This window comes from Eubalaena glacialis, chromosome 8, assembly GCF_028564815.1.
Source record: "Eubalaena glacialis isolate mEubGla1 chromosome 8, mEubGla1.1.hap2.+ XY, whole genome shotgun sequence".
In the NCBI taxonomy this organism is placed as follows: domain Eukaryota; kingdom Metazoa; phylum Chordata; class Mammalia; order Artiodactyla; family Balaenidae; genus Eubalaena; species Eubalaena glacialis.
Window position 1 is genome coordinate 28,155,813 of NC_083723.1, and position 576,716 is coordinate 28,732,528.

Consider the following 576,716-nt stretch of genomic DNA (forward strand, 5'->3'; position numbering starts at 1 on the left):
AAGAACCTCCACTTCGGTACACCATAAATATCCCAGGAAAGAGAAAAATCGATAAGGAAGTTGTGGTACTTATGCACAATGGAATATCACTCAGCCATGAAATCAGTGTCATAAGGCTAGTAGCAGCATGATGAGTTGATTTAGGGACGATGACTCTAAGTGAAGTAAGTCACACAGAAAAGGACACTTATCCTAAGATATCACTTTTAGAGGGAATGTCAAAATCGCTACACCTGAACTGAATTCCCAAACAGAACAGAGTCACACATTTAGAAAACACAGTATGGCTGCTTCACGGGAAAGGTGAGGTGGGGTGATGCATAAAAAAAGGGTTCGAAATTTGCTCAGATACCGTTCCACAAGCCAAATATGTAATAGACAAGACCTACTCCCTGCTCAGTGAACTGGACTCAACACCCCCTATTCACCGCCCAAGAATATATCTGACTAGGAAGAGTCTTAAAACCTATGTATTGATATCTCTCTGGAAGTGAATCAAGAGGGTGTAAAGCGGCATAAACACAGCTGGGAAAAGCAGCTAAACCCCATTATAAAAATAGATTACTTAAAAAAAAACCCATAAAACAAAGACAGTGAAAGAGAGAGACATTCTTACAAAATCCGTTCAGGGGCTCTGATGCAACCTGGATTGACCATATCTAGACCCACAGCTGGATGAGACATAAGGCTGGACACTCTTGGGGCTGAGAGGATTGGTGAGGTTGGGTGAGCAAACGCAGACCCTTTAAAGTAATACTGCGTGGTACCCATGCCATGGGTCCCAAATCTTCAGGTTCAAGGGCATCTTCCTACATCGAAAACATGCCTGGGAAACCCAGAAGATGGTACACCGTGTGATCGGGAAAGGTTTCTAAAACGCACCTCATTTCTCCTTTCCTTATGCTCGGGTTCGCCATTCCAGCCGCTTCACTAACAATCTCCCTACTTGGAGAATCAGCACCGTTGACCTCCTGTTTCGTAGAGGTGGCAATTTGTCCTGAGGATGAACGGGAAGAGGGGGAACCAATGAGAGACTAGCTCTAGGTGTTGGGACAGGCAAAGGTCACTCTATTTTCCCATCAGGAAGAAGAATGAACCACAGGCTCAGCCTGCCCCCCGGAACCAGAATAGGGCCTGAGGCAATCCTGCGCTTTTGCGGCCAGCTCCCAAAAAAGCGAGTTGACAAATGGAGCTCAGGGGCACTGCAATTCACAAACCTGCAGAGTTATAAATGATGACTCTCGTCCACAAATATATTGAGGGAAGGCAACGAAGAGGATTTGAAAGCAAGGCAGAATTGCAGGAAACAGATTTCAGGAGGTAGATTCGACTCGCCTTGAAAGCACATGAAAAGCGGCAAAGCGTCGACAATGATGCCCTTGGCCAAAAAGGGCGTATGCGTTTTTTCCTGAATATATTCAGGAAAAAACGCATACGCCCTTTTTGGCCAACCAAGCAAGCCGGAAAGGCAAATCGGTGCTATAAAGAAGTCTCGCTTGCCAGCGGTCAAAATGGCCATGCTGAAAAAAGTGTAAAAACCAGAAATGCAGGACAGACCATGGAGACATGGGAGTCTTGCTACGCTGATGGGCGGGATGGAAATTGCCAACAGCCACTCTGGAGAAGTGTACGCTGCGTCCTGAAACATCTAATAGACACAGCTGAGAGAGCATAGGGCACTTCCACTCATGGGCGTAGAAATCGGGAAACGTAAAAATCAACACGACACAGGCACCCCAAAGTTTAGGGCTGCTCTGTTTCCAAGAACTTCCACTTCGGTACACCTGAAATATCCCAGGAAAGAGAAAAATGGATAAAGAAGTTGTGGTACTTATGCACAATGGAATATCACTCAGCCATGAAATCAGTGTCATAAGGCTAGTAGCAGCATGATGAGTGGATTTAGGGACGATGACTCTAAGTGAAGTAAGTCACACAGAAAAGGACACTTATCCTAAGATATCACTTATAGAGGGAATGTCAACATCGCTACACCTGAACTGAATTCCAAAACAGAACAGAGTCACACATTTAGAAAACACACTATGGCTGCTTAACGGGAAAGGTGAGGTGGGGCGATGCATAAAACAAGGGTTTGAAATTAGCTCAGATACCGTTCCACAAGCCAAATATGTAATAGACAAGACCTACTCCCTGCTCAGTGAACTGGACTCAACACCCCCTATTCACCGCCCAAGAATATATCTGACTAGGAAGAGTCTTAAAACCTATGTATTGATATCTCTCTGGAAGTGAATCAAGAGGGTGTAAAGCGGCATAAACACAGCAGGAAAAAGCACCTAAACCCCATTATAAAAATAGATTACTTAAAAAAAAAACCCATAAAACAAAGACAGTGAAAGAGAGAGACATTCTTACAAAATCCGTTCAGGGGCTCTGATGCAACCTGGATTGACCATATCTAGACCCACAGCTGGATGAGACATAAGGTTGGACACTCTTGGGGCTGAGAGGATTGGTGAGGTTGGGTGAGCAAACGCAGACCCTTTAAAGTAATACTGCGTGGTACCCATGCCATGGGTCCCAAATCTCCAGGTTCAAGGGCATCTTCCTACATCGAAAACATGCCTGGGAAACCCAGAAGATGGTACACCGTGTGATCGGGAAAGGTTTTAAAACGCACCTCATTTCTCCTCTCCTTGTGCTCGGGTTCGCCATTCCAGCCGCTTCACTAACAATCTCCCTACTTGGAGAATCAGCACCGTTGACCTCCTGTTTCGTACAGGTCGCAATTTGTCCTGAGGATGAACGGGAAGAGGGGGAACCAATGAGAGACTAGCTCTAGGTGTTGGGACAGGCAAAGGTCACTCTATTTTCCCATCAGGAAGAAGAATGAACCACAGACTCAGCCTGTCCCCCGGAACCAGAATAGGGCCTGAAGCAATCCTGCGCTTTTGCGGCCAGCTCCCAAAAAAGCGAGTTGACAAATGGAGCTCAGGGGCACTGCAATTCACAAACCTGCAGAGTTATAAATGATGACTCTCGTCCACAAATATTTTGAGGGAAGGCAACGAAGAGGATTCGAAAGCAAGGCAGAATTGCAGGAAACAGATTTCCGGAGGTAGATTCGACTCGCCTTGAAAGCACATGAAAAGCGGCAAAGCGTTGACAATGATGCCCTTGGCCAAAAAGGGCGTATGCGTTTTTTCCTGAATATATTCAGGAAAAAACGCATACGCCCTTTTTGGCCAACCAAGCAAGCCGGAAAGGCAAATCGGCGCTACAAAGAAGTCTCGCTTGCCAGCGGTCAAAAGGGCCATGCTGAAAAAAGTGTAAAAACCAGAAATGCAGGACAGGCCATGGAGACATGGGAGCCTTGCTACGCTGATGGGCGGGATGGAAATTGCCAACAGCCACTCTGGAGAAGTGTACGCTGCGTCCTGAAACATGGAATAGACACAGCTGAGAGAGCATAGGGCACTTCTACTCATGGGCGTAGAAATCGGGAAACCTAAAAATCAACACGACACAGGCACCCCAAAGTTTAGGGCTGCTCTGTTTCCAAGAACCTCCACTTCGGTACACCATAAATATCCCAGGAAAGAGAAAAATCGATAAGGAAGTTGTGGTACTTATGCACAATGGAATATCACTCAGCCATGAAATCAGTGTCATAAGGCTAGTAGCAGCATGATGAGTTGATTTAGGGACGATGACTCTAAGTGAAGTAAGTCACACAGAAAACGACACTTATCCTAAGATATCACTTTTAGAGGGAATGTCAAAATCGCTACACCTGAACTGAATTCCCAAACAGAACAGAGTCACACATTTAGAAAACACAGTATGGCTGCTTCACGGGAAAGGTGAGGTGGGGTGATGCATAAAAAAAGGGTTCGAAATTTGCTCAGATACCGTTCCACAAGCCAAATATGTAATAGACAAGACCTACTCCCTGCTCAGTGAACTGGACTCAACACCCCCTATTCACCGCCCAAGAATATATCTGACTAGGAAGAGTCTTAAAACCTATGTATTGATATCTCTCTGGAAGTGAATCAAGAGGGTGTAAAGCGGCATAAACACAGCTGGGAAAAGCAGCTAAACCCCATTATAAAAATAGATTACTTAAAAAAAAACCCATAAAACAAAGACAGTGAAAGAGAGAGACATTCTTACAAAATCCGTTAAGGGGCTCTGATGCAACCTGGATTGACCATATCTAGACCCACAGCTGGATGAGACATAAGGCTGGACACTCTTGGGGCTGAGAGGATTGGTGAGGTTGGGTGAGCAAACGCAGACCCTTTAAAGTAATACTGCGTGGTACCCATGCCATGGGTCCCAAATCTTCAGGTTCAAGGGCATCTTCCTACATCGAAAACATGCCTGGGAAACCCAGAAGATGGTACACCGTGTGATCGGGAAAGGTTTCTAAAACGCACCTCATTTCTCCTTTCCTTGTGCTCGGGTTCGCCATTCCAGCCGCTTCACTAACAATCTCCCTACTTGGAGAATCAGCACCGTTGACCTCCTGTTTCGTACAGGTGGCAATTTGTCCTGAGGATGAACGGGAAGAGGGGGAACCAATGAGAGACTAGCTCTAGGTGTTGGGACAGGCACAGGTCACTCTATTTTCCCATCAGGAAGAAGAATGAACCACAGGCTCAGCCTGCCCCCCGGAACCAGAATAGGGCCTGAGGCAATCCTGCGCTTTTGCGGCCAGCTCCCAAAAAAGCGAGTTGACAAATGGAGCTCAGGGGCACTGCAATTCACAAACCTGCAGAGTTATAAATGATGACTCTCGTCCACAAATATATTGAGGGAAGGCAACGAAGAGGATTTGAAAGCAAGGCAGAATTGCAGGAAACAGATTTCAGGAGGTAGATTCGACTCGCCTTGAAAGCACATGAAAAGCGGCAAAGCGTCGACAATGATGCCCTTGGCCAAAAAGGGCGTATGCGTTTTTTCCTGAATATATTCAGGAAAAAACGCATACGCCCTTTTTGGCCAACCAAGCAAGCCGGAAAGGCAAATCGGTGCTATAAAGAAGTCTCGCTTGCCAGCGGTCAAAATGGCCATGCTCAAAAAAGTGTAAAAACCAGAAATGCAGGACAGGCCATGGAGACATGGGAGTCTTGCTACGCTGATGGGCGGGATGGAAATTGCCAACAGCCACTCTGGAGAAGTGTACGCTGCGTCCTGAAACATCTAATAGACACAGCTGAGAGAGCATAGGGCACTTCCACTCATGGGCGTAGAAATCGGGAAACCTAAAAATCAACACGACACAGGCACCCCAAAGTTTAGGGCTGCTCTGTTTCCAAGAACTTCCACTTCGGTACACCTGAAATATCCCAGGAAAGAGAAAAATGGATAAAGAAGTTGTGGTACTTATGCACAATGGAATATCACTCAGCCATGAAATCAGTGTCATAAGGCTAGTAGCAGCATGATGAGTGGATTTAGGGACGATGACTCTAAGTGAAGTAAGTCACACAGAAAAGGACACTTATCCTAAGATATCACTTATAGAGGGAATGTCAACATCGCTACACCTGAACTGAATTCCAAAACAGAACAGAGTCACACATTTAGAAAACACACTATGGCTGCTTAACGGGAAAGGTGAGGTGGGGCGATGCATAAAACAAGGGTTTGAAATTAGCTCAGATACCGTTCCACAAGCCAAATATGTAATAGACAAGACCTACTCCCTGCTCAGTGAACTGGACTCAACACCCCCTATTCACCGCCCAAGAATATATCTGACTAGGAAGAGTCTTAAAACCTATGTATTGATATCTCTCTGGAAGTGAATCAAGAGGGTGTAAAGCGGCATAAACACAGTAGGGAAAAGCAGCTAAACCCCATTATAAAAATAGATTACTTAAAAAAAAAACCCATAAAACAAAGACAGTGAAAGAGAGAGAAATTCTTACAAAATCCGTTCAGGGGCTCTGATGCAACCTGGATTGACCATATCTAGACCCACAGCTGGATGAGAAATAAGGCTGGACACTCTTGGGGCTGAGAGGATTGGTGAGGTTGGGTGAGCAAAGGCAGACCCTTTAAAGTAATACTGCGTGGTACCCAAGCCATGGGTCCCAAATCTCCAGGTTCAAGGGCATCTTCCTACATCGAAAACATGCCTGGGAAACCCAGAAGATGGTACACCGTGTGATCGGGAAAGGTTTCTAAAACGCCCCTCATTTCTCCTCTACTTGTGCTCGGGTTCGCCATTCCAGCCGCTTCACTAACAATCTCCCTACTTGGAGAATCAGCACCGTTGACCTCCTGTTTCGTACAGGTCGCAATTTGTCCTGAGGATGAACGGGAAGAGGGGGAACCAATGAGAGACTAGCTCTAGGTGTTGGGACAGGCACAGGTCACTCTATTTTCCCATCAGGAAGAAGAATGAACCACAGGCTCAGCCTGCCCCCTGGAACCAGAATAGGGCCTGAAGCAATCCTGCGCTTTTGCGGCCAGCTCCCAAAAAAGCGTGTTGACAAATGGAGCTCAGGGGCACTGCAATTCACAAACCTGCAGAGTTATAAATGATGACTCTCGTCCACAAATATATTGAGGGAAGGCAACGAAGAGGATTCGAAAGCAAGGAAGAATTGCAGGAAACAGATTTCAGGAGGTAGATTCGACTCGCCTTGAAAGCACATGAAAAGCGGCAAAGCGTTGACAATGATGCCCTTGGCCAAAAAGGGCGTATGCGTTTTTTCCTGAATATATTCAGAAAAAAACGCATACGCCCTTTTTGGCCAACCAAGCAAGCAGGAAAGGCAAATCGGCGCTACAAAGAAGTCTCGCTTGCCAGCGGTCAAAAGGGCCATGCTGAAAAAAGTGTAAAAACCAGAAATGCAGGACAGGCCATGGAGACATGGGAGCCTTGCTACGCTGATGGGCGGGATGGAAATTGCCAACAGCCACTCTGGAGAAGTGTACGCTGCGTCCTGAAACGTGTAATAGACAAAGCTGAGAGAGCATAGGGCACTTCCACTCATGGGCGTAGAAATCGGGAAACCTAAAAATCAACAAGACACAGGCACCCCAAAGTTTAGGGCTGCTCTGTTTCCAAGAACCTCCACTTCGGTACACCTGAAATATCCCAGGAAAGAGAAAAATGGATAAAGAAGTTGTGGTACTTATGCACAATGGAATATCACTCAGCCATGAAATCGGTGTCATAAGGCTAGTGGCAGCATGATGAGTGGATTTAGGGACGATGACTGTAAGTGAAGTAAGTCACACAGAAAAGGACACTTATCCTAAGATATCACTTATAGAGGGAATGTCAAAATCGTTACACCTGAACTGAATTCCAAAACAGAACAGAGTCACACATTTAGAAAACACACTATGGCTGCTTAACGGGAAAGGTGAGGTGGGGCGATGCATAAAACAAGGGTTTGAAATTAGCTCAGATACCGTTCCACAAGCCAAATATGTAATAGACAAGACCTACTCCCTGCTCAGTGAACTGGACTCAACACCCCCTATTCACCGCCCAAGAATATATCTGACTAGGAAGAGACTTAAAACCTATGTATTGATATCTCTCTGTAAGTGAATCAAGAGGGTGTAAAGCGGCATAAACACAGCAGGGAAAAGCACCTAAACCCCATTATAAAAATAGATTACTTAAAAAAAACCCCATAAAACAAAGACAGTGAAAGAGAGAGACATTCTTACAAAATCCGTTCAGGGGCTCTGATGCAACCTGGATTGACCATATCTAGACCCACAGCTGGATGAGACATAAGGCTGGACACTCTTGGGGCTGAGAGGATTGGTGAGGTTGGGTGAGCAAACGCAGACCCTTTAAAGTAATACTGCGTGGTACCCATGCCATGGGTCCCAAATCTCCAGGTTCAAGGGCATCTTCCTACATCGAAAACATGCCTGGGAAACCCAGAAGATGGTACACCGTGTGATCGGGAAAGGTTTTAAAACGCACCTCATTTCTCCTCTCCTTGTGCTCGCGTTCGCCATTCCAGCCGCTTCACTAACAATCTCCCTACTTGGAGAATCAGCACCGTTGACCTCCTGTTTCGTACAGGTCGCAATTTGTCCTGAGGATGAACGGGAAGAGGGGGAACCAATGAGAGACTAGCTCTAGGTGTTGGGACAGGCAAAGGTCACTCTATTTTCCCATCAGGAAGAAGAATGAACCACAGGCTCAGCCTGTCCCCCGGAACCAGAATAGGGCCTGAAGCAATCCTGCGCTTTTGCGGCCAGCTCCCAAAAAAGCGAGTTGACAAATGGAACTCAGGGGCACTGCAATTCACAAACCTGCAGAGTTATAAATGATGACTCTCGTCCACATATATTTTGAGGGAAGGCAACGAAGAGGATTCGAAAGCAAGGCAGAATTGCAGGAAACAGATTTCCGGAGGTAGATTCGACTCGCCTTGAAAGCACATGAAAAGCGGCAAAGCGTTGACAATGATGCCCTTGGCCAAAAAGGGCGTATGCGTTTTTTCCTGAATATATTCAGGAAAAAACGCATACGCCCTTTTTGGCCAACCAAGCAAGCCGGAAAGGCAAATCGGCGCTACAAAGAAGTCTCGCTTGCCAGCGGTCAAAAGGGCCATGCTGAAAAAAGTGTAAAAACCAGAAATGCAGGACAGGCCATGGAGACACGGGAGCCTTGCTACGCTGATGGGCGGGATGGAAATTGCCAACAGCCACTCTGGAGAAGTGTACGCTGCGTCCTGAAACGTGTAATAGACAAAGCTGAGAGAGCATAGGGCACTTCCACTCATGGGCGTAGAAATCGGGAAACGTAAAAATCAACAAGACACAGGCACCCCAAAGTTTAGGGCTGCTCTGTTTCCAAGAACTTCCACTTCGATACACCTGAAATATCCCAGGAAAGAGAAAAATGGATAAAGAAGTTGTGGTACTTATGCACAATGGAATATCACTCAGCCATGAAATCAGTGTCATAAGGCTAGTAGCAGCATGATGAGTGGATTTAGGGACGATGACTCTAAGTGAAGTAAGTCACACAGAAAAGGACACTTATCCTAAGATATCACTTTTAGAGGGAATGTCAACATCGCTACACCTGAACTGAATTCCAAAACAGAACAGAGTCACACATTTAGAAAACACACTATGGCTGCTTAACGGGAAAGGTGAGGTGGGGCGATGCATAAAACAAGGGTTTGAAATTAGCTCAGATACCGTTCCACAAGCCAAATATGTAATAGACAAGACCTACTCCCTGCTCAGTGAACTGGACTCAACACCCCCTATTCACCGCCCAAGAATATATCTGACTAGGAAGAGTCTTAAAACCTATGTATTGATATCTCTCTGGAAGTGAATCAAGAGGGTGTAAAGCGGCATAAACACAGTAGGGAAAAGCAGCTAAACCCCATTATAAAAATAGATTACTTAAAAAAAAACCCATAAAACAAAGACAGTGAAAGAGAGAGACATTCTTACAAAATCCGTTCAGGGGCTCTGATGCAACCTGGATTGACCATATCTAGACCCACAGCTGGATGAGACATAAGGCTGGACACTCTTGGGGCTGAGAGGATTGGTGAGGTTGGGTGAGCAAAAGCAGACCCTTTAAAGTAATACTGCGTGGTACCCAAGCCATGGGTCCCAAATCTCGAGGTTCAAGGGCATCTTCCTACATCGAAAACATGCCTGGGAAACCCAGAAGATGGTACACCGTGTGATCGGGAAAGGTTTCTAAAACGCCCCTCATTTCTCCTCTCCTTGTGCTCGGGTTCGCCATTCCAGCCGCTTCACTAACAATCTCCCTACTTGGAGAATCAGCACCGTTGACCTCCTGTTTCGTACAGGTCGCAATTTGTCCTGAGGATGAACGGGAAGAGGGGGAACCAATGAGAGACTAGCTCTAGGTGTTGGGACAGGCACAGGTCACTCTATTTTCCCATCAGGAAGAAGAATGAACCACAGGCTCAGCCTGCCCCCTGGAACCAGAATAGGGCCTGAAGCAATCCTGCGCTTTTGCGGCCAGCTCCCAAAAAAGCGTGTTGACAAATGGAGCTCAGGGGCACTGCAATTCACAAACCTGCAGAGTTATAAATGATGACTCTCGTCCACAAATATTTTGAGGGAAGGCAACGAAGAGGATTCGAAAGCAAGGAAGAATTGCAGGAAACAGATTTCAGGAGGTAGATTCGACTCGCCTTGAAAGCACATGAAAAGCGGCAAAGCGTTGACAATGATGCCCTTGGCCAAAAAGGGCGTATGCGTTTTTTCCTGAATATATTCAGAAAAAAACGCATACGCCCTTTTTGGCCAACCAAGCAAGCAGGAAAGGCAAATCGGCGCTACAAAGAAGTCTCGCTTGCCAGCGGTCAAAAGGGCCATGCTGAAAAAAGTGTAAAAACCAGAAATGCAGGACAGGCCATGGAGACATGGGAGCCTTGCTACGCTGATGGGCGGGATGGAAATTGCCAACAGCCACTCTGGAGAAGTGTACGCTGCGTCCTGAAACGTGTAATAGACAAAGCTGAGAGAGCATAGGGCACTTCCACTCATGGGCGTAGAAATCGGGAAACCTAAAAATCAACACGACACAGGCACCCCAACGTTTAGGGCTGCTCTGTTTCCAAGAACCTCCACTTCGGTACACCATAAATATCCCAGGAAAGAGAAAAATCGATAAGGAAGTTGTGGTACTTATGCACAATGGAATATCACTCAGCCATGAAATCAGTGTCATAAGGCTAGTAGCAGCATGATGAGTTGATTTAGGGACGATGACTCTAAGTGAAGTAAGTCACACAGAAAAGGACACTTATCCTAAGATATCACTTTTAGAGGGAATGTCAAAATCGCTACACCTGAACTGAATTCCAAAACAGAACAGAGTCACACATTTAGAAAACACACTATGGCTGCTTAACGGGAAAGGTGAGGTGGGGCGATGCATAAAACAAGGGTTTGAAATTAGCTCAGATACCGTTCCACAAGCCAAATATGTAATAGACAAGACCTACTCCCTGCTCAGTGAACTGGACTCAACAACCCCTATTCACCGCCCAAGAATATATCTGACTAGGAAGAGTCTTAAAACCTATGTATTGATATCTCTCTGGAAGTGAATCAAGAGGGTGTAAAGCGGCATAAACACAGTAGGGAAAAGCAGCTAAACCCCATTATAAAAATAGATTACTTAAAAAAAAAACCCATAAAACAAAGACAGTGAAAGAGAGAGACATTCTTACAAAATCCGTTCAGGGGCTCTGATGCAACCTGGATTGACCATATCTAGACCCACAGCTGGATGAGACATAAGGCTGGACACTCTTGGGGCTGAGAGGATTGGTGAGGTTGGGTGAGCAAACGCAGACCCTTTAAAGTAATACTGCGTGGTACCCAAGCCAAGGGTCCCAAATCTCCAGGTTCAAGGGCATCTTCCTACATCGAAAACATGCCTGGGAAACCCAGAAGATGGTACACCGTGTGATCGGGAAAGGTTTCTAAAACGCCCCTCATTTCTCCTCTCCTTGTGCTCGGGTTCGCCATTCCAGCCGCTTCACTAACAATCTCCCTACTTGGAGAATCAGCACCGTTGACCTCCTGTTTCGTACAGGTCGCAATTTGTCCTGAGGATGAACGGGAAGAGGGGGAACCAATGAGAGACTAGCTCTAGGTGTTGGGACAGGCACAGGTCACTCTATTTTCCCATCAGGAAGAAGAATGAACCACAGGCTCAGCCTGCCCCCTGGAACCAGAATAGGGCCTGAAGCAATCCTGCGCTTTTGCGGCCAGCTCCCAAAAAAGCGAGTTGACAAATGGAGCTCAGGGGCACTGCAATTCACAAACCTGCAGAGTTATAAATGATGACTCTCGTCCACAAATATATTGAGGGAAGACAACGGAGAGGATTCGAAAGCAAGGCAGAATTGCAGGAAACAGATTTCAGGAGGTAGATTCGACTCGCCTTGAAAGCACATGAAAAGTGGCAAAGCGTCGACAATGATGCCCTTGGCCAAAAAGGGCGTATGCGTTTTTTCCTGAATATATTCAGGAAAAAACGCATACGCCCTTTTTGGCCAACCAAGCAAGCCGGAAATGCAAATCGGTGCTATAAAGAAGTCTCGCTTGCCAGCGGTCAAAATGGCCATGCTGAAAAAAGTGTAAAAACCAGAAATGCAGGACAGGCCATGGAGACATGGGAGCCTTGCTACGCTGATGGGCGGGATGGAAATTGCCAACAGCCACTCTGGAGAAGTGTACGCTGCGTCCTGAAACATGTAATAGACACAGCTGAGAGAGCATAGGGCACTTCCACTCATGGGCGTAGAAATCGGGTAATCTAAAAATCAACACGACACAGGCACCCCAAAGTTTAGGGCTGCTCTGTTTCCAAGAACTTCCACTTCGGTACACCTGAAATATCCCAGGAAAGAGAAAAATGGATAAAGAAGTTGTGGTACTTATGCACAATGGAATATCACTCAGCCATGAAATCAGTGTCATAAGGCTAGTAGCAGCATGATGAGTGGATTTAGGGACGATGACTCTAAGTGAAGTAAGTCACACAGAAAAGGACACTTATCCTAAGATATCACTTTTAGAGGGAATGTCAACATCGCTACACCTGAACTGAATTCCAAAACAGAACAGAGTCACACATTTAGAAAACACACTATGGCTGCTTAACGGGAAAGGTGAGGTGGGGCGATGCATAAAACAAGGGTTTGAAATTAGCTCAGATACCGTTCCACAAGCCAAATATGTAATAGACAAGACCTACTCCCTGCTCAGTGAACTGGACTCAACACCCCCTATTCACCGCCCAAGAATATATCTGACTAGGAAGAGTCTTAAAACCTATGTATTGATATCTCTCTGGAAGTGAAACAAGAGGGTGTAAAGCGGCATAAACACAGTAGGGAAAAGCAGCTAAACCCCATTATAAAAATAGATTACTTAAAAAAAAACCCATAAAACAAAGACAGTGAAAAAGAGAGAAATTCTTACAAAATCCGTTCAGGGGCTCTGATGCAACCTGGATTGACCATATCTAGACCCACAGCTGGATGAGACATAAGGCTGGACACTCTTGGGGCTGAGAGGATTGGTGAGGTTGGGTGAGCAAACGCAGACCCTTTAAAGTAATACTGCGTGGTACCCAAGCCATGGGTCCCAAATCTCCAGGTTCAAGGGCATCTTCCTACATCGAAAACATGCCTGGGAAACCCAGAAGATGGTACACCGTGTGATCGGGAAAGGTTTCTAAAACGCACCTCATTTCTCCTCTCCTTGTGCTCGGGTTCGCCATTCCAGCCGCTTCACTAACAATCTCCCTACTTGGAGAATCAGCACCGTTGACCTCCTGTTTCGTACAGGTCGCAATTTGTCCTGAGGATGAACGGGAAGAGGGGGAACCAATGAGAGAGTAGCTCTAGGTGTTGGGACAGGCAAAGGTCACTCTATTTTCCCATCAGGAAGAAGAATGAACCACAGGCTCAGCCTGCCCCCCGGAATCAGAATAGGGCCTGAGGCAATCCTGCGCTTTTGCGGCCAGCTCCCAAAAAAGCGAGTTGACAAATGGAGCTCAGGGGCACTGCAATTCACAAACCTGCAGAGTTATAAATGATGACTCTCGTCCACAAATATATTGAGGGAAGGCAACGGAGAGGATTTGAAAGCAAGGCAGAATTGCAGGAAACAGATTTCAGGAGGTAGATTCGACTCGCCTTGAAAGCACATGAAAAGCGGCAAAGCGTCGACAATGATGCCCTTGGCCAAAAAGGGCGTATGCGTTTTTTCCTGAATATATTCAGGAAAAAACGCATACGCCCTTTTTGGCCAACCAAGCAAGCCGGAAATGCAAATCGGTGCTATAAAGAAGTCTCGCTTGCCAGCGGTCAAAATGGCCATGCTGAAAAAAGTGTAAAAACCAGAAATGCAGGACAGGCCATGGAGACATGGGAGCCTTGCTACGCTGATGGGCGGGATGGAAATTGCCAACAGCCACTCTGGAGAAGTGTACGCTGCGTCCTGAAACATGTAATAGACACAGCTGAGAGAGCATAGGGCACTTCCACTCATGGGCGTAGAAATCGGGAAACCTAAAAATCAACACGACACAGGCACCCCAAAGTTTAGGGCTGCTCTGTTTCCAAGAACTTCCACTTCGGTACACCTGAAATATCCCAGGAAAGAGAAAAATGGATAAAGAAGTTGTGGTACTTATGCACAATGGAATATCACTCAGCCATGAAATCAGTGTCATAAGGCTAGTAGCAGCATGATGAGTGGATTTAGGGACGATGACTCTAAGTGAAGTAAGTCACACAGAAAAGGACACTTATCCTAAGATATCACTTTTAGAGGGAATGTCAACATCGCTACACCTGAACTGAATTCCAAAACAGAACAGAGTCACACATTTAGAAAACACACTATGGCTGCTTAACGGGAAAGGTGAGGTGGGGCGATGCATAAAACAAGGGTTTGAAATTAGCTCAGATACCGTTCCACAAGCCAAATATGTAATAGACAAGACCTACTCCCTGCTCAGTGAACTGGACTCAACACCCCCTATTCACCGCCCAAGAATATATCTGACTAGGAAGAGTCTTAAAACCTATGTATTGATATCTCTCTGGAAGTGAATCAAGAGGGTGTAAAGCGGCATAAACACAGCAGGGAAAAGCACCTAAACCCCATTATAAAAATAGATTACTTAAAAAAAAAACCCATAAAACAAAGACAGTGAAAGAGAGAGAAATTCTTACAAAATCCGTTCAGGGGCTCTGATGCAACCTGGATTGACCATATCTAGACCCACAGCTGGATGAGACATAAGGCTGGACACTCTTGGGGCTGAGAGGATTGGTGAGGTTGGGTGAGCAAACGCAGACCCTTTAAAGTAATACTGCGTGGTACCCAAGCCATGGGTCCCAAATCTCCAGGTTCAAGGGCATCTTCCTACATCGAAAACATGCCTGGGAAACCCCGAAGATGGTACACCGTGTGATCGGGAAAGGTTTCTAAAACGCACCTCATTTCTCCTCTCCTTGTGCTCGGGTTCGCCATTCCAGCCGCTTCACTAACAATCTCCCTACTTGGAGAATCAGCACCGTTGACCTCCTGTTTCGTACAGGTCGCAATTTGTCCTGAGGATGAACGGGAAGAGGGGGAACCAATGAGAGACTAGCTCTAGGTGTTGGGACAGGCACAGGTCACTCTATTTTCCCATCAGGAAGAAGAATGAACCACAGGCTCAGCCTGCCCCCCGGAACCAGAATAGGGCCTGAGGCAATCCTGCGCTTTTGCGGCCAGCTCCCAAAAAAGCGAGTTGACAAATGGAGCTCAGGGGCACTGCAATTCACAAACCTGCAGAGTTATAAATGATGACTCTCGTCCACAAATATATTGAGGGAAGGCAACGAAGAGGATTTGAAAGCAAGGCAGAATTGCAGGAAACAGATTTCAGGAGGTAGATTCGACTCGCCTTGAAAGCACATGAAAAGCGGCAAAGCGTCGACAATGATGCCCTTGGCCAAAAAGGGCGTATGCGTTTTTTCCTGAATATATTCAGGAAAAAACGCATACGCCCTTTTTGGCCAACCAAGCAAGCAGGAAAGGCAAATCGGCGCTACAAAGAAGTCTCGCTTGCCAGCGGTCAAAAGGGCCATGCTGAAAAAAGTGTAAAAACCAGAAATGCAGGACAGGCCATGGAGACATGGGAGCCTTGCTACGCTGATGGGCGGGATGGAAATTGCCAACAGCCACTCTGGAGAAGTGTACGCTGCGTCCTGAAACGTGTAATAGACAAAGCTGAGAGAGCATAGGGCACTTCCACTCATGGGCGTAGAAATCGGGAAACCTAAAAATCAACAAGACACAGGCACCCCAAAGTTTAGGGCTGCTCTGTTTCCAAGAACCTCCACTTCGGTACACCTGAAATATCCCAGGAAAGAGAAAAATGGATAAAGAAGTTGTGGTACTTATGCACAATGGAATATCACTCAGCCATGAAATCGGTGTCATAAGGCTAGTGGCAGCATGATGAGTGGATTTAGGGACGATGACTGTAAGTGAAGTAAGTCACACAGAAAAGGACACTTATCCTAAGATATCACTTATAGAGGGAATGTCAAAATCGTTACACCTGAACTGAATTCCAAAACAGAACAGAGTCACACATTTAGAAAACACACTATGGCTGCTTAACGGGAAAGGTGAGGTGGGGCGATGCATAAAACAAGGGTTTGAAATTAGCTCAGATACCGTTCCACAAGCCAAATATGTAATAGACAAGACCTACTCCCTGCTCAGTGAACTGGACTCAACACCCCCTATTCACCGCCCAAGAATATATCTGACTAGGAAGAGACTTAAAACCTATGTATTGATATCTCTCTGTAAGTGAATCAAGAGGGTGTAAAGCGGCATAAACACAGCAGGGAAAAGCACCTAAACCCCATTATAAAAATAGATTACTTAAAAAAAAACCCATAAAACAAAGACAGTGAAAGAGAGAGACATTCTTACAAAATCCGTTCAGGGGCTCTGATGCAACCTGGATTGACCATATCTAGACCCACAGCTGGATGAGACATAAGGCTGGACACTCTTGGGGCTGAGAGGATTGGTGAGGTTGGGTGAGCAAACGCAGACCCTTTAAAGTAATACTGCGTGGTACCCATGCCATGGGTCCCAAATCTCCAGGTTCAAGGGCATCTTCCTACATCGAAAACATGCCTGGGAAACCCAGAAGATGGTACACCGTGTGATCGGGAAAGGTTTTAAAACGCACCTCATTTCTCCTCTCCTTGTGCTCGGGTTCGCCATTCCAGCCGCTTCACTAACAATCTCCCTACTTGGAGAATCAGCACCGTTGACCTCCTGTTTCGTACAGGTCGCAATTTGTCCTGAGGATGAACGGGAAGAGGGGGAACCAATGAGAGAGTAGCTCTAGGTGTTGGGACAGGCAAAGGTCACTCTATTTTCCCATCAGGAAGAAGAATGAACCACAGGCTCAGCCTGCCCCCCGGAATCAGAATAGGGCCTGAGGCAATCCTGCGCTTTTGCGGCCAGCTCCCAAAAAAGCGAGTTGACAAATGGAGCTCAGGGGCACTGCAATTCACAAACCTGCAGAGTTATAAATGATGACTCTCGTCCACAAATATATTGAGGGAAGGCAACGGAGAGGATTTGAAAGCAAGGCAGAATTGCAGGAAACAGATTTCAGGAGGTAGATTCGACTCGCCTTGAAAGCACATGAAAAGCGGCAAAGCGTCGACAATGATGCCCTTGGCCAAAAAGGGCGTATGCGTTTTTTCCTGAATATATTCAGGAAAAAACACATACGCCCTTTTTGGCCAACCAAGCAAGCAGGAAAGGCAAATCGGCGCTACAAAGAAGTCTCGCTTGCCAGCGGTCAAAAGGGCCATGCTGAAAAAAGTGTAAAAACCAGAAATGCAGGACAGGCCATGGAGACATGGGAGCCTTGCTACGCTGATGGGCGGGATGGAAATTGCCAACAGCCACTCTGGAGAAGTGTACGCTGCGTCCTGAAACGTGTAATAGACAAAGCTGAGAGAGCATAGGGCACTTCCACTCATGGGCGTAGAAATCGGGAAACCTAAAAATCAACAAGACACAGGCACCCCAAAGTTTAGGGCTGCTCTGTTTCCAAGAACCTCCACTTCGGTACACCTGAAATATCCCAGGAAAGAGAAAAATGGATAAAGAAGTTGTGGTACTTATGCACAATGGAATATCACTCAGCCATGAAATCGGTGTCATAAGGCTAGTGGCAGCATGATGAGTGGATTTAGGGACGATGACTGTAAGTGAAGTAAGTCACACAGAAAAGGACACTTATCCTAAGATATCACTTATAGAGGGAATGTCAAAATCGTTACACCTGAACTGAATTCCAAAACAGAACAGAGTCACACATTTAGAAAACACACTATGGCTGCTTAACGGGAAAGGTGAGGTGGGGCGATGCATAAAACAAGGGTTTGAAATTAGCTCAGATACCGTTCCACAAGCCAAATATGTAATAGACAAGACCTACTCCCTGCTCAGTGAACTGGACTCAACACCCCCTATTCACCGCCCAAGAATATATCTGACTAGGAAGAGACTTAAAACCTATGTATTGATATCTCTCTGTAAGTGAATCAAGAGGGTGTAAAGCGGCATAAACACAGCAGGGAAAAGCACCTAAACCCCATTATAAAAATAGATTACTTAAAAAAAAACCCATAAAACAAAGACAGTGAAAGAGAGAGACATTCTTACAAAATCCGTTCAGGGGCTCTGATGCAACCTGGATTGACCATATCTAGACCCACAGCTGGATGAGACATAAGGCTGGACACTCTTGGGGCTGAGAGGATTGGTGAGGTTGGGTGAGCAAACGCAGACCCTTTAAAGTAATACTGCGTGGTACCCATGCCATGGGTCCCAAATCTCCAGGTTCAAGGGCATCTTCCTACATCGAAAACATGCCTGGGAAACCCAGAAGATGGTACACCGTGTGATCGGGAAAGGTTTTAAAACGCACCTCATTTCTCCTCTCCTTGTGCTCGGGTTCGCCATTCCAGCCGCTTCACTAACAATCTCCCTACTTGGAGAATCAGCACCGTTGACCTCCTGTTTCGTACAGGTCGCAATTTGTCCTGAGGATGAACGGGAAGAGGGGGAACCAATGAGAGACTAGCTCTAGGTGTTGGGACAGGCAAAGGTCACTCTATTTTCCCATCAGGAAGAAGAATGAACCACAGGCTCAGCCTGTCCCCCGGAACCAGAATAGGGCCTGAAGCAATCCTGCGCTTTTGCGGCCAGCTCCCAAAAAAGCGAGTTGACAAATGGAACTCAGGGGCACTGCAATTCACAAACCTGCAGAGTTATAAATGATGACTCTCGTCCACAAATATTTTGAGGGAAGGCAACGAAGAGGATTCGAAAGCAAGGCAGAATTGCAGGAAACAGATTTCCGGAGGTAGATTCGACTCGCCTTGAAAGCACATGAAAAGCGGCAAAGCGTTGACAATGATGCCCTTGGCCAAAAAGGGCGTATGCGTTTTTTCCTGAATATATTCAGGAAAAAACGCATACGCCCTTTTTGGCCAACCAAGCAAGCCGGAAAGGCAAATCGGCGCTACAAAGAAGTCTCGCTTGCCAGCGGTCAAAAGGGCCATGCTGAAAAAAGTGTAAAAACCAGAAATGCAGGACAGGCCATGGAGACATGGGAGCCTTGCTACGCTGATGGGCGGGATGGAAATTGCCAACAGCCACTCTGGAGAAGTGTACGCTGCGTCCTGAAACATGGAATAGACACAGCTGAGAGAGCATAGGGCACTTCTACTCATGGGCGTAGAAATCGGGAAACCTAAAAATCAACAAGACACAGGCACCCCAAAGTTTAGGGCTGCTCTGTTTCCAAGAACCTCCACTTCGGTACACCATAAATATCCCAGGAAAGAGAAAAATCGATAAGGAAGTTGTGGTACTTATGCACAATGGAATATCACTCAGCCATGAAATCAGTGTCATAAGGCTAGTAGCAGCATGATGAGTTGATTTAGGGACGATGACTCTAAGTGAAGTAAGTCACACAGAAAAGGACACTTATCCTAAGATATCACTTTTAGAGGGAATGTCAAAATCGCTACACCTGAACTGAATTCCCAAACAGAACAGAGTCACACATTTAGAAAACACAGTATGGCTGCTTCACGGGAAAGGTGAGGTGGGGTGATGCATAAAAAAAGGGTTCGAAATTTGCTCAGATACCGTTCCACAAGCCAAATATGTAATAGACAAGACCTACTCCCTGCTCAGTGAACTGGACTCAACACCCCCTATTCACCGCCAAAGAATATATCTGACTAGGAAGAGTCTTAAAACCTATGTATTGATATCTCTCTGGAAGTGAATCAAGAGGGTGTAAAGCGGCATAAACACAGCCGGGAAAAGCAGCTAAACCCCATTATAAAAATAGATTACTTAAAAAAAAAACCCATAAAACAAAGACAGTGAAAGAGAGAGACATTCTTACAAAATCCGTTAAGGGGCTCTGATGCAACCTGGATTGACCATATCTAGACCCACAGCTGGATGAGACATAAGGCTGGACACTCTTGGGGCTGAGAGGATTGGTGAGGTTGGGTGAGCAAACGCAGACCCTTTAAAGTAATACTGCGTGGTACCCATGCCATGGGTCCCAAATCTTCAGGTTCAAGGGCATCTTCCTACATCGAAAACATGCCTGGGAAACCCAGAAGATGGTACACCGTGTGATCGGGAAAGGTTTCTAAAACGCACCTCATTTCTCCTCTCCTTGTGCTCGGGTTCGCCATTCCAGCCGCTTCACTAACAATCTCCCTACTTGGAGAATCAGCACCGTTGACCTCCTGTTTCGTACAGGTCGCAAATTGTCCTGAGGATGAACGGGAAGAGGGGGAACCAATGAGAGACTAGCTCTAGGTGTTGGGACAGGCACAGGTCACTCTATTTTCCCATCAGGAAGAAGAATGAACCACAGGCTCAGCCTGCCCCCCGGAACCAGAATAGGGCCTGAGGCAATCCTGCGCTTTTGCGGCCAGCTCCCAAAAAAGCGAGTTGCCAAATGGAGCTCAGGGGCACTGCAATTCACAAACCTGCAGAGTTATAAATGATGACTCTCGTCCACAAATATATTGAGGGAAGGCAACGAAGAGGATTCGAAAGCAAGGAAGAATTGCAGGAAACAGATTTCAGGAGGTAGATTCGACTCGCCTTGAAAGCACATGAAAAGCGGCAAAGCGTTGACAATGATGCCCTTGGCCAAAAAGGGCGTATGCGTTTTTTCCTGAATATATTCAGAAAAAAACGCATACGCCCTTTTTGGCCAACCAAGCAAGCAGGAAAGGCAAATCGGCGCTACAAAGAAGTCTCGCTTGCCAGCGGTCAAAAGGGCCATGCTGAAAAAAGTGTAAAAACCAGAAATGCAGGACAGGCCATGGAGACATGGGAGCCTTGCTACGCTGATGGGCGGGATGGAAATTGCCAACAGCCACTCTGGAGAAGTGTACGCTGCGTCCTGAAACGTGTAATAGACAAAGCTGAGAGAGCATAGGGCACTTCCACTCATGGGCGTAGAAATCGGGAAACCTAAAAATCAACACGACACAGGCACCCCAACGTTTAGGGCTGCTCTGTTTCCAAAAACCTCCACTTCGGTACACCATAAATATCCCAGGAAAGAGAAAAATCGATAAGGAAGTTGTGGTACTTATGCACAATGGAATATCACTCAGCCATGAAATCAGTGTCATAAGGCTAGTAGCAGCATGATGAGTTGATTTAGGGACGATGACTCTAAGTGAAGTAAGTCACACAGAAAAGGACACTTATCCTAAGATATCACTTTTAGAGGGAATGTCAACATCGCTACACCTGAACTGAATTCCAAAACAGAACAGAGTCACACATTTAGAAAACACACTATGGCTGCTTAACGGGAAAGGTGAGGTGGGGCGATGCATAAAACAAGGGTTTGAAATTAGCTCAGATACCGTTCCACAAGCCAAATATGTAATAGACAAGACCTACTCCCTGCTCAGTGAACTGGACTCAACACCCCCTATTCACCGCCCAAGAATATATCTGACTAGGAAGAGTCTTAAAACCTATGTATTGATATCTCTCTGGAAGTGAATCAAGAGGGTGTAAAGCGGCATAAACACAGTAGGGAAAAGCAGCTAAACCCCATTATAAAAATAGATTACTTAAAAAAAAAACCCATAAAACAAAGACAGTGAAAGAGAGAGACATTCTTACAAAATCCGTTCAGGGGCTCTGATGCAACCTGGATTGACCATATCTAGACCCACAGCTGGATGAAACATAAGGCTGGACACTCTTGGGGCTGAGAGGATTGGTGAGGTTGGGTGAGCAAACGCAGACCCTTTAAAGTAATACTGCGTGGTACCCAAGCCAAGGGTCCCAAATCTCCAGGTTCAAGGGCATCTTCCTACATCGAAAACATGCCTGGGAAACCCAGAAGATGGTACACCGTGTGATCGGGAAAGGTTTCTAAAACGCCCCTCATTTCTCCTCTCCTTGTGCTCGGGTTCGCCATTCCAGCCGCTTCACTAACAATCTCCCTACTTGGAGAATCAGCACCGTTGACCTCCTGTTTCGTACAGGTCGCAATTTGTCCTGAGGATGAACGGGAAGAGGGGGAACCAATGAGAGACTAGCTCTAGGTGTTGGGACAGGCACAGGTCACTCTATTTTCCCATCAGGAAGAAGAATGAACCACAGGCTCAGCCTGCCCCCTGGAACCAGAATAGGGCCTGAAGCAATCCTGCGCTTTTGCGGCCAGCTCCCAAAAAAGCGAGTTGACAAATGGAGCTCAGGGGCACTGCAATTCACAAACCTGCAGAGTTATAAATGATGACTCTCGTCCACAAATATATTGAGGGAAGACAACGGAGAGGATTCGAAAGCAAGGCAGAATTGCAGGAAACAGATTTCAGGAGGTAGATTCGACTCGCCTTGAAAGCACATGAAAAGTGGCAAAGCGTCGACAATGATGCCCTTGGCCAAAAAGGGCGTATGCGTTTTTTCCTGAATATATTCAGGAAAAAACGCATACGCCCTTTTTGGCCAACCAAGCAAGCCGGAAATGCAAATCGGTGCTATAAAGAAGTCTCGCTTGCCAGCGGTCAAAATGGCCATGCTGAAAAAAGTGTAAAAACCAGAAATGCAGGACAGGCCATGGAGACATGGGAGCCTTGCTACGCTGATGGGCGGGATGGAAATTGCCAACAGCCACTCTGGAGAAGTGTACGCTGCGTCCTGAAACATGTAATAGACACAGCTGAGAGAGCATAGGGCACTTCCACTCATGGGCGTAGAAATCGGGAAATCTAAAAATCAACACGACACAGGCACCCCAAAGTATAGGGCTGCTCTGTTTCCAAGAACTTCCACTTCGGTACACCTGAAATATCCCAGGAAAGAGAAAAATGGATAAAGAAGTTGTGGTACTTATGCACAATGGAATATCACTCAGCCATGAAATCAGTGTCATAAGGCTAGTAGCAGCATGATGAGTGGATTTAGGGACGATGACTCTAAGTGAAGTAAGTCACACAGAAAAGGACACTTATCCTAAGATATCACTTTTAGAGGGAATGTCAACATCGCTACACCTGAACTGAATTCCAAAACAGAACAGAGTCACACATTTAGAAAACACACTATGGCTGCTTAACGGGAAAGGTGAGGTGGGGCGATGCATAAAACAAGGGTTTGAAATTAGCTCACATACCGTTCCACAAGCCAAATATGTAATAGACAAGACCTACTCCCTGCTCAGTGAACTGGACTCAACACCCCCTATTCACCGCCCAAGAATATATCTGACTAGGAAGAGTCTTAAAACCTATGTATTGATATCTCTCTGGAAGTGAAACAAGAGGGTGTAAAGCGGCATAAACACAGTAGGGAAAAGCAGCTAAACCCCATTATAAAAATAGATTACTTAAAAAAAAACCCATAAAACAAAGACAGTGAAAAAGAGAGAAATTCTTACAAAATCCGTTCAGGGGCTCTGATGCAACCTGGATTGACCATATCTAGACCCACAGCTGGATGAGACATAAGGCTGGACACTCTTGGGGCTGAGAGGATTGGTGAGGTTGGGTGAGCAAACGCAGACCCTTTAAAGTAATACTGCGTGGTACCCAAGCCATGGGTCCCAAATCTCCAGGTTCAAGGGCATCTTCCTACATCGAAAACATGCCTGGGAAACCCAGAAGATGGTACACCGTGTGATCGGGAAAGGTTTCTAAAACGCACCTCATTTCTCCTCTCCTTGTGCTCGGGTTCGCCATTCCAGCCGCTTCACTAACAATCTCCCTACTTGGAGAATCAGCACCGTTGACCTCCTGTTTCGTACAGGTCGCAATTTGTCCTGAGGATGAACGGGAAGAGGGGGAACCAATGAGAGAGTAGCTCTAGGTGTTGGGACAGGCAAAGGTCACTCTATTTTCCCATCAGGAAGAAGAATGAACCACAGGCTCAGCCTGCCCCCCGGAATCAGAATAGGGCCTGAGGCAATCCTGCGCTTTTGCGGCCAGCTCCCAAAAAAGCGAGTTGACAAATGGAGCTCAGGGGCACTGCAATTCACAAACCTGCAGAGTTATAAATGATGACTCTCGTCCACAAATATATTGAGGGAAGGCAACGGAGAGGATTTGAAAGCAAGGCAGAATTGCAGGAAACAGATTTCAGGAGGTAGATTCGACTCGCCTTGAAAGCACATGAAAAGCGGCAAAGCGTCGACAATGATGCCCTTGGCCAAAAAGGGCGTATGCGTTTTTTCCTGAATATATTCAGGAAAAAACGCATACGCCCTTTTTGGCCAACCAAGCAAGCCGGAAATGCAAATCGGTGCTATAAAGAAGTCTCGCTTGCCAGCGGTCAAAATGGCCATGCTGAAAAAAGTGTAAAAAGCAGAAATGCAGGACAGGCCATGGAGACATGGGAGCCTTGCTACGCTGATGGGCGGGATGGAAATTGCCAACAGCCACTCTGGAGAAGTGTACGCTGCGTCCTGAAACATGTAATAGACACAGCTGAGAGAGCATAGGGCACTTCCACTCATGGGCGTAGAAATCGGGAAACCTAAAAATCAACACGACACAGGCACCCCAAAGTTTAGGGCTGCTCTGTTTCCAAGAACTTCCACTTCGGTACACCTGAAATATCCCAGGAAAGAGAAAAATGGATAAAGAAGTTGTGGTACTTATGCACAATGGAATATCACTCAGCCATGAAATCAGTGTCATAAGGCTAGTAGCAGCATGATGAGTGGATTTAGGGACGATGACTCTAAGTGAAGTAAGTCACACAGAAAAGGACACTTATCCTAAGATATCACTTTTAGAGGGAATGTCAACATCGCTACACCTGAACTGAATTCCAAAACAGAACAGAGTCACACATTTAGAAAACACACTATGGCTGCTTAACGGGAAAGGTGAGGTGGGGCGATGCATAAAACAAGGGTTTGAAATTAGCTCAGATACCGTTCCACAAGCCAAATATGTAATAGACAAGACCTACTCCCTGCTCAGTGAACTGGACTCAACACCCCCTATTCACCGCCCAAGAATATATCTGACTAGGAAGAGTCTTAAAACCTATGTATTGATATCTCTCTGGAAGTGAATCAAGAGGGTGTAAAGCGGCATAAACACAGTAGGGAAAAGCAGCTAAACCCCATTATAAAAATAGATTACTTAAAAAAAAAACCCATAAAACAAAGACAGTGAAAGAGAGAGAAATTCTTACAAAATCCGTTCAGGGGCTCTGATGCAACCTGGATTGACCATATCTAGACCCACAGCTGGATGAGACATAAGGCTGGACACTCTTGGGGCTGAGAGGATTGGTGAGGTTGGGTGAGCAAACGCAGACCTTTTAAAGTAATACTGCGTGGTACCCAAGCCAAGGGTCCCAAATCTCCAGGTTCAAGGGCATCTTCCTACATCGAAAACATGCCTGGGAAACCCAGAAGATGGTACACCGTGTGATCGGGAAAGGTTTCTAAAACGCCCCTCATTTCTCCTCTCCTTGTGCTCGGGTTCGCCATTCCAGCCGCTTCACTAACAATCTCCCTACTTGGAGAATCAGCACCGTTGACCTCCTGTTTCGTACAGGTCGCAATTTCTCCTGAGGATGAACGGGAAGAGGGGGAACCAATGAGAGAGTAGCTCTAGGTGTTGGGACAGGCAAAGGTCACTCTATTTTCCCATCAGGAAGAAGAATGAACCACAGGCTCAGCCTGCCCCCCGGAATCAGAATAGGGCCTGAGGCAATCCTGCGCTTTTGCGGCCAGCTCCCAAAAAAGCGAGTTGACAAATGGAGCTCAGGGGCACTGCAATTCACAAACCTGCAGAGTTATAAATGATGACTCTCGTCCACAAATATATTGAGGGAAGGCAACGGAGAGGATTTGAAAGCAAGGCAGAATTGCAGGAAACAGATTTCAGGAGGTAGATTCGACTCGCCTTAAAAGCACGTGAAAAGCGGCAAAGCGTCGACAATGATGCCCTTGGCCAAAAAGGGCGTATGCGTTTTTTCCTGAATATATTCAGGAAAAAACGCATACGCCCTTTTTGGCCAACCAAGCAAGCCGGAAATGCAAATCGGTGCTATAAAGAAGTCTCGCTTGCCAGCGGTCAAAATGGCCATGCTGAAAAAAGTGTAAAAACCAGAAATGCAGGACAGGCCATGGAGACATGGGAGCCTTGCTACGCTGATGGGCGGGATGGAAATTGCCAACAGCCACTCTGGAGAAGTGTACGCTGCGTCCTGAAACATGGAATAGACACAGCTGAGAGAGCATAGGGCACTTCCACTCATGGGCGTAGAAATCGGGAAACCTAAAAATCAACACGACACAGGCACCCCAAAGTTTAGGGCTGCTCTGTTTCCAAGAACCTCCACTTCGGTACACCTGAAATATCCCAGGAAAGAGAAAAATGGATAAAGAAGTTGTGGTACTTATGCACAATGGAATATCACTCAGCCATGAAATCAGTGTCATAAGGCTAGTAGCAGCATGATGAGTGGATTTAGGGACGATGACTCTAAGTGAAGTAAGTCACACAGAAAAGGACACTTATCCTAAGATATCACTTATAGAGGGAATGTCAACATCGCTACACCTGAACTGACTTCCAAAACAGAACAGAGTCACACATTTAGAAAACACACTATGGCTGCTTAACGGGAAAGGTGAGGTGGGGCGATGCATAAAACAAGGGTTTGAAATTAGCTCAGATACCGTTCCACAAGCCAAATATGTAATAGACAAGACCTACTCCTTGCTCAGTGAACTGGACTCAACACCCCCTATTCACCGCCCAAGAATATATCTGACTAGGAAGAGTCTTAAAACCTATGTATTGATATGTCTCTGGAAGTGAATCAAGAGGGTGTAAAGCGGCATAAACACAGCAGGGAAAAGCAGCTAAACCTCATTATAAAAATAGATTACTTAAAAAAAAAACCCATAAAACAAAGACAGTGAAAGAGAGAGAAATTCTTACAAAATCCGTTCAGGGGCTCTGATGCAACCTGGATTGACCATATCTAGACCCACAGCTGGATGAGACATAAGGCTGGACACTCTTGGGGCTGAGAGGATTGGTGAGGTTGGGTGAGCAAACGCAGACCCTTTAAAGTAATACTGCGTGGTACCCAAGCCATGGGTCCCAAATCTCCAGGTTCAAGGGCATCTTCCTACATCGAAAACATGCCTGGGAAACCCAGAAGATGGTACACCGTGTGATCGGGAAAGGTTTCTAAAACGCACCTCATTTCTCCTCTCCTTGTGCTCGGGTTCGCCATTCCAGCCGCTTCACTAACAATCTCCCTACTTGGAGAATCAGCACCGTTGACCTCCTGTTTCGTACAGGTCGCAATTTGTCCTCAGGATGAACGGGAAGAGGGGGAACCAATGAGAGACTAGCTCTAGGTGTTGGGACAGGCACAGGTCACTCTATTTTCCCATCAGGAAGAAGAATGAACCACAGCCTCAGCCTGCCCCCTGGAACCAGAATAGGGCCTGAAGCAATCCTGCGCTTTTGCGGCCAGCTCCCAAAAAAGCGAGTTGACAAATGGAGCTCAGGGGCACTGCAATTCACAAACCTGCAGAGTTATAAATGATGACTCTCGTCCACAAATATATTGAGGGAAGGCAACGGAGAGGATTTGAAAGCAAGGCAGAATTGCAGGAAACAGATTTCAGGAGGTAGATTCGACTCGCCTTGAAAGCACATGAAAAGCGGCAAAGCGTCGACAATGATGCCCTTGGCCAAAAAGGGCGTATGCGTTTTTTCCTGAATATATTCAGGAAAAAACGCATACGCCCTTTTTGGCCAACCAAGCAAGCCGGAAATGCAAATCGGTGCTATAAAGAAGTCTCGCTTGCCAGCGGTCAAAATGGCCATGCTGAAAAAAGTGTAAAAAGCAGAAATGCAGGACAGGCCATGGAGACATGGGAGCCTTGCTACGCTGATGGGCGGGATGGAAATTGCCAACAGCCACTCTGGAGAAGTGTACGCTGCGTCCTGAAACATGTAATAGACACAGCTGAGAGAGCATAGGGCACTTCCACTCATGGGCGTAGAAATCGGAAACCTAAAAATCAACACGACACAGGCACCCCAAAGTTTAGGGCTGCTCTGTTTCCAAGAACTTCCACTTCGGTACACCTGAAATATCCCAGGAAAGAGAAAAATGGATAAAGAAGTTGTGGTACTTATGCACAATGGAATATCACTCAGCCATGAAATCAGTGTCATAAGGCTAGTAGCAGCATGATGAGTGGATTTAGGGACGATGACTCTAAGTGAAGTAAGTCACACAGAAAAGGACACTTATCCTAAGATATCACTTTTAGAGGGAATGTCAACATCGCTACACCTGAACTGAATTCCAAAACAGAACAGAGTCACACATTTAGAAAACACACTATGGCTGCTTAACGGGAAAGGTGAGGTGGGGCGATGCATAAAACAAGGGTTTGAAATTAGCTCAGATACCGTTCCACAAGCCAAATATGTAATAGACAAGACCTACTCCCTGCTCAGTGAACTGGACTCAACACCCCCTATTCACCGCCCAAGAATATATCTGACTAGGAAGAGTCTTAAAACCTATGTATTGATATCTCTCTGGAAGTGAATCAAGAGGGTGTAAAGCGGCATAAACACAGTAGGGAAAAGCAGCTAAACCCCATTATAAAAATAGATTACTTAAAAAAAAAACCCATAAAACAAAGACAGTGAAAGAGAGAGAAATTCTTACAAAATCCGTTCAGGGGCTCTGATGCAACCTGGATTGACCATATCTAGACCCACAGCTGGATGAGACATAAGGCTGGACACTCTTGGGGCTGAGAGGATTGGTGAGGTTGGGTGAGCAAACGCAGACCTTTTAAAGTAATACTGCGTGGTACCCAAGCCAAGGGTCCCAAATCTCCAGGTTCAAGGGCATCTTCCTACATCGAAAACATGCCTGGGAAACCCAGAAGATGGTACACCGTGTGATCGGGAAAGGTTTCTAAAACGCCCCTCATTTCTCCTCTCCTTGTGCTCGGGTTCGCCATTCCAGCCGCTTCACTAACAATCTCCCTACTTGGAGAATCAGCACCGTTGACCTCCTGTTTCGTACAGGTCGCAATTTCTCCTGAGGATGAACGGGAAGAGGGGGAACCAATGAGAGAGTAGCTCTAGGTGTTGGGACAGGCAAAGGTCACTCTATTTTCCCATCAGGAAGAAGAATGAACCACAGGCTCAGCCTGCCCCCCGGAATCAGAATAGGGCCTGAGGCAATCCTGCGCTTTTGCGGCCAGCTCCCAAAAAAGCGAGTTGACAAATGGAGCTCAGGGGCACTGCAATTCACAAACCTGCAGAGTTATAAATGATGACTCTCGTCCACAAATATATTGAGGGAAGGCAACGGAGAGGATTTGAAAGCAAGGCAGAATTGCAGGAAACAGATTTCAGGAGGTAGATTCGACTCGCCTTAAAAGCACGTGAAAAGCGGCAAAGCGTCGACAATGATGCCCTTGGCCAAAAAGGGCGTATGCGTTTTTTCCTGAATATATTCAGGAAAAAACGCATACGCCCTTTTTGGCCAACCAAGCAAGCCGGAAATGCAAATCGGTGCTATAAAGAAGTCTCGCTTGCCAGCGGTCAAAATGGCCATGCTGAAAAAAGTGTAAAAACCAGAAATGCAGGACAGGCCATGGAGACATGGGAGCCTTGCTACGCTGATGGGCGGGATGGAAATTGCCAACAGCCACTCTGGAGAAGTGTACGCTGCGTCCTGAAACATGGAATAGACACAGCTGAGAGAGCATAGGGCACTTCCACTCATGGGCGTAGAAATCGGGAAACCTAAAAATCAACACGACACAGGCACCCCAAAGTTTAGGGCTGCTCTGTTTCCAAGAACCTCCACTTCGGTACACCTGAAATATCCCAGGAAAGAGAAAAATGGATAAAGAAGTTGTGGTACTTATGCACAATGGAATATCACTCAGCCATGAAATCAGTGTCATAAGGCTAGTAGCAGCATGATGAGTGGATTTAGGGACGATGACTCTAAGTGAAGTAAGTCACACAGAAAAGGACACTTATCCTAAGATATCACTTATAGAGGGAATGTCAACATCGCTACACCTGAACTGACTTCCAAAACAGAACAGAGTCACACATTTAGAAAACACACTATGGCTGCTTAACGGGAAAGGTGAGGTGGGGCGATGCATAAAACAAGGGTTTGAAATTAGCTCAGATACCGTTCCACAAGCCAAATATGTAATAGACAAGACCTACTCCTTGCTCAGTGAACTGGACTCAACACCCCCTATTCACCGCCGAAGAATATATCTGACTAGGAAGAGTCTTAAAACCTATGTATTGATATGTCTCTGGAAGTGAATCAAGAGGGTGTAAAGCGGCATAAACACAGCAGGGAAAAGCAGCTAAACCTCATTATAAAAATAGATTACTTAAAAAAAAAACCCATAAAACAAAGACAGTGAAAGAGAGAGAAATTCTTACAAAATCCGTTCAGGGGCTCTGATGCAACCTGGATTGACCATATCTAGACCCACAGCTGGATGAGACATAAGGCTGGACACTCTTGGGGCTGAGAGGATTGGTGAGGTTGGGTGAGCAAAAGCAGACCCTTTAAAGTAATACTGCGTGGTACCCAAGCCATGGGTCCCAAATCTCCAGGTTCAAGGGCATCTTCCTACATCGAAAACATGCCTGGGAAACCCAGAAGATGGTACACCGTGTGATCGGGAAAGGTTTCTAAAACGCACCTCATTTCTCCTCTCCTTGTGCTCGGGTTCGCCATTCCAGCCGCTTCACTAACAATCTCCCTACTTGGAGAATCAGCACCGTTGACCTCCTGTTTCGTACAGGTCGCAATTTGTCCTCAGGATGAACGGGAAGAGGGGGAACCAATGAGAGACTAGCTCTAGGTGTTGGGACAGGCACAGGTCACTCTATTTTCCCATCAGGAAGAAGAATGAACCACAGCCTCAGCCTGCCCCCTGGAACCAGAATAGGGCCTGAAGCAATCCTGCGCTTTTGCGGCCAGCTCCCAAAAAAGCGAGTTGACAAATGGAGCTCAGGGGCACTGCAATTCACAAACCTGCAGAGTTATAAATGATGACTCTCGTCCACAAATATATTGAGGGAAGGCAACGGAGAGGATTTGAAAGCAAGGCAGAATTGCAGGAAACAGATTTCAGGAGGTAGATTCGACTCGCCTTGAAAGCACATGAAAAGCGGCAAAGCGTCGACAATGATGCCCTTGGCCAAAAAGGGCGTATGCGTTTTTTCCTGAATATATTCAGGAAAAAACGCATACGCCCTTTTTGGCCAACCAAGCAAGCCGGAAATGCAAATCGGTGCTATAAAGAAGTCTCGCTTGCCAGCGGTCAAAATGGCCATGCTGAAAAAAGTGTAAAAAGCAGAAATGCAGGACAGGCCATGGAGACATGGGAGCCTTGCTACGCTGATGGGCGGGATGGAAATTGCCAACAGCCACTCTGGAGAAGTGTACGCTGCGTCCTGAAACATGTAATAGACACAGCTGAGAGAGCATAGGGCACTTCCACTCATGGGCGTAGAAATCGGAAACCTAAAAATCAACACGACACAGGCACCCCAAAGTTTAGGGCTGCTCTGTTTCCAAGAACTTCCACTTCGGTACACCTGAAATATCCCAGGAAAGAGAAAAATGGATAAAGAAGTTGTGGTACTTATGCACAATGGAATATCACTCAGCCATGAAATCAGTGTCATAAGGCTAGTAGCAGCATGATGAGTGGATTTAGGGACGATGACTCTAAGTGAAGTAAGTCACACAGAAAAGGACACTTATCCTAAGATATCACTTTTAGAGGGAATGTCAACATCGCTACACCTGAACTGAATTCCAAAACAGAACAGAGTCACACATTTAGAAAACACACTATGGCTGCTTAACGGGAAAGGTGAGGTGGGGCGATGCATAAAACAAGGGTTTGAAATTAGCTCAGATACCGTTCCACAAGCCAAATATGTAATAGACAAGACCTACTCCCTGCTCAGTGAACTGGACTCAACACCCCCTATTCACCGCCCAAGAATATATCTGACTAGGAAGAGTCTTAAAACCTATGTATTGATATCTCTCTGGAAGTGAATCAAGAGGGTGTAAAGCGGCATAAACACAGTAGGGAAAAGCAGCTAAACCCCATTATAAAAATAGATTACTTAAAAAAAAAACCCATAAAACAAAGACAGTGAAAGAGAGAGAAATTCTTACAAAATCCGTTCAGGGGCTCTGATGCAACCTGGATTGACCATATCTAGACCCACAGCTGGATGAGACATAAGGCTGGACACTCTTGGGGCTGAGAGGATTGGTGAGGTTGGGTGAGCAAACGCAGACCTTTTAAAGTAATACTGCGTGGTACCCAAGCCAAGGGTCCCAAATCTCCAGGTTCAAGGGCATCTTCCTACATCGAAAACATGCCTGGGAAACCCAGAAGATGGTACACCGTGTGATCGGGAAAGGTTTCTAAAACGCCCCTCATTTCTCCTCTCCTTGTGCTCGGGTTCGCCATTCCAGCCGCTTCACTAACAATCTCCCTACTTGGAGAATCAGCACCGTTGACCTCCTGTTTCGTACAGGTCGCAATTTCTCCTGAGGATGAACGGGAAGAGGGGGAACCAATGAGAGAGTAGCTCTAGGTGTTGGGACAGGCAAAGGTCACTCTATTTTCCCATCAGGAAGAAGAATGAACCACAGGCTCAGCCTGCCCCCCGGAATCAGAATAGGGCCTGAGGCAATCCTGCGCTTTTGCGGCCAGCTCCCAAAAAAGCGAGTTGACAAATGGAGCTCAGGGGCACTGCAATTCACAAACCTGCAGAGTTATAAATGATGACTCTCGTCCACAAATATATTGAGGGAAGGCAACGGAGAGGATTTGAAAGCAAGGCAGAATTGCAGGAAACAGATTTCAGGAGGTAGATTCGACTCGCCTTAAAAGCACGTGAAAAGCGGCAAAGCGTCGACAATGATGCCCTTGGCCAAAAAGGGCGTATGCGTTTTTTCCTGAATATATTCAGGAAAAAACGCATACGCCCTTTTTGGCCAACCAAGCAAGCCGGAAATGCAAATCGGTGCTATAAAGAAGTCTCGCTTGCCAGCGGTCAAAATGGCCATGCTGAAAAAAGTGTAAAAACCAGAAATGCAGGACAGGCCATGGAGACATGGGAGCCTTGCTACGCTGATGGGCGGGATGGAAATTGCCAACAGCCACTCTGGAGAAGTGTACGCTGCGTCCTGAAACATGGAATAGACACAGCTGAGAGAGCATAGGGCACTTCCACTCATGGGCGTAGAAATCGGGAAACCTAAAAATCAACACGACACAGGCACCCCAAAGTTTAGGGCTGCTCTGTTTCCAAGAACCTCCACTTCGGTACACCTGAAATATCCCAGGAAAGAGAAAAATGGATAAAGAAGTTGTGGTACTTATGCACAATGGAATATCACTCAGCCATGAAATCAGTGTCATAAGGCTAGTAGCAGCATGATGAGTGGATTTAGGGACGATGACTCTAAGTGAAGTAAGTCACACAGAAAAGGACACTTATCCTAAGATATCACTTATAGAGGGAATGTCAACATCGCTACACCTGAACTGACTTCCAAAACAGAACAGAGTCACACATTTAGAAAACACACTATGGCTGCTTAACGGGAAAGGTGAGGTGGGGCGATGCATAAAACAAGGGTTTGAAATTAGCTCAGATACCGTTCCACAAGCCAAATATGTAATAGACAAGACCTACTCCCTGCTCAGTGAACTGGACTCAACACCCCCTATTCACCGCCCAAGAATATATCTGACTAGGAAGAGTCTTAAAACCTATGTATTGATATGTCTCTGGAAGTGAATCAAGAGGGTGTAAAGCGGCATAAACACAGCAGGGAAAAGCAGCTAAACCCCATTATAAAAATAGATTACTTAAAAAAAAAACCCATAAAACAAAGACAGTGAAAGAGAGAGAAATTCTTACAAAATCCGTTCAGGGGCTCTGATGCAACCTGGATTGACCATATCTAGACCCACAGCTGGATGAGACATAAGGCTGGACACTCTTGGGGCTGAGAGGATTGGTGAGGTTGGGTGAGCAAACGCAGACCCTTTAAAGTAATACTGCGTGGTACCCAAGCCATGGGTCCCAAATCTCCAGGTTCAAGGGCATCTTCCTACATCGAAAACATGCCTGGGAAACCCAGAAGATGGTACACCGTGTGATCGGGAAAGGTTTCTAAAACGCACCTCATTTCTCCTCTCCTTGTGCTCGGGTTCGCCATTCCAGCCGCTTCACTAACAATCTCCCTACTTGGAGAATCAGCACCGTTGACCTCCTGTTTCGTACAGGTCGCAATTTGTCCTGAGGATGAACGGGAAGAGGGGGAACCAATGAGAGACTAGCTCTAGGTGTTGGGACAGGCACAGGTCACTCTATTTTCCCATCAGGAAGAAGAATGAACCACAGGCTCAGCCTGCCCCCTGGAACCAGAATAGGGCCTGAAGCAATCCTGCGCTTTTGCGGCCAGCTCCCAAAAAAGCGAGTTGACAGAAGGAGCTCAGGGGCACTGCAATTCACAAACCTGCAGAGTTATAAATGATGACTCTCGTCCACAAATATATTGAGGGAAGGCAACGAAGAGGATTCGAGAGCAAGGCAGAAGTGCAGGAAACAGATTTCAGGAGGTAGATTCGACTCGCCTTGAAAGCACATGAAAAGCGGCAAAGCGTTGACAATGATGCCCTTGTCCAGAAAGGGCGTATGCGTTTTTTCCTGAATATATTCAGGAAAAAACGCATACGCCCTTTTTGGCCAACCAAGCAAGCCGGAAATGCAAATCGGTGCTATAAAGAAGTCTCGCTTGCCAGCGGTCAAAATGGCCATGCTGAAAAAAGTGTAAAAACCAGAAATGCAGGACAGGCCATGGAGACATGGGAGCCTTGCTACGCTGATGGGCGGGATGGAAATTGCCAACAGCCACTCTGGAGAAGTGTACGCTGCGTCCTGAAACATGGAATAGACACAGCTGAGAGAGCATAGGGCACTTCCACTCATGGGCGTAGAAATCGGGAAACCTAAAAATCAACACGACACAGGCACCCCAAAGTTTAGGGCTGCTCTGTTTCCAAGAACTTCCACTTCGGTACACCTGAAATATCCCAGGAAAGAGAAAAATGGATAAAGAAGTTGTGGTACTTATGCACAATGGAATATCACTCAGCCATGAAATCAGTGTCATAAGGCTAGTAGCAGCATGATGAGTGGATTTAGGGACGATGACTCTAAGTGAAGTAACTCACACAGAAAAGGACACTTATCCTAAGATATCACTTTTAGAGGGAATGTCAACATCGCTACACCTGAACTGAATTCCAAAACAGAACAGAGTCACACATTTAGAAAACACACTATGGCTGCTTAACGGGAAAGGTGAGGTGGGGCGATGCATAAAACAAGGGTTTGAAATTAGCTCAGATACCGTTCCACAAGCCAAATATGTAATAGACAAGACCTACTCCCTGCTCAGTGAACTGGACTCAACACCCCCTATTCACCGCCCAAGAATATATCTGACTAGGAAGAGTCTTAAAACCTATGTATTGATATCTCTCTGGAAGTGAATCAAGAGGGTGTAAAGCGGCATAAACACAGTAGGGAAAAGCAGCTAAACCCCATTATAAAAATAGATTACTTAAAAAAAAAACCCATAAAACAAAGACAGTGAAAGAGAGAGAAATTCTTACAAAATCCGTTCAGGGGCTCTGATGCAACCTGGATTGACCATATCTAGACCCACAGCTGGATGAGACATAAGGCTGGACACTCTTGGGGCTGAGAGGATTGGTGAGGTTGGGTGAGCAAAAGCAGACCCTTTAAAGTAATACTGCGTGGTACCCAAGCCATGGGTCCCAAATCTCCAGGTTCAAGGGCATCTTCCTACATCGAAAACATGCCTGGGAAACCCAGAAGATGGTACACCGTGTGATCGGGAAAGGTTTCTAAAACGCCCCTCATTTCTCCTCTCCTTGTGCTCGGGTTCGCCATTCCAGCCGCTTCACTAACAATCTCCCTACTTGGAGAATCAGCACCGTTGACCTCCTGTTTCGTACAGGTCGCAATTTGTCCTCAGGATGAACGGGAAGAGGGGGAACCAATGAGAGACTAGCTCTAGGTGTTGGGACAGGCACAGGTCACTCTATTTTCCCATCAGGAAGAAGAATGAACCACAGCCTCAGCCTGCCCCCTGGAACCAGAATAGGGCCTGAAGCAATCCTGCGCTTTTGCGGCCAGCTCCCAAAAAAGCGTGTTGACAAATGGAGCTCAGGGGCACTGCAATTCACAAACCTGCAGAGTTATAAATGATGACTCTCGTCCACAAATATTTTGAGGGAAGGCAACGAAGAGGATTCGAAAGCAAGGCAGAATTGCAGGAAACAGATTTCAGGAGGTAGATTCGACTCGCCTTGAAAGCACATGAAAAGCGGCAAAGCGTTGACAATGATGCCCTTGGCCAAAAAGGGCGTATGCGTTTTTTCCTGAATATATTCAGAAAAAAACGCATACGCCCTTTTTGGCCAACCAAGCAAGCAGGAAAGGCAAATCGGCGCTACAAAGAAGTCTCGCTTGCCAGCGGTCAAAAGGGCCATGCTGAAAAAAGTGTAAAAACCAGAAATGCAGGACAGGCCATGGAGACATGGGAGCCTTGCTACGCTGATGGGCGGGATGGAAATTGCCAACAGCCACTCTGGAGAAGTGTACGCTGCGTCCTGAAACGTGTAATAGACAAAGCTGAGAGAGCATAGGGCACTTCCACTCATGGGCGTAGAAATCGGGAAACCTAAAAATCAACACGACACAGGCACCCCAAAGTTTAGGGCTGCTCTGTTTCCAAGAACCTCCACTTCGGTACACCATAAATATCCCAGGAAAGAGAAAAATCGATAAGGAAGTTGTGGTACTTATGCACAATGGAATATCACTCAGCCATGAAATCAGTGTCATAAGGCTAGTAGCAGCATGATGAGTTGATTTAGGGACGATGACTCTAAGTGAAGTAAGTCACACAGAAAAGGACACTTATCCTAAGATATCACTTTTAGAGGGAATGTCAAAATCGCTACACCTGAACTGAATTCCAAAACAGAACAGAGTCACACATTTAGAAAACACACTATGGCTGCTTAACGGGAAAGGTGAGGTGGGGCGATGCATAAAACAAGGGTTTGAAATTAGCTCAGATACCGTTCCACAAGCCAAATATGTAATAGACAAGACCTACTCCCTGCTCAGTGAACTGGACTCAACACCCCCTATTCACCGCCCAAGAATATATCTGACTAGGAAGAGTCTTAAAACCTATGTATTGATATCTCTCTGGAAGTGAATCAAGAGGGTGTAAAGCGGCATAAACACAGTAGGGAAAAGCAGCTAAACCCCATTATAAAAATAGATTACTTAAAAAAAAACCCATAAAACAAAGACAGTGAAAGAGAGAGAAATTCTTACAAAATCCGTTCAGGGGCTCTGATGCAACCTGGATTGACCATATCTAGACCCACAGCTGGATGAGACATAAGGCTGGACACTCTTGGGGCTGAGAGGATTGGTGAGGTTGGGTGAGCAAACGCAGACCCTTTAAAGTAATACTGCGTGGTACCCAAGCCATGGGTCCCAAATCTCCAGGTTCAAGGGCATCTTCCTACATCGAAAACATGCCTGGGAAACCCAGAAGATGGTACACCGTGTGATCGGGAAAGGTTTCTAAAACGCCCCTCATTTCTCCTCTCCTTGTGCTCGGGTTCGCCATTCCAGCCGCTTCACTAACAATCTCCCTACTTGGAGAATCAGCACCGTTGACCTCCTGTTTCGTACAGGTCGCAATTTGTCCTGAGGATGAACGGGAAGAGGGGGAACCAATGAGAGACTAGCTCTAGGTGTTGGGACAGGCACAGGTCACTCTATTTTCCCATCAGGAAGAAGAATGAACCACAGGCTCAGCCTGCCCCCTGGAACCAGAATAGGGCCTGAAGCAATCCTGCGCTTTTGCGGCCAGCTCCCAAAAAAGCGTGTTGACAAATGGAGCTCAGGGGCACTGCAATTCACAAACCTGCAGAGTTATAAATGATGACTCTCGTCCACAAATATTTTGAGGGAAGGCAACGAAGAGGATTCGAAAGCAAGGCAGAATTGCAGGAAACAGATTTCAGGAGGTAGATTCGACTCGCCTTGAAAGCACATGAAAAGCGGCAAAGCGTTGACAATGATGCCCTTGGCCAAAAAGGGCGTATGCGTTTTTTCCTGAATATATTCAGAAAAAAACGCATACGCCCTTTTTGGCCAACCAAGCAAGCAGGAAAAGCAAATCGGCGCTACAAAGAAGTCTCGCTTGCCAGCGGTCAAAAGGGCCATGCTGAAAAAAGTGTAAAAACCAGAAATGCAGGACAGGCCATGGAGACATGGGAGCCTTGCTACGCTGATGGGCGGGATGGAAATTGCCAACAGCCACTCTGGAGAAGTGTACGCTGCGTCCTGAAACGTGTAATAGACAAAGCTGAGAGAGCATAGGGCACTTCCACTCATGGGCGTAGAAATCGGGAAACCTAAAAATCAACAAGACACAGGCACCCCAAAGTTTAGGGCTGCTCTGTTTCCAAGAACCTCCACTTCGGTACACCATATATATCCCAGGAAAGAGAAAAATCGATAAGGAAGTTGTGGTACTTATGCACAATGGAATATCACTCAGCCATGAAATCAGTGTCATAAGGCTAGTAGCGGCATGATGAGTTGATTTAGGGACGATGACTCTAAGTGAAGTAAGTCACACAGAAAAGGACACTTATCCTAAGATATCACTTTTAGAGGGAATGTCAAAATCGCTACACCTGAACTGAATTCCAAAACAGAACAGAGTCACACATTTAGAAAACACGGTATGGCTGCTTCACGGGAAAGGTGAGGTGGGGTGATGCATAAAAAAAGGGTTCGAAATTTGCTCAGATACCGTTCCACAAGCCAAATATGTAATAGACAAGACCTACTCCCTGCTCAGTGAACTGGACTCAACACCCCCTATTCACCGCCCAAGAATATATCTGACTAGGAAGAGTCTTAAAACCTATGTATTGATATCTCTCTGGAAGTGAAACAAGAGGGTGTAAAGCGGCATAAACACAGTAGGGAAAAGCAGCTAAACCCCATTATAAAAATAGATTACTTAAAAAAAAAAACCCATAAAACAAAGACAGTGAAAAAGAGAGAAATTCTTACAAAATCCGTTCAGGGGCTCTGATGCAACCTGGATTAACCATATCTAGACCCACAGCTGGATGAGACATAAGGCTGGACACTCTTGGGGCTGAGAGGATTGGTGAGGTTGGGTGAGCAAACGCAGACCCTTTAAAGTAATACTGCGTGGTACCCAAGCCATGGGTCCCAAATCTCCAGGTTCAAGGGCATCTTCCTACATCGAAAACATGCCTGGGAAACCCAGAAGATGGTACACCGTGTGATCGGGAAAGGTTTCTAAAACGCCCCTCATTTCTCCTCTCCTTGTGCTCGGGTTCGCCATTCCAGCCGCTTCACTAACAATCTCCCTACTTGGAGAATCAGCACCGTTGACCTCCTGTTTCGTACAGGTCGCAATTTGTCCTGAGGATGAACGGGAAGAGGGGGAACCAATGAGAGAGTAGCTCTAGGTGTTGGGACAGGCAAAGGTCACTCTATTTTCCCATCAGGAAGAAGAATGAACCACAGGCTCAGCCTGCCCCCCGGAATCAGAATAGGGCCTGAGGCAATCCTGCGCTTTTGCGGCCAGCTCCCAAAAAAGCGAGTTGACAAATGGAGCTCAGGGGCACTGCAATTCACAAACCTGCAGAGTTATAAATGATGACTCTCGTCCACAAATATATTGAGGGAAGGCAACGGAGAGGATTTGAAAGCAAGGCAGAATTGCAGGAAACAGATTTCAGGAGGTAGATTCGACTCGCCTTGAAAGCACATGAAAAGCGGCAAAGCGTCGACAATGATGCCCTTGGCCAAAAAGGGCGTATGCGTTTTTCCCTGAATATATTCAGGAAAAAACGCATACGCCCTTTTTGGCCAACCAAGCAAGCCGGAAATGCAAATCGGTGCTATAAAGAAGTCTCGCTTGCCAGCGGTCAAAATGGCCATGCTGAAAAAAGTGTAAAAAGCAGAAATGCAGGACAGGCCATGGAGACATGGGAGCCTTGCTACGCTGATGGGCGGGATGGAAATTGCCAACAGCCACTCTGGAGAAGTGTACGCTGCGTCCTGAAACATGTAATAGACACAGCTGAGAGAGCATAGGGCACTTCCACTCATGGGCGTAGAAATCGGGAAACCTAAAAATCAACACGACACAGGCACCCCAAAGTTTAGGGCTGCTCTGTTTCCAAGAACTTCCACTTCGGTACACTTGAAATATCCCAGGAAAGAGAAAAATGGATAAAGAAGTTGTGGTACTTATGCACAATGGAATATCACTCAGCCATGAAATCAGTGTCATAAGGCTAGTAGCAGCATGATGAGTGGATTTAGGGACGATGACTCTAAGTGAAGTAAGTCACACAGAAAAGGACACTTATCCTAAGATATCACTTTTAGAGGGAATGTCAACATCGCTACACCTGAACTGAATTCCAAAACAGAACAGAGTCACACATTTAGAAAACACACTATGGCTGCTTAACGGGAAAGGTGAGGTGGGGCGATGCATAAAACAAGGGTTTGAAATTAGCTCAGATACCGTTCCACAAGCCAAATATGTAATAGACAAGACCTACTCCCTGCTCAGTGAACTGGACTCAACACCCCCTATTCACCGCCCAAGAATATATCTGACTAGGAAGAGTCTTAAAACCTACGTATTGGTATCTCTCTGGAAGTGAATCAAGAGGGTGTAAAGCGGCATAAACACAGTAGGGAAAAGCAGCTAAACCCCATTATAAAAATAGATTACTTAAAAAAAAAACCCATAAAACAAAGACAGTGAAAGAGAGAGAAATTCTTACAAAATCCGTTCAGGGGCTCTGATGCAACCTGGATTGACCATATCTAGACCCACAGCTGGATGAGACATAAGGCTGGACACTCTTGGGGCTGAGAGGATTGGTGAGGTTGGGTGAGCAAACGCAGACCCTTTAAAGTAATACTGCGTGGTACCCAAGCCATGGGTCCCAAATCTCCAGGTTCAAGGGCATCTTCCTACATCGAAAACATGCCTGGGAAACCCAGAAGATGGTACACCGTGTGATCGGGAAAGGTTTCTAAAACGCACCTCATTTCTCCTCTCCTTGTGCTCGGGTTCGCCATTCCAGCCGCTTCACTAACAATCTCCCTACTTGGAGAATCAGCACCGTTGACCTCCTGTTTCGTACAGGTCGCAATTTCTCCTGAGGATGAACGGGAAGAGGGGGAACCAATGAGAGAGTAGCTCTAGGTGTTGGGACAGGCAAAGGTCACTCTATTTTCCCATCAGGAAGAAGAATGAACCACAGGCTCAGCCTGCCCCCCGGAATCAGAATAGGGCCTGAGGCAATCCTGCGCTTTTGCGGCCAGCTCCCAAAAAAGCGAGTTGACAAATGGAGCTCAGGGGCACTGCAATTCACAAACCTGCAGAGTTATAAATGATGACTCTCGTCCACAAATATATTGAGGGAAGGCAACGGAGAGGATTTGAAAGTAAGGCAGAATTGCAGGAAACAGATTTCAGGAGGTAGATTCGACTCGCCTTGAAAGCACGTGAAAAGCGGCAAAGCGTCGACAATGATGCCCTTGGCCAAAAAGGGCGTATGCGTTTTTTCCTGAATATATTCAGGAAAAAACGCATACGCCCTTTTTGGCCAACCAAGCAAGCCGGAAATGCAAATCGGTGCTATAAAGAAGTCTCGCTTGCCAGCGGTCAAAATGGCCATGCTGAAAAAAGTGTAAAAACCAGAAATGCAGGACAGGCCATGGAGACATGGGAGCCTTGCTACGCTGATGGGCGGGATGGAAATTGCCAACAGTCACTCTGGAGAAGTGTACGCTGCGTCCTGAAACATGGAATAGACACAGCTGAGAGAGCATAGGGCACTTCCACTCATGGGCGTAGAAATCGGGAAACCTAAAAATCAACACGACACAGGCACCCCAAAGTTTAGGGCTGCTCTGTTTCCAAGAACCTCCACTTCGGTACACCTGAAATATCCCAGGAAAGAGAAAAATGGATAAAGAAGTTGTGGTACTTATGCACAATGGAATATCACTCAGCCATGAAATCAGTGTCATATGGCTAGTAGCAGCATGATGAGTGGATTTAGGGACGATGACTCTAAGTGAAGTAAGTCACACAGAAAAGGACACTTATCCTAAGATATCACTTATAGAGGGAATGTCAACATCGCTACACCTGAACTGACTTCCAAAACAGAACAGAGTCACACATTTAGAAAACACACTATGGCTGCTTAACGGGAAAGGTGAGGTGGGGCGATGCATAAAACAAGGGTTTGAAATTAGCTCAGATACCGTTCCACAAGCCAAATATGTAATAGACAAGACCTACTCCTTGCTCAGTGAACTGGACTCAACACCCCCTATTCACCGCCCAAGAATATATCTGACTAGGAAGAGTCTTAAAACCTATGTATTGATATGTCTCTGGAAGTGAATCAAGAGGGTGTAAAGCGGCATAAACACAGCAGGGAAAAGCAGCTAAACCCCATTATAAAAATAGATTACTTAAAAAAAAAACCCATAAAACAAAGACAGTGAAAGAGAGAGAAATTCTTACAAAATCCGTTCAGGGGCTCTGATGCAACCTGGATTGACCATATCTAGACCCACAGCTGGATGAGACATAAGGCTGGACACTCTTGGGGCTGAGAGGATTGGTGAGGTTGGGTGAGCAAACGCAGACCCTTTAAAGTAATACTGCGTGGTACCCAAGCCATGGGTCCCAAATCTCCAGGTTCAAGGGCATCTTCCTACATCGAAAACATGCCTGGGAAACCCAGAAGATGGTACACCGTGTGATCGGGAAAGGTTTCTAAAACGCACCTCATTTCTCCTCTCCTTGTGCTCGGGTTCGCCATTCCAGCCGCTTCACTAACAATCTCCCTACTTGGAGAATCAGCACCGTTGACCTCCTGTTTCGTACAGGTCGCAATTTGTCCTGAGGATGAACGGGAAGAGGGGGAACCAATGAGAGACTAGCTCTAGGTGTTGGGACAGGCACAGGTCACTCTATTTTCCCATCAGGAAGAAGAATGAACCACAGGCTCAGCCTGCCCCCTGGAACCAGAATAGGGCCTGAAGCAATCCTGCGCTTTTGCGGCCAGCTCCCAAAAAAGCGAGTTGACAGAAGGAGCTCAGGGGCACTGCAATTCACAAACCTGCAGAGTTATAAATGATGACTCTCGTCCACAAATATATTGAGGGAAGGCAACGAAGAGGATTCGAGAGCAAGGCAGAAGTGCAGGAAACAGATTTCAGGAGGTAGATTCGACTCGCCTTGAAAGCACATGAAAAGCGGCAAAGCGTTGACAATGATGCCCTTGTCCAGAAAGGGCGTATGCGTTTTTTCCTGAATATATTCAGGAAAAAACGCATACGCCCTTTTTGGCCAACCAAGCAAGCCGGAAATGCAAATCGGTGCTATAAAGAAGTCTCGCTTGCCAGCGGTCAAAATGGCCATGCTGAAAAAAGTGTAAAAACCAGAAATGCAGGACAGGCCATGGAGACATGGGAGCCTTGCTACGCTGATGGGCGGGATGGAAATTGCCAACAGCCACTCTGGAGAAGTGTACGCTGCGTCCTGAAACATGGAATAGACACAGCTGAGAGAGCATAGGGCACTTCCACTCATGGGCGTAGAAATCGGGAAACCTAAAAATCAACACGACACAGGCACCCCAAAGTTTAGGGCTGCTCTGTTTCCAAGAACTTCCACTTCGGTACACCTGAAATATCCCAGGAAAGAGAAAAATGGATAAAGAAGTTGTGGTACTTATGCACAATGGAATATCACTCAGCCATGAAATCAGTGTCATAAGGCTAGTAGCAGCATGATGAGTGGATTTAGGGACGATGACTCTAAGTGAAGTAAGTCACACAGAAAAGGACACTTATCCTAAGATATCACTTATAGAGGGAATGTCAACATCGCTACACCTGAACTGAATTCCAAAACAGAACAGAGTCACACATTTAGAAAACACGCTATGGCTGCTTAACGGGAAAGGTGAGGTGGGGCGATGCATAAAACAAGGGTTTGAAATTAGCTCAGATACCGTTCCACAAGCCAAATATGTAATAGACAAGACCTACTCCCTGCTCAGTGAACTGGACTCAACACCCCCTATTCACCGCCCAAGAATATATCTGACTAGGAAGAGTCTTAAAACCTATGTATTGATATCTCTCTGGAAGTGAATCAAGAGGGTGTAAAGCGGCATAAACACAGTAGGGAAAAGCAGCTAAACCCCATTATAAAAATAGATTACTTAAAAAAAAACCCATAAAACAAAGACAGTGAAAGAGAGAGAAATTCTTACAAAATCCGTTCAGGGGCTCTGATGCAACCTGGATTGACCATATCTAGACCCACAGCTGGATGAGACATAAGGCTGGACACTCTTGGGGCTGAGAGGATTGGTGAGGTTGGGTGAGCAAACGCAGACCCTTTAAAGTAATACTGCGTGGTACCCAAGCCATGGGTCCCAAATCTCCAGGTTCAAGGGCATCTTCCTACATCGAAAACATGCCTGGGAAACCCAGAATATGGTACACCGTGTGATCGGGAAAGGTTTCTAAAACGCCCCTCATTTCTCCTCTCCTTGTGCTCGGGTTCGCCATTCCAGCCGCTTCACTAACAATCTCCCTACTTGGAGAATCAGCACCGTTGACCTCCTGTTTCGTACAGGTCGCAATTTGTCCTGAGGATGAACGGGAAGAGGGGGAACCAATGAGAGACTAGCTCTAGGTGTTGGGACAGGCACAGGTCACACTATTTTCCCATCAGGAAGAAGAATGAACCACAGGCTCAGCCTGCCCCCTGGAACCAGAATAGGGCCTGAAGCAATCCTGCGCTTTTGCGGCCAGCTCCCAAAAAAGCGTGTTGACAAATGGAGCTCAGGGGCACTGCAATTCACAAACCTGCAGAGTTATAAATGATGACTCTCGTCCACAAATATTTTGAGGGAAGGCAACGAAGAGGATTCGAAAGCAAGGCAGAATTGCAGGAAACAGATTTCAGGAGGTAGATTCGACTCGCCTTGAAAGCACATGAAAAGCGGCAAAGCGTTGACAATGATGCCCTTGGCCAAAAAGGGCGTATGCGTTTTTTCCTGAATATATTCAGAAAAAAACGCATACGCCCTTTTTGGCCAACCAAGCAAGCAGGAAAGGCAAATCGGCGCTACAAAGAAGTCTCGCTTGCCAGCGGTCAAAAGGGCCATGCTGAAAAAAGTGTAAAAACCAGAAATGCAGGACAGGCCATGGAGACATGGGAGCCTTGCTACGCTGATGGGCGGGATGGAAATTGCCAACAGCCACTCTGGAGAAGTGTACGCTGCGTCCTGAAACGTGTAATAGACAAAGCTGAGAGAGCATAGGGCACTTCCACTCATGGGCGTAGAAATCGGGAAACCTAAAAATCAACACGACACAGGCACCCCAAAGTTTAGGGCTGCTCTGTTTCCAAGAACCTCCACTTCGGTACACCATAAATATCCCAGGAAAGAGAAAAATCGATAAGGAAGTTGTGGTACTTATGCACAATGGAATATCACTCAGCCATGAAATCAGTGTCATAAGGCTAGTAGCAGCATGATGAGTTGATTTAGGGACGATGACTCTAAGTGAAGTAAGTCACACAGAAAAGGACACTTATCCTAAGATATCACTTTTAGAGGGAATGTCAAAATCGCTACACCTGAACTGAATTCCAAAACAGAACAGAGTCACACATTTAGAAAACACACTATGGCTGCTTAACGGGAAAGGTGAGGTGGGGCGATGCATAGAACAAGGGTTTGAAATTAGCTCAGATACCGTTCCACAAGCCAAATATGTAATAGACAAGACCTACTCCCTGCTCAGTGAACTGGACTCAACACCCCCTATTCACCGCCCAAGAATATATCTGACTAGGAAGAGTCTTAAAACCTATGTATTGATATCTCTCTGGAAGTGAATCAAGAGGGTGTAAAGCGGCATAAACACAGTAGGGAAAAGCAGCTAAACCCCATTATAAAAATAGATTACTTAAAAAAAACCCCATAAAACAAAGACAGTGAAAGAGAGAGAAATTCTTACAAAATCCGTTCAGGGGCTCTGATGCAACCTGGATTGACCATATCTAGACCCACAGCTGGATGAGACATAAGGCTGGACACTCTTGGGGCTGAGAGGATTGGTGAGGTTGGGTGAGCAAACGCAGACCCTTTAAAGTAATACTGCGTGGTACCCAAGCCATGGGTCCCAAATCTCCAGGTTCAAGGGCATCTTCCTACATCGAAAACATGCCTGGGAAACCCAGAAGATGGTACACCGTGTGATCGGGAAAGGTTTCTGAAACGCCCCTCATTTCTCCTCTCCTTGTGCTCGGGTTCGCCATTCCAGCCACTTCACTAACAATCTCCCTACTTGGAGAATCAGCACCGTTGACCTCCTGTTTCGTACAGGTCGCAATTTGTCCTGAGGATGAACGGGAAGAGGGGGAACCAATGAGAGAGTAGCTCTAGGTGTTGGGACAGGCACAGGTCACTCTATTTTCCCATCAGGAAGAAGAATGAACCACAGGCTCAGCCTGCCCCCTGGAACCAGAATAGGGCCTGAAGCAATCCTGCGCTTTTGCGGCCAGCTCCCAAAAAAGCGTGTTGACAAATGGAGCTCAGGGGCACTGCAATTCACAAACCTGCAGAGTTATAAATGATGACTCTCGTCCACAAATATTTTGAGGGAAGGCAACGAAGAGGATTCGAAAGCAAGGCAGAATTGCAGGAAACAGATTTCAGGAGGTAGATTCGACTCGCCTTGAAAGCACATGAAAAGCGGCAAAGCGTTGACAATGATGCCCTTGGCCAAAAAGGGCGTATGCGTTTTTTCCTGAATATATTCAGAAAAAAACGCATACGCCCTTTTTGGCCAACCAAGCAAGCAGGAAAGGCAAATCGGCGCTACAAAGAAGTCTCGCTTGCCAGCGGTCAAAAGGGCCATGCTGAAAAAAGTGTAAAAACCAGAAATGCAGGACAGGCCATGGAGACATGGGAGCCTTGCTACGCTGATGGGCGGGATGGAAATTGCCAACAGCCACTCTGGAGAAGTGTACGCTGCGTCCTGAAACGTGTAATAGACAAAGCTGAGAGAGCATAGGGCACTTCCACTCATGGGCGTAGAAATCGGGAAACCTAAAAATCAACACGACACAGGCACCCCAAAGTTTAGGGCTGCTCTGTTTCCAAGAACCTCCACTTCGGTACACCATAAATATCCCAGGAAAGAGAAAAATCGATAAGGAAGTTGTGGTACTTATGCACAATGGAATATCACTCAGCCATGAAATCAGTGTCATAAGGCTAGTAGCAGCATGATGAGTTGATTTAGGGACGATGACTCTAAGTGAAGTAAGTCACACAGAAAAGGACACTTATCCTAAGATATCACTTTTAGAGGGAATGTCAAAATCGCTACACCTGAACTGAATTCCAAAACAGAACAGAGTCACACATTTAGAAAACACACTATGGCTGCTTAACGGGAAAGGTGAGGTGGGGCGATGCATAGAACAAGGGTTTGAAATTAGCTCAGATACCGTTCCACAAGCCAAATATGTAATAGACAAGACCTACTCCCTGCTCAGTGAACTGGACTCAACACCCCCTATTCACCGCCCAAGAATATATCTGACTAGGAAGAGTCTTAAAACCTATGTATTGATATCTCTCTGGAAGTGAATCAAGAGGGTGTAAAGCGGCATAAACACAGTAGGGAAAAGCAGCTAAACCCCATTATAAAAATAGATTACTTAAAAAAAACCCCATAAAACAAAGACAGTGAAAGAGAGAGAAATTCTTACAAAATCCGTTCAGGGGCTCTGATGCAACCTGGATTGACCATATCTAGACCCACAGCTGGATGAGACATAAGGCTGGACACTCTTGGGGCTGAGAGGATTGGTGAGGTTGGGTGAGCAAACGCAGACCCTTTAAAGTAATACTGCGTGGTACCCAAGCCATGGGTCCCAAATCTCCAGGTTCAAGGGCATCTTCCTACATCGAAAACATGCCTGGGAAACCCAGAAGATGGTACACCGTGTGATCGGGAAAGGTTTCTGAAACGCCCCTCATTTCTCCTCTCCTTGTGCTCGGGTTCGCCATTCCAGCCACTTCACTAACAATCTCCCTACTTGGAGAATCAGCACCGTTGACCTCCTGTTTCGTACAGGTCGCAATTTGTCCTGAGGATGAACGGGAAGAGGGGGAACCAATGAGAGAGTAGCTCTAGGTGTTGGGACAGGCAAAGGTCACTCTATTTTCCCATCAGGAAGAAGAATGAACCACAGGCTCAGCCTGCCCCCCGGAATCAGAATAGGGCCTGAGGCAATCCTGCGCTTTTGCGGCCAGCTCCCAAAAAAGCGAGTTGACAAATGGAGCTCAGGGGCACTGCAATTCACAAACCTGCAGAGTTATAAATGATGACTCTCGTCCACAAATATATTGAGGGAAGGCAACGGAGAGGATTTGAAAGCAAGGCAGAATTACAGGAAACAGATTTCAGGAGGTAGATTCGACTCGCCTTGAAAGCACATGAAAAGCGGCAAAGCGTCGACAATGATGCCCTTGGCCAAAAAGGGCGTATGCGTTTTTTCCTGAATATATTCAGGAAAAAACGCATACGCCCTTTTTGGCCAACCAAGCAAGCCGGAAATGCAAATCGGTGCTATAAAGAAGTCTCGCTTGCCAGCGGTCAAAATGGCCATGCTGAAAAAAGTGTAAAAACCAGAAATGCAGGACAGGCCATGGAGACATGGGAGCCTTGCTACGCTGATGGGCGGGATGGAAATTGCCAACAGCCACTCTGGAGAAGTGTACGCTGCGTCCTGAAACATGTAATAGACACAGCTGAGAGAGCATAGGGCACTTCCACTCATGGGCGTAGAAATCGGGAAACCTAAAAATCAACACGACACAGGCACCCCAAAGTTTAGGGCTGCTCTGTTTCCAAGAACTTCCACTTCGGTACACCTGAAATATCCCAGGAAAGAGAAAAATGGATAAAGAAGTTGTGGTACTTATGCACAATGGAATATCACTCAGCCATGAAATCAGTGTCATAAGGCTAGTAGCAGCATGATGAGTGGATTTAGGGACGATGACTCTAAGTGAAGTAAGTCACACAGAAAAGGACACTTATCCTAAGATATCACTTATAGAGGGAATGTCAACATCGCTACACCTGAACTGAATTCCAAAACAGAACAGAGTCACACATTTAGAAAACACACTATGGCTGCTTAACGGGAAAGGTGAGGTGGGGCGATGCATAAAACAAGGGTTTGAAATTAGCTCAGATACCGTTCCACAAGCCAAATATGTAATAGACAAGACCTACTCCCTGCTCAGTGAACTGGACTCAACACCCCCTATTCACCGCCCAAGAATATATCTGACTAGGAAGAGTCTTAAAACCTATGTATTGATATCTCTCTGGAAGTGAATCAAGAGGGTGTAAAGCGGCATAAACACAGTAGGGAAAAGCAGCTAAACCCCATTATAAAAATAGATTACTTAAAAAAAAAACCCATAAAACAAAGACAGTGAAAGAGAGAGAAATTCTTACAAAATCCGTTCAGGGGCTCTGATGCAACCTGGATTGACCATATCTAGACCCACAGCTGGATGAGACATAAGGCTGGACACTCTTGGGGCTGAGAGGATTGGTGAGGTTGGGTGAGCAAAAGCAGACCCTTTAAAGTAATACTGCGTGGTACCCAAGCCATGGGTCCCAAATCTCCAGGTTCAAGGGTATCTTCCTACATCGAAAACATGCCTGGGAAACCCAGAAGATGGTACACCGTGTGATCGGGAAAGGTTTCTAAAACGCCCCTCATTTCTCCTCTCCTTGTGCTCGGGTTCGCCATTCCAGCCGCTTCACTAACAATCTCCCTACTTGGAGAATCAGCACCGTTGACCTCCTGTTTCGTACAGGTCGCAATTTGTCCTGAGGATGAACGGGAAGAGGGGGAACCAATGAGAGAGTAGCTCTAGGTGTTGGGACAGGCACAGGTCACTCTATTTTCCCATCAGGAAGAAGAATGAACCACAGGCTCAGCCTGCCCCCTGGAACCAGAATAGGGCCTGAAGCAATCCTGCGCTTTTGCGGCCAGCTCCCAAAAAAGCGTGTTGACAAATGGAGCTCAGGGGCACTGCAATTCACAAACCTGCAGAGTTATAAATGATGACTCTCGTCCACAAATATTTTGAGGGAAGGCAACGAAGAGGATTCGAAAGCAAGGCAGAATTGCAGGAAACAGATTTCAGGAGGTAGATTCGACTCGCCTTGAAAGCACATGAAAAGCGGCAAAGCGTTGACAATGATGCCCTTGGCCAAAAAGGGCGTATGCGTTTTTTCCTGAATATATTCAGAAAAAAACGCATACGCCCTTTTTGGCCAACCAAGCAAGCAGGAAAGGCAAATCGGCGCTACAAAGAAGTCTCGCTTGCCAGCGGTCAAAAGGGCCATGCTGAAAAAAGTGTAAAAACCAGAAATGCAGGACAGGCCATGGAGACATGGGAGCCTTGCTACGCTGATGGGCGGGATGGAAATTGCCAACAGCCACTCTGGAGAAGTGTACGCTGCGTCCTGAAACGTGTAATAGACAAAGCTGAGAGAGCATAGGGCACTTCCACTCATGGGCGTAGAAATCGGGAAACCTAAAAATCAACACGACACAGGCACCCCAAAGTTTAGGGCTGCTCTGTTTCCAAGAACCTCCACTTCGGTACACCATAAATATCCCAGGAAAGAGAAAAATCGATAAGGAAGTTGTGGTACTTATGCACAATGGAATATCACTCAGCCATGAAATCAGTGTCATAAGGCTAGTAGCAGCATGATGAGTTGATTTAGGGACGATGACTCTAAGTGAAGTAAGTCACACAGAAAAGGACACTTATCCTAAGATATCACTTTTAGAGGGAATGTCAAAATCGCTACACCTGAACTGAATTCCAAAACAGAACAGAGTCACACATTTAGAAAACACACTATGGCTGCTTAACGGGAAAGGTGAGGTGGGGCGATGCATAAAACAAGGGTTTGAAATTAGCTCAGATACCGTTCCACAAGCCAAATATGTAATAGACAAGACCTACTCCCTGCTCAGTGAACTGGACTCAACACCCCCTATTCACCGCCCAAGAATATATCTGACTAGGAAGAGTCTTAAAACCTATGTATTGATATCTCTCTGGAAGTGAATCAAGAGGGTGTAAAGCGGCATAAACACAGTAGGGAAAAGCAGCTAAACCCCATTATAAAATAGATTACTTAAAAAAAAACCCATAAAACAAAGACAGTGAAAGAGAGAGAAATTCTTACAAAATCCGTTCAGGGGCTCTGATGCAACCTGGATTGACCATATCTAGACCCACAGCTGGATGAGACATAAGGCTGGACACTCTTGGGGCTGAGAGGATTGGTGAGGTTGGGTGAGCAAACGCAGACCCTTTAATGTAATACTGCGTGGTACCCAAGCCAAGGGTCCCAAATCTCCAGGTTCAAGGGCATCTTCCTACATCGAAAACATGCCTGGGAAACCCAGAAGATGGTACACCGTGTGATCGGGAAAGGTTTCTAAAACGCCCCTCATTTCTCCTCTCCTTGTGCTCGGGTTCGCCATTCCAGCCGCTTCACTAACAATCTCCCTACTTGGAGAATCAGCACAGTTGACCTCCTGTTTCGTACAGGTCGCAATTTGTCCTCAGGATGAACGGGAAGAGGGGGAACCAATGAGAGACTAGCTCTAGGTGTTGGGACAGGCACAGGTCACTCTATTTTCCCATCAGGAAGAAGAATGAACCACAGGCTCAGCCTGCCCCCTGGAACCAGAATAGGGCCTGAAGCAATCCTGCGCTTTTGCGGCCAGCTCCCAAAAAAGCGTGTTGACAAATGGAGCTCAGGGGCACTGCAATTCACAAACCTGCAGAGTTATAAATGATGACTCTCGTCCACAAATATTTTGAGGGAAGGCAACGAAGAGGATTCGAAAGCAAGGCAGAATTGCAGGAAACAGATTTCAGGAGGTAGATTCGACTCGCCTTGAAAGCACATGAAAAGCGGCAAAGCGTTGACAATGATGCCCTTGGCCAAAAAGTGCGTATGCGTTTTTTCCTGAATATATTCAGAAAAAAACGCATACGCCCTTTTTGGCCAACCAAGCAAGCAGGAAAGGCAAATCGGCGCTACAAAGAAATCTCGCTTGCCAGCGGTCAAAAGGGCCATGCTGAAAAAAGTGTAAAAACCAGAAATGCAGGACAGGCCATGGAGACATGGGAGCCTTGCTACGCTGATGGGCGGGATGGAAATTGCCAACAGCCACTCTGGAGAAGTGTACGCTGCGTCCTGAAACATGGAATAGACACAGCTGAGAGAGCATAGGGCACTTCCACTCATGGGCGTAGAAATCGGGAAACCTAAAAATCAACACGACACAGGCACCCCAAAGTTTAGGGCTGCTCTGTTTCCAAGAACTTCCACTTCGGTACACCTGAAATATCCCAGGAAAGAGAAAAATGGATAAAGAAGTTGTGGTACTTATGCACAATGGAATATCACTCAGCCATGAAATCAGTGTCATAAGGCTAGTAGCAGCATGATGAGTGGATTTAGGGACGATGACTCTAAGTGAAGTAAGTCACACAGAAAAGGACACTTATCCTAAGATATCACTTATAGAGGGAATGTCAACATCGCTACACCTGAACTGAATTCCAAAACAGAACAGAGTCACACATTTAGAAAACACACTATGGCTGCTTAACGGGAAAGGTGAGGTGGGGCGATGCATAAAACAAGGGTTTGAAATTAGCTCAGATACCGTTCCACAAGCCAAATATGTAATAGACAAGACCTACTCCCTGCTCAGTGAACTGGACTCAACACCCCCTATTCACCGCCCAAGAATATATCTGACTAGGAAGAGTCTTAAAACCTATGTATTGATATCTCTCTGGAAGTGAATCAAGAGGGTGTAAAGCGGCATAAACACAGTAGGGAAAAGCAGCTAAACCCCATTATAAAAATAGATTACTTAAAAAAAAAACCCATAAAACAAAGACAGTGAAAGAGAGAGAAATTCTTACAAAATCCGTTCAGGGGCTCTGATGCAACCTGGATTGACCATATCTAGACCCACAGCTGGATGAGACATAAGGCTGGACACTCTTGGGGCTGAGAGGATTGGTGAGGTTGGGTGAGCAAAAGCAGACCCTTTAAAGTAATACTGCGTGGTACCCAAGCCATGGGTCCCAAATCTCCAGGTTCAAGGGCATCTTCCTACATCGAAAACATGCCTGGGAAACCCAGAAGATGGTACACCGTGTGATCGGGAAAGGTTTCTAAAACGCCCCTCATTTCTCCTCTCCTTGTGCTCGGGTTCGCCATTCCAGCCGCTTCACTAACAATCTCCCTACTTGGAGAATCAGCACCGTTGACCTCCTGTTTCGTACAGGTCGCAATTTGTCCTGAGGATGAACGGGAAGAGGGGGAACCAATGAGAGAGTAGCTCTAGGTGTTGGGACAGGCACAGGTCACTCTATTTTCCCATCAGGAAGAAGAATGAACCACAGGCTCAGCCTGCCCCCTGGAACCAGAATAGGGCCTGAAGCAATCCTGCGCTTTTGCGGCCAGCTCCCAAAAAAGCGTGTTGACAAATGGAGCTCAGGGGCACTGCAATTCACAAACCTGCAGAGTTATAAATGATGACTCTCGTCCACAAATATTTTGAGGGAAGGCAACGAAGAGGATTCGAAAGCAAGGCAGAATTGCAGGAAACAGATTTCAGGAGGTCGATTCGACTCGCCTTGAAAGCACATGAAAAGCGGCAAAGCGTTGACAATGATGCCCTTGGCCAAAAAGGGCGTATGCGTTTTTTCCTGAATATATTCAGAAAAAAACGCATACGCCCTTTTTGGCCAACCAAGCAAGCAGGAAAGGCAAATCGGCGCTACAAAGAAGTCTCGCTTGCCAGCGGTCAAAAGGGCCATGCTGAAAAAAGTGTAAAAACCAGAAATGCAGGACAGGCCATGGAGACATGGGAGCCTTGCTACGCTGATGGGCGGGATGGAAATTGCCAACAGCCACTCTGGAGAAGTGTACGCTGCGTCCTGAAACGTGTAATAGACAAAGCTGAGAGAGCATAGGGCACTTCCACTCATGGGCGTAGAAATCGGGAAACCTAAAAATCAACACGACACAGGCACCCCAAAGTTTAGGGCTGCTCTGTTTCCAAGAACCTCCACTTCGGTACACCATAAATATCCCAGGAAAGAGAAAAATCGATAAGGAAGTTGTGGTACTTATGCACAATGGAATATCACTCAGCCATGAAATCAGTGTCATAAGGCTAGTAGCAGCATGATGAGTTGATTTAGGGACGATGACTCTAAGTGAAGTAAGTCACACAGAAAAGGACACTTATCCTAAGATATCACTTTTAGAGGGAATGTCAAAATCGCTACACCTGAACTGAATTCCAAAACAGAACAGAGTCACACATTTAGAAAACACACTATGGCTGCTTAACGGGAAAGGTGAGGTGGGGCGATGCATAAAACAAGGGTTTGAAATTAGCTCAGATACCGTTCCACAAGCCAAATATGTAATAGACAAGACCTACTCCCTGCTCAGTGAACTGGACTCAACACCCCCTATTCACCGCCCAAGAATATATCTGACTAGGAAGAGTCTTAAAACCTATGTATTGATATCTCTCTGGAAGTGAATCAAGAGGGTGTAAAGCGGCATAAACACAGTAGGGAAAAGCAGCTAAACCCCATTATAAAATAGATTACTTAAAAAAAAACCCATAAAACAAAGACAGTGAAAGAGAGAGAAATTCTTACAAAATCCGTTCAGGGGCTCTGATGCAACCTGGATTGACCATATCTAGACCCACAGCTGGATGAGACATAAGGCTGGACACTCTTGGGGCTGAGAGGATTGGTGAGGTTGGGTGAGCAAACGCAGACCCTTTAATGTAATACTGCGTGGTACCCAAGCCAAGGGTCCCAAATCTCCAGGTTCAAGGGCATCTTCCTACATCGAAAACATGCCTGGGAAACCCAGAAGATGGTACACCGTGTGATCGGGAAAGGTTTCTAAAACGCCCCTCATTTCTCCTCTCCTTGTGCTCGGGTTCGCCATTCCAGCCGCTTCACTAACAATCTCCCTACTTGGAGAATCAGCACAGTTGACCTCCTGTTTCGTACAGGTCGCAATTTGTCCTCAGGATGAACGGGAAGAGGGGGAACCAATGAGAGACTAGCTCTAGGTGTTGGGACAGGCACAGGTCACTCTATTTTCCCATCAGGAAGAAGAATGAACCACAGGCTCAGCCTGCCCCCTGGAACCAGAATAGGGCCTGAAGCAATCCTGCGCTTTTGCGGCCAGCTCCCAAAAAAGCGTGTTGACAAATGGAGCTCAGGGGCACTGCAATTCACAAACCTGCAGAGTTATAAATGATGACTCTCGTCCACAAATATTTTGAGGGAAGGCAACGAAGAGGATTCGAAAGCAAGGCAGAATTGCAGGAAACAGATTTCAGGAGGTAGATTCGACTCGCCTTGAAAGCACATGAAAAGCGGCAAAGCGTTGACAATGATGCCCTTGGCCAAAAAGTGCGTATGCGTTTTTTCCTGAATATATTCAGAAAAAAACGCATACGCCCTTTTTGGCCAACCAAGCAAGCAGGAAAGGCAAATCGGCGCTACAAAGAAATCTCGCTTGCCAGCGGTCAAAAGGGCCATGCTGAAAAAAGTGTAAAAACCAGAAATGCAGGACAGGCCATGGAGACATGGGAGCCTTGCTACGCTGATGGGCGGGATGGAAATTGCCAACAGCCACTCTGGAGAAGTGTACGCTGCGTCCTGAAACGTGTAATAGACAAAGCTGAGAGAGCATAGGGCACTTCCACTCATGGGCGTAGAAATCGGGAAACCTAAAAATCAACAAGACACAGGCACCCCAAAGTTTAGGGCTGCTCTGTTTCCAAGAACCTCCACTTCGGTACACCATATATATCCCAGGAAAGAGAAAAATCGATAAGGAAGTTGTGGTACTTATGCACAATGGAATATCACTCAGCCATGAAATCAGTGTCATAAGGCTAGTAGCGGCATGATGAGTTGATTTAGGGACGATGACTCTAAGTGAAGTAAGTCACACAGAAAAGGACACTTATCCTAAGATATCACTTTTAGAGGGAATGTCAAAATCGCTACACCTGAACTGAATTCCCAAACAGAACAGAGTCACACATTTAGAAAACACAGTATTGCTGCTTCACGGGAAAGGTGAGGTGGGGTGATGCATAAAAAAAGGGTTCGAAATTTGCTCAGATACAGTTCCACAAGCCAAATATGTAATAGACAAGACCTACTCCCTGCTCAGTGAACTGGACTCAACACCCCCTATTCACCGCCCAAGAATATATCTGACTAGGAAGAGTCTTAAAACCTATGTATTGATATCTCTCTGGAAGTGAATCAAGAGGGTGTAAAGCGGCATAAACACAGTAGGGAAAAGCAGCTAAACCCCATTATAAAAATAGATTACTTAAAAAAAAAACCCATAAAACAAAGACAGTGAAAGAGAGAGACATTCTTACAAAATCCGTTCAGGGGCTCTGATGCAACCTGGATTGACCATATCTAGACCCACAGCTGGATGAGACATAAGGCTGGACACTCTTGGGGCTGAGAGGATTGGTGAGGTTGGGTGAGCAAACGCAGACCCTTTAAAGTAATACTGCGTGGTACCCATGCCATGGGTCCCAAATCTCCAGGTTCAAGGGCATCTTCCTACATCGAAAACATGCCTGGGAAACCCAGAAGATGGTACACCGTGTGATCGGGAAAGGTTTCTAAAACGCACCTCATTTCTCCTCTCCTTGTGCTCGGGTTCGCCATTCCAGCCGCTTCACTAACAATCTCCCGACTTGGAGAATCAGCACCGTTGACCTCCTGTTTCGTACAGGTCGCAATTTGTCCTGAGGATGAACGGGAAGAGGGGGAACCAATGAGAGACTAGCTCTAGGTGTTGGGACAGGCACAGGTCACTCTATTTTCCCATCAGGAAGAAGAATGAACCACAGGCTCAGCCTGCCGCCCGGAACCAGAATAGGGCCTGAAGCAATCCTGCGCTTTTGCGGCCAGCTCCCAAAAAAGCGAGTTGACAAATGGAGCTCAGGGGCACTGCAATTCACAAACCTGCAGAGTTAGAAATGATGACTCTCGTCCACAAATATATTGAGGGAAGGCAACGAAGAGGATTTGAAAGCAAGGCAGAATTGCAGGAAACAGATTTCAGGAGGTAGATTCGACTCGCCTTGAAAGCACATGAAAAGCGGCAAAGCGTTGACAATGATGCCCTTGGCCAAAAAGGGCGTATGCGTTTTTTCCTGAATATATTCAGGAAAAAACGCATACGCCCTTTTTGGCCAACCAAGCAAGCCGGAAAGGCAAATCGGCGCTACAAAGAAGTCTCGCTTGCCAGCGGTCAAAAGGGCCATGCTGAAAAAAGTGTAAAAACCAGAAATGCAGGACAGGCCATGGAGACACGGGAGCCTTGCTACGCTGATGGGTGGGATGGAAATTGCCAACAGCCACTCTGGAGGAGGGTACGCTGCGTCCTGAAACATGGAATAGACACAGCTGAGAGAGCATAGGGCACTTCCACTCATGGGCGTAGAAATCGGGAAACCTAAAAATCAACACGACACAGGCACCCCAAAGTTTAGGGCTGCTCTGTTTCCAAGAACTTCCACTTCGGTACACCTGAAATATCCCAGGAAAGAGAAAAATGGATAAAGAAGTTGTGGTACTTATGCACAATGGAATATCACTCAGCCATGAAATCAGTGTCATAAGGCTAGTAGCAGCATGATGAGTGGATTTAGGGACGATGACTCTAAGTGAAGTAAGTCACACAGAAAAGGACACTTATCCTAAGATATCACTTATAGAGGGAATGTCAACATCGCTACACCTGAACTGAATTCCAAAACAGAACAGAGTCACACATGTAGAAAACACACTATGGCTGCTTAACGGGAAAGGTGAGGTGGGGCGATGCATAAAACAAGGGTTTGAAATTAGCTCACATACCGTTCCACACGCCAAATATGTAATAGACAAGACCTACTCCCTACTCAGTGAACTGGACTCAACACCCCCTATTCACCGCCCAAGAATATATCTGACTAGGAAGAGTCTTAAAACCTACGTATTGATATCTCTCTGGAAGTGAATCAAGAGGGTGTAAAGCGGCATAAACACAGCAGGGAAAAGCAGCTAAACCCCATTATAAAAATAGATTACTTAAAAAAAACCCCATAAAACAAAGACAGTGAAAGAGAGAGACATTCTTACAAAATCCGTTCACGGGCTCTGATGCAACCTGGATGGACCATATCTAGAACCACAGCTGGATGAGACATAAGGCTGGACACTCTTGGGGCTGAGAGGATTGGTGAGGTTGGGTGAGCAAACGCAGACCCTTTAAAGTAATACTGCCTGGTACCCATGCCACGGGTCCCAAATCTCGAGGTTCAAGGGCATCTTCCTACATCGAAAACATGCCTGGGAAACCCAGAAGATGGTACACCGTGTGATCGGGAAAGGTTTCTAAAACGCACCTCATTTCTCCTCTCCTTGTGCTCGGGTTCGCCATTCCAGCCGCTTCACTAACAATCTCCCTACTTGGAGAATCAGCACCGTTGACCTCCTGTTTCGTACAGGTCGCAATTTGTCCTGAGGATGAACGGGAAGAGGGGGAACCAATGAGAGACTAGCTCTAGGTGTTGGGACAGGCACAGGTCACTCTATTTTCCCATCAGGAAGAAGAATGAACCACAGGCTCAGCCTGCCCCCCGGAACCAGAATAGGGCCTGAAGCAATCCTGCGCTTTTGCGGCCAGCTCCCACAAAAGCGAGTTGACAAATGGAGCTCAGGGGCACTGCAATTCACAAACCTGCAGAGTTCTAAATGATGACTCTCGTCCACAAATATATTGAGGGAAGGCAACGAAGAGGATTTGAAAGCAAGGCAGAATTGCAGGAAACAGATTTCAGGAGGTAGATTCGACTCGCCTTGAAAGCACATGAAAAGCGGCAAAGCGTTGACAATGATGCCCTTGGCCAAAAAGGGCGTATGCGTGTTTTCCTGAATATATTCAGGAAAACACGCATACGCCCTTTTTGGCCAACAAAGCAAGCCGGAAAGGCAAATCGGCGCTACAAAGAAGTCTCGCTTGCCAGCGGTCAAAAGGGCCATGCTGAAAAAAGTGTAAAAACCAGAAATGCAGGACAGGCCATGGAGACACGGGAGCCTTGCTACGCTGATGGGCGGGATGGAAATTGGCAACAGCCACTCTGGAGAAGTGTACGCTGCGTCCTGAAACATGGAATAGACACAGCTGAGAGAGCATAGGGCACTTCCACTCATGGGCGTAGAAATCGGGAAACCTAAAAATCAACACGACACAGGCACCCCAAAGTTTAGGGCTGCTCTGTTTCCAAGAACCTCCACTTCGGTACACCTTAAATATCCCAGGAAAGAGCAAAATGGATAAAGAAGTTGTGGTACTTATGCACAATGGAATATCACTCAGCCATGAAGTCAGTGTCATAAGGCTAGTAGCAGCATGATGAGTGGATTTAGGGACGATGACTCTAAGTGAAGTAAGACACACAGCAAAGGACACTTATCCTAAGATATCACTTATAGAAGGAATGTCAACATCGCTACACCTGAACTGAATTCCAAAACAGAACAGAGTCACACATGTAGAAAACACACTATGGCTGCTTAACGGGAAAGGTGAGGTGGGGCGATGCATAAAACAAGGGTTTGAAATTAGCTCACATACCGTTCCACAAGCCAAATATGTAATAGACAAGACCTACTCCCTACTCAGTGAACTGGACTCAACACCCCCTATTCACCGCCCAAGAATATATCTGACTAGTAAGAGTCTTCAGACCTACGTATTGGTATCTCTCTGGAAGTGAATCAAGAGGGTGTAAAGCGGCATAAACACAGCAGGGAAAAGCAGCTAAACCCCATTATAAAAATAGATTACTTAAAAAAGAAAACCCCATAAAACAAAGACAGTGAAAGAGAGAGACATTCTTACAAAATCCGTTCAGGGGCTCTGATGCAACCTGGATTGACCATATCTAGACCCATAGCTGGATGAGACATAAGGCTGGACACTCTTGGGGCTGAGAGGATTGGTGAGGTTGGGTGAGCAAACGCAGACCCTTTAAAGTAATACTGCGTGGCACCCATGCCATGGGTCCCAAATCTCCAGGTTCAAGGGCATCTTCCTACATCAAAAACATGCCTGGGAAACCCAGAATATGGTACACCGTGTGATCGGGAAAGGTTTCTAAAACGCACCTCATTTCTCCTCTCCTTGTGCTCGGGTTCGCCATTCCAGCCGCTTCACTAACAATCTCCCTACTTGGAGAATCAGCACCGTTGACCTCCTGTTTCGTACAGGTCGCAATTTGTCCTGAGGATGAACGGGAAGAGGGGGAACCAATGAGAGACTAGCTCTAGGTGTTGGGACAGGCACAGGTCACTCTATTTTCCCATCAGGAAAAAGAATGAACCACAGGCTCAGCCTGCCCCCCGGAACCAGAATAGGGCCTGAAGCAATCCTGCGCTTTTGCGGCCAGCTCCCAAAAAAGCGAGTTGACAAATGGAGCTCAGGGGCACTGCAATTCACAAACCTGCAGAGTTCGAAATGATGACTCTCGTCCACAAATATATTGAGGGAAGGCAACGAAGAGGATTTGAAAGCAAGGCAGAATTGCAGGAAACAGATTTCAGGAGGTAGATTCGACTCGCCTTGAAAGCACATGAAAAGCGGCAAAGCGTTGACAATGATGCCCTTGGCCAAAAAGGGCGTATGCGTTTTTTCCTGAATATATTCAGGAAAAAACGCATACGCCCTTTTTGGCCAACCAAGCAAGCCGGAAAGGCAAATCGGCGCTACAAAGAAGTCTCGCTTGCCAGCGGTCAAAAGGGCCATGCTGAAAAAAGTGTAAAAACCAGAAATGCAGGACAGGCCATGGAGACACGGGAGCCTTGCTACGCTGATGGGCGGGATGGAAATTGCCAACAGCCACTCTGGAGAAGTGTACGCTGCGTCCTGAAACATGGAATAGACACAGCTGAGAGAGCATAGGGCACTTCCACTCATGGGCGTAGAAATCGGGAAACCTAAAAATCAACACGACACAGGCACCCCAAAGTTTAGGGCTGCTCTGTTTCCAAGAACCTCCACTTCGGTACACCTTAAATATCCCAGGAAAGAGAAAAATGGATAAAGAAGTTGTGTTACTTATGCACAATGGAATATCACTCAGCCATGAAATCAGTGTCATAAGGCTAGTAGCAGCATGATGAGTGGATTTAGGGACGATGACTCTAAGTGAAGTAAGTCACACAGAAAAGGACACTTATCCTAAGATATCACTGATAGAGGGAATGTCAACATCGCTACACCTGAACTGAATTCCAAAACAGAACAGAGTCACACATGAAGAAAACACACTATGGCTGCTTAACGGGAAAGGTGAGGTGGGGCGAAGCCTAAAACAAGGGTTTGAAATTAGCTCACATACCGTTCCACACGCCAAATATGTAATAGACAAGACCTACTCCCTACTCAGTGAACTGGACTCAACACCCCCTATTCACCGCCCAAGAATATATCTGACTAGGAAGAGTCTTTAAACCTACGTATTTATATCTCTCTGGAAGTGAATCAAGAGGGTGTAAAGCGGCATAAACACAGCAGGGAAAAGCAGCTAAACCCCATTTGAAGAGTAGATTACTTAAAAAAAAAAACCCCATAAAACAAAGACAGTGAAAGAGAGAGAAATTCTTCCAAAATCCGTTCAGGGGCTCTGATGCAACCTGGATTGACCATATCTAGACCCACAGCTGGATGAGACATAAGGCTGGACACTCTTGGGGCTGAGAGGATTGGTGAGGTTGGGTGAGCAAACGCAGACCCTTTAAAGTAATACTGCGTGGCACCCATGCCATGGGTCCCAAATCTCCAGGTTCAAGGGCATCTTCCTACATCAAAAACATGCCTGGGAAACCCAGAAGATGGTACACCGTGTGATCGGGAAAGGTTTCTAAAACGCACCTCATTTCTCCTCTCCTTGTGCTCGGGTTCGCCATTCCAGCCGCTTCACTAACAATCTCCCTACTTGGAGAATCAGCACCGTTGACCTCCTGTTTCGTACAGGTCGCAATTTGTCCTGAGGATGAACGGGAAGAGGGGGAACCAATGAGAGACTAGCTCTAGGTGTTGGGACAGGCACAGGTCACTCTATTTTCCCATCAGGAAGAAGAATGAACCACAGGCTCAGCCTGCCCCCCGGAACCAGAATAGGGCCTGAAGCAATCCTGCGCTTTTGCGGCCAGCTCCCAAAAAAGCGAGTTGACAAATGGAGCTCAGGGGCACTGCAACTCACAAACCTGCAGAGTTAGAAATGATGACTCTCGTTCACAAATATATTGAGGGAAGGCAACGAAGAGGATTTGAAAGCAAGGCAGAATTGCAGGAAACAGATTTCAGGAGGTAGATTCGACTCGCCTTGAAAGCACATGCAAAGCGGCAAAGCGTTGACAATGATGCCCTTGGCCAAAAAGGGCGTATGCGTTTTTTCCTGAATATATTCAGGAAAAAACGCATACGCCCTTTTTGGCCAACCAAGCAAGCCGGAAAGGCAAATCGGCGCTACAAAGAAGTCTCGCTTGCCAGCGGTCAAAAGGGCCATGCTGAAAAAAGTGTAAAAACCAGAAATGCAGGACAGGCCATGGAGACACCGGAGCCTTGCTACGCTGATGGGCGGGATGGAAATTGCCAACAGCCACTCTGGAGAAGTGTACGCTGCGTCCTGAAACATGGAATAGACACAGCTGAGAGAGCATAGGGCACTTCCACTCATGGGCGTAGAAATCGGGAAACCTAAAAATCAACACGACACAGGCACCCCAAAGTTTAGGGCTGCTCTGTTTCCAAGAACCTCCACTTCGGTACACCTTAAATATCCCAGGAAAGAGCAAAATGGATAAAGAAGTTGTCGTACTTATGCACAATGGAATATCACTCAGCCATGAAATCAGTGTCATAAGGCTAGTAGCAGCATGATGAGTGGATTTAGGGACGATGACTCTAAGTGAAGTAAGTCACACAGAAAAGGACACTTATCCTAAGATATCACTTATAGAGGGAATGTCAACATCGCTACACCTGAACTGAATTCCAAAACAGAACAGAGTCACACATGTAGAAAACACACTATGGCTGCTTAATGGGAAAGGTGAGGTGGGGCGATGCATAAAACAAGGGTTTGAAATTAGCTCACATACCGTTCCAAACGCCAAATATGTAATAGACAAGACCTACTCCCTACTCAGTGAACTGGACTCAACACCCCCTATTCACCGCCCAAGAATATATCTGACTAGGAAGAGTCTTAAAACCTACGTATTGATATCTCTCTGGAAGTGAATCAAGAGGGTGTAAAGCGGCATAAACACAGCAGGGAAAAGCAGCTAAACCCCATTATAAAAATAGATTACTTAAAAAAAAACCCCATAAAACAAAGACAGTGAAAGAGAGAGACATTCTTACAAAATCCGTTCACGGGCTCTGATGCAACCTGGATTGACCATATCTAGAACCACAGCTGGATGAGACATAAGGCTGGACACTCTTGGGGCTGAGAGGATTGGTGAGGTTGGGTGAGCAAACGCAGACCCTTTAAAGTAATACTGCCTGGTACCCATGCCATGGGTCCCAAATCTCGAGGTTCAAGGGATTCTTCCTACATCGAAAACATGCCTGGGAAACCCAGAAGATGGTACACCGTGTGGTCTGGAAATGTTTCTAAAACGCACCTCATTTCTCCTCTCCTTGTGCTCGGGTTCGCCATTCCAGCCGTTTCACTAACAATCTCCCTACTTGGAGAATCAGCACCGTTGACCTCCTGTTTCGTACAGGTCGCAATTTGTCCTGAGGATGAACGGGAAGAGGGGGAACCAATGAGAGACTAGCTCTAGGTGTTGGGACAGGCACAGGTCACTCTATTTTCCCATCAGGAAGAAGAATGAACCACAGGCTCAGCCTGCCCCCCGGAACCAGAATAGGGCCTGAAGCAATCCTGCGCTTTTGCGGCCAGCTCCCAAAAAAGCGAGTTGACAAATGGAGCTCAGGGGCACTGCAATTCACAAACCTGCAGAGTTCGAAATGATGACTCTCGTCCACAAATATATTGAGGGAAGGCAACGAAGAGGATTTGAAAGCAAGGCAGAATTGCAGGAAACAGATTTCAGGAGGTAGATTCGACTCGCCTTGAAAGCACATGAAAAGCGGCAAAGCGTTGACAATGATGCCCTTGGCCAAAAAGGGCGTATGCGTGTTTTCCTGAATATATTCAGGAAAACACGCATACGCCCTTTTTGGCCAACCAAGCAAGCCGGAAAGGCAAATCGGCGCTACAAAGAAGTCTCGCTTGCCAGCGGTCAAAAGGGCCATGCTGAAAAAAGTGTAAAAACCAGAAATGCAGGACAGGCCATGGAGACACGGGAGCCTTGCTACGCTGATGGGCGGGATGGAAATTGCCAACAGCCACTCTGGAGAAGTGTACGCTGCGTCCTGAAACATGGAATAGACACAGCTGAGAGAGCATAGGGCACTTCCACTCATGGGCGTAGAAATCGGGAAACCTAAAAATCAACACGACACAGGCACCCCAAAGTTTAGGGCTGCTCTGTTTCCAAGAACCTCCACTTCGGTACACCTTAAATATCCCAGGAAAGAGCAAAATGGATAAAGAAGTTGTCGTACTTATGCAAAATGGAATATCACTCAGCCATGAAATCAGTGTCATAAGGCTAGTAGCAGCATGATGAGTGGATTTAGGGACGATGACTCTAAGTGAAGTAAGTCACACAGAAAAGGACACTTATCCTAAGATATCACTTATAGAGGGAATGTCAACATCGCTACACCTGAACTGAATTCCAAAACAGAACAGAGTCACACATGTAGAAAACACACTATGGCTGCTTAACGGGAAAGGTGAAGTGGGGCGATGCATAAAACAAGGGTTTGAAATTAGCTCACATACCGTTCCACAAGCCAAATATGTAATAGACAAGACCTACTCCCTACTCAGTGAACTGGACTCAACACCCCCTATTCACCGCCCAAGAATATATCTGACTAGTAAGAGTCTTCAAACCTACGTATTGGTATCTCTCTGGAAGTGAATCAAGAGGGTGTAAAGCGGCATAAACACAGCAGGGAAAAGCAGCTAAACCCCATTATAAAAATAGATTACTTAAAAAAAAAACCCCATAAAACAAAGACAGTGAAAGAGAGAGACATTCTTACAAAATCCGTTCAGGGGCTCTGATGCAACCTGGATTGACCATATCTAGACCCACAGCTGGATGAGACATAAGGCTGGACACTCTTGGGGCTGAGAGGATTGGTGAGGTTGGGTGAGCAAACGCAGACCCTTTAAAGTAATACTGCGTGGCACCCATGCCATGGGTCCCAAATCTCCAGGTTCAAGGGCATCTTCCTACATCGAAAACATGCCTGGGAAACCCAGAAGATGGTACACCGTGTGATCGGGAAAGGTTTCTAAAACGCACCTCATTTCTCCTCTCCTTGTGCTCGGGTTCGCCATTCCAGCCGCTTCACTAACAATCTCCCTACTTGGAGAATCAGCACCGTTGACCTCCTGTTTCGTACAGGTCGCAATTTGTCCTGAGGATGAACGGGAAGAGGGGGAACCAATGAGAGACTAGCTCTAGGTGTTGGGACAGGCACAGGTCACTCTATTTTCCCATCAGGAAGAAGAATGAACCACAGGCTCAGCCTGCCCCCCGGAACCAGAATAGGGCCTGAAGCAATCCTGCGCTTTTGCGGCCAGCTCCCAAAAAAGCGAGTTGACAAATGGAGCTCAGGGGCACTGCAATTCACAAACCTGCAGAGTTCTAAATGATGACTCTCGTCCACAAATATATTGAGGGAAGGAAACGAAGAGGATTTGAAAGCAAGGCAGAATTGCAGGAAACAGATTTCAGGAGGTAGATTCGACTCACCTTGAAAGCTCATGAAAAGCGGCAAAGCGTTGACAATGATGCCCTTGGCCAAAAAGGGCGTATGCGTTTTTTCCTGAATATATTCAGGAAAAAACGCATACGCCCTTTTTGGCCAACCAAGCAAGCCGGAAAGGCAAATCGGCGCTACAAAGAAGTCTCGCTTGCCAGCGGTCAAAAGGGCCATGCTGAAAAAAGTGTAAAAACCAGAAATGCAGGACAGGCCATGGAGACACGGGAGCCTTGCTACGCTGATGGGCGGGATGGAAATTGCCAACAGCCACTCTGGAGAAGTGTACGCTGCGTCCTGAAACATGGAATAGACACAGCTGAGAGAGCATAGGGCACTTCCACTCATGGGCGTAGAAATCGGGAAACCTAAAAATCAACACGACACAGGCACCCCAAAGTTTAGGGCTGCTCTGTTTCCAAGAACCTCCACTTCGGTACACCTTAAATATCCCAGGAAAGAGCAAAATGGATAAAGAAGTTGTGGTACTTATGCACAATGGAATATCACTCAGCCATGAAATCAGTGTCATAAGGCTAGTAGCAGCATGATGAGTGGATTTAGGGACGATGACTCTAAGTGAAGTAAGTCACACAGAAAAGGACACTTATCCTAAGATATCCCTTATAGAGGGAATGTCAACATCGCTACACCTGAACTGAATTCCAAAACAGAACAGAGTCACACATGTAGAAAACACACTATGGCTGCTTAACGGGAAAGGTGAGGTGGGGCGATGCATAAAACAAGGGTTTGAAATTAGCTCACATACCGTTCCACACGCCAAATATGTAATAGACAAGACCTACTCCCTACTCAGTGAACTGGACTCAACACCCCCTATTCACCGCCCAAGAATATATCTGACTAGGAAGAGTCTTAAAACCTACGTATTGATATCTCTCTGGAAGTGAATCAAGAGGGTGTAAAGCGGCATAAACACAGCAGGGAAAAGCAGCTAAACCCCATTATAAAAATAGATTACTTAAAAAAAAAACCCATAAAACAAAGACAGTGAAAGAGAGAGACATTCTTACAAAATCCGTTCAGGGGCTCTGATGCAACCTGGATTGACCATATCTAGACCCACAGCTGGATGAGACATAAGGCTGGACACTCTTGGGGCTGAGAGGATTGGTGAGGTTGGGTGAGCAAACGCAGACCCTTTAAAATAATACTGCGTGGCACCCATGCCATGGGTCCAAAATCTCCAGGTTCAAGGGCATCTTCCTACATCGAAAACATGCCTGGGAAACCCAGAAGATGGTACACCGTGTGATCGGGAAAGGTTTCTAAAACGCACCTCATTTCTCCTCTCCTTGTGCTCGGGTTCGCCATTCCAGCCGCTTCACTAACAATCTCCCTACTTGGAGAATCAGCACCGTTGACCTCCTGTTTCGTACAGGTCGCAATTTGTCCTGAGGATGAACGGGAAGAGGGGGAACCAATGAGAGACTAGCTCTAGGTGTTGGGACAGGCACAGGTCACTCTATTTTCCCATCAGGAAGAAGAATGAACCACAGGCTCAGCCTGCCCCCCGGAACCAGAATAGGGCCTGAAGCAATCCTGCGCTTTTGCGGCCAGCTCCCAAAAAAGCGAGTTGACAAATGGAGCTCAGGGGCACTGCAATTCACAAACCTGCAGAGTTCGAAATGATGACTCTCGTCCACAAATATATTGAGGGAAGGCAACGAAGAGGATTTGAAAGCAAGGCAGAATTGCAGGAAACAGATTTCAGGAGGTCGATTCGACTCGCCTTGAAAGCACATGAAAAGCGGTAAAGCGTTGACAATGATGCCCTTGGCGAAAAAGGGCGTATGCGTGTTTTCCTGAATATATTCAGGAAAAAACGCATACGCCCTTTTTGGCCAACCAAGCAAGCCGGAAAGGCAAATCGGCGCTACAAAGAAGTCTCGCTTGCCAGCGGTCAAAAGGGCCATGCTGAAAAAAGTGTAAAAACCAGAAATGCAGGACAGGCCATGGAGACACGGGAGCCTTGCTACGCTGATGGGCGGGATGGAAATTGGCAACAGCCACTCTGGAGAAGTGTACGCTGCGTCCTGAAACATGGAATAGACACAGCTGAGAGAGCATAGGGCACTTCCACTCATGGGCGTAGAAATCGGGAAACCTAAAAATCAACACGACACAGGCACCCCAAAGTTTAGGGCTGCTCTGTTTCCAAGAACCTCCACTTCGGTACACCTTAAATATCCCAGGAAAGAGCAAAATGGATAAAGAAGTTGTGGTACTTATGCACAATGGAATATCACTCAGCCATGAAATCAGTGTCATAAGGCTAGTAGCAGCATGATGAGTGGATTTAGGGACGATGACTCTAAGTGAAGTAAGTCACACAGAAAAGGACACTTATCCTAAGATATCACTTATAGAGGGAATGTCAACATCGCTACACCTGAACTGAATTCCAAAACAGAACAGAGTCACACATGTAGAAAACACACTATGGCTGCTTAACGGGAAAGGTGAGGTGGGGCGATGCATAAAACAAGGGTTTGAAATTAGCTCACATACCGTTCCACACGCCAAATATGTAATAGACAAGACCTACTCCCTACTCAGTGAACTGGACTCAACATCCCCTATTCACCGCCCAAGAATATATCTGACTAGGAAGAGTCTTAAAACCTACGTATTGATATCTCTCTGGAAGTGAATCAAGAGGGTGTAAAGCGGCATAAACACAGCAGGGAAAAGCAGCTAAACCCCATTATAAAAATAGATTACTTAAAAAAAAAACCCATAAAACAAAGACAGTGAAAGAGAGAGACATTCTTACAAAATCCGTTCAGGGGCTCTGATGCAACCTGGATTGACCATATCTAGACCCACAGCTGGATGAGACATAAGGCTGGACACTCTTGGGGCTGAGAGGATTGGTGAGGTTGGGTGAGCAAACGCAGACCCTTTAAAGTAATACTGCGTGGCACCCATGCCATGGGTCCCAAATCTCCAGGTTCAAGGGCATCTTCCTACATCGAAAACATGCCTGGGAAACCCAGAAGATGGTACACCGTGTGATCGGGAAAGGTTTCTAAAACGCACCTCATTTCTCCTCTCCTTGTGCTCGGGTTCGCCATTCCAGCCGCTTCACTAACAATCTCCCTACTTGGAGAATCAGCACCGTTGACCTCCTGTTTCGTACAGGTCGCAATTTGTCCTGAGGATGAACGGGAAGAGGGGGAACCAATGAGAGACTAGCTCTAGGTGTTGGGACAGGCACAGGTCACTCTATTTTCCCATCAGGAAGAAGAATGAACCACAGGCTCAGCCTGCCCCCCGGAACCAGAATAGGGCCTGAAGCAATCCTGCGCTTTTGCGGCCAGCTCCCAAAAAAGCGAGTTGACAAATGGAGCTCAGGGGCACTGCAATTCACAAACCTGCAGAGTTCGAAATGATGACTCTCGTCCACAAATATATTGAGGGAAGGCAACGAAGAGGATTTGAAAGCAAGGCAGAATTGCAGGAAACAGATTTCAGGAGGTAGATTCGACTCGCCTTGAAAGCACATGAAAAGCGGCAAAGCGTTGACAATGATGCCCTTGGCCAAAAAGGGCGTATGCGTGTTTTCCTGAATATATTCAGGAAAACACGCATACGCCCTTTTTGGCCAACCAAGCAAGCCGGAAAGGCAAATCGGCGCTACAAAGAAGTCTCGCTTGCCAGCGGTCAAAAGGGCCATGCTGAAAAAAGTGTAAAAACCAGAAATGCAGGACAGGCCATGGAGACACGGGAGCCTTGCTACGCTGATGGGCGGGATGGAAATTGCCAACAGCCACTCTGGAGAAGTGTACGCTGCGTCCTGAAACATGGAATAGACACAGCTGAGAGAGCATAGGGCACTTCCACTCATGGGCGTAGAAATCGGGAAACCTAAAAATCAACACGACACAGGCACCCCAAAGTTTAGGGCTGCTCTGTTTCCAAGAACCTCCACTTCGGTACACCTTAAATATCCCAGGAAAGAGCAAAATGGATAAAGAAGTTGTCGTACTTATGCAAAATGGAATGTCACTCAGCCATGAAATCAGTGTCATAAGGCTAGTAGCAGCATGATGAGTGGATTTAGGGACGATGACTCTAAGTGAAGTAAGTCACACAGAAAAGGACACTTATCCTAAGATATCACTTATAGAGGGAATGTCAACATCGCTACACCTGAACTGAATTCCAAAACAGAACAGAGTCACACATGTAGAAAACACACTATGGCTGCTTAACGGGAAAGGTGAAGTGGGGCGATGCATAAAACAAGGGTTTGAAATTAGCTCACATACCGTTCCACAAGCCAAATATGTAATAGACAAGACCTACTCCCTACTCAGTGAACTGGACTCAACACCCCCTATTCACCGCCCAAGAATATATCTGACTAGGAAGAGTCTTCAAACCTACGTATTGGTATCTCTCTGGAAGTGAATCAAGAGGGTGTAAAGCGGCATAAACACAGCAGGGAAAAGCAGCTAAACCCCATTATAAAAATAGATTACTTAAAAAAAAAACCCCATAAAACAAAGACAGTGAAAGAGAGAGACATTCTTACAAAATCCGTTCAGGGGCTCTGATGCAACCTGGATTGACCATATCTAGACCCACAGCTGGATGAGACATAAGGCTGGACACTCTTGGGGCTGAGAGGATTGGTGAGGTTGGGTGAGCAAACGCAGACCCTTTAAAGTAATACTGCGTGGCACCCATGCCATGGGTCCCAAATCTCCAGGTTCAAGGGCATCTTCCTACATCGAAAACATGCCTGGGAAACCCAGAAGATGGTACACCGTGTGATCGGGAAAGGTTTCTAAAACGCACCTCATTTCTCCTCTCCTTGTGCTCGGGTTCGCCATTCCAGCCGCTTCACTAACAATCTCCCTACTTGGAGAATCAGCACCGTTGACCTCCTGTTTCGTACAGGTCGCAATTTGTCCTGAGGATGAACGGGAAGAGGGGGAACCAATGAGAGACTAGCTCTAGGTGTTGGGACAGGCACAGGTCACTCTATTTTCCCATCAGGAAGAAGAATGAACCACAGGCTCAGCCTGCCCCCCGGAACCAGAATAGGGCCTGAAGCAATCCTGCGCTTTTGCGGCCAGCTCCCAAAAAAGCGAGTTGACAAATGGAGCTCAGGGGCACTGCAATTCACAAACCTGCAGAGTTCTAAATGATGACTCTCGTCCACAAATATATTGAGGGAAGGAAACGAAGAGGATTTGAAAGCAAGGCAGAATTGCAGGAAACAGATTTCAGGAGGTAGATTCGACTCACCTTGAAAGCTCATGAAAAGCGGCAAAGCGTTGACAATGATGCCCTTGGCCAAAAAGGGCGTATGCGTTTTTTCCTGAATATATTCAGGAAAAAACGCATACGCCCTTTTTGGCCAACCAAGCAAGCCGGAAAGGCAAATCGGCGCTACAAAGAAGTCTCGCTTGCCAGCGGTCAAAAGGGCCATGCTGAAAAAAGTGTAAAAACCAGAAATGCAGGACAGGCCATGGAGACACGGGAGCCTTGCTACGCTGATGGGCGGGATGGAAATTGCCAACAGCCACTCTGGAGAAGTGTACGCTGCGTCCTGAAACATGGAATAGACACAGCTGAGAGAGCATAGGGCACTTCCACTCATGGGCGTAGAAATCGGGAAACCTAAAAATCAACACGACACAGGCACCCCAAAGTTTAGGGCTGCTCTGTTTCCAAGAACCTCCACTTCGGTACACCTTAAATATCCCAGGAAAGAGCAAAATGGATAAAGAAGTTGTGGTACTTATGCACAATGGAATATCACTCAGCCATGAAATCAGTGTCATAAGGCTAGTAGCAGCATGATGAGTGGATTTAGGGACGATGACTCTAAGTGAAGTAAGTCACACAGAAAAGGACACTTATCCTAAGATATCCCTTATAGAGGGAATGTCAACATCGCTACACCTGAACTGAATTCCAAAACAGAACAGAGTCACACATGTAGAAAACACACTATGGCTGCTTAACGGGAAAGGTGAGGTGGGGCGATGCATAAAACAAGGGTTTGAAATTAGCTCACATACCGTTCCACACGCCAAATATGTAATAGACAAGACCTACTCCCTACTCAGTGAACTGGACTCAACACCCCCTATTCACCGCCCAAGAATATATCTGACTAGGAAGAGTCTTAAAACCTACGTATTGATATCTCTCTGGAAGTGAATCAAGAGGGTGTAAAGCGGCATAAACACAGCAGGGAAAAGCAGCTAAACCCCATTATAAAAATAGATTACTTAAAAAAAAACCCATAAAACAAAGACAGTGAAAGAGAGAGACATTCTTACAAAATCCGTTCAGGGGCTCTGATGCAACCTGGATTGACCATATCTAGACCCACAGCTGGATGAGACATAAGGCTGGACACTCTTGGGGCTGAGAGGATTGGTGAGGTTGGGTGAGCAAACGCAGACCCTTTAAAATAATACTGCGTGGCACCCATGCCATGGGTCCCAAATCTCCAGGTTCAAGGGCATCTTCCTACATCGAAAACATGCCTGGGAAACCCAGAAGATGGTACACCGTGTGATCGGGAAAGGTTTCTAAAACGCACCTCATTTCTCCTCTCCTTGTGCTCGGGTTCGCCATTCCAGCCGCTTCACTAACAATCTCCCTACTTGGAGAATCAGCACCGTTGACCTCCTGTTTCGTACAGGTCGCAATTTGTCCTGAGGATGAACGGGAAGAGGGGGAACCAATGAGAGACTAGCTCTAGGTGTTGGGACAGGCACAGGTCACTCTATTTTCCCATCAGGAAGAAGAATGAACCACAGGCTCAGCCTGCCCCCCGGAACCAGAATAGGGCCTGAAGCAATCCTGCGCTTTTGCGGCCAGCTCCCAAAAAAGCGAGTTGACAAATGGAGCTCAGGGGCACTGCAATTCACAAACCTGCAGAGTTCGAAATGATGACTCTCGTCCACAAATATATTGAGGGAAGGAAACGAAGAGGATTTGAAAGCAAGGCAGAATTGCAGGAAACAGATTTCAGGAGGTCGATTCGACTCGCCTTGAAAGCACATGAAAAGCGGTAAAGCGTTGACAATGATGCCCTTGGCCAAAAAGGGCGTATGCGTTTTTTCCTGAATATATTCAGGAAAAAACGCATACGCCCTTTTTGGCCAACCAAGCAAGCCGGAAAGGCAAATCGGCGCTACAAAGAAGTCTCGCTTGCCAGCGGTCAAAAGGGCCATGCTGAAAAAAGTGTAAAAACCAGAAATGCAGGACAGGCCATGGAGACACGGGAGCCTTGCTACGCTGATGGGCGGGATGGAAATTGGCAACAGCCACTCTGGAGAAGTGTACGCTGCGTCCTGAAACATGGAATAGACACAGCTGAGAGAGCATAGGGCACTTCCACTCATGGGCGTAGAAATCGGGAAACCTAAAAATCAACACGACACAGGCACCCCAAAGTTTAGGGCTGCTCTGTTTCCAAGAACCTCCACTTCGGTACACCTTAAATATCCCAGGAAAGAGCAAAATGGATAAAGAAGTTGTGGTACTTATGCACAATGGAATATCACTCAGCCATGAAATCAGTGTCATAAGGCTAGTAGCAGCATGATGAGTGGATTTAGGGACGATGACTCTAAGTGAAGTAAGTCACACAGAAAAGGACACTTATCCTAAGATATCACTTATAGAGGGAATGTCAACATCGCTACACCTGAACTGAATTCCAAAACAGAACAGAGTCACACATGTAGAAAACACACTATGGCTGCTTAACGGGAAAGGTGAGGTGGGGCGATGCATAAAACAAGGGTTTGAAATTAGCTCACATACCGTTCCACACGCCAAATATGTAATAGACAAGACCTACTCCCTACTCAGTGAACTGAACTCAACATCCCCTATTCACCGCCCAAGAATATATCTGACTAGGAAGAGTCTTAAAACCTACGTATTGATATCTCTCTGGAAGTGAATCAAGAGGGTGTAAAGCGGCATAAACACAGCAGGGAAAAGCAGCTAAACCCCATTATAAAAATAGATTACTTAAAAAAAAAACCCATAAAACAAAGACAGTGAAAGAGAGAGACATTCTTACAAAATCCGTTCAGGGGCTCTGATGCAACCTGGATTGACCATATCTAGAACCACAGCTGGATGAGACATAAGGCTGGACACTCTTGGGGCTGAGAGGATTGGTGAGGTTGGGTGAGCAAACGCAGACCCTTTAAAGTAATACTGCCTGGTACCCATGCCATGGGTCCCAAATCTCGATGTTCAAGGGCAACTTCCTACATCGAAAACATGCCTGGGAAACCCAGAAGATGGTACACCGTGTGGTCTGGAAAGGTTTCTAAAACGCACCTCATTTCTCCTCTCCTTGTGCTCGGGTTCACCATTCCTGCCGTTTCACTAACAACCTCCCTACTTGGAGAATCAGCACCGTTGACCTCCTGTTTCTTACAGGTCGCAATTTGTCCTGAGGATGAACGGGAAGAGGGGGAACCAATGAGAGACTAGCTCTAGGTGTTGGGACAGGCACAGGTCACTCTATTTTCCCATCAGGAAGAAGAATGAACCACAGGCTCAGCCTGCCCCCCGGAACCAGAATAGGGCCTGAAGCAATCCTGCGCTTTTGCGGCCAGCTCCCAAAAAAGCGAGTTGACAAATGGAGCTCAGGGGCACTGCAATTCACAAACCTGCAGAGTTCGAAATGATGACTCTCGTCCACAAATATATTGAGGGAAGGCAACGAAGAGGATTTGAAAGCAAGGCAGAATTGCAGGAAACAGATTTCAGGAGGTAGATTCGACTCGCCTTGAAAGCACATGAAAAGCGGCAAAGCGTTGACAATGATGCCCTTGGCCAAAAAGGGCGTATGCGTTTTTTCCTGAATATATTCAGGAAAAAACGCATACGCCCTTTTTGGCCAACCAAGCAAGCCGGAAAGGCAAATCGGCGCTACAAAGAAGTCTCGCTTGCCAGCGGTCAAAAGGGCCGTGCTGAAAAAAGTGTAAAAACCAGAAATGTAGGACAGTCCATGGAGACACGGGAGCCTTGCTACGCTGATGGGCGGGATGGAAATTGCCAACAGCCACTCTGGAGAAGTGTACGCTGCGTCCTGAAACATGGAATAGACATAGCTGAGAGAGCATAGGGCACTTCCACTCATGGGCGTAGAAATCGGGAAACATAAAAATCAACACGACACAGGCACCCCAAAGTTTAGGGCTGCTCTGTTTCCAAGAACCTCCACTTCGGTACACCTTAAATATGCCAGGAAAGAAAAAAATGGATAAAGAAGTTGTGGTACTTATGCACAATGGAATATCACTCAGCCATGAAATCAGTGTCATAAGGCTAGTAGCAGCATGATGAGTGGATTTAGGGACGATGACTCTAAGTGAAGTAAGTCACACAGAAAAGGACACTTATCCTAAGATATCACTTATAGAGGGAATGTCAACATCGCTACACCTGAACTGAATTCCAAAACAGAACAGAGTCACACATGTAGAAAACACACTATGGCTGCTTAACGGGAAAGGTGAGGTGGGGCGATGCATAAAACAAGGGTTTGAAATTAGCTCAGATACCGTTCCACACGCCAAATATGTAATAGACAAGACCTACTCCCTGCTCAGTGAACTGGACTCAACACCCCTTATTCACCGCCCAAGAATATATCTGACTAGTAAGAGTCTTTAAACCTACGTATTGATATCTCTCTGGAAGTGAATCAAGAGGGTGTAAAGCGGCATAAACACAGCAGGGAAAAGCAGCTAAACCCCATTATAAAAATAGATTACTTAAAAAAAAAACCCCATAAAACAAAGACAGTGAAAGAGACAGACATTCTTACAAAATCCGTTCAGGGGCTCTGATGCAACCTGGATTGACCATATCTAGACCCAGAGCTTTATGAGACATAAGGCTGGACACTCTTGGGGCTGAGAGGATTGGTGAGGTTGGATGAGCAAACGCAGACCCTTTAAAATAATACTGCGTGGCACCCATGCCATGGGTCCCAAATCTCCAGGTTCAAGGGCATCTTCCTACATCGAAAACATGCCTGGGAAACCCAGAAGATGGTACACCGTGTGATCGGGAAAGGTTTCTAAAACGCACCTCATTTCTCCTCTCCTTGTGCTCGGGTTCGCCATTCCAGCCGTTTCACTAACAATCTCCCTACTTGGAGAATCAGCACCGTTGACCTCCTGTTTCGTACAGGTCGCAATTTGTCCTGAGGATGAACGGGAAGAGGGGGAACGAATGAGAGACTAGCTCTAGGTGTTGGGACAGGCACAGGTCACTCTATTTTCCCATCAGGAAGAAGAATGAACCACAGGCTCAGCCTGCCCCCCGGAACCAGAATAGGGCCTGAAGCAATCCTGCGCTTTTGCGGCCAGCTCCCAAAAAAGCGAGTTGACAAATGGAGCTCAGGGGCACTGCAATTCACAAACCTGCAGAGTTCGAAATGATGAGTCTCGTCCACAAATATATTGAGGGAAGGCAACGAAGAGGATTTGAAAGCAAGGCAGAATTGCAGGAAACAGATTTCAGGAGGTAGATTCGACTCGCCTTGAAAGCACATGAAAAGCGGCAAAGCGTTGACAATGATGCCCTTGGCCAAAAAGGGCGTATGCGTTTTTTCCTGAATATATTCAGGAAAAAACGCATACGCCCTTTTTGGCCAACCAAGCAAGCCGGAAAGGCAAATCGGCGCTACAAAGAAGTCTCGCTTGCCAGCGGTCAAAAGGGCCATGCTGAAAAAAGTGTAAAAACCAGAAATGCAGGACAGGCCATGGAGACACGGGAGCCTTGCTACGCTGATGGGCGGGATGGAAATTGGCAACAGCCACTCTGGAGAAGTGTACGCTGCGTCCTGAAACATGGAATAGACACAGCTGAGAGAGCATAGGGCACTTCCACTCATGGGCGTAGAAATCGGGAAACCTAAAAATCAACACGACACAGGCACCCCAAAGTTTAGGGCTGCTCTGTTTCCAAGAACCTCCACTTCGGTACACCTTAAATATCCCAGGAAAGAGCAAAATGGATAAAGAAGTTGTGGTACTTATGCACAATGGAATATCACTCAGCCATGAAATCAGTGTCATAAGGCTAGTAGCAGCATGATGAGTGGATTTAGGGACGATGAGTCTAAGTGAAGTAAGTCACACAGAAAAGGACACTTATCCTAAGATATCACTTATAGAGGGAATGTCAACATCGCTACACCTGAACTGAATTCCAAAACAGAACAGAGTCACACATGTAGAAAACACACTATGGCTGCTTAACGGGAAAGGTGAGGTGGGGCGATGCATAAAACAAGGGTTTGAAATTAGCTCACATACCGTTCCACAAGCCAAATATGTAATAGACAAGACCTACTCCCTACTCAGTGAACTGGACTCAACACCCCCTATTCACCGCCCAAGAATATATCTGACTAGGAAGAGTCTTAAAACCTACGTATTGATATCTCTCTGGAAGTGAATCAAGAGGGTGTAAAGCGGCATAAACACAGCAGGGAAAAGCAGCTAAACCCCATTATAAAAATAGATTACTTAAAAAAAAACCCCATAAAACAAAGACAGTGAAAGAGAGAGACATTCTTACAAAATCCGTTCAGGGGCTCTGATGCAACCTGGATTGACCATATCTAGAACCACAGCTGGATGAGACATAAGGCTGGGCACTCTTGGGGCTGAGAGGATTGGTGAGGTTGGGTGAGCAAACGCAGACCCTTTAAAGTAATACTGCGTGGTACCCATGCCATGGGTCCCAAATCTCCAGGTTCAAGGGCATCTTCCTACATTGAAAACATGCCTGGGAAACCCAGAAGATGGTACACCGTGTGGTCTGGAAATGTTTCTAAAACGCACCTCATTTCTCCTCTCCTTGTGCTCGGGTTCACCATTCCTGCCGTTTCACTAACAACCTCCCTACTTGGAGAATCAGCACCGTTGACCTCCTGTTTCGTACAGGTCGCAATTTGTCCTGAGGATGAACGGGAAGAGGGGAAACCAATGAGAGACTAGCTCTAGGTGTTGGGACAGGCACAGGTCACTCTATTTTCCCATCAGGAAGAAGAATGAACCACAGGCTCAGCCTGCCCCCCGGAACCAGAATAGGGCCTGAAGCAATCCTGCGCTTTTGCGGCCAGCTCCCAAAAAAGCGAGTTGACAAATGGAGCTCAGGGGCACTGCAATTCACAAACCTGCAGAGTTCGAAATGATGACTCTCGTCCACAAATATATTGAGGGAAGGCAACGAAGAGGATTTGAAAGCAAGGCAGAATTGCAGGAAACAGATTTCAGGAGGTAGATTCGACTCGCCTTGAAAGCACATGAAAAGCGGCAAAGCGTTGACAATGATGTCCTTGGCCAAAAAGGGCGTATGCGTTTTTTCCTGAATATATTCAGGAAAAAACGCATACGCCCTTTTTGGCCAACCAAGCAAGCCGGAAAGGCAAATCGGCGCTACAAAGAAGTCTCGCTTGCCAGCGGTCAAAAGGGCCGTGCTGAAAAAAGTGTAAAAACCAGAAATGCAGGACAGTCCATGGAGACACGGGAGCCTTGCTACGCTGATGGGCGGGATGGAAATTGCCAACAGCCACTCTGGAGAAGTGTACGCTGCGTCCTGAAACATGGAATAGACATAGCTGAGAGAGCATAGGGCACTTCCACTCATGGGCGTAGAAATCGGGAAACCTAAAAATCAACACGACAGGCACCCCAAAGTTTAGGGCTGCTCTGTTTCCAAGAACCTCCACTTCGGTACACCTTAAATATGCCAGGAAAGAAAAAAATGGATAAAGAAGTTGTGGTACTTATGCACAATGGAATATCACTCAGCCATGAAATCAGTGTCATAAGGCTAGTAGCAGCATGATGAGTGGATTTAGGGACGATGACTCTAAGTGAAGTAAGTCACACAGAAAAGGACACTTATCCTAAGATATCACTTATAGAGGGAATGTCAACTTCGCTACACCTGAACTGAATTCCAAAACAGAACAGAGTCACACATGTAGAAAACACACTATGGCTGCTTAACGGGAAAGGTGAGGTGGGGCGATGCATAAAACAAGGGTTTGAAATTAGCTCACATACCGTTCCACACGCCAAATATGTAATAGACAAGACCTACTCCCTACTCAGTGAACTGGACTCAACACCCCCTATTCACCGCCCAAGAATATATCTGACTAGGAAGAGTCTTAAAACCTACGTATTGATATCTCTCTGGAAGTGAATCAAGAGGGTGTAAAGCGGCATAAACACAGCAGGGAAAAGCAGCTAAACCCCATTATAAAAATAGATTACTTAAAAAAAAAACCCCATAAAACAAAGACAGTGAAAGAGAGAGACATTCTTACAAAATCCGTTCAGGGGCTCTGATGCAACCTGGATTGACCATATCTAGACCCAGAGCTTTATTAGACATAAGGCTGGACACTCTTGGGGCTGAGAGGATTGGTGAGGTTGGGTGAGCAAACGCAGACCCTTTAAAATAATACTGCGTGGCACCCATGCCATGGGTCCCAAATCTCCAGGTTCAAGGGCATCTTCCTACATCGAAAACATGCCTGGGAAACCCATAAGATGGTACACCGTGTGATCGGGAAAGGTTTCTAAAACGCACCTCATTTCTCCTCTCCTTGTGCTCGGGTTCGCCATTCCAGCCGTTTCACTAACAATCTCCCTACTTGGAGAATCAGCACCGTTGACCTCCTGTTTCGTACAGGTGGCAATTTGTCCTGAGGATGAACGGGAAGAGGGGGAACCAATGAGAGACTAGCTCTAGGTGTTGGGACAGGCACAGGTCACTCTATTTTCCCATCAGGAAGAAGAATGAACCACAGGCTCAGCCTGCCCCCCGGAACCAGAATAGGGCCTGAAGCAATCCTGTGCTTTTGCGGCCAGCTCCCAAAAAAGCGAGTTGACAAATGGAGCTCAGGGGCACTGCAATTCACAAACCTGCAGAGTTCGAAATGATGACTCTCGTCCACAAATATATTGAGGGAAGGAAACGAAGAGGATTTGAAAGCAAGGCAGAATTGCAGGAAACAGATTTCAGGAGGTAGATTCGACTCGCCTTGAAAGCACATGAAAAGCGGTAAAGCGTTGACAATGATGCCCTTGGCCAAAAAGGGCGTATGCGTTTTTTCCTGAATATATTCAGGAAAAAACGCATACGCCCTTTTTGGCCAACCAAGCAAGCCGGAAAGGCAAATCGGCGCTACAAAGAAGTCTCGCTTGCCAGCGGTCAAAAGGGCCATGCTGAAAAAAGTGTAAAAACCAGAAATGCAGGACAGGCCATGGAGACACGGGAGCCTTGCTACGCTGATGGGCGGGATGGAAATTGCCAACAGCCACTCTGGAGAAGTGTACGCTGCGTCCTGAAACATGGAATAGACACAGCTGAGAGAGCATAGGGCACTTCCACTCATGGGCGTAGAAATCGGGAAACCTAAAAATCAACACGACACAGGCACCCCAAAGTTTAGGGCTGCTCTGTTTCCAAGAACCTCCACTTCGGTACACCTTAAATATCCCAGGAAAGAGCAAAATGGATAAAGAAGTTGTGGTACTTATGCACAATGGAATATCACTCAGCCATGAAATCAGTGTCATAAGGCTAGTAGCAGCATGATGAGTGGATTTAGGGACGATGACTCTAAGTGAAGTAAGTCACACAGAAAAGGACACTTATCCTAAGATATCACTTATAGAGGGAATGTCAACATCGCTACACCTGAACTGAATTCCAAAACAGAACAGAGTCACACATGTAGAAAACACACTATGGCTGCTTAACGGGAAAGGTGAGGTGGGGCGATGCATAAAACAAGGGTTTGAAATTAGCTCACATACCGTTCCACACGCCAAATATGTAATAGACAAGACCTACTCCCTACTCAGTGAACTGAACTCAACATCCCCTATTCACCGCCCAAGAATATATCTGACTAGGAAGAGTCTTAAAACCTACGTATTGATATCTCTCTGGAAGTGAATCAAGAGGGTGTAAAGCGGCATAAACACAGCAGGGAAAAGCAGCTAAACCCCATTATAAAAATAGATTACTTAAAAAAAAAACCCATAAAACAAAGACAGTGAAAGAGAGAGACATTCTTACAAAATCCGTTCAGGGGCTCTGATGCAACCTGGATTGACCATATCTAGAACCACAGCTGGATGAGACATAAGGCTGGACACTCTTGGGGCTGAGAGGATTGGTGAGGTTGGGTGAGCAAACGCAGACCCTTTAAAGTAATACTGCCTGGTACCCATGCCATGGGTCCCAAATCTCGATGTTCAAGGGCAACTTCCTACATCGAAAACATGCCTGGGAAACCCAGAAGATGGTACACCGTGTGGTCTGGAAAGGTTTCTAAAACGCACCTCATTTCTCCTCTCCTTGTGCTCGGGTTCACCATTCCTGCCGTTTCACTAACAACCTCCCTACTTGGAGAATCAGCACCGTTGACCTCCTGTTTCTTACAGGTCGCAATTTGTCCTGAGGATGAACGGGAAGAGGGGGAACCAATGAGAGACTAGCTCTAGGTGTTGGGACAGGCACAGGTCACTCTATTTTCCCATCAGGAAGAAGAATGAACCACAGGCTCAGCCTGCCCCCCGGAACCAGAATAGGGCCTGAAGCAATCCTGCGCTTTTGCGGCCAGCTCCCAAAAAAGCGAGTTGACAAATGGAGCTCAGGGGCACTGCAATTCACAAACCTGCAGAGTTCGAAATGATGACTCTCGTCCACAAATATATTGAGGGAAGGCAACGAAGAGGATTTGAAAGCAAGGCAGAATTGCAGGAAACAGATTTCAGGAGGTAGATTCGACTCGCCTTGAAAGCACATGAAAAGCGGCAAAGCGTTGACAATGATGCCCTTGGCCAAAAAGGGCGTATGCGTTTTTTCCTGAATATATTCAGGAAAAAACGCATACGCCCTTTTTGGCCAACCAAGCAAGCCGGAAAGGCAAATCGGCGCTACAAAGAAGTCTCGCTTGCCAGCGGTCAAAAGGGCCGTGCTGAAAAAAGTGTAAAAACCAGAAATGTAGGACAGTCCATGGAGACACGGGAGCCTTGCTACGCTGATGGGCGGGATGGAAATTGCCAACAGCCACTCTGGAGAAGTGTACGCTGCGTCCTGAAACATGGAATAGACATAGCTGAGAGAGCATAGGGCACTTCCACTCATGGGCGTAGAAATCGGGAAACCTAAAAATCAACACGACACAGGCACCCCAAAGTTTAGGGCTGCTCTGTTTCCAAGAACCTCCACTTCGGTACACCTTAAATATGCCAGGAAAGAAAAAAATGGATAAAGAAGTTGTGGTACTTATGCACAATGGAATATCACTCAGCCATGAAATCAGTGTCATAAGGCTAGTAGCAGCATGATGAGTGGATTTAGGGACGATGACTCTAAGTGAAGTAAGTCACACAGAAAAGGACACTTATCCTAAGATATCACTTATAGAGGGAATGTCAACATCGCTACACCTGAACTGAATTCCAAAACAGAACAGAGTCACACATGTAGAAAACACACTATGGCTGCTTAACGGGAAAGGTGAGGTGGGGCGATGCATAAAACAAGGGTTTGAAATTAGCTCAGATACCGTTCCACACGCCAAATATGTAATAGACAAGACCTACTCCCTGCTCAGTGAACTGGACTCAACACCCCTTATTCACCGCCCAAGAATATATCTGACTAGTAAGAGTCTTTAAACCTACGTATTGATATCTCTCTGGAAGTGAATCAAGAGGGTGTAAAGCGGCATAAACACAGCAGGGAAAAGCAGCTAAACCCCATTATAAAAATAGATTACTTAAAAAAAAAACCCCATAAAACAAAGACAGTGAAAGAGACAGACATTCTTACAAAATCCGTTCAGGGGCTCTGATGCAACCTGGATTGACCATATCTAGACCCAGAGCTTTATGAGACATAAGGCTGGACACTCTTGGGGCTGAGAGGATTGGTGAGGTTGGATGAGCAAACGCAGACCCTTTAAAATAATACTGCGTGGCACCCATGCCATGGGTCCCAAATCTCCAGGTTCAAGGGCATCTTCCTACATCGAAAACATGCCTGGGAAACCCAGAAGATGGTACACCGTGTGATCGGGAAAGGTTTCTAAAACGCACCTCATTTCTCCTCTCCTTGTGCTCGGGTTCGCCATTCCAGCCGTTTCACTAACAATCTCCCTACTTGGAGAATCAGCACCGTTGACCTCCTGTTTCGTACAGGTCGCAATTTGTCCTGAGGATGAACGGGAAGAGGGGGAACGAATGAGAGACTAGCTCTAGGTGTTGGGACAGGCACAGGTCACTCTATTTTCCCATCAGGAAGAAGAATGAACCACAGGCTCAGCCTGCCCCCCGGAACCAGAATAGGGCCTGAAGCAATCCTGCGCTTTTGCGGCCAGCTCCCAAAAAAGCGAGTTGACAAATGGAGCTCAGGGGCACTGCAATTCACAAACCTGCAGAGTTCGAAATGATGAGTCTCGTCCACAAATATATTGAGGGAAGGCAACGAAGAGGATTTGAAAGCAAGGCAGAATTGCAGGAAACAGATTTCAGGAGGTAGATTCGACTCGCCTTGAAAGCACATGAAAAGCGGCAAAGCGTTGACAATGATGCCCTTGGCCAAAAAGGGCGTATGCGTTTTTTCCTGAATATATTCAGGAAAAAACGCATACGCCCTTTTTGGCCAACCAAGCAAGCCGGAAAGGCAAATCGGCGCTACAAAGAAGTCTCGCTTGCCAGCGGTCAAAAGGGCCATGCTGAAAAAAGTGTAAAAACCAGAAATGCAGGACAGGCCATGGAGACACGGGAGCCTTGCTACGCTGATGGGCGGGATGGAAATTGGCAACAGCCACTCTGGAGAAGTGTACGCTGCGTCCTGAAACATGGAATAGACACAGCTGAGAGAGCATAGGGCACTTCCACTCATGGGCGTAGAAATCGGGAAACCTAAAAATCAACACGACACAGGCACCCCAAAGTTTAGGGCTGCTCTGTTTCCAAGAACCTCCACTTCGGTACACCTTAAATATCCCAGGAAAGAGCAAAATGGATAAAGAAGTTGTGGTACTTATGCACAATGGAATATCACTCAGCCATGAAATCAGTGTCATAAGGCTAGTAGCAGCATGATGAGTGGATTTAGGGACGATGAGTCTAAGTGAAGTAAGTCACACAGAAAAGGACACTTATCCTAAGATATCACTTATAGAGGGAATGTCAACATCGCTACACCTGAACTGAATTCCAAAACAGAACAGAGTCACACATGTAGAAAACACACTATGGCTGCTTAACGGGAAAGGTGAGGTGGGGCGATGCATAAAACAAGGGTTTGAAATTAGCTCACATACCGTTCCACAAGCCAAATATGTAATAGACAAGACCTACTCCCTACTCAGTGAACTGGACTCAACACCCCCTATTCACCGCCCAAGAATATATCTGACTAGGAAGAGTCTTAAAACCTACGTATTGATATCTCTCTGGAAGTGAATCAAGAGGGTGTAAAGCGGCATAAACACAGCAGGGAAAAGCAGCTAAACCCCATTATAAAAATAGATTACTTAAAAAAAAACCCCATAAAACAAAGACAGTGAAAGAGAGAGACATTCTTACAAAATCCGTTCAGGGGCTCTGATGCAACCTGGATTGACCATATCTAGAACCACAGCTGGATGAGACATAAGGCTGGGCACTCTTGGGGCTGAGAGGATTGGTGAGGTTGGGTGAGCAAACGCAGACCCTTTAAAGTAATACTGCGTGGTACCCATGCCATGGGTCCCAAATCTCCAGGTTCAAGGGCATCTTCCTACATTGAAAACATGCCTGGGAAACCCAGAAGATGGTACACCGTGTGGTCTGGAAATGTTTCTAAAACGCACCTCATTTCTCCTCTCCTTGTGCTCGGGTTCACCATTCCTGCCGTTTCACTAACAACCTCCCTACTTGGAGAATCAGCACCGTTGACCTCCTGTTTCGTACAGGTCGCAATTTGTCCTGAGGATGAACGGGAAGAGGGGAAACCAATGAGAGACTAGCTCTAGGTGTTGGGACAGGCACAGGTCACTCTATTTTCCCATCAGGAAGAAGAATGAACCACAGGCTCAGCCTGCCCCCCGGAACCAGAATAGGGCCTGAAGCAATCCTGCGCTTTTGCGGCCAGCTCCCAAAAAAGCGAGTTGACAAATGGAGCTCAGGGGCACTGCAATTCACAAACCTGCAGAGTTCGAAATGATGACTCTCGTCCACAAATATATTGAGGGAAGGCAACGAAGAGGATTTGAAAGCAAGGCAGAATTGCAGGAAACAGATTTCAGGAGGTAGATTCGACTCGCCTTGAAAGCACATGAAAAGCGGCAAAGCGTTGACAATGATGTCCTTGGCCAAAAAGGGCGTATGCGTTTTTTCCTGAATATATTCAGGAAAAAACGCATACGCCCTTTTTGGCCAACCAAGCAAGCCGAAAGGCAAATCGGCGCTACAAAGAAGTCTCGCTTGCCAGCGGTCAAAAGGGCCGTGCTGAAAAAAGTGTAAAAACCAGAAATGCAGGACAGTCCATGGAGACACGGGAGCCTTGCTACGCTGATGGGCGGGATGGAAATTGCCAACAGCCACTCTGGAGAAGTGTACGCTGCGTCCTGAAACATGGAATAGACATAGCTGAGAGAGCATAGGGCACTTCCACTCATGGGCGTAGAAATCGGGAAACCTAAAAATCAACACGACAGGCACCCCAAAGTTTAGGGCTGCTCTGTTTCCAAGAACCTCCACTTCGGTACACCTTAAATATGCCAGGAAAGAAAAAAATGGATAAAGAAGTTGTGGTACTTATGCACAATGGAATATCACTCAGCCATGAAATCAGTGTCATAAGGCTAGTAGCAGCATGATGAGTGGATTTAGGGACGATGACTCTAAGTGAAGTAAGTCACACAGAAAAGGACACTTATCCTAAGATATCACTTATAGAGGGAATGTCAACTTCGCTACACCTGAACTGAATTCCAAAACAGAACAGAGTCACACATGTAGAAAACACACTATGGCTGCTTAACGGGAAAGGTGAGGTGGGGCGATGCATAAAACAAGGGTTTGAAATTAGCTCACATACCGTTCCACACGCCAAATATGTAATAGACAAGACCTACTCCCTACTCAGTGAACTGGACTCAACACCCCCTATTCACCGCCCAAGAATATATCTGACTAGGAAGAGTCTTAAAACCTACGTATTGATATCTCTCTGGAAGTGAATCAAGAGGGTGTAAAGCGGCATAAACACAGCAGGGAAAAGCAGCTAAACCCCATTATAAAAATAGATTACTTAAAAAAAAAACCCCATAAAACAAAGACAGTGAAAGAGAGAGACATTCTTACAAAATCCGTTCAGGGGCTCTGATGCAACCTGGATTGACCATATCTAGACCCAGAGCTTTATTAGACATAAGGCTGGACACTCTTGGGGCTGAGAGGATTGGTGAGGTTGGGTGAGCAAACGCAGACCCTTTAAAATAATACTGCGTGGCACCCATGCCATGGGTCCCAAATCTCCAGGTTCAAGGGCATCTTCCTACATCGAAAACATGCCTGGGAAACCCATAAGATGGTACACCGTGTGATCGGGAAAGGTTTCTAAAACGCACCTCATTTCTCCTCTCCTTGTGCTCGGGTTCGCCATTCCAGCCGTTTCACTAACAATCTCCCTACTTGGAGAATCAGCACCGTTGACCTCCTGTTTCGTACAGGTGGCAATTTGTCCTGAGGATGAACGGGAAGAGGGGGAACCAATGAGAGACTAGCTCTAGGTGTTGGGACAGGCACAGGTCACTCTATTTTCCCATCAGGAAGAAGAATGAACCACAGGCTCAGCCTGCCCCCCGGAACCAGAATAGGGCCTGAAGCAATCCTGTGCTTTTGCGGCCAGCTCCCAAAAAAGCGAGTTGACAAATGGAGCTCAGGGGCACTGCAATTCACAAACCTGCAGAGTTCGAAATGATGACTCTCGTCCACAAATATATTGAGGGAAGGCAACGAAGAGGATTTGAAAGCAAGGCAGAATTGCAGGAAACAGATTTCAGGAGGTAGATTCGACTCGCCTTGAAAGCACATGAAAAGCGGCAAAGCGTTGACAATGATGCCCTTGGCCAAAAAGGGCGTATGCGTTTTTTCCTGAATATATTCAGGAAAAAACGCATACGCCCTTTTTGGCCAACCAAGCAAGCCGGAAAGGCAAATCGGCGCTACAAAGAAGTCTCGCTTGCCAGCGGTCAAAAGGGCCATGCTGAAAAAAGTGTAAAAACCAGAAATGCAGGACAGGCCATGGAGACACGGGAGCCTTGCTACGCTGATGGGCGGGATGGAAATTGCCAACAGCCACTCTGGAGAAGTGTACGCTGCGTCCTGAAACATGGAATAGACACAGCTGAGAGAGCATAGGGCACTTCCACTCATGGGCGTAGAAATCGGGAAACCTAAAAATCAACACGACACAGGCACCCCAAAGTTTAGGGCTGCTCTGTTTCCAAGAACCTCCACTTCGGTACACCTTAAATATCCCAGGAAAGAGCAAAATGGATAAAGAAGTTGTGGTACTTATGCACAATGGAATATCACTCAGCCATGAAATCAGTGTCATAAGGCTAGTAGCAGCATGATGAGTGGATTTAGGGACGATGAGTCTAAGTGAAGTAAGTCACACAGAAAAGGACACTTATCCTAAGATATCACTTATAGAGGGAATGTCAACATCGCTACACCTGAACTGAATTCCAAAACAGAACAGAGTCACACATGTAGAAAACACACTATGGCTGCTTAACGGGAAAGGTGAGGTGGGGCGATGCATAAAACAAGGGTTTGAAATTAGCTCACATACCGTTCCACAAGCCAAATATGTAATAGACAAGACCTACTCCCTACTCAGTGAACTGGACTCAACACCCCCTATTCACCGCCCAAGAATATATCTGACTAGGAAGAGTCTTAAAACCTACGTATTGATATCTCTCTGGAAGTGAATCAAGAGGGTGTAAAGCGGCATAAACACAGCAGGGAAAAGCAGCTAAACCCCATTATAAAAATAGATTACTTAAAAAAAAACCCCATAAAACAAAGACAGTGAAAGAGAGAGACATTCTTACAAAATCCGTTCAGGGGCTCTGATGCAACCTGGATTGACCATATCTAGAACCACAGCTGGATGAGACATAAGGCTGGACACTCTTGGGGCTGAGAGGATTGGTGAGGTTGGGTGAGCAAACGCAGACCCTTTAAAGTAATACTGCCTGGTACCCATGCCATGGGTCCCAAATCTCGAGGTTCAAGGGCATCTTCCTACATCGAAAACATGCCTGGGAAACCCAGAAGATGGTACACCGTGTGATCGGGAAAGGTTTCTAAAACGCACCTCATTTCTCCTCTCCTTGTGCTCGTGTTCGCCATTCCAGCCGCTTCACTAACAATCTCCCTACTTGGAGAATCAGCACCGTTGACCTCCTGTTTCGTACAGGTCGCAATTTGTCCTGAGGATGAACGGGAAGAGGGGGAACCAATGAGAGACTAGCTCTAGGTGTTGGGACAGGCACAGGTCACTCTATTTTCCCATCAGGAAGAAGAATGAACCACAGGCTCAGCCTGCCCCCCGGAACCAGAATAGGGCCTGAAGCAATCCTGCGCTTTTGCGGCCAGCTCCCAAAAAAGCGAGTTGACAAATGGAGCTCAGGGGCACTGCAATTCACAAACCTGCAGAGTTCGAAATGATGAGTCTCGTCCACAAATATATTGAGGGAAGGCAACGAAGAGGATTTGAAAGCAAGGCAGAATTGCAGGAAACAGATTTCAGGAGGTAGATTCGACTCGCCTTGAAAGCACATGAAAAGCGGCAAAGCGTTGACAATGATGCCCTTGGCCAAAAAGGGCGTATGCGTTTTTTCCTGAATATATTCAGGAAAAAACGCATACGCCCTTTTTGGCCAACCAAGCAAGCCGGAAAGGCAAATCGGCGCTACAAAGAAGTCTCGCTTGCCAGCGGTCAAAAGGGCCATGCTGAAAAAAGTGTAAAAACCAGAAATGCAGGACAGGCCATGGAGACACGGGAGCCTTGCTACGCTGATGGGCGGGATGGAAATTGCCAACAGCCACTCTGGAGAAGTGTACGCTGCGTCCTGAAACATGGAATAGACACAGCTGAGAGAGCATAGGGCACTTCCACTCATGGGCGTAGAAATCGGGAAACCTAAAAATCAACACGACACAGGCACCCCAAAGTTTAGGGCTGCTCTGTTTCCAAGAACCTCCACTTCGGTACACCTTAAATATCCCAGGAAAGAGCAAAATGGATAAAGAAGTTGTGGTACTTATGCACAATGGAATATCACTCAGCCATGAAATCAGTGTCATAAGGCTAGTAGCAGCATGATGAGTGGATTTAGGGACGATGAGTCTAAGTGAAGTAAGTCACACAGAAAACGACACTTATCCTAAGATATCACTTATAGAGGGAATGTCAACATCGCTACACCTGAACTGAATTCCAAAACAGAACAGAGTCACACATGTAGAAAACACACTATGGCTGCTTAACGGGAAAGGTGAGGTGGGGCGATGCATAAAACAAGGGTTTGAAATTAGCTCACATACCGTTCCACACGCCAAATATGTAATAGACAAGACCTACTCCCTACTCAGTGAACTGGACTCAACACCCCCTATTCACCGCCCAAGAATATATCTGACTAGGAAGAGTCTTAAAACCTACGTATTGATATCTCTCTGGAAGTGAATCAAGAGGGTGTAAAGCGGCATAAACACAGCAGGGAAAAGCAGCTAAACCCCATTATAAAAATAGATTACTTAAAAAAAAACCCCATAAAACAAAGACAGTGAAAGAGAGAGACATTCTTACAAAATCCGTTCAGGGGCTCTGATGCAACCTGGATTGACCATATCTAGAACCACAGCTGGATGAGACATAAGGCTGGGCACTCTTGGGGCTGAGAGGATTGGTGAGGTTGGGTGAGCAAACGCAGACCCTTTAAAGTAATACTGCGTGGTACCCATGCCATGGGTCCCAAATCTCCAGGTTCAAGGGCATCTTCCTACATTGAAAACATGCCTGGGAAACCCAGAAGATGGTACACCGTGTGGTCTGGAAATGTTTCTAAAACGCACCTCATTTCTCCTCTCCTTGTGCTCGGGTTCACCATTCCTGCCGTTTCACTAACAACCTCCCTACTTGGAGAATCAGCACCGTTGACCTCCTGTTTCGTACAGGTCGCAATTTGTCCTGAGGATGAACGGGAAGAGGGGGAACCAATGAGAGACTAGCTCTAGGTGTTGGGACAGGCACAGGTCACTCTATTTTCCCATCAGGAAGAAGAATGAACCACAGGCTCAGCCTGCCCCCCGGAACCAGAATAGGGCCTGAAGCAATCCTGCGCTTTTGCGGCCAGCTCCCAAAAAAGCGAGTTGACAAATGGAGCTCAGGGGCACTGCAATTCACAAACCTGCAGAGTTCGAAATGATGACTCTCGTCCACAAATATATTGAGGGAAGGCAACGAAGAGGATTTGAAAGCAAGGCAGAATTGCAGGAAACAGATTTCAGGAGGTAGATTCGACTCGCCTTGAAAGCACATGAAAAGCGGCAAAGCGTTGACAATGATGTCCTTGGCCAAAAAGGGCGTATGCGTTTTTTCCTGAATATATTCAGGAAAAAACGCATACGCCCTTTTTGGCCAACCAAGCAAGCCGGAAAGGCAAATCGGCGCTACAAAGAAGTCTCGCTTGCCAGCGGTCAAAAGGGCCGTGCTGAAAAAAGTGTAAAAACCAGAAATGCAGGACAGTCCATGGAGACACGGGAGCCTTGCTACGCTGATGGGCGGGATGGAAATTGCCAACAGCCACTCTGGAGAAGTGTACGCTGCGTCCTGAAACATGGAATAGACATAGCTGAGAGAGCATAGGGCACTTCCACTCATGGGCGTAGAAATCGGGAAACCTAAAAATCAACACGACAGGCACCCCAAAGTTTAGGGCTGCTCTGTTTCCAAGAACCTCCACTTCGGTACACCTTAAATATGCCAGGAAAGAAAAAAATGGATAAAGAAGTTGTGGTACTTATGCACAATGGAATATCACTCAGCCATGAAATCAGTGTCATAAGGCTAGTAGCAGCATGATGAGTGGATTTAGGGACGATGACTCTAAGTGAAGTAAGTCACACAGAAAAGGACACTTATCCTAAGATATCACTTATAGAGGGAATGTCAACTTCGCTACACCTGAACTGAATTCCAAAACAGAACAGAGTCACACATGTAGAAAACACACTATGGCTGCTTAACGGGAAAGGTGAGGTGGGGCGATGCATAAAACAAGGGTTTGAAATTAGCTCACATACCGTTCCACACGCCAAATATGTAATAGACAAGACCTACTCCCTACTCAGTGAACTGGACTCAACACCCCCTATTCACCGCCCAAGAATATATCTGACTAGGAAGAGTCTTAAAACCTACGTATTGATATCTCTCTGGAAGTGAATCAAGAGGGTGTAAAGCGGCATAAACACAGCAGGGAAAAGCAGCTAAACCCCATTATAAAAATAGATTACTTAAAAAAAAAACCCCATAAAACAAAGACAGTGAAAGAGAGAGACATTCTTACAAAATCCGTTCAGGGGCTCTGATGCAACCTGGATTGACCATATCTAGACCCAGAGCTTTATTAGACATAAGGCTGGACACTCTTGGGGCTGAGAGGATTGGTGAGGTTGGGTGAGCAAACGCAGACCCTTTAAAATAATACTGCGTGGCACCCATGCCATGGGTCCCAAATCTCCAGGTTCAAGGGCATCTTCCTACATCGAAAACATGCCTGGGAAACCCATAAGATGGTACACCGTGTGATCGGGAAAGGTTTCTAAAACGCACCTCATTTCTCCTCTCCTTGTGCTCGGGTTCGCCATTCCAGCCGTTTCACTAACAATCTCCCTACTTGGAGAATCAGCACCGTTGACCTCCTGTTTCGTACAGGTGGCAATTTGTCCTGAGGATGAACGGGAAGAGGGGGAACCAATGAGAGACTAGCTCTAGGTGTTGGGACAGGCACAGGTCACTCTATTTTCCCATCAGGAAGAAGAATGAACCACAGGCTCAGCCTGCCCCCCGGAACCAGAATAGGGCCTGAAGCAATCCTGTGCTTTTGCGGCCAGCTCCCAAAAAAGCGAGTTGACAAATGGAGCTCAGGGGCACTGCAATTCACAAACCTGCAGAGTTCGAAATGATGACTCTCGTCCACAAATATATTGAGGGAAGGCAACGAAGAGGATTTGAAAGCAAGGCAGAATTGCAGGAAACAGATTTCAGGAGGTAGATTCGACTCGCCTTGAAAGCACATGAAAAGCGGCAAAGCGTTGACAATGATGCCCTTGGCCAAAAAGGGCGTATGCGTTTTTTCCTGAATATATTCAGGAAAAAACGCATACGCCCTTTTTGGCCAACCAAGCAAGCCGGAAAGGCAAATCGGCGCTACAAAGAAGTCTCGCTTGCCAGCGGTCAAAAGGGCCATGCTGAAAAAAGTGTAAAAACCAGAAATGCAGGACAGGCCATGGAGACACGGGAGCCTTGCTACGCTGATGGGCGGGATGGAAATTGCCAACAGCCACTCTGGAGAAGTGTACGCTGCGTCCTGAAACATGGAATAGACACAGCTGAGAGAGCATAGGGCACTTCCACTCATGGGCGTAGAAATCGGGAAACCTAAAAATCAACACGACACAGGCACCCCAAAGTTTAGGGCTGCTCTGTTTCCAAGAACCTCCACTTCGGTACACCTTAAATATCCCAGGAAAGAGCAAAATGGATAAAGAAGTTGTGGTACTTATGCACAATGGAATATCACTCAGCCATGAAATCAGTGTCATAAGGCTAGTAGCAGCATGATGAGTGGATTTAGGGACGATGAGTCTAAGTGAAGTAAGTCACACAGAAAAGGACACTTATCCTAAGATATCACTTATAGAGGGAATGTCAACATCGCTACACCTGAACTGAATTCCAAAACAGAACAGAGTCACACATGTAGAAAACACACTATGGCTGCTTAACGGGAAAGGTGAGGTGGGGCGATGCATAAAACAAGGGTTTGAAATTAGCTCACATACCGTTCCACAAGCCAAATATGTAATAGACAAGACCTACTCCCTACTCAGTGAACTGGACTCAACACCCCCTATTCACCGCCCAAGAATATATCTGACTAGGAAGAGTCTTAAAACCTACGTATTGATATCTCTCTGGAAGTGAATCAAGAGGGTGTAAAGCGGCATAAACACAGCAGGGAAAAGCAGCTAAACCCCATTATAAAAATAGATTACTTAAAAAAAAACCCCATAAAACAAAGACAGTGAAAGAGAGAGACATTCTTACAAAATCCGTTCAGGGGCTCTGATGCAACCTGGATTGACCATATCTAGAACCACAGCTGGATGAGACATAAGGCTGGACACTCTTGGGGCTGAGAGGATTGGTGAGGTTGGGTGAGCAAACGCAGACCCTTTAAAGTAATACTGCCTGGTACCCATGCCATGGGTCCCAAATCTCGAGGTTCAAGGGCATCTTCCTACATCGAAAACATGCCTGGGAAACCCAGAAGATGGTACACCGTGTGATCGGGAAAGGTTTCTAAAACGCACCTCATTTCTCCTCTCCTTGTGCTCGTGTTCGCCATTCCAGCCGCTTCACTAACAATCTCCCTACTTGGAGAATCAGCACCGTTGACCTCCTGTTTCGTACAGGTCGCAATTTGTCCTGAGGATGAACGGGAAGAGGGGGAACCAATGAGAGACTAGCTCTAGGTGTTGGGACAGGCACAGGTCACTCTATTTTCCCATCAGGAAGAAGAATGAACCACAGGCTCAGCCTGCCCCCCGGAACCAGAATAGGGCCTGAAGCAATCCTGCGCTTTTGCGGCCAGCTCCCAAAAAAGCGAGTTGACAAATGGAGCTCAGGGGCACTGCAATTCACAAACCTGCAGAGTTCGAAATGATGAGTCTCGTCCACAAATATATTGAGGGAAGGCAACGAAGAGGATTTGAAAGCAAGGCAGAATTGCAGGAAACAGATTTCAGGAGGTAGATTCGACTCGCCTTGAAAGCACATGAAAAGCGGCAAAGCGTTGACAATGATGCCCTTGGCCAAAAAGGGCGTATGCGGTTTTTCCTGAATATATTCAGGAAAAAACGCATACGCCCTTTTTGGCCAACCAAGCAAGCCGGAAAGGCAAATCGGCGCTACAAAGAAGTCTCGCTTGCCAGCGGTCAAAAGGGCCATGCTGAAAAAAGTGTAAAAACCAGAAATGCAGGACAGGCCATGGAGACACGGGAGCCTTGCTACGCTGATGGGCGGGATGGAAATTGCCAACAGCCACTCTGGAGAAGTGTACGCTGCGTCCTGAAACATGGAATAGACACAGCTGAGAGAGCATAGGGCACTTCCACTCATGGGCGTAGAAATCGGGAAACCTAAAAATCAACACGACACAGGCACCCCAAAGTTTAGGGCTGCTCTGTTTCCAAGAACCTCCACTTCGGTACACCTTAAATATCCCAGGAAAGAGCAAAATGGATAAAGAAGTTGTGGTACTTATGCACAATGGAATATCACTCAGCCATGAAATCAGTGTCATAAGGCTAGTAGCAGCATGATGAGTGGATTTAGGGACGATGACTCTAAGTGAAGTAAGTCACACAGAAAAGGACACTTATCCTAAGATATCACTTATAGAGGGAATGTCAACATCGCTACACCTGAACTGAATTCCAAAACAGAACAGAGTCACACATGTAGAAAACACACTATGGCTGCTTAACGGGAAAGGTGAGGTGGGGCGATGCATAAAACAAGGGTTTGAAATTAGCTCACATACCGTTCCACAAGCCAAATATGTAATAGACAAGACCTACTCCCTACTCAGTGAACTGGACTCAACACCCCCTATTCACCGCCCAAGAATATATCTGACTAGGAAGAGTCTTCAAAGCTACGTATTGGTATCTCTCTGGAAGTGAATCAAGAGGGTGTAAAGCGGCATAAACACAGCAGGGAAAAGCAGCTAAACCCCATTATAAAAATAGATTACTTAAAAAAAAAACCCCATAAAACAAAGACAGTGAAAGAGACAGTCATTCTTACAAAATCCGTTCAGGGGCTCTGATGCAACCTGGATTGACCATATCTAGACCCACAGCTGGATGAGACATAAGGCTGGACACTCTTGGGGCTGAGAGGATTGGTGAGGTTGGGTGAGCAAACGCAGACCCTTTAAAGTAATACTGCGTGGCACCCATGCCATGGGTCCCAAATCTCCAGGTTCAAGGGCATCTTCCTACATCGAAAACATGCCTGGGAAACCCAGAAGATGGTACACCGTGTGATCGGGAAAGGTTTCTAAAACGCACCTCATTTCTCCTCTCCTTGTGCTCGGGTTCGCCATTCCAGCCGCTTCACTAACAATCTCCCTACTTGGAGAATCAGCACCGTTGACCTCCTGTTTCGTACAGGTCGCAATTTGTCCTGAGGATGAACGGGAAGAGGGGGAACCAATGAGAGACTAGCTCTAGGTGTTGGGACAGGCACAGGTCACTCTATTTTCCCATCAGGAAGAAGAATGAACCACAGGCTCAGCCTGCCCCCCGGAACCAGAATAGGGCCTGAAGCAATCCTGCGCTTTTGCGGCCAGCTCCCAAAAAAGCGAGTTGACAAATGGAGCTCAGGGGCACTGCAATTCACAAACCTGCAGAGTTCGAAATGATGAGTCTCGTCCACAAATATATTGAGGGAAGGCAACGAAGAGGATTTGAAAGCAAGGCAGAATTGCAGGAAACAGATTTCAGGAGGTAAATTCGACTCGCCTTGAAAGCACATGAAAAGCGGCAAAGCGTTGACAATGATGCCCTTGGCCAAAAAGGGCGTATGCGTTTTTTCCTGAATATATTCAGGAAAAAACGCATACGCCCTTTTTGGCCAACCAAGCAAGCCGGAAAGGCAAATCGGCGCTACAAAGAAGTCTCGCTTGCCAGCGGTCAAAAGGGCCATGCTGAAAAAAGTGTAAAAACCAGAAATGCAGGACAGGCCATGGAGACACGGGAGCCTTGCTACGCTGATGGGCGGGATGGAAATTGGCAACAGCCACTCTGGAGAAGTGTACGCTGCGTCCTGAAACATGGAATAGACACAGCTGAGAGAGCATAGGGCACTTCCACTCATGGGCGTAGAAATCGGGAAACCTAAAAATCAACACGACACAGGCACCCCAAAGTTTAGGGCTGCTCTGTTTCCAAGAACCTCCACTTCGGTACACCTTAAATATCCCAGGAAAGAGCAAAATGGATAAAGAAGTTGTGGTACTTATGCACAATGGAATATCACTCAGCCATGAAATCAGTGTCATAAGGCTAGTAGCAGCATGATGAGTGGATTTAGGGACGATGAGTCTAAGTGAAGTAAGTCACACAGAAAACGACACTTATCCTAAGATATCACTTATAGAGGGAATGTCAACATCGCTACACCTGAACTGAATTCCAAAACAGAACAGAGTCACACATGTAGAAAACACACTATGGCTGCTTAACGGGAAAGGTGAGGTGGGGCGATGCATAAAACAAGGGTTTGAAATTAGCTCACATACCGTTCCACACGCCAAATATGTAATAGACAAGACCTACTCCCTACTCAGTGAACTGGACTCAACACCCCCTATTCACCGCCCAAGAATATATCTGACTAGGAAGAGTCTTAAAACCTACGTATTGATATCTCTCTGGAAGTGAATCAAGAGGGTGTAAAGCGGCATAAACACAGCAGGGAAAAGCAGCTAAACCCCATTATAAAAATAGATTACTTAAAAAAAAACCCCATAAAACAAAGACAGTGAAAGAGAGAGACATTCTTACAAAATCCGTTCAGGGGCTCTGATGCAACCTGGATTGACCATATCTAGAACCACAGCTGGATGAGACATAAGGCTGGGCACTCTTGGGGCTGAGAGGATTGGTGAGGTTGGGTGAGCAAACGCAGACCCTTTAAAGTAATACTGCCTGGTACCCATGCCATGGGTCCCAAATCTCCAGGTTCAAGGGCATCTTCCTACATTGAAAACATGCCTGGGAAACCCAGAAGATGGTACACCGTGTGGTCTGGAAATGTTTCTAAAACGCACCTCATTTCTCCTCTCCTTGTGCTCGGGTTCACCATTCCTGCCGTTTCACTAACAACCTCCCTACTTGGAGAATCAGCACCGTTGACCTCCTGTTTCGTACAGGTCGCAATTTGTCCTGAGGATGAACGGGAAGAGGGGAAACCAATGAGAGACTAGCTCTAGGTGTTGGGACAGGCACAGGTCACTCTATTTTCCCATCAGGAAGAAGAATGAACCACAGGCTCAGCCTGCCCCCCGGAACCAGAATAGGGCCTGAAGCAATCCTGCGCTTTTGCGGCCAGCTCCCAAAAAAGCGAGTTGACAAATGGAGCTCAGGGGCACTGCAATTCACAAACCTGCAGAGTTCGAAATGATGACTCTCGTCCACAAATATATTGAGGGAAGGCAACGAAGAGGATTTGAAAGCAAGGCAGAATTGCAGGAAACAGATTTCAGGAGGTAGATTCGACTCGCCTTGAAAGCACATGAAAAGCGGCAAAGCGTTGACAATGATGTCCTTGGCCAAAAAGGGCGTATGCGTTTTTTCCTGAATATATTCAGGAAAAAACGCATACGCCCTTTTTGGCCAACCAAGCAAGCCGGAAAGGCAAATCGGCGCTACAAAGAAGTCTCGCTTGCCAGCGGTCAAAAGGGCCGTGCTGAAAAAAGTGTAAAAACCAGAAATGCAGGACAGTCCATGGAGACACGGGAGCCTTGCTACGCTGATGGGCGGGATGGAAATTGCCAACAGCCACTCTGGAGAAGTGTACGCTGCGTCCTGAAACATGGAATAGACATAGCTGAGAGAGCATAGGGCACTTCCACTCATGGGCGTAGAAATCGGGAAACCTAAAAATCAACACGACACAGGCACCCCAAAGTTTAGGGCTGCTCTGTTTCCAAGAACCTCCACTTCGGTACACCTTAAATATGCCAGGAAAGAAAAAAATGGATAAAGAAGTTGTGGTACTTATGCACAATGGAATATCACTCAGCCATGAAATCAGTGTCATAAGGCTAGTAGCAGCATGATGAGTGGATTTAGGGACGATGACTCTAAGTGAAGTAAGTCACACAGAAAAGGACACTTATCCTAAGATATCACTTATAGAGGGAATGTCAACTTCGCTACACCTGAACTGAATTCCAAAACAGAACAGAGTCACACATGTAGAAAACACACTATGGCTGCTTAACGGGAAAGGTAAGGTGGGGCGATGCATAAAACAAGGGTTTGAAATTAGCTCACATACCGTTCCACACGCCAAATATGTAATAGACAAGACCTACTCCCTACTCAGTGAACTGGACTCAACACCCCCTATTCACCGCCCAAGAATATATCTGACTAGGAAGAGTCTTAAAACCTACGTATTGATATCTCTCTGGAAGTGAATCAAGAGGGTGTAAAGCGGCATAAACACAGCAGGGAAAAGCAGCTAAACCCCATTATAAAAATAGATTACTTAAAAAAAAAACCCCATAAAACAAAGACAGTGAAAGAGAGAGACATTCTTACAAAATCCGTTCAGGGGCTCTGATGCAACCTGGATTGACCATATCTAGACCCAGAGCTTTATTAGACATAAGGCTGGACACTCTTGGGGCTGAGAGGATTGGTGAGGTTGGGTGAGCAAACGCAGACCCTTTAAAATAATACTGCGTGGCACCCATGCCATGGGTCCCAAATCTCCAGGTTCAAGGGCATCTTCCTACATCGAAAACATGCCTGGGAAACCCATAAGATGGTACACCGTGTGATCGGGAAAGGTTTCTAAAACGCACCTCATTTCTCCTCTCCTTGTGCTCGGGTTCGCCATTCCAGCCGTTTCACTAACAATCTCCCTACTTGGAGAATCAGCACCGTTGACCTCCTGTTTCGTACAGGTGGCAATTTGTCCTGAGGATGAACGGGAAGAGGGGGAACCAATGAGAGACTAGCTCTAGGTGTTGGGACAGGCACAGGTCACTCTATTTTCCCATCAGGAAGAAGAATGAACCACAGGCTCAGCCTGCCCCCCGGAACCAGAATAGGGCCTGAAGCAATCCTGTGCTTTTGCGGCCAGCTCCCAAAAAAGCGAGTTGACAAATGGAGCTCAGGGGCACTGCAATTCACAAACCTGCAGAGTTCGAAATGATGACTCTCGTCCACAAATATATTGAGGGAAGGCAACGAAGAGGATTTGAAAGCAAGGCAGAATTGCAGGAAACAGATTTCAGGAGGTAGATTCGACTCGCCTTGAAAGCACATGAAAAGCGGCAAAGCGTTGACAATGATGCCCTTGGCCAAAAAGGGCGTATGCGTTTTTTCCTGAATATATTCAGGAAAAAACGCATACGCCCTTTTTGGCCAACCAAGCAAGCCGGAAAGGCAAATCGGCGCTACAAAGAAGTCTCGCTTGCCAGCGGTCAAAAGGGCCATGCTGAAAAAAGTGTAAAAACCAGAAATGCAGGACAGGCCATGGAGACACGGGAGCCTTGCTACGCTGATGGGCGGGATGGAAATTGCCAACAGCCACTCTGGAGAAGTGTACGCTGCGTCCTGAAACATGGAATAGACACAGCTGAGAGAGCATAGGGCACTTCCACTCATGGGCGTAGAAATCGGGAAACCTAAAAATCAACACGACACAGGCACCCCAAAGTTTAGGGCTGCTCTGTTTCCAAGAACCTCCACTTCGGTACACCTTAAATATCCCAGGAAAGAGCAAAATGGATAAAGAAGTTGTGGTACTTATGCACAATGGAATATCACTCAGCCATGAAATCAGTGTCATAAGGCTAGTAGCAGCATGATGAGTGGATTTAGGGACGATGAGTCTAAGTGAAGTAAGTCACACAGAAAAGGACACTTATCCTAAGATATCACTTATAGAGGGAATGTCAACATCGCTACACCTGAACTGAATTCCAAAACAGAACAGAGTCACACATGTAGAAAACACACTATGGCTGCTTAACGGGAAAGGTGAGGTGGGGCGATGCATAAAACAAGGGTTTGAAATTAGCTCACATACCGTTCCACAAGCCAAATATGTAATAGACAAGACCTACTCCCTACTCAGTGAACTGGACTCAACACCCCCTATTCACCGCCCAAGAATATATCTGACTAGGAAGAGTCTTAAAACCTACGTATTGATATCTCTCTGGAAGTGAATCAAGAGGGTGTAAAGCGGCATAAACACAGCAGGGAAAAGCAGCTAAACCCCATTATAAAAATAGATTACTTAAAAAAAAACCCCATAAAACAAAGACAGTGAAAGAGAGAGACATTCTTACAAAATCCGTTCAGGGGCTCTGATGCAACCTGGATTGACCATATCTAGAACCACAGCTGGATGAGACATAAGGCTGGGCACTCTTGGGGCTGAGAGGATTGGTGAGGTTGGGTGAGCAAACGCAGACCCTTTAAAGTAATACTGCCTGGTACCCATGCCATGGGTCCCAAATCTCCAGGTTCAAGGGCATCTTCCTACATTGAAAACATGCCTGGGAAACCCAGAAGATGGTACACCGTGTGGTCTGGAAATGTTTCTAAAACGCACCTCATTTCTCCTCTCCTTGTGCTCGGGTTCACCATTCCTGCCGTTTCACTAACAACCTCCCTACTTGGAGAATCAGCACCGTTGACCTCCTGTTTCGTACAGGTCGCAATTTGTCCTGAGGATGAACGGGAAGAGGGGAAACCAATGAGAGACTAGCTCTAGGTGTTGGGACAGGCACAGGTCACTCTATTTTCCCATCAGGAAGAAGAATGAACCACAGGCTCAGCCTGCCCCCCGGAACCAGAATAGGGCCTGAAGCAATCCTGCGCTTTTGCGGCCAGCTCCCAAAAAAGCGAGTTGACAAATGGAGCTCAGGGGCACTGCAATTCACAAACCTGCAGAGTTCGAAATGATGACTCTCGTCCACAAATATATTGAGGGAAGGCAACGAAGAGGATTTGAAAGCAAGGCAGAATTGCAGGAAACAGATTTCAGGAGGTAGATTCGACTCGCCTTGAAAGCACATGAAAAGCGGCAAAGCGTTGACAATGATGTCCTTGGCCAAAAAGGGCGTATGCGTTTTTTCCTGAATATATTCAGGAAAAAACGCATACGCCCTTTTTGGCCAACCAAGCAAGCCGGAAAGGCAAATCGGCGCTACAAAGAAGTCTCGCTTGCCAGCGGTCAAAAGGGCCGTGCTGAAAAAAGTGTAAAAACCAGAAATGCAGGACAGTCCATGGAGACACGGGAGCCTTGCTACGCTGATGGGCGGGATGGAAATTGCCAACAGCCACTCTGGAGAAGTGTACGCTGCGTCCTGAAACATGGAATAGACATAGCTGAGAGAGCATAGGGCACTTCCACTCATGGGCGTAGAAATCGGGAAACCTAAAAATCAACACGACACAGGCACCCCAAAGTTTAGGGCTGCTCTGTTTCCAAGAACCTCCACTTCGGTACACCTTAAATATGCCAGGAAAGAAAAAAATGGATAAAGAAGTTGTGGTACTTATGCACAATGGAATATCACTCAGCCATGAAATCAGTGTCATAAGGCTAGTAGCAGCATGATGAGTGGATTTAGGGACGATGACTCTAAGTGAAGTAAGTCACACAGAAAAGGACACTTATCCTAAGATATCACTTATAGAGGGAATGTCAACTTCGCTACACCTGAACTGAATTCCAAAACAGAACAGAGTCACACATGTAGAAAACACACTATGGCTGCTTAACGGGAAAGGTAAGGTGGGGCGATGCATAAAACAAGGGTTTGAAATTAGCTCACATACCGTTCCACACGCCAAATATGTAATAGACAAGACCTACTCCCTACTCAGTGAACTGGACTCAACACCCCCTATTCACCGCCCAAGAATATATCTGACTAGGAAGAGTCTTAAAACCTACGTATTGATATCTCTCTGGAAGTGAATCAAGAGGGTGTAAAGCGGCATAAACACAGCAGGGAAAAGCAGCTAAACCCCATTATAAAAATAGATTACTTAAAAAAAAAACCCCATAAAACAAAGACAGTGAAAGAGAGAGACATTCTTACAAAATCCGTTCAGGGGCTCTGATGCAACCTGGATTGACCATATCTAGACCCAGAGCTTTATTAGACATAAGGCTGGACACTCTTGGGGCTGAGAGGATTGGTGAGGTTGGGTGAGCAAACGCAGACCCTTTAAAATAATACTGCGTGGCACCCATGCCATGGGTCCCAAATCTCCAGGTTCAAGGGCATCTTCCTACATCGAAAACATGCCTGGGAAACCCAGAAGATGGTACACCGTGTGATCGGGAAAGGTTTCTAAAACGCACCTCATTTCTCCTCTCCTTGTGCTCGGGTTCGCCATTCCAGCCGTTTCACTAACAATCTCCCTACTTGGAGAATCAGCACCGTTGACCTCCTGTTTCGTACAGGTGGCAATTTGTCCTGAGGATGAATGGGAAGAGGGGGAACCAATGAGAGACTAGCTCTAGGTGTTGGGACAGGCACAGGTCACTCTATTTTCCCATCAGGAAGAAGAATGAACCACAGGCTCAGCCTGCCCCCCGGAACCAGAATAGGGCCTGAAGCAATCCTGTGCTTTTGCGGCCAGCTCCCAAAAAAGCGAGTTGACAAATGGAGCTCAGGGGCACTGCAATTCACAAACCTGCAGAGTTCGAAATGATGACTCTCGTCCACAAATATATTGAGGGAAGGCAACGAAGAGGATTTGAAAGCAAGGCAGAATTGCAGGAAACAGATTTCAGGAGGTAGATTCGACTCGCCTTGAAAGCACATGAAAAGCGGCAAAGCGTTGACAATGATGCCCTTGGCCAAAAAGGGCGTATGCGTTTTTTCCTGAATATATTCAGGAAAAAACGCATACGCCCTTTTTGGCCAACCAAGCAAGCCGGAAAGGCAAATCGGCGCTACAAAGAAGTCTCGCTTGCCAGCGGTCAAAAGGGCCATGCTGAAAAAAGTGTAAAAACCAGAAATGCAGGACAGGCCATGGAGACACGGGAGCCTTGCTACGCTGATGGGCGGGATGGAAATTGCCAACAGCCACTCTGGAGAAGTGTACGCTGCGTCCTGAAACATGGAATAGATACAGCTGAGAGAGCATAGGGCACTTCCACTCATGGGCGTAGAAATCGGGAAACCTAAAAATCAACACGACACAGGCACCCCAAAGTTTAGGGCTGCTCTGTTTCCAAGAACCTCCACTTCGGTACACCTTAAATATCCCAGGAAAGAGCAAAATGGATAAAGAAGTTGTGGTACTTATGCACAATGGAATATCACTCAGCCATGAAATCAGTGTCATAAGGCTAGTAGCAGCATGATGAGTGGATTTAGGGACGATGAGTCTAAGTGAAGTAAGTCACACAGAAAAGGACACTTATCCTAAGATATCACTTATAGAGGGAATGTCAACATCGCTACACCTGAACTGAATTCCAAAACAGAACAGAGTCACACATGTAGAAAACACACTATGGCTGCTTAACGGGAAAGGTGAGGTGGGGCGATGCATAAAACAAGGGTTTGAAATTAGCTCACATACCGTTCCACAAGCCAAATATGTAATAGACAAGACCTACTCCCTACTCAGTGAACTGGACTCAACACCCCCTATTCACCGCCCAAGAATATATCTGACTAGGAAGAGTCTTAAAACCTACGTATTGATATCTCTCTGGAAGTGAATCAAGAGGGTGTAAAGCGGCATAAACACAGCAGGGAAAAGCAGCTAAACCCCATTATAAAAATAGATTACTTAAAAAAAAACCCCATAAAACAAAGACAGTGAAAGAGAGAGACATTCTTACAAAATCCGTTCAGGGGCTCTGATGCAACCTGGATTGACCATATCTAGAACCACAGCTGGATGAGACATAAGGCTGGACACTCTTGGGGCTGAGAGGATTGGTGAGGTTGGGTGAGCAAACGCAGACCCTTTAAAGTAATACTGCCTGGTACCCATGCCATGGGTCCCAAATCTCGAGGTTCAAGGGCATCTTCCTACATCGAAAACATGCCTGGGAAACCCAGAAGATGGTACACCGTGTGATCGGGAAAGGTTTCTAAAACGCACCTCATTTCTCCTCTCCTTGTGCTCGTGTTCGCCATTCCAGCCGCTTCACTAACAATCTCCCTACTTGGAGAATCAGCACCGTTGACCTCCTGTTTCGTACAGGTCGCAATTTGTCCTGAGGATGAACGGGAAGAGGGGGAACCAATGAGAGACTAGCTCTAGGTGTTGGGACAGGCACAGGTCACTCTATTTTCCCATCAGGAAGAAGAATGAACCACAGGCTCAGCCTGCCCCCCGGAACCAGAATAGGGCCTGAAGCAATCCTGCGCTTTTGCGGCCAGCTCCCAAAAAAGCGAGTTGACAAATGGAGCTCAGGGGCACTGCAATTCACAAACCTGCAGAGTTCGAAATGATGAGTCTCGTCCACAAATATATTGAGGGAAGGCAACGAAGAGGATTTGAAAGCAAGGCAGAATTGCAGGAAACAGATTTCAGGAGGTAGATTCGACTCGCCTTGAAAGCACATGAAAAGCGGCAAAGCGTTGACAATGATGCCCTTGGCCAAAAAGGGCGTATGCGTTTTTTCCTGAATATATTCAGGAAAAAACGCATACGCCCTTTTTGGCCAACCAAGCAAGCCGGAAAGGCAAATCGGCGCTACAAAGAAGTCTCGCTTGCCAGCGGTCAAAAGGGCCATGCTGAAAAAAGTGTAAAAACCAGAAATGCAGGACAGGCCATGGAGACACGGGAGCCTTGCTACGCTGATGGGCGGGATGGAAATTGCCAACAGCCACTCTGGAGAAGTGTACGCTGCGTCCTGAAACATGGAATAGACACAGCTGAGAGAGCATAGGGCACTTCCACTCATGGGCGTAGAAATCGGGAAACCTAAAAATCAACACGACACAGGCACCCCAAAGTTTAGGGCTGCTCTGTTTCCAAGAACCTCCACTTCGGTACACCTTAAATATCCCAGGAAAGAGCAAAATGGATAAAGAAGTTGTGGTACTTATGCACAATGGAATATCACTCAGCCATGAAATCAGTGTCATAAGGCTAGTAGCAGCATGATGAGTGGATTTAGGGACGATGACTCTAAGTGAAGTAAGTCACACAGAAAAGGACACTTATCCTAAGATATCACTTATAGAGGGAATGTCAACATCGCTACACCTGAACTGAATTCCAAAACAGAACAGAGTCACACATGTAGAAAACACACTATGGCTGCTTAACGGGAAAGGTGAGGTGGGGCGATGCATAAAACAAGGGTTTGAAATTAGCTCACATACCGTTCCACAAGCCAAATATGTAATAGACAAGACCTACTCCCTACTCAGTGAACTGGACTCAACACCCCCTATTCACCGCCCAAGAATATATCTGACTAGGAAGAGTCTTCAAAGCTACGTATTGGTATCTCTCTGGAAGTGAATCAAGAGGGTGTAAAGCGGCATAAACACAGCAGGGAAAAGCAGCTAAACCCCATTATAAAAATAGATTACTTAAAAAAAAAACCCCATAAAACAAAGACAGTGAAAGAGAGAGTCATTCTTACAAAATCCGTTCAGGGGCTCTGATGCAACCTGGATTGACCATATCTAGACCCACAGCTGGATGAGACATAAGGCTGGACACTCTTGGGGCTGAGAGGATTGGTGAGGTTGGGTGAGCAAACGCAGACCCTTTAAAGTAATACTGCGTGGCACCCATGCCATGGGTCCCAAATCTCCAGGTTCAAGGGCATCTTCCTACATCGAAAACATGCCTGGGAAACCCAGAAGATGGTACACCGTGTGATCGGGAAAGGTTTCTAAAACGCACCTCATTTCTCCTCTCCTTGTGCTCGGGTTCGCCATTCCAGCCGCTTCACTAACAATCTCCCTACTTGGAGAATCAGCACCGTTGACCTCCTGTTTCGTACAGGTCGCAATTTGTCCTGAGGATGAACGGGAAGAGGGGGAACCAATGAGAGACTAGCTCTAGGTGTTGGGACAGGCACAGGTCACTCTATTTTCCCATCAGGAAGAAGAATGAACCACAGGCTCAGCCTGCCCCCCGGAACCAGAATAGGGCCTGAAGCAATCCTGCGCTTTTGCGGCCAGCTCCCAAAAAAGCGAGTTGACAAATGGAGCTCAGGGGCACTGCAATTCACAAACCTGCAGAGTTCGAAATGATGAGTCTCGTCCACAAATATATTGAGGGAAGGCAACGAAGAGGATTTGAAAGCAAGGCAGAATTGCAGGAAACAGATTTCAGGAGGTAAATTCGACTCGCCTTGAAAGCACATGAAAAGCGGCAAAGCGTTGACAATGATGCCCTTGGCCAAAAAGGGCGTATGCGTTTTTTCCTGAATATATTCAGGAAAAAACGCATACGCCCTTTTTGGCCAACCAAGCAAGCCGGAAAGGCAAATCGGCGCTACAAAGAAGTCTCGCTTGCCAGCGGTCAAAAGGGCCATGCTGAAAAAAGTGTAAAAACCAGAAATGCAGGACAGGCCATGGAGACACGGGAGCCTTGCTACGCTGATGGGCGGGATGGAAATTGGCAACAGCCACTCTGGAGAAGTGTACGCTGCGTCCTGAAACATGGAATAGACACAGCTGAGAGAGCATAGGGCACTTCCACTCATGGGCGTAGAAATCGGGAAACCTAAAAATCAACACGACACAGGCACCCCAAAGTTTAGGGCTGCTCTGTTTCCAAGAACCTCCACTTCGGTACACCTTAAATATCCCAGGAAAGAGCAAAATGGATAAAGAAGTTGTGGTACTTATGCACAATGGAATATCACTCAGCCATGAAATCAGTGTCATAAGGCTAGTAGCAGCATGATGAGTGGATTTAGGGACGATGACTCTAAGTGAAGTAAGTCACACAGAAAACGACACTTATCCTAAGATATCACTTATAGAGGGAATGTCAACATCGCTACACCTGAACTGAATTCCAAAACAGAACAGAGTCACACATGTAGAAAACACACTATGGCTGCTTAACGGGAAAGGTGAGGTGGGGCGATGCATAAAACAAGGGTTTGAAATTAGCTCACATACCGTTCCACACGCCAAATATGTAATAGACAAGACCTACTCCCTACTCAGTGAACTGGACTCAACACCCCCTATTCACCGCCCAAGAATATATCTGACTAGGAAGAGTCTTAAAACCTACGTATTGATATCTCTCTGGAAGTGAATCAAGAGGGTGTAAAGCGGCATAAACACAGCAGGGAAAAGCAGCTAAACCCCATTATAAAAATAGATTACTTAAAAAAAAACCCCATAAAACAAAGACAGTGAAAGAGAGAGACATTCTTACAAAATCCGTTCAGGGGCTCTGATGCAACCTGGATTGACCATATCTAGAACCACAGCTGGATGAGACATAAGGCTGGGCACTCTTGGGGCTGAGAGGATTGGTGAGGTTGGGTGAGCAAACGCAGACCCTTTAAAGTAATACTGCCTGGTACCCATGCCATGGGTCCCAAATCTCCAGGTTCAAGGGCATCTTCCTACATTGAAAACATGCCTGGGAAACCCAGAAGATGGTACACCGTGTGGTCTGGAAATGTTTCTAAAACGCACCTCATTTCTCCTCTCCTTGTGCTCGGGTTCACCATTCCTGCCGTTTCACTAACAACCTCCCTACTTGGAGAATCAGCACCGTTGACCTCCTGTTTCGTACAGGTCGCAATTTGTCCTGAGGATGAACGGGAAGAGGGGAAACCAATGAGAGACTAGCTCTAGGTGTTGGGACAGGCACAGGTCACTCTATTTTCCCATCAGGAAGAAGAATGAACCACAGGCTCAGCCTGCCCCCCGGAACCAGAATAGGGCCTGAAGCAATCCTGTGCTTTTGCGGCCAGCTCCCAAAAAAGCGAGTTGACAAATGGAGCTCAGGGGCACTGCAATTCACAAACCTGCAGAGTTCGAAATGATGACTCTCGTCCACAAATATATTGAGGGAAGGCAACGAAGAGGATTTGAAAGCAAGGCAGAATTGCAGGAAACAGATTTCAGGAGGTAGATTCGACTCGCCTTGAAAGCACATGAAAAGCGGCAAAGCGTTGACAATGATGTCCTTGGCCAAAAAGGGCGTATGCGTTTTTTCCTGAATATATTCAGGAAAAAACGCATACGCCCTTTTTGGCCAACCAAGCAAGCCGGAAAGGCAAATCGGCGCTACAAAGAAGTCTCGCTTGCCAGCGGTCAAAAGGGCCGTGCTGAAAAAAGTGTAAAAACCAGAAATGCAGGACAGTCCATGGAGACACGGGAGCCTTGCTACGCTGATGGGCGGGATGGAAATTGCCAACAGCCACTCTGGAGAAGTGTACGCTGCGTCCTGAAACATGGAATAGACATAGCTGAGAGAGCATAGGGCACTTCCACTCATGGGCGTAGAAATCGGGAAACCTAAAAATCAACACGACACAGGCACCCCAAAGTTTAGGGCTGCTCTGTTTCCAAGAACCTCCACTTCGGTACACCTTAAATATGCCAGGAAAGAAAAAAATGGATAAAGAAGTTGTGGTACTTATGCACAATGGAATATCACTCAGCCATGAAATCAGTGTCATAAGGCTAGTAGCAGCATGATGAGTGGATTTAGGGACGATGACTCTAAGTGAAGTAAGTCACACAGAAAAGGACACTTATCCTAAGATATCACTTATAGAGGGAATGTCAACTTCGCTACACCTGAACTGAATTCCAAAACAGAACAGAGTCACACATGTAGAAAACACACTATGGCTGCTTAACGGGAAAGGTAAGGTGGGGCGATGCATAAAACAAGGGTTTGAAATTAGCTCACATACCGTTCCACACGCCAAATATGTAATAGACAAGACCTACTCCCTACTCAGTGAACTGGACTCAACACCCCCTATTCACCGCCCAAGAATATATCTGACTAGGAAGAGTCTTAAAACCTACGTATTGATATCTCTCTAGAAGTGAATCAAGAGGGTGTAAAGCGGCATAAACACAGCAGGGAAAAGCAGCTAAACCCCATTATAAAAATAGATTACTTAAAAAAAAAACCCCATAAAACAAAGACAGTGAAAGAGAGAGACATTCTTACAAAATCCGTTCAGGGGCTCTGATGCAACCTGGATTGACCATATCTAGAACCACAGCTTTATTAGACATAAGGCTGGACACTCTTGGGGCTGAGAGGATTGGTGAGGTTGGGTGAGCAAACGCAGACCCTTTAAAATAATACTGCGTGGCACCCATGCCATGGGTCCCAAATCTCCAGGTTCAAGGGCATCTTCCTACATCGAAAACATGCCTGGGAATCCCATAAGATGGTACACCGTGTGATCGGGAAAGGTTTCTAAAACGCACCTCATTTCTCCTCTCCTTGTGCTCGGGTTCGCCATTCCAGCCGTTTCACTAACAATCTCCCTACTTGGAGAATCAGCACCGTTGACCTCCTGTTTCGTACAGGTCGCCATTTGTCCTGAGGATGAACGGGAAGAGGGGGAACCAATGAGAGACTAGCTCTAGGTGTTGGGACAGGCACAGGTCACTCTATTTTCCCATCAGGAAGAAGAATGAACCACAGGCTCAGCCTGCCCCCCGGAACCAGAATAGGGCCTGAAGCAATCCTGTGCTTTTGCGGCCAGCTCCCAAAAAAGCGAGTTGACAAATGGAGCTCAGGGGCACTGCAATTCACAAACCTGCAGAGTTCGAAATGATGACTCTCGTCCACAAATATATTGAGGGAAGGCAACGAAGAGGATTTGAAAGCAAGGCAGAATTGCAGGAAACAGATTTCAGGAGGTAGATTCGACTCGCCTTGAAAGCACATGAAAAGCGGCAAAGCGTTGACAATGATGCCCTTGGCCAAAAAGGGCGTATGCGTTTTTTCCTGAATATATTCAGGAAAAAACGCATACGCCCTTTTTCGCCAACCAAGCAAGCCGGAAAGGCAAATCGGCGCTACAAAGAAGTCTCGCTTGCCAGCGGTCAAAAGGGCCATGCTGAAAAAAGTGTAAAAACCAGAAATGCAGGACAGGCCATGGAGACACGGGAGCCTTGCTACGCTAATGGGCGGGATGGAAATTGCCAACAGCCACTCTGGAGAAGTGTACGCTGCGTCCTGAAACATGGAATAGACACAGCTGAGAGAGCATAGGGCACTTCCACTCATGGGCGTAGAAATCGGGAAACCTAAAAATCAACACGACACAGGCACCCCAAAGTTTAGGGCTGCTCTGTTTCCAAGAACCTCCACTTCGGTACACCTTAAATATCCCAGGAAAGAGCAAAATGGATAAAGAAGTTGTGGTACTTATGCACAATGGAATATCACTCAGCCATGAAATCAGTGTCATAAGGCTAGTAGCAGCATGATGAGTGGATTTAGGGACGATGAGTCTAAGTGAAGTAAGTCACACAGAAAAGGACACTTATCCTAAGATATCACTTATAGAGGGAATGTCAACATCGCTACACCTGAACTGAATTCCAAAACAGAACAGAGTCACACATGTAGAAAACACACTATGGCTGCTTAACGGGAAAGGTGAGGTGGGGCGATGCATAAAACAAGGGTTTGAAATTAGCTCACATACCGTTCCACAAGCCAAATATGTAATAGACAAGACCTACTCCCTACTCAGTGAACTGGACTCAACACCCCCTATTCACCGCCCAAGAATATATCTGACTAGGAAGAGTCTTAAAACCTACGTATTGATATCTCTCTGGAAGTGAATCAAGAGGGTGTAAAGCGGCATAAACACAGCAGGGAAAAGCAGCTAAACCCCATTATAAAAATAGATTACTTAAAAAAAAACCCCATAAAACAAAGACAGTGAAAGAGAGAGACATTCTTACAAAATCCGTTCAGGGGCTCTGATGCAACCTGGATTGACCATATCTAGAACCACAGCTGGATGAGACATAAGGCTGGACACTCTTGGGGCTGAGAGGATTGGTGAGGTTGGGTGAGCAAACGCAGACCCTTTAAAGTAATACTGCCTGGTACCCATGCCATGGGTCCCAAATCTCGAGGTTCAAGGGCATCTTCCTACATCGAAAACATGCCTGGGAAACCCAGAAGATGGTACACCGTGTGATCGGGAAAGGTTTCTAAAACGCACCTCATTTCTCCTCTCCTTGTGCTCGTGTTCGCCATTCCAGCCGCTTCACTAACAATCTCCCTACTTGGAGAATCAGCACCGTTGACCTCCTGTTTCGTACAGGTCGCAATTTGTCCTGAGGATGAACGGGAAGAGGGGGAACCAATGAGAGACTAGCTCTAGGTGTTGGGACAGGCACAGGTCACTCTATTTTTCCATCAGGAAGAAGAATGAACCACAGGCTCAGCCTGCCCCCCGGAACCAGAATAGGGCCTGAAGCAATCCTGCGCTTTTGCGGCCAGCTCCCAAAAAAGCGAGTTGACAAATGGAGCTCAGGGGCACTGCAATTCACAAACCTGCAGAGTTCGAAATGATGAGTCTCGTCCACAAATATATTGAGGGAAGGCAACGAAGAGGATTTGAAAGCAAGGCAGAATTGCAGGAAACAGATTTCAGGAGGTAGATTCGACTCGCCTTGAAAGCACATGAAAAGCGGCAAAGCGTTGACAATGATGCCCTTGGCCAAAAAGGGCGTATGCGTTTTTTCCTGAATATATTCAGGAAAAAACGCATACGCCCTTTTTGGCCAACCAAGCAAGCCGGAAAGGCAAATCGGCGCTACAAAGAAGTCTCGCTTGCCAGCGGTCAAAAGGGCCATGCTGAAAAAAGTGTAAAAACCAGAAATGCAGGACAGGCCATGGAGACACGGGAGCCTTGCTACGCTGATGGGCGGGATGGAAATTGCCAACAGCCACTCTGGAGAAGTGTACGCTGCGTCCTGAAACATGGAATAGACACAGCTGAGAGAGCATAGGGCACTTCCACTCATGGGCGTAGAAATCGGGAAACCTAAAAATCAACACGACACAGGCACCCCAAAGTTTAGGGCTGCTCTGTTTCCAAGAACCTCCACTTCGGTACACCTTAAATATCCCAGGAAAGAGCAAAATGGATAAAGAAGTTGTGGTACTTATGCACAATGGAATATCACTCAGCCATGAAATCAGTGTCATAAGGCTAGTAGCAGCATGATGAGTGGATTTAGGGACGATGACTCTAAGTGAAGTAAGTCACACAGAAAAGGACACTTATCCTAAGATATCACTTATAGAGGGAATGTCAACATCGCTACACCTGAACTGAATTCCAAAACAGAACAGAGTCACACATGTAGAAAACACACTATGGCTGCTTAACGGGAAAGGTGAGGTGGGGCGATGCATAAAACAAGGGTTTGAAATTAGCTCACATACCGTTCCACAAGCCAAATATGTAATAGACAAGACCTACTCCCTACTCAGTGAACTGGACTCAACACCCCCTATTCACCGCCCAAGAATATATCTGACTAGGAAGAGTCTTCAAACCTACGTATTGGTATCTCTCTGGAAGTGAATCAAGAGGGTGTAAAGCGGCATAAACACAGCAGGGAAAAGCAGCTAAACCCCATTATAAAAATAGATTACTTAAAAAAAAAACCCCATAAAACAAAGACAGTGAAAGAGAGAGTCATTCTTACAAAATCCGTTCAGGGGCTCTGATGCAACCTGGATTGACCATATCTAGACCCACAGCTGGATGAGACATAAGGCTGGACACTCTTGGGGCTGAGAGGATTGGTGAGGTTGGGTGAGCAAACGCAGACCCTTTAAAGTAATACTGCGTGGCACCCATGCCATGGGTCCCAAATCTCCAGGTTCAAGGGCATCTTCCTACATCGAAAACATGCCTGGGAAACCCAGAAGATGGTACACCGTGTGATCGGGAAAGGTTTCTAAAACGCACCTCATTTCTCCTCTCCTTGTGCTCGGGTTCGCCATTCCAGCCGCTTCACTAACAATCTCCCTACTTGGAGAATCAGCACCGTTGACCTCCTGTTTCGTACAGGTCGCCATTTGTCCTGAGGATGAACGGGAAGAGGGGGAACCAATGAGAGACTAGCTCTAGGTGTTGGGACAGGCACAGGTCACTCTATTTTCCCATCAGGAAGAAGAATGAACCACAGGCTCAGCCTGCCCCCCGGAACCAGAATAGGGCCTGAAGCAATCCTGCGCTTTTGCGGCCAGCTCCCAAAAAAGCGAGTTGACAAATGGAGCTCAGGGGCACTGCAATTCACAAACCTGCAGAGTTCGAAATGATGACTCTCGTCCACAAATATATTGAGGGAAGGCAACGAAGAGGATTTGAAAGCAAGGCAGAATTGCAGGAAACAGATTTCAGGAGGTAGATTCGACTCGCCTTGAAAGCACATGAAAAGCGGCAAAGCGTTGACAATGATGCCTTTGGCCAAAAAGGGCGTATGCGTTTTTTCCTGAATATATTCAGGAAAAAACGCATACGCCCTTTTTGGCCAACCAAGCAAGCCGGAAAGGCAAATCGGCGCTACAAAGAAGTCTCGCTTGCCAGCGGTCAAAAGGGCCATGCTGAAAAAAGTGTAAAAACCAGAAATGCAGGACAGGCCATGGAGACACGGGAGCCTTGCTACGCTGATGGGCGGGATGGAAATTGCCAACAGCCACTCTGGAGAAGTGTACGCTGCGTCCTGAAACATGGAATAGACACAGCTGAGAGAGCATAGGGCACTTCCACTCATGGGCGTAGAAATCGGGAAACCTAAAAATCAACACGACACAGGCACCCCAAAGTTTAGGGCTGCTCTGTTTCCAAGAACCTCCACTTCGGTACACCTTAAATATCCCAGGAAAGAGCAAAATGGATAAAGAATTTGTGGTACTTATGCACAATGGAATATCACTCAGCCATGAAATCAGTGTCATAAGGCTAGTAGCAGCATGATGAGTGGATTTAGGGACGATGACTCTAAGTGAAGTAAGTCACACAGAAAACGACACTTATCCTAAGATATCACTTATAGAGGGAATGTCAACATCGCTACACCTGAACTGAATTCCAAAACAGAACAGAGTCACACATGTAGAAAACACACTATGGCTGCTTAACGGGAAAGGTGAGGTGGGGCGATGCATAAAACAAGGGTTTGAAATTAGCTCACATACCGTTCCACAAGCCAAATATGTAATAGACAAGACCTACTCCCTACTCAGTGAACTGGACTCAACACCCCCTATTCACCGCCCAAGAATATATCTGACTAGGAAGAGTCTTAAAACCTACGTATTGATATCTCTCTGGAAGTGAATCAAGAGGGTGTAAAGCGGCATAAACACAGCAGGGAAAAGCAGCTAAACCCCATTATAAAAATAGATTACTTAAAAAAAAAACCCATAAAACAAAGACAGTGAAAGAGAGAGACATTCTTACAAAATCCGTTCAGGGGCTCTGATGCAACCTGGATTGACCATATCTAGACCCACAGCTGGATGAGACATAAGGCTGGACACTCTTGGGGCTGAGAGGATTGGTGAGGTTGGGTGAGCAAACGCAGACCCTTTAAAGTAATACTGCCTGGTACCCATGCCATGGGTCCCAAATCTCGAGGTTCAAGGGCATCTTCCTACATCGAAAACATGCCTGGGAAACCCAGAAGATGGTACACCGTGTGATCGGGAAAGGTTTCTAAAACGCACCTCATTTCTCCTCTCCTTGTGCTCGGGTTCGCCATTCCAGCCGCTTCACTAACAATCTCCCTACTTGGAGAATCAGCACCGTTGACCTCCTGTTTCGTACAGGTCGCAATTTGTCCTGAGGATGAACGGGAAGAGGGGGAACCAATGAGAGACTAGCTCTAGGTGTTGGGACAGGCACAGGTCACTCTATTTTCCCATCAGGAAGAAGAATGAACCACAGGCTCAGCCTGCCCCCCGGAACCAGAATAGGGCCTGAAGCAATCCTGCGCTTTTGCGGCCAGCTCCCAAAAAAGCGAGTTGACAAATGGAGCTCAGGGGCACTGCAATTCACAAACCTGCAGAGTTCGAAATGATGAGTCTCGTCCACAAATATATTGAGGGAAGGCAACGAAGAGGATTTGAAAGCAAGGCAGAATTGCAGGAAACAGATTTCAGGAGGTAGATTCGACTCGCCTTGAAAGCACATGAAAAGCGGCAAAGCGTTGACAATGATGCCCTTGGCCAAAAAGGGCGTATGCGTTTTTTCCTGAATATATTCAGGAAAAAACGCATACGCCCTTTTTGGCCAACCAAGCAAGCCGGAAAGGCAAATCGGCGCTACAAAGAAGTCTCGCTTGCCAGCGGTCAAAAGGGCCATGCTGAAAAAAGTGTAAAAACCAGAAATGCAGGACAGGCCATGGAGACACGGGAGCCTTGCTACGCTGATGGGCGGGATGGAAATTGGCAACAGCCACTCTGGAGAAGTGTACGCTGCGTCCTGAAACATGGAATAGACACAGCTGAGAGAGCATAGGGCACTTCCACTCATGGGCGTAGAAATCGGGAAACCTAAAAATCAACACGACACAGGCACCCCAAAGTTTAGGGCTGCTCTGTTTCCAAGAACCTCCACTTCGGTACACCTTAAATATCCCAGGAAAGAGCAAAATGGATAAAGAAGTTGTGGTACTTATGCACAATGGAATATCACTCAGCCATGAAATCAGTGTCATAAGGCTAGTAGCAGCATGATGAGTGGATTTAGGGACGATGACTCTAAGTGAAGTAAGTCACACAGAAAAGGACACTTATCCTAAGATATCACTTATAGAGGGAATGTCAACATCGCTACACCTGAACTGAATTCCAAAACAGAACAGAGTCACACATGTAGAAAACACACTATGGCTGCTTAACGGGAAAGGTGAGGTGGGGCGATGCATAAAACAAGGGTTTGAAATTAGCTCACATACCGTTCCACAAGCCAAATATGTAATAGCCAAGACCTACTCCCTACTCAGTGAACTGGACTCAACACCCCCTATTCACCGCCCAAGAATATATCTGACTAGTAAGAGTCTTCAAAGCTACGTATTGGTATCTCTCTGGAAGTGAATCAAGAGGGTGTAAAGCGGCATAAACACAGCAGGGAAAAGCAGCTAAACCGCATTATAAAAATAGATTACTTAAAAAAAAAACCCCATAAAACAAAGACAGTGAAAGAGAGAGACATTCTTACAAAATCCGTTCAGGGGCTCTGATGCAACCTGGATTGACCATATCTAGACCCACAGCTGGATGAGACATAAGGCTGGACACTCTTGGGGCTGAGAGGATTGGTGAGGTTGGGTGAGCAAACGCAGACCCTTTAAAGTAATACTGCGTGGCACCCATGCCATGGGTCCCAAATCTCCAGGTTCAAGGGCATCTTCCTACATCGAAAACATGCCTGGGAAACCCAGAAGATGGTACACCGTGTGATCGGGAAAGGTTTCTAAAACGCACCTCATTTCTCCTCTCCTTGTGCTCGGGTTCGCCATTCCAGCCGCTTCACTAACAATCTCCCTACTTGGAGAATCAGCACCGTTGACCTCCTGTTTCGTACAGGTCGCAATTTGTCCTGAGGATGAACGGGAAGAGGGGGAACCAATGAGAGACTAGCTCTAGGTGTTGGGACAGGCACAGGTCACTCTATTTTCCCATCAGGAAGAAGAATGAACCACAGGCTCAGCCTGCCCCCCGGAACCAGAATAGGGCCTGAAGCAATCCTGCGCTTTTGCGGCCAGCTCCCAAAAAAGCGAGTTGACAAATGGAGCTCAGGGGCACTGCAATTCACAAACCTGCAGAGTTCGAAATGATGAGTCTCGTCCACAAATATATTGAGGGAAGGCAACGAAGAGGATTTGAAAGCAAGGCAGAATTGCAGGAAACAGATTTCAGGAGGTAGATTCGACTCGCCTTGAAAGCACATGAAAAGCGGCAAAGCGTTAACAATGATGCCCTTGGCCAAAAAGGGCGTATGCGTTTTTTCCTGAATATATTCAGGAAAAAACGCATACGCCCTTTTTGGCCAACCAAGCAAGCCGGAAAGGCAAATCGGCGCTACAAAGAAGTCTCGCTTGCCAGCGGTCAAAAGGGCCATGCTGAAAAAAGTGTAAAAACCAGAAATGCAGGACAGGCCATGGAGACACGGGAGCCTTGCTACGCTGATGGGCGGGATGGAAATTGGCAACAGCCACTCTGCAGAAGTGTACGCTGCGTCATGAAACATGGAATAGACACAGCTGAGAGAGCATAGGGCACTTCCACTCATGGGCGTAGAAATCGGGAAACCTAAAAATCAACACGACACAGGCACCCCAAAGTTTAGGGCTGCTCTGTTTCCAAGAACCTCCACTTCGGTACACCTTAAATATCCCAGGAAAGAGCAAAATGGATAAAGAAGTTGTGGTACTTATGCACAATGGAATATCACTCAGCCATGAAATCAGTGTCATAAGGCTAGTAGCAGCATGATGAGTGGATTTAGGGACGATGACTCTAAGTGAAGTAAGTCACACAGAAAAGGACACTTATCCTAAGATATCACTTATAGAGGGAATGTCAACATCGCTACACCTGAACTGAATTCCAAAACAGAACAGAGTCACACATGTAGAAAACACACTATGGCTGCTTAACGGGAAAGGTGAGGTGGGGCGATGCATAAAACAAGGGTTTGAAATTAGCTCAGATCCCGTTCCACAAGCCAAATATGTAATAGACAACACCTACTCCCTACTCAGTGAACTGGACTCAACACCCCCTATTCACCGCCCAAGAATATATCTGACTAGTAAGAGTCTTTAAACCTACGTATTGATATCTCTCTGGAAGTGAATCAAGAGGGTGTAAAGCGGCATAAACACAGCAGGGAAAAGCAGCTAAACCCCATTATAAAAATAGATTACTTTAAAAAAAAACCCCATAAAACAAAGACAGTGAAAGAGAGAGACATTCTTACAAAATCCGTTCAGGGGCTCTGATGCAACCTGGATTGACCATATCTAGACCCACAGCTGGATGAGACATAAGGCTGGACACTCTTGGGGCTGAGAGGATTGGTGAGGTTGGGTGAGCAAACGCAGACCCTTTAAAGTAATACTGCGTGGCACCCATGCCATGGGCCCCAAATCTCCAGGTTCAAGGGCATCTTCCTACATCGAAAACATGCCTGGGAAACCCAGAAGATGGTACACCGTGTGATCGGGAAAGGTTTCTAAAACGCACCTCATTTCTCCTCTCCTTGTGCTCGGGTTCGCCATTCCAGCCGCTTCACTAACAATCTCCCTACTTGGAGAATCAGCACCGTTGACCTCCTGTTTCGTACAGGTCGCCATTTGTCCTGAGGATGAACGGGAAGAGGGGGAACCAATGAGAGACTAGCTCTAGGTGTTGGGACAGGCACAGGTCACTCTATTTTCCCATCAGGAAGAAGAATGAACCACAGGCTCAGCCTGCCCCCCGTAACCAGAATAGGGCCAGAAGCAATCCTGCGCTTTTGCGGCCTGCTCCCAAAAAAGCGAGTTGACAAATGGAGCTCAGGGGCACTGCAATTCACAAACCTGCAGAGTTAGAAATGATGACTCTCGTCCACAAATATATTGAGGGAAGGCAACGAAGAGGATTTGAAAGCAAGGCAGAATTGCAGGAAACAGATTTCAGGAGGTAGATTCGACTCGCCTTGAAAGCACATGAAAAGCGGCAAAGCGTTGACAATGATGCCCTTGGCCAAAAAGGGCGTATGCGTTTTTTCCGGAATATATTCAGGAAAAAACGCATACGCCCTTTTGGGCCAACCAAGCAAGCCGGAAAGGTAAATCGCCGCTACAAAGAAGTCTCGCTTGCCAGCGGTCAAAAGGGCCATGCTGAAAAAAGTGTAAAAACCAGAAATGCAGGACAGGCCATGGAGACACGGGAGCCTTGCTACGCTGATGGGCGGGATGGAAATTGCCAACAGCCACTCTGGAGAAGTGTACGCTGCGTCCTGAAACATGGAATAGACACAGCTGAGAGAGCATAGGGCACTTCCACTCATGGGCGTAGAAATCGGGAAACCTAAAAATCAACACGACACAGGCACCCCAAAGTTTAGGGCTGCTCTGTTTCCAAGAACCTCCACTTCGGTACACCTTAAATATCCCAGGAAAGAGCAAAATGGATAAAGAAGTTGTGGTACTTATGCACAATGGAATATCACTCAGCCATGAAGTCAGTGTCATAAGGCTAGTAGCAGCATGATGAGTGGATTTAGGGACGATGACTCTAAGTGAAGTAAGTCACACAGAAAAGGACACTTATCCTAAGATATCACTTATAGAGGGAATGTCGACATCGCTACACCTGAACTGAATTCCAAAACAGAACAGAGTCACACATGTAGAAAACACGCTATGGCTGCTTAACGGGAAAGGTGAGGCGGGGCGATGCATAAAACAAGGGTTTGAAATTAGCTCAGATCCCGTTCCACAAGCCAAATATGTAATAGACAAGACCTACTCCCTACTCAGTGAACTGGACTCAACACCCCCTATTCACCGCCCAAGAATATATCTGACTAGTAAGAGTCTTTAAACCTACGTATTGATATCTCTCTGGAAGTGAATCAAGAGGGTGTTAAGCGGCATAAACACAGCAGGGAAAAGCAGCTAAACCCCATTATAAAAATAGATTACTTTAAAAAAAAACCCCATAAAACAAAGACAGTGAAAGAGAGAGACATTCTTACAAAATCCGTTCAGGGGCTCTGATGCAACCTGGATTGACCATATCTAGACCCACAGCTGGATGAGACATAAGGCTGGACACTCTTGGGGCTGAGAGGATTGGTGAGGTTGGGTGAGCAAACGCAGACCCTTTAAAGTAATACTGCGTGGCACCCATGCCATGGGTCCCAAATCTCCAGGTTCAAGGGCATCTTCCTACATCGAAAACATGCCTGGGAAACCCAGAAGATGGTACACCGTGTGATCGGGAAAGGTTTCTAAAACGCACCTCATTTCTCCTCTCCTTGTGCTCGTGTTCGCCATTCCAGCCGCTTCACTAACAATCTCCCTACTTGGAGAATCAGCACCGTTGACCTCCTGTTTCGTACAGGTCGCAATTTGTCCTGAGGATGAACGGGAAGAGGGGGAACCAATGAGAGACTAGCTCTAGGTGTTGGGACAGGCACAGGTCACTCTATTTTCCCATCAGGAAGAAGAATGAACCACAGGCTCAGCCTGCCCCCCGGAACCAGAATAGGGCCTGAAGCAATCCTGCGCTTTTGCGGCCTGCTCCCAAAAAAGCGAGTTGACAAATGGAGCTCAGGGGCACTGCAATTCACAAACCTGCAGAGTTAGAAATGATGACTCTCGTCCACAAATATATTGAGGGAAGGCAACGAAGAGGATTTGAAAGCAAGGCAGAATTGCAGGAAACAGACTTCAGGAGGTAGATTCGACTCGCCTTGAAAGCACATGAAAAGCGGCAAAGCGTTGACAATGATGCCCTTGGCCAAAAAGGGCGTATGCGTTTTTTCCTGAATATATTCAGGAAAAAACGCATACGCCCTTTTGGGCCAACCAAGCAAGCCGGAAAGGTAAATCGCCGCTACAAAGAAGTCTCGCTTGCCAGCGGTCAAAAGGGCCATGCTGAAAAAAGTGTAAAAACCAGAAATGCAGGACAGGCCATGGAGACACGGGAGCCTTGCTACGCTGATGGGCGGGATGGAAATTGCCAACAGCCACTCTGGAGAAGTGTACGCTGCGTCCTGAAACATGGAATAGACACAGCTGAGAGAGCATAGGGCACTTCCACTCATGGGCGTAGAAATCGGGAAATCTAAAAATCAACACGACACAGGCACCCCAAAGTTTAGGGCTGCTCTGTTTCCAAGAACCTCCACTTCGGCACACCTTAACTATCCCAGGAAAGAAAAAAATGGATAAAGAAGTTGTGGTACTTATGCACAATGGAATATCACTCAGCCATGAAATCAGTGTCATAAGGCTAGTAGCAGCATGATGAGTGGATTTAGGGACGATGACTCTAAGTGAAGTAAGTCACACAGAAAAGGACACTTATCCTAAGATATCACTTATAGAGGGAATGTCAACATCGCTACACCTGAACTGAATTCCAAAACAGAACAGAGTCACACATGTAGAAAACACACTATGGCTGCTTAACGGGAAAGGTGAGGCGGGGTGATGCATAAAACAAGGGTTTGAAATTAGCTCACATACCGTTCCACAAGCCAAATATGTAATAGACAAGACCTACTCCCTGCTCAGTGAACTGGACTCAACACCCCCTATTCACCGCCCAAGAATATATCTGACTAGGAAGAGTCTTAAAACCTATGTATTGATATCTCTCTGGAAGTGAATCAAGAGGGTGTAAAGCGGCATAAACACAGCAGGGAAAAGCAGCTAAACCCCATTATAAAAATAGATTACATAAAAAAAAACCCCATAAAACAAAGAGAGTGAAAGAGAGAGAAATTCTTACAAAATCCGTTCAGGGGCTCTGATGCAACCTGGATTGACCATATCTAGACCCACAGCTGGATGAGACATAAGGCTGGAACTCTTGGGGCTGAGAGGATTGGTGAGGTTGGGTGAGCAAACGCAGACCCTTTAAAGTAATACTGCGTGGCACCCATGCCATGGGTCCCAAATCTCCAGGTTCAAGGGCATCTTCCTACATCGAAAACATGCCTGGGAAACCCAGAAGATGGTACACCGTGTGATCGGGAAAGGTTTCTAAAACGCACCTCATTTCTCCTCTCCTTGTGCTCGGGTTCGCCATTCCAGCCGCTTCACTAACAATCTCCCTACTTGGAGAATCAGCACCGTTGACCTCCTGTTTCGTACAGGTCGCCATTTGTCCTGAGGATGAACGGGAAGAGGGGGAACCAATGAGAGACTAGCTCTAGGTGTTGGGACAGGCACAGGTCACTCTATTTTCCCATCAGGAAGAAGAATGAACCACAGGCTCAGCCTGCCCCCCGGAACCAGAATAGGGCCTGAAGCAATCCTGCGCTTTTGCGGCCAGCTCCCAAAAAAGCGAGTTGACAAATGGAGCTCAGGGGCACTGCAATTCACAAACCTGCAGAGTTCGAAATGATGACTCTCGTCCACAAATATATTGAGGGAAGGCAACGAAGAGGATTTGAAAGCAAGGCAGAATTGCAGGAAACAGATTTCAGGAGGTAGATTCGACTCGCCTTGAAAGCACATGAAAAGCGGCAAAGCGTTGACAATGATGCCTTTGGCCAAAAAGGGCGTATGCGTTTTTTCCTGAATATATTCAGGAAAAAACGCATACGCCCTTTTTGGCCAACCAAGCAAGCCGGAAAGGCAAATCGGCGCTACAAAGAAGTCTCGCTTGCCAGCGGTCAAAAGGGCCATGCTGAAAAAAGTGTAAAAACCAGAAATGCAGGACAGGCCATGGAGACACGGGAGCCTTGCTACGCTGATGGGCGGGATGGAAATTGCCAACAGCCACTCTGGAGAAGTGTACGCTGCGTCCTGAAACATGGAATAGACACAGCTGAGAGAGCATAGGGCACTTCCACTCATGGGCGTAGAAATCGGGAAACCTAAAAATCAACACGACACAGGCACCCCGAAGTTTAGGGCTGCTCTGTTTCCAAGAACCTCCACTTCGGTACACCTTAAATATCCCAGGAAAGAGCAAAATGGATAAAGAAGTTGTGGTACTTATGCACAATGGAATATCACTCAGCCATGAAATCAGTGTCATAAGGCTAGTAGCAGCATGATGAGTGGATTTAGGGACGATGACTCTAAGTGAAGTAAGTCACACAGAAAAGGACACTTATCCTAAGATATCACTGATAGAGGGAATGTCAACATCGCTACACCTGAACTGAATTCCAAAACAGAACAGAGTCACACATGTAGAAAACACACTATGGCTGCTTAACGGGAAAGGTGAGGTGGGGCGATGCATAAAACAAGGGTTTGAAATTAGCTCACATACCGTTCCACAAGCCAAATATGTAATAGACAAGACCTACTCCCTACTCAGTGAACTGGACTCAACACCCCCTATTCACCGCCCAAGAATATATCTGACTAGGAAGAGTCTTCAAACCTACGTATTGGTATCTCTCTGGAAGTGAATCAAGAGAGTGTAAAGCGGCATAAACACAGCAGGGAAAAGCAGCTAAACCCCATTATAAAAATAGATTACTTAAAAAAAAAACCCCATAAAACAAAGACAGTGAAAGAGAGAGACATTCTTACAAAATCCGTTCAGGGGCTCTGATGCAACCTGGATTGACCATATCTAGACCCACAGCTGGATGAGACATAAGGCTGGACACTCTTGGGGCTGAGAGGATTGGTGAGGTTGGGTGAGCAAACGCAGACCCTTTAAAGTAATACTGCGTGGCACCCATGCCATGGGTCCCAAATCTCCAGGTTCAAGGGCATCTTCCTACATCGAAAACATGCCTGGGAAACCCAGAAGATGGTACACCGTGTGATCGGGAAAGGTTTCTAAAACGCACCTCATTTCTCCTCTCCTTGTGATCGGGTTCGCCATTCCAGCCGCTTCACTAACAATCTCCCTACTTGGAGAATCAGCACCGTTGACCTCCTGTTTCGTACAGGTCGCAATTTGTCCTGAGGATGAACGGGAAGAGGGGGAACCAATGAGAGACTAGCTCTAGGTGTTGGGACAGGCACAGGTCACTCTATTTTCCCATCAGGAAGAAGAATGAACCACAGGCTCAGCCTGCCCCCCGGAACCAGAATAGGGCCTGAAGCAATCCTGCGCTTTTGCGGCCTGCTCCCAAAAAAGCGAGTTGACAAATGGAGCTCAGGGGCACTGCAATTCACAAACCTGCAGAGTTAGAAATGATGACTCTCGTCCACAAATATATTGAGGGAAGGCAACGAAGAGGATTTGAAAGCAAGGCAGAATTGCAGGAAACAGACTTCAGGAGGTAGATTCGACTCGCCTTGAAAGCACATGAAAAGCGGCAAAGCGTTGACAATGATGCCCTTGGCCAAAAAGGGCGTATGCGTTTTTTCCTGAATATATTCAGGAAAAAACGCATACGCCCTTTTGGGCCAACCAAGCAAGCCGGAAAGGTAAATCGCCGCTACAAAGAAGTCTCGCTTGCCAGCGGTCAAAAGGGCCATGCTGAAAAAAGTGTAAAAACCAGAAATGCAGGACAGGCCATGGAGACACGGGAGCCTTGCTACGCTGATGGGCGGGATGGAAATTGCCAACAGCCACTCTGGAGAAGTGTACGCTGCGTCCTGAAACATGGAATAGACACAGCTGAGAGAGCATAGGGCACTTCCACTCATGGGCGTAGAAATCGGGAAATCTAAAAATCAACACGACACAGGCACCCCAAAGTTTAGGGCTGCTCTGTTTCCAAGAACCTCCACTTCGGCACACCTTAACTATCCCAGGAAAGAAAAAAATGGATAAAGAAGTTGTGGTACTTATGCACAATGGAATATCACTCAGCCATGAAATCAGTGTCATAAGGCTAGTAGCAGCATGATGAGTGGATTTAGGGACGATGACTCTAAGTGAAGTAAGTCACACAGAAAAGGACACTTATCCTAAGATATCACTTATAGAGGGAATGTCAACATCGCTACACCTGAACTGAATTCCAAAACAGAACAGAGTCACACATGTAGAAAACACACTATGGCTGCTTAACGGGAAAGGTGAGGCGGGGTGATGCATAAAACAAGGGTTTGAAATTAGCTCACATACCGTTCCACAAGCCAAATATGTAATAGACAAGACCTACTCCCTGCTCAGTGAACTGGACTCAACACCCCCTATTCACCGCCCAAGAATATATCTGACTAGGAAGAGTCTTAAAACCTATGTATTGATATCTCTCTGGAAGTGAATCAAGAGGGTGTAAAGCGGCATAAACACAGCAGGGAAAAGCAGCTAAACCCCATTATAAAAATAGATTACATAAAAAAAAACCCCATAAAACAAAGAGAGTGAAAGAGAGAGAAATTCTTACAAAATCCGTTCAGGGGCTCTGATGCAACCTGGATTGACCATATCTAGACCCACAGCTGGATGAGACATAAGGCTGGAACTCTTGGGGCTGAGAGGATTGGTGAGGTTGGGTGAGCAAACGCAGACCCTTTAAAGTAATACTGCGTGGCACCCATGCCATGGGTCCCAAATCTCCAGGTTCAAGGGCATCTTCCTACATCGAAAACATGCCTGGGAAACCCAGAAGATGGTACACCGTGTGATCGGGAAAGGTTTCTAAAACGCACCTCATTTCTCCTCTCCTTGTGCTCGGGTTCGCCATTCCAGCCGCTTCACTAACAATCTCCCTACTTGGAGAATCAGCACCGTTGACCTCCTGTTTCGTACAGGTCGCCATTTGTCCTGAGGATGAACGGGAAGAGGGGGAACCAATGAGAGACTAGCTCTAGGTGTTGGGACAGGCACAGGTCACTCTATTTTCCCATCAGGAAGAAGAATGAACCACAGGCTCAGCCTGCCCCCCGGAACCAGAATAGGGCCTGAAGCAATCCTGCGCTTTTGCGGCCAGCTCCCAAAAAAGCGAGTTGACAAATGGAGCTCAGGGGCACTGCAATTCACAAACCTGCAGAGTTCGAAATGATGAGTCTCGTCCACAAATATATTGAGGGAAGGCAACGAAGAGGATTTGAAAGCAAGGCAGAATTGCAGGAAACAGATTTCAGGAGGTAGATTCGACTCGCCTTGAAAGCACATGAAAAGCGGCAAAGCGTTGACAATGATGCCCTTGGCCAAAAAGGGCGTATGCGTTTTTTCCTGAATATATTCAGGAAAAAACGCATACGCCCTTTTTGGCCAACCAAGCAAGCCGGAAAGGCAAATCGGCGCTACAAAGAAGTCTCGCTTGCCAGCGGTCAAAAGGGCCATGCTGAAAAAAGTGTAAAAACCAGAAATGCAGGACAGGCCATGGAGACACGGGAGCCTTGCTACGCTGATGGGCGGGATGGAAATTGCCAACAGCCACTCTGGAGAAGTGTACGCTGCGTCCTGAAACATGGAATAGACACAGCTGAGAGAGCATAGGGCACTTCCACTCATGGGCGTAGAAATCGGGAAACCTAAAAATCAACACGACACAGGCACCCCAAAGTTTAGGGCTGCTCTGTTTCCAAGAACCTCCACTTCGGTACACCTTAAATATCCCAGGAAAGAGCAAAATGGATAAAGAAGTTGTGGTACTTATGCACAATGGAATATCACTCAGCCATGAAATCAGTGTCATAAGGCTAGTAGCAGCATGATGAGTGGATTTAGGGACGATGACTCTAAGTGAAGTAAGTCACACAGAAAAGGACACTTATCCTAAGATATCACTTATAGAGGGAATGTCAACATCGCTACACCTGAACTGAATTCCAAAACAGAACAGAGTCACACATGTAGAAAACACGCTATGGCTGCTTAACGGGAAAGGTGAGGTGGGACGATGCATAAAACAAGGGTTTGAAATTAGCTCACATACCGTTCCACAAGCCAAATATGTAATAGACAAGACCTACTCCCTACTAAGTGAACTGGACTCAACACCCCCTATTCACCGCCCAAGAATATATCTGACTAGGAAGAGTCTTTAAACCTACGTATTGATATCTCTCTGGAAGTGAATCAAGAGGGTGTAAAGCGGCATAAACACAGCAGGGAAAAGCAGCTAAACCCCATTATAAAAATAGATTACTTTAAAAAAAAACCCCATAAAACAAAGACAGTGAAAGAGAGAGACATTCTTACAAAATCCGTTCAGGGGCTCTGATGCAACCTGGATTGACCATATCTAGACCCACAGCTGGATGAGACATAAGGCTGGACACTCTTGGGGCTGAGAGGATTGGTGAGGTTGGGTGAGCAAACGCAGACCCTTTAAAGTAATACTGCGTGGCACCCATGCCATGGGTCCCAAATCTCCAGGTTCAAGGGCATCTTCCTACATCGAAAACATGCCTGGGAAACCCAGAAGATGGTACACCGTGTGATCGGGAAAGGTTTCTAAAACGCACCTCATTTCTCCTCTCCTTGTGCTCGGGTTCGCCATTCCAGCCGCTTCACTAACAATCTCCCTACTTGGAGAATCAGCACCGTTGACCTCCTGTTTCGTACAGGTCGCCATTTGTCCTGAGGATGAACGGGAAGAGGGGGAACCAATGAGAGACTAGCTCTAGGTGTTGGGACAGGCACAGGTCACTCTATTTTCCCATCAGGAAGAAGAATGAACCACAGGCTCAGCCTGCCCCCCGGAACCAGAATAGGGCCTGAAGCAATCCTGCGCTTTTGCGGCCAGCTCCCAAAAAAGCGAGTTGACAAATGGAGCTCAGGGGCACTGCAATTCACAAACCTGCAGAGTTCGAAATGATGACTCTCGTCCACAAATATATTGAGGGAAGGCAACGAAGAGGATTTGAAAGCAAGGCAGAATTGCAGGAAACAGATTTCAGGAGGTAGATTCGACTCGCCTTGAAAGCACATGAAAAGCGGCAAAGCGTTGACAATGATGCCTTTGGCCAAAAAGGGCGTATGCGTTTTTTCCTGAATATATTCAGGAAAAAACGCATACGCCCTTTTTGGCCAACCAAGCAAGCCGGAAAGGCAAATCGGCGCTACAAAGAAGTCTCGCTTGCCAGCGGTCAAAAGGGCCATGCTGAAAAAAGTGTAAAAACCAGAAATGCAGGACAGGCCATGGAGACACGGGAGCCTTGCTACGCTGATGGGCGGGATGGAAATTGCCAACAGCCACTCTGGAGAAGTGTACGCTGCGTCCTGAAACATGGAATAGACACAGCTGAGAGAGCATAGGGCACTTCCACTCATGGGCGTAGAAATCGGGAAACCTAAAAATCAACACGACACAGGCACCCCAAAGTTTAGGGCTGCTCTGTTTCCAAGAACCTCCACTTCGGTACACCTTAAATATCCCAGGAAAGAGCAAAATGGATAAAGAAGTTGTGGTACTTATGCACAATGGAATATCACTCAGCCATGAAATCAGTGTCATAAGGCTAGTAGCAGCATGATGAGTGGATTTAGGGACGATGACTCTAAGTGAAGTAAGTCACACAGAAAAGGACACTTATCCTAAGATATCACTGATAGAGGGAATGTCAACATCGCTACACCTGAACTGAATTCCAAAACAGAACAGAGTCACACATGTAGAAAACACACTATGGCTGCTTAACGGGAAAGGTGAGGTGGGGCGATGCATAAAACAAGGGTTTGAAATTAGCTCACATACCGTTCCACAAGCCAAATATGTAATAGACAAGACCTACTCCCTACTCAGTGAACTGGACTCAACACCCCCTATTCACCGCCCAAGAATATATCTGACTAGGAAGAGTCTTCAAACCTACGTATTGGTATCTCTCTGGAAGTGAATCAAGAGAGTGTAAAGCGGCATAAACACAGCAGGGAAAAGCAGCTAAACCCCATTATAAAAATAGATTACTTAAAAAAAAAACCCCATAAAACAAAGACAGTGAAAGAGAGAGACATTCTTACAAAATCCGTTCAGGGGCTCTGATGCAACCTGGATTGACCATATCTAGACCCACAGCTGGATGAGACATAAGGCTGGACACTCTTGGGGCTGAGAGGATTGGTGAGGTTGGGTGAGCAAACGCAGACCCTTTAAAGTAATACTGCGTGGCACCCATGCCATGGGTCCCAAATCTCCAGGTTCAAGGGCATCTTCCTACATCGAAAACATGCCTGGGAAACCCAGAAGATGGTACACCGTGTGATCGGGAAAGGTTTCTAAAACGCACCTCATTTCTCCTCTCCTTGTGCTCGGGTTCGCCATTCCAGCCGCTTCACTAACAATCTCCCTACTTGGAGAATCAGCACCGTTGACCTCCTGTTTCGTACAGGTCGCCATTTGTCCTGAGGATGAACGGGAAGAGGGGGAACCAATGAGAGACTAGCTCTAGGTGTTGGGACAGGCACAGGTCACTCTATTTTCCCATCAGGAAGAAGAATGAACCACAGGCTCAGCCTGCCCCCCGGAACCAGAATAGGGCCTGAAGCAATCCTGCGCTTTTGCGGCCAGCTCCCAAAAAAGCGAGTTGACAAATGGAGCTCAGGGGCACTGCAATTCACAAACCTGCAGAGTTCGAAATGATGACTCTCGTCCACAAATATATTGAGGGAAGGCAACGAAGAGGATTTGAAAGCAAGGCAGAATTGCAGGAAACAGATTTCAGGAGGTAGATTCGACTCGCCTTGAAAGCACATGAAAAGCGGCAAAGCGTTGACAATGATGCCCTTGGCCAAAAAGGGCGTATGCGTTTTTTCCTGAATATATTCAGGAAAAAACGCATACGCCCTTTTTGGCCAACCAAGCAAGCCGGAAAGGCAAATCGGCGCTACAAAGAAGTCTCGCTTGCCAGCGGTCAAAAGGGCCATGCTGAAAAAAGTGTAAAAACCAGAAATGCAGGACAGGCCATGGAGACACGGGAGCCTTGCTACGCTGATGGGCGGGATGGAAATTGGCAACAGCCACTCTGGAGAAGTGTACGCTGCGTCCTGAAACATGGAATAGACACAGCTGAGAGAGCATAGGGCACTTCCACTCATGGGCGTAGAAATCGGGAAACCTAAAAATCAACACGACACAGGCACCCCAAAGTTTAGGGCTGCTCTGTTTCCAAGAACCTCCACTTCGGTACACCTTAAATATCCCAGGAAAGAGCAAAATGGATAAAGAAGTTGTGGTACTTATGCACAATGGAATATCACTCAGCCATGAAATCAGTGTCATAAGGCTAGTAGCAGCATGATGAGTGGATTTAGGGACGATGACTCTAAGTGAAGTAAGTCACACAGAAAAGGACACTTATCCTAAGATATCACTTATAGAGGGAATGTCAACATCGCTACACCTGAACTGAATTCCAAAACAGAACAGAGTCACACATGTAGAAAACACGCTATGGCTGCTTAACGGGAAAGGTGAGGTGGGACGATGCATAAAACAAGGGTTTGAAATTAGCTCACATACCGTTCCACAAGCCAAATATGTAATAGACAAGACCTACTCCCTACTAAGTGAACTGGACTCAACACCCCCTATTCACCGCCCAAGAATATATCTGACTAGGAAGAGTCTTTAAACCTACGTATTGATATCTCTCTGGAAGTGAATCAAGAGGGTGTAAAGCGGCATAAACACAGCAGGGAAAAGCAGCTAAACCCCATTATAAAAATAGATTACTTTAAAAAAAACCCCATAAAACAAAGACAGTGAAAGAGAGAGACATTCTTACAAAATCCGTTCAGGGGCTCTGATGCAACCTGGATTGACCATATCTAGACCCACAGCTGGATGAGACATAAGGCTGGAGACTCTTGGGGCTGAGAGGATTGGTGAGGTTGGGTGAGCAAACGCAGACCCTTTAAAGTAATACTGCCTGGTACCCATGCCATGGGTCCCAAATCTCCAGGTTCAAGGGCATCTTCCTATATCGAAAACATGCCGGGGAAACCCAGAAGATGGTACACCGTGTGATCGGGAAAGGTTTCTGAAACGCACCTCATTTCTCCTCTCCTTGTGCTCCGGTTCGCCATTCCAGCCGCTTCACTAACAATCTCCCTACTTGGAGAATCAGCACCGTTGACCTCCTGTTTCGTACAGGTCGCAATTTGTCCTGAGGATGAACGGGAAGAGGGGGAACCAATGAGAGACTAGCTCTAGGTGTTGGGACAGGCACAGGTCACTCTATTTTCCCATCAGGAAGAAGAATGAACCACAGGCTCAGCCTGCCCCCCGGAACCAGAATAGGGCCTGAAGCAATCCTGCGCTTTTGCGGCCAGCTCCCAAAAAAGCGAGTTGACAAATGGAGCTCAGGGGCACTGCAATTCACAAACCTGCAGAGTTCTAAATGATGACTCTCGTCCACAAATATATTGAGGGAAGGCAACGAAGAGGATTTGAAAGCAAGGCAGAATTGCAGGAAACAGATTTCAGGAGGTAGATTCGACTCGCCTTGAAAGCACATGAAAAGCGGCAAAGCGTTGACAATGATGCCCTTGGCCAAAAAGGGCGTATGCGTTTTTTCCGGAATATATTCAGGAAAAAACCCATACGCCCTTTTTGGCCAACCAAGCAAGCCGGAAAGGCAAATCGGCGCTACAAAGAAGTCTCGCTTGCCAGCGGTCAAAAGGGCCATGCTGAAAAAAGTGTAAAAACCAGAAATGCAGGACAGGCCATGGAGACACGGGAGCCTTGCTACGCTGATGGGCGGGACGGAAATTGCCAACAGCCACTCTGGAGAAGTGTACGCTGCGTCCTGAAACATGTAATAGACACAGCTGAGAGAGCATAGGGCACTTCCACTCATGGGCGTAGAAATCGGGAAACCTAAAAATCAACACGACACAGGCACCCCAAAGTTTAGGGCTGCTCTGTTTCCAAAAACCTCCACTTCGGTACACCTTAAATATCCCAGGAAAGAGAAAAATGGATAAAGAAGTTGTGGTACTTATGCACAATGGAATATCACTCAGCCATGAAATCAGTGTCATAAGGCTAGTAGCAGCATGATGAGTGGATTTAGGGACGATGACTCTAAGTGAAGTAAGTCACACAGAAAAGGACACTTATCCTAAGATATCACTTATAGAGGGAATGTCAACATCGCTACACCTGAACTGAATTCCAAAACAGAACAGAGTCACACGTGTAGAAAACACACTATGGCTGCTTAACGGGAAAGGTGAGGCGGGGTGATGCATAAAACAAGGGTTTGAAATTAGCTCACATACCGTTCCACAAGCCAAATATGTAATAGACAAGACCTACTCCCTGCTCAGTGAACTGGACTCAACACCCCCTATTCACCGCCCAAGAATATATCTGACTAGGAAGAGTCTTAAAACCTATGTATTGATATCTCTCTGGAAGTGAATCAAGAGGGTGTAAAGCGGCATAAACACAGCAGGGAAATGCAGCTAAACCCCATTATAAAAATAGATTACATAAAAAAAAACCCCATAAAACAAAGAGAGTGAAAGAGAGAGAAATTCTTACAAAATCCGTTCAGGGGCTCTGATGCAACCTGGATTGACCATATCTAGACCCACAGCTGGATGAGACATAAGGCTGGAACTCTTGGGGCTGAGAGGATTGGTGAGGTTGGGTGAGCAAACGCAGACCCTTTAAAGTAATACTGCGTGGTACCCATGCCATGGGTCCCAAATCTCGAGGTTCAAGGGCATCTTCCTACATCGAAAACATGCCTGGGAAACCCAGAAGATGGTACACCGTGTGATCGGGAAAGGTTTCTAAAACGCACCTCATTTCTCCTCTCCTTGTGCTCGGGTTCGCCATTCCAGCCGCTTCACTAACAATCTCCCTACTTGGAGAATCAGCACCGTTGACCTCCTGTTTCGTACAGGTCACAATTTGTCTTGAGGATGAACGGGAAGAGGGGGAACCAATGAGAGACTAGCTCTAGGTGTTGGGACAGGCACAGGTCACTCTATTTTCCCATCCGGAAGAAGAATGAACCACAGGCTCAGCCTGCCCCCCGGAACCAGAATAGGGCCTGAAGCAATCCTGCGTTTTTGCGGCCAGCTCCCAAAAAAGCGAGTTGACAAATGGAGCTCAGGGGCACTGCAATTCACAAACCTGCAGAGTTAGAAATGATGACTCTCGTCCACAAATATATTGAGGGAAGGCAACGAAGAGGATTTGCAAGCAAGGCAGAATTGCAGGAAACAGATTTCAGGAGGTAGATTCGACTCGCCTTGAAAGCACATGAAAAGCGGCAAAGCGTTGACAATGATGCCCTTGGCCAAAAAGGGCGTATGCGTTTTTTCCTGAATATATTCAGGAAAAAACGCATACGCCCTTTTTGGCCAACCAAGCAAGCCGGAAAGGCAAATCGGCGCTACATAGAAGTCTCGCTTGCCAGAGGTCAAAAGGGCCATGCTGAAAACAGTGTAAAAACCAGAAATGCAGGACAGGCCATGGAGACACGGGAGCCTTGCTACGCTGATCGGCGGGATGGAAATTGCCAACAGCCACTCTGGAGAAGTGTACGCTGCGTCCTGAAACATGGAATAGACACAGCTGAGAGAGCATAGGGCACTTCCACTCATGCGCGTAGAAATCGGGAAACCTAAAAATCAACACGACACAGGCACCCCAAAGTTTAGGGCTGCTCTGTTTCCAAGAACCTCCACTTCGGTACACCTTAAATATCCCAGGAAAGAGAAAAATGGATAAAGAAGTTGTGGTACTTATGCACAACGGAATATCACTCAGCCATGAAATCAGTGTCATAAGGCTAGTAGCAGCATGATGAGTGGATTTAGGGACGATGACTCTAAGTGAAGTAAGTCACACAGAAAAGGACACTTATCCTAAGATATCACTTATAGAGGGAATGTCAACATCGCTACACCTGAACTGAATTCCAAAACAGAACAGAGTCACACATGTAGAAAACACACTATGGCTGCTTAACGGGAAAGGTGAGGTGGGGCGATGCATGAAACAAGGGTTTGAAATTAGCTCACATACCGTTCCACAAGCCAAATATGTAATAGACAAGACCTACTCCCTGCTCAGTGAACTGGACTCAACACCCCGTATTCACCGCCCAAGAATATATCTGACTAGTAAGAGTCTTTAAACCTACGTATTGATATCTCTCTGGAAGTGAATCAAGAGGGTGTAAAGCGGCATAAACACAGCAGGGAAAAGCAGCTAAACCCCATTATAAAAATAGATTACTTTAAAAAAAAACCCCATAAAACAAAGACAGTGAAAGAGAGAGACATTCTTACAAAATCCGTTCAGGGGCTCTGATGCAACCTGGATTGACCATATCTAGACCCACAGCTGGATGAGACATAAGGCTGGACACTCTTGGGGCTGAGAGGATTGGTGAGGTTGGGTGAGCAAACACAGACCCTTTAAAGTAATACTGCGTGGCACCCATGCCATGGGTCCCAAATCTCCAGGTTCAAGGGCATCTTCCTACATCGAAAACATGCCTGGGAAACCCAGAAGATGGTACACCGTGTGATCGGGAAAGGTTTCTAAAACGCACCTCATTTCTCCTCTCCTTGTGCTCGGGTTCGCCATTCCAGCCGCTTCACTAACAATCTCCCTACTTGGAGAATCAGCACCGTTGACCTCCTGTTTCGTACAGGTCGCAATTTGTCCTGAGGATGAACGGGAAGAGGGGGAACCAATGAGAGACTAGCTCTAGGTGTTGGGACAGGCACAGGTCACTCTATTTTCCCATCAGGAAGAAGAATGAACCACAGGCTCAGCCTGCCCCCCGGAACCAGAATAGGGCCTGAAGCAATCCTGCGCTTTTGCGGCCAGCTCCCAAAAAAGCGAGTTGACAAATGGAGCTCAGGGGCACTGCAATTCACAAACCTGCAGAGTTCGAAATGATGACTCTCGTCCACAAATATATTGAGGGAAGGCAACGAAGAGGATTTGAAAGCAAGGCAGAATTGCAGGAAACAGATTTCAGGAGGTAGATTCGACTCGCCTTGAAAGCACATGAAAAGCGGCAAAGCGTTGACAATGATGCCTTTGGCCAAAAAGGGCGTATGCGTTTTTTCCTGAATATATTCAGGAAAAAACGCATACGCCCTTTTTGGCCAACCAAGCAAGCCGGAAAGGCAAATCGGCGCTACAAAGAAGTCTCGCTTGCCAGCGGTCAAAAGGGCCATGCTGAAAAAAGTGTAAAAACCAGAAATGCAGGACAGGCCATGGAGACACGGGAGCCTTGCTACGCTGATGGGCGGGATGGAAATTGCCAACAGCCACTCTGGAGAAGTGTACGCTGCGTCCTGAAACATGGAATAGACACAGCTGAGAGAGCATAGGGCACTTCCACTCATGGGCGTAGAAATCGGGAAACCTAAAAATCAACACGACACAGGCACCCCGAAGTTTAGGGCTGCTCTGTTTCCAAGAACCTCCACTTCGGTACACCTTAAATATCCCAGGAAAGAGCAAAATGGATAAAGAAGTTGTGGTACTTATGCACAATGGAATATCACTCAGCCATGAAATCAGTGTCATAAGGCTAGTAGCAGCATGATGAGTGGATTTAGGGACGATGACTCTAAGTGAAGTAAGTCACACAGAAAAGGACACTTATCCTAAGATATCACTGATAGAGGGAATGTCAACATCGCTACACCTGAACTGAATTCCAAAACAGAACAGAGTCACACATGTAGAAAACACACTATGGCTGCTTAACGGGAAAGGTGAGGTGGGGCGATGCATAAAACAAGGGTTTGAAATTAGCTCACATACCGTTCCACAAGCCAAATATGTAATAGACAAGACCTACTCCCTACTCAGTGAACTGGACTCAACACCCCCTATTCACCGCCCAAGAATATATCTGACTAGGAAGAGTCTTCAAACCTACGTATTGGTATCTCTCTGGAAGTGAATCAAGAGAGTGTAAAGCGGCATAAACACAGCAGGGAAAAGCAGCTAAACCCCATTATAAAAATAGATTACTTAAAAAAAAAACCCCATAAAACAAAGACAGTGAAAGAGAGAGACATTCTTACAAAATCCGTTCAGGGGCTCTGATGCAACCTGGATTGACCATATCTAGACCCACAGCTGGATGAGACATAAGGCTGGACACTCTTGGGGCTGAGAGGATTGGTGAGGTTGGGTGAGCAAACGCAGACCCTTTAAAGTAATACTGCGTGGCACCCATGCCATGGGTCCCAAATCTCCAGGTTCAAGGGCATCTTCCTACATCGAAAACATGCCTGGGAAACCCAGAAGATGGTACACCGTGTGATCGGGAAAGGTTTCTAAAACGCACCTCATTTCTCCTCTCCTTGTGCTCGGGTTCGCCATTCCAGCCGCTTCACTAACAATCTCCCTACTTGGAGAATCAGCACCGTTGACCTCCTGTTTCGTACAGGTCGCAATTTGTCCTGAGGATGAACGGGAAGAGGGGGAACCAATGAGAGACTAGCTCTAGGTGTTGGGACAGGCACAGGTCACTCTATTTTCCCATCAGGAAGAAGAATGAACCACAGGCTCAGCCTGCCCCCCGGAACCAGAATAGGGCCTGAAGCAATCCTGCGCTTTTGCGGCCAGCTCCCAAAAAAGCGAGTTGACAAATGGAGCTCAGGGGCACTGCAATTCACAAACCTGCAGAGTTCGAAATGATGACTCTCGTCCACAAATATATTGAGGGAAGGCAACGAAGAGGATTTGAAAGCAAGGCAGAATTACAGGAAACAGATTTCAGGAGGTAGATTCGACTCGCCTTGAAAGCACATGAAAAGCGGCAAAGCGTTGACAATGATGCCCTTGGCCAAAAAGGGCGTATGCGTTTTTTCCTGAATATATTCAGGAAAAAACGCATACGCCCTTTTTGGCCAACCAAGCAAGCCGGAAAGGCAAATCGGCGCTACAAAGAAGTCTCGCTTGCCAGCGGTCAAAAGGGCCATGCTGAAAAAAGTGTAAAAACCAGAAATGCAGGACAGGCCATGGAGACACGGGAGCCTTGCTACGCTGATGGGCGGGATGGAAATTGGCAACAGCCACTCTGGAGAAGTGTACGCTGCGTCCTGAAACATGGAATAGACACAGCTGAGAGAGCATAGGGCACTTCCACTCATGGGCGTAGAAATCGGGAAACCTAAAAATCAACACGACACAGGCACCCCGAAGTTTAGGGCTGCTCTGTTTCCAAGAACCTCCACTTCGGTACACCTTAAATATCCCAGGAAAGAGCAAAATGGATAAAGAAGTTGTGGTACTTATGCACAATGGAATATCACTCAGCCATGAAATCAGTGTCATAAGGCTAGTAGCAGCATGATGAGTGGATTTAGGGACGATGACTCTAAGTGAAGTAAGTCACACAGAAAAGGACACTTATCCTAAGATATCACTGATAGAGGGAATGTCAACATCGCTACACCTGAACTGAATTCCAAAACAGAACAGAGTCACACATGTAGAAAACACACTATGGCTGCTTAACGGGAAAGGTGAGGTGGGGCGATGCATAAAACAAGGGTTTGAAATTAGCTCACATACCGTTCCACAAGCCAAATATGTAATAGACAAGACCTACTCCCTACTAAGTGAACTGGACTCAACACCCCCTATTCACCGCCCAAGAATATATCTGACTAGGAAGAGTCTTTAAACCTACGTATTGATATCTCTCTGGAAGTGAATCAAGAGGGTGTAAAGCGGCATAGACACAGCAGGGAAAAGCAGCTAAACCCCATTATAAAAATAGATTACTTAAAAAAAAAACCCCATAAAACAAAGACAGTGAAAGAGAGAGACATTCTTACAAAATCCGTTCAGGGGCTCTGATGCAACCTGGATTGACCATATCTAGACCCACAGCTGGATGAGACATAAGGCTGGACACTCTTGGGGCTGAGAGGATTGGTGAGGTTGGGTGAGCAAACGCAGACCCTTTAAAGTAATACTGCGTGGCACCCATGCCATGGGTCCCAAATCTCCAGGTTCAAGGGCATCTTCCTACATCGAAAACATGCCTGGGAAACCCAGAAGATGGTACACCGTGTGATCGGGAAAGGTTTCTAAAACGCACCTCATTTCTCCTCTCCTTGTGCTCGGGTTCGCCATTCCAGCCGCTTCACTAACAATCTCCCTACTTGGAGAATCAGCACCGTTGACCTCCTGTTTCGTACAGGTCGCCATTTGTCCTGAGGATGAATGGGAAGAGGGGGAACCAATGAGAGACTAGCTCTAGGTGTTGGGACAGGCACAGGTCACTCTATTTTCCCATCAGGAAGAAGAATGAACCACAGGCTCAGCCTGCCCCCCGGAACCAGAATAGGGCCTGAAGCAATCCTGCGCTTTTGCGGCCAGCTCCCAAAAAAGCGAGTTGACAAATGGAGCTCAGGGGCACTGCAATTCACAAACCTGCAGAGTTAGAAATGATGACTCTCGTCCACAAATATATTGAGGGAAGGCAACGAAGAGGATGTGAAAGCAAGGCAGAATTGCAGGAAACAGATTTCAGGAGGTAGATTCGACTCGCCTTGAAAGCACATGAAAAGCGGCAAAGCGTTGACAATGATGCCTTTGGCCAAAAAGGGCGTATGCGTTTTTTCCTGAATATATTCAGGAAAAAACGCATACGCCCTTTTTGGCCAACCAAGCAAGCCGGAAAGGCAAATCGGCGCTACAAAGAAGTCTCGCTTGCCAGCGGTCAAAAGGGCCATGCTGAAAAAAGTGTAAAAACCAGAAATGCAGGACAGGCCATGGAGACACGGGAGCCTTGCTACGCTGATGGGCGGGATGGAAATTGCCAACAGCCACTCTGGAGAAGTGTACGCTGCGTCCTGAAACATGGAATAGACACAGCTGAGAGAGCATAGGGCACTTCCACTCATGGGCGTAGAAATCGGGAAACCTAAAAATCAACACGACACAGGCACCCCGAAGTTTAGGGCTGCTCTGTTTCCAAGAACCTCCACTTCAGTACACCTTAAATATCCCAGGAAAGAGCAAAATGGATAAAGAAGTTGTGGTACTTATGCACAATGGAATATCACTCAGCCATGAAATCAGTGTCATAAGGCTAGTAGCAGCATGATGAGTGGATTTAGGGACGATGACTCTAAGTGAAGTAAGTCACACAGAAAAGGACACTTATCCTAAGATATCACTTATAGAGGGAATGTCAACATCGCTACACCTGAACTGAATTCCAAAACAGAACAGAGTCACACATGTAGAAAACACACTATGGCTGCTTAACGGGAAAGGTGAGGTGGGGCGATGCATAAAACAAGGGTTTGAAATTAGCTCACATACCGTTCCACAAGCCAAATATGTAATAGACAAGACCTACTCCCTACTAAGTGAACTGGACTCAACACCCCCTATTCACCGCCCAAGAATATATCTGACTAGGAAGAGTCTTTAAACCTACGTATTGATATCTCTCTGGAAGTGAATCAAGAGGGTGTAAAGCGGCATAAACACAGCAGGGAAAAGCAGCTAAACCCCATTATAAAAATAGATTACTTTAAAAAAAAACCCCATAAAACAAAGACAGTGAAAGAGAGAGACATTCTTACAAAATCCGTTCAGGGGCTCTGATGCAACCTGGATTGACCATATCTAGACCCACAGCTGGATGAGACATAAGGCTGGACACTCTTGGGGCTGAGAGGATTGGTGAGGTTGGGTGAGCAAACGCAGACCCTTTGAAGTAATACTGCCTGGTACCCATGCCATGGGTCCCAAATCTCGAGGTTCAAGGGCATCTTCCTACATCGAAAACATGCCTGGGAAACCCAGAAGATGGTACACCGTGTGGTCTGGAAATGTTTCTAAAACGCACCTCATTTCTCCTCTCCTTGTGCTCGGGTTCGCCATTCCAGCCGCTTCACTAACAATCTCCCTACTTGGAGAATCAGCACCGTTGACCTCCTGTTTCGTACAGGTCGCAATTTGTCCTGAGGATGAATGGGAACAGGGGGAACCAATGAGAGACTAGCTCTAGGTGTTGGGACAGGCACAGGTCACTCTATTTTCCCATCAGGAAGAAGAATGAACCACAGGCTCAGCCTGCCCCCCGGAACCAGAATAGGGCCTGAAGCAATCCTGCGCTTTTGCGGCCAGCTCCCAAAAAAGCGAGTTGACAAATGGAGCTCAGGGGCACTGCAATTCACAAACCTGCAGAGTTCGAAATGATGACTCTCGTCCACAAATATATTGAGGGAAGGCAACGAAGAGGATTTGAAAGCAAGGCAGAATTGCAGGAAACAGATTTCAGGAGGTAGATTCGACTCGCCTTGAAAGCACATGAAAAGCGGCAAAGCGTTGACAATGATGCCCTTGGCCAAAAAGGGCGTATGCGTTTTTTCCTGAATATATTCAGGAAAAAACGCATACGCCCTTTTTGGCCAACCAAGCAAGCCGGAAAGGCAAATCGGCGCTACAAAGAAGTCTCGCTTGCCAGCGGTCAAAAGGGCCATGCTGAAAAAAGTGTAAAAACCAGAAATGCAGGACAGGCCATGGAGACACGGGAGCCTTGCTACGCTGATGGGCGGGATGGAAATTGCCAACAGCCACTCTGGAGAAGTGTACGCTGCGTCCTGAAACATGGAATAGACACAGCTGAGAGAGCATAGGGCACTTCCACTCATGGGCGTAGAAATCGGGAAACCTAAAAATCAACACGACACAGGCACCCCGAAGTTTAGGGCTGCTCTGCTTCCAAGAACCTCCACTTCGGTACACCTTAAATATCCCAGGAAAGAGCAAAATGGATAAAGAAGTTGTGGTACTTATGCACAATGGAATATCACTCAGCCATGAAATCAGTGTCATAAGGCTAGTAGCAGCATGATGAGTGGATTTAGGGACGATGACTCTAAGTGAAGTAAGTCACACAGAAAAGGACACTTATCCTAAGATATCACTTATACAGGGAATGTCAACATCGCTACACCTGAACTGAATTCCAAAACAGAACAAAGTCACACATGTAGAAAACACACTATGGCTGCTTAACGGGAAAGGTGAGGTGGGGCGATGCATAAAACAAGGGTTTGAAATTAGCTCACATACCGTTCCACAAGCCAAATATGTAATAGACAAGACCTACTCCCTACTCAGTGAACTGGACTCAACACCCCCTATTCACCGCCCAAGAATATATCTGACTAGTAAGAGTCTTCAAACCTACGTATTGGTATCTCTCTGGAAGTGAATCAAGAGGGTGTAAAGCGGCATAAACACAGCAGGGAAAAGCAGCTAAACCCCATTATAAAAATAGATTACTTAAAAAAAAAAACCCATAAAACAAAGACAGTGAAAGAGAGAGACATTCTTACAAAATCCGTTCAGGGGCTCTGATGCAACCTGGATTGACCATATCTAGACCCACAGCTGGATGAGACATAAGGCTGGACACTCTTGGGGCTGAGAGGATTGGTGAGGTTGGGTGAGCAAACGCAGACCCTTTAAAGTAATACTGCGTGGCACCCATGCCATGGGTCCCAAATCTCCAGGTTCAAGGGCATCTTCCTACATCGAAAACATGCCTGGGAAACCCAGAAGATGGTACACCGTGTGATCGGGAAAGGTTTCTAAAACGCACCTCATTTCTCCTCTCCTTGTGCTCGGGTTCGCCATTCCAGCCGCTTCACTAACAATCTCCCTACTTGGAGAATCAGCACCGTTGACCTCCTGTTTCGTACAGGTCGCAATTTGTCCTGAGGATGAATGGGAAGAGGGGGAGCCAATGAGAGACTAGCTCTAGGTGTTGGGACAGGCACAGATCACTCTATTTTCCCATCAGGAAGAAGAATGAACCACAGGCTCAGCCTGCCCCCCGGAACCAGAATAGGGCCTGAAGCAATCCTGCGCTTTTGCGGCCAGCTCCCAAAAAAGCGAGTTGACAAATGGAGCTCAGGGGCACTGCAATTCACAAACCTGCAGAGTTCGAAATGATGACTCTCGTCCACAAATATATTGAGGGAAGGCAACGAAGAGGATTTGAAAGCAAGGCAGAATTGCAGGAAACAGATTTCAGGAGGTAGATTCGACTCGCCTTGAAAGCACATGAAAAGCGGCAAAGCGTTGACAATGATGCCCTTGGCCAAAAAGGGCGTATGCGTTTTTTCCTGAATATATTCAGGAAAAAACGCATACGCCCTTTTTGGCCAACCAAGCAAGCCGGAAAGGCAAATCGGCGCTACAAAGAAGTCTCGCTTGCCAGCGGTCAAAAGGGCCGTGCTGAAAAAAGTGTAAAAACCAGAAATGCAGGACAGTCCATGGAGACACGGGAGCCTTGCTACGCTGATGGGCGGGATGGAAATTGCCAACAGCCACTCTGGAGAAGTGTACGCTGCGTCCTGAAACATGGAATAGACATAGCTGAGAGAGCATAGGGCACTTCCACTCATGGGCGTAGAAATCGGGAAACCTAAAAATCAACACGACACAGGCACCCCAAAGTTTAGGGCTGCTCTGTTTCCAAAAACCTCCACTTCGGTACACCTTAAATATCCCAGGAAAGAGCAAAATGGATAAAGAAGTTGTGGTACTTATGCACAATGGAATATCACTCAGCCATGAAGTCAGTGTCATAAGGCTAGTAGCAGCATGATGAGTGGATTTAGGGACGATGACTCTAAGTGAAGTAAGTCACACAGAAAAGGACACTTATCCTAAGATATCACTTATAGAGGGAATGTCAACATCGCTACACCTGAACTGAATTCCAAAACAGAACAGAGTCACACATGTAGAAAACACACTATGGCTGCTTAACGGGAAAGGTGAGGTGGGGCGATGCATAAAACAAGGGTTTGAAATTAGCTCACATACCGTTCCACAAGCCAAATATGTAATAGACAAGACCTACTCCCTACTCAGTGAACTGGACTCAACACCCCCTATTCACCGCCCAAGAATATATCTGACTAGGAAGAGTCTTAAAACCTACGTATTGATATCTCTCTGGAAGTGAATCAAGAGGGTGTAAAGCGGCATAAACACAGCAGGGAAAAGCAGCTAAACCCCATTATAAAAATAGATTACTTAAAAAAAAACCCCATAAAACAAAGACAGTGAAAGAGAGAGACATTCTTACAAAATCCGTTCAGGGGCTCTGATGCAACCTGGATTGACCATATCTAGAACCACAGCTGGATGAGACATAAGGCTGGACACTCTTGGGGCTGAGAGGATTGGTGAGGTTGGGTGAGCAAACGCAGACCCTTTAAAGTAATAGTGCCTGGTACCCATGCCATGGGTCCCAAATCTCCAGGTTCAAGGGCATCTTCCTACATCGAAAACATGCCTGGGAAACCCAGAAGATGGTACACCGTGTGATCGGGAAAGGTTTCTAAAACGCACCTCATTTCTCCTCTCCTTGTGCTCGGGTTCGCCATTCCAGCCGCTTCACTAACAATCTCCCTACTTGGAGAATCAGCACCGTTGACCTCCTGTTTCGTACAGGTCGCAGTTTGTCCTGAGGATGAACGGGAAGAGGGGGAACCAATGAGAGACTAGCTCTAGGTGTTGGGACAGGCACAGATCACTCTATTTTCCCATCAGGAAGAAGAATGAACCACAGGCTCAGCCTGCCCCCCGGAACCAGAATAGGGCCTGAAGCAATCCTGCGCTTTTGCGGCCAGCTCCCAAAAAAGCGAGTTGACAAATGGAGCTCAGGGGCACTGCAATTCACAAACCTGCAGAGTTCGAAATGATGACTCTCGTCCACAAATATATTGAGGGAAGGCAACGAAGAGGATTTGAAAGCAAGGCAGAATTGCAGGAAACAGATTTCAGGAGGTAGATTCGACTCGCCTTGAAAGCACATGAAAAGCGGCAAAGCGTTGACAATGATGCCCTTGGCCAAAAAGGGCGTATGCGTTTTTTCCTGAATATATTCAGGAAAAAACGCATACGCCCTTTTTGGCCAACCAAGCAAGCCGGAAAGGCAAATCGGCGCTACAAAGAAGTCTCGCTTGCCAGCGGTCAAAAGGGCCGTGCTGAAAAAAGTGTAAAAACCAGAAATGCAGGACAGTCCATGGAGACACGGGAGCCTTGCTACGCTGATGGGCGGGATGGAAATTGCCAACAGCCACTCTGGAGAAGTGTACGCTGCGTCCTGAAACATGGAATAGACATAGCTGAGAGAGCATAGGGCACTTCCACTCATGGGCGTGGAAATCGGGAAACCTAAAAATCAACACGACACAGGCACCCCAAAGTTTAGGGCTGCTCTGTTTCCAAGAACCTCCACTTCGGTACACCTTAAATATGCCAGGAAAGAAAAAAATGGATAAAGAAGTTGTGGTACTTATGCACAATGGAATATCACTCAGCCATGAAATCAGTGTCGTAAGGCTAGTAGCAGCATGATGAGTGGATTTAGGGACGATGACTCTAAGTGAAGTAAGTCACACAGAAAAGGACACTTATCCTAAGATATCACTTATAGAGGGAATGTCAACATCGCTACACCTGAACTGAATTCCAAAACAGAACAGAGTCACACATATAGAAAACACACTATGGCTGCTTAACGGGAAAGGTGAGGTGGGGCGATGCATAAAACAAGGGTTTGAAATTAGCTCAGATACCGTTCCACACGCCAAATATGTAATAGACAAGACCTACTCCCTACTAAGTGAACTGGACTCAACACCCCCTATTCACCGCCCAAGAATATATCTGACTAGGAAGAGTCTTTAAACCTACGTATTGATATCTCTCTGGAAGTGAATCAAGAGGGTGTAAAGCGGCATAAACACAGCAGGGAAAAGCAGCTAAACCCCATTATAAAAATAGATTACTTTAAAAAAAAACCCCATAAAACAAAGACAGTGAAAGAGAGAGACATTCTTACAAAATCCGTTCAGGGGCTCTGATGCAACCTGGATTGACCATATCTAGACCCACAGCTGGATGAGACATAAGGCTGGACACTCTTGGGGCTGAGAGGATTGGTGAGGTTGGGTGAGCAAACGCAGACCCTTTAAAGTAATACTGCGTGGTACCCATGCCATGGGTCCCAAATCTCCAGGTTCAAGGGCATCTTCCTACATCGAAAACATGCCTGGGAAACCCAGAAGATGGTACACCGTGTGATCGGGAAAGGTTTCTAAAACGCACCTCATTTCTCCTCTCCTTGTGCTCGGGTTCGCCATTCCAGCCGCTTCACTAACAATCTCCCTACTTGGAGAATCAGCACCGTTGACCTCCTGTTTCGTACAGGTCGCAATTTGTCCTGAGGATGAACGGGAAGAGGGGGAACCAATGAGAGACTAGCTCTAGGTGTTGGGACAGGCACAGGTCACTCTATTTTCCCATCAGGAAGAAGAATGAACCACAGGCTCAGCCTGCCCCCCGGAACCAGAATAGGGCCTGAAGCAATCCTGCGCTTTTGTGGCCAGCTCCCAAAAAAGCGAGTTGACAAATGGAGCTCAGGGGCACTGCAATTCACAAACCTGCAGAGTTCGAAATGATGACTCTCGTCCACAAATATATTGAGGGAAGGCAACGAAGAGGATTTGAAAGCAAGGCAGAATTGCAGGAAACAGATTTCAGGAGGTAGATTCGACTCGCCTTGAAAGCACATGAAAAGCGGCAAAGCGTTGACAATGATGCCCTTGGCCAAAAAGGGCGTATGCGTTTTTTCCTGAATATATTCAGGAAAAAACGCATACGCCCTTTTTGGCCAACCAAGCAAGCCGGAAAGGCAAATCGGCGCTACAAAGAAGTCTCGCTTGCCAGCGGTCAAAAGGGCCGTGCTGAAAAAAGTGTAAAAACCAGAAATGCAGGACAGTCCATGGAGACACGGGAGCCTTGCTACGCTGATGGGCGGGATGGAAATTGCCAACAGCCACTCTGGAGAAGTGTACGCTGCGTCCTGAAACATGGAATAGACATAGCTGAGAGAGCATAGGGCACTTCCACTCATGGGCGTAGAAATCGGGAAACCTAAAAATCAACACGACACAGGCACCCCAAAGTTTAGGGCTGCTCTGTTTCCAAAAACCTCCACTTCGGTACACCTTAAATATCCCAGGAAAGAGCAAAATGGATAAAGAAGTTGTGGTACTTATGCACAATGGAATATCACTCAGCCATGAAGTCAGTGTCATAAGGCTAGTAGCAGCATGATGAGTGGATTTAGGGACGATGACTCTAAGTGAAGTAAGTCACACAGAAAAGGACACTTATCCTAAGATATCACTTATAGAGGGAATGTCAACATCGCTACACCTGAACTGAATTCCAAAACAGAACAGAGTCACACATGTAGAAAACACACTATGGCTGCTTAACGGGAAAGGTGAGGTGGGGCGATGCATAAAACAAGGGTTTGAAATTAGCTCACATACCGTTCCACAAGCCAAATATGTAATAGACAAGACCTACTCCCTACTCAGTGAACTGGACTCAACACCCCCTATTCACCGCCCAAGAATATATCTGACTAGGAAGAGTCTTAAAACCTACGTATTGATATCTCTCTGGAAGTGAATCAAGAGGGTGTAAAGCGGCATAAACACAGCAGGGAAAAGCAGCTAAACCCCATTATAAAAATAGATTACTTAAAAAAAAAACCCATAAAACAAAGACAGTGAAAGAGAGAGACATTCTTACAAAATCCGTTCAGGGGCTCTGATGCAACCTGGATTGACCATATCTAGAACCACAGCTGGATGAGACATAAGGCTGGACACTCTTGGGGCTGAGAGGATTGGTGAGGTTGGGTGAGCAAACGCAGACCCTTTAAAGTAATAGTGCCTGGTACCCATGCAATGGGTCCCAAATCTCCAGGTTCAAGGGCATCTTCCTACATCGAAAACATGCCTGGGAAACCCAGAAGATGCTACACCGTGTGATCGGGAAAGGTTTCTAAAACGCACCTCATTTCTCCTCTCCTTGTGCTCGGGTTCGCCATTCCAGCCGCTTCACTAACAATCTCCCTACTTGGAGAATCAGCACCGTTGACCTCCTGTTTCGTACAGGTCGCAGTTTGTCCTGAGGATGAACGGGAAGAGGGGGAACCAATGAGAGACTAGCTCTAGGTGTTGGGACAGGCACAGATCACTCTATTTTCCCATCAGGAAGAAGAATGAACCACAGGCTCAGCCTGCCCCCCGGAACCAGAATAGGGCCTGAAGCAATCCTGCGCTTTTGCGGCCAGCTCCCAAAAAAGCGAGTTGACAAATGGAGCTCAGGGGCACTGCAATTCACAAACCTGCAGAGTTCGAAATGATGACTCTCGTCCACAAATATATTGAGGGAAGGCAACGAAGAGGATTTGAAAGCAAGGCAGAATTGCAGGAAACAGATTTCAGGAGGTAGATTCGACTCGCCTTGAAAGCACATGAAAAGCGGCAAAGCGTTGACAATGATGCCCTTGGCCAAAAAGGGCGTATGCGTTTTTTCCTGAATATATTCAGGAAAAAACGCATACGCCCTTTTTGGCCAACCAAGCAAGCCGGAAAGGCAAATCGGCGCTACAAAGAAGTCTCGCTTGCCAGCGGTCAAAAGGGCCGTGCTGAAAAAAGTGTAAAAACCAGAAATGCAGGACAGTCCATGGAGACACGGGAGCCTTGCTACGCTGATGGGCGGGATGGAAATTGCCAACAGCCACTCTGGAGAAGTGTACGCTGCGTCCTGAAACATGGAATAGACATAGCTGAGAGAGCATAGGGCACTTCCACTCATGGGCGTAGAAATCGGGAAACCTAAAAATCAACACGACACAGGCACCCCAAAGTTTAGGGCTGCTCTGTTTCCAAGAACCTCCACTTCGGTACACCTTAAATATGCCAGGAAAGAAAAAAATGGATAAAGAAGTTGTGGTACTTATGCACAATGGAATATCACTCAGCCATGAAATCAGTGTCGTAAGGCTAGTAGCAGCATGATGAGTGGATTTAGGGACGATGACTCTAAGTGAAGTAAGTCACACAGAAAAGGACACTTATCCTAAGATATCACTTATAGAGGGAATGTCAACATCGCTACACCTGAACTGAATTCCAAAACAGAACAGAGTCACACATATAGAAAACACACTATGGCTGCTTAACGGGAAAGGTGAGGTGGGGCGATGCATAAAACAAGGGTTTGAAATTAGCTCAGATACCGTTCCACACGCCAAATATGTAATAGACAAGACCTACTCCCTACTAAGTGAACTGGACTCAACACCCCCTATTCACCGCCCAAGAATATATCTGACTAGGAAGAGTCTTTAAACCTACGTATTGATATCTCTCTGGAAGTGAATCAAGAGGGTGTAAAGCGGCATAAACACAGCAGGGAAAAGCAGCTAAACCCCATTATAAAAATAGATTACTTTAAAAAAAAACCCCATAAAACAAAGACAGTGAAAGAGAGAGACATTCTTACAAAATCCGTTCAGGGGCTCTGATGCAACCTGGATTGACCATATCTAGACCCACAGCTGGATGAGACATAAGGCTGGACACTCTTGGGGCTGAGAGGATTGGTGAGGTTGGGTGAGCAAACGCAGACCCTTTAAAGTAATACTGCGTGGTACCCATGCCATGGGTCCCAAATCTCCAGGTTCAAGGGCATCTTCCTACATCGAAAACATGCCTGGGAAACCCAGAAGATGGTACACCGTGTGATCGGGAAAGGTTTCTAAAACGCACCTCATTTCTCCTCTCCTTGTGCTCGGGTTCGCCATTCCAGCCGCTTCACTAACAATCTCCCTACTTGGAGAATCAGCACCGTTGACCTCCTGTTTCGTACAGGTCGCAATTTGTCCTGAGGATGAACGGGAAGAGGGGGAACCAATGAGAGACTAGCTCTAGGTGTTGGGACAGGCACAGGTCACTCTATTTTCCCATCAGGAAGAAGAATGAACCACAGGCTCAGCCTGCCCCCCGGAACCAGAATAGGGCCTGAAGCAATCCTGCGCTTTTGCGGCCAGCTCCCAAAAAAGCGAGTTGACAAATGGAGCTCAGGGGCACTGCAATTCACAAACCTGCAGAGTTCGAAATGATGACTCTCGTCCACAAATATATTGAGGGAAGGCAACGAAGAGGATTTGAAAGCAAGGCAGAATTGCAGGAAACAGATTTCAGGAGGTAGATTCGACTCGCCTTGAAAGCACATGAAAAGCGGCAAAGCGTTGACAATGATGCCCTTGACCAAAAAGGGCGTATGCGTTTTTTCCTGAATATATTCAGGAAAAAACGCATACGCCCTTTTTGGCCAACCAAGCAAGCCGGAAAGGCAAATCGGCGCTACAAAGAAGTCTCGCTTGCCAGCGGTCAAAAGGGCCATGCTGAAAAAAGTGTAAAAACCAGAAATGCAGGACAGGCCATGGAGACACGGGAGCCTTGCTACGCTGATGGGCGGGATGGAAATTGGCAACAGCCACTCTGGAGAAGTGTACGCTGCGTCCTGAAACATGGAATAGACACAGCTGAGAGAGCATAGGGCACTTCCACTCATGGGCGTAGAAATCGGGAAACCTAAAAATCAACACGACACAGGCACCCCAAAGTTTAGGGCTGCTCTGTTTCCAAGAACCTCCACTTCGGTACACCTTAAATATCCCAGGAAAGAGCAAAATGGATAAAGAAGTTGTCGTACTTATGCACAATGGAATATCACTCAGCCATGAAATCAGTGTCATAAGGCTAGTAGCAGCATGATGAGTGGATTTAGGGACGATGACTCTAAGTGAAGTAAGTCACACAGAAAAGGACACTTATCCTAAGATATCACTTATAGAGGGAATGTCAACATCGGTACACCTGAACTGAATTCCAAAACAGAACAGAGTCACACATGTAGAAAACACAATATGGCTGCTTAACGGGAAAGGTGAGGTGGGGCGATGCATAAAACAAGGGTTTGAAATTAGCTCACATACCGTTCCACAAGCCAAATATGTAATAGACAAGACCTACTCCCTACTCAGTGAACTGGACTCAACACCCCCTATTCACCGCCCAAGAATATATCTGACTAGGAAGAGTCTTAAAACCTACGTATTGGTATCTCTCTGGAAGTGAATCAAGAGGGTGTAAAGCGGCATAAACACAGCAGGGAAAAGCAGCTAAACCCCATTATAAAAATAGATTACTTAAAAAAAAACCCCATAAAACAAAGACAGTGAAAGAGAGAGACATTCTTACAAAATCCGTTCAGGGGCTCTGATGCAACCTGGATTGACCATATCTAGAACCACAGCTGGATGAAACATAAGGCTGGACACTCTTGGGGCTGAGAGGATTGGTGAGGTTGGGTGAGCAAACGCAGACCCTTTAAAGTAATACTGCCTGGTACCCATGCCATGGGTCCCAAATCTCCAGGTTCAAGGGCATCTTCCTACATCGAAAACATGCCTGGGAAACCCAGAAGATGGTACACCGTGTGATCGGGAAAGGTTTCTAAAACGCACCTCATTTCTCCTCTCCTTGTGCTCGGGTTCGCCATTCCAGCCGCTTCACTAACAATCTCCCTACTTGGAGAATCAGCACCGTTGACCTCCTGTTTCGTACAGGTCGCAATTTGTCCTGAGGATGAACGGGAAGAGGGGGAACCAATGAGAGACTAGCTCTAGGTGTTGGGACAGGCACAGGTCACTCTATTTTCCCATCAGGAAGAAGAATGAACCACAGGCTCAGCCTGCCCCCCGGAACCAGAATAGGGCCTGAAGCAATCCTGCGCTTTTGCGGCCAGCTCCCAAAAAAGCGAGTTGACAAATGGAGCTCAGGGGCACTGCAATTCACAAACCTGCAGAGTTCGAAATGATGACTCTCGTCCACAAATATATTGAGGGAAGGCAACGAAGAGGATTTGAAAGCAAGGCAGAATTGCAGGAAACAGATTTCAGGAGGTAGATTCGACTCGCCTTGAAAGCACATGAAAAGCGGCAAAGCGTTGACAATGAGGCCCTTGGCCAAAAAGGGCGTATGCGTTTTTTCCGGAATATATTCAGGAAAAAACGCATACGCCCTTTTTGGCCAACCAAGCAAGCCGGAAAGGCAAATCGGCGCTACAAAGAAGTCTCGCTTGCCAGCGGTCAAAACGGCCGTGCTGAAAAAAGTGTAAAAACCAGAAATGCAGGACAGTCCATGGAGACACGGGAGCCTTGCTACGCTGATGGGCGGGATGGAAATTGGCAATAGCCACTCTGGAGAAGTGTACGCTGCGTCCTGAAACATGGAATAGACACAGCTGAGAGAGCATAGGGCACTTCCACTCATGGGCGTAGAAATCGGGAAACCTAAAAATCAACACGACACAGGCACCCCAAAGTTTAGGGCTGCTCTGTTTCCAAGAACCTCCACTTCGGTACACCTTAAATATCCCAGGAAAGAGCAAAATGGATAAAGAAGTTGTGGTACTTATGCACAATGGAATATCACTCAGCCATGAAGTCAGTGTCATAAGGCTAGTAGCAGCATGATGAGTGGATTTAGGGACGATGACTCTAAGTGAAGTAAGTCACACAGAAAAGGACACTTATCCTAAGATATCACTTATAGAGGGAATGTCAACATCGCTACACCTGAACTGAATTCCAAAACAGAACAGAGTCACACATGTACAAAACACACTATGGCTGCTTAACGGGAAAGGTGAGGTGGGGCGATGCATAAAACAAGGGTTTGAAATTAGCTCACATACCGTTCCACAAGCCAAATATGTAATAGACAAGACCTACTCCCTACTCAGTGAACTGGACTCAACACCCCCTATTCACCGCCCAAGAATATATCTGACTAGGAAGAGTCTTAAAACCTACGTATTGATATCTCTCTGGAAGTGAATCAAGAGGGTGTAAAGCGGCATAAACACAGCAGGGAGAAGCAGCTAAACCCCATTTGAAAAATAGATTACTTAAAAAAAAAACCCATAAAACAAAGACAGTGAAAGAGAGAGACATTCTTACAAAATCCGTTCAGGGGCTCTGATGCAACCTGGATTGACCATATCTAGAACCACAGCTGGATGAGACATAAGGCTGGACACTCTTGGGGCTGAGAGGATTGGTGAGGTTGGGTGAGCAAACGCAGACCCTTTAAAGTAATACTGACTGGTACCCATGCCATGGGTCCCAAATCTCGAGGTTCAAGGGCATCTTCCTACATCGAAAACATGCCTGGGAAACCCAGAAGATGGTACACCGTGTGATCTGGAATGGTTTCTAAAACGCACCTCATTTCTCCTCTCCTTGTGCTCGGGTTCGCCATTCCAGCCGCTTCACTAACAATCTCCCTACTTGGAGAATCAGCACCGTTGACCTCCTGTTTCGTACAGGTCGCAATTTGTCCTGAGGATGAACGGGAAGAGGGGGAACCAATGAGAGACTAGCTCTAGGTGTTGGGACAGGCACAGGTCACTCTATTTTCCCATCAGGAAGAAGAATGAACCACAGGCTCAGCCTGCCCCCCAGAACCAGAATAGGGCCTGAAGCAATCCTGTGCTTTTGCGGCCAGCTCCTAAAAAAGCGAGTTGAAAAATGGAGCTCAGGGGCACTGCAATTCACAAACCTGCAGAGTTAGAAATGATGACTCTCGTCCACAAATATATTGAGGGAAGGCAACGAAGAGGATTTGAAAGCAAGGCAGAATTGCAGGAAACAGATTTCAGGAGGTAGATTCGACTCGCCTTGAAAGCACATGAAAAGCGGCAAAGCGTTGACAATGATGCCCTTGGCCAAAAAGGGCGTATGCGTTTTTTCCTGAATATATTCAGGAAAAAACGCATACGCCCTTTTTGGCCAACCAAGCAAGCCGGAAAGGCAAATCGGCGCTACAAAGAAGTCTCGCTTGCCAGCGGTCAAAAGGGCCATGCTGAAAAAAGTGTAAAAACCAGAAATGCAGGACAGGCCATGGAGACACGGGAGCCTTGCTACGCTGATGGGCGGGATGGAAATTGCCAACAGCCACTCTGGAGAAGTGTACGCTGCGTCCTGAAACATGGAATAGACACAGCTGAGAGAGCATAGGGCACTTCCACTCATGGGCGTAGAAATCGGGAAACCTAAAAATCAACACGACACAGGCACCCCGAAGTTTAGGGCTGCTCTGTTTCCAAGAACCTCCACTTCGGTACACCTTAAATATCCCAGGAAAGAGCAAAATGGATAAAGAAGTTGTGGTACTTATGCACAATGGAATATCACTCAGCCATGAAATCAGTGTCATAAGGCTAGTAGCAGCATGATGAGTGGATTTAGGGATGATGACTCTAAGTGAAGTAAGTCACACAGAAAAGGACACTTATCCTAAGATATCACTTATAGAGGGAATGTCAACATCGCTACACCTGAACTGAATTCCAAAACAGAACAGAGTCACACATGTAGAAAACAAACTATGGCTGCTTAACGGGAAAGGTGAGGTGGGGCGATGCATAAAACAAGGGTTTGAAATTAGCTCACATACCGTTCCACAAGCCAAATATGTAATAGACAAGACCTACTCCCTACTCAGTGAACTGGACTCAACACCCCCTATTCACCGCCCAAGAATATATCTGACTAGTAAGAGTCTTCAAACCTACGTATTGGTATCTCTCTGGAAGTGAATCAAGAGGGTGTAAAGCGGCATAAACACAGCAGGGAAAAGCAGCTAAACCCCATTATAAAAATAGATTACTTAAAAAAAAACCCCATAAAACAAAGACAGTGAAAGAGAGAGACATTCTTACAAAATCCGTTCAGGGGCTCTGATGCAACCTGGATTGACCATATCTAGACCCACAGCTGGATGAGACATAAGGCTGGACACTCTTGGGGCTGAGAGGATTGGTGAGGTTGGGTGAGCAAACGCAGACCCTTTAAAGTAATACTGCGTGGCACCCATGCCATGGGTCCCAAATCTCCAGGTTCAAGGGCATCTTCCTACATCGAAAACATGCCTGGGAAACCCAGAAGATGGTACACCGTGTGATCGGGAAAGGTTTCTAAAACGCACCTCATTTCTCCTCTCCTTGTGCTCGGGTTCGCCATTCCAGCCGCTTCACTAACAATCTCCCTACTTGGAGAATCAGCACCGTTGACCTCCTGTTTCGTACAGGTCGCAATTTGTCCTGAGGATGAACGGGAAGAGGGGGAACCAATGAGAGACTAGCTCTAGGTGTTGGGACAGGCACAGGTCACTCTATTTTCCCATCAGGAAGAAGAATGAACCACAGGCTCAGCCTGCCCCCTGGAACCAGAATAGGGCCTGAAGCAATCCTGCGCTTTTGCGGCCAGCTCCCAAAAAAGCGTGTTGACAAATGGAGCTCAGGGGCACTGCAATTCACAAACCTGCAGAGTTATAAATGATGACTCTCGTCCACAAATATTTTGAGGGAAGGCAACGAAGAGGATTCGAAAGCAAGGCAGAATTGCAGGAAACAGATTTCAGGAGGTAGATTCGACTCGCCTTGAAAGCACATGAAAAGCGGCAAAGCGTTGACAATGATGCCCTTGGCCAAAAAGGGCGTATGCGTTTTTTCCGGAATATATTCAGGAAAAAACGCATACGCCCTTTTTGGCCAACCAAGCAAGCCGGAAAGGCAAATCGGCGCTACAAAGAAGTCTCGCTTGCCAGCGGTCAAAAGGGCCGTGCTGAAAAAAGTGTAAAAACCAGAAATGCAGGACAGGCCATGGAGACACGGGAGCCTTGCTACGCTGATGGGCGGGATGGAAATTGGCAATAGCCACTCTGGAGAAGTGTACGCTGCGTCCTGAAACATGGAATAGACACAGCTGAGAGAGCATAGGGCACTTCCACTCATGGGCGTAGAAATCGGGAAACCTAAAAATCAACACGACACAGGCACCCCAAAGTTTAGGGCTGCTCTGTTTCCAAGAACCTCCACTTCGGTACACCTTAAATATCCCAGGAAAGAGCAAAATGGATAAAGAAGTTGTGGTACTTATGCACAATGGAATATCACTCAGCCATGAAGTCAGTGTCATAAGGCTAGTAGCAGCATGATGAGTGGATTTAGGGACGATGACTCTAAGTGAAGTAAGTCACACAGAAAAGGACACTTATCCTAAGATATCACTTATAGAGGGAATGTCAACATCGCTACACCTGAACTGAATTCCAAAACAGAACAGAGTCACACATGTACAAAACACACTATGGCTGCTTAACGGGAAAGGTGAGGTGGGGCGATGCATAAAACAAGGGTTTGAAATTAGCTCACATACCGTTCCACAAGCCAAATATGTAATAGACAAGACCTACTCCCTACTCAGTGAACTGGACTCAACACCCCCTATTCACCGCCCAAGAATATATCTGACTAGGAAGAGTCTTAAAACCTACGTATTGATATCTCTCTGGAAGTGAATCAAGAGGGTGTAAAGCGGCATAAACACAGCAGGGAAAAGCAGCTAAACCCCATTATAAAAATAGATTACTTAAAAAAAAACCCCATAAAACAAAGACAGTGAAAGAGAGAGACATTCTTACAAAATCCGTTCAGGGGCTCTGATGCAACCTGGATTGACCATATCTAGACCCACAGCTGGATGAGACATAAGGCTGGACACTCTTGGGGCTGAGAGGATTGGTGAGGTTGGGTGAGCAAACGCAGACCCTTTAAAGTAATACTGCCTGGTACCCATGCCATGGGTCCCAAATCTCGAGGTTCAAGGGCATCTTCCTACATCGAAAACATGCCTGGGAAACCCAGAAGATGGTACACCGTGTGATCTGGAATGGTTTCTAAAACGCACCTCATTTCTCCTCTCCTTGTGCTCGGGTTCGCCATTCCAGCCGCTTCACTAACAATCTCCCTACTTGGAGAATCAGCACCGTTGACCTCCTGTTTCGTACAGGTCGCAATTTGTCCTGAGGATGAACGGGAAGAGGGGGAACCAATGAGAGACTAGCTCTAGGTGTTGGGACAGGCACAGGTCACTCTATTTTCCCATCAGGAAGAAGAATGAACCACAGGCTCAGCCTGCCCCCCAGAACCAGAATAGGGCCTGAAGCAATCCTGCGCTTTTGCGGCCAGCTCCCAAAAAAGCGAGTTGACAAATGGAGCTCAGGGGCACTGCAATTCACAAACCTGCAGAGTTCGAAATGATGACTCTCGTCCACAAATATATTGAGGGAAGGCAACGAAGAGGATTTGAAAGCAAGGCAGAATTGCAGGAAACAGATTTCAGGAGGTAGATTCGACTCGCCTTGAAAGCACATGAAAAGCGGCAAAGCGTTGACAATGATGCCCTTGGCCAAAAAGGGCGTATGCGTTTTTTCCTGAATATATTCAGGAAAAAACGCATACGCCCTTTTTGGCCAACCAAGCAAGCCGGAAAGGCAAATCGGCGCTACAAAGAAGTCTCGCTTGCCAGCGGTCAAAAGGGCCGTGCTGAAAAAAGTGTAAAAACCAGAAATGCAGGACAGTCCATGGAGACACGGGAGCCTTGCTACGCTGATGGGCGGGATGGAAATTGCCAACAGCCACTCTGGAGAAGTGTACGCTGCGTCCTGAAACATGGAATAGACATAGCTGAGAGAGCATAGGGCACTTCCACTCATGGGCGTAGAAATCGGGAAACCTAAAAATCAACACGACACAGGCACCCCAAAGTTTAGGGCTGCTCTGTTTCCAAGAACCTCCACTTCGGTACACCTTAAATATGCCAGGAAAGAAAAAAATGGATAAAGAAGTTGTGGTACTTATGCACAATGGAATATCACTCAGCCATGAAATCAGTGTCGTAAGGCTAGTAGCAGCATGATGAGTGGATTTAGGGACGATGACTCTAAGTGAAGTAAGTCACACAGAAAAGGACACTTATCCTAAGATATCACTTATAGAGGGAATGTCAACATCGCTACACCTGAACTGAATTCCAAAACAGAACAGAGTCACACATATAGAAAACACACTATGGCTGCTTAACGGGAAAGGTGAGGTGGGGCGATGCATAAAACAAGGGTTTGAAATTAGCTCAGATACCGTTCCACACGCCAAATATGTAATAGACAAGACCTACTCCCTACTAAGTGAACTGGACTCAACACCCCCTATTCACCGCCCAAGAATATATCTGACTAGGAAGAGTCTTTAAACCTACGTATTGATATCTCTCTGGAAGTGAATCAAGAGGGTGTAAAGCGGCATAAACACAGCAGGGAAAAGCAGCTAAACCCCATTATAAAAATAGATTACTTTAAAAAAAAACCCCATAAAACAAAGACAGTGAAAGAGAGAGACATTCTTACAAAATCCGTTCAGGGGCTCTGATGCAACCTGGATTGACCATATCTAGACCCACAGCTGGATGAGACATAAGGCTGGACACTCTTGGGGCTGAGAGGATTGGTGAGGTTGGGTGAGCAAACGCAGACCCTTTAAAGTAATACTGCGTGGTACCCATGCCATGGGTCCCAAATCTCCAGGTTCAAGGGCATCTTCCTACATCGAAAACATGCCTGGGAAACCCAGAAGATGGTACACCGTGTGATCGGGAAAGGTTTCTAAAACGCACCTCATTTCTCCTCTCCTTGTGCTCGGGTTCGCCATTCCAGCCGCTTCACTAACAATCTCCCTACTTGGAGAATCAGCACCGTTGACCTCCTGTTTCGTACAGGTCGCAATTTGTCCTGAGGATGAACGGGAAGAGGGGGAACCAATGAGAGACTAGCTCTAGGTGTTGGGACAGGCACAGGTCACTCTATTTTCCCATCAGGAAGAAGAATGAACCACAGGCTCAGCCTGCCCCCCGGAACCAGAATAGGGCCTGAAGCAATCCTGCGCTTTTGCGGCCAGCTCCCAAAAAAGCGAGTTGACAAATGGAGCTCAGGGGCACTGCAATTCACAAACCTGCAGAGTTCGAAATGATGACTCTCGTCCACAAATATATTGAGGGAAGGCAACGAAGAGGATTTGAAAGCAAGGCAGAATTGCAGGAAACAGATTTCAGGAGGTAGATTCGACTCGCCTTGAAAGCACATGAAAAGCGGCAAAGCGTTGACAATGAGGCCCTTGGCCAAAAAGGGCGTATGCGTTTTTTCCGGAATATATTCAGGAAAAAACGCATACGCCCTATTTGGCCAACCAAGCAAGCCGGAAAGGCAAATCGGCGCTACAAAGAAGTCTCGCTTGCCAGCGGTCAAAACGGCCGTGCTGAAAAAAGTGTAAAAACCAGAAATGCAGGACAGTCCATGGAGACACGGGAGCCTTGCTACGCTGATGGGCGGGATGGAAATTGGCAATAGCCACTCTGGAGAAGTGTACGCTGCGTCCTGAAACATGGAATAGACACAGCTGAGAGAGCATAGGGCACTTCCACTCATGGGCGTAGAAATCGGGAAACCTAAAAATCAACACGACACAGGCACCCCAAAGTTTAGGGCTGCTCTGTTTCCAAGAACCTCCACTTCGGTACACCTTAAATATCCCAGGAAAGAGCAAAATGGATAAAGAAGTTGTGGTACTTATGCACAATGGAATATCACTCAGCCATGAAGTCAGTGTCATAAGGCTAGTAGCAGCATGATGAGTGGATTTAGGGACGATGACTCTAAGTGAAGTAAGTCACACAGAAAAGGACACTTATCCTAAGATATCACTTATAGAGGGAATGTCAACATCGCTACACCTGAACTGAATTCCAAAACAGAACAGAGTCACACATGTACAAAACACACTATGGCTGCTTAACGGGAAAGGTGAGGTGGGGCGATGCATAAAACAAGGGTTTGAAATTAGCTCACATACCGTTCCACACGCCAAATATGTAATAGACAAGACCTACTCCCTACTCAGTGAACTGGACTCAACACCCCCTATTCACCGCCCAAGAATATATCTGACTAGGAAGAGTCTTAAAACCTACGTATTGATATCTCTCTGGAAGTGAATCAAGAGGGTGTAAAGCGGCATAAACACAGCAGGGAAAAGCAGCTAAACCCCATTTGAAAAATAGATTACTTAAAAAAAAAACCCATAAAACAAAGACAGTGAAAGAGAGAGACATTCTTACAAAATCCGTTCAGGGGCTCTGATGCAACCTGGATTGACCATATCTAGAACCACAGCTGGATGAGACATAAGGCTGGACACTCTTGGGGCTGAGAGGATTGGTGAGGTTGGGTGAGCAAACGCAGACCCTTTAAAGTAATACTGACTGGTACCCATGCCATGGGTCCCAAATCTCGAGGTTCAAGGGCATCTTCCTACATCGAAAACATGCCTGGGAAACCCAGAAGATGGTACACCGTGTGATCTGGAATGGTTTCTAAAACGCACCTCATTTCTCCTCTCCTTGTGCTCGGGTTCGCCATTCCAGCCGCTTCACTAACAATCTCCCTACTTGGAGAATCAGCACCGTTGACCTCCTGTTTCGTACAGGTCGCAATTTGTCCTGAGGATGAACGGGAAGAGGGGGAACCAATGAGAGACTAGCTCTAGGTGTTGGGACAGGCACAGGTCACTCTATTTTCCCATCAGGAAGAAGAATGAACCACAGGCTCAGCCTGCCCCCCAGAACCAGAATAGGGCCTGAAGCAATCCTGTGCTTTTGCGGCCAGCTCCTAAAAAAGCGAGTTGAAAAATGGAGCTCAGGGGCACTGCAATTCACAAACCTGCAGAGTTAGAAATGATGACTCTCGTCCACAAATATATTGAGGGAAGGCAACGAAGAGGATTTGAAAGCAAGGCAGAATTGCAGGAAACAGATTTCAGGAGGTAGATTCGACTCGCCTTGAAAGCACATGAAAAGCGGCAAAGCGTTGACAATGATGCCCTTGGCCAAAAAGGGCGTATGCGTTTTTTCCTGAATATATTCAGGAAAAAACGCATACGCCCTTTTTGGCCAACCAAGCAAGCCGGAAAGGCAAATCGGCGCTACAAAGAAGTCTCGCTTGCCAGCGGTCAAAAGGGCCATGCTGAAAAAAGTGTAAAAACCAGAAATGCAGGACAGGCCATGGAGACACGGGAGCCTTGCTACGCTGATGGGCGGGATGGAAATTGCCAACAGCCACTCTGGAGAAGTGTACGCTGCGTCCTGAAACATGGAATAGACACAGCTCAGAGAGCATAGGGCACTTCCACTCATGGGCGTAGAAATCGGGAAACCTAAAAATCAACACGACACAGGCACCCCGAAGTTTAGGGCTGCTCTGTTTCCAAGAACCTCCACTTCGGTACACCTTAAATATCCCAGGAAAGAGCAAAATGGATAAAGAAGTTGTGGTACTTATGCACAATGGAATATCACTCAGCCATGAAATCAGTGTCATAAGGCTAGTAGCAGCATGATGAGTGGATTTAGGGACGATGACTCTAAGTGAAGTAAGTCACACAGAAAAGGACACTTATCCTAAGATATCACTTATAGAGGGAATGTCAACATCGCTACACCTGAACTGAATTCCAAAACAGAACAGAGTCACACATGTAGAAAACACACTATGGCTGCTTAACGGGAAAGGTGAGGTGGGGCGATGCATAAAACAAGGGTTTGAAATTAGCTCACATACCGTTCCACAAGCCAAATATGTAATAGACAAGACCTACTCCCTACTCAGTGAACTGGACTCAACACCCCCTATTCACCGCCCAAGAATATATCTGACTAGTAAGAGTCTTCAAACCTACGTATTGGTATCTCTCTGGAAGTGAATCAAGAGGGTGTAAAGCGGCATAAACACAGCAGGGAAAAGCAGCTAAACCCCATTATAAAAATAGATTACTTAAAAAAAAACCCCATAAAACAAAGACAGTGAAAGAGAGAGACATTCTTACAAAATCCGTTCAGGGGCTCTGATGCAACCTGGATTGACCATATCTAGACCCACAGCTGGATGAGACATAAGGCTGGACACTCTTGGGGCTGAGAGGATTGGTGAGGTTGGGTGAGCAAACGCAGACCCTTTAAAGTAATACTGCGTGGCACCCATGCCATGGGTCCCAAATCTCCAGGTTCAAGGGCATCTTCCTACATCGAAAACATGCCTGGGAAACCCAGAAGATGGTACACCGTGTGATCGGGAAAGGTTTCTAAAACGCACCTCATTTCTCCTCTCCTTGTGCTCGGGTTCGCCATTCCAGCCGCTTCACTAACAATCTCCCTACTTGGAGAATCAGCACCGTTGACCTCCTGTTTCGTACAGGTCGCAATTTGTCCTGAGGATGAACGGGAAGAGGGGGAACCAATGAGAGACTAGCTCTAGGTGTTGGGACAGGCACAGGTCACTCTATTTTCCCATCAGGAAGAAGAATGAACCACAGGCTCAGCCTGCCCCCTGGAACCAGAATAGGGCCTGAAGCAATCCTGCGCTTTTGCGGCCAGCTCCCAAAAAAGCGTGTTGACAAATGGAGCTCAGGGGCACTGCAATTCACAAACCTGCAGAGTTATAAATGATGACTCTCGTCCACAAATATTTTGAGGGAAGGCAACGAAGAGGATTCGAAAGCAAGGCAGAATTGCAGGAAACAGATTTCAGGAGGTAGATTCGACTCGCCTTGAAAGCACATGAAAAGCGGCAAAGCGTTGACAATGATGCCCTTGGCCAAAAAGGGCGTATGCGTTTTTTCCGGAATATATTCAGGAAAAAACGCATACGCCCTTTTTGGCCAACCAAGCAAGCCGGAAAGGCAAATCGGCGCTACAAAGAAGTCTCGCTTGCCAGCGGTCAAAAGGGCCGTGCTGAAAAAAGTGTAAAAACCAGAAATGCAGGACAGGCCATGGAGACACGGGAGCCTTGCTACGCTGATGGGCGGGATGGAAATTGGCAATAGCCACTCTGGAGAAGTGTACGCTGCGTCCTGAAACATGGAATAGACACAGCTGAGAGAGCATAGGGCACTTCCACTCATGGGCGTAGAAATCGGGAAACCTAAAAATCAACACGACACAGGCACCCCAAAGTTTAGGGCTGCTCTGTTTCCAAGAACCTCCACTTCGGTACACCTTAAATATCCCAGGAAAGAGCAAAATGGATAAAGAAGTTGTGGTACTTATGCACAATGGAATATCACTCAGCCATGAAGTCAGTGTCATAAGGCTAGTAGCAGCATGATGAGTGGATTTAGGGACGATGACTCTAAGTGAAGTAAGTCACACAGAAAAGGACACTTATCCTAAGATATCACTTATAGAGGGAATGTCAACATCGCTACACCTGAACTGAATTCCAAAACAGAACAGAGTCACACATGTACAAAACACACTATGGCTGCTTAACGGGAAAAGTGAGGTGGGGCGATGCATAAAACAAGGGTTTGAAATTAGCTCACATACCGTTCCACAAGCCAAATATGTAATAGACAAGACCTACTCCCTACTCAGTGAACTGGACTCAACACCCCCTATTCACCGCCCAAGAATATATCTGACTAGGAAGAGTCTTAAAACCTACGTATTGATATCTCTCTGGAAGTGAATCAAGAGGGTGTAAAGCGGCATAAACACAGCAGGGAAAAGCAGCTAAACCCCATTATAAAAATAGATTACTTAAAAAAAAACCCCATAAAACAAAGACAGTGAAAGAGAGAGACATTCTTACAAAATCCGTTCAGGGGCTCTGATGCAACCTGGATTGACCATATCTAGAACCACAGCTGGATGAGACATAAGGCTGGACACTCTTGGGGCTGAGAGGATTGGTGAGGTTGGGTGAGCAAACGCAGACCCTTTAAAGTAATACTGCCTGGTACCCATGCCATGGGTCCCAAATCTCGAGGTTCAAGGGCATCTTCCTACATCGAAAACATGCCTGGGAAACCCAGAAGATGGTACACCGTGTGATCTGGAATGGTTTCTAAAACGCACCTCATTTCTCCTCTCCTTGTGCTCGGGTTCGCCATTCCAGCCGCTTCACTAACAATCTCCCTACTTGGAGAATCAGCACCGTTGACCTCCTGTTTCGTACAGGTCGCAATTTGTCCTGAGGATGAACGGGAAGAGGGGGAACCAATGAGAGACTAGCTCTAGGTGTTGGGACAGGCACAGGTCACTCTATTTTCCCATCAGGAAGAAGAATGAACCACAGGCTCAGCCTGCCCCCCAGAACCAGAATAGGGCCTGAAGCAATCCTGTGCTTTTGCGGCCAGCTCCTAAAAAAGCGAGTTGAAAAATGGAGCTCAGGGGCACTGCAATTCACAAACCTGCAGAGTTAGAAATGATGACTCTCGTCCACAAATATATTGAGGGAAGGCAACGAAGAGGATTTGAAAGCAAGGCAGAATTGCAGGAAACAGATTTCAGGAGGTAGATTCGACTCGCCTTGAAAGCACATGAAAAGCGGCAAAGCGTTGACAATGATGCCCTTGGCCAAAAAGGGCGTATGCGTTTTTTCCTGAATATATTCAGGAAAAAACGCATACGCCCTTTTTGGCCAACCAAGCAAGCCGGAAAGGCAAATCGGCGCTACAAAGAAGTCTCGCTTGCCAGCGGTCAAAAGGGCCATGCTGAAAAAAGTGTAAAAACCAGAAATGCAGGACAGGCCATGGAGACACGGGAGCCTTGCTACGCTGATGGGCGGGATGGAAATTGCCAACAGCCACTCTGGAGAAGTGTACGCTGCGTCCTGAAACATGGAATAGACACAGCTGAGAGAGCATAGGGCACTTCCACTCATGGGCGTAGAAATCGGGAAACCTAAAAATCAACACGACACAGGCACCCCGAAGTTTAGGGCTGCTCTGTTTCCAAGAACCTCCACTTCGGTACACCTTAAATATCCCAGGAAAGAGCAAAATGGATAAAGAAGTTGTGGTACTTATGCACAATGGAATATCACTCAGCCATGAAATCAGTGTCATAAGGCTAGTAGCAGCATGATGAGTGGATTTAGGGACGATGACTCTAAGTGAAGTAAGTCACACAGAAAAGGACACTTATCCTAAGATATCACTTATAGAGGGAATGTCAACATCGCTACACCTGAACTGAATTCCAAAACAGAACAGAGTCACACATGTAGAAAACACACTATGGTTGCTTAACGGGAAAGGTGAGGTGGGGCGATGCATAAAACAAGGGTTTGAAATTAGCTCACATACCGTTCCACAAGCCAAATATGTAATAGACAAGACCTACTCCCTACTCAGTGAACTGGACTCAACACCCCCTATTCACCGCCCAAGAATATATCTGACTAGTAAGAGTCTTCAAACCTACGTATTGGTATCTCTCTGGAAGTGAATCAAGAGGGTGTAAAGCGGCATAAACACAGCAGGGAAAAGCAGCTAAACCCCATTATAAAAATAGATTACTTAAAAAAAAAACCCCATAAAACAAAGACAGTGAAAGAGAGAGACATTCTTACAAAATCCGTTCAGGGGCTCTGATGCAACCTGGATTGACCATATCTAGACCCACAGCTGGATGAGACATAAGGCTGGACACTCTTGGGGCTGAGAGGATTGGTGAGGTTGGGTGAGCAAATGCAGACCCTTTAAAGTAATACTGCGTGGCACCCATGCCATGGGTCCCAAATCTCCAGGTTCAAGGGCATCTTCCTACATCGAAAACATGCCTGGGAAACCCAGAAGATGGTACACCGTGTGATCGGGAAAGGTTTCTAAAACGCACCTCATTTCTCCTCTCCTTGTGCTCGGGTTCGCCATTCCAGCCGCTTCACTAACAATCTCCCTACTTGGAGAATCAGCACCGTTGACCTCCTGTTTCGTACAGGTCGCAATTTGTCCTGAGGATGAACGGGAAGAGGGGGAACCAATGAGAGACTAGCTCTAGGTGTTGGGACAGGCACAGGTCACTCTATTTTCCCATCAGGAAGAAGAATGAACCACAGGCTCAGCCTGCCCCCTGGAACCAGAATAGGGCCTGAAGCAATCCTGCGCTTTTGCGGCCAGCTCCCAAAAAAGCGTGTTGACAAATGGAGCTCAGGGGCACTGCAATTCACAAACCTGCAGAGTTATAAATGATGACTCTCGTCCACAAATATTTTGAGGGAAGGCAACGAAGAGGATTCGAAAGCAAGGCAGAATTGCAGGAAACAGATTTCAGGAGGTAGATTCGACTCGCCTTGAAAGCACATGAAAAGCGGCAAAGCGTTGACAATGATGCCCTTGGCCAAAAAGGGCGTATGCGTTTTTTCCGGAATATATTCAGGAAAAAACGCATACGCCCTTTTTGGCCAACAAAGCAAGCCGGAAAGGCAAATCGGCGCTACAAAGAAGTCTCGCTTGCCAGCGGTCAAAAGGGCCATGCTGAAAAAAGTGTAAAAACCAGAAATGCAGGACAGGCCATGGAGACACGGGAGCCTTGCTACGCTGATGGGCGGGATGGAAATTGCCAACAGCCACTCTGGAGAAGTGTACGCTGCGTCCTGAAACATGGAATAGACACAGCTGAGAGAGCATAGGGCACTTCCACTCATGGGCGTAGAAATCGGGAAACCTAAAAATCAACACGACACAGGCACCCCGAAGTTTAGGGCTGCTCTGTTTCCAAGAACCTCCACTTCGGTACACCTGAAATATCCCAGGAAAGAGAAAAATGGATAAAGAAGTTGTTGTACTTATGCACAATGGAATATCACTCAGCCATGAAGTCAGTGTCATAAGGCTAGTAGCAGCATGATGAGTGGATTTAGGGACGATGACTCTAAGTGAAGTAAGTCACACAGAAAAGGACACTTATCCTAAGATATCACTTATAGAGGGAATGTCAACATCGCTACACCTGAACTGAATTCCAAAACAGAACAGAGTCACACATGTAGAAAACACACTATGGCTGCTTAACGGGAAAGGTGAGGTGGGGCGATGCATAAAACAAGGGTTTGAAATTAGCTCAGATCCCGTTCCACAAGCCAAATATGTAATAGACAAGACCTACTCCCTACTCAGTGAACTGGACTCAACACCCCCTATTCACCGCCCAAGAATATATCTGACTAGGAAGAGTCTTTAAACCTACGTATTGATATCTCTCTGGAAGTGAATCAAGAGGGTGTAAAGCGGCATAAACACAGCAGGGAAAAGCAGCTAAACCCCATTATAAAAATAGATTACTTTAAAAAAAAAACCCCATAAAACAAAGACAGTGAAAGAGAGAGACATTCTTACAAAATCCGTTCAGGGGCTCTGATGCAACCTGGATTGACCATATCTAGACCCACAGCTGGATGAGACATAAGGCTGGACACTCTTGGGGCTGAGAGGATTGGTGAGGTTGGGTGAGCAAACGCAGACCCTTTAAAGTAATACTGCGTGGCACCCATGCCATGGGTCCCAAATCTCCAGGTTCAAGGGCATCTTCCTACATCGAAAACATGCCTGGGAATCCCAGAAGATGGTACACCGTGTGATCGGGAAAGGTTTCTAAAACGCACCTCATTTCTCCTCTCCTTGTGCTCGGGTTCGCCATTCCAGCCGCTTCACTAACAATCTCCCTACTTGGAGAATCAGCACCGTTGACCTCCTGTTTCGTACAGGTCGCAATTTGTCCTGAGGATGAACGGGAAGAGGGGGAACCAATGAGAGACTAGCTCTAGGTGTTGGGACAGGCACAGGTCACTCTATTTTCCCATCAGGAAGAAGAATGAACCACAGGCTCAGCCTGCCCCCCGGAACCAGAATAGGGCCTGAAGGAATCCTGCGCTTTTGCGGCCAGCTCCCAAAAAAGCGAGTTGACAAATGGAGCTCAGGGCCACTGCAATTCACAAACCTGCAGAGTTCGAAATGATGACTCTCGTCCACAAATATATTGAGGGAAGGCAACGAAGAGGATTTGAAAGCAAGGCAGAATTGCAGGAAACAGATTTCAGGAGGTAGATTCGACTCGCCTTGAAAGCACATGAAAAGCGGCAAAGCGTTGACAATGATGCCCTTGGCCAAAAAGGGCGTATGCGTTTTTTCCTGAATATATTCAGGAAAAAACGCATACGCCCTTTTTGGCCAACCAAGCAAGCCGGAAAGGCAAATCGGCGCTACAAAGATCTCGCTTGCCAGCGGTCAAAAGGGCCATGCTGAAAAAAGTGTAAAAACCAGAAATGCAGGACAGGCCATGGAGACACGGGAGCCTTGCTACGCTGATGGGCGGGATGGAAATTGGCAACAGCCACTCTGGAGAAGTGTACGCTGCGTCCTGAAACATGGAATAGACACAGCTGAGAGAGCATAGGGCACTTCCACTCATGGGCGTAGAAATCGGGAAACCTAAAAATCAACACGACACAGGCACCCCAAAGTTTAGGGCTGCTCTGTTTCCAAGAACCTCCACTTCGGTACACCTTAAATATCCCAGGAAAGAGCAAAATGGATAAAGAAGTTGTGGTACTTATGCACAATGGAATATCACTCAGCCATGAAGTCAGTGTCATAAGGCTAGTAGCAGCATGATGAGTGGATTTAGGGACGATGACTCTAAGTGAAGTAAGTCACACAGAAAAGGACACTTATCCTAAAATATCACTTATAGAGGGAATGTCAACATCGCTACACCTGAACTGAATTCCAAAACAGAACAGAGTCACACATGTAGAAAACACACTATGGCTGCTTAACGGGAAAGGTGAGGTGGGGCGATGCATAAAACAAGGGTTTGAAATTAGCTCAGATCCCGTTCCACAAGCCAAATATGTAATAGACAAGACCTACTCCCTACTCAGTGAACTGGACTCAACACCCCCTATTCACCGCCCAAGAATATATCTGACTAGTAAGAGTCTTTAAACCTACGTATTGATATCTCTCTGGAAGTGAATCAAGAGGGTGTAAAGCGGCATAAACACAGCAGGGAAAAGCAGCTAAACCCCATTATAAAAATAGATTACTTTAAAAAAAAACCCCATAAAACAAAGACAGTGAAAGAGAGAGACATTCTTACAAAATCCGTTCAGGGGCTCTGATGCAACCTGGATTGACCATATCTAGACCCACAGCTGGATGAGACATAAGGCTGGACACTCTTGGGGCTGAGAGGATTGGTGAGGTTGGGTGAGCAAACGCAGACCCTTTAAAGTAATACTGCGTGGCACCCATGCCATGGGCCCCAAATCTCCAGGTTCAAGGGCATCTTCCTACATCGAAAACATGCCTGGGAAACCCAGAAGATGGTACACCGTGTGATCGGGAAAGGTTTCTAAAACGCACCTCATTTCTCCTCTCCTTGTGCTCGGGTTCGCCATTCCAGCCGCTTCACTAACAATCTCCCTACTTGGAGAATCAGCACCGTTGACCTCCTGTTTCGTACAGGTGGCAATTTGTCCTGAGGATGAACGGGAAGAGGGGGAACCAATGAGAGACTAGCTCTAGGTGTTGGGACAGGCACAGGTCACTCTATTTTCCCATCAGGAAGAAGAATGAACCACAGGCTCAGCCTGCCCCCCGGAACCAGAATAGGGCCAGAAGCAATCCTGCGCTTTTGCGGCCTGCTCCCAAAAAAGCGAGTTGACAAATGGAGCTCAGGGGCACTGCAATTCACAAACCTGCAGAGTTAGAAATGATGACTCTCGTCCACAAATATATTGAGGGAAGGCAACGAAGAGGATTTGAAAGCAAGGCAGAATTGCAGGAAACAGATTTCAGGAGGTAGATTCGACTCGCCTTGAAAGCACATGAAAAGCGGCAAAGCGTTGACAATGATGCCCTTGGCCAAAAAGGGCGTATGCGTTTTTTCCTGAATATATTCAGGAAAAAACGCATACGCCCTTTTTGGCCAACCAAGCAAGCCGGAAAGGCAAATCGGCGCTACAAAGAAGTCTCGCTTGCCAGCGGTCAAAAGGGCCATGCTGAAAAAAGTGTAAAAACCAGAAATGCAGGACAGGCCATGGAGACACGGGAGCCTTGCTACGCTGATGGGCGGGATGGAAATTGCCAACAGCCACTCTGGAGAAGTGTACGCTGCGTCCTGAAACATGGAATAGACACAGCTGAGAGAGCATAGGGCACTTCCACTCATGGGCGTAGAAATCGGGAAACCTAAAAATCAACACGACACAGGCACCCCAAAGTTTAGGGCTGCTCTGTTTCCAAGAACCTCCACTTCGGTACACCTGAAATATCCCAGGAAAGAGAAAAATGGATAAAGAAGTTGTGGTACTTATGCACAATGGAATATCACTCAGCCATGAAGTCAGTGTCATAAGGCTAGTAGCAGCATGATGAGTGGATTTAGGGACGATGACTCTAAGTGAAGTAAGTCACACAGAAAAGGACACTTATCCTAAGATATCACTTATAGAGGGAATGTCAACATCGGTACACCTGAACTGAATTCCAAAACAGAACAGAGTCACACATGTAGAAAACACACTATGGCTGCTTAACGGGAAAGGTGAGGTGGGGCGATGCATAAAACAAGGGTTTGAAATTAGCTCAGATCCCGTTCCACAAGCCAAATATGTAATAGACAAGACCTACTCCCTACTCAGTGAACTGGACTCAACACCCCCTATTCACCGCCCAAGAATATATCTGACTAGTAAGAGTCTTTAAACCTACGTATTGATATCTCTCTGGAAGTGAATCAAGAGGGTGTAAAGTGGCATAAACACAGCAGGGAAAAGCAGCTAAACCCCATTATAAAAATAGATTACTTTAAAAAAAAAACCCCATAAAACAAAGACAGTGAAAGAGAGAGACATTCTTACAAAATCCGTTCAGGGGCTCTGATGCAACCTGGATTGACCATATCTAGACCCACAGCTGGATGAGACATAAGGCTGGACACTCTTGGGGCTGAGAGGATTGGTGAGGTTGGGTGAGCAAACGCAGACCCTTTAAAGTAATACTGCGTGGTACCCATGCCATGGGTCCCAAATCTCCAGGTTCAAGGGCATCTTCCTACATCGAAAACATGCCGGGGAAACCCAGAAGATGGTACACCGTGTGATCGGGAAAGGTTTCTAAAACGCACCTCATTTCTCCTCTCCTTGTGCTCGGGTTCGCCATTCCAGCCGCTTCACTAACAATCTCCCTACTTGGAGAATCAGCACCGTTGACCTCCTGTTTCGTACAGGTCGCAATTTGTCCTGAGGATGAACGGGAAGAGGGGGAACCAATGAGAGACTAGCTCTAGGTGTTGGGACAGGCACAGGTCACTCTATTTTCCCATCAGGAAGAAGAATGAACCACAGGCTCAGCCTGCCCCCCGGAACCAGAATAGGGCCTGAAGCAATCCTGCGCTTTTGCAGCCTGCTCCCAAAAAAGCGAGTTGACAAATGGAGCTCAGGGGCACTGCAATTCACAAACCTGCAGAGTTAGAAATGATGACTCTCGTCCACAAATATATTGAGGGAAGGCAACGAAGAGGATTTGAAAGCAAGGCAGAATTGCAGGAAACAGATTTCAGGAGGTAGATTCGACTCGCCTTGAAAGCACATGAAAAGCGGCAAAGCGTTGACAATGATGCCCTTGGCCAAAAAGGGCGTATGCGTTTTTTCCGGAATATATTCAGGAAAAAACGCATACGCCCTTTTGGGCCAACCAAGCAAGCCGGAAAGGTAAATCGCCGCTACAAAGAAGTCTCGCTTGCCAGCGGTCAAAAGGGCCATGCTGAAAAAAGTGTAAAAACCAGAAATGCAGGACAGGCCATGGAGACACGGGAGCCTTGCTACGCTGATGGGCGGGATGGAAATTGCCAACAGCCACTCTGGAGAAGTGTACGCTGCGTCCTGAAACATGGAATAGACACAGCTGAGAGAGCATAGGGCACTTCCACTCATGGGCGTAGAAATCGGGAAATCTAAAAATCAACACGACACAGGCACCCCAAAGTTTAGGGCTGCTCTGTTTCCAAGAACCTCCACTTCGGCACACCTTAACTATCCCAGGAAAGAAAAAAATGGATAAAGAAGTTGTGGTACTTATGCACAATGGAATATCACTCAGCCATGAAGTCAGTGTCATAAGGCTAGTAGCAGCATGATGAGTGGATTTAGGGACGATGACTCTAAGTGAAGTAAGTCACACAGAAAAGGACACTTATCCTAAGATATCACTTATAGAGGGAATGTCAACATCGCTACACCTGAACTGAATTCCAAAACAGAACAGAGTCACACATGTAGAAAACACGCTATGGCTGCTTAACGGGAAAGGTGAGGCGGGGCGATGCATAAAACAAGGGTTTGAAATTAGCTCAGATCCCGTGCCACAAGCCAAATATGTAATAGACAAGACATACTCCCTACTCAGTGAACTGGACTCAACATCCCCTATTCACCGCCCAAGAATATATCTGACTAGTAAGAGTCTTTAAACCTACGTATTGATATCTCTCTGGAAGTGAATCAAGAGGGTGTAAAGCGGCATAAACACAGCAGGGAAAAGCAGCTAAACCCCATTATAAAAATAGATTACTTTAAAAAAAACCCCATAAAACAAAGACAGTGAAAGAGAGAGACATTCTTACAAAATCCGTTCAGGGGCTCTGATGCAACCTGGATTGACCATATCTAGACCCACAGCTGGATGAGACATAAGGCTGGACACTCTTGGGGCTGAGAGGATTGGTGAGGTTGGGTGAGCAAACGCAGACCCTTTAAAGTAATACTGCGTGGTACCCATGCCATGGGTCCCAAATCTCCAGGTTCAAGGGCATCTTCCTATATCGAAAACATGCCGGGGAAACCCAGAAGATGGTACACCGTGTGATCGGGAAAGGTTTCTGAAACGCACCTCATTTCTCCTCTCCTTGTGCTCCGGTTCGCCATTCCAGCCGCTTCACTAACAATCTCCCTACTTGGAGAATCAGCACCGTTGACCTCCTGTTTCGTACAGGTCGCAATTTGTCCTGAGGATGAACGGGAAGAGGGGGAACCAATGAGAGACTAGCTCTAGGTGTTGGGACAGGCACAGGTCACTCTATTTTCCCATCAGGAAGAAGAATGAACCACAGGCTCAGCCTGCCCCCCGGAACCAGAATAGGGCCTGAAGCAATCCTGCGCTTTTGCGGCCAGCTCCCAAAAAAGCGAGTTGACAAATGGAGCTCAGGGGCACTGCAATTCACAAACCTGCAGAGTTAGAAATGATGACTCTCGTCCACAAATATATTGAGGGAAGGCAACGAAGAGGATTTGAAAGCAAGGCAGAATTGCAGGAAACAGATTTCAGGAGGTAGATTCGACTCGCCTTGAAAGCACATGAAAAGCGGCAAAGCGTTGACAATGATGCCCTTGGCCAAAAAGGGCGTATGCGTTTTTTCCGGAATATATTCAGGAAAAAACCCATACGCCCTTTTTGGCCAACCAAGCAAGCCGGAAAGGCAAATCGGCGCTACAAAGAAGTCTCGCTTGCCAGCGGTCAAAAGGGCCATGCTGAAAAAAGTGTAAAAACCAGAAATGCAGGACAGGCCATGGAGACACGGGAGCCTTGCTACGCTGATGGGCGGGATGGAAATTGCCAACAGCCACTCTGGAGAAGTGTACGCTGCGTCCTGAAACATGTAATAGACACAGCTGAGAGAGCATAGGGCACTTCCACTCATGGGCGTAGAAATCGGGAAACCTAAAAATCAACACGACACAGGCACCCCAAAGTTTAGGGCTGCTCTGTTTCCAAAAACCTCCACTTCGGTACACCTTAAATATCCCAGGAAAGAGAAAAATGGATAAAGAAGTTGTGGTACTTATGCACAATGGAATATCACTCAGCCATGAAATCAGTGTCATAAGGCTAGTAGCAGCATGATGAGTGGATTTAGGGACGATGACTCTAAGTGAAGTAAGTCACACAGAAAAGGACACTTATCCTAAGATATCACTTATAGAGGGAATGTCAACATCGCTACACCTGAACTGAATTCCAAAACAGAACAGAGTCACACATGTAGAAAACACACTATGGCTGCTTAACGGGAAAGGTGAGGCGGGGTGATGCATAAAACAAGGGTTTGAAATTAGCTCACATACCGTTCCACAAGCCAAATATGTAATAGACAAGACCTACTCCCTGCTCAGTGAACTGGACTCAACACCCCCTATTCACCGCCCAAGAATATATCTGACTAGGAAGAGTCTTAAAACCTATGTATTGATATCTCTCTGGAAGTGAATCAAGAGGGTGTAAAGCGGCATAAACACAGCAGGGAAAAGCAGCTAAACCCCATTATAAAAATAGATTACATAAAAAAAAAACCCCATAAAACAAAGAGAGTGAAAGAGAGAGAAATTCTTACAAAATCCGTTCAGGGGCTCTGATGCAACCTGGATTGACCATATCTAGACCCACAGCTGGATGAGACATAAGGCTGGAACTCTTGGGGCTGAGAGGATTGGTGAGGTTGGGTGAGCAAACGCAGACCCTTTAAAGTAATACTGCGTGGTACCCATGCCATGGGTCCCAAATCTCCAGGTTCAAGGGCATCTTCCTACATCGAAAACATGCCTGGGAAACCCATAAGATGGTACACCGTGTGATCGGGAAAGGTTTCTAAAACGCACCTCATTTCTCCTCTCCTTGTGCTCGGGTTCGCCATTCCAGCCGCTTCACTAACAATCTCCCTACTTGGAGAATCAGCACCGTTGACCTCCTGTTTCGTACAGGTCACAATTTGTCTTGAGGATGAACGGGAAGAGGGGGAACCAATGAGAGACTAGCTCTAGGTGTTGGGACAGGCACAGGTCACTCTATTTTCCCATCAGGAAGAAGAATGAACCACAGGCTCAGCCTGCCCCCCGGAACCAGAATAGGGCCTGAAGCAATCCTGCGTTTTTGCGGCCAGCTCCCAAAAAAGCGAGTTGACAAATGGAGCTCAGGGGCACTGCAATTCACAAACCTGCAGAGTTAGAAATGATGACTCTCGTCCACAAATATATTGAGGGAAGGCAACGAAGAGGATTTGCAAGCAAGGCAGAATTGCAGGAAACAGATTTCAGGAGGTAGATTCGACTCGCCTTGAAAGCACATGAAAAGCGGCAAAGCGTTGACAATGATGCCCTTGGCCAAAAAGGGCGTATGCGTTTTTTCCTGAATATATTCAGGAAAAAACGCATACGCCCTTTTTGGCCAACCAAGCAAGCCGGAAAGGCAAATCGGCGCTACATAGAAGTCTCGCTTGCCAGAGGTCAAAAGGGCCATGCTGAAAACAGTGTAAAAACCAGAAATGCAGGACAGGCCATGGAGACACGGGAGCCTTGCTACGCTGATCGGCGGGATGGAAATTGCCAACAGCCACTCTGGAGAAGTGTACGCTGCGTCCTGAAACATGGAATAGACACAGCTGAGAGAGCATAGGGCACTTCCACTCATGCGCGTAGAAATCGGGAAACCTAAAAATCAACACGACACAGGCACCCCAAAATTTAGGGCTGCTCTGTTTCCAAGAACCTCCACTTCGGTACACCTTAAATATCCCAGGAAAGAGAAAAATGGATAAAGAAGTTGTGGTACTTATGCACAACGGAATATCACTCAGCCATGAAATCAGTGTCATAAGGCTAGTAGCAGCATGATGAGTGGATTTAGGGACGATGACTCTAAGTGAAGTAAGTCACACAGAAAAGGACACTTATCCTAAGATATCACTTATAGAGGGAATGTCAACATCGCTACACCTGAACTGAATTCAAAAACAGAACAGAGTCACACATGTAGAAAACACACTATGGCTGCTTAACGGGAAAGGTGAGGTGGGGCGATGCATGAAACAAGGGTTTGAAATTAGCTCACATACCGTTCCACAAGCCAAATATGTAATAGACAAGACCTACTCCCTGCTCAGTGAACTGGACTCAACACCCCGTATTCACCGCCCAAGAATATATCTGACTAGTAAGAGTCTTTAAACCTACGTATTGATATCTCTCTGGAAGTGAATCAAGAGGGTGTAAAGCGGCATAAACACAGCAGGGAAAAGCAGCTAAACCCCATTATAAAAATAGATTACTTAAAAAAATACCGCATAAAACAAAGACAGTGAAAGAGAGAGAAATTCATACAAAATCCGTTCAGGGGCTCTGATGCAACCTGGATTGACCATATCTAGACCCACAGCTGGAGGAGACATAAGGCTGGACACTCTTGGGGCTGAGAGGATTGGTGAGGTTGGGTGAGCAAACGCACACCCTTTAAAGTAATACTGCGTGGTACCCATGCCATGGGTCCCAAATCTCCAGGTTCAAGGGCATCTTCCTACATCGAAAACATGCCTGGGAAACCCAGAAGATGGTACACCGTGTGATCGGGAAAGGTTTCTAAAACGCACCTCATTTCTCCTCTCCTTGTGCTCGGGTTCGCCATTCCAGCCGCTTCACTAACAATCTCCCTACTTGGAGAATCAGCACCGTTGATCTCCTGTTTCGTACAGGTCACAATTTGTCCTGAGGATGAACGGGAAGAGGGAGAACCAATGAGAGACTAGCTCTAGGTGTTGGGACAGGCACAGGTCACTCTATTTTCCCATCAGGAAGAAGAATGAACCACAGGCTCAGCCTGCCCCCCGGAACCAGAATACGGCCTGAAGCAATCCTGCGCTTTTGCGGCCAGCTCCCAAAAAAGCGAGTTGACAAATGGAGCTCAGGGGCACTGCAATTCACAAACCTGTAGAGTTAGAAATGATGACTCTCGTCCACAAATATATTGAGGGAAGGCAACGAAGAGGATTTGAAAGCAAGGCAGAATTGCAGGAAACAGATTTCAGGAGGTAGATTCGACTCGCCTTGAAAGCACATGAAAAGCGGCAAAGCGTTGACAATGATGCCCTTGGCCCGAAAGGGCGTATGCGTTTTTTCCTGAATATATTCAGGAAAAAACGCATACGCCCATTTTGGCCAACCAAGCAAACCGGAAAGGCAAATCGGCGCTACAAAGAAGTCTCGCTTGCCAGCGGTCAAAAGGGCCATGCTGAAAAAAGTGTAAAAACCAGAAATGCAGGACAGGCCATGGAGACACGGGAGCCTTGCTACGCTGATGGGCGGGATGGAAATTGCCAACAGCCACTCTGGAGAAGTGTACGCTGCGTCCTGAAACATGGAATAGACACAGCTGAGAGAGCATAGGGCACTTCCACTCATGGGCGTAGAAATCGGGAAACCTAAAAATCAGCACGACACAGGCACCCCAAAGTTTAGTGCTGCTCTGTTTCCAAGAACCTCCACTTCGGTACACCTTAAATATCCCCGGAAAGAGAAAAATGGATAAAGAAGTTGTGGTACTTATGCACAATGGAATATCACTCAGCCATGAAATCAGTGTCATAAGGCTAGTAGCAGCATGATGAGTGGATTTAGGGACGATGACTCTAAGTGAAGTAAGTCACACAGAAATGGACACTTATCTTAAGATATCACTTATAGAGGGAATGTCAACATCGCTACACCTGAACTGAATTCCAAAACAGAACAGAGTCACACATTTAGAAAACACACTATGGCTGCTTAACGGGAAAGGTGAGTCGGGGTGATGCATAAAACAAGGGTTTGAAATTAGCTCAGATGCCGTTCCACAAGCCAAATATGTAATAGACAAGACCTACTCCCTGCTCAGTGAACTGGACTCAACACCCCCTATTCATCGCCCAAGAATATATCTGACTAGGAAGAGTCTTAAAACCTATGTATTGATGTATTGATATGTATTGATATGTACTGATATCTCTCTGGAAGTGAATCAAGAGGGTGTAAAGCGGCATAAACACAGCAGGGAAAAGCAGCTAAACCCCATTATAAAAATAGATTACTTAAAAAAAGACCCCATAAAACAAAGACAGTGTAAGAGAGAGAAATTCTTACAAAATCCGTTCAGGGGCTCTGATGCAACCTGGATTGACCATATCTAGACCCACAGCTGGATGAGACATAAGGCTGGACACTCTTGGGGCTGAGAGGATTGGTGAGGTTGGGTGAGCAAACGCAGACCCTTTAAAGTAATACTGCGTGGTACCCATGCCATGGGTCCCAAATCTCCAGGTTCAAGGGCATCTTCCTACATCGAAAACATGCCTGGGAAACCCAGAAGATGGTACACCGTGTGATCGGGAAAGGTTTCTAAAACGCACCTCATTTCTCCTCTCCTTGTGCTCGGGTTCGCCATTCCAGCCGCTTCACTAACAATCTCCCTACTTGGAGAATCAACACCGTTGACCTCCTGTTTCGTACAGGTCGCAATTTGTCCTGAGGATGAACGGGAATGAGAGACTAGCTCTAGGTGTTGGGACAGGCACAGGTCACTCTATTTTCCCATCAGGAAGAAGAATGAACCACAGGCTCAGCCTGCCCCCCGGAACCAGAATAGGGCCTGAAGGAATCCTGCGCTTTTGCGGCCAGCTCCCAAAAAAGCGAGTTGACAAATGGAGCTCAGGGGCACTGCAATTCACAAACCTGCAGAGTTCGAAATGATGACTCTCGTCCACAAATATATTGAGGGAAGGCAACGAAGAGGATTTGAAAGCAAGGCAGAATTGCAGGAAACAGATTTCAGGAGGTAGATTCGACTCGCCTTGAAAGCACATGAAAAGCGGCAAAGCGTTGACAATGATGCCCTTGGCCAAAAAGGGCGTATGCGTTTTTTCCTGAATATATTCAGGAAAAAACGCATACGCCCTTTTTGGCCAACCAAGCAAGCCGGAAAGGCAAATCGGCGCTACAAAGATCTCGCTTGCCAGCGGTCAAAAGGGCCATGCTGAAAAAAGTGTAAAAACCAGAAATGCAGGACAGGCCATGGAGACACGGGAGCCTTGCTACGCTGATGGGCGGGATGGAAATTGGCAACAGCCACTCTGGAGAAGTGTACGCTGCGTCCTGAAACATGGAATAGACACAGCTGAGAGAGCATAGGGCACTTCCACTCATGGGCGTAGAAATCGGGAAACCTAAAAATCAACACGACACAGGCACCCCAAAGTTTAGGGCTGCTCTGTTTCCAAGAACCTCCACTTCGGTACACCTTAAATATCCCAGGAAAGAGCAAAATGGATAAAGAAGTTGTGGTACTTATGCACAATGGAATATCACTCAGCCATGAAGTCAGTGTCATAAGGCTAGTAGCAGCATGATGAGTGGATTTAGGGACGATGACTCTAAGTGAAGTAAGTCACACAGAAAAGGACACTTATCCTAAAATATCACTTATAGAGGGAATGTCAACATCGCTACACCTGAACTGAATTCCAAAACAGAACAGAGTCACACATGTAGAAAACACACTATGGCTGCTTAACGGGAAAGGTGAGGTGGGGCGATGCATAAAACAAGGGTTTGAAATTAGCTCAGATCCCGTTCCACAAGCCAAATATGTAATAGACAAGACCTACTCCCTACTCAGTGAACTGGACTCAACACCCCCTATTCACCGCCCAAGAATATATCTGACTAGTAAGAGTCTTTAAACCTACGTATTGATATCTCTCTGGAAGTGAATCAAGAGGGTGTAAAGCGGCATAAACACAGCAGGGAAAAGCAGCTAAACCCCATTATAAAAATAGATTACTTTAAAAAAAAACCCCATAAAACAAAGACAGTGAAAGAGAGAGACATTCTTACAAAATCCGTTCAGGGGCTCTGATGCAACCTGGATTGACCATATCTAGACCCACAGCTGGATGAGACATAAGGCTGGACACTCTTGGGGCTGAGAGGATTGGTGAGGTTGGGTGAGCAAACGCAGACCCTTTAAAGTAATACTGCGTGGCACCCATGCCATGGGCCCCAAATCTCCAGGTTCAAGGGCATCTTCCTACATCGAAAACATGCCTGGGAAACCCAGAAGATGGTACACCGTGTGATCGGGAAAGGTTTCTAAAACGCACCTCATTTCTCCTCTCCTTGTGCTCGGGTTCGCCATTCCAGCCGCTTCACTAACAATCTCCCTACTTGGAGAATCAGCACCGTTGACCTCCTGTTTCGTACAGGTCGCAATTTGTCCTGAGGATGAACGGGAAGAGGGGGAACCAATGAGAGACTAGCTCTAGGTGTTGGGACAGGCACAGGTCACTCTATTTTCCCATCAGGAAGAAGAATGAACCACAGGCTCAGCCTGCCCCCCGGAACCAGAATAGGGCCAGAAGCAATCCTGCGCTTTTGCGGCCTGCTCCCAAAAAAGCGAGTTGACAAATGGAGCTCAGGGGCACTGCAATTCACAAACCTGCAGAGTTAGAAATGATGACTCTCGTCCACAAATATATTGAGGGAAGGCAACGAAGAGGATTTGAAAGCAAGGCAGAATTGCAGGAAACAGATTTCAGGAGGTAGATTCGACTCGCCTTGAAAGCACATGAAAAGCGGCAAAGCGTTGACAATGATGCCCTTGGCCAAAAAGGGCGTATGCGTTTTTTCCTGAATATATTCAGGAAAAAACGCATACGCCCTTTTTGGCCAACCAAGCAAGCCGGAAAGGCAAATCGGCGCTACAAAGAAGTCTCGCTTGCCAGCGGTCAAAAGGGCCATGCTGAAAAAAGTGTAAAAACCAGAAATGCAGGACAGGCCATGGAGACACGGGAGCCTTGCTACGCTGATGGGCGGGATGGAAATTGCCAACAGCCACTCTGGAGAAGTGTACGCTGCGTCCTGAAACATGGAATAGACACAGCTGAGAGAGCATAGGGCACTTCCACTCATGGGCGTAGAAATCGGGAAACCTAAAAATCAACACGACACAGGCACCCCAAAGTTTAGGGCTGCTCTGTTTCCAAGAACCTCCACTTCGGTACACCTGAAATATCCCAGGAAAGAGAAAAATGGATAAAGAAGTTGTGGTACTTATGCACAATGGAATATCACTCAGCCATGAAGTCAGTGTCATAAGGCTAGTAGCAGCATGATGAGTGGATTTAGGGACGATGACTCTAAGTGAAGTAAGTCACACAGAAAAGGACACTTATCCTAAGATATCACTTATAGAGGGAATGTCAACATCGGTACACCTGAACTGAATTCCAAAACAGAACAGAGTCACACATGTAGAAAACACACTATGGCTGCTTAACGGGAAAGGTGAGGTGGGGCGATGCATAAAACAAGGGTTTGAAATTAGCTCAGATCCCGTTCCACAAGCCAAATATGTAATAGACAAGACCTACTCCCTACTCAGTGAACTGGACTCAACACCCCGTATTCACCGCCCAAGAATATATCTGACTAGTAAGAGTCTTTAAACCTACGTATTGATATCTCTCTGGAAGTGAATCAAGAGGGTGTAAAGTGGCATAAACACAGCAGGGAAAAGCAGCTAAACCCCATTATAAAAATAGATTACTTTAAAAAAAAAACCCCATAAAACAAAGACAGTGAAAGAGAGAGACATTCTTACAAAATCCGTTCAGGGGCTCTGATGCAACCTGGATTGACCATATCTAGACCCACAGCTGGATGAGACATAAGGCTGGACACTCTTGGGGCTGAGAGGATTGGTGAGGTTGGGTGAGCAAACGCAGACCCTTTAAAGTAATACTGCGTGGTACCCATGCCATGGGTCCCAAATCTCCAGGTTCAAGGGCATCTTCCTACATCGAAAACATGCCGGGGAAACCCAGAAGATGGTACACCGTGTGATCGGGAAAGGTTTCTAAAACGCACCTCATTTCTCCTCTCCTTGTGCTCGGGTTCGCCATTCCAGCCGCTTCACTAACAATCTCCCTACTTGGAGAATCAGCACCGTTGACCTCCTGTTTCGTACAGGTCGCAATTTGTCCTGAGGATGAACGGGAAGAGGGGGAACCAATGAGAGACTAGCTCTAGGTGTTGGGACAGGCACAGGTCACTCTATTTTCCCATCAGGAAGAAGAATGAACCACAGGCTCAGCCTGCCCCCCGGAACCAGAATAGGGCCTGAAGCAATCCTGCGCTTTTGCAGCCTGCTCCCAAAAAAGCGAGTTGACAAATGGAGCTCAGGGGCACTGCAATTCACAAACCTGCAGAGTTAGAAATGATGACTCTCGTCCACAAATATATTGAGGGAAGGCAACGAAGAGGATTTGAAAGCAAGGCAGAATTGCAGGAAACAGATTTCAGGAGGTAGATTCGACTCGCCTTGAAAGCACATGAAAAGCGGCAAAGCGTTGACAATGATGCCCTTGGCCAAAAAGGGCGTATGCGTTTTTTCCGGAATATATTCAGGAAAAAACGCATACGCCCTTTTGGGCCAACCAAGCAAGCCGGAAAGGTAAATCGCCGCTACAAAGAAGTCTCGCTTGCCAGCGGTCAAAAGGGCCATGCTGAAAAAAGTGTAAAAACCAGAAATGCAGGACAGGCCATGGAGACACGGGAGCCTTGCTACGCTGATGGGCGGGATGGAAATTGCCAACAGCCACTCTGGAGAAGTGTACGCTGCGTCCTGAAACATGGAATAGACACAGCTGAGAGAGCATAGGGCACTTCCACTCATGGGCGTAGAAATCGGGAAACCTAAAAATCAACACGACACAGGCACCCCAAAGTTTAGGGCTGCTCTGTTTCCAAGAACCTCCACTTCGGTACACCTTAAATATCCCAGGAAAGAGCAAAATGGATAAAGAAGTTGTGGTACTTATGCACAATGGAATATCACTCAGCCATGAAGTCAGTGTCATAAGGCTAGTAGCAGCATGATGAGTGGATTTAGGGACGATGACTCTAAGTGAAGTAAGTCACACAGAAAAGGACACTTATCCTAAGATATCACTTATAGAGGGAATGTCGACATCGCTACACCTGAACTGAATTCCAAAACAGAACAGAGTCACACATGTAGAAAACACGCTATGGCTGCTTAACGGGAAAGGTGAGGCGGGGCGATGCATAAAACAAGGGTTTGAAATTAGCTCAGATCCCGTTCCACAAGCCAAATATGTAATAGACAAGACCTACTCCCTACTCAGTGAACTGGACTCAACACCCCCTATTCACCGCCCAAGAATATATCTGACTAGTAAGAGTCTTTAAACCTACGTATTGATATCTCTCTGGAAGTGAATCAAGAGGGTGTAAAGCGGCATAAACACAGCAGGGAAAAGCAGCTAAACCCCATTATAAAAATAGATTACTTTAAAAAAAAACCCCATAAAACAAAGACAGTGAAAGAGAGAGACATTCTTACAAAATCCGTTCAGGGGCTCTGATGCAACCTGGATTGACCATATCTAGACCCACAGCTGGATGAGACATAAGGCTGGACACTCTTGGGGCTGAGAGGATTGGTGAGGTTGGGTGAGCAAACGCAGACCCTTTAAAGTAATACTGCGTGGCACCCATGCCATGGGTCCCAAATCTCCAGGTTCAAGGGCATCTTCCTACATCGAAAACATGCCTGGGAAACCCAGAAGATGGTACACCGTGTGATCGGGAAAGGTTTCTAAAACGCACCTCATTTCTCCTCTCCTTGTGCTCGGGTTCGCCATTCCAGCCGCTTCACTAACAATCTCCCTACTTGGAGAATCAGCACCGTTGACCTCCTGTTTCGTACAGGTCGCAATTTGTCCTGAGGATGAACGGGAAGAGGGGGAACCAATGAGAGACTAGCTCTAGGTGTTGGGACAGGCACAGGTCACTCTATTTTCCCATCAGGAAGAAGAATGAACCACAAGCTCAGCCTGCCCCCCGGAACCAGAATAGGGCCTGAAGCAATCCTGCGCTTTTGCGGCCTGCTCCCAAAAAAGCGAGTTGACAAATGGAGCTCAGGGGCACTGCAATTCACAAACCTGCAGAGTTAGAAATGATGACTCTCGTCCACAAATATATTGAGGGAAGGCAACGAAGAGGATTTGAAAGCAAGGCAGAATTGCAGGAAACAGACTTCAGGAGGTAGATTCGACTCGCCTTGAAAGCACATGAAAAGCGGCAAAGCGTTGACAATGATGCCCTTGGCCAAAAAGGGCGTATGCGTTTTTTCCGGAATATATTCAGGAAAAAACGCATACGCCCTTTTGGGCCAACCAAGCAAGCCGGAAAGGTAAATCGCCGCTACAAAGAAGTCTCGCTTGCCAGCGGTCAAAAGGGCCATGCTGAAAAAAGTGTAAAAACCAGAAATGCAGGACAGGCCATGGAGACACGGGAGCCTTGCTACGCTGATGGGCGGGATGGAAATTGCCAACAGCCACTCTGGAGAAGTGTACGCTGCGTCCTGAAACATGGAATAGACACAGCTGAGAGAGCATAGGGCACTTCCACTCATGGGCGTAGAAATCGGGAAATCTAAAAATCAACACGACACAGGCACCCCAAAGTTTAGGGCTGCTCTGTTTCCAAGAACCTCCACTTCGGCACACCTTAACTATCCCAGGAAAGAAAAAAATGGATAAAGAAGTTGTGGTACTTATGCACAATGGAATATCACTCAGCCATGAAGTCAGTGTCATAAGGCTAGTAGCAGCATGATGAGTGGATTTAGGGACGATGACTCTAAGTGAAGTAAGTCACACAGAAAAGGACACTTATCCTAAGATATCACTTATAGAGGGAATGTCAACATCGCTACACCTGAACTGAATTCCAAAACAGAACAGAGTCACACATGTAGAAAACACGCTATGGCTGCTTAACGGGAAAGGTGAGGCGGGGCGATGCATAAAACAAGGGTTTGAAATTAGCTCAGATCCCGTGCCACAAGCCAAATATGTAATAGACAAGACATACTCCCTACTCAGTGAACTGGACTCAACATCCCCTATTCACCGCCCAAGAATATATCTGACTAGGAAGAGTCTTTAAACCTACGTATTGATATCTCTCTGGAAGTGAATCAAGAGGGTGTAAAGCGGCATAAACACAGCAGGGAAAAGCAGCTAAACCCCATTATAAAAATAGATTACTTTAAAAAAAACCCCATAAAACAAAGACAGTGAAAGAGAGAGACATTCTTACAAAATCCGTTCAGGGGCTCTGATGCAACCTGGATTGACCATATCTAGACCCACAGCTGGATGAGACATGAGGCTGGACACTCTTGGGGCTGAGAGGATTGGTGAGGTTGGGTGAGCAAACGCAGACCCTTTAAAGTAATACTGCCTGGTACCCATGCCATGGGTCCCAAATCTCCAGGTTCAAGGGCATCTTCCTATATCGAAAACATGCCGGGGAAACCCAGAAGATGGTACACCGTGTGATCGGGAAAGGTTTCTGAAACGCACCTCATTTCTCCTCTCCTTGTGCTCCGGTTCGCCATTCCAGCCGCTTCACTAACAATCTCCCTACTTGGAGAATCAGCACCGTTGACCTCCTGTTTCGTACAGGTCGCAATTTGTCCTGAGGATGAACGGGAAGAGGGGGAACCAATGAGAGACTAGCTCTAGGTGTTGGGACAGGCACAGGTCACTCTATTTTCCCATCAGGAAGAAGAATGAACCACAGGCTCAGCCTGCCCCCCGGAACCAGAATAGGGCCTGAAGCAATCCTGCGCTTTTGCGGCCAGCTCCCAAAAAAGCGAGTTGACAAATGGAGCTCAGGGGCACTGCAATTCACAAACCTGCAGAGTTCTAAATGATGACTCTCGTCCACAAATATATTGAGGGAAGGCAACGAAGAGGATTTGAAAGCAAGGCAGAATTGCAGGAAACAGATTTCAGGAGGTAGATTCGACTCGCCTTGAAAGCACATGAAAAGCGGCAAAGCGTTGACAATGATGCCCTTGGCCAAAAAGGGCGTATGCGTTTTTTCCGGAATATATTCAGGAAAAAACCCATACGCCCTTTTTGGCCAACCAAGCAAGCCGGAAAGGCAAATCGGCGCTACAAAGAAGTCTCGCTTGCCAGCGGTCAAAAGGGCCATGCTGAAAAAAGTGTAAAAACCAGAAATGCAGGACAGGCCATGGAGACACGGGAGCCTTGCTACGCTGATGGGCGGGATGGAAATTGCCAACAGCCACTCTGGAGAAGTGTACGCTGCGTCCTGAAACATGTAATAGACACAGCTGAGAGAGCATAGGGCACTTCCACTCATGGGCGTAGAAATCGGGAAACCTAAAAATCAACACGACACAGGCACCCCAAAGTTTAGGGCTGCTCTGTTTCCAAAAACCTCCACTTCGGTACACCTTAAATATCCCAGGAAAGAGAAAAATGGATAAAGAAGTTGTGGTACTTATGCACAATGGAATATCACTCAGCCATGAAATCAGTGTCATAAGGCTAGTAGCAGCATGATGAGTGGATTTAGGGACGATGACTCTAAGTGAAGTAAGTCACACAGAAAAGGACACTTATCCTAAGATATCACTTATAGAGGGAATGTCAACATCGCTACACCTGAACTGAATTCCAAAACAGAACAGAGTCACACATGTAGAAAACACACTATGGCTGCTTAACGGGAAAGGTGAGGCGGGGTGATGCCTAAAACAAGGGTTTGAAATTAGCTCACATACCGTTCCACAAGCCAAATATGTAATAGACAAGACCTACTCCCTGCTCAGTGAACTGGACTCAACACCCCCTATTCACCGCCCAAGAATATATCTGACTAGGAAGAGTCTTAAAACCTATGTATTGATATCTCTCTGGAAGTGAATCAAGAGGGTGTAAAGCGGCATAAACACAGCAGGGAAAAGCAGCTAAACCCCATTATAAAAATAGATTACATAAAAAAAAACCCCATAAAACAAAGAGAGTGAAAGAGAGAGAAATTCTTACAAAATCCGTTCAGGGGCTCTGATGCAACCTGGATTGACCATATCTAGACCCACAGCTGGATGAGACATAAGGCTGGAACTCTTGGGGCTGAGAGGATTGGTGAGGTTGGGTGAGCAAACGCAGACCCTTTAAAGTAATACTGCGTGGTACCCATGCCATGGGTCCCAAATCTCCAGGTTCAAGGGCATCTTCCTACATCGAAAACATGCCTGGGAAACCCATAAGATGGTACACCGTGTGATCGGGAAAGGTTTCTAAAACGCACCTCATTTCTCCTCTCCTTGTGCTCCGGTTCGCCATTCCAGCCGCTTCACTAACAATCTCCCTACTTGGAGAATCAGCACCGTTGACCTCCTGTTTCGTACAGGTCGCAATTTGTCCTGAGGATGAACGGGAAGAGGGGGAACCAATGAGAGACTAGCTCTAGGTGTTGGGACAGGCACAGGTCACTCTATTTTCCCATCAGGAAGAAGAATGAACCACAGGCTCAGCCTGCCCCCCGGAACCAGAATAGGGCCTGAAGCAATCCTGCGCTTTTGCGGCCAGCTCCCAAAAAAGCGAGTTGACAAATGGAGCTCAGGGGCACTGCAATTCACAAACCTGCAGAGTTCTAAATGATGACTCTCGTCCACAAATATATTGAGGGAAGGCAACGAAGAGGATTTGAAAGCAAGGCAGAATTGCAGGAAACAGATTTCAGGAGGTAGATTCGACTCGCCTTGAAAGCACATGAAAAGCGGCAAAGCGTTGACAATGATGCCCTTGGCCAAAAAGGGCGTATGCGTTTTTTCCGGAATATATTCAGGAAAAAACCCATACGCCCTTTTTGGCCAACCAAGCAAGCCGGAAAGGCAAATCGGCGCTACAAAGAAGTCTCGCTTGCCAGCGGTCAAAAGGGCCATGCTGAAAAAAGTGTAAAAACCAGAAATGCAGGACAGGCCATGGAGACACGGGAGCCTTGCTACGCTGATGGGCGGGATGGAAATTGCCAACAGCCACTCTGGAGAAGTGTACGCTGCGTCCTGAAACATGTAATAGACACAGCTGAGAGAGCATAGGGCACTTCCACTCATGGGCGTAGAAATCGGGAAACCTAAAAATCAACACGACACAGGCACCCCAAAGTTTAGGGCTGCTCTGTTTCCAAAAACCTCCACTTCGGTACACCTTAAATATCCCAGGAAAGAGAAAAATGGATAAAGAAGTTGTGGTACTTATGCACAATGGAATATCACTCAGCCATGAAATCAGTGTCATAAGGCTAGTAGCAGCATGATGAGTGGATTTAGGGACGATGACTCTAAGTGAAGTAAGTCACACAGAAAAGGACACTTATCCTAAGATATCACTTATAGAGGGAATGTCAACATCGCTACACCTGAACTGAATTCCAAAACAGAACAGAGTCACACATGTAGAAAACACACTATGGCTGCTTAACGGGAAAGGTGAGGCGGGGTGATGCCTAAAACAAGGGTTTGAAATTAGCTCACATACCGTTCCACAAGCCAAATATGTAATAGACAAGACCTACTCCCTGCTCAGTGAACTGGACTCAACACCCCCTATTCACCGCCCAAGAATATATCTGACTAGGAAGAGTCTTAAAACCTATGTATTGATATCTCTCTGGAAGTGAATCAAGAGGGTGTAAAGCGGCATAAACACAGCAGGGAAAAGCAGCTAAACCCCATTATAAAAATAGATTACATAAAAAAAAACCCCATAAAACAAAGAGAGTGAAAGAGAGAGAAATTCTTACAAAATCCGTTCAGGGGCTCTGATGCAACCTGGATTGACCATATCTAGACCCACAGCTGGATGAGACATAAGGCTGGAACTCTTGGGGCTGAGAGGATTGGTGAGGTTGGGTGAGCAAACGCAGACCCTTTAAAGTAATACTGCGTGGTACCCATGCCATGGGTCCCAAATCTCCAGGTTCAAGGGCATCTTCCTACATCGAAAACATGCCTGGGAAACCCATAAGATGGTACACCGTGTGATCGGGAAAGGTTTCTAAAACGCACCTCATTTCTCCTCTCCTTGTGCTCGGGTTCGCCATTCCAGCCGCTTCACTAACAATCTCCCTACTTGGAGAATCAGCACCGTTGACCTCCTGTTTCGTACAGGTCACAATTTGTCTTGAGGATGAACGGGAAGAGGGGGAACCAATGAGAGACTAGCTCTAGGTGTTGGGACAGGCACAGGTCACTCTATTTTCCCATCAGGAAGAAGAATGAACCACAGGCTCAGCCTGCCCCCCGGAACCAGAATAGGGCCTGAAGCAATCCTGCGTTTTTGCGGCCAGCTCCCAAAAAAGCGAGTTGACAAATGGAGCTCAGGGGCACTGCAATTCACAAACCTGCAGAGTTAGAAATGATGACTCTCGTCCACAAATATATTGAGGGAAGGCAACGAAGAGGATTTGCAAGCAAGGCAGAATTGCAGGAAACAGATTTCAGGAGGTAGATTCGACTCGCCTTGAAAGCACATGAAAAGCGGCAAAGCGTTGACAATGATGCCCTTGGCCAAAAAGGGCGTATGCGTTTTTTCCTGAATATATTCAGGAAAAAACGCATACGCCCTTTTTGGCCAACCAAGCAAGCCGGAAAGGCAAATCGGCGCTACATAGAAGTCTCGCTTGCCAGAGGTCAAAAGGGCCATGCTGAAAACAGTGTAAAGACCAGAAATGCAGGACAGGCCATGGAGACACGGGAGCCTTGCTACGCTGATCGGCGGGATGGAAATTGCCAACAGCCACTCTGGAGAAGTGTACGCTGCGTCCTGAAACATGGAATAGACACAGCTGAGAGAGCATAGGGCACTTCCACTCATGCGCGTAGAAATCGGGAAACCTAAAAATCAACACGACACAGGCACCCCAAAATTTAGGGCTGCTCTGTTTCCAAGAACCTCCACTTCGGTACACCTTAAATATCCCAGGAAAGAGAAAAATGGATAAAGAAGTTGTGGTACTTATGCACAACGGAATATCACTCAGCCATGAAATCAGTGTCATAAGGCTAGTAGCAGCATGATGAGTGGATTTAGGGACGATGACTCTAAGTGAAGTAAGTCACACAGAAAAGGACACTTATCCTAAGATATCACTTATAGAGGGAATGTCAACATCGCTACACCTGAACTGAATTCAAAAACAGAACAGAGTCACACATGTAGAAAACACACTATGGCTGCTTAACGGGAAAGGTGAGGTGGGGCGATGCATGAAACAAGGGTTTGAAATTAGCTCACATACCGTTCCACAAGCCAAATATGTAATAGACAAGACCTACTCCCTGCTCAGTGAACTGGACTCAACACCCCGTATTCACCGCCCAAGAATATATCTGACTAGTAAGAGTCTTTAAACCTACGTATTGATATCTCTCTGGAAGTGAATCAAGAGGGTGTAAAGCGGCATAAACACAGCAGGGAAAAGCAGCTAAACCCCATTATAAAAATAGATTACTTAAAAAAATACCGCATAAAACAAAGACAGTGAAAGAGAGAGAAATTCATACAAAATCCGTTCAGGGGCTCTGATGCAACCTGGATTGACCATATCTAGACCCACAGCTGGAGGAGACATAAGGCTGGACACTCTTGGGGCTGAGAGGATTGGTGAGGTTGGGTGAGCAAACGCACACCCTTTAAAGTAATACTGCGTGGTACCCATGCCATGGGTCCCAAATCTCCAGGTTCAAGGGCATCTTCCTACATCGAAAACATGCCTGGGAAACCCAGAAGATGGTACACCGTGTGATCGGGAAAGGTTTCTAAAACGCACCTCATTTCTCCTCTCCTTGTGCTCGGGTTCGCCATTCCAGCCGCTTCACTAACAATCTCCCTACTTGGAGAATCAGCACCGTTGATCTCCTGTTTCGTACAGGTCACAATTTGTCCTGAGGATGAACGGGAAGAGGGAGAACCAATGAGAGACTAGCTCTAGGTGTTGGGACAGGCACAGGTCACTCTATTTTCCCATCAGGAAGAAGAATGAACCACAGGCTCAGCCTGCCCCCCGGAACCAGAATACGGCCTGAAGCAATCCTGCGCTTTTGCGGCCAGCTCCCAAAAAAGCGAGTTGACAAATGGAGCTCAGGGGCACTGCAATTCACAAACCTGTAGAGTTAGAAATGATGACTCTCGTCCACAAATATATTGAGGGAAGGCAACGAAGAGGATTTGAAAGCAAGGCAGAATTGCAGGAAACAGATTTCAGGAGGTAGATTCGACTCGCCTTGAAAGCACATGAAAAGCGGCAAAGCGTTGACAATGATGCCCTTGGCCCGAAAGGGCGTATGCATTTTTTCCTGAATATATTCAGGAAAAAACGCATACGCCCATTTTGGCCAACCAAGCAAACCGGAAAGGCAAATCGGCGCTACAAAGAAGTCTCGCTTGCCAGCGGTCAAAAGGGCCATGCTGAAAAAAGTGTAAAAACCAGAAATGCAGGACAGGCCATGGAGACACGGGAGCCTTGCTACGCTGATGGGCGGGATGGAAATTGCCAACAGCCACTCTGGAGAAGTGTACGCTGCGTCCTGAAACATGGAATAGACACAGCTGAGAGAGCATAGGGCACTTCCACTCATGGGCGTAGAAATCGGGAAACCTAAAAATCAGCACGACACAGGCACCCCAAAGTTTAGTGCTGCTCTGTTTCCAAGAACCTCCACTTCGGTACACCTTAAATATCCCCGGAAAGAGAAAAATGGATAAAGAAGTTGTGGTACTTATGCACAATGGAATATCACTCAGCCATGAAATCAGTGTCATAAGGCTAGTAGCAGCATGATGAGTGGATTTAGGGACGATGACTCTAAGTGAAGTAAGTCACACAGAAATGGACACTTATCTTAAGATATCACTTATAGAGGGAATGTCAACATCGCTACACCTGAACTGAATTCCAAAACAGAACAGAGTCACACATTTAGAAAACACACTATGGCTGCTTAACGGGAAAGGTGAGTCGGGGTGATGCATAAAACAAGGGTTTGAAATTAGCTCAGATGCCGTTCCACAAGCCAAATATGTAATAGACAAGACCTACTCCCTGCTCAGTGAACTGGACTCAACACCCCCTATTCATCGCCCAAGAATATATCTGACTAGGAAGAGTCTTAAAACCTATGTATTGATGTATTGATATGTATTGATATGTACTGATATCTCTCTGGAAGTGAATCAAGAGGGTGTAAAGCGGCATAAACACAGCAGGGAAAAGCAGCTAAACCCCATTATAAAAATAGATTACTTAAAAAAAGACCCCATAAAACAAAGACAGTGTAAGAGAGAGAAATTCTTACAAAATCCGTTCAGGGGCTCTGATGCAACCTGGATTGACCATATCTAGACCCACAGCTGGATGAGACATAAGGCTGGACACTCTTGGGGCTGAGAGGATTGGTGAGGTTGGGTGAGCAAACGCAGACCCTTTAAAGTAATACTGCGTGGTACCCATGCCATGGGTCCCAAATCTCCAGGTTCAAGGGCATCTTCCTACATCGAAAACATGCCTGGGAAACCCAGAAGATGGTACACCGTGTGATCGGGAAAGGTTTCTAAAACGCACCTCATTTCTCCTCTCCTTGTGCTCGGGTTCGCCATTCCAGCCGCTTCACTAACAATCTCCCTACTTGGAGAATCAACACCGTTGACCTCCTGTTTCGTACAGGTCGCAATTTGTCCTGAGGATGAACGGGAATGAGAGACTAGCTCTAGGTGTTGGGACAGGCACAGGTCACTCTATTTTCCCATCAGGAAGAAGAATGAACCACAGGTTCAGCCTGCCGCCCGGAACCAGAATAGGGCCTGAGGCAATCCTGCGCTTTTGCGGCCAGCTCCCAAAAAAGCGAGTTGACAAATGGAGCTCAGGGGCACTGCAATTCACAAACCTGCAGAGTTCGAAATGATGACTCTCGTCCACAAATATATTGAAGGAAGGCAACGAAGAGGATTTGAAAGCAAGGCAGAATTGCAGGAAACAGATTTCAGGAGGTAGATTCGACTCGCCTTGAAAGCACATGAAAAGCGGCAAAGCGTTGACAATGATGCCCTTGGCCAAAAAGGGCGTATGCGTTTTTTCCTGAATACATTCAGGAAAAAACGCATACGCCCTTTTTGGCCAACCAAGCAAGCCGGAAAGGCAAATCGGCGCTACAAAGAAGTCTCGCTTGCCAGCGGTCAAAAGGGCCATGCTGAAAACAGTGTAAAAACCAGAAATGCAGGACAGGCCATGGAGACACGGGAGCCGTGCTATGCTGATCGGCGGGATGGAAATTGGCAACAGCCACTCTGGAGAAGTGTACGCTGCGTCCTGAAACATGGAATAGACACAGCTGAGAGAGCATAGGGCACTTCCACTCATGGGCGTAGAAATCGGGAAACCTAAAAATCAACACGACACAGGCACCCCAAACTTTAGGGCTGCTCTGTTTCCAAGAACCTCCACTTCGGTACACCTGAAATATCCCAGGAAAGAGAAAAATGGATAAAGAAGTTGTGGTACTTATGCACAATGGAATATCACTCAGCCATGAAATCAGTGTCATAAGGCTAGTAGCAGCATGATGAGTGGATTTAGGGACGATGAGTCTAAGTGAAGTAAGTCACACAGAAAAGGACACTTATCCTAAGATATCACTTATAGAGGGAATGTCAACATCGCTACACCTGAACTGAATTCCAAAACAGAACAGAGTCACACATGTAGAAAACACACTATGGCTGCTTAACGGGAAAGGTGAGGTGGGGCGATGCATAAAACAAGGGTTTGAAATTAGCTCAGATCCCGTTCCACAAGCCAAATATGTAATAGACAAGACCTACTCCCTACTCAGTGAACTGGACTCAACACCCCCTATTCACCGCCCAAGAATATATCTGACTAGTAAGAGTCTTTAAACCTACGTATTGATATCTCTCTGGAAGTGAATCAAGAGGGTGTAAAGTGGCATAAACACAGCAGGGAAAAGCAGCTAAACCCCATTATAAAAATAGATTACTTTAAAAAAAAAACCCCATAAAACAAAGACAGTGAAAGAGAGAGACATTCTTACAAAATCCGTTCAGGGGCTCTGATGCAACCTGGATTGACCATATCTAGACCCACAGCTGGATGAGACATAAGGCTGGACACTCTTGGGGCTGAGAGGATTGGTGAGGTTGGGTGAGCAAACGCAGACCCTTTAAAGTAATACTGCGTGGTACCCATGCCATGGGTCCCAAATCTCCAGGTTCAAGGGCATCTTCCTACATCGAAAACATGCCGGGGAAACCCAGAAGATGGTACACCGTGTGATCGGGAAAGGTTTCTAAAACGCACCTCATTTCTCCTCTCCTTGTGCTCGGGTTCGCCATTCCAGCCGCTTCACTAACAATCTCCCTACTTGGAGAATCAGCACCGTTGACCTCCTGTTTCGTACAGGTCGCAATTTGTCCTGAGGATGAACGGGAAGAGGGGCAACCAATGAGAGACTAGCTCTAGGTGTTGGGACAGGCACAGGTCACTCTATTTTCCCATCAGGAAGAAGAATGAACCACAGGCTCAGCCTGCCCCCCGGAACCAGAATAGGGCCTGAAGCAATCCTGCGCTTTTGCAGCCTGCTCCCAAAAAAGCGAGTTGACAAATGGAGCTCAGGGGCACTGCAATTCACAAACCTGCAGAGTTAGAAATGATGACTCTCGTCCACAAATATATTTAGGGAAGGCAACGAAGAGGATTTGAAAGCAAGGCAGAATTGCAGGAAACAGATTTCAGGAGGTAGATTCGACTCGCCTTGAAAGCACATGAAAAGCGGCAAAGCGTTGACAATGATGCCCTTGGCCAAAAAGGGCGTATGCGTTTTTTCCGGAATATATTCAGGAAAAAACGCATACGCCCTTTTGGGCCAACCAAGCAAGCCGGAAAGGTAAATCGCCGCTACAAAGAAGTCTCGCTTGCCAGCGGTCAAAAGGGCCATGCTGAAAAAAGTGTAAAAACCAGAAATGCAGGACAGGCCATGGAGACACGGGAGCCTTGCTACGCTGATGGGCGGGATGGAAATTGCCAACAGCCACTCTGGAGAAGTGTACGCTGCGTCCTGAAACATGGAATAGACACAGCTGAGAGAGCATAGGGCACTTCCACTCATGGGCGTAGAAATCGGGAAACCTAAAAATCAACACGACACAGGCACCCCAAAGTTTAGGGCTGCTCTGTTTCCAAGAACCTCCACTTCGGTACACCTTAAATATCCCAGGAAAGAGCAAAATGGATAAAGAAGTTGTGGTACTTATGCACAATGGAATATCACTCAGCCATGAAGTCAGTGTCATAAGGCTAGTAGCAGCATGATGAGTGGATTTAGGGACGATGACTCTAAGTGAAGTAAGTCACACAGAAAAGGACACTTATCCTAAGATATCACTTATAGAGGGAATGTCGACATCGCTACACCTGAACTGAATTCCAAAACAGAACAGAGTCACACATGTAGAAAACACGCTATGGCTGCTTAACGGGAAAGGTGAGGCGGGGCGATGCATAAAACAAGGGTTTGAAATTAGCTCAGATCCCGTTCCACAAGCCAAATATGTAATAGACAAGACCTACTCCCTACTCAGTGAACTGGACTCAACACCCCCTATTCACCGCCCAAGAATATATCTGACTAGTAAGAGTCTTTAAACCTACGTATTGATATCTCTCTGGAAGTGAATCAAGAGGGTGTAAAGCGGCATAAACACAGCAGGGAAAAGCAGCTAAACCCCATTATAAAAATAGATTACTTTAAAAAAAAACCCCATAAAACAAAGACAGTGAAAGAGAGAGACATTCTTACAAAATCCGTTCAGGGGCTCTGATGCAACCTGGATTGACCATATCTAGACCCACAGCTGGATGAGACATAAGGCTGGACACTCTTGGGGCTGAGAGGATTGGTGAGGTTGGGTGAGCAAACGCAGACCCTTTAAAGTAATACTGCGTGGCACCCATGCCATGGGTCCCAAATCTCCAGGTTCAAGGGCATCTTCCTACATCGAAAACATGCCTGGGAAACCCAGAAGATGGTACACCGTGTGATCGGGAAAGGTTTCTAAAACGCACCTCATTTCTCCTCTCCTTGTGCTCGGGTTCGCCATTCCAGCCGCTTCACTAACAATCTCCCTACTTGGAGAATCAGCACCGTTGACCTCCTGTTTCGTACAGGTCGCAATTTGTCCTGAGGATGAACGGGAAGAGGGGGAACCAATGAGAGACTAGCTCTAGGTGTTGGGACAGGCACAGGTCACTCTATTTTCCCATCAGGAAGAAGAATGAACCACAGGCTCAGCCTGCCCCCCGGAACCAGAATAGGGCCTGAAGCAATCCTGCGCTTTTGCGGCCTGCTCCCAAAAAAGCGAGTTGACAAATGGAGCTCAGGGGCACTGCAATTCACAAACCTGCAGAGTTAGAAATGATGACTCTCGTCCACAAATATATTGAGGGAAGGCAACGAAGAGGATTTGAAAGCAAGGCAGAATTGCAGGAAACAGACTTCAGGAGGTAGATTCGACTCGCCTTGAAAGCACATGAAAAGCGGCAAAGCGTTGACAATGATGCCCTTGGCCAAAAAGGGCGTATGCGTTTTTTCCGGAATATATTCAGGAAAAAACGCATACGCCCTTTTGGGCCAACCAAGCAAGCCGGAAAGGTAAATCGCCGCTACAAAGAAGTCTCGCTTGCCAGCGGTCAAAAGGGCCATGCTGAAAAAAGTGTAAAAACCAGAAATGCAGGACAGGCCATGGAGACACGGGAGCCTTGCTACGCTGATGGGCGGGATGGAAATTGCCAACAGCCACTCTGGAGAAGTGTACGCTGCGTCCTGAAACATGGAATAGACACAGCTGAGAGAGCATAGGGCACTTCCACTCATGGGCGTAGAAATCGGGAAATCTAAAAATCAACACGACACAGGCACCCCAAATTTAGGGCTGCTCTGTTTCCAAGAACCTCCACTTCGGCACACCTTAACTATCCCAGGAAAGAAAAAAATGGATAAAGAAGTTGTGGTACTTATGCACAATGGAATATCACTCAGCCATGAAGTCAGTGTCATAAGGCTAGTAGCAGCATGATGAGTGGATTTAGGGACGATGACTCTAAGTGAAGTAAGTCACACAGAAAAGGACACTTATCCTAAGATATCACTTATAGAGGGAATGTCAACATCGCTACACCTGAACTGAATTCCAAAACAGAACAGAGTCACACATGTAGAAAACACGCTATGGCTGCTTAACGGGAAAGGTGAGGCGGGGCGATGCATAAAACAAGGGTTTGAAATTAGCTCAGATCCCGTGCCACAAGCCAAATATGTAATAGACAAGACATACTCCCTACTCAGTGAACTGGACTCAACATCCCCTATTCACCGCCCAAGAATATATCTGACTAGTAAGAGTCTTTAAACCTACGTATTGATATCTCTCTGGAAGTGAATCAAGAGGGTGTAAAGCGGCATAAACACAGCAGGGAAAAGCAGCTAAACCCCATTATAAAAATAGATTACTTTAAAAAAAACCCCATAAAACAAAGACAGTGAAAGAGAGAGACATTCTTACAAAATCCGTTCAGGGGCTCTGATGCAACCTGGATTGACCATATCTAGACCCACAGCTGGATGAGACATAAGGCTGGACACTCTTGGGGCTGAGAGGATTGGTGAGGTTGGGTGAGCAAACGCAGACCCTTTAAAGTAATACTGCCTGGTACCCATGCCATGGGTCCCAAATCTCCAGGTTCAAGGGCATCTTCCTATATCGAAAACATGCCGGGGAAACCCAGAAGATGGTACACCGTGTGATCGGGAAAGGTTTCTGAAACGCACCTCATTTCTCCTCTCCTTGTGCTCCGGTTCGCCATTCCAGCCGCTTCACTAACAATCTCCCTACTTGGAGAATCAGCACCGTCGACCTCCTGTTTCGTACAGGTCGCAATTTGTCCTGAGGATGAACGGGAAGAGGGGGAACCAATGAGAGACTAGCTCTAGGTGTTGGGACAGGCACAGGTCACTCTATTTTCCCATCAGGAAGAAGAATGAACCACAGGCTCAGCCTGCCCCCCGGAACCAGAATAGGGCCTGAAGCAATCCTGCGCTTTTGCGGCCAGCTCCCAAAAAAGCGAGTTGACAAATGGAGCTCAGGGGCACTGCAATTCACAAACCTGCAGAGTTCTAAATGATGACTCTCGTCCACAAATATATTGAGGGAAGGCAACGAAGAGGATTTGAAAGCAAGGCAGAATTGCAGGAAACAGATTTCAGGAGGTAGATTCGACTCGCCTTGAAAGCACATGAAAAGCGGCAAAGCGTTGACAATGATGCCCTTGGCCAAAAAGGGCGTATGCGTTTTTTCCGGAATATATTCAGGAAAAAACCCATACGCCCTTTTTGGCCAACCAAGCAAGCCGGAAAGGCAAATCGGCGCTACAAAGAAGTCTCGCTTGCCAGCGGTCAAAAGGGCCATGCTGAAAAAAGTGTAAAAACCAGAAATGCAGGACAGGCCATGGAGACACGGGAGCCTTGCTACGCTGATGGGCGGGATGGAAATTGCCAACAGCCACTCTGGAGAAGTGTACGCTGCGTCCTGAAACATGTAATAGACACAGCTGAGAGAGCATAGGGCACTTCCACTCATGGGCGTAGAAATCGGGAAACCTAAAAATCAACACGACACAGGCACCCCAAAGTTTAGGGCTGCTCTGTTTCCAAAAACCTCCACTTCGGTACACCTTAAATATCCCAGGAAAGAGAAAAATGGATAAAGAAGTTGTGGTACTTATGCACAATGGAATATCACTCAGCCATGAAATCAGTGTCATAAGGCTAGTAGCAGCATGATGAGTGGATTTAGGGACGATGACTCTAAGTGAAGTAAGTCACACAGAAAAGGACACTTATCCTAAGATATCACTTATAGAGGGAATGTCAACATCGCTACACCTGAACTGAATTCCAAAACAGAACAGAGTCACACATGTAGAAAACACACTATGGCTGCTTAACGGGAAAGGTGAGGCGGGGTGATGCATAAAACAAGGGTTTGAAATTAGCTCACATACCGTTCCACAAGCCAAATATGTAATAGACAAGACCTACTCCCTGCTCAGTGAACTGGACTCAACACCCCCTATTCACCGCCCAAGAATATATCTGACTAGGAAGAGTCTTAAAACCTATGTATTGATATCTCTCTGGAAGTGAATCAAGAGGGTGTAAAGCGGCATAAACACAGCAGGGAAAAGCAGCTAAACCCCATTATAAAAATAGATTACATAAAAAAAAACCCCATAAAACAAAGAGAGTGAAAGAGAGAGAAATTCTTACAAAATCCGTTCAGGGGCTCTGATGCAACCTGGATTGACCATATCTAGACCCACAGCTGGATGAGACATAAGGCTGGAACTCTTGGGGCTGAGAGGATTGGTGAGGTTGGGTGAGCAAACGCAGACCCTTTAAAGTAATACTGCGTGGTACCCATGCCATGGGTCCCAAATCTCCAGGTTCAAGGGCATCTTCCTACATCGAAAACATGCCTGGGAAACCCATAAGATGGTACACCGTGTGATCGGGAAAGGTTTCTAAAACGCACCTCATTTCTCCTCTCCTTGTGCTCGGGTTCGCCATTCCAGCCGCTTCACTAACAATCTCCCTACTTGGAGAATCAGCACCGTTGACCTCCTGTTTCGTACAGGTCACAATTTGTCTTGAGGATGAACGGGAAGAGGGGGAACCAATGAGAGACTAGCTCTAGGTGTTGGGACAGGCACAGGTCACTCTATTTTCCCATCAGGAAGAAGAATGAACCACAGGCTCAGCCTGCCCCCCGGAACCAGAATAGGGCCTGAAGCAATCCTGCGTTTTTGCGGCCAGCTCCCAAAAAAGCGAGTTGACAAATGGAGCTCAGGGGCACTGCAATTCACAAACCTGCAGAGTTAGAAATGATGACTCTCGTCCACAAATATATTGAGGGAAGGCAACGAAGAGGATTTGCAAGCAAGGCAGAATTGCAGGAAACAGATTTCAGGAGGTAGATTCGACTCGCCTTGAAAGCACATGAAAAGCGGCAAAGCGTTGACAATGATGCCCTTGGCCAAAAAGGGCGTATGCGTTTTTTCCTGAATATATTCAGGAAAAAACGCATACGCCCATTTTTGGCCAACCAAGCAAGCCGGAAAGGCAAATCGGCGCTACATAGAAGTCTCGCTTGCCAGAGGTCAAAAGGGCCATGCTGAAAACAGTGTAAAAACCAGAAATGCAGGACAGGCCATGGAGACACGGGAGCCTTGCTACGCTGATCGGCGGGATGGAAATTGCCAACAGCCACTCTGGAGAAGTGTACGCTGCGTCCTGAAACATGGAATAGACACAGCTGAGAGAGCATAGGGCACTTCCACTCATGCGCGTAGAAATCGGGAAACCTAAAAATCAACACGACACAGGCACCCCAAAATTTAGGGCTGCTCTGTTTCCAAGAACCTCCACTTCGGTACACCTTAAATATCCCAGGAAAGAGAAAAATGGATAAAGAAGTTGTGGTACTTATGCACAACGGAATATCACTCAGCCATGAAATCAGTGTCATAAGGCTAGTAGCAGCATGATGAGTGGATTTAGGGACGATGACTCTAAGTGAAGTAAGTCACACAGAAAAGGACACTTATCCTAAGATATCACTTATAGAGGGAATGTCAACATCGCTACACCTGAACTGAATTCAAAAACAGAACAGAGTCACACATGTAGAAAACACACTATGGCTGCTTAACGGGAAAGGTGAGGTGGGGCGATGCATGAAACAAGGGTTTGAAATTAGCTCACATACCGTTCCACAAGCCAAATATGTAATAGACAAGACCTACTCCCTGCTCAGTGAACTGGACTCAACACCCCGTATTCACCGCCCAAGAATATATCTGACTAGTAAGAGTCTTTAAACCTACGTATTGATATCTCTCTGGAAGTGAATCAAGAGGGTGTAAAGCGGCATAAACACAGCAGGGAAAAGCAGCTAAACCCCATTATAAAAATAGATTACTTAAAAAAATACCGCATAAAACAAAGACAGTGAAAGAGAGAGAAATTCATACAAAATCCGTTCAGGGGCTCTGATGCAACCTGGATTGACCATATCTAGACCCACAGCTGGAGGAGACATAAGGCTGGACACTCTTGGGGCTGAGAGGATTGGTGAGGTTGGGTGAGCAAACGCACACCCTTTAAAGTAATACTGCGTGGTACCCATGCCATGGGTCCCAAATCTCCAGGTTCAAGGGCATCTTCCTACATCGAAAACATGCCTGGGAAACCCAGAAGATGGTACACCGTGTGATCGGGAAAGGTTTCTAAAACGCACCTCATTTCTCCTCTCCTTGTGCTCGGGTTCGCCATTCCAGCCGCTTCACTAACAATCTCCCTACTTGGAGAATCAGCACCGTTGATCTCCTGTTTCGTACAGGTCACAATTTGTCCTGAGGATGAACGGGAAGAGGGAGAACCAATGAGAGACTAGCTCTAGGTGTTGGGACAGGCACAGGTCACTCTATTTTCCCATCAGGAAGAAGAATGAACCACAGGCTCAGCCTGCCCCCCGGAACCAGAATACGGCCTGAAGCAATCCTGCGCTTTTGCGGCCAGCTCCCAAAAAAGCGAGTTGACAAATGGAGCTCAGGGGCACTGCAATTCACAAACCTGTAGAGTTAGAAATGATGACTCTCGTCCACAAATATATTGAGGGAAGGCAACGAAGAGGATTTGAAAGCAAGGCAGAATTGCAGGAAACAGATTTCAGGAGGTAGATTCGACTCGCCTTGAAAGCACATGAAAAGCGGCAAAGCGTTGACAATGATGCCCTTGGCCAGAAAGGGCGTATGCGTTTTTTCCTGAATATATTCAGGAAAAAACGCATACGCCCATTTTGGCCAACCAAGCAAACCGGAAAGGCAAATCGGCGCTACAAAGAAGTCTCGCTTGCCAGCGGTCAAAAGGGCCATGCTGAAAAAAGTGTAAAAACCAGAAATGCAGGACAGGCCATGGAGACACGGGAGCCTTGCTACGCTGATGGGCGGGATGGAAATTGCCAACAGCCACTCTGGAGAAGTGTACGCTGCGTCCTGAAACATGGAATAGACACAGCTGAGAGAGCATAGGGCACTTCCACTCATGGGCGTAGAAATCGGGAAACCTAAAAATCAGCACGACACAGGCACCCCAAAGTTTAGTGCTGCTCTGTTTCCAAGAACCTCCACTTCGGTACACCTTAAATATCCCCGGAAAGAGAAAAATGGATAAAGAAGTTGTGGTACTTATGCACAATGGAATATCACTCAGCCATGAAATCAGTGTCATAAGGCTAGTAGCAGCATGATGAGTGGATTTAGGGACGATGACTCTAAGTGAAGTAAGTCACACAGAAATGGACACTTATCTTAAGATATCACTTATAGAGGGAATGTCAACATCGCTACACCTGAACTGAATTCCAAAACAGAACAGAGTCACACATTTAGAAAACACACTATGGCTGCTTAACGGGAAAGGTGAGTCGGGGTGATGCATAAAACAAGGGTTTGAAATTAGCTCAGATGCCGTTCCACAAGCCAAATATGTAATAGACAAGACCTACTCCCTGCTCAGTGAACTGGACTCAACACCCCCTATTCATCGCCCAAGAATATATCTGACTAGGAAGAGTCTTAAAACCTATGTATTGATGTATTGATATGTATTGATATGTACTGATATCTCTCTGGAAGTGAATCAAGAGGGTGTAAAGCGGCATAAACACAGCAGGGAAAAGCAGCTAAACCCCATTATAAAAATAGATTACTTAAAAAAAGACCCCATAAAACAAAGACAGTGTAAGAGAGAGAAATTCTTACAAAATCCGTTCAGGGGCTCTGATGCAACCTGGATTGACCATATCTAGACCCACAGCTGGATGAGACATAAGGCTGGACACTCTTGGGGCTGAGAGGATTGGTGAGGTTGGGTGAGCAAACGCAGACCCTTTAAAGTAATACTGCGTGGTACCCATGCCATGGGTCCCAAATCTCCAGGTTCAAGGGCATCTTCCTACATCGAAAACATGCCTGGGAAACCCAGAAGATGGTACACCGTGTGATCGGGAAAGGTTTCTAAAACGCACCTCATTTCTCCTCTCCTTGTGCTCGGGTTCGCCATTCCAGCCGCTTCACTAACAATCTCCCTACTTGGAGAATCAACACCGTTGACCTCCTGTTTCGTACAGGTCGCAATTTGTCCTGAGGATGAACGGGAATGAGAGACTAGCTCTAGGTGTTGGGACAGGCACAGGTCACTCTATTTTCCCATCAGGAAGAAGAATGAACCACAGGCTCAGCCTGCCCCCCGGAACCAGAATAGGGCCTGAGGCAATCCTGCGCTTTTGCGGCCAGCTCCCAAAAAAGCGAGTTGACAAATGGAGCTCAGGGGCACTGCAATTCACAAACCTGCAGAGTTCGAAATGATGACTCTCGTCCACAAATATATTGAAGGAAGGCAACGAAGAGGATTTGAAAGCAAGGCAGAATTGCAGGAAACAGATTTCAGGAGGTAGATTCGACTCGCCTTGAAAGCACATGAAAAGCGGCAAAGCGTTGACAATGATGCCCTTGGCCAAAAAGGGCGTATGCGTTTTTTCCTGAATACATTCAGGAAAAAACGCATACGCCCTTTTTGGCCAACCAAGCAAGCCCGAAAGGCAAATCGGCGCTACAAAGAAGTCTCGCTTGCCAGCGGTCAAAAGGGCCATGCTGAAAACAGTGTAAAAACCAGAAATGCAGGACAGGCCATGGAGACACGGGAGCCGTGCTATGCTGATCGGCGGGATGGAAATTGGCAACAGCCACTCTGGAGAAGTGTACGCTGCGTCCTGAAACATGGAATAGACACAGCTGAGAGAGCATAGGGCACTTCCACTCATGGGCCTAGAAATCGGGAAACCTAAAAATCAACACGACACAGGCACCCCAAACTTTAGGGCTGCTCTGTTTCCAAGAACCTCCACTTCGGTACACCTGAAATATCCCAGGAAAGAGAAAAATGGATAAAGAAGTTGTGGTACTTATGCACAATGGAATATCACTCAGCCATGAAATCAGTGTCATAAGGCTAGTAGCAGCATGATGAGTGGATTTAGGGACGATGAGTCTAAGTGAAGTAAGTCACACAGAAAAGGACACTTATCCTAAGATATCACTTATAGAGGGAATGTCAACATCGCTACACCTGAACTGAATTCCAAAACAGAACAGAGTCACACATTTAGAAAGCACACTATGGCTGCTTAACGGGAAAGGTGAGGCGGGGTGATGCCTAAAACAAGGGTTTGAAATTAGCTCACATACCGTTCCACAAGCCAAATATGTAATAGACAAGACCTACTCCCTGCTCAGTGAACTGGACTCAACACCCCCTATTCACCGCCCAAGAATATATCTGACTAGTAAGAGTCTTTAAACCTATGTATTGATATCTCTCTGGAAGTGAATCAAGAGGGTGTAAAGCGGCATAAACACAGCAGGGAAAAGCAGCTAAACCCAATTATAAAAATAGATTACTTAATAAAATACCGCATAAAACAAAGACAGTGAAAGAGAGAGAAATTCTTACAAAATCCGTTCAGGGGCTCTGATGCAACCTGGATTGACCATATCTAGACCCACAGCTGGATGAGACATAAGGCTGGACACTCTTGGGGCTGAGAGGATTGGTGAGGTTGGGTGAGCAAACGCAGACCCTTTAAAGTAATACTGCGTGGTACCCATGCCATGGGTCCGAAATCTCCAGGTTCAAGGGCATCTTCCTACATCGAAAACATGCCTGGGAAACCCATAAGATTGTACACCGTGTGATTGGAAAGGTTTCTAAAACGCACCTAATTTCTCCTCTCCTTGTGCTCGGGTTCGCCATTCCAGCCGCTTCACTAACAATCTCCCTACTTGGAGAATCAGCACCGTTGACCTCCTGTTTCGTACAGGTCACAATTTGTCCTGAGGATGAACGGGAAGAGGGGGAACCAATGAGAGACTAGCTCTAGGTGTTGGGACAGGCACAGGTCACTCTATTTTCCCATCAGGAAGAAGAATGAACCACAGGCTCAGCCTGCCCCCCGGAACCAGAGTAGGGCCTGAAGCAATCCTGCGCTTTTGCGGCCAGCTCCCAAAAAGCGAGTTGACAAATGGAGCTCAGGGGCACTGCAATTCACAAACCTGCAGAGTTAGAAATGATGACTCTCGTCCACAAATATATTGAGGGAAGGCAACGAAGAGGATTTGAAAGCAAGGCAGAATTGCAGGAAACAGATTTCAGGAGGTAGATTCGACTCGCCTTGAAAGCACATGAAAAGCGGCAAAGCGTTGACAATGATGCCCTTGGCCAGAAAGGGCGTATGCGTTTTTTCCTGAATATATTCAGGAAAAAACGCATACGCCCATTTTGGCCAACCAAGCAAGCCGGAAAGGCAAATCGGCGCTACAAAGAAGTCTCGCTTGCCAGCGGTCAAAAGGGCCATGCTGAAAACAGTGTAAAAACCAGAAATGCAGGACAGGCCATGGAGACACGGGAGCCTTGCTATGCTGATCGGCGGGATGGAAATTGGCAACAGCCACTCTGGAGAAGTGTACGCTGCGTCCTGAAACATGGAATAGACACAGCTGAGAGAGCATAGGGCACTTCCACTCATGGGCGTAGAAATCGGGAAACCTAAAAATCAACACGACACAGGCACCCCAAAGTTTAGGGCTGCTCTGTTTCCAAGAACCTCCACTTCGGTACACCTGAAATATCCCAGGAAAGAGAAAAATGGATAAAGAAGTTGTGGTACTTATGCACAATGGAATATCACTCAGCCATGAAATCAGTGTCATAAGGCTAGTAGCAGCATGATGAGTGGATTTAGGGACGATGAGTCTAAGTGAAGTAAGTCACACAGAAAAGGACACTTATCCTAAGATATCACTTATAGAGGGAATGTCAACATCGCTACACCTGAACTGAATTCCAAAACAGAACAGAGTCACACATTTAGAAAACACACTATGGCTGCTTAACGGGAAAGGTGAGGCGGGGTGATGCCTAAAACAAGGGTTTGAAATTAGCTCACATACCGTTCCACAAGCCAAATATGTAATAGACAAGACCTACTCCCTGCTCAGTGAACTGGACTCAACACCCCCTATTCACCGCCCAAGAAAATATCTGACTAGTAAGAGTCTTTAAACCTATGTATTGATATCTCTCTGGAAGTGAATCAAGAGGGTGTAAAGCGGCATAAACACAGCAGGGAAAAGCAGCTAAACCCAATTATAAAAATAGATTACTTAATAAAATACCGCATAAAACAAAGACAGTGAAAGAGAGAGAAATTCTTACAAAATCCGTTCAGGGGCTCTGATGCAACCTGGATTGACCATATCTAGACCCACAGCTGGATGAGACATAAGGCTGGACACTCTTGGGGCTGAGAGGATTGGTGAGGTTGGGTGAGCAAACGCAGACCCTTTAAAGTAATACTGCGTGGTACCCATGCCATGGGTCCGAAATCTCCAGGTTCAAGGGCATCTTCCTACATCGAAAACATGCCTGGGAAACCCATAAGATGGTACACCGTGTGATTGGAAAGGTTTCTAAAACGCACCTCATTTCTCCTCTCCTTGTGCTCGGGTTCGCCATTCCAGCCGCTTCACTAACAATCTCCCTACTTGGAGAATCAGCACCGTTGACCTCCTGTTTCGTACAGGTCACAATTTGTCCTGAGGATGAACGGGAAGAGGGGGAACCAATGAGAGACTAGCTCTAGGTGTTGGGACAGGCACAGGTCACTCTATTTTCCCATCAGGAAGAAGAATGAACCACAGGCTCAGCCTGCCCCCCGGAACCAGAGTAGGGCCTGAAGCAATCCTGCGCTTTTGCGGCCAGCTCCCAAAAAGCGAGTTGACAAATGGAGCTCAGGGGCACTGCAATTCACAAACCTGCAGAGTTAGAAATGATGACTCTCGTCCACAAATATATTGAGGGAAGGCAACGAAGAGGATTTGAAAGCAAGGCAGAATTGCAGGAAACAGATTTCAGGAAGTAGATTCGACTCGCCTTGAAAGCACATGAAAAGCGGCAAAGCGTTGACAATGATGCCCTTGGCCAGAAAGGGCGTATGCGTTTTTTCCTGAATATATTCAGGAAAAAACGCATACGCCCATTTTGGCCAACCAAGCAAACCGGAAAGGCAAATCGGCGCTACAAAGAAGTCTCGCTTGCCAGCGGTCAAAAGGGCCATGCTGAAAACAGTGTAAAAACCAGAAATGCAGGACAGGCCATGGAGACACGGGAGCCTTGCTATGCTGATCGGCGGGATGGAAATTGGCAACAGCCACTCTGGAGAAGTGTACGCTGCGTCCTGAAACATGGAATAGACACAGCTGAGAGAGCATAGGGCACTTCCACTCATGGGCGTAGAAATCGGGAAACCTAAAAATCAACACGACACAGGCACCCCAAAGTTTAGGGCTGCTCTGTTTCCAAGAACCTCCACTTCGGTACACCTGAAATATCCCAGGAAAGACAAAAATGGATAAAGAAGTTGTGGTACTTATGCACAATGGAATATCACTCAGCCATGAAATCAGTGTCATAAGGCTAGTAGCAGCATGATGAGTGGATTTAGGGACGATGAGTCTAAGTGAAGTAAGTCACACAGAAAAGGACACTTATCCTAAGATATCACTTATAGAGGGAATGTCAACATCGCTACACCTGAACTGAATTCCAAAACAGAACAGAGTCACACATTTAGAAAACACACTATGGCTGCTTAACGGGAAAGGTGAGGCGGGGTGATGCCTAAAACAAGGGTTTGAAATTAGCTCACATACCGTTCCACAAGCCAAATATGTAATAGACAAGACCTACTCCCTGCTCAGTGAACTGGACTCAACACCCCCTATTCACCGCCCAAGAATATATCTGACTAGGAAGAGTCTTAAAACCTATGTATTGATGTACAGATATGTATTGATATGTACTGATATCTCTCTGGAAGTGAATCAAGAGGGTGTAAAGCGGCATAAACACAGCAGGGAAAAGCAGCTAAACCCCATTATAAAAATAGATTACTTTAAAAGAAACCCATAAAAAAAAGACAGTGAAAGAGAGAGAAATTCTTACAAAATCCGTTCAGGGGCTCTGATGCAACCTGGATTGACATATCTACACCCACAGCTGGATGAGACATAAGGCTGGACACTCTTGGGGCTGAGAGGATCGGTGAGGATGGGTGAGCAAACGCAGACCCTTTAAAGTAGTACTGCGTGGTACCCATGCCATGGGTCCCAAATCTCCAAGTTCAAGGGCATCTTCCTACATCGAAAACATGCATGGGACACCCAGAAGATGGTACACCGTGTGATCGAGAAAGGTTTCTAAAACACACCTCATTTCTCCTCTCCTTGTACTCGGGTTCGCCATTCCAGCCGCTTCACTAACAATCTCCCTACTTGGAGAATCAGCACCGTTGACCTCCTGTTTCGTACAGGTCGCAATTTGTCCTGAGGATGAACGGGAAGCGGGAGAACCAATGAGAGACTAGCTCTAGCTGTTGGGACAGGCACAGGTCACTCTATTTTCCCATCAGGAAGAAGAATGAACCACAGGCTCAGCCTGCCCCCCGGAACCAGAATAGGGCCTGAGGCAATCCTGCGCTTTTGCGGCCAGCTCCCAAAAAAGCGAGTTGACAAATGGAGCTCAGGGGCACTGCAATTCACAAACCTGCAGAGTTCGAAATGATGACTCTCGTCCACAAATATATTGAAGGAAGGCAACGAAGAGGATTTGAAAGCAAGGCAGAATTGCAGGAAACAGATTTCAGGAGGTAGATTCGACGCGCCTTGAAAGCACATGAAAAGCGGCAAAGCGTTGACAATGATGCCCTTGGCCAAAAAGGGCGTATGCGTTTTTTCCTGAATACATTCAGGAAAAAACGCATACGCCCTTTTTGGCCAACCAAGCAAGCCGGAAAGGCAAATCGGCGCTACAAAGAAGTCTCGCTTGCCAGAGGTCAAAAGGGCCATGCTGAAAACAGTGTAAAAACCAGAAATGCAGGACAGGCCATGGAGACACGGGAGCCTTGCTATGCTGATCGGCGGGATGGAAATTGGCAACAGCCACTCTGGAGAAGTGTACGCTGCGTCCTGAAACATGGAATAGACACAGCTGAGAGAGCATAGGGCACTTCCACTCATGGGCGTAGAAATCGGGAAACCTAAAAATCAACACGACACAGGCACCCCAAAGTTTAGGGCTGCTCTGTTTCCAAGAACCTCCACTTCGGTACACCTGAAATATCCCCGGAAAGAGAAAAATGGATAAAGAAGTTGTGGTACTTATGCACAATGGAATATCACTCAGCCATGAAATCAGTGTCATAAGGCTAGTAGCAGCATGATGAGTGGATTTAGGGACGATGAGTCTAAGTGAAGTAAGTCACACAGAAAAGGACACTTATCCTAAGATATCACTTATAGAGGGAATGTCAACATCGCTACACCTGAACTGAATTCCAAAACAGAACAGAGTCACACATTTAGAAAACACACTATGGCTGCTTAACGGGAAAGGTGAGGCGGGGTGATGCCTAAAACAAGGGTTTGAAATTAGCTCACATACCGTTCCACAAGCCAAATATGTAATAGACAAGACCTACTCCCTGCTCAGTGAACTGGACTCAACACCCCCTATTCACCGCCCAAGAAAATATCTGACTAGTAAGAGTCTTTAAACCTATGTATTGATATCTCTCTGGAAGTGAATCAAGAGGGTGTAAAGCGGCATAAACACAGCAGGGAAAAGCAGCTAAACCCAATTATAAAAATAGATTACTTAATAAAATACCGCATAAAACAAAGACAGTGAAAGAGAGAGAAATTCTTACAAAATCCGTTCAGGGGCTCTGATGCAACCTGGATTGACCATATCTAGACCCACAGCTGGATGAGACATAAGGCTGGACACTCTTGGTGCTGAGAGGATTGGTGAGGTTGGGTGAGCAAACGCAGACCCTTTAAAGTAATACTGCGTGGTACCCATGCCATGGGTCCCAAATCTCCAGGTTCAAGGGCATCTTCCTACATCGAAAACATGCCTGGGAAACCCATAAGATGGTACACCGTGTGATCGGGAAAGGTTTCTAAAACGCACCTCATTTCTCCTCTCCTTGTGCTCGGGTTCGCCATTCCAGCCGCTTCACTAACAATCTCCCTACTTGGAGAATCAGCACCGTTGACCTCCTGTTTCGTACAGGTCACAATTTGTCCTGAGGATGAACGGGAAGAGGGGGAACCAATGAGAGACTAGCTCTAGGTGTTGGGACAGGCACAGGTCACTCTATTTTCCCATTAGGAAGAAGAATGAACCACAGGCTCAGCCTGCCCCCCGGAACCAGAATAGGGCCTGAAGCAATCCTGCGCTTTTGCGGCCAGCTCCCAAAAAAGCGAGTTGACAAATGGAGCTCAGGGGCACTGCAATTCACAAACCTGCAGAGTTCTAAATGATGACTCTCGTCCACAAATATATTGAGGGAAGGCAACGAAGAGGATTTGAAAGCAAGGCAGAATTGCAGGAAACAGATTTCAGGAGGTAGATTCGTCTCGCCTTGAAAGCACATGAAAAGCGGCAAAGCGTTGACAATGATGCCCTTGGCCAAAAAGGGCGTATGCGTTTTTTCCTGAATACATTCAGGAAAAAACGCATACGCCCTTTTTGGCCAACCAAGCAAGCCGGAAAGGCAAATCCGCGCTACAAAGAAGTCTCGCTTGCCAGCGGTCAAAAGGGCCATGCTGAAAAAAGTGTAAAAACCAGAAATGCAGGACAGGCCATGGAGACACGGGAGCCTTGCTACGCTGATGGGCGGGATGGAAATTGCCAACAGCCACTCTGGAGAAGTGTACGCTGCGTCCTGAAACATGGAATAGACACAGCTGAGAGAGCATAGGGCACTTCCACTCATGGGCGTAGAAATCGGGAAACCTAAAAAATCAACACGACACAGGCACCCCAAAGTTTAGTGCTGCTCTGTTTCCAAGAACCTCCACTTCGGTACACCTGAAATATCCCCGGAAAGAGAAAAATGGATAAAGAAGTTGTGGTACTTATGCACAATGGAATATCACTCAGCCATGAAATCAGTGTCATAAGGCTAGTAGCAGCATGATGAGTGGATTTAGGGACGATGACTCTAAGTGAAGTAAGTCACACAGAAATGGACACTTATCTTAAGATATCACTTATAGAGGGAATGTCAACATCGATACACCTGAACTGAATTCCAAAACAGAACAGAGTCACACATTTAGAAAACACACTATGGCTGCTTAATGGGAAAGGTGAGGCGGGGTGATGCATAAAACAAGGGTTTGAAATTAGCTCAGATGCCGTTCCACAAGCCAAATATGTAATAGACAAGACCTACTCCCTGCTCAGTGAACTGGACTCAACACCCCCTATTCACCGCCCAAGAATATATCTGACTAGGAAGAGTCTTAAAACCTATGTATTGATGTACTGATATGTATTGATATGTACTGATATCTCTCTGGAAGTGAATCAAGAGGGTGTAAAGCGGCATAAACACAGCAGGGAAAAGCAGCTAAACCCCATTATAAAAATAGATTACTTTAAAAGAAACCCATAAAAAAAAGACAGTGAAAGAGAGAGAAATTCTTACAAAATCCGTTCAGGGGCTCTGATGCAACCTGGATTGACCATATCTAGACCCACAGCTGGATGAGACATAAGGCTGGACACTCTTGGGGCTGAGAGGATCGGTGAGGATGGGTGAGCAAACGCAGACCCTTTAAAGTAGTACTGCGTGGTACCCATGCCATGGGTCCCAAATCTCCAAGTTCAAGGGCATCTTCCTACATCGAAAACATGCATGGGACACCCAGAAGATGGTACACCGTGTGATCGAGAAAGGTTTCTAAAACACACCTCATTTCTCCTCTCCTTGTACTCGGGTTCGCCATTCCAGCCGCTTCACTAACAATCTCCCTACTTGGAGAATCAGCACCGTTGACCTCCTGTTTCGTACAGGTCGCAATTTGTCCTGAGGATGAACGGGAAGCGGGAGAACCAATGAGAGACTAGCTCTAGCTGTTGGGACAGGCACAGGTCACTCTATTTTCCCATCAGGAAGAAGAATGAACCACAGGCTCAGCCTGCCCCCCGGAACCAGAATAGGGCCTGAGGCAATCCTGCGCTTTTGCGGCCAGCTCCCAAAAAAGCGAGTTGACAAATGGAGCTCAGGGGCACTGCAATTCACAAACCTGCAGAGTTCGAAATGATGACTCTCGTCCACAAATATATTGAAGGAAGGCAACGAAGAGGATTTGAAAGCAAGGCAGAATTGCAGGAAACAGATTTCAGGAGGTAGATTCGACTCGCCTTGAAAGCACATGAAAAGCGGCAAAGCGTTGACAATGATGCCCTTCGCCAAAAAGGGCGTATGCGTTTTTTCCTGAATACATTCAGGAAAAAACGCATACGCCCTTTTTGGCCAACCAAGCAAGCCCGAAAGGCAAATCGGCGCTACAAAGAAGTCTCGCTTGCCAGCGGTCAAAAGGGCCATGCTGAAAACAGTGTAAAAACCAGAAATGCAGGACAGGCCATGGAGACACGGGAGCCGTGCTATGCTGATCGGCGGGATGGAAATTGGCAACAGCCACTCTGGAGAAGTGTACGCTGCGTCCTGAAACATGGAATAGACACAGCTGAGAGAGCATAGGGCACTTCCACTCATGGGCCTAGAAATCGGGAAACCTAAAAATCAACACGACACAGGCACCCCAAACTTTAGGGCTGCTCTGTTTCCAAGAACCTCCACTTCGGTACACCTGAAATATCCCAGGAAAGAGAAAAATGGATAAAGAAGTTGTGGTACTTATGCACAATGGAATATCACTCAGCCATGAAATCAGTGTCATAAGGCTAGTAGCAGCATGATGAGTGGATTTAGGGACGATGAGTCTAAGTGAAGTAAGTCACACAGAAAAGGACACTTATCCTAAGATATCACTTATAGAGGGAATGTCAACATCGCTACACCTGAACTGAATTCCAAAACAGAACAGAGTCACACATTTAGAAAACACACTATGGCTGCTTAACGGGAAAGGTGAGGCGGGGTGATGCCTAAAACAAGGGTTTGAAATTAGCTCACATACCGTTCCACAAGCCAAATATGTAATAGACAAGACCTACTCCCTGCTCAGTGAACTGGACTCAACACCCCCTATTCACCGCCCAAGAATATATCTGACTAGTAAGAGTCTTTAAACCTATGTATTGATATCTCTCTGGAAGTGAATCAAGAGGGTGTAAAGCGGCATAAACACAGCAGGGAAAAGCAGCTAAACCCAATTATAAAAATAGATTACTTAATAAAATACCGCATAAAACAAAGACAGTGAAAGAGAGAGAAATTCTTACAAAATCCGTTCAGGGGCTCTGATGCAACCTGGATTGACCATATCTAGACCCACAGCTGGATGAGACATAAGGCTGGACACTCTTGGGGCTGAGAGGATTGGTGAGGTTGGGTGAGCAAACGCAGACCCTTTAAAGTAATACTGCGTGGTACCCATGCCATGGGTCCGAAATCTCCAGGTTCAAGGGCATCTTCCTACATCGAAAACATGCCTGGGAAACCCATAAGATTGTACACCGTGTGATTGGAAAGGTTTCTAAAACGCACCTAATTTCTCCTCTCCTTGTGCTCGGGTTCGCCATTCCAGCCGCTTCACTAACAATCTCCCTACTTGGAGAATCAGCACCGTTGACCTCCTGTTTCGTACAGGTCACAATTTGTCCTGAGGATGAACGGGAAGAGGGGGAACCAATGAGAGACTAGCTCTAGGTGTTGGGACAGGCACAGGTCACTCTATTTTCCCATCAGGAAGAAGAATGAACCACAGGCTCAGCCTGCCCCCCGGAACCAGAATAGGGCCTGAGGCAATCCTGCGCTTTTGCGGCCAGCTCCCAAAAAAGCGAGTTGACAAATGGAGCTCAGGGGCACTGCAATTCACAAACCTGCAGAGTTCGAAATGATGACTCTCGTCCACAAATATATTGAAGGAAGGCAACGAAGAGGATTTGAAAGCAAGGCAGAATTGCAGGAAACAGATTTCAGGAGGTAGATTCGACTCGCCTTGAAAGCACATGAAAAGCGGCAAAGCGTTGACAATGATGCCCTTGGCCAAAAAGGGCGTATGCGTTTTTTCCTGAATACATTCAGGAAAAAACGCATACGCCCTTTTTGGCCAACCAAGCAAGCCCGAAAGGCAAATCGGCGCTACAAAGAAGTCTCGCTTGCCAGCGGTCAAAAGGGCCATGCTGAAAACAGTGTAAAAACCAGAAATGCAGGACAGGCCATGGAGACACGGGAGCCGTGCTATGCTGATCGGCGGGATGGAAATTGGCAACAGCCACTCTGGAGAAGTGTACGCTGCGTCCTGAAACATGGAATAGACACAGCTGAGAGAGCATAGGGCACTTCCACTCATGGGCGTAGAAATCGGGAAACCTAAAAATCAACACGACACAGGCACCCCAAACTTTAGGGCTGCTCTGTTTCCAAGAACCTCCACTTCGGTACACCTGAAATATCCCAGGAAAGAGAAAAATGGATAAAGAAGTTGTGGTACTTATGCACAATGGAATATCACTCAGCCATGAAATCAGTGTCATAAGGCTAGTAGCAGCATGATGAGTGGATTTAGGGACGATGAGTCTAAGTGAAGTAAGTCACACAGAAAAGGACACTTATCCTAAGATATCACTTATAGAGGGAATGTCAACATCGCTACACCTGAACTGAATTCCAAAACAGAACAGAGTCACACATTTAGAAAACACACTATGGCTGCTTAACGGGAAAGGTGAGGCGGGGTGATGCCTAAAACAAGGGTTTGAAATTAGCTCACATACCGTTCCACAAGCCAAATATGTAATAGACAAGACCTACTCCCTGCTCAGTGAACTGGACTCAACACCCCCTATTCACCGCCCAAGAATATATCTGACTAGTAAGAGTCTTTAAACCTATGTATTGATATCTCTCTGGAAGTGAATCAAGAGGGTGTAAAGCGGCATAAACACAGCAGGGAAAAGCAGCTAAACCCAATTATAAAAATAGATTACTTAATAAAATACCGCATAAAACAAAGACAGTGAAAGAGAGAGAAATTCTTACAAAATCCGTTCAGGGGCTCTGATGCAACCTGGATTGACCATATCTAGACCCACAGCTGGATGAGACATAAGGCTGGACACTCTTGGGGCTGAGAGGATTGGTGAGGTTGGGTGAGCAAACGCAGACCCTTTAAAGTAATACTGCGTGGTACCCATGCCATGGGTCCGAAATCTCCAGGTTCAAGGGCATCTTCCTACATCGAAAACATGCCTGGGAAACCCATAAGATTGTACACCGTGTGATTGGAAAGGTTTCTAAAACGCACCTAATTTCTCCTCTCCTTGTGCTCGGGTTCGCCATTCCAGCCGCTTCACTAACAATCTCCCTACTTGGAGAATCAGCACCGTTGACCTCCTGTTTCGTACAGGTCACAATTTGTCCTGAGGATGAACGGGAAGAGGGGGAACCAATGAGAGACTAGCTCTAGGTGTTGGGACAGGCACAGGTCACTCTATTTTCCCATCAGGAAGAAGAATGAACCACAGGCTCAGCCTGCCCCCCGGAACCAGAGTAGGGCCTGAAGCAATCCTGCGCTTTTGCGGCCAGCTCCCAAAAAGCGAGTTGACAAATGGAGCTCAGGGGCACTGCAATTCACAAACCTGCAGAGTTAGAAATGATGACTCTCGTCCACAAATATATTGAGGGAAGGCAACGAAGAGGATTTGAAAGCAAGGCAGAATTGCAGGAAACAGATTTCAGGAGGTAGATTCGACTCGCCTTGAAAGCACATGAAAAGCGGCAAAGCGTTGACAATGATGCCCTTGGCCAGAAAGGGCGTATGCGTTTTTTCCTGAATATATTCAGGAAAAAACGCATACGCCCATTTTGGCCAACCAAGCAAGCCGGAAAGGCAAATCGGCGCTACAAAGAAGTCTCGCTTGCCAGCGGTCAAAAGGGCCATGCTGAAAACAGTGTAAAAACCAGAAATGCAGGACAGGCCATGGAGACACGGGAGCCTTGCTATGCTGATCGGCGGGATGGAAATTGGCAACAGCCACTCTGGAGAAGTGTACGCTGCGTCCTGAAACATGGAATAGACACAGCTGAGAGAGCATAGGGCACTTCCACTCATGGGCGTAGAAATCGGGAAACCTAAAAATCAACACGACACAGGCACCCCAAAGTTTAGGGCTGCTCTGTTTCCAAGAACCTCCACTTCGGTACACCTGAAATATCCCAGGAAAGAGAAAAATGGATAAAGAAGTTGTGGTACTTATGCACAATGGAATATCACTCAGCCATGAAATCAGTGTCATAAGGCTAGTAGCAGCATGATGAGTGGATTTAGGGACGATGAGTCTAAGTGAAGTAAGTCACACAGAAAAGGACACTTATCCTAAGATATCACTTATAGAGGGAATGTCAACATCGCTACACCTGAACTGAATTCCAAAACAGAACAGAGTCACACATTTAGAAAACACACTATGGCTGCTTAACGGGAAAGGTGAGGCGGGGTGATGCCTAAAACAAGGGTTTGAAATTAGCTCACATACCGTTCCACAAGCCAAATATGTAATAGACAAGACCTACTCCCTGCTCAGTGAACTGGACTCAACACCCCCTATTCACCGCCCAAGAAAATATCTGACTAGTAAGAGTCTTTAAACCTATGTATTGATATCTCTCTGGAAGTGAATCAAGAGGGTGTAAAGCGGCATAAACACAGCAGGGAAAAGCAGCTAAACCCAATTATAAAAATAGATTACTTAATAAAATACCGCATAAAACAAAGACAGTGAAAGAGAGAGAAATTCTTACAAAATCCGTTCAGGGGCTCTGATGCAACCTGGATTGACCATATCTAGACCCACAGCTGGATGAGACATAAGGCTGGACACTCTTGGGGCTGAGAGGATTGGTGAGGTTGGGTGAGCAAACGCAGACCCTTTAAAGTAATACTGCGTGGTACCCATGCCATGGGTCCGAAATCTCCAGGTTCAAGGGCATCTTCCTACATCGAAAACATGCCTGGGAAACCCATAAGATGGTACACCGTGTGATTGGAAAGGTTTCTAAAACGCACCTCATTTCTCCTCTCCTTGTGCTCGGGTTCGCCATTCCAGCCGCTTCACTAACAATCTCCCTACTTGGAGAATCAGCACCGTTGACCTCCTGTTTCGTACAGGTCACAATTTGTCCTGAGGATGAACGGGAAGAGGGGGAACCAATGAGAGACTAGCTCTAGGTGTTGGGACAGGCACAGGTCACTCTATTTTCCCATCAGGAAGAAGAATGAACCACAGGCTCAGCCTGCCCCCCGGAACCAGAGTAGGGCCTGAAGCAATCCTGCGCTTTTGCGGCCAGCTCCCAAAAAGCGAGTTGACAAATGGAGCTCAGGGGCACTGCAATTCACAAACCTGCAGAGTTAGAAATGATGACTCTCGTCCACAAATATATTGAGGGAAGGCAACGAAGAGGATTTGAAAGCAAGGCAGAATTGCAGGAAACAGATTTCAGGAAGTAGATTCGACTCGCCTTGAAAGCACATGAAAAGCGGCAAAGCGTTGACAATGATGCCCTTGGCCAGAAAGGGCGTATGCGTTTTTTCCTGAATATATTCAGGAAAAAACGCATACGCCCATTTTGGCCAACCAAGCAAACCGGAAAGGCAAATCGGCGCTACAAAGAAGTCTCGCTTGCCAGCGGTCAAAAGGGCCATGCTGAAAACAGTGTAAAAACCAGAAATGCAGGACAGGCCATGGAGACACGGGAGCCTTGCTATGCTGATCGGCGGGATGGAAATTGGCAACAGCCACTCTGGAGAAGTGTACGCTGCGTCCTGAAACATGGAATAGACACAGCTGAGAGAGCATAGGGCACTTCCACTCATGGGCGTAGAAATCGGGAAACCTAAAAATCAACACGACACAGGCACCCCAAAGTTTAGGGCTGCTCTGTTTCCAAGAACCTCCACTTCGGTACACCTGAAATATCCCAGGAAAGACAAAAATGGATAAAGAAGTTGTGGTACTTATGCACAATGGAATATCACTCAGCCATGAAATCAGTGTCATAAGGCTAGTAGCAGCATGATGAGTGGATTTAGGGACGATGAGTCTAAGTGAAGTAAGTCACACAGAAAAGGACACTTATCCTAAGATATCACTTATAGAGGGAATGTCAACATCGCTACACCTGAACTGAATTCCAAAACAGAACAGAGTCACACATTTAGAAAACACACTATGGCTGCTTAACGGGAAAGGTGAGGCGGGGTGATGCCTAAAACAAGGGTTTGAAATTAGCTCACATACCGTTCCACAAGCCAAATATGTAATAGACAAGACCTACTCCCTGCTCAGTGAACTGGACTCAACACCCCCTATTCACCGCCCAAGAATATATCTGACTAGGAAGAGTCTTAAAACCTATGTATTGATGTACAGATATGTATTGATATGTACTGATATCTCTCTGGAAGTGAATCAAGAGGGTGTAAAGCGGCATAAACACAGCAGGGAAAAGCAGCTAAACCCCATTATAAAAATAGATTACTTTAAAAGAAACCCATAAAAAAAAGACAGTGAAAGAGAGAGAAATTCTTACAAAATCCGTTCAGGGGCTCTGATGCAACCTGGATTGACCATATCTACACCCACAGCTGGATGAGACATAAGGCTGGACACTCTTGGGGCTGAGAGGATCGGTGAGGATGGGTGAGCAAACGCAGACCCTTTAAAGTAGTACTGCGTGGTACCCATGCCATGGGTCCCAAATCTCCAAGTTCAAGGGCATCTTCCTACATCGAAAACATGCATGGGACACCCAGAAGATGGTACACCGTGTGATCGAGAAAGGTTTCTAAAACACACCTCATTTCTCCTCTCCTTGTACTCGGGTTCGCCATTCCAGCCGCTTCACTAACAATCTCCCTACTTGGAGAATCAGCACCGTTGACCTCCTGTTTCGTACAGGTCGCAATTTGTCCTGAGGATGAACGGGAAGCGGGAGAACCAATGAGAGACTAGCTCTAGGTGTTGGGACAGGCACAGGTCACTCTATTTTCCCATCAGGAAGAAGAATGAACCACAGGCTCAGCCTGCCCCCCGGAACCAGAATAGGGCCTGAGGCAATCCTGCGCTTTTGCGGCCAGCTCCCAAAAAAGCGAGTTGACAAATGGAGCTCAGGGGCACTGCAATTCACAAACCTGCAGAGTTCGAAATGATGACTCTCGTCCACAAATATATTGAAGGAAGGCAACGAAGAGGATTTGAAAGCAAGGCAGAATTGCAGGAAACAGATTTCAGGAGGTAGATTCGACGCGCCTTGAAAGCACATGAAAAGCGGCAAAGCGTTGACAATGATGCCCTTGGCCAAAAAGGGCGTATGCGTTTTTTCCTGAATACATTCAGGAAAAAACGCATACGCCCTTTTTGGCCAACCAAGCAAGCCGGAAAGGCAAATCGGCGCTACAAAGAAGTCTCGCTTGCCAGAGGTCAAAAGGGCCATGCTGAAAACAGTGTAAAAACCAGAAATGCAGGACAGGCCATGGAGACACGGGAGCCTTGCTATGCTGATCGGCGGGATGGAAATTGGCAACAGCCACTCTGGAGAAGTGTACGCTGCGTCCTGAAACATGGAATAGACACAGCTGAGAGAGCATAGGGCACTTCCACTCATGGGCGTAGAAATCGGGAAACCTAAAAATCAACACGACACAGGCACCCCAAAGTTTAGGGCTGCTCTGTTTCCAAGAACCTCCACTTCGGTACACCTGAAATATCCCCGGAAAGAGAAAAATGGATAAAGAAGTTGTGGTACTTATGCACAATGGAATATCACTCAGCCATGAAATCAGTGTCATAAGGCTAGTAGCAGCATGATGAGTGGATTTAGGGACGATGAGTCTAAGTGAAGTAAGTCACACAGAAAAGGACACTTATCCTAAGATATCACTTATAGAGGGAATGTCAACATCGCTACACCTGAACTGAATTCCAAAACAGAACAGAGTCACACATTTAGAAAACACACTATGGCTGCTTAACGGGAAAGGTGAGGCGGGGTGATGCCTAAAACAAGGGTTTGAAATTAGCTCACATACCGTTCCACAAGCCAAATATGTAATAGACAAGACCTACTCCCTGCTCAGTGAACTGGACTCAACACCCCCTATTCACCGCCCAAGAATATATCTGACTAGTAAGAGTCTTTAAACCTATGTATTGATATCTCTCTGGAAGTGAATCAAGAGGGTGTAAAGCGGCATAAACACAGCAGGGAAAAGCAGCTAAACCCAATTATAAAAATAGATTACTTAATAAAATACCGCATAAAACAAAGACAGTGAAAGAGAGAGAAATTCTTACAAAATCCGTTCAGGGGCTCTGATGCAACCTGGATTGACCATATCTAGACCCACAGCTGGATGAGACATAAGGCTGGACACTCTTGGGGCTGAGAGGATTGGTGAGGTTGGGTGAGCAAACGCAGACCCTTTAAAGTAATACTGCGTGGTACCCATGCCATGGGTCCCAAATCTCCAGGTTCAAGGGCATCTTCCTACATCGAAAACATGCCTGGGAAACCCAGAAGATGGTACACCGTGTGATCGGGAAAGGTTTCTAAAACGCACCTCATTTCTCCTCTCCTTGTGCTCGGGTTCGCCATTCCAGCCGCTTCACTAACAATCTCCCTACTTGGAGAATCAGCACCGTTGACCTCCTGTTTCGTACAGGTCACAATTTGTCCTGAGGATGAACGGGAAGAGGGGGAACCAATGAGAGACTAGCTCTAGGTGTTGGGACAGGCACAGGTCACTCTATTTTCCCATTAGGAAGAAGAATGAACCACAGGCTCAGCCTGCCCCCCGGAACCAGAATAGGGCCTGAAGCAATCCTGCGCTTTTGCGGCCAGCTCCCAAAAAAGCGAGTTGACAAATGGAGCTCAGGGGCACTGCAATTCACAAACCTGCAGAGTTCTAAATGATGACTCTCGTCCACAAATATATTGAGGGAAGGCAACGAAGAGGATTTGAAAGCAAGGCAGAATTGCAGGAAACAGATTTCAGGAGGTAGATTCGTCTCGCCTTGAAAGCACATGAAAAGCGGCAAAGCGTTGACAATGATGCCCTTGGCCAAAAAGGGCGTATGCGTTTTTTCCTGAATACATTCAGGAAAAAACGCATACGCCCTTTTTGGCCAACCAAGCAAGCCGGAAAGGCAAATCCGCGCTACAAAGAAGTCTCGCTTGCCAGCGGTCAAAAGGGCCATGCTGAAAAAAGTGTAAAAACCAGAAATGCAGGACAGGCCATGGAGACACGGGAGCCTTGCTACGCTGATGGGCGGGATGGAAATTGCCAACAGCCACTCTGGAGAAGTGTACGCTGCGTCCTGAAACATGGAATAGACACAGCTGAGAGAGCATAGGGCACTTCCACTCATGGGCGTAGAAATCGGGAAACCTAAAAAATCAACACGACACAGGCACCCCAAAGTTTAGTGCTGCTCTGTTTCCAAGAACCTCCACTTCGGTACACCTGAAATATCCCCGGAAAGAGAAAAATGGATAAAGAAGTTGTGGTACTTATGCACAATGGAATATCACTCAGCCATGAAATCAGTGTCATAAGGCTAGTAGCAGCATGATGAGTGGATTTAGGGACGATGACTCTAAGTGAAGTAAGTCACACAGAAATGGACACTTATCTTAAGATATCACTTATAGAGGGAATGTCAACATCGATACACCTGAACTGAATTCCAAAACAGAACAGAGTCACACATTTAGAAAACACACTATGGCTGCTTAATGGGAAAGGTGAGGCGGGGTGATGCATAAAACAAGGGTTTGAAATTAGCTCAGATGCCGTTCCACAAGCCAAATATGTAATAGCCAAGACCTACTCCCTGCTCAGTGAACTGGACTCAACACCCCCTATTCACCGCCCAAGAATATATCTGACTAGGAAGAGTCTTAAAACCTATGTATTGATGTACTGATATGTATTGATATGTACTGATATCTCTCTGGAAGTGAATCAAGAGGGTGTAAAGCGGCATAAACACAGCAGGGAAAAGCAGCTAAACCCCATTATAAAAATAGATTACTTTAAAAGAAACCCATAAAAAAAAGACAGTGAAAGAGAGAGAAATTCTTACAAAATCCGTTCAGGGGCTCTGATGCAACCTGGATTGACCATATCTACACCCACAGCTGGATGAGACATAAGGCTGGACACTCTTGGGGCTGAGAGGATCGGTGAGGATGGGTGAGCAAACGCAGACCCTTTAAAGTAGTACTGCGTGGTACCCATGCCATGGGTCCCAAATCTCCAAGTTCAAGGGCATCTTCCTACATCGAAAACATGCATGGGACACCCAGAAGATGGTACACTGTGTGATCGAGAAAGGTTTCTAAAACACACCTCATTTCTCCTCTCCTTGTACTCGGGTTCGCCATTCCAGCCGCTTCACTAACAATCTCCCTACTTGGAGAATCAGCACCGTTGACCTCCTGTTTCGTACAGGTCGCAATTTGTCCTGAGGATGAACGGGAAGCGGGAGAACCAATGAGAGACTAGCTCTAGCTGTTGGGACAGGCACAGGTCACTCTATTTTCCCATTAGGAAGAAGAATGAACCACAGGCTCAGCCTGCCCCCCGGAACCAGAATAGGGCCTGAAGCAATCCTGCGCTTTTGCGGCCAGCTCCCAAAAAAGCGAGTTGACAAATGGAGCTCAGGGGCACTGCAATTCACAAACCTGCAGAGTTAGAAATGATGACTCTCGTCCACAAATATATTGAGGGAAGGCAACGAAGAGGATTTGAAAGCAAGGCAGAATTGCAGGAAACAGATTTCAGGAGGTAGATTCGTCTCGCGTTGAAAGCACATGAAAAGCGGCAAAGCGTTGACAATGATGCCCTTGGCCAGAAAGGGCGTATGCGTTTTTTCCTGAATATATTCAGGAAAAAACGCATACGTCCATTTTGGCCAACCAAGCAAGCCGGAAAGGCAAATCGGCGCTACAAAGAAGTCTCGCTTGCCAGCGGTCAAAAGGGCCATGCTGAAAAAAGTGTAAAAACCAGAAATGCAGGACAGGCCATGGAGACACGGGAGCCTTGCTACGCTGATGGGCGGGATGGAAATTGCCAACAGCCACTCTGGAGAAGTGTACGCTGCGTCCTGTAACATGGAATAGACACAGCTGAGAGAGCATAGGGCACTTCCACTCATGGGCGTAGAAATCGGGAAACCTAAAAAATCAACACGACACAGGCACCCCAAAGTTTAGTGCTGCTCTGTTTCCAAGAACCTCCACTTCGGTACACCTGAAATATCCCCGGAAAGAGAAAAATGGATAAAGAAGTTGTGGTACTTATGCACAATGGAATATCACTCAGCCATGAAATCAGTGTCATAAGGCTAGTAGCAGCATGATGAGTGGATTTAGGGACGATGAGTCTAAGTGAAGTAAGTCACACAGAAAAGGACACTTATCCTAAGATATCACTTATAGAGGGAATGTCAACATCGCTACACCTGAACTGAATTCCAAAACAGAACAGAGTCACACATTTAGAAAACACACTATGGCTGCTTAACGGGAAAGGTGAGGCGGGGTGATGCCTAAAACAAGGGTTTGAAATTAGCTCACATACCGTTCCACAAGCCAAATATGTAATAGACAAGACCTACTCCCTGCTCAGTGAACTGGACTCAACACCCCCTATTCACCGCCCAAGAATATATCTGACTAGTAAGAGTCTTTAAACCTATGTATTGATATCTCTCTGGAAGTGAATCAAGAGGGTGTAAAGCGGCATAAACACAGCAGGGAAAAGCAGCTAAACCCAATTATAAAAATAGATTACTTAATAAAATACCGCATAAAACAAAGACAGTGAAAGAGAGAGAAATTCTTACAAAATCCGTTCAGGGGCTCTGATGCAACCTGGATTGACCATATCTAGACCCACAGCTGGATGAGACATAAGGCTGGACACTCTTGGGGCTGAGAGGATTGGTGAGGTTGGGTGAGCAAACGCAGACCCTTTAAAGTAATACTGCGTGGTACCCATGCCATGGGTCCCAAATCTCCAGGTTCAAGGGCATCTTCCTACATCGAAAACATGCCTGGGAAACCCAGAAGATGGTACACCGTGTGATCGGGAAAGGTTTCTAAAACGCACCTCATTTCTCCTCTCCTTGTGCTCGGGTTCGCCATTCCAGCCGCTTCACTAACAATCTCCCTACTTGGAGAATCAGCACCGTTGACCTCCTGTTTCGTACAGGTCACAATTTGTCCTGAGGATGAACGGGAAGAGGGGGAACCAATGAGAGACTAGCTCTAGGTGTTGGGACAGGCACAGGTCACTCTATTTTCCCATTAGGAAGAAGAATGAACCACAGGCTCAGCCTGCCCCCCGGAACCAGAATAGGGCCTGAAGCAATCCTGCGCTTTTGCGGCCAGCTCCCAAAAAAGCGAGTTGACAAATGGAGCTCAGGGGCACTGCAATTCACAAACCTGCAGAGTTAGAAATGATGACTCTCGTCCACAAATATATTGAGGGAAGGCAACGAAGAGGATGTGAAAGCAAGGCAGAATTGCAGGAAACAGATTTCAGGAGATAGATTCGTCTCGCGTTGAAAGCACATGAAAAGCGGCAAAGCGTTGACAATGATGCCCTTGGCCAGAAAGGGCGTATGCGTTTTTTCCTGAATATATTCAGGAAAAAACGCATACGTCCATTTTGGCCAACCAAGCAAACCGGAAAGGCAAATCGGCGCTACAAAGAAGTCTCGCTTGCCAGCGGTCAAAAGGGCCATGCTGAAAAAAGTGTAAAAACCAGAAATGCAGGACAGGCCATGGAGACACGGGAGCCTTGCTACGCTGATGGGCGGGATGGAAATTGCCAACAGCCACTCTGGAGAAGTGTACGCTGCGTCCTGAAACATGGAATAGACACAGCTGAGAGAGCATAGGGCACTTCCACTCATGGGCGTAGAAATCGGGAAACCTAAAAAATCAACACGACACAGGCACCCCAAAGTTTAGTGCTGCTCTGTTTCCAAGAACCTCCACTTCGGTACACCTGAAATATCCCCGGAAAGAGAAAAATGGATAAAGAAGTTGTGGTACTTATGCACAATGGAATATCACTCAGCCATGAAGTCAGTGTCATAAGGCTAGTAGCAGCATGATGAGTGGATTTAGGGACGATGACTCTAAGTGAAGTAAGTCACACAGAAAAGGACACTTATCCTAAGATATCACTTATAGAGGGAATGTCGACATCGCTACACCTGAACTGAATTCCAAAACAGAACAGAGTCACACATGTAGAAAACACGCTATGGCTGCTTAACGGGAAAGGTGAGGCGGGGCGATGCATAAAACAAGGGTTTGAAATTAGCTCAGATCCCGTTCCACAAGCCAAATATGTAATAGACAAGACCTACTCCCTACTCAGTGAACTGGACTCAACACCCCCTATTCACCGCCCAAGAATATATCTGACTAGTAAGAGTCTTTAAACCTACGTATTGATATCTCTCTGGAAGTGAATCAAGAGGGTGTAAAGCGGCATAAACACAGCAGGGAAAAGCAGCTAAACCCCATTATAAAAATAGATTACTTTAAAAAAAAACCCCATAAAACAAAGACAGTGAAAGAGAGAGACATTCTTACAAAATCCGTTCAGGGGCTCTGATGCAACCTGGATTGACCATATCTAGACCCACAGCTGGATGAGACATAAGGCTGGACACTCTTGGGGCTGAGAGGATTGGTGAGGTTGGGTGAGCAAACGCAGACCCTTTAAAGTAATACTGCGTGGCACCCATGCCATGGGTCCCAAATCTCCAGGTTCAAGGGCATCTTCCTACATCGAAAACATGCCTGGGAAACCCAGAAGATGGTACACCGTGTGATCGGGAAAGGTTTCTAAAACGCACCTCATTTCTCCTCTCCTTGTGCTCGGGTTCGCCATTCCAGCCGCTTCACTAACAATCTCCCTACTTGGAGAATCAGCACCGTTGACCTCCTGTTTCGTACAGGTCGCAATTTGTCCTGAGGATGAACGGGAAGAGGGGGAACCAATGAGAGACTAGCTCTAGGTGTTGGGACAGGCACAGGTCACTCTATTTTCCCATCAGGAAGAAGAATGAACCACAGGCTCAGCCTGCCCCCCGGAACCAGAATAGGGCCTGAAGCAATCCTGCGCTTTTGCGGCCTGCTCCCAAAAAAGCGAGTTGACAAATGGAGCTCAGGGGCACTGCAATTCACAAACCTGCAGAGTTAGAAATGATGACTCTCGTCCACAAATATATTGAGGGAAGGCAACGAAGAGGATTTGAAAGCAAGGCAGAATTGCAGGAAACAGACTTCAGGAGGTAGATTCGACTCGCCTTGAAAGCACATGAAAAGCGGCAAAGCGTTGACAATGATGCCCTTGGCCAAAAAGGGCGTATGCGTTTTTTCCGGAATATATTCAGGAAAAAACGCATACGCCCTTTTGGGCCAACCAAGCAAGCCGGAAAGGTAAATCGCCGCTACAAAGAAGTCTCGCTTGCCAGCGGTCAAAAGGGCCATGCTGAAAAAAGTGTAAAAACCAGAAATGCAGGACAGGCCATGGAGACACGGGAGCCTTGCTACGCTGATGGGCGGGATGGAAATTGCCAACAGCCACTCTGGAGAAGTGTACGCTGCGTCCTGAAACATGGAATAGACACAGCTGAGAGAGCATAGGGCACTTCCACTCATGGGCGTAGAAATCGGGAAATCTAAAAATCAACACGACACAGGCACCCCAAAGTTTAGGGCTGCTCTGTTTCCAAGAACCTCCACTTCGGCACACCTTAACTATCCCAGGAAAGAAAAAAATGGATAAAGAAGTTGTGGTACTTATGCACAATGGAATATCACTCAGCCATGAAGTCAGTGTCATAAGGCTAGTAGCAGCATGATGAGTGGATTTAGGGACGATGACTCTAAGTGAAGTAAGTCACACAGAAAAGGACACTTATCCTAAGATATCACTTATAGAGGGAATGTCAACATCGCTACACCTGAACTGAATTCCAAAACAGAACAGAGTCACACATGTAGAAAACACGCTATGGCTGCTTAACGGGAAAGGTGAGGCGGGGCGATGCATAAAACAAGGGTTTGAAATTAGCTCAGATCCCGTGCCACAAGCCAAATATGTAATAGACAAGACATACTCCCTACTCAGTGAACTGGACTCAACATCCCCTATTCACCGCCCAAGAATATATCTGACTAGTAAGAGTCTTTAAACCTACGTATTGATATCTCTCTGGAAGTGAATCAAGAGGGTGTAAAGCGGCATAAACACAGCAGGGAAAAGCAGCTAAACCCCATTATAAAAATAGATTACTTTAAAAAAAACCCCATAAAACAAAGACAGTGAAAGAGAGAGACATTCTTACAAAATCCGTTCAGGGGCTCTGATGCAACCTGGATTGACCATATCTAGACCCACAGCTGGATGAGACATAAGGCTGGACACTCTTGGGGCTGAGAGGATTGGTGAGGTTGGGTGAGCAAACGCAGACCCTTTAAAGTAATACTGCCTGGTACCCATGCCATGGGTCCCAAATCTCCAGGTTCAAGGGCATCTTCCTATATCGAAAACATGCCGGGGAAACCCAGAAGATGGTACACCGTGTGATCGGGAAAGGTTTCTGAAACGCACCTCATTTCTCCTCTCCTTGTGCTCCGGTTCGCCATTCCAGCCGCTTCACTAACAATCTCCCTACTTGGAGAATCAGCACCGTCGACCTCCTGTTTCGTACAGGTCGCAATTTGTCCTGAGGATGAACGGGAAGAGGGGGAACCAATGAGAGACTAGCTCTAGGTGTTGGGACAGGCACAGGTCACTCTATTTTCCCATCAGGAAGAAGAATGAACCACAGGCTCAGCCTGCCCCCCGGAACCAGAATAGGGCCTGAAGCAATCCTGCGCTTTTGCGGCCAGCTCCCAAAAAAGCGAGTTGACAAATGGAGCTCAGGGGCACTGCAATTCACAAACCTGCAGAGTTCTAAATGATGACTCTCGTCCACAAATATATTGAGGGAAGGCAACGAAGAGGATTTGAAAGCAAGGCAGAATTGCAGGAAACAGATTTCAGGAGGTAGATTCGACTCGCCTTGAAAGCACATGAAAAGCGGCAAAGCGTTGACAATGATGCCCTTGGCCAAAAAGGGCGTATGCGTTTTTTCCGGAATATATTCAGGAAAAAACGCATACGCCCTTTTTGGCCAACCAAGCAAGCCGGAAAGGCAAATCGGCGCTACAAAGAAGTCTCGCTTGCCAGCGGTCAAAAGGGCCATGCTGAAAAAAGTGTAAAAACCAGAAATGCAGGACAGGCCATGGAGACACGGGAGCCTTGCTACGCTGATGGGCGGGATGGAAATTGCCAACAGCCACTCTGGAGAAGTGTACGCTGCGTCCTGAAACATGTAATAGACACAGCTGAGAGAGCATAGGGCACTTCCACTCATGGGCGTAGAAATCGGGAAACCTAAAAATCAACACGACACAGGCACCCCAAAGTTTAGGGCTGCTCTGTTTCCAAAAACCTCCACTTCGGTACACCTTAAATATCCCAGGAAAGAGAAAAATGGATAAAGAAGTTGTGGTACTTATGCACAATGGAATATCACTCAGCCATGAAATCAGTGTCATAAGGCTAGTAGCAGCATGATGAGTGGATTTAGGGACGATGACTCTAAGTGAAGTAAGTCACACAGAAAAGGACACTTATCCTAAGATATCACTTATAGAGGGAATGTCAACATCGCTACACCTGAACTGAATTCCAAAACAGAACAGAGTCACACATGTAGAAAACACACTATGGCTGCTTAACGGGAAAGGTGAGGCGGGGTGATGCATAAAACAAGGGTTTGAAATTAGCTCACATACCGTTCCACAAGCCAAATATGTAATAGACAAGACCTACTCCCTGCTCAGTGAACTGGACTCAACACCCCCTATTCACCGCCCAAGAATATATCTGACTAGGAAGAGTCTTAAAACCTATGTATTGATATCTCTCTGGAAGTGAATCAAGAGGGTGTAAAGCGGCATAAACACAGCAGGGAAAAGCAGCTAAACCCCATTATAAAAATAGATTACATAAAAAAAAACCCCATAAAACAAAGAGAGTGAAAGAGAGAGAAATTCTTACAAAATCCGTTCAGGGGCTCTGATGCAACCTGGATTGACCATATCTAGACCCACAGCTGGATGAGACATAAGGCTGGAACTCTTGGGGCTGAGAGGATTGGTGAGGTTGGGTGAGCAAACGCAGACCCTTTAAAGTAATACTGCGTGGTACCCATGCCATGGGTCCCAAATCTCCAGGTTCAAGGGCATCTTCCTACATCGAAAACATGCCTGGGAAACCCATAAGATGGTACACCGTGTGATCGGGAAAGGTTTCTAAAACGCACCTCATTTCTCCTCTCCTTGTGCTCGGGTTCGCCATTCCAGCCGCTTCACTAACAATCTCCCTACTTGGAGAATCAGCACCGTTGACCTCCTGTTTCGTACAGGTCACAATTTGTCTTGAGGATGAACGGGAAGAGGGGGAACCAATGAGAGACTAGCTCTAGGTGTTGGGACAGGCACAGGTCACTCTATTTTCCCATCAGGAAGAAGAATGAACCACAGGCTCAGCCTGCCCCCCGGAACCAGAATAGGGCCTGAAGCAATCCTGCGTTTTTGCGGCCAGCTCCCAAAAAAGCGAGTTGACAAATGGAGCTCAGGGGCACTGCAATTCACAAACCTGCAGAGTTAGAAATGATGACTCTCGTCCACAAATATATTGAGGGAAGGCAACGAAGAGGATTTGCAAGCAAGGCAGAATTGCAGGAAACAGATTTCAGGAGGTAGATTCGACTCGCCTTGAAAGCACATGAAAAGCGGCAAAGCGTTGACAATGATGCCCTTGGCCAAAAAGGGCGTATGCGTTTTTTCCTGAATATATTCAGGAAAAAACGCATACGCCCTTTTTGGCCAACCAAGCAAGCCGGAAAGGCAAATCGGCGCTACATAGAAGTCTCGCTTGCCAGAGGTCAAAAGGGCCATGCTGAAAACAGTGTAAAAACCAGAAATGCAGGACAGACCATGGAGACACGGGAGCCTTGCTACGCTGATCGGCGGGATGGAAATTGCCAACAGCCACTCTGGAGAAGTGTACGCTGCGTCCTGAAACATGGAATAGACACAGCTGAGAGAGCATAGGGCACTTCCACTCATGCGCGTAGAAATCGGGAAACCTAAAAATCAACACGACACAGGCACCCCAAAATTTAGGGCTGCTCTGTTTCCAAGAACCTCCACTTCGGTACACCTTAAATATCCCAGGAAAGAGAAAAATGGATAAAGAAGTTGTGGTACTTATGCACAACGGAATATCACTCAGCCATGAAATCAGTGTCATAAGGCTAGTAGCAGCATGATGAGTGGATTTAGGGACGATGACTCTAAGTGAAGTAAGTCACACAGAAAAGGACACTTATCCTAAGATATCACTTATAGAGGGAATGTCAACATCGCTACACCTGAACTGAATTCAAAAACAGAACAGAGTCACACATGTAGAAAACACACTATGGCTGCTTAACGGGAAAGGTGAGGTGGGGCGATGCATGAAACAAGGGTTTGAAATTAGCTCACATACCGTTCCACAAGCCAAATATGTAATAGACAAGACCTACTCCCTGCTCAGTGAACTGGACTCAACACCCCGTATTCACCGCCAAAGAATATATCTGACTAGTAAGAGTCTTTAAACCTACGTATTGATATCTCTCTGGAAGTGAATCAAGAGGGTGTAAAGCGGCATAAACACAGCAGGGAAAAGCAGCTAAACCCCATTATAAAAATAGATTACTTAAAAAAATACCGCATAAAACAAAGACAGTGAAAGAGAGAGAAATTCATACAAAATCCGTTCAGGGGCTCTGATGCAACCTGGATTGACCATATCTAGACCCACAGCTGGAGGAGACATAAGGCTGGACACTCTTGGGGCTGAGAGGATTGGTGAGGTTGGGTGAGCAAACGCACACCCTTTAAAGTAATACTGCGTGGTACCCATGCCATGGGTCCCAAATCTCCAGGTTCAAGGGCATCTTCCTACATCGAAAACATGCCTGGGAAACCCAGAAGATGGTACACCGTGTGATCGGGAAAGGTTTCTAAAACGCACCTCATTTCTCCTCTCCTTGTGCTCGGGTTCGCCATTCCAGCCGCTTCACTAACAATCTCCCTACTTGGAGAATCAGCACCGTTGATCTCCTGTTTCGTACAGGTCACAATTTGTCCTGAGGATGAACGGGAAGAGGGAGAACCAATGAGAGACTAGCTCTAGGTGTTGGGACAGGCACAGGTCACTCTATTTTCCCATCAGGAAGAAGAATGAACCACAGGCTCAGCCTGCCCCCCGGAACCAGAATACGGCCTGAAGCAATCCTGCGCTTTTGCGGCCAGCTCCCAAAAAAGCGAGTTGACAAATGGAGCTCAGGGGCACTGCAATTCACAAACCTGTAGAGTTAGAAATGATGACTCTCGTCCACAAATATATTGAGGGAAGGCAACGAAGAGGATTTGAAAGCAAGGCAGAATTGCAGGAAACAGATTTCAGGAGGTAGATTCGACTCGCCTTGAAAGCACATGAAAAGCGGCAAAGCGTTGACAATGATGCCCTTGGCCAGAAAGGGCGTATGCGTTTTTTCCTGAATATATTCAGGAAAAAACGCATACGCCCATTTTGGCCAACCAAGCAAACCGGAAAGGCAAATCGGCGCTACAAAGAAGTCTCGCTTGCCAGCGGTCAAAAGGGCCATGCTGAAAAAAGTGTAAAAACCAGAAATGCAGGACAGGCCATGGAGACACGGGAGCCTTGCTACGCTGATGGGCGGGATGGAAATTGCCAACAGCCACTCTGGAGAAGTGTACGCTGCGTCCTGAAACATGGAATAGACACAGCTGAGAGAGCATAGGGCACTTCCACTCATGGGCGTAGAAATCGGGAAACCTAAAAATCAGCACGACACAGGCACCCCAAAGTTTAGTGCTGCTCTGTTTCCAAGAACCTCCACTTCGGTACACCTTAAATATCCCCGGAAAGAGAAAAATGGATAAAGAAGTTGTGGTACTTATGCACAATGGAATATCACTCAGCCATGAAATCAGTGTCATAAGGCTAGTAGCAGCATGATGAGTGGATTTAGGGACGATGACTCTAAGTGAAGTAAGTCACACAGAAATGGACACTTATCTTAAGATATCACTTATAGAGGGAATGTCAACATCGCTACACCTGAACTGAATTCCAAAACAGAACAGAGTCACACATTTAGAAAACACACTATGGCTGCTTAACGGGAAAGGTGAGTCGGGGTGATGCATAAAACAAGGGTTTGAAATTAGCTCAGATGCCGTTCCACAAGCCAAATATGTAATAGACAAGACCTACTCCCTGCTCAGTGAACTGGACTCAACACCCCCTATTCATCGCCCAAGAATATATCTGACTAGGAAGAGTCTTAAAACCTATGTATTGATGTATTGATATGTATTGATATGTACTGATATCTCTCTGGAAGTGAATCAAGAGGGTGTAAAGCGGCATAAACACAGCAGGGAAAAGCAGCTAAACCCCATTATAAAAATAGATTACTTAAAAAAAGACCCCATAAAACAAAGACAGTGTAAGAGAGAGAAATTCTTACAAAATCCGTTCAGGGGCTCTGATGCAACCTGGATTGACCATATCTAGACCCACAGCTGGATGAGACATAAGGCTGGACACTCTTGGGGCTGAGAGGATTGGTGAGGTTGGGTGAGCAAACGCAGACCCTTTAAAGTAATACTGCGTGGTACCCATGCCATGGGTCCCAAATCTCCAGGTTCAAGGGCATCTTCCTACATCGAAAACATGCCTGGGAAACCCAGAAGATGGTACACCGTGTGATCGGGAAAGGTTTCTAAAACGCACCTCATTTCTCCTCTCCTTGTGCTCGGGTTCGCCATTCCAGCCGCTTCACTAACAATCTCCCTACTTGGAGAATCAACACCGTTGACCTCCTGTTTCGTACAGGTCGCAATTTGTCCTGAGGATGAACGGGAATGAGAGACTAGCTCTAGGTGTTGGGACAGGCACAGGTCACTCTATTTTCCCATCAGGAAGAAGAATGAACCACAGGCTCAGCCTGCCCCCCGGAACCAGAATAGGGCCTGAGGCAATCCTGCGCTTTTGCGGCCAGCTCCCAAAAAAGCGAGTTGACAAATGGAGCTCAGGGGCACTGCAATTCACAAACCTGCAGAGTTCGAAATGATGACTCTCGTCCACAAATATATTGAAGGAAGGCAACGAAGAGGATTTGAAAGCAAGGCAGAATTGCAGGAAACAGATTTCAGGAGGTAGATTCGACTCGCCTTGAAAGCACATGAAAAGCGGCAAAGCGTTGACAATGATGCCCTTGGCCAAAAAGGGCGTATGCGTTTTTTCCTGAATACATTCAGGAAAAAACGCATACGCCCTTTTTGGCCAACCAAGCAAGCCCGAAAGGCAAATCGGCGCTACAAAGAAGTCTCGCTTGCCAGCGGTCAAAAGGGCCATGCTGAAAACAGTGTAAAAACCAGAAATGCAGGACAGGCCATGGAGACACGGGAGCCGTGCTATGCTGATCGGCGGGATGGAAATTGGCAACAGCCACTCTGGAGAAGTGTACGCTGCGTCCTGAAACATGGAATAGACACAGCTGAGAGAGCATAGGGCACTTCCACTCATGGGCGTAGAAATCGGGAAACCTAAAAATCAACACGACACAGGCACCCCAAACTTTAGGGCTGCTCTGTTTCCAAGAACCTCCACTTCGGTACACCTGAAATATCCCAGGAAAGAGAAAAATGGATAAAGAAGTTGTGGTACTTATGCACAATGGAATATCACTCAGCCATGAAATCAGTGTCATAAGGCTAGTAGCAGCATGATGAGTGGATTTAGGGACGATGAGTCTAAGTGAAGTAAGTCACACAGAAAAGGACACTTATCCTAAGATATCACTTATAGAGGGAATGTCAACATCGCTACACCTGAACTGAATTCCAAAACAGAACAGAGTCACACATTTAGAAAACACACTATGGCTGCTTAACGGGAAAGGTGAGGCGGGGTGATGCCTAAAACAAGGGTTTGAAATTAGCTCACATACCGTTCCACAAGCCAAATATGTAATAGACAAGACCTACTCCCTGCTCAGTGAACTGGACTCAACACCCCCTATTCACCGCCCAAGAATATATCTGACTAGTAAGAGTCTTTAAACCTATGTATTGATATCTCTCTGGAAGTGAATCAAGAGGGTGTAAAGCGGCATAAACACAGCAGGGAAAAGCAGCTAAACCCAATTATAAAAATAGATTACTTAAAAAAATACCGCATAAAACAAAGACAGTGAAAGAGAGAGAAATTCTTACAAAATCCGTTCAGGGGCTCTGATGCAACCTGGATTGACCATATCTAGACCCACAGCTGGATGAGACATAAGGCTGGACACTCTTGGGGCTGAGAGGATTGGTGAGGTTGGGTGAGCAAACGCAGACCCTTTAAAGTAATACTGCGTGGTACCCATGCCATGGGTCCCAAATCTCCAGGTTCAAGGGCATCTTCCTACATCGAAAACATGCCTGGGAAACCCATAAGATTGTACACCGTGTGATTGGAAAGGTTTCTAAAACGCACCTAATTTCTCCTCTCCTTGTGCTCGGGTTCGCCATTCCAGCCGCTTCACTAACAATCTCCCTACTTGGAGAATCAGCACCGTTGACCTCCTGTTTCGTACAGGTCACAATTTGTCCTGAGGATGAACGGGAAGAGGGGGAACCAATGAGAGACTAGCTCTAGGTGTTGGGACAGGCACAGGTCACTCTATTTTCCCATCAGGAAGAAGAATGAACCACAGGCTCAGCCTGCCCCCCGGAACCAGAGTAGGGCCTGAAGCAATCCTGCGCTTTTGCGGCCAGCTCCCAAAAAGCGAGTTGACAAATGGAGCTCAGGGGCACTGCAATTCACAAACCTGCAGAGTTCTAAATGATGACTCTCGTCCACAAATATATTGAGGGAAGGCAACGAAGAGGATTTGAAAGCAAGGCAGAATTGCAGGAAACAGATTTCAGGAGGTAGATTCGACTCGCCTTGAAAGCACATGAAAAGCGGCAAAGCGTTGACAATGATGCCCTTGGCCAGAAAGGGCGTATGCGTTTTTTCCTGAATATATTCAGGAAAAAACGCATACGCCCATTTTGGCCAACCAAGCAAGCCGGAAAGGCAAATCGGCGCTACAAAGAAGTCTCGCTTGCCAGCGGTCAAAAGGGCCATGCTGAAAACAGTGTAAAAACCAGAAATGCAGGACAGGCCATGGAGACACGGGAGCCTTGCTATGCTGATCGGCGGGATGGAAATTGGCAACAGCCACTCTGGAGAAGTGTACGCTGCGTCCTGAAACATGGAATAGACACAGCTGAGAGAGCATAGGGCACTTCCACTCATGGGCGTAGAAATCGGGAAACCTAAAAATCAACACGACACAGGCACCCCAAAGTTTAGGGCTGCTCTGTTTCCAAGAACCTCCACTTCGGTACACCTGAAATATCCCAGGAAAGAGAAAAATGGATAAAGAAGTTGTGGTACTTATGCACAATGGAATATCACTCAGCCATGAAATCAGTGTCATAAGGCTAGTAGCAGCATGATGAGTGGATTTAGGGACGATGAGTCTAAGTGAAGTAAGTCACACAGAAAAGGACACTTATCCTAAGATATCACTTATAGAGGGAATGTCAACATCGCTACACCTGAACTGAATTCCAAAACAGAACAGAGTCACACATTTAGAAAACACACTATGGCTGCTTAACGGGAAAGGTGAGGCGGGGTGATGCCTAAAACAAGGGTTTGAAATTAGCTCACATACCGTTCCACAAGCCAAATATGTAATAGACAAGACCTACTCCCTGCTCAGTGAACTGGACTCAACACCCCCTATTCACCGCCCAAGAAAATATCTGACTAGTAAGAGTCTTTAAACCTATGTATTGATATCTCTCTGGAAGTGAATCAAGAGGGTGTAAAGCGGCATAAACACAGCAGGGAAAAGCAGCTAAACCCAATTATAAAAATAGATTACTTAATAAAATACCGCATAAAACAAAGACAGTGAAAGAGAGAGAAATTCTTACAAAATCCGTTCAGGGGCTCTGATGCAACCTGGATTGACCATATCTAGACCCACAGCTGGATGAGACATAAGGCTGGACACTCTTGGGGCTGAGAGGATTGGTGAGGTTGGGTGAGCAAACGCAGACCCTTTAAAGTAATACTGCGTGGTACCCATGCCATGGGTCCGAAATCTCCAGGTTCAAGGGCATCTTCCTACATCGAAAACATGCCTGGGAAACCCATAAGATGGTACACCGTGTGATTGGAAAGGTTTCTAAAACGCACCTCATTTCTCCTCTCCTTGTGCTCGGGTTCGCCATTCCAGCCGCTTCACTAACAATCTCCCTACTTGGAGAATCAGCACCGTTGACCTCCTGTTTCGTACAGGTCACAATTTGTCCTGAGGATGAACGGGAAGAGGGGGAACCAATGAGAGACTAGCTCTAGGTGTTGGGACAGGCACAGGTCACTCTATTTTCCCATCAGGAAGAAGAATGAACCACAGGCTCAGCCTGCCCCCCGGAACCAGAGTAGGGCCTGAAGCAATCCTGCGCTTTTGCGGCCAGCTCCCAAAAAGCGAGTTGACAAATGGAGCTCAGGGGCACTGCAATTCACAAACCTGCAGAGTTAGAAATGATGACTCTCGTCCACAAATATATTGAGGGAAGGCAACGAAGAGGATTTGAAAGCAAGGCAGAATTGCAGGAAACAGATTTCAGGAAGTAGATTCGACTCGCCTTGAAAGCACATGAAAAGCGGCAAAGCGTTGACAAAGATGCCCTTGGCCAGAAAGGGCGTATGCGTTTTTTCCTGAATATATTCAGGAAAAAACGCATACGCCCATTTTGGCCAACCAAGCAAACCGGAAAGGCAAATCGGCGCTACAAAGAAGTCTCGCTTGCCAGCGGTCAAAAGGGCCATGCTGAAAACAGTGTAAAAACCAGAAATGCAGGACAGGCCATGGAGACACGGGAGCCTTGCTATGCTGATCGGCGGGATGGAAATTGGCAACAGCCACTCTGGAGAAGTGTACGCTGCGTCCTGAAACATGGAATAGACACAGCTGAGAGAGCATAGGGCACTTCCACTCATGGGCGTAGAAATCGGGAAACCTAAAAATCAACACGACACAGGCACCCCAAAGTTTAGGGCTGCTCTGTTTCCAAGAACCTCCACTTCGGTACACCTGAAATATCCCCGGAAAGAGAAAAATGGATAAAGAAGTTGTGGTACTTATGCACAATGGAATATCACTCAGCCATGAAATCAGTGTCATAAGGCTAGTAGCAGCATGATGAGTGGATTTAGGGACGATGAGTCTAAGTGAAGTAAGTCACACAGAAAAGGACACTTATCCTAAGATATCACTTATAGAGGGAATGTCAACATCGCTACACCTGAACTGAATTCCAAAACAGAACAGAGTCACACATTTAGAAAACACACTATGGCTGCTTAACGGGAAAGGTGAGGCGGGGTGATGCCTAAAACAAGGGTTTGAAATTAGCTCACATACCGTTCCACAAGCCAAATATGTAATAGACAAGACCTACTCCCTGCTCAGTGAACTGGACTCAACACCCCCTATTCACCGCCCAAGAATATATCTGACTAGTAAGAGTCTTTAAACCTATGTATTGATATCTCTCTGGAAGTGAATCAAGAGGGTGTAAAGCGGCATAAACACAGCAGGGAAAAGCAGCTAAACCCAATTATAAAAATAGATTACTTAATAAAATACCGCATAAAACAAAGACAGTGAAAGAGAGAGAAATTCTTACAAAATCCGTTCAGGGGCTCTGATGCAACCTGGATTGACCATATCTAGACCCACAGCTGGATGAGACATAAGGCTGGACACTCTTGGTGCTGAGAGGATTGGTGAGGTTGGGTGAGCAAACGCAGACCCTTTAAAGTAATACTGCGTGGTACCCATGCCATGGGTCCCAAATCTCCAGGTTCAAGGGCATCTTCCTACATCGAAAACATGCCTGGGAAACCCATAAGATGGTACACCGTGTGATCGGGAAAGGTTTCTAAAACGCACCTCATTTCTCCTCTCCTTGTGCTCGGGTTCGCCATTCCAGCCGCTTCACTAACAATCTCCCTACTTGGAGAATCAGCACCGTTGACCTCCTGTTTCGTACAGGTCACAATTTGTCCTGAGGATGAACGGGAAGAGGGGGAACCAATGAGAGACTAGCTCTAGGTGTTGGGACAGGCACAGGTCACTCTATTTTCCCATTAGGAAGAAGAATGAACCACAGGCTCAGCCTGCCCCCCGGAACCAGAATAGGGCCTGAAGCAATCCTGCGCTTTTGCGGCCAGCTCCCAAAAAAGCGAGTTGACAAATGGAGCTCAGGGGCACTGCAATTCACAAACCTGCAGAGTTCTAAATGATGACTCTCGTCCACAAATATATTGAGGGAAGGCAACGAAGAGGATTTGAAAGCAAGGCAGAATTGCAGGAAACAGATTTCAGGAGGTAGATTCGTCTCGCCTTGAAAGCACATGAAAAGCGGCAAAGCGTTGACAATGATGCCCTTGGCCAAAAAGGGCGTATGCGTTTTTTCCTGAATACATTCAGGAAAAAACGCATACGCCCTTTTTGGCCAACCAAGCAAGCCGGAAAGGCAAATCGGCGCTACAAAGAAGTCTCGCTTGCCAGCGGTCAAAAGGGCCATGCTGAAAAAAGTGTAAAAACCAGAAATGCAGGACAGGCCATGGAGACACGGGAGCCTTGCTACGCTGATGGGCGGGATGGAAATTGCCAACAGCCACTCTGGAGAAGTGTACGCTGCGTCCTGAAACATGGAATAGACACAGCTGAGAGAGCATAGGGCACTTCCACTCATGGGCGTAGAAATCGGGAAACCTAAAAAATCAACACGACACAGGCACCCCAAAGTTTAGTGCTGCTCTGTTTCCAAGAACCTCCACTTCGGTACACCTGAAATATCCCAGGAAAGAGAAAAATGGATAAAGAAGTTGTGGTACTTATGCACAATGGAATATCACTCAGCCATGAAATCAGTGTCATAAGGCTAGTAGCAGCATGATGAGTGGATTTAGGGACGATGACTCTAAGTGAAGTAAGTCACACAGAAAAGGACACTTATCCTAAGATATCACTTATAGAGGGAATGTCAACATCGCTACACCTGAACTGAATTCCAAAACAGAACAGAGTCACACATGTAGAAAACACGCTATGGCTGCTTAACGGGAAAGGTGAGGCGGGGCGATGCATAAAACAAGGGTTTGAAATTAGCTCAGATCCCGTGCCACAAGCCAAATATGTAATAGACAAGACATACTCCCTACTCAGTGAACTGGACTCAACATCCCCTATTCACCGCCCAAGAATATATCTGACTAGTAAGAGTCTTTAAACCTACGTATTGATATCTCTCTGGAAGTGAATCAAGAGGGTGTAAAGCGGCATAAACACAGCAGGGAAAAGCAGCTAAACCCCATTATAAAAATAGATTACTTTAAAAAAAACCCCATAAAACAAAGACAGTGAAAGAGAGAGACATTCTTACAAAATCCGTTCAGGGGCTCTGATGCAACCTGGATTGACCATATCTAGACCCACAGCTGGATGAGACATAAGGCTGGACACTCTTGGGGCTGAGAGGATTGGTGAGGTTGGGTGAGCAAACGCAGACCCTTTAAAGTAATACTGCCTGGTACCCATGCCATGGGTCCCAAATCTCCAGGTTCAAGGGCATCTTCCTATATCGAAAACATGCCGGGGAAACCCAGAAGATGGTACACCGTGTGATCGGGAAAGGTTTCTGAAACGCACCTCATTTCTCCTCTCCTTGTGCTCCGGTTCGCCATTCCAGCCGCTTCACTAACAATCTCCCTACTTGGAGAATCAGCACCGTCGACCTCCTGTTTCGTACAGGTCGCAATTTGTCCTGAGGATGAACGGGAAGAGGGGGAACCAATGAGAGACTAGCTCTAGGTGTTGGGACAGGCACAGGTCACTCTATTTTCCCATCAGGAAGAAGAATGAACCACAGGCTCAGCCTGCCCCCCGGAACCAGAATAGGGCCTGAAGCAATCCTGCGCTTTTGCGGCCAGCTCCCAAAAAAGCGAGTTGACAAATGGAGCTCAGGGGCACTGCAATTCACAAACCTGCAGAGTTCTAAATGATGACTCTCGTCCACAAATATATTGAGGGAAGGCAACGAAGAGGATTTGAAAGCAAGGCAGAATTGCAGGAAACAGATTTCAGGAGGTAGATTCGACTCGCCTTGAAAGCACATGAAAAGCGGCAAAGCGTTGACAATGATGCCCTTGGCCAAAAAGGGCGTATGCGTTTTTTCCGGAATATATTCAGGAAAAAACGCATACGCCCTTTTTGGCCAACCAAGCAAGCCGGAAAGGCAAATCGGCGCTACAAAGAAGTCTCGCTTGCCAGCGGTCAAAAGGGCCATGCTGAAAAAAGTGTAAAAACCAGAAATGCAGGACAGGCCATGGAGACACGGGAGCCTTGCTACGCTGATGGGCGGGATGGAAATTGCCAACAGCCACTCTGGAGAAGTGTACGCTGCGTCCTGAAACATGTAATAGACACAGCTGAGAGAGCATAGGGCACTTCCACTCATGGGCGTAGAAATCGGGAAACCTAAAAATCAACACGACACAGGCACCCCAAAGTTTAGGGCTGCTCTGTTTCCAAAAACCTCCACTTCGGTACACCTTAAATATCCCAGGAAAGAGAAAAATGGATAAAGAAGTTGTGGTACTTATGCACAATGGAATATCACTCAGCCATGAAATCAGTGTCATAAGGCTAGTAGCAGCATGATGAGTGGATTTAGGGACGATGACTCTAAGTGAAGTAAGTCACACAGAAAAGGACACTTATCCTAAGATATCACTTATAGAGGGAATGTCAACATCGCTACACCTGAACTGAATTCCAAAACAGAACAGAGTCACACATGTAGAAAACACACTATGGCTGCTTAACGGGAAAGGTGAGGCGGGGTGATGCATAAAACAAGGGTTTGAAATTAGCTCACATACCGTTCCACAAGCCAAATATGTAATAGACAAGACCTACTCCCTGCTCAGTGAACTGGACTCAACACCCCCTATTCACCGCCCAAGAATATATCTGACTAGGAAGAGTCTTAAAACCTATGTATTGATATCTCTCTGGAAGTGAATCAAGAGGGTGTAAAGCGGCATAAACACAGCAGGGAAAAGCAGCTAAACCCCATTATAAAAATAGATTACATAAAAAAAAACCCCATAAAACAAAGAGAGTGAAAGAGAGAGAAATTCTTACAAAATCCGTTCAGGGGCTCTGATGCAACCTGGATTGACCATATCTAGACCCACAGCTGGATGAGACATAAGGCTGGAACTCTTGGGGCTGAGAGGATTGGTGAGGTTGGGTGAGCAAACGCAGACCCTTTAAAGTAATACTGCGTGGTACCCATGCCATGGGTCCCAAATCTCCAGGTTCAAGGGCATCTTCCTACATCGAAAACATGCCTGGGAAACCCATAAGATGGTACACCGTGTGATCGGGAAAGGTTTCTAAAACGCACCTCATTTCTCCTCTCCTTGTGCTCGGGTTCGCCATTCCAGCCGCTTCACTAACAATCTCCCTACTTGGAGAATCAGCACCGTTGACCTCCTGTTTCGTACAGGTCACAATTTGTCTTGAGGATGAACGGGAAGAGGGGGAACCAATGAGAGACTAGCTCTAGGTGTTGGGACAGGCACAGGTCACTCTATTTTCCCATCAGGAAGAAGAATGAACCACAGGCTCAGCCTGCCCCCCGGAACCAGAATAGGGCCTGAAGCAATCCTGCGTTTTTGCGGCCAGCTCCCAAAAAAGCGAGTTGACAAATGGAGCTCAGGGGCACTGCAATTCACAAACCTGCAGAGTTAGAAATGATGACTCTCGTCCACAAATATATTGAGGGAAGGCAACGAAGAGGATTTGCAAGCAAGGCAGAATTGCAGGAAACAGATTTCAGGAGGTAGATTCGACTCGCCTTGAAAGCACATGAAAAGCGGCAAAGCGTTGACAATGATGCCCTTGGCCAAAAAGGGCGTATGCGTTTTTTCCTGAATATATTCAGGAAAAAACGCATACGCCCTTTTTGGCCAACCAAGCAAGCCGGAAAGGCAAATCGGCGCTACATAGAAGTCTCGCTTGCCAGAGGTCAAAAGGGCCATGCTGAAAACAGTGTAAAAACCAGAAATGCAGGACAGACCATGGAGACACGGGAGCCTTGCTACGCTGATCGGCGGGATGGAAATTGCCAACAGCCACTCTGGAGAAGTGTACGCTGCGTCCTGAAACATGGAATAGACACAGCTGAGAGAGCATAGGGCACTTCCACTCATGCGCGTAGAAATCGGGAAACCTAAAAATCAACACGACACAGGCACCCCAAAATTTAGGGCTGCTCTGTTTCCAAGAACCTCCACTTCGGTACACCTTAAATATCCCAGGAAAGAGAAAAATGGATAAAGAAGTTGTGGTACTTATGCACAACGGAATATCACTCAGCCATGAAATCAGTGTCATAAGGCTAGTAGCAGCATGATGAGTGGATTTAGGGACGATGACTCTAAGTGAAGTAAGTCACACAGAAAAGGACACTTATCCTAAGATATCACTTATAGAGGGAATGTCAACATCGCTACACCTGAACTGAATTCAAAAACAGAACAGAGTCACACATGTAGAAAACACACTATGGCTGCTTAACGGGAAAGGTGAGGTGGGGCGATGCATGAAACAAGGGTTTGAAATTAGCTCACATACCGTTCCACAAGCCAAATATGTAATAGACAAGACCTACTCCCTGCTCAGTGAACTGGACTCAACACCCCGTATTCACCGCCAAAGAATATATCTGACTAGTAAGAGTCTTTAAACCTACGTATTGATATCTCTCTGGAAGTGAATCAAGAGGGTGTAAAGCGGCATAAACACAGCAGGGAAAAGCAGCTAAACCCCATTATAAAAATAGATTACTTAAAAAAATACCGCATAAAACAAAGACAGTGAAAGAGAGAGAAATTCATACAAAATCCGTTCAGGGGCTCTGATGCAACCTGGATTGACCATATCTAGACCCACAGCTGGAGGAGACATAAGGCTGGACACTCTTGGGGCTGAGAGGATTGGTGAGGTTGGGTGAGCAAACGCACACCCTTTAAAGTAATACTGCGTGGTACCCATGCCATGGGTCCCAAATCTCCAGGTTCAAGGGCATCTTCCTACATCGAAAACATGCCTGGGAAACCCAGAAGATGGTACACCGTGTGATCGGGAAAGGTTTCTAAAACGCACCTCATTTCTCCTCTCCTTGTGCTCGGGTTCGCCATTCCAGCCGCTTCACTAACAATCTCCCTACTTGGAGAATCAGCACCGTTGATCTCCTGTTTCGTACAGGTCACAATTTGTCCTGAGGATGAACGGGAAGAGGGAGAACCAATGAGAGACTAGCTCTAGGTGTTGGGACAGGCACAGGTCACTCTATTTTCCCATCAGGAAGAAGAATGAACCACAGGCTCAGCCTGCCCCCCGGAACCAGAATACGGCCTGAAGCAATCCTGCGCTTTTGCGGCCAGCTCCCAAAAAAGCGAGTTGACAAATGGAGCTCAGGGGCACTGCAATTCACAAACCTGTAGAGTTAGAAATGATGACTCTCGTCCACAAATATATTGAGGGAAGGCAACGAAGAGGATTTGAAAGCAAGGCAGAATTGCAGGAAACAGATTTCAGGAGGTAGATTCGACTCGCCTTGAAAGCACATGAAAAGCGGCAAAGCGTTGACAATGATGCCCTTGGCCAGAAAGGGCGTATGCGTTTTTTCCTGAATATATTCAGGAAAAAACGCATACGCCCATTTTGGCCAACCAAGCAAACCGGAAAGGCAAATCGGCGCTACAAAGAAGTCTCGCTTGCCAGCGGTCAAAAGGGCCATGCTGAAAAAAGTGTAAAAACCAGAAATGCAGGACAGGCCATGGAGACACGGGAGCCTTGCTACGCTGATGGGCGGGATGGAAATTGCCAACAGCCACTCTGGAGAAGTGTACGCTGCGTCCTGAAACATGGAATAGACACAGCTGAGAGAGCATAGGGCACTTCCACTCATGGGCGTAGAAATCGGGAAACCTAAAAATCAGCACGACACAGGCACCCCAAAGTTTAGTGCTGCTCTGTTTCCAAGAACCTCCACTTCGGTACACCTTAAATATCCCCGGAAAGAGAAAAATGGATAAAGAAGTTGTGGTACTTATGCACAATGGAATATCACTCAGCCATGAAATCAGTGTCATAAGGCTAGTAGCAGCATGATGAGTGGATTTAGGGACGATGACTCTAAGTGAAGTAAGTCACACAGAAATGGACACTTATCTTAAGATATCACTTATAGAGGGAATGTCAACATCGCTACACCTGAACTGAATTCCAAAACAGAACAGAGTCACACATTTAGAAAACACACTATGGCTGCTTAACGGGAAAGGTGAGTCGGGGTGATGCATAAAACAAGGGTTTGAAATTAGCTCAGATGCCGTTCCACAAGCCAAATATGTAATAGACAAGACCTACTCCCTGCTCAGTGAACTGGACTCAACACCCCCTATTCATCGCCCAAGAATATATCTGACTAGGAAGAGTCTTAAAACCTATGTATTGATGTATTGATATGTATTGATATGTACTGATATCTCTCTGGAAGTGAATCAAGAGGGTGTAAAGCGGCATAAACACAGCAGGGAAAAGCAGCTAAACCCCATTATAAAAATAGATTACTTAAAAAAAGACCCCATAAAACAAAGACAGTGTAAGAGAGAGAAATTCTTACAAAATCCGTTCAGGGGCTCTGATGCAACCTGGATTGACCATATCTAGACCCACAGCTGGATGAGACATAAGGCTGGACACTCTTGGGGCTGAGAGGATTGGTGAGGTTGGGTGAGCAAACGCAGACCCTTTAAAGTAATACTGCGTGGTACCCATGCCATGGGTCCCAAATCTCCAGGTTCAAGGGCATCTTCCTACATCGAAAACATGCCTGGGAAACCCAGAAGATGGTACACCGTGTGATCGGGAAAGGTTTCTAAAACGCACCTCATTTCTCCTCTCCTTGTGCTCGGGTTCGCCATTCCAGCCGCTTCACTAACAATCTCCCTACTTGGAGAATCAACACCGTTGACCTCCTGTTTCGTACAGGTCGCAATTTGTCCTGAGGATGAACGGGAATGAGAGACTAGCTCTAGGTGTTGGGACAGGCACAGGTCACTCTATTTTCCCATCAGGAAGAAGAATGAACCACAGGCTCAGCCTGCCCCCCGGAACCAGAATAGGGCCTGAGGCAATCCTGCGCTTTTGCGGCCAGCTCCCAAAAAAGCGAGTTGACAAATGGAGCTCAGGGGCACTGCAATTCACAAACCTGCAGAGTTCGAAATGATGACTCTCGTCCACAAATATATTGAAGGAAGGCAACGAAGAGGATTTGAAAGCAAGGCAGAATTGCAGGAAACAGATTTCAGGAGGTAGATTCGACTCGCCTTGAAAGCACATGAAAAGCGGCAAAGCGTTGACAATGATGCCCTTGGCCAAAAAGGGCGTATGCGTTTTTTCCTGAATACATTCAGGAAAAAACGCATACGCCCTTTTTGGCCAACCAAGCAAGCCCGAAAGGCAAATCGGCGCTACAAAGAAGTCTCGCTTGCCAGCGGTCAAAAGGGCCATGCTGAAAACAGTGTAAAAACCAGAAATGCAGGACAGGCCATGGAGACACGGGAGCCGTGCTATGCTGATCGGCGGGATGGAAATTGGCAACAGCCACTCTGGAGAAGTGTACGCTGCGTCCTGAAACATGGAATAGACACAGCTGAGAGAGCATAGGGCACTTCCACTCATGGGCGTAGAAATCGGGAAACCTAAAAATCAACACGACACAGGCACCCCAAACTTTAGGGCTGCTCTGTTTCCAAGAACCTCCACTTCGGTACACCTGAAATATCCCAGGAAAGAGAAAAATGGATAAAGAAGTTGTGGTACTTATGCACAATGGAATATCACTCAGCCATGAAATCAGTGTCATAAGGCTAGTAGCAGCATGATGAGTGGATTTAGGGACGATGAGTCTAAGTGAAGTAAGTCACACAGAAAAGGACACTTATCCTAAGATATCACTTATAGAGGGAATGTCAACATCGCTACACCTGAACTGAATTCCAAAACAGAACAGAGTCACACATTTAGAAAACACACTATGGCTGCTTAACGGGAAAGGTGAGGCGGGGTGATGCCTAAAACAAGGGTTTGAAATTAGCTCACATACCGTTCCACAAGCCAAATATGTAATAGACAAGACCTACTCCCTGCTCAGTGAACTGGACTCAACACCCCCTATTCACCGCCCAAGAATATATCTGACTAGTAAGAGTCTTTAAACCTATGTATTGATATCTCTCTGGAAGTGAATCAAGAGGGTGTAAAGCGGCATAAACACAGCAGGGAAAAGCAGCTAAACCCAATTATAAAAATAGATTACTTAAAAAAATACCGCATAAAACAAAGACAGTGAAAGAGAGAGAAATTCTTACAAAATCCGTTCAGGGGCTCTGATGCAACCTGGATTGACCATATCTAGACCCACAGCTGGATGAGACATAAGGCTGGACACTCTTGGGGCTGAGAGGATTGGTGAGGTTGGGTGAGCAAACGCAGACCCTTTAAAGTAATACTGCGTGGTACCCATGCCATGGGTCCCAAATCTCCAGGTTCAAGGGCATCTTCCTACATCGAAAACATGCCTGGGAAACCCATAAGATTGTACACCGTGTGATTGGAAAGGTTTCTAAAACGCACCTTATTTCTCCTCTCCTTGTGCTCGGGTTCGCCATTCCAGCCGCTTCACTAACAATCTCCCTACTTGGAGAATCAGCACCGTTGACCTCCTGTTTCGTACAGGTCACAATTTGTCCTGAGGATGAACGGGAAGAGGGGGAACCAATGAGAGACTAGCTCTAGGTGTTGGGACAGGCACAGGTCACTCTATTTTCCCATCAGGAAGAAGAATGAACCACAGGCTCAGCCTGCCCCCCGGAACCAGAGTAGGGCCTGAAGCAATCCTGCGCTTTTGCGGCCAGCTCCCAAAAAGCGAGTTGACAAATGGAGCTCAGGGGCACTGCAATTCACAAACCTGCAGAGTTCTAAATGATGACTCTCGTCCACAAATATATTGAGGGAAGGCAACGAAGAGGATTTGAAAGCAAGGCAGAATTGCAGGAAACAGATTTCAGGAGGTAGATTCGACTCGCCTTGAAAGCACATGAAAAGCGGCAAAGCGTTGACAATGATGCCCTTGGCCAGAAAGGGCGTATGCGTTTTTTCCTGAATATATTCAGGAAAAAACGCATACGCCCATTTTGGCCAACCAAGCAAGCCGGAAAGGCAAATCGGCGCTACAAAGAAGTCTCGCTTGCCAGCGGTCAAAAGGGCCATGCTGAAAACAGTGTAAAAACCAGAAATGCAGGACAGGCCATGGAGACACGGGAGCCTTGCTATGCTGATCGGCGGGATGGAAATTGGCAACAGCCACTCTGGAGAAGTGTACGCTGCGTCCTGAAACATGGAATAGACACAGCTGAGAGAGCATAGGGCACTTCCACTCATGGGCGTAGAAATCGGGAAACCTAAAAATCAACACGACACAGGCACCCCAAAGTTTAGGGCTGCTCTGTTTCCAAGAACCTCCACTTCGGTACACCTGAAATATCCCAGGAAAGAGAAAAATGGATAAAGAAGTTGTGGTACTTATGCACAATGGAATATCACTCAGCCATGAAATCAGTGTCATAAGGCTAGTAGCAGCATGATGAGTGGATTTAGGGACGATGAGTCTAAGTGAAGTAAGTCACACAGAAAAGGACACTTATCCTAAGATATCACTTATAGAGGGAATGTCAACATCGCTACACCTGAACTGAATTCCAAAACAGAACAGAGTCACACATTTAGAAAACACACTATGGCTGCTTAACGGGAAAGGTGAGGCGGGGTGATGCCTAAAACAAGGGTTTGAAATTAGCTCACATACCGTTCCACAAGCCAAATATGTAATAGACAAGACCTACTCCCTGCTCAGTGAACTGGACTCAACACCCCCTATTCACCGCCCAAGAAAATATCTGACTAGTAAGAGTCTTTAAACCTATGTATTGATATCTCTCTGGAAGTGAATCAAGAGGGTGTAAAGCGGCATAAACACAGCAGGGAAAAGCAGCTAAACCCAATTATAAAAATAGATTACTTAATAAAATACCGCATAAAACAAAGACAGTGAAAGAGAGAGAAATTCTTACAAAATCCGTTCAGGGGCTCTGATGCAACCTGGATTGACCATATCTAGACCCACAGCTGGATGAGACATAAGGCTGGACACTCTTGGGGCTGAGAGGATTGGTGAGGTTGGGTGAGCAAACGCAGACCCTTTAAAGTAATACTGCGTGGTACCCATGCCATGGGTCCGAAATCTCCAGGTTCAAGGGCATCTTCCTACATCGAAAACATGCCTGGGAAACCCATAAGATGGTACACCGTGTGATTGGAAAGGTTTCTAAAACGCACCTCATTTCTCCTCTCCTTGTGCTCGGGTTCGCCATTCCAGCCGCTTCACTAACAATCTCCCTACTTGGAGAATCAGCACCGTTGACCTCCTGTTTCGTACAGGTCACAATTTGTCCTGAGGATGAACGGGAAGAGGGGGAACCAATGAGAGACTAGCTCTAGGTGTTGGGACAGGCACAGGTCACTCTATTTTCCCATCAGGAAGAAGAATGAACCACAGGCTCAGCCTGCCCCCCGGAACCAGAGTAGGGCCTGAAGCAATCCTGCGCTTTTGCGGCCAGCTCCCAAAAAGCGAGTTGACAAATGGAGCTCAGGGGCACTGCAATTCACAAACCTGCAGAGTTAGAAATGATGACTCTCGTCCACAAATATATTGAGGGAAGGCAACGAAGAGGATTTGAAAGCAAGGCAGAATTGCAGGAAACAGATTTCAGGAAGTAGATTCGACTCGCCTTGAAAGCACATGAAAAGCGGCAAAGCGTTGACAATGATGCCCTTGGCCAGAAAGGGCGTATGCGTTTTTTCCTGAATATATTCAGGAAAAAACGCATACGCCCATTTTGGCCAACCAAGCAAACCGGAAAGGCAAATCGGCGCTACAAAGAAGTCTCGCTTGCCAGCGGTCAAAAGGGCCATGCTGAAAACAGTGTAAAAACCAGAAATGCAGGACAGGCCATGGAGACACGGGAGCCTTGCTATGCTGATCGGCGGGATGGAAATTGGCAACAGCCACTCTGGAGAAGTGTACGCTGCGTCCTGAAACATGGAATAGACACAGCTGAGAGAGCATAGGGCACTTCCACTCATGGGCGTAGAAATCGGGAAACCTAAAAATCAACACGACACAGGCACCCCAAAGTTTAGGGCTGCTCTGTTTCCAAGAACCTCCACTTCGGTACACCTGAAATATCCCAGGAAAGACAAAAATGGATAAAGAAGTTGTGGTACTTATGCACAATGGAATATCACTCAGCCATGAAATCAGTGTCATAAGGCTAGTAGCAGCATGATGAGTGGATTTAGGGACGATGAGTCTAAGTGAAGTAAGTCACACAGAAAAGGACACTTATCCTAAGATATCACTTATAGAGGGAATGTCAACATCGCTACACCTGAACTGAATTCCAAAACAGAACAGAGTCACACATTTAGAAAACACACTATGGCTGCTTAACGGGAAAGGTGAGGCGGGGTGATGCCTAAAACAAGGGTTTGAAATTAGCTCACATACCGTTCCACAAGCCAAATATGTAATAGACAAGACCTACTCCCTGCTCAGTGAACTGGACTCAACACCCCCTATTCACCGCCCAAGAATATATCTGACTAGGAAGAGTCTTAAAACCTATGTATTGATGTACAGATATGTATTGATATGTACTGATATCTCTCTGGAAGTGAATCAAGAGGGTGTAAAGCGGCATAAACACAGCAGGGAAAAGCAGCTAAACCCCATTATAAAAATAGATTACTTTAAAAGAAACCCATAAAAAAAAGACAGTGAAAGAGAGAGAAATTCTTACAAAATCCGTTCAGGGGCTCTGATGCAACCTGGATTGACCATATCTACACCCACAGCTGGATGAGACATAAGGCTGGACACTCTTGGGGCTGAGAGGATCGGTGAGGATGGGTGAGCAAACGCAGACCCTTTAAAGTAGTACTGCGTGGTACCCATGCCATGGGTCCCAAATCTCCAAGTTCAAGGGCATCTTCCTACATCGAAAACATGCATGGGACACCCAGAAGATGGTACACCGTGTGATCGAGAAAGGTTTCTAAAACACACCTCATTTCTCCTCTCCTTGTACTCGGGTTCGCCATTCCAGCCGCTTCACTAACAATCTCCCTACTTGGAGAATCAGCACCGTTGACCTCCTGTTTCGTACAGGTCGCAATTTGTCCTGAGGATGAACGGGAAGCGGGAGAACCAATGAGAGACTAGCTCTAGCTGTTGGGACAGGCACAGGTCACTCTATTTTCCCATCAGGAAGAAGAATGAACCACAGGCTCAGCCTGCCCCCCGGAACCAGAATAGGGCCTGAGGCAATCCTGCGCTTTTGCGGCCAGCTCCCAAAAAAGCGAGTTGACAAATGGAGCTCAGGGGCACTGCAATTCACAAACCTGCAGAGTTCGAAATGATGACTCTCGTCCACAAATATATTGAAGGAAGGCAACGAAGAGGATTTGAAAGCAAGGCAGAATTGCAGGAAACAGATTTCAGGAGGTAGATTCGACGCGCCTTGAAAGCACATGAAAAGCGGCAAAGCGTTGACAATGATGCGCTTGGCCAAAAAGGGCGTATGCGTTTTTTCCTGAATACATTCAGGAAAAAACGCATACGCCCTTTTTGGCCAACCAAGCAAGCCGGAAAGGCAAATCGGCGCTACAAAGAAGTCTCGCTTGCCAGAGGTCAAAAGGGCCATGCTGAAAACAGTGTAAAAACCAGAAATGCAGGACAGGCCATGGAGACACGGGAGCCTTGCTATGCTGATCGGCGGGATGGAAATTGGCAACAGCCACTCTGGAGAAGTGTACGCTGCGTCCTGAAACATGGAATAGACACAGCTGAGAGAGCATAGGGCACTTCCACTCATGGGCGTAGAAATCGGGAAACCTAAAAATCAACACGACACAGGCACCCCAAAGTTTAGGGCTGCTCTGTTTCCAAGAACCTCCACTTCGGTACACCTGAAATATCCCCGGAAAGAGAAAAATGGATAAAGAAGTTGTGGTACTTATGCACAATGGAATATCACTCAGCCATGAAATCAGTGTCATAAGGCTAGTAGCAGCATGATGAGTGGATTTAGGGACGATGAGTCTAAGTGAAGTAAGTCACACAGAAAAGGACACTTATCCTAAGATATCACTTATAGAGGGAATGTCAACATCGCTACACCTGAACTGAATTCCAAAACAGAACAGAGTCACACATTTAGAAAACACACTATGGCTGCTTAACGGGAAAGGTGAGGCGGGGTGATGCCTAAAACAAGGGTTTGAAATTAGCTCACATACCGTTCCACAAGCCAAATATGTAATAGACAAGACCTACTCCCTGCTCAGTGAACTGGACTCAACACCCCCTATTCACCGCCCAAGAATATATCTGACTAGTAAGAGTCTTTAAACCTATGTATTGATATCTCTCTGGAAGTGAATCAAGAGGGTGTAAAGCGGCATAAACACAGCAGGGAAAAGCAGCTAAACCCAATTATAAAAATAGATTACTTAATAAAATACCGCATAAAACAAAGACAGTGAAAGAGAGAGAAATTCTTACAAAATCCGTTCAGGGGCTCTGATGCAACCTGGATTGACCATATCTAGACCCACAGCTGGATGAGACATAAGGCTGGACACTCTTGGTGCTGAGAGGATTGGTGAGGTTGGGTGAGCAAACGCAGACCCTTTAAAGTAATACTGCGTGGTACCCATGCCATGGGTCCCAAATCTCCAGGTTCAAGGGCATCTTCCTACATCGAAAACATGCCTGGGAAACCCATAAGATGGTACACCGTGTGATCGGGAAAGGTTTCTAAAACGCACCTCATTTCTCCTCTCCTTGTGCTCGGGTTCGCCATTCCAGCCGCTTCACTAACAATCTCCCTACTTGGAGAATCAGCACCGTTGACCTCCTGTTTCGTACAGGTCACAATTTGTCCTGAGGATGAACGGGAAGAGGGGGAACCAATGAGAGACTAGCTCTAGGTGTTGGGACAGGCACAGGTCACTCTATTTTCCCATTAGGAAGAAGAATGAACCACAGGCTCAGCCTGCCCCCCGGAACCAGAATAGGGCCTGAAGCAATCCTGCGCTTTTGCGGCCAGCTCCCAAAAAAGCGAGTTGACAAATGGAGCTCAGGGGCACTGCAATTCACAAACCTGCAGAGTTCTAAATGATGACTCTCGTCCACAAATATATTGAGGGAAGGCAACGAAGAGGATTTGAAAGCAAGGCAGAATTGCAGGAAACAGATTTCAGGAGGTAGATTCGTCTCGCCTTGAAAGCACATGAAAAGCGGCAAAGCGTTGACAATGATGCCCTTGGCCAAAAAGGGCGTATGCGTTTTTTCCTGAATACATTCAGGAAAAAACGCATACGCCCTTTTTGGCCAACCAAGCAAGCCGGAAAGGCAAATCGGCGCTACAAAGAAGTCTCGCTTGCCAGCGGTCAAAAGGGCCATGCTGAAAAAAGTGTAAAAACCAGAAATGCAGGACAGGCCATGGAGACACGGGAGCCTTGCTACGCTGATGGGCGGGATGGAAATTGCCAACAGCCACTCTGGAGAAGTGTACGCTGCGTCCTGAAACATGGAATAGACACAGCTGAGAGAGCATAGGGCACTTCCACTCATGGGCGTAGAAATCGGGAAACCTAAAAAATCAACACGACACAGGCACCCCAAAGTTTAGTGCTGCTCTGTTTCCAAGAACCTCCACTTCGGTACACCTGAAATATCCCCGGAAAGAGAAAAATGGATAAAGAAGTTGTGGTACTTATGCACAATGGAATATCACTCAGCCATGAAATCAGTGTCATAAGGCTAGTAGCAGCATGATGAGTGGATTTAGGGACGATGACTCTAAGTGAAGTAAGTCACACAGAAATGGACACTTATCTTAAGATATCACTTATAGAGGGAATGTCAACATCGATACACCTGAACTGAATTCCAAAACAGAACAGAGTCACACATTTAGAAAACACACTATGGCTGCTTAATGGGAAAGGTGAGGCGGGGTGATGCATAAAACAAGGGTTTGAAATTAGCTCAGATGCCGTTCCACAAGCCAAATATGTAATAGACAAGACCTACTCCCTGCTCAGTGAACTGGACTCAACACCCCCTATTCACCGCCCAAGAATATATCTGACTAGGAAGAGTCTTAAAACCTATGTATTGATGTACTGATATGTATTGATATGTACTGATATCTCTCTGGAAGTGAATCAAGAGGGTGTAAAGCGGCATAAACACAGCAGGGAAAAGCAGCTAAACCCCATTATAAAAATAGATTACTTTAAAAGAAACCCATAAAAAAAAGACAGTGAAAGAGAGAGAAATTCTTACAAAATCCGTTCAGGGGCTCTGATGCAACCTGGATTGACCATATCTACACCCACAGCTGGATGAGACATAAGGCTGGACACTCTTGGGGCTGAGAGGATCGGTGAGGATGGGTGAGCAAACGCAGACCCTTTAAAGTAGTACTGCGTGGTACCCATGCCATGGGTCCCAAATCTCCAAGTTCAAGGGCATCTTCCTACATCGAAAACATGCATGGGACACCCAGAAGATGGTACACCGTGTGATCGAGAAAGGTTTCTAAAACACACCTCATTTCTCCTCTCCTTGTGCTCGGGTTCGCCATTCCAGCCGCTTCACTAACAATCTCCCTACTTGGAGAATCAGCACCGTTGACCTCCTGTTTCGTACAGGTCGCAATTTGTCCTGAGGATGAACGGGAAGCGGGAGAACCAATGAGAGACTAGCTCTAGCTGTTGGGACAGGCACAGGTCACTCTATTTTCCCATCAGGAAGAAGAATGAACCACAGGCTCAGCCTGCCCCCCGGAACCAGAATAGGGCCTGAGGCAATCCTGCGCTTTTGCGGCCAGCTCCCAAAAAAGCGAGTTGACAAATGGAGCTCAGGGGCACTGCAATTCACAAACCTGCAGAGTTCGAAATGATGACTCTCATCCACAAATATATTGAAGGAAGGCAACGAAGAGGATTTGAAAGCAAGGCAGAATTGCAGGAAACAGATTTCAGGAGGTAGATTCGACGCGCCTTGAAAGCACATGAAAAGCAGCAAAGCGTTGACAATGATGCCCTTGGCCAAAAAGGGCGTATGCGTTTTTTCCTGAATACATTCAGGAAAAAACGCATACGCCCTTTTTGGCCAACCAAGCAAGCCGGAAAGGCAAATCGGCGCTACAAAGAAGTCTCGCTTGCCAGAGGTCAAAAGGGCCATGCTGAAAACAGTGTAAAAACCAGAAATGCAGGACAGGCCATGGAGACACGGGAGCCTTGCTATGCTGATCGGCGGGATGGAAATTGGCAACAGCCACTCTGGAGAAGTGTACGCTGCGTCCTGAAACATGGAATAGACACAGCTGAGAGAGCATAGGGCACTTCCACTCATGGGCGTAGAAATCGGGAAACCTAAAAATCAACACGACACAGGCACCCCAAAGTTTAGGGCTGCTCTGTTTCCAAGAACCTCCACTTCGGTACACCTGAAATATCCCCGGAAAGAGAAAAATGGATAAAGAAGTTGTGGTACTTATGCACAATGGAATATCACTCAGCCATGAAATCAGTGTCATAAGGCTAGTAGCAGCATGATGAGTGGATTTAGGGACGATGAGTCTAAGTGAAGTAAGTCACACAGAAAAGGACACTTATCCTAAGATATCACTTATAGAGGGAATGTCAACATCGCTACACCTGAACTGAATTCCAAAACAGAACAGAGTCACACATTTAGAAAACACACTATGGCTGCTTAACGGGAAAGGTGAGGCGGGGTGATGCCTAAAACAAGGGTTTGAAATTAGCTCACATACCGTTCCACAAGCCAAATATGTAATAGACAAGACCTACTCCCTGCTCAGTGAACTGGACTCAACACCCCCTATTCACCGCCCAAGAATATATCTGACTAGTAAGAGTCTTTAAACCTATGTATTGATATCTCTCTGGAAGTGAATCAAGAGGGTGTAAAGCGGCATAAACACAGCAGGGAAAAGCAGCTAAACCCAATTATAAAAATAGATTACTTAAAAAAATACCGCATAAAACAAAGACAGTGAAAGAGAGAGAAATTCTTACAAAATCCGTTCAGGGGCTCTGATGCAACCTGGATTGACCATATCTAGACCCACAGCTGGATGAGACATAAGGCTGGACACTCTTGGGGCTGAGAGGATTGGTGAGGTTGGGTGAGCAAACGCAGACCCTTTAAAGTAATACTGCGTGGTACCCATGCCATGGGTCCCAAATCTCCAGGTTCAAGGGCATCTTCCTACATCGAAAACATGCCTGGGAAACCCAGAAGATGGTACACCGTGTGATCGGGAAAGGTTTCTAAAACGCACCTCATTTCTCCTCTCCTTGTGCTCGGGTTCGCCATTCCAGCCGCTTCACTAACAATCTCCCTACTTGGAGAATCAGCACCGTTGACCTCCTGTTTCGTACAGGTCACAATTTGTCCTGAGGATGAACGGGAAGAGGGGGAACCAATGAGAGACTAGCTCTAGGTGTTGGGACAGGCACAGGTCACTCTATTTTCCCATTAGGAAGAAGAATGAACCACAGGCTCAGCCTGCCCCCCGGAACCAGAATAGGGCCTGAAGCAATCCTGCGCTTTTGCGGCCAGCTCCCAAAAAAGCGAGTTGACAAATGGAGTTCAGGGGCACTGCAATTCACAAACCTGCAGAGTTAGAAATGATGACTCTCGTCCACAAATATATTGAGGGAAGGCAACGAAGAGGATTTGAAAGCAAGGCAGAATTGCAGGAAACAGATTTCAGGAGGTAGATTCGTCTCGCGTTGAAAGCACATGAAAAGCGGCAAAGCGTTGACAATGATGCCCTTGGCCAGAAAGGGCGTATGCGTTTTTTCCTGAATATATTCAGGAAAAAACGCATACGTCCATTTTGGCCAACCAAGCAAGCCGGAAAGGCAAATCGGCGCTACAAAGAAGTCTCGCTTGCCAGCGGTCAAAAGGGCCATGCTGAAAAAAGTGTAAAAACCAGAAATGCAGGACAGGCCATGGAGACACGGGAGCCTTGCTACGCTGATGGGCGGGATGGAAATTGCCAACAGCCACTCTGGAGAAGTGTACGCTGCGTCCTGTAACATGGAATAGACACAGCTGAGAGAGCATAGGGCACTTCCACTCATGGGCGTAGAAATCGGGAAACCTAAAAAATCAACACGACACAGGCACCCCAAAGTTTAGTGCTGCTCTGTTTCCAAGAACCTCCACTTCGGTACACCTGAAATATCCCCGGAAAGAGAAAAATGGATAAAGAAGTTGTGGTACTTATGCACAATGGAATATCACTCAGCCATGAAATCAGTGTCATAAGGCTAGTAGCAGCATGATGAGTGGATTTAGGGACGATGAGTCTAAGTGAAGTAAGTCACACAGAAAAGGACACTTATCCTAAGATATCACTTATAGAGGGAATGTCAACATCGCTACACCTGAACTGAATTCCAAAACAGAACAGAGTCACACATTTAGAAAACACACTATGGCTGCTTAACGGGAAAGGTGAGGCGGGGTGATGCCTAAAACAAGGGTTTGAAATTAGCTCACATACCGTTCCACAAGCCAAATATGTAATAGACAAGACCTACTCCCTGCTCAGTGAACTGGACTCAACACCCCCTATTCACCGCCCAAGAATATATCTGACTAGTAAGAGTCTTTAAACCTATGTATTGATATCTCTCTGGAAGTGAATCAAGAGGGTGTAAAGCGGCATAAACACAGCAGGGAAAAGCAGCTAAACCCAATTATAAAAATAGATTACTTAATAAAATACCGCATAAAACAAAGACAGTGAAAGAGAGAGAAATTCTTACAAAATCCGTTCAGGGGCTCTGATGCAACCTGGATTGACCATATCTAGACCCACAGCTGGATGAGACATAAGGCTGGACACTCTTGGGGCTGAGAGGATTGGTGAGGTTGGGTGAGCAAACGCAGACCCTTTAAAGTAATACTGCGTGGCACCCATGCCATGGGTCCCAAATCTCCAGGTTCAAGGGCATCTTCCTACATCGAAAACATGCCTGGGAAACCCATAAGATGGTACACCGTGTGATCGGGAAAGGTTTCTAAAACGCACCTCATTTCTCCTCTCCTTGTGCTCGGGTTCGCCATTCCAGCCGCTTCACTAACAATCTCCCTACTTGGAGAATCAGCACCGTTGACCTCCTGTTTCGTACAGGTCACAATTTGTCCTGAGGATGAACGGGAAGAGGGGGAACCAATGAGAGACTAGCTCTAGGTGTTGGGACAGGCACAGGTCACTCTATTTTCCCATTAGGAAGAAGAATGAACCACAGGCTCAGCCTGCCCCCCGGAACCAGAATAGGGCCTGAAGCAATCCTGCGCTTTTGCGGCCAGCTCCCAAAAAAGCGAGTTGACAAATGGAGCTCAGGGGCACTGCAATTCACAAACCTGCAGAGTTAGAAATGATGACTCTCGTCCACAAATATATTGAGGGAAGGCAACGAAGAGGATTTGAAAGCAAGGCAGAATTGCAGGAAACAGATTTCAGGAGATAGATTCGTCTCGCGTTGAAAGCACATGAAAAGCGGCAAAGCGTTGACAATGATGCCCTTGGCCAGAAAGGGCGTATGCGTTTTTTCCTGAATATATTCAGGAAAAAACGCATACGTCCATTTTGGCCAACCAAGCAAACCGGAAAGGCAAATCGGCGCTACAAAGAAGTCTCGCTTGCCAGCGGTCAAAAGGGCCATGCTGAAAAAAGTGTAAAAACCAGAAATGCAGGACAGGCCATGGAGACACGGGAGCCTTGCTACGCTGATGGGCGGGATGGAAATTGCCAACAGCCACTCTGGAGAAGTGTACGCTGCGTCCTGAAACATGGAATAGACACAGCTGAGAGAGCATAGGGCACTTCCACTCATGGGCGTAGAAATCGGGAAACCTAAAAAATCAACACGACACAGGCACCCCAAAGTTTAGTGCTGCTCTGTTTCCAAGAACCTCCACTTCGGTACACCTGAAATATCCCCGGAAAGAGAAAAATGGATAAAGAAGTTGTGGTACTTATGCACAATGGAATATCACTCAGCCATGAAATCAGTGTCATAAGGCTAGTAGCAGCATGATGAGTGGATTTAGGGACGATGACTCTAAGTGAAGTAAGTCACACAGAAATGGACACTTATCTTAAGATATCACTTATAGAGGGAATGTCAACATCGATACACCTGAACTGAATTCCAAAACAGAACAGAGTCACACATTTAGAAAACACACTATGGCTGCTTAACGGGAAAGGTGAGGCGGGGTGATGCATAAAACAAGGGTTTGAAATTAGCTCAGATGCCGTTCCACAAGCCAAATATGTAATAGACAAGACCTACTCCCTGCTCAGTGAACTGGACTCAACACCCCCTATTCACCGCCCAAGAATATATCTGACTAGGAAGAGTCTTAAAACCTATGTATTGATGTATTGATATGTATTGATATGTACTGATATCTCTCTGGAAGTGAATCAAGAGGGTGTAAAGCGGCATAAACACAGCAGGGAAAAGCAGCTAAACCCAATTATAAAAATAGATTACTTAAAAAAATACCGCATAAAACAAAGACAGTGAAAGAGAGAGAAATTCTTACAAAATCCGTTCAGGGGCTCTGATGCAACCTGGATTGACCATATCTAGACCCACAGCTGGATGAGACATAAGGCTGGACACTCTTGGGGCTGAGAGGATTGGTGAGGTTGGGTGAGCAAACGCAGACCCTTTAAAGTAATACTGCGTGGTACCCATGCCATGGGTCCGAAATCTCCAGGTTCAAGGGCATCTTCCTACATCGAAAACATGCCTGGGAAACCCAGAAGATGGTACACCGTGTGATCGGGAAAGGTTTCTAAAACGCACCTCATTTCTCCTCTCCTTGTGCTCGGGTTCGCCATTCCAGCCGCTTCACTAACAATCTCCCTACTTGGAGAATCAGCACCGTTGACCTCCTGTTTCGTACAGGTCGCAATTTGTCCTGAGGATGAACGGGAAGAGGGGGAACCAATGAGAGACTAGCTCTAGGTGTTGGGACAGGCACAGGTCACTCTATTTTCCCATCAGGAAGAAGAATGAACCACAGGCTCAGCCTGCCCCCCGGAACCAGAATAGGGCCTGAAGCAATCCTGCGCTTTTGCGGCCAGCTCCCAAAAAAGCGAGTTGACAAATGGAGCTCAGGGGCACTGCAATTCACAAACCTGCAGAGTTCTAAATGATGACTCTCGTCCACAAATATATTGAGGGAAGGCAACGAAGAGGATTTGAAAGCAAGGCAGAATTGCAGGAAACAGATTTCAGGAGGTAGATTCGTCTCGCGTTGAAAGCACATGAAAAGCGGCAAAGCGTTGACAATGATGCCCTTGGCCAAAAAGGGCGTATGCGTTTTTTCCTGAATACATTCAGGAAAAAACGCATACGCCCTTTTTGGCCAACCAAGCAAGCCGGAAAGGCAAATCGGCGCTACAAAGAAGTCTCGCTTGCCAGCGGTCAAAAGGGCCATGCTGAAAAAAGTGTAAAAACCAGAAATGCAGGACAGGCCATGGAGACACGGGAGCCTTGCTACGCTGATGGGCGGGATGGAAATTGCCAACAGCCACTCTGGAGAAGTGTACGCTGCGTCCTGAAACATGGAATAGACACAGCTGAGAGAGCATAGGGCACTTCCACTCATGGGCGTAGAAATCGGGAAACCTAAAATATCAACACGACACAGGCACCCCAAAGTTTAGTGCTGCTCTGTTTCCAAGAACCTCCACTTCGGTACACCTGAAATATCCCCGGAAAGAGAAAAATGGATAAAGAAGTTGTGGTACTTATGCACAATGGAATATCACTCAGCCATGAAATCAGTGTCATAAGGCTAGTAGCAGCATGATGAGTGGATTTAGGGACGATGACTCTAAGTGAAGTAAGTCACACAGAAATGGACACTTATCTTAAGATATCACTTATAGAGGGAATGTCAACATCGATACACCTGAACTGAATTCCAAAACAGAACAGAGTCACACATTTAGAAAACACACTATGGCTGCTTAACGGGAAAGGTGAGGCGGGGTGATGCATAAAACAAGGGTTTGAAATTAGCTCAGATGCCGTTCCACAAGCCAAATATGTAATAGACAAGACCTACTCCCTACTCAGTGAACTGGACTCAACACCCCCTATTCACCGCCCAAGAATATATCTGACTAGTAAGAGTCTTTAAACCTACGTATTGATATCTCTCTGGAAGTGAATCAAGAGGGTGTAAAGCGGCATAAACACAGCAGGGAAAAGCAGCTAAACCCCATTATAAAAATAGATTACTTTAAAAAAAAACCCCATAAAACAAAGACAGTGAAAGAGAGAGACATTCTTACAAAATCCGTTCAGGGGCTCTGATGCAACCTGGATTGACCATATCTAGACCCACAGCTGGATGAGACATAAGGCTGGACACTCTTGGGGCTGAGAGGATTGGTGAGGTTGGGTGAGCAAACGCAGACCCTTTAAAGTAATACTGCGTGGCACCCATGCCATGGGTCCCAAATCTCCAGGTTCAAGGGCATCTTCCTACATCGAAAACATGCCTGGGAAACCCAGAAGATGGTACACCGTGTGATCGGGAAAGGTTTCTAAAACGCACCTCATTTCTCCTCTCCTTGTGCTCGGGTTCGCCATTCCAGCCGCTTCACTAACAATCTCCCTACTTGGAGAATCAGCACCGTTGACCTCCTGTTTCGTACAGGTCGCAATTTGTCCTGAGGATGAACGGGAAGAGGGGGAACCAATGAGAGACTAGCTCTAGGTGTTGGGACAGGCACAGGTCACTCTATTTTCCCATCAGGAAGAAGAATGAACCACAGGCTCAGCCTGCCCCCCGGAACCAGAATAGGGCCTGAAGCAATCCTGCGCTTTTGCGGCCTGCTCCCAAAAAAGCGAGTTGACAAATGGAGCTCAGGGGCACTGCAATTCACAAACCTGCAGAGTTAGAAATGATGACTCTCGTCCACAAATATATTGAGGGAAGGCAACGAAGAGGATTTGAAAGCAAGGCAGAATTGCAGGAAACAGACTTCAGGAGGTAGATTCGACTCGCCTTGAAAGCACATGAAAAGCGGCAAAGCGTTGACAATGATGCCCTTGGCCAAAAAGGGCGTATGCGTTTTTTCCGGAATATATTCAGGAAAAAACGCATACGCCCTTTTGGGCCAACCAAGCAAGCCGGAAAGGTAAATCGCCGCTACAAAGAAGTCTCGCTTGCCAGCGGTCAAAAGGGCCATGCTGAAAAAAGTGTAAAAACCAGAAATGCAGGACAGGCCATGGAGACACGGGAGCCTTGCTACGCTGATGGGCGGGATGGAAATTGCCAACAGCCACTCTGGAGAAGTGTACGCTGCGTCCTGAAACATGGAATAGACACAGCTGAGAGAGCATAGGGCACTTCCACTCATGGGCGTAGAAATCGGGAAATCTAAAAATCAACACGACACAGGCACCCCAAAGTTTAGGGCTGCTCTGTTTCCAAGAACCTCCACTTCGGCACACCTTAACTATCCCAGGAAAGAAAAAAATGGATAAAGAAGTTGTGGTACTTATGCACAATGGAATATCACTCAGCCATGAAGTCAGTGTCATAAGGCTAGTAGCAGCATGATGAGTGGATTTAGGGACGATGACTCTAAGTGAAGTAAGTCACACAGAAAAGGACACTTATCCTAAGATATCACTTATAGAGGGAATGTCAACATCGCTACACCTGAACTGAATTCCAAAACAGAACAGAGTCACACATGTAGAAAACACGCTATGGCTGCTTAACGGGAAAGGTGAGGCGGGGCGATGCATAAAACAAGGGTTTGAAATTAGCTCAGATCCCGTGCCACAAGCCAAATATGTAATAGACAAGACATACTCCCTACTCAGTGAACTGGACTCAACATCCCCTATTCACCGCCCAAGAATATATCTGACTAGTAAGAGTCTTTAAACCTACGTATTGATATCTCTCTGGAAGTGAATCAAGAGGGTGTAAAGCGGCATAAACACAGCAGGGAAAAGCAGCTAAACCCCATTATAAAAATAGATTACTTTAAAAAAAACCCCATAAAACAAAGACAGTGAAAGAGAGAGACATTCTTACAAAATCCGTTCAGGGGCTCTGATGCAACCTGGATTGACCATATCTAGACCCACAGCTGGATGAGACATAAGGCTGGACACTCTTGGGGCTGAGAGGATTGGTGAGGTTGGGTGAGCAAACGCAGACCCTTTAAAGTAATACTGCCTGGTACCCATGCCATGGGTCCCAAATCTCCAGGTTCAAGGGCATCTTCCTATATCGAAAACATGCCGGGGAAACCCAGAAGATGGTACACCGTGTGATCGGGAAAGGTTTCTGAAACGCACCTCATTTCTCCTCTCCTTGTGCTCCGGTTCGCCATTCCAGCCGCTTCACTAACAATCTCCCTACTTGGAGAATCAGCACCGTCGACCTCCTGTTTCGTACAGGTCGCAATTTGTCCTGAGGATGAACGGGAAGAGGGGGAACCAATGAGAGACTAGCTCTAGGTGTTGGGACAGGCACAGGTCACTCTATTTTCCCATCAGGAAGAAGAATGAACCACAGGCTCAGCCTGCCCCCCGGAACCAGAATAGGGCCTGAAGCAATCCTGCGCTTTTGCGGCCAGCTCCCAAAAAAGCGAGTTGACAAATGGAGCTCAGGGGCACTGCAATTCACAAACCTGCAGAGTTCTAAATGATGACTCTCGTCCACAAATATATTGAGGGAAGGCAACGAAGAGGATTTGAAAGCAAGGCAGAATTGCAGGAAACAGATTTCAGGAGGTAGATTCGACTCGCCTTGAAAGCACATGAAAAGCGGCAAAGCGTTGACAATGATGCCCTTGGCCAAAAAGGGCGTATGCGTTTTTTCCGGAATATATTCAGGAAAAAACCCATACGCCCTTTTTGGCCAACCAAGCAAGCCGGAAAGGCAAATCGGCGCTACAAAGAAGTCTCGCTTGCCAGCGGTCAAAAGGGCCATGCTGAAAAAAGTGTAAAAACCAGAAATGCAGGACAGGCCATGGAGACACGGGAGCCTTGCTACGCTGATGGGCGGGATGGAAATTGCCAACAGCCACTCTGGAGAAGTGTACGCTGCGTCCTGAAACATGTAATAGACACAGCTGAGAGAGCATAGGGCACTTCCACTCATGGGCGTAGAAATCGGGAAACCTAAAAATCAACACGACACAGGCACCCCAAAGTTTAGGGCTGCTCTGTTTCCAAAAACCTCCACTTCGGTACACCTTAAATATCCCAGGAAAGAGAAAAATGGATAAAGAAGTTGTGGTACTTATGCACAATGGAATATCACTCAGCCATGAAATCAGTGTCATAAGGCTAGTAGCAGCATGATGAGTGGATTTAGGGACGATGACTCTAAGTGAAGTAAGTCACACAGAAAAGGACACTTATCCTAAGATATCACTTATAGAGGGAATGTCAACATCGCTACACCTGAACTGAATTCCAAAACAGAACAGAGTCACACATGTAGAAAACACACTATGGCTGCTTAACGGGAAAGGTGAGGCGGGGTGATGCATAAAACAAGGGTTTGAAATTAGCTCACATACCGTTCCACAAGCCAAATATGTAATAGACAAGACCTACTCCCTGCTCAGTGAACTGGACTCAACACCCCCTATTCACCGCCCAAGAATATATCTGACTAGGAAGAGTCTTAAAACCTATGTATTGATATCTCTCTGGAAGTGAATCAAGAGGGTGTAAAGCGGCATAAACACAGCAGGGAAAAGCAGCTAAACCCCATTATAAAAATAGATTACATAAAAAAAAACCCCATAAAACAAAGAGAGTGAAAGAGAGAGAAATTCTTACAAAATCCGTTCAGGGGCTCTGATGCAACCTGGATTGACCATATCTAGACCCACAGCTGGATGAGACATAAGGCTGGAACTCTTGGGGCTGAGAGGATTGGTGAGGTTGGGTGAGCAAACGCAGACCCTTTAAAGTAATACTGCGTGGTACCCATGCCATGGGTCCCAAATCTCCAGGTTCAAGGGCATCTTCCTACATCGAAAACATGCCTGGGAAACCCATAAGATGGTACACCGTGTGATCGGGAAAGGTTTCTAAAACGCACCTCATTTCTCCTCTCCTTGTGCTCGGGTTCGCCATTCCAGCCGCTTCACTAACAATCTCCCTACTTGGAGAATCAGCACCGTTGACCTCCTGTTTCGTACAGGTCACAATTTGTCTTGAGGATGAACGGGAAGAGGGGGAACCAATGAGAGACTAGCTCTAGGTGTTGGGACAGGCACAGGTCACTCTATTTTCCCATCAGGAAGAAGAATGAACCACAGGCTCAGCCTGCCCCCCGGAACCAGAATAGGGCCTGAAGCAATCCTGCGTTTTTGCGGCCAGCTCCCAAAAAAGCGAGTTGACAAATGGAGCTCAGGGGCACTGCAATTCACAAACCTGCAGAGTTAGAAATGATGACTCTCGCCCACAAATATATTGAGGGAAGGCAACGAAGAGGATTTGCAAGCAAGGCAGAATTGCAGGAAACAGATTTCAGGAGGTAGATTCGACTCGCCTTGAAAGCACATGAAAAGCGGCAAAGCGTTGACAATGATGCCCTTGGCCAAAAAGGGCGTATGCGTTTTTTCCTGAATATATTCAGGAAAAAACGCATACGCCCTTTTTGGCCAACCAAGCAAGCCGGAAAGGCAAATCGGCGCTACATAGAAGTCTCGCTTGCCAGAGGTCAAAAGGGCCATGCTGAAAACAGTGTAAAAACCAGAAATGCAGGACAGGCCATGGAGACACGGGAGCCTTGCTACGCTGATCGGCGGGATGGAAATTGCCAACAGCCACTCTGGAGAAGTGTACGCTGCGTCCTGAAACATGGAATAGACACAGCTGAGAGAGCATAGGGCACTTCCACTCATGCGCGTAGAAATCGGGAAACCTAAAAATCAACACGACACAGGCACCCCAAAATTTAGGGCTGCTCTGTTTCCAAGAACCTCCACTTCGGTACACCTTAAATATCCCAGGAAAGAGAAAAATGGATAAAGAAGTTGTGGTACTTATGCACAACGGAATATCACTCAGCCATGAAATCAGTGTCATAAGGCTAGTAGCAGCATGATGAGTGGATTTAGGGACGATGACTCTAAGTGAAGTAAGTCACACAGAAAAGGACACTTATCCTAAGATATCACTTATAGAGGGAATGTCAACATCGCTACACCTGAACTGAATTCAAAAACAGAACAGAGTCACACATGTAGAAAACACACTATGGCTGCTTAACGGGAAAGGTGAGGTGGGGCGATGCATGAAACAAGGGTTTGAAATTAGCTCACATACCGTTCCACAAGCCAAATATGTAATAGACAAGACCTACTCCCTGCTCAGTGAACTGGACTCAACACCCCGTATTCACCGCCCAAGAATATATCTGACTAGTAAGAGTCTTTAAACCTACGTATTGATATCTCTCTGGAAGTGAATCAAGAGGGTGTAAAGCGGCATAAACACAGCAGGGAAAAGCAGCTAAACCCCATTATAAAAATAGATTACTTAAAAAAATACCGCATAAAACAAAGACAGTGAAAGAGAGAGAAATTCATACAAAATCCGTTCAGGGGCTCTGATGCAACCTGGATTGACCATATCTAGACCCACAGCTGGAGGAGACATAAGGCTGGACACTCTTGGGGCTGAGAGGATTGGTGAGGTTGGGTGAGCAAACGCACACCCTTTAAAGTAATACTGCGTGGTACCCATGCCATGGGTCCCAAATCTCCAGGTTCAAGGGCATCTTCCTACATCGAAAACATGCCTGGGAAACCCAGAAGATGGTACACCGTGTGATCGGGAAAGGTTTCTAAAACGCACCTCATTTCTCCTCTCCTTGTGCTCGGGTTCGCCATTCCAGCCGCTTCACTAACAATCTCCCTACTTGGAGAATCAGCACCGTTGATCTCCTGTTTCGTACAGGTCACAATTTGTCCTGAGGATGAACGGGAAGAGGGAGAACCAATGAGAGACTAGCTCTAGGTGTTGGGACAGGCACAGGTCACTCTATTTTCCCATCAGGAAGAAGAATGAACCACAGGCTCAGCCTGCCCCCCGGAACCAGAATACGGCCTGAAGCAATCCTGCGCTTTTGCGGCCAGCTCCCAAAAAAGCGAGTTGACAAATGGAGCTCAGGGGCACTGCAATTCACAAACCTGTAGAGTTAGAAATGATGACTCTCGTCCACAAATATATTGAGGGAAGGCAACGAAGAGGATTTGAAAGCAAGGCAGAATTGCAGGAAACAGATTTCAGGAGGTAGATTCGACTCGCCTTGAAAGCACATGAAAAGCGGCAAAGCGTTGACAATGATGCCCTTGGCCAGAAAGGGCGTATGCGTTTTTTCCTGAATATATTCAGGAAAAAACGCATACGCCCATTTTGGCCAACCAAGCAAACCGGAAAGGCAAATCGGCGCTACAAAGAAGTCTCGCTTGCCAGCGGTCAAAAGGGCCATGCTGAAAAAAGTGTAAAAACCAGAAATGCAGGACAGGCCATGGAGACACGGGAGCCTTGCTACGCTGATGGGCGGGATGGAAATTGCCAACAGCCACTCTGGAGAAGTGTACGCTGCGTCCTGAAACATGGAATAGACACAGCTGAGAGAGCATAGGGCACTTCCACTCATGGGCGTAGAAATCGGGAAACCTAAAAATCAGCACGACACAGGCACCCCAAAGTTTAGTGCTGCTCTGTTTCCAAGAACCTCCACTTCGGTACACCTTAAATATCCCCGGAAAGAGAAAAATGGATAAAGAAGTTGTGGTACTTATGCACAATGGAATATCACTCAGCCATGAAATCAGTGTCATAAGGCTAGTAGCAGCATGATGAGTGGATTTAGGGACGATGACTCTAAGTGAAGTAAGTCACACAGAAATGGACACTTATCTTAAGATATCACTTATAGAGGGAATGTCAACATCGCTACACCTGAACTGAATTCCAAAACAGAACAGAGTCACACATTTAGAAAACACACTATGGCTGCTTAACGGGAAAGGTGAGTCGGGGTGATGCATAAAACAAGGGTTTGAAATTAGCTCAGATGCCGTTCCACAAGCCAAATATGTAATAGACAAGACCTACTCCCTGCTCAGTGAACTGGACTCAACACCCCCTATTCATCGCCCAAGAATATATCTGACTAGGAAGAGTCTTAAAACCTATGTATTGATGTATTGATATGTATTGATATGTACTGATATCTCTCTGGAAGTGAATCAAGAGGGTGTAAAGCGGCATAAACACAGCAGGGAAAAGCAGCTAAACCCCATTATAAAAATAGATTACTTAAAAAAAGACCCCATAAAACAAAGACAGTGTAAGAGAGAGAAATTCTTACAAAATCCGTTCAGGGGCTCTGATGCAACCTGGATTGACCATATCTAGACCCACAGCTGGATGAGACATAAGGCTGGACACTCTTGGGGCTGAGAGGATTGGTGAGGTTGGGTGAGCAAACGCAGACCCTTTAAAGTAATACTGCGTGGTACCCATGCCATGGGTCCCAAATCTCCAGGTTCAAGGGCATCTTCCTACATCGAAAACATGCCTGGGAAACCCAGAAGATGGTACACCGTGTGATCGGGAAAGGTTTCTAAAACGCACCTCATTTCTCCTCTCCTTGTGCTCGGGTTCGCCATTCCAGCCGCTTCACTAACAATCTCCCTACTTGGAGAATCAACACCGTTGACCTCCTGTTTCGTACAGGTCGCAATTTGTCCTGAGGATGAACGGGAATGAGAGACTAGCTCTAGGTGTTGGGACAGGCACAGGTCACTCTATTTTCCCATCAGGAAGAAGAATGAACCACAGGCTCAGCCTGCCCCCCGGAACCAGAATAGGGCCTGAGGCAATCCTGCGCTTTTGCGGCCAGCTCCCAAAAAAGCGAGTTGACAAATGGAGCTCAGGGGCACTGCAATTCACAAACCTGCAGAGTTCGAAATGATGACTCTCGTCCACAAATATATTGAAGGAAGGCAACGAAGAGGATTTGAAAGCAAGGCAGAATTGCAGGAAACAGATTTCAGGAGGTAGATTCGACTCGCCTTGAAAGCACATGAAAAGCGGCAAAGCGTTGACAATGATGCCCTTGGCCAAAAAGGGCGTATGCGTTTTTTCCTGAATACATTCAGGAAAAAACGCATACGCCCTTTTTGGCCAACCAAGCAAGCCCGAAAGGCAAATCGGCGCTACAAAGAAGTCTCGCTTGCCAGCGGTCAAAAGGGCCATGCTGAAAACAGTGTAAAAACCAGAAATGCAGGACAGGCCATGGAGACACGGGAGCCGTGCTATGCTGATCGGCGGGATGGAAATTGGCAACAGCCACTCTGGAGAAGTGTACGCTGCGTCCTGAAACATGGAATAGACACAGCTGAGAGAGCATAGGGCACTTCCACTCATGGGCGTAGAAATCGGGAAACCTAAAAATCAACACGACACAGGCACCCCAAACTTTAGGGCTGCTCTGTTTCCAAGAACCTCCACTTCGGTACACCTGAAATATCCCAGGAAAGAGAAAAATGGATAAAGAAGTTGTGGTACTTATGCACAATGGAATATCACTCAGCCATGAAATCAGTGTCATAAGGCTAGTAGCAGCATGATGAGTGGATTTAGGGACGATGAGTCTAAGTGAAGTAAGTCACACAGAAAAGGACACTTATCCTAAGATATCACTTATAGAGGGAATGTCAACATCGCTACACCTGAACTGAATTCCAAAACAGAACAGAGTCACACATTTAGAAAACACACTATGGCTGCTTAACGGGAAAGGTGAGGCGGGGTGATGCCTAAAACAAGGGTTTGAAATTAGCTCACATACCGTTCCACAAGCCAAATATGTAATAGACAAGACCTACTCCCTGCTCAGTGAACTGGACTCAACACCCCCTATTCACCGCCCAAGAATATATCTGACTAGTAAGAGTCTTTAAACCTATGTATTGATATCTCTCTGGAAGTGAATCAAGAGGGTGTAAAGCGGCATAAACACAGCAGGGAAAAGCAGCTAAACCCAATTATAAAAATAGATTACTTAATAAAATACCGCATAAAACAAAGACAGTGAAAGAGAGAGAAATTCTTACAAAATCCGTTCAGGGGCTCTGATGCAACCTGGATTGACCATATCTAGACCCACAGCTGGATGAGACATAAGGCTGGACACTCTTGGGGCTGAGAGGATTGGTGAGGTTGGGTGAGCAAACGCAGACCCTTTAAAGTAATACTGCGTGGTACCCATGCCATGGGTCCGAAATCTCCAGGTTCAAGGGCATCTTCCTACATCGAAAACATGCCTGGGAAACCCATAAGATTGTACACCGTGTGATTGGAAAGGTTTCTAAAACGCACCTAATTTCTCCTCTCCTTGTGCTCGGGTTCGCCATTCCAGCCGCTTCACTAACAATCTCCCTACTTGGAGAATCAGCACCGTTGACCTCCTGTTTCGTACAGGTCACAATTTGTCCTGAGGATGAACGGGAAGAGGGGGAACCAATGAGAGACTAGCTCTAGGTGTTGGGACAGGCACAGGTCACTCTATTTTCCCATCAGGAAGAAGAATGAACCACAGGCTCAGCCTGCCCCCCGGAACCAGAGTAGGGCCTGAAGCAATCCTGCGCTTTTGCGGCCAGCTCCCAAAAAGCGAGTTGACAAATGGAGCTCAGGGGCACTGCAATTCACAAACCTGCAGAGTTCTAAATGATGACTCTCGTCCACAAATATATTGAGGGAAGGCAACGAAGAGGATTTGAAAGCAAGGCAGAATTGCAGGAAACAGATTTCAGGAGGTAGATTCGACTCGCCTTGAAAGCACATGAAAAGCGGCAAAGCGTTGACAATGATGCCCTTGGCCAGAAAGGGCGTATGCGTTTTTTCCTGAATATATTCAGGAAAAAACGCATACGCCCATTTTGGCCAACCAAGCAAGCCGGAAAGGCAAATCGGCGCTACAAAGAAGTCTCGCTTGCCAGCGGTCAAAAGGGCCATGCTGAAAACAGTGTAAAAACCAGAAATGCAGGACAGGCCATGGAGACACGGGAGCCTTGCTATGCTGATCGGCGGGATGGAAATTGGCAACAGCCACTCTGGAGAAGTGTACGCTGCGTCCTGAAACATGGAATAGACACAGCTGAGAGAGCATAGGGCACTTCCACTCATGGGCGTAGAAATCGGGAAACCTAAAAATCAACACGACACAGGCACCCCAAAGTTTAGGGCTGCTCTGTTTCCAAGAACCTCCACTTCGGTACACCTGAAATATCCCAGGAAAGAGAAAAATGGATAAAGAAGTTGTGGTACTTATGCACAATGGAATATCACTCAGCCATGAAATCAGTGTCATAAGGCTAGTAGCAGCATGATGAGTGGATTTAGGGACGATGAGTCTAAGTGAAGTAAGTCACACAGAAAAGGACACTTATCCTAAGATATCACTTATAGAGGGAATGTCAACATCGCTACACCTGAACTGAATTCCAAAACAGAACAGAGTCACACATTTAGAAAACACACTATGGCTGCTTAACGGGAAAGGTGAGGCGGGGTGATGCCTAAAACAAGGGTTTGAAATTAGCTCACATACCGTTCCACAAGCCAAATATGTAATAGACAAGACCTACTCCCTGCTCAGTGAACTGGACTCAACACCCCCTATTCACCGCCCAAGAAAATATCTGACTAGTAAGAGTCTTTAAACCTATGTATTGATATCTCTCTGGAAGTGAATCAAGAGGGTGTAAAGCGGCATAAACACAGCAGGGAAAAGCAGCTAAACCCAATTATAAAAATAGATTACTTAATAAAATACCGCATAAAACAAAGACAGTGAAAGAGAGAGAAATTCTTACAAAATCCGTTCAGGGGCTCTGATGCAACCTGGATTGACCATATCTAGACCCACAGCTGGATGAGACATAAGGCTGGACACTCTTGGGGCTGAGAGGATTGGTGAGGTTGGGTGAGCAAACGCAGACCCTTTAAAGTAATACTGCGTGGTACCCATGCCATGGGTCCGAAATCTCCAGGTTCAAGGGCATCTTCCTACATCGAAAACATGCCTGGGAAACCCATAAGATGGTACACCGTGTGATTGGAAAGGTTTCTAAAACGCACCTCATTTCTCCTCTCCTTGTGCTCGGGTTCGCCATTCCAGCCGCTTCACTAACAATCTCCCTACTTGGAGAATCAGCACCGTTGACCTCCTGTTTCGTACAGGTCACAATTTGTCCTGAGGATGAACGGGAAGAGGGGGAACCAATGAGAGACTAGCTCTAGGTGTTGGGACAGGCACAGGTCACTCTATTTTCCCATCAGGAAGAAGAATGAACCACAGGCTCAGCCTGCCCCCCGGAACCAGAGTAGGGCCTGAAGCAATCCTGCGCTTTTGCGGCCAGCTCCCAAAAAGCGAGTTGACAAATGGAGCTCAGGGGCACTGCAATTCACAAACCTGCAGAGTTAGAAATGATGACTCTCGTCCACAAATATATTGAGGGAAGGCAACGAAGAGGATTTGAAAGCAAGGCAGAATTGCAGGAAACAGATTTCAGGAAGTAGATTCGACTCGCCTTGAAAGCACATGAAAAGCGGCAAAGCGTTGACAATGATGCCCTTGGCCAGAAAGGGCGTATGCGTTTTTTCCTGAATATATTCAGGAAAAAACGCATACGCCCATTTTGGCCAACCAAGCAAACCGGAAAGGCAAATCGGCGCTACAAAGAAGTCTCGCTTGCCAGCGGTCAAAAGGGCCATGCTGAAAACAGTGTAAAAACCAGAAATGCAGGACAGGCCATGGAGACACGGGAGCCTTGCTATGCTGATCGGCGGGATGGAAATTGGCAACAGCCACTCTGGAGAAGTGTACGCTGCGTCCTGAAACATGGAATAGACACAGCTGAGAGAGCATAGGGCACTTCCACTCATGGGCGTAGAAATCGGGAAACCTAAAAATCAACACGACACAGGCACCCCAAAGTTTAGGGCTGCTCTGTTTCCAAGAACCTCCACTTCGGTACACCTGAAATATCCCCGGAAAGAGAAAAATGGATAAAGAAGTTGTGGTACTTATGCACAATGGAATATCACTCAGCCATGAAATCAGTGTCATAAGGCTAGTAGCAGCATGATGAGTGGATTTAGGGACGATGAGTCTAAGTGAAGTAAGTCACACAGAAAAGGACACTTATCCTAAGATATCACTTATAGAGGGAATGTCAACATCGCTACACCTGAACTGAATTCCAAAACAGAACAGAGTCACACATTTAGAAAACACACTATGGCTGCTTAACGGGAAAGGTGAGGCGGGGTGATGCCTAAAACAAGGGTTTGAAATTAGCTCACATACCGTTCCACAAGCCAAATATGTAATAGACAAGACCTACTCCCTGCTCAGTGAACTGGACTCAACACCCCCTATTCACCGCCCAAGAATATATCTGACTAGGAAGAGTCTTAAAACCTATGTATTGATGTACAGATATGTATTGATATGTACTGATATCTCTCTGGAAGTGAATCAAGAGGGTGTAAAGCGGCATAAACACAGCAGGGAAAAGCAGCTAAACCCCATTATAAAAATAGATTACTTTAAAAGAAACCCATAAAAAAAAGACAGTGAAAGAGAGAGAAATTCTTACAAAATCCGTTCAGGGGCTCTGATGCAACCTGGATTGACCATATCTACACCCACAGCTGGATGAGACATAAGGCTGGACACTCTTGGGGCTGAGAGGATCGGTGAGGATGGGTGAGCAAACGCAGACCCTTTAAAGTAGTACTGCGTGGTACCCATGCCATGGGTCCCAAATCTCCAAGTTCAAGGGCATCTTCCTACATCGAAAACATGCATGGGACACCCAGAAGATGGTACACCGTGTGATCGAGAAAGGTTTCTAAAACACACCTCATTTCTCCTCTCCTTGTACTCGGGTTCGCCATTCCAGCCGCTTCACTAACAATCTCCCTACTTGGAGAATCAGCACCGTTGACCTCCTGTTTCGTACAGGTCGCAATTTGTCCTGAGGATGAACGGGAAGCGGGAGAACCAATGAGAGACTAGCTCTAGCTGTTGGGACAGGCACAGGTCACTCTATTTTCCCATCAGGAAGAAGAATGAACCACAGGCTCAGCCTGCCCCCCGGAACCAGAATAGGGCCTGAGGCAATCCTGCGCTTTTGCGGCCAGCTCCCAAAAAAGCGAGTTGACAAATGGAGCTCAGGGGCACTGCAATTCACAAACCTGCAGAGTTCGAAATGATGACTCTCGTCCACAAATATATTGAAGGAAGGCAACGAAGAGGATTTGAAAGCAAGGCAGAATTGCAGGAAACAGATTTCAGGAGGTAGATTCGACGCGCCTTGAAAGCACATGAAAAGCGGCAAAGCGTTGACAATGATGCCCTTGGCCAAAAAGGGCGTATGCGTTTTTTCCTGAATACATTCAGGAAAAAACGCATACGCCCTTTTTGGCCAACCAAGCAAGCCGGAAAGGCAAATCGGCGCTACAAAGAAGTCTCGCTTGCCAGAGGTCAAAAGGGCCATGCTGAAAACAGTGTAAAAACCAGAAATGCAGGACAGGCCATGGAGACACGGGAGCCTTGCTATGCTGATCGGCGGGATGGAAATTGGCAACAGCCACTCTGGAGAAGTGTACGCTGCGTCCTGAAACATGGAATAGACACAGCTGAGAGAGCATAGGGCACTTCCACTCATGGGCGTAGAAATCGGGAAACCTAAAAATCAACACGACACAGGCACCCCAAAGTTTAGGGCTGCTCTGTTTCCAAGAACCTCCACTTCGGTACACCTGAAATATCCCCGGAAAGAGAAAAATGGATAAAGAAGTTGTGGTACTTATGCACAATGGAATATCACTCAGCCATGAAATCAGTGTCATAAGGCTAGTAGCAGCATGATGAGTGGATTTAGGGACGATGAGTCTAAGTGAAGTAAGTCACACAGAAAAGGACACTTATCCTAAGATATCACTTATAGAGGGAATGTCAACATCGCTACACCTGAACTGAATTCCAAAACAGAACAGAGTCACACATTTAGAAAACACACTATGGCTGCTTAACGGGAAAGGTGAGGCGGGGTGTTGCCTAAAACAAGGGTTTGAAATTAGCTCACATACCGTTCCACAAGCCAAATATGTAATAGACAAGACCTACTCCCTGCTCAGTGAACTGGACTCAACACCCCCTATTCACCGCCCAAGAATATATCTGACTAGTAAGAGTCTTTAAACCTATGTATTGATATCTCTCTGGAAGTGAATCAAGAGGGTGTAAAGCGGCATAAACACAGCAGGGAAAAGCAGCTAAACCCAATTATAAAAATAGATTACTTAATAAAATACCGCATAAAACAAAGACAGTGAAAGAGAGAGAAATTCTTACAAAATCCGTTCAGGGGCTCTGATGCAACCTGGATTGACCATATCTAGACCCACAGCTGGATGAGACATAAGGCTGGACACTCTTGGTGCTGAGAGGATTGGTGAGGTTGGGTGAGCAAACGCAGACCCTTTAAAGTAATACTGCGTGGTACCCATGCCATGGGTCCCAAATCTCCAGGTTCAAGGGCATCTTCCTACATCGAAAACATGCCTGGGAAACCCATAAGATGGTACACCGTGTGATCGGGAAAGGTTTCTAAAACGCACCTCATTTCTCCTCTCCTTGTGCTCGGGTTCGCCATTCCAGCCGCTTCACTAACAATCTCCCTACTTGGAGAATCAGCACCGTTGACCTCCTGTTTCGTACAGGTCACAATTTGTCCTGAGGATGAACGGGAAGAGGGGGAACCAATGAGAGACTAGCTCTAGGTGTTGGGACAGGCACAGGTCACTCTATTTTCCCATTAGGAAGAAGAATGAACCACAGGCTCAGCCTGCCCCCCGGAACCAGAATAGGGCCTGAAGCAATCCTGCGCTTTTGCGGCCAGCTCCCAAAAAAGCGAGTTGACAAATGGAGCTCAGGGGCACTGCAATTCACAAACCTGCAGAGTTCTAAATGATGACTCTCGTCCACAAATATATTGAGGGAAGGCAACGAAGAGGATTTGAAAGCAAGGCAGAATTGCAGGAAACAGATTTCAGGAGGTAGATTCGTCTCGCCTTGAAAGCACATGAAAAGCGGCAAAGCGTTGACAATGATGCCCTTGGCCAAAAAGGGCGTATGCGTTTTTCCCTGAATACATTCAGGAAAAAACGCATACGCCCTTTTTGGCCAACCAAGCAAGCCGGAAAGGCAAATCGGCGCTACAAAGAAGTCTCGCTTGCCAGCGGTCAAAAGGGCCATGCTGAAAAAAGTGTAAAAACCAGAAATGCAGGACAGGCCATGGAGACACGGGAGCCTTGCTACGCTGATGGGCGGGATGGAAATTGCCAACAGCCACTCTGGAGAAGTGTACGCTGCGTCCTGAAACATGGAATAGACACAGCTGAGAGAGCATAGGGCACTTCCACTCATGGGCGTAGAAATCGGGAAACCTAAAAAATCAACACGACACAGGCACCCCAAAGTTTAGTGCTGCTCTGTTTCCAAGAACCTCCACTTCGGTACACCTGAAATATCCCCGGAAAGAGAAAAATGGATAAAGAAGTTGTGGTACTTATGCACAATGGAATATCACTCAGCCATGAAATCAGTGTCATAAGGCTAGTAGCAGCATGATGAGTGGATTTAGGGACGATGACTCTAAGTGAAGTAAGTCACACAGAAATGGACACTTATCTTAAGATATCACTTATAGAGGGAATGTCAACATCGATACACCTGAACTGAATTCCAAAACAGAACAGAGTCACACATTTAGAAAACACACTATGGCTGCTTAATGGGAAAGGTGAGGCGGGGTGATGCATAAAACAAGGGTTTGAAATTAGCTCAGATGCCGTTCCACAAGCCAAATATGTAATAGACAAGACCTACTCCCTGCTCAGTGAACTGGACTCAACACCCCCTATTCACCGCCCAAGAATATATCTGACTAGGAAGAGTCTTAAAACCTATGTATTGATGTACTGATATGTATTGATATGTACTGATATCTCTCTGGAAGTGAATCAAGAGGGTGTAAAGCGGCATAAACACAGCAGGGAAAAGCAGCTAAACCCCATTATAAAAATAGATTACTTTAAAAGAAACCCATAAAAAAAAGACAGTGAAAGAGAGAGAAATTCTTACAAAATCCGTTCAGGGGCTCTGATGCAACCTGGATTGACCATATCTACACCCACAGCTGGATGAGACATAAGGCTGGACACTCTTGGGGCTGAGAGGATCGGTGAGGATGGGTGAGCAAACGCAGACCCTTTAAAGTAGTACTGCGTGGTACCCATGCCATGGGTCCCAAATCTCCAAGTTCAAGGGCATCTTCCTACATCGAAAACATGCATGGGACACCCAGAAGATGGTACACCGTGTGATCGAGAAAGGTTTCTAAAACACACCTCATTTCTCCTCTCCTTGTACTCGGGTTCGCCATTCCAGCCGCTTCACTAACAATCTCCCTACTTGGAGAATCAGCACCGTTGACCTCCTGTTTCGTACAGGTCGCAATTTGTCCTGAGGATGAACGGGAAGCGGGAGAACCAATGAGAGACTAGCTCTAGCTGTTGGGACAGGCACAGGTCACTCTATTTTCCCATCAGGAAGAAGAATGAACCACAGGCTCAGCCTGCCCCCCGGAACCAGAATAGGGCCTGAGGCAATCCTGCGCTTTTGCGGCCAGCTCCCAAAAAAGCGAGTTGACAAATGGAGCTCAGGGGCACTGCAATTCACAAACCTGCAGAGTTCGAAATGATGACTCTCATCCACAAATATATTGAAGGAAGGCAACGAAGAGGATTTGAAAGCAAGGCAGAATTGCAGGAAACAGATTTCAGGAGGTAGATTCGACGCGCCTTGAAAGCACATGAAAAGCAGCAAAGCGTTGACAATGATGCCCTTGGCCAAAAAGGGCGTATGCGTTTTTTCCTGAATACATTCAGGAAAAAACGCATACGCCCTTTTTGGCCAACCAAGCAAGGCGGAAAGGCAAATCGGCGCTACAAAGAAGTCTCGCTTGCCAGAGGTCAAAAGGGCCATGCTGAAAACAGTGTAAAAACCAGAAATGCAGGACAGGCCATGGAGACACGGGAGCCTTGCTATGCTGATCGGCGGGATGGAAATTGGCAACAGCCACTCTGGAGAAGTGTACGCTGCGTCCTGAAACATGGAATAGACACAGCTGAGAGAGCATAGGGCACTTCCACTCATGGGCGTAGAAATCGGGAAACCTAAAAATCAACACGACACAGGCACCCCAAAGTTTAGGGCTGCTCTGTTTCCAAGAACCTCCACTTCGGTACACCTGAAATATCCCCGGAAAGAGAAAAATGGATAAAGAAGTTGTGGTACTTATGCACAATGGAATATCACTCAGCCATGAAATCAGTGTCATAAGGCTAGTAGCAGCATGATGAGTGGATTTAGGGACGATGAGTCTAAGTGAAGTAAGTCACACAGAAAAGGACACTTATCCTAAGATATCACTTATAGAGGGAATGTCAACATCGCTACACCTGAACTGAATTCCAAAACAGAACAGAGTCACACATTTAGAAAACACACTATGGCTGCTTAACGGGAAAGGTGAGGCGGGGTGATGCCTAAAACAAGGGTTTGAAATTAGCTCACATACCGTTCCACAAGCCAAATATGTAATAGACAAGACCTACTCCCTGCTCAGTGAACTGGACTCAACACCCCCTATTCACCGCCCAAGAATATATCTGACTAGTAAGAGTCTTTAAACCTATGTATTGATATCTCTCTGGAAGTGAATCAAGAGGGTGTAAAGCGGCATAAACACAGCAGGGAAAAGCAGCTAAACCCAATTATAAAAATAGATTACTTAAAAAAATACCGCATAAAACAAAGACAGTGAAAGAGAGAGAAATTCTTACAAAATCCGTTCAGGGGCTCTGATGCAACCTGGATTGACCATATCTAGACCCACAGCTGGATGAGACATAAGGCTGGACACTCTTGGGGCTGAGAGGATTGGTGAGGTTGGGTGAGCAAACGCAGACCCTTTAAAGTAATACTGCGTGGTACCCATGCCATGGGTCCCAAATCTCCAGGTTCAAGGGCATCTTCCTACATCGAAAAGATGCCTGGGAAACCCAGAAGATGGTACACCGTGTGATCGGGAAAGGTTTCTAAAACGCACCTCATTTCTCCTCTCCTTGTGCTCGGGTTCGCCATTCCAGCCGCTTCACTAACAATCTCCCTACTTGGAGAATCAGCACCGTTGACCTCCTGTTTCGTACAGGTCACAATTTGTCCTGAGGATGAACGGGAAGAGGGGGAACCAATGAGAGACTAGCTCTAGGTGTTGGGACAGGCACAGGTCACTCTATTTTCCCATTAGGAAGAAGAATGAACCACAGGCTCAGCCTGCCCCCCGGAACCAGAATAGGGCCTGAAGCAATCCTGCGCTTTTGCGGCCAGCTCCCAAAAAAGCGAGTTGACAAATGGAGCTCAGGGGCACTGCAATTCACAAACCTGCAGAGTTAGAAATGATGACTCTCGTCCACAAATATATTGAGGGAAGGCAACGAAGAGGATTTGAAAGCAAGGCAGAATTGCAGGAAACAGATTTCAGGAGGTAGATTCGTCTCGCGTTGAAAGCACATGAAAAGCGGCAAAGCGTTGACAATGATGCCCTTGGCCAGAAAGGGCGTATGCGTTTTTTCCTGAATATATTCAGGAAAAAACGCATACGTCCATTTTGGCCAACCAAGCAAGCCGGAAAGGCAAATCGGCGCTACAAAGAAGTCTCGCTTGCCAGCGGTCAAAAGGGCCATGCTGAAAAAAGTGTAAAAACCAGAAATGCAGGACAGGCCATGGAGACACGGGAGCCTTGCTACGCTGATGGGCGGGATGGAAATTGCCAACAGCCACTCTGGAGAAGTGTACGCTGCGTCCTGTAACATGGAATAGACACAGCTGAGAGAGCATAGGGCACTTCCACTCATGGGCGTAGAAATCGGGAAACCTAAAAAATCAACACGACACAGGCACCCCAAAGTTTAGTGCTGCTCTGTTTCCAAGAACCTCCACTTCGGTACACCTGAAATATCCCCGGAAAGAGAAAAATGGATAAAGAAGTTGTGGTACTTATGCACAATGGAATATCACTCAGCCATGAAATCAGTGTCATAAGGCTAGTAGCAGCATGATGAGTGGATTTAGGGACGATGAGTCTAAGTGAAGTAAGTCACACAGAAAAGGACACTTATCCTAAGATATCACTTATAGAGGGAATGTCAACATCGCTACACCTGAACTGAATTCCAAAACAGAACAGAGTCACACATTTAGAAAACACACTATGGCTGCTTAACGGGAAAGGTGAGGCGGGGTGATGCCTAAAACAAGGGTTTGAAATTAGCTCACATACCGTTCCACAAGCCAAATATGTAATAGACAAGACCTACTCCCTGCTCAGTGAACTGGACTCAACACCCCCTATTCACCGCCCAAGAATATATCTGACTAGTAAGAGTCTTTAAACCTATGTATTGATATCTCTCTGGAAGTGAATCAAGAGGGTGTAAAGCGGCATAAACACAGCAGGGAAAAGCAGCTAAACCCAATTATAAAAATAGATTACTTAATAAAATACCGCATAAAACAAAGACAGTGAAAGAGAGAGAAATTCTTACAAAATCCGTTCAGGGGCTCTGATGCAACCTGGATTGACCATATCTAGACCCACAGCTGGATGAGACATAAGGCTGGACACTCTTGGGGCTGAGAGGATTGGTGAGGTTGGGTGAGCAAACGCAGACCCTTTAAAGTAATACTGCGTGGTACCCATGCCATGGGTCCCAAATCTCCAGGTTCAAGGGCATCTTCCTACATCGAAAACATGCCTGGGAAACCCATAAGATGGTACACCGTGTGATCGGGAAAGGTTTCTAAAACGCACCTCATTTCTCCTCTCCTTGTGCTCGGGTTCGCCATTCCAGCCGCTTCACTAACAATCTCCCTACTTGGAGAATCAGCACCGTTGACCTCCTGTTTCGTACAGGTCAGAATTTGTCCTGAGGATGAACGGGAAGAGGGGGAACCAATGAGAGACTAGCTCTAGGTGTTGGGACAGGCACAGGTCACTCTATTTTCCCATTAGGAAGAAGAATGAACCACAGGCTCAGCCTGCCCCCCGGAACCAGAATAGGGCCTGAAGCAATCCTGCGCTTTTGCGGCCAGCTCCCAAAAAAGCGAGTTGACAAATGGAGCTCAGGGGCACTGCAATTCACAAACCTGCAGAGTTAGAAATGATGACTCTCGTCCACAAATATATTGAGGGAAGGCAACGAAGAGGATTTGAAAGCAAGGCAGAATTGCAGGAAACAGATTTCAGGAGATAGATTCGTCTCGCGTTGAAAGCACATGAAAAGCGGCAAAGCGTTGACAATGATGCCCTTGGCCAGAAAGGGCGTATGCGTTTTTTCCTGAATATATTCAGGAAAAAACGCATACGTCCATTTTGGCCAACCAAGCAAACCGGAAAGGCAAATCGGCGCTACAAAGAAGTCTCGCTTGCCAGCGGTCAAAAGGGCCATGCTGAAAAAAGTGTAAAAACCAGAAATGCAGGACAGGCCATGGAGACACGGGAGCCTTGCTACGCTGATGGGCGGGATGGAAATTGCCAACAGCCACTCTGGAGAAGTGTACGCTGCGTCCTGAAACATGGAATAGACACAGCTGAGAGAGCATAGGGCACTTCCACTCATGGGCGTAGAAATCGGGAAACCTAAAAAATCAACACGACACAGGCACCCCAAAGTTTAGTGCTGCTCTGTTTCCAAGAACCTCCACTTCGGTACACCTGAAATATCCCCGGAAAGAGAAAAATGGATAAAGAAGTTGTGGTACTTATGCACAATGGAATATCACTCAGCCATGAAATCAGTGTCATAAGGCTAGTAGCAGCATGATGAGTGGATTTAGGGACGATGACTCTAAGTGAAGTAAGTCACACAGAAATGGACACTTATCTTAAGATATCACTTATAGAGGGAATGTCAACATCGATACACCTGAACTGAATTCCAAAACAGAACAGAGTCACACATTTAGAAAACACACTATGGCTGCTTAACGGGAAAGGTGAGGCGGGGTGATGCATAAAACAAGGGTTTGAAATTAGCTCAGATGCCGTTCCACAAGCCAAATATGTAATAGACAAGACCTACTCCCTGCTCAGTGAACTGGACTCAACACCCCCTATTCACCGCCCAAGAATATATCTGACTAGGAAGAGTCTTAAAACCTATGTATTGATGTATTGATATGTATTGATATGTACTGATATCTCTCTGGAAGTGAATCAAGAGGGTGTAAAGCGGCATAAACACAGCAGGGAAAAGCAGCTAAACCCAATTATAAAAATAGATTACTTAAAAAAATACCGCAAAAAACAAAGACAGTGAAAGAGAGAGAAATTCTTACAAAATCCGTTCAGGGGCTCTGATGCAACCTGGATTGACCATATCTAGACCCACAGCTGGATGAGACATAAGGCTGGACACTCTTGGGGCTGAGAGGATTGGTGAGGTTGGGTGAGCAAACGCAGACCCTTTAAAGTAATACTGCGTGGTACCCATGCCATGGGTCCGAAATCTCCAGGTTCAAGGGCATCTTCCTACATCGAAAACATGCCTGGGAAACCCAGAAGATGGTACACCGTGTGATCGGGAAAGGTTTCTAAAACGCACCTCATTTCTCCTCTCCTTGTGCTCGGGTTCGCCATTCCAGCCGCTTCACTAACAATCTCCCTACTTGGAGAATCAGCACCGTTGACCTCCTGTTTCGTACAGGTCGCAATTTGTCCTGAGGATGAACGGGAAGAGGGGGAACCAATGAGAGACTAGCTCTAGGTGTTGGGACAGGCACAGGTCACTCTATTTTCCCATCAGGAAGAAGAATGAACCACAGGCTCAGCCTGCCCCCCGGAACCAGAATAGGGCCTGAAGCAATCCTGCGCTTTTGCGGCCAGCTCCCAAAAAAGCGAGTTGACAAATGGAGCTCAGGGGCACTGCAATTCACAAACCTGCAGAGTTCTAAATGATGACTCTCGTCCACAAATATATTGAGGGAAGGCAACGAAGAGGATTTGAAAGCAAGGCAGAATTGCAGGAAACAGATTTCAGGAGGTAGATTCGTCTCGCGTTGAAAGCACATGAAAAGCGGCAAAGCGTTGACAATGATGCCCTTGGCCAAAAAGGGCGTATGCGTTTTTTCCTGAATACATTCAGGAAAAAACGCATACGCCCTTTTTGGCCAACCAAGCAAGCCGGAAAGGCAAATCGGCGCTACAAAGAAGTCTCGCTTGCCAGCGGTCAAAAGGGCCATGCTGAAAAAAGTGTAAAAACCAGAAATGCAGGACAGGCCATGGAGACACGGGAGCCTTGCTACGCTGATGGGCGGGATGGAAATTGCCAACAGCCACTCTGGAGAAGTGTACGCTGCGTCCTGAAACATGGAATAGACACAGCTGAGAGAGCATAGGGCACTTCCACTCATGGGCGTAGAAATCGGGAAACCTAAAAAATCAACACGACACAGGCACCCCAAAGTTTAGTGCTGCTCTGTTTCCAAGAACCTCCACTTCGGTACACCTGAAATATCCCCGGAAAGAGAAAAATGGATAAAGAAGTTGTGGTACTTATGCACAATGGAATATCACTCAGCCATGAAATCAGTGTCATAAGGCTAGTAGCAGCATGATGAGTGGATTTAGGGACGATGACTCTAAGTGAAGTAAGTCACACAGAAATGGACACTTATCTTAAGATATCACTTATAGAGGGAATGTCAACATCGATACACCTGAACTGAATTCCAAAACAGAACAGAGTCACACATTTAGAAAACACACTATGGCTGCTTAACGGGAAAGGTGAGGCGGGGTGATGCATAAAACAAGGGTTTGAAATTAGCTCAGATGCCGTTCCACAAGCCAAATATGTAATAGACAAGACCTACTCCCTGCTCAGTGAACTGGACTCAACACCCCCTATTCACCGCCCAAGAATATATCTGACTAGGAAGAGTCTTAAAACCTATGTATTGATGTACTGATATGTATTGATATGTACTGATATCTCTCTGGAAGTGAATCAAGAGGGTGTAAAGCGGCATAAACACATCAGGGAAAAGCAGCTAAACCCCATTATAAAAATAGATTACTTTAAAAGAAACCCATAAAAAAAAGACAGTGAAAGAGAGAGAAATTCTTACAAAATCCGTTCAGGGGCTCTGATGCAACCTGGATTGACCATATCTACACCCACAGCTGGATGAGACATAAGGCTGGACACTCTTGGGGCTGAGAGGATCGGTGAGGATGGGTGAGCAAACGCAGACCCTTTAAAGTAGTACTGCGTGGTACCCATGCCATGGGTCCCAAATCTCCAAGTTCAAGGGCATCTTCCTACATCGAAAACATGCATGGGACACCCAGAAGATGGTACACCGTGTGATCGAGAAAGGTTTCTAAAACACACCTCATTTCTCCTCTCCTTGTACTCGGGTTCGCCATTCCAGCCGCTTCACTAACAATCTCCCTACTTGGAGAATCAGCACCGTTGACCTCCTGTTTCGTACAGGTCGCAATTTGTCCTGAGGATGAACGGGAAGCGGGAGAACCAATGAGAGACTAGCTCTAGCTGTTGGGACAGGCACAGGTCACTCTATTTTCCCATCAGGAAGAAGAATGAACCACAGGCTCAGCCTGCCCCCCGGAACCAGAATAGGGCCTGAGGCAATCCTGCGCTTTTGCGGCCAGCTCCCAAAAAAGCGAGTTGACAAATGGAGCTCAGGGGCACTGCAATTCACAAACCTGCAGAGTTCGAAATGATGACTCTCATCCACAAATATATTGAAGGAAGGCAACGAAGAGGATTTGAAAGCAAGGCAGAATTGCAGGAAACAGATTTCAGGAGGTAGATTCGACGCGCCTTGAAAGCACATGAAAAGCAGCAAAGCGTTGACAATGATGCCCTTGGCCAAAAAGGGCGTATGCGTTTTTTCCTGAATACATTCAGGAAAAAACGCATACGCCCTTTTTGGCCAACCAAGCAAGCCGGAAAGGCAAATCGGCGCTACAAAGAAGTCTCGCTTGCCAGAGGTCAAAAGGGCCATGCTGAAAACAGTGTAAAAACCAGAAATGCAGGACAGGCCATGGAGACACGGGAGCCTTGCTATGCTGATCGGCGGGATGGAAATTGGCAACAGCCACTCTGGAGAAGTGTACGCTGCGTCCTGAAACATGGAATAGACACAGCTGAGAGAGCATAGGGCACTTCCACTCATGGGCGTAGAAATCGGGAAACCTAAAAATCAACACGACACAGGCACCCCAAAGTTTAGGGCTGCTCTGTTTCCAAGAACCTCCACTTCGGTACACCTGAAATATCCCCGGAAAGAGAAAAATGGATAAAGAAGTTGTGGTACTTATGCACAATGGAATATCACTCAGCCATGAAATCAGTGTCATAAGGCTAGTAGCAGCATGATGAGTGGATTTAGGGACGATGAGTCTAAGTGAAGTAAGTCACACAGAAAAGGACACTTATCCTAAGATATCACTTATAGAGGGAATGTCAACATCGCTACACCTGAACTGAATTCCAAAACAGAACAGAGTCACACATTTAGAAAACACACTATGGCTGCTTAACGGGAAAGGTGAGGCGGGGTGATGCCTAAAACAAGGGTTTGAAATTAGCTCACATACCGTTCCACAAGCCAAATATGTAATAGACAAGACCTACTCCCTGCTCAGTGAACTGGACTCAACACCCCCTATTCACCGCCCAAGAATATATCTGACTAGTAAGAGTCTTTAAACCTATGTATTGATATCTCTCTGGAAGTGAATCAAGAGGGTGTAAAGCGGCATAAACACAGCAGGGAAAAGCAGCTAAACCCAATTATAAAAATAGATTACTTAAAAAAATACCGCATAAAACAAAGACAGTGAAAGAGAGAGAAATTCTTACAAAATCCGTTCAGGGGCTCTGATGCAACCTGGATTGACCATATCTAGACCCACAGCTGGATGAGACATAAGGCTGGACACTCTTGGGGCTGAGAGGATTGGTGAGGTTGGGTGAGCAAACGCAGACCCTTTAAAGTAATACTGCGTGGTACCCATGCCATGGGTCCCAAATCTCCAGGTTCAAGGGCATCTTCCTACATCGAAAACATGCCTGGGAAACCCATAAGATGGTACACCGTGTGATCGGGAAAGGTTTCTAAAACGCACCTCATTTCTCCTCTCCTTGTGCTCGGGTTCGCCATTCCAGCCGCTTCACTAACAATCTCCCTACTTGGAGAATCAGCACCGTTGACCTCCTGTTTCGTACAGGTCACAATTTGTCCTGAGGATGAACGGGAAGAGGGGGAACCAATGAGAGACTAGCTCTAGGTGTTGGGACAGGCACAGGTCACTCTATTTTCCCATCAGGAAGAAGAATGAACCACAGGCTCAGCCTGCCCCCCGGAACCAGAATAGGGCCTGAGGCAATCCTGCGCTTTTGCGGCCAGCTCCCGAAAAAGCGAGTTGACAAATGGAGCTCAGGGGCACTGCAATTCACAAACCTGCAGAGTTCGAAATGATGACTCTCGTCCACAAATATATTGAGGGAAGGCAACGAAGAGGATTTGAAAGCAAGGCAGAATTGCAGGAAACAGATTTCAGGAGGTAGATTCGACTCGCCTTGAAAGCACATGAAAAGCGGCAAAGCGTTGACAATGATGCCCTTGGCCAGAAAGAGCGTATGCGTTTTTTCCTGAATATATTCAGGAAAAAACGCATACGCCCATTTTGGCCAACCAAGCAAACCGGAAAGGCAAATAGGCGCTACAAAGAAGTCTCGCTTGCCAGCGGTCAAAAGGGCCATGCTGAAAACAGTGTAAAAACCAGAAATGCAGGACAGGCCATGGAGACACGGGAGCCTTGCTACGCTGATGGGCGGGATGGAAATTGCCAACAGCCACTCTGGAGAAGTGTACGCTGCGTCCTGAAACATGGAATAGACACAGCTGAGAGAGCATAGGGCACTTCCACTCATGGGCGTAGAAATCGGGAAACCTAAAAATCAACACGACACAGGCACCCCAAAGTTTAGGGCTGCTCTGTTTCCAAGAACCTCCACTTCGGTACACCTGAAATATCCCCGGAAAGAGAAAAATGGATGAAGAAGTTGTGGTACTTATGCACAATGGAATATCACTCAGCCATGAAATCAGTGTCATAAGGCTAGTAGCAGCATGATGAGTGGATTTAGGGACGATGAGTCTAAGTGAAGTAAGTCACACAGAAAAGGACACTTATCCTAAGATATCACTTATAGAGGGAATGTCAACATCGCTACACCTGAACTGAATTCCAAAACAGAACAGAGTCACACATTTAGAAAACACACTATGGCTGCTTAACGGGAAAGGTGAGGCGGGGTGATGCCTAAAACAAGGGTTTGAAATTAGCTCACATACCGTTCCACAAGCCAAATATGTAATAGACAAGACCTATTCCTGCTCAGTGAACTGGACTCAACACCCCCTATTCACCGCCCAAGAATATATCTGACTAGTAAGAGTCTTTAAACCTATGTATTGATATCTCTCTGGAAGTGAATCAAGAGGGTGTAAAGCGGCATAAACACAGCAGGGAAAAGCAGCTAAACCCAATTATAAAAATAGATTACTTAATAAAATACCGCATAAAACAAAGACAGTGAAAGAGAGAGAAATTCTTACAAAATCCGTTCAGGGGCTCTGATGCAACCTGGATTGACCATATCTAGACCCACAGCTGGATGAGACATAAGGCTGGACACTCTTGGGGCTGAGAGGATTGGTGAGGTTGGGTGAGCAAACGCAGACCCTTTAAAGTAATACTGCGTGGTACCCATGCCATGGGTCCCAAATCTCCAGGTTCAAGGGCATCTTCCTACATCGAAAACATGCCTGGGAAACCCATAAGATGGTACACCGTGTGATCGGGAAAGGTTTCTAAAACGCACCTCATTTCTCCTCTCCTTGTGCTCGGGTTCGCCATTCCAGCCGCTTCACTAACAATCTCCCTACTTGGAGAATCAGCACCGTTGACCTCCTGTTTCGTACAGGTCACAATTTGTCCTGAGGATGAACGGGAAGAGGGGGAACCAATGAGAGACTAGCTCTAGGTGTTGGGACAGGCACAGGTCACTCTATTTTCCCATTAGGAAGAAGAATGAACCACAGGCTCAGCCTGCCCCCCGGAACCAGAATAGGGCCTGAAGCAATCCTGCGCTTTTGCGGCCAGCTCCCAAAAAAGCGAGTTGACAAATGGAGCTCAGGGGCACTGCAATTCACAAACCTGCCGAGTTCGAAATGATGACTCTCGTCCACAAATATATTGAGGGAAGGCAACGAAGAGGATTTGAAAGCAAGGCAGAATTGCAGGAAACAGATTTCAGGAGGTAGATTCGACTGGCCTTGAAAGCACATGAAAAGCGGCAAAGCGTTGACAATGATGCCCTTGGCCAGAAAGGGCGTATGCGTTTTTTCCTGAATATATTCAGGAAAAAACGCATACGCCCATTTTGGCCAACCAAGCAAACCGGAAAGGCAAATCGGCGCTACAAAGAAGTCTCGCTTGCCAGCGGTCAAAAGGGCCATGCTGAAAAAAGTGTAAAAACCAGAAATGCAGGACAGGCCATGGAGACACGGGAGCCTTGCTACGCTGATGGGCGGGATGGAAATTGCCAACAGCCACTCTGGAGAAGTGTACGCTGCGTCCTGAAACATGGAATAGACACAGCTGAGAGAGCATAGGGCACTTCCACTCATGGGCGTAGAAATCGGGAAACCTAAAAAATCAACACGACACAGGCACCCCAAAGTTTAGTGCTGCTCTGTTTCCAAGAACCTCCACTTCGGTACACCTGAAATATCCCCGGAAAGAGAAAAATGGATAAAGAAGTTGTGGTACTTATGCACAATGGAATATCACTCAGCAATGAAATCAGTGTCATAAGGCTAGTAGCAGCATGATGAGTGGATTTAGGGACGATGACTCTAAGTGAAGTAAGTCACACAGAAAAGGACACTTATCCTAAGATATCACTTATAGAGGGAATGTCAACATCGCTACACCTGAACTGAATTCCAAAACAGAACAGAGTCACACATTTAGAAAACACACTATGGCTGCTTAACGGGAAAGGTGAGGCGGGGTGATGCCTAAAACAAGGGTTTGAAATTAGCTCACATACCGTTCCACAAGCCAAATATGTAATAGACAAGACCTACTCCCTGCTCAGTGAACTGGACTCAACACCCCCTATTCACCGCCCAAGAATATATCTGACTAGTAAGAGTCTTTAAACCTATGTATTCATATCTCTCTGGAAGTGAATCAAGAGGGTGTAAAGCGGCATAAACACAGCAGGGAAAAGCAGCTAAACCCAATTATAAAAATAGATTACTTAAAAAAATACCGCATAAAACAAAGACAGTGAAAGAGAGAGAAATTCTTACAAAATCCGTTCAGGGGCTCTGATGTAACCTGGATTGACCATATCTAGACCCACAGCTGGATGAGACATAAGGCTGGACACTCTTGGGGCTGAGAGGATTGGTGAGGTTGGGTGAGCAAACGCAGACCCTTTAAAGTAATACTGCGTGGTACCCATGCCATGGGTCCCAAATCTCCAGGTTCAAGGGCATCTTCCTACATCGAAAACATGCCTGGGAAACCCAGAAGATGGTACACCGTGTGATCGGGAAAGGTTTCTAAAACGCACCTCATTTCTCCTCTCCTTGTGCTCGGGTTCGCCATTCCAGCCGCTTCACTAACAATCTCCCTACTTGGAGAATCAGCACCGTTGACCTCCTGTTTCGTACAGGTCACAATTTGTCCTGAGGATGAACGGGAAGAGGGGGAACCAATGAGAGACTAGCTCTAGGTGTTGGGACAGGCACAGGTCACTCTATTTTCCCATCAGGAAGAAGAATGAACCACAGGCTCAGCCTGCCCCCCGGAACCAGAATAGGGCCTGAAGCAATCCTGCGCTTTTGCGGCCAGCTCCCAAAAAAGCGAGTTGACAAATGGAGCTCAGGGGCACTGCAATTCACAAACCTGCAGAGTTAGAAATGATGACTCTCGTCCACAAATATATTGAGGGAAGGCAACGAAGAGGATTTGAAAGCAAGGCAGAATTGCAGGAAACAGATTTCAGGAGGTAGATTCGTCTCGCGTTGAAAGCACATGAAAAGCGGCAAAGCGTTGACAATGATGCCCTTGGCCAGAAAGGGCGTATGCGTTTTTTCCTGAATATATTCAGGAAAAAACGCATACGTCCATTTTGGCCAACCAAGCAAACCGGAAAGGCAAATCGGCGCTACAAAGAAGTCTCGCTTGCCAGCGGTCAAAAGGGCCATGCTGAAAAAAGTGTACAAACCAGAAATGCAGGACAGGCCATGGAGACACGGGAGCCTTGCTACGCTGATGGGCGGGATGGAAATTGCCAACAGCCACTCTGGAGAAGTGTACGCTGCGTCCTGAAACATGGAATAGACACAGCTGAGAGAGCATAGGGCACTTCCACTCATGGGCGTAGAAATCGGGAAACCTAAAAAATCAACACGACACAGGCACCCCAAAGTTTAGTGCTGCTCTGTTTCCAAGAACCTCCACTTCGGTACACCTGAAATATCCCCGGAAAGAGAAAAATGGATAAAGAAGTTGTGGTACTTATGCACAATGGAATATCACTCAGCCATGAAATCAGTGTCATAAGGCTAGTAGCAGCATGATGAGTGGATTTAGGGACGATGACTCTAAGTGAAGTAAGTCACACAGAAAAGGACACTTATCCTAAGATATCACTTATAGAGGGAATGTCAACATCGCTACACCTGAACTGAATTCCAAAACAGAACAGAGTCACACATTTAGAAAACACACTATGGCTGCTTAACGGGAAAGGTGAGGCGGGGTGATGCCTAAAACAAGGGTTTGAAATTAGCTCACATACCGTTCCACAAGCCAAATATGTAATAGACAAGACCTACTCCCTGCTCAGTGAACTGGACTCAACACCCCCTATTCACCGCCCAAGAATATATCTGACTAGTAAGAGTCTTTAAACCTATGTATTCATATCTCTCTGGAAGTGAATCAAGAGGGTGTAAAGCGGCATAAACACAGCAGGGAAAAGCAGCTAAACCCAATTATAAAAATAGATTACTTAAAAAAATACCGCATAAAACAAAGACAGTGAAAGAGAGAGAAATTCTTACAAAATCCGTTCAGGGGCTCTGATGTAACCTGGATTGACCATATCTAGACCCACAGCTGGATGAGACATAAGGCTGGACACTCTTGGGGCTGAGAGGATTGGTGAGGTTGGGTGAGCAAACGCAGACCCTTTAAAGTAATACTGCGTGGTACCCATGCCATGGGTCCCAAATCTCCAGGTTCAAGGGCATCTTCCTACATCGAAAACATGCCTGGGAAACCCAGAAGATGGTACACCGTGTGATCGGGAAAGGTTTCTAAAACGCACCTCATTTCTCCTCTCCTTGTGCTCGGGTTCGCCATTCCAGCCGCTTCACTAACAATCTCCCTACTTGGAGAATCAGCACCGTTGACCTCCTGTTTCGTACAGGTCACAATTTGTCCTGAGGATGAACGGGAAGAGGGGGAACCAATGAGAGACTAGCTCTAGGTGTTGGGACAGGCACAGGTCACTCTATTTTCCCATCAGGAAGAAGAATGAACCACAGGCTCAGCCTGCCCCCCGGAACCAGAATAGGGCCTGAAGCAATCCTGCGCTTTTGCGGCCAGCTCCCAAAAAAGCGAGTTGACAAATGGAGCTCAGGGGCACTGCAATTCACAAACCTGCAGAGTTAGAAATGATGACTCTCGTCCACAAATATATTGAGGGAAGGCAACGAAGAGGATTTGAAAGCAAGGCAGAATTGCAGGAAACAGATTTCAGGAGGTAGATTCGTCTCGCGTTGAAAGCACATGAAAAGCGGCAAAGCGTTGACAATGATGCCCTTGGCCAGAAAGGGCGTATGCGTTTTTTCCTGAATATATTCAGGAAAAAACGCATACGTCCATTTTGGCCAACCAAGCAAACCGGAAAGGCAAATCGGCGCTACAAAGAAGTCTCGCTTGCCAGCGGTCAAAAGGGCCATGCTGAAAAAAGTGTAAAAACCAGAAATGCAGGACAGGCCATGGAGACACGGGAGCCTTGCTACGCTGATGGGCGGGATGGAAATTGCCAACAGCCACTCTGGAGAAGTGTACGCTGCGTCCTGAAACATGGAATAGACACAGCTGAGAGAGCATAGGGCACTTCCACTCATGGGCGTAGAAATCGGGAAACCTAAAAAATCAACACGACACAGGCACCCCAAAGTTTAGTGCTGCTCTGTTTCCAAGAACCTCCACTTCGGTACACCTGAAATATCCCCGGAAAGAGAAAAATGGATAAAGAAGTTGTGGTACTTATGCACAATGGAATATCACTCAGCCATGAAATCAGTGTCATAAGGCTAGTAGCAGCATGATGAGTGGATTTAGGGACGATGACTCTAAGTGAAGTAAGTCACACAGAAAAGGACACTTATCCTAAGATATCACTTATAGAGGGAATGTCAACATCGCTACACCTGAACTGAATTCCAAAACAGAACAGAGTCACACATTTAGAAAACACACTATGGCTGCTTAACGGGAAAGGTGAGGCGGGGTGATGCCTAAAACAAGGGTTTGAAATTAGCTCACATACCGTTCCACAAGCCAAATATGTAATAGACAAGACCTACTCCCTGCTCAGTGAACTGGACTCAACACCCCCTATTCACCGCCCAAGAATATATCTGACTAGTAAGAGTCTTTAAACCTATGTATTCATATCTCTCTGGAAGTGAATCAAGAGGGTGTAAAGCGGCATAAACACAGCAGGGAAAAGCAGCTAAACCCAATTATAAAAATAGATTACTTAAAAAAATACCGCATAAAACAAAGACAGTGAAAGAGAGAGAAATTCTTACAAAATCCGTTCAGGGGCTCTGATGCAACCTGGATTGACCATATCTAGACCCACAGCTGGATGAGACATAAGGCTGGACACTCTTGGGGCTGAGAGGATTGGTGAGGTTGGGTGAGCAAACGCAGACCCTTTAAAGTAATACTGCGTGGTACCCATGCCATGGGTCCCAAATCTCCAGGTTCAAGGGCATCTTCCTACATCGAAAACATGCCTGGGAAACCCATAAGATGGTACACCGTGTGATCGGGAAAGGTTTCTAAAACGCACCTCATTTCTCCTCTCCTTGTGCTCGGGTTCGCCATTCCAGCCGCTTCACTAACAATCTCCCTACTTGGAGAATCAGCACCGTTGACCTCCTGTTTCGTACAGGTCACAATTTGTCCTGAGGATGAACGGGAAGAGGGGGAACCAATGAGAGACTAGCTCTAGGTGTTGGGACAGGCACAGGTCACTCTATTTTCCCATTAGGAAGAAGAATGAACCACAGGCTCAGCCTGCCCCCCGGAACCAGAATAGGGCCTGAAGCAATCCTGCGCTTTTGCGGCCAGCTCCCAAAAAAGCGAGTTGACAAATGGAGCTCAGGGGCACTGCAATTCACAAACCTGCAGAGTTAGAAATGATGACTCTCGTCCACAAATATATTGAGGGAAGGCAACGAAGAGGATTTGAAAGCAAGGCAGAATTGCAGGAAACAGATTTCAGGAGGTAGATTCGTCTCGCGTTGAAAGCACATGAAAAGCGGCAAAGCGTTGACAATGATGCCCTTGGCCAGAAAGGGCGTATGCGTTTTTTCCTGAATATATTCAGGAAAAAACGCATACGTCCATTTTGGCCAACCAAGCAAACCGGAAAGGCAAATCGGCGCTACAAAGAAGTCTCGCTTGCCAGCGGTCAAAAGGGCCATGCTGAAAAAAGTGTAAAAACCAGAAATGCAGGACAGGCCATGGAGACACGGGAGCCTTGCTACGCTGATGGGCGGGATGGAAATTGCCAACAGCCACTCTGGAGAAGTGTACGCTGCGTCCTGAAACATGGAATAGACACAGCTGAGAGAGCATAGGGCACTTCCACTCATGGGCGTAGAAATCGGGAAACCTAAAAAATCAACACGACACAGGCACCCCAAAGTTTAGTGCTGCTCTGTTTCCAAGAACCTCCACTTCGGTACACCTGAAATATCCCCGGAAAGAGAAAAATGGATAAAGAAGTTGTGGTACTTATGCACAATGGAATATCACTCAGCCATGAAATCAGTGTCATAAGGCTAGTAGCAGCATGATGAGTGGATTTAGGGACGATGACTCTAAGTGAAGTAAGTCACACAGAAATGGACACTTATCTTAAGATATCACTTATAGAGGGAATGTCAACATCGATACACCTGAACTGAATTCCAAAACAGAACAGAGTCACACATTTAGAAAACACACTATGGCTGCTTAACGGGAAAGGTGAGGCGGGGTGATGCATAAAACAAGGGTTTGAAATTAGCTCAGATGCCGTTCCACAAGCCAAATATGTAATAGACAAGACCTACTCCCTGCTCAGTGAACTGGACTCAACACCCCCTATTCACCGCCCAAGAATATATCTGACTAGTAAGAGTCTTAAAACCTATGTATTGATGTATTGATATGTATTGATATGTACTGATATCTCTCTGGAAGTGAATCAAGAGGGTGTAAAGCGGCATAAACACAGCAGGGAAAAGCAGCTAAACCCCATTATAAAAATAGATTACTTAAAAAAAAAACCCATAAAACAAAGACACTGTAAGAGAGAGAAATTCTTACAAAATCCGTTCAGGGGCTCTGATGCAACCTGGATTGACCATATCTAGACCCACAGCTGGATGAGACATAAGGCTGGACACTCTTGGGGCTGAGAGGATTGGTGAGGTTGGGTGAGCAAACGCAGACCCTTTAAAGTAATACTGCGTGGTACCCATGCCATGGGTCCCAAATCTCCAGGTTCAAGGGCATCTTCCTACATCGAAAACATGCCTGGGAAACCCATAAGATGGTACACCGTGTGATCGGGAAAGGTTTCTAAAACGCACCTCATTTCTCCTCTCCTTGTGCTCGGGTTCGCCATTCCAGCCGCTTCACTAACAATCTCCCTACTTGGAGAATCAGCACCGTTTACCTCCTGTTTCGTACAGGTCGCAATTTGTCCTGAGGATGAACGGGAAGAGGGGGAACCAATGAGAGACTAGCTCTAGGTGTTGGGACAGGCACAGGTCACTCTATTTTCCCATCAGGAAGAAGAATGAACCACAGGCTCAGCCTGCCCCCCGGAAACAGAATAGGGCCTGAGGCAATCCTGCGCTTTTGCGGCCAGCTCCCGAAAAAGCGAGTTGACAAATGGAGCTCAGGGGCACTGCAATTCACAAACCTGAAGAGTTAGAAATGATGACTCTCGTCCACAAATATATTGAGGGAAGGCAACGAAGAGGATTTGAAAGCAAGGCATAATTGCAGGAAACAGATTTCAGGAGGTAGATTCGACTCGCCTTGAAAGCACATGAAAAGCGGCAAAGCGTTGACAATGATGCCCTTGGCCAGAAAGGGCGTATGCGTTTTTTCCTGAATATATTCAGGAAAAAGCGCATACGCCCATTTTGGCCAACCAAGCAAACCGGAAAGGCAAATCGGCGCTACAAAGAAGTCTCGCTTGCCAGCGGTCAAAAGGGCCATGCTGAAAACAGTGTAAAAACCAGAAATGCAGGACAGGCCATGGAGACACGGGAGCCTTGCTACGCTGATGGGCGGGATGGAAATTGCCAACAGCCACTCTGGAGAAGTGTACGCTGCGTCCTGAAACATGGAATAGACACAGCTGAGAGAGCATAGGGCACTTCCACTCATGGGCGTAGAAATCGGGAAACCTAAAAATCAGCACGACACAGGCACCCCAAAGTTTAGTGCTGCTCTGTTTCCAAGAACCTCCACTTCGGTACACCTTAAGTATCCCCGGAAAGAGAAAAATGGATAAAGAAGTTGTGGTACTTATGCACAATGGAATATCACTCAGCCATGAAATCAGTGTCATAAGGCTAGTAGCAGCATGATGAGTGGATTTAGGGACGATGACTCTAAGTGAAGTAAGTCACACAGAAAAGGACACTTATCCTAAGATATCACTTATAGAGGGAATGTCAACATCGATACACCTGAACTGAATTCCAAAACAGAACAGAGTCACACATTTAGAAAACACACTATGGCTGCTTAACGGGAAAGGTGAGGCGGGGTGATGCATAAAACAAGGGTTTGAAATTAGCTCACATACCGTTCCACAAGCCAAATATGTAATAGACAAGACCTACTCCCTGCTCAGTGAACTGGACTCAACACCCCCTATTCACCGCCCAAGAATATATCTGACTAGTAAGAGTCTTTAAACCTATGTATTGATATCTCTCTGGAAGTGAATCAAGAGGGTGTAAAGCGGCATAAACACAGCAGGGAAAAGCAGCTAAACCCAATTATAAAAATAGATTACTTAAAAAAATACCGCATAAAACAAAGACAGTGAAAGAGAGAGAAATTCTTACAAAATCCGTTCAGGGGCTCTGATGCAACCTGGATTGACCATATCTAGACCCACAGCTGGATGAGACATAAGGCTGGACACTCTTGGGGCTGAGAGGATTGGTGAGGTTGGGTGAGCAAACGCAGACCCTTTAAAGTAATACTGCGTGGTACCCATGCCATGGGTCCCAAATCTCCAGGTTCAAGGGCATCTTCCTACATCGAAAACATGCCTGGGAAACCCAGAAGATGGTACACCGTGTGATCGGGAAAGGTTTCTAAAACGCACCTCATTTCTCCTCTCCTTGTGCTCGGGTTCGCCATTCCAGCCGCTTCACTAACAATCTCCCTACTTGGAGAATCAGCACCGTTGACCTCCTGTTTCGTACAGGTTGCAATTTGTCCTGAGGATGAACGGGAAGAGGGGGAACCAATGAGAGACTAGCTCTAGGTGTTGGGACAGGCACAGGTCACTCTATTTCCCCATCAGGAAGAAGAATGAACCACAGGCTCAGCCTGCCCCCCGGAACCAGAATAGGGCCTGAAGCAATCCTGCGCTTTTGCGGCCAGCTCCCAAAAAAGCGAGTTGACAAATGGAGCTCAGGGGCACTGCAATTCACAAACCTGCAGAGTTCGAAATGATGACTCTCGTCCACAAATATATTGAGGGAAGGCAACGAAGAGGATTTGAAAGCAAGGCAGAATTGCAGGAAACAGATTTCAGGAGGTAGATTCGACTCGCCTTGAAAGCACATGAAAAGCGGCAAAGCGTTGACAATGATGCCTTTGGCCAGAAAGGGCGTATGCGTTTTTTCCTGAATATATTCAGGAAAAAACGCATACGCCCATTTTGGCCAACCAAGCAAACCGGAAAGGCAAATCGGCGCTACAAAGAAGTCTCGCTTGCCAGCGGTCAAAAGGGCCATGCTGAAAAAAGTGTAAAAACCAGAAATGCAGGACAGGCCATGGAGACACGGGAGCCTTGCTACGCTGATGGGCGGGATGGAAATTGCCAACAGCCACTCTGGAGAAGTGTACGCTGCGTCCTGAAACATGGAATAGACACAGCTGAGAGAGCATAGGGCACTTCCACTCATGGGCGTAGAAATCGGGAAACCTAAAAATCAGCACGACACAGGCACCCCAAAGTTTAGTGCTGCTCTGTTTCCAAGAACCTCCACTTCGGTACACCTTAAGTATCCCCGGAAAGAGAAAAATGGATAAAGAAGTTGTGGTACTTATGCACAATGGAATATCACTCAGCCATGAAATCAGTGTCATAAGGCTAGTAGCAGCATGATGAGTGGATTTAGGGACGATGACTCTAAGTGAAGTAAGTCACACAGAAAAGGACACTTATCCTAAGATATCACTTATAGAGGGAATGTCAACATCGATACACCTGAACTGAATTCCAAAACAGAACAGAGTCACACATTTAGAAAACACACTATGGCTGCTTAACGGGAAAGGTGAGGCGGGGTGATGCATAAAACAAGGGTGTGAAATTAGCTCAGATGCCGTTCCACAAGCCAAATATGTAATAGACAAGACCTACTCCCTGCTCAGTGAACTGGACTCAACACCCCCTATTCACCGCCCAAGAATATATCTGACTAGGAAGAGTCTTAAAACCTATGTATTGATGTATTGATATGTATTGATATGTACTGATATCTCTCTGGAAGTGAATCAAGAGGGTGTAAAGCGGCATAAACACAGCAGGGAAAAGCAGCTAAACCGCATTATAAAAATAGATTACTTAAAAACAAAAACCCATAAAACAAAGACAGTGTAAGAGAGAGAAATTCTTACAAAATCCGTTCAGGGGCTCTGATGCAACCTGGATTGACCATATCTAGACCCACAGCTGCATGAGACATAAGGCTGGACACTCTTGGGGCTGAGAGGATTGGTGAGGTTGGGTGAGCAAACGCAGACCCTTTAAAGTAATACTGCGTGGTACCCATGCCATGGGTCCCAAATCTCCAGGTTCAAGGGCATCTTCCTACATCGAAAAGATGCCTGGGAAACCCAGAAGATGGTACACCGTGTGATCGGGAAAGGTTTCTAAAACGCACCTCATTTCTCCTCTCCTTGTGCTCGGGTTCGCCATTCCAGCCGCTTCACTAACAATCTCCCTACTTGGAGAATCAGCACCGTTGACCTCCTGTTTCGTACAGGTCGCAATTTGTCCTGAGGATGAACGGGAAGAGGGGGAACCAATGAGAGACTAGCTCTAGGTGTTGGGACAAGCACAGATCACTCTATTTTCCCATCAGGAAGAAGAATGAACCACAGGCTCAGCCTGCCCCCCGGAACCAGAATAGGGCCTGAAGCAATCCTGCGCTTTTGCGGCCAGCTCCCAAAAAAGCGAGTTGACAAATGGAGCTCAGGGGCACTGCAATTCACAAACCTGCAGAGTTAGAAATGATGACTCTCGTCCACAAATATATTTAGGGAAGGCAACGAAGAGGATTTGAAAGCAAGGCAGAATTGCAGGAAACAGATTTCAGGAGGTAGATTCGACTCGCCTTGAAAGCACATGAAAAGCGTCAAAGCGTTGACAATGATGCCCTTGGCCAAAAAGGGCGTATGCGTTTTTTCCTGAATATATTCAGGAAAAAACGCATACGCCCTTTTTGGCCAACCAAGCAAGCCGGAAAGGCAAATCGGCGCTACAAAGAAGTCTCGCTTGCCAGAGGTCAAAAGGGCCATGCTGAAAACAGTGTAAAAACCAGAAATGCAGGACAGGCCATGGAGACACGGGAGCCTTGCTATGCTGATCGGCGGGATGGAAATTGCCAACAGCCACTCTGGAGAAGTGTACGCTGCGTCCTGAAACATGGAATAGACACAGCTGAGAGAGCATAGGGCACTTCCACTCATGGGCCTAGAAATCGGGAAACCTAAAAATCAACACGACACAAGCACCCCAAAGGTTAGGGCTGCTCTGTTTCCAAGAACCTCCACTTCGGTACACCTGAAATATCCCAGGAAAGAGAAAAATGGATAAAGAAGTTGTGGTACTTATGCACAATGGAATATCACTCAGCCATGAAATCAGTGTCATAAGGCTAGTAGCAGCATGATGAGTGGATTTAGGGACGATGAGTCTAAGTGAAGTAAGTCACACAGAAAAGGACACTTATCCTAAGATATCACTTATAGAGGGAATGTCAACATCGCTACACCTGAACTGAATTCCAAAACAGAACAGAGTCACACATTTAGAAAACACACTATGGCTGCTTAACGGGAAAGGTGAGGCGGGGTGATGCATAAAACAAGGGTTTGAAATTAGCTCACATACCGTTCCACAAGCCAAATATGTAATAGACAAGACCTACTCCCTGCTCAGTGAACTGGACTCAACACCCCCTATTCACCGCCCAAGAATATATCTGACTAGTAAGAGTCTTTAAACCTATGTATTGATATCTCTCTGGAAGTGAATCAAGAGGGTGTAAAGCGGCATAAACACAGCAGGGAAAAGCAGCTAAACCCAATTATAAAAATAGATTACTTAAAAAAATACCGCATAAAACAAAGACAGTGAAAGAGAGAGAAATTCTTACAAAATCCGTTCAGGGGCTCTGATGCAACCTGGATTGACCATATCTAGACCCACAGCTGGATGAGACATAAGGCTGGACACTCTTGGGGCTGAGAGGATTGGTGAGGTTGGGTGAGCAAACGCAGACCCTTTAAAGTAATACTGCGTGGTACCCATGCCATGGGTCCCAAATCTCCAGGTTCAAGGGCATCTTCCTACATCGAAAAGATGCCTGGGAAACGCAGAAGATGGTACACCGTGTGATCGGGAAAGGTTTCTAAAACGCACCTCATTTCTCCTCTCCTTGTGCTCGGGTTCGCCATTCCAGCCGCTTCACTAACAATCTCCCTACTTGGAGAATCAGCACCGTTGACCTCCTGTTTCGTACAGGTCGCAATTTGTCCTGAGGATGAACGGGAAGAGGGGGAACCAATGAGAGACTAGCTCTAGGTGTTGGGACAGGCACAGGTCACTCTATTTCCCCATCAGGAAGAAGAATGAACCACAGGCTCAGCCTGCCCCCCGGAACCAGAATAGGGCCTGAAGCAATCCTGCGCTTTTGCGGCCAGCTCCCAAAAAAGCGAGTTGACAAATGGAGCTCAGGGGCACTGCAATTCACAAACCTGCAGAGTTCGAAATGATGACTCTCGTCCACAAATATATTGAGGGAAGGCAACGAAGAGGATTTGAAAGCAAGGCAGAATTGCAGGAAACAGATTTCAGGAGGTAGATTCGACTCGCCTTGAAAGCACATGAAAAGCGGCAAAGCGTTGACAATGATGCCCTTGGCCAGAAAGGGCGTATGCGTTTTTTCCTGAATATATTCAGGAAAAAACGCATACGCCCATTTTGGCCAACCAAGCAAACCGGAAAGGCAAATCGGCGCTACAAAGAAGTCTCGCTTGCCAGAGGTCAAAAGGGCCATGCTGAAAACAGTGTAAAAACCAGAAATGCAGGACAGGCCATGGAGACACGGGAGCCTTGCTATGCTGATCGGCGGGATGGAAATTGCCAACAGCCACTCTGGAGAAGTGTACGCTGCGTCCTGAAACATGGAATAGACACAGCTGAGAGAGCATAGGGCACTTCCACTCATGGGCCTAGAAATCGGGAAACATAAAAATCAACACGACACAGGCACCCCAAAGTTTAGGGCTGCTCTGTTTCCAAGAACCTCCACTTCGGTACACCTGAAATATCCCAGGAAAGAGAAAAATGGATAAAGAAGTTGTGGTACTTATGCACAATGGAATATCACTCAGCCATGAAATCAGTGTCATAAGGCTAGTAGCAGCATGATGAGTGGATTTAGGGACGATGAGTCTAAGTGAAGTAAGTCACACAGAAAAGGACACTTATCCTAAGATATCACTTATAGAGGGAATGTCAACATCGCTACACCTGAACTGAATTCCAAAACAGAACAGAGTCACACATTTAGAAAACACACTATGGCTGCTTAACGGGAAAGGTGAGGCGGGGTGATGCCTAAAACAAGGGTTTGAAATTAGCTCACATACCGTTCCACAAGCCAAATATGTAATAGACAAGACCTACTCCCTGCTCAGTGAACTGGACTCAACACCCCCTATTCACCGCCCAAGAATATATCTGACTAGTAAGAGTCTTTAAACCTATGTATTGATATCTCTCTGGAAGTGAATCAAGAGGGTGTAAAGCGGCATAAACACAGCAGGGAAAAGCAGCTAAACCCAATTATAAAAATAGATTACTTAAAAAAATACCGCATAAAACAAAGACAGTGAAAGAGAGAGAAATTCTTACAAAATCCGATCAGGGGCTCTGATGCAACCTGGATTGACCATATCTAGACCCACAGCTGGATGAGACATAAGGCTGGACACTCTTGGGGCTGAGAGGATTGGTGAGGTTGGGTGAGCAAACGCAGACCCTTTAAAGTAATACTGCGTGGTACCCATGCCATGGGTCCGAAATCTCCAGGTTCAAGGGCATCTTCCTACATCGAAAACATGCCTGGGAAACCCAGAAGATGGTACACCGTGTGATCGGGAAAGGTTTCTAAAACGCACCTCATTTCTCCTCGCCTTGTGCTCGGGTTCGCCATTCCAGCCGCTTCACTAACAATCTCCCTACTTGGAGAATCAGCACCGTTGACCTCCTGTTTCGTACAGGTCGCAATTTGTCCTGAGGATGAACGGGAAGAGGGGGAACCAATGAGAGACTAGCTCTAGGTGTTGGGACAGGCACAGGTCACTCTATTTCCCCATCAGGAAGAAGAATGAACCACAGGCTCAGCCTGCCCCCCGGAACCAGAATAGGGCCTGAAGCAATCCTGCGCTTTTGCGGCCAGTTCCCAAAAAAGCGAGTTGACAAATGGAGCTCAGGGGCACTGCAATTCACAAACCTGCAGAGTTCGAAATGATGACTCTCGTCCACAAATATATTGAGGGAAGGCAACGAAGAGGATTTGAAAGCAAGGCAGAATTGCAGGAAACAGATTTCAGGAGGTAGATTCGACTCGCCTTGAAAGCACATGAAAAGCGGCAAAGCGTTGACAATGATGCCCTTGGCCAGAAAGGGCGTATGCGTTTTTTCCTGAATATATTCAGGAAAAAACGCATACGCCCATTTTGGCCAACCAAGCAAACCGGAAAGGCAAATCGGCGCTACAAAGAAGTCTCGCTTGCCAGCGGTCAAAAGGGCCATGCTGAAAAAAGTGTAAAAACCAGAAATGCAGGACAGGCCATGGAGACACGGGAGCCTTGCTACGCTGATGGGCGGGATGGAAATTGCCAACAGCCACTCTGGAGAAGTGTACGCTGCGTCCTGAAACATGGAATAGACACAGCTGAGAGAGCATAGGGCACTTCCACTCATGGGCGTAGAAATCGGGAAACCTAAAAAATCAACACGACACAGGCACCCCAAAGTTTAGTGCTGCTCTGTTTCCAAGAACCTCCACTTCGGTACACCTTAAATATCCCCGGAAAGAGAAAAATGGATAAAGAAGTTGTGGTACTTATGCACAATGGAATATCACTCAGCCATGAAATCAGTGTCATAAGGCTAGTAGCAGCATGATGAGTGGATTTAGGGACGATGACTCTAAGTGAAGTAAGTCACACAGAAATGGACACTTATCTTAAGATATCACTTATAGAGGGAATGTCAACATCGATACACCTGAACTGAATTCCAAAACAGAACAGAGTCACACATTTAGAAAACACACTATGGCTGCTTAACGGGAAAGGTGAGGCGGGGTGATGCATAAAACAAGGGTTTGAAATTAGCTCAGATGCCGTTCCACAAGCCAAATATGTAATAGACAAGACCTACTCCCTGCTCAGTGAACTGGACTCAACACCCCCTATTCACCGCCCAAGAATATATCTGACTAGGAAGAGTCTTAAAACCTATGTATTGATGTATTGATATGTATTGATATGTACTGATATCTCTCTGGAAGTGAATCAAGAGGGTGTAAAGCGGCATAAACACAGCAGGGAAAAGCAGCTAAACCCCATTATAAAAATAGATTACTTAAAAAAAAAACCCATAAAACAAAGACACTGTAAGAGAGAGAAATTCTTACAAAATCCGTTCAGGGGCTCTGATGCAACCTGGATTGACCATATCTAGACCCACAGCTGGATGAGACATAAGGCTGGACACTCTTGGGGCTGAGAGGATTGGTGAGGTTGGGTGAGCAAACGCAGACCCTTTAAAGTAATACTGCGTGGTACCCATGCCATGGGTCCCAAATCTCCAGGTTCAAGGGCATCTTCCTACATCGAAAACATGCCTGGGAAACCCAGAAGATGGCACACCGTGTGATCGGGAAAGGTTTCTAAAACGCACCTCATTTCTCCTCTCCTTGTGCTCGGGTTCGCCATTCCAGCCGCTTCACTAACAATCTCCCTACTTGGAGAATCAGCACCGTTGACCTCCTGTTTCGTACAGGTCGCAATTTGTCCTGAGGATGAACGGGAAGAGGGGGAACCAATGAGAGACTAGCTCTAGGTGTTGGGACAGGCACAGGTCACTCTATTTTCCCATCAGGAAGAAGAATGAACCACAGGCTCAGCCTGCCCCCCGGAACCAGAATAGGGCCTGAGGCAATCCTGCGCTTTTGCGGCCAGCTCCCGAAAAAGCGAGTTGACAAATGGAGCTCAGGGGCACTGCAATTCACAAACCTGAAGAGTTAGAAATGATGACTCTCGTCCACAAATATATTGAGGGAAGGCAACGAAGAGGATTTGAAAGCAAGGCATAATTGCAGGAAACAGATTTCAGGAGGTAGATTCGACTCGCCTTGAAAGCACATGAAAAGCGGCAAAGCGTTGACAATGATGCCCTTGGCCAGAAAGGGCGTATGCGTTTTTTCCTGAATATATTCAGGAAAAAGCGCATACGCCCATTTTGGCCAACCAAGCAAACCGGAAAGGCAAATCGGCGCTACAAAGAAGTCTCGCTTGCCAGCGGTCAAAAGGGCCATGCTGAAAACAGTGTAAAAACCAGAAATGCAGGACAGGCCATGGAGACACGGGAGCCTTGCTACGCTGATGGGCGGGATGGAAATTGCCAACAGCCACTCTGGAGAAGTGTACGCTGCGTCCTGAAACATGGAATAGACACAGCTGAGAGAGCATAGGGCACTTCCACTCATGGGCGTAGAAATCGGGAAACCTAAAAATCAGCACGACACAGGCACCCCAAAGTTTAGTGCTGCTCTGTTTCCAAGAACCTCCACTTCGGTACACCTTAAGTATCCCCGGAAAGAGAAAAATGGATAAAGAAGTTGTGGTACTTATGCACAATGGAATATCACTCAGCCATGAAATCAGTGTCATAAGGCTAGTAGCAGCATGATGAGTGGATTTAGGGATGATGACTCTAAGTGAAGTAAGTCACACAGAAAAGGACACTTATCCTAAGATATCACTTATAGAGGGAATGTCAACATCGATACACCTGAACTGAATTCCAAAACAGAACAGAGTCACACATTTAGAAAACACACTATGGCTGCTTAACGGGAAAGGTGAGGCGGGGTGATGCATAAAACAAGGGTTTGAAATTAGCTCACATACCGTTCCACAAGCCAAATATGTAATAGACAAGACCTACTCCCTGCTCAGTGAACTGGACTCAACACCCCCTATTCACCGCCCAAGAATATATCTGACTAGTAAGAGTCTTTAAACCTATGTATTGATATCTCTCTGGAAGTGAATCAAGAGGGTGTAAAGCGGCATAAACACAGCAGGGAAAAGCAGCTAAACCCAATTATAAAAATAGATTACTTAAAAAAATACCGCATAAAACAAAGACAGTGAAAGAGAGAGAAATTCTTACAAAATCCGTTCAGGGGCTCTGATGCAACCTGGATTGACCATATCTACACCCACAGCTGGATGAGACATAAGGCTGGACACTCTTGGGGCTGAGAGGATTGGTGAGGTTGGGTGAGCAAACGCAGACCCTTTAAAGTAATACTGCGTGGTACCCATGCCATGGGTCCCAAATCTCCAGGTTCAAGGGCATCTTCCTACATCGAAAACATGCCTGGGAAACCCAGAAGATGGTACACCGTGTGATCGGGAAAGGTTTCTAAAACGCACCTCATTTCTCCTCTCCTTGTGCTCGGGTTCGCCATTCCAGCCGCTTCACTAACAATCTCCCTACTTGGAGAATCAGCACCGTTGACCTCCTGTTTCGTACAGGTTGCAATTTGTCCTGAGGATGAACGGGAAGAGGGGGAACCAATGAGAGACTAGCTCTAGGTGTTGGGACAGGCACAGGTCACTCTATTTTCCCATCAGGAAGAAGAATGAACCACAGGCTCAGCCTGCCCCCCGGAACCAGAATAGGGCCTGAAGCAATCCTGCGCTTTTGCGGCCAGCTCCCAAAAAAGCGAGTTGACAAATGGAGCTCAGGGGCACTGCAATTCACAAACCTGCAGAGTTCGAAATGATGACTCTCGTCCACAAATATATTGAGGGAAGGCAACGAAGAGGATTTGAAAGCAAGGCAGAATTGCAGGAAACAGATTTCAGGAGGTAGATTCGACTCGCCTTGAAAGCACATGAAAAGCGGCAAAGCGTTGACAATGATGCCCTTGGCCAGAAAGGGCGTATGCGTTTTTTCCTGAATATATTCAGGAAAAAACGCATACGCCCATTTTGGCCAACCAAGCAAACCGGAAAGGCAAATCGGCGCTACAAAGAAGTCTCGCTTGCCAGCGGTCAAAAGGGCCATGCTGAAAAAAGTGTAAAAACCAGAAATGCAGGACAGGCCATGGAGACACGGGAGCCTTGCTACGCTGATGGGCGGGATGGAAATTGCCAACAGCCACTCTGGAGAAGTGTACGCTGCGTCCTGAAACATGGAATAGACACAGCTGAGAGAGCATAGGGCACTTCCACTCATGGGCGTAGAAATCGGGAAACCTAAAAATCAGCACGACACAGGCACCCCAAAGTTTAGTGCTGCTCTGTTTCCAAGAACCTCCACTTCGGTACACCTTAAGTATCCCCGGAAAGAGAAAAATGGATAAAGAAGTTGTGGTACTTATGCACAATGGAATATCACTCAGCCATGAAATCAGTGTCATAAGGCTAGTAGCAGCATGATGAGTGGATTTAGGGACGATGACTCTAAGTGAAGTAAGTCACACAGAAAAGGACACTTATCCTAAGATATCACTTATAGAGGGAATGTCAACATCGATACACCTGAACTGAATTCCAAAACAGAACAGAGTCACACATTTAGAAAACACACTATGGCTGCTTAACGGGAAAGGTGAGGCGGGGTGATGCATAAAACAAGGGTGTGAAATTAGCTCAGATGCCGTTCCACAAGCCAAATATGTAATAGACAAGACCTACTCCCTGCTCAGTGAACTGGACTCAACACCCCCTATTCACCGCCCAAGAATATATCTGACTAGGAAGAGTCTTAAAACCTATGTATTGATGTATTGATATGTATTGATATGTACTGATATCTCTCTGGAAGTGAATCAAGAGGGTGTAAAGCGGCATAAACACAGCAGGGAAAAGCAGCTAAACCCCATTATAAAAATAGATTACTTAAAAACAAAAACCCATAAAACAAAGACAGTGTAAGAGAGAGAAATTCTTACAAAATCCGTTCAGGGGCTCTGATGCAACCTGGATTGACCATATCTAGACCCACAGCTGGATGAGACATAAGGCTGGACACTCTTGGGGCTGAGAGGATTGGTGAGGTTGGGTGAGCAAACGCAGACCCTTTAAAGTAATACTGCGTGGTACCCATGCCATGGGTCCCAAATCTCCAGGTTCAAGGGCATCTTCCTACATCGAAAAGATGCCTGGGAAACCCAGAAGATGGTACACCGTGTGATCGGGAAAGGTTTCTAAAACGCACCTCATTTCTCCTCTCCTTGTGCTCGGGTTCGCCATTCCAGCCGCTTCACTAACAATCTCCCTACTTGGAGAATCAGCACCGTTGACCTCCTGTTTCGTACAGGTCGCAATTTGTCCTGAGGATGAACGGGAAGAGGGGGAACCAATGAGAGACTAGCTCTAGGTGTTGGGACAAGCACAGATCACTCTATTTTCCCATCAGGAAGAAGAATGAACCACAGGCTCAGCCTGCCCCCCGGAACCAGAATAGGGCCTGAAGCAATCCTGCGCTTTTGCGGCCAGCTCCCAAAAAAGCGAGTTGACAAATGGAGCTCAGGGGCACTGCAATTCACAAACCTGCAGAGTTAGAAATGATGACTCTCATCCACAAATATATTTAGGGAAGGCAACGAAGAGGATTTGAAAGCAAGGCAGAATTGCAGGAAACAGATTTCAGGAGGTAGATTCGACTCGCCTTGAAAGCACATGAAAAGCGGCAAAGCGTTGACAATGATGCCCTTGGCCAAAAAGGGCGTATGCGTTTTTTCCTGAATATATTCAGGAAAAAACGCATACGCCCTTTTTGGCCAACCAAGCAAGCCGGAAAGGCAAATCGGCGCTACAAAGAAGTCTCGCTTGCCAGAGGTCAAAAGGGCCATGCTGAAAACAGTGTAAAAACCAGAAATGCAGGACAGGCCATGGAGACACGGGAGCCTTGCTATGCTGATCGGCGGGATGGAAATTGCCAACAGCCACTCTGGAGAAGTGTACGCTGCGTCCTGAAACATGGAATAGACACAGCTGAGAGAGCATAGGGCACTTCCACTCATGGGCCTAGAAATCGGGAAACCTAAAAATCAACACGACACAGGCACCCCAAAGGTTAGGGCTGCTCTGTTTCCAAGAACCTCCACTTCGGTACACCTTAAATATCCCAGGAAAGAGAAAAATGGATAAAGAAGTTGTGGTACTTATGCACAATGGAATATCACTCAGCCATGAAATCAGTGTCATAAGGCTAGTAGCAGCATGATGAGTGGATTTAGGGACGATGAGTCTAAGTGAAGTAAGTCACACAGAAAAGGACACTTATCCTAAGATATCACTTATAGAGGGAATGTCAACATCGCTACACCTGAACTGTATTCCAAAACAGAACAGAGTCACACATTTAGAAAACACACTATGGCTGCTTATCGGGAAAGGTGAGGCGGGGTGATGCATAAAACAAGGGTTTGAAATTAGCTCAGATACCGTTCCACAAGCCAAATATGTAATAGACAAGACCTACTCCCTGCTCAGTGAACTGGACTCAACACCCCCTATTCACCGCCCAAGAATATATCTGACTAGTAAGAGTCTTTAAACCTATGTATTGATATCTCTCTGGAAGTGAATCAAGAGGGTGTAAAGCGGCATAAACACAGCAGGGAAAAGCAGCTAAACCCAATTATAAAAATAGATTACTTAAAAAAATACCGCATAAAACAAAGACAGTGAAAGAGAGAGAAATTCTTACAAAATCCGTTCAGGGGCTCTGATGCAACCTGGATTGACCATATCTAGACCCACAGCTGGATGAGACATAAGGCTGGACACTCTTGGGGCTGAGAGGATTGGTGAGGTTGGGTGAGCAAACGCAGACCCTTTAAAGTAATACTGCGTGGTACCCATGCCATGGGTCCCAAATCTCCAGGTTCAAGGGCATCTTCCTACATTGAAAACATGCCTGGGAAACCCATAAGATGGTACACCGTGTGATCGGGAAAGGTTTCTAAAACGCACCTCATTTCTCCTCTCCTTGTGCTCGGGTTCGCCATTCCAGCCGCTTCACTAACAATCTCCCTACTTGGAGAATCAGCACCGTTGACCTCCTGTTTCGTACAGGTCGCAATTTGTCCTGAGGATGAACGGGAAGAGGGGGAACCAATGAGAGACTAGCTCTAGGTGTTGGGACAGGCACAGGTCACTCTATTTCCCCATCAGGAAGAAGAATGAACCACAGGCTCAGCCTGCCCCCCGGAACCAGAATAGGGCCTGAAGCAATCCTGCGCTTTTGCGGCCAGCTCCCAAAAAAGCGAGTTGACAAATGGAGCTCAGGGGCACTGCAATTCACAAACCTGCAGAGTTCGAAATGATGAGTCTCGTCCACAAATATATTGAGGGAAGGCAACGAAGAGGATTTGAAAGCAAGGCAGAATTGCAGGAAACAGATTTCAGGAGGTAGATTCGACTCGCCTTGAAAGCACATGAAAAGCGGCAAAGCGTTGACAATGATGCCCTTGGCCAAAAAGGGCGTATGCGTTTTTTCCTGAATATATTCAGGAAAAAACGCATACGCCCATTTTGGCCAACCAAGCAAGCCGGAAAGGCAAATCGGCGCTACAAAGAAGTCTCGCTTGCCAGAGGTCAAAAGGGCCATGCTGAAAACAGTGTAAAAACCAGAAATGCAAGACAGGCCATGGAGACACGGGAGCCTTGCTATGCTGATCGGCGGGATGGAAATTGCCAACAGCCACTCTGGAGAAGTGTACGCTGCGTCCTGAAACATGGAATAGACACAGCTGAGAGAGCATAGGGCACTTCCACTCATGGGCCTAGAAATCGGGAAACCTAAAAATCAACACGACACAGGCACCCCAAAGGTTAGGGCTGCTCTGTTTCCAAGAACCTCCACTTCGGTACACCTGAAATATCCCAGGAAAGAGAAAAATGGATAAAGAAGTTGTGGTACTTATGCACAATGGAATATCACTCAGCCATGAAATCAGTGTCATAAGGCTAGTAGCAGCATGATGAGTGGATTTAGGGACGATGAGTCTAAGTGAAGTAAGTCACACAGAAAAGGACACTTATCCTAAGATATCACTTATAGAGGGAATGTCAACATCGCTACACCTGAACTGAATTCCAAAACAGAACAGAGTCACACATTTAGAAAACACACTATGGCTGCTTAACGGGAAAGGTGAGGCGGGGTGATGCATAAAACAAGGGTTTGAAATTAGCTCACATACCGTTCCACAAGCCAAATATGTAATAGACAAGACCTACTCCCTGCTCAGTGAACTGGACTCAACACCCCCTATTCACCGCCCAAGAATATATCTGACTAGTAAGAGTCTTTAAACCTATGTATTGATATCTCTCTGGAAGTGAATCAAGAGGGTGTAAAGCGGCATAAACACAGCAGGGAAAAGCAGCTAAACCCAATTATAAAAATAGATTACTTAAAAAAATACCGCATAAAACAAAGACAGTGAAAGAGAGAGAAATTCTTACAAAATCCGATCAGGGGCTCTGATGCAACCTGGATTGACCATATCTAGACCCACAGCTGGATGAGACATAAGGCTGGACACTCTTGGGGCTGAGAGGATTGGTGAGGTTGGGTGAGCAAACGCAGACCCTTTAAAGTAATACTGCGTGGTACCCATGCCATGGGTCCGAAATCTCCAGGTTCAAGGGCATCTTCCTACATCGAAAACATGCCTGGGAAACCCAGAAGATGGTACACCGTGTGATCGGGAAAGGTTTCTAAAACGCACCTCATTTCTCCTCGCCTTGTGCTCGGGTTCGCCATTCCAGCCGCTTCACTAACAATCTCCCTACTTGGAGAATCAGCACCGTTGAACTCCTGTTTCGTACAGGTCGCAATTTGTCCTGAGGATGAACGGGAAGAGGGGGAACCAATGAGAGACTAGCTCTAGGTGTTGGGACAGGCACAGGTCACTCTATTTCCCCATCAGGAAGAAGAATGAACCACAGGCTCAGCCTGCCCCCCGGAACCAGAATAGGGCCTGAAGCAATCCTGCGCTTTTGCGGCCAGCTCCCAAAAAAGCGAGTTGACAAATGGAGCTCAGGGGCACTGCAATTCACAAACCTGCAGAGTTAGAAATGATGACTCTCGTCCACAAATATATTGAGGAAAGGCAACGAAGAGGATTTGAAAGCAAGGCAGAATTGCAGGAAACAGATTTCAGGAGGTAGATTCGACTCGCCGTGAAAGCACATGAAAAGCGGCAAAGCGTTGACAATGATGCCCTTGGCCAGAAAGGGCGTATGCGTTTTTTCCTGAATATATTCAGGAAAAAACGCATACGCCCATTTTGGCCAACCAAGCAAACCGGAAAGGCAAATCGGCGCTACAAAGAAGTCTCGCTTGCCAGCGGTCATAAGGGCCATGCTGAAAAAAGTGTAAAAACCAGAAATGCAGGACAGGCCATGGAGACACGGGAGCCTTGCTACGCTGATGGGCGGGATGGAAATTGCCAACAGCCACTCTGGAGAAGTGTACGCTGCGTCCTGAAACATGGAATAGACACAGCTGAGAGAGCATAGGGCACTTCCACTCATGGGCGTAGAAATGGGGAAACCTAAAAATCAGCACGACACAGGCACCCCAAAGTTTAGTGCTGCTCTGTTTCCAAGAACCTCCACTTCGGTACACCTTAAGTATCCCCGGAAAGAGAAAAATGGATAAAGAAGTTGTGGTACTTATGCACAATGGAATATCACTCAGCCATGAAATCAGTGTCATAAGGCTAGTAGCAGCATGATGAGTGGATTTAGGGACGATGACTCTAAGTGAAGTAAGTCACACAGAAAAGGACACTTATCCTAAGATATCACTTATAGAGGGAATGTCAACATCGATACACCTGAACTGAATTCCAAAACAGAACAGAGTCACACATTTAGAAAACACACTATGGCTGCTTAACGGGAAAGGTGAGGCGGGGTGATGCATAAAACAAGGGTGTGAAATTAGCTCAGATGCCGTTCCACAAGCCAAATATGTAATAGACAAGACCTACTCCCTGCTCAGTGAACTGGACTCAACACCCCCTATTCACCGCCCAAGAATATATCTGACTAGGAAGAGTCTTAAAACCTATGTATTGATGTATTGATATGTATTGATATGTACTGATATCTCTCTGGAAGTGAATCAAGAGGGTGTAAAGCGGCATAAACACAGCAGGGAAAAGCAGCTAAACCCCATTATAAAAATAGATTACTTAAAAACAAAAACCCATAAAACAAAGACAGTGTAAGAGAGAGAAATTCTTACAAAATCCGTTCAGGGGCTCTGATGCAACCTGGATTGACCATATCTAGACCCACAGCTGGATGAGACATAAGGCTGGACACTCTTGGGGCTGAGAGGATTAGTGAGGTTGGGTGAGCAAACGCAGACCCTTTAAAGTAATACTGCGTGGTACCCATGCCATGGGTCCCAAATCTCCAGGTTCAAGGGCATCTTCCTACATCGAAAACATGCCTGGGAAACCCAGAAGATGGTACACCGTGTGATCGGGAAAGGTTTCTAAAACGCACCTCATTTCTCCTCTCCTTGTGCTCGGGTTCGCCATTCCAGCCGCTTCACTAACAATCTCCCTACTTGGAGAATCAGCACCGTTGACCTCCTGTTTCGTACAGGTCACAATTTGTCCTGAGGATGAACGGGAAGAGGGGGAACCAATGAGAGACTAGCTCTAGGTGTTGGGACAAGCACAGATCACTCTATTTTCCCATCAGGAAGAAGAATGAACCACAGGCTCAGCCTGCCCCCCGGAACCAGAATAGGGCCTGAAGCAATCCTGCGCTTTTGCGGCCAGCTCCCAAAAAAGCGAGTTGACAAATGGAGCTCAGGGGCACTGCAATTCACAAACCTGCAGAGTTCTAAATGATGACTCTCGTCCACAAATATATTGAGGGAAGGCAACGAAGAGGATTTGAAAGCAAGGCAGAATTGCAGGAAACAGATTTCAGGAGGTAGATTCGACTCGCCTTGAAAGCACATGAAAAGCGGCAAAGCGTTGACAATGATGCCCTTGGCCAAAAAGGGCGTATGCGTTTTTTCCTGAATACATTCAGGAAAAAACGCATACGCCCTTTTTGGCCAACCAAGCAAGCCGGAAAGGCAAATCGGCGCTACAAAGAAGTCTCGCTTGCCAGAGGTCAAAAGGGCCATGCTGAAAACAGTGTAAAAACCAGAAATGCAGGACAGGCCATGGAGACACGGGAGCCTTGCTATGCTGATCGGCGGGATGGAAATTGCCAACAGCCACTCTGGAGAAGTGTACGCTGCGTCCTGAAACATGGAATAGACACAGCTGAGAGAGCATAGGGCACTTCCACTCATGGGCGTAGAAATCGGGAAACCTAAAAATCAACACGACACAGGCACCCCAAAGTTTAGGGCTGCTCTGTTTCCAAGAACCTCCACTTCGGTACACCTGAAATATCCCAGGAAAGAGAAAAATGGATAAAGAAGTTGTGGTACTTATGAACAATGGAATATCACTCAGCCATGAAATCAATGTCATAAGGCTAGTAGCAGCATGATGAGTGGATTTAGGGACGATGAGTCTAAGTGAAGTAAGTCACACAGAAAAGGACACTTATCCTAAGATATCACTTATAGAGGGAATGTCAACATCGCTACACCTGAACTGAATTCCAAAACAGAACAGAGTCACACATTTAGAAAACACACTATGGCTGCTTAACGGGAAAGGTAAGGCGGGGTGATGCATAAAACAAGGGTTTGAAATTAGCTCACATACCGTTCCACAAGCCAAATATGTAATAGACAAGACCTACTCCCTGCTCAGTGAACTGGACTCAACACCCCCTATTCACCGCCCAAGAATATATCTGACTAGTAAGAGTCTTTAAACCTACGTATTGATATCTCTCTGGAAGTGAATCAAGAGGGTGTAAAGCGGCATAAACACAGCAGGGAAAAGCAGCTAAACCCAATTATAAAAATAGATTACTTAAAAAAATACCGCATAAAACAAAGACAGTGAAAGAGAGAGAAATTCTTACAAAATCCGTTCAGGGGCTCTGATGCAACCTGGATTGACCATATCTAGACCCACAGCTGGATGAGACATAAGGCTGGACACTCTTGGGGCTGAGAGGATTGGTGAGGTTGGGTGAGCAAACGCAGACCCTTTAAAGTAATACTGCGTGGTACCCATGCCATGGGTCCGAAATCTCCAGGTTCAAGGGCATCTTCCTACATCGAAAACATGCCTGGGAAACCCATAAGATGGTACACCGTGTGATCGGGAAAGGTTTCTAAAACGCACCTCATTTCTCCTCTCCTTGTGCTCGGGTTCGCCATTCCAGCCCCTTCACTAACAATCTCCCTACTTGGAGAATCAGCACCGTTGACCTCCTGTTTCGTACAGGTCACAATTTGTCCTGAGGATGAACGGGAAGAGGGGGAACCAATGAGAGACTAGCTCTAGGTGTTGGGACAGGCACAGGTCACTCTATTTTCCCATTAGGAAGAAGAATGAACCACAGGCTCAGCCTGCCCTCCAGAACCAGAATAGGGCCTGAAGCAATCCTGCGCTTTTGCGGCCAGCTCCCAAAAAAGCGAGTTGACAAATGGAGCTCAGGGGCACTGCAATTCACAAACCTGCAGAGTTAGAAATGATGACTCTCGTCCACAAATATATTGAGGAAAGGCAACGAAGAGGATTTGAAAGCAAGGCAGAATTGCAGGAAACAGATTTCAGGAGGTAGATTCGACTCGCCGTGAAAGCACATGAAAAGCGGCAAAGCGTTGACAATGATGCCCTTGGCCAGAAAGGGCGTATGCGTTTTTTCCTGAATATATTCAGGAAAAAACGCATACGCCCATTTTGGCCAACCAAGCAAGCCGGAAAGGCAAATCGGCGCTACAAAGAAGTCTCGCTTGCCAGCGGTCAAAAGGGCCATGCTGAAAAAAGTGTAAAAACCAGAAATGCAGGACAGGCCATGGAGACACGGGAGCCTTGCTACGCTGATGGGCGGGATGGAAATTGGCAACAGCCACTCTGGAGAAGTGTACGCTGCATCCTGAAACATGGAATAGACACAGCTGAGAGAGCATAGGGCACTTCCACTCATGGGCGTAGAAATCGGGAAACCTAAAAAATCAACACGACACAGGCACCCCAAAGTTTAGTGCTGCTCTGTTTCCAAGAACCTCCACTTCGGTACACCTTAAATATCCCCGGAAAGAGAAAAATGGATAAAGAAGTTGTGGTACTTATGCACAATGGAATATCACTCAGCCATGAAATCAGTGTCATAAGGCTAGTAGCAGCATGATGAGTGGATTTAGGGACGATGACTCTAAGTGAAGTAAGTCACACAGAAATGGACACTTATCTTAAGATATCACTTATAGAGGGAATGTCAACATCGATACACCTGAACTGAATTCCAAAACAGAACAGAGTCACACATTTAGAAAACACACTATGGCTGCTTAACGGGAAAGGTGAGGCGGGGTGATGCATAAAACAAGGGTTTGAAATTAGCTCAGATGCCGTTCCACAAGCCAAATATGTAATAGACAAGACCTACTCCCTGCTCAGTGAACTGGACTCAACACCCCCTATTCACCGCCCAAGAATATATCTGACTAGGAAGAGTCTTAAAACCTATGTATTGATGTATTGATATGTATTGATATGTACTGATATCTCTCTGGAAGTGAATCAAGAGGGTGTAAAGCGGCATAAACACAGCAGGGAAAAGCAGCTAAACCCCATTATAAAAATAGATTACTTAAAAACAAAAACCCATAAAACAAAGACTGTGTAAGAGAGAGAAATTCTTACAAAACCGTTCAGGGGCTCTGATGCAACCTGGATTGACCATATCTAGACCCACAGCTGGATGAGACATAAGGCTGGACACTCTTGGGGCTGAGAGGATTGGTGAGGTTGGGTGAGCAAACGCAGACCCTTTAAAGTAATACTGCGTGGTACCCATGCCATGGGTCCCAAATCTCCAGGTTCAAGGGCATCTTCCTACATCGAAAACATGCCTGGGAAACCCAGAAGATGGTACACCGTGTGATCGGGAAAGGTTTCTAAAACGCACCTCATTTCTCCTCTCCTTGTGCTCGGGTTCGCCATTCCAGCCGCTTCACTAACAATCTCCCTACTTGGAGAATCAGCACCGTTGACCTCCTGTTTCGTACAGGTCACAATTTGTCCTGAGGATGAACGGGAAGAGGGGGAACCAATGAGAGACTAGCTCTAGGTGTTGGGACAAGCACAGATCACTCTATTTTCCCATCAGGAAGAAGAATGAACCACAGGCTCAGCCTGCCCCCCGGAACCAGAATAGGGCCTGAAGCAATCCTGCGCTTTTGCGGCCAGCTCCCAAAAAAGCGAGTTGACAAATGGAGCTCAGGGGCACTGCAATTCACAAACCTGCAGAGTTCTAAATGATGACTCTCGTCCACAAATATATTGAGGAAGGCAACGAAGAGGATTTGAAAGCAAGGCAGAATTGCAGGAAACAGATTTCAGGAGGTAGATTCGACTCGCCTTGAAAGCACATGAAAAGCGGCAAAGCGTTGACAATGATGCCCTTGGCCAAAAAGGGCGTATGCGTTTTTTCCTGAATACATTCAGGAAAAAACGCATACGCCCTTTTTGGCCAACCAAGCAAGCCGGAAAGGCAAATCGGCGCTACAAAGAAGTCTCGCTTGCCAGAGGTCAAAAGGGCCATGCTGAAAACAGTGTAAAAACCAGAAATGCAGGACAGGCCATGGAGACACGGGAGCCTTGCTATGCTGATCGGCGGGATGGAAATTGCCAACAGCCACTCTGGAGAAGTGTACGCTGCGTCCTGAAACATGGAATAGACACAGCTGAGAGAGCATAGGGCACTTCCACTCATGGGCGTAGAAATCGGGAAACCTAAAAATCAACACGACACAGGCACCCCAAAGTTTAGGGCTGCTCTGTTTCCAAGAACCTCCACTTCGGTACACCTGAAATATCCCGGGAAAGAGAAAAATGGATAAAGAAGTTGTGGTACTTATGAACAATGGAATATCACTCAGCCATGAAATCAATGTCATAAGGCTAGTAGCAGCATGATGAGTGGATTTAGGGACGATGAGTCTAAGTGAAGTAAGTCACACAGAAAAGGACACTTATCCTAAGATATCACTTATAGAGGGAATGTCAACATCGCTACACCTGAACTGAATTCCAAAACAGAACAGAGTCACACATTTAGAAAACACCCTATGGCTGCTTAACGGGAAAGGTAAGGCGGGGTGATGCATAAAACAAGGGTTTGAAATTAGCTCACATACCGTTCCACAAGCCAAATATGTAATAGACAAGACCTACTCCCTGCTCAGTGAACTGGACTCAACACCCCCTATTCACCGCCCAAGAATATATCTGACTAGTAAGAGTCTTTAAACCTACGTATTGATATCTCTCTGGAAGTGAATCAAGAGGGTGTAAAGCGGCATAAACACAGCAGGGAAAAGCAGCTAAACCCCATTATAAAAATAGATTACTTAAAAACAAAAACCCATAAAACAAAGACAGTGTAACAGAGAGAAATTCTTACAAAATCCGTTCAGGGGCTCTGATGCAACCTGGATTGACCATATCTAGACCCACAGCTGGATGAGACATAAGGCTGGACACTCTTGGGGCTGAGAGGATTGGTGAGGTTGGGTGAGCAAACGCAGACCCTTTAAAGTAATACTGCGTGGTACCCATGCCATGGGTCCGAAATCTCCAGGTTCAAGGGCATCTTCCTACATCGAAAACATGCCTGGGAAACCCATAAGATGGTACACCGTGTGATCGGGAAAGGTTTCTAAAACGCACCTCATTTCTCCTCTCCTTGTGCTCGGGTTCGCCATTCCAGCCGCTTCACTAACAATCTCCCTACTTGGAGAATCAGCACCGTTGACCTCCTGTTTCGTACAGGTCACAATTTGTTCTGAGGATGAACGGGAAGAGGAGGAACCAATGAGAGACTAGCTCTAGGTGTTGGGACAGGCACAGGTCACTCTATTTTCCCATTAGGAAGAAGAATGAACCACAGGCTCAGCCTGCCCCCCGGAACCAGAATAGGGCCTGAAGCAATCCTGCGCTTTTGCGGCCAGCTCCCAAAAAAGCGAGTTGACAAATGGAGCTCAGGGGCACTGCAATTCACAAACCTGCAGAGTTAGAAATGATGACTCTCGTCCACAAATATATTGAGGGAAGGCAACGAAGAGGATTTGAAAGCAAGGCAGAATTGCAGGAAACAGATTTCAGGAGGTAGATTCGTCTCGCCTTGAAAGCACATGAAAAGCGGCAAAGCGTTGACAATGATGCCCTTGGCCAGAAAGGGCGTATGCGTTTTTTCCTGAATATATTCAGGAAAAAACGCATACGTCCATTTTGGCCAACCAAGCAAACCGGAAAGGCAAATCGGCGCTACAAAGAAGTCTCGCTTGCCAGCGGTCAAAAGGGCCATGCTGAAAAAAGTGTAAAAACCAGAAATGCAGGACAGGCCATGGAGACACGGGAGCCTTGCTACGCTGATGGGCGGGATGGAAATTGGCAACAGCCACTCTGGAGAAGTGTACGCTGCGTCCTGAAACATGGAATAGACACAGCTGAGAGAGCATAGGGCACTTCCACTCATGGGCGTAGAAATCGGGAAACCTAAAAAATCAACACGACACAGGCACCCCAAAGTTTAGTGCTGCTCTGTTTCCAAGAACCTCCACTTCGGTACACCTTAAGTATCCCCGGAAAGAGAAAAATGGATAAAGAAGTTGTGGTACTTATGCACAATGGAATATCACTCAGCCATGAAATCAGTGTCATAAGGCTAGTAGCAGCATGATGAGTGGATTTAGGGACGATGACTCTAAGTGAAGTAAGTCACACAGAAATGGACACTTATCTTAAGATATCACTTATAGAGGGAATGTCAACATCGATACACCTGAACTGAATTCCAAAACAGAACAGAGTCACACATTTAGAAAACACACTATGGCTGCTTAACGGGAAAGGTGAGACGGGGTGATGCTTAAAACAAGGGTTTGAAATTAGCTCAGATGCCGTTCCACAAGCCAAATATGTAATAGACAAGACCTACTCCCTGCTCAGTGAACTGGACTCAACACCCCCTATTCACCGCCCAAGAATATATCTGACTAGGAAGAGTCTTAAAACCTATGTATTGATGTATTGATATGTATTGATATGTACTGATATCTCTCTGGAAGTGAATCAAGAGGGTGTAAAGCGGCATAAACACAGCAGGGAAAAGCAGCTAAACCCCATTATAAAAATACATTACTTAAAAACAAAAACCCATAAAACAAAGACAGTGTAAGAGAGAGAAATTCTTACAAAATCCGTTCAGGGGCTCTGATGCAACCTGGATTGACCATATCTAGACCCACAGCTGGATGAGACATAAGGCTGGACACTCTTGGGGCTGAGAGGATTGGTGAGGTTGGGTGAGCAAACGCAGACCCTTTAAAGTAATACTGCGTGGTACCCATGCCATGGGTCCCAAATCTCCAGGTTCAAGGGCATCTTCCTACATCGAAAAGATGCCTGGGAAACCCAGAAGATGGTACACCGTGTGATCGGGAAAGGTTTCTAAAACGCACCTCATTTCTCCTCTCCTTGTGCTCGGGTTCGCCATTCCAGCCGCTTCACTAACAATCTCCCTACTTGGAGAATCAGCACCGTTGACCTCCTGTTTCGTACAGGTCGCAATTTGTCCTGAGGATGAACGGGAAGAGGGGGAACCAATGAGAGACTAGCTCTAGGTGTTGGGACAGGCACAGGTCACTCTATTTTCCCATCAGGAAGAAGAATGAACCACAGGCTCAGCCTGCCCCCCGGAACCAGAATAGGGCCTGAAGCAATCCTGCGCTTTTGCGGCCAGCTCCCAAAAAAGCGAGTTGACAAATGGAGCTCAGGGGCACTGCAATTCACAAACCTGCAGAGTTCGAAATGATGACTCTCGTCCACAAATATATTGAGGGAAGGCAACGAAGAGGATTTGAAAGCAAGGCAGAATTGCAGGAAACAGATTTCAGGAGGTAGATTCGACTCGCCTTGAAAGCACATGAAAAGCGGCAAAGCGTTGACAATGATGCCCTTGGCCAAAAAGGGCGTATGCGTTTTTTCCTGAATACATTCAGGAAAAAACGCATACGCCCTTTTTGGCCAACCAAGCAAGCCGGAAAGGCAAATCGGCGCTACAAAGAAGTCTCGCTTGCCAGAGGTCAAAAGGGCCATGCTGAAAACAGTGTAAAAACCAGAAATGCAGCACAGGCCATGGAGACACGGGAGCCTTGCTACGCTGATGGGCGGGATGGAAATTGGCAACAGCCACTCTGGAGAAGTGTACGCTGCGTCCTGAAACATGGAATAGACACAGCTGAGAGAGCATAGGGCACTTCCACTCATGGGCGTAGAAATCGGGAAACCTAAAAATCAACACGACACAGGCACCCCAAAGTTTAGGGCTGCTCTGTTTCCAAGAACCTCCCCTTCGGTACACCTTAAATATCCCAGGAAAGAGAAAAATGGATAAAGAAGTTGTGGTACTTATGCACAATGGAATATCACTCAGCCATGAAATCAGTGTCATAAGGCTAGTAGCAGCATGATGAGTGGATTTAGGGACGATGAGTCTAAGTGAAGTAAGTCACACAGAAAAGGACACTTATCCTAAGATATCACTTATAGAGTGAATGTCAACATCGCTACACCTGAACTGAATTCCAAAACAGAACAGAGTCACACATTTAGAAAACACACTATGGCTGCTTAACGGGAAAGGTGAGGCGGGGTGATGCATAAAACAAGGGTTTGAAATTAGCTCACATACCGTTCCACAAGCCAAATATGTAATAGACAAGACCTACTCCCTGCTCAGTGAACTGGACTCAACACCCCCTATTCACCGCCCAAGAATATATCTGACTAGTAAGAGTCTTTAAACCTATGTATTGATATCTCTCTGGAAGTGAATCAAGAGGGTGTAAAGCGGCATAAACACAGCAGGGAAAAGCAGCTAAACCCAATTATAAAAATAGATTACTTAAAAAAATACCGCATAAAACAAAGACAGTGAAAGAGAGAGAAATTCTTACAAAATCCGTTCAGGGGCTCTGATGCAACCTGGATTGACCATATCTAGACCCACAGCTGGATGAGACATAAGGCTGGACACTCTTGGGGCTGAGAGGATTGGTGAGGTTGGGTGAGCAAACGCAGACCCTTTAAAGTAATACTGCGTGGTACCCATGCCATGGGTCCGAAATCTCCAGGTTCAAGGGCATCTTCCTACATCGAAAACATGCCTGGGAAACCCAGAAGATGGTACACCGTGTGATCGGGAAAGGTTTCTAAAACGCACCTCATTTCTCCTCTCCTTGTGCTCGGGTTCGCCATTCCAGCCGCTTCACTAACAATCTCCCTACTTGGAGAATCAGCACCGTTGACCTCCTGTTTCGTACAGGTCGCAATTTGTCCTGAGGATGAACGGGAAGAGGGGGAACCAATGAGAGACTAGCTCTAGGTGTTGGGACAGGCACAGGTCACTCTATTTTCCCATCAGGAAGAAGAATGAACCACAGGCTCAGCCTGCCCCCCGGAACCAGAATAGGGCCTGAAGCAATCCTGCGCTTTTGCGGCCAGCTCCCAAAAAAGCGAGTTGACAAATGGAGCTCAGGGGCACTGCAATTCACAAACCTGCAGAGTTCGAAATGATGACTCTCGTCCACAAATATATTGAGGGAAGGCAACGAAGAGGATTTGAAAGCAAGGCAGAATTACAGGAAACAGATTTCAGGAGGTAGATTCGACTCGCCTTGAAAGCACATGAAAAGCGGCAAAGCGTTGACAATGATGCCCTTGGCCAGAAAGGGCGTATGCGTTTTTTCCTGAATATATTCAGGAAAAAACGCATACGCCCATTTTGGCCAACCAAGCAAACCGGAAAGGCAAATCGGCGCTACAAAGAAGTCTCGCTTGCCAGCGGTCAAAAGGGCCATGCTGAAAAAAGTGTAAAAACCAGAAATGCAGGACAGGCCATGAAGACACGGGAGCCTTGCTACGCTGATGGGCGGGATGGAAATTGGCAACAGCCACTCTGGAGAAGTGTACGCTGCGTCCTGAAACATGGAATAGACACAGCTGAGAGAGCATAGGGCACTTCCACTCATGGGCGTAGAAATCGGGAAACCTAAAAATCAGCACGACACAGGCACCCCAAAGTTTAGTGCTGCTCTGTTTTCAAGAACCTCCACTTCGGTACACCTTAAGTATCCCCGGAAAGAGAAAAACGGATAAAGAAGTTGTGGTACTTATGCACAATGGAATATCACTCAGCCATGAAATCAGTGTCATAAGGCTAGTAGCAGCATGATGAGTGGATTTAGGGACGATGACTCTAAGTGAAGTAAGTCACACAGAAAAGGACACTTATCCTAAGATATCACTTATAGAGGGAATGTCAACATCGATACACCTGAACTGAATTCCAAAACAGAACAGAGTCACACATTTAGAAAACACACTATGGCTGCTTAACGGGAAAGGTGAGGCGGGGTGATGCATAAAACAAGGGTGTGAAATTAGCTCAGATGCCGTTCCACAAGCCAAATATGTAATAGACAAGACCTACTCCCTGCTCAGTGAACTGGACTCAACACCCCCTATTCACCGCCCAAGAATATATCTGACTAGGAAGAGTCTTAAAACCTATGTATTGATGTATTGATATGTATTGATATGTACTGATATCTCTCTGGAAGTGAATCAAGAGGGTGTAAAGCGGCATAAACACAGCAGGGAAAAGCAGCTAAACCCCATTATAAAAATAGATTACTTAAAAACAAAAACCCATAAAACAAAGACAGTGTAAGAGAGAGAAATTCTTACAAAATCCGTTCAGGGGCTCTGATGCAACCTGGATTGACCATATCTAGACCCACAGCTGGATGAGACATAAGGCTGGACACTCTTGGGGCTGAGAGGATTGGTGAGGTTGGGTGAGCAAACGCAGACCCTTTAAAGTAATACTGCGTGGTACCCATGCCATGGGTCCGAAATCTCCAGGTTCAAGGGCATCTTCCTACATCGAAAACATGCCTGGGAAACCCATAAGATGGTACACCGTGTGATCGGGAAAGGTTTCTAAAACGCACCTCATTTCTCCTCTCCTTGTGCTCGGGTTCGCCATTCCAGCCGCTTCACTAACAATCTCCCTACTTGGAGAATCAGCACCGTTGACCTCCTGTTTCGTACAGGTCACAATTTGTCCTGAGGATGAACGGGAAGAGGGGGAACCAATGAGAGACTAGCTCTAGGTGTTGGGACAGGCACAGGTCACTCTATTTTCCCATTAGGAAGAAGAATGAACCACAGGCTCAGCCTGCCCCCCGGAACCAGAATAGGGCCTGAAGCAATCCTGCGCTTTTGCGGCCAGCTCCCAAAAAAGCGAGTTGACAAATGGAGCTCAGGGGCACTGCAATTCACAAACCTGCAGAGTTAGAAATGATGACTCTCGTCCACAAATATATTGAGGGAAGGCAACGAAGAGGATTTGAAAGCAAGGCAGAATTGCAGGAAACAGATTTCAGGAGGTAGATTCGTCTCGCCTTGAAAGCACATGAAAAGCGGCAAAGCGTTGACAATGATGCCCTTGGCCAGAAAGGGCGTATGCGTTTTTTCCTGAATATATTCAGGAAAAAACGCATACGTCCATTTTGGCCAACCAAGCAAACCGGAAAGGCAAATCGGCGCTACAAAGAAGTCTCGCTTGCCAGCGGTCAAAAGGGCCATGCTGAAAAAAGTGTAAAAACCAGAAATGCAGGACAGGCCATGGAGACACGGGAGCCTTGCTACGCTGATGGGCGGGATGGAAATTGCCAACAGCCACTCTGGAGAAGTGTACGCTGCGTCCTGAAACATGGAATAGACACAGCTGAGAGAGCATAGGGCACTTCCACTCATGGGCGTAGAAATCGGGAAAACTAAAAAATCAACACGACACAGGCACCCCAAAGTTTAGTGCTGCTCTGTTTCCAAGAACCTCCACTTCGGTACACCTTAAGTATCCCCGGAAAGAGAAAAATGGATAAAGAAGTTGTAGTACTTATGCACAATGGAATATCACTCAGCCATGAAATCAGTGTCATAAGGCTAGTAGCAGCATGATGAGTGGATTTAGGGACGATGACTCTAAGTGAAGTAAGTCACACAGAAAAGGACACTTATCCTAAGATATCACTTATAGAGGGAATGTCAACATCGATACACCTGAACTGAATTCCAAAACAGAACAGAGTCACACATTTAGAAAACACACTATGGCTGCTTAACGGGAAAGGTGAGGCGGGGTGATGCATAAAACAAGGGTGTGAAATTAGCTCAGATGCCGTTCCACAAGCCAAATATGTAATAGACAAGACCTACTCCCTGCTCAGTGAACTGGACTCAACACCCCCTATTCACCGCCCAAGAATATATCTGACTAGGAAGAGTCTTAAAACCTATGTATTGATGTATTGATATGTATTGATATGTACTGATATCTCTCTGGAAGTGAATCAAGAGGGTGTAAAGCGGCATAAACACAGCAGGGAAAAGCAGCTAAACCCAATTATAAAAATAGATTACTTAAAAACAAAAACCCATAAAACAAAGACAGTGTAAGAGAGAGAAATTCTTACAAAATCCGTTCAGGGGCTCTGATGCAACCTGGATTGACCATATCTAGACCCACAGCTGGATGAGACATAAGGCTGGACACTCTTGGGGCTGAGAGGATTGGTGAGGTTGGGTGAGCAAACGCAGACCCTTTAAAGTAATACTGCGTGGTACCCATGCCATGGGTCCCAAATCTCCAGGTTCAAGGGCATCTTCCTACATCGAAAAGATGCCTGGGAAACCCAGAAGATGGTACACCGTGTGATCGGGAAAGGTTTCTAAAACGCACCTCATTTCTCCTCTCCTTGTGCTCGGGTTCACCATTCCAGCCGCTTCACTAACAATCTCCCTACTTGGAGAATCAGCACCGTTGACCTCCTGTTTCGTACAGGTCGCAATTTGTCCTGAGGATGAACGGGAAGAGGGGGAACCAATGAGAGACTAGCTCTAGGTGTTGGGACAGGCACAGGTCACTCTATTTCCCCATCAGGAAGAAGAATGAACCACAGGCTCAGCCTGCCCCCCGTAACCAGAATAGGGCCTGAAGCAATCCTGCGCTTTTGCGGCCAGCTCCCAAAAAAGCGAGTTGACAAATGGAGCTCAGGGGCACTGCAATTCACAAACCTGCAGAGTTCGAAATGATGACTCTCGTCCACAAATATATTGAGGGAAGGCAACGAAGAGGATTTGAAAGCAAGGCAGAATTGCAGGAAACAGATTTCAGGAGGTAAATTCGACTCGCCTTGAAAGCACATGAAAAGCGGCAAAGCGTTGACAATGATGCCCTTGGCCAAAAAGGGCGTATGCGTTTTTTCCTGAATATATTCAGGAAAAAACGCATACGCCCTTTTTGGCCAACCAAGCAAGCCGGAAAGGCAAATCGGCGCTACAAAGAAGTCTCGCTTGCCAGAGGTTAAAAGGGCCATGCTGAAAACAGTGTAAAAACCAGAAATGCAGCACAGGCCATGGAGACACGGGAGCCTTGCTACGCTGATGGGCGGGATGGAAATTGCCAACAGCCACTCTGGAGAAGTGTACGCTGCGTCCTGAAACATGGAATAGACACAGCTGAGAGAGCATAGGGCACTTCCACTCATGGGCGTAGAAATCGGGAAACCTAAAAATCAACACGACACAGGCACCCCAAAGTTTAGGGCTGCTCTGTTTCCAAGAACCTCCCCTTCGGTACACCTTAAATATCCCAGGAAAGAGAAAAATGGATAAAGAAGTTGTGGTACTTATGCACAATGGAATATCACTCAGCCATGAAATCAGTGTCATAAGGCTAGTAGCAGCATGATGAGTGGATTTAGGGACGATGAGTCTAAGTGAAGTAAGTCACACAGAAAAGGACACTTATCCTAAGATATCACTTATAGAGGGAATGTCAACATCGCTACACCTGAACTGAATTCCAAAACAGAACAGAGTCACACATTTAGAAAACACACTATGGCTGCTTAACGGGAAAGGTGAGGCGGGGTGATGCCTAAAACAAGGGTTTGAAATTAGCTCACATACCGTTCCACAAGCCAAATATGTAATAGACAAGACCTACTCCCTGCTCAGTGAACTGGACTCAACACCCCCTATTCACCGCCCAAGAATATATCTGACTAGTAAGAGTGTTTAAACCTATGTATTGATATCTCTCTGGAAGTGAATCAAGAGGGTGTAAAGCGGCATAAACACAGCAGGGAAAAGCAGCTAAACCCAATTATAAAAATAGATTACTTAAAAAAATACCGCATAAAACAAAGACAGTGAAAGAGAGAGAAATTCTTACAAAATCCGTTCAGGGGCTCTGATGCAACCTGGATTGACCATATCTAGACCCACAGCTGGATGAGACATAAGGCTGGACACTCTTGGGGCTGAGAGGATTGGTGAGGTTGGGTGAGCAAACGCAGACCCTTTAAAGTAATACTGCGTGGTACCCATGCCATGGGTCCCAAATCTCCAGGTTCAAGGGCATCTTCCTACATCGAAAACATGCCTGGGAAACCCAGAAGATGGTACACCGTGTGATCGGGAAAGGTTTCTAAAACGCACCTCATTTCTCCTCTCCTTGTGCTCGGGTTCGCCATTCCAGCCGCTTCACTAACAATCTCCCTACTTGGAGAATCAGCACCGTTGACCTCCTGTTTCGTACAGGTCGCAATTTGTCCTGAGGATGAACGGGAAGAGGGGGAACCAATGAGAGACTAGCTCTAGGTGTTGGGACAGGCACAGGTCACTCTATTTTCCCATCAGGAAGAAGAATGAACCACAGGCTCAGCCTGCCCCCCGGAACCAGAATAGGGCCTGAAGCAATCCTGCGCTTTTGCGGCCAGCTCCCAAAAAAGCGAGTTGACAAATGGAGCTCAGGGGCACTGCAATTCACAAACCTGCAGAGTTCGAAATGATGACTCTCGTCCACAAATATATTGAGGGAAGGCAACGAAGAGGATTTGAAAGCAAGGCAGAATTGCAGGAAACAGATTTCAGGAGGTAGATTCGACTCGCCTTGAAAGCACATGAAAAGCGGCAAAGCGTTGACAATGATGCCCTTGGCCAGAAAGGGCGTATGCGTTTTTTCCTGAATATATTCAGGAAAAAACGCATACGCCCATTTTGGCCAACCAAGCAAACCGGAAAGGCAAATCGGCGCTACAAAGAAGTCTCGCTTGCCAGCGGTCAAAAGGGCCATGCTGAAAAAAGTGTAAAAACCAGAAATGCAGGACAGGCCATGGAGACACGGGAGCCTTGCTACGCTGATGGGCGGGATGGAAATTGGCAACAGCCACTCTGGAGAAGTGTACGCTGCGTCCTGAAACATGGAATAGACACAGCTGAGAGAGCATAGGGCACTTCCACTCATGGGCATAGAAATCGGGAAACCTAAAAATCAGCACGACACAGGCACCCCAAAGTTTAGGGCTGCTCTGTTTCCAAGAACCTCCACTTCGGTACACCTTAAATATCCCCGGAAAGAGAAAAATGGATAAAGAAGTTGTGGTACTTATGCACAATGGAATATCACTCAGCCATGAAATCAGTGTCATAAGGCTAGTAGCAGCATGATGAGTGGATTTAGGGACGATGACTCTAAGTGAAGTAAGTCACACAGAAAAGGACACTTATCCTAAGATATCACTTATAGAGGGAATGTCAACATCGCTACACCTGAACTGAATTCCAAAACAGAACAGAGTCACACATTTAGAAAACACACTATGGCTGCTTAACGGGAAAGGTGAGGCGGGGTGATGCATAAAACAAGGGTGTGAAATTAGCTCAGATGCCGTTCCACAAGCCAAATATGTAATAGACAAGACCTACTCCCTGCTCAGTGAACTGGACTCAACACCCCCTATTCACCGCCCAAGAATATATCTGACTAGGAAGAGTCTTAAAACCTATGTATTGATGTATTGATATGTATTGATATGTACTGATATCTCTCTGGAAGTGAATCAAGAGGGTGTAAAGCGGCATAAACACAGCAGGGAAAAGCAGCTAAACCCCATTATAAAAATAGATTACTTAAAAACAAAAACCCATAAAACAAAGACAGTGTAAGAGAGAGAAATTCTTACAAAATCCGTTCAGGGGCTCTGATGCAACCTGGATTGACCATATCTAGACCCACAGCTGGATGAGACATAAGGCTGGACACTCTTGGGGCTGAGAGGATTGGTGAGGTTGGGTGAGCAAACGCAGACCCTTTAAAGTAATACTGCGTGGTACCCATGCCATGGGTCCCAAATCTCCAGGTTCAAGGGCATCTTCCTACATCGAAAAGATGCCTGGGAAACCCAGAAGATGGTACACCGTGTGATCGGGAAAGGTTTCTAAAACGCACCTCATTTCTCCTCTCCTTGTGCTCGGGTTCACCATTCCAGTCGCTTCACTAACAATCTCCCTACTTGGAGAATCAGCACCGTTGACCTCCTGTTTCGTACAGGTCGCAATTTGTCCTGAGGATGAACGGGAAGAGGGGGAACCAATGAGAGACTAGCTCTAGGTGTTGGGACAGGCACAGGTCACTCTATTTCCCCATCAGGAAGAAGAATGAACCACAGGCTCAGCCTGCCCCCCGGAACCAGAATAGGGCCTGAAGCAATCCTGCGCTTTTGCGGCCAGCTCCCAAAAAAGCGAGTTGACAAATGGAGCTCAGGGGCACTGCAATTCACAAACCTGCAGAGTTCGAAATGATGACTCTCGTACACAAATATATTGAGGGAAGGCAACGAAGAGGATTTGAAAGCAAGGCAGAATTGCAGGAAACAGATTTCAGGAGGTAGATTCGACTCGCCTTGAAAGCACATGAAAAGCGGCAAAGCGTTGACAATGATGCCCTTGGCCAAAAAGGGCGTATGCGTTTTTTCCTGAATACATTCAGGAAAAAACGCATACGCCCTTTTTGGCCAACCAAGCAAGCCGGAAAGGCAAATCGGCGCTACAAAGAAGTCTCGCTTGCCAGAGGTCAAAAGGGCCATGCTGAAAACAGTGTAAAAACCAGAAATGCAGCACAGGCCATGGAGACACGGGAGCCTTGCTACGCTGATGGGCGGGATGGAAATTGCCAACAGCCACTCTGGAGAAGTGTACGCTGCGTCCTGAAACATGGAATAGACACAGCTGAGAGAGCATAGGGCACTTCCACTCATGGGCGTAGAAATCGGGAAACCTAAAAAATCAACACGACACAGGCACCCCAAAGTTTAGGGCTGCTCTGTTTCCAAGAACCTCCCCTTCGGTACACCTTAAATATCCCAGGAAAGAGAAAAATGGATAAAGAAGTTGTGGTACTTATGCACAATGGAATATCACTCAGCCATGAAATCAGTGTCATAAGGCTAGTAGCAGCATGATGAATGGATTTAGGGACGATGAGTCTAAGTGAAGTAAGTCACACAGAAAAGGACACTTATCCTAAGATATCACTTATAGAGGGAATGTCAACATCGCTACACCTGAACTGAATTCCAAAACAGAACAGAGTCACACATTTAGAAAACACACTATGGCTGCTTAACGGGAAAGGTGAGGCGGGGTGATGCCTAAAACAAGGGTTTGAAATTAGCTCACATACCGTTCCACAAGCCAAATATGTAATAGACAAGACCTACTCCCTGCTCAGTGAACTGGACTCAACACCCCCTATTCACCGCCCAAGAATATATCTGACTAGTAAGAGTCTTTAAACCTATGTATTGATATCTCTCTGGAAGTGAATCAAGAGGGTGTAAAGCGGCATAAACACAGCAGGGAAAAGCAGCTAAACCCAATTATAAAAATACATTACTTAAAAAAATACCGCATAAAACAAAGACAGTGAAAGAGAGAGAAATTCTTACAAAATCCGTTCAGGGGCTCTGATGCAACCTGGATTGACCATATCTAGACCCACAGCTGGATGAGACATAAGGCTGGACACTCTTGGGGCTGAGAGGATTGGTGAGGTTGGGTGAGCAAACGCAGACCCTTTAAAGTAATACTGCGTGGTACCCATGCCATGGGTCCCAAATCTCCAGGTTCAAGGGCATCTTCCTACATCGAAAAGATGCCTGGGAAACCCAGAAGATGGTACACCGTGTGATCGGGAAAGGTTTCTAAAACGCACCTCATTTCTCCTCTCCTTGTGCTCGGGTTCGCCATTCCAGCCGCTTCACTAACAATCTCCCTACTTGGAGAATCAGCACCGTTGACCTCCTGTTTCGTACAGGTCGCAATTTGTCCTGAGGATGAACGGGAAGAGGGGGAACCAATGAGAGACTAGCTCTAGGTGTTGGGACAGGCACAGGTCACTCTATTTTCCCATCAGGAAGAAGAATGAGCCACAGGCTCAGCCTGCCCCCCGGAACCAGAATAGGGCCTGAAGCAATCCTGCGCTTTTGCGGCCAGCTCCCAAAATGCGAGTTGACAAATGGAGCTCAGGGGCACTGCAATTCACAAACCTGCAGAGTTAGAAATGATGACTCTCGTCCACAAATATATTGAGGGAAGGCAACGAAGAGGATTTGAAAGCAAGGCAGAATTGCAGGAAACAGATTTCAGGAGGTAGATTCGACTCGCCTTGAAAGCACATGAAAAGCGGCAAAGCGTTGACAATGATGCCCTTGGCCAGAAAGGGCGTATGCGTTTTTTCCTGAATATATTCAGGAAAAAACGCATACGCCCATTTAGGCCAACCAAGCAAACCGGAAAGGCAAATCGGCGCTACAAAGAAGTCTCGCTTGCCAGCGGTCAAAAGGGCCATGCTGAAAAAAGTGTAAAAACCAGAAATGCAGGACAGGCCATGGAGACACGGGAGCCTTGCTACGCTGATGGGCGGGATGGAAATTGGAAACAGCCACTCTGGAGAAGTGTACGCTGTGTCCTGAAACATGGAATAGACACAGCTGAGAGAGCATAGGGCACTTCCACTCATGGGCATAGAAATCGGGAAACCTAAAAATCAGCACGACACAGGCACCCCAAAGTTTAGTGCTGCTCTGTTTCCAAGAACCTCCACTTCGGTACACCTTAAATATCCCCGGAAAGAGAAAAATGGATAAAGAAGTTGTGGTACTTATGCACAATGGAATATCACTCAGCCATGAAATCAGTGTCATAAGGCTAGTAGCAGCATGATGAGTGGATTTAGGGACGATGACTCTAAGTGAAGTAAGTCACACAGAAATGGCCACTTATCTTAAGATATCACTTATAGAGGGAATGTCAACATCGATACACCTGAACTGAATTCCAAAACAGAACAGAGTCACACATTTAGAAAACACACTATGGCTGCTTAACGGGAAAGGTGAGGCGGGGTGATGCATAAAACAAGGGTTTGAAATTAGCTCAGATGCCGTTCCACAAGCCAAATATGTAATAGACAAGACCTACTCCCTGCTCAGTGAACTGGACTCAACACCCCCTATTCACCGCCCAAGAATATATCTGACTAGGAAGAGTCTTAAAACCTATGTATTGATGTATTGATATGTATTGATATGTACTGATATCTCTCTGGAAGTGAATCAAGAGGGTGTAAAGCGGCATAAACACAGCAGGGAAAAGCAGCTAAACCCCATTATAAAAATAGATTACTTAAAAAAAAAACCCATAAAACAAAGACAGTGTAAGAGAGAGAAATTCTTACAAAATCCGTTCAGGGGCTCTGATGCAACCTGGATTGACCATATCTAGACCCACAGCTGGATGAGACATAAGGCTGGACACTCTTGGGGCTGAGAGGATTGGTGAGGTTGGGTGAGCAAACGCAGACCCTTTAAAGTAATACTGCGTGGTACCCATGCCATGGGTCCCAAATCTCCAGGTTCAAGGGCATCTTCCTACATCGAAAAGATGCCTGGGAAACCCAGAAGATGGTACACCGTGTGATCGGGAAAGGTTTCTAAAACGCACCTCATTTCTCCTCTCCTTGTGCTCGGGTTCACCATTCCAGCCGCTTCACTAACAATCTCCCTACTTGGAGAATCAGCACCGTTGACCTCCTGTTTCGTACAGGTCGCAATTTGTCCTGAGGATGAACGGGAAGAGGGGGAACCAATGAGAGACTAGCTCTAGGTGTTGGGACAGGCACAGGTCACTCTATTTCCCCATCAGGAAGAAGAATGAACCACAGGCTCAGCCTGCCCCCCGGAACCAGAATAGGGCCTGAAGCAATCCTGCGCTTTTGCGGCCAGCTCCCAAAAAAGCGAGTTGACAAATGGAGCTCAGGGGCACTGCAATTCACAAACCTGCAGAGTTCGAAATGATGACTCTCGTACACAAATATATTGAGGGAAGGCAACGAAGAGGATTTGAAAGCAAGGCAGAATTGCAGGAAACAGATTTCAGGAGGTAGATTCGACTCGCCTTGAAAGCACATGAAAAGCGGCAAAGCGTTGACAATGATGCCCTTGGCCAAAAAGGGCGTATGCGTTTTTTCCTGAATACATTCAGGAAAAAACGCATACGCCCTTTTTGGCCAACCAAGCAAGCCGGAAAGGCAAATCGGCGCTACAAAGAAGTCTCGCTTGCCAGAGGTCAAAAGGGCCATGCTGAAAACAGTGTAAAAACCAGAAATGCAGCACAGGCCATGGAGACACGGGAGCCTTGCTACGCTGATGGGCGGGATGGAAATTGCCAACAGCCACTCTGGAGAAGTGTACGCTGCGTCCTGAAACATGGAATAGACACAGCTGAGAGAGCATAGGGCACTTCCACTCATGGGCGTAGAAATCGGGAAACCTAAAAAATCAACACGACACAGGCACCCCAAAGTTTAGGGCTGCTCTGTTTCCAAGAACCTCCCCTTCGGTACACCTTAAATATCCCAGGAAAGAGAAAAATGGATAAAGAAGTTGTGGTACTTATGCACAATGGAATATCACTCAGCCATGAAATCAGTGTCATAAGGCTAGTAGCAGCATGATGAATGGATTTAGGGACGATGAGTCTAAGTGAAGTAAGTCACACAGAAAAGGACACTTATCCTAAGATATCACTTATAGAGGGAATGTCAACATCGCTACACCTGAACTGAATTCCAAAACAGAACAGAGTCACACATTTAGAAAACACACTATGGCTGCTTAACGGGAAAGGTGAGGCGGGGTGATGCCTAAAACAAGGGTTTGAAATTAGCTCACATACCGTTCCACAAGCCAAATATGTAATAGACAAGACCTACTCCCTGCTCAGTGAACTGGACTCAACACCCCCTATTCACCGCCCAAGAATATATCTGACTAGTAAGAGTCTTTAAACCTATGTATTGATATCTCTCTGGAAGTGAATCAAGAGGGTGTAAAGCGGCATAAACACAGCAGGGAAAAGCAGCTAAACCCAATTATAAAAATACATTACTTAAAAAAATACCGCATAAAACAAAGACAGTGAAAGAGAGAGAAATTCTTACAAAATCCGTTCAGGGGCTCTGATGCAACCTGGATTGACCATATCTAGACCCACAGCTGGATGAGACATAAGGCTGGACACTCTTGGGGCTGAGAGGATTGGTGAGGTTGGGTGAGCAAACGCAGACCCTTTAAAGTAATACTGCGTGGTACCCATGCCATGGGTCCCAAATCTCCAGGTTCAAGGGCATCTTCCTACATCGAAAAGATGCCTGGGAAACCCAGAAGATGGTACACCGTGTGATCGGGAAAGGTTTCTAAAACGCACCTCATTTCTCCTCTCCTTGTGCTCGGGTTCGCCATTCCAGCCGCTTCACTAACAATCTCCCTACTTGGAGAATCAGCACCGTTGACCTCCTGTTTCGTACAGGTCGCAATTTGTCCTGAGGATGAACGGGAAGAGGGGGAACCAATGAGAGACTAGCTCTAGGTGTTGGGACAGGCACAGGTCACTCTATTTTCCCATCAGGAAGAAGAATGAGCCACAGGCTCAGCCTGCCCCCCGGAACCAGAATAGGGCCTGAAGCAATCCTGCGCTTTTGCGGCCAGCTCCCAAAATGCGAGTTGACAAATGGAGCTCAGGGGCACTGCAATTCACAAACCTGCAGAGTTAGAAATGATGACTCTCGTCCACAAATATATTGAGGGAAGGCAACGAAGAGGATTTGAAAGCAAGGCAGAATTGCAGGAAACAGATTTCAGGAGGTAGATTCGACTCGCCTTGAAAGCACATGAAAAGCGGCAAAGCGTTGACAATGATTCCCTTGGCCAGAAAGGGCGTATGCGTTTTTTCCTGAATATATTCAGGAAAAAACGCATACGCCCATTTAGGCCAACCAAGCAAACCGGAAAGGCAAATCGGCGCTACAAAGAAGTCTCGCTTGCCAGCGGTCAAAAGGGCCATGCTGAAAAAAGTGTAAAAACCAGAAATGCAGGACAGGCCATGGAGACACGGGAGCCTTGCTACGCTGATGGGCGGGATGGAAATTGGAAACAGCCACTCTGGAGAAGTGTACGCTGTGTCCTGAAACATGGAATAGACACAGCTGAGAGAGCATAGGGCACTTCCACTCATGGGCATAGAAATCGGGAAACCTAAAAATCAGCACGACACAGGCACCCCAAAGTTTAGTGCTGCTCTGTTTCCAAGAACCTCCACTTCGGTACACCTTAAATATCCCCGGAAAGAGAAAAATGGATAAAGAAGTTGTGGTACTTATGCACAATGGAATATCACTCAGCCATGAAATCAGTGTCATAAGGCTAGTAGCAGCATGATGAGTGGATTTAGGGACGATGACTCTAAGTGAAGTAAGTCACACAGAAATGGCCACTTATCTTAAGATATCACTTATAGAGGGAATGTCAACATCGATACACCTGAACTGAATTCCAAAACAGAACAGAGTCACACATTTAGAAAACACACTATGGCTGCTTAACGGGAAAGGTGAGGCGGGGTGATGCATAAAACAAGGGTTTGAAATTAGCTCAGATGTCGTTCCACAAGCCAAATATGTAATAGACAAGACCTACTCCCTGCTCAGTGAACTGGACTCAACACCCCCTATTCACCGCCCAAGAATATATCTGACTAGGAAGAGTCTTAAAACCTATGTATTGATGTATTGATATGTATTGATATGTACTGATATCTCTCTGGAAGTGAATCAAGAGGGTGTAAAGCGGCATAAACACAGCAGGGAAAAGCAGCTAAACCCCATTATAAAAATAGATTACTTAAAAAAAAAACCCATAAAACAAAGACAGTGTAAGAGAGAGAAATTCTTACAAAATCCGTTCAGGGGCTCTGATGCAACCTGGATTGACCATATCTAGACCCACAGCTGGATGAGACATAAGGCTGGACACTCTTGGGGCTGAGAGGATTGGTGAGGTTGGGTGAGCAAACGCAGACCCTTTAAAGTAATACTGCGTGGTACCCATGCCATGGGTCCCAAATCTCCAGGTTCAAGGGCATCTTCCTACATCGAAAAGATGCCTGGGAAACCCAGAAGATGGTACACCGTGTGATCGGGAAAGGTTTCTAAAACGCACCTCATTTCTCCTCTCCTTGTGCTCGGGTTCACCATTCCAGCCGCTTCACTAACAATCTCCCTACTTGGAGAATCAGCACCGTTGACCTCCTGTTTCGTACAGGTCGCAATTTGTCCTGAGGATGAACGGGAAGAGGGGGAACCAATGAGAGACTAGCTCTAGGTGTTGGGACAGGCACAGGTCACTCTATTTCCCCATCAGGAAGAAGAATGAACCACAGGCTCAGCCTGCCCCCCGGAACCAGAATAGGGCCTGAAGCAATCCTGCGCTTTTGCGGCCAGCTCCCAAAAAAGCGAGTTGACAAATGGAGCTCAGGGGCACTGCAATTCACAAACCTGCAGAGTTCGAAATGATGACTCTCGTACACAAATATATTGAGGGAAGGCAACGAAGAGGATTTGAAAGCAAGGCAGAATTGCAGGAAACAGATTTCAGGAGGTAGATTCGACTCGCCTTGAAAGCACATGAAAAGCGGCAAAGCGTTGACAATGATGCCCTTGGCCAAAAAGGGCGTATGCGTTTTTTCCTGAATACATTCAGGAAAAAACGCATACGCCCTTTTTGGCCAACCAAGCAAGCCGGAAAGGCAAATCGGCGCTACAAAGAAGTCTCGCTTGCCAGAGGTCAAAAGGGCCATGCTGAAAACAGTGTAAAAACCAGAAATGCAGCACAGGCCATGGAGACACGGGAGCCTTGCTACGCTGATGGGCGGGATGGAAATTGCCAACAGCCACTCTGGAGAAGTGTACGCTGCGTCCTGAAACATGGAATAGACACAGCTGAGAGAGCATAGGGCACTTCCACTCATGGGCGTAGAAATCGGGAAACCTAAAAAATCAACACGACACAGGCACCCCAAAGTTTAGGGCTGCTCTGTTTCCAAGAACCTCCCCTTCGGTACACCTTAAATATCCCAGGAAAGAGAAAAATGGATAAAGAAGTTGTGGTACTTATGCACAATGGAATATCACTCAGCCATGAAATCAGTGTCATAAGGCTAGTAGCAGCATGATGAATGGATTTAGGGACGATGAGTCTAAGTGAAGTAAGTCACACAGAAAAGGACACTTATCCTAAGATATCACTTATAGAGGGAATGTCAACATCGCTACACCTGAACTGAATTCCAAAACAGAACAGAGTCACACATTTAGAAAACACACTATGGCTGCTTAACGGGAAAGGTGAGGCGGGGTGATGCCTAAAACAAGGGTTTGAAATTAGCTCACATACCGTTCCACAAGCCAAATATGTAATAGACAAGACCTACTCCCTGCTCAGTGAACTGGACTCAACACCCCCTATTCACCGCCCAAGAATATATCTGACTAGTAAGAGTCTTTAAACCTATGTATTGATATCTCTCTGGAAGTGAATCAAGAGGGTGTAAAGCGGCATAAACACAGCAGGGAAAAGCAGCTAAACCCAATTATAAAAATACATTACTTAAAAAAATACCGCATAAAACAAAGACAGTGAAAGAGAGAGAAATTCTTACAAAATCCGTTCAGGGGCTCTGATGCAACCTGGATTGACCATATCTAGACCCACAGCTGGATGAGACATAAGGCTGGACACTCTTGGGGCTGAGAGGATTGGTGAGGTTGGGTGAGCAAACGCAGACCCTTTAAAGTAATACTGCGTGGTACCCATGCCATGGGTCCCAAATCTCCAGGTTCAAGGGCATCTTCCTACATCGAAAAGATGCCTGGGAAACCCAGAAGATGGTACACCGTGTGATCGGGAAAGGTTTCTAAAACGCACCTCATTTCTCCTCTCCTTGTGCTCGGGTTCGCCATTCCAGCCGCTTCACTAACAATCTCCCTACTTGGAGAATCAGCACCGTTGACCTCCTGTTTCGTACAGGTCGCAATTTGTCCTGAGGATGAACGGGAAGAGGGGGAACCAATGAGAGACTAGCTCTAGGTGTTGGGACAGGCACAGGTCACTGTATTTTCCCATCAGGAAGAAGAATGAACCACAGGCTCAGCCTGCCCCCCGGAACCAGAATAGGGCCTGAAGCAATCCTGCGCTTTTGCGGCCAGCTCCCAAAAAAGCGAGTTGACAAATGGAGCTCAGGGGCACTGCAATTCACAAACCTGCAGAGTTAGAAATGATGACTCTCGTCCACAAATATATTGAGGGAAGGCAACGAAGAGGATTTGAAAGCAAGGCAGAATTGCAGGAAACAGATTTCAGGAGGTAGATTCGACTCGCCTTGAAAGCACATGAAAAGCGGCAAAGCGTTGACAATGATGCCCTTGGCCAAAAAGGGCGTATGCGTTTTTTCCTGAATATATTCAGGAAAAAACGCATACGCCCTTTTTGGCCAACCAAGCAAGCCGGAAAGGCAAATCGGCGCTACAAAGAAGTCTCGCTTGCCAGAGGTCAAAAGGGCCATGCTGAAAACAGTGTAAAAACCAGAAATGCAGCACAGGCCATGGAGACACGGGAGCCTTGCTACGCTGATGGGCGGGATGGAAATTGCCAACAGCCACTCTGGAGAAGTGTACGCTGCGTCCTGAAACATGGAATAGACACAGCTGAGAGAGCATAGGGCACTTCCACTCATGGGCGTAGAAATCGGGAAACCTAAAAAATCAACACGACACAGGCACCCCAAAGTTTAGGGCTGCTCTGTTTCCAAGAACCTCCCCTTCGGTACACCTTAAATATCCCAGGAAAGAGAAAAATGGATAAAGAAGTTGTGGTACTTATGCACAATGGAATATCACTCAGCCATGAAATCAGTGTCATAAGGCTAGTAGCAGCATGATGAATGGATTTAGGGACGATGAGTCTAAGTGAAGTAAGTCACACAGAAAAGGACACTTATCCTAAGATATCACTTATAGAGGGAATGTCAACATCGCTACACCTGAACTGAATTCCAAAACAGAACAGAGTCACACATTTAGAAAACACACTATGGCTGCTTAACGGGAAAGGTGAGGCGGGGTGATGCCTAAAACAAGGGTTTGAAATTAGCTCACATACCGTTCCACAAGCCAAATATGTAATAGACAAGACCTACTCCCTGCTCAGTGAACTGGACTCAACACCCCCTATTCACCGCCCAAGAATATATCTGACTAGGAAGAGTCTTAAAACCTATGTATTGATGTATTGATATGTATTGATATGTACTGATATCTCTCTGGAAGTGAATCAAGAGGGTGTAAAGCAGCATAAACACAGCAGGGAAAAGCAGCTAAACCCCATTATAAAAATAGATTACTTAAAAAAAAAACCCATAAAACAAAGACAGTGTAAGAGAGAGAAATTCTTACAAAATCCGTTCAGGGGCTCTGATGCAACCTGGATTGACCATATCTAGACCCACAGCTGGATGAGACATAAGGCTGGACACTCTTGGGGCTGAGAGGATTGGTGTGGTTGGGTGAGCAAACGCAGACCCTTTAAAGTAATACTGCGTGGTACCCATGCCATGGGTCCCAAATCTCCAGGTTCAAGGGCATCTTCCTACATCGAAAACATGCCTGGGAAACCCAGAAGATGGTACACCGTGTGATCGGGAAAGGTTTCTAAAACGCACCTCATTTCTCCTCTCCTTGTGCTCGGGTTCGCCATTCCAGCCGCTTCACTAACAATCTCCCTACTTGGAGAATCAGCACCGTTGTCCTCCTGTTTCGTACAGGTCGCAATTTGTCCTGAGGATGAACGGGAAGAGGGGGAACCAATGAGAGACTAGCTCTAGGTGTTGGGACAGGCACAGGTCACTCTATTTTCCCATCAGGAAGAAGAATGAACCACAGGCTCAGCCTGCCCCCCGGAACCAGAATAGGGCCTGAGGCAATCCTGCGCTTTTGCGGCCAGCTCCCAAAAAAGCGAGTTGACAAATGGAGCTCAGGGGCACTGCAATTCACAAACCTGCAGAGTTCGAAATGATGACTCTCGTCCACAAATATATTGAGGGAAGGCAACGAAGAGGATTTGAAAGCAAGGCATAATTGCAGGAAACAGATTTCAGGAGGTAGATTCGACTCGCCTTGAAAGCACATGAAAAGCGGCAAAGCGTTGACAATGATGCCCTTGGCCAAAAAGGGCGTATGCGTTTTTTCCTGAATATATTCAGGAAAAAACGCATACGCCCTTTTTGGACAACCAAGCAAGCCGGAAAGGCAAATCGGCGCTACAAAGAAGTCTCGCTTGCCAGAGGTCAAAAGGGCCATGCAGAAAACAGTGTAAAAACCAGAAATGCAGGACAGGCCATGGAGACACGGGAGCCTTGCTACGCTGATCGGCGGGATGGAAATTGCCAACAGCCACTCTGGAGAAGTGTACGCTGCGTCCTGAAACATGGAATAGACACAGCTGAGAGAGCATAGGGCACTTCCACTCATGGGCGTAGAAATCGGGAAACCTAAAAATCAAGAAGACACAGGCACGCCAAACTTTAGGGCTGCTCTGTTTCCAAGAACCTCCCCTTCGGTACACCTGAAATATCCCAGGAAAGAGAAAAATGGATAAAGAAGTTGTGGTACTTATGCACAATGGAATATCACTCAGCCATGAAATCAGTGCCATAAGGCTAGTAGCAGCATGATGAGTGGATTTAGGGATGATGACTCTAAGTGAAGTAAGTCACACAGAAAAGGACACTTATCCCAAGATATCACTTATAGAGGGAATGTCAACATCGCTACACCTGAACTGAATTCCAAAACAGAACAGAGTCACACATTTAGAAAACACACTATGGCTGCTTAACGGGAAAGGTGAGGCGGGGTGATGCATAAAACAAGGGTTTGAAATTAGCTCACATACCGTTCCAGAAGCCAAATATGCAATAGACAAGACCTACTCCCTGCTCAGTGAACTGGACTCAACACCACCTATTCACCGCCCAAGAATATATCTGACTAGGAAGAGTCTTAAAACCTATGTATTGATGTATTGATATGTATTGATATGTACTGATATCTCTCTGGAAGTGAATCAAGAGGGTGTAAAGCGGCATAAACACAGCAGGGAAAAGCAGCTAAACCCAATTATAAAAATAGATTACTTAAAAAAATACCGCATAAAACAAAGACAGTGAAAGAGAGAGAAATTCTTACAAAATCCGTTCAGGGGCTCTGATGCAACCTGGATTGACCATATCTAGACCCACAGCTGGATGAGACATAAGGCTGGACACTCTTGGGGCTGAGAGGATTGGTGAGGTTGGGTGAGCAAACGCAGACCCTTTAAAGTAATACTGCGTGGTACCCATGCCATGGGTCCGAAATCTCCAGGTTCAAGGGCATCTTCCTACATCGAAAACATGCCTGGGAAACCCAGAAGATGGTACACCGTGTGATCGGGAAAGGTTTCTAAAATGCACCTCATTTCTCCTCTCCTTGTGCTCGGGTTCGCCATTCCAGCCGCTTCACTAACAATCTCCCTACTTGGAGAATCAGCACCGTTGACCTCCTGTTTCGTACAGGTCACAATTTGTCCTGAGGATGAACGGGAAGAGGGGGAACCAATGAGAGACTAGCTCTAGGTGTTGGGACAGGCACAGGTCACTCTATTTTCCCATCAGGAAGAAGAATGATCCACAGGCTCAGCCTGCCCCCCGGAACCAGAATAGGGCCTGAAGCAATCCTGCGCTTTTGCGGCCAGCTCCCAAAAAAGCGAGTTGACAAATGGAGCTCAGGGGCACTGCAATTCACAAACCTGCAGAGTTCGAAATGATGACTCTCGTCCACAAATATATTGAGGGAAGGCAACGAAGAGGATTTGAAAGCAAGGCAGAATTGCAGGAAACAGATTTCAGGAGGTAGATTCGACTCGCCTTGAAAGCACATGAAAAGCGGCAAAGCGTTGACAATGATGCCCTTGGCCAGAAAGGGCGTATGCGTTTTTTCCTGAATATATTCAGGAAAAAACGCATACGCCCATTTTGGCCAACCAAGCAAACCGGAAAGGCAAATCGGCGCTACAAAGAAGTCTCGCTTGCCAGCGGTCAAAAGGGCCATGCTGAAAAAAGTGTACAAACCAGAAATGCAGGACAGGCCATGGAGACACGGGAGCCTTGCTACGCTGATGGGCGGGATGGAAATTGCCAACAGCCACTCTGGAGAAGTGTACGCTGCGTCCTGAAACATGGAATAGACACAGCTGAGAGAGCATAGGGCACTTCCACTCATGGGCGTAGAAATCGGGAAACCTAAAAAATCAACACGACACAGGCACCCCAAAGTTTAGTGCTGCTCTGTTTCCAAGAACCTCCACTTCGGTACACCTGAAATATCCCCGGAAAGAGAAAAATGTATAAAGAAGTTGTGGTACTTATGCACAATGGAATATCACTCAGCCATGAAATCAGTGTCATAAGGCTAGTAGCAGCATGATGAGTGGATTTAGGGACGATGACTCTAAGTGAAGTAAGTCACACAGAAAAGGACACTTATCCTAAGATATCACTTATAGAGGGAATGTCAACATCGCTACACCTGAACTGAATTCCAAAACAGAACAGAGTCACACATTTAGAAAACACACTATGGCTGCTTAACGGGAAAGGTGAGGCGGGGTGATGCCTAAAACAAGGGTTTGAAATTAGCTCACATACCGTTCCACAAGCCAAATATGTAATAGACAAGACCTACTCCCTGCTCAGTGAACTGGACTCAACACCCCCTATTCACCGCCCAAGAATATATCTGACTAGTAAGAGTCTTTAAACCTATGTATTCATATCTCTCTGGAAGTGAATCAAGAGGGTGTAAAGCGGCATAAACACAGCAGGGAAAAGCAGCTAAACCCCATTATAAAAATAGATTACTTTAAAAGAATCCCATAAAAAAAAGACAGTGAAAGAGAGAGAAATTCTTACAAAATCCGTTCAGGGGCTCTGATGCAACCTGGATTGACCATATCTACACCCACAGCTGGATGAGACATAAGGCTGGACACTCTTGGGGCTGAGAGGATCGGTGAGGTTGGGTGAGCAAACGCAGACCCTTTAACGTAGTACTGCGTGGTACCCATGCCATGGGTCCCAAATCTCCAAGTTCAAGGGCATCTTCCTACATCAAAAACATGCATGGGACACCCAGAAGATGGTACACCGTGTGATCGGGAAAGGTTTCTAAAACGCACCTCATTTCTCCTCTCCTTGTGCTCGGGTTCGCCATTCCAGCCGCTTCACTAACAATCTCCCTACTTGGAGAATCAGCACCGTTGACCTCCTGTTTCGTACAGGTCACAATTTGTCCTGAGGATGAACGGGAAGAGGGGGAACCAATGAGAGACTAGCTCTAGGTGTTGGGACAGGCACAGGTCACTCTACTTTCCCATTAGGAAGAAGAATGAACCACAGGCTCAGCCTGCCCCCCAGAACCAGAATAGGGCCTAAAGCAATCCTGCGCTTTGGCGGCCAGCTCCCAAAAAAGCGAGTTGACAAATGGAGCTCAGGGGCACTGCAATTCACAAACCTGCAGAGTTAGAAATGATGACTCTCGTCCACAAATATATTGAGGGAAGGCAACGAAGAGGATTTGAAAGCAAGGCAGAATTGCAGGAAACAGATTTCAGGAGGTAGATTCGACTCGCGTTGAAAGCACATGAAAAGCGGCAAAGCGTTGACAATGATGCCCTTGGCCAGAAAGGGCGTATGCGTTTTTTCCTGAATATATTCAGGAAAAAACGCATACGCCCATTTTGGCCAACCAAGCAAACCGGAAAGGCAAATCGGCGCTACAAAGAAGTCTCGCTTGCCAGCGGTCAAAAGGGCCATGCTGAAAAAAGTGTAAAAACCAGAAATGCAGGACAGGCCATGGAGACACGGGAGCCTTGCTACGCTGATGGGGGGGATGGAAATTGCCAACAGCCACTCTGGAGAAGTGTACGCTGCGTCCTGAAACATGGAATAGACACAGCTGAGAGAGCATAGGGCACTTCCACTCATGGGCGTAGAAATCGGGAAACCTAAAAAATCAACACGACACAGGCACCCCAAAGTTTAGTGCTGCTCTGTTTCCAAGAACCTCCACTTCGGTACACCTTAAATATCCCCGGAAAGAGAAAAATGGATAAAGAAGTTGTGGTACTTATGCACAATGGAATATCACTCAGCCATGAAATCAGTGTCATAAGGCTAGTAGCAGCATGATGAGTGGATTTAGGGACGATGACTCTAAGTGAAGTAAGTCACACAGAAATGGACACTTATCTTAAGATATCACTTATAGAGGGAATGTCAACATCGATACACCTGAACTGAATTCCAAAACAGAACAGAGTCACACATTTAGAAAACACACTATGGCTGCTTAACGGGAAAGGTGAGGCGGGGTGATGCATAAAACAAGGGTTTGAAATTAGCTCAGATGCCGTTCCACAAGCCAAATATGTAATAGACAAGACCTACTCCCTGCTCAGTGAACTGGACTCAACACCCCCTATTCACCGCCCAAGAATATATCTGACTAGGAAGAGTCTTAAAACCTATGTATTGATGTATTGATATGTATTGATATGTACTGATATCTCTCTGGAAGTGAATCAAGAGGGTGTAAAGCGGCATAAACACAGCAGGGAAAAGCAGCTAAACCCCATTATAAAAATAGATTACTTAAAAAAAAACCCATAAAACAAAGACAGTGTAAGAGAGAGAAATTCTTACAAAATCCGTTCAGGGGCTCTGATGCAACCTGGATTGACCATATCTAGACCCACAGCTGGATGAGACATAAGGCTGGACACTCTTGGGGCTGAGAGGATTGGTGTGGTTGGGTGAGCAAACGCAGACCCTTTAAAGTAATACTGCGTGGTACCCATGCCATGGGTCCCAAATCTCCAGGTTCAAGGGCATCTTCCTACATCGAAAACATGCCTGGGAAACCCAGAAGATGGTACACCGTGTGATCGGGAAAGGTTTCTAAAACGCACCTCATTTCTCCTCTCCTTGTGCTCGGGTTCGCCATTCCAGCCGCTTCACTAACAATCTCCCTACTTGGAGAATCAGCACCGTTGACCTCCTGTTTCGTACAGGTCGCAATTTGTCCTGAGGATGAACGGGAAGAGGGGGAACCAATGAGAGACTAGCTCTAGGTGTTGGGACAGGCACAGGTCACTCTATTTTCCCATCAGGAAGAAGAATGAACCACAGGCTCAGCCTGCCCCCCGGAACCAGAATAGGGCCTGAGGCAATCCTGCGCTTTTGCGGCCAGCTCCCAAAAAAGCGAGTTGACAAATGGAGCTCAGGGGCACTGCAATTCACAAACCTACAGAGTTAGAAATGATGACTCTCGTCCACAAATATATTGAGGGAAGGCAACGAAGAGGATTTGAAAGCAAGGCATAATTGCAGGAAACAGATTTCAGGAGGTAGATTCGACTCGCCTTGAAAGCACATGAAAAGCGGCAAAGCGTTGACAATGATGCCCTTGGCCAAAAAGGGCGTATGCGTTTTTTCCTGAATATATTCAGGAAAAAACGCATACGCCCTTTTTGGACAACCAAGCAAGCCGGAAAGGCAAATCGGCGCTACAAAGAAGTCTCGCTTGCCAGAGGTCAAAAGGGCCATGCTGAAAACAGTGTAAAAACCAGAAATGCAGGACAGGCCATGGAGACACGGGAGCCTTGCTACGCTGATCGGCGGGATGGAAATTGCCAACAGCCACTCTGGAGAAGTGTACGCTGCGTCCTGAAACATGGAATAGACACAGCTGAGAGAGCATAGGGCACTTCCACTCATGGGCGTAGAAATCGGGAAACCTAAAAATCAACAAGACACAGGCACGCCAAACTTTAGGGCTGCTCTGTTTCCAAGAACCTCCACTTCGGTACACCTGAAATATCCCAGGAAAGAGAAAAATGGATAAAGAAGTTGTGGTACTTATGCACAATGGAATATCACTCAGCCATGAAATCAGTGCCATAAGGCTAGTAGCAGCATGATGAGTGGATTTAGGGATGATGACTCTAAGTGAAGTAAGTCACACAGAAAAGGACACTTATCCCAAGATATCACTTATAGAGGGAATGTCAACATCGCTACACCTGAACTGAATTCCAAAACAGAACAGAGTCACACATTTAGAAAACACACTATGGCTGCTTAACGGGAAAGGTGAGGCGGGGTGATGCATAAAACAAGGGTTTGAAATTAGCTCACATACCGTTCCAGAAGCCAAATATGTAATAGACAAGACCTACTCCCTGCTCAGTGAACTGGACTCAACACCCCCTATTCACCGCCCAAGAATATATCTGACTAGGAAGAGTCTTAAAACCTATGTATTGATGTATTGATATGTATTGATATGTACTGATATCTCTCTGGAAGTGAATCAAGAGGGTGTAAAGCGGCATAAACACAGCAGGGAAAAGCAGCTAAACCCCATTATAAAAATAGATTACTTAAAAAAAAAACCCATAAAACAAAGACAGTGTAAGAGAGAGAAATTCTTACAAAATCCGTTCAGGGGCTCTGATGCAACCTGGATTGACCATATCTAGACCCACAGCTGGATGAGACATAAGGCTGGACACTCTTGGGGCTGAGAGGATTGGTGTGGTTGGGTGAGCAAACGCAGACCCTTTAAAGTAATACTGCGTGGTACCCATGCCATGGGTCCCAAATCTCCAGGTTCAAGGGCATCTTCCTACATCGAAAACATGCCTGGGAAACCCAGAAGATGGTACACCGTGTGATCGGGAAAGGTTTCTAAAACGCACCTCATTTCTCCTCTCCTTGTGCTCGGGTTCGCCATTCCAGCCGCTTCACTAACAATCTCCCTACTTGGAGAATCAGCACCGTTGACCTCCTGTTTCGTACAGGTCGCAATTTGTCCTGAGGATGAACGGGAAGAGGGGGAACCAATGAGAGACTAGCTCTAGGTGTTGGGACAGGCACAGGTCACTCTATTTTCCCATCAGGAAGAAGAATGAACCACAGGCTCAGCCTTCCCCCCGGAACCAGAATAGGGCCTGAAGCAATCCTGTGCTTTTGCGGCCAGCTCCCAAAAAAGCGAGTTGACAAATGGAGCTCAGGGGCACTGCAATTCACAAACCTGCAGAGTTCGAAATGATGACTCTCGTCCACAAATATATTGAGGGAAGGCAACGAAGAGGATTTGAAAGCAAGGCAGAATTGCAGGAAACAGATTTCAGGAGGTAGATTCGACTCGCCTTGAAAGCACATGAAAAGCGGCAAAGCGTTGACAATGATGCCCTTGGCCAAAAAGGGCGTATGCGTTTTTTCCTGAATATATTCAGGAAAAAACGCATACGCCCTTTTTGGCCAACCAAGCAAGCCGGAAAGGCAAATCGGCGCTACAAAGAAGTCTCGCTTGCCAGAGGTCAAAAGGGCCATGCTGAAAACAGTGTAAAAACCAGAAATGCAGGACACGCCATGGAGACACGGGAGCCTTGCTACGCTGATCGGTGGGATGGAAATTGGCAACAGCCACTCTGGAGAAGTGTACGCTGCGTCCTGAAACATGGAATAGACACAGCTGAGAGAGCATAGGGCACTTCCACTCATGGGCGTAGAAATTGGGAAACCTAAAAATCAACACGACACAGGCAACCCAAAGTTTAGTGCTGCTCTGTTTCCAAGAACCTCCACTTCGGTACACCTTAAATATCCCAGGAAAGAGAAAAATGGATAAAGAAGTTGTGGTACTTATGCACAATGGAATACCACTCAGCCATGAAATCAGTGTCATAAGGCTAGTAGCAGCATGATGAGTGGATTTAGGGACGATGACTCTAAGTGAAGTAAGTCACACAGAAAAGGACACTTATCCTAAGATATCACTTATAGAGGGAATGTCAACATCGATACACCTGAACTGAATTCCAAAACAGAACAGAGTCACACATTTAGAAAACACACTATGGCTGCTTAATGGGAAAGGTGAGGCGGGGGGATGCATAAAACAAGGGTTTGAAATTAGCTCACATACCGTTCCAGAAGCCAAATATGTAATAGACAAGACCTACTCCCTGCTCAGTGAACTGGACTCAACACCCCCTATTCACCGCCCAAGAATATATCTGACTAGGAAGAGTCTTAAAACCTATGTATTGATGTATTGATATGTATTGATATGTACTGATATCTCTCTGGAAGTGAATCAAGAGGGTGTAAAGCGGCATAAACACAGCAGGGAAAAGCAGCTAAACCCAATTATAAAAATAGATTACTTAAAAAAATACCGCATAAAACAAAGACAGTGAAAGAGAGAGAAATTCTTACAAAATCCGATCAGGGGCTCTGATGCAACCTGGATTGACCATATCTAGACCCACAGCTGGATGAGACATAAGGCTGGACACTCTTGGGGCTGAGAGGATTGGTGAGGTTGGGTGAGCAAACGCAGACCCTTTAAAGTAATACTGCGTGGTACCCATGCCATGGGTCCGAAATCTCCAGGTTCAAGGGCATCTTCCTACATCGAAAACATGCCTGGGAAACCCAGAAGATGGTACACCGTGTGATCGGGAAAGGTTTCTAAAACGCACCTCATTTCTCCTCGCCTTGTGCTCGGGTTCGCCATTCCAGCCGCTTCACTAACAATCTCCCTACTTGGAGAATCAGCACCGTTGACCTCCTGTTTCGTACAGGTCGCAATTTGTCCTGAGGATGAACGGGAAGAGGGGGAACCAATGAGAGACTAGCTCTAGGTGTTGGGACAGGCACAGGTCACTCTATTTCCCCATCAGGAAGAAGAATGAACCACAGGCTCAGCCTGCCCCCCGGAACCAGAATAGGGCCTGAAGCAATCCTGCGCTTTTGCGGCCAGTTCCCAAAAAAGCGAGTTGACAAATGGAGCTCAGGGGCACTGCAATTCACAAACCTGCAGAGTTCGAAATGATGACTCTCGTCCACAAATATATTGAGGGAAGGCAACGAAGAGGATTTGAAAGCAAGGCAGAATTGCAGGAAACAGATTTCAGGAGGTAGATTCGACTCGCCTTGAAAGCACATGAAAAGCGGCAAAGCGTTGACAATGATGCCCTTGGCCAGAAAGGGCGTATGCGTTTTTTCCTGAATATATTCAGGAAAAAACGCATACGCCCATTTTGGCCAACCAAGCAAACCGGAAAGGCAAATCGGCGCTACAAAGAAGTCTCGCTTGCCAGCGGTCAAAAGGGCCATGCTGAAAAAAGTGTAAAAACCAGAAATGCAGGACAGGCCATGGAGACACGGGAGCCTTGCTACGCTGATGGGCGGGATGGAAATTGGCAACAGCCACTCTGGAGAAGTGTACGCTGCGTCCTGAAACATGGAATAGACACAGCTGAGAGAGCATAGGGCACTTCCACTCATGGGCGTAGAAATCGGGAAACCTAAAAATCAGCACGACACAGGCACCCCAAAGTTTAGTGCTGCTCTGTTTCCAAGAACCTCCACTTCGGTACACCTTAAATATCCCCGGAAAGAGAAAAATGGATAAAGAAGTTGTGGTACTTATGCACAATGGAATATCACTCAGCCATGAAATCAGTGTCATAAGGCTAGTAGCAGCATGATGAGTGGATTTAGGGACGATGACTCTAAGTGAAGTAAGTCACACAGAAATGGACACTTATCTTAAGATATCACTTATAGTGGGAATGTCAACATCGATACACCTGAACTGAATTCCAAAACAGAACAGAGTCACACATTTAGAAAACACACTATGGCTGCTTAACGGGAAAGGTGAGGCGGGGTGATGCATAAAACAAGGGTTTGAAATTAGCTCAGATGCCGTTCCACAAGCCAAATATGTAATAGACAAGACCTACTCCCTGCTCAGTGAACTGGACTCAACACCCCCTATTCACCGCCCAAGAATATATCTGACTAGGAAGAGTCTTAAAACCTATGTATTGATGTATTGATATGTATTGATATGTACTGATATCTCTCTGGAAGTGAATCAAGAGGGTGTAAAGCGGCATAAACACAGCAGGGAAAAGCAGCTAAACCCCATTATAAAAATAGATTACTTAAAAACAAAAACCCATAAAACAAAGACAGTGTAAGAGAGAGAAATTCTTACAAAATCCGTTCAGGGGCTCTGATGCAACCTGGATTGACCATATCTAGACCCACAGCTGGATGAGACATAAGGCTGGACACTCTTGGGGCTGAGAGGATTGGTGAGGTTGGGTGAGCAAACGCAGACCCTTTAAAGTAATACTGCGTGGTACCCATGCCATGGGTCCCAAATCTCCAGGTTCAAGGGCATCTTCCTACATCGAAAACATGCCTGGGAAACCCAGAAGATGGTACACCGTGTGATCGGGAAAGGTTTCTAAAACGCACCTCATTTCTCCTCTCCTTGTGCTCGGGTTCGCCATTCCAGCCGCTTCACTAACAATCTCCCTACTTGGAGAATCAGCACCGTTGACCTCCTGTTTCGTACAGGTCACAATTTGTCCTGAGGATGAACGGGAAGAGGGGGAACCAATGAGAGACTAGCTCTAGGTGTTGGGACAAGCACAGATCACTCTATTTTCCCATCAGGAAGAAGAATGAACCACAGGCTCAGCCTGCCCCCCGGAACCAGAATAGGGCCTGAAGCAATCCTGCGCTTTTGCGGCCAGCTCCCAAAAAAGCGAGTTGACAAATGGAGCTCAGGGGCACTGCAATTCACAAACCTGCAGAGTTCGAAATGATGACTCTCGTCCACAAATATATTGAGGGAAGGCAACGAAGAGGATTTGAAAGCAAGGCAGAATTGCAGGAAACAGATTTCAGGAGGTAGATTCGACTCGCCTTGAAAGCACATGAAAAGCGGCAAAGCGTTGACAATGATGCCCTTGGCCAAAAAGGGCGTATGCGTTTTTTCCTGAATACATTCAGGAAAAAACGCATACGCCCTTTTTGGCCAACCAAGCAAGCCGGAAAGGCAAATCGGCGCTACAAAGAAGTCTCGCTTGCCAGAGGTCAAAAGGGCCATGCTGAAAACAGTGTAAAAACCAGAAATGCAGGACAGGCCATGGAGACACGGGAGCCTTGCTATGCTGATCGGCGGGATGGAAATTGCCAACAGCCACTCTGGAGAAGTGTACGCTGCGTCCTGAAACATGGAATAGACACAGCTGAGAGAGCATAGGGCACTTCCACTCATGGGCGTAGAAATCGGGAAACCTAAAAATCAACACGACACAGGCACCCCAAAGTTTAGGGCTGCTCTGTTTCCAAGAACCTCCACTTCGGTACACCTGAAATATCCCAGGAAAGAGAAAAATGGATAAAGAAGTTGTGGTACTTATGAACAATGGAATATCACTCAGCCATGAAATCAATGTCATAAGGCTAGTAGCAGCATGATGAGTGGATTTAGGGACGATGAGTCTAAGTGAAGTAAGTCACACAGAAAAGGACACTTATCCTAAGATATCACTTATAGAGGGAATGTCAACATCGCTACACCTGAACTGAATTCCAAAACAGAACAGAGTCACACATTTAGAAAACACACTATGGCTGCTTAACGGGAAAGGTAAGGCGGGGTGATGCATAAAACAAGGGTTTGAAATTAGCTCACATACCGTTCCACAAGCCAAATATGTAATAGACAAGACCTACTCCCTGCTCAGTGAACTGGACTCAACACCCCCTATTCACCGCCCAAGAATATATCTGACTAGTAAGAGTCTTTAAACCTACGTATTGATATCTCTCTGGAAGTGAATCAAGAGGGTGTAAAGCGGCATAAACACAGCAGGGAAAAGCAGCTAAACCCAATTATAAAAATAGATTACTTAAAAAAATACCGCATAAAACAAAGACAGTGAAAGAGAGAGAAATTCTTACAAAATCCGTTCAGGGGCTCTGATGCAACCTGGATTGACCATATCTAGACCCACAGCTGGATGAGACATAAGGCTGGACACTCTTGGGGCTGAGAGGATTGGTGAGGTTGGGTGAGCAAACGCAGACCCTTTAAAGTAATACTGCGTGGTACCCATGCCATGGGTCCGAAATCTCCAGGTTCAAGGGCATCTTCCTACATCGAAAACATGCCTGGGAAACCCAGAAGATGGTACACCGTGTGATCGGGAAAGGTTTCTAAAACGCACCTCATTTCTCCTCTCCTTGTGCTCGGGTTCGCCATTCCAGCCCCTTCACTAACAATCTCCCTACTTGGAGAATCAGCACCGTTGACCTCCTGTTTCGTACAGGTCACAATTTGCCCTGAGGATGAACGGGAAGAGGGGGAACCAATGAGAGACTAGCTCTAGGTGTTGGGACAGGCACAGGTCACTCTATTTTCCCATCAGGAAGAAGAATGAACCACAGGCTCAGCCTGCCCCCCGGAACCAGAATAGGGCCTGAAGCAATCCTGCGCTTTTGCGGCCAGCTCCCAAAAAAGCGAGTTGACAAATGGAGCTCAGGGGCACTGCAATTCACAAACCTGCAGAGTTAGAAATGATGACTCTCGTCCACAAATATATTGAGGGAAGGCAACGAAGAGGATTTGAAAGCAAGGCAGAATTGCAGGAAACAGATTTCAGGAGGTAGATTCGACTCGCCTTGAAAGCACATGAAAAGCGGCAAAGCGTTGACAATGATGCCCTTGGCCAAAAAGGGCGTATGCGTTTTTTCCTGAATACATTCAGGAAAAAACGCATACGCCCTTTTTGGCCAACCAAGCAAGCCGGAAAGGCAAATCGGCGCTACAAAGAAGTCTCGCTTGCCAGAGGTCAGAAGAGCCATGCTGAAAACAGTGTAAAAACCAGAAATGCAGCACAGGCCATGGAGACACGGGAGCCTTGCTACGCTGATGGGCGGGATGGAAATTGGCAACAGCCACTCTGGAGAAGTGTACGCTGCGTCCTGAAACATGGAATAGACACAGCTGAGAGAGCATAGGGCACTTCCACTCATGGGCGTAGAAATCGGGAAACCTAAAAATCAACACGACACAGGCACCCCAAAGTTTAGGGCTGCTCTGTTTCCAAGAACCTCCCCTTCGGTACACCTTAAATATCCCAGGAAAGAGAAAAATGGATAAAGAAGTTGTGGTACTTATGCACAATGGAATATCACTCAGCCATGAAATCAGTGTCATAAGGCTAGTAGCAGCATGATGAGTGGATTTAGGGACGATGACTCTAAGTGAAGTAAGTCACACAGAAAAGGACACTTATCCTAAGATATCACTTATAGAGGGAATGTCAACATCGCTACACCTGAACTGAATTCCAAAACAGAACAGAGTCACACATTTACAAAACACACTATGGCTGCTTAACGGGAAAGGTGAGGCGGGGCGATGCATAAAACAAGGGTTTGAAATTAGCTCACATACCGTTCCACAAGCCAAATATGTAATAGACAAGACCTACTCCCTGCTCAGTGAACTGGACTCAACACCCCCTATTCACCGCCCAAGAATATATCTGACTAGGAAGAGTCTTAAAACCTATGTATTGATATCTCTCTGGAAGTGAATCAAGAGGGTGTAAAGCGGCATAAACACAGCAGGGAAAAGCAGCTAAACCCCATTATAAAAATAGATTACTTAAAAAAAAAAAACCCATAAAACAAAGACAGTGAAAGAGAGAGACATTCTTACAAAATCCGTTCAGGGGCTTTGATGCAACCTGGATTGACCATATCTAGACCCACAGCTGGATGAGACATAAGGCTGGACACTCTTGGGGCTGAGAGGATTGGTGAGGTTGGGTGAGCAAATGCAGACCCTTTAAAGTAATACTGCGTGGTACCCATGCCATGGGTCCCAAATCTCCAGGTTCAAGGGCATCTTCCTACATCGAAAACATGCCTGGGAAACCCAGAAGATGGTACACCGTGTGATCGGGAAAGGTTTCTAAAACGCACCTCATTTCTCCTCTCCTTGTGCTCGGGTTCGCCATTCCAGCCGCTTCACTAACAATCTCCCTACTTGGAGAATCAGCACCGTTGACCTCCTGTTTCGTACAGGTCGCAATTTGTCCTGAGGATGAACGGGAAGAGGGGGAACCAATGAGAGACTAGCTCTAGGTGTTGGGACAGGCACAGGTCACTCTATTTTCCCATCAGGAAGAAGAATGAACCACAGGCTCAGCCTGCCCCCCGGAACCAGAATAGGGCCTGAAGCAATCCTGCGCTTTTGCGGCCAGCTCCCAAAAAAGCGAGTTGACAAATGGAGCTCAGGGGCACTGCAATTCACAAACCTGCAGAGTTAGAAATGATGAGTCTCGTCCACAAATATATTGAGGGAAGGCAACGAAGAGGATTTGAAAGCAAGGCAGAATTGCAGGAAACAGATTTCAGGAGGTCGATTCGACTCGCCTTGAAAGCACATGAAAAGCGGCAAAGCGTTGACAATGATGCCCTTGGCCAAAAAGGGCGTATGCGTTTTTTCCTGAATATATTCAGGAAAAAACGCATACGCCCTTTTTGGCCAAGCAAGCAAGCCGGAAAGGCAAATCGGCGCTACAAAGAAGTCTCGCTTGCCAGCGGTCAAAAGGGCCATGCTGAAAAAAGTGTAAAAACCAGAAATGCAGGACAGGCCATGGAGACACGGGAGCCTTGCTACGCTGATGGGCGGGATGGAAATTGCCAACAGCCACTCTGGAGGAGTGTACGCTGCGTCCTGAAACATGGAATAGACACAGCTGAGAGAGCATAGGGCACTTCCACTCATGGGCGTAGAAATCGGGAAACCTAAAAATCAACACGACACAGGCACCCCAAAGTTTAGGGCTGCTCTGTTTCCAAGAACCTCCACTTCGGTACACCTTAAATATCCCAGGAAACAGAAAAATGGATAAAGAAGTTGTGGTACTTATGCACAATGGAATATCACTCAGCCATGAAATCAGTGTCATAAGGCTAGTAGCAGCATGATGAGTGGATTTAGGGACGATGACTCTAAGTGAAGTAAGTCACACAGAAAAGGACACTTATCCTAAGATATCACTTATAGAGGGAATGTCAACATCGCTACACCTGAACTGAATTCCAAAACAGAACAGAGTCACACATTTACAAAACACACTATGGCTGCTTAACGGGAAAGGTGAGGCGGGGCGATGCATAAAACAAGGATTTGAAATTAGCTCACATACCGTTCCACAAGCCAAATATGTAATAGACAAGACCTACTCCCTGCTCAGTGAACTGGACTCAACACCCCCTATTCACCGCCCAAGAATATATCTGACTAGTAAGAGTCTTTAAACCTATGTATTGATATCTCTCTGGAAGTGAATCAAGAGGGTGTAAAGCGGCATAAACACAGCAGGGAAAAGCAGCTAAACCCCATTATAAAAATTGATTACTTAAAAAAAAAACCCCAGAAAACAAAGACAGTGAAAGAGAGAGACATTCTTACAAAATCCGTTCAGGGGCTCTGATGCAACCTGGATTGACCATATCTAGACCCACAGCTGGATGAGACATAAGGCTGGACACTCTTGGGGCTGAGAGGATTGGTGAGGTTGGGTGAGCAAACGCAGACCCTTTAAAGTAATACTGCGTGGTACCCATGCCATGGGTCCCAAATCTCCAGGTTCAAGGGCATCTTCCTACATCGAAAACATGCCTGGGAAACCCAGAAGATGGTACACCGTGTGATCGGGAAAGGTTTCTAAAACGCACCTCATTTCTCCTCTCCTTGTGCTCGGGTTCGCCATTCCAGCCGCTTCACTAACAATCTCCCTACTTGGAGAATCAGCACCGTTGACCTCCTGTTTCGTACAGGTCGCAATTTGTCCTGAGGATGAACGGGAAGAGGGGGAACCAATGAGAGACTAGCTCTAGGTGTTGGGACAGGCACAGGTCACTCTATTTTCCCATCAGGAAGAAGAATGAACCACAGGCTCAGCCTGACCCCGGAACCAGAATAGGGCCTGAAGCAATCCTGCGCTTTTGCGGCCAGCTCCCAAAAAAGCGAGTGGACAAATGGAGCTCAGGGGCACTGCAATTCACAGACCTGCAGAGTTATAAATGATGACTCTCGTCCACGAATATATTGAGGGAAGGCAACGAAGAGGATTTGAAAGCAAGGCAGAATTGCAGGAAACAGATTTCAGGAGGTAGATTCGACTCGCCTTGAAAGCACATGAAAAGCGGCAAAGTGTTGACAATGATGCCCTTGGCCAAAAAGGGCGTATGCGTTTTTTCCTGAATATATTCAGGAAAAAACGCATACGCCCTTTTTGGCCAACCAAGCAAGCCGGAAAGGCAAATCGGCGCTACAAAGAAGTCTCGCTTGCCAGCGGTCAAAAGGGCCATGCTGAAAAAAGTGTAAAAACCAGAAATGCGGGACAGGCCATGGAGACACGGGAGCCTTGCTACGCTGATGGGCGGGATGGAAATTGCCAACAGCCACTCTGGAGAAGTGTACGCTGCGTCCTGAAACATGGAATAGACACAGCTGAGAGAGCATAGGGCACTTCCACTCATGGGCGTAGAAATCGGGAAACCTAAAAATCAACACGACACAGGCACCCCAAAGTTTAGGGCTGCTCTGTTTCCAAGAACCTCCACTTCAGTACACCTTAAATATCCCAGGAAAGAGAAAAATGGATAAAGAAGTTGTGGTACTTATGCACAATGGAATATCACTCAGCCATGAAATCAGTGTCATAAGGCTAGTAGCAGCATGATGAGTGGATTTAGGGACGATGACTCTAAGTGAAGTAAGTCACACAGAAAAGGACGCTTATCCTAAGATATCATTGATAGAGGGAATGTCAACATCGCTACACCTGAACTGAATTCCAAAACAGAACAGAGTCACACATTTAGAAAACACACTATGGCTGCTTAACGGGAAAGGTGAGGCGGGGCGATGCATAAAACAAGGGTTTGAAATTAGCTCACATACCGTTCCACAAGCCAAATATGTAATAGACAAGACCTACTCCCTGCTCAGTGAACTGGACTCAACACCCCCTATTCACCGCCCAAGAATATATCTGACTAGGAAGAGTCTTAAAACCTATGTATTGATATCTCTCTGGAAGTGAATCAAGAGGGTGTAAAGCGGCATAAACACAGCAGGGAAAAGCAGCTAAACCCCATTATAAAAATACATTACTTAAAAAAAAAAACCCCAGAAAACAAAGACAGTGAAAGAGAGAGACATTCTTACAAAATCCGTTCAGGGGCTCTGATGCAACCTGGATTGAACATATCTAGACCCACAGCTGGATGAGACATAAGGCTGGACACTCTTGGGGCTGAGAGGATTGGTGAGGTTGGGTGAGCAAACGCAGACCCTTTAAAGTAATACTGCGTGGTACCCATGCCATGGGTCCCAAATCTCCAGGTTCAAGGGCATCTTCCTACATCGAAAACATGCCTGGGAAACCCAGAAGATGGTACACCGTGTGATCGGGAAAGGCTTCTAAAACGCACCTCATTTCTCCTCTCCTTGTGCTCGGGTTCGCCATTCCAGCCGCTTCACTAACAATCTCCCTACTTGGAGAATCAGCACCGTTGACCTCCTGTTTCGTACAGGTCGCAATTTGTCCTGAGGATGAACGGGAAGAGGGGGAACCAATGAGAGACTAGCTCTAGGTGTTGGGACAGGCACAGGTCACTCTATTTTCCCATCAGGAAGAAGAATGAACCACAGGCTCAGCCTTCCCCCCGGAACCAGAATAGGGCCTGAAGCAATCCTGCGCTTTTGCGGCCAGCTCCCAAAAAAGCGAGTTGACAAATGGAGCTCAGGGGCACTGCAATTCACAAACCTGCAGAGTTAGAAATGATGAGTCTCGTCCACAAATATATTGAGGGAAGGCAACGAAGAGGATTTGAAAGCAAGGCAGAATTGCAGGAAACAGATTTCAGGAGGTAGATTCGACTCGCCTTGAAAGCACATGAAAAGCGGCAAAGCGTTGACAATGATGCCCTTGGCCAAAAAGGGCGTATGCGTTTTTTCCTGAATATATTCAGGAAAAAACGCATACGCCCTTTTTGGCCAACCAAGCAAGCCGGAAAGGCAAATCGGCGCTACAAAGAAGTCTCGCTTGCCAGCGGTCAAAAGGGCCATGCTGAAAAAAGTGTAAAAACCAGAAAAGCATGACAGGCCATGGAGACACGGGAGCCTTGCTACGCTGATGGGCGGGATGGAAATTGCCAACAGCCTCTCTGGAGAAGTGTACGCTGCGTCCTGAAACATGAAATAGGCACAGCTGAGAGAGCACAGGGCACTTCCACTCATGGGCGTAGAAATCGGGAAACCTAAAAATCAACACGACACAGGCACCCCAAAGTTTAGGGCTGCTCTGTTTCCAAGAACCTCCACTTCGGTACACCTTAAATATCCCAGGAAAGAGAAAAATGGATAAAGAAGTTGTGGTACTTATGCACAATGGAATATCACTCAGCCATGAAATCAGTGTCATAAGGCTAGTAGCAGCATGATGAGTGGATTTAGGGACGATGACTCTAAGTGAAGTAAGTCACACAGAAAAGGACACTTATCATAAGATATCACTTATAGAGGGAATGTCAACATCGCTGCACCTGAACTGAATTCCAAAACAGAACAGAGTCACACATTTAGAAAACACACTATGGCTGCTTAACGGGAAAGGTGAGGCGGGGCGATGCATAAAACAAGGGTTTAAAATTAGCTCGGTTACCGTTCCACAAGCCAAATATGTAATAGACAAGACCTACTCCCTGCTCAGTGAACTGGACTCAACACCCCCTATTCACCGCCCAAGAATATATCTGACTAAGAAGAGTTTTAAAACCTATGTATTGATGTATTGATATGTATTGATATGTACTGATATCTCTCTGGAAGTGAATCAACAGGGTGTAAAGCGGCATAAACACAGCAGGAAAAAGGAGCTAAACCCCATTATAAAAATAGATTACTTAAAAAAAAAACCCCATAAAACAAAGACACTGAAAGAGAGAGAAATTCTTACAAAATCCGTTCAGGGGCTCTGATGCAACCTGGATTGACCATATCTAGACCCACAGCTGCATGAGACATAAGGCTGGACACTCTTGGGGCTGAGAGGATTGGTGAGGTTGGGTGAGCAAACGCAGACCCTTTAAAGTAATACTGCGTGGTACCCATGCCATGGGTCCCAAATCTCCAGGTTCAAGGGCATCTTCCTACATCGAAAACATGCCTGGGAAACCCAGAAGATGGTACACCGTGTGATCGGGAAAGGTTTCTAAAACGCACCTCATTTCTCCTCTCCTTGTGCTCGGGTTCGCCATTCCAGCCGCTTCACTAACAATCTCCCTACTTGGAGAATCAGCACCGTTGACCTCCTGTTTCGTACAGGTCGCAATTTGTCCTGAGGACGAACGGGAAGAGGGGGAACCAATGAAACACTAGCTCTAGCTGTTGGGACAGGCACAGGTCACTCTATTTTCCCATCAGGAAGAAGAATAAACCACAGGCTCAGCCTGCCCCCAAGACCCAGAATAGGGCCTGAAGCAATCCTGCGCTTTTGCGGCCAGCTCCCAAAAAAGCGAGTTGACAAATGGAGCTCAGGGGCACTGCAATTCACAAACCTGCAGAGTTAGAAATGATGACTCTCGTCCACAAATATATTGAGGGAAGGCAACGAAGAGGATTTGAAAGCAAGGCAAAATTGCAAGAAACAGATTTCAGGAGGTCGATTCGACTCGCCTTGAAAGCACATGAAAACCGGCAAAGCGTTGACAATGATGCCCTTGGCCAAGAAGGCAGTATGCGTTTTTTCCTGAATATTTTCAGGAAAAAACGCATACGCCCTTTTTGGCCAACCAAGCAATCTGGAAAGGATAATCAGCGCTACAAAGAAGTCTTGCTTACCATCGGTCAAAAGGGCCATGCTGAAAAAAGTGTACAAACCAGAAATGCAGGACAGGCCATGGAGACACGGGAGCCTTGCTACGCTGATGGGCGGGAGAGAAATTGCCAACAGCCACTCCGGAGAAGTGTACGCTGTGTCCTGAAAGATGTAATAAAAACAGCTTAGAGAGCATAGGGCACTTCCACTTATGGGCTTATAAATCGGGAAACCTAAAAATCAACAAGACTCAGGCACCCCAAAATTTAGGGCTGCTCTGTTTCCAAGAACCTCCACTTCGGTACACCTTAAATATCCCAGGAAAGAGAAAAATGGATAAAGAAGTTGTGGTACTTATGCACAATGGAATATCACTCAGCCATGAAATCAGTGTCATAAGGCTAGTAGCAGCATGATGAGTGGATTTAGGGACGATGACTCTAAGTGAAGTAAGTCACAGAGAAAAGAACACTTACCCTAAGATATCACTTATAGAGGGAATGTCAACATCGCTACACCTGAACTGAATTCCAAAACAGAACAGAGTCACACATTTAGAAAACACACTATGGCTGCTTAACGGGAAAGGTGAGGCGGGGTGATGCATCAAACAAGGGTTTGAAATTAGCTCACATACCGTTCCACAAGCCAAATATGTAATAGACAAGACCTACTCCCTGCTCAGTGAACTGGACTCAACACCCCCTATTCACCGCCCAAGAATATATCTGACTAGCAAGAGTCTTAAAACCTATGTATTGATATCTCTCTGGAAGTGAATCAAGAGGGTGTAAAGCGGCATAAACACAGCAGGGAAAAGCAGCTAAACCCCATTATAAAAATAGATTACTTAAAAAAAAAAAAACCCCAGAAAACAAAGACAGTGAAAGAGAGAGACATTCTTACAAAATCCGTTCAGGGGCTCTGATGCAACCTGGATTGACCATATCTAGACCCACAGCTGGATGAGACATAAGGCTGGACACTCTTGGGGCTGAGAGGATTGGTGAGGTTGGGTGAGCAAACGCAGACCCTTTAAAGTAATACTGCGTGGTACCCATGCCATGGGTCCCAAATCTCCAGGTTCAAGGGCATCTTCCTACATCGAAAACATGCCTGGGAAACCCAGAAGATGGTACACCGTGTGATCGGGAAAGGTTTCTAAAACGCACCTCATTTCTCCTCTCCTTGTGCTCGGGTTCGCCATTCCAGCCGCTTCACTAACAATCTCCCTACTTGGAGAATCAGCACCGTTGACCTCCTGTTTCGTACAGGTCGCAATTTGTCCTGAGGATGAACGGGAAGAGGGGGAACCAATGAGAGACTAGCTCTAGGTGTTGGGACAGGCACAGGTCACTCTATTTTCCCATCAGGAAGAAGAATGAACCACAGGCTCAGCCTGCCCCCCGGAACCAGAATAGGGCCTGAAGCAATCCTGCGCTTTTGCGGCCAGCTCCCAAAAAAGCGAGTTGACAAATGGAGCTCAGGGGCACTGCAATTCACAAACCTGCAGAGTTAGAAATGATGACTCTCGTCCACAAATATATTGAGGGAAGGCAACGAAGAGGATTTGAAAGCAAGGCAGAATTGCAGGAAACAGATTTCAGGAGGTCGATTCGACTCGCCTTGAAAGCACATGAAAAGCGGCAAGGCGTTGACAATGATGCCCTTGGCCAAAATGGGCGTATGCGTTTTTTCCTGAATATATTCAGGAAAAAACGCATACGCCCTTTTTGGCCAACCAAGCAAGCTGGAAAGACAAATCGGCGCTAAAAAGAAGTCTCGCTTGCCAGCGGTCAAAAGGGCCATGCTGAAAAAAGTGTAAAAACCAGAAATGCAGGACAGGCCATGGAGACACGGGAGCCTTTCTACGCTGATGGGCGGGATGGAAATTGCCAACAGCCACTCTGGAGGAGTGTACGCTGCGTCCTGAAACATGGAATAGACACAGCTGAGAGAGCATAGGGCACTTCCACTCATGGGCGTAGAAATCGGGAAACCTAAAAATCAACACGACACAGGCACTCCAAAGTTTAGGGCTGCTCTGTTTCCAAGAACCTCCACTTCGGTACACCTTAAATATCCCAGGAAAGAGAAAAATGGATAAAGAAGTTGTGGTACTTATGCACAATGGAATATCACTCAGCCATGAAATCAGTGTCATAAGGCTAGTAGCAGCATGATGAGTGGATTTAGGGACGATGACTCTAAGTGAAGTAAGTCACACAGAAAAGGACACTTATCCTAAGATATCACTGATAGAGGGAATGTCAACATCGCTACACCTGAACTGAATTCCAAAACAGAACAGAGTCACACATTTACAAAACACACTATGGCTGCTTAACGGGAAAGGTGAGGCGGGGCGATGCATAAAACAAGGGTTTGAAATTAGCTCACATACCGTTCCACAAGCCAAATATGTAATAGACAAGACCTACTCCCTGCTCAGTGAACTGGACTCAACACCCCCTATTCACCGCCCAAGAATATATCTGACTAGGAAGAGTCTTAAAACCTATGTATTGATATCTCTCTGGAAGTGAATCAAGAGGGTGTAAAGCGGCATAAACACAGCAGGGAAAAGCAGCTACACCCCATTATAAAAATTGATTACTTAAAAAAAAAAACCCCAGAAAACAAAGACAGTGAAAGAGAGAGACATTCTTACAAAATCCGTTCAGGGGCTCTGATGCAACCTGGATTGACCATATCTAGACCCACAGCTGGATGAGACATAAGGCTGGACACTCTTGGGGCTGAGAGGATTGGTGAGGTTGGGTGAGCAAACGCAGACCCTTTAAAGTAATACTGCGTGGTACCCATGCCATGGGTCCCAAATCTCCAGGTTCAAGGGCATCTTCCTACATCGAAAACATGCCTGGGAAACCCAGAAGATGGTACACCGTGTGATCGGGAAAGGTTTCTAAAACGCACCTCATTTCTCCTCTCCTTGTGCTCGGGTTCGCCATTCCAGCCGCTTCACTAACAATCTCCCTACTTGGAGAATCAGCACCGTTGACCTCCTGTTTCGTACAGGTCGCAATTTGTCCTGAGGATGAACGGGAAGAGGGGGAACCAATGAGAGACTAGCTCTAGGTGTTGGGACAGGCACAGGTCACTCTATTTTCCCATCAGGAAGAAGAATGAACCACAGGCTCAGCCTGCCCCCCGGAACCAGAATAGGGCCTGAAGCAATCCTGCGCTTTTGCGGCCAGCTCCCAAAAAAGCGAGTTGACAAATGGAGCTCAGGGGCACTGCAATTCACAAACCTGCAGAGTTAGAAATGATGAGTCTCGTCCACAAATATATTGAGGGAAGGCAACGAAGAGGATTTGAAAGCAAGGCAGAATTGCAGGAAACATTTCAGGAGGTCGATTCGACCCGCCTTGAAAGCACATGAAAAGCGGCAAAGCGTTGACAATGATGCCCTTGGCCAAAAAGGGCGTATGCGTTTTTTCCTGAATATATTCAGGAAAAAACGCATACGCCCTTTTTGGCCAACCAAGCAAGCCGGAAAGGCAAATCGGCGCTACAAAGAAGTCTCGCTTGCCAGCGGTCAAAAGGGCCATGCTGAAAAAAGTGTAAAAACCAGAAATGCAGGACAGGCCATGGAGACACGGGAGCCTTGCTACGCTGATGGGCGGGATGGAAATTGCCAACAGCCACTCTGGAGGAGTGTACGCTGCGTCCTGAAACATGGAATAGACACAGCTGAGAGAGCATAGGGCACTTCCACTCATGGGCGTAGAAATCGGGAAACCTAAAAATCAACACGACACAGGCACCCCAACGTTTAGGGCTGCTCTGTTTCCAAGAACCTCCACTTCGGTACACCTTAAATATCCCAGGAAAGAGCAAAATGGATAAAGAAGTTGTGGTACTTATGCACAATGGAATATCACTCAGCCATGAAATCAGTGTCATAAGGCTAGTAGCAGCATGATGAGTGGATTTAGGGACGATGACTCTAAGTGAAGTAAGTCACACAGAAAAGGACGCTTATCCTAAGATATCACTTATAGAGGGAATGTCAACATCGCTACACCTGAACTGAATTCCAAAACAGAACAGAGTCACACATTTACAAAACACACTATGGCTGCTTAACGGGAAAGGTGAGGCGGGGCGATGCATAAAACAAAGGTTTGAAATTAGCTCAGATACCGTTCCACAAGCCAAATATGTAATAGACAAGACCTACTCCCTGCTCAGTGAACTGGACTCAACACCCCCTATTCACCGCCCAAGAATATATCTGACTAGGAAGAGTCTTAAAACCTATGTGTTGATATCTCTCTGGAAGTGAATCAAGAGGGTGTAAAGCGGCATAAACACAGCAGGGAAAAGCAGCTAAACCCCATTATAAAAATAGATTACTTAAAAAAAAAAACCCCAGAAAACAAAGACAGTGAAAGAGAGAGACATTCTTACAAAATCCGTTCAGGGGCTTTGATGCAACCTGGATTGACCATATCTAGACCCACAGCTGGATGAGACATAAGGCTGGACACTCTTGGGGCTGAGAGGATTGGTGAGGTTGGGTGAGCAAATGCAGACCCTTTAAAGTAATACTGCGTGGTACCCATGCCATGGGTCCCAAATCTCCAGGTTCAAGGGCATCTTCCTACATCGAAAACATGCCTGGGAAACCCAGAAGATGGTACACCGTGTGATCGGGAAAGGTTTCTAAAACGCACCTCATTTCTCCTCTCCTTGTGCTCGGGTTCGCCATTCCAGCCGCTTCACTAACAATCTCCCTACTTGGAGAATCAGCACCGTTGACCTCCTGTTTCGTACAGGTCGCAATTTGTCCTGAGGATGAACGGGAAGAGGGGGAACCAATGAGAGACTAGCTCTAGGTGTTGGGACAGGCACAGGTCACTCTATTTTCCCATCAGGAAGAAGAATGAACCACAGGCTCAGCCTGCCCCCCGGAACCAGAATAGGGCCTGAAGCAATCCTGCGCTTTTGCGGCCAGCTCCCAAAAAAGCGAGTTGACAAATGGAGCTCAGGGGCACTGCAATTCACAAACCTGCAGAGTTAGAAATGATGAGTCTCGTCCACAAATATATTGAGGGAAGGCAACGAAGAGGATTTGAAAGCAAGGCAGAATTGCAGGAAACAGATTTCAGGAGGTCGATTCGACTCGCCTTGAAAGCACATGAAAAGCGGCAAAGCGTTGACAATGATGCCCTTGGCCAAAAAGGGCGTATGCGTTTTTTCCTGAATATATTCAGGAAAAAACGCATACGCCCTTTTTGGCCAACCAAGCAAGCCGGAAAGGCAAATCGGCGCTACAAAGAAGTCTCGCTTGCCAGCGGTCAAAAGGGCCATGCTGAAAAAAGTGTAAAAACCAGAAATGCAGGACAGGCCATGTAGACACGGGAGCCTTGCTACGCTGATGGGCGGGATGGAAATTGCCAACAGCCACTCTGGAGGAATGTACGCTGCGTCCTGAAACATGGAATAGACACAGCTGAGAGAGCATAGGGCACTTCCACTCATGGGCGTAGAAATCGGGAAACCTAAAAATCAACACGACATAGGCACCCCAAAGTTTAGGGCTGCTCTGTTTCCAAGAACCTCCACTTCGGTACACCTTAAATATCCCAGGAAAGAGCAAAATGGATAAAGAAGTTGTGGTACTTATGCACAATGGAATATCACTCAGCCATGAAATCAGTGTCATAAGGCTAGTAGCAGCATGATGAGTGGATTTAGGGACGATGACTCTAAGTGAAGTAAGTCACACAGAAAAGGACACTTATCCTAAGATATCACTTATAGAGGGAATGTCAACATCGCTACACCTGAACTGAATTCCAAAACAGAACAGAGTCACACATTTACAAAACACACTATGGCTGCTTAACGGGAAAGGTGAGGCGGGGCGATGCATAAAACAAGGGTTTGAAATTAGCTCACATACCGTTCCACAAGCCAAATATGTAATAGACAAGACCTACTTCCTGCTCAGTGAACTGGACTCAACACCCCCTATTCACCGCCCAAGAATATATCTGACTAGGAAGAGTCTTAAAACCTATGTATTGATATCTCTCTGGAAGTGAATCAAGAGGGTGTAAAGCGGCATAAACACAGCAGGGAAAAGCAGCTAAACCCCATTATAAAAATAGATTACTTAAAAAAAAAAAAACCCCAGAAAACAAAGACAGTGAAAGAGAGAGACATTCTTACAAAATCCGTTCAGGGGCTCTGATGCAACCTGGATTGACCATATCTAGACCCACAGCTGGATGAGACATAAGGCTGGACACTCTTGGGGCTGAGAGGATTGGTGAGGTTGGGTGAGCAAATGCAGACCCTTTAAAGTAATACTGCGTGGTACCCATGCCATGGGTCCCAAATCTCCAGGTTCAAGGGCATCTTCCTACATCGAAAACATGCCTGGGAAACCCAGAAGATGGTACACCGTGTGATCGGGAAAGGTTTCTAAAACGCACCTCATTTCTCCTCTCCTTGTGCTCGGGTTCGCCATTCCAGCCGCTTCACTAACAATCTCCCTACTTGGAGAATCAGCACCGTTGACCTCCTGTTTCGTACAGGTCGCAATTTGTCCTGAGGATGAACGGGAAGAGGGGGAACCAATGAGAGACTAGCTCTAGGTGTTGGGACAGGCACAGGTCACTCTATTTTCCCATCAGGAAGAAGAATGAACCACAGGCTCAGCCTGCCCCCCGGAACCAGAATAGGGCCTGAAGCAATCCTGCGCTTTTGCGGCCAGCTCCCAAAAAAGCGAGTTGACAAATGGAGCTCAGGGGCACTGCAATTCACAAACCTGCAGAGTTAGAAATGATGACTCTCGTCCACAAATATATTGAGGGAAGGCAACGAAGAGGATTTGAAAGCAAGGCAGAATTGCAGGAAACAGATTTCAGGAGGTCGATTCGACTCGCCTTGAAAGCACATGAAAAGCGGCAAAGCGTTGACAATGATGCCCTTGGCCAAAAAGGGCGTATGCGTTTTTTCCTGAATATATTCAGGAAAAAACGCATACGCCCTTTTTGGCCAACCAAGCAAGCCGGAAAGGCAAATCGGCGCTACAAAGAAGTCTCGCTTGCCAGCGGTCAAAAGGGCCATGCTGAAAAAAGTGTAAAAACCAGAAATGCAGGACAGGCCATGGAGACACGGGAGCCTTGCTACGCTGATGGGCGGGATGGAAATTGCCAACAGCCACTCTGGAGGAGTGTACGCTGCGTCCTGAAACATGGAATAGACACAGCTGAGAGAGCATTCCACTCATGGGCGTAGAAATCGGGAAACCTAAAAATCAACACGACACAGGCACCCCAAAGTTTAGGGCTGCTCTGTTTCCAAGAACCTCCACTTCGGTACACCTTAAATATCCCAGGAAAGAGAAAAATGGATAAAGAAGTTGTGGTACTTATGCACAATGGAATATCACTCAGCCATGAAATCAGTGTCATAAGGCTAGTAGCAGCATGATGAGTGGATTTAGGGACGATGACTCTAAGTGAAGTAAGTCACACAGAAAAGGACACTTATCCTAAGATATCACTTATAGAGGGAATGTCAACATCGCTACACCTGAACTGAATTCCAAAACAGAACAGAGTCACACATTTACAAAACACACTATGGCTGCTTAACGGGAAAGGTGAGGCGGGGCGATGCATAAAACAAGGATTTGAAATTAGCTCACATACCGTTCCACAAGCCAAATATGTAATAGACAAGACCTACTCCCTGCTCAGTGAACTGGACTCAACACCCCCTATTCACCGCCCAAGAATATATCTGACTAGTAAGAGTCTTTAAACCTATGTATTGATATCTCTCTGGAAGTGAATCAAGAGGGTGTAAAGCGGCATAAACACAGCAGGGAAAAGCAGCTAAACCCCATTATAAAAATTGATTACTTAAAAAAAAAACCCCAGAAAACAAAGACAGTGAAAGAGAGAGACATTCTTACAAAATCCGTTCAGGGGCTCTGATGCAACCTGGATTGACCATATCTAGACCCACAGCTGGATGAGACATAAGGCTGGACACTCTTGGGGCTGAGAGGATTGGTGAGGTTGGGTGAGCAAACGCAGACCCTTTAAAGTAATACTGCGTGGTACCCATGCCATGGGTCCCAAATCTCCAGGTTCAAGGGCATCTTCCTACATCGAAAACATGCCTGGGAAACCCAGAAGATGGTACACCGTGTGATCGGGAAAGGTTTCTAAAACGCACCTCATTTCTCCTCTCCTTGTGCTCGGGTTCGCCATTCCAGCCGCTTCACTAACAATCTCCCTACTTGGAGAATCAGCACCGTTGACCTCCTGTTTCGTACAGGTCGCAATTTGTCCTGAGGATGAACGGGAAGAGGGGGAACCAATGAGAGACTAGCTCTAGGTGTTGGGACAGGCACAGGTCACTCTATTTTCCCATCAGGAAGAAGAATGAACCACAGGCTCAGCCTGCCCCCCGGAACCAGAATAGGGCCTGAAGCAATCCTGCGCTTTTGTGGCCAGCTCCCAAAAAAGCGAGTTGACAAATGGAGCTCAGGGGCACTGCAATTCACAAACCTGCAGAGTTAGAAATGATGAGTCTCGTCCACAAATATATTGAGGGAAGGCAACGAAGAGGATTTCAAAGCAAGGCAGAATTGCAGGAAACAGATTTCAGGAGGTCGATTCGACTCGCCTTGAAAGCACATGAAAAGCGGCAAAGCGTTGACAATGATGCCCTTGGCCAAAAAGGGCGTATGCGTTTTTTCCTGAATATATTCAGGAAAAAACGCATACGCCCTTTTTGGCCAACCAAGCAAGCCGGAAAGGCAAATCGGCGCTACAAAGAAGTCTCGCTTGCCAGCGGTCAAAAGGGCCATGCTGAAAAAAGTGTAAAAACCAGAAATGCAGGACAGGCCATGGAGACACGGGAGCCTTGCTACGCTGATGGGCGGGATGGAAATTGCCAACAGCTACTCTGGAGGAGTGTACGCTGCGTCCTGAAACATGGAATAGACACAGCTGAGAGAGCATAGGGCACTTCCACTCATGGGCGTAGAAATCGGGAAACCTAAAAATCAAACGACACAGGCACCCCAAAGTTTAGGGCTGCTCTGTTTCCAAGAACCTCCACTTCGGTACACCTTAAATATCCCAGGAAAGAGCAAAATGGATAAAGAAGTTGTGGTACTTATGCACAATGGAATATCACTCAGCCATGAAATCAGTGTCATAAGGCTAGTAGCAGCATGATGAGTGGATTTAGGGACGATGACTCTAAGTGAAGTAAGTCACACAGAAAAGGACACTTATCCTAAGATATCACTTATAGAGGGAATGTCAACATCGCTACACCTGAACTGAATTCCAAAACAGAACAGAGTCACACATTTACAAAACACACTATGGCTGCTTAACGGGAAAGGTGAGGCGGGGCGATGCATAAAACAAGCGTTTGAAATTAGCTCACATACCGTTCCACAAGCCAAATATGTAATAGACAAGACCTACTCCCTGCTCAGTGAACTGGACTCAACACCCCCTATTCACCGCCCAAGAATATATCTGACTAGGAAGAGTCTTAAAACCTATGTATTGATATCTCTCTGGAAGTGAATCAAGAGGGTGTAAAGCGGCATAAACACAGCAGGGAAAAGCAGCTAAACCCCATTATAAAAATAGATTACTTAAAAAAAAAAAAACCCATAAAACAAAGACAGTGAAAGAGAGAGACATTCTTACAAAATCCGTTCAGGGGCTCTGATGCAACCTGGATTGACCATATCTAGACCCACAGCTGGATGAGACATAAGGCTGGACACTCTTGGGGCTGAGAGGATTGGTGAGGTTGGGTGAGCAAACGCAGACCCTTTAAAGTAATACTGCGTGGTACCCATGCCATGGGTCCCAAATCTCCAGGTTCAAGGGCATCTTCCTACATCGAAAACATGCCTGGGAAACCCAGAAGATGGTACACCGTGTGATCGGGAAAGGTTTCTAAAACGCACCTCATTTCTCCTCTCCTTGTGCTCGGGTTCGCCATTCCAGCCGCTTCACTAACAATCTCCCTATTTGGAGAATCAGCACGGTTGACCTCCTGTTTCGTACAGGTCACAATTTGTCCTGAGGATGAACGGGAAGAGGGGGAACCAATGAGAGACTAGCTCTAGGTGTTGGGACAGGCACAGGTCACTCTATTTTCCCATCAGGAAGAAGAATGAACCACAGGCTCAGCCTGCCCCCCGGAACCAGAATAGGGCCTGAAGCAATCCTGCGCTTTTGCGGCCAGCTCCCAAAAAAGCGAGTTGACAAATGGAGCTCAGGGGCACTGCAATTCACAAACCTGCAGAGTTAGAAATGATGACTCTCGTCCACAAATATATTGAGGGAAGGCAACGAAGAGGATTTGAAAGCAAGGCAGAATTGCAGGAAACAGATTTCAGGAGGTCGATTCGACTCGCCTTGAAAGCACATGAAAAGCGGCAAAGCGTTGACAATGATGCCCTTGGCCAAAAAGGGCGTATGCGTTTTTTCCTGAATATATTCAGGAAAAAACGCATACGCCCTTTTTGGCCAACCAAGCAAGCCGGAAAGGCAAATCGGCGCTACAAAGAAGTCTCGCTTGCCAGCGGTCAAAAGGGCCATGCTGAAAAAAGTGTAAAACCCAGAAATGCAGGACAGGCCATGGAGACACGGGAGCCTTGCTACGCTGATGGGCGGGATGGAAATTGCCAACAGCCACTCTGGAGGAGTGTACGCTGCGTCCTGAAACATGGAATAGACACAGCTGAGAGAGCATAGGGCACTTCCACTCATGGGCGTAGAAATCGGGAAACCTAAAAATCAACACGACACAGGCACCCCAAAGTTTAGGGCTGCTCTGTTTCCAAGAACCTCCACTTCGGTACACCTTAAATATCCCAGGAAAGAGAAAATGGATAAAGAAGTTGTGGTACTTATGCACAATGGAATATCACTCAGCCATGAAATCAGTGTCATAAGGCTAGTAGCAGCATGATGAGTGGATTTAGGGACGATGACTCTAAGTGAAGTAAGTCACACAGAAAAGGACGCTTATCCTAAGATATCACTTATAGAGGGAATGTCAACATCGCTACACCTGAACTGAATTCCAAAGCAGAACAGAGTCACACATTTAGAAAACACACTATGGCTGCTTAACGGGAAAGGTGAGGCGGGGCGATGCATAAAACAAGGGTTTGAAATTAGCTCACATACCGTTCCACAAGCCAAATATGTAATAGACAAGACCTACTCCCTGCTCAGTGAACTGGACTCAACACCCCCTATTCACCGCCCAAGAATATATCTGACTAGGAAGAGTCTTAAAACCTATGTATTGATATCTCTCTGGAAGTGAATCAAGAGGGTGTAAAGCGGCATAAACACAGCAGGGAAAAGCAGCTAAACCCCATTATAAAAATAGATTACTTAAAAAAAAAAAACCCATAAAACAAAGACAGTGAAAGAGAGAGACATTCTTACAAAATCCGTTCAGGGGCTTTGATGCAACCTGGATTGACCATATCTAGACCCACAGCTGGATGAGACATAAGGCTGGACACTCTTGGGGCTGAGAGGATTGGTGAGGTTGGGTGAGCAAATGCAGACCCTTTAAAGTAATACTGCGTGGTACCCATGCCATGGGTCCCAAATCTCCAGGTTCAAGGGCATCTTCCTACATCGAAAACATGCCTGGGAAACCCAGAAGATGGTACACCGTGTGATCGGGAAAGGTTTCTAAAACGCACCTCATTTCTCCTCTCCTTGTGCTCGGGTTCGCCATTCCAGCCGCTTCACTAACAATCTCCCTACTTGGAGAATCAGCACCGTTGACCTCCTGTTTCGTACAGGTCGCAATTTGTCCTGAGGATGAACGGGAAGAGGGGGAACCAATGAGAGACTAGCTCTAGGTGTTGGGACAGGCACAGGTCACTCTATTTTCCCATCAGGAAGAAGAATGAACCACAGGCTCAGCCTGCCCCCCGGAACCAGAATAGGGCCTGAAGCAATCCTGCGCTTTTGCGGCCAGCTCCCAAAAAAGCGAGTTGACAAATGGAGCTCAGGGGCACTGCAATTCACAAACCTGCAGAGTTAGAAATGATGAGTCTCGTCCACAAATATATTGAGGGAAGGCAACGAAGAGGATTTGAAAGCAAGGCAGAATTGCAGGAAACAGATTTCAGGAGGTCGATTCGACTCGCCTTGAAAGCACATGAAAAGCGGCAAAGCGTTGACAATGATGCCCTTGGCCAAAAAGGGCGTATGCGTTTTTTCCTGAATATATTCAGGAAAAAACGCATACGCCCTTTTTGGCCAAGCAAGCAAGCCGGAAAGGCAAATCGGCGCTACAAAGAAGTCTCGCTTGCCAGCGGTCAAAAGGGCCATGCTGAAAAAAGTGTAAAAACCAGAAATGCAGGACAGGCCATGGAGACACGGGAGCCTTGCTACGCTGATGGGCGGGATGGAAATTGCCAACAGCCACTCTGGAGGAGTGTACGCTGCGTCCTGAAACATGGAATAGACACAGCTGAGAGAGCATAGGGCACTTCCACTCATGGGCGTAGAAATCGGGAAACCTAAAAATCAACACGACACAGGCACCCCAAAGTTTAGGGCTGCTCTGTTTCCAAGAACCTCCACTTCGGTACACCTTAAATATCCCAGGAAACAGAAAAATGGATAAAGAAGTTGTGGTACTTATGCACAATGGAATATCACTCAGCCATGAAATCAGTGTCATAAGGCTAGTAGCAGCATGATGAGTGGATTTAGGGACGATGACTCTAAGTGAAGTAAGTCACACAGAAAAGGACACTTATCCTAAGATATCACTTATAGAGGGAATGTCAACATCGCTACACCTGAACTGAATTCCAAAACAGAACAGAGTCACACATTTACAAAACACACTATGGCTGCTTAACGGGAAAGGTGAGGCGGGGCGATGCATAAAACAAGGATTTGAAATTAGCTCACATACCGTTCCACAAGCCAAATATGTAATAGACAAGACCTACTCCCTGCTCAGTGAACTGGACTCAACACCCCCTATTCACCGCCCAAGAATATATCTGACTAGTAAGAGTCTTTAAACCTATGTATTGATATCTCTCTGGAAGTGAATCAAGAGGGTGTAAAGCGGCATAAACACAGCAGGGAAAAGCAGCTAAACCCCATTATAAAAATTGATTACTTAAAAAAAAAACCCCAGAAAACAAAGACAGTGAAAGAGAGAGACATTCTTACAAAATCCGTTCAGGGGCTCTGATGCAACCTGGATTGACCATATCTAGACCCACAGCTGGATGAGACATAAGGCTGGACACTCTTGGGGCTGAGAGGATTGGTGAGGTTGGGTGAGCAAACGCAGACCCTTTAAAGTAATACTGCGTGGTACCCATGCCATGGGTCCCAAATCTCCAGGTTCAAGGGCATCTTCCTACATCGAAAACATGCCTGGGAAACCCAGAAGATGGTACACCGTGTGATCGGGAAAGGTTTCTAAAACGCACCTCATTTCTCCTCTCCTTGTGCTCGGGTTCGCCATTCCAGCCGCTTCACTAACAATCTCCCTACTTGGAGAATCAGCACCGTTGACCTCCTGTTTCATACAGGTCGCAATTTGTCCTGAGGATGAACGGGAAGAGGGGGAACCAATGAGAGACTAGCTCTAGGTGTTGGGACAGGCACAGGTCACTCTATTTTCCCATCAGGAAGAAGAATGAACCACAGGCTCAGCCTGCCCCCCGGAACCAGAATAGGGCCTGAAGCAATCCTGCACTTTTGCGGCCAGCTCCCAAAAAAGCGAGTTGACAAATGGAGCTCAGGGGCACTGCAATTCACAGACCTGCAGAGTTATAAATGATGACTCTCGTCCACGAATATATTGAGGGAAGGCAACGAAGAGGATTTGAAAGCAAGGCAGAATTGCAGGAAACAGATTTCAGGAGGTCGATTCGACTCGCCTTGAAAGCACATGAAAAGCGGCAAAGTGTTGACAATGATGCCCTTGGCCAAAAAGGGCGTATGCGTTTTTTCCTGAATATATTCAGGAAAAAACGCATACGCCCTTTTTGGCCAACCAAGCAAGCCGGAAAGGCAAATCGGCGCTACAAAGAAGTCTCGCTTGCCAGCGGTCAAAAGGGCCATGCTGAAAAAAGTGTAAAAACCAGAAATGCGGGACAGGCCATGGAGACACGGGAGCCTTGCTACGCTGATGGGCGGGATGGAAATTGCCAACAGCCACTCTGGAGAAGTGTACGCTGCGTCCTGAAACATGGAATAGACACAGCTGAGAGAGCATAGGGCACTTCCACTCATAGGCGTAGAAATCGGGAAACCTAAAAATCAACACGACACAGGCACCCCAAAGTTTAGGGCTGCTCTGTTTCCAAGAACCTCCACTTCGGTACACCTTAAATATCCCAGGAAAGAGAAAAATGGATAAAGAAGTTGTGGTACTTATGCACAATGGAATATCACTCAGCCATGAAATCAGTGTCATAAGGCTAGTAGCAGCATGATGAGTGGATTTAGGGACGATGACTCTAAGTGAAGTAAGTCACACAGAAAAGGACGCTTATCCTAAGATATCACTGATAGAGGGAATGTCAACATCGCTACACCTGAACTGAATTCCAAAACAGAACAGAGTCACACATTTAGAAAACACACTATGGCTGCTTAACGGGAAAGGTGAGGCGGGGCGATGCATAAAACAAGGGTTTGAAATTAGCTCACATACCGTTCCACAAGCCAAATATGTAATAGACAAGACCTACTCCCTGCTCAGTGAACTGGACTCAACACCCCCTATTCACCGCCCAAGAATATATCTGACTAGGAAGAGTCTTAAAACCTATGTATTGATATCTCTCTGGAAGTGAATCAAGAGGGTGTAAAGCGGCATAAACACAGCAGGGAAAAGCAGCTAAACCCCATTATAAAAATAGATTACTTAAAAAAAAAAACCCCATAAAACAAAGACAGTGAAAGAGAGAGACATTCTTACAAAATCCGTTGAGGGGCTCTGATGCAACCTGGATTGACCATATCTAGACCCACAGGTGGATGAGACATAAGGCTGGACACTCTTGGGGCTGAGAGGATTGGTGAGGTTGGGTGAGCAAACGCAGACCCTTTAAAGTAATACTGCGTGGTACCCATGCCATGGGTCCCAAATCTCCAGGTTCAAGGGCATCTTCCTACATCGAAAACATGCCTGGGAAACCCAGAAGATGGTACACCGTGTGATCGGGAAAGGTTTCTAAAACGCACCTCATTTCTCCTCTCCTTGTGCTCGGGTTCGCCATTCCAGCCGCTTCACTAACAATCTCCCTACTTGGAGAATCAGCACCGTTGACCTCCTGTTTCGTACAGGTCGCAATTTGTCCTGAGGATGAACGGGAAGAGGGGGAACCAATGAGAGACTAGCTCTAGGTGTTGGGACAGGCACAGGTCACTCTATTTTCCCATCAGGAAGAAGAATGAACCACAGGCTCAGCCTGCCCCCCGGAACCAGAATAGGGCCTGAAGCAATCCTGCGCTTTTGCGGCCAGCTCCCAAAAAAGCGAGTTGACAAATGGAGCTCAGGGGCACTGCAATTCACAAACCTGCAGAGTTAGAAATGATGACTCTCGTCCACAAATATATTGAGGGAAGGCAACGAAGAGGATTTGAAAGCAAGGCAGAATTGCAGGAAACAGATTTCAGGAGGTCGATTCGACTCGCCTTGAAAGCACATGAAAAGCGGCAAAGCGTTGACAATGATGCCCTTGGCCAAAAAGGGCGTATGCGTTTTTTCCTGAATATATTCAGGAAAAAACGCATACGCCCTTTTTGGCCAACCAAGCAAGCTGGAAAGACAAATCGGCGCTACAAAGAAGTCTCGCTTGCCAGCGGTCAAAAGGGCCATGCTGAAAAAAGTGTAAAAACCAGAAATGCAGGACAGGCCATGGAGACACGGGAGCCTTGCTACGCTGATGGGCGGGATGGAAATTGCCAACAGCCACTCTGGAGGAGTGTACGCTGCGTCCTGAAACATGGAATAGACACAGCTGAGAGAGCATAGGGCACTTCCACTCATGGGCGTAGAAATCGGGAAACCTAAAAATCAACACGACACAGGCACCCCAAAGTTTAGGGCTGCTCTGTTTCCAAGAACCTCCACTTCGGTACACCTTAAATATCCCAGGAAAGAGCAAAATGGATAAAGAAGTTGTGGTACTTATGCACAATGGAATATCACTCAGCCATGAAATCAGTGTCATAAGGCTAGTAGCAGCATGATGAGTGGATTTAGGGACGATGACTCTAAGTGAAGTAAGTCACACAGAAAAGGACACTTATCCTAAGATATCACTGATAGAGGGAATGTCAACATCGCTACACCTGAACTGAATTCCAAAACAGAACAGAGTCACACATTTACAAAACACACTATGGCTGCTTAACGGGAAAGGTGAGGCGGGGCGATGCATAAAACAAGGGTTTGAAATTAGCTCACATACCGTTCCACAAGCCAAATATGTAATAGACAAGACCTACTCCCTGCTCAGTGAACTGGACTCAACACCCCCTATTCACCGCCCAAGAATATATCTGACTAGGAAGAGTCTTAAAACCTATGTATTGATATCTCTCTGGAAGTGAATCAAGAGGGTGTAAAGCGGCATAAACACAGCAGGGAAAAGCAGCTACACCCCATTATAAAAATAGATTACTTAAAAAAAAAAACCCCAGAAAACAAAGACAGTGAAAGAGAGAGACATTCTTACAAAATCCGTTCAGGGGCTCTGATGCAACCTGGATTAACCATATCTAGACCCACAGCTGGATGAGACATAAGGCTGGACACTCTTGGGGCTGAGAGGATTGGTGAGGTTGGGTGAGCAAACGCAGACCCTTTAAAGTAATACTGCGTGGTACCCATGCCATGGGTCCCAAATCTCCAGGTTCAAGGGCATCTTCCTACATCGAAAACATGCCTGGGAAACCCAGAAGATGGTACACCGTGTGATCGGGAAAGGTTTCTAAAACGCACCTCATTTCTCCTCTCCTTGTGCTCGGGTTCGCCATTCCAGCCGCTTCACTAACAATCTCCCTACTTGGAGAATCAGCACCGTTGACCTCCTGTTTCGTACAGGTCGCAATTTTTCCTGAGGATGAACGGGAAGAGGGGGAACCAATGAGAGACTAGCTCTAGGTGTTGGGACAGGCACAGGTCACTCTATTTTCCCATCAGGAAGAAGAATGAACCACAGGCTCAGCCTGCCCCCCGGAACCAGAATAGGGCCTGAAGCAATCCTGCGCTTTTGCGGCCAGCTCCCAAAAAAGCGAGTTGACAAATGGAGCTCAGGGGCACTGCAATTCACAAACCTGCAGAGTTAGAAATGATGAGTCTCCTCCACAAATATATTGAGGGAAGGCAACGAAGAGGATTTGAAAGCAAGGCAGAATTGCAGGAAACAGATTTCAGGAGGTCGATTCGACTCGCCTTGAAAGCACATGAAAAGCGGCAAAGCGTTGACAATGATGCCCTTGGCCAAAAAGGGCGTATGCGTTTTTTCCTGAATATATTCAGGAAAAAACGCATACGCCCTTTTTGGCCAAGCAAGCAAGCCGGAAAGGCAAATCGGCGCTACAAAGAAGTCTCGCTTGCCAGCGGTCAAAAGGGCCATGCTGAAAAAAGTGTAAAAACCAGAAATGCAGGACAGGCCATGGAGACACGGGAGCCTTGCTACGCTGATGGGCGGGATGGAAATTGCCAACAGCCACTCTGGAGGAGTGTACGCTGCGTCCTGAAACATGGAATAGACACAGCTGAGAGAGCATAGGGCACTTCCACTCATGGGCGTAGAAATCGGGAAACCTAAAAATCAACACGACACAGGCACCCCAAAGTTTAGGGCTGCTCTGTTTCCAAGAACCTCCACTTCGGTACACCTTAAATATCCCAGGAAAGAGAAAAATGGATAAAGAAGTTGTGGTACTTATGCACAATGGAATATCACTCAGCCATGAAATCAGTGTCATAAGGCTAGTAGCAGCATGATGAGTGGATTTAGGGACGATGACTCTAAGTGAAGTAAGTCACACAGAAAAGGACGCTTATCCTAAGATATCACTTATAGAGGGAATGTCAACATCGCTACACCTGAACTGAATTCCAAAACAGAACAGAGTCACACATTTACAAAACACACTATGGCTGCTTAACGGGAAAGGTGAGGCGGGGCGATGCATAAAACAAAGGTTTGAAATTAGCTCAGATACCGTTCCACAAGCCAAATATGTAATAGACAAGACCTACTCCCTGCTCAGTGAACTGGACTCAACACCCCCTATTCACCGCCCAAGAATATATCTGACTAGGAAGAGTCTTAAAACCTATGTGTTGATATCTCTCTGGAAGTGAATCAAGAGGGTGTAAAGCGGCATAAACACAGCAGGGAAAAGCAGCTAAACCCCATTATAAAAATAGATTACTTAAAAAAAAAAAAACCCAGAAAACAAAGACAGTGAAAGAGAGAGACATTCTTACAAAATCCGTTCAGGGGCTCTGATGCAACCTGGATTGACCATATCTAGACCCACAGCTGGATGAGACATAAGGCTGGACACTCTTGGGGCTGAGAGGATTGGTGAGGTTGGGTGAGCAAACGCAGACCCTTTAAAGTAATACTGCGTGGTACCCATGCCATGGATCCCAAATCTCCAGGTTCAAGGGCATCTTCCTACATCGAAAACATGCCTGGGAAACCCAGAAGATGGTACACCGTGTGATCGGGAAAGGTTTCTAAAACGCACCTCATTTCTCCTCTCCTTGTGCTCGGGTTCGCCATTCCAGCCGCTTCACTAACAATCTCCCTACTTGGAGAATCAGCACCGTTGACCTCCTGTTTCGTACAGGTCGCAATTTGTCCTGAGGATGAACGGGAAGAGGGGGAACCAATGAGAGACTAGCTCTAGGTGTTGGGACAGGCACAGGTCACTCTATTTTCCCATCAGGAAGAAGAATGAACCACAGGCTCAGCCTGCCCCCCGGAACCAGAATAGGGCCTGAAGCAATCCTGCGCTTTTGCGGCCAGCTCCCAAAAAAGCGAGTTGACAAATGGAGCTCAGGGGCACTGCAATTCACAAACCTGCAGAGTTAGAAATGATGACTCTCGTCCACAAATATATTGAGGGAAGGCAACGAAGAGGATTTGAAAGCAAGGCAGAATTGCAGGAAACAGATTTCAGGAGGTAGATTCGACTCGCCTTGAAAGCACATGAAAAGCGGCAAAGCGTTGACAATGATGCCCTTGGCCAAAAAGGGCGTATGCGTTTTTTCCTGAATATATTCAGGAAAAAACGCATACGCCCTTTTTGGCCAACCAAGCAAGCCGGAAAGGCAAATCGGCGCTACAAAGAAGTCTCGCTTGCCAGCGGTCAAAAGGGCCATGCTGAAAAAAGTGTAAAAACCAGAAATGCAGGACAGGCCATGGAGACACGGGAGCCTTGCTACGCTGATGGGCGGGATGGAAATTGCCAACAGCCACTCTGGAGGAGTGTACGCTGCGTCCTGAAACATGGAATAGACACAGCTGAGAGAGCATAGGGCACTTCCACTCATGGGCGTAGAAATCGGGAAACCTAAAAATCAACACGACATAGGCACCCCAAAGTTTAGGGCTGCTCTGTTTCCAAGAACCTCCACTTCGGTACACCTTAAATATCCCAGGAAAGAGAAAAATGGATAAAGAAGTTGTGGTACTTATGCACAATGGAATATCACTCAGCCATGAAATCAGTGTCATAAGGCTAGTAGCAGCATGATGAGTGGATTTAGGGACGATGACTCTAAGTGAAGTAAGTCACACAGAAAAGGACACTTATCCTAAGATATCACTTATAGAGGGAATGTCAACATCGCTACACCTGAACTGAATTCCAAAACAGAACAGAGTCACACATTTACAAAACACACTATGGCTGCTTAACGGGAAAGGTGAGGCGGGGCGATGCATAAAACAAGGGTTTGAAATTAGCTCACATACCGTTCCACAAGCCAAATATGTAATAGACAAGACCTACTTCCTGCTCAGTGAACTGGACTCAACACCCCCTATTCACCGCCCAAGAATATATCTGACTAGGAAGAGTCTTAAAACCTCTGTATTGATATCTCTCTGGAAGTGAATCAAGAGGGTGTAAAGTGGCATAAACACAGCAGGGAAAAGCAGCTAAACCCCATTATAAAAATAGATTACTTAAAAAAAAAAAAAACCCCAGAAAACAAAGACAGTGAAAGAGAGAGACATTCTTACAAAATCCGTTCAGGGGCTCTGATGCAACCTGGATTGACCATATCTAGACCCACAGCTGGATGAGACATAAGGCTGGACACTCTTGGGGCTGAGAGGATTGGTGAGGTTGGGTGAGCAAATGCAGACCCTTTAAAGTAATACTGCGTGGTACCCATGCCATGGGTCCCAAATCTCCAGGTTCAAGGGCATCTTCCTACATCGAAAACATGCCTGGGAAACCCAGAAGATGGTACACCGTGTGATCGGGAAAGGTTTCTAAAACGCACCTCATTTCTCCTCTCCTTGTGCTCGGGTTCGCCATTCCAGCCGCTTCACTAACAATCTCCCTACTTGGAGAATCAGCACCGTTGACCTCCTGTTTCGTACAGGTCGCAATTTGTCCTGAGGATGAACGGGAAGAGGGGGAACCAATGAGAGACTAGCTCTAGGTGTTGGGACAGGCACAGGTCACTCTATTTTCCCATCAGGAAGAAGAATGAACCACAGGCTCAGCCTGCCCCCCGGAACCAGAATAGGGCCTGAAGCAATCCTGCGCTTTTGCGGCCAGCTCCCAAAAAAGCGAGTTGACAAATGGAGCTCAGGGGCACTGCAATTCACAAACCTGCAGAGTTAGAAATGATGACTCTCGTCCACAAATATATTGAGGGAAGGCAACGAAGAGGATTTGAAAGCAAGGCAGAATTGCAGGAAACAGATTTCAGGAGGTCGATTCGACTCGCCTTGAAAGCACATGAAAAGCGGCAAAGCGTTGCCAATGATGCCCTTGGCCAAAAAGGGCGTATGCGTTTTTTCCTGAATATATTCAGGAAAAAACGCATACGCCCTTTTTGGCCAACCAAGCAAGCCAGAAAGGCAAATCGGCGCTACAAAGAAGTCTCGCTTGCCAGCGGTCAAAAGGGCCATGCTGAAAAAAGTGTAAAAACCAGAAATGCAGGACAGGCCATGGAGACACGGGAGCCTTGCTACGCTGATGGGCGGGATGGAAATTGCCAACAGCCACTCTGGAGGAGTGTACGCTGCGTCCTGAAACATGGAATAGACACAGCTGAGAGAGCATAGGGCACTTCCACTCATGGGTGTAGAAATCGGGAAACCTAAAAATCAACACGACACAGGCACCCCAAAGTTTAGGGCTGCTCTGTTTCCAAGAACCTCCACTTCGGTACACCTTAAATATCCCAGGAAAGAGAAAAATGGATAAAGAAGTTGTGGTACTTATGCACAATGGAATATCACTCAGCCATGAAATCAGTGTCATAAGGCTAGTAGCAGCATGATGAGTGGATTTAGGGACGATGACTCTAAGTGAAGTAAGTCACACAGAAAAGGACACTTATCCTAAGATATCACTTATAGAAGGAATGTCAACATCGCTACACCTGAACTGAATTCCAAAACAGAACAGAGTCACACATTTACAAAACACACTATGGCTGCTTAACGGGAAAGGTGAGGCGGGGCGATGCATAAAACAAGGGTTTGAAATTAGCTCACATACCGTTCCACAAGCCAAATATGTAATAGACAAGACCTACTCCCTGCTCAGTGAACTGGACTCAACACCCCCTATTCACCGCCCAAGAATATATCTGACTAGGAAGAGTCTTAAAACCTATTTATTGATATCTCTCTGGAAGTGAATCAAGAGGGTGTAAAGCGGCATAAACACAGCAGGGAAAAGCAGCTAAACCCCATTATAAAAATAGATTACTTAAAAAAAAAAAAAAAACCCAGAAAACAAAGACAGTGAAAGAGAGAGACATTCTTACAAAATCCGTTCAGGGGCTCTGATGCAACCTGGATTGACCATATCTAGACCCACAGCTGGATGAGACATAAGGCTGGACACTCTTGGGGCTGAGAGGATTGGTGAGGTTGGGTGAGCAAACGCAGACCCTTTAAAGTAATACTGCGTGGTACCCATGCCATGGGTCCCAAATCTCCAGGTTCAAGGGCATCTTCCTACATCGAAAACATGCCTGGGAAACCCAGAAGATGGTACACCGTGTGATCGGGAAAGGTTTCTAAAACGCACCTCATTTCTCCTCTCCTTGTGCTCGGGTTCGCCATTCCAGCCGCTTCACTAACAATCTCCCTACTTGGAGAATCAGCACCGTTGACCTCCTGTTTCGTACAGGTCGCAATTTGTCCTGAGGATGAACGGGAAGAGGGGGAACCAATGAGAGACTAGCTCTAGGTGTTGGGACAGGCACAGGTCACTCTATTTTCCCATCAGGAAGAAGAATGAACCACAGGCTCAGCCTGCCCCCCGGAACCAGAATAGGGCCTGAAGCAATCCTGCGCTTTTGCGGCCAGCTCCCAAAAAAGCGAGTTGACAAATGGAGCTCAGGGGCACTGCAATTCACAAACCTGCAGAGTTAGAAATGATGACTCTCGTCCACAAATATATTGAGGGAAGGCAACGAAGAGGATTTGAAAGCAAGGCAGAATTGCAGGAAACAGATTTCAGGAGGTCGATTCGACTCGCCTTGAAAGCACATGAAAAGCGGCAAAGCGTTGACAATGATGCCCTTGGCCAAAAAGGGCGTATGCGTTTTTCCCTGAATATATTCAGGAAAAAACGCATACGCCCTTTTTGGCCAACCAAGCAAGCCGGAAAGGCAAATCGGCGCTACAAAGAAGTCTCGCTTGCCAGCGGTCAAAAGGGCCATGCTGAAAAAAGTGTAAAAACCAGAAATGCAGGACAGGCCATGGAGACACGGGAGCCTTGCTACGCTGATGGGCGGGATGGAAATTGCCAACAGCCACTCTGGAGGAGTGTACGCTGCGTCCTGAAACATGGAATAGACACAGCTGAGAGAGCATAGGGCACTTCCACTCATGGGCGTAGAAATCGGGAAACCTAAAAATCAACACGACACAGGCACCCCAAAGTTTAGGGCTGCTCTGTTTCCAAGAACCTCCACTTCGGTACACCTTAAATATCCCAGGAAAGAGAAAAATGGATAAAGAAGTTGTGGTACTTATGCACAATGGAATATCACTCAGCCATGAAATCAGTGTCATAAGGCTAGTAGCAGCATGATGAGTGGATTTAGGGACGATGACTCTAAGTGAAGTAAGTCACACAGAAAAGGACACTTATCCTAAGATATCACTTATAGAGGGAATGTCAACATCGCTACACCTGAACTGAATTCCAAAACAGAACAGAGTCACACATTTACAAAACACACTATGGCTGCTTAACGGGAAAGGTGAGGCGGGGCGATGCATAAAACAAGGATTTGAAATTAGCTCACATACCGTTCCACAAGCCAAATATGTAATAGACAAGACCTACTCCCTGCTCAGTGAACTGGACTCAACACCCCCTATTCACCGCCCAAGAATATATCTGACTAGTAAGAGTCTTTAAACCTATGTATTGATATCTCTCTGGAAGTGAATCAAGAGGGTGTAAAGCGGCATAAACACAGCAGGGAAAAGCAGCTAAACCCCATTATAAAAATAGATTACTTAAAAAAAAAAACCCATAAAACAAAGACAGTGAAAGAGAGAGAAATTCTTACAAAATCCGTTCAGGGGCTGTGATGCAACCTGGATTGACCATATCTAGACCCACAGCTGGATGAGACATAAGGCTGGACACTCTTGGGGCTGAGAGGATTGGTGAGGTTGGGTGAGCAAACGCAGACCCTTTAAAGTAATACTGCGTGGTACCCATGCCATGGGTCCCAAATCTCCAGGTTCAAGGGCATCTTCCTACATCGAAAACATGCCTGGGAAACCCAGAAGATGGTACACCGTGTGATCGGGAAAGGTTTCTAAAACGCACCTCATTTCTCCTCTCCTTGTGCTCGGGTTCGCCATTCCAGCCGCTTCACTAACAATCTCCCTACTTGGAGAATCAGCACCGTTGACCTCCTGTTTCGTACAGGTCGCAATTTGTCCTGAGGATGAACGGGAAGAGGGGGAACCAATGAGAGACTAGCTCTAGGTGTTGGGACAGGCACAGGTCACTCTATTTTCCCATCAGGAAGAAGAATGAACCACAGGCTCAGCCTGCCCCCCGGAACCAGAATAGGGCCTGAAGCAATCCTGCGCTTTTGCGGCCAGCTCCCAAAAAAGCGAGTTGACAAATGGAGCTCAGGGGCACTGCAATTCACAGACCTGCAGAGTTATAAATGATGACTCTCGTCCACGAATATATTGAGGGAAGGCAACGAAGAGGATTTGAAAGCAAGGCAGAATTGCAGGAAACAGATTTCAGGAGGTAGATTCGACTCGCCTTGAAAGCACATGAAAAGCGGCAAAGTGTTGACAATGATGCCCTTGGCCAAAAAGGGCGTATGCGTTTTTTCCTGAATATATTCAGGAAAAAACGCATACGCCCTTTTTGGCCAACCAAGCAAGCCGGAAAGGCAAATCGGCGCTACAAAGAAGTCTCGCTTGCCAGCGGTCAAAAGGGCCATGCTGAAAAAAGTGTAAAAACCAGAAATGCGGGACAGGCCATGGAGACACGGGAGCCTTGCTACGCTGATGGGCGGGATGGAAATTGCCAACAGCCACTCTGGAGAAGTGTACGCTGCGTCCTGAAACATGGAATAGACACAGCTGAGAGAGCATAGGGCACTTCCACTCATGGGCGTAGAAATCGGGAAACCTAAAAATCAACACGACACAGGCACCCCAAAGTTTAGGGCTGCTCTGTTTCCAAGAACCTCCACTTCAGTACACCTTAAATATCCCAGGAAAGAGAAAAATGGATAAAGAAGTTGTGGTACTTATGCACAATGGAATATCACTCAGCCATGAAATCAGTGTCATAAGGCTAGTAGCAGCATGATGAGTGGATTTAGGGACGATGACTCTAAGTGAAGTAAGTCACACAGAAAAGGACGCTTATCCTAAGATATCACTGATAGAGGGAATGTCAACATCGCTACACCTGAACTGAATTCCAAAACAGAACAGAGTCACACATTTAGAAAACACACTATGGCTGCTTAACGGGAAAGGTGAGGCGGGGCGATGCATAAAACAAGGGTTTGAAATTAGCTCACATACCGTTCCACAAGCCAAATATGTAATAGACAAGACCTACTCCCTGCTCAGTGAACTGGACTCAACACCCCCTATTCACCGCCCAAGAATATATCTGACTAGGAAGAGTCTTAAAACCTATGTATTGATATCTCTCTGGAAGTGAATCAAGAGGGTGTAAAGCGGCATAAACACAGCAGGGAAAAGCAGCTAAACCCCATTATAAAAATACATTACTTAAAAAAAAAAACCCCAGAAAACAAAGACAGTGAAAGAGAGAGACATTCTTACAAAATCCGTTCAGGGGCTCTGATGCAACCTGGATTGAACATATCTAGACCCACAGCTGGATGAGACATAAGGCTGGACACTCTTGGGGCTGAGAGGATTGGTGAGGTTGGGTGAGCAAACGCAGACCCTTTAAAGTAATACTGCGTGGTACCCATGCCATGGGTCCCAAATCTCCAGGTTCAAGGGCATCTTCCTACATCGAAAACATGCCTGGGAAACCCAGAAGATGGTACACCGTGTGATCGGGAAAGGCTTCTAAAACGCACCTCATTTCTCCTCTCCTTGTGCTCGGGTTCGCCATTCCAGCCGCTTCACTAACAATCTCCCTACTTGGAGAATCAGCACCGTTGACCTCCTGTTTCGTACAGGTCGCAATTTGTCCTGAGGATGAACGGGAAGAGGGGGAACCAATGAGAGACTAGCTCTAGGTGTTGGGACAGGCACAGGTCACTCTATTTTCCCATCAGGAAGAAGAATGAACCACAGGCTCAGCCTTCCCCCCGGAACCAGAATAGGGCCTGAAGCAATCCTGCGCTTTTGCGGCCAGCTCCCAAAAAAGCGAGTTGACAAATGGAGCTCAGGGGCACTGCAATTCACAAACCTGCAGAGTTAGAAATGATGAGTCTCGTCCACAAATATATTGAGGGAAGGCAACGAAGAGGATTTGAAAGCAAGGCAGAATTGCAGGAAACAGATTTCAGGAGGTAGATTCGACTCGCCTTGAAAGCACATGAAAAGCGGCAAAGCGTTGACAATGATGCCCTTGGCCAAAAAGGGCGTATGCGTTTTTTCCTGAATATATTCAGGAAAAAACGCATACGCCCTTTTTGGCCAACCAAGCAAGCCGGAAAGGCAAATCGGCGCTACAAAGAAGTCTCGCTTGCCAGCGGTCAAAAGGGCCATGCTGAAAAAAGTGTAAAAACCAGAAAAGCATGACAGGCCATGGAGACACGGGAGCCTTGCTACGCTGATGGGCGGGATGGAAATTGCCAACAGCCTCTCTGGAGAAGTGTACGCTGCGTCCTGAAACATGAAATAGGCACAGCTGAGAGAGCACAGGGCACTTCCACTCATGGGCGTAGAAATCGGGAAACCTAAAAATCAACACGACACAGGCACCCCAAACTTTAGGGCTGCTCTGTTTCCAAGAACCTCCACTTCGGTACACCTGAAATATCCCAGGAAAGAGAAAAATGGATAAAGAAGTTGTGGTACTTATGCACAATGGAATATCACTCAGCCATGAAATCAGTGTCATAAGGCTAGTAGCAGCATGATGAGTGGATTTAGGTACGATGACTCTAAGTGAAGTAAGTCACACAGAAAAGGACACTTATCATAAGATATCACTTATAGAGGGAATGTCAACATCGCTGCACCTGAACTGAATTCCAAAACAGAACAGAGTCACACATTTAGAAAACACACTATGGCTGCTTAACGGGAAAGGTGAGGCGGGGCGATGCATAAAACAAGGGTTTAAAATTAGCTCGGTTACCGTTCCACAAGCCAAATATGTAATAGACAAGACCTACTCCCTGCTCAGTGAACTGGACTCAACACCCCCTATTCACCGCCCAAGAATATATCTGACTAAGAAGAGTTTTAAAACCTATGTATTGATGTATTGATATGTATTGATATGTACTGATATCTCTCTGGAAGTGAATCAACAGGGTGGAAAGCGGCATAAACACAGCAGGAAAAAGGAGCTAAACCCCATTATAAAAATAGATTACTTAAAAAAAAAAACCCCATAAAACAAAGACACTGAAAGAGAGAGAAATTCTTACAAAATCCGTTCAGGGGCTCTGATGCAACCTGGATTGACCATATCTAGACCCACAGCTGCATGAGACATAAGGCTGGACACTCTTGGGGCTGAGAGGATTGGTGAGGTTGGGTGAGCAAACGCAGACCCTTTAAAGTAATACTGCGTGGTACCCATGCCATGGGTCCCAAATCTCCAGGTTCAAGGGCATCTTCCTACATCGAAAACATGCCTGGGAAACCCAGAAGATGGTACACCGTGTGATCGGGAAAGGTTTCTAAAACGCACCTCATTTCTCCTCTCCTTGTGCTCGGGTTCGCCATTCCAGCCGCTTCACTAACAATCTCCCTACTTGGAGAATCAGCACCGTTGACCTCCTGTTTCGTACAGGTCGCAATTTGTCCTGAGGACGAACGGGAAGAGGGGGAACCAATGAAACACTAGCTCTAGCTGTTGGGACAGGCACAGGTCACTCTATTTTCCCATCAGGAAGAAGAATAAACCACAGGCTCAGCCTGCCCCCAAGACCCAGAATAGGGCCTGAAGCAATCCTGCGCTTTTGCGGCCAGCTCCCAAAAAAGCGAGTTGACAAATGGAGCTCAGGGGCACTGCAATTCACAAACCTGCAGAGTTAGAAATGATGACTCTCGTCCACAAATATATTGAGGGAAGGCAACGAAGAGGATTTGAAAGCAAGGCAAAATTGCAAGAAACAGATTTCAGGAGGTCGATTCGACTCGCCTTGAAAGCACATGAAAACCGGCAAAGCGTTGACAATGATGCCCTTGGCCAAGAAGGCAGTATGCGTTTTTTCCTGAATATTTTCAGGAAAAAACGCATACGCCCTTTTTGGCCAACCAAGCAATCTGGAAAGGATAATCAGCGCTACAAAGAAGTCTTGCTTACCATCGGTCAAAAGGGCCATGCTGAAAAAAGTGTACAAACCAGAAATGCAGGACAGGCCATGGAGACACGGGAGCCTTGCTACGCTGATGGGCGGGAGAGAAATTGCCAACAGCCACTCCGGAGAAGTGTACGCTGTGTCCTGAAAGATGTAATAAAAACAGCTTAGAGAGCATAGGGCACTTCCACTTATGGGCTTATAAATCGGGAAACCTAAAAATCAACAAGACTCAGGCACCCCAAAATTTAGGGCTGCTCTGTTTCCAAGAACCTCCACTTCGGTACACCTTAAATATCCCAGGAAAGAGAAAAATGGATAAAGAAGTTGTGGTACTTATGCACAATGGAATATCACTCAGCCATGAAATCAGTGTCATAAGGCTAGTAGCAGCATGATGAGTGGATTTAGGGACGATGACTCTAAGTGAAGTAAGTCACAGAGAAAAGAACACTTACCCTAAGATATCACTTATAGAGGGAATGTCAACATCGCTACACCTGAACTGAATTCCAAAACAGAACAGAGTCACACATTTAGAAAACACACTATGGCTGCTTAACGGGAAAGGTGAGGCGGGGTGATGCATCAAACAAGGGTTTGAAATTAGCTCACATACCGTTCCACAAGCCAAATATGTAATAGACAAGACCTACTCCCTGCTCAGTGAACTGGACTCAACACCCCCTATTCACCGCCCAAGAATATATCTGACTAGCAAGAGTCTTAAAACCTATGTATTGATATCTCTCTGGAAGTGAATCAAGAGGGTGTAAAGCGGCATAAACACAGCAGGGAAAAGCAGCTAAACCCCATTATAAAAATAGATTACTTAAAAAAAAAAAAACCCCAGAAAACAAAGACAGTGAAAGAGAGAGACATTCTTACAAAATCCGTTCAGGGGCTCTGATGCAACCTGGATTGACCATATCTAGACCCACAGCTGGATGAGACATAAGGCTGGACACTCTTGGGGCTGAGAGGATTGGTGAGGTTGGGTGAGCAAACGCAGACCCTTTAAAGTAATACTGCGTGGTACCCATGCCATGGGTCCCAAATCTCCAGGTTCAAGGGCATCTTCCTACATCGAAAACATGCCTGGGAAACCCAGAAGATGGTACACCGTGTGATCGGGAAAGGTTTCTAAAACGCACCTCATTTCTCCTCTCCTTGTGCTCGGGTTCGCCATTCCAGCCGCTTCACTAACAATCTCCCTACTTGGAGAATCAGCACCGTTGACCTCCTGTTTCGTACAGGTCGCAATTTGTCCTGAGGATGAACGGGAAGAGGGGGAACCAATGAGAGACTAGCTCTAGGTGTTGGGACAGGCACAGGTCACTCTATTTTCCCATCAGGAAGAAGAATGAACCACAGGCTCAGCCTGCCCCCCGGAACCAGAATAGGGCCTGAAGCAATCCTGCGCTTTTGCGGCCAGCTCCCAAAAAAGCGAGTTGACAAATGGAGCTCAGGGGCACTGCAATTCACAAACCTGCAGAGTTAGAAATGATGACTCTCGTCCACAAATATATTGAGGGAAGGCAACGAAGAGGATTTGAAAGCAAGGCAGAATTGCAGGAAACAGATTTCAGGAGGTCGATTCGACTCGCCTTGAAAGCACATGAAAAGCGGCAAGGCGTTGACAATGATGCCCTTGGCCAAAATGGGCGTATGCGTTTTTTCCTGAATATATTCAGGAAAAAACGCATACGCCCTTTTTGGCCAACCAAGCAAGCCGGAAAGGCAAATCGGCGCTACAAAGAAGTCTCGCTTGCCAGCGGTCAAAAGGGCCATGCTGAAAAAAGTGTAAAAACCAGAAATGCAGGACAGGCCATGGAGACACGGGAGCCTTGCTACGCTGATGGGCGGGATGGAAATTGCCAACAGCCACTCTGGAGGAGTGTACGCTGCGTCCTGAAACATGGAATAGACACAGCTGAGAGAGCATAGGGCACTTCCACTCATGGGCGTAGAAATCGGGAAACCTAAAAATCAACACGACACAGGCACCCCAACGTTTAGGGCTGCTCTGTTTCCAAGAAACTCCACTTCGGTACACCTTAAATATCCCAGGAAAGAGCAAAATGGATAAAGAAGTTGTGGTACTTATGCACAATGGAATATCACTCAGCCATGAAATCAGTGTCATAAGGCTAGTAGCAGCATGATGAGTGGATTTAGGGACGATGACTCTAAGTGAAGTAAGTCACACAGAAAAGGACGCTTATCCTAAGATATCACTTATAGAGGGAATGTCAACATCGCTACACCTGAACTGAATTCCAAAACAGAACAGAGTCACACATTTACAAAACACACTATGGCTGCTTAACGGGAAAGGTGAGGCGGGGCGATGCATAAAACAAAGGTTTGAAATTAGCTCAGATACCGTTCCACAAGCCAAATATGTAATAGACAAGACCTACTCCCTGCTCAGTGAACTGGACTCAACACCCCCTATTCACCGCCCAAGAATATATCTGACTAGGAAGAGTCTTAAAACCTATGTATTGATATCTCTCTGGAAGTGAATCAAGAGGGTGTAAAGCGGCATAAACACAGCAGGGAAAAGCAGCTAAACCCCATTATAAAAATAGATTACTTAAAAAAAAAAAAACCCCAGAAAACAAAGACAGTGAAAGAGAGAGACATTCTTACAAAATCCGTTCAGGGGCTCTGATGCAACCTGGATTGACCATATCTAGACCCACAGCTGGATGAGACATAAGGCTGGACACTCTTGGGGCTGAGAGGATTGGTGAGGTTGGGTGAGCAAATGCAGACCCTTTAAAGTAATACTGCGTGGTACCCATGCCATGGGTCCCAAATCTCCAGGTTCAAGGGCATCTTCCTACATCGAAAACATGCCTGGGAAACCCAGAAGATGGTACACCGTGTGATCGGGAAAGGTTTCTAAAACGCACCTCATTTCTCCTCTCCTTGTGCTCGGGTTCGCCATTCCAGCCGCTTCACTAACAATCTCCCTACTTGGAGAATCAGCACCGTTGACCTCCTGTTTCGTACAGGTCGCAATTTGTCCTGAGGATGAACGGGAAGAGGGGGAACCAATGAGAGACTAGCTCTAGGTGTTGGGACAGGCACAGGTCACTCTATTTTCCCATCAGGAAGAAGAATGAACCACAGGCTCAGCCTGCCCCCCGGAACCAGAATAGGGCCTGAAGCAATCCTGCGCTTTTGCGGCCAGCTCCCAAAAAAGCGAGTTGACAAATGGAGCTCAGGGGCACTGCAATTCACAAACCTGCAGAGTTAGAAATGATGAGTCTCGTCCACAAATATATTGAGGGAAGGCAACGAAGAGGATTTGAAAGCAAGGCAGAATTGCAGGAAACAGATTTCAGGAGGTCGATTCGACTCGCCTTGAAAGCACATGAAAAGCGGCAAAGCGTTGACAATGATGCCCTTGGCCAAAAAGGGCGTATGCGTTTTTTCCTGAATATATTCAGGAAAAAACGCATACGCCCTTTTTGGCCAACCATGCAAGCCGGAAAGGCAAATCGGCGCTACAAAGAAGTCTCGCTTGCCAGCGGTCAAAAGGGCCATGCTGAAAAAAGTGTAAAAACCAGAAATGCAGGACAGGCCATGGAGACACGGGAGCCTTGCTACGCTGATGGGCGGGATGGAAATTGCCAACAGCCACTCTGGAGGAGTGTCCGCTGCGTCCTGAAACATGGAATAGACACAGCTGAGAGAGCATAGGGCACTTCCACTCATGGGCGTAGAAATCGGGAAACCTAAAATCAACACGACACAGGCACCCCAAAGTTTAGGGCTGCTCTGTTTCCAAGAACCTCCACTTCGGTACACCTTAAATATCCCAGGAAAGAGAAAAATGGATAAAGAAGTTGTGGTACTTATGCACAATGGAATATCACTCAGCCATGAAATCAGTGTCATAAGGCTAGTAGCAGCATGATGAGTGGATTTAGGGACGATGACTCTAAGTGAAGTAAGTCACACAGAAAAGGACACTTATCCTAAGATATCACTTATAGAGGGAATGTCAACATCGCTACACCTGAACTGAATTCCAAAACAGAACAGAGTCACACATTTACAAAACACACTATGGCTGCTTAACGGGAAAGGTGAGGCGGGGCGATGCATAAAACAAGGATTTGAAATTAGCTCACATACCGTTCCACAAGCCAAATATGTAATAGACAAGACCTACTCCCTGCTCAGTGAACTGGACTCAACACCCCCTATTCACCGCCCAAGAATATATCTGACTAGTAAGAGTCTTTAAACCTATGTATTGATATCTCTCTGGAAGTGAATCAAGAGGGTGTAAAGCGGCATAAACACAGCAGGGAAAAGCAGCTAAACCCCATTATAAAAATTGATTACTTAAAAAAAAAACCCCAGAAAACAAAGACAGTGAAAGAGAGAGACATTCTTACAAAATCCGTTCAGGGGCTCTGATGCAACCTGGATTGACCATATCTAGACCCACAGCTGGATGAGACATAAGGCTGGACACTCTTGGGGCTGAGAGGATTGGTGAGGTTGGGTGAGCAAACGCAGACCCTTTAAAGTAATACTGCGTGGTACCCATGCCATGGGTCCCAAATCTCCAGGTTCAAGGGCATCTTCCTACATCGAAAACATGCCTGGGAAACCCAGAAGATGGTACACCGTGTGATCGGGAAAGGTTTCTAAAACGCACCTCATTTCTCCTCTCCTTGTGCTCGGGTTCGCCATTCCAGCCGCTTCACTAACAATCTCCCTACTTGGAGAATCAGCACCGTTGACCTCCTGTTTCGTACAGGTCGCAATTTGTCCTGAGGATGAACGGGAAGAGGGGGAACCAATGAGAGACTAGCTCTAGGTGTTGGGACAGGCACAGGTCACTCTATTTTCCCATCAGGAAGAAGAATGAACCACAGGCTCAGCCTGCCCCCCGGAACCAGAATAGGGCCTGAAGCAATCCTGCGCTTTTGTGGCCAGCTCCCAAAAAAGCGAGTTGACAAATGGAGCTCAGGGGCACTGCAATTCACAAACCTGCAGAGTTAGAAATGATGAGTCTCGTCCACAAATATATTGAGGGAAGGCAACGAAGAGGATTTCAAAGCAAGGCAGAATTGCAGGAAACAGATTTCAGGAGGTCGATTCGACTCGCCTTGAAAGCACATGAAAAGCGGCAAAGCGTTGACAATGATGCCCTTGGCCAAAAAGGGCGTATGCGTTTTTTCCTGAATATATTCAGGAAAAAACGCATACGCCCTTTTTGGCCAACCAAGCAAGCCGGAAAGGCAAATCGGCGCTACAAAGAAGTCTCGCTTGCCAGCGGTCAAAAGGGCCATGCTGAAAAAAGTGTAAAAACCAGAAATGCAGGACAGGCCATGGAGACACGGGAGCCTTGCTACGCTGATGGGCGGGATGGAAATTGCCAACAGCCCCTCTGGAGAAGTGTACGCTGCGTCCTGAAGCATGGAATAGACACAGCTGAGAGAGCATAGGGCACTTCCACTCATGGGCGTAGAAATCGGGAAACCTAAAAATCAACACCACACAGGCACCCCAAAGTTTAGGGCTGCTCTGTTTCCAAGAACCTCCACTTCGGTACACCTTAAATATCCCAGGAAAGAGAAAAATGGATAAAGAAGTTGTGGTACTTATGCACAATGGAATATCACTCAGCCATGAAATCAGTGTCATAAGGCTAGTAGCAGCATGATGAGTGGATTTAGGGACGATGACTCTAAGTGAAGTAAGTCACACAGAAAAGGACACTTATCCTAAGATATCACTGATAGAGGGAATGTCAACATCGCTACACCTGAACTGAATTCCAAAACAGAACAGAGTCACACATTTAGAAAACACACTATGGCTGCTTAACGGGAAAGGTGAGGCGGGGCGATGCATAAAACAAGGGTTTGAAATTAGCTCACATACCGTTCCACAAGCCAAATATGTAATAGACAAGACCTACTCCCTGCTCAGTGAACTGGACTCAAGACCCCCTATTCACCGCCCAAGAATATATCTGACTAGGAAGAGTCTTAAAACCTATGTATTGATATCTCTCTGGAAGTGAATCAAGAGGGTGTAAAGCGGCATAAACACAGCAGGGAAAAGCAGCTAAACCCCATTATAAAAATAGATTACTTAAAAAAAAAAACCCCAGAAAACAAAGACAGTGAAAGAGAGAGACATTCTTACAAAATCCGTTGAGGGGCTCTGATGCAAACGGGATTGACCATATCTAGACCCACAGGTGGATGAGACATAAGGCTGGACACTCTTGGGGCTGAGAGGATTGGTGAGGTTGGGTGAGCAAACGCAGACCCTTTAAAGTAATACTGCGTGGTACCCATGCCATGGGTCCCAAATCTCCAGGTTCAAGGGCATCTTCCTACATCGAAAACATGCCTGGGAAACCCAGAAGATGGTACACCGTGTGATCGGGAAAGGCTTCTAAAACGCACCTCATTTCTCCTCTCCTTGTGCTCGGGTTCGCCATTCCAGCCGCTTCACTAACAATCTCCCTACTTGGAGAATCAGCACCGTTGACCTCCTGTTTCGTACAGGTCGCAATTTGTCCTGAGGATGAACGGGAAGAGGGGGAACCAATGAGAGACTAGCTCTAGGTGTTGGGACAGGCACAGGTCACTCTATTTTCCCATCAGGAAGAAGAATGAACCACAGGCTCAGCCTGCCCCCCGGAAGCAGAATAGGGCCTGAAGCAATCCTGCGCTTTTGCGGCCAGCTCCCAAAAAAGCGAGTTGACAAATGGAGCTCAGGGGCACTGCAATTCACAAACCTGCAGAGTTAGAAATGATGACTCTCGTCCACAAATATATTGAGGGAAGGCAACGAAGAGGATTTGAAAGCAAGGCAGAATTGCAGGAAACAGATTTCAGGAGGTCGATTCGACTCGCCTTGAAAGCACATGAAAAGCGGCAAAGCGTTGACAATGATGCCCTTGGCCAAAAAGGGCGTATGCGTTTTTTCCTGAATATATTCAGGAAAAAACGCATACGCCCTTTTTGGCCAACCAAGCAAGCCAGAAAGGCAAATCGGCGCTACAAAGAAGTCTCGCTTGCCAGCGGTCAAAAGGGCCATGCTGAAAAAAGTGTAAAAACCAGAAATGCAGGACAGGCCATGGAGACACGGGAGCCTTGCTACGCTGATGGGCGGGATGGAAATTGCCAACAGCTACTCTGGAGGAGTGTACGCTGCGTCCTGAAACATGGAATAGACACAGCTGAGAGAGCATAGGGCACTTCCACTCATGGGCGTAGAAATCGGGAAACCTAAAAATCAAACGACACAGGCACCCCAAAGTTTAGGGCTGCTCTGTTTCCAAGAACCTCCACTTCGGTACACCTTAAATATCCCAGGAAAGAGCAAAATGGATAAAGAAGTTGTGGTACTTATGCACAATGGAATATCACTCAGCCATGAAATCAGTGTCATAAGGCTAGTAGCAGCATGATGAGTGGATTTAGGGACGATGACTCTAAGTGAAGTAAGTCACACAGAAAAGGACACTTATCCTAAGATATCACTTATAGAGGGAATGTCAACATCGCTACACCTGAACTGAATTCCAAAACAGAACAGAGTCACACATTTACAAAACACACTATGGCTGCTTAACGGGAAAGGTGAGGCGGGGCGATGCATAAAACAAGCGTTTGAAATTAGCTCACATACCGTTCCACAAGCCAAATATGTAATAGACAAGACCTACTCCCTGCTCAGTGAACTGGACTCAACACCCCCTATTCACCGCCCAAGAATATATCTGACTAGGAAGAGTCTTAAAACCTATGTATTGATATCTCTCTGGAAGTGAATCAAGAGGGTGTAAAGCGGCATAAACACAGCAGGGAAAAGCAGCTAAACCCCATTATAAAAATAGATTACTTAAAAAAAAAAACCCATAAAACAAAGACAGTGAAAGAGAGAGACATTCTTACAAAATCCGTTCAGGGGCTCTGATGCAACCTGGATTGACCATATCTAGACCCACAGCTGGATGAGACATAAGGCTGGACACTCTTGGGGCTGAGAGGATTGGTGAGGTTGGGTGAGCAAACGCAGACCCTTTAAAGTAATACTGCGTGGTACCCATGCCATGGGTCCCAAATCTCCAGGTTCAAGGGCATCTTCCTACATCGAAAACATGCCTGGGAAACCCAGAAGATGGTACACCGTGTGATCGGGAAAGGTTTCTAAAACGCACCTCATTTCTCCTCTCCTTGTGCTCGGGTTCGCCATTCCAGCCGCTTCACTAACAATCTCCCTATTTGGAGAATCAGCACGGTTGACCTCCTGTTTCGTACAGGTCACAATTTGTCCTGAGGATGAACGGGAAGAGGGGGAACCAATGAGAGACTAGCTCTAGGTGTTGGGACAGGCACAGGTCACTCTATTTTCCCATCAGGAAGAAGAATGAACCACAGGCTCAGCCTGCCCCCCGGAACCAGAATAGGGCCTGAAGCAATCCTGCGCTTTTGCGGCCAGCTCCCAAAAAAGCGAGTTGACAAATGGAGCTCAGGGGCACTGCAATTCACAAACCTGCAGAGTTAGAAATGATGACTCTCGTCCACAAATATATTGAGGGAAGGCAACGAAGAGGTTTTGAAAGCAAGGCAGAATTGCAGGAAACAGATTTCAGGAGGTCGATTCGACTCGCCTTGAAAGCACATGAAAAGCGGCAAAGCGTTGACAATGATGCCCTTGGCCAAAAAGGGCGTATGCGTTTTTTCCTGAATATATTCAGGAAAAAACGCATACGCCCTTTTTGGCCAACCAAGCAAGCCGGAAAGGCAAATCGGCGCTACAAAGAAGTCTCGCTTGCCAGCGGTCAAAAGGGCCATGCTGAAAAAAGTGTAAAACCCAGAAATGCAGGACAGGCCATGGAGACACGGGAGCCTTGCTACGCTGATGGGCGGGATGGAAATTGCCAACAGCCACTCTGGAGGAGTGTACGCTGCGTCCTGAAACATGGAATAGACACAGCTGAGAGAGCATAGGGCACTTCCACTCATGGGCGTAGAAATCGGGAAACCTAAAAATCAACACGACACAGGCACCCCAAAGTTTAGGGCTGCTCTGTTTCCAAGAACCTCCACTTCGGTACACCTTAAATATCCCAGGAAAGAGAAAAATGGATAAAGAAGTTGTGGTACTTATGCACAATGGAATATCACTCAGCCATGAAATCAGTGTCATAAGGCTAGTAGCAGCATGATGAGTGGATTTAGGGACGATGACTCTAAGTGAAGTAAGTCACACAGAAAAGGACGCTTATCCTAAGATATCACTTATAGAGGGAATGTCAACATCGCTACACCTGAACTGAATTCCAAAGCAGAACAGAGTCACACATTTAGAAAACACACTATGGCTGCTTAACGGGAAAGGTGAGGCGGGGCGATGCATAAAACAAGGGTTTGAAATTAGCTCACATACCGTTCCACAAGCCAAATATGTAATAGACAAGACCTACTCCCTGCTCAGTGAACTGGACTCAACACCCCCTATTCACCGCCCAAGAATATATCTGACTAGGAAGAGTCTTAAAACCTATGTATTGATATCTCTCTGGAAGTGAATCAAGAGGGTGTAAAGCGGCATAAACACAGCAGGGAAAAGCAGCTAAACCCCATTATAAAAATAGATTACTTAAAAAAAAAAAAAACCCAGAAAACAAAGACAGTGAAAGAGAGAGACATTCTTACAAAATCCGTTCAGGGGCTTTGATGCAACCTGGATTGACCATATCTAGACCCACAGCTGGATGAGACATAAGGCTGGACACTCTTGGGGCTGAGAGGATTGGTGAGGTTGGGTGAGCAAATGCAGACCCTTTAAAGTAATACTGCGTGGTACCCATGCCATGGGTCCCAAATCTCCAGGTTCAAGGGCATCTTCCTACATCGAAAACATGCCTGGGAAACCCAGAAGATGGTACACCGTGTGATCGGGAAAGGTTTCTAAAACGCACCTCATTTCTCCTCTCCTTGTGCTCGGGTTCGCCATTCCAGCCGCTTCACTAACAATCTCCCTACTTGGAGAATCAGCACCGTTGACCTCCTGTTTCGTACAGGTCGCAATTTGTCCTGAGGATGAACGGGAAGAGGGGGAACCAATGAGAGACTAGCTCTAGGTGTTGGGACAGGCACAGGTCACTCTATTTTCCCATCAGGAAGAAGAATGAACCACAGGCTCAGCCTGCCCCCCGGAACCAGAATAGGGCCTGAAGCAATCCTGCGCTTTTGCGGCCAGCTCCCAAAAAAGCGAGTTGACAAATGGAGCTCAGGGGCACTGCAATTCACAAACCTGCAGAGTTAGAAATGATGAGTCTCGTCCACAAATATATTGAGGGAAGGCAACGAAGAGGATTTGAAAGCAAGGCAGAATTGCAGGAAACAGATTTCAGGAGGTCGATTCGACTCGCCTTGAAAGCACATGAAAAGCGGCAAAGCGTTGACAATGATGCCCTTGGCCAAAAAGGGCGTATGCGTTTTTTCCTGAATATATTCAGGAAAAAACGCATACGCCCTTTTTGGCCAAGCAAGCAAGCCGGAAAGGCAAATCGGCGCTACAAAGAAGTCTCGCTTGCCAGCGGTCAAAAGGGCCATGCTGAAAAAAGTGTAAAAACCAGAAATGCAGGACAGGCCATGGAGACACGGGAGCCTTGCTACGCTGATGGGCGGGATGGAAATTGCCAACAGCCACTCTGGAGGAGTGTACGCTGCGTCCTGAAACATGGAATAGACACAGCTGAGAGAGCATAGGGCACTTCCACTCATGGGCGTAGAAATCGGGAAACCTAAAAATCAACACGACACAGGCACCCCAAAGTTTAGGGCTGCTCTGTTTCCAAGAACCTCCACTTCGGTACACCTTAAATATCCCAGGAAACAGAAAAATGGATAAAGAAGTTGTGGTACTTATGCACAATGGAATATCACTCAGCCATGAAATCAGTGTCATAAGGCTAGTAGCAGCATGATGAGTGGATTTAGGGACGATGACTCTAAGTGAAGTAAGTCACACAGAAAAGGACACTTATCCTAAGATATCACTTATAGAGGGAATGTCAACATCGCTACACCTGAACTGAATTCCAAAACAGAACAGAGTCACACATTTACAAAACACACTATGGCTGCTTAACGGGAAAGGTGAGGCGGGGCGATGCATAAAACAAGGATTTGAAATTAGCTCACATACCGTTCCACAAGCCAAATATGTAATAGACAAGACCTACTCCCTGCTCAGTGAACTGGACTCAACACCCCCTATTCACCGCCCAAGAATATATCTGACTAGTAAGAGTCTTTAAACCTATGTATTGATATCTCTCTGGAAGTGAATCAAGAGGGTGTAAAGCGGCATAAACACAGCAGGGAAAAGCAGCTAAACCCCATTATAAAAATTGATTACTTAAAAAAAAAACCCCAGAAAACAAAGACAGTGAAAGAGAGAGACATTCTTACAAAATCCGTTCAGGGGCTCTGATGCAACCTGGATTGACCATATCTAGACCCACAGCTGGATGAGACATAAGGCTGGACACTCTTGGGGCTGAGAGGATTGGTGAGGTTGGGTGAGCAAACGCAGACCCTTTAAAGTAATACTGCGTGGTACCCATGCCATGGGTCCCAAATCTCCAGGTTCAAGGGCATCTTCCTACATCGAAAACATGCCTGGGAAACCCAGAAGATGGTACACCGTGTGATCGGGAAAGGTTTCTAAAACGCACCTCATTTCTCCTCTCCTTGTGCTCGGGTTCGCCATTCCAGCCGCTTCACTAACAATCTCCCTACTTGGAGAATCAGCACCGTTGACCTCCTGTTTCGTACAGGTCGCAATTTGTCCTGAGGATGAACGGGAAGAGGGGGAACCAATGAGAGACTAGCTCTAGGTGTTGGGACAAGCACAGATCACTCTATTTTCCCATCAGGAAGAAGAATGAACCACAGGCTCAGCCTGCCCCCCGGAACCAGAATAGGGCCTGAAGCAATCCTGCGCTTTTGCGGCCAGCTCCCAAAAAAGCGAGTTGACAAATGGAGCTCAGGGGCACTGCAATTCACAAACCTGCAGAGTTAGAAATGATGACTCTCGTCCACAAATATATTGAGGGAAGGCAACGAAGAGGATTTGAAAGCAAGGCAGAATTGCAGGAAACAGATTTCAGGAGGTAGATTCGACTCGCCTTGAAAGCACATGAAAAGCGGCAAAGCGTTGACAATGATGCCCTTGGCCAAAAAGGGCGTATGCGTTTTTTCCTGAATATATTCAGGAAAAAACGCATACGCCCATTTTGGCCAACCAAGCAAACCGGAAAGGCAAATCGGCGCTACAAAGAAGTCTCGCTTGCCAGCGGTCAAAAGGGCCATGCTGAAAAAAGTGTAAAAACCAGAAATGCAGGACAGGCCATGGAGACACGGGAGCCTTGCTACGCTGATGGGCGGGATGGAAATTGCCAACAGCCACTCTGGAGGAGTGTACGCTGCGTCCTGAAACATGGAATAGACACAGCTGAGAGAGCATAGGGCACTTCCACTCATGGGCGTAGAAATCGGGAAACCTAAAAATCAACACGACACAGGCACCCCAAAGTTTAGGGCTGCTCTGTTTCCAAGAACCTCCACTTCGGTACACCTTAAATATCCCAGGAAAGAGAAAAATGGATAAAGAAGTTGTGGTACTTATGCACAATGGAATATCACTCAGCCATGAAATCAGTGTCATAAGGCTAGTAGCAGCATGATGAGTGGATTTAGGGACGATGACTCTAAGTGAAGTAAGTCACACAGAAAAGGACACTTATCCTAAGATATCACTTATAGAGGGAATGTCAACATCGCTACACCTGAACTGAATTCCAAAACAGAACAGAGTCACACATTTACAAAACACACTATGGCTGCTTAACGGGAAAGGTGAGGCGGGGTGATGCATCAAACAAGGGTTTGAAATTAGCTCACATACCGTTCCACAAGCCAAATATGTAATAGACAAGACCTACTCCCTGCTCAGTGAACTGGACTCAACACCCCCTATTCACCGCCCAAGAATATATCTGACTAGCAAGAGTCTTAAAACCTATGCATTGATATCTCTCTGGAAGTGAATCAGGAGGGTGTAAAGCGGCATAAACACAGCAGGGAAAAGCAGCTAAACCCCATTAGAAAAATAGATTACTTAAAAAAAAAACCCATAAAACAAAGACAGTGAAAGAGAGAGAAATTCTTACAAAATCCATTCAGGGGCTCTGATGCAACCTTGATTGACCATATCTAGACCCACAGCTGGATGAGACATAAGGCTGGACACTCCTGGGGCTGAGAGTATTGGTGAGGTTGGGTGAGCAAACGCAGACCCTTTAAAGTAATACTGCGTGGTACCCATGCCATGGGTCCCAAATCTCCAGGTTCAAGGGCATCTTCCTACATCGAAAACATGCCTGGGAAACCCAGAAGATGGTACACCGTGTGATCGGGAAAGGTTTCTAAAACGCACCTCATTTCTCCTCTCCTTGTGCTCGGGTTCGCCATTCCAGCCGCTTCACTATCAATCTCCCTACTTGGAGAATCAGCACCGTTGACCTCCTGTTTCGTACAGGTCGCAATTTGTCCTGAGGATGAACGGGAAGAGGGGGAACCAATGAGAGACTAGCTCTAGGTGTTGGGACAGGCACAGGTCACTCTATTTTCCCATCAGGAAGAAGAATGAACCACAGGCTCAGCCTGCCCCCCGGAACCAGAATAGGGCCTGAAGCAATCCTGCGCTTTTGCGGCCAGCTCCCAAAAAAGCGAGTTGACAAATGGAGCTCAGGGACACTGCGATTCACAAACCTGCAGAGTTAGAAATGATGACTCTCGTCCACAAATATATTGAGGGAAGGCAACGAAGAGGATTTGAAAGCAAGGCAGAATTGCAGGAAACAGATTTCAGGAGGTCGATTCGACTCGCCTTGAAAGCACATGAAAAGCGGCAAAGTGTTGACAATGATGCCCTTAGCCAAATAGGGCGGATGCGTTTTTTCCTGAATATATTCAGGAAAAAACGCATACGCCCTTTTTGGCCAACCAAGCAAGCCGGAAAGGCAATCGGCGCTACAAAGAAATCTCGCTTGCCAGCGGTCAAAAGGGCCATGCTGAAAAAAGTGTAAAAACCAGAAATGCAGGACAGGCCATGGAGACACGGGAGCCTTGCTACGCTGATGGGCGGGATGGAATTTGCCAACAGCCACTCTGGAGAACTGTACGCTGCGTCCTGAAACATGGAATAGACACAGCTGAGAGAGCATAGGGCACTTCCACTCATGGGCGTAGAAATCGGGAAACCTAAAAATCAACACGACACAGGCACCCCAAAGTTTAGGGCTGCTCTGTTTCCAAGAACCTCCACTTCGGTACACCTTAAATATCCCAGGAAAGAGAAAAATGGATAAAGAAGTTGTGGTACTTATGCACAATGGAATATCACTCAGCCATGAAATCAGTGTCATAAGGCTAGTAGCAGCATGATGAGTGGATTTAGGGACGATGAGTCTAAGTGAAGTAAGTCACACAGAAAAGGACACTTATCCTAAGATATCACTTATAGAGGGAATGTCAACATCGCTACACCTGAACTGAATTCCAAAACAGAACAGAGTCACACATTTAGAAAACACACTATGGCTGCTTCACGGGAAAGGTGAGGCGGGGTGATGCATAAAACAAGGGTTTGAAAATAGCTCACATACCGTTCCAGAAGCCAAATATGTAATAGACAAGACCTATTCCCTGCTCAGTGAACTGGACTCAACACCACCTATTCACCGCCCAAGAATATATCTGACTAGTAAGAGTCTTAAAACCTATGTATAGATATCTCTCTAGAAGTGAATCAAGAGGGTGTAAAGCGGCATAAACACAGCAGGGAAAAGCAGCTAAACCCCATTATAAAAATAGATTACTTTAAAAGAAACCCATAAACAAAAAACAGTGAAAGAGAGAGAAATTCTTACAAAATCCGTTCAGGGGCTCTGATGCAACCTGGATTGAACATATCTACACCCACAGCTGGATGAGACATAAGGCTGGACACTCTTGGGGCTGAGAGGATTGGTGAGGTTGGGTGAGCAAACGCAGACCCTTTAAAGTAGTACTGCGTGGTACCCATGCCATGGGTCCCAAATCTCCAAGTTCAAGGGCATCTTCCTACATCGAAAACATGCATGGGACACCCAGAAGATGGTACACCGTGTGATCGAGAAAGGTTTCTAAAACACACCTCATTTCTCCTCTCCTTGTACTCGGGTTCGCCATTCCAGCCGCTTCACTAACAATCTCCCTACTTGGAGAATCAGCACCGTTGACCTCCTGTTTCGTACAGGTCGCAATTTGTCCTGAGAATGAACGGGAAGCGGGAGAACCAATGAGAGACTAGCTCTAGCTGTTGGGACAGGCACAGGTCACTCTATTTTCCCATCAGGAAGAAGAATGAACCACAGGCTCAGCCTGCCCCCCGGAAGCAGAATAGGGCCTGAAGCAATCCTGCGCTTTTGCGGCCAGCTCCCAAAAAAGCGAGTTGACAAATGGAGCTCAGGGGCACTGCAATTCACAAACCTGCAGAGTTATAAATGATGACTCTCGTCCACAAATATATTGAGGGAAGGTAACGGAGAGGATTTGAAAGCAAGGCAAAATTGCAAGAAACAGATTTCAGGAGGTCGATTCGACTCGCCTTGAAAGCACATGAAAACCGGCAAAGCGTTGACAATGATGCCCTTGGCCAAAAAGGCAGTATGCGTTTTTTCCTGAATATTTTCAGGAAAAAACGCATACGCCCTTTTTGGCCAACCAAGCAATCTGGAAAGGATAATCAGCGCTACAAAGAAGTCTTGCTTACCATCGGTCAAAAGGGCCATGCTGAAAAAAGTGTACAAACCAGAAATGCAGGACAGGCCATGGAGACACGGGAGCCTTGCTACGCTGATGGGCGGGAGAGAAATTGCCAACAGCCACTCCGGAGAAGTGTACGCTGTGTCCTGAAAGATGTAATAAAAACAGCTTAGAGAGCATAGGGCACTTCCACTTAAGGGCTTATAAATCGGGAAACCTAAAAATCAACAAGACTCAGGCACCCCAAAATTTAGGGCTGCTCTGTTTCCAAGAACCTCCACTTCGGTACACCTTAAATATCCCAGGAAAGAGAAAAATGGATAAAGAAGTTGTGGTACTTATGCACAATGGAATATCACTCAGCCATGAAATCAGTGTCATAAGGCTAGTAGCAGCATGATGAGTGGATTTAGGGACGATGACTCTAAGTGAAGTAAGTCACAGAGAAAAGAACACTTACCCTAAGATATCACTTATAGAGGGAATGTCAACATCGCTACAGCTGAACTGAATTCCAAAACAGAACAGAGTCACACATTTACAAAACACACTATGGCTGCTTAACGGGAAAGGTGAGGCGGGGTGATGCATCAAACAAGGGTTTGAAATGAGCTCACATACCGTTCCACAAGCCAAATATGTAATAGACAAGACCTACTCCCTGCTCAGTGAACTGGACTCAACACCCCCTATTCACCGCCCAAGAATATATCTGACTAGGAAGAGTCTTAAAACCTATGTATTGATATCTCTCTGGAAGTGAATCAAGAGGGTGTAAAGCGGCATAAACACAGCAGGGAAAAGCAGCTAAACCCCATTATAAAAATAGATTACTTAAAAAAAAAACCCATAAAACAAAGACAGTGAAAGAGAGAGAAATTCTTACAAAATCCGTTCAGGGGCTCTGATTCAACCTAGATTGACCATATCTAGACCCAAAGCTGGATGAGACATAAGGCTGGACACTCTTGGGGCTGAGAGGATTGGTGAGGTTGGGTGAGCAAACGCAGACCCTTTAAAGTAATACTGCGTGGTACCCATGCCATGGGTCCCAAATCTCCAGGTTCAAGGGTATCTTCCTACATCGAAAACATGCCTGGGAAACCCAGAAGATGGTACACCGTGTGATCGGGAAAGGTTTCTAAAACGCACCTCATTTCTCCTCTCCTTGTGCTCGGGTTCGCCGTTCCAGCCGCTTCACTAACAATCTCCCTACTTGGAGAATCAGCACCGTTGACCTCCTGTTTCGTACAGGTCGCAATTTGTCCTGAGGATGAACGGGAAGAGGGGGAACCAATGAGAGACTAGCTCTAGGTGTTGGGACAGGCACAGGTCACTCTATTTTCCCATCAGGAAGAAGAATGAACCACAGGCTCAGCCTGCCCCCCGGAACCAGAATAGGGCCTGAAGCAATCCTGCGCTTTTGCGGCCAGCTCCCAAAAAAGCGAGTTGACAAATGGAGCTCAGGGGCACTGCAATTCACAAACCTGCAGAGTTAGAAATGATGACTCTCGTCCACAAATATATTGAGGGAAGGCAACGAAGAGGATTTGAAAGCAAGGCAGAATTGCAGGAAACAGATTTCAGGAGGTAGATTCGACTCGCCTTGAAAGCACATGAAAAGCGGCAAAGCGTTGACAATGATGCCCTTGGCCAAAAAGGGCGTATGCGTTTTTTCCTGAATATATTCAGGAAAAAACGCAAACGCCCTTTTGGCCAACCAAGCAAGCCGGAAAGGCAAATCGGCGCTACAAAGAAGTCTCGCTTGCCAGCGGTCCAAAGGGCCATGCTGAAAAAAGTGTAAAAACCAGAAATGCAGGACAGGCCATGGAGACACGGGAGCCTTGCTACGCTGATGGGCGGGATGGAAATTGCCAACAGCCACTCTGGAGAAGTGTACGCTGCGTCCTGAAACATGGAATAGACACAGCTGAGAGAGCATAGGGCACTTCCACTCATGGGCGTAGAACTCGGGAAACCTAAAAATCAACACGACACAGGCACCCCAAAGTTTAGGGCTGCTCTGTTTCCAAGAACCTCCACTTCGGTACACCTTAAATATCCCAGGAAAGAGCAAAATGGATAAAGAAGTTGTGGTACTTATGCACAATGGAATATCACTCAGCTATGAAATCAGTGTCATAAGGCTAGTATCAGCATGATGAGTGGATTTAGGGACGATGACTCTAAGTGAAGTAAGTCACACAGAAAAGGACACTTATCCTAAGATATCACTTATAGAGGGAATGTCAACATCGCTACACCTGAACTGAATTCCAAAACAGAACAGAGTCACACATTTAGAAAACACACTATGGCTGCTTAACGGGAAAGGTGAGGCGGGGCGATGCATAAAACAAGGGTTTGAAATTAGCTCATATACCGTTCCACAAGCCAAATATGTAATAGACAAGACCTACTCCCTGCTCAGTGAACTGGACTCAACACCCCCTATTCACCGCCCAAGAAAATATCTGACTAGGAAGAGTCTTAAAACCTATGTATTGATGTATAGATATGTATTGATATGTACTGATATCTCTCTGGAAGTGAATCAAGAGGGTGTAAAGCGGCATAAACACAGCAGGGAAAAGCAGCTAAACCCCATTATAAAAATAGATTACTTTAAAAAAAACCCATAAAAAAAAGACAGTGAAAGAGAGAGAAATTCTTACAAAATCCGTTCAGGGGCTCTGATGCAACCTGGATTGACCATATCTAGACCCACAGCTGGATGAGACATAAGGCGGGACACTATTGGGGCTGAGGGAATCGGTGAGGTTGGGTGAGCAAACGCAGACCCTTTAAAGTAATACTGCGTGGTACCCATGCCATGGGTCCCAAATCTCCAGGTTCAAGGGCATCTTCCTACATCGAAAACATGCCTGGGAAACCCAGAAGATGGTATACCGTGTGATCGGGAAAGGTTTCTAAAACGCACCTCATTTCTCCTCTCCTTGTGCTCGGGTTCGCCATTCCAGCCGCTTCACTAACAATCTCCCTACTTGGAGAATCAGCACCGTTGACCTCCTGTTTCGTACAGGTCGCAATTTGTCCTGAGGATGAACGGGAAGAGGAGGAACCAATGAGAGACTAGCTCTAGGTGTTGGGACAGGCACAGGTCACTCTATTTTCCCATCAGGAAGAAGAATGAACCACAGGCTCAGCCTGCCCCCCGGAACCAGAATAGGGCCTGAAGCAATCCTGCGCTTTTGCGGCCAGCTCCCAAAAAAGCGAGTTGACAAATGGAGCTCAGGGGCACTGCAATTCACAAACCTGCAGAGTTAGAAATGATAACTCTCGTCCACAAATATATTGAGGGAAGGCAACGAAGAGGATTTGAAAGCAAGGCAGAATTGCAGAAACAGATTTCAGGAGGTAGATTCGACTCGCCTTGAAAGCACATGAAAAGCAGCAAAGCGTTGGCAATTATGCCCTTGGGCAAAAAGGGCGTATGCGTTTTTTCCTGAATATATTTAGGAAAAAACGCATACGCCCTTTTTGGCCAACCAAGAAAGCCGGAAAGGCAAATCAGCGCTACAAAGAAGTCTCGCTTGCCAGCTGTCAAAAGGGCCATGCTGAAAAAAGTGTAAAAACCAGAAATGCAGGACAGGCCTTGGAGACATGGGAGCCTTGCTACACTGATGGGCGGGGTGGAAATTGCCAACAGCCACTCTGGAGAAGTGTACGCTGCGTCCTGAAACATGTAATAAACACAGCTTAGAGAGCATAGGGCACTTCCACTCATGGGCATAGAAATCGGGAAACCTAAAAATCAACAAGACACAGGCACCCCAAAGTTTAGGGCTCCTCTGTTTCCAAGAGCCTCCACTTCGGTACACCTTAAATATCCCAGGAAAGAGAAAAATGGATAAAGAAGTTGTGGTACTTATGCACAATGGAATATCACTCAGCCATGAAATCAGTGTCATAAGGCTAGTAGCAGCATGATGAGTGGATTTAGGGACGATGACTCTAAGTGAAGTAAGTCACACAGAAAAAGAAACTTATAACATATCACTTATAGAGGGAATGTAAAAATCGCAACACATAAACTGAATTACAAAACAGAAACAGTGTCACACATTTAAAAAACAAAGTTATGTCTGGTAAAGGAGAAAGGTGGGGTGGAGTGATGCAAAAACCAGGAGGTTGAAATTAGCACAGATACTGTTCCATAAACAAAATAAGTGATCGACAGGACCTACTGTATAGCTCAAAGTGCTGGGCTCAGCACACTTTTCTCAATGGAAAAGGATATATAAGACTGGTAAGAATCTGTAAAAGAATTTATTGATGTCTCTCTTTAAGTGAGTCAACTGATTAAATGTAGAGCAGCAAGAAACACAGTATTGAAAATCAGCTATACCCCATTATAAAATTAAATAACAAGAACAAAAAAAAAGACAGTGAGAGAGAGAAATTCTTACAAAATTTGTTCAGTGGCTGTGATGCAACCTGGACTGACCACATCTAGACATACAGCTGGATGGGACCTAAGGCTCTACACTCTTCGGTCTGAGAGGCTTGGTGAGCATGCGACAGCAAATGCAGCCCTTTTAGAGTAATACTGCCTGGCCCCCATTCCATGGGTTCCATATCTCCAGGTGCAGGGGACCCTTCCTACAGCTAAAACATGCATGGAACATCCAGAGGATGGTACACCATCTGATCGGGAAGAGTTTGGAAAAGTCACCTCATCTCCACGTCTCCTGGTATTCTGGTCCCCCCTCCAACTCCTTTCCTTAGAGTCTCCCCACTTTGGGAAGGCAGCACACTCAACAGCCAGTTTTGCACAGCTTGGAATTTTCCAGGTGAAGAAGGGGAATGGGGGGATGGAATGAGACACAAGCCCTAGATGTTTGGACAGGCATATGCCACTCTAGTTTCCCAATCTGGAAGAAGAATTTCCCTATCCTTCAGGTGCCCCAGTAACCGGAATGGGTCTGTAGAAATCCTGCCCCTTTGTGGCTGCTTCCCTAAACAACAAGGTGAAAACCGGTGCTCAGGGGCACTGCAATTCACAGACATGCAGGGTTCTAATTGACACCTCTAATGGAGTCATTTTTTCAGCCCAGTATTCCTAAAGGACTTGTAAGCAAGGCAGAATTTCAAGAAAGGGATTTCAAGAGGTAGTTTGCACTCGCCATTAAAGCCCATGCAAAGCTGCTGAACATCGCCAAAGATGCAGTTGGCCAAAAAGGCCATATGCGTTATTCCTTAATATATTCAGGAAAAAGCCTTACTCACTTTTTGGCCAACAAAACAGGCAGGCAATGCAAATCAGTACTACAAAGAGGTATCACTTCGCACCAGTCAGAATGGCCAACCTCACAAAGTTTAAAACCTGAAATGCAGGACAGGCCGTGGAGAAAAGGGAACCCTGACAAGCTGATGGTGGGAATGTAAATTGCTAACAGCCACTCTGGAGAAGTGGATGGTGATTCCTTAAAAATCTAAAAAACAGAGCTTCATAGCATATGGCGCTTCCACTCCTGGGCCTGTATCTTGGAAAAAACATACACTGACAGAACCCAGGCACTCCAACCTTTATGCAGCCCTGTTTACAAGAGCTTCTACTTGGAAGCTACCTAAAAGTCCTTGGAAGGAAAACTGGATAAAGAAATTATGGTGCATATGTACCAGGGAATATTACTCAGCCATGAAATGAATGAAATAAGGCCATTTGCAGCCACTTGGAAGGACCTTTATACATTCATACTAAGTGTTATAAATCAGACAATGATAACTATCATATGATATTACTTATTGGTGGAATCTAAAAATTGATACAAAGGTACTATCCTACAACACAGAAACAGAGTCCCAGACTTAGAACACAAACTTATGGTTACCAAACTGGAAAGGTGTGTTGGAGGCATAAATCATGAGGTTGGAGTTAGTATATACATAATTACAGAGAGAAAACTTGTAATCAGCGTGGACCTGCTGTAGAGCACTTGGAACTCTTCTCAACACCCTTTAGTAACCTCAATGGGAAAATAATTCTAAAAAGAATATATAGTCATCTCTGTATAAATGAATCATGTTGGTGTATATCAAAAACGAACACAAAATGGTAAATCAACTATATACTCCATTATAAACTGAAAATTAAATTACAGAAAAGAAAAATGATCACTAAATTTGTTTAGTCGCAGTGAACGTGCTAGTGTCACATCCCTGGACACAGACCCAATTTGGTCCCAAGGCTGGACAGTTGTGGGCCTGAGGTCCTCGGGAGAATATGCCAGCTAATTCGCCCCCCTTGAACCTGTAATACCTGGTCCCCTCTGCATGGGATCACAATCTCCAGATCTAAGTGTGCCCTCATACTACTAAACCAACCCTCTGACACCCAAAGGAAGCTGGACTCTCTGGGCCGGATGACATTTGGAAAATCACCTGCTCTCAACATATCCTGGTGTTTGGGTTCCGACCTCCAGACTTCTTCATTAGGGTCATCCCACTCTGCAAGACAGCACCCTCAACAGGTGATTTTGCAGGGGTTTGTATTTGTTCGGGGGATGAAGGGTAAGGGGGAAGAAGGAATGGGACAGAAGCCCTTACATGTTTGGTCAGGCACATTCCACTCTAATTTAAAACACAAGAACAGGACTTGCCCTACATCTAAGGTTGTGTCAGTAACCAGACAGGGACGGTAGAAATCCTGCCGCCTTCTGTTTCCCATAACAACAACTCTAAAAACTGGACCTTATAGGCACTTCATATTCACAATGCCTGGGGAGCTGTAAATGACAACAGCCCTCAAAAAATGTCTTGGGGTAGGTAATCGAAATAGACTTCAAAACAAGGCAACCTTTCAATAACCCTTTTTCAAGGGGTAAATTTTACTCACACTGTTCAAAAAAAAAAAAGCACATATGAAGATGCTCACCATTGCTTTGTGTTAGACAAATGCAAATCAGATGTACAAAGAAGTATCACCTGGAACCACTCAGAATAGTCATCATCACAATGTCTACAAACACGAAATGCTTCAGATGGTGTGAGAAAAAGAGAAACCTACTACTTATTATTATTATTTTTAATCTGCGTTGGGTGTTCATTGCTGCACGTGGCTTTTCTCTAGCTACAGCAAGCGGGGGCTATTCATCATTGTGGTACGAAGCCTTCTCTTTGCGGTGGCTTCTCTTGCTGTGGAGCACAGGCTCTAGGTACACAGGCTTCAGTAGTTGTGGCTCGTGGGCTCTAGATCACAGACTCAGTAGTTATGGTGCACAGGCTTACTTGCTCTGTGGCATGTGAGATCTCCCCGGGCCAGGGCTCGAACCTGTGTTCCCTGAACTGGCAGGCAGATTCTTAACCACTGCACCACCAATACTATGCTATCGGTGGCAATGTCAATTGGTAAAAGGCACTATGGAGCACAGAATGGAGGTTACCAGAGTAAGGGGAGGCGGGAGGGATAAATTGGAAATTGGGATTGACATATACACACTACTATATATAAAAGAGATAACAAATAAGGGCTTACTGTATAGCACAGGGAACTCTACTCAATACTCTGTAATGACCTGTATGGGAAAGGAATCCAAAAAGGATTGGATATATGTATAACTGCTTCACTCTGCTGTGCAGCAGAAAGTAACACAACATTGTAAATCAAGTATACTCCAAAAAAATTGGAATTGAAATGAAATGAAATAAAATAAAATAAAATAGAGCTACCAGATGATCCAGCAAGTTCACTCCTGTGCGCATATCTGGAGGAAAGCATAAATCGAAAAGACACATCTTCCCCAATGTTCACTGCAACACTCTTTACAATAGCGAAGACATGGAAACAACCAAAATGTCCATCAACATGAATATAGGTAAAGAATATGTGATACATATATGTATATAATGGAATATGACTCAGCCATAAAATAGAAGAAAATAATGCCAATTGCAGTAACATGGATGGACCTAGAGATGATTGTACTAAGTGAAGTAAGTCAGACAAATATTGTATGATATCACTTCTAGGTGGAAGCTAAAAATTGATACAAATGAACTAACTTACAAAACAGAGGCAGACTCACAGACTTGGAAAACAAACTTATGGTTACCAAAGGGGAAAGGTGGGGGGTAGGGATAAATCAGGAACTTGGGGTAAACATACGAATACTACTATATATAACATAGATAAGCAACAAGGACCTACTGTATAGCACAGGGAACTCTACTCAATATTCTGGGAATACCTTTATCAGAAAAGAATCTGAAAAAGAATGAATATATGCATATGTGTAACTGAATCACTTGCTGTGCAGCTGAAATGAACACAACATTGTAAATCAACTATACTCCAATAAAATTTAAATTACAAAGTAAAGAAAATCAGCTATATTTCAAAAGAAAAAAAAGAATTCCCATCTATTTTTATGGCTTGATAGCTTACTTTTTTAGTGCTCAATATTATCCCATTCCCAGAATATATTAATACTATATCATTTCATTCACCTATTGGAGGACACCTTAGTTTCATTCACATTTTGGCAATATTGAATTAGGTGCTATAAATATCCATATGCAGGTTTTCATCTGGAAGTATGTTTTAAACTACTTTCAGTAAATATCCATGAAAACACTTGCCAGATTGTACAGTAAGGGAATGTTCAATATTATAGCAAGTGTCAATCAGACTACCAAAGTAGCTGTATTATTTTTCATTTCCACCAATAACAAATGACATTTCCTATTGTTCCACATCTCCTACAGAATTTGTTCTTGTCATTGTTCACATTTTAGCCATTCTAAGTGTTACATAGTGGTATGTAATTGTATTTTTAATTTGCTTTTTCATGGCAGCATGTAATCTGGATTATTCTTCTGTATACTTATATGCATATGTCTATTTTCTTTGGCGAGGTGTCCATAAAGTATATTGGTCCACATTTTATTTAGGTTGCTTTCATTTTTTTCTACCCAATCTGTATTTGTTTTATTTATTTTCGTGCCTTATTGCATTAGCAAGGACTTGCAGTAAAATATGGAAAAGGAGTCATGAAAGGGGACATCCTTGTTTTTACCTGAACTTAGTGGAAAACCTTCATGTTTTTGACCATTAATCATGATGTAAGATAAAAGTTTCCTGTACATCTTTGTTATCAACTTGAGAAAGCTCCAGTCTATTTCTTTAACTGAGAGTTTTTATGAAGAATGGGTGTTAGATTTTTTCAAAGGTCTTCTGAATCTATTGATATGCTAATGATTGTCTTTAAGGTGTTGATATGATGGATATAATTATTTGATTTTAGAATGTTGAACCAGCCTTGCATACCTGGGATTATTCCCTCTCATTCATGATATAAAATTCTCTCAAAATATTGTTGGATTCAATTTGGTAATATTTTGTTGAGGATTTTTGCATTGATGTTCCTGAGAGATATTGGTCAGTTTTCTTTACTATTCATATGTTCCTCTAAGTTTGGATGTTGTGGATTTAGTGACAGACATTCATTTGGGGAGATTCTCAGTCATTTTGTAAAAATATTTTTCTGTTCTTTGTTATCTTTATTCTCCTCCTGCTATACCCGTTATGTATAGGTCACAGCATTTTTCATTGTTCCACAATTATTGATTACTCTGTTCTGTTGATTTCTTTCCTGCTCATTTTCTCTTTTCTTTTGAGATTTAAAGGTTTCTCTTGATATGTCTTCAAGCTCACAGATATTTCTCCTCAGCCAGCTCTTTGACTGCTAAAACAAAATACGAGAGACTTGGTATTTTATAAACAACAGAATATTTTTGTTTTCTCATAATTGCTGAGGCTGAAAAGTTCAAGAACAAGTTACCAGGGGCTTCCCTGGTGGTGCAGTGGTTAAGAATCTGCCTACCAATAAAGGGGACAAGGGTTCGAGCCCTGGTCTGGGAAGATCCCACATGCCATGGAACAACTAAGCCTGTGCACCACAAATACTGAACCTGTGCTCTAGAGCCCACAGGCCACAACTACTGAGGCCATGAGCCACAACTACTGAAACCCGCACGCCTAGAGCCCATGCTCTGCAACAAGAGAAGCCACCCAATGAGAAGCCTGCACACTGCAACAAAGACCCAACACAGCCAAAAAATTAATTAATTATCTAATTAATTTTTTTAAAAAATAGAACAAGTTGCCAGCTGACTTAGTGTCTGGCGAGGGACCAATTTCTGGTTCATAATGTGGGTCTTCTCGCTCGGCAATGAAATCATGGAATGGGCATAAGATCTTCTGTGTGCTACATTTATTAGGTCACTAATCCCATGTTTGAGGTCTCTGGCCTCATGACCTAATCACCTCCCAAAAGCCCCACCTCCTAATACCACCAATATGGGAGCTGGGTTTCAAAATTTTAAAATTAGAGGTACAAAATATTTACACCATAACAGGGACAACAGAGTTAACTGATTTTTTCTTTCATGTTAAAGGTTTGCACATTTACATTTATTATATAATCCCAAAACCCTTGTTTTATTTTAAGATTCTTTTTCCATATACGCCAGTACAGACCACTGAATAGAGTTCCCTGTGCTATAAAGCAGGTCTTTATCAATACTTATCTATTTTATATATAGTAGTGTGTATATGTCAGTCACAATCTCCCAATTTATCCCTTCCCCACTTATCCCCTGGTAACCATAAGTTTGTTTTCTATATCCATGACTCTATTTCTGTTGTGTAAATAAGTTCATTTGTACCTTTTATTTCTTTTTTAGATTTTTCATATAAGCAATATCATATGATAACTGTCTTTCTGTGTCTGACTTTCTTCACTCAGTATAACAATCTCTAGGTCCATCCATGTTGCTACAAAACCCTTAACTGTTAAGGATAACTCTCAATTTTTTCCAGTATCATCAGCAATTCTTTCTGGCAGACACATGATAACACTTTTTAAACAGGGATATTGAGACCAAGGCTCCTGACCTGCAAACAAACAAAACATCATTCATATAATGAAAACTTTGCACATCGAAGGATGAAAGCACTTGGTCTAAATGCCTTTGAACCCACTGTTGACAGAGGGCAGAGGAGTTTGACTCACTAATCTTCCTTACGTGCACTTCTTCCTAATGGGGTATTCCATCTAAAACTTGTAAGAAGCGGGAATGCATCATGGAACACACCAATCTCTACTACAGATTCTGAAGCAGCAAAAAAAAAAAACAAAAACATGATGGATCCATCCAAAGGGTTCTGTCCACATTGTTACAACTGTTTCCCTCGCACTGTGAACCCTTTTCAAACCCTATCACTTGAACCTATTTTTATTTTTTTCAACAAAAATAACGTTAATCTGCAGTCAGACACTCCAGTAATATTACACTATCCCTTGTGCAAGTATGTAGGGATTTGAGGAGCTATGGGAGGTTATCATGAGAGGTTGCCTAGAGTAATTAGGACATTTCATTTAATGTTGGCTCTTCTCCCTAAGATGTCTGCTGTCCTCTTCTTTTTGTAGCTACTAGCATTGAGAAAGTGACCAAGATAAGGCCCTTCTCTTTTACTGCCCATGAATGCAGCTGTGATTATCCCCACAGAACTTGGTGCTTCCAGAAGCCCCTGAAACTACTGATCCTCCATGCATGGCATGACATAGATAAGGATGGTGACGTGTATCCTTGTATAGAGCATGCTATAAAATTTTTGACTCTTCCCTTCCTCATAATTCCAAAGAATAGATTTCTTTGGATTTCTGCTTAATGCTGCTGGAGTTGGTACATAAGTTGAGGGAGGTATCAGGGCACACCAAAAGAGAGGGTAACTGCACAGAAAATACAAGCAGGTACATTTCTGTGTAGTTTCAAGCAGCTTATTTGCTATATCAACCATGGTGAAATGTTGACCCTTCCTCTTTCTACTAGTAGTACAACAAACATAAAGGATATTTAGGCTGCTTGTTTTATCCCCACCTCTCACAATTGATCTGCATTAACATATAGGACAATGAAGGGCCCTTTCTACCATCTTAACCAATATTTGAGAACTACAAAATGTCCAGATTTTTCTGGGGATTATTTTCATATTCCCCAATCAGGCCTATGAAGGAATCTTACCTATTGTGTTTAATGAAGTCATATCTCTGACGGCATTCCATCATCAACAAAACTGGAAAGAAATTTGAAGGGTCTTCGATTTTACCATATTTGAAATAACAATATTTTAGCCTGCCACGTTTTTGGATTTTAGAAAAAAATATTTTAAATGAGACAAAAAATCATTTTTATGACACAAAAAGACAGCAATAGTTTTATATTTTTATCTGTTCCACTTGCACACAACTGTCTCATGGGGTTATGTAAAGCACTCCTGTTGGCTGCTGTGCATGGTGCAAGTATGGATTAAAGATTAGGAATCTTAAGCTTCAGTCACCTGAAACATTTAAATTAGGATGCAAGCAATCCTGTCCAACATTTGAACAGAGCAAGACACTCTCTTTATTTTATTTGTCAGGTAATTAATCTGTCTTTTCCCCAAGGAGAGAAACAACTGGCATCTTCCATCAATGTGTTGTACAAAAATCTTTGAACAGAGTGCAAGCAGAGGCTGATACAAGATGTGAAAAAAAAATGAGAGACCCTTGTGGCATTTTCTCCTAACTTATTGCAATCTCCCATTTAAAATGTGGGAATAATCAATCTTCTGAGGAAAAAGGCCCAAGGAAGGTTTTTGCTTCTGTGGAATAATGGGATTGCTAAAGATTTCAGGAGGCAAGATGAATTAGTGAGAATGACCATGAGAAATCAGAGAAAAGTCAGATCCAAGGATGAAGTGATGTTTACCACTGTGAATCAATGAGAAGTAGGAGCAAATGAAAAGAAAGCTGAATACAACATTTTCTGAATAAATGTAACCTTTCAGCTGTCATAGAAAAATTAATACTCACTATGATACAACATATTTAGTTTAGAAGGTTAACTTAAATTTAAAGATTAATAATTACATTTATTGAAGAAATGAAAACATATTTGTGGTTTAGAATAAATAATGTGTTCTGCTACAGATAAGAAGACTACATAAATAAATAGAAATAAGACTAAATAAATAAATAAATAAAGAGGAAAATAACAAATTAGATGTTATTAACATTAAAAACTGACACTCATCTAAAGAAAGAGAAGGAGAGACAGAAAGAGAGAAGAACTCATATCAAGCATATATTAAAAACTCCTAAATAAGAAATCTTCAGATGTTAAAAAAAAAAAGAAGTCTTCAATAAGAAGATAATGGAATAGCAAATGGGGAAAATATACCAAAAGATATTTCAAAAAAGAGAGTACAGAATGTTAAGTAAACATATCAAAAGATGCTTGGCTTCTTAGTAGTCAATTAAATGCAAAAACGTGATACCTGGAATTATCACTCACCAACCAGAAAGTTCAAATGAAAATGACAGATATTATCAAGTTTGACAAGAATGTGTATAATCCTTGAATCTCATTCACTGCTGCTGAGGATGAAAAATCATACAAATGTTTTGAAAATATTTAGAAATATCTAAAAAGATAAACACAAGAAAGCTATGACTCGAAAATTTTACTACTACATGTATACTGAACAATAATTTATACACACACCACCAAAGCTCAAGTTCTAGAATTTATATACCAGTGCTGTTCTCAATAGACACAAACTGAAAATCACTCATATTGTAATACACATTGGAATAAATTAATTAATAGTTAAATATTTACACTATGGAATCCTATGCAACAGTGGCAATGCATGATCACAACAACAGGCAACCATATAGGCATATTCACAAACAACATAAAATAAAAAAGCTCAATCCAAAAGTGATTTTACTGTGCCATAACATTTATATAAAATACAAAATACAGGTAAAGTTATCTTTTTGTTAGATACCAGGACAATATTAAACCTTAAGGGGAGTCACTAGAATGGGACCAGGGGGCCTCTGAGTATCCGGCAATTTTCTGTGTCTTTATCTAGAAGCTATGTATAGAGTGTATTCAGATGCTGAATTTTCTGAAATTTGTCATTTCCTTACAGACCATGCATGTTTTAGTTGTTTTTTATACATAACAAAAAGTAAAACTGATAGACTAGGGAAGGTAATTATATTAGCACTTTAATATCCATGCTTTTCAAGGTGGAAGTGAAAGGTATTAAATACTTGACATTGTGATTACTTCTTAAAAGTAAGGTGAAAATTTGAGGTTAATAAATGAGACATACTTCTTCATACATAATCCTCAAAGAGGAGAGGTAGAAATGAGTATTATTTTTTTTCTTTAATACAGAATCGTTAAGATAGAAAATAATGAAAACAGACTAGGTTTAAAAAAGAACACACTGGACTTCCCTGGTGGCACAGTGGGTAAGAATTTGCCTGCCAATGCAGGGAACAGGGGTTCAATCCCTGGTCTGGGAAGATCCCACATGCCACAGAGCAACTAAGCCCATGTGCCACAACTACTGAGCCTGTGCTCTAGAGCCTGCAAGCAACAACTATTGAGCCTGCATGACACAACTACTGAAGCCCATGCACCTAGAGCCCATACTCCACAACAAGAGAAACCACCGCAAGGGGAAGCCCGTGCACCACAACGATGAGTAACCCCTGCTTGACACAACTAGAGAAACCCTGTGCAGCAACGAAGACCCAATGCAACCAAAAATAAAAAAAATTAAATCTTTTGACTTCTGAGATGACTCACTCACGTGGCTGTAGGTAAGAGGCCTCAGTTCCTTGCCACATGGATCTCTCCTTACGGCTGCTTGAGTGTCCTCATGACATGGCAGCTGGCTTACCCCAGGATGAGTGATCTAGTAGAAACCAAAGCAGAAGCAGCAATGTCTTTTATAACTTTGGAAGCTGCACTTTGTCATTTCTGCAATTTCTTATTAGTTAAACAGTCAACCCTTTTCAAGTGCGAGGAGCCACACAGGTACATGAAGACTGGGAGACAATTAGGGGATAATTAGGGCCATCTTGGAAGCTGGCTACCAAAGTGGCTGACTAGCAGAAATCTGAATTTTGTTTTCTTCACTTCTGGAGAGAAAATGGTCAGTGAATCTCATTGGTGGTCTTTGAGATGTACTAAAGCTACCTCTTGCTCTCACTCCCAGCTGTGTGGCTGACAGGGTCTTGGTGCTCCAGCCGGGTGTCAAGCCTGTGCCTCTGAGGTGGGAGAGCCGAGTTCAGGACATTGGTCTACCAGAGACCTCCGGCACCTTGTAATATCAAACGGCAAAAGCTCTCCCAGAGATATCCGTCTCAACGCTAAGACCCAGCTCTACTCAGAGACCAGCAAGATCCAGTGCTGGACATCCCATGCCAAACAACTAGCAAGACAGGAATGCAGGCCCACCCATTAGCAGATAGGTTGCCTAAAATCATAATAAGATCACAGACATCCCAAAACACACCACCAGATGTGGACCTGTCCACCAGAAAGACAAGATCCAGACACACCCACCAGAACACAGGCACCAGTCCCCTCTGCCAGAAAGCCTACACAACCCACTGAACCAACCTTAGCCACTGGAGGCAGACACCAAAAACAACGGGAACTACGAATCTGCAGCCTCTGAAAAGGAGACCCCAAACACAGTCCCCAAAGCCAAATGAGAAGACACAGAAACACACAGCAGATGAAGGAGCAAGGTAAAAACCCACCAGACCAAACAAATGTAGAGGAAATAGGCAGTCTACCTGAAAAAGAATTCAGAGTAATGATAGTAAAGATGATCCCAAATCCTGGAACTGGAATGGAGAATAGACAAGAAACGTTTAGCAAGTACCTAGAAGAACTAAAGAGCAAACAAACAATGATGAACAACACAATAAATGTAATTAAAAATTCTCTACAAGGAAACAATAGCAGAATAACTGAGGCAGAAGAATGGATAAATGACCTGGAAGATAAAATAGTGGAAATAACTACTGCAGAGCAGAATAAAGAAAAAAGAATGAAAAGAATTGAGGACAATCTGAGACACCTCTGGGACAACATTAAATGCACCAACATTCGAATATAGAGGTCCCAGAAGTAGAAGAGAAAAAGAAAGACACTGAGAAAATATTTAAAGAGATTATAGTTGAAAACTTCCCTAATATGGGAAAGGAAATCGTTAATCAAGTCCAGGAAGCGCAGAGAGTCCCATACAAGATAAAGCCAAGGAGAAACATGCCAAAACATATACTAATCAAACTATCAAAAATTAAATACAAAGAAAAAATATTAAAAGCAGCAAGGGAAAAACAACAAATAACATACAAGGGAATCCCCATAAGGTTAACAGCTGATCTTTCAGCAGAAACTCTGCAAGCCAGAAGGGACTGGCAGGACATATTTGAAGTGATGAAAGGGGAAAAGCTGCAACCAAGATTACTCGACCCACCAAGGATCTCGTTCAGATTCGACAGAGAAATTAAAACCTTTACAGACAAGCAAAAGCTAAGAGAATTCAGCACCACCAAACCCGCTTTACAACAAATGCTAAAGGAACTTCTCTAGGCAGGAAACACAAGAGAAGGAAAAGACTTACAATAACAAACCCAAAACAATTAAGAAAATGGTAATAAGAACATACATATCAATAATTACCTTAAATGTAAATGGATTAAATGCTCCAACCAAAAGACATAGAATGGCTGAATGGATCCGAAAACACGACCGGTATATATGTGGTCTACAAGAGACCCATTTCTGACCTAGGGACACATACAGACGGAAAGTGAGGGGATGGAATAAGATATTCCATGCAAATGGAAATCAAAAGAAAGCTAGAGTAGCAATTCTCATATCAGACAAAAAAGACTTTAAAATAAAGACTATTACAGGAGACAAAGAAGGACACTACATAATGATCAAGGGATCAATCCAAGAAGAAGATATAACAATTGTACATATTTATGCACCCAACATATGAGCACCTCAATACATAAGGCAAATGTTAACAGCCATAAAAGGGGAAATCGACATTAACACAATCATAGTAGGGGACTTTAGCACCCCTCTTTCACCAATGAACAGATCATCCAAAATGAAAATAAATAAGGAAACACAAGCTTTAAATGATACATTAAACAAGATGGACTTAATTGACATTTATAGGACATTCCATCCAAAAACAACAGAATGCACTTATTCTCAAGTGCTCATGGAACATTCTCCAGGATAGATCATATCTTGGGTCACAAATCAAGCCTTGGTAAATTCAAGAAAATTGAAATCGTATCAAGTATCTTTTCCAATCACAACGCTATCAGACTAGATATCAATTACAGGAAAAAATCATTAAAAAAAATACAAACACATGGACGCTAAACAATACACTACTTAATAACCAAGACATCACTGAAGAAATCAAAGAGGAAATAAAAAAATACCTAGAAACAAATGACAATGAAAACATGAAGACCCAAAACCTATGGGATGCAGCAAAAGCAGTTCTAAGAGGGAAGTTTATAGCAATACAATCCTACCTCAAGAAACAAGAAACATCTCAAATAAACAAGTTAACCTTACACCTAAAGCAATTAGAGAAAGAAAGAAAAAAAAAACCCAAAGTCAGCAGAGGAAAGACATCATAAAGATCAGATCAGAAATAAATGAAAAAGAAATGAAGGAAACAACAGCAAAGATCAAAAAAACTAAAAGCTGGTTCTTTGAGACGATAAACAAAATTGATAAACCATAAGCCAGACTCATCAAGAAAAAAAGGGAGACGACTCAAATCAATAGAATTACAAGTGAAAAAGGAGAAATAACAACTGACACTGCAGAAATACAAAGGATCATGAGAGATTACTGCAAGCAACTATATGCCAATAAAATGGACAACCTGAAAGAAATGGACAAATTCTTAGAAAAGCACAACCTTCCAAGACTGAACCAGGAAGAAATAGAAACTACAAACAAACCAATCCCAAGCGCTGAACTTGAGACTGTGATTAAAAATCTTCCAACAAACAAAAGCCCAGGACCAGATGGCTTCACAGGTAAATTCTATCAAACATTTAGAGAAGAGTTAACACCTATCCTTCTCAAACTCTTCCAAAATATAGCAGAGGGAGGAACTCTCCCAAACTTATTCTATGAGACCACCATCTCCCTGACACCAAAACCAGACAAAGATGTCACAAAGAGAGAAAACTACAGGCCAATATCACTGATGAACATAGCTGCAAAAATCCACTGCACAATACTAGCAAACAGAATCCAACAGCGCCTTAAAAGGATCATACACCATGATCAAGTGGGGTTTATCCCAGGGATGCAAGGATTATTCAATACATGTAAATCAATGTGATACACCATATTAAAAAAAGGAAGGATAAAAACCGTATGGTCATCTCAATACATGCAGAAAATGCTTTTGACGATATTAAACACCCATTTATCATAAAAACCCTCCAGAAAGTAGGCATAGAGGGAACTTTCCTCAACATAATAAAGGCCATATATGACAAACCCACAGCCAGCATCGTTCTCAATGGTGAAAAAGTGAAACCATTTCCACCAAGATCAGGAACAAGACAAGGTTGCCCACTCTCACCACTATTATTCCACACACTTTTGGAATTTTTAGCTACGGCAATCAGAGAAGAAAAAGAAATAAAAGGAATCCAAATCGGAAAAGAAGTTAAGCTCTCACTGTTTGCAGATGACATGATACTATACATAGAGAATCCTAAAGATGCTACCAGAAACCTACTAGAGTTAATCAATGAATCTGGTAAGTTTGCAGGATACAAAATTAATGTACAGATATCTCTTTCATTCCTATACACTAAAGATGAAAAATCTGAAAGAGAAATTAAGGAAACACTCCCATTTACCACTGCAACAAATAGAATAAAATACCTAGGAATAAACCTACCTAAGGAGACAAAAGACGTTTACTCAACAAACTATAAGACACTGATGAAAGAAATCAAACATGACACAAACAGATACAGAGATATACCATGTTCTTGGATTGGAAGAATCAACATTGTGAAAATGACTCTACTACCCAAAGCAATCTACAGATTCAATGCAATCCCTATCAAACTACCAATGGAATTTTTCAGAGAACTAGAACAAAAAAATTTCACAATTTGTATGGAAACACAAAAGACCCCGAACAGCCAAAGCAATCTTGAGAAGAAACACAGAGCTGGAGGAATCAGGCTCCCTGACTTCAGACAATACTACAAAGCTACAGTAGTCAAGACAGTATGGTACTGGCACAAAAACAGAAATATAGATCAATGGAACAGGAGACAAAGCCCAGACATAAACCCATACACATATGGTCACCTTATTTTTGATAAAGGAGGCAAGAATATACAATGGAGAAATCACAGCCTCTTCAATAAGTGGTGCTGGGAAAACTGGACAGCTAAAGGTAAAAGAATGAAATTAGAAGACTCCCTAACACCATACACAAAAATAAACTCAAAATGGATTAAAGACCTAAATGTAAGGCCAGACACTACAAAACTCTTAGAGGAAAACATAGGCAGAACACTCTATGACATCAATCACAGCAAGATCCTTTTTGACCCACCTCCTAGAGAAATGGAAATTAAAAAAAAATAAACAAATGAGACCTAAGGAGACTTAAAAGCTTTTGCACAGCAAAGGAAAACGTAAACAAGATGAAAAGGCCACCCTCAGAATGGGAGAAAATAGTTGCCAATGAAGCAACTGACAAAGGATTAATCTCCAAACTTTACAAGCAGCCCATGCAGCTCAATATCAAAAAAAACAAACAACCCAATCCATAAATGGGCAGAAGACCTAAATAGACATTTCTCCAAAGAAGATATACAGATTGCCAACAAACACATGAAAGAATGCTCAACATCACTGATCATTAGAGAAATGCAAATCGAAATTACAATGAGGTATCACCACACACAGGTAAGAATGGCCATCATCAAAAAAATCTACAAACAATAAATGCTGCAGAGGTGTGGAAAAAAAGGAACCCTCTTGCACCGTTGGTGGGAGTGTAAATTGATACAGCCACTATCGAGAACAGTATGGAGGTTCCTTTAAAAACTAAAAATAGAACTACCATATGACACAGCAATCCCACTACTGGGCATAAACCTGGAGAAAACCATAATTCAAAAAGAGTCATGTTCCACAATGTTCATTGCAGCTCTATTTGCAATAGCCAGGACATGGAAGCAACCTAAGTGTCCATCAACTGATGAATGGGTAAAAAATATGTTGCACACCTTCAATATGAAATGGAATATTACTCAGCCATAAAAAGAAATGAAATTGAGTTATTTGTAGTGAGATGGATGGACCTAGGGTCTGTCATACAGAGTGAAGTAAGTCAGAAAGAGAAAAACAAATACTGTATGCTAACACATATATGTGGAATCTAAAAAAAAAAGAAAAAAAATGGTTGGGAAGAACCTAGGGACAGGACAGGAATAAAGATGCATACATAGAGAATGGACTTGAGGACACGGGGAGGGGGAAGGGTAAGCTGGGACGAAGTGAGAGAGTGGCATGGACTTATATATACTACCAAATGTAAAATAGCTAGCTAGTAGGAAACAGCTGCATAGCACAGGGAGATCAACTCAGTGCTTTGTGACCACTTAGAGGGGTGGGATAAGGAGGGCGGGAGGGAGATGCAACAGGGAGGAGATATGGGGATATATGGATATGTATAGCTGCCTCACTTTGTTATAAAGCAGAGACTAACACACCATTGTAAAGCAATTATAGTCCAATAAAGATGTTAAAAATAAATAAATAATTTATGCCCCCCCCCAAATTAAATCTTTTTTAAAAATAAATAAATAAAAAAGAGCACTCAATGACATGGAACTCTAAACGTAAGTATTTTCAGTACTATAGTAAATGTAAATGGATTAATATCTCCTATTAAAGTGTAATTTTTTATATTATGTGCAACTAAATTTTTTTCACAATATACAGGTAAACTAAAAGAATTACATTAGAAAGGAGAAAACATTCCATGTATTTAAAAACAATAAAACAATAAGCATGTAATATGCATCTTAGATATAAGATGTCTTTAAGTTCAGAACAATTTGTCATTATTGTAATTAGCATTATTATACCAATTTCTTAAAAACATTTCAATACTTTTGTATTTGAAAAAATATTTTAATATTTTTTTCTTCGCTCTTTTGTGGTCTAATACATGGTAAGTATTTAGGTGCTAACATAACCTAAAAATATATTTTGTTTTTTTACAGCCGAATAAAACTGAATCAAGGAGAAATAGATAACTTGAACATACTGATCACTAAAAGCAAAATAGAGGGCTTCCCTGGTGGCGCAGTGGTTGAGAATCTGCCTGCCAATGCAGGGGACATGGGTTCGAGCCCTGGTCGGGGAAGATCCCACATGCCGCGGAGCAACTGGTCCCGTGAGCCACAACTACTGAGCCTGCGCGTCTGGAGCCCGTACTCCGCAACAAGAGAGGTCGCGATAGTGAGAGGCCCATGCACCACGATGAAGAGTGGCCCCCGCCCGCTGCAACTAGAGAAAGCCCTCGCACAGAACGAAGACCCAACACAGCCAAAAACTAAATAAATAAATAAATAAATTTTTTTAAAAAATAGAATCTGTAATTTTAAAAAACTCCCTACCAACAGAAGTCCAGGATCAGATGGTTTCACAGGCAAATTCTACCAAATATACAAAGCAGAACTTACACTGATTCTTCTCAAACTCTTCGAAAAGATTGAAGAGTAAGGAATACTTCCAAAGACATTCTATGAAGCCACTATCACGCTGATATCAAAAACAGATGGGGGAGGGACTTCCCTGGTGGCACAGTGATTAAGAATCAGTCTGCCAATGCAGGGGACATAGGTTCGAGACCTGGTCTGGAAAGATCCCACATGCCACGGAGCAAATAAGCCTGTGTGTCACAACTACTGAGCCTGCGCTCTACAGCCCACGAGCCACAACTACTGAGCCTGATAACCACAACTCCTGAAGCCCACGCACCTAGAGCCCATGATCTGCAACAAAAGAAGCCACCACAATGAACAGCCTGCAAACCACAACGAAGAGTAGCCCCCGCTCGCCACAACTAGAGAGAGCCCAAGCACAGCAACGAATGCCCAATGCACCCAAAAATAAATAAAGAAAGAAATTTGCCTTAAAAAAAACAAAATAAAACAGATGGGGACTTTTCTCGTGGTCCAGCATTTAAGATTTCGCCTTCCAGTGCAGGGGGTGCGGGTTTGATCCCTGGTTTTGGAGCTAAGATCCCACATGCCTCACAAACAAAAAACCAAAACATAAAACAGAAGCAATATTGGAACAAATTCAATAAAGACTTTAAAAAAAAAAAACCACAGAGAAAGACACTACCAAAAAAGAAAACTGCAGGCCAATATCTTTGATAAATATAGATGCAAAAATTCTCAACTGAATATTAGAAAACCGAATCCGACAACACATAAGAGGATCATACACCATGACCAAATTTGATTCACCCCAGTGTCACAAAGTTGTTTCAACATATGCAAATCAATCAAAATGATACACCCCATCAACAAAGGAAAAACACAAAACAATCGATCATCTCAATAGATGGTGAAAAAGCATTTGAAAAACTTCAACATCCATTCATGATAAAAACACTTACCAAAGTGGGTATAGAGGAAACATATCTCAACATAATAAAAGCTATTTATGACAAACCCACAGCCAATATAATACTCAATGTTCATAAGCTGAAAGCCTTCCCGCTAAAATCTGGAACAAGACAAGGATGCCCCCTCTCACCTCTTCTCTTCAACATAGTATTGGAAGTCCTAGCCACAACAATCAGACAAGAAAAAGAAATAAAATCTAACCAAATTAGAAGGGAAGAGGTAAAGTTGTCATTATATGTGATGACATGATAATATATATAAAGGAAACCCTAAAAATTCCACGCAAACACTACTAGAGCTGATAAACAAATTCAGCAAAGTAGCAGGATACAAGATTTACATACATAAATTGGGTGCATTTCTTGGTTTTTCTTTCTTTTTTTTTAAATTTATTTTGGCTGCATTGGGTCTTCATTGCTGTGCACGGGCTTTCTCTAGTTGTGGCCAGTGGGGACTAGTCTTTCTTGTGGTGCACAGGCTTCTCATTGCAGTGGCTTTTCTTGTTGTGGAGCACGGGCTCTAGGCACGCAGGCTTAAGTAGTTGTGGTACATGGGCTCAGTAGTTGTGGCTCACTGGTTCTAGAGTGCAGGCTAAGTAGTTGTGGCACACAGGTTTAGTTGCTCCACGGCATGTGAGATCTTCCTGCATCAGGGCTCATACCCGTGTCCCCTGTATTGGCAGGTGGATTCTCAACCACGGAGCCACCAGGGAAGTCCCTGGTTGCATTTCTTGACACTAACAATGAAATATCAGAAAGGAAATGTAAACAAGCAATCCTTTTTTAAATGGCATCAAAAAAATAAAATGCTTAGGAATAAACCTCGCCAAGGAGGTGAAAGACTTATATGCTGAGAACTACAAAACATTAGTAAAGGAAACTGAAGATGATTCAAAGAAATGGAAAGACATCCCACGTTCTTGGATGGGAAGAATTAATACTGTTAAAATAGCTATACTACCCAAAGCAATCTACAGATTTAATGTGATCCCTATCAAATTACCCATGATATTTTCCCCAGAACTAGAACAAATAATCCTAAAATGTATCTGGAACCATAAAAAGTCAGAACTGTCAACACAATCCCTAGGAAAAAGAACAAAGCAGGAGGCATAACCCTCCTAAACTTCAGACAATACTAGAAAGCTACAGTAATCAAAGCCGCATGGTATTGGCACAGAAAGAGATACATGGATTAATGGAATGAAATAGAGAGCTAAGAAATAAACCCACACACCTATGGTCAATTAACCTTTGACAAAGGAGGCAAGAATATACAATGGGGAAAAGATAGTCTCTTCAGCAAGTGGTGTTTTGAAAGTTGGAGAGCCGTATGCAAATCAGTGAAGTCAGAACATACCCTCACACCATACACAAAAATAAACTCAAAACGGTTTATATGCTTAAATATAAGATAGGACACCTTATAACTCCTAGAAGAGAACATAAGCAAAACATTCTCTGACATAAGTCATACCAAGTTTTCCTAGGTAGTTCTCCTTAGGCAGTACAAATACAGTAATTCACCTACATACGAACCTTCAAGTTGCAAACTTTCAAAGATGCAAACGTCCATTCGAATGTCCAATCATGTAAGTTAGTTCACGTGTCTGGCATACATTGTCACGTGCGTGTTTCCTCTATATGTGGTTGTGCTTTTGTGTACTTTACAGTACTGTATAGAGTACAGTAGTACATTACCTTTATTTCAAGCCCAAGATATCTGGAAGCAACCGTAAAAGCAGAGGTGATGTAGCTGGTACTGTTAAGAAGCGCCAAGCGATAATGATGGAAACAAAAGTGAAAGTAATTGAGAGAGTGGAGCGAGGCAAAGAGATGTTAGACATCACTCATTCTTATAACATGAATCATTCAATCATTGGCACGAATCTAAAGAACAAGGACAAGATCATGGAACATGTGAAGTCTGCTGTGCCGATGATGTTGACAAAATATCGAAGAAGCATGGAAAAGTGATGGAGGAGATGGAGAAACTTCTCAGTGTGCGGATGCAGGATCAACATCAGCGCTGAGTCCTGCTCAACTTAACGCTGATTCAAGAGAAAGCTAAAAGCCTTTATAAAGACTTGAAGAAGAAACACGGCAAAGAATCAGAGGGCACATCTTTTAATGCCAGCCATGGCTGGTTTCATCGGTTCAAGGCTAGAGCCAACCTTCACAATGTAAAAGTAAGTGGAGAGACAGCAAGTGCAGATAGGGTAGCTGTCCAGGAACTTCCAGAAACACTTGGAGAAATTATTGATGATGGTGTGTATTTACCCAACCAGGTTTTTAATGTGGATGAGACACAACTGTACTGGAAGAGGATGCCAGACCAAAGTTACATCAGTAAGGAGGAAAAGTTGATGCCGGGCTGTAAAGCAGCAAAGGATAGGCTAACTGTTGTTTGGTGGCAATGCTTCCGGTGAATTGAAGCTGAAACTTCTCTTAGTTTATCATTCACAGAACCCAAGAACCCTTAAAAACATAGCCAAGGGCTCTCTTCCTGTTGTGTGGAAGCGTAACCCCAAATCCTGGATTACACAGGCCACGTTCCAGGACTGGTTTTGCCACCACTTTATCCCAGATGTAGAGAAATATTGCTTGGAGAAGGACGTTCCAGCAAAACATTCTATTGCTGCTCGACTATGCTCTGGGCCACCCCCCATTCATGGATGACTTTCATCCCAACGTCAAAGTACTGCATCTGTCACCGAATACTACATTGCTCATCCAACCTATGGACCAGGGAGTTAGAGCGACTTTCAAGAAATATTATTTATGTCACACTTTTTGTCAGGCAGTAAAGGTAGGTGACAAATCAGGAACAACCTAGGGACAACTTTGGGAGGACTATAACATCTACAAGACCATAAAAAACATTGACTTTGCATGGTGTGAGCGTATGGTGGTCACCATGAATGGGGTTTGGAAGAACCTTTGCCCACAGTTTGTTCATGAGTTTTGTGGATTTGAGAAGGTAGATCAGAAGTCTGAAGAGGTGTTCAGCAACATAGTGACCCTCAGCGAGAAGCTGGAGCTAGATCTGCAAGAGGACGATTTCATTGAACTCCTTGCTGTGCAACATGAGGAGCTTACTGACGGAATTGGAGGCCCAGAGGAAGGATGAAGAGGGACAGGAGGAAGAAGAAGTAACTGAAGAACTGAAGAGATTCACGACACAGAAAATGGCAAGGGAATCTTCGTTATTTGAGGAAGCACTGTTAGCTTTTGAGGCATAGGACCCGAACCTAGAATGGGACCCAAAGGTGGCAGCAGCCATTCAGAATGTAATCCAGTGCTACCTTGTCATCTATGATGAGAAAAAAAGAGCTACTACCCAGACATCAATGGATCATTCTTTCAAGAGGGTAGATAGAATTAAATCCAGCAAGGAACCAGAACCTTTGCCATCAACGTCAGGTACGAGTGAAATTGCAGCTTGCCCTCTGTCTCCTACTGCTGATAATCCTTCACCTCTACCATCTCCCACCTCCTCTCCCTCCTCCAATCAGTAACTCTTCTCGCCTATTCCCTCGATGCCAGCCCGAGTATCCCAGCTGTTGTACTGTATTACTGTACTTTTCAAGTTACTGTACTGTAAGATTAAAAATGTTTTCTTTGTTTTTGTGCTTGTTTTTTATGTATTGTTTGCGTGAAAAGTATTATAAACCTATTACGGTACAATACCATATAGCCGACTGTGTAAGTTGGGTACCTAGGCGAACTTTGCTGGACTTACAAACAAATTGGACTTACAAACGCACTCTTGGAACAGAACTTGTTCATATGTAGGGGACTTACTGTAGAAGCAAAAAAGAAATAGGAACTAATCAAACTTATAAGCTTTTGCACAACAAAGGAAACAATAATCAAAATGAAAATACAACCTATGGACTGGGAGAAAATATTAGCAAATGATGAGACTGACAAGGGCTTAATTTCCAAACTATACAAACAGCTCATACAACTCAATAACAAAATAACAAATAACTCAATGGAAAAATAGGTAGAAGACCTAAATAAACATTTCTCCAAAGAAGACATACAGATAGCCAATAGGCACATGAGAAGATGCTCATCATCACTAATTATTAGAGAAACGCAAATCCAAATTACAATGAGGTATCACTTCACACTGATCAGAATGGCCTTCATTAAAAAAATCTACAATTAACAAATGCTGGAGGGGGTATAGAGAAAAGGGAACCCTTCTACAATGTCAGTGGCCATGTAAGTTGGTGCAGCCACTATGGAAAACCGTATGGAGGTTCCTCAAAGAAACTATAAAGAGAGTTGCCATATGATCTAGCAATCCCACTTGTGGACATATATCTAGACAAAACTATAATTCAAAAAGATACATGAAACCCTATGTTCATAGCAGCACTATTTATAATAGCCAAGACATGGAAACAACCTAAATGTTCATTGAAAAATGAATGTATAAAGAAGGTGTGGTATACGTATACAATAGATATTACTCAGACATAAAAAAGAATGAAATAATGCCATTTGCAGCAACATGGATGGACCTAGAGATAATGATACTAAGTGAAGTAAGTCAGAGAGAGAAAGACAAATACCATATAATATCACTTATATGTGGAATCGAAAACAGGACACAAATGAACATGTCAGCGAAACAGAAACAAACACACAGATATAGAAAACAGAGTTGTGGTTGCCAAGGAGAGAGTGAAGGAAAGATTGGGAGTTTTGGAATAACAGAAGCAAACTATTCTACATAGGATGGACAACCCACAAAGACCTACTGTATAGCACAGGAAACTATATTCAATATCCTGTGATAAACCATAATGGAAAAGAATATATATAGATATATATATAGAGAGAGATAGATATAGATATATATCTATATATCTATATATATATAAAACTGAATCACTTTGCTGCACAGCAGAAATTAATACAACAATGTATAAAGGCTGCAGAGGGTGTGGAGAAAAGGGAACCCTCCTGAACTGTTGGTGGGAATGCAAACTGATACAGCCACTATGGAGAACAGTATGGAGATTCCTTAAAAGCTAAAAATAGAACTACCATATGACCCAGCAATTCCACTACTGGGCATATACCCGGAGAAAACCATAATTCGAAAAGATACGTATACCACAATGTTCACTGTAGCACTATTTACAATAACCAGGACATAGAAGCAACCTAAATGTCCATCGACAGATGAATATATAAAGAAGATGTGGCACATCTATACAATGGACAATTACTCAGCCATAAAAAGGAACAAAATTGAGTTATTTGTAATGAGGTGGTTGGACCTAGAGTCTGTCATACAGAGTGAAGTAAGTCAGAAAGAGGAAATCAAATACCGTACGCTAACACATATATATGGAATCTAGAAAAATGGTACTGACGAACCTAGTGACAGGGCAGGAATAAAGACACAGATGTAGAAAACGGACTTAAGGACACAGGGGGGAAGGGGAGACAGGGACGTAGTGAGAGAGTAGCACTGACATATATACACTACTCAATGTAAAATAGCTAGTGGTAAGCTGGCTCATAGAACAGGGAGATCAGCTCGGTGCTTTATGTCCCCCAGAGGGGTGGGATAGGGAGTGTGGGAGGGAGGCTCAAGAGGGGGGGATATGGGGAATATATGTATACATATAGCTGATTCACTTTGTTGTAAAAGCAGAAACTAATACAATGTTATAAAGCAATTATACCCTAATAAACACGTATTTTAAAAACCCACAACTTTGTAAATCAACTACACTTGAAAATATTTCTTAAGTGCAAAAAATTTTCTGAATGTAAGTTTTATTGTGTGTGTGTACCACAGGTTCAATATATATGAGTTATGTCAAATTGATTACATTGTTTTTCAAAATAAAGACTTTTTGATATTTTACATCAGCTTCATATTATAAATGCAGAAAAACTGTATTATTTTTTTCTAAAGTTCAGAAATAGCCATTTTGCTCATTCAGTATACTATAAGCCACTAACTTTATTAAAAAGGGATTCGTGACCGACCTCTTCCTTCCAAAGAAATATTTCTTCACTCACACAAGTTTAATAGAATGTTCCAACGTGAACTGACTTCCCACCTTAGAGACACGAGATTTGCATCCTGAAATCTCGTTCTTGCAAAAATGTCCAATTAGCATCCTAGAATTACAGAAAAGAAATGCTTTTTTCCAGATCTCAAATTCCATACAGCTTTAGTCAAGACATCATGTATGTTTTTTTCACACACACAGACTGTATTTTATTTTTACAAGAGATAAATCAACTGACACCAAGCATTGTAAATGGATGAACACAACAAAAGCAACAATGATTGCAATTACCAAACACGAAACACACTCATACTATGTCATAATATTGACATTCAGTCCAGTAATCCTCCACTGTGACAGCTCCTTTACTTTGCAGTGAAAGACATCATGTATTTTTAAATTATCAGCACTCACCTGAGGTCTTTAAAAATCAACAAAAACATAATTTTGTGTTCTCTTTCATTTATTCTGGTTCTAAGTGGTCATTTCTAAATGAAAGTATTTAAGTATGTTAACGTCATCTTATAACATCATATTTCCAATGACTACCATGTCTCCAAAGATGAAATATGAAGAACTCACAATTAGGCTCTACAAAGTTTTACTCTCTGAATCTGTATGACCCTTCTGCTGAACTCCACACTGTTCATTATTCTCTGAGAATATTCTTTTTCTTGTAGGGCCATCTCACATGCTCTTTCATTTCATGAAGTTTTTTCCTACAATAATATGCCTAGTTTATTTCTGAGAATATGCATTATTTCAGAATGATATTTATAGACACAAAGACATCTCTATAATTCCCTGAGAGTTTCAAGAACTCCTTCTTCTTTTAATACCTAGATTCTGAAGCTCTCCACAAAGCATTACTAAACTTGCATTTACGTAAGTACCTAAATATTAATCACACATTAATGCATTTACAATTGTATTATGATTTATTGCTAATTTTGGAGCATAAGTGTAGCTGTCTTATTTACCACCCTCTTGGAAATCACTTTAATATTTGCACTTACGACTTGAAAGAGAATGGATAAATAAAAACCTGAAGAATATGCAGTTCCAATTTATATATTTCTCATAAAATTAGGTGATTATCTAAACTTTATCCAGGAAAAAGAAGAGCCCAGATACTCTGCAGGCATGATACTCGAGAATGTGTGGTCTTCCAGCAGGAAAACATGCAGTAATCCATGTGGCAGAGTTTACCTGTGACCAGCTGGGATTAGTGACCTATGCATTCCTTACATGCAACATATCAGGAGTGGAAAAAGGGAATTTGTCCGTTGTGGCAATAAGTACAATGAAGATTTGTAGCAGGTCATGCTCATATATTCAACACAGGTACAATCAAAAGTTTGCTCAATTCTGGTAGATCTAAGTCTGTATCTGTTACCTTGTCTTTAACGAGGAAATCTCAGAACTGACTTACCAAAAAAAAAATGTTTTGTTTCTTTGTTTTAATTAGAGTCATGGTGAGTAAGACAGAGCTCAGAACAGCTAATATGACTTAGTGATTCTCTCATCAGGAAATACAGTTTCTACTTCCTTGTTTATTCTCCACATCCTGTAGTAAGTAAAGTTTCAATGAAAGATAAATCTACAGCGTGAAAAGAAAAGAAAACTTACATGTGTTGATAAGATCATTTTGACAGGTTGTACCACGCATGTCAGTGTTTCTGGGGATGGACACAAGCCAGAGCTCCGTACTCTGACATTTTCACTGATGTCATTCCCCTTGATCCTCAATTTGAAAGTGGATAGAAATGTTTTCTATGTTTTCTTCTTTAAGAAATTAAATAAAGAATGCTTTCTAGACATGATCCTCTAATGATTTTCAGTCAGTGGGCATCAACAGAGGAAAAGCACAGAATCTCATCCCCACAGAAGGGTGACATTCAGTCAGGTAAGAAAATTCTCCCCGAAATCAGAGCTTCATCTTTAACATGCAATCAAAGGCTTTCACAGGTTCTTCATCACTCTGCACTCAGCCCTACCATATGGGATTGGCTCTGAGAATCTCACATCAGATGACTGACAAACATGTCACAGTACACTGATCTGGTACCAGATCCTGCCTCTCTTAATGATCTCCCGCAGGGACATTGGAATATTCTAGGATATTTCCTGGAGCCCTCTATTCTACACAGGTACACTTCCAAGTAGAAACAGAAGCTTGGATTCTCACTGGGACCCCTGCTCTGTCCAACCAACCTCTCTAGAAATATGATGTTCTAATCTCTCCTGATTAGAACATGTCAAGGTCTCTCCCTGTGCTAATTTAGTAAAGGTAAAAGAGAAACAAGAAAGAGCAAACTATGCAGGGAGCAATATATAAGATTCCTTTACTTAATGTATTTACCTGATATACCCAAATATTGAGAAATATAGATTCATTTCATAATGTTCAAGAAAAGAGGAGGAGGAACCTCCATGCCAACAGTATATATAAAATGGAATCAATATTGCATAAGCTCCAGCTTAAGCTTAGCTACGAGGTACTAACTCTTCTCATAAAGAAGCAATAGTTCTCCATCATTTGAAGCACACTGAGGACTCAGACAGCTGGACACTGAGGGTGTAGTCTCCTCACTCGAATTCTGTACCTGCATCACAGAGCCATGAAATATTCCCAAAGAATTATTAAGGCTGAGGGGGAGAGCCGAAATAAAAAAGATGAATCCATAGTTTGCCCTACCATCTGTTCTGTTGGATATTACCACCATCTTGGCCCAATATGACCATCCCACTTTTCTCTGGGCCTCCCTACTTTCCACCTCCATCCTCTCATTATATCTTACCTACACTTGGAAACGACTCTAGTTGTTCCACTTATCTTTATCAACAAGTAATCCAAATAGCAACTGTGTATATAACTCCTTAGAAACATCAGGTCTGACTCAGTAATAATACATGACCTTCGAAGTCCAAAGATTTCCTAATTCCCTTTATTTTTTTTTTCTAATTTCCATGTACTTACACCCTTAAGACCTCCACTGTTCTCAGGTTCGTCTTCCCTGCAAAATCTGTCAACCTTGACATAGACTTAAGTACCACCCTCTAATTATCTCCTAGGGAATCCAGTTTTTAAAAAAGCCTCAGCAAGCCTTATGGACTTTATTAAAGACTCTTTAAGATAACCCATGGGAGATAGCAGCACACCCACAGATATCTATCTAATACACCCTCAGAGTAATTTTTTTTTTCTTTTTTATAAAGTCTCTTCTGGCCAGTGAAGTCTCTCAGCTCTTCTTCTTCAACATATGCAGTGTCTCACCCTTCTGATTACTCTCTGCTCTATCCCAGGTCCACTCCCATTCCTGATATTACATTCTTTCCCAATTTTGTATGTTGGTAAAATCAAATAACATAAAATATAACATGTTAATTATTATAAAGTGCACCGTTCAGTGATATTAAATACATTCATATTATTGGGCGATCAACATCACCATTTATCTTTTCTACGTTTTAAAACTGTAACTCTGTATCCTTTAAACATAACTTTCCTTTTTGTTCCATAACCACCTGAAAAGCATCATTACCCTCCCAATTTCTATGGTTTTGACTACACTAAGTACCCCATATAATTGAAAAAAGTAGTTGTATTGTTATGACTCACTAAAAGTCACAAAAATGGCATTTTGGGTAGCTAAATTTCCTCAAGACTCATCCATGTTGTAGCATATTCCTAGATCTTTTCCTTCTTAAGACTGAATAATATTGTATTATATGGGTATACCACACTTTGCTTATCCAGGAACTAGTGGATGAACACTTAGGTTGCTTTCATATTTTAGCTACTGTGATTATTACTGCTCTAAACACTGGAGTACAAATATTTCTTTAAGACCCTGATTTCAATTCCTTTGGGTATACCTCAGAGTAAAATTCCTGGATCATGTAGTAATTCTATTTTTCAATATCTGAAAAATTGCCATACTCTTTTGCAAAGCAGCTGTATCATTCTGCATTCCCTCTGACATAGCACAATGGTCCCAACTCCCTCACATCCTCACCAATAGTTGTTTTCTGCTTGTGTATGTGTGTGTGTGCTTGTGTGTGTATGCATGCCCACAAATATATAAACATGCATTTAGTGATATGGAGCATCTATTCAAGTGCTTAGTCATTTGTACATCTTTTTGAAGAACCATCTATTCAAGTCTTTTATCCATTTTTGAATCAGGGTGTTCGCTTTTTGTTCAGTTGTAGGAGTTCTCTGTATATTCTGAATAGAAATCTCTTGTCAGATAGATGGCTTTGAAATATTTTCTCCCATCTTGTGGGTTGCCATTTTATTCTGTTTACATTTCTTTGATACACATTTTTTTTAAATTATGTACTGCAAATTGTTTATTTTTTTGTTAGCTGTACCTTTGTTGTTCCTTCGTTTCATATTGAGGAAAACACTGCCAAATCCAATATCATGAAGCTCTTGTCCCGTATCTTCTTCTAAGACTTTTTATTTTATTAGGTCTTATATGTAGTTTCTTGATACGTTTTCATTAATTTTTGCATATGATGTTAGGTAAGGGTCCATCTTCCTTCTTTTGCATGTTGACCACAAGACTTCTCAGCACCATTTGTTGAAAATACTATCCTTTCTACTTTGAAAAGTCTTGGCAACTTGTCAAAAATCATTTGGCCATATATCAGGGTTTATTTCTGGGTGTTCTATTCTATTCTATTGGTCTTGAATAAGGGAGAAAATAGTATAACCTATCCAGGTTGATGAAGAACATAAAGAAAGACCAGGACTGAGAATTAGGAGGGCAATATAAAACAGCAGGGAGTAAAAGACAGTGTGAGAGAAGATCTTGTATTTGTGAGTTCATGGAAATAGGATCATGCTAAAACCACTAAACGCCTGACTTTGAACAATACGGTAAATGTGCCAGCAAGAAACATAACACTTACCCATCTCTGGGAAATATAGTATGGGCATAAAGATAAACTACACACAAATATATTAAAAAGGGAAGGGTTTTCATGGTGTGAGAATATTGTGGCATTTGAAATACAATTTACTTCCGTTCTACCATTGTCTCTAAAATTTATCAAAGTGTATATACAAGCAATTCCAATTCTGGTAATGTGCTTGACAGGTTTACATATGAACTTCAGTAGAGCAGTAAATGTACATTCATAGTAGGACTGTTCCCTAAACCAAAAAACAAAACACAAAAACTGCAAAGACTAGAGTTCACTTTGTCAACACACATACAGATGCAATGATGGTTAACGGTCCGAAAACAGAAGGTGAGCATGGGTGCAAGAGGTTAATCCCCAGGCTGGGGTGGGGTGCAGAGTTTGAGGGTAACACAGGTAGAAAAGGCTTTTGTCCTATCCTTGATTATTGAGGTATGGAAATTCGCAGGTCACTACCTTCGTTTCAAACTGAATGAATGCACTATTCAATTTTTTTAAACAGGCGAAGTAAACATGAGTGACAATAAATTTCAAACTGTCGCTAATCAAATAAGATACTAAGAAAACTTAAATGATATGATTTAAGAATGAAGTAGAGAGATTGTCCAACATGGTAGCATTCAGAGACCCAGAGCTTGATGCCTCTCATGGGCACACCAAAGTCACAACTGTTTACGGAACAGCAATTGATGAAAAAGGCCGGGACCTACCATAGAAGATGTTTTACAGCTAAAGATACAAGGAAGGCACCTCGACAAGACAGAAAGGAAGGGCAAAATCTCAATAGAGTCAAGACCCATACCACCAAGTGGGTGGCCCACAAATGGGAGAATAACTACAATTTCAGAGGTGCTCCCAAGTAGCAAGGGGTATGAAGCCAACATCAGGCTCCCAAGCCCAGGGATCCTGTTCTGGAAAGAAGTGTTCCTAGAAAGTTGGGCTTTGAAGACCAGTAGTGCTTATTTTCCAGAGAGCCAGAGGGTTGTGGGAAATAGAGATTCCACTCTTAAAAGATGCTCACAAAACCCCACATGATCTGAGAATCAGAACAGAAGCAGTCATTTGAAAGGATCCCGGGTCACACCTACCTCCTGATCTTGGAGAGTCTCCCAGAGAGGCAAGAGGCAACTACAGCACAGCCTCAGGGACAGAGGCACTGGCAGCAGCCATTCGGGGGAGCTCCTTCTACCTCGTGGACGCTGGTGCCGGCAAGCATAATTTCAGAATCCTCCCTCTAGCTTATCAGCCTCAGGACTGAGCCCTACCCATTTCCACCAGACTATAGACACAAGTACTAGGATGCTGCAGGCCAAGCAACTAACTGAGCAGGGGCATAGCCCCATCCACCAGCAAACAGGCTGCCTTCAGATCATCTCAAGGCACAGCTGCCCCTGGACATGGGCCCAGCCACCAAAAGCCCCAGGACCAGCCTCCACACCTCAGTGGACAGGCACCAGCCCCAGAGTCCCCGGCCCCTCTGACAAGTGAGCCTGCTCTGGCCTTGGAGTCAGCCTCACCATCGGCAGGTGACAACTGCACAGGGACTGGATGGAGCTTGGACCTACCCAACAGCAAACCTGCTCTAGCAGTGGGATCAGCCTCATACACCAACAGGCACACACCAGCTCCAGGAATACCACAGCCCAGCAGCCTGTGTAACCAGGCCACTTAACTGCAGGCCAGACGCAGCCATGGACTCAGCTGGGTCCTGACCCTGCCCATCAGAATGCCAACACAAGCTTAGAGATACCCCCGACCCTGCAGAGAGCTGTGTCAGGAACAGTGATCCAACACCAACTCTGTGATTCCTGGGCCCTGCAGCCAGAACGCAGGACCTGTCTCTTCCTCCCAGTAGCCAGCATAGCCCCAGAACCAGTGACTGGGCACTAGCCCTGATATCACCTGGACTGCAATTCTACCCATAAGTGAACCAGCACCAGATTTGGTGTCCCTCAGAGTTGTGCAGCCAGCTGCCTTATGATTTAGTCTCACCAAGCAGCACAGACAGCCTCCATACAAGGCAGAGCCTGGCAAATAAGCAGTCTGGGGGCAGCCAAGCCTACCAGACCACCCACAGTAGTCAGCCCACCACAGCAGAAGAGCCCAAGCAGCCCACATAGGGGGTACACCTAGAATAAATAGCTCTAGTGACCAGGGGAGAGGGGGCTGCTGGGACCCATAGGACATCTCCTACAAAAGGCCACTTCCCCAAGGTCAGGAAATGTAACAAACCTACTACATACATAGCAATAAAATCAGGAAGTTAAGAAAAATGAGGTGACACAGAAACACGATCCAAATGAAGGACCAAGATAAGAATTCAGAAGAAGATCTAAGTGAAGTGGATATAGCCAATCTCCTCAACAAAGGGTTCAAGGTAATGACTGTAAAGATGATCAAAGAACCCAGGAGAAGAATGGACGCCCAGAGCAAGAAGTTAGAATTTTTTTAAAAAGAGTTAGACCATTAAAGAACAACAAAACAGAGATGAGGAATACAATAACTGAAATGAAAAATACATTAAAGGAACCTACTGTAGACTAAATGATACAGAGGAATGAATCAGAAAACTGAAGGACAGAGTACTGGCAATCACTGAAGATGAACGGTAAAACAATAGATTAAAATGAAATGAGGAAAGTTGAACAGACTTGTGAAACAACATCAAGTGTACTAACATTTGCATTATACTGGTCCCAGAAGCAAAAAGGAAAGAGAAAGCAGTGTAGAACATACCTGAAAACATAAGAGCTGAAAACTTCCCTAACCTGGGAAAGAAAACAGACATCCAAGTCCAGTAAACACAGTAAGGCCAAAACAGGATCAACCCCAAAGAGGACCACACCAAGACTCATTGTAATTAAAATGGAAAAAAAAATAAAGATAAAAAGACACTATTAAAAGGAGCAAAGGAAAAGCAACAAGTTACAAACATGGGAAATTGCATAAAGTTATCTGCTGACTTTTCAGGATAACCTCTGCAAGCCAGAAGGGAGTGGCATGGTATATTTAAAGTCATGAAAGGGAAAAGCCTATAAGCAAAAATACTCTACCCAGCAAGGCTCTCCTTCAGATTTGATGGTGAGATCTAAAGTTTTACAGAGAAGCAAAACTAAAAGAGCTCAGCATCACCAAACCAGCTTTATGAGAAATCTTAAAGGGGCTTTTCTAAGTGAAAAAGAAAAGGTCACGATTGAAACATAAAAATTAGGAAAGGAAACTTACTAAAGGAAAAACCTCATTGGTTAACGCAAATATTCAGCAAAGGTAGTAAATCAACCATGGACACAGCTAATAGGAAGGATGAAAGAAAACAGTAATAACATCATCTATATTCACAATAAGAAGTTAAGGGACACACAAAACAAGTAGATGTAAAATATAAGGTCAAATTCAGTAACTGTGGGGGAGCAGAGTAACAATGCAGGGTTGTTAGTGTCCATGTGAAATTAAGAGCTCAGCAACTTAAATAATCACACACACACACACACACACACACACACACGCACACACGCACATACACAAAACTGAAAGAAATCCAAACATAATATTAAAGATAGTCCTCACATCACAGATGAAGGGAATAAAAGGGGAAGAAAGGAACACTGAAGAAATTAAAGAGGGATTCTAAAAATACCCAAGACAAATAAAAATGAACGCACAATGATCCAAAATCTATGGGACACAGCCAGCGCAGTTCACAGGGGGAAGTTATAGTGATACAAGCTTATTCTTAAGAATCAAGAAAAATATCAAATAAACAACCTAACATTACACCTGAAGGAATTAGAAAAAGAAGAAAAAACAAAACTGAAAGCTGTCAGAAAGAAAAATTAAGAAAACTATACCATATGCAATCACATCAAAAAGAATAAGATACCTAGGAATAAACACACCTAAGCAGGTAAAAGACATGTGCTCAGAAATCTATCAGCCATTGGTGAAAGAAGTTGAAGACAACACAAAAAGATGGAAAAATATAGCATGTGCATGGACTGGAAGAATTAATACTGTTAAAATAACCATACTACCAAAGACAATCTACAGATTTAATGCAATCCCTATCAGAATACCAAAGCATTTTCGCAGAACTTGAAAAAGTAATTTTAAAATTTGTATAGAAACACAAAGACCCCAAATAGCCAAACAATCTTGAGAAAGAACACAGCTGGAGGCATCACGCACCTTGACTTCAGACTATACTGCAAAGCGGCAGTAATCAGAGAGAAAGGTACCAGAGCAAAAACAGACACAAAGATCACTGGAATAGAATAGAGATCCCAGAAATAAGCCCACACACTTATATTTAATTGATTTATGACAAAGCAGGCAATATGGAGAAAAAACTGTCTCTTCAATAAGTGGTACTGGGAAAACTGGTCAGTTACATGGAAAAGAATAAAATTAGATTATTTTAGCACACCATATATAAAATAAATGCAAAACTGAATAAAGACCTAAATGTAGGACCAGAAACCATAAAACCCCTAGAGGAAAATATAGAACATTCTTCAACATAAATGATAGCAACAGTTTTAGGTTCAGTCTACTAAGGCAAATGAAACAAAAGCAAAAATAAACAAATGGGACTTCACTAAACTTAAAAGATTTTGCACAGCAAAGGAAACCAAAGACAAAATGAAAAGGCAACCTGCTGAAGGAGAGACAATATTTGCACATGATAAGAGGTTAACATCAAAAAAGATGACCAAGCAAGGGTTCATATCTAAACTACAGAAACAGCACATACAACTCAATATCCAAAAAACACCCACAATCTTTTTTAAAAAAATGAGAAGACCTAAATAGACATTTTTTCCAAGGAAAAACTACATATAGACAGCCAGAACTCACAAAGATGCTAAACATAGGTAATCGGCAGTAAAATGCAAATCAAAACTATGAGATATATCACCTCAGTCTTGTCAGAATGGCTGTCATCAAAAAGATCACAAATAACAAAGGTTAGTGAGGATGTGGAGAAAGGGAAACTCTTGTACACTCTTGATGTGAATGTGAAGTAGTGCAGCTACTGTGGAAAGCAGAATGGAGGTTCCACAAAAAACTAAAAATAGAACTACCATAATATCCAGCAATTTCACTGTTGGGTATATCAGAAGAAAACAAAAACACTATTTCAAAAGAAATAACTGCACACCAATGTTCCTAACAGTGTTATTTGCCATAGCCAAGATATAGAGTCAAACTAAGTGTTCATCAATAGCTTAGTGGATAAAAAAGATTTTTTATGATGACTTCAGCAAAAAATGAAATTTTGCCATTTGCAAGAACATGGATGGATTTGGAGGGTATTATGCTTAGGAAAATAAGCCGCAGAGAAAACAAGCATGGCATGTTATGAGAAAAAAAGCATGGTATGTTATGAGAAAACAAGCATGGTATGTTATCACTTACACGTGGCATCTAAAAAATTGAATACAACAACAACAAAAAAACAGACTCACAGATTAAAGAACAGACTAGTGGTTACCAGCAGGGGGAGATAGGGTGGAGGAGCAAAATAGTGGTAGGAGATTTTGAGGTACAATCCACTATGTATAAAATCAATAATCTACAGTGATGTACTGTATAGCATGGGGAATATAGCCACTCTTTTATAATAACTATAAACGGAGAAGAACCTAAACATTTATGAATCACTATGTTGTACCTCTGAAACTAATATAATAATGTAAATTAACTATAGATCAATAAAATATAAAGTAAGAAACAATAAAGGGGAGACACAGATTATTAGATAGAAATCAATTAAATAAACACAAGTTTTGGAAATCAAGGAATTAAAAAACAACACGTAAGACACAACATTGGCATTTAAAGTGTACAATCTATTCATTTAAAAGAAATCATTTAAGTGGTAAAAAATGGTACTCATTCTCACAATTTTGTATATCTAGGATAAATTATTATCTACAAAAATATGTTACAAATATTCACTCAAAAAGAAAGAGAAAATTGGGATAAACCCATTTTAGTATACAAATTTAATATCAAAGTCTCTATGTAAAACTGATTTGAATAAGTTCTGTTAGCCACTTCTAGTTTCTTTGTGATGTAAAATCTTTTAAAGCATAAAAATCAGCCTTTCTACATTATTCCATTAGACATACATAGAAGTTAAAAGAAATGAGAAGACAGAACAATTAACCAGGAAGGTGAATTTACTGAGAAACAGTCATTCGTTCTCCCTCCTTTTCTTTTCCTCCTTTTCCAGGTCTCTTTCGGTTCCGATCAAGAGAAGTCTTGAGAGTTCTGAGAATATTTCTTTGAGGGCTTCAAATCACCATACCTACATCCTCTGCCACAACTACACACACGGGAACAAAAATAAACCTCTGCTATCTACTCATGTAGGAGGGATTCATGCAAAATAAACTCCTACATGGAGACCAACAGGTGAGTTTTCTACCTGTTCTTTATAATGTCCTTCCATTATAGTAAATCCCACACATTATGAGGAAGAAACGGTTATGTGAGCTTTTCCTTGAAGTCAGAAAACTTGCATTCATTTCAAGTACCTGCTGATCATAGGGTACAGCCAGGGAAGGTGCCATCCCCCTTGGGGGGAGGGGCGGTGAATGGGCTCCCGCACCCATGCACCTCCTGATGTACAGATTCTGGAGAAACAACGGGCGGTCACACCGCAGTCAGCCCGTCAGGCTGTCGGGCCACTGGGCAACCCGACCAGCCTGGAAGTGCCCCATCAGTTTGCTGAAAGCAAAACTCTGTCCCCCCTGTGAAGCCAGGCAATTTGCGTCAGAGAGTCAGAGGAGACCGGTAATCAACTCCTCCTCTCTGCTCACCTCCTTGGGGTTACAGCAACCCCATCTCCAAACCCAAATCTGACCCTGGAGTGCCAAACTGGGAGTGGCAGGCGGGCTCTGCCGGTGCTTCAGCGCCCTCTGGAGGTTGTCTGCTCTAATGGCAACTCTCAGCCCTTCCTCCTCCTCCTTCCCTAGTCCTGGGGGCTGCCTTGGCCCCCTGCAGCTGCTGGCCTGAATTCATTCTTCTTTTTTCTCCAATTACAATGAAGTGTCTTACAGAGGTTTGGAATCTCTTGAAGAAGGAAGATCTTTTAGTCAATACACCTTAACCGTGAGAAGTTGGTTTCACGAATGAACCTGAAATACTGTATTTTTCTCCTGATGATTCCAAGGAGAGACAGCTCAAGTTTCCTAAGTCATAAGAAAAACCAAGGTAAATATGATATTCTGAGCCAGAGATGAAAAAGCAGTTTTTAGCACCCTCTCCTCATGTCATATGACCGGGATTTAAATCAATCAACTGCCACTGGTTTTTAAATCACATGACCCAACTTTAAATCAATCAGCTGCTTCCCTGTAACTCGCGTGACTTGGCTTTGAATAGTAAGAAATGCAGAGGTATAAAAATGATGTTCTGAACAATAAATGGAAAAACAACATTTTAGAAAGTTTTTTTCTTTTCGAATGGACCATTCATTGCCTACAGAATAAAGGATTCCCTTGTGGATTTCTTGAACTGTAAACACATACATTGTCTCCGTTGGCTTGATTGACTTAGATTTTGGGGTTTTTTTGTTGTTGTTGTTAACATCTTTATTGGAGTATAATTGCTTTACCTTGTTGTGTTAGCTTCTGCTGTATAACAAAGTGAATCACCTATTCGTATACATATATCCCCATATCCTCTCCCTCTTGTGTCTCCCTCCCACCTTCCCTATTCCACCCCTCTAGGTGGTCACAAAGCACTGAGCTGATCTCCCTGTGCTATATGCAGCTGCTTCCCAATAGCTATCTATTTCACCTTTGGTAGTGTATATATGTCCATGCCACTCTCGCACTTCATCCCAGCTTACCCTTCCCCCTCCCTGTGTCCTCAAGTCCGTTCTCTACAGCTACGTCTTTATTCCTCTGCAGCGACTCCTGCTAGGGACGGATACTTCCTTTTATGCTCAGGGAAATCCCCTAGTTTGAATATGATTTGAGTTTGATCCTGTGAAACCATCAGAACTTCCCACCAGAGATAAATGAGGAGATTCTGGCCTTTATTAGTATGCATGATGAACACGGGTGTCCTGGCTGTACTTGCCAACCCTCCTGTTTTACCCACCTATTTTTATCCACCTTCCTCCCTGTGAGTACCTTTGACCAACCCTGAGTTCAGACTCCTGACCTATTACAGTGACTTTGTCAGTCTTTCTTTAAAAATGGACAGGTAATAAAAGGAATTTAACCTAGAAGCAGCAGCTCAGTAAGGGAAATAAAATCATCAGAAGTTATCTAATCACAGCCACAGCCATCCAGGGCTCTGTCTTACCTGCTGGGTCATAAGAATGGGACCTTCCTAAACTTGAAGGGCATCCAATCAAATAAGCAAAGGTTTGCTCACCTCTGGCTCTTGGAGGGATTGCTAGGCAGTCTACCCAGTGTATACTAACTGCAAAACACTGTCATGGTTGTGAAACACCTATGTTCCAGGAAAGCTTTTTGGGGTGCATGGGGAAGGTTTCTTTTTGACATCAAGCAAAAAATAAATCACCAAGCTCTTTGAGCACAGGGGTTCTTAAGAGGGCAGTAGAAGGAAGGAATGGGCAGAAAAGACGATCTCCAATGAAGTGAAGGCCGTTTTTCCAAAAGAGTAGGATCTAGTCTCAGTTTAAGGAGAACACTTTTAAATAGCTGGGACAGCTCCAAACTGCAGTTTAGGGAACGAGTGCTTCAAAAGAACAGTGCTTTAAAAGTCCTGGCAAGGCAGCAAGAGAATGAAGAGTTGGTTTTGCATAGTTTTGAACACAGGAGTAAAGAAGCAGAGGCATCTCTGACTAAAAGGCCCTGAGATCCTATGGCATCAATGGGTCAGTTGCAGGGGCAGGGGGTGTGGGGGGCGATATTTCTCTCTCAACGTCTCCCAGGGCAGCCACCCCTCCCGACCCCACCCCCCCACTCCCTTCACCCTTCCTCCCTCCACTGTTGGGTCCCCAGGGACAGCACTTCTCAAGCTGGAGCGCTCAGGCACCATCTCTGCAGTCTGGATTCTTCCTGGAGCCTGGCAAGTTCTGGGACAGGAAGGCGGGTCTGCAAGGCCGCTGCGGTGCAGTCGGACCTGGAGGCCTGGAGGGGAACTGGAGCCCTGAAGCCCACCCACGTCCTTGAAGCCGAGGGAGGAACACATCCTCCTAACAGTACTTCTCAGGGGTCAGCGTGCTCCCCACCCGACGGTGATCCATACTCACTTGAGGCAGCAAGGACTGCCTCTAACTGGCCCCCTCGATTCCGCCTTAAGGGTCCTCGCACATGTGTGATAGCGCAGGCCCCGGATCTCTTTAGTCAGCTGAGGCCAGTGCTGCCGGCATCCCTCCAGTCCCATCCCCCAGCCCCTCCCTCTGGGACTGTATCTAATAGAAGAAAGAGCACAGAGGAATTGGCTGAATCAAGGGACCTGGGAGCCTGGGTATGAGTTTGAAGACCGAGAACCTAAGGCGCAATTACATATTATTGGAAACTCTTGTGGAGTGTGTGGGGGGAGGTTAGGAGGCTGAGAGGCTGAGTCGACCTGGTGAGTCCAGCCCCAGGACACCACACAGCCCCGTCCCCCTTTCCCTGCCATCAGACAAGGGGTGCCGCAACTCCAGCCGGGACTCTGCACTTCCCCCTCCCTGATTCTCCAGAAGAGCAGGTGGCCCCCCTCTGAGGGCAGGGGCAAGAAAACGGACCAAGTCCCCCTGCACTAAGGCGCTACAGGAAGCTCTTCCTGAACAGCAGTGCTGGCTTGGAGCGAACCCGTGCACCGCCAAAGTTGGTCTCGTCCTGCAGCTGAGGGACGCAGGCTTTAAGTCAGCTGCCTTGGCTTTAAATCAATCAGTCCCCCCTTTAAGTCAGGTGACCCGACTTTAAATCACTGTGTGCCCCTCAAGCCTGCAACTTCAAAAGTTGGGAACTTCACTTTGATCCCAGCACCTCACACAGCTGAATGCACACTGTAGTCATCCCCAAGCCTGGCTTAGAGGCAGGATATAAGGTAAGGGGATGGGCTGCACACATGGTGAGGAGGGTGCACTTCATGTACCAGAAGGGTCCAGGTACTCTGGGTACAGCAAGCAGTGCACGATGCAGCAGCTCCCTGGCAAAGCTGGTGATGCACAGGGGCAGCAGGCACACCCAGGCACGCAGAGGTTCCAGGCCGGGAGCTGGGGCACAGCCAGCCGGGAGGGTGTGAAAGCCGAGGATCTGAGCCTTCTTGAGAAAGGCAGACACAGAGGATGGATGAGAAACAAAGACCAGATGAAACGTGGATTTGGAAAACACACCCTGATCTTGAAATTGGGGTGGGGGGCACCCCAGATTTGAGTCTTCTTACTCCCCAGTACCTAGTGCTTTGGCATTTGCCCAATTACTTATAAAATGTGACTGATAATATCTAACCCATAGAATACAGCATTTGCAGTGGTTTTGCGTGTTTATGTTTCTATAGTGGAATAATCTTTTCTACAAGAAAAATGTACACAATCTGAAATAAATTAAAACCCCTCTTTAAAAAGTACTATATCGGACTTCCCTGGTGGCGCAGTGGTTAAGAATCTGCCTGCCAAGGCAGGGGACATGGGTTCGAGCCCTGGTCAGGGAAGATCCCACATGCCGCGGAGCAGCTAAGCCCATGCGCCACAACTACTGAGCCTGCAGGCCACAACTACTGAAGCCCGCGCGCCTAGAACCGGTGCTCCACAACAAGCGCAGCAAGAGAAGCCACCGCAATGAGAAGCCCGCGCACCGCAACAAAGAGTAGCCCCCGCTTGCCGCAACTAGAGAAAGCCTGCGCATAGCAACGAAGACCCAACGCAGCCAAAAACAAATTAATTAATTAATTAGTTAACTATTTTTAAAAAAGTACTATATCCTTCTGTACAGCTTCTCTGGGAAGAACAGAGAGATGGCGTAGGAGAGTGAGAAAGACCAATATTTAGTGCACATCTCTCATGCAGGTGCTCTGCTGGCTCAGATAGATTTATCCCCACTTTACAAAGGAGGAAATAATCTCAGAGAGGTTTAGTAATTTTCCCAAAGCCAAACAGCTATTGAGTGGCAGAACCAAGATCTGAACCAAGTCTGTTACCTTCAAAGCCTAAGTCCTCATCACAACAAAACTCAATTAATATTTACATTTATCGAATTACATTGCAACCTGGGGAGTTCTTGGCACAATCTTCAATAAGAGTGAGAAAGAAAGAAATAGCATTGTTCCTACAGTCAACCAAAATTTTTGGAGCAGCTGCTAGATGCCTGGCCCTTTTTGAGGTTCAGCAGTGATCAAGACAGGAAGAGTCCTGCTTTCATGAACCACGTAGTGGGGAGGAGAGACGGGTGCAACTTGGGTGAGGGATTTCACCTTGCTGGACCTCTGTTTTCTCATCTGGAAAATGGGATGGGTGTTCCTCATTTTCTGGGATTGTCCAGCCCTCACATTCTCTGATTCCATAAGAAGCATTTGTTTTCCTGTTTCTTTAAAATTCATGTGATGAATGTTGTTAGCTGCTCCCCAAATCACTCTATTCCCACCCTTTTCCTGTGATCAGGTCTTTCCCGAAACATGACTCACAGTCAGTCAAGTCACAGAACCTAAGGGGCACCCAGCAGAGAAATTCCAACCCTTGCTTCCCAGGAGCTCTGCGGTCTACCTGCCAGGTAAACTTAACTCACCTGGCACAAGGTGGCCATCCCTGGTTTCACATCAACATGATCTCAGGCACAAACCTCCTTGTTTTTCCATTTTGTCTTCAAGTTACTTGTTGAAACAACTGCACAAATATGACAAAGAAATGAAATCAGGCATCTTCTGCCCCCAGTGCCTACTAATAAATGATTTTCTGCCACTTTAATGATAAAGATAGAACATTTCAACATTCTGCTACCCTTATTATTTGTCATTTTTGTTGATATTTCTATTGAATACATCTTTCAATATTTTAACAATGGAACATTTATTTAGGTTGTTCCAGACCCAGCCGTTAGTGGTAAAGGTTTTGTTGTTATATTTCTATTATGTTTCCTTTAAAAATCATTATCCTATTTAAATGGATTAAGTCAATTCTATAGGCATTTATCTTATGATATTGATGAAATTGATACATAGAGGGCAGTAGTACAAGTTGATTGGACTTGAGAACCTCTATTAGCACAGTTAAGTATAAATATTATCTATATGTAAACCAAAGTACATGCCGAGTGAGAGTCTCCGACTCTTTTTCACTGTCTGCCTCTCAAGCCTGTGAGAAATGGAATGTTTCTTTCCATATCAGTAAACAAAGGATGTCACAGTCTTCAGCACTTGCAGCCCTCCACTGTGAGCCGGCGGGCCCTGAGGCACTCAGGATATGCAAATACAGAATGCAGGCCCCAGAGAGCTGAGGTGCATATCAAAGGAAGGATGTCAGTGAGCCCAGACTCTTGCATCTTCCCATATGAAGAAAAGCGCTCCATTCCTCACCTTGGGAGAGCTGGTTTTCCTTAGTTAACAATCACCTTTTGATGTTCCCCATTACCTGCGCCAGTCCCCTGCCCTGTCCCCTCCCCCCGGTACTTTAGCTCAGGGAGGAGGAAGCGCAGAGGGACTCGGCTGAATAAGGGGCCTGCGCGCCTCGGGAGGAGTTTTCAGCCGCTTTCCCCGCAGTTGGGAGGAGGGGCGCTGACGCTGCAGCCGGACCCTGCGCCTCCCTTGCCCCGTTTCCCCTCAGGACGTTCAGGCCGACCCCCTCCCCACGCCCACCAGGCCCCGCGAGCCAGGCCGAGGGCAGGGGCGAGAGGAGGGACCGAAGTTCCCCGGGACCAGAGGCCGGGGGCCGCTCTTTCTGCACAGCAGCGGCGGGTGGCAGCGAACCCCTGCCCCTCAGAAGCTGGTCTTGCGCTGCCGCCCGGGCACAGGACCAGGCGGAGGGTCGGCGCCCACTTACCCGGCCCGCCGTCCCCACGACTGTCGCGGCTTCGGCCGCCGGGGCACCTCCAGAGCCGGCAGCCTCAGTGAGGTCGCCCTCCCCTCGGGCTCCGGGGCAGTTCCGTGACGGCGGAGGGAAGAGACCCCGAGCCAGGAGTTCCAGCTCTGCGGAAACGCGGGCTCTGTTCAGCGCGCAGGGGGTGGGACCGCTCTGCCCCGAGGCCTTCCGGGAGGGAGCGGGGCGGCGGGGGAGGGAGCCGCCAGGAGCGCAGGGCCCCGTCGGGGGTCCTGGAGGGGCGGCCCGGCCTGGGGGCCACGCCCACTGTGGCCGCAGCCCAGGCCTTTTTCCTGGAATCCTACACAAAAAAGTTAGAAAGATACACAGTCTATAGTAAATATTCACAAATGATTGTTGCCGCTGTGCTCACTATTCTATTAAAGGTGTAAAATCCATAAAACACTTTAAGTTCAAAATTAAATATGAATTTTTACCTTTCTAATTTTGTCTCTGATATTCACAGTTGTGGTTAATGAATCAGAGACTGTGGCATCACTAGTTAAAAATGAGCTTGTTAAAAAAATAGAACTCAGGCCCGCCAGACCTACTGAATCACAATCTGCACTTTTACAATCTCCCCAGTGTACTTGTGTACCCATGAATAGTTGAAAGGTACGTTTCTACCTCGACATGTCTTTTCTGTATGAGAAATACACACATTTTATCCAGTTTGATATAAATAAAACACTCAAAAATGCATATGCCTGTGTTGAAACCATCATTTTATCATTTCTTTTCCAGACAAGTATAGACTCTATACTGGTTTTGTGGATCACATGCCATACTCTTTTCCTGTAGTTAGAAATAAGGTAGAGAAAGTTACTTTGTAAAAAAAAAAAAAGAAAAAAAAAATATATATATATATTAGTGGATAATTGAAGACACTCTTCTAAATTAAAACCAGTTCTCTTAACTTGCTGTTTTCTTCTTGGGTCACATTATGAACTCTTCCCGTGGCCACATGGCATGTGTACTTTTAATTTCAGGGACTGCTGCCATTCCAGGAGGTGGCCATAGATTTCTCTCAAGAGGAGTGAGAATGCCTGGACCAAGATCAATGGGAATTGTACAGGGATGTGATGTGAGAGAAGTATAGGAACCTGCTCTCCTTGGGTGAGGATACCTTCCTTCCAGAATTCCTTATCCAACCACAGGGTTTGGAGTCCTTCATTTGTAGAATGTCTCCTGGAATCTTCTGCTTCCTACAATAGGGTTTCAGATTGCAACGTTTCAGGAAAGATTGGGAGTTTGTGGGTATAATTTTTCTTATTCTTTTAAAATTGCAGCCTCCCTTTTAATATACTTTGTAACTGCTTGGGATGTGTCTATATGAACTGTGTACTATATGCTTCTGTTATAGTCCTTACAATATTTTATTGTCTTATTTTCTGTAACAATTTTCCATGGATTCTTTGGGCTTAAGGTATATTAAAAGGGAGACTGCGATTCTGGGACTTCCCTGGTGATGCGGTGATTAAGAATTCGCCTGCCAATGCAGGGGACCCGGTTCGATCCCCGGTCCGGGAAGATCTCACGTGCCACCGAACAACTAAGCCAGTGGGCCACAACTACTGAGTCTGCACGCCACAACTACTGAAGCCGGTGTGTCTTGAGCCCGTGCGCCATTTATTTTTTGGAGAATAAAACCACGTCTGAGTGATTAAAATTTAGGCCAGCTAGTCAAAATGCTTTATCACCTGTTCTTCTAAAACACTGATCAATGGAACAAGTTTTACTAGGGATAACAGTGTAATTGTATTCTGGAGTTCATATGGGCAATATGGTTTATGACCTTGATGCTGGATCACGACATTTCAATGGTATAACTGCCATTAATTGTCTGTTTGTTCAACGATTAAAGTCTCACGTGATCTGAGTTCAGACTGGAGTCATCCTGGTTGGTTTCTGTCTATTGCAGATTTCTTCCAGTATGAAAGGACAAGAGCAATACGGCTTACTTTACAAAATGTCTTCAAACTAAATGATGATATAATCTATATTCAATTAATTTATACATACCCTACTGTAGAACAGGGCTCGTTACGGTGGCAGAGCCCGGTAATTACGTAAAACTGAAACTTTTTCTGCACTGGTTCAAGTCCTCTTCCTAAGAATATGTTTATAATCAACATTCTTTCACAAATTACCCAATTTAATTCACCGTAGCATTCCTCATATTAACTAAATGGAAAATCCTAGGCTATATACAAATCCAGAAAGGGCCAAAAATCATCAGCCCCCATGGATTATTACAACCCATTGCTGAGGCATTCAAATTACTTATTAAGGAACCACTATGTCCATCAACATCATCAATTTATATATTATTGCCCCAATGCTAGCCTTAACCCTGGCTCTCACAACATGAATTCCTCTTCCCATATCTTATCCACTAATTAATATAAATGTAGGCATATTATTTATATTAGCCATATCACACCTAGCCATTTATTCCATCCTCAGATCTGGATGAACTTCACATTCAAAATACTCACTCACTGGAGCTCTAGGGACAATAACACAGACAATCATCTCATATGAAGTAATGTAGCAGTTATTCTATTCTCAGTCTTACTGATAAATGGATCATTTACACTTTCAACAGTAATTATTACACAAGAACACCTATGACTAACTTTCTCCTGGCCCCTACCCAGAATTTGATTATCTCCGCAGTAGCAGAAATCCAATGAAGCCCCACTTGATTTAACAGAAGTAGAATCAAAACCTGTATATGTCTTCAATGTAGAAAATGTAGCAGGCCCATTCACCCCGTCCTTCCTAGAGAATATGTCAATTTCCCTATAATAAACATTTCCACAGCAATCTATTTTTAGGAGCATTCCACAATCCCTAGGTGCCAGAATTATAGATTCTTTCATGTTGTAAATATATTTTTTTTTTAAATAATTTTTATACTTTTACTACCTTTAAACAAAATATACTCCATTGCTGTGGAATATTCCTTCATAGGAGCGTGCATGGTTCATTTCTGCATCCGCCTGTGATGGCCTTCAGTTTCTTTCAGGTTTGGCTTCTGTGGCTGCAGAGTCCATGTCCGTGTGTCCTGGTGCAGGGCTGGTGGGCTTGTGTTCAACTGGGAGGAGCACTGTAGGTCTCTGTGCACGGACTTCGCTATCTGAGGCCCGATTGTTTCAGAAGTGGTTGCATCCCCCCGTTGCGTACCAGGCTTTCCATTGCTCCACATCCTGCTGATATTTGATACTATGTCTTTCATGTCTGCCATTCTGGTAGGTGTATGCACAGTATTTTTCTTATGGCTTTAACCCCTCGGTTGTTAGTGAAGTTGTGCATCTTGTGGTATTCATGGACTATTTCCTGTTGTTTTTTTAAAAGTTTTAAAAATTGTGGTCAGATACACATAACATAAAATATACTATCTTAACCATTTTTAAGTGCACATTTCAGGGTCAAGAAGTAATTCACACTGTTGTGCAAACCTGACCACCATCATCCTCCAGAACTTTTTCATCTTGCAAAATTGAAACAGTCCCCATTAAACACTCACTCCCCATTGTCCCTCCCTCAGCCCCTGGCACTCAACATCCTACTTTATGTCTCTATGTTTCCGACTGCTCTAGGGGCCTTGTATGAGAAGATCAAGCACTGTTTGTTTTTTTGTGTCTAGCTTACATCACTGAGCATAATGCCCTCAAGGTTCATCCCTGCTGCAGCCTGTGTCAGAATTGCCTTCCTTTTTAGGCTGAATAGCATTCCCTTGTATTGATGGACCGTGTTTTTCTTCTCCATTCATCCATTAGTGGACACATGTAATATCTACATTCATTTCTCCTGTCATAATATTTGTGGAATAACATCAGAAAGTCCTATGAATCAAAAGTCATTTGCCATTAACTTTTTTCTTAAACTTTTTATTGTGAAAAACATCAAGGCTAAGAAAAGGGAAAAATACATGTCAGCTTCACTTGTGTTCAGGAATTAATGCTTTATGGATTCACTTTATTCCCTGTGTGTGTGCTATGCGTGTGCATGTGCCTGTTTGCCTACATATGCTGTGCATGTGCATAGGTATGTGCACTTGCACACATTAGTGTGTGCATGGGCATATGCGTGCATGTGTGTTCACATGCTAGTGTGTGAATATATTTGTGCTGGGCACGTGTATGTTTGTGTGTGTGCTGTGCCTGCCTGTGCGCACACCTGTGTGTTTGCTGGAAACACTTGCAAGTGGGCTGCAGACTGAATTGTGCCCCAGATATATCCGCACGCAGCTGCTCCAACAATCCTGCGTAGCCACGTAAAGGTCACAGATCTCAGGGATTTAAATGGATGGAGCAGGATATCCTGACACAGAGTCTGTCTTCCGATGACTGTCACTGTCTCAGTAACATCCTTCACACCTTCTTTAAGCCCCATTCAGGGTCCAGTTTAGACTCCCATTACATTCAGTCACCTGCCCCAGGTCCCCTAAAGCAACAATGTCACCGTTGGAGAGCCCGGCCAAGGATGGGGGTGCCCCTCCTGTTGGCCTGGCCTCCAGGCCCTGCACTTGGCTCCTGTGTTCCCATCTCTCAGCCAGGCCCCGACTTGGATGGGGCCGCCACCTCTTTCCTCACAGGGTCCCATCGCCCAGTCAAGGGGGTTCATTCTCCCCAAACACAGCATCAGGAGTGGGGGGGGGGTGACAGTCCCCACTGGGTCTCCTTCATGTGAGACCCTGTGCTGTTGAAAGAGCAGGCGCCCTGCCCTCGGGGGTGGGGGGCTGGGGGGTGACATGCGGCCCACAGTGGACAGGCGGGTCTCCGGGTGGGGCGAGCCAGTGTGCAAGGAGTTCCGCGGTGGGTTCTCCTCTCCAACGGCTTCTGTGCCCCTTCCTCTCCCCGTGCCTCCCCTCGAAGACAGCGCGGTGCCCGGGACGGGAGCCATGGGAGCCGTCAGCCACCGCCCCCTCTACACACACACACGCACACGCACACGCACACACACACGCACACGCTGCAGGGAAGCAGGACCTGAGTGCAGGGCTCTCAGCGGCCCTGAGCGCCCCGCCCGGAATCGGCCAGCGGAATGGACAGACCGGATCTCCTGGCCCGGACCATGCAGGACTCTCCTGCCTGGGCTTCCAGTGTGGCCGCCTCCTTCTGGAAGCCTGGGAGGCTGGAATCAGGCCACTTCTTGTCTGTCCTGGCAGCAGACTGGGCTGCACTCTAAGAAGTTCGTGGCTCACCCGTGGATCCTGACCATCAGGTGGCCAGAGAAATTGGGAACATTTCTGTTTTGCCTGTTGAAATGTTTAATGACAAAGATTTTGTTCAGTTTCCTGATGTGGGTGTCCAAAGATGAGACACCCATGTGTGTGATCTGTACCTCCTATGAGATCAGCCCTAAGCTAGTTTAAACATGATCAAGTTCTGTCTACACGGTAGATTTAGACCTCTGCATGTCCTGTCTACTGATTATGTTTAGAGCTGACCATGTGTTGTCTATAATAAGAAGATTTAGACCTGACCATGTTCTGTGTACGCTAGGACTATGCAGACCTGGGTAGAGACCTGGCCTGGCCTCAGTACTGGGAAGCTCCGTGCCTGCATCTGAATGTCAGTGTTTAGATGTCTGGGGTCTGGAGCTGAGGTGGGCTTGTCTACGTAACAGCCTCTCTTCTGAGTGTGGTGACCTGGTCCTCCCAAGGGTCAGTGCTATGGTCGGGGCCTTAGTGTTAATCCCTGCAAGGTTCACCTTCCCTGGGGCTCATGGAGAATCCTCAGGGGGGCTACCTGGCAATAATTCCAATTTACCAGCACGTGCATGGTGCATAGGGAGGCAGGTTTAGCTGGTGAATTGATTGCAGGGCACGCAGATCGGGCAAAAGGCCGATGGGTAACAGCTGAGGCTGCTGCTGAGCTCTCCTTCCAGTCTACCGTCCCTACTCAGCAGAGTCCAGAGCTGCCCCTCAGCTTTCAGCCCTGCTGTCCTGTGAGTTTTCTCAACATGTAAGTGAGACGAGAAAGGACTGAGCCTGCCAGCACAAAGGTCGTGTGTTCAACTCTAGCATGAAAGCTTTAAAAACAGTTAAAATCACACAGAACCGAAGTGAGAAGAGGAGGACTCCTCTGGGACAAGTGTGGGGAAAGGAGACCCACCTGACACTTTTTCCCATCCCAGGAGGTCCCAGGGACCCAGCTTGTTTCCACATTGGGGGAGCCCCCTGCAGAGCCATGGTGTCCTGACCAAGGGGACGTGTGACCCCAGGTGCAGGGTCTGGGGAGGTGAGGTCACCCTGGGACTGTGGACATGTGACCCAGGTGGAGGGGTCTGGGGAGGTGGGTCACCCTGGTGAGTGTGGATGTGTGACCCCAGGTATAGGGTGCAGGGACTGTGTGGGTCTCACCACACCTGCATGGGTCAGGATCACATGTATGGGGAGACCACATATGCGCTCTTTGCCTACAGTGTGTTCTGTCCCCTTTGAGATTTCCAACTTCTGCGTTAAGGGTGTTGTCCTGATTAACCTGTGGTTCCTTTTCTTCTCTTAATCTTGTCACAATCATATGAGGTCAGGCATGTTTGAGTGGGTTGCTGCTCTGTGTTCTGGTGAGTGACAACACTTGGTGGTATCATATTAATATCATAGCATATCATATGTCTAATCTATGGGGGTCACCACTGCCTGGGTCCCCCTGGACAGAGGTCAGGTGAGCACAGACTAGCCCCCCCTAAGAATGGTCTCCCCCGTGCTCTGTGAGGGTACCGTGATGACCCCTAAGGTAGGGAACTGTGTCTGGGCCTCCGACATTTGTGATGAAGGGGAGTCGAAATGGAATCTCAATTAACAAGACATTATTTTAAGAATTTATTGTAAGTGAAATAAAACACACGTCACATACCCTTTACCATCATCACCATTTTAAGTGCACGTTTCTGAGGCATCAGATATATTCACTTTCTCGTGGAGCCATCACCACCATCCCTAGAACTTTTCATCTTGCAAAACCAAAATTCCACAACCATGAAAGTCTCATTCCCCATTCCCTCCCACTGCCCCTGGCACCGATATCCACTTCAGTCCCTGAGTTGTCGACTCCAGGGCACCCACTGGAGTGGAATCCTGCAGTGTTTGCTGACGGGTCATTTTGGAAGAGCTGACTTTCAGTCTGAAGCTCTGCCTGTTTGCATCTGAAGAATCTGCATTTAAGGAGAGGGTGTATGAGGAAGGGGGTGTATGAGGGACAAAGGTGTCCGGGGTGCAGATGAGCCAGGACCTGACCAGCTGCCTTTTGGGTCCTCTGGTCCCATCTCTTGGTCTGTGCCTCATCTGCATCATCACTCTCCCCGCTGGCACCCCTGGGGTGTTGTTGTCTGAGTGAGATTCCCCTGGTGCCCCTGCTCTCCTCCCCTCCTCCTGCTGGTTGGGGAGGGAACTGCTTGCTGTGTGGTCTCTACTCCTGAGGCACGAAGGACCCTGTAGCATGGACCTGCAGAGTGTGGGGTGTGGTCCCAAGAGCATGGGGCCCACATAGGACACAACATCGGGGCGTGACAAGTGCTAGGGCTGCTTCATCACTGACAGGGAATGTTGCCCAGATCCTGCTCGAGAGGGCGTGGTGGGTGGCCTGGGACCCTAGAGGCCCCATTCCTATCCTGGAGCTTGGAGAGTGCATCCCCATGGGCTCCAGATTCACCCCATATCTCAGCCATATCCCTCTGTCCTGTCTTTGAACTCAGGAAAACGAGCTCTCTTGTCCACAACATAGGCCTGGTCCTGTTGATATTAGAATTCTTTAAGTTAGGTGTCCTGGGATAGCAGCTCTTTTTAGGCCTGAGAAGGAACAACTCAGGAGTGTACAACAATTTCAGATGAAACTAATATTCAATGACTATCTCTAACTACTCGGTTGTTGACTTCTATTAGTCATTATTCTCCTGGTTTTAGCTCTGATGTGGGGATTACAGAGGAGTCAATATTTAAGTCTTCATAATCTGTGTATTTGTAGCTTCAGTTTCATTACTGACCCATAGTTTTTTATGGTTTGGGAAGAGTTATTGATTTCATGTATCATGTAAAGGATTCACAATGATGATAGGGCAATTAAGATTACAATAATGGCTAGTAAATTGTTCACATTTTCTCTACCTGTGCATCTATTGTATGCATATGAGTTAGTTTAGATGTCAATATTAGTGAAATGATACAGAGGACTAGAGAACTTATTTTAAAAATCACTATTAATGTGTGATGATGAAAATGTAAAAGTTCTTCCATAATCGGTGATGTTGTATCTTGAGAGCCTAGATGAAATTGATATGCCTTAGTGATATACAGGATTTTAGCCTATGATTTAACTTTGACAAAGCTACATCACTTTTTATTTTTATCTCATTTATTGAGAAAGACATAATTGTTATGGTGTTGGCTTGAAACTGGTTGAAAAGGACTTGAGTCCTTCCTTATTTTACATTTACATAGGTAGGACCTTGAAGCATAGGATATGGTGGAGGGCATCCGTGTAACCATTCTAGGTTAGGAGTAGCAATTTCCACTGCTAAGACTTCTTGTTTAGACGCAAATGCTTTTCAAAGTATGAAGATTATTAGCATTACTGCTGCTACTGAGATGAATGAGCCTAAAGGCAAAATATTCCATGTTGTGTGTGCCTCAGGGTACTCAGACTAACGTAGTGACATCCCTGAGAGGCCAAGGAAGTGCTGCAGGAAGTCATATTTACTACTACAGATATACTTGTGAAGTGAATTTTTGCTCATGCTGAGTTAACTGTATAACCTGAGAATAGTGGGAATCAGTGTAGGAAGCCTCCTATAATAGTGAAGACTGCTCCCATGGACATTAGGTCATGGAAGTGTGCTACTACATAGTATGTATCCTGGAGAACAATGTCTGGGGATGAGTTGGCTAAGATGATTCCTGTCAAACCACCTACTGTAAAAAGAAAAACTAAAGCCTAAAACTCATAATATAGTGGGAGGTCATATAATATTACCTCCGTGAACAGTTGCTAACCAGGGACTTCCCTGGTGACGCAGTGGTTAAGAATTTGCCTGCCAATGCAGGGGACATGGGTTCGAGCCCTCGTCTGGGAAGATTCCACATGCCCCGGAGCAAAAAGCCCGTGCGCCACAACTACTGAGCCTGCCCTCTAGAGCCCGCAAGCCACAACTACTGAAGCCCACGCGCCTAGAGGCCGTGCTCTGCAACAAGAGAAGCCACTGCAATGAAAGGGCCGCACACCGCAACGAAGAGTAGCTGCCGCTCACCGCAACCAGAGAAAGCCCACGCACAGCAACCAAGACCCAACGCAGCCAAAAAAAAAATGAAAAGAAAAAGAAAAATTAAATAAAGAGTTACTAATCAGCTAGACACTTTTACTCCTGTAGGGATAGAAGTAATTACGGTAGCTGATGCAAAGCATGCTCCTGAGTCGACAGCTATCCCTATGGTAAACATGTGATGGGCCCACAAGAGAAATCCTAAAAAGCCAGTGGACATGACTCATACTATTCCCAAATAGCTGAAAGGCACTTTTTGTCCTAAATAGTATGTAATGATATGTGAGTTTATAACAAACCCTGGTAGGCCATGAATACAGACTTCAGGGTGAGCAACGAATCAAAATAGGTGTTAGTGTAGGATTTGGTCTCCTCCTGCAGGGTCAAAGAAAGTAGTGTTTAGATTTCTATCTCTTAACAGTATGGCAATTCTGGCTGCTCGGACTGAGATTGGTAATTATAGTAATATGGCTATAGTTGGGGAAGATTAAACAAATAATGGTGTTTGGTATTGGGATATGACTGCTGGTTTTGTATTAAAGACTATAGTAATAAAAGTAATAATACCAAGAATTGAAGAGACACCTGCTAAATGTAAGGAGAAAACAGTTAGGTCGACAGAGGCTCCTGCATGGGCCAGATTGCAGGCTAGAGCTGAATACACGGTTCCACTGGTACCAGAACCAGCTTCTACTATTGGTGATATGAGTAGGAGTAAGAATGATGGGGGAAGTAGTCAAAAGTTTATATGACTTATTTGGGGAAATGCTACTTCAGGTGTCCGAGTTATTAGTGGCCCACGTCAGTTTTGAAAGCCTGCAATCATAACGGGTACAACTATAAAGAAAATTATTACAAGTGCAGGGACTGTTATGACTACTTTACAGATTTGGGCATCTCCAACTAGCGCTCCAGGTCAGCATAGCTCAGCCTGGATTAATATAATTAAGGTGCTGCCTGCTACTCCAGCTCAAGCACCAAATAGTAAATATAAAACGCCGATCTCTTTGTGATTTGTTGAAAATAATCAGCAGTGTATGAACAGAGGTAAAATGACTGAGTTAGCATTAGACTGTAAATCTAAAGACAGAGATTGAGCCCTCTTTCTGGCAAACCCTGTGGTGAATCAACAAATTGAATTGTAACTTCAGAGAAGCAGCTTCAATTCTGCCGGTGATTTTCCTGCCTTTTTTTTTTCTTTTTTTCTTTCTCAAATGAAGGAGAAGTAGACTGAAGCCAGTTGACTAGAGGATTTGCCTGTTAACTAAAGTTTCCTGGGGTTAAAACTCATCAATCTCGTAAAGATTTGGCTTAAATACAGTGTTTGCTTTACATTCAATTGATGTAGGATAAAGTCTTGCAATCCTTATTTTTAGGAATTAAGTAAATTTTACTTGTTTAGGGTTTTGAAAGCTCTTGGTCTGATCTAACCTAAATTCCTAGTCCAGCACTGATAGAATGGGTGTTGTGTGTAGTAATCGTGTGGGTATTATGATTGGTAATGATAGGAAGGTTATTTCTTTGTATGTTCAAATTGTTTTGTGTCTGTGTTGTTTAATGAAGGGAATATAGTTAGTGATGTGGAGTATGTTAGCTGCAAGTAGAAATATATGCTGAGGACTGCTATGATGGCTATTAGTGTTGGTAGAATGATGTCATTTTTGTTATCTCTTGGATAATTATTCATTTGGGTAAAAACCCTGATAGTGATGGGCGATGTCCTAATGATACTATAATGGTGAGGAAAATGATTGTGATGGGAGGTGTTTTATCTCATGTGTGTGATAATGATACTCTTGTAGTACATGATCTGGGCATAAATAAGAAGAAGATAGTGTTGTTATGATATAAATTAGTATGTTTAGGATTGTTATAATCTGAATATACATTATAATAGCTGTTATTCATCCTATATGGGCAATTGATGAGGAGGGTGTAGTATGGCGAAGTCTGCCTCAGCCTCCAGCTATGATTTATAATATCACTATGATTAGTAGTATATTTAGGTTGATGGATGGTGACATGTGGTATAAAACTGATAGGGGTGCAATTTTGTCATGTTGATAGCATCAGGTCTGCTGTTCATGGGATGCCTTGTGTGACTTCAGGCACTCAGAAGTGAAATGGGGAAAGTCCTACTTTGTGACAAGGGCGATTGTCATGAGGGTGGATGCTGCTGGATTAAAGATTTTTGTTATTCATTGTGTTCTTTGACCAGAGTATATTAGATTAATGATAATAGCCATTATAAGTATTGATGTGGTGGATTGTTTTAGGAAATATTTGTTGGATGCTTCCGTAGCTTATGGGTTCATGTTTTTTATTAGAATGGGGATACCATTAACCAATGTGAGCTTGTTATACAATTATATTTCCTGAGAAAATGGTCAGTAGAATGATGGTAAAACAATGAGAGTTTATTAGCACAGGAAGGATATACAAAAACATTTTGGGGGTATGGGCCTGAAGCTTACTTAGAGAACCTTACTATAGAGCATGTGGTGTAATGTGGTAGGTAGCATGGAGAATGTAAAATTATTAGGAAGAATTCAATTCCAGGAATAAGAGCGTTGAAACCTTTATGATTTACTCTATCAAAGTAACTCTTTTGTCAGACATATTTCTTAAGTTTGTGGTGGGTTGCCTGGTATGATGACAAGTAGTGAAAACTCTCATATACATAGGGTTAATGTTAGTAGTAAAAAAACTTTTTATAAGAGATGTATGCGTTGATCATATCAAAATTGTGGGTAGGATGCTCAAATTCATAGAAAGGAGATTGTTAGATGTGTTTTAATGATGACTTGGGCTGTATATAATTCTGGCACCTAGGGATTGTGGAATGCTCCTAAAAATAGATTGCTGTGGAAATGTTTATTATAGGGAAATTGACATATTCTCTAGGAAGGACGGGGTGAATGGGCCTGCTACATTTTCTACATTGAAGACATATACAGGTTTTGATTCTACTTCTGTTAAATCAAGTGGGGCTTCATTGGATTTCTGCTACTGCGGAGATAATCAAATTCTGGGTAGGGGTCAGGAGAAAGTTAGTCATAGGTGTTCTTGTGTAATAATTACTGTTGAAAGTGTAAATGATCCATTTATCAGTAAGACTGAGAATAGAATAACTGCTACATTACTTCATATGAGATGATTGTCTGTGCTATTGTCCCTAGAGCTCCAGTGAGTGAGTATTTTGAATGTGAAGTTCATCCAGATCTGAGGATGGAATAAATGGCTAGGTGTGATATGGCTAATATAAATAATATGCCTACATTTATATTAATTAGTGGATAAGATATGGGAAGAGGAATTCATGTTGTGAGAGCCAGGGTTAAGGCTAGCATTGGGGCAATAATATATAAATTGATGATGTTGATGGACATAGTGGTTCTTTAATAAGTAATTTGAATGCCTCAGCAATGGGTTGTAATAATCCATGGGGGCTGATGATTTTTGGCCCTTTCTGGATTTGTATATAGCCTAGGATTTTCCATTTAGTTAATATGAGGAATGCTACGGTGAATTAAATTGGGTAATTTGTGAAAGAATGTTGATTATAAACATATTCTTAGGAAGAGGACTTGAACCAGTGCAGAAAAAGTTTCAGTTTTACGTAATTACCGGGCTCTGCCACCGTAACGAGCCCTGTTCTACAGTAGGGTATGTATAAATTAATTGAATATAGATTATATCATCATTTAGTTTGAAGACATTTTGTAAAGTAAGCCGTATTGCTCTTGTCCTTTCATACTGGAAGAAATCTGCAATAGACAGAAACCAACCAGGATGACTCCAGTCTGAACTCAGATCACGTGAGACTTTAATCGTTGAACAAACAGACAATTAATGGCAGTTATACCATTGAAATGTCGTGATCCAGCATCAAGGTCATAAACCATATTGCCCATATGAACTCCAGAATACAATTACACTGTTATCCCTAGTAAAACTTGTTCCATTGATCAGTGTTTTAGAAGAACAGGTGATAAAGCATTTTGACTAGCTGGCCTAAATTTTAATCACTCAGACGTGGTTTTATTCTCCAAAAAATAAATGGCGCACGGGCTCAAGACACACCGGCTTCAGTAGTTGTGGCGTGCAGACTCAGTAGTTGTGGCCCACTGGCTTAGTTGTTCGGTGGCACGTGAGATCTTCCCGGACCGGGGATCGAACCGGGTCCCCTGCATTGGCAGGCGAATTCTTAATCACCGCATCACCAGGGAAGTCCCAGAATCGCAGTCTCCCTTTTAATATACCTTAAGCCCAAAGAATCCATGGAAAATTGTTACAGAAAATAAGACAATAAAATATTGTAAGGACTATAACAGAAGCATATAGTACACAGTTCATATAGACACATCCCAAGCAGTTACAAAGTATATTAAAAGGGAGGCTGCAATTTTAAAAGAATAAGAAAAATTATACCCACAAACTCCCAATCTTTCCTGAAACGTTGCAATCTGAAACCCTATTGTAGGAAGCAGAAGATTCCAGGAGACATTCTACAAATGAAGGACTCCAAACCCTGTGGTTGGTTAAGGAATTCTGGAAGGAAGGTATCCTCACCCAAGGAGAGCAGGTTCCTATACTTCTCTCACATCACATCCCTGTACAATTCCCATTGATCTTGGTCCAGGCATTCTCACTCCTCTTGAGAGAAATCTATGGCCACCTCCTGGAATGGCAGCAGTCCCTGAAATTAAAAGTACACATGCCATGTGGCCACGGGAAGAGTTCATAATGTGACCCAAGAAGAAAACAGCAAGTTAAGAGAACTGGTTTTAATTTAGAAGAGTGTCTTCAATTATCCACTAATATATATATATATATTTTTTTTCTTTTTTTTTTTTTACAAAGTAACTTTCTCTACCTTATTTCTAACTACAGGAAAAGAGTATGGCATGTGATCCACAAAACCAGTATAGAGTCTATACTTGTCTGGAAAAGAAATGATAAAATGATGGTTTCAACACAGGCATATGCATTTTTGAGTGTTTTATTTATATCAAACTGGATAAAATGTGTGTATTTCTCATACAGAAAAGACATGTCGAGGTAGAAACGTACCTTTCAACTATTCATGGGTACACAAGTACACTGGGGAGATTGTAAAAGTGCAGATTGTGATTCAGTAGGTCTGGCGGGCCTGAGTTCTATTTTTTTAACAAGCTCATTTTTAACTAGTGATGCCACAGTCTCTGATTCATTAACCACAACTGTGAATATCAGAGACAAAATTAGAAAGGTAAAAATTCATATTTAATTTTGAACTTAAAGTGTTTTATGGATTTTACACCTTTAATAGAATAGTGAGCACAGCGGCAACAATCATTTGTGAATATTTACTATAGACTGTGTATCTTTCTAACTTTTTTGTGTAGGATTCCAGGAAAAAGGCCTGGGCTGCGGCCACAGTGGGCGTGGCCCCCAGGCCGGGCCGCCCCTCCAGGACCCCCGACGGGGCCCTGCGCTCCTGGCGGCTCCCTCCCCCGCCGCCCCGCTCCCTCCCGGAAGGCCTCGGGGCAGAGCGGTCCCACCCCCTGCGCGCTGAACAGAGCCCGCGTTTCCGCAGAGCTGGAACTCCTGGCTCGGGGTCTCTTCCCTCCGCCGTCACGGAACTGCCCCGGAGCCCGAGGGGAGGGCGACCTCACTGAGGCTGCCGGCTCTGGAGGTGCCCCGGCGGCCGAAGCCGCGACAGTCGTGGGGACGGCGGGCCGGGTAAGTGGGCGCCGACCCTCCGCCTGGTCCTGTGCCCGGGCGGCAGCGCAAGACCAGCTTCTGAGGGGCAGGGGTTCGCTGCCACCCGCCGCTGCTGTGCAGAAAGAGCGGCCCCCGGCCTCTGGTCCCGGGGAACTTCGGTCCCTCCTCTCGCCCCTGCCCTCGGCCTGGCTCGCGGGGCCTGGTGGGCGTGGGGAGGGGGTCGGCCTGAACGTCCTGAGGGGAAACGGGGCAAGGGAGGCGCAGGGTCCGGCTGCAGCGTCAGCGCCCCTCCTCCCAACTGCGGGGAAAGCGGCTGAAAACTCCTCCCGAGGCGCGCAGGCCCCTTATTCAGCCGAGTCCCTCTGCGCTTCCTCCTCCCTGAGCTAAAGTACCGGGGGGAGGGGACAGGGCAGGGGACTGGCGCAGGTAATGGGGAACATCAAAAGGTGATTGTTAACTAAGGAAAACCAGCTCTCCCAAGGTGAGGAATGGAGCGCTTTTCTTCATATGGGAAGATGCAAGAGTCTGGGCTCACTGACATCCTTCCTTTGATATGCACCTCAGCTCTCTGGGGCCTGCATTCTGTATTTGCATATCCTGAGTGCCTCAGGGCCCGCCGGCTCACAGTGGAGGGCTGCAAGTGCTGAAGACTGTGACATCCTTTGTTTACTGATATGGAAAGAAACATTCCATTTCTCACAGGCTTGAGAGGCAGACAGTGAAAAAGAGTCGGAGACTCTCACTCGGCATGTACTTTGGTTTACATATAGATAATATTTATACTTAACTGTGCTAATAGAGGTTCTCAAGTCCAATCAACTTGTACTACTGCCCTCTATGTATCAATTTCATCAATATCATAAGATAAATGCCTATAGAATTGACTTAATCCATTTAAATAGGATAATGATTTTTAAAGGAAACATAATAGAAATATAACAACAAAACCTTTACCACTAACGGCTGGGTCTGGAACAACCTAAATAAATGTTCCATTGTTAAAATATTGAAAGATGTATTCAATAGAAATATCAACAAAAATGACAAATAATAAGGGTAGCAGAATGTTGAAATGTTCTATCTTTATCATTAAAGTGGCAGAAAATCATTTATTAGTAGGCACTGGGGGCAGAAGATGCCTGATTTCATTTCTTTGTCATATTTGTGCAGTTGTTTCAACAAGTAACTTGAAGACAAAATGGAAAAACAAGGAGGTTTGTGCCTGAGATCATGTTGATGTGAAACCAGGGATGGCCACCTTGTGCCAGGTGAGTTAAGTTTACCTGGCAGGTAGACCGCAGAGCTCCTGGGAAGCAAGGGTTGGAATTTCTCTGCTGGGTGCCCCTTAGGTTCTGTGACTTGACTGACTGTGAGTCATGTTTCGGGAAAGACCTGATCACAGGAAAAGGGTGGGAATAGAGTGATTTGGGGAGCAGCTAACAACATTCATCACATGAATTTTAAAGAAACAGGAAAACAAATGCTTCTTATGGAATCAGAGAATGTGAGGGCTGGACAATCCCAGAAAATGAGGAACACCCATCCCATTTTCCAGATGAGAAAACAGAGGTCCAGCAAGGTGAAATCCCTCACCCAAGTTGCACCCGTCTCTCCTCCCCACTACGTGGTTCATGAAAGCAGGACTCTTCCTGTCTTGATCACTGCTGAACCTCAAAAAGGGCCAGGCATCTAGCAGCTGCTCCAAAAATTTTGGTTGACTGTAGGAACAATGCTATTTCTTTCTTTCTCACTCTTATTGAAGATTGTGCCAAGAACTCCCCAGGTTGCAATGTAATTCGATAAATGTAAATATTAATTGAGTTTTGTTGTGATGAGGACTTAGGCTTTGAAGGTAACAGACTTGGTTCAGATCTTGGTTCTGCCACTCAATAGCTGTTTGGCTTTGGGAAAATTACTAAACCTCTCTGAGATTATTTCCTCCTTTGTAAAGTGGGGATAAATCTATCTGAGCCAGCAGAGCACCTGCATGAGAGATGTGCACTAAATATTGGTCTTTCTCACTCTCCTACGCCATCTCTCTGTTCTTCCCAGAGAAGCTGTACAGAAGGATATAGTACTTTTTTAAAAATAGTTAACTAATTAATTAATTAATTTGTTTTTGGCTGCGTTGGGTCTTCGTTGCTATGCGCAGGCTTTCTCTAGTTGCGGCAAGCGGGGGCTACTCTTTGTTGCGGTGCGCGGGCTTCTCATTGCGGTGGCTTCTCTTGCTGCGCTTGTTGTGGAGCACCGGTTCTAGGCGCGCGGGCTTCAGTAGTTGTGGCCTGCAGGCTCAGTAGTTGTGGCGCATGGGCTTAGCTGCTCCGCGGCATGTGGGATCTTCCCTGACCAGGGCTCGAACCCATGTCCCCTGCCTTGGCAGGCAGATTCTTAACCACTGCGCCACCAGGGAAGTCCGATATAGTACTTTTTAAAGAGGGGTTTTAATTTATTTCAGATTGTGTACATTTTTCTTGTAGAAAAGATTATTCCACTATAGAAACATAAACACGCAAAACCACTGCAAATGCTGTATTCTATGGGTTAGATATTATCAGTCACATTTTATAAGTAATTGGGCAAATGCCAAAGCACTAGGTACTGGGGAGTAAGAAGACTCAAATCTGGGGTGCCCCCCACCCCAATTTCAAGATCAGGGTGTGTTTTCCAAATCCACGTTTCATCTGGTCTTTGTTTCTCATCCATCCTCTGTGTCTGCCTTTCTCAAGAAGGCTCAGATCCTCGGCTTTCACACCCTCCCGGCTGGCTGTGCCCCAGCTCCCGGCCTGGAACCTCTGCGTGCCTGGGTGTGCCTGCTGCCCCTGTGCATCACCAGCTTTGCCAGGGAGCTGCTGCATCGTGCACTGCTTGCTGTACCCAGAGTACCTGGACCCTTCTGGTACATGAAGTGCACCCTCCTCACCATGTGTGCAGCCCATCCCCTTACCTTATATCCTGCCTCTAAGCCAGGCTTGGGGATGACTACAGTGTGCATTCAGCTGTGTGAGGTGCTGGGATCAAAGTGAAGTTCCCAACTTTTGAAGTTGCAGGCTTGAGGGGCACACAGTGATTTAAAGTCGGGTCACCTGACTTAAAGGGGGGACTGATTGATTTAAAGCCAAGGCAGCTGACTTAAAGCCTGCGTCCCTCAGCTGCAGGACGAGACCAACTTTGGCGGTGCACGGGTTCGCTCCAAGCCAGCACTGCTGTTCAGGAAGAGCTTCCTGTAGCGCCTTAGTGCAGGGGGACTTGGTCCGTTTTCTTGCCCCTGCCCTCAGAGGGGGGCCACCTGCTCTTCTGGAGAATCAGGGAGGGGGAAGTGCAGAGTCCCGGCTGGAGTTGCGGCACCCCTTGTCTGATGGCAGGGAAAGGGGGACGGGGCTGTGTGGTGTCCTGGGGCTGGACTCACCAGGTCGACTCAGCCTCTCAGCCTCCTAACCTCCCCCCACACACTCCACAAGAGTTTCCAATAATATGTAATTGCGCCTTAGGTTCTCGGTCTTCAAACTCATACCCAGGCTCCCAGGTCCCTTGATTCAGCCAATTCCTCTGTGCTCTTTCTTCTATTAGATACAGTCCCAGAGGGAGGGGCTGGGGGATGGGACTGGAGGGATGCCGGCAGCACTGGCCTCAGCTGACTAAAGAGATCCGGGGCCTGCGCTATCACACATGTGCGAGGACCCTTAAGGCGGAATCGAGGGGGCCAGTTAGAGGCAGTCCTTGCTGCCTCAAGTGAGTATGGATCACCGTCGGGTGGGGAGCACGCTGACCCCTGAGAAGTACTGTTAGGAGGATGTGTTCCTCCCTCGGCTTCAAGGACGTGGGTGGGCTTCAGGGCTCCAGTTCCCCTCCAGGCCTCCAGGTCCGACTGCACCGCAGCGGCCTTGCAGACCCGCCTTCCTGTCCCAGAACTTGCCAGGCTCCAGGAAGAATCCAGACTGCAGAGATGGTGCCTGAGCGCTCCAGCTTGAGAAGTGCTGTCCCTGGGGACCCAACAGTGGAGGGAGGAAGGGTGAAGGGAGTGGGGGGGTGGGGTCGGGAGGGGTGGCTGCCCTGGGAGACGTTGAGAGAGAAATATCGCCCCCCACACCCCCTGCCCCTGCAACTGACCCATTGATGCCATAGGATCTCAGGGCCTTTTAGTCAGAGATGCCTCTGCTTCTTTACTCCTGTGTTCAAAACTATGCAAAACCAACTCTTCATTCTCTTGCTGCCTTGCCAGGACTTTTAAAGCACTGTTCTTTTGAAGCACTCGTTCCCTAAACTGCAGTTTGGAGCTGTCCCAGCTATTTAAAAGTGTTCTCCTTAAACTGAGACTAGATCCTACTCTTTTGGAAAAACGGCCTTCACTTCATTGGAGATCGTCTTTTCTGCCCATTCCTTCCTTCTACTGCCCTCTTAAGAACCCCTGTGCTCAAAGAGCTTGGTGATTTATTTTTTGCTTGATGTCAAAAAGAAACCTTCCCCATGCACCCCAAAAAGCTTTCCTGGAACATAGGTGTTTCACAACCATGACAGTGTTTTGCAGTTAGTATACACTGGGTAGACTGCCTAGCAATCCCTCCAAGAGCCAGAGGTGAGCAAACCTTTGCTTATTTGATTGGATGCCCTTCAAGTTTAGGAAGGTCCCATTCTTATGACCCAGCAGGTAAGACAGAGCCCTGGATGGCTGTGGCTGTGATTAGATAACTTCTGATGATTTTATTTCCCTTACTGAGCTGCTGCTTCTAGGTTAAATTCCTTTTATTACCTGTCCATTTTTAAAGAAAGACTGACAAAGTCACTGTAATAGGTCAGGAGTCTGAACTCAGGGTTGGTCAAAGGTACTCACAGGGAGGAAGGTGGATAAAAATAGGTGGGTAAAACAGGAGGGTTGGCAAGTACAGCCAGGACACCCGTGTTCATCATGCATACTAATAAAGGCCAGAATCTCCTCATTTATCTCTGGTGGGAAGTTCTGATGGTTTCACAGGATCAAACTCAAATCATATTCAAACTAGGGGATTTCCCTGAGCATAAAAGGAAGTATCCGTCCCTAGCAGGAGTCGCTGCAGAGGAATAAAGACGTAGCTGTAGAGAACGGACTTGAGGACACAGGGAGGGGGAAGGGTAAGCTGGGATGAAGTGCGAGAGTGGCATGGACATATATACACTACCAAAGGTGAAATAGATAGCTATTGGGAAGCAGCTGCATATAGCACAGGGAGATCAGCTCAGTGCTTTGTGACCACCTAGAGGGGTGGAATAGGGAAGGTGGGAGGGAGACACAAGAGGGAGAGGATATGGGGATATATGTATACGAATAGGTGATTCACTTTGTTATACAGCAGAAGCTAACACAACAAGGTAAAGCAATTATACTCCAATAAAGATGTTAACAACAACAACAAAAAAACCCCAAAATCTAAGTCAATCAAGCCAACGGAGACAATGTATGTGTTTACAGTTCAAGAAATCCACAAGGGAATCCTTTATTCTGTAGGCAATGAATGGTCCATTCGAAAAGAAAAAAACTTTCTAAAATGTTGTTTTTCCATTTATTGTTCAGAACATCATTTTTATACCTCTGCATTTCTTACTATTCAAAGCCAAGTCACGCGAGTTACAGGGAAGCAGCTGATTGATTTAAAGTTGGGTCATGTGATTTAAAAACCAGTGGCAGTTGATTGATTTAAATCCCGGTCATATGACATGAGGAGAGGGTGCTAAAAACTGCTTTTTCATCTCTGGCTCAGAATATCATATTTACCTTGGTTTTTCTTATGACTTAGGAAACTTGAGCTGTCTCTCCTTGGAATCATCAGGAGAAAAATACAGTATTTCAGGTTCATTCGTGAAACCAACTTCTCACGGTTAAGGTGTATTGACTAAAAGATCTTCCTTCTTCAAGAGATTCCAAACCTCTGTAAGACACTTCATTGTAATTGGAGAAAAAAGAAGAATGAATTCAGGCCAGCAGCTGCAGGGGGCCAAGGCAGCCCCCAGGACTAGGGAAGGAGGAGGAGGAAGGGCTGAGAGTTGCCATTAGAGCAGACAACCTCCAGAGGGCGCTGAAGCACCGGCAGAGCCCGCCTGCCACTCCCAGTTTGGCACTCCAGGGTCAGATTTGGGTTTGGAGATGGGGTTGCTGTAACCCCAAGGAGGTGAGCAGAGAGGAGGAGTTGATTACCGGTCTCCTCTGACTCTCTGACGCAAATTGCCTGGCTTCACAGGGGGGACAGAGTTTTGCTTTCAGCAAACTGATGGGGCACTTCCAGGCTGGTCGGGTTGCCCAGTGGCCCGACAGCCTGACGGGCTGACTGCGGTGTGACCGCCCGTTGTTTCTCCAGAATCTGTACATCAGGAGGTGCATGGGTGCGGGAGCCCATTCACCGCCCCTCCCCCCAAGGGGGATGGCACCTTCCCTGGCTGTACCCTATGATCAGCAGGTACTTGAAATGAATGCAAGTTTTCTGACTTCAAGGAAAAGCTCACATAACCGTTTCTTCCTCATAATGTGTGGGATTTACTATAATGGAAGGACATTATAAAGAACAGGTAGAAAACTCACCTGTTGGTCTCCATGTAGGAGTTTATTTTGCATGAATCCCTCCTACATGAGTAGATAGCAGAGGTTTATTTTTGTTCCCGTGTGTGTAGTTGTGGCAGAGGATGTAGGTATGGTGATTTGAAGCCCTCAAAGAAATATTCTCAGAACTCTCAAGACTTCTCTTGATCGGAACCGAAAGAGACCTGGAAAAGGAGGAAAAGAAAAGGAGGGAGAACGAATGACTGTTTCTCAGTAAATTCACCTTCCTGGTTAATTGTTCTGTCTTCTCATTTCTTTTAACTTCTATGTATGTCTAATGGAATAATGTAGAAAGGCTGATTTTTATGCTTTAAAAGATTTTACATCACAAAGAAACTAGAAGTGGCTAACAGAACTTATTCAAATCAGTTTTACATAGAGACTTTGATATTAAATTTGTATACTAAAATGGGTTTATCCCAATTTTCTCTTTCTTTTTGAGTGAATATTTGTAACATATTTTTGTAGATAATAATTTATCCTAGATATACAAAATTGTGAGAATGAGTACCATTTTTTACCACTTAAATGATTTCTTTTAAATGAATAGATTGTACACTTTAAATGCCAATGTTGTGTCTTACGTGTTGTTTTTTAATTCCTTGATTTCCAAAACTTGTGTTTATTTAATTGATTTCTATCTAATAATCTGTGTCTCCCCTTTATTGTTTCTTACTTTATATTTTATTGATCTATAGTTAATTTACATTATTATATTAGTTTCAGAGGTACAACATAGTGATTCATAAATGTTTAGGTTCTTCTCCGTTTATAGTTATTATAAAAGAGTGGCTATATTCCCCATGCTATACAGTACATCACTGTAGATTATTGATTTTATACATAGTGGATTGTACCTCAAAATCTCCTACCACTATTTTGCTCCTCCACCCTATCTCCCCCTGCTGGTAACCACTAGTCTGTTCTTTAATCTGTGAGTCTGTTTTTTTGTTGTTGTTGTATTCAATTTTTTAGATGCCACGTGTAAGTGATAACATACCATGCTTGTTTTCTCATAACATACCATGCTTTTTTTCTCATAACATGCCATGCTTGTTTTCTCTGCGGCTTATTTTACTAAGCATAATACCCTCCAAATCCATCCATGTTCTTGCAAATGGCAAAATTTCATTTTTTGCTGAAGTCATCATAAAAAATCTTTTTTATCCACTAAGCTATTGATGAACACTTAGTTTGACTCTATATCTTGGCTATGGCAAATAACACTGTTAGGAACATTGGTGTGCAGTTATTTCTTTTGAAATAGTGTTTTTGTTTTCTTCTGATATACCCAACAGTGAAATTGCTGGATATTATGGTAGTTCTATTTTTAGTTTTTTGTGGAACCTCCATTCTGCTTTCCACAGTAGCTGCACTACTTCACATTCACATCAAGAGTGTACAAGAGTTTCCCTTTCTCCACATCCTCACTAACCTTTGTTATTTGTGATCTTTTTGATGACAGCCATTCTGACAAGACTGAGGTGATATATCTCATAGTTTTGATTTGCATTTTACTGCCGATTACCTATGTTTAGCATCTTTGTGAGTTCTGGCTGTCTATATGTAGTTTTTCCTTGGAAAAAATGTCTATTTAGGTCTTCTCATTTTTTTAAAAAAGATTGTGGGTGTTTTTTGGATATTGAGTTGTATGTGCTGTTTCTGTAGTTTAGATATGAACCCTTGCTTGGTCATCTTTTTTGATGTTAACCTCTTATCATGTGCAAATATTGTCTCTCCTTCAGCAGGTTGCCTTTTCATTTTGTCTTTGGTTTCCTTTGCTGTGCAAAATCTTTTAAGTTTAGTGAAGTCCCATTTGTTTATTTTTGCTTTTGTTTCATTTGCCTTAGTAGACTGAACCTAAAACTGTTGCTATCATTTATGTTGAAGAATGTTCTATATTTTCCTCTAGGGGTTTTATGGTTTCTGGTCCTACATTTAGGTCTTTATTCAGTTTTGCATTTATTTTATATATGGTGTGCTAAAATAATCTAATTTTATTCTTTTCCATGTAACTGACCAGTTTTCCCAGTACCACTTATTGAAGAGACAGTTTTTTCTCCATATTGCCTGCTTTGTCATAAATCAATTAAATATAAGTGTGTGGGCTTATTTCTGGGATCTCTATTCTATTCCAGTGATCTTTGTGTCTGTTTTTGCTCTGGTACCTTTCTCTCTGATTACTGCCGCTTTGCAGTATAGTCTGAAGTCAAGGTGCGTGATGCCTCCAGCTGTGTTCTTTCTCAAGATTGTTTGGCTATTTGGGGTCTTTGTGTTTCTATACAAATTTTAAAATTACTTTTTCAAGTTCTGCGAAAATGCTTTGGTATTCTGATAGGGATTGCATTAAATCTGTAGATTGTCTTTGGTAGTATGGTTATTTTAACAGTATTAATTCTTCCAGTCCATGCACATGCTATATTTTTCCATCTTTTTGTGTTGTCTTCAACTTCTTTCACCAATGGCTGATAGATTTCTGAGCACATGTCTTTTACCTGCTTAGGTGTGTTTATTCCTAGGTATCTTATTCTTTTTGATGTGATTGCATATGGTATAGTTTTCTTAATTTTTCTTTCTGACAGCTTTCAGTTTTGTTTTTTCTTCTTTTTCTAATTCCTTCAGGTGTAATGTTAGGTTGTTTATTTGATATTTTTCTTGATTCTTAAGAATAAGCTTGTATCACTATAACTTCCCCCTGTGAACTGCGCTGGCTGTGTCCCATAGATTTTGGATCATTGTGCGTTCATTTTTATTTGTCTTGGGTATTTTTAGAATCCCTCTTTAATTTCTTCAGTGTTCCTTTCTTCCCCTTTTATTCCCTTCATCTGTGATGTGAGGACTATCTTTAATATTATGTTTGGATTTCTTTCAGTTTTGTGTATGTGCGTGTGTGCGTGTGTGCGTGTGTGTGTGTGTGTGTGTGTGTGTGTGTGATTATTTAAGTTGCTGAGCTCTTAATTTCACATGGACACTAACAACCCTGCATTGTTACTCTGCTCCCCCACAGTTACTGAATTTGACCTTATATTTTACATCTACTTGTTTTGTGTGTCCCTTAACTTCTTATTGTGAATATAGATGATGTTATTACTGTTTTCTTTCATCCTTCCTATTAGCTGTGTCCATGGTTGATTTACTACCTTTGCTGAATATTTGCGTTAACCAATGAGGTTTTTCCTTTAGTAAGTTTCCTTTCCTAATTTTTATGTTTCAATCGTGACCTTTTCTTTTTCACTTAGAAAAGCCCCTTTAAGATTTCTCATAAAGCTGGTTTGGTGATGCTGAGCTCTTTTAGTTTTGCTTCTCTGTAAAACTTTAGATCTCACCATCAAATCTGAAGGAGAGCCTTGCTGGGTAGAGTATTTTTGCTTATAGGCTTTTCCCTTTCATGACTTTAAATATACCATGCCACTCCCTTCTGGCTTGCAGAGGTTATCCTGAAAAGTCAGCAGATAACTTTATGCAATTTCCCATGTTTGTAACTTGTTGCTTTTCCTTTGCTCCTTTTAATAGTGTCTTTTTATCTTTATTTTTTTTTCCATTTTAATTACAATGAGTCTTGGTGTGGTCCTCTTTGGGGTTGATCCTGTTTTGGCCTTACTGTGTTTACTGGACTTGGATGTCTGTTTTCTTTCCCAGGTTAGGGAAGTTTTCAGCTCTTATGTTTTCAGGTATGTTCTACACTGCTTTCTCTTTCCTTTTTGCTTCTGGGACCAGTATAATGCAAATGTTAGTACACTTGATGTTGTTTCACAAGTCTGTTCAACTTTCCTCATTTCATTTTAATCTATTGTTTTACCGTTCATCTTCAGTGATTGCCAGTACTCTGTCCTTCAGTTTTCTGATTCATTCCTCTGTATCATTTAGTCTACAGTAGGTTCCTTTAATGTATTTTTCATTTCAGTTATTGTATTCCTCATCTCTGTTTTGTTGTTCTTTAATGGTCTAACTCTTTTTAAAAAAATTCTAACTTCTTGCTCTGGGCGTCCATTCTTCTCCTGGGTTCTTTGATCATCTTTACAGTCATTACCTTGAACCCTTTGTTGAGGAGATTGGCTATATCCACTTCACTTAGATCTTCTTCTGAATTCTTATCTTGGTCCTTCATTTGGATCGTGTTTCTGTGTCACCTCATTTTTCTTAACTTCCTGATTTTATTGCTATGTATGTAGTAGGTTTGTTACATTTCCTGACCTTGGGGAAGTGGCCTTTTGTAGGAGATGTCCTATGGGTCCCAGCAGCCCCCTCTCCCCTGGTCACTAGAGCTATTTATTCTAGGTGTACCCCCTATGTGGGCTGCTTGGGCTCTTCTGCTGTGGTGGGCTGACTACTGTGGGTGGTCTGGTAGGCTTGGCTGCCCCCAGACTGCTTATTTGCCAGGCTCTGCCTTGTATGGAGGCTGTCTGTGCTGCTTGGTGAGACTAAATCATAAGGCAGCTGGCTGCACAACTCTGAGGGACACCAAATCTGGTGCTGGTTCACTTATGGGTAGAATTGCAGTCCAGGTGATATCAGGGCTAGTGCCCAGTCACTGGTTCTGGGGCTATGCTGGCTACTGGGAGGAAGAGACAGGTCCTGCGTTCTGGCTGCAGGGCCCAGGAATCACAGAGTTGGTGTTGGATCACTGTTCCTGACACAGCTCTCTGCAGGGTCGGGGGTATCTCTAAGCTTGTGTTGGCATTCTGATGGGCAGGGTCAGGACCCAGCTGAGTCCATGGCTGCGTCTGGCCTGCAGTTAAGTGGCCTGGTTACACAGGCTGCTGGGCTGTGGTATTCCTGGAGCTGGTGTGTGCCTGTTGGTGTATGAGGCTGATCCCACTGCTAGAGCAGGTTTGCTGTTGGGTAGGTCCAAGCTCCATCCAGTCCCTGTGCAGTTGTCACCTGCCGATGGTGAGGCTGACTCCAAGGCCAGAGCAGGCTCACTTGTCAGAGGGGCCGGGGACTCTGGGGCTGGTGCCTGTCCACTGAGGTGTGGAGGCTGGTCCTGGGGCTTTTGGTGGCTGGGCCCATGTCCAGGGGCAGCTGTGCCTTGAGATGATCTGAAGGCAGCCTGTTTGCTGGTGGATGGGGCTATGCCCCTGCTCAGTTAGTTGCTTGGCCTGCAGCATCCTAGTACTTGTGTCTATAGTCTGGTGGAAATGGGTAGGGCTCAGTCCTGAGGCTGATAAGCTAGAGGGAGGATTCTGAAATTATGCTTGCCGGCACCAGCGTCCACGAGGTAGAAGGAGCTCCCCCGAATGGCTGCTGCCAGTGCCTCTGTCCCTGAGGCTGTGCTGTAGTTGCCTCTTGCCTCTCTGGGAGACTCTCCAAGATCAGGAGGTAGGTGTGACCCGGGATCCTTTCAAATGACTGCTTCTGTTCTGATTCTCAGATCATGTGGGGTTTTGTGAGCATCTTTTAAGAGTGGAATCTCTATTTCCCACAACCCTCTGGCTCTCTGGAAAATAAGCACTACTGGTCTTCAAAGCCCAACTTTCTAGGAACACTTCTTTCCAGAACAGGATCCCTGGGCTTGGGAGCCTGATGTTGGCTTCATACCCCTTGCTACTTGGGAGCACCTCTGAAATTGTAGTTATTCTCCCATTTGTGGGCCACCCACTTGGTGGTATGGGTCTTGACTCTATTGAGATTTTGCCCTTCCTTTCTGTCTTGTCGAGGTGCCTTCCTTGTATCTTTAGCTGTAAAACATCTTCTATGGTAGGTCCCGGCCTTTTTCATCAATTGCTGTTCCGTAAACAGTTGTGACTTTGGTGTGCCCATGAGAGGCATCAAGCTCTGGGTCTCTGAATGCTACCATGTTGGACAATCTCTCTACTTCATTCTTAAATCATATCATTTAAGTTTTCTTAGTATCTTATTTGATTAGCGACAGTTTGAAATTTATTGTCACTCATGTTTACTTCGCCTGTTTAAAAAAATTGAATAGTGCATTCATTCAGTTTGAAACGAAGGTAGTGACCTGCGAATTTCCATACCTCAATAATCAAGGATAGGACAAAAGCCTTTTCTACCTGTGTTACCCTCAAACTCTGCACCCCACCCCAGCCTGGGGATTAACCTCTTGCACCCATGCTCACCTTCTGTTTTCGGACCGTTAACCATCATTGCATCTGTATGTGTGTTGACAAAGTGAACTCTAGTCTTTGCAGTTTTTGTGTTTTGTTTTTTGGTTTAGGGAACAGTCCTACTATGAATGTACATTTACTGCTCTACTGAAGTTCATATGTAAACCTGTCAAGCACATTACCAGAATTGGAATTGCTTGTATATACACTTTGATAAATTTTAGAGACAATGGTAGAACGGAAGTAAATTGTATTTCAAATGCCACAATATTCTCACACCATGAAAACCCTTCCCTTTTTAATATATTTGTGTGTAGTTTATCTTTATGCCCATACTATATTTCCCAGAGATGGGTAAGTGTTATGTTTCTTGCTGGCACATTTACCGTATTGTTCAAAGTCAGGCGTTTAGTGGTTTTAGCATGATCCTATTTCCATGAACTCACAAATACAAGATCTTCTCTCACACTGTCTTTTACTCCCTGCTGTTTTATATTGCCCTCCTAATTCTCAGTCCTGGTCTTTCTTTATGTTCTTCATCAACCTGGATAGGTTATACTATTTTCTCCCTTATTCAAGACCAATAGAATAGAATAGAACACCCAGAAATAAACCCTGATATATGGCCAAATGATTTTTGACAAGTTGCCAAGACTTTTCAAAGTAGAAAGGATAGTATTTTCAACAAATGGTGCTGAGAAGTCTTGTGGTCAACATGCAAAAGAAGGAAGATGGACCCTTACCTAACATCATATGCAAAAATTAATGAAAACGTATCAAGAAACTACATATAAGACCTAATAAAATAAAAAGTCTTAGAAGAAGATACGGGACAAGAGCTTCATGATATTGGATTTGGCAGTGTTTTCCTCAATATGAAACGAAGGAACAACAAAGGTACAGCTAACAAAAAAATAAACAATTTGCAGTACATAATTTAAAAAAAATGTGTATCAAAGAAATGTAAACAGAATAAAATGGCAACCCACAAGATGGGAGAAAATATTTCAAAGCCATCTATCTGACAAGAGATTTCTATTCAGAATATACAGAGAACTCCTACAACTGAACAAAAAGCGAACACCCTGATTCAAAAATGGATAAAAGACTTGAATAGATGGTTCTTCAAAAAGATGTACAAATGACTAAGCACTTGAATAGATGCTCCATATCACTAAATGCATGTTTATATATTTGTGGGCATGCATACACACACAAGCACACACACACATACACAAGCAGAAAACAACTATTGGTGAGGATGTGAGGGAGTTGGGACCATTGTGCTATGTCAGAGGGAATGCAGAATGATACAGCTGCTTTGCAAAAGAGTATGGCAATTTTTCAGATATTGAAAAATAGAATTACTACATGATCCAGGAATTTTACTCTGAGGTATACCCAAAGGAATTGAAATCAGGGTCTTAAAGAAATATTTGTACTCCAGTGTTTAGAGCAGTAATAATCACAGTAGCTAAAATATGAAAGCAACCTAAGTGTTCATCCACTAGTTCCTGGATAAGCAAAGTGTGGTATACCCATATAATACAATATTATTCAGTCTTAAGAAGGAAAAGATCTAGGAATATGCTACAACATGGATGAGTCTTGAGGAAATTTAGCTACCCAAAATGCCATTTTTGTGACTTTTAGTGAGTCATAACAATACAACTACTTTTTTCAATTATATGGGGTACTTAGTGTAGTCAAAACCATAGAAATTGGGAGGGTAATGATGCTTTTCAGGTGGTTATGGAACAAAAAGGAAAGTTATGTTTAAAGGATACAGAGTTACAGTTTTAAAACGTAGAAAAAATTAGAAAGATAAATGGTGATGTTGATCACCCAATAATATGAATGTATTTAATATCACTGAACGGTGCACTTTATAATAATTAACATGTTATATTTTATGTTATTTGATTTTACCAACATACAAAATTGGGAAAGAATGTAATATCAGGAATGGGAGTGGACCTGGGATAGAGCAGAGAGTAATCAGAAGGGTGAGACACTGCATATGTTGAAGAAGAAGAGCTGAGAGACTTCACTGGCCAGAAGAGACTTTATAAAAAAGAAAAAAAAATTACTCTGAGGGTGTATTAGATAGATATCTGTGGGTGTGCTGCTATCTCCCATGGGTTATCTTAAAGAGTCTTTAATAAAGTCCATAAGGCTTGCTGAGGCTTTTTTAAAAACTGGATTCCCCAGGAGATAATTAGAGGGTGGTACTTAAGTCTATGTCAAGGTTGACAGATTTTGCAGGGAAGACGAACCTGAGAACAGTGGAGGTCTTAAGAGTGTAAGTACATGGAAATTAGAAAAAAAAATAATAAAGGGAATTAGGAAAACTTTGGACTTCGAAGGTCATGTATTATTACTGAGTCAGACCTGAGGTTTCTAAGGCGTTATATACACAGTTGCTATTTGGATTACTTGTTGATAAAGATAAGTGGAAAAACTAGAGTCGTTCCCAAGTGTAGGTAAGATATAATGAGAGGATGGAGTTGGAAAGTAGGGAGGCCCAGAGAAAAGTGGGAAGGTCATATTGGGCCAAGATGGTGGTAATATCCAACAGAACAGATGGTAGGACAGACTATGGATTCATCTTTTTTATTTCGCCTCCCCCCCCCATCCTTAATAATTCTTTGGGAATATTTCACTGCTCTGTGATGCAGGTACAGAATTCGAGTGAGGAGACTACACCCTCAGTGTCCAGCTGTCTGAGTCCTCAGTGTGCTTCAAATGATGGAGAACTATTGCTTCTTTATGAGAAGAGTTAGTACCTCGTAGCTAAGCTTAAGCTGGAGCTTATGCAATATTGATTCCATTTTATATATACTGTTGGCATGGAGGTTCCTCCTCCTCTTTTCTTGAACATTATGAAATGAATCTATATTTCTCAATATTTGGGTATATCAGGTAAATACATTAAGTAAAGGAATCTTATATATTGCTCCCTGCATAGTTTGCTCTTTCTTGTTTCTCTTTTACCTTTACTAAATTAGCACAGGGAGAGACCTTGACATGTTCTAATCAGGAGAGATTAGAACATCATATTTCTAGAGAGGTTGGTTGGACAGAGCAGGGGTCCCAGTGAGAATCCAAGCTTCTGTTTCTACTTGGAAGTGTACCTGTGTAGAATAGAGGGCTCCAGGAAATATCCTAGAATATTCCAATGTCCCTGCGGGAGATCATTAAGAGAGGCAGGATCTGGTACCAGATCAGTGTACTGTGACATCTTTGTCAGTCATCTGATGTGAGATTCTCAGAGCCAATCCCATATGCTAGGGCTGAGTGCAGAGTGATGAAGAACCTGTGAAAGCCTTTGATTGCATGTTAAAGATGAAGCTCTGATTTTGGGGAGAATTTTTTTACCTGACTGAATGTCACCCTTCTGTTGGGATGAGATTCTGTGCTTTTCCTCTGTTGATGACCACTGACTGAAAATCATTAGAGGATCATGTCTAGAAAGCATTCTTTATTTAATTTCTTAAAGAAGAAAACATAGAAAACATTTTTATCCGCTTTCAAATTGCGGATCAAGGGGAATGACATCGGTGAAAATGTCAGAGTACGGAGTTCTGGCTTGTGTCCATCCCCAGAAACACTGACATACGTGGTAAAACCTGTCAAAATGATCTTATCAACACATGTAAGTTTTCTTTTCTTTTCATGCTGTAGATTTATCTTTCATTGAAACTTTACTTACTACAGGATGTGGAGAATAAACAAGGAAGTAGAAACTGTATTTCCTGATGAGAGAATCACTAAGTCACATTAGCTGTTCTGAGCTCTGCCTTACTCACCGTGACTCTAATTAAAACAAACAAACAAACAAAACACTTTTTTTTGGTAAGTCAGTTCTGACATTTCCTTGTTAAAGACAAGGTAACAGATACAGACTTAGATCTACCAGAATTGAACAAACTTTTGATTCTACCTGTGTTGAACATATGAGGATGGCCTGCTACAAATCTTCATTATACTTATTGCCACAACGGACAAATTCCCTTTTTCCACTCCTGATATGTTGCATGTAAGGAATGCATAGGTCACTAACCCCAGCTGGTCACAGGTAAACTCTGCCACATGGATTACTGCATGTTTTCCTGCTGGAAGACCACACATTCTCGAGGATCATGCCTGCGGAGTATCTGGGCTCTTCTTTTTTTCTGGATAAAGGTTAGATAATCACCTAATTTTATGAGAAATATATAAATTGTATTTGCATATTCTTCAGGTTTTTATTTACCATTCTCTTTCAAGTCCTAAGTGCAAATATTAAAGTGATTTCCAAGAGGGTGGTAAATAAGACAGCTACATTTATGCTCCAAAATTAGCAATAAATCATAATACAATTGTAAATGCATTAATGTGTGATTAATATGTAGATACTTATGTAAATGCAAGTTTAGTAATGCTTTGTGGAGAGCTTCAGAATCTAGGTATTAAAAGAAAAAAAAGAAGAAGGAGTTCTTGAAACTCTCAGGGAATTATAGAGAAGTCTTTGTGTCTATAGATATCATTCTGAAATAATGCATATTCTCAGAAATAAACTAGGCATAACATTGTAGGAAAAACTTCATGAAATGAAAGAGCATGTGAGATGGCCATACAAGAAAAAGAATATTCTCAGAGAATAATGAACAGTGTGGAGTTCAGCAGAAGGGTCATACACATTCAGAGAGCAAAACCTTGGAGAGCCTAATTGTGAGTTCCTCATATTTCATCTTTGGAGACATGGTAGTCATTTGAAATATGATGTTATAAGATGACGTTAACATACTTAAATACTTTCGTTTAGAAATGACCACTTAGAACCAGAATAAATGAAAGAGAACACAAAATTATGTTTATGTTGATTTTTAAAGACCTCAGGTGAGTGCTGATTATTTAAAAATACATGATGTCTTTCACTGCAAAGTAAAGGAGCTGTCACAGTGGAGGATTACTGGACTGAATGTCAATATTATGACATAGTATGAGTGTGTTTCGTGTTTGGTAATTGCAATCATTGTTGCTTTTGTTGTGGTCATCCATTTACAATGCTTGGTGTCAGTTGATTTATCTCTTGTAAAAATAAAATACAGTCTGTGTGTGTGTGTGAAAAAAAGCACACATGATGTCTTGACTAAAGTTGTATGGAATTTGAGATCTGGAAAAAAGCATTTCTTTTCTGTAATGCTAGGATGATAATTGGACATTTTTGCAAGAAAGAGATTTCAGGATGCAAATCTCGTGTCTCTAAGGTTGGAAGTCAGTTCATGGCGGAACATTCTATTAAACTTGTGTGAGTGGAGAAATATTTCTTTGGAAGGAAGAGGTCAGGAATCCCTTTTTAATAGTTAATGGTTTATAGTATACCGAATGAGCAAAATGGCTATTTCTGAACTTTAGAAAAAAATAATATAGTTTTTCTGCATTTATAATATGAAGCTGATGTAAAATATCAAAAAATCTTTATTTTGAAAAGCAATGTAATCAATTTGACATAATTCATATCTATTGAACCTGTGGTACACACACACAGTAAAACTTACATTCAGAAAATTTTTTGCACTTGAGAAATATTTTCAAGTGTAGTTGATTTACAATGTTGTGGGTTTTTTAAATACATGTTTATTGGAGTATACTTACTTTATAACACTGTATTAGTTTCTGGTTTACAACAAAGTGAATCAGCTATATGTATACATATATTCCCCATATCCCCCCCTCTTGAGCCTCCCTCCCACACTCCCTATCCCACCCCTCTGGGGGACATAAAGCACCGAGCTGATCTCCCTGTGCTATGCAGCAGCTTACCACTAGCTATTTTACATTTGGTAGTGTATATATGTCAGTGCTACTCTCTCACTACGTCCCTGTCTCCCCTTCCCCCCTGTGTCCTTAAGTCCGTTCTCTACATCTGTGTCTTTATTCCTGCCCTGTCACTAGGTTCGTCAGTACCATTTTTCTAGATTCCATATACGGTATTTGTTTTTCTCTTTCTGACTTACTTCACTCTGTATGACAGACTCTAGGTCCAACCACCTCACTGCAAATAACTCAATTTTGTTCCTTTTTATGGCTGAGTAATACTCCATTGTATAGATGCGCCACATCTTCTTTATATATTCATCTGTCGATGGACATTTAGGTTGCTTCTATGTCCTGGCTATTGTAAATAGTGCTACAGTGAACATTGTGGTACATGTATCTTTTTGAATTATGGTTTTCTCCGGGTATATGCCCAGTAGTGGGATTGCTGGGTCATATGGTAGTTCTATTTTTAGCTTTTAAGGAATCTCCATACTGTTCTCCATAGTGGCTGTATCAGTTTGCATTCCCACCAACAGTTCAGGAGGGTTCCCTTTTCTCCACACCCTCTGCAGCCTTTATACATTGTTGTATTAATTTCTGCTGTGCAGAAAAGTGATTCAGTTTTATATATATCTATCTATATATCTATATCTATATGTCTATGTGTCTATATGTATATATCTATATATCTTCTTTTCCATTATGGTTTATCACAGGATATTGAATATAGTTTCCTGTGCTATACAGTAGGTCTTTGTGGGTTGTCCATCCTATGTAGAATAGTTTGCTTCTGCTATTCCAAAACTCCCAATCTTTCCTTCACTCTCTCCTTGGCAACCACAACTCTCTTTTCTATATCTGTGTGTGTGTTTCTGTTTCGCTGACATGTTCATTTGTGTCCTGTTTTCGATTCCACGTATAAGTTATATTATATGGTATTTGTCTTTCTCTCTCTGACTTACTTCACTTAGTATCATTATCTCTAGGTCCATCCATGTTGCTGCAAATGGCATTATTTCATTCTTTTTTATGTCTGAGTAATATCTATTGTATACGTATACCACACCTTCTTTATACATTCATTTTTCAATGAACATTTAGGTTGTTTCCATGTCTTGGCTATTATAAATAGTGCTGCTATGAACATAAGGTTTCATGTATCTTTTTGAATTATAGTTTTGTCTAGATATATGTCCACAAGTGGGATTGCTAGATCATATGGCAACTGTCTTTATAGTATTTTTAAGGAACCTCCATACTGTTTTCCATAGTGGCTGCACCAACTTACATGGCCACTGACATTGTAGAAGGGTTCCCTTTTCTCCATACCTCCTCCAGCATTTGTTAATTGTAGATTTTTTTTTTAATGATGGCCATTCTGATCAGTGTGAAGTGATACCTCATTGTAATTTGGATTTGCGTTTATCTAATAATTAGTGATGATGAGCATCTTTTCATGTGCCTATTGGCTCTCTGTATGTCTTCTTTGGAGAAATGTTTATTTAGGTCTTCTACCCATTTTTCCATTGAGTTATTTGTTATTTTGTTATTGAGTTGTATGAGCTGTTTGTATAGTTTGGAAATTAAGCCCTTGTCAGTCTCATCATTTGCTAATATTTTCTCCCAGTCCATAGGTTGTATTTTCATTTTGATTATGGTTTCCTTTGCTGTGCAAAAGCTTATAAGTTTGATTAGTTCCTGTTTCTTTTTTGCTTTTACAGTAAGTCCCCTACATATGAACAAGTTCTGTTCCAAGAGTGCGTTTGTAAGTCCAACAAAGTTCGCCTATGTACCCAACTTACACAGTCGGCTATATGGTATTGTACCGTAATAGGTTTATAATACTTTTCACGCAAACAATACATAAAAAACAAGCACAAAAACAAAGAAAACATTTTTAATCTTACAGTACAGTAACTTGAAAAGTACAGTAATACAGTACAACAGCTGGGATACTCGGGCTGGCATCGAGGGAACAGGTGAGAAGAGTTACTGATTGGAGGAGGAAGAGGAGGTGGGAGATGGTAGAGGTGAAGGATTATCAGCAGTAGGAGACAGAGGGCAAGCTGCAATTTCACTCGTACCTGACGTTGATGGCAAAGGTTCTGGTTCCTTGCTGGATTTAATTCTATCTACCCTCTTGAAAGAATGATCCATTGATGTCTGGGTAGTAGCTCTTTTTTTCTCATCATAGATGACAAGGTAGCACTGGATTGCATTCTGAATGGCTGCTGCCACCTTTGGGTCCCATTCTAGGTTCGGGTCCTGTGCCTCAAAAACTAACAGTGCTTCCTCAAATAACGAAGATTCCCTTGCCATTTTCTGTGCCGTGAATCTCTTCAGTTCTTCAGTTACTTCTTCTTCCTCCTGTCCCTCTTCATCCTTTCTCTGGGCCTCCAATTCCATCAGTAAGCTCCTCATGTTGCACAGCAAGGAGTTCAGCGAAATCGTCCTCTTGCAGATCTATCTCCAGCTTCTCGCTGAGGGTCACTACGTTGCTGAACACCTCTTCAGACTTCTGATCTACCTTCTCAAATCCACAAAACTCATGAACAAACTGTGGGCAAAGGTTCTTCCAAACCCCATTCATGGTGACCGCCATACCCTCACACCATGCAAAGTCAATGCTTTTTATGGACTTGTAGATGTTATAGTCCTTCCAAAGTTGTCCCTAGGTTGTTCCTGATTTGTCACTTACCTTTACTGCCTGACAAAAAGTGTGACATAAATAATATTTCTTGAAAGTCGCTATAACTCCCTGGTCCATAGGTTGGATGAGCAACGTAGTATTTGGTGACAGATGCAGTACTTTGACGTCGGGATGAAAGTCATCCATGAATGGGGGGTGGCCCAGAGCATAGTCGAGCAGCAAAAGAATGTTTTGCTGGAACGTCCTTCTCCAAGCAATATTTCTCTACATCTGGGATAAAGTGGTGGCAAAACCAGTCCTGGGACGTGGCCTGTGTAATCCGGGATTTGGGGTTACGCTTCCACACAACAGGAAGAGAGCCCTTGGCTATGTTTTTAAGGGTTCTTGGGTTCTGTGAATGATAAACTAAGAGAGGTTTCAGCTTCAATTCACCGGAAGCATTGCCACCAAACAACAGTTAGCCTATCCTTTGCTGCTTTACAGCCCGGCATCAACTTTTCCTCCTTACTGATGTAACTTCGGTCTGTCATCCTCTTCCAGTACAGTTGTGTCTCATCCACATCCTCAATAATTTCTCAACGTGTTTCTGGAAGTTCCTGGACAGCTACCCTATCTGCACTTGCTGTCTCTCCACTTACTTTTACATTGTAAAGGTTGGCTCTAGCCTTGAACCGATGAAACCAGCCATGGCTGGCATTAAAAGATGTGCCCTCTGATTCTTTGCCGTGTTTCTTCTTCAAGTCTTCATAAAGGCTTTTAGCTTTCTCTTGAATCAGCGTTAAGCTGAGCAGGACTCAGCGCTGATGTTGATCCTGCATCCGCACACTGAGAAGTTTCTCCATCTCCTCCATCACTTTTCCATGCTTCTTGGATATTTTGTCAACATCGTCGGCACAGCAGACTTCACGTGTTCCATGATCTTGTCCTTGTTCTTTAGATTCGTGCCAATGATTGAATGATTCATGTTATAAGAATGAGCGATGTCTAACATCTTTTTGCCTCGCTCCACTCTCTCAATTACTTTCATTTTTGTTTCCATCATTATCGCTCGGCGCTTCTTAACAGTACCAGCTACATCACCTCTGCTTTTATGCTTGCTTCCAGACATCTTGGGCTTGAAATAAAGGTACTGTACTACTGTACTCTATACAGTACTGTAAAGTACACAAAAGCACAACCACATATAGAGGAAGCACGCACGTGACAATGTATGCCAGACACGTGAACTAACGTACATGATTGGACATGCGAATGGACGTTTGCATCTTTGAAAGTTTGCAACTTGAAGGTTCGTATGTAGGTGACTTACTGTATTTGTACTGCCTAAGGAGAACTACCTAGGAAAATTTTGGTATGACTTATGTCAGAGAATGTTTTGCTTATGTTCTCTTCTAGGAGTTATAAGGTGTCCTATCTTATATTTAAGCATATAAGTCGTTTTGAGTTTACTTTTGTGTATGGTGTGAGGGTATGTTCTGACTTCACTGATTTGCATACGGCTCTCCAACTTTCAAAACACCACTTGCTGAAGAGACTGTCTTTTCCCCATTGTATATTCTTGCCTCCTTTGTCAAAGGTTAATTGACCATAGGTGTGTGGGTTTATTTCTTAGCTCTCTATTCTATTCCATTGATCCATGTATCTCTTTCTGTGCCAATACCATGCGGCTTTGATTACTGTAACTTTGTAGTATTGTCTGAAGTTTAGGAGGGTTATGCCTCCTGCTTTGTTCTTTTTCCTGGGGATTGTGTTGACATTTCTGACTTTTTATGGTTCCAGATACATTTTAGGCTTATTTTTTCTAGTTCTGGGGAAAATGTCATGGGTAATTTGATAGGGATCACATTAAATCTGTAGATTGCTTTGGGTGGTATAGCCATTTTAACAGTATTAATTCTTCCCATCCAAGAGCGTGGGATGTCTTTCCATTTCTTTGAATCATCTTCAGTTTCCTTTACTAATGTTTTGTAGTTCTCAGTATATAAGTCTTTCACCTCCTTGGTGAGGTTTATTCCTAAGCATTTTATTTTTTTGATGCCATTTAAAAAAGGATTGCTTGTTTACATTTCCTTTCTGATATTTCATTGTTAGTGTCAAGAAATGCAACCAGGGACTTCCCTGGTGGCTCCGTGGTTGAGAATCCGCCTGCCAATACAGGGGACACGGGTTTGAGCCCTGATGCAGGAAGATCTCACATGCCGTGGAGCAGCTAAACCTGTGTGCCATAACTACTTAGCCTGCACTCTAGAGCCAGTGAGCCACAAATACTGAGCCCATGTGCCACAACTACTTAAGCCTGTGTGCCTAGAGCCCGTGCTCCACAACAAGAGAAGCCACTGCAATGAGAAGCCTGCGCACCACAAGAAAGTCTAGTCCCCACTGGCCACAACTAGAGAAAGCCCGTGCACAGCAATGAAGACCCAGTGCAGCCAAAATAAATTAAAAAAAAAAAGAAAGAAAAACCAGGAAATGCAACCAATTTATATATGTTAATCTTGTATCCTGCTACTTTGCTGAATTTGTTTATCAGTTCTAGTAGTGTTTGTGTGGAATTTTTAGGGTTTCCTTTATATATATTATCATGTCATCTGCATATAATGACAACTTTACCTCTTCCCTTCCAATTTGGTTAGATTTTATTTCTTTTTCTTGTCTGATTGTTGTGGCTAGGACTTCCAATACTATGTTGAAGAGAAGACGTGAGAGTGGGCATCCTTGTCTCGTTCCAGATTTTAGCGGGAAGGCTTTCAGCTTATGAACATTGAGTATTATATTGGCTGTGGGTTTGTCATAAATAGCTTTTATTATGTTGAGATATGTTTCCTCTATACCCACTTTGGTAAGTGTTTTTATCATGAATGGATGTTGAAGTTTTTCAAATGCTTTTTCGCCATCTATTGAGATGATCGTTTGTTTCTTGTTTTTCCTTTGTTGATGGGGTGTATCATGTTGATTGATTTGCATATGTTGAAACAACTTTGTGACACTGGGGTGAATCAAATTTGGTCATGGTGTATGATCCTCTTATGTGTTGTCGGATTCGGTTTTCTAATATTCAGTTGAGAATTTTTGCATCTATATTTATCAACGATATTGGCCTGCAGTTTTCTTTTTTGGTAGTGTCTTTCTCTTTGTTTTTTTTTTTTTAAAGTCTTTATTGAATTTGTTCCAATATTGCTTCTGTTTTATGTTTTGGTTTCTTGTTTGTGAGGCATGTGGGATCTTAGCTCCAAAACCAGTGATCGAACCCGCACCCCCTGCACTGGCAGGCGAAATCTTAACTGCTGGACCACCAGAAAAGTCCCCATCTGTTTTATTTGTTTGTTTTTTTTTTAAGTAAATTTCTTTCTTTATTTATTTTTGGATGCATTGGGCATTCGTTGCTGTGCTCGGGCTCTCTCTAGTTGCGGCGAGCGGGGGCTACTCTTCATTGTGGTGTGCAGGCTGTTCATTGCAGTGGCTTGTTTTGTTGCAGATCATGGGCTCTAGGTGCGTGGGCTTTAGCATTTGTGGCTATCAGGCTCAGTAGTTGTGGTTCGTGGGCTGTAGAGCGCAGGCTCAGTAGTTGTGGCACACAGGCTTAGTTGCTCCGTGGCATGTGGGATCTTTCCAGACCAGGTCTCGAACCTATGTCCCCTGCATTGGCAGACAGATTCTTAACCACTGCGCCACCAGGGAAGTCCCCCCCTCATCTGTTTTTGATGTCAGCGTGATAGTGGCTTCATAGAATGTCTTTGGAAGTATTCCTTACTCTTCAATCTTTTCAAAGAGTTTGAGAAGAATCAGTGTAAGTTCTGCTTTTTATATTTGGTAGAATTAGCCTGTGAAACCATCTGATCCTGGACTTCTGTTGGTAGGGAGTTTTTTAAAATTACAGGTTCTATATTTTTTTTAATTTTATTTATTTATTTATTTATTTCTGGCTGTGTTGGGTCTTCGTTTCTGTGCAAGGGCTTTCTCTAGTTGCAGCGAGCGGGGGCCACTCTTCATCACGGTGCGTGGGCCTCTCACTATCGCGACCTCTCTTGTTGCGGAGCACGGGCTCCAGACGCTCAGGCTCAGTAGTTGTGGCTCACGGGCCCAGTTGCTCCACGGCATGTGGGATCTCCCCAGACCAGGGCTCGAACCCGTGTCCCCTGCATTGGCAGGCAGATTCTCAACCACTGCGCCACCAGGGAAGCCCTCTATTTTGCTTTTAGTGATCAGTATGTTCAAGTTATCTATTTCTTCTGGATTCAGTTTTGTTCGGCTGTAAAGAAACAAAATATATTTTTAAGTTATGTTAGCACCTAAATACTTACCATGTATTAGACCACAAAAGAGCGAAGAAAAAATATTAAAATATTTTTTCAAGTACAAAAAGTATTGAAATGTTTTAAAGAAATTTGTATAATAATACTAATTACAATAATGACAAATTGTTCTGAACTTAAAGACTACTTATATCTAAGATGCATATTATATGCTTATTGTTTTATTGTTTTTAAATACATGGAATGTTTTCTCCTTTCTAATGTAATTCTTTTATTTTATCTGTATATTGTGAAAAAAATTTAGTTGCACATAATATAAAAAATCACACTTTAATAGGAGATATTAATCCATTTACATTTACTATAGTACTGAAAATACTTCGGTTTAGAGTTCCATGTCATTAAGTGCTCTTTTTTATTTATTTATTTTTAAAAAAGATTTAATTTGGGGGGGGGGGCATAAATTATTTATTTATTTATTTATTTATTTAATTTTAACATCTTTATTGGACTATGATTGCTTTACAATGGTGTGTTAGTCTCTGCTTTATAACAAAGTGAATCAGCTATACATATCCATATATCCCCATATCTCCTCTCTGTTGCGTCTCCCTCCCGCTCTCCCTATCCCACCCCTCTAAGTGGTCATAAAGCACTGAGCTGATCTCCCTGTTCTATGCAGCTGTTTCCTACTAGCTAGCTATTTTACATTTGGTAGTATATATAAGTCCATGCCACTCTCTCACTTCGTCCCAGCTTACCCTTCCCCCTCCCCATGTCCTCAAGTCCATTCTCTATGTCTGTGTCTTTATTCCTGTCCTGTCCCTAGGTTCTTCCCAACCATTTTTTTTTCTTTTCTTTTTAGATTCCACATATATGTGTTAGCATACAGTATTTGTTTTTCTCTTTCTGACTTACTTCACTCTGTATGACAGACTCTAGGTCCATCCATCTCACTACAAATAACTCAATTTCATTTCTTTTTATGGCTGAGTAATATTCCATTTTATATTGAAGATGTGCAACATCTTTTTTACCCATTCATCAGTTGATGGACACTTAGGTTGCTTCCATGTCCTGGCTATTGCAAATAGAGCTGCAATGAACATTGTGGAACATGACTCTTTTTGAATTATGGTTTTCTCCAGGTATATGCCCAGTAGTGGGATTGCTGTGTCATATGGTAGTTCTATTTTTAGTTTTTTAAGGAACCTCCATACTGTTCTCGATAGTGGCTGTATCAATTTACACTCCCACCAACGGTGCAAGAGGGTTCCCTTTTTTCCACACCTCTGCAGCATTTATTGTTTGTAGATTTTTTTGATGATGGCTATTCTTACCTGTGTGTGGTGATACCTCATTGTAATTTCGATTTGCATTTCTCTAATGATCAGTGATGTTGAGCATTCTTTCATGTGTTTGTTGGCAATCTGTATATCTTCTTTGGAGAAATGTCTATTTAGGTCTTCTGCCCATTTATGGATTGGGTTGCTTGTTTTTTTTGATATTGAGCTGCATGGGCTGCTTGTAAAGTTTGGAGATTAATCCTTTGTCAGCTGCTTTGTTGGCAACTATTTTCTCCCATTCTGAGGGTGGCCTTTTCGTCTTGTTTACGTTTTCCTTTGCTGTGCAAAAGCTTTTAAGTCTCCTTAGGTCTCATTTGTTTATGTTTCTTTTTAATTTCCGTTTTCTAGGAGGTGGGTCAAAAAGGATCTTGCTGTGATTGATGTCATAGAGTGTTCTGCCTATGTTTTCCTCTAAGAGTTTGATAGTGTCTGGCCTTACATTTAGGTCTTTAATCCATTTTGAGTTTACTTTTTGTGTATGGTGTTAGGGAGTCTTCTAATTTCATTCTTTTACCTGTAGCTGTCCAGTTTTCCCAGCACCACTTATTGAAGAGGCTGTGATTTCTCCATTGTATATTCTTGCCTCCTTTATCAAAAATAAGGTGACCATATGTGTATGGGTTTATGTCTGGGCTTTCTCTCCTGTTCCATTGATCTATATTTCTGTTTTTGTGCCAGTACCGTACTGTCTTGACTACTGTAGCTTTGTAGTATTGTCTGAAGTCAGGGAGCCTGATTCCTCCAGCTCTGTTTTTCTTCTCAAGATTGCTTTGGCTGTTCGGGGTCTTTTGTGTTTCCATACAAATTGTGAAAGTTTTTTGTTCTAGTTCTCTGAAAAAGTCCATTGGTAGTTTGATAGGGATTGCATTGCATCTGTAGATTGCTTTGGGTAGTAGAGTCATTTTCACAATGTTGATTCTTCCAATCCAAGAACATGGTATATCTCTGTATCTGTTTGTGTCATCTTTGATTTCTTTCATCAGTGTCTTATAGTTAGTTGAGGAAACGTCTTTTGTCTCCTTAGGTAGGTTTATTCCTAGGTATTTTATTCTATTTGTTGCAGTGGTAAATGGGAGTGTTTCCTTAATTTCTCTTTCAGATTTTTCATCTTTAGTGTATAGGAATGAAAGAGATATCTGTACATTAATTTTGTATCCTGCAACCTTACCAGATTCATTGATTAACTCTAGTAGGTTTCTGGTAGCATCTTTAGGATTCTCTATGTATAGTATCATGTCATCTGCAAACAGTGAGAGCTTAACTTCTTCTTTTCCGATTTGGATTCCTTTTATTTCTTTTACTTCTCTGATTGCTGTAGCTAAAAATTCCAAAAGTGTGTGGAATAATAGTGGTGAGAGTGGGCAACCTTGTCTTGTTCCTGATCTTGGTGGAAATGGTTTCACTTTTTCACCATTGAGAACGATGCTGGCTGTGGGTTTGTCATATATGGCCTTTATTATGTTGAGGAAAGTTCCCTCTATGCCTACTTTCTGGAGGGTTTTTATGATAAATGGGTGTTTAATATTGTCAAAAGCATTTTCTGCATCTATTGAGATGACCATATGGTTTTTATCCTTCAGTTTTTTAATATGGTGTATCACATTGATTTGCATGTATTGAAGAATCCTTGCATCCCTGGGATAAACCCCACTTGATCATGGTGTATGATCCTTTTAAGGCGCTGTTGGATTCTGTTTGCTAGTATTGTGCAGTGGATTTTTGCAGCTATGTTCATCAGTGATATTGGCCTGTAGTTTTCTTTCTTTGTGACATCTTTGTCTGGTTTTGGTGTCAGGGAGATGGTGGTCTCATAGAATAAGTTTGGGAGGGTTCCTCCCTCTGCTATATTTTGGAAGAGTTTGAGAAGGATAGGTGTTAACTCTTCTCTAAATGTTTGATAGAATTTGCCTGTGAAGCCATCTGGTCCTGGGCTTTTGTTTCTTGGAAGATTTTTAATCACAGTCTCAAGTTCAGCGCTTGGGATTGGTTTGTTTGTAGTTTCTATTTCTTCCTGGTTCAGTCTTGGAAGGTTGTGCTTTTCTAAGAATTTGTCCATTTCTTCCAGGTTGTCCATTTTATTGGCATATGGTTGCTTGCAGTAATCTCTCACGATCCTTTGTATTTCTGCAGTGTCAGTTGTTACTTCTCCTTTTTCATTTGTAATTCTATTGATTTGAGTCGTCTCCCTTTTTTTGCTTGATGAGTCTGGCTAATGGTTTATCAATTTTGTTTATCTTCTCAAAGAACCAGCTTTTAGTTTTTTTGATCTTTGCTGTGGTTTCCTTCATTTCTTTTTCATTTATTTCTGGTCTGATCTTTATGATGTCTTTCGTCTGCTGACTTTGGGTTTTTTTTTTTTCCTTTCTTTCCCTAATTGCTTTAGGTGTAAGGTTAACTTGTTTATTTGAGATGTTTCTTGTTTCTTGAGGTAGGATTGTATTGCTATAAACTTCCCTCTTAGAACTGCTTTTGCTGCATCCCATAGGTTTTGGGTCTTCATGTTTTCATTGTCATTTGTTTCTAGGTATTTTTTTATTTCCTCTTTGATTTCTTCAGTGATGTCTTGGTTATTAAGTAGTGTATTGTTTAGCGTCCATGTGTTTCTATGTTTTTACAGATTTTTTCCTGTAATTGATATCTAGTCTGATAGCGTTGTGGTTGGAAAAGATACTTGATACGATTTCAATTTTCTTAAATTTACCAAGGCTTGATTTGTGACCCAAGATATGATCTATCCTGGAGAATGTTCCACGAGCACTTGAGAAAATGTGTATTCTGTTGTTTTTCGATGGAATATCCTATAAATATCAATTAAGTCCATCTTGTTTAATGTATCATTTAAAGCTTGTGTTTCCTTATTTATTTTCATTGTTGATGATCTGTTCATTGGTGAAAGAGGGGTGCTAAGGTCCCCTACTATGATTGTGTTACTGTCGATTTCCCCTTTTATGGCTGTTAGCATTTGCCTTATGTATTGAGGTGCTCCTATGTTAGGTGCATAAATATGTACAATTGTTATATCTTCTTCTTGGATTGATCCCTTGATCATTATGTAGTGTCCTTCTTTGTCTCCTGTAATAGTCTTTATTTTAAAGTCTTTTTTGTCTGATATGAGAATTGCTACTCTAGCTTTCTTTTGATTTCCATTTGCATGGAATATCTTATTCCATCCCCTCACTTTCCATCTGTATGTGTCCCTAGGTCTGAAGTGGGTCTCTTGTAGACCACATACATACCGGTCGTGTTCTCAGATCCATTCAGCCAGTCTATGTCTTTTGGTTGGAGCATTTAATCCATTTACATTTAAGGTAATTATTGATATGTATGTTCTTATTACTATTTTCTTAATTGTTTTGGGTTTCTTATTGTAGGTCTTTTCCTTCTCTTGTGTTTCCTGCCTAGAGAAGTTCCTTTAGCATTTGTTGTAAAGCGGGTTTGGTGGTGCTGAATTCTCTTAGCTTTTGCTTGTCTGTAAAGGTTTTAATTTCTCTGTCGAATCTGAACGAGATCCTTGGTGGGTCGAGAAATCTTGGTTGTAGCTTTTCCCCTTTCATTACTTTAAATATGTCCTGCCAGTCCCTTCTGACTTGCAGAGTTTCTGCTGAGAGATCAGCTGTTAACCTTATGGGGATTCCCTTGTATGTTATTTGTTGTTTTTCCCTTGCTGCTTTTAATATTTTTTCTTTGTATTTAATTTTTGATAGTTTGATTAATATATGTTTTGGCATGTTTCTCCTTGGGTTTATCTTGTATGGGACTCTCTGCGCTTCCTGGACTTGATTAACGATTTCCTTTCCCATATTAGGGAAGTTTTCAACTATAATCACTTTAAATATTTTCTCAGTGTCTTTCTTTTTCTCCTCTACTTCTGGGACCCCTATATTCGAATGTTGGTGCATTTAATGTTGTCCCAGAGGTGTCTCAGATTGTCCTCAGTTCTTTTCATTCTTTTTTCTTTATTCTGCTTTGCAGTAGTTATTTCCACTATTTTATCTTCCAGGTCATTTATCCTTCTTCTGCCTCAGTTATTCTGTTATTGTTTCCTTGTAGAGAATTTTTAATTCCATTTGTTTTGTTGTTCATCATTGTTTGTTTGCTCTTTAGTTCTTCTAGGTCCTTGTTAAACGTTTCTTGTCTATTCTCCATTCCAGTTCCATGATTTGGGATCATCTTTACTATCATTACTCTGAATTCTTTTTCAGGTAGACTGCCTATTTCCTCTACATTTGTTTGGTCTGGTGGGTTTTTACCTTGCTCCTTCATCTGCTGTGTGTTTCTGTGTCTTCTCATTTGGCTTTGGGGACTGTGTTTGGGGTCTCCTTTTCAGAGTCTGCAGATTCGTAGTTCCCGTTGTTTTTGGTGTCTGCCCCCAGTGGCTAAGGTTGGTTCAGTGGGTTGTGTAGGCTTTCTGATGGAGGGGACTGGTGCCTGTGTTCTGGTGGGTGTGTCTGGATCTTGTCTTTCTGGTGGACAGATCCGCATCTGGTGGTGTGTTTTGGGGTGTCTGTGACCTTATTGTGATTTTTGGCAGCCTCTCTGCTAATGGGTGGGCCTGCATTCCTGTCTTGCTAGTTGTTTGGCATGGGATGTCCAGCACTGGATCTTGCTGGTCTCTGAGTAGAGCTGGGTCTTAGCGTTGAGACGGATATCTCTGGGAGAGCTTTTGCCATTTGATATTACAAGGTGCCGGAGGTCTCTGGTAGACCAATGTCCTGAACTCGGCTCTTCCACCTCAGAGGCACAGGCTTGACACCCGGCTGGAGCACCAAGACCCTGTCAGCCACACGGCTGGGGGTGAGAGCAAGAGGTAGCTTTGGTACATCTCAAAGACCACCAATGAGATTCACTGACCATTTTCTCTCCAGAAGTGAAGAAAACAAAATTCAGACTTTGGCTAGTCAGCCACTTTGGTAGCCAGCCTCCAAGATGGCCCTAATTATCTCCCAGTCTTCATGTACCAGTGTGGCTCCTCGCACTTGAAAAGGGTTGACTGTTTAACTAATAAGAAATTGCAGAAATGACAAAGTGCAGCTTCCAAAGTTATAAAAGACATTGCAGCTTCTGCTTTGGTTTCTGCTAGATCACTCATCCTGGGGTAAGCCAGCTGCCATGTCATGAGGACACTCAAGCAGCCCTAAGGAGAGATCCATGTGGCAAGGAACTGAGGCCTCTTACCTACAGCCACGTGACTGAGTCATCTCAGAAGTCAAAAGATTTAATTTTTTTTATTTTTGGTTGCATTGGGTCTTCGTCGCTGCACAGGGTTTCTCTAGTTGTGTCAAGCAGGGGTTACTCATCGTTGTGGTGCACGGGCTTCTCCTTGCGGTGGTTTCTTGTTGTGGAGTACAGGCTCTAGGTGCATAGGCTTCAGTAGTTGTGTCATGCAGGCTCAATAGTTGTTGCTTGCAGGCTCTAGAGCACAGGCTCAGTAGTTGTGGCACACGGGCTTAGTTGCTCTGCGGCATGTGGGATCTTCCCAGACCAGGGATGGAACCCCTGTTCCCTGCATTGGCAGGCAAATTCTTACCCACTGCGCCATCAGGGAAGTCCAGTGTGCTCTTTTTTAAACCTGGTCTGTTTTCATTATTTTCTATCTTAACGATTCTGTATTAAAGAAAAAAAAATAATACTCCTTTCTACCCCTCCTCTTTGAGGATTATATATGAAGAAGTATGTCTTATTTATTAACCTCAAATTTTCACCTTACTTTTAAGAAGTAATCACAATGTCAAGTATTTAATACTTTTCACTTCCACCTTGAAAAGCATGGGTATTAAAGTGCTAATACAATTACCTTCCCTAATCTATCATTTTAGTTTTTGTTATGTATAAAAAACAACGAAAAACATGCATGGTCTGTAAGGAAATGACAAATTTCAGAAAATTCAGCATCTGAATACACTCTATACATAGCTTCTAGATAAAGACACAGAAAATTGCCGGATACTCAGAGGCCCCCTGGTCCCATTCTAGTGACTCCCCTTAAGGTTTAATATTGTTCTGGTATCTAACAAAAAGATAACTTTACCTGTATTTTGTATTTTATATAAATGTTATGGCACAGTAAAATCACTTTTGGATTGGGCTTTTTTATTTTATGTTGTTTGTGAATATGCCTATATGGTTGCCTGTTGTTGTGATCATGCATTGCCACTGTTGCATAGGATTCCATAGTGTAAATATTTAACTATTAATTAATTTATTCCAATGTGTATTACAATATGAGTGATTTTCAGTTTGTGTCTATTGAGAACAGCACTGGTATATAAATTCTAGAACTTGAGCTTTGGTGGTGTGTGTATAAATTATTGTTCAGTATACATGTAGTAGTAAAATTTTCGAGTCATAGCTTTCTTGTGTTTATCTTTTTAGATATTTCTAAATATTTTCAAAACATTTGTATGATTTTTCATCTTCAGCAGCAGTGAATGAGATTCCAGGATTATACACATTCTTGTCAAACTTGATAATACCTGTCATTTTCATTTGAACTTTCTGGTTGGTGAGTGATAATTCCAGGTATCACGTTTTTGCATTTAATTGACTACTAAGAAGCCAAGCATCTTTTGATATGTTTACTTAACATTCTGTACTCTCTTTTTTGAAATATCTTTTGGTATATTTTCCCCATTTTGCTATTCCATTGTCTTCTTATTGAAGACTTCCTCTTTTTTTTTAACATCTGAAGACTTCTTATTTAGGAGTTTTTAATACATGCTTGATATGAGTTCTTCTCTCTTTCTGTCTCTCCTTCTCTTTCTTTAGATGAGTGTCAGTTTTTAATGTTAATAACATCTAATTTGTTATTTTCCTCTTTATTTATTTATTTATTTAGTCTTATTTCTATTTATTTATGTAGTCTTCTTATCTGTAGCAGAACACATTATTTATTCTAAACCACAAATATGTTTTTGTTTCTTCAATAAATGTAATTATTAAGCTTTAAATTTAAGTTAACTTTCTAAACTAAATATGTTGTATTGTAGTGAGTATTAATTTTTCTATGACAGCTGAAAGGTTACATTTATTCAGAAAATGTTGTATCAGCTTTCTTTTCATTTGCTCCTACTTCTCATTGATTCACAGTGGTAAACATCACTTCATCCATGGATCTGACTTTTCTCTGATTTCTCATGGTCATTCTCACTAATTCATCTTGCCTCCTGAAATCTTTAGCAATCCCATTATTCCACAGAAGCAAAAACCTTCCTTGGGCCTTTTCCCTCAGAAGATTGATTATTACCACATTTTAAATGGGAGATTGCAATAAGTTAGGAGAAAATGCCACAAGGGTCTCTCATTTTTTTTTTTTTTCACATCTTGTATCAGCCTCTGCTTGCACTCTCTGTTCAAAGATTTTTGTACAACACATTGATGGAAGATGCCAGTTGTTTCTCTCCTTGGGGGAAAAGACAGATTAATTACCTAACAAATAAAATAAAGAGAGTGTCTTGCTCTTTTCAAATGTTGGACAGGATTGCTTGCATCCTAATTTAAATGTTTCAGGTGACTGAAGCTTAAAATTCCTAAGCTTTAATCCATACTTGCACCATGCACAGCAGCCAACAGGAGTGCTTTACATAACCCCATGAGACACTTGTGTGCAAGTGCAACAGATAAAAATATAAAACTATTGCTGTCTTTTTGTGTCATAAAAATGATTTTTTGTCTCATTTAAAATATTTTTTTCTAAAATCCAAAAACGTGGCAGGCTAAAATATTGTTATTTCAAATATGGTAAAATCGAAGACACTTCAAATTTCTTTCCAGTTTTGTTGATGATGGGATGCCGTCAGAGATATGACTTCATTAAACACAATAGGTAAGATTCCTTCATAGGCCTGATCGGGGAATATGAAAATAATCCCCAGAAAAATCTGGACATTTTCTAGTTCTCAAATATTGGTTAAGATGGTAGAAAGGGCCCTTCATTGTCCTATATGTTAATGCAGATCAATTGTGAGATGTGGGGATAAAACAAGCAGCCTAAATATCCTTTATGTTTGTTGTACTACTAGTAGAAAGAGGAAGGGTCAACATGTCACCATGGTTGATATAGCAAATAAGCTGCTTGAAACTACACAGAAATGTACCTGCTTGTATTTTCTGTGCAGTTACCCTCTCTTTTGGTGTGCCCTGATATCTCCCTCAACTTATGTACCAACTCCAGCAGCATTAAGCAGAAATCCAAAGAAATCTATTCTCTGGAATTATGAGGAAGGGAAGAGTCAAAAATTTTATAACATGCTCTATACAAGGATACACGTCACCATCCTTATCTATGTCATGCCATGCATGGAGGATCAGTAGGTTCAGAGGATTCTGGAAGCACCGAGTTCTGTGGGGTTAATCACAGCTGCATTCATTGGCAGTAAAAGAGAAGGGCCTTATCTTGGTCACTTTCTCAATGCTAGTAGCTACAAAAAGAAGAGGATAGCAGACATCTTAGGGAGAAGAGCCAACATTAAATGAAATGTCCTAATTACTCTAAGCAACCTCTCATGATGGCCTCCCATAGCTCCTCAAATCCCTACATACTTGCACAAGGGATAGTGTAATATTACTGGAGTGTGTGACTGCAGATTAACATTATTTTTGTTGAAAAAAATAAAAATAGGTTCAAGTGATAGGGTTAGAAAAGGGTTCACAGTGCGAGGGAAACTATTGTAACAATGTGGACAGAACCGTTTGGAGGGATTCATCATGTTTTTTGTTTTTTTTTTTTTGCTGCTTCAGAATCTGTAGTAGAGATTGGTGTGTTCCATGATGCATTCCCGCTTCTTACAAGTTTTAGATGGAATACCCCATTAGGAAGAAGTGCACGTAAGGAAGATTAGTGAGTCAAACTCCTCTGCCCTCTGTCAGCAGTGGGTGCAAAGGGATTTAGACCAAGTGCTTTCATCCTTCGATTTGCAAAGTTTTCACTATATGAATGATGTTTTGTTTGTTTGCAGGTCAGGAGCCTTGGTCTCCATATCCCTGTTTAAAAAGTGTCTGCCAGAAAGAATTGCTGATGATACTGGAAGAAATTGAGAGTTATCCTTAACAATTAAGGGTTTTGTAGCAACATGGATGGACCTAGAGATTGTTATACTGAGTGAAGCAAGTCAGACACAGAAAGACAGATATCATATGATATTGCTTATATGAGGAATCTAAAAAAGAAAAAAAAGGTACAAATGAACTTATTTACACAACAGAAATACAGTCATGGATATAGAAAACAAACTTATGGTTACCAGGGGATAAGTGGGGAAAGGATAAATTGGGAGATTGGGACTGACTTATACACACTACTATATATAAAATAGGTAAGTATTGATAAAGACCTGCTTTATAGCACAGGGAACTCTACTCAATGGTCTGTACTGGCGTATACGGAAAAAGAATCTTAAAAAAAAAACAAGGGTTTTGGGATTATATAATAAATATAAGTGTGCAAACCTTTAACATGAAAGGAAAAATCAGTTAACTCTGTGGTCCCTGTTATGTTGTAAATATTTTGTACCTCTAATTTTAAAATTTTGAAACCCAGCTCCCATGTTGATGGTATTAGGAGGTGGGGCTTTTGGGAGGTGATTAGGTCATGAGGCCAGAGACCTCAAACATGGGATTAGTGACCTAATAAATGTAGCACACAGAAGATCTTATGCCCATTCCATGATTTCATTGCCGAGCGAGAAGACCCATATTATGAACCAGAAATTGGTCCCTCGCCAGACACTAAGTCAGCTGGCAACTTGTTCTTTTTTTTTTAAATTAATTAGATAATTAATTAATTAATTTTTGGCTGTGTTGGGTCTTTGGTGCGGTGCGCGGGCTTCTCATTGGGTGGCTTCTCTTGTTGCGGAGCATGGGCTCTAGGCGTGTGGGTTTCAGTAGTTGTGGCTCACGGGCTCAGTAGTTGTGGCCTGTGGACTCTAGAGCACAGGTTCAGTATTTGTGGTGCACGGGCTTAGTTGTTCCATGGCATGTGGGATCTTCCCAGACCAGGGCTCGAACCCTTGTCCCCTTTATTGGTAGGCAGATTCTTAACCACTGCACCTCCAGGGAAGCCCCTGGTTACTTGTTCTTGAACTTTTCAGCCTCAGCAATTATGAGAAAACAAAAATATTCTGTTGTTTATAAAATACCAAGTCTCTCATATTTTGTTTTAGCAGTCAAAGAGCTGGCTGAGGAGAAATATCTGTGAGCTTGAAGACATATCAAGAGAAACCTTTAAATCTCAAAAGAAAAGAGAAAATGGGCAGGAAGGAAATCAACAGAAGAGAGTAATCAATAATTGTGGAACAATGAAAAATGCTGTGACCTATACGTAATGGGTATAGCAGGAGGAGAATAAAGATAACAAAGAACAGAAAATAGTTTTTAAAAATGACTGAGAATCTCCCCAGTTGAATGTCTGACACTAAATCCACAACATCCAAACTTAGAGGAACATATGAATAGTAAAGAAAACTGACCAATATCTCTCAGGAACATCAATGCAAAAATCCTCAACAAAATGTTACCAAATCGAATCCAACAATATTTTGAGAGAATTTTATATCATGAATGAGAGGGAATAATCCCAGGTATGAAAGGCTGGTTCAACATTCTAAAATCAAATAATTATATCCATCATATCAACACCTTAAAGACAATCATTAGCATATCAGTAGATTCAGAAGACCTTTGAAAAAATCTAACACCCATTCTTCATAAAAACTCTCAGTTAAAGAAATAGACTGGAGCTTTCTCAAGTTGATAACAAAGATTTACAGGAAACTTTTATCTTACATCATGATTAATGGTCAAAAACATGAAGCTTTTCCACTAAGTTCAGGTAAAAGCAAGGACGTCCCCTTTCATGACTCCTTTTCCATATTTTACTCCAAGTCCTTGTTAATGCAATAAGGCACGAAAATAAATAAAACAAATACAGATTGGGTAGAAAAAAATGAAAGCAACCTAAATAAAATGTGGACCAACATACTTTATGGACACCTCACCAAAGAAAATATGCATATAAGTATACAGAAGAATAATCCAGATTACATGCTGCCATGAAAAAGCAAATTAAAAATACAATTACATACCACTATGTAACACTTAGAATGGCTAAAATGTGAACAATGACAAGAACAAATTCTGTAGGAGATGTGGAACAATAGGAAATGTCATTTGTCATTGGTGGAAATGAAAAATAATACAGCTACTTTGGTAGTCTGATTGACACTTGCTATAATATTGAACATTCCCTTACTGTACAATCCGGCATGTGTTCTCATGGATATTTACTGAAAGTAGTTTAAAACATACTTCCAGAGGAAAACCTGCATATGGATATTTATAGCACCTAATTCAATATTGCCAAAATGTGAATGAAACTAAGGTGTCCTCCAATAGGTGAATGAAATGATATAGTATTAATATATTCTGGGAATGGGATAATATTGAGCACTAAAAAAGTAAGCTATCAAGCCATATAAATAGATGGGAATTCTTATTTTTTCTTTTGAAATATAGGTGATTTTCTTTATTTTGTAATTTAAATTTTATTGGAGTATAGTTGATTTACAATGTTGTGTTCATTTCAGCTGCACAGCAAGTGATTCAGTTACACATATGCATATATTCATTCTTTTTCATATTCTTTTCTGATAAAGGTATTCCCAGAATACTGAGTAGAGCTCCCTGTGCTATACAGTAGGTCCTTGTTGCTTATCTGTTGTATATAGTAGTATTCGTATGTTTACCCCAAGTTCCTGATTTATCCCTACCCCCCACCTTTCCCCTTTGGTAACCATAAGTTTGTTTTCCAAGTCTGTGAGTCTGCCTCTGTTTTGTAAGTTAGTTCATTTGTATCAATTTTTAGCTTCCACCTAGAAGTGATATCATACAATATTTGTCTTACTCTGTCTGACTTACTTCACTTAGTACAATCATCTCTAGGTCCATCCATGTTACTGCAATTGGCATTATTTTCTTCTATTTTATGGCTGAGTCATATTCCATTATATATATGTATCACATATTCTTTACCTATATTCATATGTTGATGGACATTTTGGTTGCTTCCATGTCTTCGCTATTGTAAAGAGTGTTGCAGTGAACATTGGGGAAGATGTGTCTTTTCGATTTATGCTTTCCTCCAGATATGCGCACAGGAGTGAACTTGCTGGATCATCTGGTAGCTCTATTTTATTTTATTTTATTTCATTTCATTTCAATTTCAATTTTTTTGGAGTATAGTTGATTTACAATGTTGTGTTACTTTCTGCTGCACAGCACAGTGAAGCAGTTATGCATATATCCAATCCTTTTTGGATTCCTTTCCCATACAGGTCATTACAGAGTACTGAGTAGAGTTCCCTGTGCTATACAGTAAGCCCTTATTTGTTATCTCTTTTATATACAGTGGTGTGTATATGTCAATCCCAATTTCCAATTTATCCCTCCCACCTCCCCTTACTCTGGTAACCTCCATTCTGTGCTCCATAGTGCCTGTTACCAATTGACATTGCCACCGATAGCATAGAATTGGTGGCCCAGTGGTTAAGAATCTGCCTGCCAGTTCAGGGGACACAGGTTCGAGCCCTGGCCTGGGAAGATCTCACATGCCACAGAACAAGTAAGCCCGTGCACCACAACTACTCAGTCTGCACTCTAGAGCCCACGAGCCACAACTACTGAAGCCTGTGTGCCTAGAGCCTGTGCTCCACAACAAGAGAAGCCACCACAAAGAGAAGGCTTCGTACCACAACGATGAGTAGCCCCCGCTTGCTGCAACTATAGAAAAGCCACGCGCAGCAACGAAGACCCAACGCAGATTAAAAAAAAATAAGTAGTAGGTTTCTCATTTTTCCACACCCTTTGAAGCATTTCTTGTTTGTAGACATTGTGATGATGACTATTCTGAGTGGTTCCAGGTGATACTTCTTTGTACATCTGATTTGCATTTGTCTAACATAAAGCAATGGTGAGCATCTTCATATGTGCTTTTTTTTTTTGAACAGTGTCAGTAAAATTTACCCCTTGAAAAAGGGTTATTGAAAAGTTGCCTTGTTTTGAAGTCTATTTCGATTACCTACCCCAAGACATTTTTTGAGGGCTGCTGTCATTTACAGCTCCCCAGGCATTGTGAATATGAAGTGCGTATAAAGTCCAGTTTTAGAATTGTTGTTATGGGAAACAGAAGGCGGCAGGATTTCTACTGTCCCTCTCTGGTTACTGACACAAGCTTAGATGTAGGGCAAGTCCTGTTCTTGGGTTTTAAATTAGAGTGGAATGTGCCTGACCAAACATGTAAGGGCTTCTGTCCCATTCCTTCTTCCCCCTTACCCTTCATCCCCCGAACAAGTATAAACCCCTGCAAAATCACCTGTTGAGGGTGCTGTCTTGTAGAGTGGGATGACCCTTATGAAGGAGTCGGGAGGTCGGAACCCAAACACCAGGATATGTTGAGAGCAGGTGATTTTCCAAATGTCATCCAGCCCAGAGAGTCCACCATCCTTTGGGTGTCAGAGGGTTGGTTTAGTAGTATGAGGGCACGCTTAGATCTGGAGATAGTGATCCCATGCAGAGGGGACCAGGTACTACATGTTCAAGGGGGGCGAATTAGCTGGCATATCCTCCCGAGGTCCTCAGGCCCACAACAGTCCAGCCTTGGGACCAAATTGTGTCTGTGTCCAGGGATGTGACACTAGTACGTTCACTGTGACTAAACAAATTTAGTGATCATTTTTCTTTTCTTTAATTTAATTTTAAATTTATAATGGAGTATATAGTTGATTTATCATGTTGTGTTCATTTTTGACATACACCAACATGATTCATTTATACAGAGATGACTATATATTCTTTTTAGAATTATTTTCCCATTGAGGTTACCAAAGGGTGTTGAGAAGAGTTCCAAGTGCTCTACAGCAGGTCCATGTTGATTACAAGTTTTCTCTCTGTAAATATGTATATACTAACTCCAACCTCATGATTTATGCCTCCAACACACCTTTCCAGTTTGGTAACCATAAGTTTGTGTTCTAAGTCTGGGACTCTGTTTCTGTGTTGTAAGATAGTACTTTTCTATCAATTTTTAGATTCCACCAATAAGTAATATCATATGATATTTTTCATTGTCTGATTTATGACACTTAGTATGAATGTATGTAGGTCCTTCTGAGTGGCCCTAAATGGCCTTATTTCATTCATTTCATGGCTGAGTAATATTCCATTGTACATATCTACCATAATTTCTTTATCCATTCTTCCTTCCAAGGACTTTTAGGTAGCTTCCGAGTAGAGGCTCTTGTAAACAGGGCTGCATAAATTTTAGAGTGCCTGGGTCCTGTCAATTTACGTTTATTCCAAGATACAGGCCCAGGAGTGGAAGCGCCATATGCTCTGAAGCTCTGGTTTTTAGATTTTTAAGGAATCACCACCCACTTCTCCAGAGTGTCTGTTAGCAATTTACATTCCCACCATCAGCTTGTCAGGGTTCCCTTTTCTCCATGCCCTGTCCTGCATTTCAGGTTTTACAGTTTGTGAGGTTGGCCATTCCGACTGGTGCGAAGCGACAGCTCTTTGTAGTATTAATTTACATTGCCCGCCTGTTTTGTTGGCCAAAAATGGAGTAAGGGTTTTTCCTGAATATATTAAGGAATAACGCATACGGCCTTTTTGGCAAACTGCATCATTGGCGATGTTCAGCAGCTTTGCGTGTGCTTTAATGACGAGTGCAAACTACCTCTTGAAATCCCTTTCCTGCAATTCTGCCTTGCTTACAAGGCCTTTACGAATACTTGGCTCAAGAAATGACTCCATTAGAGGTGTCAGTTACAACCCTGCATGTTTGTGAATTGCAGTGCCCCTGAGCACCGGTTTTCAACTTGTTTAGGGAAGCAGACACAAAGGGGCAGGATTTCTACAGACCCATTCCAGTTACTGGGGCACCTGAAGGATAGGGAAATTCTTCTTCCAGGTAGGAAACTAGAGTGGCATATGCCTGTCCAAACATCTAAGGCTTGTGTCTCATTCCATCCCCCCATTCCCCTTCTTCACCGGAAAATTCCAAGCTGTGCAAAACCGGCTGTTGAGTGTGCTGCCTTCCCAAAGTGGGGAGACTCTAAGGAAAGGAGGTGGGGAACCCGAATACCAGGAGACATGGAGATGAGGTGACTTTTCCAAACTCTTCCCGATCAGACGGTGTACCATCCTCTGGATGTGCCATGCATGTTTTAGCTGTAGGAAGGATCCCCTGCACCTGGAGATATGGGACCCATGGAATGGGGGCCAGGCAGTATTACTCTAAAAGTGCTGCATTTGCTGTCCCATCCTCACGAAGCCTCTCAGACCAACGAGTGTAGAGCCTTAGGTCCCATCCAGCTCTGTGTCTACATGTGGTCAGTCCAGGTTGCATCACAGCCCTTGAACAAATTTTGTAAGAATTTCTCTCTCTCTCACTGTCTTTATTTTGTTCTTGTTATTTAATTTTATAATGGGGTATAGCTGATTTTCAATACTGTGTTTCTTCCTGCTCTACATCTATCCACTTGATTCACTTAAAGAGAGACATCAATAAATTCTTTTACAGATTCTTACCAGTCTTATATATCCTTTTCCGGTGACAGCAGTGTGCTGAGTCCAGCTCTTTGAGCTATAGAGTAGGTCCTGTCGAATACCTATTTTGTTTATGGAACCGTATCTATGCTAATTTCAACCTCCTGGTTTACGCATCACCCCACCCCACCTTTCTCCTTTAGCAGCCATAAGTGTGTTTTCTAAATGTGTGACTCCGTTTCTGTTTTGTAATTGCGTTCATGTGTAGACATTTTTAGATACTATCTCTAAGTGATACCTTATGATAAGTCTCTTTTTATGTCTGACTTATGGCACTTAGAATGATCGTACCTCAGTCTTGACGAGTTGCTGCCACTGGCCTTATTTCATTGATGTAATTGCTGAGTAATATCCCATTGTACATAAGTACCACATCTTCTTTATCCATTTTTTCCTTCCAAGGACATGTAAGTTGTACCCAAATCGAGGCATTTCTAAACAAAGCAGCCCTAAACTTTGGGGTGCCTGTGTCCTGTCGATTTGTTGGTTTTCCCAAGATATACGCCCATGAGGGGAAGTGCTGTATGCTCTGTAGCTCTGTTTTTTAGATGTTTTAGGATACAGCATACACTTCTCAAGAGTGGCCGGTGGCAATTTACATCCCGCCCATCAGCGTAACAAGGCTCCCTTTTTTCCATGGCCTGTCCTGCATTTCTGCTTTTTACACTTTTTCAGGATGGGCCTTTTGACCAATGCGAAGTGAGACATTTTTGTATTGCTGATTTGCATTGTCTTCTTGTTTAGTTGGCCAAAAAGGACGTCTGCGTTTTTTCCGGAATATATTCAGGAAAAAACGCAGACGCCCTTTTTGGCCAACTGCATCATTGTCGAAGTTCTGCGGATTTTCATGTGCTTTAAAGGCGAGTCCAATCTACCTGTTAAAATCTGTTTCCTGCAATTCTGTCTTGCTTTGAAATCCTCTTGGTTGCCTTACCTCAATACATTTTTAGACGAGAGTTATCATTTATAACTCGGCAGATTTGTGAATTGCCATGCTCCTGAGCTCCATTTTCCAAGTCGCTTTTTTGGGAGCAGGCCGCAAAAGCACAGGATTGCTTCAGGCCCTATTCTGGTTCCGGGGGGCAGGCTGAGCCTGTGGTTCATTCTTTTTCCTGATGGGAAATTAGAGTGACATGTGCATGTCCCAACATCTAGAGCTAGTCTCTCATTGGTTCCCCCTCTTCCCGTTAATTCTCCGGACAAATTGCAAACAGTTCGAAACAGGAGGCTAAAGGTGCTGATTCTCCAAGGGGGAGATTGTTAGTAAAGCGGCTGGAAAGGCAAAACCAAGCACCAGGAGATGAGAAATGAGGTGCGTTTTAGAAACCTTTCCCGATCACACGGTGTACCATCTTCTGGGTTTCCCATGCATGGGAAAACTGTTTCCCATACAGTTTTCACTGTAGGAAGATGCCCTTAAACTGGAGATTTGGGACCCATGGAATGGGTACCACGCAGTATTACTTTAAAGGGTCTGCGTTTGCTCACCCAAACTCACCAATCCTCTCAGCCCTAAGAGTGTCCAGCATTATGTCTCATTCAGCTGTGGGACTCGATATGGTCAATCCAGGTTGCTTCACAGCCACTGAACGAACTTTGTAAGAATTTCTCTTTCTTTCAATGTCCTTGTTTTTTTTTTTTTTTGGAATGTATTTTTATAATGGGGTTTAGCTCCTTTTTCCTGCTGTGTTTATGCCGTTTTTCACCCACTTGATTCACTTACAGAGAGATATCAATACATAGGTTTTAAGATTCTTACTAGTCAGATATATTCTTGTGCGGTGAATAGGGGGTGTTGAGTCCAGTTCACTGAGCAAGGAGTAGTTCTTGTCGGTTACATATTTGGTTTATGGAACGGTGTCTGCTAATATCAAACCCTTGTTTTTTGCCTCACCCCACCTCACCTTTCCTGTTAAGAAGCCATAGTGTGTTTTCTAAATGTGCGACTCTGTTCTGTTTTGTAATTCAGGTCATGTGTAGCGATTTTTACATTCCCTCTATAAGTGATATCTTAGGATAAGTGTCTTTTTCTGTGTGATTTATTTCACTTAGAAACATCGTACCTAAATCCACTCATCATGCTGGTACTAACCTTATGACATTGATTTCATGGCTGAGTGATATTCCATTCTACATAAGTACCACAACTTCTTTATCCATTTTTCTCTTTCCTGGGATATTTAAGGTGTACCGAAGTGGAGGTTCTTGTAAACAGAGCAGCCCTAAACTTTGGGGTGCCTGTGTATTGTTGATTTTTAGTTTTCCTAATTTATACGCCCATGAGTGGAAGTGCCCTATGCTATCTTTTTTAGATGTTTTAGGAAACACCATACACTTCTCCAGAGTGACCCTTGCCAATTTACATCCCGCCCATCCGTGTAACAAGGCTCCCTTTTCTCCCTTGCCTGTCCTGCATTTCTGTTTTTTACATTTTTTAGGATGGCCCTTTTGACCGATGGGAAATGAGACTTGTTTGTAGTGCTGATTTGCATTTCCGGCTTGCTTGGTTGGCCAAAAAGGGCGTATGCGTTTTTTCCTGAACATATTCAGGAAAAAACGCATACGCCCTTTTTGGCCAAGTGCATCATTGTCGACGTTTTGCCGCTTTTCATGTGCTTTAAAGGTGATTCGAATCTACCTCCTGAAATCTGGGGGCTTGTCCCAGCACATTCCACTCTAATTTACAACCTCGTAACACTACCTTCAGGAAGACTCTGTTGCCCTAGTAACAAGAGTTGAGAACGTAATAATGCTGCCGCCCTGTGGCTTTTTCCCACAACAGCAGCTTTAAATCCAGTGCTAATGGTTGCTTAATAGTCACAAGGACTGCAGGGCTGAAAATGACACCTGTCCTCAAAAAATGCCCTGGGGTAGGGAATAGGCAAAAAAATTCAACACATGACAAATTTTTCAAGAAGTCAATATGAAGAGGGAAGTTGTACTCACTCTTTAAAAAAAAAGGAAAAGAAAAAAAAAGGATATACCTAAAGCTCAGTATAAGGAATTATTAGCCACATGCAAATCCAACCTCCAAAAAGGTTTCAGCTCACACCAGTCAAATGACCATCAGCAAAAAGTCTACAAACTATAAATGCTGAAGGGGTTTTAGAGAACTGTGTACCTTCTAGCTGCTGGTGGGATGTAAAGTGGTAACATCACTAACGAAAACTGAATGGAGCTGCTGTAAAAGGTGAAAATTGAGCTACCAGATGATGTGGCAGGGCACCTTTTGGCCCTATAACCTAAGACCACCAGCATCAGAAAGACAGAGGCAGGCAAATGTGCACTGTAGCAATATTGAAATAACCAAGACATGGAAGCAAAACAAAGGTCCATAAACTGATGAATGGACAAAGAAGAAGTGGTATATGTACAGAATGGAATAGTAGCCTTGGGAAAAAAATGAACAGTGCCATTTTCAGGACTACAGATGAGCCTAGAAATAATCATATTAGGTTAAGTAAGTCAAAAGGGAATGACAAATATCCTATGATATCATTTATACAAGATATCCTAAGATAGCTACAAATGAACATATTTCCACAGAAAAAGACACTCACAGACTAAAAAAACAAACTAAAGGTTAACCAAAATGAAATATGGGAGGATGGATAAATTAGGATTATGGTGCTAACATACATATACTAATGTATGTCAAATGTATAAAAACATATAACTTATAAACTATATGAATTTCCTGCAATTCTACCTTACTTTCAAATCCTCTTCCTTGCCTACCCTCAATATATTTGTGGACGAGAGTTATCATTTATAACTCTGCAGGTTTGTGAATTGCAGTGCCCCTGAGCTCCATTTGGCAGCTCGCTTTTTAGGGAGCTGGCCGCAAAAGCGCAGGATTGCTTCAGGCCCTATTCTGGTTCCGGGGGGCAGGCTGAGCCTGTGGTTCATTCTTCTTCCTGATGGGAATATAGAGTGACCTGTGCCTGTCCCAACACCTAGAGCTAGTCTCTCATTGGTTCCCCCTCTTCCCGTTCATCCTCAGGACAAATTGCGACCTGTACGAAACAGGAGGTCAACGGTGCTGATTCTCCAAGTAGGGAGATTGTTAGTGAAGCGGCTGGAATGGCGAACCCGAGCACAAGGAGAGGAGAAATGAGGTGCGTTTCAGAAACCTTTCCCGATCACACGGTGTACCATCTTCTGGGTTTCCCAGGCATGTTTTCGATGTAGGAAGATGCCCTTGAACCTGGAGATTTGGGACCCATGGCATGGGTACCACGCAGTATTACTTTAAAGGGTCTGCGTTTGCTCACCCAACCTCACCAATCCTCTCAGCCCCAAGAGTGTCCAGCCTTATGTCTCATCCAGCTGTGGGTCTAGATATGGTCAATCCAGGTTGCATCAGAGCCCCTGAACGGATTTTGTAAGAATTTCTCTCTCTTACACTGTCTGTGTTTTATGGGTTTTTTTTTTAAGTAATCTATTTTTATAATGGGGTTTAGCTGCTTTTCCCTGCTGTGTTTATGCCGCTTTACACCCTCTTGATTCACTTCCAGAGAGATATCAGTACATATCAATACATATCAATACATCAATACATAGGTTTTAAGACTCTTCCTAGTCAGATATATTCTTGGGCGGTGAATAGGGGGTGTTGAGTCCAGTTCACTGAGCAGGGAGTAGGTTTGTCTATTACATATTTGGCTTGTGGAACGGCATCTGAGCTAATTTCAAACGCTTGTTTTATGCATCACCCCGTCTCACCTTTCCCGTTAAGCAGCCATAGTGTGTTTTCTAAATGTGTGACTCTGTTCTGTTTTGGAATTCAGTTCAGGTGTAGCGATGTTGACATTCCCTCTATCAGTGATATCTTAGGATAAGCGTCCTTTTCTGTGTGACTTACTTCACTTAGAGTCATCGTCCCTAAATCCACTCATCATGCTGCTACTAGCCTTATGACACTGATTTCATGGCTGAGTGATATTCCATTGTGCATAAGTACCACAACTTCTTTATCCATTTTTCTCTTTCCGGGGATATTTAAGGTGTACCGAAGTGGAGGTTCTTGGAAACAGAGCAGCACTAAACTTTGGGGTGCCTGTGTCGTGCTGATTTTTAGGTTTCCCGATTTCTATGCCCATGAGTTGAAGTGCCCTATGCTCTCTCAGCTGTGTCTATTCCATGTTTCAGGACGCAGCGTACACTTCTCCAGAGTGGCTGTTGGCAATTTCCATCCCACCCATCAGCGTAGCAAGGCTCCCGTGTCTCCATGGCCTGTCCTGCATTTCTGGTTTTTACACTTTTTTCAGCATGGCCCTTTTGACCGCTGGCAAGCGAGACTTCTTTGTAGCGCCGATTTGCCTTTCCGGCTTGCTTGGTTGGCCAAAAAGGGCGTATACGTTTTTTCCTGAATATATTCAGGAAAAAACGCATACGCCCTTTTTGGCCAAGGGCATCATTGTCAACGCTTTGCCGCTTTTCATGTGCTTTCAAGGCGAGTCGAATCTACCTCCTGAAATCTGTTTCCTGCAATTCTGCCTTGCTTTCAAATCCTCTTCGTTGCCTTCCCTCAATATATTTGTGGACGAGAGTCATCATTTCTAACTCTGCAGGTTTGTGAATTGCAGTGCCCCTGAGCTCCATTTGTCAACTCGCTTTTTTGGGAGCTGGCCGCAAATGCGCAGGATTGCTTCAGGCCCTATTCTGGTCCCGGGGGGCAGGCTGAGCCTGTGGTTCATTCTTCTTCCTGATGGGAAAATAGAGTGACCTGTGCCTGTCCCAACACCTAGAGCTAGTCTCTCATTGGTTCCCCCTCTTCCCGTTCATCCTCAGGACAAATTGCGACCTGTACGAAACAGGAGGTCAACGGTGCTGATTCTCCAAGTAGGGAGATTGTTAGTGAAGCGGCTGGAATGGCGAACCCGAGCACAAGGAGAGGAGAAATGAGGTGCGTTTTAGAAACCTTTCCCGATCACACGGTGTACCATCTTCTGGGTTTCCCAGGCATGTTTTCGATGTAGGAAGATGCCCTTGAACCTGGAGATTTGGGACCCATGGCATGGGTACCACGCAGTATTACTTTAAAGGGTCTGCGTTTGCTCACCCAACCTCACCAATCCTCTCAGCCCCAAGAGTGTCCAGCCTTATGTCTCATCCAGCTGTGGGTCTAGATATGGTCAATCCAGGTTGCATCAGAGCCCCTGAACGGATTTTGTAAGAATTTCTCTCTCTTTCACTGTCTTTGTTTTATGCGGTATTTTTTTAAGTAATCTATTTTTATAATTGGGTTTAGCTGCTTTTCCCTGCTGTGTTTATGCCGCTTTACACCCTCTTGATTCACTTCCAGAGAGATATCAATACATAGGTTTAAAGACTCTTACTAGTCAGATATATTCTTGGGCGGTGAATAGGGGGTGTTGAGTCCAGTTCACTGAGCAGGGAGTAGGTCTTGTCTATTACATATTTGGCTTGTGGAACGGTATGTGAGCTAATTTCAAACCCTTGTTTTAGGCATCACCCCGCCTCACCTTTCCCGTTAAGCAGCCATAGTGTGTTTTCTAAATGTGTGACTCTGTTCTGTTTTGGAATTCAGTTCAGGTGTATCGATGTTGACATTTCCTCTATAAGTGATATCGTAGGATAAGTGTCCTTTTCTGTGTGACTTACTTCACTTAGACTCATCGTCCCTAAATCCACTCATCATGCTGCTACTAGCCTTATGACACTGATTTCATGGCTGAGTGATATTCCATTGTGCATAAGTACCACAACTTCTTTATCCATTTTTCTGTTTCCTGGGATATTTCAGGTGTACCGAAGTGGAGGTTCTTGGAAACAGAGCAGCCCTAAACTTTGGGGTGCCTGTGTCGTGTTGATTTTTAGGTTTCCCGATTTCTACGCCCATGAGTGGAAGTGCCCTATGCTCTCTCAGCTGTGTCTATTCCATGTTTCAGGACGCAGCGTACACTTCTCCAGAGTGTCTGTTGGCAATTTCCATCCCGCAGATCAGCGTAGCAAGGCTCCCGTGTCTCCATGGCCTGTCCTGCATTTCTGGTTTTTACACTGTTTTCAGCATGGCCCTTTTGACCTCTGGCAAGCGAGACTTCTTTGTAGCGCCGATTTGCCTTTCCGGCTTGCTTGGTTGGCCAAAAAGGGCGTATGCGTTTTTTCCTGAATATATTCAGGAAAAAACGCAAACGCCCTTTTTGGCCAAGGGCATCATTGTCAACGCTTTGCCGCTTTTCATGTGCTTTCCAGGCGAGTCCAATCTACCTCCTGAAATCTGTTTCCTGCAATTCTGCCTTGCTTTCAAATCCTCTTCGTTGCCTTCCCTCAATATATTTGTGGACGAGAGTCATCATTTCTAACTCTGCAGGTTTGTGAGTTGCAGTGCCCCTGAGCTCCATTTGTCAACTCGCTTTTTTGGGAGCTGGCCGCAAAAGCGCAGGATTGCCTCAGGCCCTATTCTGGTTCCGGGGGGCAGGCTGAGCCTGTGGTTCATTCTTCTTCCTGATGGGAAAATAGAGTGACCTGTGCCTGTCCCAACACCTAGAGCTAGTCTCTCATTGGTTCCCCCTCTTCCCGTTCATCCTCAGGACAAATTGCGACCTGTACGAAACAGGAGGTCAACGGTGCTGATTCTCCAAGTAGGGAGATTGTTAGTGAAGCGGCTGGAATGGCGAACCCGAGCACAAGGAGAGGAGAAATGAGGTGCGTTTTAGAAACCTTTCCCGATCACACGGTGTACCATCTTCTGGGTTTCCCAGGCATGTTTTCGATGTAGGAAGATGCCCTTGAACCTGGAGATTTGGGACCCATGGCATGGGTACCACGCAGTATTACTTTAAAGGGTCTGCGTTTGCTCACCCAACCTCACCAATCCTCTCAGCCCCAAGAGTGTCCAGCCTTATGTCTCATCCAGCTGTGGGTCTAGATATGGTCAATCCAGGTTGCATCAGAGCCCCTGAACGGATTTTGTAAGAATTTCTCTCTCTTACACTGTGTTTGTTTTATGGGTTTTTGTTTTTAAGTAATCTATTTTTATAATGGGGTTTAGCTGCTTTTCCCTGCTGTGTTTATGCCGCTTTACACCCTCTTGATTCACTTCCAGAGAGATATCAATACATAGGTTTAAAGACTCTTACTAGTCAGATATATTCTTGGGCGGTGAATAGGGGGTGTTGAGTCCAGTTCACTGAGCAGGGAGTAGGTCTTGTCTATTACATATTTGGCTTGTGGAACGGTATGTGAGCTAATTTCAAACCCTTGTTTTATGCATCACCCCGCCTCACCTTTCCCGTTAAGCAGCCATAGTGTGTTTTCTAATTGTGTGACTCTGTTCTGTTTTGGAATTCAGTTCAGGTGTAGCGATGTTGACATTCCCTCTATAAGTGATATCTTGGGATAAGTGTCCTTTTCTGTGTGACTTACTTCACTTAGACTCATCGTCCCTAAATCCACTCATCATGCTGCTACTAGCCTTATGACACTGATTTCATGGCTGAGTGATATTCCATTGTGCATAAGTACCACAACTTCTTTATCCATTTTTCTCTTTCCGGGGATATTTCAGGTGTACCGAAGTGGAGGTTCTTGGAAACAGAGCAGCCCTAAACTTTGGGGTGCCTGTGTCGTGTTGATTTTTAGGTTTCCCGATTTCTACGCCCATGAGTGGAAGTGCCCTATGCTCTCTCAGCTGTGTCTATTCCATGTTTCAGGACGCAGCGTACACTTCTCCAGAGTGGCTGTTGGCAATTTCCATCCCGCCCATCAGCGTAGCAAGGCTCCCGTGTCTCCATGGCCTGTCCTGCATTTCTGGCTTTTACACTTTTTTCAGCATGGCCCCTTTGACCGCTGGCAAGCGAGACTTCTTTGTAGCGCCGATTTGCCTTTCCGGCTTGCTTGGTTGGCCAAAAAGGGCGTATGCGTTTTTTCCTGAATATATTCAGGAAAAAACGCAAACGCCCTTTTGGCCAAGGGCATCATTGTCAACGCTTTGCCGCTTTTCATGTGCTTTCAAGGCGAGTCGAATCTACCTCCTGAAATCTGTTTCCTGCAATTCTGCCTTGCTTTCAAATCCTCTTCGTTGCCTTCCCTCAATATATTTGTGGACGAGAGTCATCATTTCTAACTCTGCAGGTTTGTGAGTTGCAGTGCCCCTGAGCTCCATTTGTCAACTCGCTTTTTTGGGAGCTGGCCGCAAAAGCGCAGGATTGCCTCAGGCCCTATTCTGGTTCCGGGGGGCAGGCTGAGCCTGTGGTTCATTCTTCTTCCTGATGGGAAAATAGAGTGACCTGTGCCTGTCCCAACACCTAGAGCTAGTCTCTCATTGGTTCCCCCTCTTCCCGTTCATCCTCAGGACAAATTGCGACCTGTACGAAACAGGAGGTCAACGGTGCTGATTCTCCAAGTAGGGAGATTGTTAGTGAAGCGGCTGGAATGGCGAACCCGAGCACAAGGAGAGGAGAAATGAGGTGCGTTTTAGAAACCTTTCCCGATCACACGGTGTACCATCTTCTGGGTTTCCCAGGCATGTTTTCGATGTAGGAAGATGCCCTTGAACCTGGAGATTTGGGACCCATGGCATGGGTACCACGCAGTATTACTTTAAAGGGTCTGCGTTTGCTCACCCAACCTCACCAATCCTCTCAGCCCCAAGAGTGTCCAGCCTTATGTCTCATCCAGCTGTGGGTCTAGATATGGTCAATCCAGGTTGCATCAGAGCCCCTGAACGGATTTTGTAAGAATTTCTCTCTCTTACACTGTCTTTGTTTTATGGGTTTTTTTTTTAAGTAATCTATTTTTATAATGGGGTTTAGCTGCTTTTCCCTGCTGTGTTTATGCCGCTTTACACCCTCTTGATTCACTTCCAGAGAGATATCAGTACATATCAATACATATCAATACATCAATACATAGGTTTTAAGACTCTTCCTAGTCAGATATATTCTTGGGCGGTGAATAGGGGGTGTTGAGTCCAGTTCACTGAGCAGGGAGTAGGTCTTGTCTATTACATATTTGGCTTGTGGAACGGCATCTGAGCTAATTTCAAACGCTTGTTTTATGCATCACCCCGTCTCACCTTTCCCGTTAAGCAGCCATAGTGTGTTTTCTAAATGTGTGACTCTGTTCTGTTTTGGAATTCAGTTCAGGTGTATCGATGTTGACATTCCCTCTATAAGTGATATCTTAAGATAAGTGTCCATTTCTGTGTGACTTACTTCACTTAGAGTCATCGTCCCTAAATCCACTCATCATGCTGCTACTAGCCTTATGACACTGATTTCATGGCTGAGTGATATTCCATTGTGCATAAGTACCACAACTTCTTTATCCATTTTTCTCTTTCCTGGGATATTTAAGGTGTACCGAAGTGGAGGTTCTTGGAAACAGAGCAGCACTAAACTTTGGGGTGCCTGTGTCGTGCTGATTTTTAGGTTTCCCGATTTCTACGCCCATGAGTGGAAGTGCCCTATGCTCTCTCAGCTGTGTCTATTCCATGTTTCAGGACGCAGCGTACACTTCTCCAGAGTGGCTGTTGGCAATTTCCATCCCGCCCATCAGCGTAGCAAGGCTCCCGTGTCTCCATGGCCTGTCCTGCATTTCTGGTTTTTACACTTTTTTCAGCATGGCCCTTTTGACCGCTGGCAAGCGAGACTTCTTTGTAGCGCCGATTTGCCTTTCCGGCTTGCTTGGTTGGCCAAAAAGGGCGTATGCGTTTTTTCCTGAATATATTCAGGAAAAAACGCATACGCCCTTTTGGCCAAGGGCATCATTGTCAACGCTTTGCCGCTTTTCATGTGCTTTCAAGGCGAGTCGAATCTACCTCCTGAAATCTGTTTCCTGCAATTCTGCCTTGCTTTCAAATCCTCTTCGTTGCCTTCCCTCAATATATTTGTGGACGAGAGTCATCATTTCTAACTCTGCAGGTTTGTGAATTGCAGTGCCCCTGAGCTCCATTTGTCAACTCGCTTTTTTGGGAGCTGGCCGCAAAAGCGCAGGATTGCTTCAGGCCCTATTCTGGTTCCGGGCGGCAGGCCGAGCCTGTGGTTCATTCTTCTTCCTGATGGGAAAATAGAGTGACCTGTGCCTGTCCCAACAGCTAGAGCTAGTCTCTCATTGGTTCCCCCTCTTCCCGTTCATCCTCAGGACAAATTGTGACCTGTACGAAACAGGAGGTCAACGGTGCTGATTCTCCAAGTAGGGAGATTGTTAGTGAAGCGGCTGGAATGGCGAACCCGAGCACAAGGAGAGGAGAAATGAGGTGCGTTTTAGAAACCTTTCCCGATCACACGGTGTACCATCTTCTGGGTTTCCCAGGCATGTTTTCGATGTAGGAAGATGCCCTTGAACCTGGAGATTTGGGACCCATGGCATGGGTACCACGCAGTATTACTTTAAAGGGTCTGCGTTTGCTCACCCAACCTCACCAATCCTCTCAGCCCCAAGAGTGTCCAGCCTTATGTCTCATCCAGCTGTGGGTCTAGATATGGTCAATCCAGGTTGCATCAGAGCCCCTGAACGGATTTTGTAAGAATTTCTCTCTCTTTCACTGTCTTTATTTTATGCGGTATTTTTTTAAGTAATCTATTTTTATAATTGGGTTTAGCTGCTTTTCCCTGCTGTGTTTATGCCGCTTTACACCCTCTTGATTCACTTCCAGAGCGATATCAATACATAGGTTTAAAGACTCTTACTAGTCAGATATATTCTTGGGCGGTGAATAGGGGGTGTTGAGTCCAGTTCACTGAGCAGGGAGTAGGTCTTGTCTATTACATATTTGGCTTGTGGAACGGTATGTGAGCTAATTTCAAACCCTTATTTTATGCATCGCCCCGCCTCACCTTTCCCGTTAAGCAGCCATAGTGTGTTTTGTAAATGTGTGACTCTGTTCTGTTTTGGAATTCAGTTCAGGTGTAGCGATGTTGACATTCCCTCTATAAGTGATATCTTAGGATAAGTGTCCTTTTCTGTGTGACTTACTTCACTTAGAGTCATCGTCCCTAAATCCACTCATCATGCTGCTACTAGCCTTATGACACTGATTTCATGGCTGAGTGATATTCCATTGTGCATAAGTACCACAACTTCTTTATCCATTTTTCTCTTTCGGGGAATAGTTAAGGTGTACCGAAGTGGAGGTTCTTGGAAACAGAGCAGCCCTAAACTTTGGGGTGCCTGTGTCGTGTTGATTTTTAGGTTTCCCGATTTCTACGCCCATGAGTGGAAGTGCCCTATGCTCTCTCAGCTGTGTCTATTCCATGTTTCAGGACGCAGTGTACACTTCTCCAGAGTGGCTGTTGGCAATTTCCATCCCGCCCATCAGCGTAGCAAGGCTCCCGTGTCTCCATGGCCTGTCCTGCATTTCTGGTTTTTACACTTTTTTCAGCATGGCCCCTTTGACCGCTGACAAGCGAGACTTCTTTGTAGCGCCGATTTGCCTTTCCGGCTTGCTTGGTTGGCCAAAAAGGGCGTATGCGTTTTTTCCTGAATATATTCAGGAAAAAACGCAAACGCCCTTTTTGGCCAAGGGCATCATTGTCAACGCTTTGCCGCTTTTCATGTGCTTTCCAGGCGAGTCCAATCTACCTCCTGAAATCTGTTTCCTGCAATTCTGCCTTGCTTTCAAATCCTCTTCGTTGCCTTCCCTCAATATATTTGTGGACGAGAGTCATCATTTCTAACTCTGCAGGTTTGTGAGTTGCAGTGCCCCTGAGCTCCATTTGTCAACTCGCTTTTTTGGGAGCTGGCCGCAAAAGCGCAGGATTGCCTCAGGCCCTATTCTGGTTCCGGGGGGCAGGCTGAGCCTGTGGTTCATTCTTCTTCCTGATGGGAAAATAGAGTGACCTGTGCCTGTCCCAACACCTAGAGCTAGTCTCTCATTGGTTCCCCCTCTTCCCGTTCATCCTCAGGACAAATTGCGACCTGTACGAAACAGGAGGTCAACGGTGCTGATTCTCCAAGTAGGGAGATTGTTAGTGAAGCGGCTGGAATGGCGAACCCGAGCACAAGGAGAGGAGAAATGAGGTGCGTTTTAGAAACCTTTCCCGATCACACGGTGTACCATCTTCTGGGTTTCCCAGGCATGTTTTCGATGTAGGAAGATGCCCTTGAACCTGGAGATTTGGGACCCATGGCATGGGTACCACGCAGTATTACTTTAAAGGGTCTGCGTTTGCTCACCCAACCTCACCAATCCTCTCAGCCCCAAGAGTGTCCAGCCTTATGTCTCATCCAGCTGTGGGTCTAGATATGGTCAATCCAGGTTGCATCAGAGCCCCTGAACGGATTTTGTAAGAATTTCTCTCTCTTACACTGTCTTTGTTTTATGGGTTTTTTTTTTAAGTAATCTATTTTTATAATGGGGTTTAGCTGCTTTTCCCTGCTGTGTTTATGCCACTTTACACCCTCTTGATTCACTTCCAGAGAGATATCAGTACATATCAATACATATCAATACATCAATACATAGGTTTTAAGACTCTTCCTAGTCAGATATATTCTTGGGCGGTGAATAGGGGGTGTTGAGTCCAGTTCACTGAGCAGGGAGTAGGTCTTGTCTATTACATATTTGGCTTGTGGAACGGCATCTGAGCTAATTTCAAACGCTTGTTTTATGCATCACCCCGTCTCACCTTTCCCGTTAAGCAGCCATAGTGTGTTTTCTAAATGTGTGACTCTGTTCTGTTTTGGAATTCAGTTCAGGTGTAGCGATGTTGACATTCCCTCTATAAGTGATATCTTGGGATAAGTGTCCTTTTCTGTGTGACTTACTTCACTTAGAGTCATCGTCCCTAAATCCACTCATCATGCTGCTACTAGCCTTATGACACTGATTTCATGGCTGAGTGATATTCCATTGTGCATAAGTACCACAACTTCTTTATCCATTTTTCTCTTTCCTGGGATATTTCAGGTGTACCGAAGTGGAGGTTCTTGGAAACAGAGCAGCCCTAAAGTTTGGGGTGCCTGTGTCTTGTTGATTTTTAGGTTTCCCGATTTCTACGCCCATGAGTGGAAGTGCCCTATGCTCTCTCAGCTGTGTCTATTCCATGTTTCAGGACGCAGCGTACACTTCTCCAGAGTGGCTGTTGGCAATTTCCATCCCGCCCATCAGCGTAGCAAGGCTCCCGTGTCTCCATGGCCTGTCCTGCATTTCTGGTTTTTACAGTTTTTTTCAGCATGGCCCTTTTGACCGCTGGCAAGCGAGACTTCTTTGTAGCGCCGATTTGCCTTTCCGGCTTGCTTGGTTGGCCAAAAAGGGCGTATGCGTTGTTTCCTGAATATATTCAGGAAAAAACGCATACGCCCTTTTTGGCCAAGGGCATCATTGTCAACGCTTTGCCGCTTTTCATGTGCTTTCAAGGCGAGTCGAATCTACCTCCTGAAATCTGTTTCCTGCAATTCTGCCTTGCTTTCAAATCCTCTTCGTTGCCTTCCCTCAATATATTTGTGGACGAGACTCATCATTTCTAACTCTGCAGGTTTGTGAATTGCAGTGCCCCTGAGCTCCATTTGTCAACTCGCTTTTTTGGGAGCTGGCCGCAAAAGCGCAGGATTGCTTCAGGCCCTATTCTGGTTCCGGGGGGCAGGCTGAGCCTGTGGTTCATTCTTCTTCCTGATGGGAAAATAGAGTGACCTGTGCCTGTCCCAACACCTAGAGCTAGTCTCTCATTGGTTCCCCCTCTTCCCGTTCATCCTCAGGACAAATTGCGACCTGTACGAAACAGGAGGTCAACGGTGCTGATTCTCCAAGTAGGGAGATTGTTAGTGAAGCGGCTGGAATGGCGAACCCGAGCACAAGGAGAGGAGAAATGAGGTGCGTTTTAGAAACCTTTCCCGATCACACGGTGTACCATCTTCTGGGTTTCCCAGGCATGTTTTCGATGTAGGAAGATGCCCTTGAACCTGGAGATTTGGGACCCATGGCATGGGTACCACGCAGTACTACTTTAAAGGGTCTGCGTTTGCTCACCCAACCTCACCAATCCTCTCAGCCCCAAGAGTGTCCAGCCTTATGTCTCATCCAGCTGTGGGTGTAGATATGGTCAATCCAGGTTGCATCAGAGCCCCTGAACGGATTTTGTAAGAATTTCTCTCTCTTTCACTGTCTTTTTTTTATGGGTTTCTTTTAAAGTAATCTATTTTTATAATTGGGTTTAGCTGCTTTTCCCTGCTGTGTTTATGCCGCTTTACACCCTCTTGATTCACTTCCAGAGAGATATCAATACATAGGTTTAAAGACTCTTACTAGTCAGATATATTCTTGGGCGGTGAATAGGGGGTGTTGAGTCCAGTTCACTGAGCAGGGAGTAGGTCTTGTCTATTACATATTTGGCTTGTGGAACGGTATGTGAGCTAATTTCAAACCCTTGTTTTATGCATCACCCCGCCTCACCTTTCCCGTTAAGCAGCCATAGTGTGTTTTCTAATTGTGTGACTCTGTTCTGTTTTGGAATTCAGTTCAGGTGTAGCGATGTTGACATTCCCTCTATAAGTGATATCTTGGGATAAGTGTCCTTTTCTGTGTGACTTACTTCACTTAGAGTCATCGTCCCTAAATCCACTCATCATGCTGCTACTAGCCTTATGACACTGATTTCATGGCTGAGTGATATTCCATTGTGCATAAGTACCACAACTTCTTTATCCATTTTTCTCTTTCCTGGGATATTTCAGGTGTACCGAAGTGGAGGTTCTTGGAAACAGAGCAGCCCTAAACTTTGGGGTGCCTGTGTCGTGTTGATTTTTAGGTTTCCCGATTTCTACGCCCATGAGTGGAAGTGCCCTATGCTCTCTCAGCTGTGTCTATTCCATGTTTCAGGACGCAGCGTACACTTCTCCAGAGTGGCTGTTGGCAATTTCCATCCCGCCGATCAGCGTAGCAAGGCTCCCGTGTCTCCATGGCCTGTCCTGCATTTCTGGTTTTTACACTGTTTTCAGCATGGCCCTTTTGACCTCTGGCAAGCGAGACTTCTATGTAGCGCCGATTTGCCTTTCCGGCTTGCTTGGTTGGCCAAAAAGGGCGTATGCGTTTTTTCCTGAATATATTCAGGAAACAACGCATACGCCCTTTTTGGCCAAGGGCATCATTGTCAACGCTTTGCCGCTTTTCATGTGCTTTCAAGGCGAGTCGAATCTACCTCCTGAAATCTGTTTCCTGCAATTCTGCTTTGCTTTCAAATCCTCTTCGTTGCCTTCCCTCAATATATTTGTGGACGAGAGTCATCATTTCGAACTCTGCAGGTTTGTGAATTGCAGTGCCCCTGAGCTCCATTTGTCACCTCGCTTTTTTGGGAGCTGGCCGCAAAAGCGCAGGATTCCTTCAGGCCCTATTCTGGTTCCAGGGGGCAGGGTGAACCTGTGGTTCATTCTTCTTCCTGATGGGAAAATAGAGTGACCTGTGCCTGTCCCAACACCTAGAGCTAGTCTCTCATTGGTTCCCGCTCTTCCCGTTCATCCTCAGGACAAATTGTGACCTGTACGAAACAGGAGGTCAACGGTGCTGATTCTCCAAGTAGGGAGATTGTTAGTGAAGCGGCTGAAATGGCGAACCCGAGCACAAGGAGAGGAGAAATGAGGTGCGTTTTAGAAACCTTTCCCGATCACACGGTGTACCATCTTCTGGGTTTCCCAGGCATGTTTTCGATGTAGGAAGATGCCCTTGAACCTGGAGATTTGGGACCCATGGCATGGGTACCACGCAGTATTACTTTAAAGGGTCTGCGTTTGCTCACCCAACCTCACCAATCCTCTCAGCCCCAAGAGTGTCCAGCCTTATGTCTCATCCAGCTGTGGGTCTAGATATGGTCAATCCAGGTTGCATCAGAGCCCCTGAACGGATTTTGTAAGAATTTCTCTCTCTTACACTGTGTTTGTTTTATGGGTTTTTGTTTTTAAGTAATCTATTTTTATAATGGGGTTTAGCTGCTTTTCCCTGCTGTGTTTATGCCGCTTTACACCCTCTTGATTTACTTCCAGAGAGATATCAGTACATATCAATACATATCAATACATCAATACATAGGTTTTAAGACTCTTCCTAGTCAGATATATTCTTGGGCGGTGAATAGGGGGTGTTGAGTCCAGTTCACTGAACAGGGAGTAGGTCTTGTCTATTACATATTTGGCTTGTGGAACGGCATCTGAGCTAATTTCAAACTCTTGTTTTATGCATCACCCCGCCTCACCTTTCCCGTTAAGCAGCCATAGTGTGTTTTCTAAATGTGTGACTCTGTTCTGTTTTGGAATTCAGTTCAGGTGTATCGATGTTGACATTCCCTCTATAAGTGATATCTTAAGATAAGTGTCCATTTCTGTGTGACTTACTTCACTTAGAGTCATCGTCCCTAAATCCACTCATCATGCTGTTACTAGCCTTATGACACTGATTTCATGGCTGAGTGATATTCCATTGTGCATAAGTACCACAACTTCTTTATCCATTTTTCTCTTTCGGGGGATATTTAAGGTGTACCGAAGTGGAGGTTCTTGGAAACAGAGCAGCACTAAACTTTGGGGTGCCTGTGTCGTGCTGATTTTTAGGTTTCCCGATTTCTATGCCCATGAGTGGAAGTGCCCTATGCTCTCTCAGCTGTGTCTATTCCATGTTTCAGGACGCAGCGTACACTTCTCCAGAGTGGCTGTTGGCAATTTCCATCCCGCCCATCAGCGTAGCAAGGCTCCCGTGTCTCCATGGCCTGTCCTGCATTTCTGGTTTTTACACTTTTTTCAGCATGGCCGTTTTGATCGCTGGCAAGCGAGACTTCTTTGTAGCGCCGATTTGCCTTTCCGGCTTGCTTGGTTGGCCAAAAAGGGCGTATGCGTTTTTTCCTGAATATATTCAGTAAAAAACGCATACGCCCTTTTTGGCCAAGGGCATCATTATCAACGCTTTGCCGCTTTTCATGTGCTTTCAAGGCGAGTCGAATCTACCTCCTGAAATCTGTTTCCTGCAATTCTGCCTTGCTTTCAAATCCTCTTCGTTGCCTTCCCTCAATATATTTGTGGACGAGAGTCATCATTTCTAACTCTGCAGGTTTGTGAATTGCAGTGCCCCTGAGCTCCATTTGTCAACTCGCTTTTTTGGGAGCTGGCCGCAAAAGCGCAGGATTGCCTCAGGCCCTATTCTGGTTCCGGGGGGCAGGCTGAGCCTGTGGTTCATTCTTCTTCCTGATGGGAAAATAGAGTGACCTGTGCCTGTCCCAACAGCTAGAGCTAGTCTCTCCTTTGTTCTCCCGCTTCCCGTTCATCCTCAGGACAAATTGCGACCTGTACGAAACAGGAGGTCAACGGTGCTGATTCTCCAAGTAGGGAGATTGTTAGTGAAGCGGCTGGAATGGCGAACCCGAGTACAAGGAGAGGAGAAATGAGGTGTGTTTTAGAAACCTTTCTCGATCACACGGTGTACCATCTTCTGGGTGTCCCATGCATGTTTTCGATGTAGGAAGATGCCCTTGAACTTGGAGATTTGGGACCCATGGCATGGGTACCACGCAGTACTACTTTAAAGGGTCTGCGTTTGCTCACCCAACCTCACCGATCCTCTCAGCCCCAAGAGTGTCCAGCCTTATGTCTCATCCAGCTGTGGGTCTAGATATGGTCAATCCAGGTTGCATCAGAGCCCCTGAACGGATTTTGTAATAATTTCTCTCTCTTTCACTGTCTTTTTTTTATGGGTTTCTTTTAAAGTAATCTATTTTTATAATGGGGTTTAGCTGCTTTTCCCTGCTGTGTTTATGCCGCTTTACACCCTCTTGATTCACTTCCAGAGAGATGTCTATACATAGGTTTTAAGACTCTTACTAGTCAGATATATTCTTGGGCGGTGAATAGGGGGTGTTGAGTCCAGTTCACTGAGCAGGGAGTAGGTCTTGTCTATTACATATTTGGCTTGTTGAACGGTATCTGAGCTAATTTCAAACCCTTGTTTTATGCATCACCCCGCCTCACCTATCCCGTTAAGCAGCCATAGTGTGTTTTCTAAATGTGTGACTCTGTTCTGTTTTGGAATTCAGTTCAGGTGTATCGATGTTGACATTCCCTCTATAAGTGATATCTTAAGATAAGTGTCCTTTGCTGTGTGACTCTGTTCACTTAGAGTCATCGTCCCTAAATCCACTCATCATGCTGCTACTAGCCTTATGACACTGATTTCATGGCTGAGTGATATTCCATTGTGCATAAGTACCACAACTTCTTTATCCATTTTTCTCTTTCCGGGGATATTTAAGGTGTACCGAAGTGGAGGTTCTTGGAAACAGAGCAGCACTAAACTTTGGGATGCCTGTGTCGTGCTGATTTTTAGGTTTCCCGATTTCTACGCCCATGAGTGGAAGTGCCCTATGCTCTCTCAGCTGTGTCTATTCCATGTTTCAGGACGCAGCGTACACTTCTCCAGAGTGGCTGTTGGCAATTTCCATCCCGCCCATCAGTGTTGCAAGGCTCCCGTGTCTCCATGGCCTGTCCTGCATTTCTGGTTTTTACACTTTTTTCAGCATGGCCCTTTTGACCGCTGGCAAGCGAGACTTCTTTGTAGCGCCGATTTGCCTTTCCGGCTTGATTGGTTGGCGAAAAAGGGCGTATGCGTTTTTTCCTGAATATATTCAGGAAAAAACGCATACGCCCTTTTTGGCCAAGGGCATCATTGTCAACGCTTTGCCGCTTTTCATGTGCTTTCAAGGCGAGTCGAATCGACCTCCTGAAATCTGTTTCCTGCAATTCTGCCTTGCTTTCAAATCCTCTTCGTTGCCTTCCCTCAATATATTTGTGGACGAGAGTCATCATTTCGAACTCTGCAGGTTTGTGAATTGCAGTGCCCCTGAGCTCCATTTGTCAACTCGCTTTTTTGGGAGCTGGCCGCAAAAGCGCAGGATTGCTTCAGGCCCTATTCTGGTTCCGGGGGGGCAGGTTGAGCCTGTGGTTCATTCTTCTTCCTGATGGGAAAATAGAGTGACCTGTGCCTGTCCCAACACCTACAGCTAGTCTCTCATTGGTTCCCCCTCTTCCCGTTCATCCTCAGGACAAATTGTGACCTGTACGAAACAGGAGGTCAACGGTGCTGATTCTCCAAGTAGGGAGATTGTTAGTGAAGCGGCTGGAATGGCGAACCCGAGCACAAGGAGAGGAGAAATGAGGTGCGTTTTAGAAACCTTTCCCGATCACACGGTGTACCATCTTCTGGGTTTCCCAGGCATGTTTTCGATGTAGGAAGATGCCCTTGAACTTGGAGATTTGGGACCCATGGCATGGGTACCACGCACTATTACTTTAAAGGGTCTGCGTTTGCTCACCCAACCTCACCAATCCTCTCAGCCCCAAGAGTGTCCAGCCTTATGTCTCATCCAACTGTGGGTCTAGATATGGTCAATCCAGGTTGCATCAGAGCCCCTGAACGGATTTTGTACGAATTTCTCTCTCTTTCACTGTCTTTGTTTTATGCGGTATTTTTTTAAGTAATCTATTTTTATAATTGGGTTTAGCTGCTTTTCCCTGCTGTGTTTATGCCGCTTTACACCCTCTTGATTCACTTCCAGAGAGATATCAATACATAGGTTTAAAGACTCTTACTAGTCAGATATATTCTTGGGCGGTGAATAGGGGGTGTTGAGTCCAGTTCACTGAGCAGGGAGTAGGTCTTGTCTATTACATATTTGGCTTGTGGAACGGTATGTGAGCTAATTTCAAACCCTTGTTTTATGCATCACCCCGCCTCACCTTTCCCGTTAAGCAGCCATAGTGTGTTTTCTAAATGTGTGACTCTGTTCTGTTTTGGAATTCAGTTCAGGTGTAGCGATGTTGACATTCCCTCTATAAGTGATATCTTAGGATAAGTGTCCTTTTCTGTGTGACTTACTTCACTTAGACTCATCGTCCCTAAATCCACTCATCATGCTGCTACTAGCCTTATGACACTGATTTCATGGCTGAGTGATATTCCATTGTGCATAAGTACCACAACTTCTTTATCCATTTTTCTCTTTCCTGGGATATTTCAGGTGTACCGAAGTGGAGGTTCCTGGAAACAGAGCAGCCCTAAACTTTGGGGTGCCTGTGTCGTGTTGATTTTTAGGTTTCCCGATTTCTACGCCCATGAGTGGAAGTGCCCTATGCTCTCTCAGCTGTGTCTATTCCATGTTTCAGGACGCAGCGTACACTTCTCCAGAGTGGCTGTTGGCAATTTCCATCCCGCCCATCAGCGTAGCAAGGCTTCCGTGTCTCCATGGCCTGTCCTGCATTTCTGGTTTTTACACTTTTTTCAGCATGGCCCTTTTGACCTCTGGCAAGCGAGACTTCTTTGTAGCGCCGATTTGCCTTTCCGGCTTGCTTGGTTGGCCAAAAAGGGCGTATGCGTTTTTTCCTGAATATATTCAGGAAAAAACGCATACGCCCTTTCTGGCCAAGGGCATCATTGTCAACGCTTTGCCGCTTTTCATGTGCTTTCAAGGCGAGTCGAATCTACCTCCTGAAATCTGTTTCCTGCAATTCTGCCTTGCTTTCAAATCCTCTTCGTTGCCTTCCCTCAATATATTTGTGGACGAGAGTCATCATTTAGAACTCTGCAGGTTTGTGAATTGCAGTGCCCCTGAGCTCCATTTGTCAACTCGCTTTTTTGGGAGCTGGCCGCAAAAGCGCAGGATTGCCTCAGGCCCTATTCTGGTTCCGGGGGGCAGGCTGAGCCTGTGGTTCATTCTTCTTCCTGATGGGAAAATAGAGTGACCTGTGCCTGTCCCAACAGCTAGAGCTAGTCTCTCCTTTGTTCTCCCGCTTCCCGTTCATCCTCAGGACAAATTGCGACCTGTACGAAACAGGAGGTCAACGGTGCTGATTCTCCAAGTAGGGAGATTGTTAGTGAAGCGGCTGGAATGGCGAACCCGAGTACAAGGAGAGGAGAAATGAGGTGTGTTTTAGAAACCTTTCTCGATCACACGGTGTACCATCTTCTGGGTGTCCCATGCATGTTTTCGATGTAGGAAGATGCCCTTGAACTTGGAGATTTGGGACCCATGGCATGGGTACCACGCAGTACTACTTTAAAGGGTCTGCGTTTGCTCACCCAACCTCACCGATCCTCTCAGCCCCAAGAGTGTCCAGCCTTATGTCTCATCCAGCTGTGGGTCTAGATATGGTCAATCCAGGTTGCATCAGAGCCCCTGAACGGATTTTGTAAGAATTTCTCTCTCTTTCACTGTCTTTTTTTTATGGGTTTCTTTTAAAGTAATCTATTTTTATAATGGGGTTTAGCTGCTTTTCCCTGCTGTGTTTATGCCGCTTTACACCCTCTCGATTCACTTCCAGAGAGATGTCTATACATAGGTTTTAAGACTCTTACTAGTCAGATATATTCTTGGGCGGTGAATAGGTGGTGTTGAGTCCAGTTCCCTGAGCAGGGAGTAGGTCTTGTCTATTACATATTTGGCTTCTGGAACGGTATGTGAGCTAATTTCAAACCCTTGTTTTATGCATCACCCCGCCTCACCTTTCCCATTAAGCAGCCATAGTGTGTTTTCTAAATGTGTGACTCTGTTCTGTTTTGGAATTCAGTTCAGGTGTAGCGATGTTGACATTCCCTCTATAAGTGATATCTTGGGATAAGTGTCCTTTTCTGTGTGACTTACTTCACTTAGAGTCATCGTCCCTAAATCCACTCATCATGCTGCTACTAGCCTTATGGCACTGATTTCATGGCTGAGTGATATTCCATTGTGCATAAGTACCACAACTTCTTTATCCATTTTTCTCTTTCCTGGGATATTTAAGGTGTACCGAAGTGGAGGTTCTTGGAAACAGAGCAGCCCTAAACTTTGGGGTGCCTGTGTCGTGTTGATTTTTAGGTTTCCCGATTTCTACGCCCATGAGTGGAAGTGCCCTATGCTCTCTCAGCTGTGTCTATTCCATGTTTCAGGACGCAGCGTACACTTCTCCAGAGTGGCTGTTGGCAATTTCCATCCCGCCCATCAGCATAGCAAGGCTCCCGTGTCTCCATGGCCTGTCCTGCATTTCTGGCTTTTACACTGTTTTCAGCATGGCCCTTTTGACCTCTGGCAAGCGAGACTTCTTTGTAGCGCCGATTTGCCTTTCCGGCTTGCTTGGTTGGCCAAAAAGGGCGTATGCGTTTTTTCCTGAATGTATTCAGGAAAAAACGCATACGCCCTTTTTGGCCAAGGGCATCATTGTCAACGCTTTGCCTCTTTTCATGTGCTTTCAAGGCGAGTCGAATCTACCTCCTGAAATCTGTTTCCTGCAATTCTGCCTTGCTTTCAAATCCTCTTCGTTGCCTTCCCTCAATATATTTGTGGACGAGAGTCATCATTTCTAACTCTGCAGGTTTGTGAATTGCAGTGCCCCTGAGCTCCATTTGTCAACTCGCTTTTTTGGGAGCTGGCCGCAAAAGCGCAGGATTGCCTCAGGCCCTATTCTGGTTCCGGGGGGCAGGCTGAGCCTGTGGTTCATTCTTCTTCCTGATGGGAAAATAGAGTGACCTGTGCCTGTCCCAACAGCTAGAGCTAGTCTCTCATTGGTTCTCCCGCTTCCCGTTCATCCTCAGGACAAATTGCGACCTGTACGAAACAGGAGGTCAACGGTGCTGATTCTCCAAGTAGGGAGATTGTTAGTGAAGCGGCTGGAATGGCGAACACGAGCACAAGGAGAGGAGAAATGAGGTGCGTTTTAGAAACCTTTCCCGATCACACGGTGTACCATCTTCTGGGTTTCCCAGGCATGTTTTCGATGTAGGAAGATGCCCTTGAACCTGGAGATTTGGGACCCATGGCATGGGTACCACGCAGTATTACTTTAAAGGGTCTGCGTTTGCTCACCCAACCTCACCAATCCTCTCAGCCCCAAGAGTGTCCAGCCTTATGTCTCATCCAGCTGTGGGTCTAGATACGGTCAATCCAGGTTGCATCAGAGCCCCTGAACGGATTTTGTAAGAATGTCTCTCTCTTTCACTGTCTTTGTTTTATGGGTTTTTTTTTTTAAGTAATCTATTTTTATAATGGGGTTTAGCTGCTTTTCCCTGCTGTGTTTATGCCGCTTTACACCCTCTTAATTCACTTCCAGAGAGATATCAGTACATATCAATACATATCAATACATCAATACATAGGTTTTAAGACTCTTCCTAGTCAGATATATTCTTGGGCGGTGAATAGGGGGTGTTGAGTCCAGTTCACTGAGCAGGGAGTAGGTCTTGTCTATTACATATTTGGCTTGTTGAACGGTATCTGAGCTAATTTCAAACCCTTGTTTTATGCATCACCCCGCCTCACCTTTCCCGTTAAGCAGCCATAGTGTGTTTTCTAAATGTGTGACTCTGTTCTGTTTTGGAATTCAGTTCAGGTGTATCGATGTTGACATTCCCTCTATAAGTGATATCTTAAGATAAGTGTCCTTTGCTGTGTGACTCTCTTCACTTAGAGTCATCGTCCCTAAATCCACTCATCATGCTGCTACTAGCCTTATGACACTGATTTCATGGCTGAGTGATATTCCATTGTGCATAAGTACCACAACTTCTTTATCCATTTTTCTCTTTCCGGGGATATTTAAGGTGTACCGAAGTGGAGGTTCTTGGAAACAGAGCAGCACTAAACTTTGGGATGCCTGTGTCGTGCTGATTTTTAGGTTTCCCGATTTCTACGCCCATGAGTGGAAGTGCCCTATGCTCTCTCAGCTGTGTCTATTCCATGTTTCAGGACGCAGCGTACACTTCTCCAGAGTGGCTGTTGGCAATTTCCATCCCGCCCATCAGTGTTGCAAGGCTCCCGTGTCTCCATGGCCTGTCCTGCATTTCTGGTTTTTACACTTTTTTCAGCATGGCCCTTTTGACCGCTGGCAAGCGAGACTTCTTTGTAGCGCCGATTTGCCTTTCCGGCTTGATTGGTTGGCGAAAAAGGGCGTATGCGTTTTTTCCTGAATATATTCAGGAAAAAACGCATACGCCCTTTTTGGCCAAGGGCATCATTGTCAACGCTTTGCCGCTTTTCATGTGCTTTCAAGGCGAGTCGAATCGACCTCCTGAAATCTGTTTCCTGCAATTCTGCCTTGCTTTCAAATCCTCTTCGTTGCCTTCCCTCAATATATTTGTGGACGAGAGTCATCATTTCGAACTCTGCAGGTTTGTGAATTGCAGTGCCCCTGAGCTCCATTTGTCAACTCGCTTTTTTGGGAGCTGGCCGCAAAAGCGCAGGATTGCTTCAGGCCCTATTCTGGTTCCGGGGGGGCAGGTTGAGCCTGTGGTTCATTCTTCTTCCTGATGGGAAAATAGAGTGACCTGTGCCTGTCCCAACACCTACAGCTAGTCTCTCATTGGTTCCCCCTCTTCCCGTTCATCCTCAGGACAAATTGTGACCTGTACGAAACAGGAGGTCAACGGTGCTGATTCTCCAAGTAGGGAGATTGTTAGTGAAGCGGCTGGAATGGCGAACCCGAGCACAAGGAGAGGAGAAATGAGGTGCGTTTTAGAAACCTTTCCCGATCACACGGTGTACCATCTTCTGGGTTTCCCAGGCATGTTTTCGATGTAGGAAGATGCCCTTGAACTTGGAGATTTGGGACCCATGGCATGGGTACCACGCACTATTACTTTAAAGGGTCTGCGTTTGCTCACCCAACCTCACCAATCCTCTCAGCCCCAAGAGTGTCCAGCCTTATGTCTCATCCAGCTGTGGGTCTAGATATGGTCAATCCAGGTTGCATCAGAGCCCCTGAACGGATTTTGTAAGAATTTCTCTCTCTTTCACTGTGTTTGTTTTATGCGGTATTTTTTTAAGTAATCTATTTTTATAATTGGGTTTAGCTGCTTTTCCCTGCTGTGTTTATGCCGCTTTACACCCTCTTGATTCACTTCCAGAGAGTTATCAATACATAGGTTTAAAGACTCTTACTAGTCAGATATATTCTTGGGCGGTGAATAGGGGGTGTTGAGTCCAGTTCACTGATCAGGGAGTAGGTCTTGTCTATTACATATTTGGCTTGTGGAACGGTATGTGAGCTAATTTCAAACCCTTGTTTTATGCATCACCCCGCCTCACCTTTCCCGTTAAGCAGCCATAGTGTGTTTTCTAAATGTGTGACTCTGTTCTGTTTTGGAATTCAGTTCAGGTGTAGCGATGTTGACATTCCCTCTATAAGTGATATCTTAGGATAAGTGTCCTTTTCTGTGTGACTTACTTCACTTAGACTCATCGTCCCTAAATCCACTCATCATGCTGCTACTAGCCTTATGACACTGATTTCATGGCTGAGTGATATTCCATTGTGCATAAGTACCACAACTTCTTTATCCATTTTTCTCTTTCCTGGGATATTTCAGGTGTACCGAAGTGGAGGTTCTTGGAAACAGAGCAGCCCTAAACTTTGGGGTGCCTGTGTCGTGTTGATTTTTAGGTTTCCCGATTTCTACGCCCATGAGTGGAAGTGCCCTATGCTCTCTCAGCTGTGTCTATTCCATGTTTCAGGACGCAGCGTACACTTCTCCAGAGAGGCTGTTGGCAATTTCCATCCCGCCCATCAGCGTAGCAAGGCTCCCGTGTCTCCATGGCCTGTCCTGCATTTCTGGTTTTTACACTTTTTTCAGCATGGCCCTTTTGACCTCTGGCAAGCGAGACTTCTTTGTAGCGCCGATTTGCCTTTCCGGCTTGCTTGGTTGGCCAAAAAGGGCGTATGCGTTTTTTCCTGAATATATTCAGGAAAAAACGCATACGCCCTTTTTGGCCAAGGGCATCATTGTCAACGCTTTGCCGCTTTTCATGTGCTTTCAAGGCGAGTCGAATCGACCTCCTGAAATCTGTTTCCTGCAATTCTGCCTTGCTTTCAAATCCTCTTCGTTGCCTTCCCTCAATATATTTGTGGACGAGAGTCATCATTTCTAACTCTGCAGGTTTGTGAATTGCAGTGCCCCTGAGCTCCATTTGTCAACTCGCTTTTTTGGGAGCTGGCCGCAAAAGCGCAGGATTGCCTCAGGCCCTATTCTGGTTCCGGGGGGCAGGCTGAGCCTGTGGTTCATTCTTCTTCCTGATGGGAAAATAGAGTGACCTGTGCCTGTCCCAACAGCTAGAGCTAGTCTCTCATTGGTTCTCCCGCTTCCCGTTCATCCTCAGGACAAATTGCGACCTGTACGAAACAGGAGGTCAACGGTGCTGATTCTCCAAGTAGGGAGATTGTTAGTGAAGCGGCTGGAATGGCGAACCCGAGTACAAGGAGAGGAGAAATGAGGTGTGTTTTAGAAACCTTTCTCGATCACACGGTGTACCATCTTCTGGGTGTCCCATGCATGTTTTCGATGTAGGAAGATGCCCTTGAACTTGGAGATTTGGGACCCATGGCATGGGTACCACGCAGTACTACTTTAAAGGGTCTGCGTTTGCTCACCCAACCTCACCGATCCTCTCAGCCCCAAGAGTGTCCAGCCTTATGTCTCATCCAGCTGTGGGTGTAGATATGGTCAATCCAGGTTGCATCAGAGCCCCTGAACGGATTTTGTAAGAATTTCTCTCTCTTTCACTGTCTTTTTTTTATGGGTTTCTTTTAAAGTAATGTATTTGTATAATGGGGTTTAGCTGCTTTTCCCTGCTGTGTTTATGCCGCTTTACACCCTCTTGATTCACTTCCAGAGAGATGTCTATACATAGGTTTTAAGACTCTTACTAGTCAGATATATTCTTGGGCGGTGAATAGGTGGTGTTGAGTCCAGTTCACTGAGCAGGGAGTAGGTCTTGTCTATTACATATTTGGCTTGTGGAACGGTATGTGAGCTAATTTCAAACCCTTGTTTTATGCATCACCCCGCCTCACCTTTCCCGTTAAGCAGCCATAGTGTGTTTTCTAAATGTGTGACTCTGTTCTGTTTTGGAATTCAGTTCAGGTGTAGCGATGTTGACATTCCCTCTATAAGTGATATCTTAGGATAAGTGTCCTTTTCCGTGTGACTTACTTCACTTAGACTTATCGTCCCTAAATCCACTCATCATGCTGCTACTAGCCTTATGACACTGATTTCATGGCTGAGTGATATTCCATTGTGCATAAGTACCACAACTTCTTTATCCATTTTTCTCTTTCGGGGGATAGTTAAGGTGTACCGAAGTGGAGGTTCTTGGAAACAGAGCAGCCCTAAACTTTGGGGTGCCTGTGTCGTGTTGATTTTTAGGTTTCCCGATTTCTACGCCCATGAGTGGAAGTGCCCTATGCTCTCTCAGCTGTGTCTATTCCATGTTTCAGGACGCAGCGTACACTTCTCCAGAGTGGCTGTTGGCAATTTCCATCCCGCCGATCAGCATAGCAAGGCTCCCGTGTCTCCATGGCCTGTCCTGCATTTCTGGTTTTTACGCTGTTTTCAGCATGGCCCTTTTGACCTCTGGCAAGCGAGACTTCTTTGTAGCGCCGATTTGCCTTTCCGGCTTGCTTGGTTGGCCAAAAAGGGCGTATGCGTTTTTTCCTGAATATATTCAGGAAAAAACGCATACGCCCTTTTTGGCCAAGGGCATCATTGTCAACGCTTTGCCGCTTTTCATGTGCTTTCAAGGCGAGTCGAATCTACCTCCTGAAATCTGTTTCCTGCAATTCTGCCTTGCTTTCAAATCCTCTTCGTTGCCTTCCCTCAATATATTTGTGGACGAGAGTCATCATTTCTAACTCTGCAGGTTTGTGAATTGCAGTGCCCCTGAGCTCCATTTGTCAACTCGCTTTTTTGGGAGCTGGCCGCAAAAGCGCAGGATTGCTTCAGGCCCTATTCTGGCTCCGGGGGGCAGGCTGAGCCTGTGGTTCATTCTTCTTCCTAATGGGAAAATAGAGTGACCTGTGCCTGTCCCAACACCTAGAGCTAGTCTCTCATTGGTTCCCCCTCTTCCCGTTCATCCTCAGGACAAATTGTGACCTGTACGAAACAGGAGGTCAACGGTGCTGATTCTCCAAGTAGGGAGATTGTTAGTGAAGCGGCTGGAATGGCGAACCCGAGCACAAGGAGAGGAGAAATGAGGTGCGTTTTAGAAACCTTTCCCGATCACACGGTGTACCATCTTCTGGGTTTCCCAGGCATGTTTTCGATGTAGGAAGATGCCCTTGAACCTGGAGATTTGGGACCCATGGCATGGGTACCACGCAGTATTACTTTAAAGGGTCTGCGTTTGCTCACCCAACCTCACCAATCCTCTCAGCCTCAAGAGTGTCCAGCCTTATGTCTCATCCAGCTGTGGGTATAGATATGGTCAATCCAGGTTGCATCAGAGCTCCTGAACGGATTTTGTAAGAATTTCTCTCTCTTTCACTGTCTTTGTTTTATGCGGTATTTTTTTAAGTAATCTATTTTTATAATTGGGTTTAGCTGCTTTTCCCTGCTGTGTTTATGCCGCTTTACACCCTCTTGATTCACTTCCAGAGAGATATCAATACATAGGTTTAAAGACTCTTACTAGTCAGATATATTCTTGGGCGGTGAATAGGGGGTGTTGAGTCCAGTTCACTGAGCAGGGAGTAGGTCTTGTCTATTACATATTTGGCTTGTGGAACGGTATGTGAGCTAATTTCAAACCCTTGTTTTATGCATCACCCCGCCTCACCTTTCCCGTTAAGCAGCCATAGTGTGTTTTCTAAATGTGTGACTCTGTTCTGTTTTGGAATTCAGTTCAGGTGTAGCGATGTTGACATTCCCTCTATAAGTGATATCTTAGGATAAGTGTCCTTTTCTGTGTGACTTACTTCACTTAGACTCATCGTCCCTAAATCCACTCATCATGCTGCTACTAGCCTTATGACACTGATTTCATGGCTGAGTGATATTCCATTGTGCATAAGTACCACAACTTCTTTATCCATTTTTCTCTTTCCTGGGATATTTCAGGTGTACCGAAGTGGAGGTTCTTGGAAACAGAGCAGCCCTAAACTTTGGGGTGCCTGTGTCGTGTTGATTTTTAGGTTTCCCGATTTCTACGCCCATGAGTGGAAGTGCCCTATGCTCTCTCAGCTGTGTCTATTCCATGTTTCAGGACGCAGCGTACACTTCTCCAGAGTGGCTGTTGGCAATTTCCATCCCGCCGATCAGCATAGCAAGGCTCCCGTGTCTCCATGGCCTGTCCTGCATTTCTGGTTTTTACGCTGTTTTCAGCATGGCCCTTTTGACCTCTGGCAAGCGAGACTTCTTTGTAGCGCCGATTTGCCTTTCCGGCTTGCTTGGTTGGCCAAAAAGGGCGTATGCGTTTTTTCCTGAATATATTCAGGAAAAAACGCATACGCCCTTTTTGGCCAAGGGCATCATTGTCAACGCTTTGCCGCTTTTCATGTGCTTCCAAGGCGAGTCGAATCTACCTCCTGAAATCTGTTTCCTGCAATTCTGCCTTGCTTTCAAATCCTCTTCGTTGCCTTCCCTCAATATATTTGTGGACGAGAGTCATCATTTAGAACTCTGCAGGTTTGTGAATTGCAGTGCCCCTGAGCTCCATTTGTCAACTCGCTTTTTTGGGAGCTGGCCGCAAAAGCGCAGGATTGCCTCAGGCCCTATTCTGGTTCCGGGGGGCAGGCTGAGCCTGTGGTTCATTCTTCTTCCTGATGGGAAAATAGAGTGACCTGTGCCTGTCCCAACAGCTAGAGCTAGTCTCTCATTGGTTCTCCCGTTTCCCGTTCATCCTCAGGACAAATTGCGACCTGTACGAAACAGGAGGTCAACGGTGCTGATTCTCCAAGTAGGGAGATTGTTAGTGAAGCGGCTGGAATGGCGAACCCGAGTACAAGGAGAGGAGAAATGAGGTGTGTTTTAGAAACCTTTCTCGATCACACGGTGTACCATCTTCTGGGTGTCCCATGCATGTTTTCGATGTAGGAAGATGCCCTTGAACTTGGAGATTTGGGACCCATGGCATGGGTACCACGCAGTACTACTTTAAAGGGTCTGCGTTTGCTCACCCAACCTCACCGATCCTCTCAGCCCCAAGAGTGTCCAGCCTTATGTCTCATCCAGCTGTGGGTGTAGATATGGTCAATCCAGGTTGCATCAGAGCCCCTGAATGGATTTTGTAAGAATTTCTCTCTCTTTCACTGTCTTTTTTTTATGGGTTTCTTTTAAAGTAATCTATTTTTATAATGGGGTTTAGCTGCTTTTCCCTGCTGTGTTTATGCCGCTTTACACCCTCTTGATTCACTTCCAGAGAGATGTCTATACCTAGGTTTTAAGACTCTTACTAGTCAGATATATTCTTGGGCGGTGAATAGGTGGTGTTGAGTCCAGTTCACTGAGCAGGGAGTAGGTCTTGTCTATTACATATTTGGCTTGTGGAACGGTATGTGAGCTAATTTCAAACCCTTGTTTTATGCATCACCCCGCCTCACCTTTCCCGTTAAGCAGCCATAGTGTGTTTTCTAAATGTGTGACTCTGTTCTGTTTTGGAATTCAGTTCAGGTGTAGCGATGTTGACATTCCCTCTATAAGTGATATCTTAGGATAAGTGTCCTTTTCTGTGTGACTTACTTCACTTAGACTCATCGTCCCTAAATCCACTCATCATGCTGCTACTAGCCTTATGACACTGATTTCATGGCTGAGTGATATTCCATTGTGCATAAGTACCACAACTTCTTTATCCATTTTTCTCTTTCCGGGGATATTTCAGGTGTACCGAAGTGGAGGTTCTTGGAAACAGAGCAGCCCTAAACTTTGGGGTGCCTGTGTCGTGTTGATTTTTAGGTTTCCCGATTTCTACGCCCATGAGTGGAAGTGCCCTATGCTCTCTCAGCTGTGTCTATTCCATGTTTCAGGACGCAGCGTACACTTCTCCAGAGTGGCTGTTGGCAATTTCCATCCCGCCGATCAGCATAGCAAGGCTCCCGTGTCTCCATGGCCTGTCCTGCATTTCTAGTTTTTACGCTGTTTTCAGCATGGCCCTTTTGACCTCTGGCAAGCGAGACTTCTTTGTAGCGCCGATTTGCCTTTCCGGCTTGCTTGGTTGGCCAAAAAGGGCGTATGCGTTTTTTCCTGAATATATTCAGGAAAAAACGCATACGCCCTTTTTGGCCAAGGGCATCATTGTCAACGCTTTGCCGCTTTTCATGTGCTTTCAAGGCGAGTCGAATCTACCTCCTGAAATCTGTTTCCTGCAATTCTGCCTTGCTTTCAAATCCTCTTCGTTGCCTTCCCTCAATATATTTGTGGACGAGAGTCATCATTTCTAACTCTGCAGGTTTGTGAATTGCAGTGCCCCTGAGCTCCATTTGTCAACTCGCTTTTTTGGGAGCTGGCCGCAAAAGCGCAGGATTGCCTCAGGCCCTATTCTGGTTCCGGGGGGCAGGCTGAGCCTGTGGTTCATTCTTCTTCCTGATGGGAAAATAGAGTGACCTGTGCCTGTCCCAACAGCTAGAGCTAGTCTCTCATTGGTTCTCCCGCTTCCCGTTCATCCTCAGGACAAATTGCGACCTGTACGAAACAGGAGGTCAACGGTGCTGATTCTCCAAGTAGGGAGATTGTTAGTGAAGCGGCTGGAATGGCGAACCCGAGTACAAGGAGAGGAGAAATGAGGTGTGTTTTAGAAACCTTTCTCGATCACACGGTGTACCATCTTCTCGGTGTCCCATGCATGTTTTCGATGTAGGAAGATGCCCTTGAACTTGGAGATTTGGGACCCATGGCATGGGTACCACGCAGTACTACTTTAAAGGGTCTGCGTTTGCTCACCCAACCTCACCGATCCTCTCAGCCCCAAGAGTGTCCAGCCTTATGTCTCATCCAGCTGTGGGTGTAGATATGGTCAATCCAGGTTGCATCAGAGCCCCTGAATGGATTTTGTAAGAATTTCTCTCTCTTTCACTGTCTTTTTTTTATGGGTTTCTTTTAAAGTAATGTATTTGTATAATGGGGTTTAGCTGCTTTTCCCTGCTGTGTTTATGCCGCTTTACACCCTCTTGATTCACTTCCAGAGAGATGTCTATACATAGGTTTTAAGACTCTTACTAGTCAGATATATTCTTGGGCGGTGAATAGGTGGTGTTGAGTCCAGTTCACTGAGCAGGGAGTAGGTCTTGTCTATTACATATTTGGCTTGTGGAACGGTATGTGAGCTAATTTCAAACCCTTGTTTTATGCATCACCCAGCCTCACCTTTCCCGTTAAGCAGCCATAGTGTGTTTTCTAAATGTGTGACTCTGTTCTGTTTTGGAATTCAGTTCAGGTGTAGCGATGTTGACATTCCCTCTATAAGTGATATCTTAGGATAAGTGTCCTTTTCTGTGTGACTTACTTCACTTAGACTCATCGTCCCTAAATCCACTCATCATGCTGCTACTAGCCTTATGACACTGATTTCATGGCTGAGTGATATTCCATTGTGCATAAGTACCACAACTTCTTTATCCATTTTTCTCTTTCCTGGGATATTTAAGGTGTACCGAAGTGGAGGTTCTTGGAAACAGAGCAGCCCTAAACTTTGGGGTGCCTGTGTCGTGTTGATTTTTAGGTTTCCCGATTTCTACGCCCATGAGTGGAAGTGCCCTATGCTCTCTCAGCTGTGTCTATTCCATGTTTCAGGACGCAGCGTACACTTCTCCAGAGTGGCTGTTGGCAATTTCCATCCCGCCGATCAGCATAGCAAGGCTCCCGTGTCTCCATGGCCTGTCCTGCATTTCTGGTTTTTACGCTGTTTTCAGCATGGCCCTTTTGACCGCTGGCAAGCGAGACTTCTTTGTAGCGCCGATTTGCCTTTCCGGCTTGCTTGGTTGGCCAAAAAGGGCGTATGCGTTTTTTCCTGAATATATTCAGGAAAAAACGCATACGCCCTTTTTGGCCAAGGGCATCATTGTCAACGCTTTGCCGCTTTTCATGTGCTTTCAAGGCGAGTCGAATCTACCTCCTGAAATCTGTTTCCTGCAATTCTGCCTTGCTTTCAAATCCTCTTCGTTGCCTTCCCTCAATATATTTGTGGACGAGAGTCATCATTTCTAACTCTGCAGGTTTGTGAATTGCAGTGCCCCTGAGCTCCATTTGTCAACTCGCTTTTTTGGGAGCTGGCCGCAAAAGCGCAGGATTGCCTCAGGCCCTATTCTGGTTCCGGGGGGCAGGCTGAGCCTGTGGTTCATTCTTCTTCCTGATGGGAAAATAGAGTGACCTGTGCCTGTCCCAACAGCTAGAGCTAGTCTCTCATTGGTTCTCCCGCTTCCCGTTCATCCTCAGGACAAATTGCGACCTGTACGAAACAGGAGGTCAACGGTGCTGATTCTCCAAGTAGGGAGATTTTTAGTGAAGCCGCTGGAATGGCGAACCCGAGTACAAGGAGAGGAGAAATGAGGTGTGTTTTAGAAACCTTTCTCGATCACACGGTGTACCATCTTCTGGGTTTCCCATGCATGTTTTCGATGTAGGAAGATGCCCTTGAACTTGGAGATTTGGGACCCATGGCATGGGTACCACGCAGTACTACTTTAAAGGGTCTGCGTTTGCTCACCCAACCTCACCAATCCTCTCAGCCCCAAGAGTGTCCAGCCTTATGTCTCATCCAGCTGTGGGTGTAGATATGGTCAATCCAGGTTGCATCAGAGCCCCTGAACGGATTTTGTAAGAATGTCTCTCTCTTTCACTGTCTTTGTTTTCTGGGGTTTTTTTTTTTAAGTAATCTATTTTTATAATGGGGTTTAGCTGCTTTTCCCTGCTGTGTTTATGCCGCTTTACACCCTCTTGATTCACTTCCAGAGAGATGTCTATACATAGGTTTTAAGACTCTTACTAGTCAGATATATTCTTGGGCGGTGAATAGGTGGTGTTGAGTCCAGTTCCCTGAGCAGGGAGTAGGTCTTGTCTATTACATATTTGGCTTCTGGAACGGTATGTGAGCTAATTTCAAACCCTTGTTTTATGCATCACCCCGCCTCACCTTTCCCATTAAGCAGCCATAGTGTGTTTTCTAAATGTGTGACTCTGTTCTGTTTTGGAATTCAGTTCAGGTGTAGCGATGTTGACATTCCCTCTATAAGTGATATCTTGGGATAAGTGTCCTTTTCTGTGTGACTTACTTCACTTAGAGTCATCATCCCTAAATCCACTCATCATGCTGCTACTAGCCTTATGGCACTGATTTCATGGCTGAGTGATATTCCATTGTGCATAAGTACAACAACTTCTTTATCCATTTTTCTCTTTCCTGGGATATTTCAGGTGTACCGAAGTGGAGGTTCTTGGAAACAGAGCAGCCCTAAACTTTGGGTTGCCTGTGTCTTGTTGATTTTTAGGTTTCCTGATTTCTACGCCCATGAGTGGAAGTGCCCTATGCTCTCTCAGCTGTGTCTATTCCATGTTTCAGGACGCAGCGTACACTTCTCCAGAGTGGCTGTTGGCAATTTCCATCCCGCCGATCAGCGTAGCAAGGCTCCCGTGTTTCCATGGCCTGTCCTGCATTTCTGGTTTTTACGCTGTTTTCAGCATGGCCCTTTTGACCTCTGGAAAGCGAGACTTCTTTGTAGCGCCGATTTGCCTTTCCGGCTTGCTTGGTTGTCCAAAACGGGCGTATGCGTTTTTTCCTGAATATATTCAGGAAAAAACGCATACGCCCTTTTTGGCCAAGGGCATCATTGTCAACGCTTTGCCGCTTTTCATGTGCTTTCAAGGCGAGTCGAATCTACCTCCTGAAATCTGTTTCCTGCAATTCTGCCTTGCTTTCAAATCCTCTTCGTTGCCTTCCCTCAATATATTTGTGGACGAGAGTCATCATTTCTAACTCTGCAGGTTTGTGAATTGCAGTGCCCCTGAGCTCCATTTGTCAACTCGCTTTTTTGGGAGCTGGCCACAAAAGCGCAGGATTGCCTCAGGCCCTATTCTGGTTCCGGGGGGCAGGCTGAGCCTGTGGTTCATTCTTCTTCCTAATGGGAAAATAGAGTGACCTGTGCCTGTCCCAACACCTAGAGCTAGTCTCTCATTGGTTCCCCCTCTTCCCGTTCATCCTCAGGACAAATTGCGACCTGTACGAAACAGGAGGTCAACGGTGCTGATTCTCCAAGTAGGGAGATTGTTAGTGAAGCGGCTGGAATGGCGAACCCGAGCACAAGGAGAGGAGAAATGAGGTGCGTTTTAGAAACCTTTCCCGATCACACGGTGTACCATCTTCTGGGTTTCCCAGGCATGTTTTCGATGTAGGAAGATGCCCTTGAACCTGGAGATTTGGGACCCATGGCATGGGTACCACGCAGTATTACTTTAAAGGGTCTGCGTTTGCTCACCCAACCTCACCAATCCTCTCAGCCCCAAGAGTGTCCAGCCTTATGTCTCATCCAGCTGTGGGTCTAGATATGGTCAATCCAGGTTGCATCAGAGCCCCTGAACGGATTTTGTAAGAATTTCTCTCTCTTACACTGTCTTTGTTTTATGGGTTTTTTTTTTTAAGTAATCTGTTTTTATAATGGGGTTTAGCTGCTTTTCCCTGCTGTGTTTATGCCGCTTTACACCCTCTTCATTCACTTCCAGAGAGATATCAGTACATATCAATACATATCAATACATCAATACATAGGTTTTTTTTTTTTTTTTTAAACATCTTTATTGAAGTATAATTGCTTTACAATGGTGTGCTAGCTTCTGCTTTACAACAAAGTGAATCAGTTACACATATACATATGTTGCCATATCTCTTCCCTCTTGAATCTCCCTCCCTCCCACCCTCCCTATCCCACCCCTCTAGGTGGTCACAAAGCACCGAGCTGATCTCCCTGTGCTATGCGGCTGCTTCCCACTAGTTATCTATTTTACATTTGGTAGTGTATATATGTCCATGACACTCTCTCACCCTGTCACATCTCACCCCTCCCCCTCCCCATATCCTCAAGTCCATTCTCTAGTAGATCTGTGTCTTTATTCCCATCTTGCCACTAGGTTCTTCATGACCTCTTTTTTTTTTTCCCTTAGATTCCATATATATGTGTTAGCATACTGTATTTGTTTTTCTCTTTCTGACTTACTTCACTCTGTATGACAGACTCTAACTCCATCCACCTCATTACAAACACCTCCATTTCATTTCTTTTTATGGCTGAGTAATATTCCATTGTATATATGTGCCACATCTTCTTTATCCATTCATCCGATGATGGACACCTAGGTTGCTTCCATGTCCTGGCTATTGTAAACAGAGCTGCAATGAATATTTTGGTACATGACTCTTTCTGAATTATGGTTTTCTCAGGGTATATGCCCAGTAGTGGGATTGCTGGGTCATATGGTAGTTCTATTTTTAGTTTTTTAAGGAACCTCCATACTGTTCTCCATAGTGGCTGTATCAATTTACATTCCCACCAACAGTGCAAGAGTGTTCCCTTTTCTCCACACCCTCTCCAGCATTTATTGTTTCTAGATTTTTTGATGATGGCCATTCTGACCGGTGTGAGATGATACCTCATTGTAGTTTTGATTTGCATTTCTCTAATGATTAATGATGTTGAGCATTCTTTCATGTGTCTGTTGGCAATCTGTATCTCTTCTTTGGAGAAATGTCTATTTAGGTCTTCTGCCCATTTTTGGATTGGGTTGTTTGTTTTTTTGTTATTGAGCTGCATGAGCTGCTTGTAAATCTTGGAGATTAATCCTTTGTCCGTTGCTTCATTTGCAAATATTTTCTCCCATTCTGAGGGTTGTCTTTTGGTCTTGTTTATGGTTTCCTTTGCTGTGCAAAAGCTTTTAAGTTTCATTAGGTCCCATTTGTTTATTTGTGTTTTTATTTCCATTTCTCTAGGACCTGGGTCAAAAAGGATCTTGCTGTGACTTATGTCATACAGTGTTCTGCCTATGTTTTCCTCTAAGAGTTTGATAGTGTCTGGCCTTACACTTAGGTCTTTAATCCATTTTGAGTTTATTTTTGTGTATGGTGTCAGGGAGTGTTCTAATTTCATACTTTTACATGTACCTGTCCAATTTTCCCAGCACCACTTATTGAAGAGGCTGTCTTTTCTCCACTGTATATGCTTGCCTCCTTTATCAAAGATAAGGTGACCATATGTGCGTGGGCTTATCTCTGGGCTTTCTATCCTGTTCCATTGATCTATATTTCTGTTTTTGTGCCAGTACCAAACTGTCTTGATTACTGTAGCTTTGTAATATAGTCTGAAGTCAGGGAGCCTGATTCCTCCAGCTCCATTTTTCATTCTCAAGATTGCTTTGGCTATTCGGGGTCTTTTGTGTTTCCATACAAATTGTGAAATTTTTTGTTCTAGTTCTGTGAAAAATGCCAGTGGTAGTTTGATAGGGATTGCATTGAATCTGTAGATTGCTTTGGGTAGCAGAGTCATTTTCACAATGTTTATTCTTCCAATCCAAGAACATGGTATATCTCTCCATCTATTTGTATCATCTTTAATTTCTTTCATCAGTGTCCTATAATTTTCTGCATACAGGTCTTTTGTCTCCTTAGGTAGGTTTATTCCTAGGTATTTTATTCTTTTTGTTGCAATGGTAAACGGGAGTGTTTTCTTAATTTCACTTTCAGATTTTTCATCATTAGTATACAGGAATGCAAGAGATTTCTGTGCATTAATTTTGTATCCTGCTACTTTACCAAATTCATTGATTAGCTCTAGTAGTTTTCTGGTAGCATCTTTTGGATTCTCTATGTATAGTATCATGTCATCTGCAAACAGTGACAGCTTTACTTCTTCTTTTCCGATTTGGATTCCTTTTATTTCTTTTTCGTCTCTGATTGCTGTGGCTAACACTTCCAAAACTATGTTGAATAATAGTGGTGAGAGTGGGCAACCTTGTCTTGTTCCTGATCTTAGTGGAAATGGTTTCAGTGTTTCACCATTGAGGACAATGTTGGCTGTGGGTTTGTCATATACGGCCTTTATTATGTTGAGGAAAGTTCCCTCTATGCCTACTTTCTGCAGGACTTTTATCATAAATGGGTGTTGAATTTTGTCGAAAGCTTTCTCTGCATCTATTGAGATGATCATATGGTTTTTCTCCTTCAATTTGTTAATATGATGTATCACGTTGATTGATTTGCGTATATTGAAGAATCCTTGCATTCCTGGAATAAACCCCACTTGATCATGGTGTATGATCCTTTTAATGTGCTGTTGGATTCTGTTTGCTAGTATTTTGTTGAGGATTTTTGCATCTATGTTCATCAGTGATATTGGCCTGTAGTTTTCTTTCTTTGTGACATCTTTGCCTGGTTTTGGTATCAGGGTGATGGTGGCCTCGTAGAATGAGTTGGGGAGTGTTCCTCCCTCTGCAATATTTTGGAAGAGTTTGAGAAGGATAGGTGTTAGCTCTTCTCTAAATGTTTGATAGAATTCGCCTGTGAAGCCATCTGGTCCTGGGCTTTTGTGTGTTGGAAGATTTTTAATCACAGTTTCAATTTCAGTGCTTGTGATTGGTCTGTTCATATTTTCTATTTCTTCCTGGTTCAGTCTCGGCAGGTTGTGCATTTCTAAGAATCTGTCCATTTCTTCCAGGTTGTCCATTTTATTAGCATAGAGTTGCTTGTAGTAATCTCTTATGATCGTTTGTATTTCTGCAGTGTCAGTGGTTACTTCTCCTTTTTCATTTCTAATTCTATTAATTTGAGTCTTCTCCTTTTTTCTCTTGATGAGTCTGGCTAATGGTTTATCAATTTTGTTTATCTTCTCAAAGAACCAGCTTTTAGTTTCATTGATTTTTGCTATTGTTTCCTTCATTTCTTTTTCATTTATTTCTGATCTGATCTTTATGATTTCTTTCCTTCTGCTAGCTTTGGGGTTTTTTTGTTCTTCTTTCTCTAATTGCTTTAGGTGCAAGGTTAGGTTGTTTATTCGAGATGTTTCCTGTTTCTTGATGTAGGCTTGTATTGCTATAAACTTCCCTCTTAGAACTGCTTTTGCTGCATCCCATAGGTTTTGGATCGTCGTGTCTCCATTGTCATTTGTTTCTAGGTATTTTTTGATTTCCCCTTTGATTTCTTCAGTGATCACTTCGTTATTAAGTAGTGTATTGTGTAGCCTCCATGTGTTTGTATTTTTTACAGATCTTTTCCTGTAATTGATATCTAGTCTCATAGCGTTGTGGTCGGAAAAGATACTTGATACGATTTCAATTTTCTTAAATTTACCAAGGCTTGATTTGTGACCCAAGATATGATCTATCCTGGAGAATGTTCCATGAGCACTTGAGAAAAATGTGTATTCTGTTGTTTTTGGGTGGAATGTCCTATAAATATCAATTAAGTCCATCTTGTTTAATGTATCATTTAAAGCTTGTGTTTCCTTATTTATTTTCATTTTGGATGATCTGTCCATTGGTGAAAGTGGGGTGTTAAAGTCCCCTACTATGATTGTGTTACTGTCGATTTCCCCTTTTATGGCTGTTAGTATTTGCCTTATGTATTGAGGTGCTCCTATGTTGGGTGCATAAATATTTACAATTGTTATACCTTCCTCTTGGATCGATCCCTTGATCATTATATAGTGTCCGTCTTTGTCTCTTGTAATTGTCTTTATTTTAAAGTCTATTTTGTCTGATATGAGAATTGCTACTCCAGCTTTCTTTTGATTTCCATTTGCATGGAATATCTTTTTCCATCCCCTCACTTTCAGTCTGTATGTGTCTCTAGGTCTGAAGTGGGTCTCTTGTAGACAGCATATATATGGGTCTTGTTTTTGTATCCATTCAGCCAGTCTGTGTCTTTTGGTGGGAGCATTTAATCCATTTACATTTAAGGTAATTATCGATATGTATGTTCCTATTCCCATTTTCTTAAATGTTTTGGGTTTGTTATTGTAGGTGTTTTCCTTCTCTTGTGTTTCTTGCCTAGAGAAGTTCCTTTAGCATTTGTTGTAAAGCTGGTTTGGTGGTGCTGAACTCTCTCAGCTTTTGCTTGTCTGTAAAGGTTTTAATTTCTCCATCAAATCTGAATGAGATCCTTGCTGGGTAGAGTAATCTTGGTTGTAGGTTTTTCTCCTTCATCACTTTAAGTATATCCTGCCACTCCCTTCTGGCTTGCAGCGTTTCTGCTGAAAGATCAGCTGTTAACCTTATGGGGATGCCCTTGTGTGTTATCTGTTGTTTTTCCCTTGCTGCTTTTAATATGTTTTCTTTATATTTAATTTTTGATAGTTTGATTAATATGTGTCTTGGTGTGTTTCTCCTTGGATTTATCCTGTATGGGACTCTCTGTGCTTCCAGGACTTGATTAACTATTTCCTTTCCCATATTAGGGAAGTTTTCAACTATAATCTCTTCAAATATTTTCTCAGTCCCTTTCTTTTTCTCTTCTTCTTCTGGGACCCCTATAATTCGAATGTTGGTGCGTTTAATGTTGTCCCAGAGGTCTCTGAGACTGTCCTCAGTTCTTTTCATTCTTTTTTCTTTATTCTGCTCTGCAGTAGTTATTTCCACCATTTTATCTTCCAGGTCACTTATCCGTTCTTCTGCCTCAGTTATTCTGCTATTGATCCCATCTAGAGTATTTTTAATTTCATTTATTGTGCTTGTCATCGTTTCTTGGTTCCTCTTTAGTTCTTCTACGTCCTTGTTAAATGTTTCTTGCATTTTGTCTATTCTATTTCCAAGACTTTGGATCATCCTTACTATCATTATTCTGAATTCTTTTTCAGGTAGACTACCTATTTCCTCTTCATTTGTTAGGTCTGGTGTGTTTTGACCCTGCTCCTTCATCTGCTGTGTGTTTTTCTGTCTTCTCATTTTGCTTATCTTACTGTGTTTGGGGTCTCCTTTTCACAGGCTGCAGGTTCGTAGTTCCCGTTGTTTTTGGTATCTGTCCCCAGTGGCTAAGGTTGGTTCAGTGGGTTGTGTAGGTTTCCTGGTGGAGGGAACTAGTGCCTGTGTTCTGGTGGATGAGGCTGGATGTTGTCTTTCTGGTGGGTTCGTCCACGTCTGGTGGTGTGTTTTGGGGTGTCTGTGGCCTTATTATGATTTTAGGCAGCCTCTCTGTTAATGGATGGGGCTGTGTTCCTCTCTTGCTAGTTGTTTGGCATAGGGTGTTCAGCACTGTAGCTTGCTGGTCGTTGAGTGAAGCTGGGTCTTGATGTTGAGATGGAGATCTGTGAGAGATTTTCGCCGTTTGGTATTACGTGGAGCTGGGAGGTCTCTTGTGGACCAGTGTCCTGAAGTTGGCTCTCCCACCTCAGAGGCACAGCCTTGATGCCTGGCTGGAGCACCAAGAGCCTTTCATCCACACGGCTCAGAATAAAAGGGAGAAAAAATGGAAAGAAAGAAAAAAAGAGGATAAAATAAAATAAAACAAAGCAATTATAATAAAAAATAAGAAAAAAAATTATTAAGAGTAAATTTATTAAGAAAAAAAAATTTTTTTAATTTTTAAAAATAGATTTATTAATTTTTTATACTAAAAATAAGAAAAAAATTATTTAGAAAAAATTTATTAAGAAAAAAAATTTTTTAATTTTTTAAAATAAAAAATATGAAAAAACTTATTAAAAATTTTTTTTAAAAATAGAAAATAAGGAAAAAATTATTAAGAAAACATTTATTAGGGAAAAAAAAATTTTTAAGCCAAAAAAAAAAAAAAAAAACCGACGGACCTAACCCTAGGACTAAGGGTGAGAGCAAAGCTATACAGACAAAATCTCACCCAGAAGCATACACATCTACACTCACAAAAAAAAGGAAAAGGGGAAAAGTTAATATATCCTGCTCCCAAAGTCCATCTCCTAAATTTGGGATGATTCGTTGTCTATTCAGGTATTCAACAGATGCAGGCACATCAAGTTGTTTGTGGAGCTTTAATCCGCTGCTTCTGAGGCTGCTGGGAGAGATTTCCCTTTCTCTTCTTTGTTCGTACAGCTCCCGGGGTTCAGCTTTGGATTTGGACCCGCCTCTGCATGTAGGTCTCCTGAGGGCGTCTGTTCCCCGCCCAGACAGAACGGGGTTAAAGGAGCAGCTGATTCGGGGGCTCTGGCTCAGTCAGGCCGGGGGGAGGGAGCGGTACGGAGGAGGCGGGGCGAGCCTGCGGCGGCAGAAGCCGGCGTGACGTTGCAGCAGCCTGAGGCGCGCCGTGCGCTCTCCCGGGGAAGTTGTCCCCGGATTACGGGAGCCTGGCCGTGGCGGGCTGCACAGGCTCCCGGGAGGGGCGGTGTGGAGAATGACCTGTGCTCGCCCACAGGCTGTTTGGTGGCGGCAGCAGCAGCCTTAGCGTCTCATGCCCGTCTCTGGGGTCCGCGCTGATAGCCGCGGCTCGCGCCCGTCTCTGGAGTTCGTTTAAGTGGCGCTCTGAATCCCCTCTCCTTGCACGCCGCGAAACAAAGAGGCAAGAAAAAGTCTCCTGCCTCTTCGGCAGCTGCAGACTTTTTCTCGTGCACCCTCCCGGCTAGTTGTGGTGCGCTAGACCCTTCAGGCTGTGTTCACGCAGCCAACCCCAGTCCTCTCCCTGGGATCCGACCGAAGCCCGCGCCTCAGCTCCCAGCCCCCGCCCGCCCCGGCGGGTGAGCAGACAAGCCTCTCGGGCTGGTGAGTGCTGCTCGGCGCCGAGCCTCTGTGCGGGGATCTCTCCGTTTTTCCCTCTGCGTCCCTGTTGCTGTGGGATCCGCGCTGATAGCCGCGGCTCGCGCCCGTCTCTGGAGCTCGTTTAGGCGGCGCTCTGAATCCCCTCTCCTTGCGCGCCGCGAAACAAAGAGGCAAGAAAAATTCTCTTGCCTCTTTGGCAGCTGCAGTCTTTTTCCCGGACTCCCTCCCGGCTAGCACCGAAGCCCGAGCCCCAGCTCCCAGGCCACGCCCGCCCCGGCGGCTGAGCAGACAAGCCTCTCAGGCTGGTGAGTGCTGGTCGGCACCGCTCCTCTGTGCGGGAATCTCCGCTTTGCCCTCCGCACCACTGTGGCTGCGCTCTCCTCCGTGGCTCCGAAGCTTCCCCCCTCTGCTACCCGCAGTCTCTGCCCACGAAGGGGCTTCCTAGTGTGTGGAAACCTTTCCTCCTTCACAGCTCCCTCCCACTGGTGCAGGTCCCGTCCCTATTCTTTTGTCTCTGTTATTTCTTTTTTCTTTTGCCCTACCCAAGTACGTGGGGATTTTCTTGCCTTTTGGGAGGTCTGACGTCTTCTGCCAGCGTTCAGTGGGTGTTCTGTAGGAGCAGTTCCACGAGTAGATGTATTTCTCATGTATCTGTGGGGAGGAAGGTGATCTCCGCGTCTTACTCTTCCGCCATCTTGCCCCTCCCTCAATACATAGGTTTTAAAACTCTTCCTAGTCAGATATATTCTTGGGCGGTGAATAGGGGGTGTTGAGTCCAGTTCACTGAGCAGGGAGTAGGTCTTGTCTATTACATATTTGGCTTGTGGAACGGCATCTGAGCTCATTTCAAACCCTTGTTTTATGCATCACCCCGCCTCACCTTTCCCGTTAAGCAGCCATAGTGTGTTTTCTAAATGTGTGACTCTGTTCTGTTTTGGAATTCAGTTCAGGTGTAGCGATGTTGACATTCCCTCTATAAGTGATATCTTAAGATAAGTGTCCATTTCTGTGTGACTTACTTCACTTAGAGTCATCGTCCCTAAATCCACTCATCATGCTGCTACTAGCCTTATGACACTGATTTCATGGCTGAGTGATATTCCATTGTGCATAAGTACCACAACTTCTTTATCCATTTTTCTCTTTCCGGGGATATTTAAGGTGTACCGAAGTGGAGGTTCTTGGAAACAGAGCAGCACTAAACTTTGGCGTGCCTGTGTCGTGTTGATTTTTTAGGTTTCCCAATTTCTACGCCCATGAGTGGAAGTGCCCTATGCTCTCTCAGCTGTGTCTATTCCATGTTTCAGGACGCAGTGTACACTTCTCCAGAGTGGCTGTTGGCAATTTCCATCCCGCCCATCAGCGTAGCAAGGCTCCCGTGTCTCCATGGCCTGTCCTGCATTTCTGGTTTTTACACTTTTTTCAGCATGGCCCTTTTGACCGCTGGCAAGCGAGACTTCTTTGTAGCGCCGATTTGCCTTTCCGGTTTGCTTGGTTGGCCAAAATGGGCGTATGCGTTTTTTCCTGAATATATTCAGGAAAAAACGCATACGCCCTTTCTGGCCAAGGGCATCATTGTCAACGCTTTGCCGCTTTTCATGTGCTTTCAAGGCGAGTCGAATCGACCTCCTGAAATCTGTTTCCTGCAATTCTGCCTTGCTTTCAAATCCTCTTCGTTGCCTTCCCTCAATATATTTGTGGACGAGAGTCATCATTTCTAACTCTGCAGGTTTGTGAATTGCAGTGCCCCTGAGCTCCATTTGTCAACTCGCTTTTTTGGGAGCTGGCCGCAAAAGCGCAGGATTGCTTCAGGCCCTATTCTGGTTCCGGGGGGCAGGCTGAGCCTGTGGTTCATTCTTCTTCCTAATGGGAAAATAGAGTGACCTGTGCCTGTCCCAACACCTAGAGCTAGTCTCTCATTGGATCCCCCTCTTCCCGTTCATCCTCAGGACAAATTGTGACCTGTACGAAACAGGAGGTCAACGGTGCTGATTCTCCAAGTAGGGAGATTGTTAGTGAAGCGGCTGGAATGGCGAACCCGAGCACAAGGAGAGGAGAAATGAGGTGCGTTTTAGAAACGTTTCCCGATCACACGGTGTACCATCTTCTGGGTTTCCCAGGCATGTTTTCGATGTAGGAAGATGCCCTTGAACCTGGAGATTTGGGACCCATGGCATGGGTACCACGCAGTATTACTTTAAAGGGTCTGCGTTTGCTCACCCAACCTCATCGATCCTCTCAGCCCCAAGAGTGTCCAGCCTTATGTCTCATCCAGCTGTGGGTCTAGATATGGTCAATCCAGGTTGCATCAGAGCCCCTGAACGGATTTTGTAAGAATTTCTCTCTCTTTCACTGTCTTTGTTTTATGCGGTATTTTTTTAAGTAATCTATTTTTATAATTGGGTTTAGCTGCTTTTCCCTGCTGTTTTTATGCCGCTTTACACCCTCTTGATTCACTTCCAGAGAGATATCAATACATAGGTTTTAAGACTCTTCCTAGTCAGATATATTCTTGGGCGGTGAATAGGGGGTGTTGAGTCCAGTTCACTGAGCAGGGAGTAGGTCTTGTCTATTACATATTTGGCTTGTGGAACGGTATCTGAGCTAATTTCACACCCTTGTTTTATGCATCGCCCCACCTCACCTTTCCCGTTAAGCAGCCATAGTGTGTTTTCTAAATGTGTGACTCTGTTCTGTTTTGGAATTCAGTTCAGGTGTAGCGATGTTGACTTTCCCTCTATAAGTGATATCTTAGGATAAGTGTCCTTTTCTGTGTGACTTACTTCACTTAGAGTCATCGTCCCTAAATCCACTCATCATGCTGCTACTAGCCTTATGACACTGATTTCATGGCTGAGTGATATTCCATTGTGCATAAGTACCACAACTTCTTTATCCATTTTGCTCTTTCCTGGGATATTTAAGGTGTACCGAAGTGGAGGTTCTTGGAAACAGAGCAGCACTAAACTTTGGGGTGCCTGTGTCGTGTTGATTTTTAGGTTTCCCGATTTCTACGCCCATGAGTGGAAGTGCCCTATGCTCTCTCAGCTGTGTCTATTCCATGTTTCAGGACGCAGCGTACACTTCTCCAGAGTGGCTGTTGGCAATTTCCATCCCGCCCATCAGCGTAGCAAGGCTCCCATGTCTCCATGGCCTGTCCTGCATTTCTGGTTTTTACACTTTTTTCAGCATGGCCCTTTTGACCGCTGGCAAGCGAGACTTCTTTGTAGCGCCGATTTGCCTTTCCGGCTTGCTTGGTTGGCCAAAAAGGGCGTATGCGTGTTTTCCTGAATATATTCAGGAAAACACGCATACGCCCTTTTTGGCCAAGGGCATCATTGTCAACGCTTTGCCGCTTTTCATGTGCTTTCAAGGCGAGTCGAATCGACCTCCTGAAATCTGTTTCCTGCAATTCTGCCTTGCTTTCAAATCCTCTTCGTTGCCTTCCCTCAATATATTCGTGGACGAGAGTTATCATTTATAACTCTGCAGGTTTTTGAATTGCAGTGCCCCTGAGCTCCATTTGTCAACTCGCTTTTTTGGGAGCTGGCCGCAAAAGCGCAGGATTGCTTCAGGCCCTATTCTGGTTCCGGGGGGCAGGCTGAGCCTGTGGTTCATTCCTCTTCCTGATGGGAAAATAGAGTGACCTGTGCCTGTCCCAACACCTAGAGCTAGTCTCTCATTGGTTCCCCCTCTTCCCGTTCATCCTCAGGACAAATTGCGACCTGTACGAAACAGGAGGTCAACGGTGCTGATTCTCCAAGTAGGGAGATTGTTAGTGAAGCGGCTGGAATGGCGAACCCGAGCACAAGGAGAGGAGAAATGAGGTGCGTTTTAGAAACCTTTCCCGATCACACGGTGTACCATCTTCTGGGTTTCCCAGGCATGTTTTCGATGTAGGAAGATGCCCTTGAACCTGGAGATTTGGGACCCACGGCATGGGTACCACGCAGTATTACTTTAAAGGGCCTGCGTTTGCTCACCCAACCTCACCAATCCTCTCAGCCCCAAGAGTGTCCAGCCTTATGTCTCATCCAGCTGTGGGTGTAGATATGGTCAATCCAGGTTGCATCAGAGCCCCTGAACGGATTTTGTAAGAATTTCTCTCTCTTTCACTGTCTTTGTTTTATGGGGTTTTTTTTTAAGTAATCTGTTTTTAAAATGGGGTTTAGCTGCTTTTCCCTGCTGTGTTTATGCCGCTTTACACCCTCTAGATTCACTTCCAGAGAGATATCAATACATAGGTTTTAAGACTCTTCCTAGTCAGATATATTCTTGGGCGGTGAATAGGGGGTGTTGAGTCCAGTTCACTGAGCAGGGAGTAGGTCTTGTCTATTACATATTTGGCTTGTGGAACGGTATCTGAGCTAATATCAAACCCTTGTTTTATGCATCACCCCACCTCACCTTTCCCGTTAATCAGCCATAGTGTGTTTTCTAAATGTGTGACTCTGTTCTGTTTTGGAATTCAGTTCAGGTGTACCGATTTTGACATTCCCTCTATAAGTGATATCTTAGGATAAGTTTCCTTTTCTGTGTGACTTACTTCACTTAGAGTCATCGTCCCTAAATCCACTCATCATGCTGCTACTAGCCTTATGACACTGATTTCATGGCTGAGTGATATTCCATTGTGCATAAGTACCACAACTTCTTTATCCATTTTTCTCTTTCCTGGGATATTTCAGGTGTACTGAAGTGGAGGTTCTTGGAAACAGAGCAGCCCTAAACTTTGGGGTGCCTGTGTCTTGTTGATTTTTAGGTTTCCCAATTTCTACGCCCATGAGTGGAAGTGCCCTATGCTCTCTCAGCTGTGTCTATTCCATGTTTCAGGACGCAGCGTACACTTCTCCAGAGTGGCTGTTGGCAATTTCCATCCCGCCGATCAGCATAGCAAGGCTCCCGTGTCTCCATGGCCTGTCCTGCATTTCTGGTTTTTACGCTGTTTTCAGCATGGCCCTTTTGACCTCTGGCAAGCGAGACTTCTTTGTAGCGCCGATTTGCCTTTCCGGCTTGCTTGGTTGGCCAAAAAGGGCGTATGCGTTTTTTCCTGAATATATTCAGGAAAAAACGCATACGCCCTTTTTGGCCAAGGGCATCATTGTCAACGCTTTGCCGCTTTTCATGTGCTTTCAAGGCGAGTCGAATCGACCTCCTGAAATCTGTTTCCTGCAATTCTGCCTTGCTTTCAAATCCTCTTCGTTGCCTTCCCTCAATATATTTGTGGACGAGAGTCATCATTTAGAACTCTGCAGGTTTGTGAATTGCAGTGCCCCTGAGCTCCATTTGTCAACTCGCTTTTTTGGGAGCTGGCCGCAAAAGCGCAGGATTGCTTCAGGCCCTATTCTGGTTCCGGGGGGCAGGCTGAGCCTGTGGTTCATTCTTCTTCCTGATGGGAAAATAGAGTGACCTGTGCCTGTCCCAACACCTAGAGCTAGTCTCTCATTGGTTCCCCCTCTTCCCGTTCATCCTCAGGACAAATTGCGACCTGTACGAAACAGGAGGTCAACGGTGCTGATTCTCCAAGTAGGGAGATTGTTAGTGAAGCGGCTGGAATGGTGAACCCGAGCACAAGGAGAGAAGAAATGAGGTGCGTTTTAGAAACCTTTCCCGATCACACGGTGTACCATCTTCTGGGTTTCCCAGGCATGTTTTCGATGTAGGAAGATGCCCTTGAACCTGGAGATTTGGGACCCATGGCATGGGTACCACGCAGTATTACTTTAAAGGGTCTGCGTTTGCTCACCCAACCTCACCAATCCTCTCAGCCCCAAGAGTGTCCAGCCTTATGTCTCATCCAGCTGTGGGTCTAGATATGGTCAATCCAGGTTGCATCAGAGCCCCTGAACGGATTTTGTAAGAATTTCTCTCTCTTTCACTGTCTTTGTTTTATGCGGTATTTTTTTAAGTAATCTATTTTTATAATTGGGTTTAGCTGCTTTTCCCTGCTGTGTTTATGCCGCTTTACACCCTCTTGATTCACTTCCAGAGAGATATCAATACATAGGTTTAAAGACTCTTACTAGTCAGATATATTCTTGGGCGGTGAATAGGGGGTGTTGAGTCCAGTTCACTGAGCAGGGAGTAGGTCTTGTCTATTACATATTTGGCTTGTGGAACGGTATGTGAGCTAATTTCAAACCCTTGTTTTATGCATCACCCCGCCTCACCTTTCCCGTTAAGCAGCCATAGTGTGTTTTCTAAATGTGTGACTCTGTTCTGTTTTGGAATTCAGTTCAGGTGTAGCGATGTTGACATTCCCTCTATAAGTGATATCTTAGGATAAGTGTCCTTTTCTGTGTGACTTACTTCACTTAGACTCATCGTCCCTAAATCCACTCATCATGCTGCTACTAGCCTTATGACACTGATTTCATGGCTGAGTGATATTCCATTGTGCATAAGTACCACAACTTCTTTATCCATTTTTCTCTTTCCGGGGATATTTCAGGTGTACCGAAGTGGAGGTTCTTGGAAACAGAGCAGCCCTAAACTTCGGGGTGCCTGTGTCGTGTTGATTTTTAGGTTTCCCGATTTCTACGCCCATGAGTGGAAGTGCCCTATGCTCTCTCAACTGTGTCTATTCCATGTTTCAGGACGCAGCGTACACTTCTCCAGAGTGGCTGTTGGCAATTTCCATCCCGCCGATCAGCATAGCAAGGCTCCCGTGTCTCCATGGCCTGTCCTGCATTTCTGGTTTTTACGCTGTTTTCAGCATGGCCCTTTTGACCTCTGGCAAGCGAGACTTCTTTGTAGCGCCGATTTGCCTTTCCGGCTTGCTTGCTTGGCCAAAAAGGGCGTATGCGTTTTTTCCTGAATATATTCAGGAAAAAACGCATACGCCCTTTTTGGCCAAGGGCATCATTGTCAACGCTTTGCCGCTTTTCATGTGCTTTCAAGGCGAGTCGAATCTACCTCCTGAAATCTGTTTCCTGCAATTCTGCCTTGCTTTCAAATCCTCTTCGTTGCCTTCCCTCAATATATTTGTGGACGAGAGTCATCATTTCTAACTCTGCAGGTTTGTGAATTGCAGTGCCCCTGAGCTCCATTTGTCAACTCGCTTTTTTGGGAGCTGGCCGCAAAAGCGCAGGATTGCCTCAGGCCCTATTCTGGTTCCGGGGGGCAGGCTGAGCCTGTGGTTCATTCTTCTTCCTAATGGGAAAATAGAGTGACCTGTGCCTGTCCCAACAGCTAGAGCTAGTCTCTCATTGGTTCTCCCGCTTCCCGTTCATCCTCAGGACAAATTGCGACCTGTACGAAACAGGAGGTCAACGGTGCTGATTCTCCAAGTAGGGAGATTGTTAGTGAAGCGGCTGGAATGGCGAACCCGAGTACAAGGAGAGGAGAAATGAGGTGTGTTTTAGAAACCTTTCTCGATCACACGGTGTACCATCTTCTGGGTGTCCCATGCATGTTTTCGATGTAGGAAGATGCCCTTGAACTTGGAGATTTGGGACCTATGGCATGGGTACCACGCAGTACTACTTTAAAGGGTCTGCGTTTGCTCACCCAACCTCACCGATCCTCTCAGCCCCAAGAGTGTCCAGCCTTATGTCTCATCCAGCTGTGGGTGTAGATATGGTCAATCCAGGTTGCATCAGAGCCCCTGAACGGATTTTGTAAGAATTTCTCTCTCTTTCACTGTCTTTTTTTTATGGGTTTCTTTTAAAGTAATCTATTTTTATAATGGGGTTTAGCTGCTTTTCCCTGCTGTGTTTATGCCGCTTTACACCCTCTTGATTCACTTCCAGAGAGATGTCTATACATAGGTTTTAAGACTCTTACTAGTCAGATATATTCTTGGGCGGTGAATAGGTGGTGTTGAGTCCAGTTCACTGAGCAGGGAGTAGGTCTTGTCTATTACATATTTGGCTTGTGGAACGGTATGTGAGCTAATTTCAAACCCTTGTTTTATGCATCACCCCGCCTCACCTTTCCCGTTAAGCAGCCATAGTGTGTTTTCTAAATGTGTGACTCTGTTCTGTTTTGGAATTCAGTTCAGGTGTAGCGATGTTGACATTCCCTCTATAAGTGATATCTTAGGATAAGTGTCCTTTTCTGTGTGACTTACTTCACTTAGACTCATCGTCCCTAAATCCACTCATCATGCTGCTACTAGCCTTATGACACTGATTTCATGGCTGAGTGATATTCCATTGTGCATAAGTACCACAACTTCTTTATCCATTTTTCTCTTTCCTGGGATATTTCAGGTGTACCGAAGTGGAGGTTCTTGGAAACAGAGCAGCCCTAAACTTTGGGGTGCCTGTGTCGTGTTGATTTTTAGGTTTCCCGATTTCTACGCCCATGAGTGGAAGTGCCCTATGCTCTCTCAGCTGTGTCTATTCCATGTTTCAGGACGCAGCGTACACTTCTCCAGAGTGGCTGTTGGCAATTTCCATCCCGCCGATCAGCATAGCAAGGCTCCCGTGTCTCCATGGCCTGTCCTGCATTTCTGGTTTTTACGCTGTTTTCAGCATGGCCCTTTTGACCTCTGGCAAGCGAGACTTCTTTGTAGCGCCGATTTGCCTTTCCGGCTTGCTTGGTTGGCCAAAAAGGGCGTATGCGTTTTTTCCTGAATATATTCAGGAAAAAACGCATACGCCCTTTTTGGCCAAGGGCATCATTGTCAACGCTTTGCCGCTTTTCATGTGCTTTCAAGGGAGTCGAATCTACCTCCTGAAATCTGTTTCCTGCAATTCTGCCTTGCTTTCAAATCCTCTTCGTTGCCTTCCCTCAATATATTTGTGGACGAGAGTCATCATTTCTAACTCTGCAGGTTTGTGAATTGCAGTGCCCCTGAGCTCCATTTGTCAACTCGCTTTTTTGGGAGCTGGCCGCAAAAGCGCAGGATTGCTTCAGGCCCTATTCTGGTTCCGGGGGGCAGGCTGAGCCTGTGGTTCATTCTTCTTCCTAATGGGAAAATAGAGTGACCTGTGCCTGTCCCAACACCTAGAGCTAGTCTCTCATTGGTTCCCCCTCTTCCCGTTCATCCTCAGGACAAATTGTGACCTGTACGAAACAGGAGGTCAACGGTGCTGATTCTCCAAGTAGGGAGATTGTCAGTGAAGCGGCTGGAATGGCGAACCCGAGCACAAGGAGAGGAGAAATGAGGTGCGTTTTAGAAACCTTTCCCGATCACACGGTGTACCATCTTCTGGGTTTCCCAGGCATGTTTTCGATGTAGGAAGATGCCCTTGAACCTGGAGATTTGGGACCCATGGCATGGGTACCACGCACTATTACTTTAAAGGGTCTGCGTTTGCTCACCCAACCTCACCAATCCTCTCAGCCCCAAGAGTGTCCAGCCTTATGTCTCATCCAGCTGTGGGTCTAGATATGGTCAATCCAGGTTGCATCAGAGCTCCTGAACGGATTTTGTAAGAATTTCTCTCTCTTTCACTGTCTTTGTTTTATGCGGTATTTTTTAAGTAATCTATTTTTATAATTGGGTTTAGCTGCTTTTCCCTGCTGTGTTTATGCCGCTTTACACCCTCTTAATTCACTTCCAGAGAGATATCAGTACATATCAATACATATCAATACATCAATACATAGGTTTTAAGACTCTTCCTAGTCAGATATATTCTTGGGCGGTGAATAGGGGGTGTTGAGTCCAGTTCACTGAGCAGGGAGTAGGTCTTGTCTATTACATATTTGGCTTGTTGAACGGTATCTGAGCTAATTTCAAACCCTTGTTTTATGCATCACCCCGCCTCACCTTTCCCGTTAAGCAGCCATAGTGTGTTTTCTAAATGTGTGACTCTGTTCTGTTTTGGAATTCAGTTCAGGTGTATCGATGTTGACATTCCCTCTATAAGTGATATCTTAAGATAAGTGTCCTTTGCTGTGTGACTCTCTTCACTTAGAGTCATCGTCCCTAAATCCACTCATCATGCTGCTACTAGCCTTATGACACTGATTTCATGGCTGAGTGATATTCCATTGTGCATAAGTACCACAACTTCTTTATCCATTTTTCTCTTTCCGGGGATATTTAAGGTGTACCGAAGTGGAGGTTCTTGGAAACAGAGCAGCACTAAACTTTGGGATGCCTGTGTCGTGCTGATTTTTAGGTTTCCCGATTTCTACGCCCATGAGTGGAAGTGCCCTATGCTCTCTCAGCTGTGTCTATTCCATGTTTCAGGACGCAGCGTACACTTCTCCAGAGTGGCTGTTGGCAATTTCCATCCCGCCCATCAGTGTTGCAAGGCTCCCGTGTCTCCATGGCCTGTCCTGCATTTCTGGTTTTTACACTTTTTTCAGCATGGCCCTTTTGACCGCTGGCAAGCGAGACTTCTTTGTAGCGCCGATTTGCCTTTCCGGCTTGATTGGTTGGCGAAAAAGGGCGTATGCGTTTTTTCCTGAATATATTCAGGAAAAAACGCATACGCCCTTTTTGGCCAAGGGCATCATTGTCAACGCTTTGCCGCTTTTCATGTGCTTTCAAGGCGAGTCGAATCGACCTCCTGAAATCTGTTTCCTGCAATTCTGCCTTGCTTTCAAATCCTCTTCGTTGCCTTCCCTCAATATATTTGTGGACGAGAGTCATCATTTCGAACTCTGCAGGTTTGTGAATTGCAGTGCCCCTGAGCTCCATTTGTCAACTCGCTTTTTTGGGAGCTGGCCGCAAAAGCGCAGGATTGCTTCAGGCCCTATTCTGGTTCCGGGGGGGCAGGTTGAGCCTGTGGTTCATTCTTCTTCCTGATGGGAAAATAGAGTGACCTGTGCCTGTCCCAACACCTACAGCTAGTCTCTCATTGGTTCCCCCTCTTCCCGTTCATCCTCAGGACAAATTGTGACCTGTACGAAACAGGAGGTCAACGGTGCTGATTCTCCAAGTAGGGAGATTGTTAGTGAAGCGGCTGGAATGGCGAACCCGAGCACAAGGAGAGGAGAAATGAGGTGCGTTTTAGAAACCTTTCCCGATCACACGGTGTACCATCTTCTGGGTTTCCCAGGCATGTTTTCGATGTAGGAAGATGCCCTTGAACTTGGAGATTTGGGACCCATGGCATGGGTACCACGCACTATTACTTTAAAGGGTCTGCGTTTGCTCACCCAACCTCACCAATCCTCTCAGCCCCAAGAGTGTCCAGCCTTATGTCTCATCCAGCTGTGGGTCTAGATATGGTCAATCCAGGTTGCATCAGAGCCCCTGAACGGATTTTGTAAGAATTTCTCTCTCTTTCACTGTGTTTGTTTTATGCGGTATTTTTTTAAGTAATCTATTTTTATAATTGGGTTTAGCTGCTTTTCCCTGCTGTGTTTATGCCGCTTTACACCCTCTTGATTCACTTCCAGAGAGTTATCAATACATAGGTTTAAAGACTCTTACTAGTCAGATATATTCTTGGGCGGTGAATAGGGGGTGTTGAGTCCAGTTCACTGATCAGGGAGTAGGTCTTGTCTATTACATATTTGGCTTGTGGAACGGTATGTGAGCTAATTTCAAACCCTTGTTTTATGCATCACCCCGCCTCACCTTTCCCGTTAAGCAGCCATAGTGTGTTTTCTAAATGTGTGACTCTGTTCTGTTTTGGAATTCAGTTCAGGTGTAGCGATGTTGACATTCCCTCTATAAGTGATATCTTAGGATAAGTGTCCTTTTCTGTGTGACTTACTTCACTTAGACTCATCGTCCCTAAATCCACTCATCATGCTGCTACTAGCCTTATGACACTGATTTCATGGCTGAGTGATATTCCATTGTGCATAAGTACCACAACTTCTTTATCCATTTTTCTCTTTCCTGGGATATTTCAGGTGTACCGAAGTGGAGGTTCTTGGAAACAGAGCAGCCCTAAACTTTGGGGTGCCTGTGTCGTGTTGATTTTTAGGTTTCCCGATTTCTACGCCCATGAGTGGAAGTGCCCTATGCTCTCTCAGCTGTGTCTATTCCATGTTTCAGGACGCAGCGTACACTTCTCCAGAGAGGCTGTTGGCAATTTCCATCCCGCCCATCAGCGTAGCAAGGCTCCCGTGTCTCCATGGCCTGTCCTGCATTTCTGGTTTTTACACTTTTTTCAGCATGGCCCTTTTGACCTCTGGCAAGCGAGACTTCTTTGTAGCGCCGATTTGCCTTTCCGGCTTGCTTGGTTGGCCAAAAAGGGCGTATGCGTTTTTTCCTGAATATATTCAGGAAAAAACGCATACGCCCTTTTTGGCCAAGGGCATCATTGTCAACGCTTTGCCGCTTTTCATGTGCTTTCAAGGCGAGTCGAATCGACCTCCTGAAATCTGTTTCCTGCAATTCTGCCTTGCTTTCAAATCCTCTTCGTTGCCTTCCCTCAATATATTTGTGGACGAGAGTCATCATTTCTAACTCTGCAGGTTTGTGAATTGCAGTGCCCCTGAGCTCCATTTGTCAACTCGCTTTTTTGGGAGCTGGCCGCAAAAGCGCAGGATTGCCTCAGGCCCTATTCTGGTTCCGGGGGGCAGGCTGAGCCTGTGGTTCATTCTTCTTCCTGATGGGAAAATAGAGTGACCTGTGCCTGTCCCAACAGCTAGAGCTAGTCTCTCATTGGTTCTCCCGCTTCCCGTTCATCCTCAGGACAAATTGCGACCTGTACGAAACAGGAGGTCAACGGTGCTGATTCTCCAAGTAGGGAGATTGTTAGTGAAGCGGCTGGAATGGCGAACCCGAGTACAAGGAGAGGAGAAATGAGGTGTGTTTTAGAAACCTTTCTCGATCACACGGTGTACCATCTTCTGGGTGTCCCATGCATGTTTTCGATGTAGGAAGATGCCCTTGAACTTGGAGATTTGGGACCCATGGCATGGGTACCACGCAGTACTACTTTAAAGGGTCTGCGTTTGCTCACCCAACCTCACCGATCCTCTCAGCCCCAAGAGTGTCCAGCCTTATGTCTCATCCAGCTGTGGGTGTAGATATGGTCAATCCAGGTTGCATCAGAGCCCCTGAACGGATTTTGTAAGAATTTCTCTCTCTTTCACTGTCTTTTTTTTATGGGTTTCTTTTAAAGTAATGTATTTGTATAATGGGGTTTAGCTGCTTTTCCCTGCTGTGTTTATGCCGCTTTACACCCTCTTGATTCACTTCCAGAGAGATGTCTATACATAGGTTTTAAGACTCTTACTAGTCAGATATATTCTTGGGCGGTGAATAGGTGGTGTTGAGTCCAGTTCACTGAGCAGGGAGTAGGTCTTGTCTATTACATATTTGGCTTGTGGAACGGTATGTGAGCTAATTTCAAACCCTTGTTTTATGCATCACCCCGCCTCACCTTTCCCGTTAAGCAGCCATAGTGTGTTTTCTAAATGTGTGACTCTGTTCTGTTTTGGAATTCAGTTCAGGTGTAGCGATGTTGACATTCCCTCTATAAGTGATATCTTAGGATAAGTGTCCTTTTCCGTGTGACTTACTTCACTTAGACTTATCGTCCCTAAATCCACTCATCATGCTGCTACTAGCCTTATGACACTGATTTCATGGCTGAGTGATATTCCATTGTGCATAAGTACCACAACTTCTTTATCCATTTTTCTCTTTCGGGGGATAGTTAAGGTGTACCGAAGTGGAGGTTCTTGGAAACAGAGCAGCCCTAAACTTTGGGGTGCCTGTGTCGTGTTGATTTTTAGGTTTCCCGATTTCTACGCCCATGAGTGGAAGTGCCCTATGCTCTCTCAGCTGTGTCTATTCCATGTTTCAGGACGCAGCGTACACTTCTCCAGAGTGGCTGTTGGCAATTTCCATCCCGCCGATCAGCATAGCAAGGCTCCCGTGTCTCCATGGCCTGTCCTGCATTTCTGGTTTTTACGCTGTTTTCAGCATGGCCCTTTTGACCTCTGGCAAGCGAGACTTCTTTGTAGCGCCGATTTGCCTTTCCGGCTTGCTTGGTTGGCCAAAAAGGGCGTATGCGTTTTTTCCTGAATATATTCAGGAAAAAACGCATACGCCCTTTTTGGCCAAGGGCATCATTGTCAACGCTTTGCCGCTTTTCATGTGCTTTCAAGGCGAGTCGAATCTACCTCCTGAAATCTGTTTCCTGCAATTCTGCCTTGCTTTCAAATCCTCTTCGTTGCCTTCCCTCAATATATTTGTGGACGAGAGTCATCATTTCTAACTCTGCAGGTTTGTGAATTGCAGTGCCCCTGAGCTCCATTTGTCAACTCGCTTTTTTGGGAGCTGGCCGCAAAAGCGCAGGATTGCTTCAGGCCCTATTCTGGCTCCGGGGGGCAGGCTGAGCCTGTGGTTCATTCTTCTTCCTAATGGGAAAATAGAGTGACCTGTGCCTGTCCCAACACCTAGAGCTAGTCTCTCATTGGTTCCCCCTCTTCCCGTTCATCCTCAGGACAAATTGTGACCTGTACGAAACAGGAGGTCAACGGTGCTGATTCTCCAAGTAGGGAGATTGTTAGTGAAGCGGCTGGAATGGCGAACCCGAGCACAAGGAGAGGAGAAATGAGGTGCGTTTTAGAAACCTTTCCCGATCACACGGTGTACCATCTTCTGGGTTTCCCAGGCATGTTTTCGATGTAGGAAGATGCCCTTGAACCTGGAGATTTGGGACCCATGGCATGGGTACCACGCAGTATTACTTTAAAGGGTCTGCGTTTGCTCACCCAACCTCACCAATCCTCTCAGCCTCAAGAGTGTCCAGCCTTATGTCTCATCCAGCTGTGGGTATAGATATGGTCAATCCAGGTTGCATCAGAGCTCCTGAACGGATTTTGTAAGAATTTCTCTCTCTTTCACTGTCTTTGTTTTATGCGGTATTTTTTTAAGTAATCTATTTTTATAATTGGGTTTAGCTGCTTTTCCCTGCTGTGTTTATGCCGCTTTACACCCTCTTGATTCACTTCCAGAGAGATATCAATACATAGGTTTAAAGACTCTTACTAGTCAGATATATTCTTGGGCGGTGAATAGGGGGTGTTGAGTCCAGTTCACTGAGCAGGGAGTAGGTCTTGTCTATTACATATTTGGCTTGTGGAACGGTATGTGAGCTAATTTCAAACCCTTGTTTTATGCATCACCCCGCCTCACCTTTCCCGTTAAGCAGCCATAGTGTGTTTTCTAAATGTGTGACTCTGTTCTGTTTTGGAATTCAGTTCAGGTGTAGCGATGTTGACATTCCCTCTATAAGTGATATCTTAGGATAAGTGTCCTTTTCTGTGTGACTTACTTCACTTAGACTCATCGTCCCTAAATCCACTCATCATGCTGCTACTAGCCTTATGACACTGATTTCATGGCTGAGTGATATTCCATTGTGCATAAGTACCACAACTTCTTTATCCATTTTTCTCTTTCCTGGGATATTTCAGGTGTACCGAAGTGGAGGTTCTTGGAAACAGAGCAGCCCTAAACTTTGGGGTGCCTGTGTCGTGTTGATTTTTAGGTTTCCCGATTTCTACGCCCATGAGTGGAAGTGCCCTATGCTCTCTCAGCTGTGTCTATTCCATGTTTCAGGACGCAGCGTACACTTCTCCAGAGTGGCTGTTGGCAATTTCCATCCCGCCGATCAGCATAGCAAGGCTCCCGTGTCTCCATGGCCTGTCCTGCATTTCTGGTTTTTACGCTGTTTTCAGCATGGCCCTTTTGACCTCTGGCAAGCGAGACTTCTTTGTAGCGCCGATTTGCCTTTCCGGCTTGCTTGGTTGGCCAAAAAGGGCGTATGCGTTTTTTCCTGAATATATTCAGGAAAAAACGCATACGCCCTTTTTGGCCAAGGGCATCATTGTCAACGCTTTGCCGCTTTTCATGTGCTTCCAAGGCGAGTCGAATCTACCTCCTGAAATCTGTTTCCTGCAATTCTGCCTTGCTTTCAAATCCTCTTCGTTGCCTTCCCTCAATATATTTGTGGACGAGAGTCATCATTTAGAACTCTGCAGGTTTGTGAATTGCAGTGCCCCTGAGCTCCATTTGTCAACTCGCTTTTTTGGGAGCTGGCCGCAAAAGCGCAGGATTGCCTCAGGCCCTATTCTGGTTCCGGGGGGCAGGCTGAGCCTGTGGTTCATTCTTCTTCCTGATGGGAAAATAGAGTGACCTGTGCCTGTCCCAACAGCTAGAGCTAGTCTCTCATTGGTTCTCCCGTTTCCCGTTCATCCTCAGGACAAATTGCGACCTGTACGAAACAGGAGGTCAACGGTGCTGATTCTCCAAGTAGGGAGATTGTTAGTGAAGCGGCTGGAATGGCGAACCCGAGTACAAGGAGAGGAGAAATGAGGTGTGTTTTAGAAACCTTTCTCGATCACACGGTGTACCATCTTCTGGGTGTCCCATGCATGTTTTCGATGTAGGAAGATGCCCTTGAACTTGGAGATTTGGGACCCATGGCATGGGTACCACGCAGTACTACTTTAAAGGGTCTGCGTTTGCTCACCCAACCTCACCGATCCTCTCAGCCCCAAGAGTGTCCAGCCTTATGTCTCATCCAGCTGTGGGTGTAGATATGGTCAATCCAGGTTGCATCAGAGCCCCTGAATGGATTTTGTAAGAATTTCTCTCTCTTTCACTGTCTTTTTTTTATGGGTTTCTTTTAAAGTAATCTATTTTTATAATGGGGTTTAGCTGCTTTTCCCTGCTGTGTTTATGCCGCTTTACACCCTCTTGATTCACTTCCAGAGAGATGTCTATACCTAGGTTTTAAGACTCTTACTAGTCAGATATATTCTTGGGCGGTGAATAGGTGGTGTTGAGTCCAGTTCACTGAGCAGGGAGTAGGTCTTGTCTATTACATATTTGGCTTGTGGAACGGTATGTGAGCTAATTTCAAACCCTTGTTTTATGCATCACCCCGCCTCACCTTTCCCGTTAAGCAGCCATAGTGTGTTTTCTAAATGTGTGACTCTGTTCTGTTTTGGAATTCAGTTCAGGTGTAGCGATGTTGACATTCCCTCTATAAGTGATATCTTAGGATAAGTGTCCTTTTCTGTGTGACTTACTTCACTTAGACTCATCGTCCCTAAATCCACTCATCATGCTGCTACTAGCCTTATGACACTGATTTCATGGCTGAGTGATATTCCATTGTGCATAAGTACCACAACTTCTTTATCCATTTTTCTCTTTCCGGGGATATTTCAGGTGTACCGAAGTGGAGGTTCTTGGAAACAGAGCAGCCCTAAACTTTGGGGTGCCTGTGTCGTGTTGATTTTTAGGTTTCCCGATTTCTACGCCCATGAGTGGAAGTGCCCTATGCTCTCTCAGCTGTGTCTATTCCATGTTTCAGGACGCAGCGTACACTTCTCCAGAGTGGCTGTTGGCAATTTCCATCCCGCCGATCAGCATAGCAAGGCTCCCGTGTCTCCATGGCCTGTCCTGCATTTCTAGTTTTTACGCTGTTTTCAGCATGGCCCTTTTGACCTCTGGCAAGCGAGACTTCTTTGTAGCGCCGATTTGCCTTTCCGGCTTGCTTGGTTGGCCAAAAAGGGCGTATGCGTTTTTTCCTGAATATATTCAGGAAAAAACGCATACGCCCTTTTTGGCCAAGGGCATCATTGTCAACGCTTTGCCGCTTTTCATGTGCTTTCAAGGCGAGTCGAATCTACCTCCTGAAATCTGTTTCCTGCAATTCTGCCTTGCTTTCAAATCCTCTTCGTTGCCTTCCCTCAATATATTTGTGGACGAGAGTCATCATTTCTAACTCTGCAGGTTTGTGAATTGCAGTGCCCCTGAGCTCCATTTGTCAACTCGCTTTTTTGGGAGCTGGCCGCAAAAGCGCAGGATTGCCTCAGGCCCTATTCTGGTTCCGGGGGGCAGGCTGAGCCTGTGGTTCATTCTTCTTCCTGATGGGAAAATAGAGTGACCTGTGCCTGTCCCAACAGCTAGAGCTAGTCTCTCATTGGTTCTCCCGCTTCCCGTTCATCCTCAGGACAAATTGCGACCTGTACGAAACAGGAGGTCAACGGTGCTGATTCTCCAAGTAGGGAGATTGTTAGTGAAGCGGCTGGAATGGCGAACCCGAGTACAAGGAGAGGAGAAATGAGGTGTGTTTTAGAAACCTTTCTCGATCACACGGTGTACCATCTTCTCGGTGTCCCATGCATGTTTTCGATGTAGGAAGATGCCCTTGAACTTGGAGATTTGGGACCCATGGCATGGGTACCACGCAGTACTACTTTAAAGGGTCTGCGTTTGCTCACCCAACCTCACCGATCCTCTCAGCCCCAAGAGTGTCCAGCCTTATGTCTCATCCAGCTGTGGGTGTAGATATGGTCAATCCAGGTTGCATCAGAGCCCCTGAATGGATTTTGTAAGAATTTCTCTCTCTTTCACTGTCTTTTTTTTATGGGTTTCTTTTAAAGTAATGTATTTTTATAATGGGGTTTAGCTGCTTTTCCCTGCTGTGTTTATGCCGCTTTACACCCTCTTGATTCACTTCCAGAGAGATGTCTATACATAGGTTTTAAGACTCTTACTAGTCAGATATATTCTTGGGCGGTGAATAGGTGGTGTTGAGTCCAGTTCACTGAGCAGGGAGTAGGTCTTGTCTATTACATATTTGGCTTGTGGAACGGTATGTGAGCTAATTTCAAACCCTTGTTTTATGCATCACCCAGCCTCACCTTTCCCGTTAAGCAGCCATAGTGTGTTTTCTAAATGTGTGACTCTGTTCTGTTTTGGAATTCAGTTCAGGTGTAGCGATGTTGACATTCCCTCTATAAGTGATATCTTAGGATAAGTGTCCTTTTCTGTGTGACTTACTTCACTTAGACTCATCGTCCCTAAATCCACTCATCATGCTGCTACTAGCCTTATGACACTGATTTCATGGCTGAGTGATATTCCATTGTGCATAAGTACCACAACTTCTTTATCCATTTTTCTCTTTCCTGGGATATTTAAGGTGTACCGAAGTGGAGGTTCTTGGAAACAGAGCAGCCCTAAACTTTGGGGTGCCTGTGTCGTGTTGATTTTTAGGTTTCCCGATTTCTACGCCCATGAGTGGAAGTGCCCTATGCTCTCTCAGCTGTGTCTATTCCATGTTTCAGGACGCAGCGTACACTTCTCCAGAGTGGCTGTTGGCAATTTCCATCCCGCCGATCAGCATAGCAAGGCTCCCGTGTCTCCATGGCCTGTCCTGCATTTCTGGTTTTTACGCTGTTTTCAGCATGGCCCTTTTGACCTCTGGCAAGCGAGACTTCTTTGTAGCGCCGATTTGCCTTTCCGGCTTGCTTGGTTGGCCAAAAAGGGCGTATGCGTTTTTTCCTGAATATATTCAGGAAAAAACGCATACGCCCTTTTTGGCCAAGGGCATCATTGTCAACGCTTTGCCGCTTTTCATGTGCTTTCAAGGCGAGTCGAATCTACCTCCTGAAATCTGTTTCCTGCAATTCTGCCTTGCTTTCAAATCCTCTTCGTTGCCTTCCCTCAATATATTTGTGGACGAGAGTCATCATTTCTAACTCTGCAGGTTTGTGAATTGCAGTGCCCCTGAGCTCCATTTGTCAACTCCCTTTTTTGGGAGCTGGCCGCAAAAGCGCAGGATTGCCTCAGGCCCTATTCTGGTTCCGGGGGGCAGGCTGAGCCTGTGGTTCATTCTTCTTCCTGATGGGAAAATAGAGTGACCTGTGCCTGTCCCAACAGCTAGAGCTAGTCTCTCATTGGTTCTCCCGCTTCCCGTTCATCCTCAGGACAAATTGCGACCTGTACGAAACAGGAGGTCAACGGTGCTGATTCTCCAAGTAGGGAGATTTTTAGTGAAGCGGCTGGAATGGCGAACCCGAGTACAAGGAGAGGAGAAATGAGGTGTGTTTTAGAAACCTTTCTCGATCACACGGTGTACCATCTTCTGGGTTTCCCATGCATGTTTTCGATGTAGGAAGATGCCCTTGAACTTGGAGATTTGGGACCCATGGCATGGGTACCACGCAGTACTACTTTAAAGGGTCTGCGTTTGCTCACCCAACCTCACCAATCCTCTCAGCCCCAAGAGTGTCCAGCCTTATGTCTCATCCAGCTGTGGGTGTAGATATGGTCAATCCAGGTTGCATCAGAGCCCCTGAACGGATTTTGTAAGAATGTCTCTCTCTTTCACTGTCTTTGTTTTCTGGGGTTTTTTTTTTTAAGTAATCTATTTTTATAATGGGGTTTAGCTGCTTTTCCCTGCTGTGTTTATGCCGCTTTACACCCTCTTGATTCACTTCCAGAGAGATGTCTATACATAGGTTTTAAGACTCTTACTAGTCAGATATATTCTTGGGCGGTGAATAGGTGGTGTTGAGTCCAGTTCCCTGAGCAGGGAGTAGGTCTTGTCTATTACATATTTGGCTTCTGGAACGGTATGTGAGCTAATTTCAAACCCTTGTTTTATGCATCACCCCGCCTCACCTTTCCCATTAAGCAGCCATAGTGTGTTTTCTAAATGTGTGACTCTGTTCTGTTTTGGAATTCAGTTCAGGTGTAGCGATGTTGACATTCCCTCTATAAGTGATATCTTGGGATAAGTGTCCTTTTCTGTGTGACTTACTTCACTTAGAGTCATCATCCCTAAATCCACTCATCATGCTGCTACTAGCCTTATGGCACTGATTTCATGGCTGAGTGATATTCCATTGTGCATAAGTACAACAACTTCTTTATCCATTTTTCTCTTTCCTGGGATATTTCAGGTGTACCGAAGTGGAGGTTCTTGGAAACAGAGCAGCCCTAAACTTTGGGTTGCCTGTGTCTTGTTGATTTTTAGGTTTCCTGATTTCTACGCCCATGAGTGGAAGTGCCCTATGCTCTCTCAGCTGTGTCTATTCCATGTTTCAGGACGCAGCGTACACTTCTCCAGAGTGGCTGTTGGCAATTTCCATCCCGCCGATCAGCGTAGCAAGGCTCCCGTGTTTCCATGGCCTGTCCTGCATTTCTGGTTTTTACGCTGTTTTCAGCATGGCCCTTTTGACCTCTGGAAAGCGAGACTTCTTTGTAGCGCCGATTTGCCTTTCCGGCTTGCTTGGTTGTCCAAAAAGGGCGTATGCGTTTTTTCCTGAATATATTCAGGAAAAAACGCATACGCCCTTTTTGGCCAAGGGCATCATTGTCAACGCTTTGCCGCTTTTCATGTGCTTTCAAGGCGAGTCGAATCTACCTCGTGAAATCTGTTTCCTGCAATTCTGCCTTGCTTTCAAATCCTCTTCGTTGCCTTCCCTCAATATATTTGTGGACGAGAGTCATCATTTCTAACTCTGCAGGTTTGTGAATTGCAGTGCCCCTGAGCTCCATTTGTCAACTCGCTTTTTTGGGAGCTGGCCACAAAAGCGCAGGATTGCCTCAGGCCCTATTCTGGTTCCGGGGGGCAGGCTGAGCCTGTGGTTCATTCTTCTTCCTAATGGGAAAATAGAGTGACCTGTGCCTGTCCCAACACCTAGAGCTAGTCTCTCATTGGTTCCCCCTCTTCCCGTTCATCCTCAGGACAAATTGCGACCTGTACGAAACAGGAGGTCAACGGTGCTGATTCTCCAAGTAGGGAGATTGTTAGTGAAGCGGCTGGAATGGCGAACCCGAGCACAAGGAGAGGAGAAATGAGGTGCGTTTTAGAAACCTTTCCCGATCACACGGTGTACCATCTTCTGGGTTTCCCAGGCATGTTTTCGATGTAGGAAGATGCCCTTGAACCTGGAGATTTGGGACCCATGGCATGGGTACCACGCAGTATTACTTTAAAGGGTCTGCGTTTGCTCACCCAACCTCACCAATCCTCTCAGCCCCAAGAGTGTCCAGCCTTATGTCTCATCCAGCTGTGGGTCTAGATATGGTCAATCCAGGTTGCATCAGAGCCCCTGAACGGATTTTGTAAGAATTTCTCTCTCTTACACTGTCTTTGTTTTATGGGTTTTTTTTTTTAAGTAATCTGTTTTTATAATGGGGTTTAGCTGCTTTTCCCTGCTGTGTTTATGCCGCTTTACACCCTCTTCATTCACTTCCAGAGAGATATCAGTACATATCAATACATATCAATACATCAATACATAGGTTTTTTTTTTTTTTTTTAAACATCTTTATTGAAGTATAATTGCTTTACAATGGTGTGCTAGCTTCTGCTTTACAACAAAGTGAATCAGTTACACATATACATATGTTGCCATATCTCTTCCCTCTTGAATCTCCCTCCCTCCCACCCTCCCTATCCCACCCCTCTAGGTGGTCACAAAGCACCGAGCTGATCTCCCTGTGCTATGCGGCTGCTTCCCACTAGTTATCTATTTTACATTTGGTAGTGTATATATGTCCATGACACTCTCTCACCCTGTCACATCTCACCCCTCCCCCTCCCCATATCCTCAAGTCCATTCTCTAGTAGATCTGTGTCTTTATTCCCATCTTGCCACTAGGTTCTTCATGACCTCTTTTTTTTTTTCCCTTAGATTCCATATATATGTGTTAGCATACTGTATTTGTTTTTCTCTTTCTGACTTACTTCACTCTGTATGACAGACTCTAACTCCATCCACCTCATTACAAACACCTCCATTTCATTTCTTTTTATGGCTGAGTAATATTCCATTGTATATATGTGCCACATCTTCTTTATCCATTCATCCGATGATGGACACCTAGGTTGCTTCCATGTCCTGGCTATTGTAAACAGAGCTGCAATGAATATTTTGGTACATGACTCTTTCTGAATTATGGTTTTCTCAGGGTATATGCCCAGTAGTGGGATTGCTGGGTCATATGGTAGTTCTATTTTTAGTTTTTTAAGGAACCTCCATACTGTTCTCCATAGTGGCTGTATCAATTTACATTCCCACCAACAGTGCAAGAGTGTTCCCTTTTCTCCACACCCTCTCCAGCATTTATTGTTTCTAGATTTTTTGATGATGGCCATTCTGACCGGTGTGAGATGATACCTCATTGTAGTTTTGATTTGCATTTCTCTAATGATTAATGATGTTGAGCATTCTTTCATGTGTCTGTTGGCAATCTGTATCTCTTCTTTGGAGAAATGTCTATTTAGGTCTTCTGCCCATTTTTGGATTGGGTTGTTTGTTTTTTTGTTATTGAGCTGCATGAGCTGCTTGTAAATCTTGGAGATTAATCCTTTGTCCGTTGCTTCATTTGCAAATATTTTCTCCCATTCTGAGGGTTGTCTTTTGGTCTTGTTTATGGTTTCCTTTGCTGTGCAAAAGCTTTTAAGTTTCATTAGGTCCCATTTGTTTATTTGTGTTTTTATTTCCATTTCTCTAGGACCTGGGTCAAAAAGGATCTTGCTGTGACTTATGTCATACAGTGTTCTGCCTATGTTTTCCTCTAAGAGTTTGATAGTGTCTGGCCTTACACTTAGGTCTTTAATCCATTTTGAGTTTATTTTTGTGTATGGTGTCAGGGAGTGTTCTAATTTCATACTTTTACATGTACCTGTCCAATTTTCCCAGCACCACTTATTGAAGAGGCTGTCTTTTCTCCACTGTATATGCTTGCCTCCTTTATCAAAGATAAGGTGACCATATGTGCGTGGGCTTATCTCTGGGCTTTCTATCCTGTTCCATTGATCTATATTTCTGTTTTTGTGCCAGTACCAAACTGTCTTGATTACTGTAGCTTTGTAATATAGTCTGAAGTCAGGGAGCCTGATTCCTCCAGCTCCATTTTTCGTTCTCAAGATTGCTTTGGCTATTCGGGGTCTTTTGTGTTTCCATACAAATTGTGAAATTTTTTGTTCTAGTTCTGTGAAAAATGCCAGTGGTAGTTTGATAGGGATTGCATTGAATCTGTAGATTGCTTTGGGTAGCAGAGTCATTTTCACAATGTTTATTCTTCCAATCCAAGAACATGGTATATCTCTCCATCTATTTGTATCATCTTTAATTTCTTTCATCAGTGTCCTATAATTTTCTGCATACAGGTCTTTTGTCTCCTTAGGTAGGTTTATTCCTAGGTATTTTATTCTTTTTGTTGCAATGGTAAACGGGAGTGTTTTCTTAATTTCACTTTCAGATTTTTCATCATTAGTATACAGGAATGCAAGAGATTTCTGTGCATTAATTTTGTATCCTGCTACTTTACCAAATTCATTGATTAGCTCTAGTAGTTTTCTGGTAGCATCTTTTGGATTCTCTATGTATAGTATCATGTCATCTGCAAACAGTGATAGCTTTACTTCTTCTTTTCCGATTTGGATTCCTTTTATTTCTTTTTCGTCTCTGATTGCTGTGGCTAACACTTCCAAAACTATGTTGAATAATAGTGGTGAGAGTGGGCAACCTTGTCTTGTTCCTGATCTTAGTGGAAATGGTTTCAGTGTTTCACCATTGAGGACAATGTTGGCTGTGGGTTTGTCATATACGGCCTTTATTATGTTGAGGAAAGTTCCCTCTATGCCTACTTTCTGCAGGACTTTTATCATAAATGGGTGTTGAATTTTGTCGAAAGCTTTCTCTGCATCTATTGAGATGATCATATGGTTTTTCTCCTTCAATTTGTTAATATGATGTATCACGTTGATTGATTTGCGTATATTGAAGAATCCTTGCATTCCTGGAATAAACCCCACTTGATCATGGTGTATGATCCTTTTAATGTGCTGTTGGATTCTGTTTGCTAGTATTTTGTTGAGGATTTTTGCATCTATGTTCATCAGTGATATTGGCCTGTAGTTTTCTTTCTTTGTGACATCTTTGCCTGGTTTTGGTATCAGGGTGATGGTGGCCTCGTAGAATGAGTTGGGGAGTGTTCCTCCCTCTGCAATATTTTGGAAGAGTTTGAGAAGGATAGGTGTTAGCTCTTCTCTAAATGTTTGATAGAATTCGCCTGTGAAGCCATCTGGTCCTGGGCTTTTGTGTGTTGGAAGATTTTTAATCACAGTTTCAATTTCAGTGCTTGTGATTGGTCTGTTCATATTTTCTATTTCTTCCTGGTTCAGTCTCGGCAGGTTGTGCATTTCTAAGAATCTGTCCATTTCTTCCAGGTTGTCCATTTTATTAGCATAGAGTTGCTTGTAGTAATCTCTTATGATCGTTTGTATTTCTGCAGTGTCAGTGGTTACTTCTCCTTTTTCATTTCTAATTCTATTAATTTGAGTCTTCTCCTTTTTTCTCTTGATGAGTCTGGCTAATGGTTTATCAATTTTGTTTATCTTCTCAAAGAACCAGCTTTTAGTTTCATTGATTTTTGCTATTGTTTCCTTCATTTCTTTTTCATTTATTTCTGATCTGATCTTTATGATTTCTTTCCTTCTGCTAGCTTTGGGGTTTTTTTGTTCTTCTTTCTCTAATTGCTTTAGGTGCAAGGTTAGGTTGTTTATTCGAGATGTTTCCTGTTTCTTGATGTAGGCTTGTATTGCTATAAACTTCCCTCTTAGAACTGCTTTTGCTGCATCCCATAGGTTTTGGATCGTCGTGTCTCCATTGTCATTTGTTTCTAGGTATTTTTTGATTTCCCCTTTGATTTCTTCAGTGATCACTTCGTTATTAAGTAGTGTATTGTGTAGCCTCCATGTGTTTGTATTTTTTACAGATCTTTTCCTGTAATTGATATCTAGTCTCATAGCGTTGTGGTCGGAAAAGATACTTGATACGATTTCAATTTTCTTAAATTTACCAAGGCTTGATTTGTGACCCAAGATATGATCTATCCTGGAGAATGTTCCATGAGCACTTGAGAAAAATGTGTATTCTGTTGTTTTTGGGTGGAATGTCCTATAAATATCAATTAAGTCCATCTTGTTTAATGTATCATTTAAAGCTTGTGTTTCCTTATTTATTTTCATTTTGGATGATCTGTCCATTGGTGAAAGTGGGGTGTTAAAGTCCCCTACTATGATTGTGTTACTGTCGATTTCCCCTTTTATGGCTGTTAGTATTTGCCTTATGTATTGAGGTGCTCCTATGTTGGGTGCATAAATATTTACAATTGTTATACCTTCCTCTTGGATCGATCCCTTGATCATTATATAGTGTCCGTCTTTGTCTCTTGTAATTGTCTTTATTTTAAAGTCTATTTTGTCTGATATGAGAATTGCTACTCCAGCTTTCTTTTGATTTCCATTTGCATGGAATATCTTTTTCCATCCCCTCACTTTCAGTCTGTATGTGTCTCTAGGTCTGAAGTGGGTCTCTTGTAGACAGCATATATATGGGTCTTGTTTTTGTATCCATTCAGCCAGTCTGTGTCTTTTGGTGGGAGCATTTAATCCATTTACATTTAAGGTAATTATCGATATGTATGTTCCTATTCCCATTTTCTTAAATGTTTTGGGTTTGTTATTGTAGGTGTTTTCCTTCTCTTGTGTTTCTTGCCTAGAGAAGTTCCTTTAGCATTTGTTGTAAAGCTGGTTTGGTGGTGCTGAACTCTCTCAGCTTTTGCTTGTCTGTAAAGGTTTTAATTTCTCCATCAAATCTGAATGAGATCCTTGCTGGGTAGAGTAATCTTGGTTGTAGGTTTTTCTCCTTCATCACTTTAAGTATATCCTGCCACTCCCTTCTGGCTTGCAGCGTTTCTGCTGAAAGATCAGCTGTTAACCTTATGGGGATGCCCTTGTGTGTTATCTGTTGTTTTTCCCTTGCTGCTTTTAATATGTTTTCTTTATATTTAATTTTTGATAGTTTGATTAATATGTGTCTTGGTGTGTTTCTCCTTGGATTTATCCTGTATGGGACTCTCTGTGCTTCCAGGACTTGATTAACTATTTCCTTTCCCATATTAGGGAAGTTTTCAACTATAATCTCTTCAAATATTTTCTCAGTCCCTTTCTTTTTCTCTTCTTCTTCTGGGACCCCTATAATTCGAATGTTGGTGCGTTTAATGTTGTCCCAGAGGTCTCTGAGACTGTCCTCAGTTCTTTTCATTCTTTTTTCTTTATTCTGCTCTGCAGTAGTTATTTCCACCATTTTATCTTCCAGGTCACTTATCCG